Here is a 576,716-nt window from a genome sequence, read left to right on the forward strand (position 1 = left end):
TGGCATACATCATGTCTGCCCATACCCCATTGGCCAGATCACAGTCACATGACCCTTGCTTAACTGCAAGGTGTGGGGGGAACTGTTTTCCTGCGAGTCCAGGAAGAGGAAATGAGATTGGTGAGCACCAGGCTAGTTTTTGCCACATCCTGGTTAAAGCCTACTCATCTTTAAAGAATCAGCTTAAATAATACTTCCTTATTAAGGCCTTCAAGTTCCTCCAAACTAAATCAGCCCCCCCATTATATTTTATTGTAACAGTCTTTTATTTTCCTTTACAACATAATCACTATGGCAAGTTTACATTTATTTATGTGATTACTTAATATTTATTTCCATTCTAGACCTTAGGCTCTACGAGAGCAAGGATTACATCTGTTTTGCTTCCACTGTGTTTCTTGTGTCTTTCACAATACTTGCTATATAGCTGGTGCAAAAGTTGTTGAGTGAACAAATGAACAATTGCATGCAGTCTTTCCCTGGTTCCAGATAGCACACTACTCGTACAGGAGAAAGGCAAATGAGTAGGCAGTCATGATTTAGTGGGATAAATGTTCCAGGCAGGTAAGCCCAGGTTGCTCAGGCAACCTGGAGGGGCTGTCAAGGCTTCTCTGCTTTCTCTTCTGTGGCAGTCTAATCCAGTCTAATCTAGGAGTCTGCAAACTATGGTCTGCAGGCCAAATCTGGTTACTGCCTGCTTTTCTATAGCCCAAGAGCTAAGAATGCCTTTATATTTTTAAATGGTTGAAAAGAATTAAAAGGAGAAGAATATACTTTGTCATATGAAAATTATGTGAAATTTAACTGCAATGTCCATGAATAAAGCTTTATTGGAACATAGCCATGTCCATTAGTTTACTTATTGTTTACGGCTGCTTTTACACTACAACAGTGGAGTTGAGTAGCTGTGAAAGAGACCTCTTGGCCTGCAAATCCTAAAGTATTTATTGCTTGGTCCTCTACAGAAAGTGTTTGCTGATATTTGACCTAATCCATGCTTTGTTTTAAAGGTCACTTGTATGTAAATTACATCCAAATGCCCATCTTTAATCCTCCTCCTTTCCCATTCTCAAGTCCACTGCCAGAAATTAGGCTCCCATAAATTCTGTGAAAAATCAAAAAAAGGAAACCTCACCAAAGTGGAGTCAGGAGGTAAGAAGGGGGAGCCTACTATTCCACAGAAATTAGGGGGGAAAATTCGCAATTACAGACTCGAACAGGTAAACAGGTGAGGAAAGAATCCTTAGCTACAGATCCAACAGGGAAAGATGTACATTGCCTCTCCTACATTAAACTGACTACCCATGCAACTCAGCCAATGAGAAACCATCATTTCCCTGAACTTTTGCTTTTTTCCAATGAACTTTCCTTCAAAACAACCCCTGCCAACTTCCTCTTTCTCCATTAAAAATCATTTCTCTCCTTTGTTTATTGGATTTGCCTCTGGTTTTAGCCCAACCTGTGCATCCCAAGTTGTAATTCTCCACAATTCCTGAATAAACTTCTTTTCTGGTAAAACAAATGGCTATTTTACTTTTCAGGTTAACAGTTCTGTCTTTGCAACAGTATTCTTGTCCTGTTATCTTTTTCCTCTCCTCAGTCCATCCTTCTCACTGTAACTGAAGCTAACTTCCAAAAGAATAGCTTTGATATGTACCTACTCTTTGGGACTCCCCAACCTGTACTAAATAAAACCTGCACCGTTTAGCATGCAGTCAGTGTTCTCCATTGTCTGACAGCACCTTACCTTTTTAGCTCTCTTAGGTCCTACTTCCATCTAGTCTTACCATTCACTTAACCCACCCTTGCCCTCTCTATCTCTAGACTGATGCTCACAGTCACCATTTCTGCATGAAATGTTTGCTGCTGCTATTTCTATCCTATCCATCCTTTAACTTGGTTTTCTCAAATTCCTCCTTGCCCTAACAGCCTTTCCTAGCTCCCCTACAGAGAATAATCTTTGCCATCTGAGCAATTGTTTGACCGTTTTGTTTCAAATTCTTCTTTATATTTCCTGTGTACATACAAGTTGTTTCTCACGTTTGTACTTAAAGCTGTTTAGGAGCAGGGATTTTATTGCATTTTTACTAATCTCGGTATTCATTTGGTGCTTTTGGATGTATCCTGAGCAAAATAAAGATGTCTGTCCTTTGCAAACGTCCTTACGGAGAGCTGGGGTTGTTAATTTTTGCAATGTCTAAGAACTACCTGTACTTACGCACAAATTCCACGTAACTATTACAGAGCACACTAGCGCAAGTAACACCTAAGACACGCCTTCTTCCAGCTGGGCACACCTCTGTGGCTCGCCTGCTGGGACCCTCAGACGTTCGCAAACACGTGCGTGAGGAGCGTCTCCCTTCAGGCCCCTCCTCTGTCCACGGTGATTGGCGGACCAAACGTTCCAATCAGCCCTCCCCGCCTCTTTCAGCAATAGCCAATCACAGACTCCGAGAGCCTCCTGACTACTAGACACTGTTTACTAACAGATCGAAGCTGGGGAATAAGGGGTGTGACCGTTCTGGGGAGGTCAGGGAAGAGAAGGTCCTAATTGCGCGTGCGCACCAGCGGAAATGGGCGGGGCAGAATCTCAGTTCTCACCAATCCGAGTGGTAGCGTTTCTCCCTCTCCTGCCTCCCCGCCAAGCAACAACAATTCGAGGAGAGGGGCGGGGCGGCCCCTGAAGCGTAGAGAGGGTTGCCCAGTCAGAGCCGGCGCTGACAGATGCGCGCGCCCTGTGCCCAATAAGCGACAGCGGCTAGAATGGCTCCTCTACCTTGCTGACTGTGGGCGGAGCGGCCAGAAGGAGGAGGCTGTGGAACAGGGGGCGGTTTGGTTGCGCGGTACTAGCGGTGCCCGCCGAAGGGGGAGGAGGCGGAGGAGCGAGCCGTGCGGCCAGAGCGGGAAAGAGACTCGTCGCTGCGTCCGAGTTCTGGAGCTGCCGCACCCCGGCTCCTGGGGCTGCAGCGGGAAGCTCCGAGGGGCCGGGCGTCCGCTGTCTCCCGGATCCCCGCGTAGGACCCCGCGGGATCGGAAAAGGGAGAAGATGGAGGAGGGCGGCAGCGGCGGCGGCGGCGCCGCGGGGACCAGCGGGGACGGCGGCGCCGGGGGAGAGCAGCTCCTCACTGTCAAGCACGAGCTGCGGACGGGTGAGCGACCCCGCCCTCTGGCGGCCGGACCCGGCGCGGGGGCGCGGGCCGGGGGCGCGGGCACGGGGAGTAGGCGCGGGGGGCGGGCCCGGGGCGGGGCCTCGAGGGCGGGGCGGGAGCCCCGGGGTCCCTAGCGGTGGGGGCGCACCTCGGGGTTGGGGGGCGCGGGCCGAAAGTTTTCCGGAGCCCGGGAATGCGCGGCGGGCGCGGGGCGTAGGGGCCCACGGAGTGGCGGACTGCTCTGCCTGTTGGCACTACTCTCCGAGGATGTCTTCGCGCCCCCTTCCCACACAGGTGACAGCGCTGTCACTGCATCCTGTCCGGGGCGAAACGTTCGCCTTCCTCAGTGTGGGGTGAACGACGCTTTGGTTAGGAGCCTGACTCGCTTCTCCTGCACTCCTCTGCTTCCCTAGAGGTGGTCCCGGTGGGCGTTTGTGGAGCCCTCCCCCAAGGTGCTGGCGTCCTGGACGAACGAGCTCAAAGGGTGGCTGTCCCCAGGGCTTTTCATGAGTCCGGTCTCTACTGAGGCGGAGAGGGATCTCGGGCTCCAGGATCTGAGCTCTTTTATTTGCAGTTTTCATGAAATACTATACTTGGCCTTGAATTCTTTCAGAGGTCTCTTGCGAACAAGGCTTTGTGAATGTAAAGCTCTAAGTAAAAGCGACTAAACCCGTCCGCTCAGGCGCTCACGTTCCAATGTTCTAACGTTTCAAATCACTGGAGTTGTCCCAAGCTTCATACTTGTTAGATTGCTTGATTCGTTGTATGGGTCCGAGTTGTTCATTTTGGAAAATGTTTATTTGGACTAATCAGTACAGTTGGGGTTGAGATTTGTGGAGCCCAGTCTGGTATTAGAGATACTTTTTCATTTCTGGACAATACATTTTAATACATTTAAAGAGTGCATTATTACTATTCAGTGTTCTCGTGAGCATTTACTAAGTTTTATGATTCAGCTTGTTTGGCATATAGAGATACTTTTTTATTATGTAGACACAGATCTTACGCAGCAGATTTCAGGTGTATGCCAAGTACACCTTGTTACCATTTTGAACAGATTGTCAAGTTAGACCTGTCACCTGTTCTTTTCGTTTTCATTTCTAATGAGATGACTGGTTAACATTCCACTGAGTGCCAGTGTGGTGACTTAATTTAAGAAGGATGTCAAATGCATGTTTACTCATTTCAACATTTTTTTTTTTTTTTGGTCCTTGTGAATTTCTTACGCATCTTGAGCTAGTTACCCCATAATCTTTTTCAGTTCGTAACATAACCTGTGTGGGTCTGGTTGGTTTGATTTTCTCCCTCCATTTAATAGACAACTTACGTTTTCACAGGGACATTAAGTCATTTTTTTCAGTAAACATTTATTCAGTACTAATATCTGATTTGTGCCAGGTTTTAGTGTGAGGTGTGTGGAGATTTTAGTGTGCTCCTTGAAGTGGAGATTTTGAATTTCTTTTTCAAAAATCTTATGTAACAATTCACTGATTTATATATGTAGAATTATGTTGTATCACAAGAGCTACTTGAAGTCATATGCTCCTCAGCCACTGACCATGGTGTAGCAAGCAGCTTTTTGCTAATTGACCAAAGAGCAACCTGCTTGTTATTAGTAGTCAACCAACTGCTTAGTTTCTGGTTTTGCAAACAATGCTAGTTTTGTAGAAAGCGGTGAGTACTGCTTTACTTTTCCTTCCCTGCTAACCATGTGAATCATCACCTTCAAGTGTGCGTTTTAGAAATTTTTCTGATAATGGTGAAATTATACTGAATTCGTTAGTACTGTTAACTGTCAAAGGAAATGAACAGTCATTTTGATTTATTGCTGAACATTGGAACAACTGACCGGATATAGTGGTCAAAAGTACTGTTAAAATATAACTTGAAAGATTTGCTCATCTTCAGCCAACTGCACTCTTGTCATCACATGATACTATAATAGGCACCAAAGTAATTTGATCTGATGTGGTCCTTTGCTTCTCAAAATGTGGACAAACGTTATAGCCATATCAAGTCAGCAGTTGGTGACTGCCCATATGTGCCCAACACTGGACTGCATGCTCTAGGATCAATGCAAAGCCAATGAAAGTCCCATGGGAAGTGTTCCAGTTGTGTAGTTTGAGTAGCATGATAGTATACTTGGACATGGAACTGGAAGACTTAATTCTAAATCCTAGCTCTGCCACTTACTTGCTGTGTAGACTTGGGCAAGTCACTTGACTCCTTCAGATTCACATCTCTCGACTACTAAGAGTGAGTGTCGAATGCGAGCCTGCTGGAAGAGCACACACATGGGGCACTCAGATGTTGGTTGTGTGTAAAGTCCGAGGATCACTCCATGATGGTACCTTTTCTTAAAGTGCGCAGATCAAGCCCATGTAACTTAGAAACTAAATCACTCATTTGGTGCTTAGCCTATGTCACATTGCTGGCTATCATCTTTTTCTGCGTCTGTCTTGCCATCTGAAGTAGAACTGCCCATGATCCCTGCTACTACTTAGCAGCCTGTGTGTATATCTTCAATAACATCTAACTCAGATTTTGTTGAATGAATTCATTGACTAGATGAAAATGCAGGACCAAGCAACAAGCAATGGTTTATTGTATTTTCCAGTGTCTTGTAGATATTAGGTAGTTGATAAATTAGGAACATTAATTATAAAAACTGAAGAATGAAGAGTAAAGGATTGATTACATCAGTTAAACATACATTTCTTGACACTTTCTATTTTCTAGACTAAATGGTACTGATGATACCAAAATGAGTAAGCAAATGTCTTGCTCTCTGATAGTAGGGGAGGAGGCCATGTGAGCCAGTAATGGGGATATATTGCCCTAAATATAATAATAGGGAGATATACAGAGTATAAAGGTAACAAAAAAGAGGTTAGAACTTTTAGGTTTCAAATAATCAAATCTCTCTGTTGAACAAAAGCAAAAAAAAAAATGAGAGAGAGGGGGTTATTATTGGAAGATTATTGGATTGTCTTACCCATTCATTTATTTCATAAATATTTCATTACCTCTTATATACTGAGTGCTGTTTTAGATGGTGGGATCACAAGACAGATTCTTCCCATTGGAAGGGCAAGGTTGCATCAGGAATCCTTGGAACCAGAGACATGTTTTCTGCACTCCGTCCATCTTGAATATTTTCTTATTTCTATGTGATGGGCTTCACCCTTCTCCGCTGCCATCTGCCTTTTCCCACATGGGAAAGAAAATGGCTGCTGACAGACCCCAAGTTTTACATCTTCCAGCTTTAGGTGTTGGAGAGATACTGCCTTTTCCACAACTTCAGATACAGAAATTTCAGGGCAAGACCTTACTGACCTGGCTTTGGTCAGATGCCTACTTTCAGATCATTCAGTTCAGGCCGGGGAATGGGATCACGATTTAGTAACGTGACAGTTATTACAGTGAACATGTGATGGTGGTGAAACCAAACTCAGGAGAGGAAAGGTTGCTGGGAAGACATTTCCTTAAATGTCCTTCATCAGGAGAGAGAGCCTAACGCTGAGGAGAGGGTTAAGGAAGGAGTATTAATTATATATTGTTGTGTAACAAATTACCCCAGAACTTAGTGGCTTAAGCAACATGATTTCTATGGGTCAGGAATTCAGGAGTTGCTTAGCTTGATGCTTCTTACTCAGGATCTCTCATGAGATTATAGCCAAGCTGTTGGCCAGAACTGCAGTCACCTAACGACTGATTTGTCTGGGGCTGGAGATTCCCCTTCTAAGACAGGTTACTCTCATGTTCTTGGCAGGATGCTTCATTTCCTTGCTGTGGGGACCTTTCTCTATAGCAGCTTGAATGTCCTCGAGATGTGACAGCTGGCTCCTCCAGAACAAGTGACTGGAAAGAAAGGGCAAGGTGGATGCAGCAATGTTTATTTTTTTTATTTTAATTTTTAAAAAAGATTTTATTTATTTGAGAGAGAGAGAATGAGAGAGCGCACACGAGAGAGGGAGGGTCAGAGGGAGAAGCAGACTCCCCACTGAGCAGGGAGCCCAATGCAGGACTTGATCCTGGGACTCCAGGACCATGACCTGAGCTGAAGACACTTAACCAACTGAGCAGACACCCTGCAGCAATGTTTATTAAGCAGAGTTTTTGAGATGTAATTTACATAAAATCCACTTGTTTTAGTTGTACAATTTAGTGAATTTTAGTGTATTTATAGAGTTATACAGCCATCACCACGATCTAATTTTAGAACGTTTCCATCACCGTAAAAAGAAATGTCTTGCCCATTTATATCAGCCACTCCACATTTTCACCACCCATCCCCAGCCCTAGGCAACTGCTAACTCTACTTTCTGTCTCTGTACATTTGCCTAGGGACATTTCATATAATAGAATCTTACAGTATGTAGCCTTTTATGACTGACTTCTTTCACTGAACATAGTGTTTTCAAGATTCATCCATGTTACAGCATGTATCTTCACTTTTTTTTTTTTAAATTGACAGATACTATTCCATTGTATGGATATGCCATATTTTGTTTATCTCTTCATTAGTTGACTGACATTTGGGTTGTTTTCGCCTTTTGGCTATTGTGAATAATGCTGCTATGTACATTTGTGTACAAGTTTCTTGTGTGGGTCTGTGTTTTTGTTTCTCTTGGGTACATTCCAAGAGCAAAATTACTGGATCACATGGTAAGTCTGTGTTTAACTTTGTAACTTTTCCAAAGTGGCTGTACCACTTTCCCGTCCCAGTAGCAATGTACAAGAGCTCCAGTTTCTCTACATCCTTTTTAACATATCTTTTTGCTTGTAGCCATCCTAGTGAGTATGAGGTGGTATCTTACTGTGATTTTGATTTGTGTTTCCCTAATGACTAACGATGTTAAGGCTTTTTTTCATGTGCTTATTAGCCATTTGTGTATGTTTGGAGAAATGTCTGTTCACATCCTTTTGCCCATTTTTTAATTGGTTACTTTGTCTTTTTATTATTGAAATGTGAATCTTAATGTATTTTACATAAAAGTCTCTTACCAGATATGTGACTTGCAAATATGTTCTCCCAGAAAGTGAGCTGTCTTTTTGCTTTTTTGTTTTCATTTTTATTTATTTATTTATTTGGTGGTAACCTTATAGGCACAAAAGGCTTTAATTTTGATGAAGTCCAATTTATCTCTCTTCTTTGGCTTCTTGTTCTTTTGGTGTTGTATCTAAGAAATCACTGACTAACCCAGCATTAAGAAGATTTATGCCTATTTTCTTCTAAGAGTTTTATGGTCTGAGCTGTTATATTTAGGTGTTTGATCCATTTGTTGAAAGACTATTCTTTCCCCATTTTATTGTCTTGGCACCCTTGTCAAATATCAATTGACCATAGATATATGGATTTATTTCTAGACTCTATCCTTATGCCAGCACCACACTGTGTTGACTACTGTAACCTTTCAGTTAAGTTTTGAAATTTGGAAGTGTGAGTCCTCCAATCTTGTTTTGCTTTTTTCCAAATGGTTTTGGCTATTCTGGGTCTCCTGAATTACCATAGGAATTTTAGGATTAGCTTGTCAGTTTCTGCAAAGAAGCCAACTGGAATTCTGGTAGGGATCGCATTGAACCTATAGGTCAGTTTGGGGAGTATTGCAATTTTAGCATATTAAGTCCTCTGATCCAGGAGCATGAGAATGTTTTTTCATTTATGTAGATCTTCTTTCATTTCTTTTAAAAACATTCTGTGGTTTTTGTGTTGTTGTTGTTTTTTTAAGATTTTATGTACTTATTTAAGAGAGAGTGCACATAAGCAGGGAAGGCACAGAGGAAGAAGCAGATTCCCCAGTTGGCAGGGAGCCTATCCTGGGCTCACAGGCTCTATCCCAGGACCCCGAGATCATGACCTGAGCAAAGACAGACACTTAAGAGACAGAGCCACTCAGGCGCTCAACATTTTGTAGTTTTCAAACTATAAGTTTGTATTTCTTTCGTTAACTTTATTCCTAAATATTTTATTTTTTTGATGTTATTGTAAAAGGATTTTTTAACTTTAATTTCTGGATTATTCATTATAAATATATAGAGATACAGTTTATTTCTGTATGTTGAACTTGTATCCTGCAACCTTGCTGAATTAGTTTATTAGTTCCAATAGTTTTTTAGTGGCTGTCTTAGGATTTTCTACTTATTAGAAAGAAGTTTTCTACTTATAAGATCTGCAAATAGAGATAGTTTTACTTCTTCCTTTTCACTGTGCATGCCTTTTTTTTTTCTTTGCTTAATTGCCCTGGCTGGAACCTCTAGTGCAGTGTTCAATAGAATTGGTGAAAGCACACATTCTTGCCTTGTTCCTGATCTTAGGGGGGAAGATTTAGTCTTTTAAGTTAAGTATGAGGTTAGCTATGGGTTTTTTTAGATGCTGTATCAAGTTGAGGAGTTTTTTTTTTTTTTTTTCTTTTTTTTCCCTAGTCTGTTTGGCTGTTTTTTATCATGAAAAGGCTTTGGGTTTTGTTAAATGCTTATTTTGCATCGATGCAGATGATCATGTGGTGTTTTTGTTTTATCGATGTTGTCTCTTACATTAATTAATTTAGAGATGTTAAGCCAATCTTGGATTCCTGGGATAAATCTCAGACCTCAGTCCTTAAGTCAAGAGGGATTCAAGTATATTTTGTATTTGCCATCTGCTGGGGAGAAAAACCTTCTCAGGTGGGAAGTCTCCTGTTGTATCAGACCCAACATTAATCTCTACTCCAAAGCAAGAAAGAATCTTGAAACCTCAGCTTCCTGGAGACATAAGTGGTTTGGTGGGCAGGATGGAATTCGTCCTGTGGAAAAGAAGCTGATGCTTGGTGAAAACTCCTCTAGGGAAAAATCTAACATAATCAGATCATGTGTTGACTGAAACTTCGCCATTAAATCCACTGTTGAGAGATGTCAGTCCCAGAATGCAGTGGGAGGTAGGGGTTGTCACAGTTATTTCCTTTGAGCTCCCATAATGATTTACAGATCTCTTTGTGCACCTCAAAGGTGTGAGCACTCCTACGTTCCTCTAGTTTGTCAGAGAAGATGAATAGGGTCTAAAATAGAATCTTGCCCTCATTATGTTTGTCCCTAGCAATGTCCCTTTGGGTTCAGCTATAACTGTTCCTACAAATATCAAGTAAGCTGCCTGGACTTCATACCTTCCTAAAGTACTGAGTGAGCTGGCTATCTGACATTTTTTTTCCTTAGTATTCAGTAGGCATTCTCCCCTGTGACTGCAGTGAGAGAAGGGAGGTCAAGTTCCCAGTTTTTAGTACAGTACTTGGTATTGCAGTTACTTTATTTCACACTCAAGTTTTTGTGTAGGTGTGCTGCTTTTTTTTATAACCAGTGTGTTCCTGACCAAAAAATTGTGTAAATAATATTTTTGTATATCGCATTATTTGGAATATGGAAGGTGAACTTGCTACTTAAAAGGATTCTGTTATTAACTCTTGAATTAGAAATTTTTTTTAACTTAAGTTCCCTATTGGTAGCTTTACTGTTGCCGTGTAGGTTTGGCCTTGCACGCTGTTTTCTGACCCCCTCCTTCCCATTTAGGTAGCTGCAAATAGCTAAATGATGGAGTCTTGTGTGGTAGACTGAATAGAGATACCCATGCCCCTCGAGACGTCCATGTCCTAACCTGAAACCTGTGAATATGCTTCCTTGCGTGGCAAAGAGACCTTGTGGATGTGATTGAGGTAAGGCTCTTGAGATTAGCCTAGATGATCCAAGTGGGCCCCATGCAATCCCAGGGTCCTTATAAGAGGGAGACAGGAGGGTCAGACTCAGAGGGAGATGTGAGGATGGAAGTGGAGGGAGAGAAGGGGATGTGGCAGTGGAAACAGAGCCTGGAGCCATGCCACTGCTGGAAGAGGCCCATGAGCCGGGGGGTGCGGGCCGCCTCTAGAAGTTGCCAATTAGATATTTCTCTAGTGTCCACAAAGAGTGCAGCTTGGCTCTCACCTTGATTTGAGCTCTGTAAGATCCAGTTTCAGACTTCTGATCTCCAAAGCTGCCAGAAGACAAATGCGGGTTGTTAATAAACCATGAATAAATGGAAAAAATAAACCAATTTGTGTTGAATTTTTTTTTTTTACAGCAATAATAGGAAACTAATAAATCGTACTTAAGATTGGTTGAAACAAGAGATCATTTTGCCCCAGGCCTGGGTAACTGGGTATGATAACAATGTGAAGCAGTCAGTTATTTAAGCAACTATTTTAGTAGAAACTGGTAACAAGTGTTCTTAAGAGAAGTAGATTGGTGTCCTCTCTGAGGAATCCCCAAGAAGACATTCCTTTCCCATCTTAGTACCAACCCCAGCTGAGCTGCTTTTGACCAGCTGTTCTGTTTTCCATAGGAATGCTGTGAAGTGGGTCCCTCTTTTACCAAATTGGAGCTAAAAAGCTTCACAGCTCAGGCCTGTATCACAAAAAAATTGTGGTCAGGCATGCATCTTGAGCCTCTTTCTAATATCATGTTATATCTCTAATCTTTTTTTTTCTTTATTCATTCTTATGCCTTAGTTCATCCAAATAATTTGCCTTGAACCTTTTCTGGACCATGAGAAGAATTAAATATAGTCATGAACACCTATATACAGAGCATAAATATTAAGGACAATATGGGAAGATATTTGACTTTGTATTCAGTGTTTCGCCTCTTAAAATCTTTGTCATACGGTGTTCTCACTATTTTTATATTTCTCCAAAAGAAAAAAAGTGAGGTCTTTAATTAATAGCACTTTTTATTTTTTTTTTATTTTATTATTTTTTTAAATATTTTATTTAACAGAGAGAGAGGTCACAAGTAGGCAGAGAGGCAGGCAGAGAGAGAGGGAGAAACAGGCTCCTCACTGAGCAGAGAGCCTGATGCGGTGCTCGATCCCAGGACCCTGAGATCATGACCTGAGCTGAAGGCAGAGGCTTAAACCACTGAGCCACCCAGGAGCCCCTATTTTTTATTTTTTTTTTAAAGATTTTATTTATTTATCTGACAGAGAGAGAGATCACAAGCAGGCAGAGAGAGAGGAGGAAGCAGGGTCTCTGCTGAGCAGAGAGCTCGATGCGGGGCTCGATCCCAGAACCCCGGGATCATGACCTGAGCCGAAGGCAGAGGCTTCAACCCACTGAGCCACCCAGGGGCCCCACTTTTGATTTAAAAAAAAAAAAAGTGATAAATGAGAGAAATAGTGAGAAGTCAATAAGATAGAGGCATACTTTTAAAAATGAATTCTTTTGGCAGAAGGGCGGAGAGCATACACAGGGCTGTCTTTGTACGAGGTGGTTTTCTACATGAGTGGAATATCCCTTCATTAGCTGGATAATCACTCAACTAAACTACTCTCTCCTCTAGCCACATCAGTGTTGCAGTGGAATTATATGTTTTTTCCTATAGGAAAAACTATTCAAAATATGCAATAAGGATAATGTTCTACTCATATTTTAAATTGGTTGTTGCCTTAAGAGGGCGTGAAGGCTGAATACTAGCAGATTGGCAGTGACACTTTACCATGAACTTGCCCCCATTTGTCCTTTATATTTACATCATCTGTTTTGTAAGGAAGCATCCTAATTACAGCTAGATTAAGATAAATCTATTGGTGCAGACACAAATCAACCTCGTAATCTTGACCTAATTTTGCCACACGTAAGTTGGGCAGGTTTATTCATCCATTAAGGACTGTTGAATTCCTGCTGTGTGTCTGGCACCATCCCAGATGCTGGGTTTTAGCAAGGAACAAATTCGGTATGGCACCCACCCTCATTGAGCTAGCTCTCAGAGAAAGACCTTAAATGCATAATCCTGCAACCAACTATATGTTTGCAGTTGTGAAAAACTCTGTGAAGAAACACAGGGCTCTGGGAGGGAGTCTGTCTGGGTAGGCTGGCATCATGTTCCGGGTGAGGAGAGGCTTCTAAGGAATAGTAGCATTCAAGCTGAGGCCCTGGCTATCACTGGGTTGTGAGTGGGGGGAAGTGACACAGATGGTCCTAATGTGGGAAACGGCTTGGCACACCAGGGTCACTGGCACTGGGGTTACTTGACACACTGGGGTTGCCTCTGTGGCTCGGGCATCATATCCAAGCAGGTGAGTCATGGGAAATGAGGCCGAAAAGGTAGCCAGGGCCACTTTGTGCAGGAGTTTGAAGGTTATGATAAGTTGTTCAGGTATTACCCTATGTGCTGTGCGAGGCCATGAAGGATTTTTCCAAGACTAGTTTTGTGCAGTGAGAAATAGCTCCCACTGCTATGAGGAGAATAGGCAGGGGGACTGAGAGATGGGAAACCAGTTAAGAGCCATTGCGGAAGTTCAGATGGAACATACAGCTTAGAGTAGGGAACAGATTAAGAATTGTGAATATGTTGAGATGTATTTAGGAGATAGAATCAGCAGAACTTGGTGGGGTATGGGGGCTTGGGGGCTGGAAAAAATGTGTGTTTGAAGGTGTTTTTTGTTCAAATGGTGTATTAATTTTCTATTGCTGTAGAACAAATTACCACAAATTTAAGGTTTATACTAGCACCCATTTATTAGCTCACAGTTTGGTGGGTTGAAAGTCCTCCTAGCATGGCTGAAATCAAGGTGGTAGTCATACTATTCTTATCTGGAGGCTCTGGGTAAAAATCCACTTCTAAGCTCATTCTTACAGTTGGCAGATTTTAGTTCCTGTAGTTGTTGGCCAGAGGTCCCAGCTTCCTTGCTGGCTGGCAGCCAGCAGAAGCCATCTGCATTCTTTCTCATTTGGCCCTTCCATCTTTAGGCAGTGGAAATTCAAGTGCTTCCATGCTTGGGCTGTCTGACTTCTAGATCCTCTTCTCTAGGCTGTGTCATTGGGTCAGGCCTACCTAGGTAATCTTCTTATCATTAGGTCAATGATTTAGGACCTTAGTTACACCTACAAAAAATCCCTTGATTGCAAGAGTGATACATTCCTTCCCTCAAGGGGAAGGAGATCATGTAAAGGGTCATGGGGGCTCATCTTAGAATTCTGCCTTAGAACTCACAGATGGTGAACCAGGGGTGATGCGTATGAGGTGGGCAAAAAAGGTAGGATCCAGTTTTATGTGGATCAAAGCAAGTCTGAGATGCCTTTGATGTAGTCTAGTGACCATATCTGGCAGTAGTAATCAGGGGTCATGAAAGCTTGCCAGGGCCACCTAGTAGGCACTTTCACCAGCTCATTGAAGCCAGACAGCAACTTTATGAAGTGACTATTATTATTATTCCAGTTTCCAGGGAAACTGAGTCTTAGAAGGAGTCCCTGACTTGTTCAGGGTTACCCAGGAAATAAGGACAAGAACTAGTTTTGAAATGCATGCAATCTGGCCCAAGGCCCACATAAACCACTGTTCTTTAATTCATTAGTGGGGTAAGGGTTAGGAGCTTGGAAAGATGTCTGTGCTGCAGGTCACGATGCAAGCATCACTGGCATTTAGCTGACTTTGAAAGCCCAGGTGGAAGTGAGATGATCTTAGGAGAGACTGTAGAATGTGGAGAGGAAGAGGACTCAGAACTGAACCCTGAAAAACTCTAAAATTTAGAGGATGTGTGGGAAAGAAGTTGCTGCGAAGGGACCCTGAGGGGGAATGCCCAGGAGTGCTATGGCTTGTGGAAGCCCAGGAGAAACGGGGCTTCTGCGTGTGTGTCACATCCGACGGGTGAGCTGATCACCTTATCTGGAGCAGCTGAGGTGGCAAGTTGGGGGGATAAGCCAGAATGGAACAGGATGAGGAATTGGGTCCAAGTGAAAACAACTTTGAGAGACTTGGTCCTGGAGGAGATTAAAGAGAGAGACTTAGCTGGAGAGAAATGGGGGGCTCGAGGTGGGTATTTTTTGTTGTTTTAAGATGAGTGGTGCTAGAACATGCTAGAGACCACTAGGGTGAATCCACTACCCAGAGAGATTGAAAGTGTACCAGCGAGATGGGATAGCTGACGGCAATGAGGTCCCTGGGAGGAAGGGGGACATGAAGTGGGTGCAGGGATTGGCCTCTGATAAGGGAATGCCCTTGCTTCTAGTATAATGAAAGGGAAGAGGGAGAGGATACAGGTGCATTTGTAGATTTGGTGGCCGGAAGAGATGGGAGTGTTGAGCTCATGTATTTTTTTTTTCTCCTCGATGAATTGTGAAGCAAAGGCAATTCTTTATTAAAGAAGAGAAAAATCCCTTCATTGTTCTAAAACATTGTTATTATGGTCTTTTAAAAATTCTTAGGTATAGAAAAACACACAAAAATTTGACACCGTGTACATGTTATGAGAGTTTACGGAATGTTGTAGAACAGCTTACAGAAAGGAGATTTTCAGGCAGAGCCATGGAAATGCTTCTGTACTTTCCCAGAGGAGGTCAGTTCTCTGAACATGTTCTCTGGATCATGCCAGAATTCTTAGTAAGCATAATGTTCTTTTTCTTCTTTTTGAAGTGTTTTATATTTAGTTATAGTTCCTCTAAGTTAAATTTATTTGGTACGCGTATTGGGAAAAAGGCTGTTTGTTACTGCTTTACAAGCATTTGTTTTCCTGTTGACTCAGTTTTCACATTGGCCCAATCATGTCATTCCAGAATCAGTTGGATAAGTAAACACTACTGTTTTGTACACCAAAAGTACAGTGAGTCTTCAATGTAAGTGACCCCGGCAATAAGAGAAAAGTGGGCAGCATTGTTTTAAAGTACACAGATATTAAATATAACTTTGTTCTGCTGCCAGCAGAATGCTGTCCCGAGACATGGTTTGAGGCCCAGCCACAAATCTAAACAGCTTCAGAATAGCTTACCGCCTGGCAGTTAGAAGGAACCTGATGTGCTAGCTATTTAGCGTATTTTCCAGCCCAAACATTCCCTGCCGTTGGGCCAACCGGACTCTGCGGACAGGGGTTCCAGGTTCTAAAATTCGCAGCTACGTGTGTGCTGTCAGTATGGTTCTGGACAACCCCTGGGTTCGAGCTTATCTGATCAATTGTTTTAGAAATCATTTATTTCCCCCTGACATAAAGCAAAAAGAACTAAAATAGCAGAGGAAGATTTGTTTCACACTGCATACAATTGTCACCTTTTGACTGAAACTAAAATTAATCCAAGAAGCTTATGTTTTTGTAATGTTGAGTAAGAAAAGACAAGATTTCATAAGAAAAGTTGTTTTATAACTTTATTAGGTTGGTCTCAGCAAATTAGATGCTAAATACATATTTCCTAGTTGGTGTATTAAAAATAAATCCAAGCATATTAAATAAAGAGGATTGAGTCAGATTGTGCTCTCACACCTCTTTTTGCAATCTTCCACTTCCTCAGAGAGCTTACTCTATTTTCTTCCCTCCCCTTTCCCTCATCCTCAAACTCTCCTTCCCACGAACACATTTGAATCGTCTTGTTAAAAAAAAAAAATCTTTGGTGGCCCTCTAGTTTTTGCTGTCATTCTCTTTTCCACCCATTTTTGAGAGAGCAGTTTATGCAACTGTTTCTACTTCTTTATCTCCTGTTCACTCTTTGATGTGCTGGAACATCAGGCTCCCATCTCAGTCTGTCCCGCATAATGGTTCCCTCTCCAGTCTGCAAGGTCCCTTATTTTCCCTATCCAGCGGAAACGTCTCTGTTTGACTTAACCTCTTTCAGAGCGGTTGGTGCTCAAGTGTTGGTACTGTCTTCCCTTTACCCAGGGACACTGTGCCTTTCCTCCTGGTTCTTCTCCTTTGCTGGCTGCCCCGTCTCTCTCTTTCCCTGGCCTCCATCTTTCTGTGTGTCTCATAAATGTTGATAATGCACTGTCAGCCCTCTTTTCTTACAAATGTACATGCTCTTCCTGGTAATTCCAACATCATCATGGCTTGAACTACTATCAGTGTCTGTTTTCAGCTTAGCTCTCTTCATTGAGTTTCTGATCAGTTATTTCCAACTGCCTGCGGAGCATAAGACGTGGGTAGCCCACAGGTCCCTTACAGTCAGGTCGAGTAATGCTTCTTCCTCCAGCTTTTATTATATTTAGTGGTACTGTCATTCTCCATCCCACCAGGACCCTAGCTAGAAACATCTGGGACTTCCTCCCCTACCTCCCTTTCTCCCTACCTACCCATTCACTCTCCCCATTCTGTCAGTTGATAACTCTGAAATATGTCCTTTGTCTGTTTCTTGTTCATGCTTTGCCCCTGCCGCAGTCTTAGATCAGCATCTAACCTAGTGGTAATAGGTATCATTTATTGAGTTTTCTGTGTTAGGAGATCTGCCCAGCATTTTGTGCGTCTCACTGAATTCTCACACACACCTATGTGATGAGTATTGTCTCTGACAGCTGTAGGGTGCGAGCTCCTGTCCTGTCTGCCTCACTCTGGAGTCCCGCTGGGGCTGACGCTCCGCCTGGGCTCCAGCTCACCAACTCACTCCAGTCTGAAGGTGTCTGATTTCAGATACATGTGCTGCACATGTTTCTCTTTCTGCCCCAGGACCTGGACTCCCGCTCCAAGGTTTAGGATCCTAGGGGGAGCTGGCTCAGCCAGCCCGAGGGCATATCCCAGAAGTGTACGGAGTGAAGGGACCATGGGGGCAGCCTTCAGCCATGAGGGATGGAAGCTGAGAAGAAATGCTTCTCTGTATTGATCTGAGGGTGGAAAATTCTGAGGGGCATTCCATACATTCCTCAAAAGGTCCAGATTAGATTGAGTTGATAATGCATCCTTGTATGGGCTTTTCCTTCTTCCCTCTTTCAGTCTCCCGAGTTCTTCCTCACTCCTTCTCCTGGGGTTACCTTCCAGATCAATCATGTGCACAAGAGCCCCAGTGAAGACAGTACTTAAAGTGGTTCTGGGAAGCATACCTCAGATACGGGGTGTTGGGATGGGCCACTCACTGGTGAGATCGCAGCAGGGACATCATCGGTGGTAACCCCTGGCATGTGTGACAGAACAGTTCCCGAAACTCTTACCTGCAAGGCATCAGAACTGGCACTGAATGGAAGGCGAACTGTTGTTTGATGCCACAGCTCTGCGACTTGAGTGGTATGGGGACAGTGGTAAGTACAAAAGGACTCTGAAGTTGACTGACCTCTTCTGCCTTTGGAAACTTGGAAAACAAGAGAATGACAGGCATAGGCCAGCCAGCTGTCAACGCAGAGTACACGGTGAAAAGATTCAGTGTGGCAGCATTTACAAAGATTGTTACTGTCTGCCATGATCGGACAGATGATGGAAAGAAGCAGGCCTGGGATTTCATCTGCAGGGTGCTAGAACCATGCATCTTCTTTGGTGGGTTTGTACTGTGCCAGCTGAGCTAGACCAAGAATGACGTTTCCCAGAGCTCCCCCCTGGGTTCTGGGTTAGCGCTGGCCACAAGAGATATTTTGAGCAGGATTTAAAGGCAGAAGTGAGGCAGCAGCCGTATTTCTTTTACATGCGAAGGTTGGTACGAGGCCCTGCTGCAGCTCCCACACGTCACTGCCAATCTGCTGTGTCATATTGTTGGCATGCGGCTTTACCCAGGCCCGCAGTTCTTTTAGCTCCTGTTGGATCACCTCCATCAACTTCTTAGAATCCGTGGTCAGGAAGTGTGGCTTTTCCCCAGGTTGCCTGTCTCGTCACAGTCGGAGGCATAAAGGTAGCGAGAGAGACAGGTTCTTCTTTGAACTTCTTTGCCTTCATGGGTTGCACCTTGTCTTCAGGGCTGCAGGTTATCCTTGCTCCTTCCCACGTGCTGGCCGCCCTTGCTTTCCACTCGGCCGCCCTCTCTTCAGACTCAGCCCCAGATGCGGAGGCAGCAGCTCTGTGTAGATGGTTTAACTCCTGTGCCTGTGCGAGGTCAAACCCCTCTACGAGTCCCTCACTCTGTGTCGTTCATGGTAGTTCTCCTTGGTGCACCCTCGACAGGTGTTTAGGGCCAAAGTCAGCACCCTCATATGGAAGGAATGGGACCCTGAGATCTGTGATGGGAATGTCTGGGTGGATGAGCCTGGCAGTTTTGGACCCCTGAATTTCCCTGATCCTCTGGACAGACAGAGCTATTGCCTTGTTAGAACAGAACAGCCTTCCCTTGTTTGGAGACCATGCAGAGATCTGGCGGAGGTTCACGCCTCCCAAAATGATGCTTGTCCTGTCTAGAATCTGCCCACCCTCTATACCTGTTGCCTCTAGAACAACTAGATACAATCGTAGCATAATGTAAACAGGCATATTCTTGTTCTGGGAGGAAATACTCAACAGATAATCCCAGGGCCTGGCTAACATGTGCCAGTAGGAACAGAGGAGTATGCTGGGGAGTGTATTTTCAAGGTATGGGGCCAAGGAGTGGTAGAATAATGAGGCTGGATGGGGGAGATATAATTAACATGGGAGCACTGTTCATCACTCAGGATTTAATATCTTACTAACCTGGTCCTGATATACTGTGGGGATATTTTCTTGAAGCTTGGACATGAATATGACCTATAGTAAATTGGATAAATATGCAGGAATGGCTTTGGCAGAGTATCCAGGTCAGAAGTCTTAAGAATATTAGAAATTCTAAATTATTTTATGAGCCTAGAGAACATACTATCTGATCACGTTCCTTAGGCAGGTCCAAAGAAAACACTTAACAAGGTAATACAGAATTCCCTGGTGAGGGGAAACAGGCTGCGCTTGATAGGAGACACTAGGTTCCCTAGTGTCCATAGACATGAGAGGATTCTAGAATACAGAGGCCAAGTGGTAGCACTTAGTCAGGGGCAAGCTGGATGTAATTATCGTTAAGGGCCCGAGCGGCACTGAGAGTGCTATGACCCGCAGACGTCTGTGGCAGTGGCTAATACATCATGGGACCACCAAAGATGGACAAGAAACCAGGGGGCTAACTTAATTGTGACCTTCACCTCTGAGGGGTCTGAGCCTTCAGTTGCCTTGCCCTTGGACTGTGATTGCTCCAAGTGCATCTTCAGCATTACTTATAAGGCACGAAGCAACAACAAACACCCTCATATATTCCTTGAGTTCAAGATAAGTTCCTCCCTGTCACCATTATGTAATAGCAATGATAGCGCCTCCTTGACTCTGTGACCAGTTAATTTTTGTCCAGATTTATTTGAGGTTTAATTGACATAGAACATTGTATAAGTTAAGGTGTACAATGGGGTGACTTGATGCACATGTATTCAGTGACCCAGAGGGAAGGGAATTTGAACTATACTCTTATCGGTTGCCTCTGAAGCATCGCCTCACATCATCTTCCAGCTCTTTCCTGTGGGCTTTGACTCACTTCGCCCTGACAGTGGCTTATCTCAAATATGCATATGTCTGCCCATCTTTTCCTTTCTGCTCCAGGGCTTCTCCAAGGCCACCTAGCAGGCAGGAGATACAGGTAGAAGGGCGCACAGGCTTGTTCAGTCTGGAAGTGGCTGCAAGTGAACTCCTCCTAGGGCAGTCCTTAACTTGGAGTGGGAGCCAGTGGAGAAATGCTCTCCTTGTCTTCGCACAGACAATTCTAACAGCTTTCTAGTCATGTTCAGAGAGTCTGGCAAGATTGAGTTCCAGTTGCCCACAGCAATGAGCATCATTCAGTAAGTTGCCCTCCTACTGGTTCACGCTCCTTTCCGGTTTCACCCTCCGTGGTCCTTTACTTCTCCTGCTAATTAAATTGTCTCTCTACAGGTCCTTTTGTGATGCTCTGCTTTTGGGAGGAACCCTGGTTCAGACAAGTACAGTTGGTTTTGTACGTGTATATGTGTGTGTGTGCACGCACATGCGTGTCTGTCTATGTACCCATCCATCCATCCATCCATCCGACCATCCATCCGTCCCTTCAACCACAGATTATAAATAAGAGGCTTAGCATGGTAGAAATAATTGCTCGGCACAGTCTTAGTAACTGGTAGAGACTGAGTTCATCTGAAGCCAAAACACGTGCTCTCCTTCCTTAATTATACTACCTTCCCACCTTTGAAGATGAAATCAGTAGCCGTTAGCTTATCTTTCGAAGTCCTTTGTGATCTGACCCTCCTGGCCTGTCCATAGGGGTTGTTCATAATTCACCCGTCTGCAAGTTATCATGTGAATGTGCTCATTCCTTTGCCAATAAATTTCTTTCCTCTCCCTGTGTTTTACTGTGGGGAGATGCATCCCTCACAGTCTATTTGGAAAAAGCATACTTTTTCTGTTTCTTTTCTAAGTTCAACTCTTCTTGCTTTTCTTTTTTCGGTTGTTGTTTGTTTGTTCATTTCTGTTCTTAGTTTTTGTATTTCTATTTCAGGATTTTTTTTTTTTCCATATCACAAATGCTTGTTTGAAGATTTTAAATTGAGTTTGGAATGTTGTGTGGTATACCACTTCAGCAAAAGGAGGGGGAGGGATTTATCAGCTGAAATGTTTTTTATTAGCATTTTCTGATTTTCACAGTTGTTTTTCTGTGTCTGTGACCTGCTTTTTTTTTTTTTTTTTTTTTTGTATGTCTGTTCATTCCCTTCTTGAAGAGTTCTACAGCACCCTCCTCTATGCTGTAGAACTCTTATGGATGGTGTTGGGGGTGGGGCGTGTCTTGTTTCTCTTTCATTTCTGTGGCATCCTTAATTCTTTTCTTAGTCCCTTCTTTCTCTTCACTCCCGTATTCCCAAGGGTGCATCTCCTCCTGTCTGGTTTGCCCTCAGAAGCTGTGCTTCTTCGGGTCTGCCATTTCTGTCCAATCCCTTCTTTCCTAGCTAGTGCTTTAAGGTACACGTTCTGGCCTACGTGTATGTGGTCTTTTGGCTTTTATTTTGGATACTTTCAGAGCATGATCGTTTTCTTGCTTTGTCTAAGTCCTCGGTGCTCTTCTGTTCTTTTCAGTGTCTCTTAAGTGTCTGTCCCTGTCTCCAAAGCTCCAGACTTGGCTGCGGGGGTGGTGGGAGCTTGGTTGGAATTGGGTCTGTTTTTCTATTACAGGCCATCTGAAGGTTGTATTCCCCCACCCTTCTTTTTGAAGATTTTATTTATTTATTCGAGATAGAGGGAGAGGAAGCAAGCAAGAGAGAGCACAAGCAGAGGGAGCTTAGGGAGAGGGAGAAGCAGGCTCTCCACTGAGCAGAGAGCCCAATGTGGGGCTCTATCCCAGGACCCTGAGATCAGGACCTGAGCCGAAGGTAGATGCTTAACCAGCTCAGCCACCCAGGCACCCCAGGTTGTGATATTCCTTAGTCCTGCCAAAGGCATGGGTCATATGTGGCTTTATTCCTCTCTTTGTTGGTTTTATGGTGGTTTTGTTTGTTTTTTTGTTTTGTTCTGTTTTTTTTTTCGAGGGTGAACGGGAAGATTTGAAATTAGGCAACTATTATCATCCCCTTACCCAAAGTTTCTCTGTACTTTGAAACAGCCTTTTCATTCTTCTCTTTTTTGAAGTCTTCCCTATAGTTTTCCAGTTTCCATGCTCTTAACTACTTTTACTTCTAATAGTTATATTTTTATATTACATTGTAATTATATATTTGTGTTTCCCCTCCCCCCATCAAACTATGAATGTTTCTAAACCAGCAAACCACATTTCTTTGTTGTGTTACCATAGTACCTACCCACTAAATAGCTTAACTTACTTAAAGCAGAATAGAAACAATCAGTTGATGAATGCCACCTCTATCAGCTGTAAATAATATGAATATTTAAAAATCATATTGATCTTCAGTTTTAAAATTTGAATGTACCATTTACAGTTTTTGAACTGTTCCATTTTAAGTAGAAAATTTAAATAATAATCAGCTTTGTATTGCAATACTAGTACAGTTTAAGATAATAAAAGTACCACTTTTCTCCTACAGAGCTTCTAGTGTTAGTTGATGAATTAAAATTGCAATAACTTTCATATATATCTCTTCTTACCTCTAATACTGATGACTAGTTAAAACTCTAGAATCTAAAATGATTCACAGTTTGTTCTTTTTTCTAAACTATTTGTGAAAAGGTTCTGCAGAATTAATGTTTTTAATGGATTGTTTTAATGTGTGTCTTTCTACCACTCTCTATATAAGACATATTTTATGTGCTGTATGGCTAAAATTCCATACTCACACAAAAGACAAACTTGGGCTCTTAAATGTACAATGCTCAGTTTGCCTGATTAACTTTGGGTGTAGGTGTGCCGGGATTCCATCTTCTGGTCAGTTACGGCTACTTTTTAGCACTTTGCCAATATCTGGCCTGCGCTTTTTCTCTAACTGGTTTTGAAATAAAGAATTTCACGATAAATAATTTAAGGAAACTAGGCATATAAAAATTTAGGCCCTTTACATAGTACTTATTAAATATTCTATTGATAGAAATTTGGTTTTTTTTCTATCCAACTTTTCAAAATATAAACTGTTTTTTTAAAAGAGAGCAATTTCTTCTCAGATGAAGGGATCCATATAATCCATTTGTGATTTACAATATTCCGTTTGGTATCAAAGACCATGATTATTAGACACAAAAATTAGACAAAATGTTGGAAGATTAAGTAAGAGATATATAAAACTTTATTGTAGTTCATGGGATGAAAAAGACTGACTTCATCCAGAATTCTCTGCAGAAAGATAGTTATAATTAGCAGGCATTAGTCAACATTGTACTGCATTGATTTACTCATGTACAGGTCAAAAGGGAAATTTTTTTCTGTAAATTAATTTGTTCAGAAAATAGATTTTAGTTTTCCATATTTTGAAATTAATAAGGAAAAAGAGAAGGGAACAGAAGGGATGGTTGTCTAATATTTGTGTGCGATAAGTAATAGGCATTCTTTTCAATTTTTTTTTATTGAAAGATCATTTTCTTAGTTTTACTATTTACAGGAAAAATTTGAACTCTCCCATTCTGTACTTTGACTATTTTTGCTCTACTCAAAAGAAATACTAAGTAAGCCACATGAAGCTAGAAATGTGGAGTAATTTCTTTGGAAACACTTTAATTTCAGGTGGACATGACAAGAAGACATTTGACCCTACTGGTTTTATCACTGTCACTGGCAAGCCACTCAGAAGATTGGAACAAACCACTCTTTTCTTTTGAGGCAGTGCAGGAGATTTATTGTACCACCAATCAGCTGTGATTGCTGTTTTTAGTAGTATCACTCAGGCAGGTGCTATACCTGTGCCTTTTTATTAAATCCTCAAGGGCCCTGTGCAGTGAGTGCTGTTCTTGTCTTTGTGGTATGGAAGGTGAGACGAAAGTTAAGGGCTTTCTCTGCTTGAGTTTACCTATGTTGCAAGTGGCAAAACTGGGTGTGAGTGCAGATATTTGCACTCCAGAAACAGTTCTACCTAACGTTTTTTTCCCTGACTGATTTTTCACCTTGCTGGAGAAGCACATACCTTGATGGATTCATTTATTTATTTTCAAGTTGGAGGTGGTGCAAGGTCTGTGGGGGTGAGCAGTGAGGATGGAGAGCCGGGGAAGAAAAGCTGTTTTTGTGTCTTTAGAAATTTGTCTATCCTCATTACTTTAGTGTTTTAAGAGGTTACTTTTAAAAGCATGAATCTTTTCTGATGGCTGTAAAGAGTGAACACCCATAAACCTACCAGCTAGCTGGCCTCTCTAACCTTAATATTTTGAGCTAATATCTGTTTTTCAGGAAACAAAGCATTGCTAATTGAGTTGAAGTGTCTGTACCCTTCCGAGCCCATTCTCCTTTCCACAAGTAACCACCATCCTGAATTTAGTTTTTGTCATCCCAGTTATGCTTTTATACTTCTATAGCATAGGTGTATGTCCATAAGTTACAGTAGGTAATGATGTTTTACCTGTCTTTCTCTTTACGTAAGTGATGTTGTGTAACATACACATGTTTATTACCCATAGGTGTGTCCTTATTCCCTGTATTATCCTTCCTTGCTAACTTCATAAGTGAGAGTTGTTTGTAAGGACATTTTATAACTTTTAAAAAGTTTCTTTTCACTGCTGTGTGGTATGCAACTGTATGATTATATAATTCTTTATCTGTTGTCCTGTTGATGGACGTTTAGGTTTTTACATTTTTGCTATCATGAAGTAATATCGACTATTGTATATGTCTTCACATACGTATGTGCAAGAGTTTATCTGGCATATACCTTTGAATGGAATCACTGAGTTGTAGGCATGCACACCTTCAGCTTTATTCAGTATTGCCAAATTGCCTTTGAAATTGATGCCACCAGTTCATATCTCTACCAGTATGACATAGGAATTAATTTTACTTAATTTGCCAGCTCTCAAGAGAGCTGGCAGGCTTTTATCAGGGTTTTTTGTTTTTTTTAACCGATTTGATGGGAAGTAAGGTAATCTCTCTTTTTGAATTAGCAATTCCCTGAGATTGATAGGTTTGATAGGTTTATTGACCTATCATTGACCATGTTGTTTTCCTCTTCTGTGAAATTGTTGGTTCTTTTCACTTGCCCTGTTAAAAATTAGGTTTTCTGGATTGCTTGTCTTTCTGTAAAACTAGTTCTGTATCCTTCATGCCTGTGGTTACATGCCTTGTATCCCTAACTTTCTTTTTTTTTCTTTCAAGTTTTTATTTAAATTCCACATAGTGTTTTTAAGATTTTATTTATTTGTCAGAGAGAGCGAGCACACAAGCAGGGGAACAGCGGGCAGAGGGAGAAGCAGGCTCCTTGCTGAGCAGGGAGCCCAATGTAGGACTCCATCCCAGGACCCCGGGATCATGACCTGAGCTGAAGGCAGACGCTTCACTGACTGAGCCACCCAGATGTCCCTAAATTCCAGTCAGTTAGCATGCAGTGTAATATTCGTTCTGATGAGCACTGTGTATTGTATGTAAGTGATGAATCAGTAAATCCTACAATGAAACTGGTGTCCCTAACTTTCTCCCATCCAAGTACTAACCAGGCCCGACCCTGCTTAGCTTCCGAGATCAGATGAGATCGGGTGTGTTCAGGTTGGTATGGCCATGGACTGTCCCTAACTTTCTTAACAAGAGTTTTCTGGATATAATTTAACCTTTGGTTTTTTTAAAATGACTCAGAAAAACATTTATTGTGCTGTGTTCTGAGAGCAGTGCTGAAGATGTGTGAGACTGTTGGTGTTTCCATACTCAGGTAGTCCTAGACTGCTGTGCCTTTTAGAGCTATTTTGTTTACTATTTATAGTATTTCCCATTTTCTTCCTTTGTTTCTTCTTTCCATTCTCGGTGCTTGCCCTGTATTTCACTGCTGCCTCTCTGCTGTCTGATTTTAGATAAAATTATCTGGGTGAGGCTCTAAAGATTAATGTTGCCTTTTGTGAAGTGAATGCGGGGTGATGAGCCACTTTCCTCAAATCTTAGAGGCCTGTCTTTCTCATTTGGGGGCTTGTATTTGAACTCTCTGGGTGTCAAATTTGCTGAACCTCCAGGTTAGTGTGAACATCACTCCCCTATCAGTAGTGATGATAAGCTTTTGATGGGCATGTGTTATTATAAACCAATGTAAAAGTTATCTCTAAAAATTCTAAATTACAACTTTCCAAAGTCACTTTTTTCTTTTGGGTTTCTGAGTGTTGTGTTGCTGGATCAGTAAAGAAATCTTTCTGATTTTATGTGTTTAGCTGGGACCTTCCATCTCTGTTGACAATGCTTGTTGAATTTTTATGTTCAGAAGACATTTTATGTATGTTTTGTTTTGGGCCACATGGTGTCATATGACCATCCTCCTGCAAGGGAGGCTGTGAAATTGAGTATTTAGCTTCCTGACCTCTCTAGACAAGGAAGGAGGTGGTGGAGACCTGTGTTGTTAGGTGGACCAACATGTAGTGTCTGCCATACAGAGTACTCAGCAGAATAATCCATGTAGATGCTTGGTCAAATAGCACTAAATGCCTTACACCAAAGCAAAATCAGTCCCTGACCTTCCTGACCTTCCATTGTCAGTTCGTACTCTCTTCTACTATTGTCTACCAATCATAAATGACATTTAAAAGCTCTTGAGTCCTCAAAAGTAGACCTTTATTTCTTTGCCCATCTATAATAATGGCGTTACATTATAATTTTGGTTGAATCCATATTCAGCCCTTAGTAGATAGCTAAATAAATATTCATTGCTGAGCTGAATGTTTCATGTTTTTGTTTCTTTCATTATATAAAAAGTTTTTTCCTGGAGTTAAATTACCCCAATCTTTTCATTTATTTAATTTTCTTTGAGACTCTTGAGTGTTCCCACATGTTTTTAACGGCTCTGTAAAACACTTTTCAGTATGATTTTCTGTAGATGTGATAGCCCATGAGCTCTACTTTTTTCCTGATGACATTCCTTCTGGAACCTTCTGTCTTTTTCCATCAGGATTTGTTACCCTCTGTGCAACTTCATAATTGTCATCATGGGCTTTTACTTCATTATCATCTTGGGAATGATGCACTTATTCCTGTTTTCTGAATACTGTGGCTTTTTTTCCCTTAAATATTTCTCAGATCTGAAAATGTCTTTATGATGTTCTCATATGTGTAATAGGTTGGTTTGGTGCAGAATTCTAGATTGAATTGTCATTCGGGAGTTTGAGGTATGTCCCATTATCTTCTAGTTTCTAAGGATATTGATGAGAAGTTTTATGTATTCTGATTCCCAATGCTTTGTATGTGATTTTTTTTTTTTTTTAACCTCAGGAAGGTTTTAGGATCTTAACTTTATCCTTGGTTTGGAATTTTGGAATTTCGTATCTACACAGAAATATGAATTTCACATTTCTGTGTGGATACTATATTTTTTAATTTGTTACGCTAAGCACTGAGCGCACACCTCTTAAAACTCTTTCAGTTCTCCGAGTATTTTTTTAATTATAGATTTGATAATATCTTTCTCTTGGTGCTTTTATTCGTACTTTCTAGAATTATTTTAGATTATTTTGTAACATTCTTATTTTTCTCTCTTATTGTTCATCTCCTTTCATTTTTTACTTTACTTTTGGCCTGTTTCTTTCAATTTATCATCCAGATCTTCAAGACATTTTTTTTTCAGATATTAAAAATTTCTGAACACTTACTTTTGAGCTTATTCCTTTTTTTATTAAAGTAGGCTCCATTCCCAACATGGAGACCAGTGTGGGGCTTCAACTCATGACCCTGAGATTGAGACCTCATCTGAGATCAAGAGTCAGCTGCCTAACCAATTGAGCCACCCAAGGGCTCCTCTCTGTCTTTTTTTTTTAATACTTTTATCTTTAAGTAATCTCTACACCCAGCGTGGAGCTTGAACTTACAACCCCATGATCAAGAGTTGTGCACTCAATGTACTGAGCCAGGCAGGCACCCCATCAGTTTATTCCTGTTTAATTGCACCCCATTTGTGTTTTATGGTTAAAATATATTTAAGGATATGAATTATCCTTTCTGTAAAGCTTTGTTTTTCTTGTACCTTGTGCTACCACTCTTTCTTCTGATTTCCTTTTTTTCTTGTTTATATTGATGTCTTGTGTGTTAAGTATTTTTCTCAATTACTTTGTGATCCTTGACTACTAACCTGAGTAAGACACTAAAACACTGCTTAGGAACTTTGTGTGAGGGTAACTTCCCGTGCTAGTTGGAGGCTTATACAGTAGCGTTTGTACTGGGAACCGCAGGTGTCAATATCAATACGACTTTTACTCAAGATTGTCCTTGTCTCCCAAGAAGGATCTTTCAGACTAATATTTGGGGAGCACTAGCCTGCCCCTCTGCTTTTGGAGCGAGCAGGGGATATGTGAACTTCTATTTAATTCTTTGTTTTTGGTCTCCTGCCTCATCCTTGCCCCGTTGGTATATTGGAAAACCCCAAATCTGGTTCTTTTCATCCTCAGTTAATTCTGTGTTATGTGAGTGTGGGGACCTGGGGAGTCATACTCCTTGAAAGGCTTTCATGTTTCATTTCCTTCCTTCCAGTCGGTCCTCTGCTGTCCATAGTTAACATATGCCTTCATATCCCAAGCTTTGTTGGGGTCCCCTGGGGATAATTTAGCTTGCTCATCTACAATAGCTCCTTCTGCAGCCATTTTGACTTGACCTCTTTCCCCTCTCCTGAGTCACTTACCATTCTTGTTTCCTTTCTTTCTTTCTTTCTTTTTTTTTAAAAAAGATTTTATTTATTTATCTAAGAGAGGAAAAAGAGAGTACGAGAGGGAAAAGGGCAGAGGGAGGGAAGCAGACTCCCTGCTTAGCAGGGAGCTGAATGCGGGGCTTGATCCCAGGACCCTGAAATCAGGACCTGAGCCGAAGTCAGACACTTAACTGACTGAGCCATCTAGGTGCCCCCATGATTTTTTCAGATGTGTTCTATCCTATCCTCATGCCTTGTAGCTCAGGATTATAGAATTCTTTGGGTCTTATTAATTATAGAGTGTGTTTCTGTTTCTTGTTTACCTTGTTTGGGAGCAGTGTTTTTGGAAGACTAGGATATCGAAAGGTCTTTACCGTCTTGAAATTGGAAGTCAGTAAATTATTTCATTTCAGTGAATTACAGCAACAGTTAACCTGTACTGTGCTCTTACTGTGTATGTGGCACCCGTGTGTGCATGCCTTATTTTAGTTAATATGTGCAGTGTCTGGTTTGGCCACTTTACCAAGAATTTTTTATATTTTAGCTCTTTCCATCCCACAACAAAATTTTGCAAAGCTGGTACTATTAGTATTCTCATATTCTGATACCATTGAGGATACAGAGATTCAGAAAGAGGCTAAGCAAATTGTCTGAGAATGCATTGCTAGTGAATGGAGTGTGGATTCTAACCTACACAGTGAGGCTCTAAGCCCCTACTGTTCTAGAATGCTCCATGTAATTAGAAGTGTTAAATATTTGTAGAATAAATGTTTCAAAGTGTACTTGGGGTTTTAATTCTTTAATTACGATGAAATTTTTATAGGTATGCTTTTGCTTAGCTATTACCCAGTTGCTACGCTTTCTTAATATGAATTTTAGTATCTTTTTCTTCTCCATTTTTTGGGAGTCAATTTCAATATCATAAATAAGGGCAGCTGAGCAAAGTGGAAAGCCCTTTTTATTTTATATTTTAATTTTTTAAAAATATTTATTTACTTAAGAGAGAAAGAGAGTGTGGGGTGAAGAGGCAGAGGGAGAGGGAGAGAGAGAGAGTCCAGGCAGACTCCCCAGTGAGTGGGAAGCTCCCACATGGAGCCCAATCCCACCACCCTGAAATCATGACCCGAACCAAAATCAAGAGTTGGACGCTTACCTGACTGAGACAGACAGGTGCCTCTGGAAAGCCCTTTTTAAAAGCTAGTATGTTTTTTATCTTCCTTGTAGTAGCTATTAAGATGAAAGGTAATAATAAAGCAAATAATAGGAAAGCAAAATTGAATTTTTTATGTTACTTCCCACAAGGAGTCTATGGGTCGTCAGTTTTTAATTACTGTAGTATTCCTTTAACATTCCCTTTTATAGGTACACAGCAAAGAAAGAAAAAAATCTTTTCCTATGGTTACCTTCTTTTACCATGGATGTTCTGTGAGTTATAAAAAGTCTTTATGCTTATCAACTTACTATTGTTGAGATATTATAGATACTTTAGAACTTGCCTCTTTATCTTCCTGATATGTAGCCCAAATTAAGAACTACTATAAATCCAAAATTAAATACTTCCCTTTATGTTTACTACCCTTTCAGCTACGCTGATATATTTAAGTTATACAGGTAATTAATAACATCTAATCTATATGTAGATAAATATCTCTGGGCATATAAATACAAGCCTGTGTGTGCATATATTAGTGGTTCCCTTTATTAAAAATTATGTTATTCTCTCCAGAAGGGTATTAGGGATACAGTTATCTTCTGTAATTTAATGTTGGCAATAGGCTTTCTTTGATAATAACTAAATTTGTTTAATGGGATTTCTGATTAAAGCATTTTAGTTGCCATCATTTGGCCAACTAAACTATTACATGTTTTTGACAGATTTACTTAGATTTACTACATGTCATTTGAATTTCATTAGATCATGATTTTTTGGTTTTACTATTAAAATTCATCTAGTTTTCACATGCTAAGAAGTTGATTTTCTTATTGCTGTTAACAGAATTATTTAGGCATTATTTTAGGTTTAAGATGCAGTTTCTATTGTAGGGATTTCTAGTTCTCTGGCTGGCATAAAACAGGTCTATTTATAGCTGAGTGGAGTCATATGACTAGTTGAGACCCATGAAATTGATCAGAGGTCACATGTAACACTTCATGCCTTGTGCATTTAATTGTCAGATACCTGTCAGAATGGCTAAAATTTAAAAACGCATGAAACAACAGATGTTGGCAAGGATGTGGAGAAAGGGGAACCCTCTTATACTGTTGGTGGGAGTGCAAACTGGTACAGCAGCCACTTTGGAAGACAGGATGGAGGTTCCTCAAGAACTTAACAATAGAACTACCTATCACATTGCATGCCCTTTTCGTTTTCCCTCCCTTCTCCTATGATCCTCTGAGCTGTTTCTTACACTTCTTGTATGAGTGAAACCATACGATAATTGTCTTTCTCTAACTGACTTATTTCACTCAGCATAATACCCTCCAGTTCCATCCATGTTGATGTAAATGGTAAGATTTCATCCTTTTTGATGGTTGAGTAATATTCCCCCCCTCTCTCTGTGTGTGTGTGTGTGTGTGTGTGTGTGTGTGTGTGTATGTACATATATACATACACACACCACATCTTTATCCATTCATCTATCTATGGACATCTGGGCTGTTTCCATAGTTTGTCTATTATGGACTTTTCTGCTATAAACATTAGGGTGCAGGTGCCCCTTCGGATCACTACATTTGTGGCTTTGAGGTAAGTGCATAATAGTACAATTGCCGGGTCCTAGGAAGGCTCTATTTTTAACTTCTTGAGAAACTTTCATACTGTTTTCCAGAGTGGCTGTACCAGCTTACATTCCCACCAACAGTATAAGAGGGTTCCCCTTTCTCTACATCCTTGCCAACATTTGTTATTTTTTTTTAAAGATTTTATTTATTTATTTGTCAGAGAGAGAGAGAGATCACAAGTAGGCAGAAAGGTAGGCAGAGGCAGAGGGAGAAGCAGGCTCCCTGCCGAGCAAGGAGCCCGATATGGGACTTGATCCCAGGACGCTGGGATCATGACCTGAGCCGAAGGCAGCCGCTTAACCAACTGAGCCACTCAGGCGTCCCTCAACATTTATTATTTCCTGACTTGTTAATTTTAGCCATTCTGACTGTGTGAGGTGGTATCTCATTGTGGTTTTGATTTGTATTTCCCTGATGCCAAGTGATGTAGAGCAATTTTTCATGTGTCTGTTAGCCATTTGTATGTCTTCTTTGGAGAAATACCTGTTCGTGTCTTCTGCTCATTTATTGACTGTATTATTTGTTTCTTGGGTGTTGAGTTTAATAAGCTCTTTATAGATCTTGGATCCTAGCCCTTTATCTGGTATGTCTTTTGCAAATATCTTCTCCCATCCTGTAGGTTGCCTTTTAGGTTTGTTGACTGTTTTCTTTTCTGTGCAAAAGCTTTTTATCTTGATGAAGTCCCAACTGGTCATTTTTTCTTTTGTTTCCATGGCCTGTGGAGACATGTCTAGCAAGCAGTTGCTACAGACAAGGTCAAAGACATTGCTGCCTGTGTTCTTCTCTAGGATTTTGATGGATACCTGTCTCCCATTTAGGTCTTTCATCTATTTTGAGTTTGTCTTTGTATATGGTGTAAAAAAATGCTCCAGTTTCATTCTTCTACATGTGGTTGTCCAATTTTCCTAACACCATTTTTTGAAAAGACTATCTTTTTTCCATTGGATATTCATTCTTTCCTACTTTGTTGAAGATCAGTTGGCCAGAGTTGAGGGTCCATTTCTGGGCTTTCTTTTCTGTTCATTTATTTGTGTGTTTGTTTTTGGGTCAGTACCATACTGTCTTGATGATTACAGCTTTGTAATAGAGCTTGAAGTCCAAAATTGTGATGCCACCAGCTTTGGTTTTCTTTTTCCTTTGGCTATTTGGGATCTTTGCTCATTCCATACAGATTTTGGGATTATTTGTTCCAGTTCTGTGAAAAATGTTGATGATATTTTGATAGGGATTGCCCTTGAATGATTGAATGGTTGCTCTGGATAGTACAGACATTTTAAAATATTTGTTCTTCTAATCCATGAGCATGGAATGATTTTCCATTTCTTTGTGTCTTCCTCAATTTCTTTCACAAGTGTTCTGTAGTTTTAAAAATATGGACCCTTTACCTCTTTGGTTAGGTTTATTCCTAGGTATCTTAATGGTTTTTGGTGCAATTGTAAATGGGGTCGATTTCTTAATTTCTCTTTCTTCTGTCTCATTGCTAGTGTGTAGAAATGGAACTGATTTCTGTGTGTTGATTTTATATCCTGACATATTGCTGAACTCCTTTATGAGTTCTAGCATGAGTCTTTTGGGTTTTCCACAAAAAGTATCATGTCATCTGCAAAGAGTGAAAATTTGACTTCTTCTTTGCCAATATGAATGCGTGCGATGTGATGAGCACTGGGTGTTATATGCAACCAATGAATAAGTGAACTCTACATCTGAAATTAATGATGTACTATATATTGGCTAATTGAATTTAAATAAAAAAATAGAACTACCCTATGACCTAGCAATTGCACTATGAGATATTTACCCAAAGGATACAAAAATAGAGATTCAAAGGGGCATATGCACCCTGATGTTTATAAAGCAGCATCATCAACAATAGCCAAACTATGGAGAGAACCTGGTGTCTATTGGCCAATGAATTAATAAAGTAGATGTGTGTACACACACACACACACACACACACACATACACACAATGGAATACTACTCAGCTATCAAAAAGAATGAAATCTTGCCGTTTGCAACAGTGTGGGTGGAGCTAAGAGGGTATTATGCTAAGTGAAATAAGTCCGAGAAAGACAAATGCCATACGATTTCACTCACATGTAGAGTTTAAGAAACAAAATAGATGAACATAGGGGAAAGGGCCAAAACAAAAAACAGAGAGACGGAAACAAACTATAAGACTCTTAACTATAGAAAACACACTGAGGGTTACTGGAGGGGAGGTAGGTGGAGGATGGGCTAGATGGGTGACGGGGATTAAGGAAGGCACTTGCTGGGATGACCCCTGGGTATTGTATGTAAGTGATGAATCACTAAATTCTACTCCTGAAACCAATATTACACTATATGTTAACTAACTAGTATTCAAATAAAAATTTGAAAAAAATTTTGCCAGTATGACTCCTTTCAAAGCTTTTTATTCCCACTGCTTTGGCAACTGACAGTATTCTAGATAGTGAATACTATCTCTGTGATCCTAGGTACTAGAGTAAAGGAAGACATGGAATAGAACCCCTAGGTCAAACAGTGCACATGAAGAATGAATGAGAAGTAAATTTGTTTTGAGCCACTGAAATTTTGGGGTAATATGTTACTGTAATATAATTTAGATGATTCTGAGTGATAAAACCTCCTCTAGGGAAAATCTTACATGAAGGGATTCAGAATTTTTTAAGACTATAATGCTGCAAAGAATCCACTTTTTTTTTTTAAAGCAGAAAAAGGATACTGACATTTAGCTTTCCATTGAGGGCCAGGATGAGTTGGAGGGTTTTTAACTTTTGGAACACCTCTAAGATACTCCCAGACCAAGCTGGAAACTCCTTAGTTGCCTTGAAGATTTGGAGGGTTGGGGGTGGGAGAGGAGAGGACTTCAGAAATGACACTTTAATTATGAGCAAGAACAAATCTGTTAGATTTGGAGGATAATGACAGTTGCCTGATTCCAAATCTCCATATACATCCCCCCACAGAAAACTCATAGTATTGATTAGAAGCTCAAATAAAACCACTTATGACCCATATCATCAGCTTTGCTGGGAGTTAGGGAGTACCACACCCCAGATTACATCTAAGAAGGGAAGGAAAAACCACACCAAATTCTGGCAGAGCTCTTACTCTAGCAGTCCTGTAAGGGATAGAGTGGGAAAGATAAGTCTTAAGAGAGTCTATGAAAAAGAAAGAGAAAAGAGACAGGGAAAGAACTGTTGATGAGCCAGTAATATTTATTTATAGAGCTGGGACTAAAACAAGATGGGGCCGCACATAGAAGAACAGCATGTAAACCTTAAATTACATTGTGTATATAACTGTTTGTAATTTGTATTGCATAAGAGCACTTAGAGCATAAGTATGTGTACTTGTTTGTTCCCAATTTTAGATTCAATTTCAATTTTACTTGGGGTCACAGCAAAAATCTAGTTTTTCACGATGAAACATCCAGAAACAGAACTAAGAAACCATGCAAACCATGTAAACATCCTCAGATTTAAGCATTTATTTCCAAGCTAAAAAGGTGGTGGGAAAGGGGTATAAAACCTGCCTCCTCAGATTGCTCAGGCCTCTTTTTCTGCTTCAGCTTCCCCACCAAGTATTCTCTAGTTGTTGACATTCTGATATTTCTTGGAAGGATACTGCCTTTTGTATATGGGAAGTGGCTTAGCGATGGCCCGGCAGACTATCTAGAGACATGGACATTATTGGTGTACTTCACATTCTGTTGGTTCAACCTTAGAATATTTAGGTTTCATCATTCAGAGTTAGATCATTACTCTTGCACTCATCATAATCTTATTTTTCTGGGTGAGTTGGCCATATGGTATATTTCATATGACTTAAACCAGTAAATAAGTTTAAGGTCAAGTAATTTCATATACAAATAATTTTCTACATGAGAAAATTGTAAGCAAATAGTTTACGCCAATTGAGTGAGGCATCTCTTACAGTATTTTGAAACACACATACTACATATATATACAAGTTTAAGTACAACTTAAGTCCATATACAGCCTAAGCATATATGTACAGAAGACTTAAATATATATAAAATAGCATAAATATACATTTCCTAGCTCTTTTCATGAAAAGGCCTAGAAGGCAAGATCTTCCAGTAGCAGTGAGCACACGTGGCACCAGGATCTTGGCTCCTAAGACCATTTATCCTTAAAAGGAATCATGGCTACTTGTAAGAGGAAGTAAGTAAATGCTAAAAAGGAAGGAAGGAAGAAAAATAAATGAAGGGGTCATGTCAGGACACAGGAGGCAGCTTGAAGATGCTTCCACAGACCAATTTTGGGTCAATTCTGGGTCAATTTTGCAGGAAAATATGAAGGACAGGAATGAATTTTAAGCCACTGAAAACATGGTAATCCATGAATACTGTGATAATAGAGAGATAGATAGTAGGTAGGTAGACAGGAAAGAAGAAGGGAGGACTCTTAAAGTACAGTGCTAACTGATAAACATAGAAGAGGTGGAAGAGGGGAAAATTATTATTACAAAAATTATTATTGTTGTTATTTGTTAAAGATTTTATTATTTTGTAACCATATAGCAAAGATTGCTTTAGGCAAGAATCATCAATGGATGCTAAATGTAGGTGTGGGAGTTTGATGAGGAACATGATATCTTAATGTCCATGTAGTGTCTCTCCACAGATTGCTTATTGCAGGGGGGGAAGTCAGTACATATATAATTGAGAAACTGGAAAGTACCTTGACTGGGTGATCAAAACTAATGTCACCAGGGTGCCTGGCTGGCTTAGCTGGTAGAGCATGTAACGCTTGATCTCGGGGTTGTGAGTTTGAGTCCCACGTGGGGTGTATAGGCTACTTAAAATAAATAAAATAAGTAAATAAAAAATAAATCAATAAAACTAACATCACCAGTGTGGGACAGACTAACACTGAACACTCTTGGTTGTGACACCATGAGAAGCACACTTCACTTAAGTACTACTCCAGCTAAGCATGCACAACCAGAATCGTGAGCAGACTTCAGACCAATAAAATTCTGCTTAAATAAACAAAAATAATGATCTCTATGGTTCAGAAACACCAGTTTTAGTTTGAGGAAGTCTTCCAGCTTAAACAAGACTAAACGGACATGATAAAATAAATGCAATATGTGATTGTGTGCTGGATTTTATACTCAAGGAGAAAGTGATATTAAAGAGTGTGTTAGATGAGGTTCTCTAGAAAAACAGAACCAATTGTGTGTGTGTGTGTGTGTGTGTGTGTGTGTGTGTGTGTAAAGAGATTTATTATAAGGAATGGGCTCATGTGATTCTGGAGGCTAGCAGATCCAAATTCTGCAAGGGTGGGCCAGCAGGCTGGAGACTGAGGAGAGGTGATAATCCAATTCTAGTCTGAAGGCAGTGTGCTGGAGAATTCTCTTTCTCAGGACAGACTGGTCTCTTTGTTCTATTTAGCCTTTCAACTGATTGTATGAGACCCACCCACATAGTGGAGGACAATCTGCTTTACTTAAAGGCCTTAGATTTAAGTGTTATTCAGAAACACCATCACAGTAACGCCAATAGTAATGCTTGACTATTGACCAAATATCCATATGCCACCTCCTTGAATCATACTTAACCTCCCAGTAAAGACAGTAACAAGGTCAAACTTGCAGCTAATGTGATACAGCTAACCTGTGTACAACAGAAAACTTGCTAACCATTTTTGCAGAAGAGGATTCACAGTTCTTGAATGATGTTTATTTTTCTCCTTGATATCCATCCTTTAAGTTAAATACTATGACATAAAGTCAATAAGTCATATGTTACATGATAAGGGAATAAGAGGGGAGAGAACAAAGATACTTGTTTTATACATGTGCGTGCGTGCGTGCACACACACACACACACACACTCATAACAAAATAAGGAAGAAATACCCATGACAACTGCAGTCTTCACTTCTATAACTGGTCATGTGGTGCCTTCACTCAGGAATGTCCCAGAAAGGAGCTGTGGTGCTGTAACCATCCACTTCCAGCTGCTGGCTGCATGTTGTGTAGAACCATCCGAGCCCAGTCCTGGGTGTGTTTTCTGTCGGCTGATCTTCGGAACCTCCCATGAGGCCACAGGTGCAGGCTGGGAGAGCGAAGGTGGTGTGGTAGGAGTAGGGACCATGGGCATTTGGGCCTCTTGTCCACATAGCTTGTTTGCTTCCGGGGCCTGTTCAGCCCAGTCTCATGTGTACCACTTCCGTTTGATGATGGAGGCCCCTGTGCACAGCTGACTTTCTGAAAAACAATCTGCTTTACTCAGAGTCTACCAATGAAATACCAGTCTTGTCCAAAATACCCTCATAGAAACACCCAGAATAATGTTTGACCATGTATCTGGGCACCATATAGTCCAGCCAAATTAACACGTAAAATTAACAGTCACAAAGAACATCGGACAGTTGACAAATCAGGATAGGGACCATAGAGTGAAGTATTTTATCAGTGTTAAATTTCTGAATTTGATAACTATACTGAGGTACCTTAAAAGCATTTTTAGAAATACCAAAATATTAAGGGACAAAGATGCATGATATGTGCAGACTACTCTGAGCAGATCAGAAAAAATAAGTCATATGTGAGAGTGTGTGCGTATGTGTGAGTATACAACTAAGAGAAGCATGGCAGGACGTTACAAACTGATAATTCTGAGTATGAGAGTTGTCCATTAACAACTTTAGATTTTTAAATCATTTTAAAATAAGAGAAAAATGTAAATGAGCAGGGAGCACTATAATAGTGCTTAAGAGGCACAAAAGCTCTGTGACTTGTATATGTACCATTGTGCTCATACCCTTGTCGTAAAATCAGAGGTGTTAATTGCTTGATTTGGTTTCGGAGAATGGGTTTTACATTTCCTGTTTGAAATAAGAAGAGGAGGGGCCAACAGGAGAGCACGTAGAGCTGTAGACACAACAGGAGAGCACGTAGAGCACGTAGGTGCTGTAGAGCTCTAGTCCCCCGAACTCCTTCCGGAGTACTCCTTGCCCATTTTTTTTCTGAATTGCAGACTTGGTGTCAGAGGATGGTTGAGGTGGAAAAAACACAGTTAAAACTGAGATTGGAGAGGAAGGATTGGACAAGATGGGATGAATTCAGTTTCTTCAGTCCCCAGTGTTCACCTGCATTAAATTAGGCAGTTCACTATGAGTTAAAACTAACATTTTTTGGAAGTAGAACTGTTCTTGAAAAACGAGTTGGCAGTAGCCCCTCTGAAAGTTTCTAGCCCTAAGCACATATTATCACAAACTGATTTGATTCAAAGCAGCTGCATGTAAGTGCTGATAGAAACCAAATTGGCACTATTAGCAGCATGTCGTCTGGAAACGAGAAAAAGGAAAGGGTGTTGATAAAGTTCTTTCTCACAATAGAATCAGGCATAGAGGCAACAATAGAATTGCAGTGGAAAAATGAGGTTATGGCTTAGGAGGGACAAAGTGCTGCTCTATTTTCTTACATCAAAATAAAATCTGACTCTTGGGAATATTACTTTGGACTGTTTGAAAACTACTTTGTATCTTGCCTGGAAGATACAATTTAAAATATGTCAGCAAATACCAAAATAATTTCGGTGGCACTTTGGAATCTGGAGTGTTTACCTTGCTCTGATGGTTTCAGTTTTTATCATGTATAAGTTATCTCGTGTTTTGCTTGCCAGAGTACTGCAGCCTGACTCCCACTGCAAATGAAGGTAGACCTTCAGAAAAAGGCAAGCCGTGCGGAGTGTCAGTAGTGTGGCTCTGTTCTTTGTCCATCTGGATTGAGGTCCAGAGCACGGTTGTCTTTAAACTGTCAGCTAATGATTGGTTACACTAACACTAAATGACTAATACTGAGGGAGCTTACCTCTGAAAATAAGTCTTCTAAAAAACTTCAGCGCATTCCTTTTGATGTGCTTTACTGTTCCCTGAATTATCTTTATCTTCACATTTTTGTGTATATTAATCTCAGCCATAGGACCTGGCCAGGAAATGAAATATTCAAGTTGACGGTTCTTGTAAAGCTGTATGTTTTATTGTAACTGTGAATTTTCAAATAATCTACTATAGTAAAATTCTTTACTGTCCATTGGTCATCTTCATTTGGAAATCCCACAGACATTTCACAGACATTTAATTCACAAAGTTTATCTTCACCAAATGTATATATACCCACACACATCTGCATGTTAAATAATATGTTACCCAATCACATGCAGTTATAGGAAGGACAGAAAAACTTGTAACATTTAAGAATAATGCATTAATAAATACTATGTTTTTATAAAATTGAAGAACAGGTTGCTTGGATGATGTGGGGTAAGATGTACCAGGACGTGTGCATTTTGAAAAATGAGTTTTAGAAGCTTTATATTGCTATTAGAAAATACGTGGCTTTTCTCAAAAGGAAGCATTACCTTTGACAAACAGATATGTGTGCAAAACAGTAACCAAATAAACATCAAGAAAATTCTTGCTGCATCTGAAAATCTCTTCTTTATAACACTCATGTTTAAAAAATATTGTCATGGGAAAAAACCCAAAACGCCAAAGAATACTTTCATGGTTCTTTATAGCTCTCATATTTTTGTATCGAGGTATAATTTACATATAATTTACATATAGTAGAATTCACTTCTACAATTGGCATACACTTTTGAATTTTAACAAATGGACACAGTTCATATTTTGAAAATTGATCTTTTCTTTCACTCCAAGTACTTTATGATTTCATGGTCATTTAGGGATTATCACCTTTTTAAAGATTTTACTTATTTTAGAGAGAGAGTGAGCGAGCGAGAGAGAACATAAGCAGGAACAGAGGCAGAGGGAGAAACAGATGCCCCAGCTGAGCAGGGAGCCAGGATCCCAGGACTCTGGGATCATGACCTGAGCAGAAGGCAGATGCTTAACCGACTGAGCCACCCAGGCGCCCCACAGATTATCATTTGAATTGAAGAGATTGTACTACAGCTATTCAGAATTTCATGATTTTAGTGATTTCCAATGTTTTCACTTCGTGCCTAGTAGTGTTAATACATATTAAGGAATTCAGTTTTCCTAATTTCAGTGCCTTAGCTTAGCCATTATCGTTTCTGGCCTCAACCATTATATCAACCTGTGAGTTGGCTTTGCTGTCTTCGTGGGAATTCCTTTCTAACTCATTTTCCATGCTGCTTCTGCTGCTGGTGGTCTTTCTCAGGTACAGAAATGGTTGTCTTAATCCTCTGCTTAAAATCTCTCATTGGTTCCAATTGCCTTCAGAACAAAATACATAGCCTTTTCTAATCAGAGTCTTTGTGAATTGGTTCCTGCCTTGCGTCTTGCTTGCCTTCTCCCCCTCTCCTTCTTTTGCATTTGCCTGTCTGCACTGCGTGCACATTCCCAGATACGCCACGTTCTCGGTCATCTTGGTGCTTTGGTGTGTTTCTTCCGAGGAGCAGGCTTTTTTTTCCATCCATGCCTAACTTCCCCAAACCTTCAGATGTGACAAGGTGTCCCTTTGGTACTCTCTGCCTCATACCTCTTTGGTAGTGCTCGTACTGTGGGCTTCTTCACTGCCCCGCGTGCCTCCGCCAGACCCCCGCGCTGCTTGGCATCGGGGAGGATGTCGGCTCTGGTGTCACCACTGACTGGCACAAAATTGGATTCAAGTAAGCATTTAGAATATTTGTTCAATTAGTAGACTGTGTAGTTATATGTAGAGTATGATGGCTGCCTAAAACCTACGATAGAGGTAGGGAGAAGAAAAATGTCTTATCCCGGCAGTGGGCCCCAGAATTCCTTGCATGGGAGGAGCTGCCCTGCCTTGACATCAAGCCCACTTAGGGATGTGAGTGTGGCTGTTAGCTAGGGCTGAGGGGTCGGGAGTGGAGGAAGCTGCTTGATAGGACACTAGGGAACTGATTTGTTGGTTTTGCTTCTAAGAGAAGGAGAGAGAGAAAAGGTGGAAAGGGAGGAACTGGAGAGATAAAGACCCCCACAGGGCTGGAAGATGGTGAGAAAGGTAGACTGTTCGTATTTCCAGTTCCCCTTTCGTGTTGCCCTGTGTGCCAGTCCTCTGCCTTTCTCCGGAAATCTTCACTGAAGCCTCTTCTACTCAGGAGTGCTTTCTGCCTGTGTTCTGCCTGTGTTTGTTACTGTCTTTTCTAGAACTCAGAGGAGGACCCAGTGGTCATGCCTGCATTGGTGTGGTATGGAGCAGAGGTGGTGCCTGAGAATATCAGCTCTCCTGGGAGCTGTTAGAGGCCTGGGGGGAGGGGAGGCTCTGGACTAGCACAGGCCCTGGCTCTGCCAGTTTGAGTCCTGTCAGTCTGGAGCCAGCAAGCCCCAGCTAGTGACTAGGATCCTACGCAAGAGAAGACTGGAGATGAAGGTACGGAAGGAGAGTGGTTCGTGTTGAGGATGGTGGGCTTATAACTGCCCCTGCCTCTGAGACTTTCCCTCTTGTAGGTCATGATAGAAGAAGAGTTTTTGAAAAGGAAAATGGGGGCGCCTGGGTGGCTCAGTGGGTTAAGCCTCTGCCTTTGGCTCAGGTCATGATCTCAGGGTCCTGGGATCGAGCCCCACATCAGGTTCTGTGCTCAGCAGGGAGCCTGCTTCTCCCCCCACCCCCTGACGCCTGCTCTTTGCTTACTCTGCTCTCTCTCTCTTTCTCTGTCAAATAAATAAATAAAGTCTTTTAAAAAAATAAAATAGAGGAAAATGTCTACAGTATTGTGCCATGATCTTATTCACACCAGTACTTGGAAATTAGAAGTCAATGTTGATTTCTTTAATGGTGAAGGTGCTAGAAAGGGGAAGGTGAAACTAATTGCTGAAGAATAGGGAATTTGAGCCAGGACTGAAACTCTTTGCTTTACCAAAAATGGGAACTTTTTTATTAACTCGTTAGGTTTTGTTCCCCCCCCCTTATTTTTTAATTGATGAGATAATGTCTCAGCGAGGAAGACAAACCTGGAAAGTGCCTGCAAGTTGGATAAGTGTTTTTTGTGGACAGGACTATGGTGTTTAAGCTTTCTAAGCTGATGTTCTATAGCTCACAGATGTATAATAAATTGTGGCTTAATTATTTCTGTTTCAGCTGCAGCAAGCTCTTTCCCTACTTCCTATTGCACTCGCAGTTGAATCTCACAGTGCTGCTTTCTGTAATTGTTCTCCTTTTCTTCCGAGATGAAAACAGTCACAGAACCATTGACAAGGTCACAGTACACGGCTGCAGTGTCTTGTAGATACTGCTCTTAATGAGGTGTTCCTCGATAGTGACAAACAGGGTTCAATGCTGGATCATTCTGTTAATTGCGTTTCCTCTTCATGCTCTGATTTCATGCATATAGCTGTGATTACGGTCTCAGAAGACTGCTTCATCAACCCAAATGACACCTTACCACTTCCGAGTGGGACGTAGAAGCAACTACACAAAACACTTGCGTTTGCTTGATTAGTGCATTTTTTTCCTTTGGGGTGAGGGTCTCGAGTCAAAATTGGGTTGCTGGGTAAATATGGCCTTAGGACAATGGGAGTTGGTGTGTGCTCTGTGAGTGAAAGGCTTAGTAAGGCCATCTCTGGGATAGGGGTGTTGCTTCCTAGGGGACCTGATGTTTGAAGCTGGTAATCAGAATGTCCCTTGGAAAGTGCTAGAAACACATTACCCAACTTGGCATTCTGTTTTTTAGTTTTCATTTTTTTCTGGTCTGTCTTTTGTTATCCATTCTTTAAATATTTTAGTTCTTTTGATTAGCATAGTTCAAGTTCTGCTTGAACTGATTTTTATCTCATAAGGTGACTTTGTGTAGATCTCATTTCATCCCCCTGTACATTTTAGCCAAGCTGGTTTCTGAGGTGTTTTTCTCTTACTTCAGTGCACTGCTTCTCTGATGCTCCCTTTGGAGACCACTTGTGTCTAGTAGAAAGGCTATATATAATCTTTTTTTCCAGCCTTTACATCTCCTTATTCTTCACTCTGTCTCTTAATCCTTTTCTCTAACCCTTTCTATCTTGGACCCCATTATTTATCAGTTCTGACCTTCTCTCTCATATGACTGCTAGGTTGGAAAAATATTTCATATGATTCTTTCCCATTTTCACTCTATTCCTTCCTTCCTTTCATATGCTTAAATAGAATTATCTGTATCCACTGTTTTTAAGGATGTTGTTTTGTTGATCTGCCTCCATCCATATACCCTGACCTCCCAGCCGTGACTTGAGGATAAAACCTATGACTTGGGAACAGCCAAATGGAAGAGATTCTTAGGGCAAGGTACGGGTAGTTGGGGGTGCTGGAGGGTAATGTGGAACTTCCTGCTCTCTCAGGGAGCGCCACCATCCCCACACCTGTGTATGTGCAGCAACCTGAGCTTCTCAGATCCACTGTTCAGGGGTTTTCCTGGAGGTTTCTTGATATAGGCATGACTAGTTAAATCATTGGCCATTGGTGATTAAGTTAATCACTAGCCTCTCTCCCTTCGAGGAAGGAGGCAGAGGGTGGATGGGGCTGAAAGTCCTAGGTCTTTCTAGCAGCTAACCCCCATCGTGAAGCTATCTGGATCCCCTTAGCCCCCAGTCTTCTCAGCATACTGAGACACTGTTACCACTCTTGACAGTCCTAAGCTTCAAGGTGCTGTGTGCTGGGAACCTGGACAAAGACCAGATAAATATTTTCCATTGTACCATGTTTGACTGCATTGGTAATGCAGGGTTTTGGGGGGCATTCTTTCTTTGGATTCTATACACTGTTCATTTTTTCACTTTTTCTCTGGCTCTTTTCTTCCTACATCCTCACTCCTGGTTTTCATCAAGACTTGCCCTTCTTTCTGTGTTGTCTCCCGAGGGCTTTCTTCTTAAAGTGTTTGCTCTTCTAATAACTTTTTTTCTCCTCTGCCCTTCAAAGTTCTCTGGGATCCCTGTAACAAAAGACAAATGAACAAGAGAAAAGCATGTACATTTATGTAGCAAATTTTATGTGACATGGGAGGCTTCATAAGGAAATGAAAACCCAGGAGACATAAACTTAGCATTTTCATGTTAGGTTTGATGGCACGGAAGGTCATAGAACAGGGGTATGGGAGGGCAAAGGTATGAGGTAAGTGTAGTAACCTGGGAGAAACTTACTAGCAAGAGACCTGTTTGTTCAGACTCCTCCCTGTGTCTACAAAAATAGGGATGCTCCTTTCTATGGGCCTGGCAAGGGGGCCTCTCATAGGAAAGTGTTATGACTTACTTCAGGCGGAGGTCAAAACTCCTTCCTTTAATAGTGAAGGTGCTAGAAAATGGAAGGCTGCTGAAGGTTCCTTCAGTTTAAAATATTCAGTATGCCAAGGGCTGTGTTTGGCAGGTAGTGTGTTCTAAACCCCATCAGCATGCTGCCAATCTTCAGTTCCTTGTCTAGAACTGTCTACATGGCAGCCTTTTTGGGATGCCCTGCCATCACTCCAAAATCAGTGTTGAAACCCCAAAACTTCCCCTTTCAATCTTCCCTTTCAACTTCCCCTTTCAACAAAATTCATTAGTAACATAACCATTTAATAGACTTTCATTTCTTGTACTTTTTTTTTTTAAGATTTATTTGTTTGAACATGAGAGGTACACATGTGCAAGTGGGAGGAAAGGGAGCGGGAAAGAAGCAGACTCCACACTGTGCAGGGAGCCCCAGATGGGGCTCGATCCCAGGTCCCTGAGATCACAACCTGAGCTGAAATCAAGAGTTGGATGCTGACTGAGCCACCCAGGGGACTCCATTTCTGGGGCCAGTTGGGGAGGGGGAGAAACAAAGTTCAATTTATTTATCTTTGAAAGTAGGGACCCTGCCCTATTTGCTTTTGTGGTCTCAGCACCCAAGTCAGGTGTTTAGCACATGTTTCTTGAACTGGATATTGCAGTGATTCTTAGGCTCGTCCTTTCCTCTTTATTCTGGTTTCTACTCAGACCAGATTCTTGTTAACACACATCTAGTTGATTGCATTAACCTCTCCCCCTTTTAGCTCTCATCTTTCCTTGCTGCCATCCACGTGGCACACTATTGCCAATGTAATTCTCTAAAACCTTGTCAGGAGCCATTACCGCTTATGGATTCAAGTCAAACTAATTAGTCTGGTGTTCTAGGTTTTGAATCAGCTAGTTTCGTGTACCCATTTGATGTAGTACTTTTACTGTTTTTCCCACATAAGCCCATCATAGCTAATTAGGACAATTCTCTTACTTCTGTACTAGGAAAGTACTTATTCCGACTTACGCTTTTGCTCCACATAGTCTTCTAGCCCAGAAATCCCTAGCCTTTCTCACATTTTCAAATCCTGTTTCTTAAAGACCTAGCAGCTGGCTCAGGTGTACACAGGTACCCAGTGAGTATTTATTTGTTCAATGAGTAAATTAGAACTTATATTCTCAGTGAGCATTTTTAAGTAGTTTTATGTGATAATGATATTCCACTTATTGTCCATAGACTCCATAATCCTTTCTAATAAATTACATTTCTTGTAGCTTATTGCAAGTTTAATAAATGATTAATCCATTGAATAAAATCTGGCATATGAGTACCTCACTCATATGCTAACAACTTACTTGAAATGGCCTCAGAAGCATTATTCTTCTTTATTTCTACTTTAATTGTAAAAGTGCTTTAAATTAAACCTTTTCTTAGCTTTAATACAAGTGAATTATTGGATCTAATCAAATGATTTCAGCACATGCTCTGAGCAATAATATTTGTGCAGCTTTGCAGAAACTATGGCAACAGAATGAAAAATGTGTTTTTCCTGATTGTTTTCCTCCATGAGATTGGGAAGTTCTGACTTAAACATATCAACTTAAAAGAAATGGTCATACGTGGAGATGCAACATGGGGGGGTTGGGGGTTAGGAGAAGAATAAATGAAACAAGATGGGATCAGGAGGGATACAAACCATAAGAGACTCTTAATCTCACAAAACAAACTGAGGGTTGCTGGGGGGAGGGGGGTTGGGAGATGGGGAGTGGGGTTATGGACATTGGGGAGGGTATGTGCTATGGTGAGTGCTGTGAAGTGTGTACACCTGGCGATTCACAGACCTGTACTCCTGGGGATAAAAATACATTATATGTTTATAAAAAATAAGAAATAAATAAAATATTTAAAAAAAAGAAATGGCCATAGATAATATGCATTACAAATTACCTATTATGGTAGAATTGCCTAGAAAGTTGGCTAAGAAGCTGTTTATCACTCATAGGTTTATGGCTCAAATCCTGGGAGAAAACATCAAGGAATAACAATTGTAATCTTTGGTGGGGATATGGGAGGTTTTCAAGGTCTACTTCAGGCCTATTTATATTATCTATTTTTTTTAATCCACAAACCTGGATTATTTTATAATAATAGTAGAACAAGCAACAAAACTATTTAAATTTGGGAGAAAAGACAATTATCTGTTTTTTCTAAATTTCTTACTTAAAAAATTATATCGGCCATATTTTTCTACATAGCACATTACCATATTATTTGAGGAGCCAAAGGAATCCAGTTGTAGTGTTAAAAAACCAAGTACTTTATATTCATTGTGTAAGACAAGATTTTTCCTTTAAGAGCTATTAATAATTCGAACTATTTTCTAAAGAGAACCTGTTAAACGTTGAAATTCATTTGAGTTTTGGCAAACATTTTAAAAACATTTTAAAAAGATCCATTGACTTCTTATAAAAGAATTTGTGAAATTCAGCTTTAAAAGTGATTTCCTAACCATGAAGAATACTTTCTAGGATAATAACACCAATGAAGAAGTAAAGGATTTTCAATGGGGTAGTTTCTAATATTTTAATAAGAAAAAAATTAGTAAAAACTGCTTTAGGAAAGCATTACAACTCCTCATACCTATCTTTTTGAAATGAATAAACTGAATAATGTGTTGATGTAAAAAACTATAAATGCTTTTGATGAGAAGAGACTGTCTGAACTGATTAACTGTAGAGATAGGCCTAACGTAGACCTTGAGAAGTTTAAAAAACATTTTCTTTGTTTTAATCCACGCTTAATAATATTTAACAACTCAAGAGGTGTAGGCATGACAATAGCTGCCAGATAGAACAATTGACGTGACAGCACTATTATGTACCAACTAAGTAGCTCTAGTCTAATTTGTTGATATTCTTTGGTATTATTTTATATATTTTTGAAGAATTTTCATAAGGTCTTGTTTCTGTGGGAAGGAGTTTATCCTTTTAGTTGGGAATTAGGAGTTGAGGGTAAGGTTTTGGTGCCACGTCGTTCTAGCCAGAAATCCAGAAATGCCCAAACTCTGCTCAGCCAATAAACTCTTACTGTCGGAGTCATGAAGGGACCATCTGCAAGAAACAGTAGCTCATGGGACTCAAGAGGGCCACCTGAATAAAGGCTGCAAACCGCCAGCACATTCGTGTAGAACTCTCCTTGAAAGTGCCTTGGTGCAAGTAGTTCAGGCTTAAGGCCTAAGTCAGGACTCCTGCTTCCCTCTCAACCTCATCTGATCACCATTTAGAACCAGCATAGGTGTGTGAACTAGAAGATTGGAGGGGAGAACAAACAAGTAAGTGAACACCCAGTCCCAGAGGAACCTCTGGCTCTGCTCTGTTGACTGCTGTATACCTTGTCCTCAGGAGAAATTTTCCAAGACCCCCAGCAGGTGCCTGAAGTCACATATAGTACCAAATGTCAATATACTATGCATTTTCCTAGACATAGATACATACCTATAATAAAATTTGATTGATAAATTAGCCACAGTAAGAGATTAACAACAATTATAACCAGGACAGTCAAACAATATACTGTAATGAAAGTGTAAATATAGTCTCTCTCTCTCTCTCAGACTGTCTTACCGTACTGACCTCACCCTTCTTGTGATGATGTGAGATAATAAAATGCTTTCACAACGAATGGAGCAGAGTGATGTGCAGGCATTGTAACACAGCGTGACCTTCTGAGGGCGCAGCAAAAGGAGGGTCCTCTGCCCCTGGCTGCTAGTGAACTGCGGGGAACTGAAGCCTTGGGTACCGGCACCTGTGGGAGGTGAAGCTGCGGATAAGGAAGGACTTCTGGAGAGTGAAGGGGAAGTCCAGGAGAATGGCCTTTGGTCCACTGTGGCTCAGGCCTGCCCAAGAGTTTGAGGCAGGAACACAGACCCTGTGTGGAGACTGTAATTTTAACACAGTGACACACCCTGCCCCCCTCCACCATCCTGCTAACTGTGCCCAGTCAGGATTTTGGACTCCTGCATAATTAGGTTAGTAACTTCTCTTACCTGTGGAGAGAACTAGACAGGAGAGGAGGGTGGGCAGAGGTTGGCCTGGCCCAGGAAAAGGAGCTCCTGCAACCACAATAAAGTGGCATTTATTTTCACATACGAAGGAAAACAATGGACAATCCTGTCTCTCAGTTGTAAAGGCTTATTTCTGGTACATTCTGGCCCCTGGCGTGGAGAAGCTTCTCACCATCTGATCAGTGTACATTTTGGACTTCGCTCCCTCATGTAATGACTCAGAAATGCAGATTTCTGTAATTGACTGATGTTTACTTCACCTCCAGGGTGAAACACAGTATGTAAATATTTTAAGTCTTGTTCTAATGAATGTTGGTGGTGTTTCTGGGAAGTTTGAGCTCTTAATCTGAGGTTAACAATTTAATTAAGAGAAATGTAGTTTATTTTTAGACTTTCATGTTCAAAGACTTCTACTTATTATAACAAGTGATAGCACAGAAATGAGAACCATTTAGACACCTAGACTCATAAGCTCGAATTTGTGCTTGTCAGTGCTGAAGATTCTATACAGTAATCCTATTTACCATTTGTTTTTATGTGTTTTGTTGTTAACACAATGAAAGAGATCTTTATAACTAATAAATTTCTCCCCCATGCCTGAATATTGGTAGAGCTTCCTACTGATCTGTTTCCATATGTCTGATTACTCACTTTACCTAACAGATGTAATGTAAAAGAATTATTGGGTATTAAATTGAAGACCCCTGAGATGATCTATCAGATCACCTTTTTCATTTTATTTTACTCTTTGAAGTTAACTTGCTAGGGCAGCAGTTAAAGTAGAAACTTTGTAATTGCAGGGGAAGAGAACCTTTCCCTCCTTTTCTTCGAGGTTCTTTGGCTGGCCTAATAATTAAATTGGCATAACACAAATTAATGGGGGGAAAACATTTAATTTTGTATGTCCAGGAGCCTATAGAAATATGAGACTCAAAGAAGTCACCAAAGCAGTTAGTTTTGTGATAAATTGGTAAGACTGAAGCATTTGGGTTTGAGATAGCAAATTAGTGAGGAAGTAACAAAGTTTGTTTATATAGATTTCTGGGCCCTAAATGCTCTATTTCTGGTAATAAAGATGCCTTCTACCCTCCTGGTACAGGGAGTATACCTTTCAAATGAGAGACTTGTTTCCTGCTTTCAGGATGGGGGGCAAAAGAGGTCAGTGTCCTTTTTCTGGCTGTTTCTTAAGTAACTTTATTTCGAAAGGATCAGCATGCTGTAGTGGCATATTAGGGGTGGCATATTCTCCCTTTCATCCTGTTGACTGTATGCGGGAAGACTTTTGTTTCTCGTAATTTCGGAAAAGACCCCCTCCTGGAGAATTCCTTTGCAGAAAACAACTGTAAAACCTGGATTTAATATAAAAAGCAACTATTTAAGGCACTTGTGAGTGGACAGAAGCAGATAGGCTCTACTGGGGAGTACATATTTGGAGGAGGGAAGGAAGGGAGCTATAAGGAGTAACTTCGCCTTTTCACTGATTTTAGCTTCAGGCTAAGTACAGTCTGTGCTCTGGACTCTGGTGGAAAAACAATTTCTCTGGCCGGAGACACTAGAAAACTGAAACCAGAGAGCCCTGATCACTGAAGATGTAGAGAAATCCCAGAAGAAGAAGAGCCAGAGGAGGGGGAGTCCTTTGTGAGCTCACTTCTCTTACTGACCTTGGAGCCATGCATGAGTACAACAGACCAGAACAGCTCAGCTAAATACAAAAAAATCTGAACTGGACTGGAGCTGCTGCCTAAGAAGAAGAGTTGACAGTTCAGGCCAACCCAAGATATTTGCCAGCTAAAGAAAAGAAAAAGCTCTCACTGGAGAAAAAAATGACAATTTCATAGTCTTCACAAATTAACATTTCTGCAAGCCATAATTACCCTATGTATGGAGAATCCACAACATGGAACATATCTGAAGAGGAAGATAATCAGCTGAGTCCCGCCCTGAGATGAATGGGATATTAGGGCAGTAGCAAACAAAAGTTTTAAAGCAGCTGTTATAATATGCTCAGTGAAATAAAATGTCATGCTCTTGGTGAGTAACAAAACAAGAATAAATAGAAACAGTGGGAAAGAACCAAATGGAAGTTCTAGAATTAGAAGATAGAATAGTTGAAATAAAAATTCAGTAGATGGATTTAACAGCTGAATAGAGGCGCAGAAGGAAAAGTATGTGAACTTGAAGATAGAGCAATAGAAATTAATTTGAAGAACAGAGAGAAAATGTATTGGAGCAAAAAATGAACAGTTTCAGGGACCTTTTAGGTTGTATTAAACAATCTAACGTGCACTGAAATGGAATCTCAGAGGACAGAAAGAATGGGATAGAAAAAAAATTTTTGAAAAGTTAAAGCAGAAATTACCCAAATTTTGTGAAAAACAAACTGACAGATACAAGATACCAGTGAATACCAGGCTGACTGAACCCAAAGAAGTCTACATCGGGACACATCATGGCAAAACTTTGGAAAGCCAAAGATAGAGAGCAGATGTTGAAAGCAGTAAGAGAAAAATGATAACATTTCAAATACAGGAGCAATGATCCATTTAATGACTGACTTCACCTCAGAAACCACAGAGGCCAAAAGAGTGAAAGAACATGTTTAAAAGTGCTGAAAGGAAAGAAAAAGGCCTGTCCTCCCAGAATTCTTTATCAAAGGGAAGTTTCCTTCAGAAATGAAGAGGATTCCAGAATTAGTGGTGCCAGTGACACAACTGGGAGTAGACAAAAAACCATGGATGTGTAGCCTTTAAAAGGGGAAGTTTTATGGACTGTACCTCAATGAAAAAATTTAAATGAAGGCAAAGACTTTTTCAGATAAAAGAAAACCTGAAAATTCTGCACTACAGGCAATGTCAAAGGAAGTTCTTCAAGGCTGAGAAAAACTTATAACTGATAAAATTTAGGATCCTTGAAAAGATAAATATGATCAAAAATGATAAATGGGAAAGCCTCTCTCCTCTTATTTTCTTTATAAATCATATAAGTTGTGCATATATAGCATATTTAGAAGATACTAGCTCCATTTAATATGTATCTGTATTCCATGAAGAATGATAGCAAAGTTTCTTTATTTTTAGGGAAATGGTACAGTATTAATTATAAGAGGACTGTGAGTAATTAAAGATGTATACTATAATCCTTGGGGCAACAACTACTCTAATAATGGAAAGAAGTAGAGCTAAAATCCCAATGTGAAAATTGAAATGAAATCCAAAAAGCATTTAAATGGTATTTTGTTGTTGTTGTTGTTTTAAGTCAGAAAAGTAGGAACATGGGAACAAACAATAGAGAAGACAAGTTAAGGGGCGGCTGACTGGCTCGGTTGGAAGAGCATGCGACTCAGTCTTGGGGTCATGAGTTCGAGTCCCATGTCAGATGTAGAGATTATTTAAATAAATAAAACTTTAAAAAGAAGAAAAAAGGAAAAAACAAGTTGGAAACAAATAAGAAAATAAAATGTTGACCCAAATCCAACCATCTCAACAATTACATTAAATTGTTAATAGATTAAATTCAATGGGTATAGAGTTTGTTTTGCAAAATTAAAAAAGTTCCAGAGATCTGTTGTAAACATATATGTTGTAAACATATAATTAACACCACTGTATTATACACTTAAAAAGGGCTAAGGTGGGAAATTTTATGTTATGAGGTTTTGAACATAATTTTAAAAAATTTTAATTACTCATTTAGTTAAACTTTGGAAGGATACTGAAATCACTTATCCCTCTGAAACTTTTAATTCTAGAAGTTCCTAGTTGGGTCTGTTTTTCTTGAAGTTGTAGACCCAGAGCATTGTTTATTTACAAACACTTATAATAATGCTTAGTGGCATAGCAATCTCTGTACAGATTTAACTCAATGAACCCTCATCATAGCCCTATGAGGTAGGTATTATTTTATTTTCAGCCATTTTATTATGGGTATTTTCAAATATACAGAGAATTTGGAAGAATGACATGTTGAACACTCTTAGACTCACTATCTAGATTCTGTAATTAACATTTTATCTTTTTGCGTTATTACATATCTAGCCATACTTATATTTATCCATTAATCCATCCTATTTTTTTAATGCATTTCAAAGCAAATTGCAGACATCAGTATGCTCTGAGGGCAGTTATTTTTATTATCCTCATTTTACATTAGAGGGAACCCAAGACACAGAAAAGTTAACTAATTTATGTAGGGTCACATGGCTTTTAAGTGGTAGAACTAGGATTTGGGCCAAGCCTGTCTTGACCACATCTACAGAATGATGGTTCACATAATATTAATATAATAATTAATAATATTAATGGGTATTACCATAAAAAATAATTTTGTGATCCAATAAATTTGACACATACAGTATTTCAGTTTTGAAGATTCCCGTGCAGATTTTCATCTGTGCAGTTAAGCAGTAAAGCAACCCGATTAACTTTGTTTAAGCCAACCACTTCAAGTTTATTTGACTTGAAAGCATGTTTTCCACCCAAATATAACATCTATTAACATCTTGTAGGATAAGACCAGAATCAAAAGAATATACTTTGGAAAATACTCCTTCATACTTATCCTAATTTTGTTTATTTAGGACAGAATATGTTTTTAAAGAGTTTATACTTCTTAAACAAATTTTAGAGCTAGCAGAGATATTAGAGTTTATTGAGACCAGTGATTTCATTTCAGAGATGAGGGAACTGAGACACAGGGTAATTAAATGACTAATGCAGGCTAAGTCATGTGCAGGTGCGTAGTGGCAGAAATGGGAGTAGAGGGGTGCCTGGGTGGCTCAGTCGCTTGAGCGTCTCTCTTGATTTTGGCTCAGGTCATATCTCAGGGTTGTGAGATCGAGTCCCACATTGGGCTCTGTGCTCAGTGTGGAGTCTGTTTGAGATCCTCCCCCTCTGACCCTCCCTCTGCTTGTGCTCTCTCTCTCTCTCAAATAATCAAATAAAATAAATCTTTAAAAAAAAAAAAAAGAAAGAAAGAAAGAAGGAAACAGAAGTAGAATCCAGCTTAGATGCTGGGGATGTATTTAGTGGACACTCAATAAATATTTGTTAAATATATGAATATGTTGTCTAAATCTCTCCTTTTTTTTTTTGTACTGTATATCTAGCTACATACTGGAATTTTTGCTTATTTTCAGATTATCTTCATCAGCAGTCTCTTAACACCTCATTTTTATGTTAACTTTAGGTACAAATGATATATAGCTACTAAATTCTTAAAAAGTTGTAATATATAACACACAGAAAATTGCACAAAACATAGCTGTATAGTTTAACAAATAATTATAAAGTGAACCCTGGCTTTACCACCGAAGTCAAGTAATAAAATATTGCTGGTATTTAAGAAGCCCCTATGGGCCTCCTCTTGTTACTGATTCCCTTAATTATTTCTTTTTTCTCTTTCTTTTTTTAGCTAATTTAACAGGACATGCCGAGAAAGTGGGGATTGAAAATTTTGAGCTCCTCAAGGTCCTAGGAACTGGAGGTAAGTCTTAAAAAAATTTTTTTTTAAGCTAAAAAAAGTGTTTGTTATCTTACAACAAAGAACTCATATCCTCAATATGGAAGTCAGTTAAAAATTTAAAAGCATAAGAAATCCAATAGGAGAACTGTCAAAGAACACGAACAAATGATTCATAGAAGAAATACAAAAGGGAAAATTTGGAAGAATTGGCAAGGATTTAGGAAAACCAATTTCTTTTACCCTGCTGTTGGGAATGTAAATTAGTTCAATCTTTATATAGGGCACAATACTAAAATCACTAACATTTATAGAGAGCCTGTGACTTGCCAAGTACTCTGTGAAACACTTTATTCTGATTAACTCATTCCGTCCTCACTCCACTTTATTCATATCCAGTGGTCATCGTGTTTAATAATGGAAAACCCAAGACCCTCAGAAGCCTTAACAATATGAGTTTGATTAAATGGAACATGGATCTTTATGTTGTGTGATCTATACAGTTGGAATGAGTTGATCTGTATTTAACATTTTTGAAAGTTCTCCATACTTTAATAAGTTAAAAAAAAGCTACAGAAGAGAATGTACAGTATATCATTTCTGTGAAATAAAAAATGGTATGAATCAATGTCTGCATGTACACTTGACCCTTGAACAATGCAGGGGGTTATGGGCAGCCGTCCCCTGTACTGCTGGAAATCTGTGGGTAACTTTTGATTCCCCCCGAACTTAACTACTAATAGTGTCCTGTTGACTGGAAGTCTTACCGATAACATAAACAGTCAATTAACACATATTTTGTATGTTGTGTGTATTCTGTACTGTATTTGTACAATATAGAAAACTAGAAAAAAGAAAATGTTATTAAGAAAATAAGAAATAGGAAATATATTTGCAGTCCTGTATTTTTCCAGAAATTTCCATGTATAAGTGGACCCGTGCAGTTCAAACCTATGATGTTCCAGGGCCAGCAGTCTAGGCGTTTTATGTAAAATCCTCTGGAATATACACCAAAATGGTAACGGTCTCAGCTGTTGGGATTTTCGATGATTTTGGTTTTCCTCTGTGCCTCCTGAGTCTTTGCTGCTGCTGTTCTTGCTGCTCAAGAGGCAAGGCCTCCGGGGGGGATGGCACGGGTCGTTGCAGCGACCCCCACATTTGGAAGGGCCCCGTGTTAGCTGTAGTGCTCTGTGGTCACTGTTGTGAGATTCTAAATGACTCGTGAACAAGGCACCCCACAGCTTCGGTTCTGCAGCCGGCCTAGAGGTCCCATAGCGGGTCTTGCCAGGAGCGCACCTCCTCTCCTCAGCTCTCCCTCTGGAGTGTGATGCTGTGCAGTTACACCGCGATGAGAACTGGACACTCTTATTTTCCATCCTCCTGGTAGAAGTGAAAAGGAGGATTTTCATTTTTTACCCCCATCCTCAGCAGGCCTGTTGTCTCTTTCCCCAGAAGCAGGGAGAGAGCCTCAGAGGACAGAACATTCTTCTTCCCCAGTAGAGTTTAGCTTCACACCCTCAGGGGCCTGTATTCCTTTCTAGATTTGCAGCCCCTGACAGGAGGGATTGCCGCTGTCCATATGAGGGGATCTGCCTGTACTTTCCGCAGGGCCAAGCCTTCTAGCAGGAGAAAAATCCTTTCTCTCGGCTTCCAGAATTGGTCCCAGGCCTCCCATACTCATGCACATGTAATTTGTCTTTAGGTCATCTGGTGTTGAGCCTTCATGCTTAGGGCCTTGCCATGCAAGCTCTTCGTCATCTTCCTGAGTACCTCAGCAAATCGTGTGGAGCCGGCTTCTCCAGCTGCCTGCGAACAAGCCCTGTGATTTATTTTCATCAACTAAGTGTCTTATTGTCAGGAAGAGCATCGTATAATTGTCAGCTTGGGAGATTTTACTGTGCATTCCCTCCTTCAGATCATTTGTAAACATGTATTTTTAGAGCAAACTAGCCTCATCCTACCGTATCCCTAAGAAATCATGCTTTCAGAATACCAAAATAATGTATTTTGTCCTTATGTTTGCTTCCTCTTTCAAAGGCAGTATCGACTCAAAGGAGAAGAAGGGTCACAATTGTACAGGGACTGGATTTCCTTAGAAATCGTGCTTGTGCTGTCTTGTCAAAGGATTTTTCAGGTCAATTTATGCTGTAGCCGCAGAATTAGTTTTATCTGCATGGTTTTTATTCTAATAGCCCTATTGCAGTGTGTAATCACATGCCTTTTTGTTCATCCATTTAAAGTGTACAAATCAGTGGCTTTAGTATATTTACGGAGTTGTGCAATCATCACCACAACCAATTTTAGAACATTTTCCTTACCTCAAAAAGAAACTGTGAAACCTTTATCTATTACCTCCCAATATTCACCATCCTCCCAGCTCTAAACAACCACTAAACCTACTTTCTGTATCTTTTTATTTGCCTATTGTGGACATTCATGTAATTGAGTCATGTGGTCTTTTGTGTCTGGCTTCTCTCACTTAGCGTAATATTTTCTAGCTGAATCCACCTTGTGACATGGATCACTGCTTTTTTCCTTTTTATGGCTAAATAATAGCCCACTGTATGGATAAACCACATCTTGTATATCTGTTCATCAGTTGTTGGGTTGTTTTTCCCTTTTAGCTATTATGAACAACGCTGCTCTGAGCGTTCATGTATGAGTTTTTGGGTGAATATAAGTTCTAATTTCTCTTGGTTATATATTAGTACTGAATTGCCATTTCAAATGATAATTTGATGTTTAATTTCTTGAGGAACTATGGATTCTTTTCTAAACGGCCACACCATTTTACATTCCACTAGCAGAGTGTGAGGGTTTCAGTTTCTCTGCATCCTTACCAACATTTGTAGCTGTTCTTTTAGAAGATGTTATAAAAATCAGACTAAGATCATATTTTATTCCAGATATCATCAAAACCAAAAAACTTTTATTTAATATTATTAGATAACTTCTCTGAAGCAAAATAGATGTGGAATCTGTAAATCTTCTCAAGCCACTATTAAGATGTGATATTAATTAATTTTCATCACTGAATTTTATAGTGTGTAACAAAAGCCATGAAACAAATTCTGTTCCTTGATCTGTCAATTTTATATTTGGCAGTATATTCCAAATACATAAGTAGAAATAGAAAGGCAGTGTATGTTCTCTTTCTGATAAGATGACAGCTTGCATATCCTGGAAAATCCCCCTCATTTTTAAACCCCTAAAGTGCTGGATAAAATGTCTCTAAAGAAAGTCTACTCGATGGTATAGGTCAGCTGGTAAGAATAAGGAAAATCCTTAGAATTCAGAAAGAAAGTGGGAGTAGAAATCTAGAGACTACATAAACCCCCTGAAGGCAGAGGTTATTCTGGGAAATTCTACCAATGAATTGTGAGCTAGTTCTTTGAAGTTCCCATTTTCATGCTTGTCTGAGAGGTATCATCTATGACTCCTGAGAGGTAGAGAAGGCTACTGCTATGCAAAAGACTAAATAAGAAAATCCACCCTGCAAAAGGAGCTGCAGAGAAAATTTTTCTGCCTCAGCATTGGTTCTGGGTGAAGAGAATAAAAAAATAAACAAAAGGCTTCCCTGAGCATTCAAAACATAAGGCAGGCATTGTGCAGGTTTGCAGCTTGAATTTGTACACATTTGTATGATCCAAAAGAACAAAAAATAGGTAAGAATTTAGTTTATATACCAAATTGGTAGTATTCCCAAGTGCCTAGGAAAAGCAACTATAAATCCTCTTTGGAAGAATGAACTTTTACCTAGACCATAAAGAAGTTTTATAGACATGATCTTAATTGCCAATGATCACAAGCATCTAAGAAGCAGGTCACCATGAGTGAAAGAAATAGAAACAACACACAGCAAACTTAGACCTGCAGAGACTGTTGGAATTATTAGGCATAAAGTATGATATATATATATATATATATATATATATATCTTGTTTTTAAAACTAAACAGAACTTTGATGCTAATATTAAGGAAAAAAGACTTGCTACAAAATGACCGGACAGATTTGAAAGAGAACCAGTAGTACTTCTAGAAGCGAAAAGTAATTCAAATTATAAACTCAGTTTATAGACGGTTTACTAGCAGATGAGATGTAGCTAAAGAGAATTAGCAAATTGAGAGATGGATTTGAGGAAAATATGCAGAGTATGAAATGGAGAAAAATGAGGTGGCATTTATAAAAGGGAGATGAAGATGTAGCAGACAGAGAGAAGATACAAATTTGTCTAATGAGAATCCAAGAAGGAGCTAATAGGGGAGGAGTAGTAACTGAGAATTTACTAAGATTGACTGAAAATATGAATTCACAGATTGAAGGAACAGAACAATTTCCAAGCAGACAAATATATGGTAAGTCTTACATGAAGACATCATAGAGAAGGGGATGAGCACTGGAGACAGAGAGATTTCCTAAAGGCAACTGGAACAAAAAGGCTTATTTATATATATTTATGAAGGAAGAACAAATGATCAGACAAACAGATACCTTTTCAGCAGCAACCACAAAAGCCTTGGAAGAGAAAAAGAGTACCTGCAGAATGCCTGGAGAAAATAGTTGTCAATTTCGAATTCTATACCCAACCAAACTATTTTTCAGAAGTGAGGGCAAAACAGATATCTTCAGACATACAAAAGCTGAGTGTGTTTTCCACTAACACATCCTCACAAGAATTTCTAACAGATCTCATGTAGGAAGAAAAAAAGTAATCTCAGGAGAGTTTCTGAGATGCAAAAAGGTTTGGTGGGTAAAGAAAATCTAAACAACCATAATGTTGAAATCATGGGGTTTAAAAAAAAGAACTGAATCTTTGGGCAAAAATTGCATATAGTTTGGGAGCTGATAGGAATTAGTGTTCTGAGATGTACTATTCCTCAAACTTTAACATGCTCATAAATCTTGAAATGTATAAATTTCCAAACCAGTTGAAGAAAGAATAGAAAACCTTAATATCCTATAACTGTTAAAGAAATGGGTTAGTAAAAATCTTCCTGCCAGGACAACACTTGATTCAGTTTTAAGAATGAGTTCTGCCAAATATTCAAGACATAGATCATTCTAATCTTCTGCAAACTCTTTCAGAGAATAGAAAAAGTGGGATTCTTCTTCCAGTTAATGTGTGAGCCTAGTATAACTTTGATTCTAAAAACCACTAAGAGAATATGAGGAAGGAAAAATAGACACCAGTTTCGAACATGTAAGATTTTTAATATCAAATTATTGAAATCAAACTTGGTGTATATTTTCCTTCAATACAGTTAATACTTTATCCCGTTATCTAGCTCAGCTTTTTGAGTGGTGTGATCACAGGTCCTTAAGACAATTCTGCAAAGGTGAGGAAAGACTTTGTCAGTAATGTTTTACCTTGGCATTTTCATTTCATGCCTTTTCACTGTCGTGTTTTTGGTCTGTTGTTAGCTGTGGGTACTGCTTTTCCTTTTTGTCAGCTGACAGTGTGCTTGCTCTTATGAGAACATGGAATAACTAAGATGTCAGTGTAGGTATTTCTGCATTTAAAATCACATTTTTGATGACTAAATGGAGTAGGTGGAAACTTTTCCTATGAATATAATAAAATCTCAATTTTTATTCAAAAATTTCCCCACTGATCCTTCAGTTTCATTACCTTTTTAAGATAATTTTTTCCAGCACCACTTAGAATAATAGAAAAGCCTCATCAGATGTCTTTATGTGTCATGCCAGGTTTTCTTTGGAAGTGAAACTGAAAATTCTTCTGATGAATTAATTTTTATGTATTTTGAACTATATAAAATGCTATTCATCCAGTATCTTGAAGACTTTATGGAATATTACAATATCAAAGATTTGCTTTTGATCTCATACTTAAATGCATGTAATATTCATTTAAAAATCTCTCTTTGGGGGCACTTTGGTGGCTCATTTGGACTCTTAATTTCAGTTCAGGTCATGATCTCAGGGTCATGGGATTGAGCCCTGCATTGGCTCCGTGCTCAGCGGGGGTCTGCTTTATTCCTTCCTTCTGCTCCTCCAACCCCCCCCCCCCCCCCCGTTGTATGCATGCTCACTATCTCTTTCTCTCAAATAAATAAAATCTTTTTAAAAAGTAAAAGTAAAAATGTCTTTTTTATTCAAACTGTTGAATTATTTTTTTTTTCAGCTATCTTACTTCTATTGATCTGTCACTGACCAGTTTCCTCCGATAGAAACTTGGAAGTAATTTTTGTTTTTTTTCTCTTTTTATTTCTTGTTCCTCACAAAAGCCTATAATTTTTCCTTCACAATGACCCTTGGATTGGCCTTTTCTGTTCCTAGTGCCATCACTCATATTACCTTATACATGGATTATTGTTAGGGCTTCCCTAACTGTTCTGCCTTTCTGCAAGTTCTCTCTTCCATTTTGTGCATTCTATATATATTCTGTTGTAAATGGTAATCATCCTCATTAAAATTCAACATATTGTGCTATTATCCTATTTCAGAACTTTTTTTTTTTTTTTTTTGCAGTTAATTAATTCAAATCCAAGGTCTTGCCTTGCTTTCGGGCTTAGCTCTGTTTTCTCCTGTCTTTTTTGTCTGTTTACCCTGATATTTCACCTACTTTCTAGTCTGGTTAATTTTCTTTTACTCCCCTATAGTTATGCATCCTTTCCCATATTCTGCTACTCTGCCTTATCTTATTCCCATATTCCTAGTTCTCCCCTTCTCTTCTGCCTAAATCCTGCTCAGATTGATTCATTATCTGAACTGCAGCACTGAAAATCCTTTGTAGAGAACATAGCACTGAGTGGTTCTCTGGATTTTCCTTCATGTCTGCTGTTTTTCTTTTAGATTATAAGCTCCTGGGATCATCCCTATGTATTTTTCCATCTCTGTTGCCCTGCCCCATCTCCATAGCTCATAACAGTATGAAGCATTTTAGTTTAACAAGTATATAATTCATGTTCTTATCTCTAGCATTATTCTTGAGATTTATACTTCCAAGTCCAGGAAATAGCTTTGATTCATCTTTTAGAATTACACTTGCCCCTTGAATAATGTGGGATATAAGGGTGCACATAGTTGAAAACCCATGTATATATAACTTTTGATGGCCCAGAAACGTAATTACTAATAGCCTCTTGTATCAGAAGCCTTACTGATAATGTAAATGGTCAATTAACACATGTTTTGTGTGCTATATTATGCACTGTGTTTTTGACATAAAGTAAGCTAGTTAAAAATGTCATGAAAATCATATGGAAGAGAAAATACATTTACAGTACTGTACTGTATTTTTTAAAAAATTCATTTATAAGTGGACACTTGAAGTTCAAATCCATGTTCAAGAGTCAGCTGTATTTTGTTTCATGATGAAATTTTGGATTGTTTGTGAGAATACTGATTCTGTTTTTATTGCTCTCCTTTTCTGCTGCTTTATTTTTAACCATTTGCTTTCTCTGAGACATGTGTCCAGGAAAAGGTGAAGAAGGTCTTTAAGTGTATCCATTGTGTGGATTAGTATTTCTGATGCTTAGTGGAACATGATGGTCTTAGCTTAAGATTTTAGTATTCTCTTTGAATTTCCTTTGTTCATCATACATGATCCTGAACTTTGGAGATTTTTTGCCATTATGCCAGAAAGAATTTTTTTGCCATATAACCAACCATAAAGGGTGCAGCTGAGTTGATTTCCTCTTCCAGTTTTGGTGCATTCATAATCGTGAAGTATTTGAGTAGCCAGGATGCCATACGTAATTCAGGTTTGAATCTTGAGGTTACCATTACCTACTTGAGTTCCTTGGGTAAATCACCTGAACTCCTGAGAGTCCAAATCCCTGTTGACATAAGTCAATAATACCTACCTCACAGTGTTGTTACAGGATTAGTAGAAGAATGGGTATGAATTGCCACTTGCTAGATGACCATCAGTTGTGGTTATTTATTGAATAGGAAACGCCACTGTAAAGCTGTACCCTAAATGAGGAAAAACAAAATTATTTAGGACTTCTTCGTAGGGATAACTAGATTTTTCACATAGTCGTTCACTCTGTTAGCATATCTGGGAGTAATTTCTTTTTTTTTTTTTTAAAGATTTTATTTATTTATTTGACAGAGAGAGATCACAAGTAGACAGAGAGGCAGGCAGAGAGAGAGAGGGAAGCAGGCTCGCTGCTGAGCAGAGAGCCCGATGCGGGACTCGATCCCAGGACCCTGAGATCATGACCTGAGCCGAAGGCAGCGGCTTAACCCACTGAGCCACCCAGGCGCCCGTCTGGGAGTAATTTCAACTGAAGTTACCTTTTTTATTTTTGAGAGCGAGAGAGGGAGAATGCATTTGTGCATGAACACGTAGAGGTCAGGGGGAGGGGCAGAGCGAAAAGGAGAGAGGATCTTAAGCAGGCACCATGCCCAGCATGGAGGCTAATGCAGGCCTCAGTCTCAGGACCTTGAGATCATGACCTGAGCTGAAATCAAGAGTTGGTCGCTTAACTGACTGAGCCACCCAGGCGCTCCTCTGAACACCCTTTCTGTACTTTAGGTTGACATTCTTATGTGATAATATACAGAAAATGAATAATAAAACATTTAGATTGCCTGACCTGTAGTGAATGCTGTATAAACTCCAGCTGTTTATGTAACTGAAAGGGAAAGAAGCCCAGCTTCTAAAAGAGCTAATATAACCCATTACCAAGGTCTCAGATTAGCTTGATATGTAAGTGAATGGTTTTTCTGAACAAATATTTTATGAGAAAGCCTAAAATATGTCCACCAAGAGGGAAATACAACCACCACAGATTTCAGCTGACTCTTCCTGGTTTGTTCTCCACACTACAGCTGGAGTGGTCCGTCCTAAGTACAAAATTAGACCTGTCACTTCTCTATTTAAAACTTTCAGTTCAGTCCCATTGCATGAAGGATTCATTCATTCACATGTATTTATCAAGAGGCAAGTACTGTTTTGGGTGCTGGGGGTATAGAGTAGTGAGCATTACAAAAAAAATTATACACACACACATATATATATATCACATATAAACTTTCAAATTGAATAATAAGGATCTGGTCTTCATTTAATATAGAATTATTCCTGGGCTTATGAAACCATGGAATAGCAGCAGAATATAGGAAATCACAGTGCCTTGCCACCAAGAATATCTGATGAGCAACAATTGTTTATGCCTACCTCAGTCCCTGATACCCTTATAAGAATGTCACTTTTTCCTTGCTGTGTGGAAATTTTTTTTTTTTTTTACATTGAATCAATAGCAGATCTTGCAAGCTGTCCCACGGAAAGACTTACTTATCCAGTAGAGAGACTTACCTTTTGGTTGCTTACCTCAATCTTAAGTGCTGTTGTTGAAATGGTGACTCTGGTAGTACTTTACTCAACTGTCCCATTGTCTCATTGTCCCAGACACTCTGAAAATCATCCCTGATGGGACAGCCTTTTCTATTTTTATTTTTAATTTTTACTGCAGGGTTTTCAGAAACATATTTATTAAATGAGTCATTTCTATTTCTCCTGGGTAATTTGCCACTAGGGGGTGCTAGAAATTGCACTAGGCAACTTGTGAAATGATAAAGGGGGGAAATTTGGTTCAAATCTTATAGAAGACTGTTTATGAAGTATGATGACTTAGTCATCATTTCTCACTTTATTCTCTTAAGTGTTTGGAAAGTATCCCTCTTAAAATAGTACTTTTCAAAGCATGTGTTCATTAAATTGTCAAAATTGTTATTCAAACCAGTTTGTATCTGTATCTGTAGATACCCACTATGCCTTATGCTTCCATGTAAACCTACAGTGTTTATGGAAATCGTAGAGGTTAAATGTTTTAGTGTTTTACGCCTTAATCATAAAATGATTCATATGTTGGTTGACATTGTCTCCCTAATGTAAATACAATTGTCAAATCAAATACGATTTGATTTATTACTGATACTATCCTAAGTCATGTTTGCTAGAAGCAGAGCCCAGGTCAGGGACTTAGGTACACGTGATTTATTGCAAGAATGCTCTCAGGAGAGAGTGAGGAAAGGAGAAGTAGCAGGGGAAGAACTTAAACAGCATGTGGTCTAAGCTGGGGTCTAAATTCAGGCGGAATCCATGGAAAGTTTTGGAGCCAAAGTGAGGAGGCAAGCCTTTGTACCTATGGTAGTCATTGACTGTAGGCTGCTTGGGTGGGGGCAGGGTATAGAACAGTGTAATGTAACCTCCTAGGTGAGATTGTGACTTCTGTCTACCTTTGGCCTTTTTCCAGAGGCAGAAGGAGGCAATCGTGGGCTATTAGCAGCTGGGTTATGGGTACCCCAGCCTGCAAAAGTGTGATTTGGTAGACCACCATTCACGTCTACTACAGATGATCGTTCACACTGGCCACTAAGATATAACAAATGGCTTGTTTGTTGAGGTATAAAGAGAATGTTTTATGAATGTGCTTCTTAGTTGTTCTTATTTATTGTTTTTGTGTATTTTTCTTTTAGTGAAATTCTCTGGTAATACCATCCTTGGGTAATCATTTCCAAGTCTAGACCTCACAGTTGGACATGGTTTCCTTTGCAGCTTTTCTTCCCTGTCGAAGCAGAAGCTTTGGTTTTCAAGTCATTTGGCACCAGGAGTAAGAAATGACCTGTGGTTTAAATGGGTCATCCTTATGGAGATAGTCAGGAGTTGACCGTAGCCAGTTACATATATGCAGTTAATGAGTTGGTTTAATGCATGCAGTGTTTTAGTGCTTTCTCTGAAACTTACAAAGTTTTGATCTAGAAGATTATTGTACAGTTAGTCTTTAATTACTCAAACTGATGCAGTATGCATAAATGGTACCTACAGGTGGTTAATCCTGTGACTGTTTTACTTTCAACCTTTGTACCTACTAAGTCTTTTCTTCAATGCGATCACCATCCCTGAGAAAATGTGCTGATTTCTGTTCCTGATTTAGCTCTACTACTGTTTCTGACCATTGAAGGAATTAAACAAATGGGTCAAATGGCCCTGGTTAATTTAAAAACTATAATTGGATTAAACCTAGAATGATGGTACTTTTATTATGTCTCATCTAGATATGCTTTATTTTGCATCTTCTAGAAGATACAAATGTTTATGCCCCAAACAAATGGCCTACCTTGGTGCTTTTTATGAAAATTACTGCTTATGATTTCATATGTTTTCACTGTGTCTCTTTTGTTTACTTTTAATATCTAATTATTTAATCATGTTTTAGATTCATAGCTTTTCTTTACATGCTAGGAGAATAATCTATTTTAGTCAGTCTACCTTCATTAATTTTAGAAATTTTGGGTGTTTCTGATTTTACAAATGAAAACGGTGGCCAATTCTAAAGCTAGTTAGGTTAAAGGCTCAAAGTATCCTTTTAAAATTATATTGAAATACTTAGTTTTATAGGTATGTATTTTTCAAATATTTGGAATTGAGTGTACAATTGACATTATCTGTTGTATAAGGGAATTTAGGAAATAATACTTACTTGATAAATTTTAAAATCAAGTGCATTTTATTTTACATATGTTCTGAAATTTACCTACTTTCAAAAAGAGACTTGAGGGCATTTTAAAAAATAGATTAAAAAGAGAGAGCCTGAAAAAAAAAAAAAAAGACTAGTCAAAAGCCAGATAAAAAGGAAGCGAAGTAGATGTTAGGGATATCTGGGATGAGACAGGCGTAACTGAGTCTTATATTTACCTCTGAGGTAACTAAGAGGCAGATATGAAGGGAAAACTCTGTGACTTGCCTAATTTTCTTTTTCTTTCTTTTCCTCTTTTTTTTTCTTTTTTAAGGATTTTAATTATTTGAGGAAGAAAGAGAGGGAGGGGCAGAGGAGATGGAGAAGCAGACTCCCTGCTGAGCAAGGAGCATGACACAGGGCTTGATCCTAGGACCCTTAAAATCATGACCTGAGCCAAAGGCAGATGCTAAACTGAGTCACCCAGGTGTCCCATAATTTTCTATTTAAAGGAAAGGCATATAAATTCAGCTAGAACAGTGGCTTTCAAGCTCTTCTGATTATTACCCCTAGGATAAAATAGGTACATTTTGTATTACAGCTCAGTATGTGTATTTATATTATGCATATAGACATATAGACGTATGAACACACACACACACACACACACACACACACACACACATTTTCCACTAACACTTACATGTGTTTGTTATTTGCCAGAATGCTCATATTAATTTATTTAACCCCACACCTTATAAAGTAGGAAATATTACTGTCCCTAGTGAGGAAATTGAGACACTGTTATCTTTATTATTATTATTATTTTAGAGAGAAAGAGAGCACAGGTGGGGGTGGAGGGAGCAGAGAGAGAGGGAGAGAGAATCTCAGATTCCCTACAGAGCACAGAGCCTGATGCGGGGCTTAATCTCACAGTCATGACCTGAGTGGAAACCAGGGGACAGATGCCCAACTGACTGAGTCACCCAGGTTCTTATCTTAACTGTTCTACCCAGGGTAAACAGTTTTACCTAAGGTAAAGAGTTATCTTAACTGTTTTACCCAAGATCATATAGTTACTAAATAATACATCTAGGGCTCAAACTCAGGCAGTCCAGCCCAGAGTCTGTGGATTAACCATTGCTCTGTACTACCCTCTTTTCCCCTCGTATGTGCTCAGATTTGTATATTAATATGTACATACACAGGCTCATGCATATATGAAGAGAAAACAGAGGTTCCATGAAATACTTGCAGTATATTTGGCTCTCTTTTTAGTTTTTTAAACTGCTATTTGAACCTACTAAATTGATACCATCATCCTCTCATGGGTCACAGCCCACTGTTTGGAAAAACCCTGTTCAGAGAGGCTTGTGACAAGTGCTAAAGTTATCGAATGGTCTTTATATCGTGACCATTAAATCATATCATGAGAATAACGTCTTTGATAAAAGAGGCGGTGGTATTATTGAAAACACATAATTGTGTTTTTTGTCTCTTTAGAAAGCGATACACATAAGGTTAAAGTACTTTACTGATAGAACCGAGCTGCTTCTATGGTCCAAGTGAGGTGCTTCCTGTTGCTCTGTCCACACAGGGGAGATTTTGGACAATTACTGTGATGGACAAAAATGTTTTTCTTGGGGCGCCTGGGTGGCTCAGTGGGTTAAGCCTCTGCCTTCGACTCAGGTCATGATCCCAGGGTCCTGAGATCGAGCCCCACATCGGGCTCTCTGCTCAGCGGGGAGCCTGCTTTTCCCTCTCTCTCTGCCTGCTTCTCTGCCTACTTGTGATCTCTCTCTCTGTCAAATAAATAAATAAAATCTTAAAAAATAAAATTAAAAAAATGTTTTTCTTTCTTTCTTTCTTTCTTTTAGAGTGGGGAGGGGCAGAAGGGGAGAGAGAGGGAATCTTAAACAGGCTCCACGGCCAGCATATGAGCCCAAGGTGGGGCTCGATCTCACGACCCTGAGTTCATGACCTGAGCCAAAACCAAAATTTGGGTGTTCAACAAGCCACCAAGGTGCCCCAGTAATGTTTCTTTTTGATTCTAAGGTCTGATTAATCAGGTGAATCTTTAGAAGTACCAGATTATGGTTAGTCGGTGTCACTGTTGCACTGTGAGTGTGTGTTTTCGTGGATGACTCTGCTGCAGTAAAACACTGTGGGGAAGCTGCTTCCCTGGGGTCGGTGGTGGCGGGTGCACAGGGGCTTCATACCTACCCCTGTAGCATTACTGTGTACCCTCGGCTTGCCTGTTGACTCGGGTACCAGTTTCCAAGAGCAGAACAGGTGAAACTCAGAATTCCATGACTGTCTTTCTTGCTTGGCTCCATTTCTGACATTGCCATCTTGAGATGAATGGAGTTCCACAGGGGAAGGAGGAGGGAAGGCAGGTGGCCTGTCAGTCCCCAAGACATAGCACACATGGAAAGACAGAAATGTTTTCCCAAGTTAAATTATATACGAGAAAGGGATGGGGCCAGGCATTGTAATTCGTTCTTCTGTGTTGTAGCAGATTACAAAACAGTGGCTGTATATGGATGTCATTGTGTTAGGACATTTTCCTGCTCTAGAATGGTGGCATCTAAGTTTCCTGAGTTCACTTTCACCAGGAAATGTTGCCAGGAATCATGTTTAATCCCCAAATTAAAAGGGATTACTTCATGAAAGCTCATTGTTCCTTCCTCAGAGGAACAGAGTTGGCTGGGTATAGCTTTGCTCTGCAGATCCGCATTACTGGTTTCTTTTGTTAAGGACTCAGCTTCAACTTTCCATCAAAATTATCACCTGAGAGGAAGGTATTTGGCTGTATACTAGAGAGTTCTTTGTTTGGTCCAACCCGTTCACTAGCTTGTTTGTCCTTTTTTTTTTTTTTTTTTCACGCACTCAGCATTGAGTTTCTCTGATGGGGCAGCTTCAGTTACTTGCTAATAATGCAAAGTGAGTAAAATTAGACAGTGTAGGGTTTAGTGGAATTTACGGTCAGTGAAAGTCAGACAAGGAAGCAATCATACGAATAAATGAAAAGTTGTGTTTCTGATCATCCCTGTGACAAAGAATGTGTGGTATCATGAGAACATAGAATTAGAGGAATTGTGCTAGTCTAGGAAGTCAAAAAAGGTTGGCTGTCTGAAGGAGTCAGCTAAATGAGGTGGTGAGAAGGTGGAGAGAGGTAGGAAGTCAGAACCTTTCATTATATTAAGGCTTCTCCCTATCTTAGGGACAGCTGGAAATCAACTGAGCTGAGCCAGAAGGGCTATATTTCTCTCAACAGTTTAGATGGCAGAACAAAAGTGTTTACCAGGTTGAGGATAGGAGTAAGCTGGGAGGCATAGTTAGTATGCCTGATGGCCAGGTCCCCCTTGGACAAGATGGCAGTAATCTGGAAGGAGGAGAGAGGGATGGGGTCCAGCAGTGATGAACATGATCCTCTCTCATCTGATGTGATTGGTACTTGTGGTTAATCAACAAAGGTTGGTTAAGGTGGAAAATCACTTTGAAAGGATATATATAAATACTCTGAACATATTATTTTCACTTAAAAAGGATATATACGTATTCACTTACCAGTGTTTGTTTGTAGGCACAGGACCTTTGAGAAGAAGTTCTTAAACAATAGTTTATTTTGTATAAACTACACTTGTAGTGCATCACCTGAACTTAAGATTCGGATTCTTTAAAGTGGAGTGAGAACCAGACGCATTTGAAGTACTCTGAGTACAAAATCTTTCTAGATTTCCACAATTTTCCCCCAAGCCTTTTATAGTGTTCCGCCCACACCTAGCTTTTCAGCAGCTCTTTTTTTTTTTAAAGTGTCTTGCTTTTATGTAGTTCTTCCGAAGTATTCAACCTCATTTTTCTCTTTTCTTTCGCATTTGCATTTTAGTGGTTTATGTAATATATAGTTAAATTACATAATAACAGTAATATCTACAACAGGAATCAATGGGTGAGGCCACGAGTATCCGTGAATGGTAGGAAGCAGATGGCTGAGCTGCAGAGACAGAAGTGCACGGGGGAACCAGCCAGCCCCAGACTTGCCGTGTGCAGCAGTGTGTTGGACAGAGGGAAGGGGAAGTCTCATGTCTCAGGGGAAGTCACTAAGAATTTCTATCATATATATTTTTTAAAGGCTGTGGTTCAAGTACAGTAGCTTCTGCTACAAGTTTGGTATGAACCCAAAGTGTGACGTGGCTGATAAGCAGTGTGTAAAATATACACAGTTTTAAATAGCATTAAGAATAGTTTGAGTGACGGGAAACAGTGATCTCACAGTGGCTGAGCCATTTGGACCCCAGTGAGAGCAGCATGTCCTCGGTGAGCACTGTAATGAAGTAAATAAACCAGAGGCCTGCTAGAAAAATGGTCCTTAACCTCTTCCTCCAGAATAGTGCATGTACACGTATGTAAATGTTACATGAATTTGGTCTTAGGGCTTTCTGAAGTGATTGCTGTTATAGACTGTAAAAATATTTTTTAGCAAATTGTGAGCTCATTATCATTTTAATGCAAAGATGAAATGCTACTTTTTAAAACTTTTTAATGAATTCACATTTTACAAATAAAGTGAAACGATCAGTTTAATTATGCTCAAAATAAATTTCAGGAAGAAAGCTGCTTTTGTTTAGCTTGAAAAAGTAGTTGAAATTGTGAGGTGGCTTTTGAGATGGTGGCATTAATGTCATCTTGTTTTTAAAACTGTCAATCAGTTTTAACTTTTCTTTATTATGACAACAATTGCTGAAAACCTGATTCATAATGGTAATTGTGGCAAATGGAATAGGATTCCTACATTGGAAAAGCAAACCAAACCTACTCCATGGAGCTAGATGTTTCCCCACGATTCTTGGTTTTAGTTCCTTTCACATTACTTGCTTTATCCTCAATCCATTGAGGTCATCGCCAACAAGGTTTGCCAACATTGTGCTGTCTGTGTCGGCCAGGATAGAATTATACATCCACATTTCAGTTTGAACAGAACTAACTTTCCTAAGAAACTAGCTATAGTTTTCCTCTGAGCCATAGCACTCTTTCTCCAGCTTTGGAGAAGTTTACCTACGTGTCTTGATCCAGTTCTTCCCTCCCCAAATGGCTGCATGGCTAGACAAGCATTCAGTTCTTCAGCAGAACCCAAAATGATGTCTCTAGGGCCTAGAATTTAAGGATTTATTTCATTCCTACAATCACAGGTATCTATCAAGCTAAGTCAGAAATTAAGCCTTCTTGTCATGGATTCTTAGAATTGACTTTCCCTCAGTCTCAAAGTAAGGAGAACTTCTACCTCTCCATCAATCCCTATAAGACTGGTCTTCTGGAAAATCATGAACTCCATGCCCTCTTTTGCTCATATTTCTTGGCAGAGTATCCTGAAAAGGCCCTGGTGCTGATGAATTCAATAAGATTCACAGCAGTACACGGGACTTCTGTGAGGATTGCTGATAAAGCATTTGAAGCCCTTGCATGCGGATGTGGACATTAAAGTCACGCGAAAGCAGGAAGCTCCGTCTCTTCAGTAGAATTAGGGGCTCCATCTGAGCAGGAAGTACTGTTGTTTATTTTTTATGGCCAAAAGAGTTTTCACCATTGGTAGCCTCTCCAGCTTGCAAAAGATACTTTCAAAATTGGAATTCTTTAACGATGTCAGCACACACATAATGAACGAAAGCCAGGAGTTGGCTGCACTAGAAGGCAGGCGGTCATTTATCTGGTTACAAACAGAAAGGATATAATATTGCTGTCAAATTCCAGTTCTAGCGGCCCCTCTTAAAATACTGGAAAACACGTGGGTGGTTCTGAAGTGGATGGTGCTATTAGGTAGAAGGACTGCTTTACTCTCTCCCTCTGTATTAATCTGCAAACCAGCCTACCCAGGGAGGTGTCTCCTATAGTGACTGTGTTTTCTTCCCCCCTGCAGTGTGATAAGCAGCCTCATGGGGGCTTCAAAAACAAGGCCATTTGAACGCAACTGTGTTTTAGTTAGGCAGCCTACTCATAAGATCCTGTTTGTCTGAAATATTTGTTATTTGGAATGTTATAAGGCACTTCTCGAATTTTGTTGACAAAAGCATCTTTGGCACTTACTATGTGATAAAAGTACTTACTGTAGCTTTAGTTAATCATGGCAATTAAAAGTAAAAACAGAAGATTTGTAAGCTTTATCACACTTTTTTGCCTGAAATTTTTTGATAGATGAGAAAGTAATTGTATTGGCGGGCTATATGTAGACTTTGGTGTACGTTATTGGCAAGCTTCTGGATATCATCACATGGCAAAGAAGATGACTGTTTATTATTTGACAGATAGTACATAATGTAGCAATAGGATGGTTTTATGTTATTTGACATATCCATTATCATCCTATGTTATCTTATATTTATGTGGAGAGCATAATAGGACATATTTTTTAAAGTAACAGGGAAGAAATCAAAGAAAAAATGTTTATAACTTACAGAACACATCAGTGGAACCTCCTAGTGGTGAGAAGTCTCAAAATCATTTACTTTAAGATTGGTTTAAGGAAAAAAAAAAAAAAAAAAAAAGATTGGTTTAAGGAGTAAGGACATTTTGAATAAGTGAGATGGCATGATAGTGATTTTAAATATTTAAAAAATTATAGAAGAAGGGTAATATTCTTTTCTGTAAGTCCAAAGAGTGTAGAAGGACCAACAGATAAATATTATAAAAGGCTTGTTTCCACTCGATATAGAGAACATTTTCTGACATTTTCATCTCCCGTCTCCATCAGTGAAATTTGTCATTTTGCAAGACTTTCTCCTCTTAGAAGTTAATAGCACTGTGTCCATTCTGCCACTAAAACACCTAACCTCTGTTGTCACTTCTGTTTAATGTCTGACTCCTTCTTTAGTTGCCTGTGAGTTCATTCACTGAAGGGAGGTGGATGGAACATAGTTCAGAGTGTAGGCGTGGGGCTGAGTGGGCAAGTATGTTCTTCTCTGCTTCAGTTTCTCCATCCGTGCAATGGAGGTCGTCCTCTTACAGGAATGCTATAAGAATGGAGTGAGCTAATGTACTTCTAAAGCACCTGACAAGTACTCAGATTTCAGGTGCCAACATCCTGCATTGGTCAACACTTACGCTGAAAGACTAGCTACATATAAGCCGAACAGCCATCTTCCATCAATGATGGAAGATTTTCTTTGTTGAAGAAGGTATATGGGTACCATAATCTCTAAGGAGCATTCTGGAGATGGGAATCTCAGAGAACAGGAATTTAGGGCAGATGCCGTGTATGTGTAGGGAACACAAAAGCCCCATACTTGCAGAGGACTTCACTTTCTACCGAGTTTATATAATGGCTGACTGGAAGATACAGCACATTTCATTAGAATATTTTCCAGCTTCATTTCAGTGCTTCTGAATAGATTAGCTTTTTTTTTTTTTCATTTTTATACTTCAGTTTAATTTGTTAGTTTCTGAAAGTTATCATTTTCTTTTTTTGGTTCACTTTTACCTCACTAAAATCTCAGTCTACAATTATTTTATTTACAATGAGGTAAGACACACATCTTTTGTGAACTTCTGTATTCCAGAATGTGTTCAGTATGTTTATGGTAGTGATTTTACTGAAACCCAGAGCATCGGACTTCTAGTATTGTGAAGAATCATTTTTTTTTTTAAAGATTTTATTCATTTATTTGAAAGACAGAAATCACAAGTAGGCAGAGAGAGAGAGGAGGAAGCAGGCTCCCTGCTGAGCAGAGAGCCCGATGCGGGGCTCGATCCCAGGACCCTGGGATCATGACCTGAGCCGAAGGCAGAGGCTTTAACCCACTGAGCCACCCAGGCGCCCCGTGAAGAATCATTTTTTAAAATTCATTTTCGGTAGAAAGTGTGGTTCCCTGAGCTTGAATCAGTTCTGCCACTTCTTGCTCAAGTCTTTTGGCCTCTTCCTTACATTCCTTGAACCCATTTCCTCATCTGTGAAATGGAATTACTCAAAGTACCACCATCATTGGCCGTTCTGAGGATTAAGTGAACCAATATGTGGAATATGTTTAGCACAGAGCCTGGCATAGACAAGTTCCTCAGGAAATGTTGGTTTTCCTCCTCCTCAGGAGTATCGCAGCCTTTCTCTGATCCTTAGGTCTGTGTATATCATCTGTTGCTACTCATTTACTTCCCGAAGGACTGACCTGAGTAACACAGAGCTTCCTTAAAGCTCTGTCCCACTAGTGAGTGGATCCGAACAGAACGGTGTGCTAGCCACTGTGAAGGTGTGGGCAGAGTGCAGGGAAGCACTGGTCTGGGTCAGAACTTGGACTGGCTCCAGAATGGTCTGACTAAAGTGTTGAACTTCAGAAGTGGGACTGGGCTTACCCATCCCAGAAGATGTTTAGGGAAGAGAATTTATACGCTGTAGAGATGAATTGGGGACCTACCCCTGCCCTCTTACAGTGGTGTTCCTGCCCTTCTTCCTCCCTCCTCCTTGTACCCCTTCCAGTCCTCTCTTCTTTTCTCTAGGGAAATAGATGCAGATACTTGCTCTGCCTGAGATGGACCTGTGCCTTCCAGTTCCCCAGTGGGGGGAGTGGCGCTGCACACAGGGTTTGCCCAGCTGAGCGCTTAGGAAAAACTTGGGGAGGCTGACCCACTGAGCCATGACTTACTGCCCAGAGATGTAAAGGGACTTCTGTCAGGATTGCTGACATTTTAGGGCATTTTAATATTTTTTTGTCTGAAGGTCTCTTTTGTTTAAAAGTGCCAGCTTATGTTCCTTTAGATTTTTCTGTAAGTATAGAGGGATATGTGAGGTGTTTGATTTAAATGTATGAGATTCTTATTAAGAACTGTTTTAATTTGTTTACATCAACAGCAACACCTGGAGATTTTATTGGATGTCTAAAGTGTCCTAGTTGTTCCAGAATTGGGTTGTGGTTAATTGACCATAATAATAGCTAGTTTCCTACAGCTAAAAATATTGAAAGAATACCAGTAAAATATAACTTTGTCAGCAGTGGCTAGATAGGTAACTACCAAGCTTTGGACCCAGAAATATACTTCGTATACAATTGAAGAAATGTATATAAGAACTATTTTTTATTTATTTATTTATTTATTTATTTATTTATTTATTTTAAAGATTTTATCCATTTATTTGACAGAGAGAGATCACAAGTAGGCAGAGAGGCAGGCAGAGAGAGTGAGAGGGAAGCAGGCTCCCTGCCAAGCAGAGAGCCCGATGCGGGGCTCGATCCCAGGACCCTGAGATCATGACCCGAGCCGAAGGCAGCGGCTTAAACCACTGAGCCACCCAGGCGCCCCAAGAACTATTTTTTAAAGATTTGATTTATTTATTTGAGAGAGAGAGAGAGAGAACACAAGAGAGAGAGAGGGAGCGCCCAAGCAGAGTGGGGGAACTCAGAGCGAGAAGCAGGCTCCTCACTGAGCAGGGAGCCCAATATGGAGCCCCATCCCAGGACCCTGGGATCATGACCTGAGCTGAGAAGGCAGCCGCTTAACCGACTCAGCCACTGACTCAGCCACCCAGGCACCTCTATGAAAGAACTATTTGAAAGTGCAGTCAAGATACTTTTTCATTCAAAGAATGTTTGTTACGCATTGTAACTTTCAACTTCCAAGAAATTACCATTGTGTTTGGTATTTTAGTTGTTTTTATTTTTTCTTCTCATTTTCAGCTTACGGAAAAGTATTTCTGGTTCGTAAAATCAGCGGTCATGATGCTGGCAAGCTGTATGCCATGAAAGTCTTGAAGAAAGCCACAATAGTGCAAAAGGCCAAAACAACAGAGCACACAAGGACCGAGCGGCAAGTCCTAGAGCACATCAGGCAGTCACCGTTCTTGGTGACCTTGCACTATGCTTTCCAGACAGAAACCAAACTTCATCTCATTTTAGGTAAGTGTCCATCATCGATAGACTTCTAATGAGAATGCTTTCTCTTGGGTCTTGAGTTGCAATGAACGGAAAGGGCAGCATACTGTGGACTTAGAAGAAATGAAATGTTTTGACCTTCAATTCTTCTCTCTGTGGTGACAATTCCTGGCACATCCTGAATTGCTCTGGATTTGGGACCTCCCAACCTGAAGGAACTTATATTCTTCTATTCCACATTCCTTTCTTAATCTCAAGAAATGCTTGGGTCATTGGGCGTGTCTGCTTCCCTGGGCGGTGGGCTTCCGCTTACATGTGAGGAGCTGAATGGGGAAGCGGGCCACAGTTTCTGCTTCCGGAGTTCTCAGGAACGTCCAGGTTTGGGCGGACAAAGGGATATTTATGGAAATCAGTAACTGAGAAAAATAAAAAAGAAAGTCTTCTATTCTCAGAGATCCTTTGCTTTTCTGGTGTTAAATATGCACATAAAGGAGATGCCCACCAACCAGTCAACAGGTCACTCCCATTTCTACCCACAGGCCCTTCCTGAATCCTTTCCTTTCCCAAATAGTGTTGGACTATCATCTATGAACTTCGAAAATGTCCTCTGCTACATGTTGCCAGATTGCCTTGCAGAAGAGTTGCACCATTTTCTGTTCCTACTAATAGTAGATGGTGGTACTGCTAATATCTCATGTTGTCATCATTTGTTACAATTTTCATCCCATTCTTATGATCATTTGCATTTGCATGTTATGATCTCCTAGTTATCGAACTGTTCTGAGAATTAGATGAGCTAGAATTTCACATAGTTCTCTGTAAGCATTAGCTGTTTCATGAGTGCCTATGGTATGCCAGCACTATGCTAAGTATTACCCATGGTGATCACTGACCCTCACAACAGTGCTGCTGGAGTCCCCCCATTAGCGATGCCGAACATTTGAGAAGCTATATTTCCTGAAGTTACATATCTTGGGTAAACTTGAGAATGAAGGTCGGGACTTAGGTCTGACCCATTTCGAAGTCTGCCCAATAGTGCTGCCTATATTCTTTGATAACTGGTTGTGCAAACAGGTTCTTAAATATAGTGGGCAATTTTGTTGAATGCACTTTGGAAATTATGCTTTTGTAAATGATGCCTAAATTCTCATTCACTTTTTGAGTCATGAGGTTACACTGCAGACTCAGTCTGCAATGCTAGGCATCAACTAAGAATCCTAAATCTCTTATGTAGAGAGGCCAGATCCTCCTCTGCTCTGTCACAGTCCCCATTAATGTCATTGTCTGTCTGATGTTCCTACACATCAGTATCATTTGGCTCTTCTTTCTGCCTCCTATGCGTATCTGCTTTGCTATGTTATTTACCCGTTCTTAAATATGTATTCCTGGATCTTTTTACCTGGTTGCCAGGGGACAGAGCATTTTAATACAATGGTTTCAACTATTAGAGCAGCAGAACTCTTACCCCAAGGGAAAACACAAATGAAAACAAACAAAAATAAATACCACTACCTAAATCTAAGCTCAAGGGCACCAAGCCCTACCAGTTTATTTCTATCCCTGCCCTACAAGAATTTCCAGGGAGGCTTTAGGAAGTCTGTGAAGATTGGTTGAGAAATAATTACCTTGTTTAAGCTTCTCCCTTTACAGTGAACCAGCTCATAAAAGTTAAATCGCTGCCTAAGATTGTGTAGCGGTGCAAGCCAGAAGTAGCCAGAACCCAGCCTCCTAGACCACACCATCATGCGGCAGCTTTTCTCTGCCCTCTCCTCTCTCTTCTTCTGGTTCTCATCATAACTGTACTCCATCTTTTCCGTTTCTTTTTACTGCTTATTGTAAATAGTGTAGTTTTTGTAAATCATGTTTTTAATTTAAAAGTAGAGGAGTGGAATATTTTGTATTTGATTAAAAAACTATAGCCTTTAATAGTGTTGCTTTTTAGCTGTTGGCTCTCCATTAATTTTGCTGTCAGTGACCCATAAATAAACAAAGGCAGAACAAAACAGGGAAGCCAGTTTCTCACGCCAGCTCATGAGTAGAATGTGGACTAGAATAGCGCCTTTGCTCCCTCATGGGTGAGGCCATGCATTTGGAAAGCATGCCCTCTACTTCCCCGCTTCATGGATATATTTAGCATAATTTCTCTTTGTGCGTGTTTATAGTTGTTATTCGACTTTAAAGACAAAACTTTTCAGAATCTTAGAACAATACTCTATTATAAACTGTCTTTACGGTTCAGTTTGTGGTGCTTAGAATGCGCAGTAGGTCGATTTTCCAAATATCGTGTTATATATACACGTAGCCCTTGTCTTAGTTTACTCGAGCTGCCACAGCAGAAGACCACACACTGGGGAGCTGAAACAACAGACATTTACTTCCTCACAGTTCTGGGGGCTGGAAGTCCCAAATCCAGGTGAGGGTGGGGTAGGGTTTTCTCTGTGGGCTGTAAGGAAGTACTTGCCCCAGGCCTCTGTCCCTCCCTGGCTGGCACCTGGCTTCCCTCTTGCTGCCTCTTCACCTGGCCCTCCCCTGGTGGGGCTTTCTGTGTTCAGTCATCCCCTTCTGAGGGATACCAGTCAGACTGGATTAGGGCCCACCCCTGCTGGCCTCCTTTTGTAAAAGTATCGTTAATTACCTTTAAAGAACCAGTCTTCAAATACAGTCACATTCTAAGGTACTGGGGGTTAGGGCTTCTATATATTAATTTGGGGGTGGGTGGGGACCCAGTTCAGCCCATAACTATCTCTAAAGTTTATTGATTAACTGACTTTATCCAGTTTGGTGTACTCTTAGAGGTTAATAGCAAGAATTTTCATGCAGAGCTCTTCAGGGACCCAGCTGACCTTTTTGTTTGAAGAATAAGTCAACATTATAGGTCTTTTTTTTTTTTTTTTTAAGATTTTATTTATTTGACAGAGAAAGATACAGCAAGAGAGGGAACACAGGAAGGGGGAGCGGGGGCAGGAGAGGGAGAAGCAGGCTTCCTGCTGAGCAGGGAGCCCGATGCAGGGCTCAGTCCCAGGACTCCGGGATCATGACCTGAGCTAAAGGCAGACGCTTAGTGACTGAGCCACCCAGGCACCCCAACATTATAGGTCTTTTTAAAACACATAATCTATTTTAAAATCTATTTATTACTACAAAAGCACATATGTGCATATAGAAAATACGGAAAAGCAAAAATAAGAAAAATATTTTCACTACCCAGAGTTTACATCCTTATATAGCACTTGGTTATCACTTAGTATATATCCTTCTAGATCTTTTCATGTGTGTGTCTGTGTGCTTGCATGTTTTATCAAATAAGGTTGTCTTGTTCCTACAGTTTGTAACCAGTGGGTTGTTTTTTGTTTTTTTGTTTTTTCAGTTAATGATGTCTGCCTTTCCTGGTTAATAAACTTACATTTCATTTACTGTCCAGTGGTACCAGCTATTTATTGCTCATAGTAAACCACTCTACAATTTAGTTGCTTAAACGGTGACTTATTTTCTCATAATTTTGTGACTTTGTGGGGGAATCTCTGCTGTTCTGGCCCCGGCCTGGCTCACACGGTACACAGCTAGCTAGAGAGTTGGCTGGGCTTAAAGCACCAAGACGATTTTGCTCTCGTGTCTGAAAGTTGGTGCTGGCTGTTGTCTGGGGCACCTCTCATCCTCATGCAGTAATCAGCTTCTTCACAGCATGGCAGCCTCTGGGCAGCTCATGAGAGGCTGCCAAGAGGGTAAAGGGAAAGACTACAAGGCCTCCCCAGGCTAGGCTCTGGAACTCACACAGCCCCACCTCTAACACAATACCAGCCCAGATTCAGTGGTATAGAAATAGACTTCGCTACTGTTGGTTTGTTTTTTAAATTAAGGTATAATAGACATACAGCAGTTTATTAGTCTTAGGTACATAATGTAATGATTTGGTATTTCTATATATTGAAAAATGATTAAGTAAATCTAATGAATGTCCCTCATCACACCTAGTTCCAGAATTTTGTTGTTGTGATGAGAACTTTGAGGACTTACAGCATGTCACCATGCTGTACATTACATCTCCACGACTGACTTGATTTTTTTCTGACTTATAACTGAAAGTTTGTACCTTTTGACTCCCTTCACCTATGTTGCCTACCTTCCCCCACCTCTGTTTCTGGCAACCACCTAACTGTTCTTATTAGCTTGGTTTTGTTTGTTTGTTTGTTCCTTTTTAGAGATTCCACATGTAATTAAGGTTGTATATTCATCATTGTCTAATTTATTTCACTTAAGGTAATGCCCTCAGAGTCCATCCATGTTGTCACGAATGACACGATTTCATTCTTTTTTATGACTGAATAATACTCCACTGTGTATACACGTACCACATTTTCTTTTTCCGTTCCTCGTTGGTGGACACTTAGGCTGTTTCTGTATTTTGGCTATCATAAATAATGCTGCAGTGAACATGGGAGTACATGGATTGAGTTCGTGTTTCTGTTTTCCTCAGGTAAATACGCAGTAGTAGAGTTGCCGGATGATATGGTTCTTCTATTTTTTATTTTTCTTAAAGATTTTATTTTAAGGAAGCTCTATACCCAACCTGAGCCCAAACTCATAATCCCAAGATTGAGAGCTGTGTGCTGAATGAGCCTGCCATGCATCCCTGTGTTTTCAATTGTTTGGGGACCCTCTATACTGTCTTCCACAGTGGCTGTACCACTTTGCATTCCCACCAAGAGCGCACGACAGTTCCCTTTTCTCCACATCCTTGCCAAAGACTTCACTTCCTGATGAGGGGCACTACGAGTAGTTTGTGGCCATCTACCACATAGGTCCATCCATGTTCACTTTTCACCAATTGTCACATAGTATCCCTTGCAGCTGATTTGTCCAAACCATGACCCAGTCCAGGAACTTGAACTTGGTTATTATGTCTTGACATTTCTTAATCTGGAGCATTCTCTTTTTTATAGTGGTCTGAGAATATGTCTTGTAGTATCTGTTAGTTCATCCCTCTCTCTGCTGGATTCCGGTAGTTGGAAGTTAGAGCTCATCTTGATCGATTGACATTAAGTGTTTTAGCTGTAATAAATCATAGGTGATATTGCATGTTTCATATTGTATCACTTCAGGAGAAACCGATTATCAGGTTGTTAGTAATGCTGAGACTCAATTACAGAGGTGACAGTCTGCTCCCTTTATAACAGGGCTATGTTTTTCCCTGAGAAGTGAAAATAACTTGTGTGATGTTTTGACGTCTTACGGTTTTAACAATTAACACTCAATAATTACTTGCTTAAACCAACTATTTAATTATGAGTTACAAAATGGTGATTTTCTAAATCTGTCATTTCTTCCAGAGGTAGCTTGCTCTGTTTACTGTTGTGACTGTTCTTTTCCTCACTTAGCGGTGTATCCTAGAGTGCACCCTCTTGTTCTTTTTCATCACTTCATAGTATGCCATTCTGTTCCGCAGTGTGTCTGAACAGTTCTCTGTTAGAGACAGGAGGGCTGTTCCTAATCTTTTATTTTGTTGCTTCAGGTACAACTTGCACATGTCATTTCCCACTTGCATAGTAAAAAAGTACTTGATTCCTGGAAGGATCCATATTTTGCACATACGCTTCCCTAGGAGTTGGACCACTTTACACTCCCGCCACATTGCTTGCGAGCACCATTTTTCCACGGAGTGCCGTCACACTTGGGGACATTTACGTGTCTCACAGGTGAGGCATGGCAGCTCCGCATAGAGCTGATGTACATTCTTCTTAGTGAGGGTGAACGTCTTTGCTTAGGGTTCAAAGGTCATTTTCTTTTTTTCCTGAGAATTATTTATTTGCACCCTTTGGCCATTTTTGTCTTAATTTTCAAGGAGCTCTTAGAGAGAATAACCATTTGCAATGTGCACTGTAAAAATTGCCCTGCTTTCCATTTGTCTCTTGACATTATGATGTTTTTACCAGGTAAAACATTTAACTTTACATGCAGTGGAATTTATTTTAAAACTATTTTTATGGCTTATGGATTTTCAGTCATAAGCCATAAAAGATCTTCCTCAGCTTTGAGGTTATAAAGGAATTCACTGATTTTTTTTTCCAGTGCTTATAGTTTTATTTTTTCATAGAGTGTTTTGATAACATGGGAACATAAAATAGTATCCAACCTAATCTTTTTCAAATGGCTCCTAGTTTTTCTAGCACCATTTGGTGAGACGTCCAAGTTTACACTGACTTGAGCTCTGCCTTTCCCATATTTTATTTTATTTTTTGAAAGATTTTATTTATTTGACAGAGAGAGACACAGTGAGAGAGGGAACATAAGCAGGGTGAGTGGGAGAGGGAGAAGCAGGCTTCCTGCGGAGCAGGGAACCTGATGTGAGGCTCAATCCCAGGACCCTGGGATCGTGCCCCAAGCTGAAGGCAAACGCTCAACGACTGAGCCACCAAGGTACCCTGAATATTTTAGATTCTCATATATGTTAGGGTCTGTTTCTTATTCTTTGTTGTGTTTGGTTTCTTGAATCATCTTCCGTAATCATGCTGTTTTAGTTTATCGGAGTTCTACAGTGAGCTTTAACCTACAGTGGGCTTTAACCTGGCAAGACTAGTCCCCTTTATCTTCCATTGCTCTTATTTCTCAGAACCTTTTGGGGGCCCATCATGTTTGTTTATTTTTTTAACAAGAACTTTAAAATCAAATTGTCTAGTGCTGGGGGCGGGGCTCGCTAGGGTTATTTTCATTGGGATTGTTTTGATTTGATTTGATTTTTTTTTTTTTTTTTTTGAGAGTGAGAGAGAGGACATGTGCAAGGCAAGGTGGGCAGAGGGAGAGGGAGAGGGAGAATCTTCAGCAGGCTCCATGCCCAGCACAGAGTCCAACATGGGGCTTAGTCTTACCACCCTGAGACCATGACCTGAGCCAAAACCAGGAGTCCAGTGCTTAACTGATAAGTCACCCAGACACCCTAGGATTATTTTAAAATTTTTTAAAAATTAGGGAAGGGCACCTGGGTGGTGCACTCGGTTTAAACATTGGACTCTTGGTTTTGGCTCGGGTCATGATCTCAGGGTGGTGCGATCGAACCCTGGGTTTGGCTCTACGCTCAGCACAAAGTCTACTTGAGAATCTCTCTCCCACTGCCCCTCCCTTTCGTGTTTTCTCTCTCTCAAACAAATAAATAAATCTTTAAAAAAATTTAGGGAGAATTGACATTTTTATGATACTGGTTATTCCTGTTTTAAGAACATGGTAAATCTCATATGTTGAAATCTACTTCTGAGACCTTCGGGGGAGTGTTTTGTCATTTTCCTCCTACCCAGCTTTCTCAAGTTAATCTTAGATATCCTGTCATGTGTTGCTGTTGTACATGGGGTCTTCTCTTCCACCGTATCTTCTAGCTGATGCGAACAGTCTTCATACATTAATTTATACCCTGCTGTCTCACTGCATTTCTCACCCTCCCGCAGCACTGTCTCCCGCCCTGTTCTTTCTCAGCCTGCCCGCAGCATGCTGCTTGGTTTTGTCTCTCAGTTTTGCTGAAGGAACAGGTCATGGAGGTTTATAGTCATTCTTGCTGTTCCTTAGGAGGTGTTGTTATTGTTGTTGTTGTTTTAAAGATTTTATTTATTTATTCGACAGAGAGAGATCACAAGTAAGCAGAGAGGCAGGCAGAGAGAGAGAGGAGGAAGCAGGCTCCCTGCCAAGGAGAGAGCCTGATGCGGGGCTTGATCCCAGGACTCTGGGATCATGACCTGAGCCAAAGGCAGAGGCTTCAACCCTCTGAGCCACCCAGGTGCCCCTCTTTAGGAGGTTTTGAGAGCAGACGTGGAGATTCGCGTCTGGGTTGCTACCACACTCCCCCTAGGATTCATGGCTCACTGGGGATTTCATGGCCAGTCTCATTCCCTTGGGATAACATTTGCCTGATTGGCACAAGCTTCTCCAAGTGATAAGATTATTATAACATTGATATTGACAGATATTTACCTCTGACGTTTGTCAGCTATGGAGTGTAGTATTCCTCTCAGAACTGACTATGTACAACTATGTACAACATGCTTTCTTTAGTTGCCATAGCCTTCCATTCATTTCTGCTGTTTCTCTGGTCTTCAACCTCAGGGCTTAGGCATGGTGACTAGACTTGTCCTCTGGGCTGTAATTTGTTGACTGATCCTGTAAACCCGTCTGTTATAAGTCACATTTCTGGTCATTGTGTTTTGTTGTTGTTTTTTTAAATTCTGCATCATTATTACCTTCTTAGACTCTTTTGTAATTTCTATCTAATGGCATCATATGGATTTATTGGATTTTCTCCTTTATATCTTTTTTAGCATTTCCAAATCTTGTAACATGCAGACCATACTTCCTTTTAATAACTTTTTCTGTACTTCATCTGTTCTCTCTCTGTCTCTTAAAATTCGTATTCATTTTGACTGCAGTGGGAGGGACATCTATGTGGAAAATGATCTATAAAAACAAATTTTCTTTTGGTCTTCTCTGATCTGTTAGTGGTAAATTTGTCAAAACACCAGCTGATTTATGGCTGTGTACACCACCAGATTTATCAGCAGAATTAAGATACTAAAGAAGACAGTGAAGTACCAGATCACAAAGGGTTTTACAAAGATGATGCCAAGGAGCATTATTAACAACAAATGCCATCCCGCCTTTGTAGACAGTTCTGTCACCATGATTCACCCTGTCAGTATGAATTAAAGGTATTTAAAATACTAAAGTTTCACTTTTGAGTATTAACGTCTCTCAAAATTTACAATGTGAAGCTGTTGCCAACATGGTAACAGTTGGAGTGGACCATGATACACTGCAGTCAGTGGTATGTGGCGAAACAGACAGTAACTGAAGGGTTTTCTTGCTTTGAAGTAAATATGACTGACTCCCAGCGGTGACAGAGATGCCTTAGAACTTTATCATGATTTTGATAAGCTCACAGGAGGTGCTGTTAGAATGTTGAGCTACAGTCAAAAGAAAAAAAAAATAAGATGACTTTGGCATGATGTTAAAAAGAAATTGTTTTCACGTGTGTGTACATCCTATTAAACAGACTGTACTTGAGGTACAAGACAAGACGAGGTGTAGTCGAGAGATTTGGGTGGCCTGGAGGAGGAAGAGTAGGTGGAAATGAGAACCAGAATGTGTAGGAGTTAATGTACTTGAGGCCAATCTGAAGGAAGAGAAAAATTTGTAAGAAAAAAAAAATAAAAGAAGGCTAAGTAATAGTGTATGGTGGGAGTAGGAGAGGAGGACAGGTTATGGGACTAAAAGCAGTTAGCTCTCTGGAATTTGCCATCACAAGAGGAAACATGAGAGAGAAATGCTAAATAAGAGACTTGGAGATTTAGGGGCGCCTGGGTGGCTCAGTGGTTTAGGCCGCTGCCTTCAGCTCAGGTCATGATCTCAGGGTCCTGGGATCGAGTCCCGCATCGGGCTCTCTGCTCAGCGGGGAGCCTGCTTCCCTCTCACTCTCTCTGCCTGCCTCTCTGCCTACTTGTGATCTCTCTCTGTCAAATAAATAAATAAAATCTTTAAAAAAAAAAAAAAAGAGAGACTTGGAGATTTAAAGGTTAGAGGGATGCCTGGGTGGCTCAATCAGTTAAGCATCCAACTCTTGATTTCAGCTCGGGTCATGATCTCAGGGTCTTGGGATGGAGTGCCACATTGGGCTCTGTGCTGGGCACAGAGGCTGCTTAAGATTCTCTCCCTCTCCCTCTGCCCTTCCCACTCATTCCCCTTCTTTCTCAAAATAAATAAGTAATATTTTTTTAAAAAGGTTAGATGACAGAGGTCAGAGTGTTCCTGGAAATAAGTAGGTCTTTGGAGAATGAAAAGCAGAATTTTAGAGGCTCTTTGAAAGCAGGATTTATAGGATTTCACCCTTCTTTTTGTCTGTTCATTCTACTTCTCCTCCTGCCAGCTGATTTCCGTGAGATTGCATAAATATAACATAGCCTTAAGAAGTTAGCCCAAGGGGCACCTGGGTGGCTCAGTGGGTTAAAGCCTCTGCCTTCAGCTAGGATCATGATCTCAGAGTCCTGAGATTGAGCCCCACATCGGGCTCTCTGCTCAGCAGAGAGCCTGCTTCCCCCCCCCCACCTCTGCCTGCTTATTATCTCTCTGTCAAATAAATAAATAAAATCTTAAAAAAAAAAAAGTTAGCCCGACTCTTTCCATGGTTATCTCTTTGCATCCTCAATGGAGAGCAGTGCTGTGTGTGTCATTTCTGTAATCTTCCATAACATATGAGGATTCATCAAACTCGGCGGTATCTTGAATGGATTTCAGTTTCTCCACCTGTTAATAGAGGCACATAAACTAAGAACAGTGGAGCGTTTTCTGGGTTCAACAGCAAGTCAAATCAGATGTGCAGAGGTCTTGAGTTACTGAAACTGTCCTCTAACAACTGTCAATGTATGTTCCTTCTCAACAAAGTGAATTTGTTCCATGTTCTTAATTCTCTTTTAGCATGACTTCTCAGCAGTGATGCTCATAGTGTGAACAGAAAAAGTTGTTGCAAATACTTAGAAGTGGTTTCAAGCACCTATTTTTTATCTTGAAATGGAAGTAAATAATATGTACATAGAAAGTAATAATTGTGATTGAGAGCAGATGCTGTTTACTCTCATGTTAATTCCTTAAAATATATTTTCCCAGTCTTATTGAGATATAATTGACATATAACATTATATTAGTTCAAGGTACACAACGTAATGATTTGATATATTTGTATGTTGTAAAATGATTACCATAGTGAGTTTAGTTAACATCGATCACCTCACATAGTTATAAATTATTTTTTTTGTGATGAGGAATTTTGAGATCTACTCTCTCAGCAACTTTCAGATATACAATACAGTATTTTTTATGAGAGCCCCATAAGATACTGTCTGAACCATATGAATAATTTTGTCTTAGGGAGTTACTGGAATCCTGGAAATTTTGTGATGATATTCAGTTCAAGTTCTTAAGATTAATTTATTGATTTAAAAAGTAAATTTACTAGTTTAAAAGCTACTTCTCTCTTTTCCAATCTCTCCCCACCTTCCTATACACACAGAGAAGACAGACAGACACATACATACATACACACACACAGAGTGTGTTATTCTCAATCCAGGGAGGAAATGTGATTGAGGATGGGGCAGGCTTAGACCAACAAAATGAAATCTACTTGCTATTATTAAGTATCTGTATAAATTAAGTGTCATTGAAATAAGACATAAATTGCATCCCTTGTGTGGAAAACAATTGACCTAAATTAAAGGAACATCATCTAGTTTATTTTATTTTACTGTTTTTTTGAGAGAGAGATAGAGTGTGTATGTGTGAGAGCATGTGTGAGAGCAGGGAGAGGAAGAGAAAGACTCCACGCCCAGCACAGAGCCTGATATGATATGGGGCTCCATCTCACAACCCTGGAATTATGACCTGGGCTGAAACCTCAACCAGCTGAGCCACCCAGGCACCCTGAGAAAAAGATTTTTTAAAAAGGAACTGTAAGGAATCTGGCGTTGCTATTTCTGATCATTTTCTACAAGGACGTATCAGTTCTACAGTACTAGAATTGCCGTACGTTGGTAGAAGTCTATAGCACTGTAACTTGTTACTTCTCTAGACAAACTTCACCCAAACTTTTGGGTGAACCCTTTTTTCCCCATAGTCCGTGGGCCTGATACTGAGCCACTTTAGAAGCATTGGTGCTCTTTCAGGACTCCAAAGCAGAGTACCGACCTCTCATACGAGAGATGACCTGTGCCTGCACATTCTTCAAGTTCACTGTGTAGTTTGCCTGGGAGGAGTCCCGGGGATATTGACCCCTTTGGTATAAGAGGTGAACTGCGTGAAAATACTGTCAATTCTGAAGTTCTTCCTTCATGCAGCAAACATTTGCCTGCTTCCTGTGGGCCCCGTGCTTGGAAATAGTAGCAAACCACCTTGACAAGATTCCTGCCCTCAGGGCCTTGTAGTGTGAAAGGGGTACAGACAGTAAATAAATTAGTACACAAGTAATTAGTTGAAGTAAGTAGTTGGAAGGAAATGCAGAAGGCACTAATGAGGGCATGTAATGAAAACACCTAGGTCTAGTCGGGGTTGTCAGGCAAGACCTTCCCAGAGAAGTGACATTTTCAGTGTCATTTAAGAGGAAGAGTAGAAGGTAGGTGAGGGACACGAGGGGATAGGGAAGAACGGTGCAGGCACAGCCTCCATCCAGCACACATGATTAGCCCAAAGACTGGAAGACCAGAAGGCACAGTAGAGGTCTACCAGAAGGCCAGTGTGAACCCAGTGGAAAGTGCTGTGCAGCATGGTTGTGAGGTCAGATCATTCAGGGCTTTTAGATCTTGGAGTCCGGTGGACTTGTATGACCTTGAGCAAGTCCCTTAATGACAAGCATGATCTGCAGCTTACTTCTGTCTCCGTTAGCCTTTTCTGCATAACAAACTAGCCCGAATTAAGTGGCTGTCATGCAGCCATTTGGGGGGAACTCCGTCTGGGCTCGGTGCACAGGGATGGTTCTCTCACTTTGCTCTCCGTGAAATCTTTCTCTTGGTTTGCAAAGGGCAGCTCAAAAGTCAAGTACTGCAAGGACTGAAAAGCATCCATTGACTAGCGGCATGAGGTTTTTAACTTTCGTCGGGGATGATATCATGAGGGTGAAAGCTGTTGTGTAGTGTGTGGAGGAGTGAACAGAGCCTGCGGTGGGCAGAAAATGGTGGCCACCCCCAAATGCTCACATCCTGATCCTCGGAACCTGTGAATATACTGGGATACAGGACAGATGGGAATTAAAGTTGCAGATGGAATTAATATTGTTAGTCAACTGAGCTGAAAACGGGGAGATTTACCTGGATTATGGGTGGGCCCAGAGAGGTCTCAAGGGGGTTTAAAAGTCGAAGAGGAAGGCAGAAGATGGGAGTCCAACAGAGATGTGACTGCAGAAGAGGTTCCAGTGACATAGTGTGAGAAGTGACTCGACTGTCACTGCTGGCTTTGAAGTTGGAGGGGGCCACGAGTCACGGAGTGTGGGCCGCCTCTCGAAGCTGGAAGAGACCAGGACACAAGACCTTCCCCCAGAACTTCCAGGATAAATACAGGCCTGCCAGCACCTTGATCTTAGCCCAGTGACATGCATGTCAGACCTCTAATTGACAACATGAAGTCATACGCTGGTGTTGTTTAAAGCCACCAGGTCTGTAGTCATTTGTAACAGCAGCAATAGGAAGCGAACAGAGGGTAAGTAAGGAGGGTCGGATACCCACAGAGACACTCTAAAGAAGTTTTCCCATGAAAGGAAGAAGAAAGAGAAGATGGGACATGCAAGATTTAGGGAGGATGGTAGTGTGCTTTAAAATGGGAGAGATTTTGTGGTTTTGAATTTTCACATTATTTGTGTGATTTCTGAGTTATTTTTATGCTTCTTAGAGATACAGCATCGGAGTGCTCATCTGGCAGTCCCAACTACTATCACATAAAAATCTTTAAAAGCAAGTTAATTGCACTTGAATAAAAATCAGATCTCTCTGCAACTTTAAAACTTGATTGCACTAAAATGTCAATTCTATAAGAACATTTCTCTTTAGTTTGATACTGACTAAAACTAATTATACCCTACTAGTACTTTATGGTAATGTATGTTAAACATTTATAAACCTTGAAATTACATTAAGAAGGTAGATGTCCAGACTCCATAAATTTGAATTTTATATTTAGGTCATTACAATTAAACTTGGCATTATTTTTCAGTCCTATGAATTGTAATTTATCTCTATAAATAATAACCGTGGTTAATAGTCACCATGCCATAAGTAGTTACTGTATCTCTGGCCAGGTTTAACTCTTGGTAGCTCATTGAATCCTTATAAGAATATTACACGGGAGTTTTTATTCACATTTTGCAGATATTGAACATGAGCCATTAAACATAAAAAGATCCATTTAACAAATACAGAAGAATTAAGATAGAATCATTTTTGTCTTATGTTGGCTTTATTGTGATTTTTTTTTACAAATCTCTGCTTTTTAAAATAATTTTTAAAAATTTGCATACAGTTATGTTAGTTTCAGGTGTACAATACAGTGATTCAACCTTTCTATGCATTAAGCTACCTCTCCGCAAGCGGAGCCAGTTACCATCTGTTGCCATGTGATGCTATTACAAAATCACTGACTATATTCTCTATGCTATTATGCTTTTTGTCCCCATTGACTTACTCATTTCATAACTGGAACCCTATTGGCCCATTTTGTCCATCTCTCCACCCTCTTCCCTTTGGCAGCCATCAGTTTGTTCTCTGTATTTATAAATCTGTTCCTCCTTTCTGTTTGTTTATTCATTTGTTTTGATTTTTAGATTCCACATATGAGTGAAATCTGGTGGTATTTGTCTTTCTCAGTTTGACTTTTTTCACTTACTGTAATACCCTCTAGGTCCATTCATGTTGTTGCAAATAGGACGATATTCCTTTTTATGATTGAGAAATTTTCCATTATGTAAATATACTACATCCTCCGTATCCATTTGTCTATCCGTGGACACTTAGGCTGCTTCCATATCTTGGCTCTTAGGAATAATGCTGCAATAAATGCAGGAGTTTTTTTCATGTTCTTTGGGTAAATACCCAGGAGTAGAAATACTGGGTCATATGGTAGTTTTATTTTTTAATTTTTAAGGAATCTCCACACTGTTTTCCACAGTGGCTGCACCCGTTTGCATTTCCACCCACAGGACACAAGCGTTCCTCTTTTTCTCCATGCTCACCAACACTGATTATCTTATGTTTTTTTGATTCTAGCCGTTCTGACAGGTGTAAGGTGATATCTCATTATGGTTTTGATTTGTATTTCTTTGAAAATTAGTGATGTCGGTATCTTTTCATGCATCTATTGGCCCCTCTGGATGTCTTCTTTGGAGAAACATCTATTCAGGTTCTCCGCCCATTTTTAAATCTGTTTTTTGGTGTTGAGTTGTATAAGTTCGTTAACATATTTTTTATATTGACCTGTTGACATATATTCATTTTCACATGAAAATGTGAAAATTAAATTAAAAATTAAATTAAATTAAAAGCTTCTTTTAATTTGACTCAAGGAACCAGCAGTCTACACAAACATCACTTAAGGTGTTCCGTTGTGTGATTGTGAAATATACCGAGTCCAGCTGTTGCACACTCTCAGGTTTCCTTCGCCTCTTCTTTTCTTTGCATTGAAAAATTTCTGTATCTTGGAAATGGCTGTTGGATTGGTAAAAATTTAAACATGATGTTAATATCAAGAGTTGGTGAGAATTGGAGTTTTAAGGCATTCATTGTTGATGGGGAATGTAAGTGACTATAAGCCTTTTTGAGGAAAATACTTATAAAATATTTTCAGCAATTATGAAAATTTAGTATGTAAGTATGTTACAACTTAACAATCTAATTCTGTGAATCTGTCCTAGTAATCTGTACCTGCCAGACAAACATAGTCCAACCAAGAGAAGGTATGGTGGAATTAGAAAATCGTCATTGGATTCTAGATGGGTAGGCAATAGTTTGATGAGGAATAATATATTTCTACATAGTCTCAATTCATCTCCCCACAATTTACCAGTTAATTACAAAAGGAAACAATAACTTTACTGTGGAGAAACCTGGCAAACACCACATTAATGATACAATCAAAATTAGCAGCAGGGTTGGGAGAATTACCATCACATGCTTCCTGATATTTTCTAAGACAGGTAACATCATTGATATTCCTTCCAAGAAGGCATAACCTGCATCTAATCATGAGAAAACATCAGGGGAAAAAAATGAAACTGAGAGTTTGAAGTTCACAAGGTAACTGAACTGTCCTCTTTATAGATGTCAAGATCAAGAAAGAAAGAAAGATAAAGGTCCAGACTAAAGACCTATATCTCCAGTGCATTGTGTGATCATAAACTAGATCCAGGACTGGAAACAAAGGTAGCTAGAGAGAATGTTAGTGGGACAAATGGCAAAATTTGAATAGAGCGTAGATTAGATAATAGTGGTTTTTGGTTTTTTTTTTTTTTTAACTCACAACCCTGAGATCAAGAGTCACATGTTCTACTGACTGAGCCAGCCAAAAAACCAGAAAGATGTAGAGATTATATGTGTGACCTTTGTATATATAATTTCTCATAAGTGAATATTTGATGAGATTTGAACTGAAGACAAATGGAGGTTCTAATCTCTGGCAAGAACCTCAATGATAGCTCTTCTCTGTTGCCAAATCCATATTCCTCTGCTTTAACAGGCAGGTGGGCCAAGGTGATGACCTCTTAGGAAGAATTAAGGTGCCTTCCACAAGACTGGGGGTATTCCTGCAGGCAAGGCCAAGTATGATTTTTTATTTTTTTAAGGAAAACAGCCCAGGTTCCATTCCTGCAAGATATAAATTTAGTCTCTTAAGTTATGTGCCATAAATGTGTCAGTGATAATTTTAGCTTGGCACAGTCTCAGAAAAGTTTGAAACTCATTGTTTACTAAACCCACTTTAAAAAAAAATGAAAAAACACCTCAGGGGCACCTCAGTGGTTCAGTGGGTTAAGCATTTGCCTTCGGCTCAGGTTATGATCTTGGGGTCCTGGGAATCAAGCCCTAAGTCAGCCTCCTTGCTCAGCTCTCGTTCTCCCTGTGCCCCTTCCCCTGCTCATTCTCTCTTTCTCTCTCTCAAATAAAATCTTTTTTAAAAAAATGTAAGTATAGCCCCCTAGAATGTCTGCTTTTGAGGATTGTGACATTCCAGTGAGTCCTCCAAAACTTAATTATAAAATACATGTAAGCTAGCAAAATTATATGACCAAATATACACAATTATTAGCTCTAATCCATTTACATATTTGAAGGACAGAATAGTAGATCTTAACGCAGTTTCTTGGACAGTAATTGGCAAGACCAACTGCATGTTGAGGCTGCTCTGTAAGAGAGAGTAAAACCATATTTGGGGAGGGGGGGTAAAGTGCAGTTCTAATATGGTAGTTCTAATATGACTTTGGAGTCAGACTGCCCATGTTCATAATCCCTGTTCTCCTACTTACCGGATATGCAACTCTGGATAATTTGTTTAGCTTCACTATCCTCTAGAGAGTACCTGTTTTCTCCTAAACTATTAGAATAGTACCGAAGAGCACTGTTTATGAAGGTCAAATTCATTGCCATATCTAAGTGGAACAGGCAGTTAGAAGGTACCCAGTATCCCTGGTTATTACTTCTCTGGTCTCAAAAGTAGCAGGCTGTGTTAAGATACGAATTTTAAAGGAGAGAAGCCAAAACCCTGTTTTATGTCACTGAAGTCCCACCTGTCAGTAGCCCTTTCCTGCTTCTTGACTTAGGGGTTATTGAGATGCTGCGTGAATACAGACAACAGGAGCCAGGAATGTCCATGAGTCAACGCTGCTTGGTCCATTTTTGTCATACGTCCAGAGAGACAAAAAAGACTCAGGAGTATCAGTAAAAACAGAACATTCTCTTGCTGTTTCTGACAGTTTCCCTGTCGTAAAGTGAATAAAAACAGTCAGTATTGGCTTAAAACAAAAACAAAAACCCAGACTTCATGCTTACAAAGAAATTGGCAGAACCTTAAGAAATCTAATTTCCAGAAATCTAATGAATTTGTTATTTGTATAGAAAAGTTATTACTCGGTAGACGAGTTGGCATGGACCAAGAACTCACCAGGCTGAGTAGATCTGAAATAATTCTAGTACTGGACAGTCCCCACTCAGGGGCTTTATTCAGGCTGAGCTTTTTAGTAAGACCTTTACATGAAGAAATGCAATTTATTGATGAATAGGAAAGGGATGGGGTGGGACGAGGGTTCCTTGAATTACAAAGCAGAGAAGATTGTTCCTTTCAAATGTCTGTAAGGATCTGAGTTTTCACAATGTCACCAACCACGTCCATCCCATTACTAACTGTCCCAGAATCTGCCCGCATTCCTGAGTCTGGTGTTCTCATTCAAAAGAGTACAAATTTTATAATTCAGCTCATATTTAGCAATATCCCTATGGTCTTTTCTAAATTTTGTTTTATTGTTGTCTCGCTGCCTGACTGGCTAGGTTATTTTTCCTTAGGGCAAGCCAAGCCCAGCCTTGCCCTGGTAGAGTTGCTAGAGCTCTTGATAAACACACGGGTGTTAAGACACCAGAAACGCAGTCCCAGCACAACCTCAGGAGTCAGAGATCTTGTTGAAAATGAAAACCCCTTGCTCCACTTCACTTTTTAAAGCTCTGAACCTCACCAGTCCAATTCCAAATGCAAATCAGCCCCAGGACAGTGATGACAGGCAAGGGGAACAGTCAGTGGGAAATGAGCTCGGTGCCCCGGAGAGGCAAGAACTGGGCGTGCACGCTGGAACGATAAAGTGCTGGCGAGCTGCAGGACACCACTCTTGACTGGTTCCCGGGTGCTGGCAGCCAGCACTCATTGGTTTGCTTGTAAATAAACTCATGGAAACTTTTCTGTACCAACTTATAATGCCATTTTTAGGGGTGATGTTCCTTAAACTTTTCTTTTGGCTTACAGCTCCCTGGAGAATCTGGTAAAGCTGTGGACCCTCTCCTCTCAGGAGAACGCACAGATTCTTACATATGCCTGAAAACAAGTGCACATAATTTCAAGGAATTTACATGAAGCACTTTCAGGATGGTTCGTGGAACCACCTCTTCATGCCCTAAATCATTCATAAGAATTCTTCTTCCTCAGAGGGTTCCAGAAGGGCTTTTCTGTACCTCTTAATGGTCTCAGGAGGTAGAATCAAGGGTGATGATGATGATAATGGTAACTACCATTTATTGAGCTTTTATTGTTTGTCAGACATGGTGTACTCCTCATAGCCAGAAGCAAACTCTGGACCATCCTCTCCAAACCTGTTTTTCCAGCAGCCTTCCCCGTCTCACATAACACCAGCTCCATCTCCTCTAGTGCTTAGTTGGGAGCGGATCCGTACCCCCGCCGCCGCTCTCACCTTCCTCCTAGCCACCATCCTCACTCACCTTCTGTTGCATGTGGTGTCCTTATTTCCACTCTTGCTCTTTGCAGATCGGCAGCTAGAGCCATTGATCCTTGTAAAGTGCAAGTCTTACCATACCACTGTTCTACTCAGAATCCTCTCAAAGCTTCCCATCTCATTTGGAGGAAAAATGAGATCCTGCCAATGGCCAATGGTCAGCTCAGCTCCAGAGGCCACTTAGATCACAGTACACTGTGCAGTGTATGTAGCATACAGAGGAACCCCAGTAATGGTGTCCAAGACCTTGTAGGAGCTTCCCCTCACTGCTAACTCAGTGACTTCTGGGACCATGTCCCTCCTTCTACTTTTTCCTCATTTACTGTGTTCTAGCCATGTTACTTCCTTCCTGATGCTTAGATACACCAGGCCCTCTTCGGCCCTCTTCTGCCCAAGGGTCTTTGCACTCGTTGATACTTCTGCCAGAAACAGTCTTTCCCCAAATATCTGCTTAGTTCATGTCTCCACTTTCTTAAATTCTTTGCTCAAAAGTCACCTTGGTGAGACACACACTGACCACATGTATTAAAATGCAGTCCTCATCTCTATCCTGGCATTTCCTATCTGCCTTTGTCTGTGTTACTTTTTCCATAGTAATCATCATCTTCCAAAGTATTCCTGGTATCTAATTTACTTATGTTTCTCTCTTCCCAATGGAATGCAGCCTTCATTAGGGTGAGATTATTATCTGCCTAGTTCAGTATGTATGTGCAGTATCTAGAAAAGTGATTGATACATAATAAGGTCTCGAAGTCTGTTGAATGAAACGAACAAACTGTAGGAAAATATATTGTTCATCTTTTTATAAATACAGTTTTCGATTCAAAGAGATTAAACAACTTGCTCAAAGTCACGTAATTGATGAACGGTATAGCTAGGATTTTTGGATTTTCTAATACTCAAGACCTGTGTTCTTAAACACCAAAGATACTTCTTTCCAAGGATGTATAAAATAAGAAGTCAAAATGTAGTCCAGAAGGGGTAGTCTTACAAGGCCAAAGAGTCAGAAGTTGGCGTTTGGGGCCAACAGAGTGGCTGTAAATTGTAGAGGAGGCACCCTGCCAAGAAGGGAACCATGGGTGAGGCAGTTCAGAAATCTGTGTGTGTGGACTGACTTCTCAGCACAGTTGCATGGGGTGAGAATTTCAGTGGCCCAGACAGGAGCTGGAAGGCTGAAAGCTGAATAAAGATTTTGGTAACTCCGACCTCACAGACAGTTTAAAGTTAAATTTCTCCCAAGGCACAGGGACTTGGTAAACTCCAGAAGACTTTCATCAGAATTCTAGAAGAGCTGTGCCATAAGAGTAAGAACCGCACTCCCAGAATCAAAAAGTAAATGATGATAGTGAATTTTAACCCCTTGAATTAAATAAACCTGTGAGTCCCTTCAGATATAAATTAAATGATGTGGGTTGGAATAATTACCTGGCTTCAAAGTACCTCTCCAAAATCACTTACTAATTACAGAGGTGAAATAGGTAACTTCATGGTAGAGAAGCCTAGGAGACATTGTCTTCATCAGATGATCAAAGTGAAAATCATTATTGTTAGGATGAATTGAAATCACGCCCCACCTGAGATGATGCAGCAAGAGCATTGTCATTTCCATGATGTTTTTCGCAGTGATGCACACCTGACTGTTACCAGCAGGCACAGCAGAAAAACTCAGGTTGTGGGACAGTGTACGAAATATGAAGCTTGTAATTTTTAAAAGAGTCAAGGGAAGACTGAGGAACTATTCCAAACTAAAGAAAATAGATGACTAAAGTTAGCATTTGATTCTGAACTGGAACATTTTGCTATAATATTTTGGGAACAACTAAGGAAGCATGAAGTTAGGATTGAGGATTAGGTGGTAACAGAATGTTCAGGTTAATGTCCTGACTTTTTTTAAATGATAGGTTGTGGCATGAAATGCAAATGCAAGTATGCACATGAGTGTTGGGATATCAAGTTGGCAAAGTACTTAGATGGTTCATGGAAAAAGTTTTATATACTATATTTAAAACATTTCTTTAAATTTGTAGTTATTTCAAAATTAAATGACAAAAAGCAATTGTATTTCTATATACTAGCATCAAACAACTGGAAAATGAAATTTTAGAATATTCTTAACAGTATAATTTTCTTAAACCTAAAATATTTGGGAATAAATTTACTCTGTAAACTAAATACTGCTGAGAGAAATTAAAGAAAACCTAGTTAATAGAGAGCTACATCATAGTCACGGGTAGGAACACTCATTATTGTTAACATGTCATTTCTCCCTAAATTAACTATAGATGCAAAACTGTCCAAATCAAAATCCAAGCAGGCTTTTTTGGGTAGAGATCAACAAACTGACTCAACTTCTTATGCAAAACCAAAGGAACTAGAATAGGCCATTTAGTCTTAAAGAAGAAAGAATACATAAGGCTTAAATGTCTTGATTTAAAACTGACTCTAAAGTCATGGTAATCAAGGTAGTATGGCCTGCAATGTATAGATCAGTGGAATAGAGCAGGGACTCCAGAAATAGACCCACTTCTGTAGCCTTTTGATTTTTGGCAAACCTGACAAAGCAATTCAGTGGTAAAGAAGTAATGGTGGTGCTAGAACAGCTGGGTGGCTGTGTGGGAGAAAGTGAATCTCAACCCTGTTTTGTTTTGTGCACAAATATTAATTTGAAACAGACCCTAAACATAAAAATTAAGCACATAAAGCCTTTACAAGAAATCACAGGAGAATAATCTTTCAAACTAGAATAGGCGAAGACTTCTCAAAACACTAACTGAAACGAGGAGGATGGGAGCAGGATGCGAAGAAATAGGAGAAGGAGGAACAAGAGGAAGAAGAGGAGAAAGCTGAATTTAAAAAAATTAAACATTTTCTGCTCAAAGATACTTCTTTAAATTAACGTATAATGTATGATTTGTTTCAGGGGTACAGGTCTGTGATTCATCTGTCTTACACAATTCACAGCACTCACCATAGCACATACCCTCCCCAATGTCCATCACCCAGCCACCACAACCCTCCCACCCCCCTCCCCTCCAGCAACCCTCAGTTTGTTTCCTGAGATTAAGAGTCTCTTATGGTAACCCAGAACCTCGAGATCAGGACCCAAGCAGAAAGCAGAGGCTAAACCCACTGAGCCACCCAGGCACCCCTATTTTCAACTTTTTGAGGAACCTCCAGCTGTTTTCCAGACTAGCTGCACCATCTCTCATTCCCTCCAACAGTGTAGGAGGGCTCCCCTTTCTCCACCTCTTCGCCAACACCTATCATTTCCTGACTTGTTAATTTTAGCCATTCTGTCTGGTGTGAGGTGGTATCTCACTGTGGTTTTCATTTGCATTTCCCTGATGCTGAGTGATGTTGAGCACTTTTTCACGTCTGTTGGCCATTTGGATGTCTTCTTTGCAGAAATGTCTGTTCATGTCTTCTGCCTATTTTCAAGAGACGCTTTTTAAGAAAAATCATAGTTAAGACACTCAGTCAGAGATAATATTTGCCATACATGTACTTGACAAAGAACTTGTATCCAAAATATACAAGAATGGTTTAAACAATAATTTAAAAAAAAAGAGAGCTTGCTCCTTCAATGGTAATGTGAGGAGATGCATGGACCCGCTTTCCAGGAAAACAAACATAACTAGTAAGAGTTATTTTTAAAAAAATTTTTAAATCTCTGGTCGTTGACCTGTGGGTGGGCATTCAGCAATTGAAGAAACATTTATTCAAGAAAATCTAAATGTCAGTAAGAACAGCAAAAGTGGGTAGCTCTTGGGCCATGATCTTCTGCCCTTCCCCATACTGTATGACAGAAGCTCCATATGGGTGGGTGTGGCCAAGAAGTTGGGGCCTTCTCTCCCCTCAGCTCCCAGTTAAGGGATACAGTTTCTCATGCAGGACACCAGCATTTCTCATTCACCCAGCTCTGTGTGTTACAGAGGATAGATTCCTGGCAAATGTGCCTGAGAGGTTGGGAGCTCCCTTCCTCTGCCCACCCCCAACTCATAGGGCAGAAGATCTGTTCCAGGCTTGGAAGATTGGGAATCCAGAGTTCTGATGCCCTTACCCCACTTCATTTGTAGGGTGAAGGTTCTATGCTGGTAGAGGCAAACTGAGGACGCCAGAGACTAGTAACTTCATGCAGCACCATGTTAATAAAGCAGGGGTGTCACTCTGAGAGAAGTGGGCCACTGTCTTCACCCCCAGCTCCAGAACAGTGGATTGGAGATTTCCCCAAAGGGAGAGGTAGTTCATAAGCACAGAGCTCTGAAGTTCTTATCAAAAGAACTGACTTTATTTGAAGTAAAGTATGTGGGAAGTTCAAGCCTAAGGATGCTTTTAAGGGGGAGGGGGGGGATGGAGATTTTGGTGGTAAGCAATTAAAAGGAGGCTTGGTAGCTCCATTAGAGCAACAAAGTAAACTGTTGGAGTACCAAAGAGTAGGAAGGAAATAATCAATTATGAAGAACACTCTTGGATTCCAAACAGATCTCAAACACTGGCCTCAAAAACTAATCCTACAAAGGAGCCTGAATTTATTGAATCAGACTGTGAAGTACTTTATGCCCCGGGGCATTATTGAAAACAATAGATCATTCAACCAGCAATTAGTGGAGCCTAACAACTAGGTGTAATACCAACAGAGGCAGACAGCTTAACAGATCAGGAAAAGGAAGTAAAAAAGAGCCCTGCCAAACCATGTGTGAATGCCCAAGGTTGTGCCCTCCAGGAGCGTGTCAGAGATTTCTTACAGATAAAACAGGCCATACTAGAATATCCAAATTATTTAATAAAGAAAGAAAAAAAATAAAAACAAGCCTCTGGTAGGGGTAGGAAGTTGGAATCAGATAACTTAAATCTACAAGAAAAAGAAGACAACCAAAAATATAAATAAGAAGGCTAATATGCTAATTGTAAATATATACTTGTTCTCCTCTCAGCTTCTTTGAAAGACATAAAATGTCTAAAATAATACATATTGGTGGTTTTGTAACACGTTGTACTGTATATAACAATAATAGCATAAAAGGGAGAGAGAATGAGCTGTATGGGAGTAAGGTGTATATATATATATATATATATAACTGAAATTAAATTGATATAAATCTGATGTTCTTTTTTAAAAGATTTTGTTTATTTATTTCTTTATTTGACAGACAGAGATCACAAGTAGGCAAAGAGGCAGGTAGAGAGAGAGGAGAAGCAGTCTCCCTGCTGAGCAGAGACCCTGATGTGGGACTCAGACCCCGATGTGGGGCTTGATCCCAGGACCCTGGGATCATGACCTGAGCCGAAGGCAGAGGCTCTAACCCACTGAGCCACCCAGGTGCCTCTGAAGCTGTTTTTTATGTTAATGTGCATATAGTAAGCCATAGACCAACCACTAATAACTAAGAAAAAAAAAAGTGAAATTCGTTGAAGGAAGTAAAATATCATACTAGAGAATATTCACTTAGTGAAATAGAAAGTAGTAAAGGAGGAATAGAGAAAAAAACTATATAAAATATATAGGAAACAAAAAAGGAAAAAAAGCAGGCAGAAATCCAGCTATACCAATAATAACATTAAATATAAATAGACTAGACCATATAATCAAAAGGTAGACCTTGTCAGATGGGGGGAAAAGATTCAGCGTATGCTGTTTATAGGAGATACAGTGTAGATTCAAAGACACAAATAGGTTAAAGAAGAAAGATGGAAAAAGATAAATCACACAAACAGCAACCACAAGAAAGCAGGAGTGGCTTACTAATATCAGACAAATAGACTTAAAAACAACAACAAAAAAATGTTACTAGAGATTAAAACGGGATACTTCATAATGATAAAAGGACCAATTCATCAGAAAGGCATAATAATTATAAACAAATATGCACTTAACAACATAGATCCAATATCCATGAAGGAAAATTGACAGAAATAAAGGGAGAAATAGACAAGTCAACAATAATACTCCACTTTCAATAATGTATAAGATTAACTAGGCAAAAGAGAAGCAAAGAAATAGAAGATAAACCACCTAGATATAACAGATATCTGTAGAACTCTCTCCAAACAACACAGCTGAATACATATTTTTCTCAAATACACAAGGAACATTCTTTAGGATAGACCATATGCTAGGCTGTTAAAAAAAAAAAAACCTCAATAAGTTAAAAAAGATTAAAATCATACAAAGTATGTTCTCTTGTTCTCTGACCATGATGTGATAAAATTCAAAACCAGTAACAGAAAGCTATTTGGGATAACCACAACTGTGAAATATAATAACATACTCTTATATAACCAATGTGTCAAAGAGAAATCAGGAAATACTTCAACATGAGAGAGTCTTGTGACATGCAGCTAAAGCAGTGCTCAGTGGGAAATGTATAGCTGAATCGTCTAAATTTAAAGAGAAAGAACTATTTCTTTTTAAGAAGTAAACAATTTTGAAAAGAACTCAGATCAGTAACTTAATCTTCCACTTTAAGGCAGGGGAAAAAGAAGAGCCAACTAACCCCAAAGCAAGCAGATACAAGGAAAATAATGAAGATTGGACCAGAAATTAATCAAATAGAGAATGTGCAAATAATAAGATGAATGAAACCAAAAGATAATTCGTTGAAAAGATAAACAAAGTTGGGCGCCTGGGTGGCTCAGTGGGTTAAGCCGCTGCCTTCGGCTCAGGTCATGATCTCAGGGTCCTGGGATCGAGTCCCGCATCGGGCTCTCTGCTCGGCAGGGAGCCTGCCTCTCTGCCTGCTTGTGATCTTTCTCTGTCAAATAAATAAATAAAAATCTTTAAAAAAAAAAAAAAAGAAAAGATAAACAAAGTTGACACACCTTTAGTTAGACTGACCAAGGAAAATGGAAGAAGACTCAAATTAGTAAAATTAGGAATAGAAGAAGGGACATTAATACTGATGACAGAATTTAAAAAGGTCATATAAGAAAACCATGGACAAATGTATGCCAAAAATTAGGTAACTTAGATTAAATAAATTCCTAGAAGGCACAAACTAATCAACTGGAGGAAATACAACATCAGAATAGACCTTTAACAAGTAAGGAGATTGCAGGAGGAGGAGGAGTGACAGTAGTAATAAACTAACCACACTGAAAAAGTCCAGACCCAGATGGTTTCCGTAACGAATGCTACCAAACATTTAAAGAGGAATTAAGTGCATAAACAATGAATTTTGGAACACTGGGGAAAAAATTAAAATTAAAAATAAAGAGGAATTAATACAAGTCTTCACAAATGTCCAAAACATAGAAGAGGAAGAAACACTTCCCAACTAATTTTTTGAGGCCAGTATTATCTCAATGCCCAAAGCAGACAAAAATATCAAGATAAAACAAAAAAACTATAGACCAATATCTCTTATGAATAAAAACACAAAAATCCTCAACAAAATACTCTCAGACTGAATCTGGCACACAAATTAAAGAGATCGTATACCGTGGCTAACTGGGATTTATCCCAGGAATGCAAGGGCAAGTGAAATCAGTCACGAATAAGGGAAAAAAACCATATTATCATCTTGGTAGACATAGAAAAAACATTTAACCAAATTAAACACTTTTTCATGATAAAAACACTCAAAAAAGAAGGAGTAGTGAACTTACTGAAAAATCAGGAGCCTAGAAATCAAGAGCTTTTCTTTCCCCCTAAAATCAGAAACATAGGCAAGAATATCCACTTTCACCCCTTTATTCAACACTGTAGGCAAGAAAAGAACATAAAAGACCTTCACTCTAAAAGAGAAGGATAAAATCTGTGTTTATAGATGACATGATCTTGTAAACAGAAAATCCCAAGGAATCCACTAAAAAGCTATTCCAACAAATGAACAAGTTCAGCATAGTTGCAGAAGGCAGCTGAGGTCATTTGTATGACCAATATACAAATTCTGCACACCACTGAAAATCTGAAAATGAAGTTTAGAAAACAGTTCTATTTACATTACAATATAAACACTTAGGAATAAATTTAACATTAAATAAGTGCAAACCTGACACTCTGAAAACTACAAAATGTTGTTGAAGGAAGTGAAAGAGACCTCAATAAATAAAAAGGTCTCATGTTCATGGGTCAAAAGGAATACTATTCTTAAGGTGGCAGTACTCCCCAAACTGATCCAGATTCAACACAACCTCTCTCAAATTCTAGCTTATTTCTTTGTAGAAATTGACAAAGTGATCCTAAAATTCATAGGGAGGTCAAGGAACCTTAGAATAGCTATATAACAATTTTGATAAAGAAGAATTGAGTTTGGTAAGACTCAGCACTTGGCCACTTTTAAAATACACTACAAAGCTACAGTAATCAAAGTGCAGCACTGGAATAAAGAGGGACATATAAATAAGGAAAATGGAACTGAGTGTCCAGAAATAAACCCTCACAGTCCGTTTACAGTCAATTGATCTTTCAACAAAGATGCCAGTGAGGAAGGAATAGGCTTTTTAATTAATGGCACTGGGACAACTGGATAGCCAATTTCATATGGGCTTGTTTCCAGTTGCACCCATACCTCACCTCATTTACAGAATTAATTCAAAATGGATCAGAGATGAAAAGAGCTAAAACTATAACTTTCTTAGAGGAGGACAGGGGTAAATCTTTGTGACCTTGGTTATGGCAATGGTTTCTTAAATATGATAATAAGAGCTCAAGCAACTAAAGAAAAAAAAACATAAATTAGGATTTCTGGGAGGATGGAGTGGTAAAATGTTTTAAAATTCAATGTGATTGTTGCATAACTCTGAATATACTAGAAACCATTGATTTTTATGCTTCAGATAGGTGAATTTCATGGTATGTGAATCATATTTCACATAAGAAAGAAAATCAAAAGAGGCAAAAAAAACTTTAATAGACATTTCACTAAAGAAGCTATAAAAATGTCTAATAAGCCATGGAAAGATACTGAATATCATTATTGATCAGGAAAATGCAAATTAAAACCATAATGAGACACTACTACACAATGAACAGAACTAAAGTTATAATGACTGAGAGTACCAAAAAGTTACCTTATAGAAATTCCCACTGACCTCATATCCCAGCCACTGATGTAGAGTAACTGCCCCATAAGGGCATGTCAGGTGTACCACAGCTCCTGCCATTATAGAAGCTGCCTTTGCAGCTTCCGTATCTGCTTTACAGCTGTGAATACCTAACCGCTGGATAGAGTTGGCTGTTGACCTTGTGAAGTATGCAGCCACATACCTACCAATAAAACATGTTTATTTTATGCAAGTCATGTCTTCACCTTTGGTGAAGGTCTATTCCAAAAGTAGGAATTAGGTTACTTGATGTTGTTTTAGGTTTGTTTTCTTAGATTTGTAGTTCCTTTTTCTGTCTTCCCAGTAAATGGAAAATAAGCCACTGTCTATGTTCCAAGCAACAACAATCCACAGTAGTTATTATTGCCATTGTCTGGACAAACAGCTGCAGCTGAAAGGCTTCATTTGCTCAAGGCAGGACACAGTGAACCCATTGTCTAATCCAGGTCTGTGAATTACCAAGGCCAGGTCCTGTGGACTATATCCAGGTGCCCTAAAGAGAAGAGTACATGGGATTCTTTTTACAACACACTTGCCTTTGAGTTTCAGGGTGATTTTTTTCAAGTCTATTTAATATTTATTCCACTGTAAAGAATTTGTGTTTAATTAATTATCTATTGAGTGCTCACTGTATGTGGCTACTGTGTTTATAGAGGTGAATACATTGATTCAGACTTTAAAAAGCTCAGAGTGTAGCAGAGATAGCAACTGTGCAAATAAACATTTTCAGTACAGCGAGATAATTGCAGTGGTAGAAGTCTTTAGTAAATACAGTGGCTAGCAAAAAAGGAAGTGACCAACTCTGCTGGAGTGGTTATTGAAGATGAGAAAATTGTATAGGGCATACAAGGATGGGTAGGAGTTTGTCAGTTGCTCAGCTGACCTGTGGGTGTCTATTTCTGTGTCATGACTAACTGTGGAAACCATTTATGCATAAACATCAGCATGAGATTTAAGCAAATAACTACTTAAAGGTAGAAAAAATTCATTGTTAGTTGGCAGGAATGCTGTGTTCCTTTACACCTTTTTAATAATTAGCTTTGTGTTAAGATATAATTAAAACCTCTTAGCAAAATACAGAAGCCTTAGAGGGGGCAATGCTTTTTACTGGCATACGCTTCGTAAAATACATTGCAAAGCAACCAGCTATTAGAGTTCTTTCATTCTGTTGCATCTGCTTTGGGGAATTTAAAGTTAAACAGACAAGACGAAACAAATTTGCAAGTTTATGAAGCTTTTGCTTTGTTCTTTTTTCAAACTGCTGAACTTGACAAATGAATATTCTTGGGATACATGCTTTTCAGGTTTTTAGGAGGAAAGCTTTAAACTACATCTGTGGCTGTTTTCAGGGTCTACACTGTGTGCTAAGGTTTCAGTGGTTAGTTTCTAATGAAACTATCAGTTTATCAATAATTATCTTGTTAGAGCTAATTATGAACCCTATTATGTTATTGCTTTTATTACTATTCAGCTCCCTCTTGTATTTCTCACTTTTTTTTTTTAAGATTATTTATGTGAGAGAGAGTATGCAAGTGGGGGGAGGAGCAGAGGGAGAGGGAGAGAATCTCTAGCAGATAACCTACTGAGCATGGGGCCCGATGTGGGGCTTGATCCCACAACCCCAAGATCATGACCTGAGCCAAAACCAAGAGTCTGATACCCAACTGACTGAGCCACCTAGGTGCTCTTCACTGTAGCCTGTTTTGTCTCTCGTTATTCCCCTTGGGATAAATAGGGCAAACTGAGAGGAAAATGGGAATATTTCAGTTTCAGATGTTTGACTCAGTCACATTGTGCCACTTTTCCTTTAGGGCTACGTGGGTCAATAAGGGTACTTGCTACCTAGTACACATTTTTGAAAGGGTGCATAGAAAATTCTAGAAAATGCTTAGAAATAGTGACTGGTAGCAATTAAAAAGGAAAGGCTGGGATTTTTCTTTGTGTTTTGGTTTGTTCTATTCATTTTTTATCTTAGTTATTGCAGTGGCTGATGTTTTGGTACTCCACAGCAAGCTAAGTATTATACGATGACGGCAGAGGTTTCTGAAGCACTGCGTTTGGGAAAATGTATTTAAATATATGCAGAGATCATGTAATAGATTTAATGGCAATAATCTATGCAAATCCATTTGATTGTAGTGTAGGATAGTCATTATCTTATGCAACTGTATTACTATGTAAATTTAGTAATATGTTCCAGTAGAAACTGTATACTATACACAAAGAATTGTGCAAAAATATTATATTAAAATCAGTGCCTTCTAGTTAATCCAAAATGATTAAAAGGAAAAACTACCTTAAGTTTATGAATACGAGTCAAAGAAAGAAAAAAATATATTTCATTTTTAGATTATATAAATGGTGGAGAACTTTTTACTCATCTTTCTCAAAGAGAGCGTTTCACAGAGCACGAGGTACGGATCTATGTTGGAGAGATCGTGCTTGCCCTCGAACATCTCCACAAGGTAAGATGCTCAATCTTTGGGAGTTCATTTTTTTTTTTTTAATCTGTTCATTGAGGTAATGCTGGAGCTAAAAGAGCTAATGTTTTAAAACATCAGTGTCTTCGTGGAGATTGTGAAAGTACGCTTCCACATTATTGCTAATTTTCTCAATTCTGTAGGTCCCTTTTTACAAATCTACTTTTTTTTTGTAGTTCCTTTGATACAGATTAAAAAGGTAGAACCTGAGCAATTCTTTAGTTTTGTTCATGAAAAATCCTAATGTTCATTACCAAGTATCATTAGAATAAAAGCTTTTCATTCTTAAGATAACCTTTAAAATGAAACCACAAGTCATAATATATATTTCCTTAATTGTGACGTACTCCATTGCAAACTCTGCCTATGTGTCTGCAGGGTCTATTTCCTGAGTAGCTTGGAGAATATGAGTTATTTGAAAGAAGCACCTGCCATGCTACCCAGCAGCCCCACTCTCCCACTCTGTTTCTTCTTTTTTTTTTTTTTTTTTTTTTAAGATTTTATTTATTTGACAGAGAGAAATCACAGAGAGGCAGGCAGAGAGAGAGGAAGGGAAGCAGGCTCTCCGCTGAGCAGAGAGCCCGATGTGGGACTCGATCCCAGGACCCTGAGATCATGACCTGAGCCGAAGGCAGCGGCTTAACCCACTGAGCCACCCAGGTGCCCCTCCCACTCTGTTTCTTCTTTTGCCTATGTCCCTGAGGCCCTCCCTTGTACCCTCTCCCTCCCTCCTCCTCCAGTGCCTCCCTGGAGCGTGAACTCAGTTGCTAAAAACTTTAAGTGGATCTCATGTCTATGGTGCTGTTTTCAGCTCTATTAAAATTAGTTTGAACTTTAAAAAGTATATATTATTTCACCTACTATTAATCTGGATCCAAGAAATTTTCAATGAAGTTTCTTGAACTTAATGAGGAAGCATTATTATAGAAGCAGTCCCTGTGTAGACTAAGTGTGTGTGTATGTGTGTGTATGTGTGTGTGTTTTGTATTTCCTCAGAAAGCACTCGAATAATTTTCATCAAGTATGTGAGACCACGAGACCAGTGTGACTTGAATCACTACATTAGGATGAGACAGATACATTGTAGAGCCACTGTCCATCGTCATGAATTCAGATCCTGCACTGGATTTGAGATGAACAGAGATTAGAGTGGTGATTATGGAGCATAGACAAGGGTGAAGAGAGATGAAGGGAAAAGGCAAAGAAGAGGGAAGAAAAGGGGCAGGGAGACTGGAATTACAAGACAGGCAAAGGACAGGAGGGGCTGTAAGAAAAGATGGCAAGAAGATACAAGCAGAGAAGGAAGGGGTCAGAAACAGACGATATCTAGCCCAGAGCAGAGCCAGACTAGGCAGGCTGGGGCTGGGAGTCAGAGTAGGAATGAAGAGGAGTTGATGAACAATGCAAAAGGGAGCAGGGAGAAAAGGCCCCGGTGGGCATGGGGGGGTGGGACGGCAGTGCTTGGAGAGAAAGGACAGAAAAACAGGAAGGGAGCTGACACCTTCCTGCTGTGAGGGGACAGACACCCCATTCCTTTGGGTGGAGTTGTCATGTGGTGACCAGCTTTTGCCTGTGAGTAACTCTGTGGGATATAAAGTAGTTAGAACATCTTCATACATGAACCAAATTGGGCCCAGGAATGGGCCAAAAATATCTTTGAGTTTTATGCTTAGGGGTATTTGATGTAAGTTTTAGTGATATAAAAATGGTGGTGGAAATCCCCGTAAAAACAAAACAAATATGAAGTTCCGATGGGTAAGCTGGTAAACTCATTTTTTGTATGAAAACTTTAATTCCACTAATTCTGTTTATTGAAGGAAAATCCAGGAACATCTGTCATTATTAAAACAGGGTAATCAGAACCACAGAAGGAGAGAACATGATGAATATTGGATATACATGTAATTGATATGGAGTGAAAGTAATATAGCAAATCAGACCTCAGCTAAGTTTCTCTTATTCTTACTACCCTAAAAAGATAAATACAAAGAGATAGAACATAAGAGATATTATGCCAGTAATACTAACCTTGTTACAGCTGCTAACATTGAGTTTCTCGGGGAGAGACAAAAATGGAACACACTTGGAAGTGATAAGGTAAAACAGATAGTAACTGAGTTATTTCTAAAATTGCTTTCAAAGTTTCTTTTTAAAAAAAAAATCACACTAATTGTTAGATGCTTATAAGGCTGCAAATCAAATGTTCAATAAATTGCAGATATCACCCTTTCTTCCCTGTAGAACACTGAAGTTCTGAGAGGAAAATTGCCTTGCATTTTTCCTTGTGTAATTTGTTGTTTCGATTTTAAGAAGTTATTATGAATCTGCTTTTTCATATGCTTAGTGTTATAGAAAGCAGTGTGTCTAAGTTTAAAAACATTTAATTCAGGCTGACATAACATGAAATTTGCAATGCACATCTATCAAGAACTTCTTGTATGACTTCTTTAGATTTATTTAGCTGAAGAAATAGCTGGAGTGTTTTTACTCTAAAACTTACACGCAGAATAAGATGGAAGGATATATAAATTTTATCCAATTGACTTATTTCACTTATTTGGAACTACTGATCAGCTAAAATTAACCTATGATCTTCAGCCTTTGTGTTTAGGAGCCTATTATTCAACAAGTCTGTCTTTATCTATTTGACACTGTACTAGATACTAGATACTAGACAGATATGCATACTAGACAAACGCATGAAAAGTGAAAACAGCTAGTGTATGTGTGGTTATATCAAGACAAGCAGAAAATACCTAGAAAATCTCAGGCTTTTTTAGATGAGTACAGTGTACATTTAGGTAAGCAAAGGAATAAAAACAAAGACAGGAGCAGTGTGGGATCTGGTTAGTCAGGAAGGTCTCTGAATCCATTAGGAAGTGATAGACATGAATTGGCTAAAACTATCTGAAGAAAATCATCTCCAATGAGGATTAAATACATCCAGAAGATAGAGCAGGAAGAACAGAGTGGACAGTGGTCAACAGAGAGACTCCACAGAAGCTGGTCCAGCAGGAATGGATCTTCATTACACAGAGAAGGAAGACGCAGGAGAGGTGCAGGGAGCCCAGCAGATGAACCCTGACATGGATGAATTCACATGGCCCTAGCCAGTGACTAAGGCATTATAGCATCCTGAACAGGAGAATCCTTTTTCTGGTTTATTTTTACGGTAGATAAAGACTTTCCTAATTCATTTTTTGGAAATTGTTATTTGAAGATGCGTGTTTGTTTGTTTTTACAGTTGGGAATTATATACCGTGACATTAAGCTTGAGAACATTCTACTTGATTCTAATGGCCACGTGGTGCTGACAGATTTTGGTCTGAGTAAGGAGTTTGTGGCTGAAGAAGTGAGTATTATATTTTAATTTGAAGTTAGTAACAACAGAATGTAAATGATTAAAAAAATGAGTTACAGAATAAGCATTTATCAAGAGAGTACCATATGGATTATGGATTTTTGTGCAGGTTTGCCTAGAGGAACATCTTGACATAAATGACTATAAAGATTTTTAGCTTAAAATTACCATCTTGTTAGAATTGCAGTAAACCTTTGATGGTTATATCAGAATTCCCTAGTTTAAAACAAAACTATGCATTTAACTTTCCCTATAAAATATAACTGAAAAATGTAAATAAGCCTTTGGGCCCTTCAGGAGAATTATGCCTTAGTTGGTACCCGATAGAGAATTACAAAACAAAGGACATAGAGTTTACATTATATTTACAAAGTAGGACATGTCCTGATGTCCCTTAGAATTCACTTGACAAAAATGACAAGGATCTACTAGGCCAACTTCTTTAATAACCTTGCTGTTTTTGCTCATATGAACTAAAATGTAATAGGTAATGTGCAGGTTTTAAATATGGAGGACTTTGCATTTTCAGTATTAATTAGTACATGTTTACTATTACATATGCATTTAATGACATTTTAAAATGTACATCTGCTAGTTCTAATTTAGATACTATTTACTTAGCAGTTGTAATGAAAAATACATTTTTATACTACTGGTTATGCAAAATAAGGAGGTAAATTTGAGTGCCAGCTTTTTTTTATCTAAGAATTTATTGGTATAAAATACAGAATTACAGTGTAGTTTTCATAGTGAAGGACTTTGTGGTGTCAAACACATCATTCTTGAGTCCCACATCAGGTGTGTCTGTTTCTGGTTGTTTGCTTTTTACAATACTGCCAAAGCAGTCCTAGGTGAATTCTGTAAGTGCTGAAACTATAGAACTAAAGATCCCAGTTTTTTATCGTATCCGTAGTCATTCAGTTCACTTACTCAGTAAGTATTTATTGACGACCTCTTCTAGGCTTGGTACTAGATGATGCAATAGTGAAGAAGTCGAAGTGGTATCTGCCTTCATGAAGTTGTGGTTATAATTATACTGATTATATCTGATAGAAAAATCGTAGTTATAAAATGGATGAATTTTTGAGGAATTTACTTCAAAGTCTGATTTTTAAAACTTTTTCTACTTTGTAAAACTTTTCATGGCTACTTCAGTAAGATGTGACAGGTTAAATATGTCTACCATGGCTTCCTCACCAAATCCCCTATGCAAAAGGAAGGGAGTAAAATAGACACGTTCTCAAAAGAGAAGGAAGAAAATAGCAAGCAAATTTTGGAAGATGAACAACAGGAAATCTAGTTGTAACTCAGATAGCATTTCTGATCACAGTTGAATCCTAAGCTAGTAACATGAGAATCCCCAAAGCAAGATAATTTCCTCTTCTGGCTCCCAGACAGGGTCAGGAAGTGAGGGCACCAGGTGTCCCTCAAAGTAGGAGCGCAGGGGATATGGTTGTAGCAAGTCTGTATGAGAAACAGGGAGCCCCCTCCCAGCTGCAGTCTACCTGAATCACCTAGGCCACCATGCTTTCCTTACCTTCAAGGAAGACTGAGAGTGTTAACAAGAAAGCCTGCCTTCAGGGACAATGGCCTAAAGGTGAGGACCCAACAAAGGAACTAGTAGTTGAAGTGAAAAAATGACACAGTGAGTCATGGAGCTCCCATGGCCTCTTTCTTTCTCTTCATTCTGAGAACACGGCTTCCTTCACAGGAGTTTAGAGGGTTCCTCTGAGAAACTGAGAACAGAAACTGCAGATGTTGTCAGGTGGTGGTGTTGCCAGTAAACGAGTCCAGCCATATTCTTCTACAGAGATGTCTGTGACTTGACAAGCCCAGCACATACCACAGAACCACATTTGTGATAAAGTCACTGTTTCTTTTTCTATTTTGATTTCACTATATTTCGGTGATTAGTTTCTTGTGTCTCTATTCCAATGGGATTATAGTTTCTCTGTCATACTGTGCATTTTAAACCACTGTTTTGAGAAGGGTCAGTGGGCTTCAAGAGATGGCCAAAGGTTCCTTGGCATGTGAAGCACACCCATGTGGAGAGATTAGGTGATCGCCTTCTCCTCTCTCCATGGAACCATCCATGCATTTGCTCATTCTGTTGAAGGCCTTCTCCATACTAGACATTAGGCTGGTTCTGATAAGACACCACTGAAAAGAATCGCTTAGTGACTCCTGTATTTATGGGTATGTGTGGCTGATCGTTTGACAGACTTTGGCCCTGGGACAGAGCAAAAATAAACAAAAATCAAGCGTGGATAAGAGTTGCTGAGTTCTAATACAGAAATACAAATTAATCAGAAATGCCACGTGACTAAATCAACCTGGCCCTCCTCACAAGAGAGACTTGTATGTTCCGTTAATCATGTCAGCAGCTCTTCGGCAAGGGAACAGGGGAGGTCTTGTCGGATACCATAGGTTTTGAACACTTAGTTGTTTAGGTACAAAAATGAAATATCGGGTTGGGGGTACCTGGGTGGCTCAACCGGTTAAGCATCCAGCTCTTGGTTTGGCTCACGTCATGATCTCAGTGTCATGAGATCAAGGCCTATGTCAGGCCCCACGCTCAACAGAGTTTGTTTGAGATTCTCTCCCTCTGTGCCCCTCCCACTGGCTTCTCTCAAATAAATACATAAATAAAATCTTTTTTAACAATGAAGTACCGGGGGGTGCCTGGGCAGCTCAGTGGGTTAAGCCTCTGCCTTCAGCTCAGGTCATGATCTCAGGGTCCTGGGATGGAGCCCCATATCGGGCTCTCTGCTCAGCAGGGAGCCTGCTTCCCCCTCTCTCTCTGCCTGCCTTTCTGCCTACTTGTGATCTCTGTCTGTCAAATAAATAAAATCTTTATTAAAAAATTAAATACTGAGATTCAATCTGAGGTGGAGAAATAACATAGATTTTATTATTCACTGAATACAACCTAGCTGCATTTAATACAGTTATGTGTTAGTGTCTGCATCATTAAGCTTTCCACTTTCATCTCTTCCTCTCAGACCAGCAGCTCGTTCTCCTCTTCGCATAGAGGACACACTGTCACACTAGGCTTCAGGTTTAACTCTCAGGGCTGGGGTAAGAACTATCCCTCTCTGAGACTCCTACAACAGGACCTAGTGGTTCTTTGCTCCCCTAATTCTACCCAGCACCTGTTCAGCAAGTTTCCCTGCCTAGATTCTTTCCACCTTAAAAATATTCCCCCCAAACGATTTCTGTTTTGAATAGTTAGCATTCCCTTTTGGTTTCACGTGGCACCCTTACTCCCTCATATCGAAATACCGTCTTTCTTGGAATGAGTTTCTTTTTTGTCTATCCCTATTCTGCCTTATTGGTTTTTGGTTAAAATTGTAGCTTAAGGAGTCTCCTCCTTGGTTTCCAGTGTATACAGAAAGATTCTATAACTCCAGCTCCAACTGACTTTTCTCCTCGTCCTCTTGGTCTTTTGTCATCATTTAAGCATGCCTAGTCTCTCCTGTTTTAAAATTTTGAAGATGGATGGATGGATGGATGGATGGTTGGACAGATGGACAGACGGACGGACGGACCAATAGATAAACAGAATCTATTCAGAATTCCATATTCCTTTCCAGCTCTTGTGCTGTTGTTCTCGGTATTTGTCTGCACACTCTCTTTACTTACCCACATGTCACTCCTTAGTCTACTCCAATTTGACTTGCACACCGACTGACTGACTGTAAGCCTTCTTGTCAAGGTCACCATTGACCTCAGTTTTAGATACTTTGTAGTCTTTTCTTATTTGACTACCTAGTAATGTTGAGCAGATATCGCCTCTCTCCTTGGCTCACGTGACACCACACTCCCCTGGCTTTCCTTTTTCTCTGTCACTGTCTTTTGCAGCCTCTTCCTCTTCTACCCAGGGGTTCCTCTCAGTTCAATACTAGGTACTCTTCTCTCTTTATGCTCTACTCTCCCCTTTATGCTGGTGATTCCTCAAAATACATGGCAACCCTGACCTCTCTTCTAGACTCCAGATCCAAATATGCTCGTGATGTATTTCCACATGATGCTCTCATAGACTGCTTGAGCTCAACATATCCAAAACTGAACTAACCTTCCCCCATCCAAATATGCTTCTCTTTCAGTATGTTGCTGTTTTGTGTGTGATAGATTCTGCCCTCACTGGGTCTGGGGAATGTATTTCTACTAATTTTTAGGAATTTACTGAGTACAAAAAAAATATACTTTTAAAATAACAGTTAAAGTTTCTGCTCATGGTATAATATTCATCCGTGTACTCATTAATTGAGTAATTGAGCAAATATTAATTGAGTACTATATGTTGAGTATTGTACTTAGACCCTAGAAATACACTGGTAAACATAACAAATCCCTTACCCTAATAAGCCTATATTCTGGAGGTGTTTGTCAAATATGCCTATAAGTAGTTATTTCTAGATTATAGTTTGCTAGACTGGAGTGTATACAGGATAAAATTGGTTTATTGTAGAAATCTTTAAAATCTTTTATATGATAATGGACACTTTACAAATTTGATACTTTTCATATGTTCTTTTCTCAGTCATAGAATCTGATAAATCCCTTGAGATTCTGAGACTAAAAGAAGACATTTATAAATATTTGCAGGCTAGTCTATGTCCTTCATAGAATCTCATGAGAGTACAATTCAGCAAACATTTGTTGAGTTCCTACTGTGAGTCAGACATTCTGCTGGTATTGGGTATATGATTCTAACACTGAAGACTATAAAGATATTTAAAGGGGGTCTGTTTTTACCTGTTTATGAACAAATAATGTCAAAATGATACATTAATGTCCTATTAGTTACCCTGTACTTGTATATGGCATATGCATTCTGTGTTTTTATAATTTCACACTGAACATTTTTTAAAAATCACAACAGATTATTAATGTAAATCTACAGGTAGCTAAATAAAACTAGCAGAAAAATAATGTCCCCAACATTTAAAATAGAAGTAGCTAAACTAATCATACTTCCATGGTAGCTGTACTTTTTTTTTAATTTTTATTTTTTATTTCTTTTCAGCATAACAGTATTCATTGTTTTTGCACCACACCCAGTGCTCCAGGCAATACATGCCCTCCCTAATACCCACCACCTGGTTCCCTCAACCTCCCCCCCCCCCCCCCGTCCCTTCAAAACCCTCAGGTTGTTTTTCAGAGAGCATAGTCTCTCATGGTTCACCTCCCCTTCCAATTTCCTTCAACTCCCTTCTCCTCTCCATCTCCCCATGTCTTCCATGTTATTTGTTATGCTCCACAAATAAGTGAAACCATATGATACTTGACTCTCTCTGCTTGACTTATTTCACTTAGCATAAGCTCTTCCAGTCCCGTCCACATTGCTACAAAAGTTGGGTATTCATCCTTTCTGATGGAGGTTTAGTACTCCATAGTGTATATGGACCACATCTTCCTTATCCATGCGTCCCTTGAAGGGCATCTTGGTTCTTTCCATAGTTTGGCGACCATGGCCATTGCTGCTATAAACATTGGGGTACAAATGGCCCTTCTTTTCACTACATCTGTATCTTTGGGGTAAATACCCAGTAGTGCAATTGCAGGGTCATAGGGAAGCTCTATTTTTAATTTCTTAAGGAATTTCCACACTGTTCTCTAAAGTGGCTGCACCAACTTGCATTCCCACCGACAGTGTAAGAGGGTTCCCCTTTCTCCACATCCTCTCCAATACACGTTGTTTCCTGTCTTGCTAATTTTGGCCATTCTAACTGGTGTGAGGTGGTATCTCAATGTGGTTTTAATTTGAATCTCCCTGATGGCTAGTGATGATGAACATTTTTTCATGTGTCTGATAGCCATTTGTATGTCTTCATTGGAGAAGTGTCTGTTCATATCTTCTGCCCATTTTTTGATATGATTATCTGTTTTGTGTGTGTTGAGTTTGAGGAGTTCTTTATAGATCCTGGATATCAACCTTTTGTCTGTACTATCATTTGCAAATATCTTCTCCCATTCCGTGGGTTGCCTCTTTGTTTTGTTGACTGTTTCCTTTGCTGTGCAGAAGCTTTTGATCTTGATGAAATCCCAAAAGTTCATTTTTGCTTTTGTTTCCTTTGCCTTTGGAGACATATCTTGAAAGAAGTTGCTGTGGCTGATATCGAAGACGTTATTGCCTAAGGAAAGGCCTATGGATTAGTGACTATTTTCTCTTTCCAGAAAATAGAAAAATGCACCTTTGCTTAGTAAAGGGTATGTTATTCAGTAACTTTTTGAACATGTAAGTGGCCTTTGTGTATAGTGGATAGGACATGTATTGAAGGAAGAGGGTCTTTTTCAGGTCTCCCGTCTGTAGCTGTGTGACACTGGGCAAGCCCCAGTCCTTAGCCCCTCTCAGTCTTAGTTTCTTCCTCTGTAAAGTAATAGCTGTTGTATCTAATTTATAGAATCATCATATCCCACAATCAGCTGATGCTCATGAAAGTATGTTCTATAGTGTGAAGCAGTAAAAAATACCGGTTTCTGCTTTTAAGACATACTGTTCAAATTTTAGATTACCGTGAGCAAAACTAAAATACACAGATGAGAATCTTAAATTGCTCTCTATTGGGGCACCTGGGTGGCTTAGTTAAGCGTCTGCCTTTAGCTCAGGCCATGATCCCAGGTGGGATCGAGCCCATGTCAGGCTCTCTGCTCAACAGGGAGCTTGCTTCTCCCTCTCTCTCTACCTGCTGCTCTGCCTGCTTGTGCTCTCTCTCTCTGTCAAATAAATAAATAAAATCTTTAAAATAAAAATTACTCTCCCTTTTCTGATTTGTAGGAAAGTTTTAAATTATGCCTCTCTTTAGTAAATGACTAGTTAATAATATCATTTGCAATATTCTGCTGTTGTGACATATTCATCTCAGGCCTAGGTGAGTTTCAGGATCCTTAAAGAGCATGTTTGCTTTAGGAATCAGATAACCCTACTCTCTAAGGAAGCTTTTGTTACTTCCTCAGTTGTCCCCTTCCTCAGTTGATCCGCGCTGGTGTGTGTTGACAAGTTCTTTTTATTTGTATATGCTCCTAAAGAACGTATTACGTTGGGGTGCCTGGGGGGCTCCGATGGTTAAGCATCTGCCTTCTCTCAGGTTATGATCCCAGTGTCCTGGGATAGAGCCCCCACCCACATCCACTTGGGCTCCTTGCTCAGCAGGGAGCCTGCTTCTCCCTCTGCCCGCTGCTCCACCTGCTTGTGCTCCCTCACAGGCTTGTTCTCTCTCTTTCTCTGACAGATAAATAAAATCTTAAAAAAAAAAAAAAAAGGAATGTATTAGGTCTCTGTAAATAAGTCCTATCAGTTATTCACGAAAATCAGTGACTCTGGGATAATTTTAGTTATTTTAGGGTAAATGTTGAGATGGAAGTGTTGGGAAAATAGGAGATCTAGAAACCAGTCAGAGCATTTTTCCATTGCCCCAGTCTTTCTTCTACTTAAGCGGTATTACACAGTATACAGATGCTAGCACATTAGTTTCTGCCATTTTTGGTAGAGTTCTTCTGCCAGATGTTGGAGTGGATTCCTTACATTTGGACAGGAGGAGGGGAGGGACACAGACAGGAATTTGCCCTCAGATGTCTGCCTCACAGATTGCTTTATAACTTTTCTTACAGTAGAAATTACTGGCTCTGGTAAGATTTACTGTAATACTCTTTCTAATTTTAAGGCAAGTTCAGTGCACAAGTTCAGAGGGCAGGTTTAATGTAAATGACATCATAGTGCAAGTGGGGATGACTTTTTTTTTTTAAGATTTTATTTATTTATTTGACAGAGATCACAAGTAGGCAGAGAGGCAGACAGAGAGAGAGAGAGGAGGAAGCAGGCTCCCTAACTCGATCCCAGGACCCTGAGATCATGAACTGAGCCGAAGGCAGAGGCTTAACCCACTGAGCCACCCAGGCACCCAAGTGGGGACAACTTTTAAGTGGAGAGTCTTTTCACAGAAACTTCTGTAATATAGTCCATTTGTTGAAATCGGGTTTAAATATATATAATTTTTATTTACTTGAAAATTGTATTTAGCAGTCACATTTTTCTATATTAATATAGAATGTATTCATCTGAAAATAGATCATTTTTATCTATTTTCTAAAAAGAAAGACAAGGTACTTAAAAGCCATGCTGAGTGTCAGGGACTTTCAAAGCCTTAATGTGTATTTAGCAAAAAATATTCTGGAATGTTAACTAACATTGCATAAGTTTGATTGATAAATGCTTATGTCTTTCAAATTTCTTTTTGATTTTTTATGTTATGAAATATTTAACTATAATAAAAATGTTTAAAATGATACAACAGAATCTGTGCACCCACTATTCACATATACAGTTATAAACATTTTGCATTTTTTCCCACTCATTCAGCAAACATCAGTTGAATGTCTGCTGTGATCCAGGCACTGTTCTATCTGGCATTGGAATCTAGCAATGAACAAAATAGACAAAAACAAGTAAATAAGTAAAATACGTATAAAATGTGTTAGATAGTGGGAAGTTAGAAGAAGACAAATACATTAGGAAAAAGGGATAGGGACTATCAGGGTGAGAAGAGGTTGCATTTTTTTTTTTTTTTTAAAGGGGATGGGTAGGGGGCGCCTGGGTGGCTCAGTGGGTTAAGCCGCTGCCTTCGGCTCAGGTCATGATCTCAGGGTCCTGGGATCGAGTCCCGCATCGGGCTCTCTGCTCAGCAGGGAGCCTGCTTCCCTCTCTCTCTCTCTGCCTCTCTGCCTACTTATGATCTCTCCCTGTCAAATAAATAAATAAAATATTAAAAAAAAAGGGGGGGATGGGTAGGGGCAAAGGGAGGGAGAAAATCTTAAGCAGGTTCCATGCCCGGCTCAGAGCCCAACACATGGCTTGACCTCACAACCTTGAGATCATGACCTGAGCTGAGATCAAGAGTCAGACACTTAATGAACTGAGCCACCCAGGCACTTGAAAAAGTTGGACTTTTAAAACAGGTTCAGGAATGGTCTAGCTGAGAAGGTGAGAGTTGAATAGAGACATGAAGGAAGTGAGAGTGTGAACCATATTAGTATCTTAGTAAAGAGATTTTTAGATCTTTTTTTAGATCAGAGATTTTTAGATCAGAGAGATCAGCGTGAAAGATCCAAGGTAGGAATATGCCTGGGCTGTTTGTGGAACAAGGAGGAATACCGTGTAAGTGTACAGAATGAGTGAGGCTCAGAGTAGCAGGAAGTAAGGACATGGAGGAAGGATTGTACAGATCATGCAGAGCATTGAAGACTGTTGTAAGGACTGTGATTTCTTTAAGTGAAATGGGGGCCGTTGGAAATTTTGAGTAGATGAGTGAGATGATCTGACTTGTTTTAGAAGAGTAATTCTGTTTGCCAGGCGTAATGTTCTTATAGTGGGGCAAGTCTAGATGCATGGAGACCAGTTAGGAAATTGTTGCACTAATCTGACCAAACGATGGTAATGCTTTAGACAGTGGAGCGACAGAGTAAATTGGAATAAGTAGTCAGATTTTAGATACATTTTGACATTAGAGATAATGAAATTCCTTGATGTGGTGGACATGGGATTTGAGAGAGCAAGAAGAATCAGGGGAGCCCTAAGGTTTTTGGCCAAAGTGGCTGAAAGAATGAAGTTGCTATTAACTAGCATGAGGTGGGCTTTTGATGGAAAGATTTCAGGTAGGTAGAAGAGTGCACTTATGCAGCTTGAATTTGAGACTATTAGACTTACAGAGATGTCAGCAGGCAGTAGGAGATCTGAGTCTAGAGAGTGGGGGAGAAGTCTCATGTAGAGATATAAATGTGGAATTTGCCAATATGTAAGTAATATTTAAAATCATGAAAATGGAGGAGAGGGGCACCTGGGTGGCTCAGTCGGTTAAATGTCTGCCTTCTGCTCAGGCTGTGATCCTGGGATCCTGAGATTGAGCCCCGCGTTGGGCTCTCTGCTCAGTGGGAAGTTGCTTCTCCCTCTCATTCTTCCTCCCTGCTCTCTATCTCTTTTCTCAAATAAATAAATAAAATATTTTTCAAAAAAAAGAAATAGAGGAGTGTATCAACAGAGTAAATACAGATAGGAAAGAAAAGGGGACAGAGCCCTGAAGCCCAGGCTTCTCTGACTTGAGTAGGAAGCACCAGCAAAGGAGACTGGGAAGAAGGGACTGGGAAGCTCGAAGAAAATAGACAAGTGTGTTGTCTTGGGAGCAAGTGAAGAAATGTTTCCAGGATGAACGTGATCAACTATGTCAGGTACTGTTGTTAAGGACAAATAAGGTGAGGATTGGAGATTGAGCATTGGCTCAGTCTAAATCACAGGAGAGAGCTAATGGGAATTAACACTTCGTCCTCCGACCTAAGGCAACTCGGTAAAAAGGAATAGTGAAATCGTGTGAGGAGGACGCAGAGGATGGAGTGGGTCAAGAGAGGTCTTTTTATTTCAAGGTAGGAGAAATGACAGACATCATATGCTGGTTGACACATTCCGGGAAAGGAAGTGGGGGTCAATATAATAATGGGAGGTAGGGAGAAGATTGCTGGAATGCTGACCTTGGGAGAGATAAACTCAGTGCATAAGTGGGGAAGCCGCCCTTAGCTAGGGGCCTCATCAGTTCATCCTTAGGAAGAGAGAAGGGTGAGTTGCTGGGCCCAAATGCACATGACTGTCAAGAAGTGCTAATGGGAGCTTATGGAAGGTCTTTTCTGATTGCTTCTATGTTCTCACTGAAAGTGAGGAAGGAAAAGGAGACACTGGAGTTTGAGGAGAGAGGAGAAGATATAAAATAAGTAGCCACGTCTATGGGAGAGTGAATGGATTAGGGAATGAGTGTGTTCGCTGGACAGCATTCAAAGCCCACTTGAGGCTCATGGTCTTGGATTTAAAGTGAAATTGGTCAGCCTGATTCTGTGTTTTACTCCACATTTAGCTTAACAAGTGCAGGCAAAGACTAGTAGATGGTGGGTTGAATTTAATCTTGTTTTAGTACCCCTACTTCATATGTATATATCCATAAACTATATATACTGTTAGCTTATGTTCCTAAAATGTACATAAATGGCATATCATATTGCAAAGTATTTTGACTTTTTGAAATTTATCCAAGTTGATAAATATGAAAGTATTTCATTTATTTTAGCTTCTGTATAATATTTGAAATGAATTACCCAGTTTACTTCTCCATTCTCCTGCTGAGATACATTTAGGTTTCTGTGTTTTCTTAGTGTTGCAAGTTTTTTCAGGTATTACTGGTTTTCTGCAGTACTTTAAATATTCTAAATACCTGTCATTTGTGATTATATACTTTATTTCTTTTCCAAGTCTTCACTTGTCTTTAATGATATTTTTGCCATCATCAGATTTAATATTTTAATAAAATCAAATTTACTCATCTTTTCATATTTACATTCAATTATTTTTAAAAAATTTAATTGTGGCAAAATATAACTTTTTAATTTTAAAATTTTAAAACAAAAATTATCATCTAAACTATTTTTAAGTGTACATCAATTGTATTAACTATATTCACATTATTGTGCAACAGGTCTCTAGAAATATTTTATCTTGTAAAACTAAACTCTGTGCCCATTGAGCAATAACTCCTCAGTTTTCTCTCCTCCTAGCCTCTGGCAATCACCATTTTACTTTGTGTTTCTGTGAGTTTGACTACTTTAGATACCTAATATAAATAGAATCATACAGTATTTATCTTTGTGACTGGCTTACTTCAGTTAACATAATGTCCTCAAGGTTCATTAATGTTGTAGCATGTGATGGGATTTCCTTCTTTTTTAAGGCCAAAAAATATTGTAATATATGTATATATCATACTTTGTTTATCCTTTCATCCACTAATGGACATTTGGGTTGCTTCCACTTATTGGCTGTTGCAAATAATGCTGCATTGAACATAGGTATACAAATACCTCTTTGAGATATTGCTTAAAGCTCCTCTGGATATATATCCAGAAGTAGAATTACTGGATCATATGATTATATTATTTTATTTATTTCCCCCATAATAATTTTATTTTTAATTTTTTTTGAGGAACATCCTTAATGTGTCCCATAGAGGCTGCACCATTTTCCATTCCCACCAGCAATGTGCAAGTGTTCCAGTTTCTCCACATCCTCACCCATACTTAGTATTTCCGCCTTTTTGATAGCAGCCCTCCTAATGAGTATGAGGTAATATCTCATTATAGTTTTTATTTGCATTTCTCTCATGATTAGTGATGTTGCACATCTCTTCATGTGGTTTTTGGTCTCTTGTTTATCATCTTTGGGAGAATGTCTGTTGAAATTCTTTGCCTGGTTTTTAATCAGGTTATTTGCTTTTTTCTTGTTGATTTGTAGTTCTTTATATATTCTGAATATTAACCACTTACCTGATTTGCAATTTGTAAATTTTCTGTCCTGTTCTGTAGGTTGTCTTTCCACTTTGTTTCCTTTGGTGCAAGGAAGTTTTTAATTTTAATATCGTCCCATTTGTCAGCTTTTGTTGCCTGTGGTTTTGGTATCATATCCAAAAAATACTTGCCAAATCTAGTGTCATGAAACTTTCCCTCTGTTTCTTCTAGGAGTTTTATAGTTTTAGGTCTTGCATTTAGATCTTTAGTCCATTTTGAGTTAACTTTTGTATTTGTTGTAAAGTAAGGGCCCAACTTCATTCTTTTGCATGCAATTGTCCATTTTTCCCAGCATCATCTGTTGAAGAGACCATCCTTTGCTTAACATGTGGTCTTGACACCCTTGTTGAAGAAGATCATTTGACTGAAAGCACTCTAAGGTTTATTTCTGGGCTCTTTATTTTGTTCCTTGCTCGGTATGTCTGTCTTAATTCCACTACAAAGATGTATTGTTTACTGTAGCTCTGTAATATGTTTTGAAATCAGAAAGTGTGACACTGCCAACTGGGTTCTTCTCTTTCAAGTTTGTTTTGGCTATTCAGGGTCCCTTGAGATTTCATATGAATTTTAATATATTTTTTTCTTTGCAAAAAATGCCATCGGGATTTTGAAAGGAATTACATTGGATCTCTAGATTACTCTGGGTATGATAGTATGGACATTTTCACATACTATGTCTTCTAATACACAAGCAGGTGATGTCTTTCCTTTTATTTCTCTCTCCCTTAATTCCTTTCACAATATTTTATCATGTTCATTGTCAGGTCTTTTGACTTATTGGTTAAGTTATTTCCTGATCATTTTATTATTCTTGATGCTATTTTAAATGGGATGTTTTCCCCTTAATTTTTTTTGGATTGTTCATTGTCAGTATAAAGAAATATAACTGATATTTGTATGTTGATCTCATATTCTGTAACGTTGCTGTATGTGCTTATTCTAATAGTTTTTTTTCCTTTCTTTTTTTTCTTTTCGGCGTAACAGAATTCATTGTTTTTGCACCACACCCAGTGCTCCATGCAGTGCGTGCCCTCCATTATACCCACCACCCGGCTCCCTCAACCTCCCACCCCGCCCCGCCCCTTCAAAACCCTCAGGTTGTTTCTCAGAGTCTATAGTCTCTCATGGTTCACCTCCCCTTCCAATTTCCCTCAACTCCCTTCTCCTCTCCATCTCCCCGTGTCCTCTGTGTTATTTGTTATGCTCCACAAATAAGTGAAACCATAAGATAATTGACTCTCTCTGCTTGACTTATTTCATTCAGCATAATCTCTGACAGTCCCGTCCATGTTGATACAAAAGTTGCGTATTCATCCTTTCTGATGGAGGCATAATACTCCATAGTGTATATGGACCATATCTTCCTTATCCATGCGTCCGTTGAAGGGCATCTTGGTTCTTTCCATAGTTTGGCGACCGTGACCATTGCTGCTATGAACATTGGGGTACAGATGGCCCTTCTTTTCACTACATCTTATCTTTGGGATAAATACCCAGTAGTGCAATTGCAGGGTCATAGGGAAGCTCTATTTTTAATTTCTTAAGGAATTTCCACACTGTTCTCCAAAGTGGCTGCACCAACTTGCATTCCCACCAACAGTGTAAGGGGGTTCCCCTTTCTCCACATCCTCTCCAACACACGTTGTTTCCTGTCTTGCTGATTTTGGCCATTCTAACTGGTGTAAACTTGTATCTCAATGTGGTTCTAGTAGTTTTTTGTGTGGAATCTTTAGGGTGTTCTACATATAAGATTATGTCATCTACAAATAGAGATAATTTTATTTTTTCCTTTCAATTTTGGATGTCATTTGTTTGTTTGTTTGTTTGTTTGTTTTTGCCTAACTGCTCTGGCTAGGACTTCTAGTTCTGTATTGAATAGAAGTGGTAAGAGCAGCCTTCCCTTGTTCCTGATCTTAGAGGAAAAGCTTCAGTTTTTCACCATTGAGTATCTGTGGGCTTTTCATATATGGTCTTTACTATATGGAGGTAGTTTCTTTCTATTCCTTCTTTGTTGTTGAGTGTTTTTATCATGAAAGGGCATTGAAGTTTGTCAAATGCTTTTTCTGCATCAGTTGAAGTGATCTTGTGGTTTTTTGTTCTTCATTCTGTTAATGCAGTGTTTTACATTGATTGACTTTCAAGTCTTGAACTATCCTTGTATTCCAGGAATAAGCCTCACTTGGTCATGTCACATAAACCTTTAAATGTGTTGATGAGTTTGATCTGCTAGTATCTAAGTGGGATTTTTGTATCAGTCTTCATCAGAAATATAAGTCTGTAGTTTTCTTGCAGTATCTCTCGCTGAATTTGGTATCAGAGTAATGCTGCCTTCATCCAACGACTTTGGAAGGCTTCTCTTCAGTTTTTTGTAAAATTGAGGAGGATTGGTCTTACTACTTCTTTAAGGGTTTTTTTTAGAATTTTCTGTAAGCCATCTGGTCCTGAGCTTTTCTGGGAGGAGGTTTTTGATTGTTGATTCAGTCTCCTTACTGATTATGTGTCTGTTCAGATTTTCTATTTCTTCATGATTCAGTCTTGATAACTTGTATGTTTCTAGGAATTTATCCATTCTAGATTATCCAGTTTGTTGGTGTATAATTATTCATAGCAGCTTCTTATAACATCTTCTCTTTCATTTCTGATTTTACTTATTTGAATCTTATCTTTTTTTTAATCTAGCTAAGATTTTTTCAGTCTTGTTGATATTTTCAAAAAACCAACTCTTATTTTGTTAAACTTTTTCTATTGTTTTTCTTTTCTCTGTTTCATTTATTTATGGTCTACTTATTTCTTTTGTGCTGCTAACTTTAGTTTGTTTAGTTTGGTTTAGTTTGTTCTTCATTTTCCAGTTCCTTGAGGTGTAAAATTGGATTGTTGATTTCTCTGAATTTTTTAAAACAAGATCTCTTTTTATCTCAATGCAGTAAGATATTTGCTTTTCTTTTTAAAAAAATTAGCACTTTAAAATTTTTAATTTACTGGGAATTAATTTTTGTATAAAAACAAAGTGAGGATCTTATTATATCTCTTTTTATAGATTAACCCCGTTGACTAAACTATCATCAAATAGTTAATCTTTTCTCTACTGATTTGAAAGGTAACTTCTGTCATATGCCAAATTCCTGTACATGCCTGGGAGTCTGTTTCCTTTTTTTTTTTTTCTTAAGATTTTATTTATTTATTTGACAGACAGAGATCACAGGTAGGCAGAGAGAGAGGAGGAAGCAGGCTTCCTGCTGAGCAGAGAGCCCGATGTGGGGCTTGATCCCAGGACCCCGGGATCATGACCTGAGTCAAAGGCAGAGGCTTTAACCCACTGAGCCACCCAGGCGCCCCTGGGAGTCTGTTTCTATTCCTATTTCTCTTCATTCAATTCTGTTTGTCTGGTTGCCCCTCTCTAAATCAAAATAAAAGATCTTAAAGGCTATGATTTTTGAGAGCTGAGATCTTTCTCCTCTTCACATTTATCCTACTATTCTCTCTTCCTTTCTGACTCTTCACTGTATTCTTGATTCTTGGTCTTTCATTCCTACATGTGCATTATGGAATTGAATTTCTAAATTAATCCAGAAATAACTGTGATCTTTGGATACTGAATCTTCCTATCAACTAATGAGCATAAATGAATATTCATACTTTCCCATTTATTTAGTTATCATTTATTTCCTTTGATAATATTTTATAACTTTCTATGTAATGCTTTATACTTACATTATTAGACTCATTTCCATTAACTTTATTTATTCCTATCTAAAAAATTAGAATATTTGTGTTTTTTGGGGCAACACATAGGAATGTTTTTGATCTTGTACATAGGAATGTTGCTGAATTCATTTTCCACTAATTTACAGACCCACTTGGATTTTTTATGTAAATGACTATATTAAGAGGAAAAAATCAGAATCAGCTTGTTACTAATGATGGTTTTATATCTTTGTGATCCTCATTTTCTTTATTTTGTGTGTGTTTGTGGGTCAGTGGTTTGGTTTGGTTTTATCGTTCTGTTAACGTTCATTTGTACATACTCTTGCTTTTTATTTTAAGGCTGTATGTCTTGGGTTTTACTATTTAGTATAGTATTTACTCTAGGTTTTTTTGATAGATGAATTATATTATTAGTTTCTAGTTGTTTATTGATATAAGTAAATTCTTATGCTTTTTCTCTTTAATCACCTATATAATTTATATTAACAGGATTCGTTGTTGAGTGTTAAACCATCTTTTAATTCTTGGAACAAACTACTTTCAGTGTTGTTGTTGTTGTTGTTGTTTTACACTTTGCTAGATTTTGTCTGCTGATATTTTATTTAGGATTTTATTGTCAAGTAGACCTGTAATTTTCTTTTCTAATATTACATTTTTCTGATTTTGGCATTAAGCTTATACTAACATCATGAAATGAATTTAGAATCATGTATATACAGCACCCGTCTAGCTCAGTTGGTAGAGCATGAGACTCTTAGAATCATATATGTAAATAGAAATCCTATTCCTCTAAATATTTTCTCTTAATGCACCTCTATAACTATGGGTGTATATTTTTTCCCCACCTCCTAGGTGAGTGTGAGTAGCTTTTCAAATACTTATTTAATTCTTTAAAAATATTTATAATAATATTTAGATTTTCAATTTCTTCTTGAGTCAATTTTGGTAAGTTATATTTTTATAGAAAATGTTATATTTTTTCTTTTTAAATTCTTTGGCATCATGTTCCTAGAATTTGCTTATTTTAAAATACTGTGAGGGTAAGAATGTTTCCTTTTATATTATTAATATTATTGATCTGTAACTTTCCTCTTTTTTTCTCTTGGTCAGTTTGCTAGATATTTGCCTGTTAGTCTTTTCTAAGAAACGGTCTTTTCTCAAGCTTCTCACTTTTTCTATTTCTTTGCTGATATTCCATTATTACTTTGGTTTTTTGACATTTTGAGTTTTTCTTTCAGATGCTTTTTCTAAGCTTTCGAGTTGGACCTCCAGCTCGGTTAACAATCTTTTCGTTTTTAATGAAACTGAATTTTAACAACAGCTTTAGAGATATCTCACAAGTTCTGATATATGGCATGTTTACATATTATTCTAATAGTCTAATATTCATTGTGTTTTTTCTTTGGGCCATGAATTATTTAGAAATGGCTTTTTAGGTTCTCAAATAGATAGGATTTTTTTGGTTATCTTTTCATAAATGAGTTCTAATTTTATTGCTTTCTGTTTGGAGAGCAAACTGTATATGATCTTATTTCTGTGAAATTTGAGATTTGCCTTGTGACCTATTATATGGTTGATTTCTGTTAATATGACATGTATGCCTGACAAGAATATATATTCTCTGTTATAAAAGTTTTATGTATTCTCATAAACATCATGCAAATCTTCTATAGCTTCACTAATTATTTTCCTGCTTGATTGGTCAGTTATAAAAGAGATATGTTGAAATGCCCATTACAGTTGTGGATTTGTCCCTTTCTTCTTGAAGATCTCTCCATTTTTGCTTTATACAGTTTAAGGCTTTTCAAAAAATGTTGAGGGCATTCAGGTTTGGAATAGTATTATTCCCTAGTGAAATGTTCCTTTTATTATTATGTAATAGTTCTAGATAATTTTAATAATCCTTTTTGCTGTAATGTTTATTTTCCTGCTATTAATAAAAACAATCCAGCTTTCTGTTGGTTAGTGCTAGTCTGATATATCTTTTTCCATCTCTTTCAATATTTCTTTGTCATTATGTTTTAGGTGTGCCTTTTGTAAATAACATATAGCTGGATTTTGTTTTTGATCCAGAGGGTTTCTATCTTTTAACTGGTGAGTTAAAATCTGTATATTATGATTAATAATATATTTTTACTTATTTCTCTAATCTTGCTATGTGTTTCTCCTTATCACAATTTCTCTTTGCTTTTTCCCCTCCTTTCCTATTTAGATTATTGGGTTTCTTTATTTCATTTCTCCGTAATGGTCTAGAAGTTACATATACTCTTCTATTCTTTTAGTGGTTATTACCCTGAAGTTTTTAACTTATATGCTGACTTAACATTTATGTCTGTAATGGTCATGACCACTGCAAGAACATGGAATGTTTCAGCTTCAATTATCCATCTCATTTTCTGTGTTATTATTACTTATTATTTGATCCTATTTTGTGTTATATTCCCCAAATTAATCATTATTTTGTAATTTTCATTTTAAAATTCAATACTTGTTTAGATTTTCTCACATTTACCTGTTTTCTCTGTTCACTATTGCTTCTTACAACTTAACTCTTTTCTTGTGAGTTCAGTTTATTTCTGGAGTATACTCTTTAGATGTCTTTTTAACAATGCTTAATGAATAGTAAACACTCTGTCTTAAAATGCCTTTATTTTACATTGCATATTTATTGTTAATCTGGCTGTCATAGATAAATCTAGTTATGGGCTTGTTTACCTTTTTATTTTAAAATAAAACATTTGCAAAAACAAAAGCAAAATAAATGTACGGATTAGGGGATTATTAAAAGGCAAACTCTTAAAACCATCACTCACTTTAAGAAATAGGAATTTCCCATCATGGGTATATTTTTATTTAGTTTGCTTGGGACTTCTGCAGTATTTTCTCAAACATATCTTCTATTTTGCAGATTCTCTCTTTAGTTGTATCTATTCTGTTTAATCAGCCTGTTTTTTATTACTGTATTTTTTCATTTATATAATTCTATTTACTTTTTCATATCTCCCTAATTTTTTCTATACTGCTTTGTTATTTTATGGATATTTTCCTTCCTTTGTGTCTTTCATCTTTTACAACATGTTCATCTTTTATAGATTGTTGTTCTCGTATTTCAAGTAATCCTTTGTTTGGTGTGAGGAGTCCAGTTCTCATACTTAGAAATGTTCAGACTCCAGGGCTTTGTGTATGTGAACCCTAATCCAGCTAGGCTGTGGAAATTTCTCTGGTTGTCATGTGTTCCAGAGTAGCACCATGTTGACCAGATTTTCTCACTTCCCCATACCATGGAGGACAAGAGTAAATTCAGGCCCTAAATCTACAAGGGGCACAAACCTCGGGATTTGATTTCACAAGGGGAATATTTATGTGTTTGTTTTCTGAGCTAAGGCCCTCCCTTTGTGTAGTTACAGCATAGGTCATATGACTACCTCACTGGTTTTCTGCACCCTCTTCATGGGTGGCCTCTAGGGACTCCCCTTTTTGGTGAGCATGGTCATAGGTGACTGGCAGTGCATTATTTACTTCTTTTTAAAAATCAAACATTTGTAGATACTTGTGAGGAGATTTGTCAAAATTAGAATGGGAAAAAAATACAGGAGGGAGAAAAAACTTCTCACTGGTAAATTTATATTTAACTTACAAATTTATCCCAAACACATAAGATCAGAATAAAACATTGGCAAATAAACACTAGGGATGATTTAAACTAGTATTTATTGAGAAATGCCTAAGAGTTTGACAGTTGAGTGTGTTTGGATTCTTAGAAGGAAACCCATTTTTTGTCCCATGCTCTCTGACTTTCTCTCTCTAAGAAACACTGAAACCTCCTTGATCAGCTGATCACTTAAGCACAAGAATACTCTGTATTATCTGCCAGGATGGTACACACACTCTTGCTTTTACCATTTTTTACATTCAAGTAAATTCTCATTTACAATCTTTTAACTCTGTGCTAGCTTTAATCAATAATGTTCCTTATAACATTAGGGTGGACTTAAATGCTAAGTAGTTTGATTGCCTTTTCTCCTTGAGAAGACTATTACCATAAAGATATTTTGAACAAATAATAAACAATAGAATTTAGCTGTGTTATCCTAGCCTTTTTATATCATAGTTCATAAAATATTACCTAGAAATCTTTCCTGCTCCCACTACTGACCTTCTCCTGTCATACCTCATCAGTTTATCTTCCTGGTAGAATTATTTGAAAGGCATTCAGGTATGCTCCAGATAACATGTGTCTTTCTAGGCAGATAAACACAAATTGAAAAGTAAATTAGAGATATGTTTACAGATGAAAGATAAACTCTCAGAAATTCAAGGCTGATACACTGTAAGTTAAAACCTAGAGGAAGCAACACTTCCATTGAGGAAGAGGAAGCAGATACAGAATTGCAGGAGGCTAAAATGGCAATGTTTTAAAATTACAGAGAAACTTAAGAAATGCTTTGTTCACTATTACTTCTCAGTAACTAGAATTTCCCAACACTTAGGTTTTTATTTTTTCTGTCTCCTGCAATTTCAATCAAACAAATAATTATTATATTAATGTAGATACTACTTACTCCCTTCTACCACCACCACCCCCCAAAAAACACATAAAACAAACACAAAACAGAGAACCTAAAGTGAATTAAAAAGGAGCTCAAAAATCACACGGAGAAGATAGACGATACCTCAAGCACATAATGTGGTTCTGAGCTTCCCTTCTGTTGAGACGATCAAGAACTGAACCTCCATAGTTCTCATTGTCAGAGAAAGGAAGACATGGGGAGTGGTGGTGACTGTCAAACCTTTCTGGCACATAACCAATATGATTTGTGTGTTTCCTACCCTCTTTATACTAAACTTATGAATATCTGGTGTTTTAAAGAAGAGAGTACATATTTTCTTGATCCTCATCTTGTAAAGTTAAATCATTGTCTCATACTTAGAAGGAAATGTGTATGATTTCAAAATGGTTTGACATGGAGCTGCCTATAAATGGAAATGAAAGTTTATATTTGCTAAAAAGACTAGTTTTCTAAATAAATAAAATCTAGAGAAGCAATCAGTGAAAACTCATTATCTTTTTACTCCTAAACCAGTTCGGAGAATTATTTTTTTTTTCAGTATATCTAAACTTGATTTAGGATATAATGTTTTAAAGGTATCTTTTAAGATGAGATTAAATAATTAATACCCTAACTTAATAATTTTCATGTTTCTTTATGTCAGCTACACAGTGATTTTGGCTTATCCCAAAAAAGGCTATTGCATAATGAATAGTATATTAACTAAAAACACTGATTTTGTGAAGTCTGGGGTTTTTTTGAAAAGTAATTTTGTAGTATTTCTTTTTTAATCATTCAGTAAATAGATGAATGCTTCCTAACACACATTTTTTCTAAGCATGTCTAACAAAGTTAAAAATTATTCATTACTTTTTATGCAGAAATTAAATGGATTCAGTTTTATATTTAGCTTTAATTTTTCTCATAGTTTAATACAAAATTATCATTTGGTACTGAAATGATGAAGCAGAGAGATAATATTTGATATATGGTTTATATTAGCTGTTCAATAACATGATGCTCCCAGGTAACAAAAAAGAAAATTTTCTGCAGATATAAACACAAGTAAATTATTTCTTTTAGTTTCTAGGGATAGTAATCTTTCAGCAAATGTAGCACATAAAAAGAGAAAAATTAATCTTAAACTATATTAATTATATGACATATTATATATGTCATATGACACATGACATATATCTATAATAACTAAATAGTTTTAATACATTTGTTACCAAAGTGTTTAAATTCATTATATTTATTGTCTCTGTGCTTAACTTTCCCCTAATAAAGTAAAGGACTTCTACTAATTCATTCCATAACATTGCTAGAGTAGTGTTCTTTACTTTTAAAATTGGTAAATAAGAGGAATGTGTATTTTTCTTAAGACCTGGCTAGTAGAAGAAGAATAAAATGTAAATTGAAAAGTTTCCTTTAAAGTAATTTTGTAAAATATTTTAATGGAACCAAAGTGCCTTAAAAAGTTTCAGAGACAGCCATAAGAATGTATTTTGTATAGGGAATTCCTTTCCCTATTTAATATATCTGTATAATAATTTAGATATTTACTCTCCTTTATTTTATTGGGATGAGTCATATGACACGATTGTCTAAAAATTTATTTTTTTAAAATCTGGACCTTTTTAAAGCTCTACAAGAGAAACAACTGTTTTTAAGAGACAAGCTTTTTCTAAAATAAAAACAGTTTTGCTCATTATTACTAAACTATGATTGGCAGCACCAAACCTAAACAAAATAAGGTGGGAAAAAATGCTCTTTCGTCATTTTTCATCTTTGGGCTCCCTATTCTCCTCCTTAAAATTTGGTCTCTTTTTCCCCTTAAGGTTTCCCAGTGTATTCCCAATCTTGCCTATCTGGAAATAAAGTCTTAAAGTACTAAACAGTTCTTGTTACCCTCCTAGGACTATTTGAGGTTTTACAAAAAGAATGGTACAAGAGACCAGTAATTGAAATATACATACATAGTGCGAAAAAGAAGAGTGGATGGATGAATGGATGGATGGATGGATGGATGGGAGGGTTTCAGGCAAAGGAAGTCTTTGGACAGGACACGCACCCAGGACTCACTATGGAGGTGATGATCTGTCCTGGTGAGAAGAGGGTGTCTGTCAAGTAAATTCTACCACTACTTTTCTATTGTGGTGTATCTCAACCACTGACATGTAAAATTGACTTTTTTGTCATTTGTCTGGTTTGAAATCAAATGCCTTTTTGTTTGTTTGACTATTTAAGGCTGAAAGAGCATATTCCTTTTGTGGGACTATTGAATACATGGCTCCGGATATTGTCAGAGGGGGAGATTCAGGCCATGACAAGGTATGTTCTACACTTCCTTAAATCTTCATAAAATGTATAATAAGAGCCCTAGTTAATAACTCAGTCCAGTCTCTTCAACAGAGGCCTCTTTCTGGTATTGTCTTACCTTCTTTGTTTTCTCTCCTTTGCTTTGTAGACATGAACACATTATGATATCTAGTGTTTTAGAGAAAAAAGATAGACTTTGTTGAAGATTATCTCTTCAACAGAAATAAGCATTGTAAAAATCCTTGGAGAAAGAAAAAAAATCCTGCATTCAAGATAGTCCAAGTTTGTTTTCCTAAGCCCTCTAAAAACCTCCCTGCCCTTTGTATGTGCAAAGTGAAGATTGTAGAGGAAGCATCGTGAGCGGTTTTGTTATAAAATCTAGGTCACCTATTTTTTCTTTCTGTATTAAAGGGTATAGATCCTTTAGTGCCATCTTAATGATTTTGCTGTATTAATAATTTTCTCTAAATAAGGAATTTTGGCTATTTTTTGTTCCTCATCTTCCCCTCTCCCTCTCCCCTTTCAAAATCCCACACATTCGACCCAGATATCTTCAGTGTGGCGAATCTTTGGTCTCCTTACTAATGACTAGTCATATGCTTAAAGCCTGTTCTTCAAGTTGGTGTGGTACTGGTTTGAGACCATATGATTAGGAATCTGATTATTGATCTGTGTCATCTCAACAGCTGGTTTGCAATCCAACAGCAAAACATCCTGAGGGTGCTGACTCTGGCGGCAGTAAGATGGCTTGTATGAATAAAATAATTGAATTGCTGCTTTCATTTGCTTCCTGGTATTCTTGCAAACTGTTTTCCCTAGCAGCTTGATAGGAATTTATAACTTAAAATTTGAAAATTACCTTCTAAGACCTAATGTAACCAGTTTTTAGAGATGAAAACCTTACAGAACCTCCTAGAATTCCTGTATACCTGAGGTCTGGAATATAGCTAGTCAATAAATACTCTTTGCTGTTCATGGAACAGCTTGATGACTTTGAGTTAATTAAATGTAACAATATATGCAAAGTGCTTATCAGTGGCTCCTGGCTCCACACTCCTTTATGATTACAGTTGGCCTGATCGTGTTTTATGTCATCATTACGTATTTTCTTTAAAATAGTTCTAGGTTCATAAATTTTGTATCATCTCTCTGAAAACTTTGCCCTGAAATTTGGAAGCAGGGTTAAACATTTTAGCTTCCAGTTAATATCTTACTGGTATAAGCTTGTGCATTCAGCAGATGCTGAAATCTTGGCTTGCCTAATTATAAAAAAAACTAATGTCAGGATTCTTTAAATTATATTTAATTCACTATGTTCTTAGTTCAGGTAGCTGCATTTATAAATTGGTTTCCCATTTAGATCTCATTTTATCTTATATTATTTTAAGTCTTCATGTTTCCCACAATTGAAGACTCACATAAATGAAGATACATGTGACAGGTCCTTTAAGAAAATTGATTTCGGTGGTTATGAAATATACCAGTAGATGGGATTTTTTTTTCATTTTTGTTCTTTGAGTTCAAGGAATTTCATAATATTTGGGAGGCCTAAATAATTAATAAAAATGCTGGGGGCACCTGGCTGGCTCAGTGGGTTAAGCCTCTGCTTTTGGCTCAGGTCATGATCTCAGCGTCCTGGAATCAAGCCCCTTATTGGGCTCCCTGCTTAGCAGGAAGCCTGCTTCCCCCCTCTCTGCTTGCTGCTCTGCCTACTTGTGATCTCTTTCTCTCTGTCAAATAAATAAATAAAATCTTTACCCCAGCCAAAAAACAACTTTCTAAAAAAAATGCTGAATGCTCCTTTTTACCCCCCCGTCATAAGTCTAAAGATTTTACTTAAAATTTTTAAATTTGGGGCACCTGGGTGGCTCAGTTGGTTAAACGACTGCCTTCAGCTCAGGTCATGATTCCAGAGTCCCAGAATCAAGTCCTGCATCAGACCACCTGCTCAGTGGGGAGTCTCTTTCTCTCTCTGACCCTTCCCTGTCTCATGCTCTCTTTCTCTCTCTCACTCTCAAATAAAAATAAAACCTTTAAAAAATAATAATAAGTAAAATTTTTAAAATTTATTTAAAATTAAACATTTTTTAAATTAAAATAAAACCATTACTTAATGATTTAGGAAATAATGAAAATACCTTTAGCCCTTTGATTGACTTCACTTTTTTAAATTGTGTTCTGAGAATACCCGGATATTTGTGCTCTAGATGTCCTTTTCTTGCATGTGCTTCATTTAATACTCCTTACATAGAAAGCTCTTTACAAAATCTTTTTGTTAAAATATTTTTCAAATATATAGTTTTATTCTGTTCATTTTTCTTTCTTATAAAATATATATTCATAGTCTATAAAATGACATTATTGTTTTATAGGCGGTTGACTGGTGGAGTTTAGGTGTTCTAATGTATGAATTACTAACTGGAGCATCTCCTTTCACTGTCGATGGGGAGAAGAATTCCCAAGCTGAGATATCTAGGTAAGACTTAACAAAATAAAATAAATGTATTGTTTTCTCAAAGAAGCTTATCAAATTGCTGAACTCAAGGCTGATAGAAAAGATAATATTTTAAATGAGGGTAGACAAAATGATTTCCAAGTGGCAAACTTCCATTTATATTCATATAGAATGTAGATTTATAACATTTACATTTCTTTTTATTTTATATACCCACTTAGATCTTAAGTCTCATAAGGATAGTGTCAAAATTTTTATGTGCTCCAAAGCACTTGATATATTATCTTAACCTAGTACATCATATATTAAGAAATGTATTTGTTGGACATTTTTTTCCCACTCTGTATCAAATGTTATTTCTTTGCAAATAAAGAAAAAGTAGTGATATTTTCCACTCATGGCTATCTAGGCTCAATAGAAACAAATACCATAAGATCACCCTCCTGTAGGTTACCCTAGTAGCATTGTTCTGTTCTTTTCTTCATAGCAGCTGCCACAGCCGCAGTGTGACATACGTGTTCATAGTTACTGGATTATGTCTGTCTGTCCCACTAGATTGTAAGCTCTGAGAGCAAGGGGCGTGTCTGGCTTCGATCTCCAGGACTGTCTGCTCCTGTGCCGGCACCGTGCTTACTGTGCAGAATTCAGTACATATTTTTGGAATGAAATGGATGAATGAACAAATAAACGCACAGTGATAAAACATTATACTAATTACTAGTTATGTTTTTGTCCTGTTTTTACTTGAATTTCATAACTTTGAGAACAGATTTGACATTAAAAATTAAAATTGAGACTTCCACCAAGATGGAATAACAGGGACCGGATTTACTTTCCTGCCTGAAACAATTTTTTAAATGGGCAAAATATATGAAACAGCACTCTCGAAGACATTGAGCATCTAGCAGTGAAGGACAGTGAACACAGAGAGACGGAAATCAACGAGGTGAGCCCTCTGATTGCCCAGCTTACCGCCGTGAGAGAGTATCCAGGCTGCAGCACAGGGAGGGGAGGCCCAGGCAGAGCTGAGGACACAGAACTGAGTCCAGGAGGACCGGGCAGCTAGAGTTCACAGGGCAGAGTCAGAGAGATGGCCAGAGACTTGGAGAAGGTTCCCCTTGGGGAGTCAGTGAAGTATTGGTAAGCGAGGGAGGGAGCCGTTCGGTCTAGTTCAGATGTTATTTCTCTAAACTGATCTGTAGATTGATCACAGTCATGATGCCAGCAGGATGTTTTTGGGTTTTTGTTTCTTTGTTTGCTTGTTTCCATAGAAGTTGACAACGTAAAATTCATAGAGGTATGTAGAAGACATAGAATAGCCAAATCACCTTTGACAAAGTAGACCAGAGTTGATTTCAGGGCTTATAAGCTACAATAACTAAAACACTGTGGTGGTCATATCGAGATAGACAGTCATCAGTGAACTAGAAAAAAGAGTCCGGAAACAGAACCACACAGATATAGACAACTGTGCTGTGTTTTGTTTTTTGTTTTGTTTTGTTTTGTTTTTACAAAGGTGCAAAGTCAGTTCGGTGGAGAAAAAAATAGTCTTTTCAACAAATGCTAGAACCATTGGCTGTCATACGGGGGAAAAATGAACTTCAATAAATACTTTGCACTTTATAGAAAAATTAAAAATAGGTCATATGCCTAAATATAAAATCTAAAACCACAACATTTCTGGAAGAAAACATAAAGGAAAATCTATGTGACCTTGGATTAGGCAAAGATTTCTTAGACAGGACACAAAAAGTGCAGTCCGTAAAAGAAACACTGATAAATTGGACTTCATCAGAATTATATACGTGTGCTGCTTGAAGGGAACCAAAAGAGTGGAAAGACAAGCCCCAGACTGGGAAAAAATGACAACTCCTGCATCTGATAGACGACTGGTGTCCAGAATACATAAGGAACTCTCAAAATTCAAGAGGAAAGACACCCCTCTGTTTTGAAAAATGAGCAAAAGATCTTAACAGTTCCCCAGAGAAGATATATGAGCGGCAAATAAGCACATGAAAAGATAACCAACATCATTAGTCTTAAGGGAAATGCAGACTAAACCACGTGAGATGCCGTTGTATACTCACTGGAGTGGCTGCCAGAGAGCCTGATAGTCAAGGTTCTCCAGAGGACCAAAACTATTAGGGTCTCTCTATCTCTTACTTTCTCTCTATATATATGGAGATGTATTATAAGGAATCAGCTCACAGGATTATGGAGGCTGAGACATCGCACGAGCTGCTGTATGCCAGCTGGAGACCCCATCCTGAGAATAAGAGGATCCTGTGGGTGTAAATCCCAGTCCAGTGGCAGAAGACCAGCATCCTGTGTTAGGCAGGCAGCAAGGGGCTGAATTCTCTCTTCCTCTGCCTTTTTTTTTTTTTGTTCCCTACTCAGGTTCTCGAGGGATTGGTTGCTGCCCACCCACACTGGGGAGAGGATTCTCCTTTACTGTGTCCAAGTCGGATGCTAATTTCATTGAGAATCACCCTCACAGACACACATAACTGTTAAATTGGGGCAACCTGTAGCCCCGTCAAGTGACACTTCGAATTAACCATCACAAGTCCTCTCCTGTCAATTCGGCAGCCGTGCACGTATCCTTAAACTGAAGTGAATCTCCAAATAAAGACAAAAACGCGGTCATAATTCCGCTAAACGTGATACAGCTATCCTACATACAATGGAAAACCCACAAGCCCCCTACACAAAATCCTTAAGTGATGTTTACTCTTCTTGAAATCTCATAACTTAGATACTGTAATAAAAATTAACAGTTCTTAAATGCCATGATATAAAGCCAGTGCATCTTGTATTACATGAAAAACGAGTAAGAGAAGAAAGACAACAAAGACATATTGTAACATCTATATTAAAATGATTTATGCACACATATTCCTACACAGATATAGTCATAACAAAATGAGGAAATAGAGCAATTTTTGTAATTGGTTATGGGATCATAGGTGGTATTTATAACTACTTTCTTCCACTACCCACTATGTATTCCCTTTGTCTTCAGCAAGTACCTCTTGGGTGACCCAGACAGTCATTCCTAAAGAATCTTGGCCTTTAGACTTCTGCCTAGAATGGGTTGTTACAGTTTTCAGTTGACCTTAGTCACAGGGCATGGTAATACTAATAGATACCCTAAGAGATCTCCTGTATTTCAGACAGTCTTCCTTCCTTTCATTGTGTATTCCACAATGAAATGTGGTAATGGGATCGATTGGTAATGAGGATCGATCCCCCCAGCTGCTCCAGAAATCCCTTTTTTGCTAATTGATTTAGAGGCACAAGGAGCCCAAAGTAGCTGGATGGCCATCTTCATTTCTAGCTCAATGGAATCATTCATTGTGTGTCTCTTGGTGGAAGCATTCCTTTTCCTAGAACTAAGACCTCTAGGCTAGCAGAGCAAAAAGTCAGCGGAATAGGAAGCAAAAATTTTGCCAGTGAGTCACTTGGCAGTAATAGTGAGTGGTGCCATTCCCAGTTCCACCCCATGATTCCTGGGTCCATGAATCTGGTATGGAAGAAACAGCACCATGTATTACATGTGGATTCAGAGCATTTACAGCCTTCTGCAGAACCTTGCCAGAGCCCTGCGACATAGTGCCACCTAGCTGTTCCACTGTCCTATCACACCAGCTGCTTCAAGATGGCGGAGAGCTCAGTAAGACCAGTGAATTCCATGAGCATGGGCCCACTGTACACTTCTTTTGCTGTGAAGTGAGTTTCTTGATTAGAAGCCATGCTGCGTAGAATACCATGACTGCACATAAAGCATTTTGTAAGTCCTCAGATGGTCATTTGCAGGGAAAGTAAATCCATATCTGTAAGCGTCTATTCCAGATAGGATGAAACATTGCCCCTTCTGTAATGGAAGCAGTCCCACGTAATCAGCCTGCCACCATGTAACCGGCTGACCACCCTGGGGATTGGTGCCATATTGGCACTCAGTGTTTGTCTCTGCTGCAGGCAAATTGGGCACTCGGCAAGAGCAATAGCCAGGTCTGCCTTGGTGAGGGAAGGTCCATGCTGCTGGGCCCGCACATAACCTCCTTCCTTACCACCACGGCCACTATGTTCATGGCCCAGCACGATGATAGAGTTGACTGGAGAAAGAGACTGACTGATTATCTACAGAAGATCATCCTATTCACTTGATTTATTAATACCCTCCCTGCTGAGGTCACCCTTTGGTGACCATTCTCATGGGACACAAATATCTCTCCATTTTTTTCTCCCCATTCAAAGAGACTTATCCGTATACCTCTCTTACTCATATATAATTGTCAACCAGAGTTCCTTGTCACCAGTATTCTGATCTTACTTCTTCCAAGTCCCTGACCATCCAGCAAAACCATTGGCCACTGCCCGTGAGTCGGTATAAAATTGCACATCTGGCCATTTCTCCTTCCAAGCAAAGTGAACATCCAGGTCACTGCTCCAAGTCGTCCCTGCTGGGAAGATTTCCCTTCACCATGTCCTCAGGGATGTGCCAGAAGGGAGCTTATAGTGCTGCAACTGTCCACTTGCAGGTGGTGCCTACGTATCACGCAGAACTCTCTGTAAATGAGGCCTGAGCCTTCTCTTCCTCTGTCAGCTATCATAGGAACCACCCGTGGCTTCAGAGATGCAGGCTCAGAGAGAGAAGGCGTTGGAGCAGGAGCGGGGAGAATGGGCATCTGAGGCGCTGGTGCATGTAACTTGTGCCTTTAGGACCTGCTCAGGCTCCATTTCGTGTCTCCTACCTCCCGTCTGATGAGGGAGTGCTGCTGATGGATCAGATGTCACCCAATGTATGACAGGCATCTCAGCTCTCATAGAAGTGTTCAGTCTCTAGGCCCAGTAGCAGACCAAGAGCTATTTCTCAAAAGGGGAGTAGTTATCTGCAGAAGATGACAGGGTTTTGCTCCAAGATCCTAAGGGGCCTGCTAGAGGTTCCCTGTCTCCCACTGACACCTCAGGCACTGTCGAATCTGTTGGAACACGTGGCCCAAGGGCAGAGCAGCTTGACCAGCAACCTGGACCTGTTGCAGAACTGTCTCTTGTTCTGGGACCCACTCAGTGGCAGCTGCTCAGGTTACTTGGAAAACAGACTGGAGTCCTACTCCCAAAAGAGGAATATGTTACCTCTAAAATCTAGAGAGACCCACTAGGCATTGTGCCTCTTTTTTAGTTGTAAGAGGGACCAGTTGCAACAACTTATCCTTCACCTTGGAAATAGTATCTTGACATGCCCCATACCCCCAGACCCCTAGAAATCACTAACCTGGAAGGTCCCTAAATTTTGATTCAATTTATTTTCCCCCCTCTGACATCCATCTGTCTTCCCAATCAGTCTAGAGTAGTTGCTGCTACTTGCTCACTGGGTCCAACCAGCATAAGGTCATCAATATAACAGATCAGTGTGATACAGAAGAGAAAGGTGATCAGGAACCTTGAAAACTACATTAGGATGTAGGGCTGGAGAGTTGTACCCTTGAGGGTAGGACAGTAAGGGCACATTGCTGGCCTTGCTAGCTGAATGCAAGTCCTTCTGGTAGGCCTTATAGTCAGTGGTGGAGAAAAAGGCATATGGCACATGAATAGCTGCATGGGCGGGGCGGGGGGGTTGTAAATTTATTCAAGCAATGAAACCACATCTGGTAGAACTCTGCCGTTGAAGTCCACCAGCTGGTTCAGTTGACGATACTCTGGTGTCCTCTCCAAGATCTGTCTGTCTTCTGCATAGGCCAAATGGGTGAGGGGTGGGTGGGGGTCACCACTCCCACATCTTTCAAGTCTCTGATGGTGGCACTAATCTCTGCAAATCCCCAGGAATGCCATATTACTTTTGGTTTTACGATTTTCCTAGGTAGAGGCAGTTCTAATGGCTTCCATTTTGCCTTTTCCACTATAATCATCTTCCCTCCACAGGTCAGGGAACCAATGGGGGGATTGTGCCTGCTGCGAAATATGTCTCTTCCAATTACACATTCTGGAATTGGGGAAGTAGCCACAGGATGGTGTCAGGGACCCACTGAAACCACCCTGAGATGGAGCTGAAACTCCCATTGGTCACCTGACCTCCATAAGCCCCGATTCTGGTGTGCCACAGTGATGTTTGGGGTCTCCTGGAATTAGTGTCAGTTCAGAGCCAGAGTCCAATAGTCCCCAGGAAGTCTGGTTAATTCCTCTTTGCCAATAAACAGTTCTTCTGATAAAAAGCTGTAGGCCCCTTCGGGAAGGCTGGGAGAAAGATGCACGGTATAAAGTTTCAGAGTCCTTCCTTAAGGTGCCCCACCTTCCCCTTCATTCAAGAGGTTCTGGGGTATATAACTGTTTCAAGTGTGAGAATTGACTGAGGGGCAGTTAGTTGACTGGGGGAGGGCAGAGGAGACGACAAAGGGACACCAGGAACCTTTGGAGGGTGGTTGGGTATGTTCCTTTCTTTGGTTGTGGCAATGACTTTGCAGGCGTGTACCTCTGTCAGAACTTACCAGAGCGTATGTTTGTGTGTGGGAAGTCTACTGTGCATCAGTTTTACTTTAATAAAATTGCTAACTTTTTCCGAACATACCTATTGCAGGACAGATGAGTAAGGAAATAATTTCTCATTATTCCAGTTCATTTAATTCCAAAGGGATCAGTAATATTTGTTAAAATCACAGTTAAAGTCATTAATTTAAATTTTTTCATATGACTCTGCTTATTTTAAATGGATCTCTTAACAGTTTGAAAATGCCTCAGAATTATAGGAAACCTTGGTCATGGCCATGAGCATTTGGGTCCCTTTGCAAGGTCCTACCTGTCATGGTGACAGATGCTAAGGGCAATCTTAACCTGACAGCATGAAATAGTGCCTCCTCTGACTGATTTCCCTCTCTGTGAGTCCACGTCCACACCATCTTCTTCTTAGAGTTTTCTTTTCCTTCCTAGGACTACCTGCAGGGAGGTAGTATGTTGCTGATTATGAAGGCAGGAGTATTCTAAACCAAACGATGGTCAAATTTAAATTGCTTTTATTGCCCATAGATCAATCATTTGGCATTCTGATTTGAGAAAGAGGAAGAGCCTGAAACAATGTGTCTAAAATCTTAAAACTAGAACATATTTTTCAAGAACTTAAATAGGATTCTTGCCCTTTAATGAACTAATTATCCATTTTGTCATGTTGTTAATAATTTTCTTTAAAGCTTATTGTTAACCTATGATTTCATGGTTTTGGGGTTTTGGTTGTTACTGAAATTTCTAGCAGTATAATAATTAAGTTATCCTACACTACCTTTTCCTTTCAAGGTAGTGATTCTGATTATCTTCCCTCGTGTAAAGTCTTTCATAGTCTGTTCTTTTAACAATATGCACCATTCGGTAATACAATGGGTTATTACTCAGCCATAAAAGAGGATAAGATTTTTGTCATTTGCAACAACACGGATGGAACTAGATATGCTATGTGAAATAAGTCAAACAGAGAATGACAAATGCTATATGGTTTCACTTATATGTGGAATCTAAAAAGCTAAACAAGCAAACAAAAAAAAGCAGAAAGAGACCCATAAATACAGAAAACAAACTGATGGTGGGGGGGGGGGGCGTGTAGAATGGGCAAAACAAATGAAGGGAACTGAGAGATAGAGACTTCCAGTGACCAATGAATAAGTCATGGGGATAACAGGTGCCACGCAGGGAATATGGTCAGCGGTGCCGTTATAGTGGGTGGTGACACAGGTCACCACACTTGGGGTGAGCCGAGCACAGCAGACAGACTTGCTAATCCCCGCACTGCCCACCCCAAACTAATGTAACATTGTGTCAGTTCTCCCGCATAAATTTAAAAGTTTTTTTAAAATTTAAAAACCCATAAATTTAAAAAGTGAAAAAGAAATGTACCATTCTGATAAATGTATCATTCTCTTGTCCCCTGTCTTAATTAGCCAAGGGCTTTTTTCATCATTGAATTCTTCCTTCGTGTTGGTGCTCATCACTGAACGCTGCATCCTTTCTCGAGCTTTTACCTGAGCTGCTTCACAGCAGCATCTAATCCAAGTTATCTACCTGCCTGGAACTGTTTGTGGGTAGCCTAAAACCAGAACAAGAACGTTTTTCTGGTATATCAAATCTAAAACACAGTAAGAATTTAGAAAGAGAGGAAAATTTTCTCCCTGCTGTACAAATCCCTTCAGCAGGGTCCCGGTGGTCCTCTCCCTTCCGGGTGAGTGCTGTCACTGAGCGGATGGCACAGTCATGTGAGGTGTTTTCAGGGAAGCCCCTCCCGTTACTGAACAACTTCTTTCGTATAAAATCTTGCCTCCCTTAAGGTGAGCTGAAATCTGCTTCCTCTAACCTCTGCATGTCAATGCTGGTCCCATCCTCTAAAGAACGTACATGAGTTCTGTTTCTTCCAGACGTTGCTTTAGAGATTTGAAGATAGTTTTACCTACGATAAAGCTTTCATTAGGTTTTCTGAGCCTGGGTCTTATTTTTATCTCATGTACAAAGCGTGCTTTTCTTACTTGTCTGTCTCCTGCTAGCTTTGATTCCCTTTCTGTGAAGAACCCTTTCATTTTAGGATCTGGATTACTGCTGCGTGGGAAGGTGTCATCCTTCCCTAGCCTGGGGCTTTGTAACCCATGGTAGTTGGATCCTGTGTCCTCACCTGGGAATCAGGATATAGAGGGTCTGTGCGCCATTCTTCCGTCATCTCTGACAGCGTTGTTTCTTTGCCTTGTTTTCTCTGACTCTGAAACGTTGAAAATATTTGCCATGAGATGTTCATTTGGCATTTCACAATCCATCAGTAAGATATGTTTTGTGAATGTGTCTCATTGTACTATGATAAGCATAATGTTATAGAAATTCAGGTCTCAGTCTTATCAAAATAATAATGATATTTGTGGTACAATTTAGGTCAGGGGTTAGCAAAACTACAACCAGTCAAATCCATTCTGCTGCCTGTGTCTGTGTGGCCTATGAGCTCTGAATGGTTTTTACGTTCCATTTTACCGTCCTGAGTGGTTGAAAAAGTCAAAAGATGGACAATATTTTATGACATGTGTATATTGTATGGAATTTGAGTTTCACTGTCCATCAGTAAAATTTTAGTAGAACACAGCCGTGCTCCTTCATCAGAGTATGATCTCTGGCTGCTCTGGGGGCCACTGCAGCAGAGGTGAGTAATTGCCCCAAAGACTGCACAGCTTACAAAGCCTGAAGTATTTATTGTCTGGCCTTACATCAGTTATCCCTTATCTATTGCTAAGTAACCACCTCAAAACTCAGTGGCTTAAAACAACATGCATTAACTCTCTCAGAGTTTCTGTGGATGAGGAAACTTAGCTACACCTTCTACTTCCGGGTCACTCACAGGCTGTAATTGGAATGCTGGCCAGACTGTAGTTCTCTCAAGGCTCATGTGGGAAAAGATCTGCTTCCAAGCACATGTGGTTGTTGGCAAATTCCACTCCTCTGGGCCATTGGACCAAGGGCCCCCATTCCTGGCTGGCTATTGGCCAAAGAGCACCCGTCAGTTCCTCACTACGTGGGCCTCTCTGACTTGGCTGCTTGCTTCCTCAAAGCGTGCAGGCTGGAAGGGAATGAAGAGTGTCTGGGAGGCTGAACTCTTTTGTAACCTAATCGTGAAAGTAGCATCCTGTCACTTTTACGGACAATATTGTTTATAAGAAAGTCACTAGGTCAGGGCGCCTGGGTGGCTCCATTGGTTAAGCCTCCAACTCTTGGTTTCGGCTCAGGTCATGGTCTTAAGGTTGCAACATGGAGCCCGGCGCTGGGTTCCACACTCAGCGCAGAGTCTGCTTTGAGATTCTCTCTCTGCTCCTCCTGCTCGTGCTCTCTTCCTCTCTCTAAAATAATAAATAAATAAACCTTGAAAAAAAGTCACTAGGTTCTGTGCACACCCGAAGGGAAGAAATTACACAAGGGGATTACTGTGAATATAAGGAGACCATCCTTACAAAATGTTTGCTGACCTCTGGGTTAGGTAACTGTCCTCCCAAGGAGTATCTCTCTTTAGGTAATTACTGTAGTATACTGATTTTGTGTGTCGTACTATAGTTTTCTAAATCAAAATTAAAATAGTAATTCTGTTGGATTATTTTATTCTAACCATGTTGATTAGTAACACCTTAAATGAACTCATTTCTATTTTTTAAAATTCTCTGCTTATAGATGTCTTGCTTTTAGAGTTATGCATAGAATAACTATAACAAGCATCATTATTTCTTACCCTGTTCTAAGAGATCATTTTTTTCAAACCCTTGGCTTTCATATCTTTCTTACATTTTTATGATAAAATCGTTAATCAGCATATTTTATAAAGACTTCTTGATTCCCAGTGTGCTATTCATTTTTTTCTTTTCTTCCTCATTTTAGGTATTTGTATACCTGTTAGCGGTATCTGTGTTTCTGGATTTTTTTTTCACTCGTTACCCCCAAATCCACGAATGTTCCTCACCACAGATTTCATCCACACATTCTTCCACGTGACCCATCTGCAGCCACTCCAGGGTCGAGTCCAGTGACGAGAGGGGTGTGGCAAGGAGAGGAGCAGGGTGGAAATGACTTCTGTACTCATATTCCCCCGCTTTCTATCTTACTTCTTTCAGGATCCTTTAGCTCCGTTTACTCCTGCTTCCTCTTTATAACATGTGGGGATGGAGCTGTATCGTACTGTATTATGGCCTCCGAAGCACTGTTCAGAGCCCTGAATAAGACGCAGGAATAATCCTTCCAGCTACGGGGAGGGCCCGTCAGCAGCACTAACAGAATGGCTAGCATTTGGGGTACTCCTTGTCAGTCTGCCAGTGCTCCCCGAGACCTGGCCTTCTGTTATTTCTGTGAGGCCCTGTGTAGGCACTTCACTGCCCCCCTCCCCTGACCCGATCACCCCCTTGGCCAGTTCCCCACGGGTCCCATCGACCTGAAGTCGAAAGGGTAAGCCTCATTCGTACTGGGAGAGGCTGTGGAGGTGGCCTTCTGCGTTCATGACTCAGTCATTAGTTCCATCTGGAGGAATCTCACTGTTCTTTACGGACTCGTGCTTCTCTCTGGCCTCCCCAGGAGAGCCTCTTCCTTTTGGAGGATAATCTTGGCTGCTGTACTCTAGCTCTTTGCTCTGACTCGGGCTCTTCTCCCTTCAGCAGCCTTTTTGAAATTCTTTGCATCTCACTCTACTCTTGACTCAGTTTCTTGTCACATGTGGCCTCTTAGTCCCAGGGAACCCCCGAAGTGTGGTCCTCCATCCTCTCCTGTCCCTCTGTCTTGCCCATTAAGGAAAGGTGCTCTGTTTTGGGGTGGTTTTTTTTCCTTTTTTTAAGATTTTATTTATTTGTCAGAGAGAGAGAAAGAGAGAGCACAAGCAGGGGGAGCGGTAGGCAGAGGGAGAAGCAGGCAGGGACCCTGATGCCGGACTCATGGGCTGGGATCATGACTGAAGCCAAAGGCAGACGCTTAAACAGCTGAGCCACCCAGGCACCCAAGGAAAGTTGCCCTAACAGAGATAGTGGAGTGTGTGAAGTAAAAGCTTCGTGAGCATGGTCTGGGTCACAGAAAAGAGCGGAAAGGAAGAGGGACAGGGATGAGGTCTGCCAACAAAAACCAAATACAGTGTGGTGGGGTCCCAGCTTTGGCCCAGACTGCACCCACCCTGCGACTTAGACACATGCAGGCGTGTCTGACAAGCCAGTCTGGTAGACCTGCCAGGCCTACGAGAGTGCAAAGGAGAGGAGCCCCGCCAGAGCAGCTGTTCTCAGAGGCCTTGGCCACCGGGCTGGGAGGCAAATCTAGGTCATAGTCATATCCATCACTTTCGGGGAGAAGATGCTATATGTTGAAAAGAAAAGAAAGCTCTTTTACCAAAATCTTTACAAGCTCGTGCCCACATCTTTACTTCGCTGAACCTCCCAAGGAACAGAAATGTTCTCTCTTGTGCACCAGACGCCACGGTAGGAGTGAGCGCCCCTCAGGTAGTTCGTGAAGCAAAGGAAGGAAATGAGATGCTGAGACATGAGCGTGAAGAAGAGTATTTATAGTGCACATGAGACGTGCCCTGGGGCTCCCAGGAGTTACTGGCTGAGAGTTTGAGTAGAGTTACAGATTTTGCAGGAATAGATAAAGAATCTCGTTTGAGGATTCTTACTGGCAAGGTCTAGGGAAATACGGGGTAGGTGGGTCAAGGAGAAACACAGTGACAGCCAAGGAGAAGTGTCCCCTCTGGGTAGCCAGTGTCTCGGAGCAGGCACAGTCCTGGGGACTAGCCTCACTGAGGGCGAGGCTCACCCGGGCGCAGCTGTGTGCCAGTCTCTGCGCGGAGGAGTCACACCCCTCATTTCCTGGAACCATTATGACCCTGGAAAACAGGTGGCTCTGTGTGCTTTTCTTATAGACGCAGAAACTGAGGTTATCTTGCTTAAGGACTCAGAGCTCCCTCGAGCTGGGAGTGGGGTCAAGTACGAAGTGACCCCTGGAAAGTTGCTTCATGCTCTCCCAGAGCTCACACTTGATTCTGTGCTGCTGTTTTCTTTCCTAGTGAGGTGGGTGCTTATTGCCCGTAGGGGATTGGGAAGTACTGGCCCACAGACAAGGGGGGGACTGAGTTCATTAATGTCTAGAATATGTACTGAGTCGTTTTTACCTCGTAAGGCCAAAGAGAAATATACAGGCAGAGTTGTTGTCCTAGGAAAGCTTACATACTGCCTGGGAAGATAGGGAGAAAACAGAGGACAATCCATAACACCAGGGAGTTCTGAAAAATAGTTGAGTGGTAAGATGACTATGCCATCGACGTCCAAGGCAGCATGGACCCATGGGCACTGGGGGTGTCAAGGAAGCAGCCATTCAGGATGGCAAGATCGTATGGGCTGGGGGGACTGACAAGGTTTGTGAAGGCTGCAGGTGGAAAAGGCCTTTGAGATGGTGGGAAATAGCCACAGGGGCCCGCTCATGGGAGATTCAAGTCTTCTGGCCTGGCCATGCCTGCATGCTATTCTCTGTGCATCTCTAATCTTGTAAATAAAGTTCATTTTATTGCTCCTATTCTAAAATTAATGTACACTCTAGTATGAAATGTGCATATAGTGTAAAATGGACGTAATCACCCCCAAAGACAAATACTGCTGATATTTGGATATATTGTGCTCATACAAGAAATATAATTTCCTCTTTTCCAGATTTTGCTTAAAGTTATGTGCATTCTCCAATTACAGGCTCTCTGTAAACATAATTTTGCAATCACTATATGACATAACCATTGAATAGATATACCATAACATCCTTAACTATTTAGAATAAATGAAGTTGGCTGGAAACTCCTCCCAACTCAGGCAGGCAGATGAGTAACTCTTTAATTCTGGAACCACATGGGAACCAGGAAGTGAGAATCAACAATATTTAAGTTATGAAATAGGAAAGATTGTGAACTTTGAAAAGGAGGGCAAATAGAAATAAACAACCCAAGAGAAGGTATGCCATCTATGAAAACGCAAAAATGTTGTCTGCAGGCCTCTGTTGCAACTGAGGAAGAAAGATCCTGAGTGAGCAAGGTATAATGAATGGAAAATAATCAGACATTTATTCACTCAGGAAATATTTGTTAAGGACTTGCTGAGTGCTAAGCAGTGCTCTAGGCCCCAGGAAAAAAGCAGTGAACAAAGTTGCCTTTTTTTTTAATTTTTAAGATTTTATTTATTTGTCAGAGAGAGAGAAAGAGAGCACAAGCAGAGGGAGCAGTAGGCAGAGGGAGAATTAGGCTCCCCGCTGAGCAAGGAGCCCAACACGAGACTCAATCCCAGGGCCCCTGGATCGTTACCCAAGCCAAAGGCAGACACCCAACCAACTGAGCCACCCAGGCATCCTGAAAACTGCTATTAAAAAAAAAAAAAACAGGAATCCCTCCTACCTGAAAGCTTACATTTTAGTTGGGAGAGATAATTAATTGACAAATAAATATATAATAGTCTTTAAATTTCATGAAGCAAAAACAAAGAAGAGTGATGAAGAGGATGGGTATATTGTCTGGATGGTTAGAGAAAGATGCTCTGATAAGGTGACCCTTGAACAGAGACCTTAGTGGAGGGACAAGTGAGCATTGCCCATCGTCCTAATACCATTGCTGAGACAGTCCTTACGGTTATGTTTTAGTAAACATACGAAACATGCACCATGTTTCATAGGCTCACTGTTTCCACCATAGTTTATTATGAAAATATCACATCTGTTAGAGTGGATACCTGCCTACCTGCTTCCACCATGATTCTACTGTGACTGCTGGACCGTCCTTGCTTGTTCTGTGTCTGCCGTCCATCCGTCTTGCACCCCATCCTAGTTTTAATTCTGATCTTGGTGTTTGCACCCTGTAACCCATATATTCTTAAGCTGATCAGTTATGAATTTCTTTGACCACAGAGGTTTTCAAAAACTTAACATTCCTGAATAGAAAGAAACTGTATATTCATTTTTATATTTTGGACTTTAATTTTATTTGATTTTTCTTTTTCCATGTAATTCCTCTATCCATTTGGAGTTTATTTCAGGTTGTATTATAAGGCAAAGGTCTTGCTTCGTTTCGCTATTTCGCAAATAGCTGATTTCCCCAGCACATTTGTCAAACAGTGTGGCATTTCCTATGTTGGCTGGTCCCTTTTCAAAAACAGTGTAAGTTTGTGTATGTGCCTGGATGCTTTTCAAGTCATCTCTTCTGTTCATTTGATTTGGCTGTTGATTTGTTTTGCTAGCACCTCAGTGTTATGGTTTTGTTTTCTAATACTCTTTAACTTGTAGTTAACATGTAGAATCCTTCCCAAGTATTTTGTTTTTCAAAATCTTCTTAGCTGTGTTATTTGCTTATTCTTGGAAAAAAATATTAAATCATCTATATTCTAAAAACACCTGCTTAAAATTTTAATGGTATGTATATTTCTTGCTTTATTTGAAGGGAATCTTGCCTCATCTTTAAAGCAGGGATAATACTCATTGCCTTTGGTAGGATTATTGTATGGATTAAACGATAACAAACACAAGAAGTGTTTGACGTGATATATCAACTCGGGGCCTGTTGTGATTTCACAGAGAGCTCTACGGTTTATTTGGGCCCTTCTCCATGGCAGTTCATTTCTGGAGTTTCCCAGATCCCCTTTGAAGCTAAAAAGAAAGAGCTCTTGGCTACTGCCAATTCAGAAATAAGCACATTTGAAGGTAAAATGGCAGCAACACCTGAACAATGTCTCCCTGTCCTTGTTGCAGGGTGTTCTAGGGTGGTCACAACTAGCACCGGCTAGAACCAGTATCCTCCACCTGCATCCCCCATTTCCTCAGTGCACATGCTGTGCAGCTGCATTGGTCTGGCCTTCGGATTGGCATTCACATTCACAGGTCACAGTGGGCTGGAATCTGACACCAGGTTTACTTAGCTTTCATAGATACAGCATCAAATACCTCTTGATCGGTGGTCTTTCCAGTCACCTTGCCCTGGCTTCCCAGCCCACAGAGAACACACTCAGCCATTAGCAGTTAGACCAACTGGGTGGTATAAACCACGCCAGCATGGGAAGCTCAGCACAGAAAGTGTATATTAAAACTCCCTTGTGCACAGCTTCTGGGTGCCCGTGCCCCTACCCAAGGACACCCTTGGGGTAAGAGATAACACCCAGAAGCTTGTGTTCTCTGAGTTTTAAATAGTCCTGTCTGCTCAGACCTCTCAGGGGTAACTTCACAGGAACCAGGCCCCAAAGTCATTTCACATTTATCTCGGCCCAGTACATTTCAAGGAAACAATATGAGAGGAAGGTAAATTCAAGATCATCTTCGGGTGGAGAAGAGATTTAAGCCTTCTGGGGCTTTTTCCTCCCCACCCCACCCATTCCGTTTCTGGTCCTCTTCCTGGCCCTGTGGCTCTCTGTAGGCTTCAGAACCTCTCCACACACTAAGGAAACCCTGTGCTATTCTGTGTACTGAGCAAGAAGCCTAAGAAGTCATGGTGTCTCCTGCAGCGCCCTACTTTGCCTCCTGTGAGCCAGGTGGATGCTCGCCGTGGCCTGCTGGGCCTCCCACTGCTGCTTCTGGCCCTGTGAGCTGCTCTCAGGAAGGCGAGGCTCTGGTCCCAAAATCAGCCAGTCTTCATGTTCCCGCATCAGCTCTGCTCTCAGAAATCTCTTCACATTTCCACTCTGTATCTTTCCAATGGGATCCTGGCCTTGTCCTGATGGAAAACTCTAGTCCCCAGCCCATGGCACCTGCCGCCGACCTCTGTCACCCACTGAGGCTGTTTGCATGCCCAGACCACCACCCTCAAGTTGTGCACAGGGTCTCCTCTGCCCCTCTTTCCACTCGGGCATCTCAGTGGGGCCACCCTGTTCTCTCCATGACCCTCCTTTTGTGGGAGAACCCGCCACGGCTGATCTGCCCGACTGTTGCTCTCCCCGGTGCCTGGTGCAGCGTCGACTTCCAGTGAAGGCCACCGCCTGGGGTGTGAGGAGTGACAGACAGGATCAGCACCTTCCCACGGTGGCAGCCACAGCACTTCTTTCCATCCCCCCTGAGGCGGCAAAAGCACATGTCAGCAACAACATGTCTGTTGCCTGATCCTGGACCAAAAAGATCCTGCCTGCAAAAAGTACATTCAAGGTGGAGAAAATGGAAAAGCTGTCTTTCTTCTTGCCTCAGAAACAGGGCGGCCAGTGTCTCTGTCGAGTATACCTGTGCCTGATCTGCGGAGAGGAGTCTCTCGGATGCCAAGAGCCCTGACCAGCTGTGAGCCCTGGGCACATCCTAAAGAATCAAAAAGAAAAAAAAGGGCACTGCTTATTTTTCCCCTGTTCTGCCGACGTTTTTCGCATCCCCAGCATGGAGTGCAAGAAGTCGGATTAGCTTTTGAAATGAACAACACTGCTGGAATTTTCAGTCCCAAATCACTGGTCATTTTCCTGCTTCCAGCCGGAGGGAGCATGACGGGAGCTATGTTCAGGGGCAGCGCTAAGCACTGCTCCTCCTGTTTCCCCCATTTAAGCACCATCTTACCCACTTTTAGGTTAAGGAAACCGTGGCACAGAGAGGTCAAGCAAATCTCTCAGATTCACACAGCCAGTAAGCCACACAGCCGGAGTCTGAATTCTGTCTGGCCCCAGAGTCTGTTCTTACCACACTGCTGTCTGTTACCAACATGTTACCTGGTTTTATTCCATAACAGTTACTAATATTTTAATGCAGCCCAGGCCATCTTTTTGCAAATCCAAATAAAGGAATAACTATTTATTTCCATGTATACTGTGTTAAGCTTCTTAATTTCAACCTGTCCCCTTCATCATCCCGTCTCATTATTGACCTTCCTTTTAACAAGGGCAAAAGGTACATTTGGTTGGATTGAGTTCTTCCTTGACCTTAGAATAAATTCAAATATATAATCAAGAAACTTGATTATCTTAATTGTTTACCTTCCGTAATAAATAGTAGACATTCTCTTTGAGTTCCCTATAGGGCTTGCCTGCGTGTTTACTAGTAGCAGATAATGAAGCAGGTGCTCTCATCCTATGAAAAGCCCCAGGTCTGGTGCTCGCGTTCAGATATTAGGGGTGAAGCCATGTCCAAGTGGCTCTGACTCTCCCTGTCTTGGCCGGCCTTCCCTTCCCCTTTCTGCTGGGCCCTGCTGTTCGCTAGCACACAGGGAAGGAGAAGAGAGGCAGGTATGGTTGGGGTTGCTTTTGTCCTTTCAAATCTGAGGGCTGGATCGACTTCCTTGAGTTTATTAGGAGTTGTTTCCATTGGGAAATCTTCATCCGAATTGAGTCGGTAGATGGGAGGTCCCAGGCCTTCATATTTTTTTTTCCAATTAAATATTCGGGATAGTGGCTTCCTACTAGGAGTGACTTATACTGAAAAATGATCCAACACTTTTTGTTTCTGCTTATTTAAGTTTCAGAAATTTGATTTCATGGTATCTCATTTTAAATACTCTTGCTCCATTTTTCACATATAGTTCAATTTCAAAGTGTGTCGCACGATACTTGTTTTGCTAAGAATACTGTCACTAACGTCATCGTCTGGTTGTTTTAATAGCAAGTTTTATCTGCCTACAGGAGAATATTAAAAAGTGAGCCTCCATATCCTCAAGAAATGAGTGCTTTAGCTAAAGACCTAATTCAGCGTCTTTTGATGAAAGATCCCAAGAAAAGATTGGGATGTGGCCCACGTGATGCGGATGAAATCAAAGAACATCTCTTTTTTCAGGTGAAATATATTGAACAGATGGTTTTGTGTGCCCTGCTATTTGCAGAGTGCTTGGCATTCTTGCTGAAAGGAGTGAATGTGGTCCCTTTTGGGGATCTTTGCTCCCTATTTTCACATACATTGCACTTTTATAAAAAAAATTACAGGGCCCCTGGAGGAATCCAAGGATCAGAATTCTACTTGGAGACACCTAAGTAGTCTTTTTCTCCCTAAGTGAAGTGAGAGTGGGGAGGACCATAATGGCATTCAGTCTTCCATATGCTTATTGGTTCCAGTTTTGAGTATTGGTTTCTATTTATGATTCTGAAATTTAGGCATATGGACTGAAAAGGCTTTTTTAATCTTTCTTAGTTCATGAGCCGTTCCCCCTACTGTGTTCCACCTTCTAGACAGTGATTTTGTTTTTCCTTCTTTTCTGAGGAGTGATCTCAGATAATTAAAAATTGATCTAGGGGCGCCTGAGTGGCTCAGTCAGTTAAGCATCTGCCTTCAGCTCAGGTCATGATCCTAGGGTCCTGGGATCGAGCCCCACATCAGGCTCTCTGCTCAGTGGGGAGCCTGCTTCTCCCTCTCCCACTGCCTGCTGCTCTGCCTACTTATACTCTCTACCTCTGTGTCAAATAAATAAAACCTTTTTAAAAAAATCTATTTCTCAGTTGCATAACTGCAACATAGAATTAAATTGTCCTTTTTTTTTTTTTTTTTTTTTTTTGCTTTTCCTGAGAAAGCCTAATGAGGCCATTCTGCAGAGCACCAATGTATCTGCTCAGCTTAGTTTGCTCAATTTAGTGACAACAACAACAAAAAATCCTCCAAAATTTTAGATAACTGGGGGCAAAAGTTAAGTTGGTCAGCTTGGCTGGTCAACCTGGGACACCATGACCTCAGTTTTTAAAACCCTGCACTTACCACTTTTTTTTTTTTTTTTTTTTTTTTTTAAGAGCGAGAGGGTGGGAGCACACACATGTGCAAGCAGGGGATGGGATGCTGGAAGGGGAGGACAGAGAGAATCCAGGCAGGCTCCAAGCTCAGTGCTCCATGCAGAACCCACCTGGGGACTCCATCCCAGGACCAGAGTTGAAATCAGGAGTCGGATGCTTAACTGACAGAACCACCCAGGTGCCCCATGAACTTATGACTTTTAAATAATTTCATCACCTCAACAAACATGACTTCTAAATATTCGTGATCTAAAAGGACCACCCTGGGGCTCCTGGGTGGCTCAGTGGATTAAGCTACTGCCTTTGTTTGGCTCAGGTCATGATCTCAGGGTCCTGGAATCAAGCCCTGCATCAGGCTCTCTGCTCAGCAGGGAGCCTGCTTCCCCCTCTCTCTTGGCCTAACTCTCTGCCTACTTGTGATCTCTCTCTCTGTCAAATAAATAAATAAAATCTTAAAAATAAATAAAATAAAAGGACCACCCAAGTTTTATTTTATTCTCCAAACTGAGTTTTTACAGTATTATCAGCAAAACAAATGAAAATAGCATAACAAAACAAAGAAAAACTCTGCTATTTATGTCATCTATTGTTTTTTAAATATAGAAAAACAAATAATGGTTGAGAATAAGAATTACCTTTCTGTATTTCTGTACTCAAAAAAAGAGCATCAGTCTCTCAGTTGTCACCCATTTAAAAGTATATTACTATACATCTTACGGAAGTTCAATAGCAGAAATACATTAAGAATGAAATAAACTTCTCAGTGTGTGCACTTCATAAATCAGCATGTCTTACAAAGATTAATATTTGAACAAGCTATTTCAAATACGTTGTTGAGAAATCTGGCTCAAAATTTAACAATAAGGTAAAATTCAAGAAATACTCAAGCCAAATACCTCAATCATATTTCCTAGGATCTTTTTCTCTGTGGTTCCCTATATTTGTCAGTATTATAGTATGTCTTTCATATTAGAGAAATTTCCCTTTTCTATAGCTTGGAATAGTACTTTTAGGTCATTTAATTGCCTTGCTTTTTAAATGGCAAGGACACTTTAGGGAAGACCAGACTCCAACTTACAAAGACCTAAATGGAGAGGAGGTGGAGAGGAACATAATAGCACTCGGTTTTCTACCAAACATTCTCCTGCTAACAACATACTTCTTTAAATTACCCCTTTACTCTAGAAGTTTCTTTTAATGTGTGTATAAATAGCCAAGCACAAATCATATGCTTATAATGGAAAACATTACAGCCACACAGAGGACAGAACACTACTAACTAGAAAATCAAGAGATTGGCCCTTCCACTAGCTACTGTTTAAGTGAAAAAGGTTAGTTCTTACTTCGAGCCTTCAGTTTCCATGTGGATCAAATAAAGGAGATGAGCTAAATGATCTCTAAAGCCCACTCTTAACTGGAAAACGTGAAGATCTGTAATCTAATGATTTTTTTCTACATTACCTCCACAAGAGGGCATGATAAAAACATTTAATGTTAGTGGATTAAACTTCCCGAATGTCATCAAGCATCTCTGAAATCGGAATGCGTCTGACAATAGCCAGCATCACTGTTCTAGTTGGTGATGACTTTTCTTTCTTAATGGTACATAAAACAATGGTGTATCTCACTATCAGTGATGACATCTTAGATTTGAGGAAATATGTTAATAGGATAGCTGCAGGATTCAATTCAGCAAGTAATCCCTGAGGTTGTTTTAAGTGACAGAAGGACAACAAAGAATATAGAGCACAGAGTTGAATTTGAATACGATAAAACATAGCACTTTATCAGGCAGTCAGTGTCTGGCATGGTGGGGGACGAGGGCTCAGATTATCCCTTGGGAAAAAGAACAAGCAGTATTTAAAAAGCTAGAATAGTTAAACATGTAAATCATTATTACATCAGTATGGCAGTATCATTTATACTTATAGACATAAAAAAGTACATGATTTATAGTGAGTTTATTTTCTAATCTGTCCAAATGACCAGGAGGGCAACCAAGTATCGGCCAAGAACCACTTAACATGGCCTCTAGAAAACGGGAATATTCCTTTAGAATTAATATTCATATCCATAGAGCATTGAAAAGCCCTTTATTACATAAAGTTTTGTTCTGGCCTCACATCTTTCTCAGGAGGGTCAGGACAAAAATAATTTTTCTGTTATCCCTAAGGGTGAATTAGGATATCCTGGTGCCCCCCAGAGGACACAGCAAGACCCCAGAGTGATGGAAGGCCATCTCATCTTTCAGACATAGCTTTAGCTGGAGCCATCAACTGCAGTCAGAAAATGTGCTCATACTTAGGGAGGAGAAAAAAATATATATCTATATATGTATATACATATACACATATATATGTATATGCATATACAAATAATATATGTATATATGTTCACAAATATATGTATATAGAAATATAAATTATATATACATATACACACATGATTTTTATATATAAATATGTATTTATAAAGATATATAAATATAGTAAATTAATATAAATATATTTATATATTTTTTTTAATTATTGGTTTGAAATATGTGCTCTTTCCCTATCAACCACTTAAAACTCTATCTGTCTTTGTTATTCTTAGACAGTTCTCAGAAAATACTTCAACTTTATTGGTTTCTACTTTGGACCAAATTTCTTTCTCTGTTTTAGAAAATAAATTGGGATGATTTAGCCGCCAAAAAAGTGCCCGCGCCATTTAAGCCTGTCATCCGAGACGAATTAGACGTGAGTAACTTTGCTGAAGAGTTCACGGAGATGGACCCCACCTACTCCCCGGCAGCGGTGCCCCAGAGCTCCGAGAGGCTGTTCCAGGTAATCTCCAGGCCCGCGCTCACCCACACAGGCCGCTTGTGCTCTGGGAAAAAAGATTGATTTTTCCAGATGACAGTGTTCTTGGCATCTTAAAAGCAAGATTGTCTAATCTCTTCAATATTATCTCTATATTATTAAAGATTTTATTTATTATCTCGATATTATTAAATACAGAGATACTGCCCATTATTAACTGAAGCTTATGGTCTGTTAAATAGTAGATATTACTTACGTGTTTTTTTTTTTAATATAAAGCATGCTGATTTTTCACTCGAAATTTTATTTCCACTCAGGCTCTCTTATAGAAAACTACAGTACTGCTTTATCTTACCTCTACCCATATAAATTTTCTTCGGTTCATAAAAATTGTTATCCGATTCTTTTTTTTTTTTTTTTTTTTCCCTTTTTATTTTTTTTTTTTTCAGCGTAACAGTATTCATTCTTTTTGCACAACACCCAGTGCTCCATGCAAAACGTGCCCTCCCCATCACCCACCACCTGTTCCCCCAACCTCCCACCCCTGACCCTTCAAAACCCTCAGGTTGTTTTTCAGAGTCCATAGTCTCTTATGGTTCGCCTCCCCTCCCCAATGTCCATAGCCCGCTCCCCCTCTCCCAATCCCACCTCCCCCCAGCAACCCCCAGTTTGTTTTGTGAGATTAAGAGTCATTTATGGTTTGTCTCCCTCCCAATCCCATCTTGTTTCATTTATTCTTCTCCTATCCCCCTACCCCCCCATGTTGCTTCTCCATGTCCTCATATCAGGGAGATCATATGATAGTTGTCTTTCTCCGATTGACTTATTTCACTAAGCATGATACGCTCTAGTTCCATCCACGTCGTCGCAAATGGCAAGATTTCATTTCTTTTGATGGCTGCATAGTATTCCATTGTGTATATATACCACATCTTCTTGATCCATTCATCAGAATGGCTAAAATTAACAAGTCAGGAAATGACAGATGCTGGAGAGGATGTGGAGAAAGGGGAACCCTCCTCCACTGTTGGTGGGAATGCAAGCTGGTCCAACCACTCTGGAAAACAGCATGGAGGTTCCTCAAAATGTTGAAAATAGAACTACCCTATGACCCAGCAATTGCACTACTGGGTATTTACCCTAAAGATACAAACATAGTGATCCGAAGGGGCACGTGTACCCGAATGTTTATAGCAGCAATGTCTACAATAGCCAGACTATGGAAAGAAACTAGATGTTATCCGATTCTTTATCTTCAGTGAATAATATCAACTGCTTTCCAACTCCTGAAGATTTAGAAAAGACTTTCTACTTAGAAAAAGATCTTCTTCAGACTTGAAATACTCTATATTAGATGGCGTCAGAGCTCCCTTCTTGACAGCCATTAAGTGTCCCATTAGTATGGTTTAATCTGGTCACCTGGACTGTGTCTCTGGACCTCTAGCACATGGGTGGGCACAGAGATGTTTAAAAACTGTTCTTTGAACTAGTGAATGTTCTAGCTTGAACAGATTAATTATCTATCACTATACCACTTTTGGTTCAACACATCCTTCTGACATTTGGTTTTATTTCTTTTCCAGAACTCAATTTAAAATTTTTAGTTTAAGGAAGTATAATGGGCCAATAATTGCTAAATTAGAAACTAACTGTAGCCTTCGAAATAATAATAAGCAAGAGCCCTTGGACCACTTTGTTAAGACCTTGAACTCTACCCTTTTTGAGAAGTTAGTTGTGTTTGTATGCGAACTTTTATCAGCAATGCGGAAGAATTACAGCCCTGAGTCAGATCCAGGGGATGGAATAGAAAGGAAGGTGTTTCTGCCTTTCATTTTGAGTTGGTTTAATTCTACCAGAAGATGGCATTATCTCCTTCTGAAAAGCATTTTTCTATTGATTTGAAAAAAACCTTGCATTTTAGATTACAAATAAAATGAGAGTCATCCTCATACATATTTGAACGTTTTTCAGTCTTTTTTCTTGATTTTAGAAAAAAATTATTACATCTGGTCTGGGCTAACCTGGAAAATTGCAAATCCTCATTCTTCCCTCTTCCATTTCTTTTGAAGGGCTATTCCTTTGTTGCTCCTTCCATTCTGTTCAAGCGTAATGCAGCTGTCATAGACCCTCTTCAGTTTCACATGGGAGTTGAACGTCCTGGGGTGACCAATGTTGCCAGGAGCGCAATGATGAAGGTATAGACATGGTTAATTAAATGACATAGGTATGATTTAAATACCAACACTAATTAACATTGTCAAGGCCAGTGAACGGAAGAGACTTCCCATTTGACTAAGACGCCGTTTTAGGAAATGAATAAGTGGAAATAGCAATATTTCCCTTAGAGAATTAGTCACATCCATTTCAATGAAGTCCTTAGCAAATTGTGTCTTTAAAAGTTCTATAGGTGAAAATAGAAATCAGCTAAAAGGAAGATGAATCTTAGAAGATTCTAAATGTACCCCATGCGTATATATTAACATTAATAATGTTTTTTACTTGACCGTGTCATTTATACCTCTGCATTCCTAGTATTAAGTTAAATGATGTTGGTTTCTTATCAGGACTCCCCGTTCTATCAGCACTACGACCTGGATCTGAAGGACAAGCCGCTGGGAGAGGGAAGTTTTTCAATTTGTCGAAAGTGCACACACAAAAAAAGTAACCAAGCGTTCGCTGTCAAAATAATCAGCAAAAGGTAGGACTGTGCGTGACGTCCTTTTGTATGGATTCATCCTGGTCAGTGAATTCTGTAAATTAGGATTTTTATTTAAAAAATCAGTGGTTTCCTGTAAAGCTTTTCACCCATGGGTGTAGCCATTCAGTTCATTAGCTCATCCATTATCCTTCTGACTCTAATAGATGTTTGCTGGTGAAGTACATCATTTGAGACATAAATCACAGGGTGACAGGCTTTCGAGGTTCCTGCAAGAACATTGTCTGTGGCAATCAGACGTGCTCAGCAGCTGTTGCTGTTCCTAATAGTTAGAGACTTGAAATACTTTTTTTCTGAAATGACTTAGCAATTTTCCGGTAGCTTTGAGATCCAGCTCGTCGTTTCGGTAACTCCAGATTACCTCCGTGATTATATATTCCTGTTACCAAAACGTCAGGCAAGTCAGGCATCCATTTCTTCATAGGATTGGCTCTCTTCTGATTCAGAAATAATCATTTTCTCGGGAAGAACGCATTACTTGTTCTGGTGGGGGTAGGATGACTCACTACTGTCACAGAGACCTCATTGTGACACTTTGACAGTTACCTTCCGAACGCACTGTCAACAAACACAAAAGCCAGGTTGGGACAATCCAGACATTAAAAACTTGGTGAAGAAGGGGTAGGTACGTGGAGCCAACTACTTTCCTCTTGCAGGATGGAAGCCAATACTCAGAAGGAAATCACAGCTCTGAAGCTCTGTGAAGGACACCCCAATATCGTGAGGCTGCACGAAGTTTTTCACGATCAGGTATTTTGACACGACTTTTCTGTGCATATGCGGGTTTTACTTCTTCCCAGGTTCATTGGTGCTGCCAGGGCAGAGTCAGGGACGTGGGATAAGACCCAGCCCCTGGAGAAGATGGAGAAATTTCTTACCCCTCCCCCAGACCCATGCATCCTTTCACATCCGCTCTTCTCCCTCAGTGGGCATCTAGGACGCCGGCCAAGGGCAGAGGAGGCAGAGCCGGGGGCGCTGTCACAAGCTGCACTCTGCTTGTCACCCGTTCAGCTGCTGCCCACCATAGCTTAATCACTGGAGAGTTCTCAGGAAGTCCACTAATGATCAGCCTTCAACCTTCTTTTCACTTCCAGAATAGAATATAGAGAGTTGTAAGCCTCATTAGTGCAGGCTGAAGAGGAGAGACGAAGCAGGAGGGCAAAGGCGCTCCTCTCATCTTACGTCAGATATATATTCCGCCCAGAGCATATTCCGCCCAGAGCGCAGACCCGTCACACCGCCCCCTCTTCTCCCAGAAGCGTGTAACTCCGCTCGTGGGAGGAATGCCACTGTGTCAGGGCCATGCCTTCTCCTCAGCCCCTCTGCTGCCACCTTCCATGACAAAATCGGCTCTGTTACAGTTACCTTTCCTCCTGGGACGGGATGAGAGGACACGGTCCTATTTGAGACAACATGCTAATAAGCACAAGAGCCAGACCCAGTCCTGATGCGGCCTTACCCTAACTCCACCAAAGAAGAAACGGACTCCGAAGGGTCACGAGACTTGTCTGTGGTAACACCGCAAGGAAAACCTGGGCTCCAGGCCTGAGCTGTCTCCACGGTGCTCCTGTAACACCATGTTCTGGGCAGGCCATGGCCCAGTTGTCTGCAATACCGAAAGTTCCCCAGGTGCCATGGCCAGTAACTGCTGCCCTTCCTGATCGCGTGCCTCACACGGGCCAGGTACTGTCCCGGCTGCCACACGTGTTGCCCAGTCCTTACAGCAACACCATGGGGGGAGAAAATGGAAACTCACAGAAATTAATTAACAGGGCTTCACACTTCATAAGCGGTAATGCTGAGCTCTAGACCCAAGCACCCCAACTTCAGATCTCTGCTGCCTCAGGGGAAGCAGGAGCATGGAGAGAGCATCCGAAAATGACACGGTCATCTCTTCACTCTCTGGTTCTCATAGTCAGAAAAGAGATGTCTTCGATGTGAGGACTTGGGGGAATGAGGACATGCTCCTCCACTTGCCTCCACGTCTCTGGACTACCCAACTCCAGTAGAGGTAATAATGAGTCCCCAGCCACTGGAGGTGCTTAAAAAGAGCCTGGACAGTTTCCTGTTGAAGATGATTTCCATGATCAGTCGGGGGACTGGAGGATGACCTTTGACACCACCCTCTGGTTTTGCAGTTGTGCCCACCTACGTCCCCGTAGAGACAGTCTCTTAATGTTTAGGCAGACGTCAGCTCCCAGGAATTGCATCCCTAGTTTTGTACTTTGGCCACAGGTTAAATTTATCATTTGCTATTTTTATCTTAAAGAGTTACTGAAGGGTGCCTGAATGGCTCAGTCAGTTAAGTGTCCAACTCTTGGTTTCGGCTCAGGTCATGATAGGGTTGTGAGATCGAGCTCTGTGTTGGGCTCCATCCTGGCCTTGGAGCTTAAGATTCTCTCTCCTCTCCCTCTGCCCCTCCCCCAGCGCTCAATCTCTCTCTCTTTCTGTCTCTCTCAAAAGAAAAAGTTACTGAATACAAGTTGTCTCATGATGTAATCCTATATATACTAGTACAAATATATTAAAATGTATTATATTCTACTGTTGATACCTTGGGTGATTTTTTTCAGTGTACGTGACAACAGTTGCCTCCATCATCCCCAAGTGCACACAATCTCCGCTTCAATGGGTGGGTCTTCAGCGACTCCACGGCAGTGGAGTTCACTTAGTGTACCAGGATCTGTATTCATTTCCTCTTGCTGTTGTAACAAATTACCACAAACCTAAGGAGTACCAATTTATAACCATACAGTCTGGAGGTGAGAAGTTCAAAATCAGTCTCACTGGTATCAAGTCCAAGTATCAGCAGGGCTGGTTCCTTCTGGAGACTCTAAGGGACACTCCGTTTGCTTTGCCTTTTTTAGCTTCTGGAGACTGCTCACATTCCTTGGCTTGTGACCCTTCTTTATATCACTCCAATCTCTTGTTTCCATAGTCCCGTCCCATACTGTTGGCTTTGGTGGGTAACGTAGACACTCTCCCCATCTCAAGATCCTTAATCACATCTGCAAATTCCCTTTACCATATCACGTAACATCTGCAGGTTCTGGGGATTAGGATATGGATGTCTTCAGAAGACCAGTTATCCAACTGTCTCATATGTATTTTCTCACAGTTACCTGTTTTATTGGTAAGGGTCCTAAAACTCATACCGGTTAAGTAGCATCCCCAGGGTCATAAGGAAGTAGCATTCCAGGTTTGACTCTAAAACCCATCTTTTAAACTACTTACAGGTATTGCTCTCCATTTTTTTTAAGCTCACTGGCATATGCTTGTAGCTGACCTCCAACTTCGACCATATCTGTTGTATGTAGAAACTCAAATCACCATGATCTCTGGTAGCCTGGAAGCAACTCCCATACTAAAATGTTCACCTTTTAAAATGTGCCCTATATGTACAGGATAATTGGCTTTTTTATGAAGCTTTTTTCCCCCTGGATTTTGCTAATTCAAAAGGAAGCATGTTTGCTGAACGATGTTGGTTCTGTAATACATAGCACCTAAATCTGTTGACTGGGTATCCTCTTAAACTATGTCAGTGTTCATTTGAGAGCTGATACAGCTTCTTCGCTTTTTGATTGCCCCTGTTATTTTCTTTATGGACATGTATGCAAGGCATAATAAATAACTTTTAAACTATCTAATTAAGAGAATGCCACTGGTATGCAAAGCGATAATTTAAAGAAAAACAAAAATAAAAAAACACCACCCTTGAGCTATGGGTATTTGCTATGGATATTAACAAGAAACCCTGAAACTAATCCATTAAGCTCTCACAGGAGGTTCAGAGCGACTTCATGAAACAATACCTTTTTTAAAAGATATATTTTCCATTCAGTGGGTGGGTCAGGCCTCCTGTGGGCAGTTGCCCATACTCTGTCCTTAATCTTCTCCATTATTTAAAGCAGACGATTTCACATTATTATCAGCACTAGGCCACACTTTAAAAAGAAAGATATGCAAACTTGATAGAGAGGGTTGGAATGGAATTCAAATGAAAGAATTAGTCAAGGAAGGGATATATAAAGATTTCACTGCAGCACTTGAAATTTTCCATGACCAAAATAGAATTCTAAAAAAGCCACATTATCCCTCAATTCTTTCCTCTCCACCATTAAGGCTTGCTATTGATTATTTTAACAAGGGATTATCTAAATTTATTGGCGATAGTTAATTGTCCAGGAATGTTTCATCCGTAAATGCACTTCTCTTCATGAAAGCCCTCCGCATTCTTCTTTTTTTCCTCTCTAGCTTCACACGTTCCTGGTGATGGAACTTCTGAACGGGGGAGAGCTGTTTGAACGCATTAAGAAAAAGAAACACTTCAGTGAGACGGAAGCCAGCTACATCATGCGGAAGCTCGTTTCGGCTGTGAGCCACATGCATGATGTGGGCGTGGTGCACCGGGACCTGAAGCCAGAGGTATCACGGGACCCACACTCCTTCCCACAGCTCAGTCCAGCCTCAGTACCAACCCCGTCCCCTCCCCCACTGCCGCCACAGGGTGGGCTTTTCTTGTTTCGTGGTTTAGCGCTTTCTGCTAAAGAGATACTTGCAGAGATACTGTTTCTTGGATTTTCTTTCTCCTCTATTTTAGTCTAAAATAAATTTGCTTTTTTTTTTTTTTTTTTTTTTTTTTTTTTTTTTGCCAGCAGATCATCTTGAGGTTATATTTGTAAATGTGAGAGCCTTTTATGGAAGAAATACTTTATGCAACAGTTGTGGGCCAAAAATAGTAATGGAAATTTTTGTAGCAGAAAATAATATCCTTTCTATATGTGTACCATTTTAGAGGGTTTTTTAAAATGATGTATTATGAAAACTTTTTTTCATTTTTATTATCGAATTGATTAGCTCATGAATAGGAATGTATATAATTCTATTCTATATATTTAAACATAAAGAATTGTCTTAGTTTAATTAGTTGTACTGCCCTTATAATGTGCTTCTCTTTGCTCACGTATTATATTTATAGAATTGTGTAGCAATGGCAAGCAGCCCCTATTTATATATTTCTTCTTTCGAAAGGTTAATAGAAAAGATTCTGGCTCCAGAATGTCCTTGTTTAGTATCAAAAATCCGAAAGTATCCCCCTTTAGGAAATCATCAAAATAATAATGAAAATTAAAAAACAAAACCCAATAATTTACAAAAGCATAACAATGACTCATCCTTTATCATATGCAAAATTACACATATTTCCTCTTTAAAATAGAACTTCATTTTTAATTACCATGTGGTTATAATGCATTGTCAAATTTTTTTAAATAATAATTTATTTGGAGTTCATTTTTTGTGTTAAACCACAAAAGAACATGTCTCTGAAAGCACCATTTTTTGCCAGTTTAAATATCTTGGATCATTGGTAGGAAGAGGATGTTTTAAAAATGGAATTCTTTTTTTTTTTTTTTTTTTTTTTTAGATTTTATTTATCTATTTCAGAGAGAGAGAGAGAGCACAAGCAGGCAGAGGGGCAGAGGAGAAGGAGAAGCAGACTCTCTGCTGAGCAGGGAGCTTGATATAGGGCTCGATCCCAGGACCCTGAGATTATAACCTGAACCAAAGGCAGATGCTTAACTGACTGAGCCATGCAGTTGCCCCTAAAAATGGATTTCTGTGCATCCAAATATAACTGACTGATTCTAAAGCATGTAAACTTCTGTCTGTGGACTTCCTATTACTGTTATTCATATTACTAGTAATTAGTCAAAAGTGAATTGTGTTTTATGAACTTGCAACTATGGTAGCTCCCCCTCTGCTTCCTTCATCCGAGTTCTCACTCTCCTACAGAACACCCACTGAAAATATGGTGCTCCGTACATCAGAGATTAGCGATCTATTTTTAAATGTGAAAGCACACCACTTAAATGTTTTCTTGATAGACAAGGAACAAGCATGTAATTTTTTTAATTGAAAAGATCTGTTCCATGACTGTATAGAATTCATTTTCACATGTTTTATTCTTTGATAACTGGCCATCTGTCATCCCATGAGTCTCAAATGAGGCAACTGTCCTCTCCAACAGAATTTAAATTTGCCTTCCTATTTTACTGATAAAAAAGATACTTATGTTGCTTAGTTCTGCTTATTTGTTACAAACCTTTTCTTTCAAATAATCCTCTGAAACGAAGAATTGTCATATTATTTGGGACATTCTACCACAGTGATAGGGTCCCTAAATCAAAATATTCCGTGGAGAAAGAAAAATGTGCCTTTGTACTAACATCCTCATAATAAAGTAGTTTTCACTTGGGCTTTTAAATGGTAGAGTATATTATTTCCAAACTAAAAGTTTAATTCCCTTCCCACTGATGTCATAGTTTAAGATCTGATTATATATCTCTTGGTATATTTGTGTGGCCTTGGCTTTCTGCTTAGGCAGAATCCTAAATTCTCGGTGAGAAGCAGACAAATTTAGAAGCTGGCTGACATTCCTGATGGGCTGCTTTGTACTTTTCAAACTGGACCCCATACTCTTGAAAGATTAAGAAAAACTGCATCAGATTAGTTTCACTTGGGCTTGAAATGAGGCTGAATGGCCCTTGCTCCCTGCCACTCTCGCCCATGCGCACCCAGCTCCACTCGGAGAGCGGAGTCTCCTGCATTTCAAGAACTGCAGCTATGGAAGTCCTCTGCCAGCCTTAATATAGCCTAAACCAAAGTCATTTCCAAAGGCTGAGCAGACTGGATGAAGCCAGAGGCCAGGGGCAGGTTCACACCGCAGAGATGCTCAGGAGCCATTTGCTGAGACTTCTCCGGAATGCAAGCACGTGAACCCCAGCTCTCACTTAGTGGTGATGAACCTTACATGCCGTCATATCCATGTTGTAATTCCATCACGCATTCAGGATCAAGCATTGTATAGAGAACATTTAAGAAAACTTTTTAATATTTCTGCTTTTCTTTCCTCCCGCTTTATTCATTTTTAACATTTGAATGGAAGGTGTAGAAGAATTTTCTTCTTGGTATGAATGAAGCCTTCTGTGGTGTCTTTTATTTTAGTTGGAATAATAGTAACAAAGCAAATGATGTTCCAGATCTGAGGAATAATTTAATAAATACAAAGACATAGGAGACATAGGAGGTTTTGTCAGGATGTCTGAATGTAAGCAGATTCACCCACTGTGGGTACTAGCCTGATAGACAGAAAAAAGGGGTGACCGTGCATCAGATGGTTAGCATTTATTAAATGTGTGATAAACACAAAAACGATACAATAAAGCCTTAGTGACTGAGAAGGCTTGGCAGACAAAGGATTTAAGGAAACAGTGTTTTCTGAATGACTGAGGGATGATATCCATAAGCATCAAAAATTGCTTAAGTATTAACTGTTTGGGAGAAAATTATTTCTGAAATGTAATATAGGTCTTTCCCATGTCTTCTTTCTTTCTTTTTTATTCTTTGAAGATTTATTATTTGTTCAAGTAATCTCTACACCCAACGTGGGGCTTAAACTCACTCCCAAGACAAAGAGTCACGTGCTCTTCCAACTGAGCCAGCCAGGTGCCCCTACCATGTCTTCTTTAATAGGATATACTAGAGACAGCTATTTTATTTATGACTTCATTCAGTGGATGGATATTTACCAAAGCACCTACCATATGAGTGTCCAGATTTTGGGACTAGAGTCATAAATAGGGTGGACACATACTCCCTTGCCATTAGGGAATGGTGATGGTCTAATGGGGGAGGAAGACGTTGAATTTCTAACACCAAGATGCTAAGGAACAGAAAGAAAACATGCTAGCAGAAAATAGAAAGAGTCCTGACTTCAGTTTGGTGGCACAGTTTGGGTGATCTCTCCAAACGAGGAGTAGGAGCACGTGAGCCAGGTCAGAAGGGAGGTTGAGGAAGGAGGGTAGAAGGCAAACACCGAGAGAGAAAAATGTAGACAAAGGCTCTTCTAACATGGAAAGAGGCATGCTACGATTGAAAAATGTTTCACAAGACATTATAAAATTAAAATAATCCAAAAAAAGCATAAGGCAGAGAACAACAGTTCACCGACATCAAGCTCCCAGAGGCCCTCCCCAGCAGACCTCTCTCCGAGCCTGAGTCCAGTATCAGTGTATAGATAAATGGTGTTACAAAAACGGCATCCCCAAGTCCCAGGACAGTTTCATGAGAGACTAATTGAAGTGTATGTATCTTGCAGAATTTATTGTTCACTGATGAAAATGACAATTTGGAAATTAAAGTAATCGATTTTGGGTTTGCACGCTTAAAGCCACCTGATAACCAGCCTCTCAAGACGCCCTGCTTCACCCTGCACTATGCGGCCCCCGAGCTCTTGAATCATAACGGCTATGACGAGTCCTGTGACCTCTGGAGCCTGGGCGTCATTTTGGTGAGTTCATTTCCCTAGAGCCAGTAAAACCGAGGCAGTTTCCGGATGGCCTCGTACCTGTCTCTCTCTCTGCTGTTTTTCTTCAGGTTGTGGGGGAAATTGGCAGATGGGTTTCTCTTCTGTGCAATCTATGAAAGATCTAACCCAAGACTGTTTCCCTTTTTTAAAATTTACACTGGAGACAATGTAGAAACTTTTATTTTGGTTTATTTTGAACTACTGGAGGCCCTGCATTTTGTGTGCATAGGAATTTATATATATATATTTTTAAAGAAGCTGTTTTCAAAAAATAGGCATATTGGATATAATGTGAAAATGGTAAAGTAACTTATTAGTAGGAAAACGTTAAAAAATACATTCTGTGAGATTTTCAGACTAAAAATATAATTAAAGAAGATAATTTGGGATAAATTAACAAATTAATTGCTAGAACAAGAAATATTTATAGTAGCTTATAGTAATCGTGGTAAGCATGCTTTTCACAAAATGTCCTTGGCTGCCGTGATCAGAAACAACATTAAGCTAGAAAAACCTTGGCATGTTTCTTCTCAAAATAGCTTGACTTTTTCTGCATGTAATTTGTAATGCATAATGTTAGGGAGAAAATTTCAGACAAATACAGAACGATTTCAGGAACAAGTGAAATCACTCATAATCTCATTGTGTGGAGATGATGTGTACCTGCTCCCCCGCTCCTAACCACCCTGCCTCCCGCCACCATGTTATGTGTGTTTTCTGTCAACTATGTGGGTTTTTTAACAAATGAGATTATATTATGCATGTGGTTTGGGCCTCTAGAGTTCATTTAACCATTTCTTTACTAATGAGCAGTTAGTGTTTTCTAGTATTTTTCTAATTACAGACTACGTAAATGATTTTTTTTTTTAACATATGTGGTTGCATTTGTCTCATTATTTCCTTGGAATAGACTCCTCGGAGAAGGACACGCACATCTTTATTTTGACATATATGCCTGGATTTCCTTCTAGAAGGTTTAACAGATCATGTTCTCATCAACTGTGTGCGAATACATCAGATACTATCGATTTCAATCTTAAATTATTTCCCACTGTTGTTATAACTTGCATATATCTCTTTGATGAATATTCAGTTTTGAGCATCTTTTCAAGTATTTGGACATTTGTATTTTCTTTTTTATGAATTGCTGTTTATGAGATTTGCCCATTTTCCTGTGCAGAAATTTTTCTTACTGTAAAACTCTCGGAAGTATCTTAATCCTTTGTCTGCCATTGATATTGGAGATATTTTTTCTGATTTGGTCATTTGTTTGAAAACATTGTTTATAGTAATATGGGATTTTCTTTTGGGTGTTAGGAGGGTTTAAATGGAGAATTCTTTATTTCTATATCGTAAGATGTTAGTCTTTTCCTTTATAATATGTGGCTTTGATGTCAGATTGTCCCTCCACCCTACCCCAACCCGAGATTACAAAAACATTCTCCTAAATTTTCCTCTAGAATTATGTTTTCTTTTTATACTTAAATCTGCACTCCATCTGGGGTTTATTTTGGTGTCAGCTTGTTTTCCCCCAGTGGCTATAGCCCGTTGTCCCCGAACGATGGTTCTTCTTTTATTTTTAAGTTTTAAATGGTTTTCATTTCAACAGTTTTAAGTCATCATTTATAATTTTCAAACTGAAATTAAATATTTATGAATAAGATCTTTTAAATAAAAAATAACTAACTTCTATAGATTTGAGAGTTTCATTAAAAGACTAAAACCTCTTATGTTTTCATTAGCATTCTCCTAAAAAATTAGTCTAAATAAAAAGGAGCTTCCCAATTTTAGCAATAGTATAGAATTGCCCTTGATAAAAGAGCCTTTACTTTAAAAGAGGTCAGTGATAATCCTCAACCTCTTTAAGGTTTTAAAAGACAGTCTTAGACACACGGACAGGTATTTTCAAGCTTCCGAATGCCATATCCATGGAAATACATGTGTAATGGCATGGGTTTGGAAGCCATGCTTCTCCCTCAATCTACTCGTCAAGTTGTTAAGACAAGCAGGGGACAAAGAGCAGCTTACACGATAGCACAGGAGCACAGCCAGAATACCCAGACTGTGGGAAGTTCTACAGGACAAATAACCCAGTTTCTCCTAGGAGAAAAAAGGTAGCCCGAGAAACCTATAGACCAAAAGACACTTCTGAAACAATATTTACATTTGCTTGAATTCTGATTCAAGCAAATTCTAATTTTAATTCTATTTATTAAATTCAAACTCTGAGCCATCCAGATGTAACTGTAATCATAGATATATACATGTGTCTGACACAGCCGGAGAGATCCGAATACCGTTTGGCTACTGATGATATAAAGGAATTACTACGAATTTCTTCCAGGTGTGATCATGGTGTTGCGGTTGTGGTTTTAAAAGAAACTTTGCCTTTTAGAGATACACAATGAAATACAGACGAAGAACAAAGTTAGCACACGATTTAAACAGTCACAAAAACGCTTTGCGGACTTTTCCACACGCATGAATGCATGACTCCAGATGATCTAGACACAAAGCCCCAGTGATTCTGTAGCAAGCACAAAGTTTATTTGGAGTCTCCTGATTGCCTTAGAAATCGATGGCCTTTTGGGGTGCCTGGCCAGCTCAGTAGAGCATGCAGCTCTCCATCTCGGCATTGTGAGTTCAAGCCCCACATTGGGTATAGAGATTACTTAAAAACAAAATCTTTAAAAAAAAAAAAAGAAAGAAAGAAAGGAAATCAATGGAGTTTTTTGTGTGTTGTATCTAATAAACATGAATGTGGCTATGGTAATCTGAGAATAATTTACATCGCCCCCTTTTAGTAAAATAAATACTCCGGGAAGCGCTGCATGTAGTCTCATATGGCTAGACTACAACCCAGTCTTCCTCATTGGGTATGCAGTCCCTGTCAGAAACACAAAGGACTTTAATTAAAATAGAGCTTACCCAGTGGCTTAGCTTGGTGTTGCCATAACAGAATCCCTCGGATTAGGTAGCTCCAGCAACAGAAATTTATTTTCTCACAGACTGGAGGCTGGGAAGCCCAATACCAAGATGCCCACAGTGTTGGCGTCTGGTGAGGATTTTCCCCTTGGTTTGTAAACAGCCACCTGCTCTCTGTATCCTCACATGGCCTTCCCTCCGTGAGTGTGCTGGGGGAGAGAGTGCGAGTGCGCAAGCTCTTGGCTGTTTCTTTTTATAAGGACACTAATCCCATTAGATCAGGACCCCGCCCTTATGACTGTGTGTGACTTTAATTACCTCCATAAAGGCCCTGTCTCTAAATATAGTCACATCCGTAGTTGGGTCTTCAACACAGAAATTTTTTTTAAAGATTTATTTATTTGAGAGAGAGAGAGAGAGTGTGTGTGTGTGTGTGTGTGTGTGCGCGCGCGCGCTTGGGAGCCGAGGGAGAGAGAGAGAGAGAATCTCAAGCAGACTCCCCACTGAGGCAGCCTGAAACAGGGCTTGAAATTACAACCTGAGCCAAAATCAAGAGTCAGACGCTGAACCAACTAAGCCGCCCAAGTGCCCCAACATACGAACTTCGGAGGCACGAAACATTAAGCCCCTAACACAGAGTATTCATGGGATAGGATTCTGTGGCAGCCAGCCGGCATATACAATTCCATTTAAAACATAATTCTTCCAAGTGTTTTATTTAGGAGATCTTATTGTTTTACTTTTTTCTCAAAATTTTATTTTGGAAATTTCAGACCCAGAAAAAAATTGAGAGAATAATACTGTGAATGTCTAACATTTTGCCACATTGCCTTTTTCTTTCTCTCGATTTCTCTCTTATGCACACTCTCCGTGTGTATGTGTATGTATGTATAGGTACATACATATATATGATATAGATATGGTCACAAACACATACATAGATATATACCTTTAAGTGTGTAAATACTGTTTGCCACACCATTTGCAAACAACTTGCAGGCACAAAATTTTTTTCAACACAAGTTTATTCCTGGATAATCAACTTAAATTGTAAAATATTGATTGGAGTTAAGAGAAGGCTAAAGTTTGTCTATTTCTGCCTCATCCAGAGCAAGGAACTTTTCTATAAGGTCCCTGATTACCGGTCTCCTTACACACTTCCAAAGATGGAGAATTAGTTTATCTACCCAACAGCCTGTTACATTACTACGCATCAGAAAGCAATAAAACTGTATTTATAAAGGTTACTTTCTCATATGTAGCTACATTCATTTCTGTTAGGAAGGAGGGTAGGATTAAGAAGTGGAATATATTTTAGAAAACTGTTTGGCAGCGTCCACTGAACATACACAGTCCAAATGACCCAGCGGTTCACCCTCAGGAATAAACCCAAGAGAAATTATATTTTTAGTTCCAAAAAATGGGTATAAGAAAAAATATATAGGGCACGTGAGTGGATCAGGTGGTTAAGTGCCTGCCATTAGCTGAGGTCATGATCCTAGGGTCCTAGGATTGAGTCCCATGTTGGGCTTCCTGTTCAGTGGGGAGCCTGCTTTTCCCTCTGCCTCTCTCTCTCTGTGCGTGTCTCATGAATAAATAAACAACATCTTAAAAAAAATTTTTTTAAATATATAGCATGTTTTTTTATTTTTTTTAAGTTTTTATTTACTTATTTGACACAGAGAGAGAGAGATCATAAGTCAGCAGAGAGAGAGGGAGAAGCAGGCCCCCCGCTGAGCAGAGAACCCAATGCAGGGCTTGATTCCAAGACCCTGAGATCATGACCTGGGCCGAAGACAGAGGCTTAACCCACTTAACCCAGGCGCCCCTATATAGCATGTTTTAAAATGTCTCGAACTGGAGGGGCGCCTGGGTGGCTCAGTGGATTAAGCCGCTGCCTTCGGCTCAGGTCATGATCTCAGGGTCCTGGGATCGAGCCCCGCATCGGGCTCTCTGCTCTGCAGGGAGCCTGCTTCCTCCTCTCTCTCTGCCTGCCTCTCTGCCTACTTGTGATCTCTCTCTCTCTGTCAAATAAATAAACAAAATCTTTAAAAAAAAAAAAAAAATGTCTCGAACTGGAAACAAATCAAATGCTCATCAGTAATAGAAAGGTATTCTAGTCTGGGCTCCCCAGAAAGCAGAACCTGAAGCTAAAGTATGTCTTGTCTTGCTCCTAACAAGCATAATCCCAGGAGCAGGAAGAAAGCAGAGAAAGAGGGATTGCAGATGGCGCACATCTGTTGTATAGTGCAACTGATCCCTTGAGTTCATGAACCAAGACCTCTAATGAAGCAAGCTCTAAGTTTGCAGGGACAGACACATGAATTTTATAAGTGGGCTGTGTACCCATAAAAATCTAGATATGGGGGCAGTACCTGGGTGGCTCAGTTAGTTAAGCATCTGATTCTTGATTTTGGCTCTGATAATGATCTCAGGGTCATGAGATCAAGCCCTGCGTGGGGCTCCACACTGGGCAACAGACTGCTTAAGATCCTCTACCTCTCCCTCTGCCCCCCACCCCACCGATTTCAGTCTCTGTCTCCCTCTCTCCCCCGCCACCTCTTTCTCTAAAAAAAAGAATCTAGATATGAGGACCCAGCACCAGCTGATGGTTCAGTATGACCCTCAAGAACAGAGCTCCGACCACAGGGCATTGTCCTGAGCAGGGGTCTTCACTGAGTTTTTCGTGTTCTAATAGACCATCCAGCAAGCAAGCCCAATTTCCCTTCTTCCTCCATCAGTTGGTCATCGGGAACCCCTCCTCAGTGAGGCCACTGGCCTGAGTTAGGAGTGTTGATGCAGCAGAGATAGGTAACGCACACCCATGGATGTGACTTACTCATGCCTTCTGGACCTCCTGGGGCTAGTTCTCAGTGTGCCGTGTCCACAGTACATGGGATCGCTGCTGTGACTTTGAGTCGGTGCAGCTGCTGGTCCGGGCACACGATGCTCTGGTCTTGGTATCCCTCCCATGGACACACATGGTCTGCTAGAACCAGTAGCATCCAGGAGCTGTTTCTCAGAGAGTAGTTCTCTGCCACAGAAGGCAAGAACCCCACCCCAGAATCCTTCACATCTGCCCTGCGACTCCTCTCGTGCACTTGCCAGAGACGCCGCACAGCATTCTTACCTCTAGCACAATCGAGTCAGCCAGATCCAATGGCCTGGGTAGGAAGACATCCTGTGTTACAGCTGGGACCTGCTGCGGAACTCCTTGACTCCAGGCCGCACTTGAAACTGGTAGCCTTCCCAGTCACTTGATAAACGGATTGGAGCAGTATTCTCGAGAAAGTAATATATGCTGTCAGCAAAGTCCCAAGAAGCCCACTACGTCCTGTGCCTCTTTCTCAGCGGTACAAGGTACAAGCAGTTTGTCTTTCAGGGACAAGTCTCTGTGCCCCTAACCAGAGGAGCTCTAAACCCTTTACCAGTGTGACAGTCCCCTGAATGTTTGTCCTGTCTGTCACCCCTGCCCTGCCATTCGTGCGCTTAGAAGGCATGTAGGACACTGCTGGTTCCCGCCCAGCAGGTCTCCCTTCATGAAGACATCAATACCAAGAGCCAGCCTGGGGTTCTTGAGAATGTCAGGATGGTCAAAGTCCTAACAGGCTGTAGGAGAACAGAGCTGGAGAGTTCACATAGCTCTCGGGCAGCACAGTGAATGCTGTCCTTGCCATGTAAAGACTCCCTGCATTGATCTTTGCTATTGGTAGAAATCAGGACGAATCTGTTGACCGGATAAGTAGGTGCTTATCAGTGCCAGCCCCATACTGACTTGTACTACATTCAGCGTGGCCGCTCTCCCAACTGGTCCCTTTTAGCCAGGGCCTGCAGTGCCTTTGGGGTGGACACTGCTCCCTGTTCTCCTCAATTCTTCCTCTGCAGGGATAACACTTCTTAACGCAGTTGTATAGTAGCCTTTACTTTCGAGTCTGCTCTCTGGGGAACCCGGGCTAAGATAGTTGGTGCCAGCAGTGATCTAGAAGGTGGACCTTTAGGAAGGGACTGTAAAGTTGCATGACTCAGGAATGGGGTCCCTACTACCTTCCAACCAAAGAAGGAGGAGGAAGGGAAAACAGGGAAGTTGGGTGTGCTACTGAGCCGGCTGCTGCTGTTACCAAAGGCAGTGGGTTGCTCCATCCTGTCACACTGATGATAAAGATGAAGAAATAGCCTCAGAGAGTTTAACTGATTTGCCCAACCTAGTAATGAAACAGCTAAAAAAATAGAAGCTAGTAAGTAAAAAAGCAGAAAGCCAGGTCTGTCTGACTCAAAAGCTCATGTTCCCCTCCTGCCATGGATCTTCTCTCTGGAGTAAGGATGGCAGATGGCAGAGGCCCTAGTCACACATCCTGGAAAGTTACACCGGAGCGGGGGTGGGCCTTTGTCAGCCCGAAAGAAAATGGCCTTCTAAGGAGACTGAGTAGCTGGAGCGCTGTCAGGGAGGCCAAGAAACTGTTGGTGTGGAACACAGGGTGGGAGCCCGGGGGTCTCACAGGCTGGGCCTGGCGGGCGAGGTCAGAGCCTGCGAGTAGGAAGCCAGTGCTGGCGTCTGAGGAGGGAGACGTCGGGGAAGTGCTGAACGTCACTGTGTGTGCGGGAAGGGTAAAGGTGAGAAGATTTAGGGAGGGTTTTGGTTTTCTTAAATTGTGTTGTCATTGTTCTTCCGATGTCTTGGCATTTCCCTCCTCAGAACACATATCTTCATGTCGGGTTGCTCCAAGTCAGTAACGGAGGTGTCTTCTCCTCGGCGTCTTCGATCTTCACACTCTCCGTCCATTATTCTCTCAGACATAGTTTTCTGGTACACAAAGTCCAAATTTGCCCAGAGCCTTCTGGTCTCTGGTCACTTCAGAGGAGCCGGGTGTCTTCTCCACTGTTTCTGGGGCTTCGTTCCTTTGTGTTCAGTTGTCCTCAGCCAGGGTTTGTGGAACGCCCACCTACTCGTATCTCCTGCTTTCCCCTTTTGATGTCCTTTTTATTTTCCTGTCTGGGAACGTCCATCTTTTGTGAGAGCCAGTGTGTAAGTGCGGCATCACCATCTTGGCATCATGAGGGTGACCCTGCTTGTCAGACACATGGCCAGGAAAGAGAAATGGCCGAGTCCTTCCAGGTCACGGGGACTTCTCCCTGGGTACACCGCTCCTCCTGAGGGCTGGGCTTGAAACAGAGACCCTCCTCTTTGTGTCCCTTCGAGAGTGAGTAAGAGGCGGTGGTAAGCTGGCTCCTACTGACACCACCACCGTCTCCTCACTGGGTGGCGCTTCCATGGTGTCTGTGCTCGGACACTGTCACCTCGCTCCACCATCCTTGGCCGTCTGTCACCTCCGCAGGCCTGTAAGTCTCTCAGCGAGCAGAGAGAAAACGCTCCAAGAAGTTTAAAGTTTTAGATTTAGTTTCTAATGCACAGACAAGCCTTACTTAGCTTTCCAGTTTTTCTATTGACTTCTTAAAGGGCAAAAACCTTAAACATAAATTTTCAAACACATGGCTACAGTGAAAACAGGTGGTTTTAGAGAATTCATTCCATTTCACGCCACAATGAGAAAAATAAAATGAAAGTGGTAATTCCAACCAAAATAGGAAGGCCTAAATTAAAATGTCTGAAGCCCTTAACCACAGTTAATGTCCTGAGGAAAGGATGTGTGGAACTGAATAAAGAAAAAAAAAAGTTAATGAGGGGTTCTGCTATCTCTCAACTTTCTGTTAACAGTAGTACTCTCTTTTCTGAAGTAGTTGGAATGTCCTTGTTTTGTTCTTCTTGCTCTTTAAATTTTGACTAATAAGCTGTCTCACTTTATTTACAAGGCTTTGAAATGTGTTTGTTGCTTCCGTGATAGAAGAAGGCTAAATAGTCTTTTAAACCCAGTAATGCTAGTTGTCGTATTTGGTAAATTATGCTGATGAAGTTGGTAATGAAATGACTAGCATGGCTTTGACGATGACTTTGGCAGACATTCTCGTTCGTTTCTTTCTTTCTTTCTTTCTTTTTTCCTTAATAGTATACAATGTTGTCAGGGCAAGTTCCATTCCAATCTCATGACAAAAGTTTGACATGCACCAGTGCGGTGGAAATCATGAAGAAAATTAAAAAGGGAGATTTCTCCTTTGAAGGAGAAGCCTGGAAGAATGTATCCCAAGAAGCTAAAGATTTGATCCAAGGTAAGGCTCTGGTGAAATTTTACATTGCGTATGATGTGTAGTGATTGAAGTGGAAGCATACCCATTCATATGTATTTGTTAATTAAGGAATTCATGTGTGTTCTAGAAGGTTTCCGATTACTGAGCCTTATTTTTTTCTTACTGGAACACTATCCCTTAGTAATATTCTCCACATCTGTAAGGTCCACCAGCATCTCATTCTAGTACCTCCAAAGTGAACTGACATGATTTTACTGTCCTTGTCCCAAAAATATGCCCTACGCCATCCCCCTCTTGCACTGCCAGGAAGCCAGAATGGGCGTCACCCCCCACTCCCCCTCTTCCTCACCTTCCACAGCCAGCCACCCAGTCCTGCAGTTCACCGTCCGTCCTCAGCACCCCCTCGTCCCCATTCACATGGCTGCCCCCCAGTTCCTGCCATCCTTTCTCTCCTGAGAGCCCACAGCAGCCTTTTGGTTTGTGTCACTGCCTCGGCCTTTACCTCTCTGTTATCAATCGGCAGTGACCTTCCTCATACCCAGATGTGATCATGCCTCTCTTCTGCTAAAAGTCCTTCAGAGAGGCCCCGTTAGCTTCCGGTCAGACTTGCATATGGGAGCATATGAAATCCAGAACCCTTGAGGAACTGGCCCTGCCTGCCCCTGCCTCCTGTTCCCCTCACGCTGCCTTTGAATTCTTCCCACATGACCATGCTCAGATTCCTGAATGACTTCACACTTGCTCCTTCTAATCCTGGGTCACCCCTCTTCATCGAGCCCACTTGTACTCGTCCCCCAGGACTCATCTTCTGGAAGCCTTCCAGGGTGTCCACACTGCGGTCAGAGATCTCCCCGTGGGTCGCCAACACACTGTGCATGGGGGTGTTTCTCTTGCCTTGTCTCCTGATGCTATCATGGTTGGTTTTTGTCTGTGTGTCTCCTCATGGCTCCTCTTTGGGCCTCCATCTCCGTATCTCTAGCAGCTTACTGCACTTGCTGACTTGTACAAGATGTTCGCACACGAATGACGTGCATCTAGGTACTTCCTGTTCATGTGGAGCTTCCCAGTCACCAATGGGAGTCTTTGAGTTGGATGCCAGTCTCTTCTCAGGAGAAGTCAATTAGCCTACACGGTGGACACAGGCTATTGTGGGCCTGGTCGTTAGCGTTCAGGATTTACTGATGGGTGGAAATGTATATGAAAATGTAATGACCTCTATAGGAGTTTGAATCCTTCTCAAAACCATTGTGTCATGTGGACCTCATTGAAATTTATGTTTAAAACAAATCATGAAATAAAAATACCTTAATTATTCCCATAGGACTCCTCACAGTCGATCCAAATAAGAGGCTTAAAATGTCGGGCTTGAGATATAACGAATGGCTTCAAGACGGCAGTCAGCTGTCCTCAAATCCTCTGATGACTCCAGACATTCTAGGGTCTTCAGGAGCTGCCGTGCAAACCTGTGTGAAAGCAACCTTCCACGTAAGGCCCTGTGCTCCACACATGGCGGGCAGGTTTGAAAAGGAATCAGATGCGTTTACTCCATAACCTCCAAGACACACTCTTAGAAGTACATTTAAAAGAATGTGTTGTTTTCATTCTAGGTGTGTTTTTATAAATCCCTCCATGATAAAAACACATTTATTAACAGAAAGTATGTGGGGGACCCAAGTCACTGCCAACCCACAAAATACTTACTTGACATTCCGGATGAGTTTGTGAGATGAGGCAGTAGTTTGATATTTGAAGAATTGAAAATTTTCAGTGAATGAAAACAATATGCATTATATTGGAACTTTTCTCTCTCAAATAGGCTAAATCATTTTCTTTAAAAGCTATAAATAAACACTAGGAACTAAGGCACATGTGAAAAGTCCATTTACTCAGCCGCCATTTATACCTAACATACCCTCATGACTGTGAGGGGTAGGGAATAAGAGTATGCTCATTCGTGCCAAGCACATGCAAAGGTTTTAAGAGAATTGTATAAGGAATAGACGAGTTAGGGAGAAGTGACGTTCCTCTGAAGGGATTATCTTAAGAAAGGAAAAGGGCTAGCGTTTCTTCTTCAGTTGCAGACATGGATTAAAAATTAATGAATTAGAATATGCTGAGATGTGAAGAGATTAACTGCTAGTTTGTACAAATGATCCCCAACTTCCCAGTGACATTTGATGCAAAGTTATCAAGAGTAACCCCGGTGACACCCAAACTTGAGGCTGAAAGAAGTGGAGACAGGAAACCGTGAGGAGAAAGCCAGGCCGAGCGAGGCAGGTGGAGCTGAGCCTCTCTGTGCAGACGAAGTATCCAAGATACACCCCAATTACCCTGACCTGGAAGTGGAGAGGAGAGCCCTAACAGATCCAGTCTGCTCTGTATGGGGATTTTGTGGTCAGAATTTTAAATCTCAGACACAAAACTAATAAAAGTAATGGGGGTTGAGAGGTTGGTGTGTTTTTTATTGAAAGGTAACACTGACTTCTTCAAAAGATTTATGAGAACCCTAACTCCTGAACAGCCTGGCTGGTTTGATTTACACAGAGCCGTTGAGACGCAAACCATGAGCTTCTGTACCCTGCCAGGAGGTTTGCGAGTGATGGTTTTCAGGACCTTGTTCCCGGAGCAATTTAGAGCTGTGGCTGGTGACGGAAGTTGTCTTCTGCTAGGAGCCTTAGCTGCCAAGAGAACTTCAATTTCTTGATCTTCAGAGGACCTCCCTTTCTTTCTCCCCTAGGCCTTTAACAAATACAAGAGAGAGGGCTTTTGCCTTCAGAATGTCGACAAGGCCCCTTTGGCGAAGAGAAGGAAGATGAAGAAGACCAGCACCAGTACAGAGACACGCAGCAGCTCGAGCGAAAGTTCTCACTCGTCCTCCTCTCACTCCCACGGGAAGACCACGCCCACTAAGACCCTGCAGCCCAGCAACCCCTCAGACCCCAGTAACCCAGATACGCTCTTCCAGTTCTCAGACTGAGTGGCGCAGGGACGGTAGGAATGTCACCAGTGATGACCCATCGCACCTTGAATGCCCTCAGCATGTGCCTGAGGTGATGTCTTACGCTTTTCAAACTGTGTCCTGTTGGTCTTTTTGGAATCTGCCTCTTAGGGAACTTTTTTCAGGAAAACCCAGTTGGTTATCCTTGTCCAAAAGCACTGGACAGAGAATGTTACTGTGAATAGAGCACCTGTTATGACCTAGCATGATGCCAACAGGACTGTTCTGGAAAGAGCAAAGGTGTCTGTCTGTTAATCTAATTAGGGACCTGGTAGGTTTGAGCTGCTCACAGAATGAGTCGAGGGTTTTCCAGATGCCTGCCAGCAAGAGTCACTTGTACTGTGATGGCGATACCTTTTGCTTTGCCTTGTGGACGGCCTGGGTTTTTAAGAGATTTGCACCCCTCGAACAGTGATTTCTCAGAGAAAAAGGTCTGAGGGTCTTCAGAATGATTCTGTAGTGAATTGTGTGTGTGGCAAACGCTTAGTTCTTGAGACAGGATTTTAACTTATTGTCTTTATTTTATGGTTACATATGATGGTAACCTGTAATTATTAATCTTTTTTCTAAAAAGTAAAAAAAAAAAATAAAAAAAATTAAAAGTACAGGAACTTAAGGTCCCATGCTCTGCATTTGGGATCTCTCTGAGATGCATGCTAAGCTACTTATGTTTTTAATTTTGCACTGCTCTTTTCTGGTGATTTGTTTTCATGGTTATTGCAAAATAATAAGGTACAGGTCTCTGTTTTAAGTAATATTGCACTTTATAAGAGAATATGAATAAAGCAAACTATTTTATAAAGTGCACTGTGTAAAGCATATGTACTGCATTTTTGCCAGTTTTTCCATTATCCCCTTTACATTTGCCCTCACATCCCCCTTTCTACCTTGTTTGCGCAAGTGGAATGGGCGTAATCATTAGCCACTTAGGCACCAATGTGCAGAAAATCTAAAGGGAAATTCTATGAAACACTGTGCTTCACATTCGTACACTGTGTTGTCTGCAGCGAGGCATGCCCTCCTGTAGTCGGATATTATGTACATAGTATTTTAGAATCATGACTATGACTTGTCTTGAAATTTTTCTGTTAAATTTTAAATCCAGAAGGCTTATTTTATAAACTTATGCAGAGCACTTTTATTGCTCCAAAGTTCTGAATTCCTGGAGAAAATAAGTGCTATGTGATGAAGACATTTCACTGAAAGTTTGCTGCATTTTCAAATACAATTAATTCATTCCCTATGCAAAAAAAAGAAGTGATAGGATCTGTATGCTGTGTTTTCTTTTAAAGCCATCACACAAAATGGCAGGACTGAGAAAAGTGATCTTTGCTATGTTTACAAGAATCATGCTTAAAAGATGATGTCCGACCTGTTTATTTTATAATTTTTGTTAATGACAACTTCTTGAGCATTGGTTTGGAACTTGGGCATGATATTTATTTATTCCTTTCTTAAGATAATAGCAGCATTAATTTCAATGAGTTATGAATACTAAAAATATTGCGCTCTATGTAATGGTAGCATATTTATTACTAAATCCATGTATATATTAATAGCACAGGCAAAAAATGGCAAATATTAAAATATTTTCAAAATATTATATTATTCTCTTCACATTTTTGTTCACAGTCGTTATTGGAAATAACTTTTTATACTTTTCAGTGGCCCAAATGGCTCCGCCATTGTCATGAATCAGTGAAAGTTTTGTACGCCTTGCTTGTAGTCTTTCATGGTAATGATGGGAAATCTTCACATGAATGATTACCAACCTGTAGCAAATCCACAGAATGTGATTCTGTCCAGGCACAGTGTTACAATGACCAAGAAAATGTCTGTTTATGTCTATAGTTATGTTGAATAGATTTGGAAATGTCTAAGTTAGCTCTTCAGTTCATTTGTTAAACCACGCATCCTGGTAGAAAATACTCGTTGTAAAGTATGAACTGAAGGGAGTTTGCTGTTAATGGAAAATGACCTAGAAAAAGAGTATACTCTAAGGACTGATGATGTCATTGACTCCTGGAGAGTGAAATTGAGGGGTTTCCTTTTCCTTTATTCTCAGTGCCTCTTCTGAAGGACCTGACAGAAAACTGAATGGGTGAAAAGGCAGGCAGGGTAAGAGGAGGATGGAAAGAGAAGGCTAATCCATCACAATGAGGCTCCCGGAATTACCTAGAATGGGCTTTTGGAAGAACCGCAGAAACAGAGTGGTGCCCCCTTTTCAAATGTCTTCATCCTCACCCTACTTGGAAATTCCAGAGAGACAGCTCTGACGCTGAGTCTGCAGCACTTAGACTGTGCGCAAGCTGTTCGTGGCTGGTGACTTGCACTTTGAAATTCACAAAGCTTTCACTGAGTCATAGCAGGAGTAAACTGAAAAATGCTTCATGTGAAAATATTCAGCAAAAGGACTCTTAGTGTTAGGAATGAAAAAGGAGTAGGTCTTAAAAAAAACAAATATATACATTAAATTCTCTTTAAAATACGAATTTTGGAGATAAAGCCAAGTCACCCCTCCCCTTTTTCCCTGACGGATTTTATTTGCAGATAGTTTCTGACCGTCATAAGTCCTGATGCATATATTTTGTGACTACCAGGCCTGACTGAGAGTCAAGCAGGTAATAGAGGAAATACATTTTAAAAGACCAGTTTCTCCTACTTCTTATGCCAGATTTTGTGGCTGACTTAGTTAAATTAGCTATTTTGGAGTTCATGCATTCTTCCCAACCTCTATGAAACAGTGAGTCCGTGAACCCCCTGGAACCGAAAATCAAGCTACCTGGAGTTAATTTCAACATGCTTCTTTGTGTTGGAGTTGCGGAATCATTTACTCATGAAAAAAAATGCTTTTGAATGTTTTTCCATTGCTGCCGATTTCTTAAATAACTGTGTAAAGGCCGCGTGTAAATTACAAGGTAAGTTATTTTAAGGAAGACTATAAGGATGGTAGTAGCTATTTTGCTATGAGGGAGTTTCTTTTATATCTCACTTTACGTTTTGTTTTTTTTTTTTTAAGTGTACAATTGCTTGTCTACTTATTTCCCCTGCCCCCATTTCAGATGCTGTTATTGTCATATTTACGAGGATCAGGGTACCTCAGAATGGTGAAAATCTCTACATTACTGGCCGTGTTTGTGCCTTCGACTGCCTGATTACTTTAAGTTTGCTCCTGGTGGCCAATAATAAGAACAGGATTTGGGTACTCGTTTTATCACACTTGTAATATTCTTTAAGATCTAAATAAAGAAGTTAAATTCTGATATGCCACTTACACTATATCAGAATAATTGTCTTATATATGAGTTATCGTAACATAATGAAATGTCATACAATCATATGACTTTAGGCGCCTCCGATGTCCTTCACTATGACACCTGACTTCTGGCCTGTCATCACTTCTGTCCCCTCCATGAATGCCCATCTGTACTCGATACCATTGCCTGGCACTAAAAAGATTGTAGCAGGCACTCACAAAATTTTGAATTTAAATGCAAGTCATTCTAAAACTCAAAGAAAGGGAAAGTAATCAAAAGATAACACAAGAAGTATGCATAAATAAATATTTTAAATCTCATCTACCCAAAGAAATAGCTGCTACAGCAACTTAGAGGTTTTCTTCGCTGTTTGGTTAAGTGACTTTCCTCCAAAGTTGTGACATTCTTTGGGGAGAATATTTTTCTTGAGAGCGGTTATTTAAATCATGTGTGTATGAGGACAACATGTCTTTTCAAGGGGGTAGTATTCTCCATCCTAAGAACCTGGGGCTGGCTCCGTTTTACTTCTCGTCTTCAGCATTTCTTCCTTTTGAGCTTTCTTTCAAGATCTCGCATCTGAGCCCTGTCATTTGGCCTCTCAGCTCTCTGTTACGTTAACTCAGTAAATGATGCCTCGGTTCCCCAAGGGCGTTGTCCACCTTCTCCTTCATGAAATCGTGAACAAAGCAGGTGCCAATATTTTTTTTTACTAGTAGACAGAAAAGGAGTACGAAAACAAGTATCTCCCAGTTCCATCTGTCTTGGCTTGTTTGCACTCATCCAAATAGGTCCTGCTGACTGCCAGCCATTTCCTTTCCACGATGACTTCCGACCACATGGTTAAGAAGCTTGGTATTTTGCGTCTAGAAGGCTTGGATGAAAAGACAGGATTCTTGGTAGTTACTCATCAGGCTTCATTTTCCTGGCGTATTTCTGCAGGGATGGGTGGAAGGACATTTTGTGATATTTTTCTCGTTGGAGTGCTACTTCGGTTATGAAGAGTTGAATGCTTCAGATAGGTCAAGTTGGTATTTACCACAGCAACTTCTCTGGAGCCCAGACGACTGGGAGGATACTCAGCCTCGTGTCATTTCCATTATTCTTTTCCATTGCTTTGCAATTTTAATTTGCATGGGTTTATAAAATTGGTCTCTTCTCAAAAACAAATTCCAGTTTCCTCCTTGTTCCTTCCCCTAGGGAGGAGTTTTTATCTTTTCATTGATGTTTTACAGCCCTCTACTAAGAGGGGCACCTGGGTGGCACAGTCAGTTGAACTTCCAATTCTTGATTTCAGCTCAGGTCATGATTTCAGGGTCATGAGATCAAGCCCCATGTCAGACTCTGCATTGAGCAGGGATCTGCTTGAGATTCTCTCCCACCACCCCCCATGCTGCACACACACACACTCTCTCTCTCTCAAAAAGAAAATAGAACAAAAAAATGTCATGACTTAGAAAAGGAAATTTAAGTATGACCAGAATACTATAGATTTATTTTTCTACCATTTCTGCTTATTAGGTAATTGGGAAAACCATTGTTTCTCTTGTTTTCTTTGTTTAAAATCCATCTAGGTTAACGAACTTGACATTCTTTTTTTTTTTTTTAAAGATTTTATTTTGTTTATTTGACAGAGAGAGAGATCACAAGTAGGCAGAGAGGCAGGCAGAGAAAGAGGAGGAAGCAGGCTCCCTGCGGAGCAGAGAGCCCGATGCGGGGCTCGATCCCAGGACCCTGAGATCATGACCCGAGCCGAAGGCAGCGGCCTAATCCACTGAGCCACCCAGGCACCCCACGAACTTGACATTCTTAACTGAAGTTTTATTTTTAACTCTCTAAAAGGCTGGTCATGGAAAATGTGCACTGTTGTGTTGAAAGGATGTGTGACAATTATCCTCATGAAAGACTTGCTGGCTGTGTAGACGTTTGAGCATTCATAACAGTTTATTTTAGGTACCACAGTGCTGGCCTATTTGCTTAAGTTATAAATACCAGTGGAAGGAGAGATTAAATGTACAATCATTCTTATTCTTTTGATGAATAAGAAGGGAAAATACAAAGCTGCTACATTCCATATGAAGTTAATGCTTTAGTACCCAAGTTCTGAAAAATACCCCAAAGAACTTTAGAAGAAGAGGAAGCCACATTTATACATACTCAGAAGAATTTTTGAAAGACTGGCATTTTAATGCATAGCGGGTATAGTTCTGTCTAAACGGATTTGTTTCCTTGGGGACGGAATCACTGAGAATAATCAAAGCTACAATAATCTATATAACTACATACATTCTTCCTCAGCTTACAGAAAGCCAAGAATTTGCTTTCCTAGAAAGTAAATGGAATAGAACAAGATGAAAAACGTTGTTTTTCTTTTGGTGAACGATGAAGAGGCAAAGTCTAGTCCCGCTGTGGTTCCACGGAACGCAGGCCGCCCATGGCCATCTGTGCTGTCTTCACTGCCTGCAACAATTGTGCTAGTTCTCGCTTTGTTTTCTTGCTTTCTGGTTGTACAACCACACACAGTAGTGTCTCCCCACACTGACACTTCCCGCACTGCTTCTTAACATATCCGTGGATTGACTACTGTTTATAGACTGTAATTAAGATCAGAGAAGTGCTTGATTGGGGCAGAGAAGGGAGCCCTGGGGATGGAAAGTATGTAGCAATAAGGACCAAAGGACCCTGTGTGAGAAAGTGAGCAGCCCTTCATCTCTGCAATGTGAACAATAATAAGAACATGGAGAGGGCTACTTTATAAAATGCCATTTCAGTCACCATGTATGTCAATGTCTTTAATAATTTCGGCTGCTGGGTGGATAGGGGAATTTATTTAACATGTCTATACATGTCTTTGCAAGGGGATTATTTTTATTCTAGGAGGCCCATGTGATTGCTTTCTCCTCACTGTTTCCCTACTCCCTCCCCAACTTTCCCCACTGCCTTCTGTCCAGAGCATTGCCCTCCTAAGGCCAGAGAGAGCAGTTCAAATGGAGCACTAAGACTACATAGAGGTAGCGATCATATTCTTTAAAAAATGTCAATACAGGGGGCGCCTGGGTGGCTCTGTGCGTTAAAGCCTCTGCCTTCAGCTCAGGTCATGACCCCAGGGTCCTGGGATCGAGCCCCGCATCGGGCTCTCTGCTCCGTGGAGAGCCTGCTTCCTCCTCTCTCTCTGCCTGCTTCTCTGCCTACTTGTGTCTGTCAAATAAATAAATAAAATCTTTTTAAAAAAAGTTAATGCAGAACAGTGTGTAAAGTGTACAGATCTTAAGTGGGCAGCTCAGTGAGTGTTGATGTGGGTATGCACCCCTAAAACCGTCCCCTCGATCAAGGTGAGACTCCCAGTCCATATTAGACAGAATCACTGTTCTGACTTATGTCTCCACAGATTGTTTGCCTGTTCTTGGTCTTCCTGTAAGTGGAGTTGTAGTCTTGTCTTTGGGTCTGGTTTTATTCAATGATCATGATGTCTGTGAAATCCATCTACGTTTTTGCACGCAGCATGACAACAGTGGGCTCTTTTTCATTACTGTGTGTTCTTCCATCAGATGAGTATATCCCAGTCTGTTTATGCAGTCTACTGTTGGTGGGCATTTGGGTTGTTGCTAACTTTTAGCTTTGATGTCTAAAGCTGTCACAAGCATGCCTGTGCGTACCTTTTGGTAGATACGTGCATTCCTTTCTCCTGGGTTCATACATAAGAATGAAGCTCACTGAATCATAGGACAGATATACATGTAGCTTAAAGGATATTGCTAAATAGTTTTCAACAGTGGTTGTACCAGTTTGCTCCCACCCAACAGTGGGTGAAAGTTCCAGTTGCTTTCTATCCTCACCAGCCCTTGGAACCATCAGCCTTTTTAGTTCCAGCCATTCTGGCAAGTGTGTATTTCATTGTGGTGCTGGGCATTCTGGCAAGTGTGTATTTCATTGTGGTTTTAATGTGCATTTCTCTGAGAAGTAACGAAGAGTAGAACACCCTTTTATATCTCTATGACCTATTTGAGTTTTCTCACTTGTTGAGTGCCCATTCAAGTCATTTCTTTGAATTTATTAGGTTGTCTATGTTTTTCCTATTGATTTGAAGGTTCTTTGTATTTGGTTGATATGAGGTTTTGTCTGTTGTATTGTTATAAATCTCTTCTCTTTGGTTTGCTTTTTTGCTTTCCAATTGATGTACTTCGATAACCAGGAAGTTCAAATTTTTACCAAATTCAATATATCAGTTTTTTATGGTTAATGATCTTTGTGTCCTGGTTCATCAGCCTTTACCCAAGGTTGTTATTCTTCTAAAAGCTTTATCATCTTACCATTCACATTATATCCATGATCCATCTAGCGCCGATATTTGTATATGGTATGAGGCATAGTATTCAAAATTCACGTAGTCTGTGAGTGTTCACTTGATTTAGCACAATGTCTTGAAAACCTCAGTGCACTGCGGTTGTAATTTTTATAGTCTTCCCGTCTGGTAATGTCAGATTTCTAACTCTGATTTTCTTCCAGATCGTCTTGGCTACTCTTAACCCTTTTCATTTCCATATACATTTTAGAAATAGGCTGTCAGTTTCCTGGGGGAGGTTATCTATTATTGTTTAATTGATATGGCATTGTATATATAGATCAATTTCAGGAGAATTTGTGTCTACTCAGTTTTGAATTTTGTAACCCATAGACATGGCATATATCTCTCTATTTATTTAGGTCTTTAATTTGTCTCAGCAAGGTTTTAAGATTTACATGGAGAGGTTGGATTTATTTTTAGATTGTTGATGTTTATATTTTATTATCTATTTTTTGTTAGTGTGTAGAAATATAATTGGTTGGGTGGGGTTTTTTTAAGATTTTATTTATTTATTTTGAGAGAGAATGAGTGCACGAGCTAGAGGAGGGGCAGAGGCAGAGAGAGAATCTCATGCAGACTCCATGCTGAGCATGGAGCCAGACGTGGGGCTCAATCTCCCGACCGTGAGATCATGACCTAAGCTGAAGTCAAGAATTGGACACTTAACCAACTGCACCACCCAGGTGTCCCTATATGTGTTTCTTTATACTGCCTTTGCATCTAGCAACCTCACTAAATTCACTTTAATTATGCTAATTCTATAGCTCCTTTTGTATTTTTCGTGTATACATTCATATCTTCTACAAATAACGATAGTTTCCTTTCTCCCTTTCCAGTTTTTCTTTTATTCCCTTACTGAGCTGACTAGGGCTTCTAGCAGAATGTTGCATAGAAGTGGTGACAGCAGACCTCTTTGACTTATCCCTGAACTCAGAATAAGAATTCATCATTTTACCATTCAATATGATGCTTGCTGCAGATTTCTTTGAAAGTACTTTGAAGGTACTGTTACTCCTTTCCTCAGGTCACTTTGAAGATTCTATCTTTGCCTTTGATTTTTAGCAGTTTGACTCAGACATACGTATGTATGGTTTCTGTATCTTCCCTAGAGTTAGTAAACTTGTTTAGTCTTTTGGTTGATGTTCTTCCTTAATTTTGGCAATTCTTAACCATTCAAATAATTTTTCCAATCTATTGTCTCTCTCCTCTTTTCTAGGATTCTTCCAAACCTTTCACCATGTATGTATCTTCTATATATGTATGTATGTTCTATATGTATCTTTCAGTTTTTCTGTGTTTTTCTGGTTTTTTCCTCCCTATTCAATCTGCATTATTTTTACTGATCTGTTTTCCAATTCATTTATCCTCTGTTCTGCTAGATCTAATAAATTTTAATCTTAATTTCATATATTATATTTACAGATCTAAAATATTTATATATTTAGATATTTAGGTTTCTGCTGAAATTCTCAATCTTATCCTCTCAATTCTTGAGCATATTAATCACAGGAATTTTGAAGTTCTTGTCTGATAAATCCAATGTCTGAATTACTCCCTATTGGTGGGTTGTATTATTCATATATATTTTTTCTTCTGGTTTTCAGTCATTTTGTCCTGTTTTCTAGGATCTCTCAGAAGTTTGGCTGAATACTATACATTGTGTATTAAAGGTTATAGAGGCTCTGCATGGAGTTATCTCCTTTTAAGATGGTTATGCTTTCTTCTGGCAGGTAGGTATAGGCAGTTACCATGATCTTCTTGAAGATTGACTTTAGACTTGGCAAGGGTTGGTTTCAGTTTTGCCCTTACTCCCACACCAATAGCTCAGTACCAAGAACGACTAAAAGCTCTCCTCTCTTCAGCCTCCCAGCTGCTGCTGTTTGCTGCATTTCTGGAGGCCTCACCTGGCACACATGATTTAGGGACGGCAAACACCTCAAGGAAATAAAGTGACAGCATTTCTGGCTCCCTTCCCTGAGGTTACCTCCTCTCTGGGATTTTGCCCTTCAAGTCCTGGCTGCTTTAGCATCCCAGGCTCCAACCTTTGTCTCTTCAGCCAGATAGGATTGCTGCCTTCTACTGGGAATATATTTCCCTGTGCCATGAATTTGCAGTGACTTCCAAGGAGTCAGAATGAATGTGGAGCTCACACCAGTGTGCTTCCCTTCTTTTAGGGATTAGAGCTTCTTTGAGCTCCTGTGTGAGTTTGCTCCCGGATGCTACATATTAATTATTTAGCTTTCCTGTTGTTTTCAGGGGGAAAGCCAGTTCTAGTTACGAGCTACTTACTCTGTTGTGGCCCAAAGTAGGAATCTGGTGGCGATCACGTTTAATCACCAAAGTCATTTCCCCACAGTCGCTTCTGGCAATGTGAACTTGATTGTTATGGGTCACATAAGAGGGCACACCATTTATTCACTTGTTCTTTCACACACAGTTTTCAAGCTCCTACTAAGGCCAGTTGTTGTTCTAGACACAGGTAATACTGCAGTAAATAAGATTTTGGCCACTTCACGAGGCAGAGCCTTTTACTTCATAGGAGGACTGGCTACTGAAGGGTTTCTGTGTCGTGCTTGTACTATTTAAAGGCTTTTTCATGTGTGTGGGTGAATGAGAGACAGACTGAGCTCAAGACCTTTAGGATGACAACACCTTCCTATTTTATACAAGTATTTTTAGCCTTTAAAAAATTCTGCTGAGATTAACCCAGTGTACAATTCACACACAGTAAGTCAATACAAGGCCACCTTTTGAAAGCTAAGGCATTGTGCTTAATTCTCTATCTGTGAATTTCTACATCACACAGCCACGACAAACACATGAAAGACTTACTTTGGAGCAGGAATGTATGACAATTTGAGTTAAAATTCCCTAGAATTGATACATGGAGAGCAAACTTACTTCTGAAAGCAAATCTTTCCATGAGCATCAACATGAGCTCTAATCAGCCCACCCGTGGTTTCTCATTTTAACTTCAGTTTTTAAAAAACATTTCACATGTTACAAAGCACTTACTTATATTAAATGCTTTGAGATACTAAAAAAATGACGTGGTTTTCCCAGTCTTCCAGAATAGCTTGAATGTACTGGTACCAAGAGAAAACTCTAACCTGAGCACATGTTACTGTTAAGAGACTGTGGTCAATTCAAGAATTTTTCTCCTCCGTTCTTTGTTACTCTTTCCCACGTTAGAAATTTCACATATTCTAGGGAACTATAATTTGCAGTTCCAATTCTAATCCATTTTCATGGGATCAAAAGGCAGTCAAAGAACTAGAACCTCATATATGGAAGCTCTGTAGAAGCGGAACTGCACTCATGAGGACAGATCAGAATCCTGAGCACTGTGGTTTGGTGTCCTTGGAATGACAACCCCTTTGGAATGGTTTAAGAGCTACCAGTTAATACAGACAAAGCCAGACACAAAAGACCCTTATTGTATAGGTTCATGTGTCTGAGGCATCCATAATAGGCATATCCATAGACACAGAAAGTAGATTATAGGTTTCTAAAGGACAGTGGGAGGGAGAAATGTGGAGTGCCTGCTAATGCATGTAGGCGATGCACATAGGTGAGGTTTCGGGGTGATGAACACGTTCTGGAACTAAATAGGGTAATGGTTGTACAACATGGTGAATGTACTAAAAACCACTGAAGTGTACACTTTCAATGTTATGTTATTATGTGACTGTTACCCTAACTTTTCAAAAAGCACACACACGAACTACCAGCTAGAGAAGATAAGAGTTACTTGGATGGAGCCAATTCTATCTCCTTGCTATTCTGAGAATACCATCCCCACTTGTCATTTATTTGGCAGCAACTCTGAAATATAATTAATTTTATTATGGCTGGAAAATCTTCACTTACAAACAGAAATTAACTTTTGGGGGATAGAGTGAATATGTTTCTTACAGATAACACCAAAATTGCAGCCTCACAGAAAGGGCACCTCCTCGGGACATATTTTTCCCAGGGCTCGGTACTGTCTGGGTAGATATCGAAGTGCTGTGTGTTTTAACGATGGTCTCATCCAGCCTTTCGTCACTTTTATCTCTGCTCTAAAGGTTCTTCTCTTGCTTTTGGCCTGTTTGTCCTTATGGGACCTCTGGGCTCTTGCTCTGCACACATTTTTCTTTGGTGAATACTTTTCTCAAAAAGTATTTCTTATCGGGGCGCCTGTGTGGCTCAGTGGGTTAAAGCCTCTGCCTTTGGCTCGGGTCATGATCTCAGGGTCCTGGGATCGAGCCCCGCATCGGGCTCTCTGCTCTGCAGGGAGCCTGCTTCCTCCTCTCTCTCTGCCTGCCTCTCTGCCTAGTTGTGATTTCTCTCTGTCAAATAAATAAAATATTTTTTTAAAAAAGTATTTCTTATCAATACTAACTTTCATTCAGAAGCTGGTTCATGTGTGCAGTTGAATGAAGTATTATTTTATTTATCATGAAATCATCTGGAGCCATTGTCTTTTTTCTCAAAGATGGTACCATCGAAACCCCAGAAAGTCATGCCACTCATGACTTTTCCATCTTACTAAGTCGTCTGAGGTTGTACTGTCTTCCTTAACTCCACTGTATGTTGTTCAAGTATCTTTGTCCTCAGTAAATTATGTACACTCATTAAACATAAAAGTGTTATCAATATGAGGGGGAATTTACAAATTTCTTTATTCACTGATTGAGACATCACATGAAACTTTGCTTTTGTTTCTGGCAATGATGACCTGTACTGACAAAAAGTAATTTTTAATGAGTGTACATAATTTACTGAGGACAAAGATACTTGAACAACGGGGCGCCTGGGTGGCTCAGTGGTTTGGGCCTCTGCCTTCGGCTCGGGTCATGGTCTCGGGGTCCTGGGATCGAGTCCCGCATCGGGCTCTCTGCTCAGCAGGGAACCTGCTTCCCTCTCGCTCTCTCTGCCTGCCTCTCTGCCTACTTGTGATCTCTCTCTGTCAAATAAATAAATAAAATCTTTAAAAAAAAAAAAAAGTAATTAGACTTTGAAATTTTCAAGATGCTTTTATAGCCAATGTAAATAAAGTTTCAAACTGCAAATTATTTCACCTAAAATTTTTATGAAAAACATATGTTGTAACACAGTAAAATCAGTATTTTTTATACATGTTGAATGGTAAGTGTTTTGAACGTATTTTTAACTAGTAACTAGCTATTGAAAATTCTTTTTAAAGGGGCGCCTAGTGGACTCAGTCAGTGGAGCATGTGTGACTTCTGATCTCGGGGTTGTGAGTTTGAGCCCCACGTTGGGTAGAAATTACTTAAAAATAAAATCTTAAAAAAATAAGATAAAAGAAGACATTTCAGAATCACTCAGTAAAATAATGCTATAAACAAATGTTTATCTTCCCCGTCCATTCTTGTTTTGAGACATACATACCACTACACTAATGATGCAACACAATACTTACACTAGCTCATACATTTTAGCTGGACTTTATTCTAAATATTTTAAGAAAGAATTTTTTTAAAGATTCTATTTTATTTATTTTTATTTATTTATTTTTTTATTGCACATTCCTCCTTTATTATACTGATCTGGAAAAAAGATACAGCACAATTACGCTCAGAATGAATACTGGGCCTGTGGCCGTGCCAAGCCACTGGAACATGATCAGAAACAGATACAGTGAAAGACACATTGGACATGATCAAGAGGCATCTCACTGCCATAAAACACTAATAAGATTTTATTTTTAAGTCATCTCCACATCTGGTGCGGGGCCCAAACACAACCATGAGATCAAGAGTGGTGCACTCCACCAACCAAACCAGCCAAGCGCCCTGATTCTGATAAATCTTTTAGATAAAGGAGTAAAGTCTACTGTCAAAGTATTCAGACTTTTTAACTTCAGTGTCTTTGCTTTTGAGCCTGGTGTTAGTTTACTAAAGTCAGAATAATCAAACCCTACTTACCTAAAAATTCAGAAAACTTGTTCTACTGACATAGCTAATGTTACATTCAGTGAAAACCTTGAGTGTTTAGAAATTCTAATTAGAGTTGATCTCTTTGTGCCTTATGTGTATTATGAAACTTAAGGTAAGTCTTACGATTAGACTTAATGTATAGTCTTCATTATGTACGCTTTTTCTTTTAATCGGTTTCTACACTGGTTTCATGTGACGTTTTTCAGATGTTAGCAGACAGAGGGCTTCGTTTGCAATATGGCAGCATATTCAGGGATTATTGAAGTATCAACTGCAATGTCAGATTTCATAATTGCATCATAACTACTTAAAATTATCCATCTGTCCTACTGTGATCCCTGCCTGTATTGGAATATTCTAATATGAACTCTCACCAACCAAAGGGGGTGAGAAAAGTGTTAGTTTCTTTTAAAAGGAACACTACTGTGCACCTGGGTGGCTCAGTTGGTTGAGCATCGACTCTTGATTTCTGCTCAGATTATGATCTCGGGATGAGATGGAGCCCCATGTGGGAATCTGCTCAGGGCAGCCTGCCTGTCCCTCTCCCTCCCCCCGCCCCCCCCCACTCCCTCCTCTCTCTCTGTCTCTCAAATAAATAAATAAAATCTTAAAAAAAAAAAAAAGCTATAGATACAAGTAGTTCCAACTAGTAACCCTGGATTGGTCCCCTAAAGAATTAATTCAGTTGTATCCGATGATAACATTCCAGAGTTCCAGGATTATTTTAATGTAGATTTAAGGATGGTCAAATTTTGATTTAATATAAAAACTTCAGAGTGCTAAATTTTGTGTATTTAAAACATCCAGTGATAGCTTTTATTTGTTTTTTAAACTTTAAGTAAGGAATGCATTTCATTTACTTGGTTGACTTCATCTAGACATAAATGCGATGCTTATTTTTTAAAATTGACTTCATTGTTGCTGTCTTAATGGGAAGGTTTAATTTGATTAGTCAACTCTTCCTGCTAGGTTTTGGATTTTTTAATTTTTTTGGTTGGTTGGTTTTGGGTTTTTTTAGGGCGGTGGGCGGTGGTACCCTAAGAAATTTCTACAGTAGAAAATATCATGAAACCGTATATGTTCCTTATATAGTTGTGCCATTTTAGAGGAGTTTTTCAAAGCTTATGTTGGGAGATAGGGAAGATAAGCAAAGCATCATGGAAAATTCTTTTCTTTTTTCATAGTAAATTCATCTTACATACAGAATGACAAGCATATTTAGCCCTTTTTGCTAACACTGGGCTTCTTTCCATTGTGATTGCTATACAAACATAATAATGTTCCTCCCTCATAAAAGCCTGACTGGAACTGATTTTTGTTTAAAGATAAATATGTTTAATACAAAGAAAATAAGAGCTGCACATATGCCCATCCTATAGTGAACACCCCTGCAGCACTGGCTGCGAACCATTCCGACAGCGCACACGGGCGCATTAAACTTGGCACTTGACGTGGAAAGTGCTTTCAAATGAGATCTTTACTCGGTGGGTTTCCTGTGATTGGACTAATGCGTAAATATTTGTTCCTTTGGAGGCATTTAGACATTGGAAATTAATTATTTACTTATGAACCACAGACTTGAGGAGCAGTTTTAGGTAAAATTTCCATTCTTAACTTTTTTGTTAAAGTTGGATGGTAAAATTTCCATTCTTAACTTTTTTGTTAAAGTTGGATGGCTCAGGCATGGTGTTTTCTTCCTATATTCTAGGACTGTTACTGAATAAATACTGTGCATTTCTTTATATCGACCAACCTATTATTTAATTAGCTCCCTCGTGTTCAGAAGAGCCCTGTGGTGCTAGAGGATACTGTGTGGTGAAGTCAGAGGCCAAGTGACCTGTGCGGAGAGCCTGTGGCAAGAACCAGGGCACCGGGAGGCGGGGCAGTGAACACGGAGCCCAGCCCGCCTTCCACGTCTGGGGTGGTCCATGCCTCAGCTTTGTGTCTCAGCACTCTGTTTTTAACAATTGTACTTACTAGCATCTTAAGAAAAGCACATTTGCCCTCTCAAAGGAAATAGGGTCACCGAAAAAAAAGAGAACCCTCACATAATTCCTCCTGTCTTCCCTGCACCCTTCCTTGGCTGTCATCGAAGAGTAAGATGTACTATGTGTGACACTTCCCATGCTATTGCTGATGATTTTACGGAAGGAAGTAGGGAGGTAGTTGGTCCTACATTTCCAGCCTGGCCACAGACTTGGTGAATCTGAGCGAGGCACTCAGCCTCTCTCTGCCTCCATTTCTTCAGCCACGAAATGGGAATATTTGTCCCTGTCCTTCCCTGCCTCACCCACATACTGAGGGATCAGGTAAAGAAGAGGAAAAATTCTATAAGATGCCTTGATCCCAAAGATGGGCAGAATATAGATGTCACTGTTCTTTAATAATGAAGGCATTCTTTTATATAGCAACTTGATTTTTTTTAAGATTATTTATTTATTAGAGAGAAAGAGCATAAGCCGAGGGAACGGCAAGGGGAGAGAGAGAAGCAGGCTCCCCTTTGAGCAGGGAGCCCGATGTGGGGCTCCATCCCAGACCCTGGGATCATGACCTAAGCAGAAGGCAGACACTTAACCCACTGAGCCACCCAGGAGCCCCTATAGCAACTTAATTTTTAAACATGTCTTTGCCTGGTTCTGTATAGTGAATAATAACTGGTATTTTGAAATAGAAGTTGAGAATAGGTAAGTTTAAAATTAAATAGATGTTTAATATATTCAGCCATCAAATAGTATTGGGGAAAATTTACAATGTATATTATGGTTCTGAGTGTGGGTTTAAAGTAGTAGATCATTGCGTTCAGCTCATTTGTAGAAGGTCTTGTTATTTGAGCCAACTTTGTTTATATCAGTGGACTACATAGTGGATCAGACCAAACCATGGTCTTAGCAGGATTTTTAGCATCTCCAGAATCTTAAAACCGCTCGCCCAGTGCCATCTCCTGCCAGACGCAAGGTCCCACCTCTTGCCATCACTGGTAGGCGCTGGTGGGGCCTCTTGCTGAGTGAGGACTCTGGAGCAGGGAGCAGGCTGCTACCTCGCTTGTTTGCTGTGTACATTTCCTAAAACTTGGAAGTAGTCATGTTACATTAGAACATGCAAGCATTTTCAATTTTTTTTTAAAGATTTTATTTATTTGACAGAGAGAAATCACAACTAGGCAGAGAGGCAGGCAGAGAGAGAGAGGAGAAGGAAGCAGGCTCCCTGCTGAGCAGAGAGCCCGATGCAGGGCTTGATCCCAGAACCCTGGGATCATGACCCGAGCCGAAGGCAGAGGCTTTAACCTACTGAGCCACCCAGGCACCCCAGCATTTTCAATTTTTAATGGAATAACATCTTTCCTTTTTTTTTTTTTTTTTCAAGATTTTATTTATTTATTTGACAGAGAGAGATCACAAGTAGGCAAAGAGGCAGGCAGAGAGAGAGAGGGAAGCAGGCTCCCCACTGAGCAGAGAGCCCGACGTGGGACTCGATCCCAGGACCCTGAGACCATGACCTGAGCCGAAGGCAGCGGCTACATCTTTTCAAAGGGCCTAGGTTTGTAATGTTTTCTGGGGTTCTTTTCATGGTTTCTCCCATTGATGGGTTGTTTTCTCCATTGTTTTAATAATTTGAAAATACTTTCTTTTTCCTTTTTATGTGTACCTTCTTCCATAGGCGCTTATGGTAGTAAGAAGGGGAGGACTGTTTATTTATTTATTTATTTATTTATTTTTAAGTTTATTTCAGTCATCTCTCCACCCAACATGGGGCTCGAACTCATGACCTTGAGATATAGAGTCAACACACTCCACCAGCCGAGCCAATCAGATACCCCAAGAGTTGTTGATTTTTTAAATAGACTGAAATCATGACTTTTGTTCCTGTCTTATGTGGCAACTGGATTGATTACTAATCTCTTATTTAAAGGTCCTTCAAAACTAGAAGCCATTCTTTTCAGGTAAGTGGCCTGGGGCTGCTCTGAGGAGGGGGAAGCCATGGGACTAGGAGAAGAGTGTCCCAATGCCCCACAGCTCTATTTCCTTCTAAGGAGCACATTTCCTGGAGACACAGCATTCCAGTGGAACCAGCTATTGGGTAGGAAGGATGTGAAAGAGTTTGTTAGCTTTCCTTCAGCAGGTCAAGGCTGGCTGATCCCCCTGCACCCTGCAGGGGTGGAACCTTTGTTCCATCTTTGGGAAATGAGGGTACCTCAGTTTTGCTGACTTGTCCAAATTTGCATCAACAAAGTAAACCACTTGACTCGTATCTTTTCTTTTGGTTTTCATTCCCCTCGCCTCCCCCAACCGGGGGTTCCTTCTCCTTTCTCCCACCTTCCTAAGGGAAGCTGTGCTTGATCTTGCTCAGTCCAGGTTACCATGTGAAGATGAATCAGCCTGAGACTCTAACCCGTGTACCTGTGATTATCTGTGTGGGGCCACCAGATAACTTTAGACCGTTTGCAACAGCTGCCTGCTGTCCAGTCACGCTGGATGTGCAGCGTGCAAGATGGCCGGCGGGGCAGGAGAATCGCCAGCCAGAGTGGGTATGTTTCTAAAATAAAAGACCTCTCTTCAAATGCCCCTTTTAATATCTCTTTTGACATACATGGGTGCTTGTTGTCTCTAGCCAAGCTTGTTTCTGGTTTCAAAGGGCTGGTTCTGAAGGTGTCTTTGTAACTTGTTTGTTTCTGGCTCTGTTAGTTGCTTGAGAAACAGTTAGCTAAACCCCTTTGGCCTGAATTCTAGAGGAGAGTCTGTTACATTCCAACCCCCAGGCTGCCTGCCCCCCAGGCTGCCTGCTCAGGTCTCCTGCCCAGGACCAGGTACTCACCTGCCTTTCAGGAGGGGAATTACTCTATTTGCAGAAACTTGCTTGTTTTTTCCTTCCTTTGATCTTTCCCATATTCTGTCTGGCTTGATGAGGTCCTTGACCCTCATAGCTTGTCTCTTTCTCTCCTGCTCTTACTTGCAGTTTTCCAATATGGGAAATTCCCTTTTATTCAATCAAGAAGCAAAAAGTGCTCTTAAGTGAAGTGTCTAGATAGGGTTTGCTTTGGAAGTAGATGATGGGTTATGCTGGTTGTAAACGTCAATTTGGATGGCAATTAGGACAGGTTTTTAACCTCTTTGAAAAAGCCCTTCTGGGGCAAACCTTTGACAAAGTCACTCAACTGGCATGTAATTAGAATTTTATATGCATGGTTTTTTTTTTTTTTCTAAGCCTCTCTAGAAGAACATAAGACCTTCTTACCATGCAAGAAATAAAAATTATTCTCACATCAAGGATCATCTTTATTCTCTATCTGCCTTTTATGCCATCTTATATTATTTTTATTAGTATTACTCTAGCATTAATTCTCCCTAAAGGGAGTAGCATTTCTTTTTTTGTTTGATGCCTCCTGCATTTATTAAATAGTAGCTTTATTTTTAGCTGGTCTCTTGAATCCCATGTTTATAATATTTTATGGTTGATTTTTAAAAATTGATTAATTCTAGCTGGGCTAGAATCATCAAATATTAATTTATAGAGAACTTTCCCTCTTCTGGGATTTATGTAGAAGAAGAGTTAAAGGTTACAAATGTTTCTTTTATTGCTGTAAATATGCATAGTTATTTTAATGTCTTTTAAATGCTTTCTTATAGGGATAGTTGGTATTGCCATTGATTAAGGGTAAACAATACAGAGTTAAGAATTTTTATACTATGAACTATTTATTGAGAATTTTCAGAATTCCATAGATACTTGTCTTTAACACTTATAAGAAGCATGTATTTTCCCCCCTTTGTTGAGGCAGGTCTGAATGAGTTGTATCGACTGGAAAACATACACATATCCATACACGGATGTATTATAGAAATGTGACGTTTTCTTGGTTTGGGGGTTTGGCCAGAAAGGTTTGGGTATGGATTTTATTTTTAACAAAGCAGTAAGGGCTTACTTTTTACCAACTTTTGTGTCCGTAAAGATGTATTTGTTCAAACTTTAAGAAAAGAATAAACCTGTCAATGTACAAACACCTGACACCTGATTTGGATTGGGGGGGGGGGCAGGGGATTAGAGTTACATAAGATTCTTAAAGAAACACAATAGTATGTATCAGTACTTCTTTGAAGAATGACTCACATTGACTCGTACTAAAACTGTGTGGCGCTAACTGAATGCAGATTTCTTTCTTTCTCTCTCTCTCTCTTTTTTTAAAGACATTTTGGTCAGAGAGAGAGAGCGCATGTGCACAAACGGGGGGGAGCGGCAGACAGAGGGAGAAGCAGGCTCCCCGCTGACCAGGCAGCCTGACATGAGGCTCAATCCCAGGACCCCAGGATCATGACCTGAGCTGAAAACAGATGCTGAACTGACTGAGCCACCCAGGCGTCCCTGAATGCAGATTTCTCAAACACACTTGTCTGCTCTGCTCTGCTCTGCAGAGTCCGGAAAGAATGGAAGCTCCTCTCTCCAGAGACCTCATCTTCTACTTGCCTGTCCATCACTCTTCCCAGAGAACCCCTGTCATGTGGCCCGAGGGCTCCCAGAGGAACCAGCCCCCGCAGATGGTAGTGGAGGTGTGCCTGGGCTTTCATTACTACGGTTCTTGGCCGCGGGTTCCCTGGTCCCCTTGCTACCACTCACCCAATCTCCTGGGACTCGGGCCCCCTGAGAAGTGACTTTCCCCCTCTACCCTGGCCCTTTATCCCTCCCTTTATCATCTGAAACATCCACCTTCCATCCCTCAAGGCCAGCTTCTCTCAGTTTTCCAAAGAAATCGTGACCCAGTTTGATTATTTTGGAGGGAGCAGGAGTTGATGGGACGAGCCTAGGCTCAGGTCCCGCCCATGTGGGTTATCTGTTACTGCATCACAACAAACCCCAAAACATAGTGGCTTGAAACCATAACCACTGATTGATTTGCAGTCCCTGCGGGTCTGCAGGGGCCATGTCCAGAGCAGCTCGCTGGACAGTTCTGGCTCAGATCGGGGTCTCCTGTGTGTTTCAGCCAGGATGAGGATGTTGCCCAGGGCTGCTGTCTTTCAACACTCCCTAGACCGTCCCCCGGTTCTAGGAGCTTCCCAGCAGCCACAGGCTCAGCTTCTCCCACCCAGGTCAGGGAACGAGTCCAGCTGGGCACTGGAGGAGAGTGCCAGCCCCTGAGCTGGAGGCCGCGCTGGCTTTCCTTCTGCTTTGCACCCTGTAGTAGACAGAAAAATGGCCATGTCCTAATCTCAAAGTCTGTGCAGATGGTCACTTACGTGGCAAAGGAACCATCCTGGTGGGATTAGGGTGAGAGTCTTGAGATGAGAGATTATCCTGGATTATCTGCGGGAGGCCCAGAATAATGGCAAGTGTCTTCCCCTGAGAGAGGCAGGAGGCCGGAGTGGAGGGGAGATGCTGTGCTGCTGGCTTGGAAGGTGGGGGAAGGGCCCGCAAGCCTGAAGCTAGGGGTAGTCTCTGGAAGGGCAAAGCCTCCCAGAAGAGCCAGTCCTGCTGACACCTTGATTTGGACGGGTGAGATTTGATTTTGGAGTTCTGACCTCCAGCTCATCGAGATGGAAGCTCCCCTCCAGAATGGTGCCTCCAAGAACACAGAGTTCCTGCTCCCCCAGCATGCAGGTGGGGGGCTGTCTTCCCAGGAGGGGCAGACTGTCATCATTTCTCAACCTGACCTAGTGACCTGGTGCTCCGGTCAAGTCCTGGGCAAGTGCAGGTGGGAGTTGGGGGCTCCCTTCCTCTGCCTCGCCCCTGCTTGCAGGATGGAGGTCCCACCGTGGGCACCGTGCACTGAGAACTTGGGGCCCAACGGCCCTGGCACCTGGGGCGAGGAGATGGGGGGAGGGGAGAGGGGTGTTGGGGTAACATTAGTGGCTGATGGCTAAACAGGTGTGGTAGGGTTTCCTTTTAGTAGTGCAGAGCATTTGGGGAAGATGTATTATTTTACTTACCTTGAGGGAGACAACACTTAAAATCTCACACCAACACAAAACACAAAAGAGGTTCCATTTAACCACCAGAACACAAGAGCACCATCTCCCAGCGCCCTTCCAGGAACACATCCCTCCCTCCTTTGCACCTGCCTCTGGGCATGGCCCTGCTTGGGACCAGCACCCCGAGAGCTTTTCTCAAGACATTCTGGTCCTGAGTTCAACCAGCTAGAACAAAACATTGGGAGTGAAATAGATGCCTTCAACTTGGATGCTTAGTTCATTATTGGGGCCGAGAGTAAAGCTTCATTGTCATCGGCTGACCCTGGGGTCCCTGCGGCCAAGCTGCCTCGGACACTGTTCCTGTGCTGTCCCCATCTTCAAACTGTGGGGTGTCTTTCCCCAGGCTTTGTTTTAAATGGGATGCATAAAAAAAGAGCAATTTTCTGGATTTTCTTTTTCTTTAATGAAAGTCTGCTTGTCAGGCTGCCTGGGTGGCTCAGTGTATTAAGCCTCTGCCTTCAGCTCAGGTCATGGTCTCAGGGTCCTGGGATCGAGCCCCACATCGGGCTCTCTGCTCCGCAGGGAGCCTGCTTCCCCCTCTTTCTCTGCCTGCTTCTCTGCCTACGTGTGATCTCTCTCTCTGTCAAATAAATAAATAAAATCTTTAAAACAGAAAAAAAAAAAGAAAAAGAAAGTCTGCTTGTCAATTGTTCATGACTTTGCGGCCTGGCTCTTTTTGCACTGAGTTTTTTGGTATTTCTTGGCACTGATGAGCCCACCTCGTGCTTCGGGAGGTCACCTCCCTCTCTCTGGACCTCAAACCTCCTGACCAAGCAGGAGAAGTTCACTTTCACCACAGAGGGGTCCCAGGGGGCGGAGGGGCCTTCTACAGCCTTTGAGGCCCGAGGCCACGAGGAAGTGGGGTGGGAGGGATGCCGTCAGCAGGACGGCTGTGCTGCGACCCTGTCCTTCGTGTGTCTCACTCTGATCAATTCTGGGATCCAGCCAGAGACCCCGAAGTGCAGCCTCATGCCTCGCAGCCTGTGTTTCTGTACCTCGGGCCAGGTGTGCTGTGTGTGGCTCTGGGCTCGAGCTGGGGTGGACAGGGTTCCCCAGTGTCCACGCCGGCGCCCTGGATGAACAGCCAGCCCGGGCACGTGTTCGGCTATTTATCAGACAAAGAAGAAATAATCCCAGGGTAACACCAGGTGAAAGCAGAGGCCATGGGCTAAGCTGCGCAGAGGGCTGTGGGGTGAAGGGTTGGTGTGGGATCACGGATGGCTCCAGGTACCCCGTAAGGGCCCTGTCTGCGTGTTCACTATGCGGGGGTTCAGCTGCATGGGACGCCGAGCCACAAGACCAAGTCCAGAATCTCATTTCTGTGTGATAATAATGTATTTCCCTGGCAAGCAACACCGCCAGGCAGGACTTCCTACACTGTGCCCCTCGATGAATGCGAGGCCGGGGCTGGTGTCGACGTGGAACTCCCAGGAAACCCGGATGAAGGCCACCCTAGCTGCACCCACTGAACACTGTGGCTTGAGCACAAGCAGCTGGTCTATCCCAAAGAGTGGACGGACCAGGCCGGCAAAACCCAGAAGCAGACGGCGGCGGGAAGCCGGGGAAGACCACCGCTGGGCACCGCCCGAGTTCTGCCCACCCCCCGAGGGCCAACCGCTCCCTGGGCCTCAGTTCCTCACCTACCAAACAGGAGTGACGTTCTTGTCGTCCTTCCGTCTCAGGAAGCTGGAACATTTTCTGGGGCTATTGCTTGGGACTGTCAAGTCTATCTGAAGTGTCTTGATACTTTCAACTGCTCAAAAATTAGAGTAGTTACAAAGGTTTATGAATATTGGGGGTGGGTCTAAGGCCAGTGAGACACCCTCAGCTCAATGGGGGAGACTTCTCGGGGGCAAGCCAGCTCCATCGGAAGGGCTGGGCATGGTGGTCGGCGCTCGAGCCCAGAGCCACACCAACAATGGGGCTGTTACTAGGATGAGAAGGGGCCACAGAGTTCTGGAGTCAAAATTTCAGCTCACCCACTCTGGAGGCAGAAAACCCTCGCGACAGGGGCAATCACATTGGTGATCTTCTAGACCCATGGTGATGCCCCCTTGTCTTCCCAGATCCGATGCGGAAGCTCCGGTTCCTTGTGGCCCACCTTGAACTGCCATCAGTTCCACACTTAGGAGCAAGTTCCAGACAAAGTTCTTCTTCGGAGCCTGCAACCCTTCGGGCAGGCGCTTGCTTGGGGGCGGGGGTGGGGGGGCGGGCAGGGGGGAGGTACGTCTGATGTTTTATTTGTGGCCTTTACTGCCCGCACACAGGGGCTGCTGTCATACTCCTTATGCGCTTCTGCACCTCAGAAATAGTTCGTAAGGATTTTTTTCAAGACAATGTAGACCTCGTGCCACCAGCAAGGAGCCGTCAGGGCAACAGACACAAGGAGCGAGGCTGCTACCAGTGACTGTGGCTCCCACCAGTTAGAAAATATTTCCCTCAGCCGCTGGTAAGGAAGACAGTCCACCCCGAGCCTCTTGGATTGTGCGGGGAGACAACCCAAAGACTAAGATTTTCACCCAGGGGCGCCTGGGTGGCTCCGTTGGTTGAGCGTCTGACTCTTGGTTTTGGCTCAGGTCATAACTCAGGGTCGTGGGATCGAGCCCCTTGTGGGGCTCTGTCCTCACCGTGGAGATGCCTTGAGACTCTCTCTCCCTCTGCCTCTGACCCACTTGCTTGTGCGTACTTGCTTGCTCTCTCTTTCTCATAACTAAATAAATAAATCTTAAAAAAGGTAAAATAAAATTTTAACCCAGATGATTCCCAGGGTGACTGAGCAGATGGAACAAAGTTTGGTCTGAGAACCTGTGTGCCCTCACTCAGGCGGGCCCTGGGGCCTCGGGGCCATGGGCCTGGCAGAACAGTCACCCCTGGAACAGAGCCCATCCACAGGTCCCACTATGTGGGACACTATGTTGAGCATGCAGGGGGTAGGGAGAAGAGCAGGGACGGGATGTTAAAATCTCTCTGTTCATCTGACCATCACAGGAGGCTTTCTGTGCTGCCCCTAGTCAAGGTAGCCTTCCTTCTATTCTCAGAGCTCACAGCCCCCAGGGCCGGCCATTCTCGGGCTGGGTCTGCGCTCTGGAAAGTTCTGTCAGTCTTCCTGAGGCCTGGGAATGTTCTCTAATCTTTCCCAGCCCCTGAGGGATGTAGAAATAATTTCCCAGCATCCCACTTGGGTTCTTTGTGTGAAAGCAACAAAAACTACCCCTGAATAACTTGAGCAAAAAGGGAACCCATGACAGGAAATGGGAGAGCCCGCTGGAGCGAAGGAACAAAGAGCGGGGCTTGGCAGAGGCTGGGACCTGCGCTGGCCCTGGGGGCCTGAGAACAAACGCTAATGGGTTGCTTCTTCTGGGCCTCCGTGCTGAGCAGAGTCTGAGCTAATGTGGAGGGTGGGCAACATGTGACTGTGTGTGTCTGTCTGTCTGTGTCTGTCTGTCTCTTCTTTTTCCCTACAGCCTTGTGCCACTCCAGGCAAGACTGAACCGCCCAGGAGGGAGGGTTCTCTATCTGCCCTGGCTAGAGGAGGGCCGGGCATCTTCTCTGACGGGACACCTGTTAGTTTGAGGTCATTCCTCAAAAGCCAGTGGGAGCATCACCAGAGGACAGGAGTTTGGACTCAGGGTGGAAACCACACGATAGACCCAGCCTGACCCCATGTTTGCTCTGCCTCGTGGTTTTCGTCCAGACTTTTTCACAACCCATCTGTCTCCCTGGTAGAGCCCAAAGTCAAGGACAGGGACATTTTCCTGCACTTCTATTTCCCTCCAAGGGGTGACGGGCGGGGTGGGGGGAGGGGATTCGGCACAGGCACTTAGTAGCCGTCAGTAACTACTGATGGGAATGAGTTCAGTCAAATCAAAGAGAAGAGAAATGAAATGCAGATCTTTTTAACATACTTTTGGGCAGTTCAAAACATCTTTGCACTCTAAGGTAAAGTGGTAAGGATTAAACATATCAAACTGGCGTTTTCTCTCTGAGGCCTCTGGACGCCCCTCTTGGCCCCCACCTCCCCTGGGCTGGCCGTTTCTCTGTGGTATTGCAGAATACTAGAATGGTTTTGTCTTTTACTGTCAAGACATTGCATCCAACAATGAGGGTTTTATTCTTAAAGTATGAAAGAAGGCTCATTAGATGCCAAATATTCATTTCCGTCCTTGAGAAAGAAAGGAATACCAATTACAGCAAAGTCTTGTTGATCTCGTCAGTCCATTGATGATGGGGCTCCTTCCCTTTGCTCCTCACCTCAGACGCAGGTCACCTATGTTCTCCCAATAACCAGTGCACCTTCCTTTCAAAGATGTGATGACTTAGCCACTGTGAGTTCTCCAAGAAAGGTGCCTGCCGTCACAGGAGCAAGCTGGTCTGCTTCTCAGGGTCCACGTGCAACAGGAAGCTTTTCTATTTTCTATGGAATAAACATCAGAGTTCAGAAATAAACCTTTTATGGTCAATTTATGGTCAACTGATTTTTTTATAAGAGTGCCAATACCATTCAACGGGGGAAGAATTGCCTTTTCAATAAAGGGTGCTGGGACTGTTATGCCCCCCCAAAAATGGGTCTGTGATAAAAGGAGCGAGACTGATATAAAGCGAAGGTCAAGCAAAGCTTTATTTCGCGCCAAGCATCAAGAATCAAACTGATAGGCCAGGGCCGTGCCTCTTACAGAGAGGGCGACCCTTCTCTGTTTCACAGACTAGCTTTTAAGGGCAAAGGCCGTGCGGTTGGGCCTGGCCACGCACAGGTGGCCAATGAGATTGTAACACACAGAGAAAGCTGCACAGTGATGCTAGGTGACCAATTGAATTACAATTTACCCTACAGTAGACATTTGACCTAGCCTATCACACCTTGGTTAGAACTGGCGCCCAAAAGGCTCCCAAAGGGTGGGGCCCATACTCCTTGGTAGCTAGGGAGACAGTATGCAACCCCCCACCAATCGGATGTCTCCACCTGGCCTGACCCACCCTTGTATCTGGGCTTTGTTACCTGGGGCTGATTTCCGGGACTCCTTTTTAAGTCAGTCCCCTGGGGGAAGGGGAGCAGGGACAGTTTGGTTAATGGAAGCCTTTGGTTAAATAGGTCCTTACAGGGACAACTGGAAATTCATCCTTTTGCATGTGGATATCAATGAATTTGAACCCCCTACCTCATACCATATACAAAAATTAATTCAAAAATGGATCGTAGGCCTAATCATAAGAACTGAAACTACAAAATTTTGGAAGAAAACATAGATGCAAATCTTCATGACCTTAGGTTAGATATCAGTGTCTTAAAAACAGTACCGAAAGCACAGGTGACAAAAGAAAAAATTGATAAATTGGATTTCATCAAAATTAAAAACATTTGTACTTCAAAGGACACTAACCAGAGAGTGGAAAAACAACCCACAGGATGGGAGAAATATTTGCAAATCATATTTCTGATGAGACTTATATTTAGAATATACAAAAAACTGTCATTATTCAATAAAAAAAGACAACTAATCTAATTTTTAAATGGACAGAGGATTGAAAATGGGTAGAGGACCTGAATAGACATTTTCCAAAGCAGATATCCAGATGGCCAACAGACATATGAAAAAATGCCGAATATCACTCATCATCAGGGAAATGCAAGTCAAAATCACAATAAGATAAGGCTCGGCTTTCTGGGCTCCAGGTAAGGGCTCACGCTGAGGCTTGTCAAACCTGAGAAGCCGTCCGTGATGAGGATGAGGTAGCTCAGTCAACAACGTTCTCAAGTGAAAGGCTCAGAAAGCAGCAAAGGAAAAGAAACCCAACTTTCAGGAAAACCCTCCAGCCCATGACACTCTGTAACCTGAGTGAGGAGCCAGAGGACCCTCCCACCCCCCAGGTGACTTACTTCCCTCTGCACAACCTGTGACTTGGTCTCAAGGACAACAGGGCTGCTGTACCCTACTGCTGAAATGCCACTTCCTCTACCGGAGCGCCTGCACCCTCTTCTTCCCCACCAGCGCCTGGCCCTCCTTCTGGAATCCTCCTCCCTCAGTCCTCCACAGAAACCAGCTCTGGGTGGTTTAGGCATTAATGGAATTAATCTCAGATGGCTCACAATCTCTGGGAGGACGGTGACCAGGATGGAAGTTGCTGGGTAGCCCTCTACAGAGGTTGGAAATCCTCCTCAGGACTGGTTTGGAGAGGAGGGAGCATGGCCGCCATGGCTGGGCGTGGACACATGGGTGCGCCTGGGCCAACTACCCCACCACTGCCACAACAACGTCCACCAGATGGGGATGAAGCTGTCCCCAGGCTCTAGAGGTGTCCGCCCATCAGAGCTGAGGTCATCCACCCTCACTGTGGCCATAGGGAGCCCGGCACAGTGAGTACCTGGCATTCTCAGCTTCTCCAGAGGGAGGAGGGGGTGGTCTCATCACATGGGGGATTCCCCCAACACAGGAAGGAGATAAAGATCACAGGCATGACGGATGACCATTTATCTTTGGATAAGTACCCAGAGTAAGGGCATCCAACCCCACTCTCCTGCTCCCTGCCTTCCTGAGCATGATCGCTTGAATTTGACAACAGTCACTCGGGCCGTCATGGCTGAGCCGGCTATGCAACACACGTTTATTGAGGTCCCAGGCCAAGTGTAAGGGTCCCATTACTTGGGAGAGCTCCCTAGAATAATTTCTGCACCCAGCAGTCACAGCTACTTCCTCTGGGCCAAAGGCTCTGCTTCCCTGGACTGCAGTAACCTAGAGGCTGGAACATACGGATGTCTCTAAAAAGACGTCCTTTTACATTTCTTTTTTCAATTAAGGTACAGTTGACATATCACATTATATAGGTTCTGGGATATTTGTACACGTTGTAAAGTGAGCGCAGTAAGTCTAACACCCATGACTGCACATAGCTGCACAATTTTTTCTTATGATGAGAACCTTTAAGATTTACTCTCTTGACAAATTTTAAATATTCAATACAGTGTTATTAATTATAGTCACCATGCTGTACATTACATCCCCATGCGTTTATTTTATAACTGGAAATTTGTGCCTTTTGACCCTTCACCCATTTTGCTCATCCCCCCTACCCCTAGCCTCTGACAACCACCCATCTGTTCTCCGTATCTACAAGCTTGTTTTTGTTTCAGATTCCACATGTAAGTGGCAATCATACAGGACTTGTCTTTCTCTGTCTGACTTATTTCACTTAGCACAACGCTATCAAGGTCCATCTATGTTGGGGCATATGGCAAGATTTCATTCCTTTTTATGACTGAATGGTCTATTATATTTACCACATCTTCATCTATTCGCCTCTCTGTGGACACTTAGGGCGATTCCATTTCTTGGCTCCTGTGAATAATTCTGTACTGAACATGGAGGTACAGATATCTTTTCAAATTAGTGTTTTTGTTTTCTTTGGATAAATGTTCAGCAGTGGAACCTTGGATCATATCCTTTTACATCCTAAAAAGGGGGAATCTGGGTGGAGTGAGGACCAGTGCGACCTCTGTCATGCTCCTGGAGCAACAGAGATGTTCAAACCACCCACCCCACTAGACTTCATCCGAAAATGACTTCCTACAGCGGGCAGCACTGACAGCATCTTTCTGCTGACCGCACACTATTCTGGGCAGTGTTTTGAAAATGAAACTGATTTATTAAAAGCTTATACAAGGAGACAAAAAGGGCTGAGGTTGAGTTGACTACTTTGCTGTGGGGAGCGACCCCAGATCATGAGAGGGAGTACTCTGGGGACCCAGCAGTGACCTGAAAGCTCAATTAGTTCTCCTGTCCCCGTTGTCCCATGAACTGGCCACATAATCCCCTGGGCAAGTCACTTGGGCCTCAGTTTTCTTGCCTGCAAAACAAAGGTGAACCCCTCCGGGCTGCTTGTGTGACAAACATCAGGAATCCATATAGAGGGGTGTGTTGAGATCACAGACTGGGGAGGGGGGCCTAGGGGTCTTCTGCAACCTGAGGGCTGGAAGCAGCTGGAAGATTGGGAAAGTGATCTTTTCTTCAACTACCATTTACTGAGCTACATGCTAGGTGCCGGGCCATTTCAAGGCCCTGGGATCCAGTGATGGACAAACCCCAGCATCTCTGTTCTCAAGGAGCTTATGGTGACCTAATGAGCACATGAATACCTGTGATGGCACACAAGATATCACATGCAATGAAGACACGAAAGGAGGCTAACGTGATGGAGTGCAGCTGCGGGAGGGGTTCTTTTAAAGCGCCACTCCTAGAGGAGGTGACATTTTTTTTTTAAGATTTTATTTATTTATTCGACAGACAGAGATCACAAACAGGCAGAGAGAGAGGAAGGAAAGCAGGCTCTCCGTCGAGCACAGAGCCCGACGCGGGGCTCGATCCCAGGACCCCGGGATCACGACCCGAGAGGAAGGCAGAGGCTTTAACCCACTGAGCCACCCAGGCGCCCCGAGGAGGCGACATTTAAGAACTTTCCTGATAGTCGGAAATGAAGGAGCTTGGGAAACATAAGGGTTAAGAATTCCAGGTGGAGGGAGTGACGTGCAAAACCTCGGATGGAACAGCTTATGCTTGCTTGTGCCCAGTGTGCCCCGAGTTCCATCAGCCAGAGCAGGTGGTCTGCATGAAGTCGGAGAGGGAGGCAGGGGCCTGGAGGGCATCTTGGTACCGATTCTCTTTCCACTTCCACTCCTGACGTGTCTTTCTCTCTTCTGCAGACTGGTTTCCTCTGCTGTCCCGGTCACACAGCAGAACAGGACTGCCCTTGGGTACCAAGTTCACCCTTAGTCGATTCACTCACAGGGACTGTCTCAATCATTTTCCAGGAAAGTGCTGGTCACATGGGCATCGCCAGTCCAGTTACCTGTAGCCCAACCACAGCAGATGCCTGGAGCCCAGCTGGGCCCCAGGAGTTCAATGTTGAGAACAGGGCAAGCACCCCAAAATCACCTCCCCAAGATGGGACTGGACTAGGGGCCCCTCTCCAGCTGTAGGATTCTGAGAGTGAAGAATCCACACGGTTCTGAAGCAGTCTCAACATTTGGGAGGAGTTGATTTAAATCCGTTCTCACACCTAAGTGAGCACCAGAGCTACCTGCATAGAGTGCATTTCTAACAAGTTCTGATGGGGCTTTAAATGCTTTGGTTCCCAAAGCCGGGTCCAGCTCCCTGGCCCTGCCAATTTCTTCAACCTACAGGTTTTGGAGCAGGAAGGACTGGAGTCAGGGTAGGCATGAGCAACCAAACTTCTGGATCCCTCTGGACACCAGGGTTTGCGAATCATGGTTTTAAAATGTTTCAGAACACCAGAAAGGTCTTTGTTCCCAGCCGGAGAGTCACAGTGGGGAAATAGAAGGTGTCCAGCCACTAGAAGTTGGCTCAGTGTCTTTATTTTTTTTTTTTAATTTTTTTTAAAGATTTTATTTATTAATTTTGACAGAGAGAGATCACAAGTAGGCAGAGAGGCAGGCAGAGAGAGTGAGAGGGAAGCAGGCTCCCTTCAGTGCAGAGAGCCCGAGGCGGGACTCGATTCCAGGACCCTGAGATCATGACCTGAGCCGAAGGCAGCGGCTTAAACCACTGAGCCACCCAGGCGCCCCGGCTCAGTGTCTTTAAATGGTTAAAATGGTTAATCAATCAGCGTGTTTGGATTGAAACAAAACAAACCCTCCACTTTCACTGGAGAAAATGGCTTTGTCAGAATCCAGCTTCTGGGTGGGTAAGAGCCCTTTTATTTTCTTATTTTTTAAAGATTTTATTTATTTATTTGTCAGAGAGAGAGAGAGAGAGAGTGAGCACAGGCAGACAGAGTGGCAGGCAGAGACAGAGAAGCACGCTCCTGGCCCAGCACGGAGCCGGATGTGTGACTCGATCCTAGGACGCTGGGATCGTTACCTGAGCCGAAGGCAGCCGCTTAACCAACTGAGCCACCCAGGCGTCCCTTATTTTTATTTTTTTAAAAGCCCTTTTATTCTGGGCTTTTTCATTTCTCCCTGCAGGAGGAGACCGGGTCCCACTCATGGCAGGACTCGCTCGCTGCTCAGCGTCCGTAAATACCCGGAGAGAAAGTTTGGGGACGCGCCCTCCGAGCCCCGGCTCCCAGGGTCCAGCTGGTGGCCCACCGCCTGCCGGGAGGTCGGCGCCGAAGCCTCGCGGGTGGGGGGGGGGCGGAGGGCGGAGGGGGGTCCGCCAATGAAGCGCCAAGGAACTCCATGACCTCATCGGGAGGCTCTCTCACTGGCTGCCGCCGCCGTTCCGGGCCCGCCCCTTTCATTAGAGCTCGGGATTTCTGCGTGGGCCCGCCCCCTAGAATGAAGGCCCCTTGGGTTCCTAACCCGGTCTGCAAGCTTTGCAGGTTTCCTTTCAAACAGATTCTCCAGAAGAAAACTGCTTCCTGAGAAAGACTTGAGTGTTTTTTCAACCTGCCAAGAACAGGTTTTCTGCGCTGACTTTTCACTGATGTTACTGGGGTTTGGCTGGTGCTCGCATCCTTTCTAAGCACCTGACACATCACACTTACTTCCCACTTACTTTAATCGTGTATTCTACCAAGCTTTGTCTTCCTTCCCAGTGGATGAATTTCTCAAGTCCAGTCATACTGCGGAATGCTAGTGATCGTCTCTCCCACGTTTAACCTGGGAGTTAACTGATGTTCAGAGAGGGAATAGGACTTTTACCAGGTCACACAGCAGGTTAATTACAGAGATGAAAATCAGATTTGGGGCTCCTAACTCCAACTTCGGCGTCACACATTCACCACTTGGGCAAGCAGACCAGACCAGAAATCATTTTTCAAGGCTTGGCTCAGGGCTTACTCCCTCCAGGAAGACTACCTGTCCTGAAGCCCCACAGCAGGCAAGGGCTTCCCCAGTCCCACGCAAACCTATGAGTCCCAACTACAAAGCTATCCTTGACCTCTTTGTCCCTTTGCCCAACTGGAGTGTAAGTTCCTTGAGGGATGGCATCACATTTTATAAACTTTGCATCCGCAGAACCTAACACTGGCATACAATAGATACTTAATCAATGTTTGTTGAATTAAACTGTGGAAACTTTGCCTGGTAGTGGCATTGTCCAGGGAGAGATCACTCACAATTCCTAACAAAAGCAGATTCTGTGTTTTCGAGGCTCTTTCACACAGAATGAGAATTAGCTTCTTTTTACTAGTAATGTGTTTGAAATGAAAATGTCACAACTGTTTGTTAATACAACTCTGTAGGAACAACCAAATCCTTTGTGCTCACCAGGTTCCTGATTGCCCTTTCAAACTCCAGATGTGTGAATCAACCATTTTTCAAATCAAACCAGCCCATGCGTTTTCCTTTGTGCAAGGTCTGCCAGGAAGCATAAAAATCATTCTAGTTACACTCTTGACGAGGTGACAGGTACAGTGTTCTCACCCTTTATTCATGTAGTTTCTGATCTTTACGTTGTTCATTCATACATACAGGTGGGTGTTTTATCATCAGCCCATTCTTTGCCTTTCTGGAAGAAGGTAGAGCAGGTTGTATACTGGTACCAGGAACTCAGAGTATGAAAAAACTTTCATGAGGATAAGGGATTCCTATCATACAGCCTTAAACGCAAACCAACTGGTTGTTATTACGGTGTCCAAAGCCTATGCAAGGTCATCATGGATGGAGACGGGCGGTGAAAATTCACAGAACTGGTCCAGACTCATCCTGCACAGGAGACACAGATCTGGGACATGTGGATATTCTCAGCTTTGGAGAGGTAGGCTCAAGAATGGAACCAAGACAGTTCTCAGCTCTTTTCCAGGGCCTGAAGGCTGACCTTTTAAAGACTTCCGCTTCTCTGATTTCAAATCCATGCTCACCAAGCAATCTCTTAACAACAGTTTCAGCTTTGCATGCTTTCTGACACTGGGCACAGGGTAGGAATGGCTGCCATCACGGATAAAAGTTGTCATGGGGGGCGGGTGCACCTTGGTCTTTGGTGAGCTTCACTCGTCGGAACGGAGCAAACACCTGGAGCGTGCGCGTGCTTCTGGACTTGCCAAAGCTGAAGGGCAGCATAAGCACATGGTTTCTACACACAGGTCATGCCAGGCCTAGGCCCTCCTTGAGCCACCAGCCAGCTTCCTCTCCCTGGCGATCTGGCTAGCCCTGTCAGATGGCAACAGATGGAAAACTAGACACTCCGGCTTCTGTGTTCGCAGTGGGGCTGCCCAGCGAGATTCCTCCTCGTTCGTCCCTACAGCGGGAACCATGACTCCAGGCAGCAGCAGGTGGCCTTTGGGAAGAAACTCAAGGGGCCCTTAGGACACTTCAAGGGGGAGGGGCCCAGAGCCATCTTGAGTCATCCTCAGAAACCCTGCTCATCCCAACAGCACGGACGCAGCCTTGTTCATCACAGTGTGGGCGCCGGAGGGATGATACACCGACGGGGACTGACAAGGATGTTACCAGCACACCCCAGAGCACTGCACACCAGAGACAAGGAAGGAACCACAGCCTTCGACAAAGGCCACAACAAGGACAAATCCAAGAACACTAAGAGTAAAAGAGCAAGTTACGGAACAGGACAGCATCTTTACAGAGCATCCAAACAACATCGCACGCTGGGCTACATAGAGGACTCGCAGCCCAGGGGCAGCCAAGGCTGCTCCAGAAACAAAGCGAGGGCATAATAAGCACAAAGACCAAATGGTGGTTAACTCTGGGATCGACAGGCGGAGTCTTGGTATTCTGTTTACTATTTTATTACATAGGTGCCCCCTGATTATATGTTTTGTATGTATTAAATATTTCATAATTACAAACCATCCCAAGGCGCAGCAGCGGTCATTACTCAAGCCCCAGGCCCACAGGCTCTGGCGTGCCTCCCAGCTTCCTCTGGCATGGCTGCAGGGCCGCCTGCCCCTGCGTACCTCCCAGGGCGCAGGCCGCCAGACCACAGGACTGCCACCTGGCACGCTTAGGTCAAAGGTTAGAAGTGACGTTCTGTCAGCATGCTGAGGCCTTGGTCCTTTGCCCCTTCTGGATTCCCATCGGCCTCTTCCGTCTGAACCACTGGCTTTAACAAGCGGAATCCCACTTCTGCAGGCCTATCCCCTGAGATGTCCGGGCCTTGGGTACACCCATCCAGTGCAGCCCCACTGCCTTCCTTCTACTCATTTGTCCTCTCAGCAAATATCTGTGGAGCACCAACGACAAAATCCCACAAAACCCTCTGCCCTCATGGAGCCTACATTTGAGTGACGGGAGAGTGACAATAAGCACTGAATTAATACCTAGAAATCAAGAAAGAAGGCAAAAACCACAACAGAACAGAAGGATAGGGAGTGAAGGGAACGGCAGGGAGTGGGTTTAGATAAGGTCATTGGGGAAGGCCTCCCTGAGGAGGTGACCTTGGGACAGAGACATGAGGAAGGGAGGAGGACCATATGGGTATCTGGAGAAGAGCCTTCCTGGCTGAGGGAAGTCCAGGCCAAGGGCCCTTTCCCCTCTTCTTGCCTTCTTCTCCTGGAAGAGAAGCCAAGGGAAGCCACTAGAGCTTCCCCCAACCTGCCCCAGCCCAGACCTCAAGCACCCTCCCCTGCTACTCCCTCATCCCCTATTCTAGTTGCAAAGGAGACCCAGGCTTTCAGGGGGAAGGGGACTGGGAGGTTTCCAGGCCACAGAGGCACCCCCATTTGCACTGGCCTTTGCTCTGAGCCTTTAGCTTGTCCCCACCGCTCCTGGTAAACCAGATTTGCTCTAGGGATTAGCAGGAGTTATACTCTCTGAGCCATCTTCCACTTCTGGGCATCGGCAGGCCTCAGGGCTGGGTTTGGCCTACAGGCTGTGATTTTTCACATCCTTGTCAAACCTGTAATACCAGTGTCTGGAAAAAAGATGTTGGCTTAATTACTATTATTAGCACCAATGACTTCCTACTCCTGAATTTCCCTGAATGCCACCTTAAGGTAAATTTACCTGGAAGACAGTCTGGGGAACTTCTCCACATGCCATCTCTTGAATGCCTCCAGGGCTGTCACAGAAACTGCCAGAGCAGCCCGGGCCGTGGGTGAGGACCAAAACGGTGCAGAGGTGAGACTGAGTCCAGGGACCGCAGGGCCCATCCAGGGCTCTGCGCGGTTCTTTCTCTGGGCAGGTCAGGCTGACAATATTTGGTAGCTTCTGCTCCTGAAACCTCTGCCCCAGAGGCCTCAGGACTCAAGCAAATGGCCTTGAGTACTCTGTTGGGGTCTGCTATTCCCAGGGTGGCCTGCCGTGAAGACAGACGCCTCAGACATCATCACAGATTCTAATTGTTCTGTGAAGTCCTAAAGGAAAACGTTTGTAGGCGGATTCCAGACCTTGGAGGTCTCCACCTCATTCATTCACTCTTTCACTCAAGCCGCTATGTTGTGGGTGCATAGGGGACAGAGACGCAGAATGAGAGCTCACGTTTTTGGTATTCTTATGGTGTAGTAAATTTTAAGTGCTTTGCTTGTATTTTCTCACTGAATTCTCAACCAGCTCTGTGGGGGGGGGGGGGTAGGTGTTCTACCTGAAGAGCTTTGAGCAGGTGAGGGATGGAGAGGTTAAATGCCACTGGCCAGGCAGCACCTGCTGAGACAGGGTTCAGGCTCCATTCTGCCCTCATGAAGACAGAGGCCTTGTCTTGGAACCTATCAGCTGGTGGGGGCATGGAAGGAACAGCAGGGGTCACATCACAGCATGGCGGCTGAGGCTGAGTGACACTCATCACTATAGAGCCCTGTCACAGAGGGAGATAGCATTTCTGGGGGGTTCCACAGGATCTGTCAGCCGTGGAGCTAGGCTCCTGGGCCTCAGTCTCCAAGAATGCACAGGAATGTCCCTCCTGGATCAGAGGGGAGAGAACATTCCAGGCAAATATCTAGAAAGACAGATCTCCATGCGAGAGCTGACAGGAGAATATGAGGCTTTTGAGAGGGAAGGGAAATAGTTACTGCGGAGATTCCTTCTCCCCTTCTTCCTCTTCCCTCTTGGTGAAACCAAAGGGACCAGGTACAAAAGGGTCCCTGCTAAAACTCTAACATATCCCCTTCCTGTGGCTGGCTGTCCCTGGCATCTGAGACCCTTCGGGTCAAACTTTGAGGTTGGGGGTGCCTGAAGGTTGTGCTGGTCATGGCCAAAGTTATCTCCTAACCTTCCCTCCTCACATCCAATATCTCATTTCAGCTTCCTCATGGTGAACTGCCATCCACAAGGTCTGTTCTGCTGCAGCTGCTGAGGAGATAAGAGATGGACGAACCTGCGTGAAACTCTTGGAAAGCTGGAGTGAGGCACTCAGTAGGGGCGGATGCTGATGATGACAGTGCTTCCTCACCCCTGGTGTTCCAGAGCTCTATCCTTGAATGCGTGTCCAGAATCCAACATCCTCACCCCAGCGCCAGCTGTCACCTTGGTGTATCCACAACCATCCCTCTCCTGAGCTACTGGTGTGAGTCTCAGCACAACAGCCACAGTCATAGTCCTAAAATATAGGTCAAGTCCTGCATGGGCCTCCCATTTCACCAGAGTAAACGCCAAGGTCTTTATAATGGCCCACAAGGCCTGCCAAGAACTGAAACTCCTCCTTCTACCTCTGAGCTCTTCTGTTTCACCTCGCCTCCCTCACCACACTCCAACGACTCTGGTCTCTTTGGTCTTATGCTCTCACCACAGGACCTTTGCATGGCTGTTTCCTCTGCCAAGAATGCTCTTCTCCCAGAGACAGCCTCATGCTCTCTCTCACCCTCTTTGAGTCTTCATCAAATGTCACTTCCATGAGGCTGTTGCTAACATCCCATTGAACACTGCAACATCTTCCACACCCCTTGCCCCCTGACTCTTTATTCTCCTCATTAGGCTTTGCTCTATTTCTTCAAGTAACCATCTTTACTTTCCAGCTTAGTACTTTATTTTGTTTATTTATTCCCCTGACTGGCATGAAAGCTCTACCAAGGCAGACATTTTGTCTGTTCAGTTCTGCACTGTATTGCCAGCATCTAAAACAGTAGCTAGGACAGAGCACGTAATCCTTACATAGTTATCAAGTAACTGAAAGAATGCACACCTTGGACACCTGCCCCCAGGTCTGGTGGGGCTGCGGAGCCCACTGGTGACTCTGCATCCCCCTCAGAGGGGCAAGGGATCAGGCATCTCAGCTGTTAGCAGTCCTTGCCAGGCTCAGTGCAACTTGGCAGTCAGTTGGGGAGCCCCTGGGCAGGTGCTGTGCGGGCCTGAGATGCAGAACTCCCCGCCCACCTCATCTGGTTGGGGGCTGAGGCTGCCAGGAGCATGGGGGGCCTGCTCAGGGGGACCGGCCAACCCAGACCCAGGGGGATCTACTTGAAATCTGAGATGGCGGGACAAGCTCAGGCAGGCCTTCCCCCTCCCCCCCCCCCCCCCCAGGCCCCAGGCGCACTAGTTCTGCCTGGCCGATGACCTTCCCCAGGGTCACTGCCCCTTTTAGGCCTCATTCCCATCCGCCCCCTTGCAGTTTCTCCCAGACCTTCCTGCCTGCCGGGCCCTCACGCCTCACCCCCGCCCCTCCTCACCTGCCTGCACCGCGGCCGCTCCCCCAGCCCTTACCCCTCGGGTCTTGACCCCAGCCCCCGCCCCTGTCCCACTCCATGTCCCTCTCGCGGGCTTCCCTCCCCTCCCTAGGCTCTGCCACAACTCGCCCCTCCTCGGCCTCCCGCTGCCCCCCGCCCGGCCGCGGCCCCGGCCCCCTCCCGGCTGCCGCTCCGGCCCTGGCCGGCAGGGGCCGCTCCTCGCGGCGCCCGGGGCCCTGCCGCCGCCCGCCGCCGCCGCCCGCCTCCCCGCCCCTTCCCCAGCCGGCGCTCCCGTTACGCCGCGGAGCCGGGAGCCGGAGCCCGCGCCCGCGGCGGCAGCGGGAGGCGGCGGCGGGGGCGCCCGGGCGGCGGCGGCGGGGCCTGCGGGGCCTGCGGGCGGGCGGGCGGGCCGGGCCCGGCCAGGCCGCGATGGCGACCAGGAAGGCGGGCTCGCGGCTCGAGACGGAGATCGAGCGCTGCCGCTCCGAGTGCCAGTGGGAGCGGATCCCCGAGCTCGTCAAGCAGCTGTCGGCCAAGCTCATCGCCAACGGTAGGCGCCGGGCGCGCCGGCCTGGGCTGCTGGGGCATCGCGCTCTCCTCCCGGCCGGGCCGGGCCCCGGGAGGCGCGGCGGGGCGCGGGCAGGGGCGCGGCCGGGATCGCGGGCGCCGCGCCGGGGAGGTGCGTGGGGCCGGGGCCTGGGTAGCCCCGGGTCCCGGGCGTCACGCGGTCGGGGCGGCCGGCGGGCCAGGGCAGTGCCCCGCGTCCCAGAGTTCCGGCGTGCGGGCGGGCTTCTGCGGGGTCAGCGCGTCCGGGGGCTCAAGGAGCCGGCTGCCTGAGCGGGGTCCCAGGGGCCCGGGCGGCCTTCGGGTCCTAAGAAGTTGGGGGCAATGGGGGAGAGTGCTCCCCCGGGGCACGGCCGGGAAGTGTGCAGAGGATTACAGGGTGTGCGTATGTTGTACTGGGGGTGGGGGGTGTCGAACAGAGACCCCTGGGAAATATGGGTTGTAAACACATGACGTTCAAGGGGCTCCAGGTGGAAGCTCAGATTTGGGGTGAGTGAAGGGGGTGGTGGGGGAAGGCAGGGGAGATGTGTGTCCTGGGGTTCAGAGAGTAGAATGTCAAAGCTGTGGACCTAGAGAGGTCGGGTTTGGGAATATAGGGGAAACAGAGTCCGAAGAGTCAGAGAGAGCCTATGGTAGAGAGAGGTGGGAATGTGGTTGAAGAATGGGGTTGGGGGGCCTAGGGGCTTGGTGCCCAGAGGGGGAAGAGGTCAGAGGGAGCCATTGAGTAGGAGCCTGCAGCTCTAGAGTTAGTCTATGGCCCAGCTGACTGAATTGGTTCTTGTACCCAATCAAATCAAAATTGCATCCAAAATCCCATTTCAGAGCACAGCTCCACGTGGCCTTATTTGTTTTGGAAGCAAGTATCTTTAATATTTGCTGGTCTTTCAGTACCCGCCAAAACTGCGGGCACCAATGGACTGGTGAGAGGGCAGAGGTTTTGTGTTATTTCATCCCTGGCAGCTCGAGGCTGGGTGAGCAAATGTTGGCTGAACAAACGAATGAAAGAATGAATGAATGGAAGATGCTGCTGTAAGAAAGGACATCATGCTATTTTCAACCTTCTAACCTCAAACTACGCAGAATTGGAGAGGGATGTCAAGTGTCTTGTTCAAGAGTGGGTTATGATTGTGTCTTTTACGGTGTTAGTGCCTTGAAATAAGAACTTCATTTTGAACATTCTCCACTATGGTAACTTGCTTTGGGCAGAGGTTCCCCCAGAGGTTGGGGGGCGGGGGGTGGGATGCAGGTACCATGACTCTTCTAGGGGCATGGAGGGAGACATAGACCTATCTGGGCTCAGCTCGGTAGAAAATGTTGCCTCTTCTCTAATTAAGCATTCGAGGAAGATGGTGTGCAGGCCCATGGGCCCTAATGGCAGCTTGACCCTGCCCTTCCTGTAAGCCTCACCAGCTTGTCCTCTTACTTCTCCTCTCCTTACCTGTTGGCTTTTCTCATTTCTTCTTGGAGTTGGGACAGTCCTGGGTCTACTTTTTCACTTCCCAGCTGTGTAGGCATAAAATACCTTCCAGGCAGGTTGATGTTAGGGTTAAATGGGTTCATTTGCAAGCCTCCTGGTCCTTTTCCTTCAGAACCCACTTATTTTCTGTTTTATTTACTCCTTCATTCAGCCAACATTTGCGTGCCCACCTGTGCCGGGAACAGAACAGGGGTGAGCAGCACTGACCAAGCTCCAGCCCTCACGTACTGAACCTCTTCTGAAGAGACCGGCAATGGCAAATACAGAAATCAATAAATGGGATAGCTTCATAGTGAGAAGTGATTTGAAAAAAAACAAAAACAAAACAAAAAACAGGGGAAGTAATGGGATTGAGAGTGATGAGTCGAGGAGGAGGAGGGATGGCTCACACTGTGGTGGCCTCTAGATGGGCTTTGGTGGCCCAGGCCCATCTTAACCTTCACAGCCCCACAAACTTGGCTTCCTTCACAGGGCCTGATCCCTGGGGCCTGAGCCTCAGTCATTAATGCAGCTTTTGGGGGAGTGGGCTGTGTGTGGCATGGTGGTCCATGGGTCCGTGTGCAGGTTTGGTTTGGGGAAGCTCATGAGAGATAGATTCTGCCCGAGAACCCACATGGTTAGTAACTACCATTGCTGGCAAAAGATCACATGGACTTGAAAAGGTCAGAGAGATTGGTCATGAACATAACAAGATAAAGTAAAGAAAAAGATGAAACAAAACCAGAATTACTGTGGCTCTTCTTTGGGGTTCAGAGAAATGTTTGAAGGAGGGTCCTTCCCTTCCTTTGGCTGATGGGGGCTTCCTGAGTCTGGTGGTAGAATTTTTTCCTGGCTTTGAGGGTACCAGCTCCCCCTAGACCCTTTTGGGTGAAGTGGACCTCAGATTCTAGGCAGATTTGGGAAAATCCTTAAGCAAAAGCATTTGCTGGTTATAATAAGGAAAGTGAGTTAACAGTAAGACAGTTTGAAGGCAGCCACAGGCAGAAAAGAACAGTCTTTGGAACTGGGCAGACTGGTGCCCGAGCCTAACTCTACGTTCTCAGCCAAATCCCTTAACTAACCACTCAGAGATTCGGTCTCCTCATCTTAGAATGGGGAGGAAAAGACTGAGTTTGCAAGGGTTGTTACAAGGATCACAGGAACTGACTCCCAGGGCTCGTCAGTCTGACATGTTAGTATGTAGGCCCTTCATTCATTCATTCCACAAATATCAAGTACCTGCTACATGCTAGGCACTGTTGTAGGCACTGGGGATATACCAGTGAACAAAACAGACAAAAATGACAAATGTCCTTGCCTTTATGAAATCCACATTCTAGTGGGGAAGGGGCAGGGAGACGTAAATAAAAATCAGTAAGTAAAATTTATAGGCTGCCAGATGATGCTAAGCGGTATCAGAGGGGAATCAAGAGGGAAGAGGCAGCAGTGCTTTGGGATTGGGCTGGGGGTGGGGGCCACAAAAGTGTCTGGTTTAATACGTGGCCACAGAGGGCACCAGGAAGGCAGCATTTAAGATAGGTTCCGAGGCCATGGAGGGGACAAGAGCCGAGGCCTGATGAGGGCAGAGAGGTGGCTGGGCCAGATCACCTGGGGCCTTAGAGGTCATGGTTAAGGCTTTGGCTATTCTCTGAATGAGGTGGAAGCCAAGGGAGGGGTCAGAGTGGAGGAGTCACATGTCCTCAGTGCTCCTGCTGCCTGAGGCCTCCCTACTCAGCAGCATTTGCTTCTCCTGGGGCGGGAGCCTAGCAGCCCCTCCCAGTAAGGCCTTGAAATAGTGGACACGTTCAGAGCACGCTGCTCCAGCCCGACTCCTTTGAGATAAATTAGTTCAGACAGCCAAGAGGTGAATAAGGAAGAAAAGGGCCAACGCCAAGCTGAAAACAAACGCTGGGAATCCATTTTTTGCCTCATACTCCACTGTGGGTACCACTTTAATCACTCCCATCTCAAAAAAAAAAAAAAAAAAAAAAAGGCAAAAAAAGCCCCAAACCCAAAATGTGTAGCAGCTACATGCCAGGTCTCTGTGAGTTCCAGCAAGGCAGTGATCACACAAGTTAAGAAGGGTGGGGTGGGGTGGGGTGCGAGAAAAGTCTACTCAAGTCTAGATTGTCGCTGCCCGAGGTGTGGTCAGCGAAGCAGCAGCGTGGGTATCACAGGGGAGCGTGTGAGGAATATAGACTCTCGGGCCCACCGCAGACCCGCTGGGTCAAGCCCCAGCACCCTAACCAGGCATCCAGTGGGTCTGTTGGCACGGGGGCCTGGAACTGAGATGGCAGCCGGAGGGGATGGGGATAAAGACGGAGAATAACAGCATGTCAGCTCCCTGTTGGCTCACAGGTCAGTCCTGGCCCTGGGAGGGCAGTCCCAGCTGCTCTCTCTGGAGAGAGTCCCTCTATCCCCAGAATGTCACCGTTAGCCTCCCAATGGTGAGGTTCACTGCTGTGTGACAGAGTGCACGGCCTCGCACCTGGGCTTCAATCCAAACTCTATCTGTAGCCGGGTGACCCTGAGCCAGTCAGTTAACCTCTTGGAGCCCATGTTCTTCATCGCCCTGACGGGGTTCATAATCGTCCTCCATTCAGGTGGCTGTGAGCTAGAAATGGGTTGATCTATGCAAACTTTGCTCCGTGCAAACTCCGGTATTGACTCCCTCCAGCTGACTCAGTGTAACCCTGGGCAAGGCAGACCACGTCCTGGATAACACCTGGCTGGGACACAGAGTGGGAGCCCTGGAAATGACACATGAGCTTGTGCCTGGTCAAGACTCCCACGTTTTTCAGTAACAGAAGCGGGCCTTTTGGAGCCTGCACCACAGCCGCCAACAGCCAGCCACTCCCTTTCTAATAAGGCTGTGTCTGCTTCTCCTTCCTCTCCCGGTCTGTTAATCTTCTTAGGTAAGCTCAGTTTCTCAGCTTACTTAGAACAATTAGGCCCCAGATGGTGGTTTCTCCTTTAAGGGATCATCACTGTTCTGATTGGGTGTGATTTTGAGACATTTTAATTACCTCTTTGTGATGGGCAGGTAGGGAAAATGGTGCCTGAAACAAAGAATATTTCTGGGGCAAAGTTTGGTTACAAAATGTGTGTAGACCATTGAGTGGGAGAGAAGTTCTTGCATTCGCCACTAGCTGATATTCCCAATGGCCTTGGTGCCTCCAGCCTGGTGGCATCCCCCTCTGGAGGTGGGCTGAGTTCCTCGACAACTCTCGGGTCTCAGGCCTCTGGAATCCTTCCTGCCCCTCTAGGGGCTTCTTTGGAAACAAGGCTGGGGTTTAAGCAAGAGTCAGCTGTGGGGTAGGAAAGTGGCACTGTTGTTTAGAATGGCTTCTTTGGACGTTCCCAGGGTACTGCAGACTGCTAGGAGTCAGACTCCCCAGACAGTGGGGAAGGACAGTGAGACCTTGATGACACTCCACCCCAGCCTTCCCAGGGCAGCCATCCTGTTTTTAAATACTCTGTCTTGTTGTCCTCTGAAGGACACACCTTTGTGCCAGACCATATGTCCTGATTTTTGGATTCAAAAGAGTCACTTATTTGACAACAATATATTGATAGCTCTTGAGCTAAGCACTGGGGCTCATGGTCACTGTAGTCAGTACAGAAGGACCATGACTTTGTGGCTGTATACAGTGGGGCCAGGACTGTTCAGATTTTCTCTGGCCGCCTGCTTGGAGGGATTTCAGGTTCTGAGGATTCCTGACATTGATCTGCTTGGTAAGCCAGGCTCTCCAGTGTATCCTCCCATTACCGGGGCTTCCCCCTCCCTGCCCTCACCCGGCACCCACTGGCTGGTATGGCCTCTTGGAGCCTCTCATTAACCTTGCTCATTGTCTTTCCACCTGTGCTCATGCTGTTTGCTCTGAAGTCTTCTCTGCAGGCCAGAAGCCTACCCGTCTGTCAAGGTCTCGCTCAAGTTCCTCCCAACTGTCCTTCCTTCCCCAAAAAAGATGTTTGCCTCAGAAAAAAGACAACGTACAGTTTAGAACCAGATGGGTCTGAGAGATCACACTGTATCATTTTCAAACTGTGTTGTTGAGGAACCCCTCTGGGAACATGCTTTAGGGCCTGGAAGCTGGGTGGGCAGGGCTCATTCACTGGAGCAGTGATACTTTTTACTAAAGTTTCCTTGGAAGGAAGGCCTAATGTGCTTTTGGAACACATCTGAAAGCCACTGATGTGGTTGTAAGCTCCATTTTACAGATGAGAAAATAGGCCCACAGAAGTGTCCTCCCTTAAAACCACCAGCTAGCGAAGTGGCAGAAGCAGGCAGGGTGGGTCAGAGCTCTGGCCTGTGAGTGCAGTTGCTTAGTTCAAAGTGAGCTAGCTGCTGCTGCTTCCTAACTCCTAACTTCCTAACTGCTACTTCCTAACTGCTTCTAACTTCACCTGTGAAGCCCTATGTGTAAAGTGGTGCTTTGCATCCAGAATCCCTCTTCTGAAACTCTTGGTGCCAGCTGTGTTTTTGAGTGCAGAATTTTCCAGACCATGGTGCCTATACCGGCCAGTATGTGACACTCAATGGCTCCAGGAGCGGTACTTCATAATGAAACAACAGGCCACTATTTTCTGCATCGAAACATGCAAACAGGCCTTGCAAAGTGACAGATAAATTATAAATAGCCTCATGTTGCTTCAGTTGAGGTTTTGTTGCCCAGTAAGTTAACAAAAACAAAACCAGGTTTTGGTTTTTAGAGAGTTCTAGATCTGGGAAATTATGCAGAAGGGATCATGAACTTGTAGTAATAGTGCCAAATGTGTAGGGCAGTTGTAAGGACCAAATGTGAAAACAAGGAACGAAAAAACCGCACCTAACAGTGCTTAGCTTGCTGCCTGCACAGAGGAAGCCATCACTGTAGATCTGCTGCTGGGTCACGGTGGTGGGTTTATCATCTCCCAGTTCAGGGCTGTTTCTCCTCCCCATGTGGCCTGTCGTGGCTCGTGCCTTGTCTCCTCCCCCAGATGGCCAGCCACTAGAGGCTCTGCTCCGAGGAACCGTCAGGCTCCCGGTGTGTACTTGCTGTGCTGTGTTGAGGGGAGGCCTCGGAGCATCTGGAAGAGGCCTAAGGAGGGCCACTTCGGAAGTGGGAGCGAAGGCCGCAGGACAAGCCCTGACTGGGGCTCCCACCACGGCTGTTCACCTGTTCGGCTGGTGGTGTCACGTGACTTGGGGCCCGCCAGAGGCATCCCGGATGTCAATCCAGCATGCTGCACCTGAGCTCCCTTTCCTCCTTCCTGCCTGCGCCCCAATTTTATCCAACTGCCAGCCCTTCCCGTGTGCCATGTGCTTCACTGGGGGTGTGGGCCCTCTTGGGGCTGCTCCCTGACTGATTGGTTGAGGCCTGAGCATGTGACTTAGTTCTAGCCAATGAGACATCAGGGGTCTTAGCTGCGGGAGGGGCTTCTGAAGAAGATTTCCTCTTGCTCAGTAGTAACAAACGGCCTTCCGGGCGATGGGAGTGGTCTTCTCCCCTTGGAGGTTGGCCCTTGGCTTCTGAGGCTGGGAGCTGCAGCTGTCTGGTGGCGGTGAGGCTGACTCTCAGAGTGCGGGAGCGCAGAGACGCAAGACGGATGTGGCTCCACGCCTGCAGTGGCTCTTGTCTGGACATCATTCATGTGGAGCAGAAAGTGCCTTCTTGCTGAAGCCACGCCGAGTGGGCGTCCGGTGGCTACTTGCCGCTACAGGCTTTCTCTCCCGTGCACCTCCTCGCTTACTCGGAACACTCCCAGCTGCCCCGCCGGCTTGGCACCGGCTGCATCATCAGGAATGGCCTTCATCCCTGATTCTCACTGACCTCACTTGGGTAGATTCCTGCCCCTCTGAGTGACCTCATGCTTGGCAGGTGGCGGAGGGTTGCAGGCCTTTCTGTGAAAGCCAGTGTTTCCCATCTGAGAAGACAAGGAAAGGGAAGAGGTTTTCTGAGATCTCTCGAAACCATCCCCATCAGCTACCAGGACAAGGATGAGCAGTGTTCGGCAGACGGGTCAGAGGAGTGCCACATGCTGTATAAAGGGCAGCCGCAAGCCTCGGGAAACCGGCCATTGTGGCTGCAGCCCCTGTCTGTCTGAGCAGGTCCGTCAGGTGTGGTGGAGGTGGAAGTGCCAGAGTGAGGCGGGACCCATGTTTTTTGGTCCTTTCAGAGGCCTGCCAGACCTGGAGTCAGAATCTCCGTGCAGTTGCCCTCCCAGTGACCTTGTGTGCCTCACTTGATTCTCTGAAACCTTAGTTTTCTGGACTTTGTAGGTGTTAAAACTGTGCTGGGAGGGAATGTTAATTGCTTGAGCTTTTGCTGTGTGCAGTGTTCTGGGCATGAGCTTTTACGTGGATCCCAGTTAATCATCACAACAACTAGGTGAGGAACAGGGTAAAGGGTCACAATTCTTATTCAGGGGTAAGTAGACTGAGGTGTGGAGATGGTCTCTGAGCTGGATTCTCATCCACTCGTAACTCTGGTTCCATTATTCTTTACACCAATAAATGGTTTTCTAAGCTTGTCGGATGGAAGAATCACCAAGTTGGCTCGTGGCGCCCCATTCCTAGTGACTCCAGTGCAGCAGTTCTGGGACTTGCGCTCCTGTAGGCTTTATAAAGCGTCCATGTGATGCCAATGCTGCCTGTCCGTGGACCTGCTCTGAGTAGCCCTGAACTAAATGAGCCTGCACATTATGGATTCCCAGACCACTCCTCTGGGGTAGTGGTCTCCTTGCCAATATGGGGACTGGAAATCTGCATTTTAAAATAGAGCCTTAGGGAAGTTGTGTGGTCGGGCAGGTCTGGAGCTGTCCCTTCAGCCATAATCTTTAGCATGTAATGAGTACCTCCTCTGTATGAGGCCTGCACCAGAAGAAAAAGACTGAGTGGGTCAGCAGTCACAAGAAGCTTATAGCTCAGAGCAGTCACACAGTCTCTGGGCAGCAGAGTCACCTGGGGCTGGTTAGCAACTCAGATTCCCAGGCTGGGCCGGAGTCCTGCTTCAGGAGGTCTTAGTGGGGTTGGGGTTCAGAAAGCAGGATTGTTAACTAGCATGGTGGTTGTAGCACGGGAAGTTCTAGGACCAGATTTTAGACACGATTGTCCAAATGGTGGGACAGTGTCACCAGTAGCTTGGGCAGAACAATGACAGCGTTATATACAAGGCCCCAGGGTGCCACTGTGTTACTGGGGCCTAAGGGCAGGGTGTGCTTAGGTGACAGTGGGGAAGGCCTTGCAGAGCACCGGGAGAAAGATCTTGCGGAGTTGTGGCTTTGTCCCAGTTGGCCTGAGAGTTTGAAGCACTGAAAATCCTGTGTCCTGGGAACCCCCTTGGCTCTGGGCAAGCAAGACCGTCGTTTACCCTGTTGGGCAGATGGAGGCATTTTCGCAACAAGGACAGGAACCTGGTGCTGGAGAAAGCAGTGGGGTCTGTCCTGTTAGACATGGGATTAGATCCTGGGTCAAGCATTTACTGCTTGTCTGTCTGTGGGTGTGTTCCTCCACTCCCTGAACCTCCCTCTCCAGCTCCAAGGTTGTTCTGAGGAGTACAAGGGACAATGCAGTTAGTTTCAGGGGCCAGCAGTCATCTGAAGCTGCCGAGATCAGGAGTTCTGTGTGTGGCAGGAACTGGGAGGGGAGGGGAAGAAGGCCCGGATGGATGCTTAGCCCCTGATGGGGGCTGCGTGGAGGGGAGTAGGCAGGGTGACGATAACAGCAAGGATAGCATGGTGCTGAATTGAGACCGAGGCCCAAAGCTGATGGCAGTTGCTGTTAGCCGGTTCCCAGAACTAGTCAGTACAGACCTGGGGCCTCTGCTCAGGTCTGACACACTCCCCAGTCCTCCTCCTGTGGCTGTTCATTCTGCACTTCTGTGTGGGGGTTCTGGGACACAAATTGGGGACGCCACAAAGAATGTGACCACTGGGCTGTCGGCCTCATGAGGGCAGGGCTTTTTGCTGTTTTGCCCATTGCTCCGTCTTCAGCACCATGTCTGGCACACAGCTGTTCTTTGACATACCGACATGCTCAGTTCATTGTTCAAAGAACAGCTTGGCTGTTGCCCTTGAGGAGTCAACTTAGATTCTTTTACTCCCCAAACACCTAGTGAGCATGTGCCGGGTGCCAGCCCCTGCCTGACAACCTGGAGTACAGCGCCATTAAGACCGTGGTCATGCTCGAGTCTAGTGCGAGGAGAGCCGGCATCTACGTGCTTGGGGCTGGGAATGGTAGAGGGCAAGGGTGGCAGGAATCCAGGGGAGGGAATGTCCACCTGAGACACTGAGACTCTTGGTGCTGTCCCTCTGGTGATTGGATGGCCCTGCCAGCCTGGGGCTCTGGGCGAGTTCTGGCTGATGGATTGCTGTTCAGGCTGACTGGATGTCCGTGACCTTCTCTTCCTGCGTCTCTTGTGCAACTGAAGGGTTGATGGTTGCTGAGTGGCCCTTCCCAGGGAGGGGTTTCTCTGCTGCCTCTCCCTGTCCCTCCAATCTCCTTACATTTGGCCTGGCTCAGCCCTTGGCTGTGAGGCCTGCCTCCCTCGACTGACTGCCTTCTCTGGCCCTTGCAGGTTTGAAGCCTAACAAGAAGCAGCTTTTTATTCTCAAGTGTTGAGAATAAAGTGTTGAGTTGATGAGACCACATTGCTCGGCATGCCAAGCACATGCCTTTGCTTTGCCAGGAGAGTCAGATCTCCACTGAGTCTTGGGCCTAGAGGTCTTGGGACCGTGTGTCCCTCGTGCCCTCTGCAGCTGCCTCATGTCCTGTGGTAGCCTCCTTCCTGCCTCTGCGTGACCCCACACACCAGCTGTGGCTTCTCCCTTCTGCCTAGACCCTCACTTGGGGAAATCCTCTCTCACTTGGAAAAATTACTGAGGCTCAGCCAGCTCAGACCTCTCTTACTTCTGACAGTCTTCTGAGCGTGCCTGATCCTCTTTCCACCCCACCATGCCAGGACTCGATAGCCCCTGGCTCCCTCTACACTGTACTCTTTGAGGGTAGGGCGTGGATTAGCACTTTGAATCTTCAAGAGATGCTGACTGTGTGGGTGTGCATTCAACTTGTCTGGGACTGGCTTCCTGAAAGAGCCATTTCCAAGCCTTCTGGGCTGGCCTGATAACATCCCCCTGCCCTGTTAGAGTCATTTCCTGCCCTGCTGGGCCCTGGGGACAGGCCAGACCAACTCCAACATGGCTTTCAAGTTACCTTCTCTCTTATTAAACAAGACTTTTTGAGGGGAAGTGTGTGGGTGCGCACGGCTGTGCACGCGCGTGTGTGTGCACGAGTTAAACCAGTATGCTTGTCTGTTCTGCCAGCGCAGAGCAAGTATTGTCTTCTGTTCCCACATTTTACTCTCTCATCCTGTCCTTCCAGCCTCTGCACTCTGTGTGAACGTGGGGAGGAGGCTTTGGCATGAAGCCTGGTCTCCGAACTACCAAGATTTTCCCAGAATATCATTTCTGCCAATTTCTTTGAGCTCCTTAATCTTTGACTTATGGCATCTTTGCCTTTCAGTCAAGATCCAAATAGCAGGTCCTCGGAACTGGGTCATAATTCGAGCAAAGATACTAGAGGGGGAACAACAGAGGGCCGGAGGTAGAAACAGGAAGGCTTGGTCTCCGGCAACAGTCATGTCCCAGCCATGTGCCAGGCACCCTGGGGAAGAGCTGAGTGTCCAGAGGCTAAGGTACTTGGTTAGGTCCTCTCCGTGAAAGGAAGATCCATGGATTGATCTACTCGTTTCAGAGATATTTAGAGAGCACCTGCTATGTGCTGAGTCCTGGAGATGGGGCGTGAATGTGAGAGGGACAAGGTGGAGGTCAGAGCCAAGGGGGTAAGGTACAAGGATTTTCGCTTACACTTTGCATGACAGAGGAGCCACTGGAGGGTTATGAGAAGCAGGGTGACATGACCTTGTCTTCTCCATCCTGCTGCTCAGCAACAGCCCTACCCTGATGACACCCAGTTCTCTGCCTGCTCCTGTGTGCTACTGAGAAGACAAATATCGTGGGAGGAAGCCCTCAGCCTCAACTGGTCGTTTGCGATTGATGACCAGTGACCTCAGAGGCGCTGCCACGCTTCGGGCAAGTTCGTATCCCTGCTTTCACGTACTTTTTCCCCTTCTTAGGCCTTTTCTCAGAATGCCATCCTGTCTCTCCTAGCTCCTGCCCTGGTATGAACTTTACTGAGGACACAGAAGCTGTTAGGAAAGCCCCTTGTTTCCCACCACCAAGTGTGCCTGCTCTCCCTCCTGTCACTGTGCGGAGGCTCCAGCCCCTTCACCTGTGCTCAGAATCCCTCTGTTCGTGCCTCCTCAGGACTTCAGGCTGCTGTTATTTCTCCTGTCTTCCAGATCAATTCCCTGTCTCTTTCCCAGGTCATTCCCTCCAGGATTCACAGACACCATAGACTCTCCTATAAAAACCTTCCCTAAGCCCACATCCCTGTGACTTACTGCCTGCCTCTCTGCTCTGTCTCAGCAAAGCCTCTTCAAAGAACCATTGTCTCCTCGGCCTGCTCCTTTGAGCTGGTACCCTCCCACACACCCCCCGAGACTTCCCATGTCAAGGTCGCCCTGTTCTGTTGCCAAATCCAGCGGTTCTGTTTGTGTTCTTATCTTCCTCCATATTCCAGCTGCCTTTAACCCATTTGGCCACTCTGTCTTTCTGGAAACTTCTAATCTGTTTCCTTAACAAACACAGTCTTGGTTTCTTTAACTGGGTCCTTCTACTCACTCTCTTCCAGCTTTGATGCCAACCTCCATCCACCAACTTGACTTGTCCACTTGGGTATCAAATGTTATTTAAGTTAGAACAGAACTCTTGATTTTGTTTCTGTTCGCCTCACTAAATGGCAAGACCCAGTCCTGTGTGCCGCCTCAAAGCTAAAAGAATTTCTCTTTAATCCCTCTCCATTCCTCATCCCTCCTGCATTTGTTTCCCATCACTGCTGTAACTAATAATGATTACACGTTTATTGGCTTAAAATAATGCAGATGTGTTCTCTGGTAGTTCTGGAGGTCAGACATTGGAAATGGGGCTCATTGGGCTAAACTCAAGTGTCCACAGGTCTGTCTTCCTTCTGGAGGCTCTCGGGGAGAATCCCTGCCCTTGTCTTTCCTGGCCTCCACGGCTGCCCACGTTCCTTGGCTCTCGGCCCCTCCATCTGTGAAGCCCACAGTTTAGTTTCCTCTGTGACTATACATGCTTCTGCCACCACATGTCCTCCGACTCTGACCCACCTACTTCCCCCTTCCAAGGACCCCGGCATGCCCACCCACATAGGTTCATCCTGTCTCAAGGTCTGTAACTTAATCACACCCCCAAAGTCCCTTTTGCCTTGTAACGTGACAGGTTTATGCCACTCACAGGTTCCAGCAACTCCGACACAGTCATCTCAGGGGCGTGGGGGTAGTCTGTCTGCCACACCTCCAGTCCAACCCGTTAGTAAGTCTTATTTATCTTACCTACAAATTGTGTCCTCCCTCTGCCTGTCTCTCCCTTTCTGCACTCTTTCTTTCTCACCTCTGCCCCCTTGTCCCAGTGTCCATCACCCCCCGGCGGACTCCTGCAGTGACCTTCCGACCATCCCTGCCATTGCCTCGTCTGCTCCAGCCCTGAGTTCATTCTCCACACGGTGGACAGAGGGGTCTTTGCACGCCTCAACCGGATCCTTCACCCCTGCTTGCACACTCCCAGCCGCCTCCAGAGGCTTCCAGGTGCGCTTCGGAGGAAAGCCACCCTGCTGACCACAGTCTGCGAGCATGTTCATGGCTGCCCTTAACTGCCCTCTGACTACCCTGATCCGTCCCCGCTGCCCCAGCCACACAGCCCTCTTGCTGTTCCTCGAATGTGCCAGCTGTGTTCCCACCCCAGGGTGCTCTTCCATCAGACCTTTGCATGGCTGACTCTGTCTCGTCATGCAGGTCTCAAACTCAGACTCCTGGGAGACTCTGGCTCTGATCTGACCCCCCAGTCTCAAGTAGCCACCTGGTCACTCCCTGCCATGTCCCCGTTTTAACTCTCCACTGATCTCTTACCATTAGCTGGCTTTTTCCTGGTTTGTCTCCCCTTCTGGAATATATCTGGAATATAAGGGCAGAGATCCCTCTTTCTCCTTCAGTGCTGTCCGTGCTAGATGCGGGCTGGTGTGTGAATGTGAGGAGCGTGGGGAGCTCGGGCTGAGGGAGCAGGAGAGCTTCTCCAAGATGACCCTGAAATGCATCTCATGCGATGCCTGGATTTTGGCAGGAGAAGGGAGGGAGGTACAACGTGTCCAGGCACCCTCAGGAGAGACAGATTGCTATGGCCTCAGAAGGATGCGGGGGGCCTGGAGAGTGTGCACATGGAAGGCTGGTGGCCCAGGGAGGGCGGGTGACAGGCTCTCAGTCATAAGCACAGACTCAGACCTCCTCCCCCGCCTCTGAGATGATGGGCCAAGTTTGTCAACCCCCGTGGGCAACCAGACAAGGCATTCCAGAGTCAGAGCTCACTCCAGCACAAGCCATCTTTTCCTTTTAAATTTTAAATTAACTACTTAATGTTTTGTGCAGGTAAGGAATGCACACGGTACTAAAAATCAAATAATACAAGAGGGAAAAGTAACTTACTTCCTACATCTTCTCTGTGTCCTCCTAAACCTTTCTACGGACATAGCCATTCTTAGGACTTTCCTGGGTGGTCCTTTCAGTAATTTTCAGCATATCTGGAGGTTTATTAGAAAGCGTGTTGTTGGTTTTTTGTTTTTTTTTTAGACCCAATGGTTACATACCATACACCCTCTTTTGTATCTCTCTGACATTGTTACCGATTGCTGTGTAATAAACCATCCCAACTTCAGTGTCTTAAAACAGCCACCTTTTATTATTTGTCATGATTCTGGGCTTGCCGGGGCCCGCTCATGCGTCTGCAGCCAGCTGCGGGTCGGCTCCGTGACCTGGCTGCCCTCCGCTGGCTTGCTCACGTGGCAGGCCTGGCTGAGACGACTCTGCTGTGTCCCCCATGGCCTTTCTTAGATCCAGGCCAGCCTGGCCACGGGCTTAAGGTGGCCACAGAGAAGCAAGCAGGAAGCAGAGGGAGAAGTCCGTTTCCCAGCTTCTGTGTGTGTCAGATGCACTACTGTCCGATCAGTCAGAGCAAGTCGCGTGGCGGAGCCCAGGGTCAGGGTGAGTGGCCATAGAGCATGTGGATTCAGGGAGGTGTGAAGGCCTGGAGTGGTATGCATAATCCGGCTACCACGGGGCTGCAGGTAGACCCCTTTCCTTCATGTAATGGACACAGCCAGTCCTGTCATGTGGGGTGAGGCGTAATTCATTTCACAGGTCCCCAGGGAGGACGGTATGGGTGTGTTCTGTCCTTTGCTCTCTGCAGTAGGGTGGTACATAGCAGACATCCCCGGGGGTAACCATCAGTGCCGGAGAGCACTTGTGTGTAGGGAGACGTTACTGAAACTGGGCTTTCTGGGTCACGTGGTCTAGGTACGTAAATCACGTTATAGATGTTGCTCAGTTGCCCTCTGTGGACACTCATACCGACGATGCTCCTACCAGCACTGTCCAACAGTGTCTGTGTTTCTGTCACTCCTTTGTGGGAAGGGGGATGACAGGCACTGTGAGTGCTGAGGGACCTGTGACTTACAAGAAGTGGGTAAGTGAGGGGATGACAGTCACGGAGGTCCTGCTGAGACCAAGAGATGGAGAAGCTGGCTGTCCCTGCTGGGTGACAGAGGAGACACCGAAGAACCGGCCCCTGCTTGAATGGGGCTTTGTTTTTCCTCTTGGATCACGGCCATGGCAGGGATGGTTTGAATAGACCTAAATGCTTCTCGATTGACAAATCCCAGTTGTTGAGATTTGGGTCTTTGGTTTCGTTTTGTTTTGTTTTAGTATTGATATCAAGTACTCCCTGGAATAGAGTAGAAACCCTAAGCTTTTTCTTCCCCGTTTGATCAAATCTCTCAGTGTTAGTGGTTTATCCCATGAGGAAGAAGCCTGGGAGGAAGGGGCATTCACCTCAAGTGGCAAAGACCACAGCTCCTGGCCCTTCCTCAGGGGTATCAGGGAGGCCGCAGCCGCCTGGGCATGGAGCTGGGCCAGTTTGGGGCCTGGGGGACTGTCTGGAGACGAAGCATGGCACCAGAGTGCCCTGCCTGGGCTGATTCCCTGTATTCTTCTCAGTGACGGTCCTCAGGAGTGGTCTCTGTTCGCCTTCAGGCTTTACTCTATGTAAGTTTCTGGAGAGCTGGTTTCTGCAGCCTTACATAAACCCTGAAAAAATGCCCGAGGGAAAGGTGGAACAAGCCCTGGGCACCCCTGAGTCCCAGCAGGTGGAGCAGGAAAGGGACATAGGAACGGCCTGCTCAGCCCCGCAGCAATAGGATGAAGTGCCTTGGCTGGAGTCACACGGCTGGTTAGGAGGGAAGCTGGGCCCCTTTTCTGGAAGCTGGCGTCCACATGCCAGGGTGACAGGCAGAGAGACGGCCTGGTTTCAAAATCCCAGCTCCGGGATGGGCTGGCTCTGCGACCTTTGGCGGATTGCTTCCCCTCGTGTGCCTGGTTCCCCATCTGTGAGATAGAGGGGCTAACAGGTCCTAGCGAGATTGGGAGGACTAACAGGATTGTGCAGATGGCTTAGGCCACTGCACAGCATTTAGTAAGAGCCTAGCATGGCTTGTCTAGTAATAAATGTTGCAAACATTCTTATCTTCCTACTGGACTGCAGGCCTCCTGAGCACAGGGGTTGTGTCTCACAGTGCTTTCTGACCTCATTAGATCCAACATATCCGTTCTGGGAAATACCAAGTCCAAAATGAATGGCAGGAACAGGAACAGGAACTCACATCTATTCAGCACCTGCTTTGTACTCTATGCATTACATATATTATGTCTTACCCTCACAGTAGCCAGGTGAGGAAACGAAGGCTCCAAGAGGTTAACTAACTTGCCCAGTGCCACACAGCTAGCAAGCAGCGGAGCTGGTATTAAGCCTGGGGCTGCTTGAGGCCAGAGCTCTGTCCCTGTGTTATAATCCTGGGCTTTTGCATTCTGGAAAGTACATGCCCGGCCCCACTTTGCAGTCCTGCCTCACCCTATGCAGTGTGGAATGCCTGGATGTGCCTTGCTCTGTGCCTGGTGAGTGTGAGCAGGCAAATGAGTTGCGGGGAGAGATACTCAGTAAGTCTTTCATGAGACAGAATCCTAATGTAAGGGCTCCCTGTTCCTGTGGGGCAGCCAGAAACTCTCAAGGCAAATCCCAGAGCTCACCTTGTTTGCTACCCGCTTCTCAGGGATCACTTTTCTCTGTGGCCCCATGTCCAGTGTCATGAGAATTGTTTTTTCACATATTCTGTCTTGCGTTTGTGGTTATTTTATCCAGGAGGGTAAATTTGTTCCATCTTGGCTGAAAGCAAAAGTTCTATTTTTATCCTCTTTTATTTCGTACTTAATTCTTTAATCCTGCTGGAATTAATTTTCTTGTATGCCCGAGGTGCCTTTTTTTCCCTTGTACGTCACTGTCCTAGCGTGTAAGCGCACACACTATGGGCAGTAACAGCTGGCTAGGTGACCTCTGTTTCTTTCGTCACTTGTGGAGTCTGAATTCCTCAACAAGAGCAGTGGAGCGTTGGTCAGGCTGCTGAGCCCTTGCCTCGTGAGGACGGAACCTTGCAGTCTCTGTATGATTTCTCCGGCCTGAGTTCATGGATGTTTTTCTGATCTTTACCCTCCTGGTTGAGAGAGTGAGTGGTAGGGAAGTCACCTTTTTTAAGGAGAGCAAAGAAAACGTTGTTTGCTTGGAAGATTCATTGGAGCCTGAAAATGTTTAAAATTGCACAAATGGTTTTGCAGCCAGCATGCTACTGTCCAGTTGGACTGTAAGCTCCTCGCTCGGAGTGCACTGCTCCTTCCAGACCTGGGGAGCTGATCCTTGCCTGCCTGGCAGGAAACTCCCAGCTATGACCACCTCCCTCTCTCTGCCCTTCATGGTTCAGCTCTAACAAATGACTTGGAGTTCCCCAAACATCTAGGCCATGTCGTGCCTTTGCATATTCTGTTTTTGCTGCTTGAAAGACCTTTCCCCACCTTTTCCATCTGTGACGTTCTTGGTGAAGGTTTTGTCTCCTCCTCCACCACCCAGGACTACCCACCTCCAGCAGAGCCACAGCATGTGGAGTGGTGCTGAGGGACTGGAACTCCCATGAGGCGAGGGGCTGTGTCTCTGCATTCGTGCAAAGACTCTTCCTCTCAGCTGAGCCTTTCCCAGCAACCCCCCCCCCCCCCCCCCCCCGTTCTGATAGAGCTGGGCTCTCTGCACATCTTAGCAGCAAGACTCTGGTATCAGGAGATCAAGAGACAAAAAGTCTATAAATCCTACAAAGCCTTAAGGTGGCAGTTTTTTTTTTTTTTTTTAAAGTTTTTTTTTTTAAGATTTTATTCATTTATTTGACAGAGAGAGATCACAAGTAGACAGAGAGGCAGGCAGAGAGAGAGAGAGGGAAGCAGGCTCGCTGCCGAGCAGAGAGCCCGATGTGGGACTCGATCCCAGGACCCTGAGACCACATGCTTCTCTTTGTATGTAGTCCTTTGTTTAAATATTTCTGCAAGCCAGTGAAACAGGAGAGGTGACATCAGGGGTGTTCTACCAAAGCCTCAGTTGGTTTCTGTGGGATTCCTTCCAGACATGAGGGACCCTGGGAATGAGTATTGACTGGTAAGGTATTCTCAGGTAGCAGTTCTCAACTTAAAGCCTGTTTGGTAGTGGGGAGCTCTAGCTAGGATAACAGTTTGGCCGCTGTAACTAAGGTCAGAGGAACAGTGACTAAAGCAAGAGTAAGGTAGAAGTTAATGTTTCTCTCTAGTGTGATAATTGATCATAAGCAGTCCAGGGCTGAGTGGCAGCTCTGCAGTGTTGGAGACCAAGGCTCCTAATGTTGTGATGCTCTGGGATCCTCAGTAGATGGCTTCCATCTTGAGGACCAGAATGGATGCACCATTTTCCACCAGCCACAGACTCATTCCAGCTAATGGGGTAGGGTGAAGAGGAACTGGAGGGTAAGCGCATTCCCTGGGAGGGCCCAGCAGAGAAGCTGCATGCAGAACTTCTGCTCACATCACACTGGCCATAACGTAGTCATGTGACAGCCTACACCTTCCAGGGAGCCTGGGAAGTAGTCTTTACCTTGGCAGCTCTGCGCACTGATAAAACTCAGGGACTCTAATAATAAAGGAAGAAGAGAATGAATATTTGGGGGACAACTGACAGATTGTGCCACAGGCAGGACCAGGCCTAACACAGGAGGTTATGGGTCAAGTGCCCTGGCCTTTCATTGAGTTAATTCACCATTTATTGAGCACTGACTCTGCCAGACATTGTGCTGTGCTCTGAGACCAAAGAGTAACACACAGACTCTTCCTTCAGGCCTCTCATTACAGTCTTGAAGCGGCAGACGGATATGTAAACACCCAGGTTGGGGTGCTCGAGGTTCCTGGGGCAGCTGGGTCTGGCTTGGGATAGGGCATGTGTGTGTGTGTGGGGGGGGGTTGATGAACAGTGCTAGAAGATTAATAGGTCTTTATCAAGTAATGGCATTTGGTGTTCTCAGCTTTCTGTGTTGTCCCAAAGATATGGAGGAAGTTCATGGGGCCTCTGTGTGGAGAACTGCCTGTGGAAACTGCCAGGACCTGTTTTACGTGGGGATGGGGCTGAGCGGGCAGAAGGGAACCGATAGTCCCATGTTCTGCTCTCCACTTGAGTCTCCATTCCTGTCTTCTCCCGCACCCACACCCTCTTCTCTGGCCACTTGGTCCAGTATGCTTTTGCCTTCCTACTTTTCTTATGCCCTGCTGTTCCCTCAGCCTGGTTTGCCCTTCCTTGTCCTGTTTGCCAGTCCAGACCCTACTCATCCTGGGAGGTCTAGTTGAGAGGTGTGGCAGGACAGGCCACAGCATTTCCCTCGCTGAGAACTCATTAGCTCTCATCCAGTCTTGCTATGGTCGTGGTATTGTTCCCGTTTCATAAATGGAGGCTGATGCTTCAAGAGGGTAAGCGATGTGCCCCTGGTCCCACAGCTAGAAAGAGGTGGCAGGCAGCAGAGAGCCTGATCTGCTGTCCTCTCTGCTTGTTGGCCTGGGGATTCTGGTTGGAACAGCCATTTCCAGCTGCAAGGTCAGAGGAGTCTGCCACAGGGAGGTCATTGGAGTGGGGGGAGTAATGGGGGGATAAAGCAGAGAGAGGAATCTTCAGCTTGGATGTACAGAGGGGCTTTCTTAGAATTGTCCCCCAAAACACTGAGGCTAAATCCTAGGGGCACAGACACAGTGTGACAAACTGAGATTTATATCTACGACTCTGAATCTCATGTTATTTTATTTTTTGGAAATTCAAAATATACAGAAAAGAAAACAAATGTATACTAATAGTCTCACCACTCAGAAATAACCACCATTAATGTCCCAAGGTATATACTTCGAGTTTTTAAAGAAGAGTCACAGTTTTTCCTAAAGGTAATTTAAAATGATTTTGCTCAATAAAAATAATTCAAACTGCAAAGAAGAGAGTGAAAAAATTATCCCAGCTCCTACCATTCAGAAGTTTTTATTACGTATTCTTAAGTGATACTCATTCTAGACATCTTTTTAGGGAAACAGACAGAATAAAGATAAACAGGCATACTTTTATAAATGGTGATCACATTCCCGTCCAATATCATAGCCATTAGCCACGGGTAGCTGTTGACCACTTGAAATGTGGCTGGTTCGAATTGAAATGTGTCTTAAGTGCAAAGTACATTAAGTCAGCTCTGAGCCCAACATAGGGCTCGAACTAATGAGTCACATGCTCTGAGCCAGACAGGTGCCCCTAGATTTGGAAAACTTAATACAAAAAGGAATATAAAACATGTTGATAATTTAAAAATATGGATTGCTTGTTCAACTAGCAACATTTTGCATATATTGAGTTAAATAAAAGATATTATCAAAGTTAATTTCACTTTTTCCTTTTTTAACATAGCTGCTGCAAATTTTAAAATAACGTGTGGCTTGCATCCATATCTGTTGGGCAGCAGCTGTTTTAAAAATGAAGTATCAGTAAGTACTAATGGGAAGAAGGAAATAAAAAGTGAATCTAAGGGAATTGTTGAGCTCTAGATAAATGTGTCACCGTGTGGCATGGTTTTCTGCAAGAGTGCAGTGAAGTTGACCGGAGTCATGTTTTTCTCTTTAAGCATGTATTACCATGTTTTAAAGCACTTCCCAATTTTGATACATTGTCATTTTTGCATTGTGTTGGTTTATAGCAAGCAGTCCTGTTCTGTTCCGAAGCTGATTCTTGTAGGCATTTAGTGTTCTGTATGTAAATGCTCTGATCTTCACGGTCAGGCCTGTGTCGACACATCCTTCATCCCTGAGCCGTGGATTTCTTTCTTAGCTGCGTTTCATTCTAAGGAAGGGCTCCTGCTTCTGGGAGGAGGCTGCTTATGGATGGCTCTCGCACCTGAATGGTGTTGGGGCCCGCTTCAGGCCCCTTGGCTTATGCTGTGTGTCCCTGTGCCCTCTGCAGACATCGCTTCATTGTCTTCTGCTGTAGGAGGCTGCTGTGGGTCCGGCCTGAGGGAATTCTTGAGTTCGGTAGCTTAACTCAGCCCTGGTTTGCTGTGGCTTGGCTGATCCCAGGACCCTGGGTCTCATCTCTAAGAGACTATTTTGGGCTTCCCAGTACACAGACAGAGACACTGCTGAGAATTTTAGATTTGGCAGATTTGGGTCACTGGCCAGAGGACTGGGAAGGTTCTCCTTATAGCTCACAGCCTTCAGTGCATCTACCACTCAGAATCTCAGTGGGTGCTCCATGACTCTTTCTGGAGTTAATTTTAGATTACCTAAATAATAGGCAAATCTGTTCTCCTTTCTGAGACTGCGATGTTAAAGATAAAACCAAAGTCCATTTTGGGCCCAAACTCCAGCTGGGGCCCCCCGCAACTTTGCAGCCCAGTGGTTGCACTACGTAGCTACACTACGTAGCTGCCTTTTACACTGTGCTTATATTTTAATACAATTAGGTCCTATCCCAAATAGGTCAAGCTCGGGCTGGTGTATGAATTGTTCTGGGTTTATTCAGAATGTCTAGATGTGCGGATTCCCAAGAGCTACTTCTGGAGTGAGCTCTTCATTCTAATTAACAAGCCGACACAGACAGTAACGAAATTGCAACTCTAAGTAGAGTACTCTTAAGGGTAAAACCTTAATGGAGAGATTCCTAGTTGTCAGTGTCTGTATAGCTTTGAGTTTTAGGCAGAAACAGACTGTGTGCATTCAGGTCATTTTGACACAAACTTGTTTTAAGAATCTGACTGTACAAGACATTGCTCCAGCTCACATCCTTTTGTGAGGCCACAGAACACAAAAGAGCTAGGAGAGTTCACTGTGTCAGTGTTCGAGAAAATACATAGTATTGTTTTATACAGATCCTGCTGAAAAATAACATCAGACAGCTGTGTTTCCCTACTGAACTTGCACTCTTGCTATATTAATATATCTCTAGTCTTTCTAGATCCAGTAACTGTGTGACAAAGGAATAAGCTATCCCCTGTCTGTGTACAAATTCTGGAACATTCTTATTTATAAACAGAATTCACTGTAAGCTGGTGCCCACTTGGACTCCCTCTAAGGCTATGAAGTTCCAGAAGGGCCTTGCCGAGGGCACATAACAAGGGCGTGGTAGTCCTGAAGTCCTTGGGGACACGCAGACCATTCCCGGCTTCCATTTAGCTTCTCACTTGGTTCTTTGTAGATGACATGGCAGAGCTCCTCCTTGGGGAGTCGAAGCTGGAGCAGTCCCTGAAGGAGCACCCCCTGCGGCAGGGGGCCAGTCCCCGAGGCCCCAGGCCCCAGCTGACCGAGGTCCGCAAGCACCTGACCGCCGCCCTGGACCGTGGGAACCTAAAGGTACTGTGGGTGTCTGAGCTGAGGGGGGCAGTGGGGGTGCTATGAGCCTCCCTGGGGCAGTGAGCTGTCGGGAAGAATGGCCCGTGATGGACCAGGCAGTGTTGGGAGCGCACGAGCATGCTGCCACCGCGAGGCTCCTCAGAAGCAGGCCCGCTCGCCCTGCGTGTGTCGACCACCTTCTGGGGGCTTCCAGCTCACTAGGGTCTCTCTGCTGCGTCTTTAGAGACTCCTTATTCTGAAAAATCTTCTTCAGGTGCTTGGAAGGGAGCTGTTGTATAAGGCGCAGAGCTCAACCTGACGCCCCGGCCCCTCTAGAAAGGAGAGAAGTTAGTCAGGAGGGCCGTTTACCTCTCGATTCCTACCTCAAATGTGCAGCTCCCGAGCATCCCCAGGCCACTGTAGCCCGGAACGGTTTGGGCTCCTCCTGGCCTGGTACTTCGGTGTGGGAGGCAGCCAGGTTGGGCCTGTCCTCCTGCCTGAGCCATGGCCCTAACCTCACGGCCCAGGAGACCTTAAGCGCTACCCTCCTGCTCCTCCCCTGCCCTGTCTTCCCATCTCTAGACTCAGCTGTCCCTCTCACCACATATTCCTTTCTTGCTTCCTTTGAATCTCCTTTCCTCTCCATTTCTCTCCCTCTGCCCCTGCTGCCCCCCTCACCCAGTAGCTCACTTCCTGGGCTCTGGACTCTTCCCTGCCCTGAAGGCTGAGGCCTGTTCTTCCTGCCCTTCTGAGGTCACGCTGGTGTCACCCCTGCGCCTGCCTGCACGCAGCCCCAGGGCCATCAGTGTCCTCAGCTGCGCGCCTGCTGTTGTGCAACCCTCACCGTTATCTCCTCTCCAGAAGTTTCTTATCCTTCCAGACTGAAACTCTGTGCAGGAGCCTCCCTGCCCCCCGGCAACCCCCGTTTACTTTCTGTCTCTGTGATTCTGACTGCTCCAGGTCCCTCAGATAAGGGGAATTGTAGAGCATTTGTTTCTTTATGACTGGTTTAGTTCATTAATGTAACATCCTCAAGGTTCATTCCTGTTGTAAGTGTGTGTCCCCGTTCCCTTCCTGTTTAAGACTGAGTAATGCTCCACCGTAGTAATGCTCCAAAAATGGATTTTGTTTATCCCTCAGTGGGCCCTGAGGTTGCTTCTGCCTTTTGGGACTTTGATAAAGCTGCTATAATACAAACTTTATTGATTTATTTATTTTAGAGGGTGGGGAGAGAGAGAAGAAGGGGAGAGGGAGAATTTTAAGCAGCCTCCATGCCCAGTGCAGAGCCTGATGTGGGGCTTGAACTCCCAACTCTGAGATCATGACCTGAGCCGAAATCTAGAGTTGGCCACCCAACCCACTGAGCCACCAACGTGCCCCGAATAATGCTGCTGTGCATGTGGGTTCACAATATCTCTTCCAGATCTTGCTTTCAGTTCTTTTTGGGCACATACCCAAAAGTGGAATTGCTGAATCATGTGGTAATTCTGTGTTTAATTTTTTAAGGAGCCTCCATACTATTTTCCATAGCAGCTGCGCCATTTTACATTCTCACCAACACGAGTTCTACTTTCACCACATGCTTGCCAGCATTTTTTATTTTCTGTTCTTTGGTATTGTTTGGGTTTTGGATAGTAGCCATCCCATTAGTTTTGGGGTGAGAGCTCACTGTGGTTTTGCTTTGCATTTCCCTGATGATCAGGGATGTTGAACATCTTTTTGTGGGCTTATTGGCCATTTGTATGTTTTCTTGGGAGAAAAATCTTATTCAGGTGCTTTGTTCTTTGTTATTTGGGTTGGGCTTTTTTTTGTTGTTGTTGTTGTTGTTGTTGTTCGGTTTTATCTCTTTGCTTTTAACCTTGATGATTTCTCTTTCCTTTTTCTTTGCTTCCCATCTCAGAACCTCACACGGCTCCTCTCTTTATTCTCATGTTTGTGTACATTCCCTGCCCCCCTGCCCCCCCCCCCCCCCCCCCCCGCCCAGCCACATTTCCTTAGCTTACTTTTTCTATCTGTTTTGGAAGCTCATGCCTATTCCCAAATTGCTGTGTGACCCCAAGGAGATGTCCTTCCTCCTTGTCATTTGGTCACCTCCTTGGCCCTGGAGCATTTGGGGGCCTGGGCAACGTTTGTATTAGTGAGTGTTAGTGTTTGTGAGTTATGTGGCTGCAGGCTCTGGAAATGCAGGCATAAAGCCTCCTTTCTGAAAGGGCTTTGTGTATGTCTGTCTCCACTGGACACATTTCCAGGCCCCTCAGGCTGGCTTCAGAGCATCAATTAATTTTTTTATTTTATTTTTTAAAAGATTTTATTTATTTATTTTAGAGATATTGTGAGTGGGGGTAGAGGGAGGAGTAGAAGGAGAGGGAAAGGGACAAGCAGACTCCATGCTGAGCACAGAGCTTGATGCAGGGCTCGATCTCAAGACCCCAAGATCATGACCTGAGCTGAAATCAAGAGTCGGACGCTTAACTGACTGAGCCACTCAGGCACCCGACACATCACTTCAACATAGGAAGACCAGTTTACTAAGCGCTTGGTAAATTTAAGTAAATTGGGCCTTTAGAACACATGGTCTCCCTTTCGCTGTTTCTTTCAAAGGGCCATGCCATACTTCTCTTCAGAGTCAGTTTGTGATACTGGTTGGTCCTCATCAGTGAAAAAGGGTAGAGGGACAGTGGACACGTGGCCTTTGCTTGCTAGACTCAAGCATCCATTCAAGAGGCCAGAGGGTGTGGCTGTGTGCTAGGGGAGAAAGGTTGAGGGCCATGCTCTAGGCCTGACATCTGGCTAATTTTCTTTCCCCCTTCCAGATCCCTTACTTCATTATGAAAATTAACCTTCTGGTTTACCAGGTGCTGGTGGTTTTTGCTCTCCAGTGTAGTAGTAAGAACATGGAATTTCGGGGCGCCTGGGTGGCTCAGTGGATTAAGCCGCTGCCTTCGGCTCAGGTCATGATCCCAGGGTCCTGGGATCGAGCCCCACGTCGGGCTCTCTGCTCAGCAGGGAGCCTGCTTCCCTTCCTCTCTCTGCCTGCCTCTCCACCTACTTGTGATCTCTGTCTGTCAAATAAAAAAAAAAAAAAAAAAAAAGAACATGGAATTTCAAGTTAGAATTCCCAAGTTCGTGTTCCAGTTCTAGATTTGTAAGCTGTGTGATTCAGTGAAGTTACTTACCCTCTCTGAGCTTCACATTTCTCATCTGTAAGCATAGGTAGCTCAGGGTTGTCTTAAGGCTCGGATGTGGAAGCTCTTACAACTTCGCAGCACCAGAGACATGTCGCCTACTGCAATTTTATTGGTTCTACCTAGAGTTTTTTCTCCTGTGGTGGCCATTTTTTAGCTTCCTCTACCCTATAGGGAATGTTCAAAAGTAGCCCAGCTTTTGCATGGGTGTATCGTCGCAATAGCTGGCTAATGTGAAACTTGTTCTCTGTTTGACCTGAATCAGTGCATCTCCTGGTGGAGCGCTTGCCCAAGTCCAGTGCAGACAAGGTGCCCACAAAATACACATGGACTGAGGCAGGAAGGACCAGAGCAAGATAGCATGTGGTGGGGCAGAAGGAGCCCAGCCTGGGAGTCAGGAGACCTGCTTCCGAGTCAAGTCAAGAAAACCGTGTCTCTCATGGGCACAGCAGCACGAGCACTGTGCTGGGGCCAGTCTATGCCCTCTGCAGCAAGTGGCCTCCATGTGGGGTCACCAATGACACTTGCCCGTCAAGGCTCTCCCAGTGTGTCCACACTGTGCCTTTGCACTTGGAATTTTGTTCAGACTCTTGCATCTTTTCCATGCAGCCTTGTAGTTTACTCTTCTTAAAACAAAAACAAAAATAAAAATTTAAAAATTGTTTTTAAGTTGCATTAAACATCTTTTTCTTTGGGTAACCAAAAATATCTAATGCAAATAGCTTTGCCATCGTAACCATCTTTAAGTGTACAGTTCAGTGGCATTAAGTACATCCACATCGTTGGGCAGCCATGGCCACTGTCCATCCCCAGATTGTGCCCAGTCAATACTAACTGCTGCTCCCCTCCCCCTTCCTTTTGCTTTTAAGCCAGTGGTCCCAGAGCTGGAAGGCTTTTTTAAGGTAGGAAGGAAGATGCAGCCTTGTCTGCCAGGAAGCCTTTTCTCTGGGTGGAGAACCCCTGTGTTGGGTCTTTTTTCATAACTCTTTTTCTCTTAAGTCTGGTTTGATTTCTCTGTTTGCAAATATAATTCTAATTTCTTGCATTTTAAATCTTTCTCTCTCAGGCCACTCAAAACCCTCTTTTTCTGTTCCTTTCAGGGTGCCTGGCTGGCTTAGTTAGACTATGCCACTCTTAATCTCGGAGTCATGAGTTCAAGCCCCACGTTGGGCGTGGAACCTACTTAAAAAATAATAATAATAAAATTTAATTTAATGTAAAATACCCCTTTTGCTCCCTTCATTCCCTTTGCCCATTTTACCCTCTCTCAATGCTGCCTATTGCCCCTGCCCCCTTTCAAGAAATACCTTATGACTTCACATATATGTGGAATCTAAAAAAAAACCAAAACAAATGAATAAACAGACAAACAAAAAGCAGAAACAGACCCATAAATACAGAGAACAAAGTGATGGTTGCCGGAGGGGAGGGAGTGGGGGGGCTGGGCACAACAGGTGAAGGGGAGCAGGAGATAGAGTTATGGAATGAATGTGTCCCGGGAATAAAAGGGCAGCACAGGAAATATAGTCAGTGGTATCATAACAGCCTTGCAAGATGTAAGGTGGCAGATACAAGGTGACAGATGGTAGCTCCGCTTGGGGCGAGCACAGCATAGCTTATGGAGTTGTCCAGTCACTGTGTCGTACACCTGAAAAATATGTAACATTGTGTTTCAACTACACTCAAAAAGAAAGAAATGCCCGGAAGCGGGCGATCCTGGCGGACAGCCGCTTTGCCATGCTCTAGCTGGCTAGCTGGCATTGCCCACCCCATCACGGTTTCAGGGTACAGAGCAGTGCAGCTTCCTGGCATGCTCCTGTAAGCGGGAAAATCTAGCCTTGCATACCTTGGGTTCCAAGGAAAAGGCCTGCGAGAGGCTGAGAAATCTGTTTCCTAATACAGCAGGCTGGGCTGTCTCCTCTTTTCCTACTGATGAGTGCTGGCCAGGGAGAAGGGCAGAGGATGAGGCTGGGGGGTGTGGACTAGGGAAGCCAACCTCTCCTGCCTGGAGAGGAGTGAGGACCCATCAGAGGACTGCTAGAGCTTGCAGCCGCCCAGGGCAGAGGGGACCAGGGCTCAGTCACGTGAACAAGCAAGAATGGCTCAGTGGGAAAAGTTAGCCCCTGGAAATAAAGCAAGTCCTGGGTTTTGCACCAGTTTAGAAAACCTCTCTCTTTGGGTTATAGTCTTGTGGCACACCCCCAGTGCAGCAGGCAGGACACACCAGGTTATCCTTTTTTGAGACAGGTATTTGTGTGTCTTGTTCTTAAAGCGTCCCTTCCGTTCTTGGCCCACCACAGCCAAGGACACGGGCCTGCGGGGAGCCTCAGTGTTCTCTTTTGTTTCGGTTTATGGCAGCTTTCTTGAAGTAGAGCTCATATGCCATGTAATTCACCCATTTAGAATGTACGGTTCAGTGGTTTTTAGTATAATCACAGACTCGTGCAGTCCTTACCCTATTTTAGAGGATTTTCATCGCCCCCAAAATAAACCCGTACCCATTGGCAGTCACCTGCCATTCCCCCCACCCTCCAGCCCTAGGCACACACACTAATCTACTTTCTGCCTCCATAGCTTTGACTGCTCGGGCCATTTCATGTCCATGGAAGCACACAACATGTTGCCTTTTGTGATCGGCTTTTTCACCTGCCGAGGTGTTTCCGAGGGTCATCCCTGTTGTAAGCGTGGGGCAGTGTTTCCTTCCACACTGTGGTTGAGTTGAGTTATACTCCTCTGTGAGGCTGGACCACATTTTCCTTATCCATTCCCCCATCAGTGGGCATTCGGGTTGTTGCCCCTCCCGGGGCCATAGTGAACAGTTCTGCTGTGAACCTTTGTGTGCGTGATTTCGTGTGGAGAGCCCCAAGGCTCTGTGGCAGCAGGTGGCGGGTCCCCGAGGGAGCATTACTCATAGCATTGTAGGAAAATGTTTTTCTCTCTCCTTTTCCTTCTAGTCAGAGTTCCTACAAGAATCCAATCTGATCATGGCCAAGTTGAATTATGTGGAAGGAGATTATAAGGAGGCTCTCAACATCTATGCCCGGGTGGGCCTCGATGACCTGCCGCTGACAGCCGTCCCTCCCTACAGGCTGCGCATGATTGCGGAAGCCTACGCCACCAAAGGTGAGCCCACGCCTTCCCTCCTGGGTGGCTGTCCCCCGGGGCCACGCTGCGTGGAGCCCACAGGCCGACTCTGTGCCCTGCCTCAGCACCTCCCAGCAAGGCTTTGGGGTTGGGCCCACAGCACATCGCATGGTGTGGGCCTGGCCACACATCGTTCCCTCAGACCCTCAGTTCCTCAGCAAAATTCCAGTAAAGGATTCTGATAATTAATATGCAATGAAAGCAGGATTTTTTTTTTTTTTCCTATAATTAAGATACTGCCCAGAACAGGCCAGGATTCTTGTCGTATGGCCCCTTCGCCACATGGCTGACCAGTGTTATTCATTAATGCTGCCTCTGGGCTAATTGAATTAAAGTGGATTGGTCCCTGTGAATGGCAGTCACTGTAACAGGCAGTGATCTTGTGTTCAGTTGTGTGCCTGGAGGCTCTGGGGCTGGAAGGAAGCCTAAAGGTCAGCCTGGTTGCCCACGAGGAGCTTGCAATCCCACGTGAGAGGATAGTCCCACGGAGAGAAAGATGACAGACACGGGACACACACATTGTTTGACCTTTCCAAGCTGCCACTTCCTCATCTGTGAAATGGGTATAATCATATTCACTTCATAGATTTATTCTAAAGGTTCAGTCAAATAACCTATGTAAAGCACTGACCATGGTACATGGCGCATACTAAATGTCATCATTTAATAATAAAATAATAAAATATCAAATGATATTTTAAAATATCATCCCCAAACAAGACAGCAGATGGTAAAAGTCGGGCATGACTAATAGCTTTTTAGAGGTGAGAGAGGTCACACAGGTTGGCAGGGCCAGGAAGGCTTCCTGGAGGAGGAGGAGGTTTTGAATATGAATTTGAAAGGCCACCTGAAGAAAGGGAGCATCTGAAGCAGCTCCGCTCCCTCCTGCCACCTACTGTCCAAACCATGCATTGTGACTGACTGTGGCTGGCACGGAGGCCAGGGCCCTGGGCACTCGTGTGCTGTGGGCTGTCTGACTGGGTTGTCCTGCGCAATGGTGAACAAAGACCCAGTCTGAGGCACACTTCAGAGCTTTGTGTCAGGGGGGACATATTCAACCAGTTCCCTGGGGAACCTCGAGTACTGCCAGGTTCGTCTAATTAATCTTCTGAACCTCCCTGCGGCCCGGGGAAAGACGCTGTCACTCTTGGCGGAACGCACTGGCACTTTGGCGGGCACAGTCCCCTGAGGCTATTGGCGGGGTCCTGGGGGCTCTGCAGGCTGTGTTGGGCTGTGTGCCACCTTCCTGCTGCCTGCTTCCTCACCTCTCGTGACTTGGGCTTGCGGGAGTTTGTGTGTGATTTGGGGCCAGAAACCATATCCTGCAAGGAGGGCAAAGCTTCACGGGCAGTCACCAGGCACCCGGGGCCTGGTGGGCTGTTGCCGGGAGTGTTTTGCTAGTTGCAGAGTGGGGAGGCTCTGGGGCCCGCTTCGCAGCAAGAGCTCGGGCCCTCACATTGGCTCTAAGATGGACTGGCCCCAGCAGCCCTTTGTAGGCAGCACAGCCCGCTCAGCCTCGTGGCTGCAAGTGGCCGAGGAGGCCAGGAGACGTGGTTGCTGGGGCTGGGCCCCCGTCATACGTGGCTAGCAGTGGGCCCCCAGCCATGGTGCTGAGGCACTTGGGACACGCTGGCTGGCTCCCGGGAGGCCCAGTCCTGGCTGGCTTCCGTGGGCCCACACAGTGTCACACACATACGGGAGAGGGAAGGGTTGCTTGTGCCAGAGGAAGTGGCTCTCAGCTCAGGGGGGCCCCAGCCCCAAGAGCTGATGCCAGCCAGGGGAGAGGCGGTGTGGAGTGGTGACTCTGAGCACCGGAGCTTAGCTGTCTGCCCCCTCCATTGCCTGCTGCCACCACGTACTGGCCCTGTGCCTCGGTTTCTCTGTCTGTCCAGCTCTCCTTGGATTGTCCTGCGGATTGCACAAGCTCCTACGTATTGAAGGCCTGGCACATAGTGAACATGATCTAAATATTAGCATAAAAGCCGAGTGTTTGATGGGGCACCATAAGAAGTGACTTACAGTAGCCAAAATACTGTCCCTTTAATTTGTGGAGATGCCCAAAGACTGTCCAGCTCTCTGAGGAGTTCAAGAGGCTCTTGGTCCTAACTCTGTGTAGCAGTACTCTTTGGTTCCTCTTTCTTCCTCCTCTTTCTTCTTCAAGGTCCTTTAGAACTTTCCACGAGAGACTGTGGACAAACATTTGGTGAATGCCAGTGTACTCTGTCGTGAGCCACAAGCCTGCCGGTGCCTGAGGGAGGGTTGATGTCATCAACTCAGCATTTCCAGGGCTTTTGAAATAGCTGCTGACATTGCCAAATTGAGACCATCCTGTTAAAAATGTGGCTTTCTGGCTTCTTTAGGAAGAAGGGAAGGGCAAGCCCAGGCTGGAGCTGAGTGCAGCTGCCCAGGATGGGCATCCAGCGCGCACCTCTCCCCTGGCCACCACGGGCTCCCGAGGTCTGACCGGACCAAGGTTTTCAGCCAGAGCTTGGGAGTATCACTCCCACATCCGTGCTTCCAGCCGTGGCTGCGAGCTCTTCCCCTGGCCAGGTAATGGTAGCTTTGGCTTATTGGGAATCCGCAGCCAACATCATTCCTTATCAGTTAGAGCTTCACTGTCTCTGAAATCCTCCAAACCTGTAATTTACAGACAAGGGAGATGAGACTGGGCGAGGTTAGTGGAATGCCCACTAGGTGCCCTCTATTTGTATATCTCAGCCAGTCTTCACCACCACCTTAGGAGGTGGCCTCTATTATTCTTTCCATTTTATAGATGAGAAGACCAAGGCACAGGCAGTTTAGATAAGCTGTCCAGGGTCCTGAAGCCAGGAAGTGGTTGAGACAGGACTCGATGCAGAGCCCACACTCTCCTAGTGAGAGGCAGAAGGGGCCTCTGTCTAAAGCCCGTGTTCTTACCATTATGCTCTGTTGGCATGTGGATCAGAGCATGCTTGGGCCAGGTGAGGTTTCTTCATGTAGAAAACATTCAGATTGCTAGAGGATACTCTCGATTTGCACATAGACCTTGCTTGGCAGCCTCACCTTCGTTGTTCTTCCACCATAATTCCTACTCCTTGCCCAGATTTCTTCCTGTAAATTCTGTACCTCCAGTTCACACGTCCTGTCTCCTCTGACAGCCTCTGGGACTCACCCGTTCAGGGTTGGTCAGATTCACTGCTGTCTTTGCTTAGTAGATCAGTAAGTGACGTGAGAATCGTACTAGCATCAGTTGTCCCGGTATCAGGCGCCCCTACCCGTCTGTGAGATCCTCTAAAGGAGGAGCTGTTTGTTTTGTTTGTTTGCCATCCTCACAGCTCAGCGCAGGACTTGGCACGTAATCAGTGCTCAGTTATGGAATGGAATTTGTACAAATTTCCTTGGTGGCATTTTTACAGAGATGCCCATCATGTCATTCAGGTGATCCGGGCACCTTCACTCCTAGCCTGGCATGGTGAGATGCGTTTTCTTTGTAGGTGACATACCTCAGGCGTATTTTGATGATTCAGAGTCCTTCCCTGCCGATTACGGGCAATACCTCTGTGAGCATGCTGACGTTACACTGTAACAGAGCCCAAAATGGACTTCTTTCTGAAAGGTTGTACATTTCAGTTCATTTCTTATGATCGGGGACTTCCGAAGTGGATCTCAGCTCCCCCCACGATCCCCTCAACTCCTTCCTTCCGTCTTGTAAATCTAAGCAGACAAACAGAGAGTGGGAATCGAAATGGAGAAACTCTTTAGCTTCTGGTAGTGCTGATTTAATCAAGTGAGTAGGCATCTTTGCTCTGGGATACAGATTGAAGTAGCAAATGAAATCTCCAGGACACCAGTGGCCACAGATGTTCTTTTCACAAGTGGGAAGGCTGGGGAATAGTGGACACATGGCCACTGTCAATTTTGTGACTTAGATCTGCTGGACATGGGGTGACTTTCCGCAGATAGGCCAGTGGGAGCTGGAAGTGGCTTGCCTTCCCAGATATGGCCTTTATGAACAGCCTTGATATATATGCTATTGTCTCACAGGGACCAAAAACTCACTGGCTCCAATATGAGGGAGTCCTGGAACCGACCAGCTGGTCACAGCTGGTGGGGCAGCTGTGTTCTTGGAGGTTCTTGTTTCTCCCCATCCACTAGGGTGCCATCCTCATCTGTGTGATTGAAGCTGGAGTGCTGGCTTGCTGCATCTCATGGAAAGGGGGAATAGAGGGAGATGTCTGGGGTGAGCAGAAGAAGTGCATGTTGGTTCTGCTGACAGCCCACTGGAGAGAGGTTACTCTAGCACCATACATAGCCACCAGGAGCCTGGGAAAAAGAAGACTGGGGGCTCACGTAAGTCTCTGATTAGGCATGTCCAGTAGAGCTTGGTCTCTCAGCCAGCTGACATCTGTAGAAGGGGGCAGGGAGAAGAAAGTAGCCCGCACTCAGGTGAATGAAGGGGACGTGGAGGACCTGAGGCTCTGGTGCCCAAGAGGAGGGAAATTATGAACCTGGAAACAGTGGCCTGGTATTAAGTTTCCTTTCTAGATCACACGGTAGGAAGCAGAGAAGGACTGATGGCAGAGGGTCAGCGGGGCCTTCCCAATCATCCCTTACATGAACACTTTCTTTTTCCACTGGGGACACTGTGCCTGAAAGGCGAAGGGACTTGCCTGATGACGCCCACCAAGCTGCAGGCAAGGCCAGGAGCGGGTAGGTAACATTCCTGTCAAACTGCGTGACCTCTGTGCCAGGTGGAGAAGGCAGCACGGTGTTGGGGAGCTCCATGGAGCCTTCCATTTTCTCTCTTCCTCCTTTGCTCCCAAGTTTGAAATTGTGCCTTTGATGCCTTGGTTACGAGCCTGGGGTTTCGGAGCCAGACTGCCCAGGTTTGGTCTCTAGCTTTGTCACTTACTAGCTAGAAGATCTTGGGCAAATGACTTTCACCTCCCTGGGGTTCAGGTTTTTCATCTATAAAACAGAGGTAATAGGAGTCTCTACATTATAGCATGATTGTAGGGAGTGAGGGGGTGAAGTTCTTAGCACTGTGCCTGGCGGAGAACAAAGTTTAGCTCCTTTTGTTCCTGGGCGCGACCCCCCAAATGGATAGAGTTCTTTGGGAGCCCCAGGGAACATCCAGTTCCAGGGACGAGGGGAGAGTTGCCTTATATATCTGCCTTGTCTGGCAGAGGGTGTGGTCCCAGGAGTGGACCCAGGAACGGTACGTTGAGAGGGAATTCTTCAGAGGCAGAGCAAGCAGAGACTGAGGTCCGGAGTGCCACTTGGGGAGGAAGCGATGTGGACGGTGTTGGAGGATGGGCAGCACCCAGTGGCCGGGGGCAGATGGAGAGGTTTGCTCGAGGGGTGGCCCAAGACCCACTCCCTCTGTGCTTTGCCAGTCCTGCCAGAGGCAGACCCAGAAGGTCAGAGGTCTTTGGAATTGGGCCCATGTTCACGGTTTTTTCACAAAAGGCCATTCACAGTGGAATGGACGGTTGTGTTCGAGTAGTCGTCCTTTAGGAGGTGAGAGCCATTCAGAGTCCTCAGACAGCTGTCTTCATAAGAAGCATGCTAAACACAGTGCTCCTAAGAGGGGAGACTCTTATGAGTCTCGGTTGGACTGCCCTTCCTGGCCAGAGGCTGCGGGCCGATCCCTAAAGACGTCCCCTTCTCTAGAGTCTGCAGAGCTCATGGACCTCTTGCTCGTCCCAGAAGCGCAGGTGCCATGGCGGATAGTGTTCGGATTACATAATGACCTCCCCTTGGAAAATGTTCCAGCTTCTTTTGCCTGCCTCGTGTAAAGCTAGCCCGGGGCTCTGTATGGACGGTCCGCTGTGTGAAGCTGAGCATCCCGTCTCACAACACGGTGTCAGGAAGGAATGAAGACCCCCGCTTCTGCAGCGGGCAGCGTGAAGGGGCAAAGGAACTCGCAAGGGCTTTTCAGAAGTGCTGCCGTTTCCCCAAAGCTGATGAGCACTAGTGTTTAAACAGAGACCCAGCTCCAAAAGGCTTGGATCCCAGCCTTGCTCTCCCCAGCTTGAAACTGAGTGTCTTCACCCACTCACAGACTTCAGCTTAGCATAAGCAATTAGACCAGGAGACTTAGCACATTCATCGACAGGTGTTTTCGGAAGATGCTCCTGGGGCTTGCTCGCTGTCTCCAGGGGGCCTCCCACCAGAGCAAGCTTCAGATACATCAGCACAAGGGACGCAGTACCTTGATGAGGGGCATCTATCACGCGTCGCCCGTGTGTTTGTTCCCCGTACCTTGCCGGTCCTCGGCATCTGGGTGCCATGGGACAAGGCTTGGAACAAGTTGAGTTGGAAATTCTTCAGATCGTGGGTGGTTATGACTTACGATCTGTCATCCTCCCTAAAGGCTTCCTTGCACGTAGACCATAGAGGAAGCATCTCTCTCTCATCAGGGGTTCCCTCTGTGAAGTAGAAAAGAAAAGAGAATGAAGGCGTGTCTGCTGTATTCCCTTCAGAGGCTGATTCTAACAGTCCTGTATTTCAAGGTGAGGCCAGACCCCCGAGACGTGAGGGATGCATTTCCTACGAGGATGCTTGACTTTCCTTCAAAGCTTGTTTTTTCCATCCTGGGATATTGGTTCCCAGGAGCAGCCCCAGTTTGCCCCAGGAAAGTGGAAGCGTATTTACTAGGGAGTGCTCGGGCTGTCACTGATGTGGCCTCTGTCCGTGGAGAGGTTGGTGTGCTGGTCCCGGGGGAGCCTGGGTGTGGAGGGCTGGCGGCAGGCTGTCAAGCTCTGCCAGTGCTGAAGGCATCTGGGGGTCACACTCACACCCAGGGCCCCCTGCCCTCTCCAGACCAGGGGGCAGGGGAGCTGTCTTCTGAGCCAGTTGGCTTCAGGCACTGACATGGTGACCAGGGCTTAGCTCTCCAGCTGGCGCGCACACAGAGGCAGAAGCTGCTGGGAAGGGTTGGGGAGGGGGTGGCGAGGCGTGGCTGAGAGGGGGTGAGGCCGCTTTTGTGCCTGGTGGGAGGGGGTGTCACTGGAGAGATGCAACCATCGCTGGGGACCCCGGAGTAGGGAGGATGTGGCCCAGGGACATGTGTCCATGTCGTCTGGCCTGCCCAGGCCCAGCCAGCTGCTCAGCAGAGGTGGTACACGAGTGATGTGGTCACAGAGAGGAGGGAGGCTGTGTGGACCCAGTTCCATCCTGCAGGGCTTTCTCGTGGGGGGGCCAGAGCCCCTGTGCTGGGGCTGTGTGGGGACAGGGGTGGGGTCAGTATATGGAGAGTTGAGGTCCCGAGCCCAGCTGAAGACCATTTTGAAGTTCTGCCCAGTTCCGTGGGTTAGGGCCCTTTGCGTTGCTGGTGAAAGAAAACCCCACCTAGTCTGACTTCAGTGGCAGCTGGATTCAGGGCTCAAAGATGGGTTCTTTCTCCCCATTCCTCGGCCTGCTGTAATCCGTGTCAGTTCCCCTTTCAGGCTCCGCATGGCTGGCTGGAGACAGCCCCAGACCCTTGATTCTCTTAACCTGGGCCACATCCTCACTGTGTCTCATTGGCCTTGGTGGATCACATTCGCACCTATGATCTAGCTCCAGTGGCCAGCCTCATGCCCCAGGGCTGGCTTCGGTGTGGCCTGAAGGCTGTGATGCAGGGGCATGGTCCCACCAGGAGAATCAGAGGGAGGGTCCACGACAGAGGTCCACAGCACAGCTTTTCTGAATAGGAGCCCTCTCGTCAAAGCGGCCCAGGGCGCTGTGTGCCCTTCTCTCCTTGGAGGTGGTCCTTGCAGGGGAGAAGGAGAAGGGATGGTTGGGGAGGAACCTGGTGACTGCTTTGTGACAGAGTCACCGTGGACTGGACTGGTGATTCCTTGAGACCAGACCGCAGCAGGTGGGTCCGCGCTGAAGGGATGGGGCCTTTTAGAGAAGAGTAGTCTCCAGGGCTGGAGGGCCCTTGGGGGAAGAAAGGCTTCCCTGTTCTGGTTTGGGGATGGTGCCAGAGCTGGGCAGTGGGAACTGTACCAAGTCCAGCCTTAGGCCTATATCTGAAGTCTTTCCAATAGCAATGGCCATCTCCGGGCCCGGCCACCCCGAGGTTGGGGTTTCAGGGGGTTAGCGTAGATCCCGTCCTGCCCAGAGCTGCGTGTGGTGCTTGTGGATTGCCCTGTGTAACGATGGCGCCTCATTCTGGCAGCTGCCCCGTGCGTAGCAATTAGCGTTCCCTGGGAGGAGCTGAGAGGCTGAACTTCCCAGGTGAGGAGGGACTCACATCAAGGCCTGTGGCCTCGGAATCTCTGCTCTGTCTGCTTTGTTGACCTGCCTTTCAGCTGAGCACAAACGCTCATTTGGAGTGGGGGTGCTGTTGACAAGGGTCTGGTGTCAGATAAGCTGTGAGCCCTTGTTTCCGCTCTGTGATCTTAAGCCATTTGATCTAAGTCTCTAAGTCTCACTTTTCTTATCTGCCAAATGGGGATAATGCTCAGATGAGAGTATTGAGAAAGCTGAATAAGACAAAATAGGAAAATGCTTTGAAATCTATAAATCTGAACTCAACAGCAGGGGATTTGTGTAGTCCGTTCTCACGCACACCTGCATTTGGGAGCAGCCCGTGGCTGTGATGGTCTCACTGTCCCCACGGCCTCCCCCACCAATCCTGTCTAGAACGCTCCCTTCCTTGGGCAGCCAGCAGGGCTTCTGGCTCTCACTGGGGTTGATCGAGTGCCCCTTCCCCTATAATTTTATCTTATTGTTCTTGATAGAGACAACATATGTGTGCATTATATAAAAATCAGAAATACAGACCAGTCAAAAGAACATAAAAATATCCGTCACCTGGTCTACCCAGAGCCAAATTCTGTTAACATTTTAGTGCATTTACTTTTAGATCTCTAATTATCATGAGTGATTTTTTTTATAAAAATAAGATTATACCACATACACTGCTTTATGACCTGCTTTTTCCGCTTCGCTACAGATCATAAACACTTTTAGCAGCTGTACAGCATTTCATTATATGGATAAGCTATATTATATTTAACTAAAAAGCCTCTATTTTTGGACGTGGAGGTTGTTTTCAGCTTTTTACTGTTACAAGTAAAGCTGTGACGAACGCCCTCTCAGCCTGGTCTCTGTGCTTGTCCTTAATGATTTCCCTAGGAGAGATTTCCAGAAGTGGAGTTTCTGGGTCAAAAAAGAAGTATTTCCAGACTGCTCTGCAGCATGGCTGTACCTTTGTGCTTTCCTGCCCACAGGGTGTGGGACCAGCTGCCTCTCCTTCCGGCAGACACTGAATAGAATCCCTTTGATCTGAAAGTGAACTTTGATTCCTTGGTTGTGTGTTGAGTGTAGAGTATTTGGAAAATAAGGAAAAATATAAAGCAGAAAATAAAATCAGTCACCATATGACCACTTGAGCTAGTGAACCACTGTGGATTATATATAAATACATAAAACAGGGAAGGATATATATTTATATAATATGTAAAATATTTAAAGATATAAAGATATATACTTATACAATATTTATACACTATTAGGCTCATGCCATATATTATTTTATAGTCTGTTTTTCACCATATGTGTGTATGTGTGTGTACAATTATTTTTCCATATCATTAAATATTTTTGAAAAAAGTTTTTAGTGACTGCACCATGATGTGCCTTATGGATATTTTGAACAGTTGCTTATGGAATGTCTGATTCAGTTTTTCATATTACAAATATGGTCTATAGCTCTTAAAAAAAAACAGATTGAGATGTAATTCAGATACCATGAAAAACAACCTTTTTTTTTTTTTTAAAGATTTTATTTATTTATTTGACAGAGAGATCACAAGTAGACAGAGAGGCAGGCAGAGAGAGAGAGAGAGAGAGAGGGAAGCAGGCTCCCTGCTGAGCAGAGAGCCCGATGTGGGACTCGATCCCAGGACCCTGAGATCATGACCTGAGCCGAAGGCAGCAGCTTAACCCACTGAGCCACCCAGGCGCCTGAAAAACAACCTTTTGACATATACAGTTCAGTGGTTTTCAGTGTATTAACAGTTGTGCAGTGATCACCATAGTCAATTTTAGAAGGTTTTCATCACCCCCAGAAGAAACTTGTACTCATCAGTGGTCACTTTCAGTTACCTAATTCACGTCCCCTCAGCCCTGGTCAACCACTGGTCTACTTTGTGTCTCTGTAGATTTGCCTATTCTAGGCATTTTATATAAACAGAATCACATAATATGTGATGTTTTGTGTCTGGTTTCTTTCACTTAGTATGTTTTCAGGGTTCAAATATGTTGTAGCACGAATGCATGCTTCGTTCCTTTTTGGACAGATACTATTCCATTGTATGAATGGCCCACATTGTGCACATTTTTATTAATCCATATGCATCAGTTGATGGACATGGGATTGTTTCCACATCTGGGCTGTCATCAGTAACGCTGCTGTGAACATCTGTGTATAACGTTTGGGGTGCGTGTATACTCTCATTTCTCTTGGACATACACTTGGAAGTGCAATGGCTGGGTCACGTGACTACTCTAGGCTTAATGTTTTGAGGAGCCACAACTGTTTTTCCTAAGTGGTTGCCCTGCTCTAAAGCTTCCAGTTGCTTCACAGCTTGTCAGCAGTTTCTTATCTGTTCTGTTGATTCTAGCCATCCTAGTGGGTGTGAAGTGGGTATCTCATTGTGGGTTTGATTTGTGTCTCCCTGTGACTAATGATGTTGAGCAAAAGTTCATGTGCTTATGGGCCATTTGTGTATCTTCTCTGGAGAAATGTGTAATCAGCTCTTGTGCCCAGTTTTAAGTTGGGTTATTTGTCTTTTTATTATTGACTTGTAATAGTTCTTTATATATGCTCGATACGGATATACGAGACATGGTTTGGAGATGTGTGATTTGTGGATATTTAGTTTTAAAATATTTGCTGCAATTCTTTGGGCTGTATTTTCATTTTCTTGATGGTAGCCTTGGAAACACAAATGTTTTAAATTTTGATTAAGTTCAGTTTTTCTTCCTCCTCCTTCCCTTCCTCCGCTTCCCCTCTTCCCCCTCCCCCCCTTCCTCCTCCTCCTTCTTCTTTGCTTGCTTTTGTGCTGTTGGTATTGTAGCTGCCTAATTGAGTTCACAAAGATTTACTCCTATGCTTGCTTCTAAGAGTTTTATAGTTTTAACTCTTACGTTTAGATCTATAATCTACTTTGAATTAATTTTTCTATATGGTATGAGGTAAGGTTCCAACTTCACTCTTTTGCATGTGGATATCCAGTGATCACAGCAGCTTTTATTGAAAAGAATGTTTTCTTCCTCATTGAATTGTCTTGGTGTCTTTGTGGAAATCAACTGAACATGAATGTAAGGGTTTATTTCTGGATTCTTAATTCTAGGCCATTTGTCTATATGTCTATCCTTATGCCAATAATAACACTGTCTTTATACAGTTTAATACAAAGTAGCTTTGTATTAAATTTTGAGATGGGGGAGTGTGAGTCTTCCAACTTTTTTTCTGTTTCAAAATTATTTTGGCTCTTCTGGGTCCCTTACATTTCCATGTAAATTTTAGGATCAAGTGGTCAATTATTGGGAAAAAAAAAACTTACTGGGAAATTGATAAGGATTCTGTTGAATCAATAGATCATTTTGGGGGAGTATTGCTATCCTGTCAATATTAAGTCTTCCTTTTTTTTTTTTTTAAAGATTTTATTTATTTATTTCACAGACAGAGATCACAAGTAGGCAGGGTGGGGGGGGGAAGCAGGCTCCCTGCTGAGCAGAGAGCCCAATGCAGGGCTTGATCCCAGGACCCTGGGATCGTGACCTGAGCCAAAGGCAGAGGCTTTAACCCATTGAGCCACCCAGGTGCCCCTTAAGTCTTCCAATCCATGAACATAGAATGTCTTCTTTAATTTCTTTCAAAAATGTTTTGTAATTTTCAGTGTGCAAGTCTTGCATTCCTTTTGTTAAATTTATTCTGAAGTATTTTATTCTTTTGGTGCTATCATAAATAGAATGATTTTCTTAATATCATTTTCAGATTGTTCATTGCTGGTGTATAGAAAAATACAAGCAATTTTTATATATTGATCTCTTATTCTATAACCTTGCTGACCTCACTTATTAGCTCTAATAATTTTTGTGTGTGTGGATTCCTTAGGGTTTTCTCTATACAAGATCATGTCACCTGTAAATTGGATAGTTTTCCTTCTTCCTTTCCAACCTGATGACTTTTTGTTGTTGTTACCTAGTTGCATTGGCTACAGGCTCCATTACAATGTTTAATAGAAATGACCAGAGCAGATGTCTTCTAACATAGGGGAAAGTTCCTTTCTTCTAAGAAAGGAACTCATCATTGAGTGTGATGATAGCGGTGTGTTTTTCTTGGATGCCCTTTATCAGATTGAAGAAGTTTCCCTTTATGTCCAGTTTGTTGAGTGTGTTTATCGTGCAAGAATGTTAGATTTTGTCAAATGCTTTCTCTAATGAGATAATAATTTTTGTGTCTTATCCTTCTAATATGGTGTATTATGTTGATTGGTTTTCATATGTTAAATCAGTCTTGCATTCCTGGAGTAAATCCCACTTGGTCATGGTATACACTCTTTTTAAAAAATATGTTGCAAGATTTGGTGCACTAATATTTTGTTGAGGATTTTTACTTCAATTTTAGAATGGATATTGGTATAGTTTTTTAGTGATGCATTTGTCTGGTTTTGGTATCAATGTAACACTGGGGTTACAGAGTAAGTTTTGAGGTACTTCTTTTACTCTTTGGAAGAGTTTGTGGAGCATCGTGTTAATTCTTTAAACATTTAGTAGAATTCACCAGTAAGCCCTCTGAACCCGCGCTTTTCTTTCTAGGAGGTTTTTTGATTACTCAGTTCAATCTTTTGTTACTCTATTGTTTTAATAGATTTGAGAAGCCTTTACTTACTCTCCACTTTTTCGGACATGGCATCTTTTCACTGGAGCCCCAAGCCTCTGGATCATGGCAAACAACCCTGGCCAGAAAGGAATGAAGCTTAGCTATTTACTTACTGGTTTCTGAGTGGATGACTTTGAGGACTAGTCTCTTTTTTCTTGCCCAGTAATACTTAGAGCAGCAGCTCATCCCATGTCCTACAGTAAACTCAGTACATGTTGCTGTCAAGGGAAGCAGCATTTCCCATGTTTGCAAGTGACTGACAAAGTCAGCCCGGTGGAGGAGTTCTGGATTTCCCTGCCAGGAAACTGCCAGCCCCAGCCAGCTTTTAAGCAGAAGGAATGACTTAAGCTTATAAGTCATAATGATCTTTCTGGCACAGAATGGAGAACCAATTAGAAGGAACGAGAGATTAGAGGGAAGGAGACAGGCAACAGAGGTGAACTGGCTTTGGGCCCTTCCCCTCTTGTTCTGTGTTGCAGGGGGCCTGACTTCTGCAAGCTGTTTCCAGGATGCCCTAGTCAACTGGTTTCTGCCTGGGTTTGGCCAACAGGAAGCACTGGCAGGAAACTGAGGAGCAAGAGCAGAGAGCAGCCAGGGTATTTCTCTCTCTCTCTCCCTCTCTGGCTCCAGCAGCAGCACCTCTGACAGACTCATCCCCCCACTCCCGCTCCCTGGGGTTTTGGCTCCCAGAAGGGAGCTTCTGCTGGGTTCTGTCTCCCAGGCAGTGGCCCCAGCTTCTGGGCTCTTGGAACTCCATCTCCTCCCTTTGTCCTTTCTAGCCCTAGAAAGTTAGTGGCCTCCTGCCGCTTTAGAATTCTGGGATGTGAAACCATCCTATTTGGCTTCTCATTGGTTTCATCCCCTTAAATCTCCTTGATTTGAAAGATCTGGAGTGATACTTTTGTCCTGGCTGGAGCCTGACAGATACTGCAAAAGCCTGGATTGCAGCAGGCCAAGGAGATGGTGTGTGTGTGTGTGTGCTGGGGGAGTTGCAGTGGGAGGGAGGTTGAGGGAGGAATCCAGATGACTGAGATTTTTAGCTTCACATGCTGGGCAGGGAATGGTGTTAAACCAGGTTAAGGATTACAGGAGGAGGAGCCAGCTTCCTTTGGAGGGTGGGGGAAGATACTGGATTGGAGGGAGATGTGGTGACACTTCTGTGACCGCAAGGGGGTGCTGTGCCGGGAATCAGTCTAATTCCAGGGACTTTGCTCAGCACGCTGGTCGCTAGGCGTTGGGTTTGTTGGGCAGGATTTCGGAACTGATTGAGTATAGATTGATCACAATCCAGCAGCTTCTAATGGTCGCTCAGAAGAGCACAGAGACTGAGGCAGGCAAGAAGTGAACCCAGGGTGCTGGGGGCCCCAGGACGTACCAGGGGAGCTCCCCTAGAGGCAGAGCAACCAGCAGGGCCTGGGTTTGGTGGCGGGGTGGCGGTGGGGAGGTACTGAAGGAGAGGAGGGACGCACATGACAAAGAGCTTCTTCCCGGGCTCTACACAGGAGCACTATTTACCTTTGTGGCAGACTGATATTCTTAAGTAGGTTGAAGTGAAAATTCAGGGAAAGCTGTAAGTTGACAGTGGCCTGAGTGTCAGGACAAGTCAGTCTGAGGTTTAATGTACTGTGGAAAATTCCACACTCAGGTGATCAAGAATGGAGCCCTCTGCCTCCCCCCCAAAGTCATCTTTTCCCTTCTTATTGAAGCCGGGGTTCTTGATGAGTGCTCCTGCTAATCAAAGTAGGTCTAGGCATGGCCGAGCATTTTTTCAGATTCTGAAGGCTGTGTCCTGGTCTTGCCAGGTGGGCCCCATAGCCTGCTTTGTCCCACCTATGCTCTGCCCCAGGTTGCTTGCTGATGCCTATCTGCTCTCACCTCTCCCAGGCCCCCTCCCCACCTCTGCTTGTCTTCGTCCTAGAGCCGGGGTCTCCTCCTTTTCCCTGTGAGGAGTCCACCCTGGGTGACATGTCAGTAACAACCTCTGCAGCTCTGTTGTCCACTTCAGTCTCCCCTTCCTCTTCCACCGTTATTTAGAGTTAGTATCATGCAATTTGGCATTTGGTTTTTAATTATTTCATATCTGTCATTTGCCTCTCTTGAACTAGGTTGTATGTTTAATTAATTCAGTAAACTAGCAGATATGTGAGTGCCTACTTAAGGTTGGGCTCTGGGGCTGTGCCATATCTAAACTGTTTGTTTTGTGTCTCCACAGTTGCACCAGAGACAATGCTTGCCACACAGGGCTACGTGTGATGGGGTGGGTCTTTAAACATCTTTCCCTAGCAACCCCCGGGGTGCGCTGTTGAAGATAAACTCTACCCGAGTAACACACTATTGCTTAAGCAGAAGTACAGTGTTTTCAGTGTACTGAAATCCTCTCCATTTTAGACAAAAACAGATTTTGGTCTGGCGCTGATATGAAACAAAATAATCTTGTCTCTAACTCCTACCACGTCCAGCTTCAGGTTGGATCATCCCAATCTGTGGACTATCTTGCAGGTTGTGGGGCTCTAGAGAGCTCGTCTCCCGTGGCTCCTTTACTTTGAAAGCCGGTGACTCTTTGGGTGTCCTTAATGCCGTTTTTCTCCCCTGCATTGTGTGCTAGCTGCTGTATTTTTCATCTTAGGATCTGGGTCCTTACTACTGGGATCTTCCTGGGGCCTAGATGCATACCTAGCTGGCCACACTTTAAAAGATCATCTAATTCATACTCCTGTTCAATAGCTTAAAATCCACGACTTCTGGCTCTTCAGACAATGCTCCCTCCACCACCACCCATCACTTGGCTTCCATCATTTCCAAACCATGTCTGGTGTGCATTTTCTTCCCCCAAATGTTCCTGATGCTTCGGGAATGAAAAAAGCATCCATATTTGGAAAGCTCAGAGCTCTCTGGGGGCGGGAGCAGAGCACAGACTGTTCTGTGGAGAAGGAGGGTGTCAGAGCTGGCTCTTCCTGCTTTCTCCCTCACGCCGGGACTGGTGCAGAAGAGTGGGAAGCTGTGGTGGGCTGGGGCTAGCCATCCCGGGGCTGGGCCTCGCTGGGCCTCGCTGGCCTGGGCCTGCTGGGGCAGAGCCTTGACCCAGCAACCAGGCAGAGGCCTGCAGCTGCCCTGAACGGTACACCCAGAACTCAAAAGACAGGGAGGGGTTCTCGGCTTTGGTGAGCTCCTACTGTGTGCCAGCTTCTGGAATACTAGTAGCAAATTATTACTAATATCTACAGCATTAAAGATATTCCTTCTACACACCATTCTAAGCCCTTGCCCCTTAGCACCCTTCATCCTCACAGCAACCCTGTTAGACAGAAGCAGGTAGGGTTCCCCATTTAAGAGGAGTGAGGTGTGGGTCCCCTGTGCTAGCCCCTGGCCCAGCCCTGACCCTTTTTCTTCCTTTGGTGTCAAGGGCTTGCTTCCTAGACTGGGGCTGGCGTATCGTGTCGGTAGGAACCCCCAGGTGACCTCCAGATACTGTCCGACCCGGACTCTGGTCGCGTGGACCCCAGGGTTCCGGGGATGCATTGGTTTGCTCCCAGGAGCTCTTGGCGAACTTCCATCTCCGTGAACAGCGCAGACAGTACTCGGGGTTCCTATTTAAGCAATAGAGTTCTTTGGTCCTGTGAGCACGTTCCAGAACCGAATTCCATAGAAGGCCTCGAGCGAGGCCACCTGCTCAAGGCTCCGTCACGGGCCACACCAACCTGGACTGCGGCCAGCAGCCGCTCCAGAGCTTCCAGGCCAAGCCGGCCGCCGCCGCTAGGGGGCGCGAGAGCCGCGTCCTCACCTGGTGTCCAGGTCGCGCATGCGCTAAGCCCGCCCCAGAGCTCCCGCAGCTGCCTCCGCTGCCCTCGCCCGGGCTGACTCGAGGCAGTCCCCGAAACTCGGGTCATTGAGAGATTCGCGCTAGGCCAGGGGTCAGAGGAGAGGGGTGAGCTTGCCAGGCTTCTTTATTAAGCTCGGAGGGTTCTGGAAGCGGGGCCTCGCCGGCAGGTGCTGACCCCACCCAGCCTCTGCTGCTTCCCCGCCGGTGTCCAGGCCCTCAGTCCCCAAAGCTTTCCGGGCAGGCATCACTTGCAAAGGGAAAGGACGTGCCACTCTGTAGGCTGCTGGCGGAGGTTTCGCGAGAGTTAACAAGGCCCCCTTTTATCACGGACTGAAAAACCCCCGGTCTTGAGGACAGTGGAAGCCCAAGGATGATTTTCCTGGAGGACTGCTTGGTAGATTAATGTAGCGATCTTGGAATGATAGTATCTAGGTCTGACCTTCATGAATTGGGTTTTTGCCAGGGACCCTCTAGGTATCCCAGAGGCCCAGCATGGACCGGTAACCGCTGACGGTGCCTCTTCCCTGGCAGAAGGAGTCTCTGGTCCGTTGGGGCCCGTGGTCCAACCACTGCGGCCCTGCTCTGGCAGTTAGCTCGCGGGATCAGGGCTCTGGCCCAACTCTGCCAGTACCAGCACCCCCATGTGACCTTGGGCAGCCTTGGGCAGATCAGGAACCCCCTCTGAGCTTGCGTTTCCTCATCTGCAGAGTAAGCGGAGAAGATAAGGAGATCGAGTTTTTTTTTCCTTGAGAAGCTGCTTTTCTCCTTTCTTCCTTTTTTTTTTTTTTTTTTTTTAAGCCTTTAGATCCCTTTTGGTACCCTGAAAAAAGTAGTTGCATAGAAATCGAAAGGTGGAGGGAATAGAGGTGGGGCCAGGGGTGTTCTTGCAGAGTGCTTGCTTTTGCCAGTGTGCCAAACCCAGAACCAGTGGCTGCGCTGCTGCAAGAATGGGAGGAGCTTTGAGGCCAGGGCCTGGCGGTAGGGGGAGGGGTTGTGCAGCATAAGCCTTCTCACTGTGATCTCAGGCCTCCTCCCAGCTAGATGTAACCGTTTTGCCACTGGTGGGAGGCCACATGCTGTGCAGCCACTCATCTCAGGTTGCTAGTCAAAGCTTCCTGTTTATATTTAGATAGTGTAAGAAGAGTAAGAGCCCTTTTACTGCCACTGACCCGTATTCATATTTAATGTTGGTGGTGTTAATAGTCTTCTCATTGGTTCTCCTTGTGGAAGCAAGCAGAGACTCAAAGAGACCAAAAAAAGTTTGGGGGCTGGAGTACGAGGCCAAGGTCCACTGAGGGGCTTGTTCTTAGTTCTTCTGTGATACCTGCTCTGTCTGAGTCACTGCACTTCTTAACATTGTTTTGAAAATGTCTTTCTCCTCCATTGCACTAGAGGTAAGTTTCTCCAGGGAGAAGAGTGGGGCCTGCTCTCTGAAGCCCAGCCCGCACCGCAGCACTGCACACGGAGTGCTCAGTGAGAATTGTGGAAATGAAGGAAGGACAGGCACATCTGTTCACTGGCAGCCCTCATTCCTTGTAGTTGGGGCACCCAGGGCCTACACTTGGACTGTAGGGATCTTCTAGGATGATGAGTCAGTCCCCTTCTCTTAGGAAAGCTGAGACCAGAGTTTACACGGCATCATGAATGGTCAAGTTTGAGGGTGTATGCTAAAACGTGAACTGAATTTCATTCTGAATGGTGGGGATGTGGATGATTATTATTTCCTTCTCAGTGCTTTTCTGTCTTTTTCAGACACCTCTCAAAAAAGACGAGCTTTGTCATTGCCCCCAGGAAAGGGTCTTGGTTGGTAATAATAGTTACCATTTATCAAGTACTTACTTCACTTTGTGACAGGCACTGGACTGAGCCTCATAGTAATTGTAGTAAGTGCTGCTATTCTCATTGACTTGATGAGGAAACAGAGAGGCTCTAAGACACTGAGCAGCTTTCTCAAAGCCATCGAGCTAATAAATGGAAAAGCAAGGGTGTTTGAGTCCGGGTCTGTCTACCCAGAAGCCCTTGTCTTTTCACTTCTTAATATTTTATCCAGCAGTGTGGCAGTTAGATAGTAATGTGATTTTTTAGAACAAAGATAGAAAGTAATACAACACTTTAATATCATATAATTATAATAATACCCCGTGTCCTGTATCAGTTTTATTCTAGGTATATATCCAAGAGAATTAAAAACATATGCCCACACTTATGATGAGCCCTGAGTAGTGTATGGAATTGTTGAATCACTGTGTTGTACACCTGAAACTAATATTACACTGTGTTAATTACACTGGAATTAAAATTAAAAACTTAATAAAAAAAAAAGACTGGATGTTAGAACAACAGCTACAAGAAAACATATGTGTATACAAAAACCAATACATGAATATTAATAGCACCATTTTTCATAATTTCCAGAAAATGCAAACAACCCAAATGGCCATCAAATGATGAATGGAGGAATAAACATGCTATACCTGCACCATGGACTATTACTCAGCAATAAAAAGAATGGAGTATTTGGAACTAGATAGAGATGCAGTTGTACAATATTGTGAATGTAATAAATGCCATTAAATATTTTTAAAATGGCTAATTTTATGTTATGTGCATTTTTCCTCAATTAAAAAAAAGAATGAAGTCTGATACTTGGTATAAGAGCTATGAACCTTGAAAACATGCTGAGTGAAAGAAGCCAGAAACAAAAGGTCTCATACAGTCATATTCCATTGACATGGAATATTCAGAACAGGCCAGTCCATAGAGACAGAAAGTGGATTGGTGACTGCCAGGGTCTAGGAAGAGGGTGAAATGGGGACTGACTGTGCATGGGTATGGGATTTCTCTTAGGGGTGATGAAAATGTTCTTGAATTAGCTAGTGGGGATGGTTCCACAGCTACGTGAATATACTAATACCACTGACTTGTGATTTTTTAAACAGACTAAGTTTTGTAGGATATGTGTAATATATCAGTAAAACTGTTATTAAAATATGTATAGAAATATAGCAAATGAATAAAATGTTTCCACTTGGAGACCTTCCAGTCTCCTATTACCTAACAACAATAGTGGTCTCGAGAATAATCTTGGTAAGTACTATTTTTCGGGTGCTTATTATATGTTGCGTACTGTTCCAAGCACATAACAGATTTTTTTTTTAAAGATTTTATTTATTTATTTGTCGGCAAGAGAGAGAGAGAGTACAGGCAGGCAGAGTGGCAGGCAGAGGCAGAGGAAGAAGCAGGCTCCCTGTGGAGCAAGGAGCCCGATGTGGGACTTGATCCCAGGACGCTGGGATCATGACCTGAGCTGAAGGGAGCCGTTTAACCGACTAAGCCACCCAGGCACCCCATTTTATTTATTTATTTATTTATTTATTTTTAAGATTTTATTTGCAAGCACATAACAGTTTTACATACAAAGTCAACTGTGGGTTGGAAACCAAGGAGTCTGGCTCCAGGGCCCATGTTCTTAGCCTCTACATAGTGTTGCTTTACATATAGAGACAGGTAAATCAGAGACGTGAGAAAGTGTAATGAAAAAGCTAAGAGCAAAAACTCAAGAGTATCTGCTTGGAATCCTACCCTGCCACTTACCAGTTGCATCATCTTGGCTGGGACCAGTTTCCTCATCTCTAGAATCGGATGATAGTCCTCTCTCAGCATTCTTGGGAAGGTCAAGTCAGTTATGCCAAATTCTCAGAAGTATCTCATGTGTAGCTAGTACTCACTACCTGTTGTTACTACTATTATGGTGTAACTAAGTGGTGACTTAATGAGCCTAAGTTCAATTGCAGACTCATCGAGTGAGCATTTCAGATTGAATTAGCATCTCATTTGCTCACAGAATTATGGAAGGGGCTTTGAAAGGTCATCTGCTCTAGCAGGTGAATGTCTGATTCAAGGTCTGGCATCTTTTATGAGTGCCGTGTGTGTATGTGTGTGTACATGTATATCTTCTTAAGAAGATGCTGACTCTGGAAAGAAGACAGGAATTTCCAAAAACATCCAGAAGGGGCCACGCGATTCTCCCAGGCCAGAGACCACTACAAATCAGAGAATCTCTGGATTGACAGGAACTTCATAGGAATTCTGGGCTGGCCATCCCCCACCCCACCAGTATTTGGTGGTTTCCATTGGTTTCTTCTCTCTATTCCATGTATTGTGGCTTGTCCTTCCTCTGAGTTGAATACATGTGACACCTGTGGGAATCTGGCTGTTCTAGAGGTGAGAACACAGGACCAGCAATCTGAGGCTGCATCTGCCAGGACTTTGCTTTGAAGATCTTGAATCTCTTTTCCTGAGTTTCTTTTCAGCCTTGGAAATTGAGATCCCTGGAGATTCTTACTATCTTTGAAGTCTATACCACAGGGCTGGGTGATCAGAGACAGGGTATTATAAATAAAGTTTTTCTGGTACTTCCAGTTATAAACTCCCTCATGGGTCATGTTACAACAAACCATCAGAGTAGAGTGCACCTGTCCTGGGTCTGGCTTCCAGAGATGCAGTTAAAGATAAATAAGGAAATGATACCTAATGTTGTAGTACATAGTTCATGTAATTATATTTTATAGGCTTTATCGCGTTGCATAACTTTATAAGAAATTAATTCTTTGTTCATTTTAATGCGATTAAAAAAGTCAAAATATTTGTTTTGGCTGTTAGTGCTCCAAAGTTCTACCATTCAAGCCGGTCTCCCAGTAGTTGAGCCTTTCCCGATGCGGACAAGGAGTGGGAGGGCCAGTGAGCTCAGAGCTGCAAGGGTGGTGCAGCGCCGGGTGGGAGAGATCACCGCCTCTGGGCCCTGGACCTTGACTTCTGCGCCTTCCCAATTTGAAACTCATTTTTATTGTCCTTGCTTTTATCAGACCCTGAATATGCTGTCAGCAGCTCATTGAGACTGGGGATTGTGCGTAGGGTTCTGTGGTCAGCTAGACCAGGGGTCGAAACGTGGCTTTATCCTTTACCAGCTGTGGAGCCCGAAGTTCAGTCTTATCTGTAAGGCGCTGTTAACACCTTCCTGGCAGGGTGGCTATGGGGCCTGTGAAACCCCAGGCAGAGTGCTGGGTGCAAAGGATGCCTCGATTCAGGAACCTTTATCACTGTTGAAACTCTTCAGTCTTATGCACCCAATCAGGCTCCTCGCTGAGGCTTCTCAAATTTGGACAGTCCTGAAAGAATTGGGGGGTGGTTACCCTTCTGGAGGTTTTGGCGATGAGATGTACAGTTTTCCACTTCCTCAGCCAGACCTCCAGCCGTGTCAAGCCCTCGGAAAAATACAATGGAGCTCCCTTTCAGAGATGAGACTCCTCCTGCCTCCCACCGGTGTTTGTTAGGATATCTTAGGATACTGCCTGGGGCAGGACACATGTGCCACGGCTCCTGGGCCCTCTTACCGTGTCCTTCTGGCCCTCCCACAGACCTTCAGCCTGTCACTGCACTTTTCCGAGACTTTCTTTTTCCACAAGATTGGAAGAAGGATGGTGCCTATTAAACAGGGCCAAATAGGCCGGTGTCCATGGAAGAGCTTCGAAAGCAGTCAAGTGTGATCTACAGGCTTTTCTTATCCTGAATTTATTTAAACGTGTTAAACCCTTCCTAGACAGGATTTTTCAGAAGTGAGTCTGCCTGTGGGAACCCCTTCCTCTGGAGGAAGATAGTTTTGGGGGCCAGGGGCTACCCAGCATTCTGTCAGTCAGAGCACCCGGTCCGCCACTGTCGCCATCCATGCTCTGAAGCTGGCTGCGATGACTGGGCAGTGAGCACTTGAATGCCACTCTCTGCAGGCAGCTTTGATCTTGGAGGTGCCGAGCTTATCAAGATGTGCTTTGGGTGTTGCTGTCAGACCAGCTATTTGTCAAGTCTGTTTTTCACTTTTTTGGTCATGCATTTCTCTGGAAAAAAGAAAGGAGCTCAAAACATTATTGATGATCGCTTTCCAAACTGACAGGGTGTCATCTGACATTGTAATGGGGGCCCGTTTGGGCCATGACCTCAGGACTCACTTCTCAGACAGTGTTGATCTGATCCCAGACACTTGAAAATTTATAGTCTAGTCGAGAGGTCCTGTAAGTAGCTTTTGACAGAGAACTAAATATTCTGGAACCGAGCTGCTGAGCCACGAATTCACTGTGGTAAATCAAGACTCTGCAACTGCTCTGGGATGTGCCTGTGACACATGGAAAGAACATCACAGCATCTGGGAGAAGGAAAGGAATAATGTTCACCATAAAGGGCCCCCTACTTAAGAATGGACTCCTTGCCGGGAACCCATCTGTCACCCTAGTCCTTGGGTGTCCATATATCTCCCTCATTAGAACACAGGCCCAGAGAGAACAGCAGTGTCTCCTCATAGTGGAGGATTAAGTTGTGTAACTAGCTGGAGCGTTCTTACCAACTGTGCTTGTCGATGGATTGCAGCCCTAGATGACTGGATTTCAAATATTTCAGATCTCCAAATACAGAAAGTAGACAAGCCGTGTTGAACTAGATTTGGCTTTTCTTTGAGTCAGTGGGCCTGGCGGGTCCTGAGCACTGTGGTCCTCTTCGGGAGCACTAGCAGTCAGGGCCAGACTGCAGTGTTACCCAGTGCCAAAGAATAGACCCATTTTTTTTTTTTTTTCCTGGCCCTGGGACACACTCTGGAGAATTCTTTTTTCTCTATATTAAATTCCTGATAGCGACTTGCACATTATTTGGTTATTTCTCATGCAAGCAGAGGGCAGATTATGAAACAATTTATCTCTTCTTGTTGTTTTCTGGTGGTTTCGATTTTTTTTTTAAAGATTTTATTTATTTATTTGACAGAGAGATCACAAGTAGGCAGAGAGGCAGGCAGAGAGAGAGGAGGAAGCAGGCTCCCTGCGAAGCAGAGAGCCCGATGCGGGGCTCGATCCCAGGACCCTGAAATCATGACCTGAGCTGAAGGCAGCAGCTTAATCCACTGAGCCACCCAGGCACCCCTGGTGGTTTCGATTTTGCACAAGTGAGCACCTAAAGCGCATTTAGGAAGCTCCAGTCAAGTGTGTGCGCCTGAGTAGTTTTAGTGCTGTTCTGCTAAATGGTGAATTTGTTCGGTTCGGTTTGGTTTTTGAGTATAAGATAATTTGTTGTGGTAGTAATAATATCTTACGAGTAATAATAGCAAACCCTTGTTGAGTGCTTTATGTAAATAAACTCAACTAATACTCCCATTGAACTCATTTAGTTTATCTTGTATTCGCCTCCAAAGAAAATTTCAAGAGATTGTAACAGAGTTCACACTGGAGAGAGCCTGCTAAGTGATATTTTTGCGACTGCATAAACAGACTTGGCTCTAAACAGGAAGGGATTGAGTATTGCGCATCCAGGATTGGAGGGGCATTAAAACAGATATTAGAACTATATTCCTTCTGTTTAAAAATTTGAGTAGAGACTTGGAAGATAAAAATAGACATAAGTCAAGTTTCTAGAATTGCAAACTGCAGTGTCTGAGATGCAGAATATCCTGGGTGTGGTTAATGGCAGATTAGGCATTGAAGAAATTGGTGAACTGAAGGCGTAGTAATAGGAGCCATTCATAATGAAACAGAGAGAAAAATATTCTTTTTCAAAAAGCAGAGAGAGCATAAGTGAGCTGTGGGGTAACTTTAAATGGCCTAATATGCATATAATTGGGGCTCCCTAATGAGAGAGGTAGATAAAAATTTTTTTTGAAGAAATCAAATTTTATGAAAACTATAAATCCTTAGATCGAGAAAGTTCAGTGGAGCCCAACCACCAGAAACATAAAACTGAACCAAAACACTTCATAATCCAAATTGCTCACAACCTGTGATGAAAAGAAAATCTGAACAGCAGCCAGAAAGAAAGACACAGCACATGCAGATGAATGAGCATAGCAGTGGTGGTGGGTTTATTGTCAGAAACCACGCACTTGAGAATATAGTGGCGTGACACCTTTTGCATACCAGGTGGGTGGGGAGTGAACTATCAGCTCTGATTGCCATAGCTAGTGAAAATATCTGTCAAAAATGAGGGCCGAGAAAGGCCTTTTTCAGACATACAGTAGTTGTAAGAAATCATCATTAGCCGGACTGCAAGTCCAGATTAAAGGAGTCCCTTTACCTAGAAGGAATATGATACCGGAAGGAAGTCCGAATCCATACAAAGAAAGGAAGCGCGTTGGAAGTCACAGCTACGTCCATGGCTGCTATATGTGTTCTTCCTTATTATTTAGCTATCTTTAAAAGATAATTGGTCATTTCGGGGCGCCTGGGTGGCTCAGTGGGTTAAAGCCTCTGCCTTCAGCTCAGGTCTTGGTCCCAGGGTCCTGGGATCGAGCCCCGCATGGGGCTCTCTGCTTGGCAGGGAGCCTGCTTCCTCCTCTCTCTCTGCCTGCCTCTCTGCCTAGTTGTGATTTCTCTCTGTCAAAGAAATAAAAATTAAAAAAAAAAAAGATAATTGGTCATTTCAATGAAAATAATAACTATGTAGGGTGGGACTGATAACCTGTGTGGAAGTAAAATGTATATATAGTGAGAGGATAAATCTGGAAAGGGAGAAACGGAAGTCTGCGTTTGTGAAGGTGTGATAAGTTAAACCCTAAAGTACCCACTGACAGTTCTGCCCGGGGACGTCAATACTCATTTCCATACGTGATAGAACAAGTCCACAGTTGATTGGTTCATAAAGATTCAAGACCCTGGAACAAAACAGTCTACCCCTTTGACCTAATTGACATTTATAGGACACGCCACCCAACAGCAGAATACATGTTTTTTTCAAGTGTAATGGAACATTTACCAAGATTGACTATATTCTGAGCCAGAAATAAGTTTTACAGATTAGAAGGGTTTGAGTGTGTTCTCTGACCTCTGTCAACCCTCAGGTCAGTGATTCACTAGAAAGACTTGCAGCATTCAGAAAAGCTGCCTACTCACCAGTTTCTGTTGATCACAACAAAAGGCTACAGATTATAATATGTAAAGGGAAAAGGTGCTTATGGAGTGCCCAGTGGAACAGACCTTAATTATTCAGTGTTTAGCACCTCCAGGGGTCAGACTGATAGAGTGTGGCCCAAGGCCTTCACCATAAATCACACTGCAAGCGTAACTGTCGGGTGTGGCCCAAGGCCTCAGATATACAAAGAGATTTTTATGAGGTGGGATGGTCCAGGGTCTTACAGGGTATTCCCCAAGAGCTGCACAAGGGCCAGTCCTTTCTTGGGAACGTGCAGAGTTGGAACATCCCAAGCCTGCTTCGCCTTTTTCTGCACAGACCATAATGGAATTAGTTTAGGAATCCAGGATAGATCTTGGGAAAATGCCCAAGTATTTGGAAACTAAATAATACACTTCTTTTAAAAAATTTTTTATTTCCATTCAATTTAATTAATATATACTGTATTATTAGTTTCAGAGGTAGAATTCAGTGATTCATCAGTTGTATAGAACCCCCAGTGCTCATTCCATCAAGTGCCCTCCTTAATGTCCATCACCCAGTTACCCCATACCCCACCACCTTCCCTCCAGTGACCCTCAGTTTTTTCCCTATAGTTAAGAGTCTCTTATGGTTTGCCTCCCTTTTTTGGTCTTATTTTATTTCTTTTTCCCTTCCCCTATGTTCATCTGTTTTGTTTCTTAAATTACACATATGAGTGAAATCATACGGTATTTGTCTTTCTCTGACTGACTTATTTCACTTAGCATAATACCCTCTAGTTCCATCCACATTGTTACAAATGGCAAGATTTCATTCTTTTTGATAGCTGAGTAATATTCCGTTGTGCGCACTCGTGTGTGTGTGTGTGTGTGTGTGTGTGTGTAGATGTGGTGTATATGATATGCATACCACTATTGTCTTTATGCAACATCTGTCGGTGGATAGCTGGGCCCTTTCCATATTTTGGCTGTTGTGGACATGACTGCCATAGACATTGGGGTGCATGTACCCCTTCGAATCACTGTGTTTGTATCCTTTGGATAAATACCTAGTAGTGCAGTTGCTGGGTTGTAGGATAGTTCTATGTTTAACTTTTTGAGGAACCTCCATACTGTTTCCCAGAGTGGCTGCACCAGCTTTCATTCCCATCAACAATGTAGGAGGGTTCCCCTTTTTCCACATTCTTGCCAACATCTGCTGTTTCCGGACTTGTTAGTTTTAGCCATTCTGACCAGTGTGAGGTGATACCTCATTGTGGTTTTGATGCTGAGTGATGCTGAGCTATTTTTTCATGTGTCTCTTGGCCATTTGTGTCTTCTTTGGAGCAATGTCTATTCGTGTCTTCTGTTCATGGATTTTTTAAAAAAAGGTTTTATTTATTTGAGAGAGAGAGAGCACAAGTGAGAGAAGGAGAGGGAGAAGCAGACTCCCCACTTAGTAGGGAGCCTGACATGGGTCTCCATCCCAGGACCCTGAGATCATGATCTGAGCTGAAGGCAGTTGCTTAACTGACCGAACCGCCCAGGTGCCCCTTGATGTTTTGTTTTTCAGGTGTTGAGTTTGATGAGTTCTTTATAGATCTTGGATACTAGCCCTTTATCTGATAAGACATTTGCAAATATCTTCTCCCATTTCATAGGTTGCCTTTTTAGTTTTATTGACTTTCCTTTGCTGTGCAAAAGCTTTTTATCTTGATGAAGTCCCAATAGTTCATTTTTGTTTTGTTTCTTTTGCCTTTGAACACGTATCTAGCAAGAAGTTGCTGTGGTTGAGGTCAAAGAGGTTGCTGCCTGTGTTCTCTTCTAGGATTTTGATGGATTCCTGTTTTAGGTCTTTGATCCTTGATTTATGTTTAGGTCTTTCATCCATTTTGAGTTTATTTTTGTGTAGGGTGTAAGAAAGTGGTCCAGTTTTGTTCTTCTGCATGTGGCTCTGCATGGGGCTGTCCCGTTTTCCCAACACCATTTCTGGATGAGACTGTCTTTTTTCTATTGGATAGCTGTTCTTCCTTTGTTGAAGATTAGTTGACCGTAGAGCTGAGGATCCATTTTTGGGTTTCCTGTTCTGTTGCATTGATCTGTGTGTCCTTTTTGTGCCAGTGCTGTACTGTCTTAATGATGACAGCTTTGTGATAGAGCTTGAAGTCTGAGATTGTGATGCCTCCAGCTTTGGTTTTCTTTTTCAACATTCCTTTGGCTATTTGGGGTCATGAATGAAAGAGGAGAAATAAAAATCATAAATAAATAATACATTTCTAGAGAAGAAATCAAAAGTTAAATTAGTATTGTGAACTGAATGAAAATAAAAACAACATATCAATATTTGTAGGATATTGCTAAAGCAGTACTTAGGGAGGAATTTTTTTTTTTAAGATTTTATTTATTTATTTGTCAGAGAGAGAGAGAGAGAGAGAGAGAGAGCACAAGCAGGCAGAGTGGCAGGCAGAGGCAGAGAGAGAAGCAGGGTCCCCACTGAGCAGGGAGCCTGATGTGGGACTCAATCCCAGGACCCTGGGATCATGACCTGAGCTGAAGGCAGCAGCTTAACCAACTGAACCACCCAGGTGCCCCTAGGGAGGTATTTTTGATTAATTGCCTATATTAGGAAAGAAAAAAGGTCTTAGATTTATACTTTAGCATCCACCTTAAGAAACTAGAAAAGGAAGAGTAAATCAAATCCAGTGTATACAGAAGAAAGGAAATAATACAAATTAGAGCATAAATAAATGAAATAGAAAACAGGGGAACAATAGAGAAAAATTGGAAAAACCGAAATCAAAAGATATTTAATGAGAGTTTCAATAAAACTGATAAACCATTAGCCAGACTGTTCAGGATAAAAAGAGAGAACACCAGTTGCTTAAATCAGGAACAAGACAGTTGCCATCATTAGAGATTCTATAGATATTAAAGGGAGTAGGGAATATTATAAAAAAACACTATGTCAATAAATTTGACAACTTAGAAGAAATGGACAAACTACTCAAAAAATATAAACTACCAAAGCTCACTCTTAAGTGTTAAGAAAGAGATCATCCAAACAACCCTATATCAAAGACATTGAATTTATAGTTAAAGAGCTTCCCACAAAGAAAACTCTAGGTCTAGATGGCTTTCCTGATAAATTCTACCAAAAACATAAGGAAAAAAAGAAAAATTCCACACCAACTCCTCCTGAAAATTGAAGAGGAGAGAGTATTTCTCAAGTCATTTTATGAAGTTAGCATTTACACAAATACCAAAACCATTACAGGAAAACTATGGACAAACACTCCTCTTTTTTTTTTTTTTTAAGATTTTTTTTTTAAATATTTTATTTATTCGACAGAGAGAAATCACAACTAGGCAGAGAGGCAGGCAGAGAGAGAGGAGGAAGCAGGCTCCCCGCGGAGCAGAGAGCCCGATGTGGGGCTCGATCCCAGGACCCCGGGATCATGACCCGAGCCGAAGGCAGAGGCTTTAACCCACTGAGCCACCCAGGCGCCCCACTCCTCTTGCACATAGATGAAAAACATTTTAAGGAAAAAGTTAAGAAATCAAACCTGACAATATTAAAAAGAATAATACATCATAATCAATGGGGTTTATCTCAGGACAGAAAGTTTGTTTTTAATATGTGAAAATCAGTGTAATTCACCAGATTAAAAAACTAAAAGAGAAAAAGACATGTGATTATCTCAATGGACAAGGAAAAAGGATTTGAGAAAATCCAGCATCCATTCTTGATGTAAACCCACAGCCAAATTGGTGTAGAAGAGCTCTTCCTCGACCTGAGAAAGGGCAACTGTGAAAACTGACAGTTAACATCAAACCTAATGGTGAAAGACTGAGTGCTTTCTCCCTAAATAGGAATGAGGTAAGGATGTTGCCCTCACGAGTACATTCAGCTGGAGGTTCTTGGGTAATAACGCATGAGGCAATACATAGAAATAAAAGGCATCCGGATTAGAAAGGATGAAGCAAACCTGCCTGTATTTGCAAACAGCATGATGGTTTGTGTAGAAGTTCTAGGGAATCCACAAAAATGGGTGATAGAACTAACAAGTAAATTTAGCAAGGTTACAGAATTCAAGACCGGTATTCAAGAATCTATTGTTTTTTTTCAAGGATTTATTTATTTATTTATCTTTGGGGCGGAGGGGCAGAAGGAGAGGGTGAATCTCCAGCCGACTCCCTGCTGAATGAGGAGCCTGATGTGAAGCTCAAATCCCATAACCCTGAAATCATGACCTGAACCAAAATCAAGAGTCAGACACTTAACCTCCTGAGCCACCCAAGGAGCCCAGAAATCTATGGCAATGAACAAAAGGAAATTGAAATTGAAACAATACCATTTACAGCACCATAGTAAATACTAAATACTTAAGGGTAAGTCTGAGAAAATGTTCGCAAGGCATGTACACTGAAAACTACAAATCATTGTCAAGAGATGTTAAAGACCCACATAAGTGAAGAGACATGTTGTGATCATGGGTTGGAAAACTCATTATGGTTAAGATGCCAGTTCTCCCCAGATTGATCTATAAATTCAACATAATCTCAATCAAAATCCCAGCTAACTTAAAAATATATATATTGACAAGCAGATTTTATATGGAAATGTAGAAGACTAAGATTAGCCAAGAAAATTGAGAACACAATTGGAACACTAACACTACTTTCAAGATTTATAAAGTTATGGGAGTCAAGACAGGGTGATGTCGGCATAAATACAGACAGATGGCTCATTGGCACAACAAAGAGAGTCCAGGAAAGACTGTACCCAAAGCAAATCTTTGGTAAGTGGCACCAGGATACTTGGCTATCTATCTGTAAAGAAGTAAATGGTGATCTCTACCTTGCAACATGTACAAAGATTATTTTAAAATGGATCATAGACCTAAATGTAAAACCTAACCCTATAAAAGTTTTATAAGAACATATAAGAAAAAAAAATCTTTGTAACTTCAGGCTGGGCAAAGATTTCTTAGATATGAAACCCAAAGCACAATATAGAGGAGAAAATATTGACAAATTTGACTTCATCAAAATTGAAGATTTCTCTTCTTCAAAAGACATCTTAAGAGAATGACAAAACTTCATAGCTGAGAGAAAATATTAGCAAATCACATATCTGGTAGAAAACATATTCACAATATATTAAGAACTCTCAAAACTCAGTAATAAGAAAACAACCCAATAAAAATGGATACAAGATTAAAAAAAAAAAGATACAAGATTTTAATAGACATTTCACCAAAAAAGATACCTGGATAACAAATAAGCACATGAAAGGTTGGACAGTATCATTAGTCATTATGGAAATGCCCGTCAAAACCACAATGAGATGCCACTTCACACCCATCAGGACGGCTACGGTAAAACAGACAACAGTGAGTGTCAGCCAGCATGTGGAGAAACCGGAAACTCCCCCCACCCTCCCCCACCCCCCCGTAATCTGCTGGTGGGGATAGTAAGATGGTATTGCCACTTCAGAAACCAGTAAAACAGTTTGGTATTTCTTAAATGTTAAAAATAAATGTATTGGGGCGCCTGGGTGGCTCAGTGGACTAAGCCGCTGCCTTCGGCTCAGGTCATGATCTCAGGGTCCTGGGATCGAGCCCCGCATCGGGCTCTCTGCTCTGCAGGGAGCCTGCTTCCTCCTCTCTCTCTGCCTGCCTCTCTGCCTACTTGTGATCTCTCTCTCTGTCAAATAAATAAAATCTTAAAAAAAAAAAATAAATGTATTATCTGACCCAGTAATTCCAGTTCTAAGTATATACCCATTAAGAGAATTAAAAACATATGTCCCCACAAAAAATCATGCATGGGTGTTCATGGCAGCATTATTCATAGTAGCCAAAAAGTGGCAATAGTCCAAACGTCCATTAGTGGCAAATGGGGAGATTCAATGCAGTCTATCCAAACAGGAGTATAGAGAAATGGAGTACTGCTCTAATTTGGATGCACATTGGAAACATTATGCTAAGTGAAAGAAGCTAGACACAAAAGACCACATATTCTATGATTCTGTTTTGATGAAATGTCCAGAGAAGGTAAAAATATGGAAATAGAAAGCAAATTAGTGGTTGCCTGAAGCAGGGATGGGAATAAGGATTGACATCTTGGGGCAGAAAGGATCATTTGGGAATGATTGGCATGTTCTCCAACTGCACTGCGTTGATGGTTACATAGCTCTGGGTTTATTAACAGTTCTGAGGGGTGTGCTCAGAGCAGGGGGCCTGAAGAAATGGCCCCTCTGTTTACAACACACCCAACAGGAATCTGGGTTCATTGTGACAAGGAGCACAAAATCTGTGGCCTTCCTATGAACAAATACCCTACATGTGTCACAAAATAAAAATAAAATCTAGGTTGTTGAATTGTACTTAAACTAGTGAAAGTTATGGCATATAAATTATCCCTCGATAGAGCTATTTAAAATAAAATGGTGTACGGTAATCAGAACAGCATAATATTGAGGAAAGAATAGACAAAGAAATGAATGGAACAGAACAGAGAGGCCAGGAATATACCCTTTCAACATAGTCAACCGATTTTTGACAAAGGTGCAAAGGCAGTTCAATAGGGGAAAAGATAGTTTCTCCAACAAATGGTGCTGGCCACAACTGGACATTCACATGCAAAAGACAAAAATCTAGACACAAACCTTAGACCTTTCACCAATGTTAACTTGGAATGGATTGTAGCCCTAAGTGTAAGATGCAAAACTGTAAAACTTTTAGAACACGGGAGAAAGTCTAGGTGACCTTGGGTGTGGCAGTGGGGTTCTAGATACCATTCCAAAATCACTGGATCCATGAAAGAGAAAATTGATAGTGTAGACTGTGTTTAAACCAAAAACTCTCATTCTGTGAAAGACACTGTTCAGAGAATGAAAAGACAAGTCATAGACTAGGAAGGAGATAGTTGCAAATACATAAAATATCTGATAAATGTTTTATATCCAAAATATACAAAGAACTCTTAAAATTCAGCAGTAAGAAAACAAACAACCTAATTGAAAAAACGGCCAAAGATCCCAACCAGCCACTTCACCAAAGAAGATATATGGATGGAAAATAAGCGTCAGAAAAGTGCTCTGCATCATATGTCTTTAGAGAATTGCAAATTACAACAGCAAGGGGACACTACTATACAACTATTAGAGTGACTGAAACTGGGGCACTGGGTGGCTCAAGTCATGATCCCAGGGTCCTGGGATTGAGTCCCATGTCGGACTCCCTGCTTAGCAGGGAGTCTGCTTCTCCTTCTCCCTCTGTCCTCCTGTGCTCTGTCTCTCACTCGTGTTCTAGCTCAAATAAATAAATAAAATCTTAAAAAAAAAAAAAAGAATGACCAAAATCCAAAAAAACTGATAACACCAAATGCTGACAAAGATGCTGAACAACAGTTAGTCTCATTCATTGCTGGCAAGAATGGAGAATGGTACAGCCACCCTGGAAGACATTTGGACAGTTTCTTACAAAGCTAAATATAACATTGTTTCAAAGCTATATAAAGCATATTTATTTCACTCTTTCTTACGAAGTCTCACTCCTGGTATTTACCCACTTGACTTGAAGTCTATACTCAGACAATAACCTGCACATGAAGGTTTATAGCTGCTTTATTCATAATTGTCACAACTTGGAATCAACCAAGTTGCCTTTCAATGGATTAATGAATAAATGGAATATTATGTAGGGACAAAAAGAAGTGATTGTGCCACAGAAAGATGTGGAGGGACTTTAAATGTTAAGTGATAGGAGTGAAAGAAGCCCGTGTGAAAAGACTGCATACTGCATGATTGCAACTGTGTGACATTCTGCACAAGGCAAGACCATCAAGACAGTGAAAAGATGAGTGATGGCCAGGGGTTCAGGAAGAAGGGGGTAGGGGTGACTAGAGGGTAAGGGACCTTTTTAGGGTAGTGAATTTATCTGTCTGGTGCTGTAATGGTGGACACATGACATTATGAATTTGTTCAAATTCATGAACTATAGAACACCGTGAACCCTAAAGTGATTTAAGTATGGACTATAGTTAATAAAAAAATAAGACTAAATAAATACAAACAAAAGAATCATCATGATGCAACACTGAAAAAAATGTTTTGCTTGTTATACACCAATTCTGCCTCCATAACAGCTGTCAAGAAAATGACAGAATCTTTGAGCTGTACCTTCTGTGACAGACCAGTAACCTCTGAGCTCCCAGACACATGGTCCGCGATTGTTGGCTCCTTGTGAAGGGAAGCAGTTTCTCCTCCTTCTGGTTCTGCAGAACCATCTCATGGCCTTTTATAGCCTGGAGGGACAATCACTATTTGACAAGAGCAGCTTGGAAGAGGCCATTCTGGAAATGATGGTGCATGAACCCATGGGTCATTCGCCGGTGCTTAGTGCGTCTGCGGCCCTGTCCAGAGTGGCGTCTGCTCTGAAAGTCAGCAGCTAACTGGGTGGGTGTTGTTTGGCAGATCAGAGACCTGAGTTCTGAGTCCTGTTGTGTCCTTACCTGGCTGCCAGGTTTGGAGCGAGTCACTTACTTTCCCATGGCCCATCTCAGCTTCTCTGTACAAGGAGTGGGTTTGGGGGGGCGGGATTTCCCTGGTTTCTTCCAGTTCCAGACCCCATTTCTGTCAATATCAAACCTCCTCCCACACGTTGGCCTGGAGTGGAATGTGTGTCTTGTGTGCATACATGTATCCCGGGGCACTTGGTACAGCAGAAGCCCTCTCGTGTGGAGGCACCAGACGCCCTCCCTGCAGCATGCCCTCTCTCCACCCTGGGTTGTGCATAGACACCCGGGGCCTGGCTTGCTCCGGGCTGGTGGCCCAGGGCAGGCCCAGAGATTGGGGATGGTCCACGCACCTGCTGCTCCTCCCGGTGCTGTGTTCTTTCAGCCCTTTGTGCCTCATACATGCCAGCTCTGAGCTCTCTCTCAGCAAAGAGGATCTCCTTCATCTCCAAAGAAGCGCCCAAAGCAGTTCTGGTAATTTCTTAGCCCACAACTGAGACGTGGTCTGTGGTGCTATTGTGACTCCAAAATTCTAAGGCTCCGAGTTGGAAGATTTTCCTAGTAACCGAGATCCCAAGAGTATTTAACATTTTTTCTTACGTTGAATGAGTCAAGTGGACATTTTGGGTTAGAAGATATTCTTCAGTTAGTATTTTGCTGTGAGCCTACCTTTGCTTACTTTAGGGACCTTGGGACAACTTGACTGAGAAGCTCCATGAGGTCTGAATGGGGTCATGGTGAAGTACCTGATCAGATTCCCAACCTGGATGTCAAGGTCATGTGTCCTTAATGAAGGAGGGTAAAGGACAGAGTACCTGTTTCTTCTGACAGTTTGTCATATCCTGGGACTAATTTCTGTTCCTCTAGGGCAATATTGAAAAATTAAGCTCCATGAAAAACAACTCAGGCAGGTTTTGTATGTTTGATTTTTTTTAGGACTTTGTTTAGAGAAGTTGCCTGTTTCCTCTTCTACCAGTAACCTGCACGTGGACCGGGAACAGGATGTCATCACCTGTTACGAGAAAGCAGGGGACATTGCACTCCTGTACCTCCAAGAGATAGAAAGGGTAAGTGAGGACCAAGTGTTTCTTCCAGTTGATAATTTTCTAAAAATTTCAAATCAGACTGTAGAGAGCTGTGATCGATCTCTGGAAAACCTTCAACACATCTGCCCCTGGGTGCAAAGCTTGACTTCTGTTTCAGTGGCAACGGTGGGACCTTGTAAAGAGTGTTTGGGAAGCATTTAACACCCTCAGAGCAGCAGTGACGGTGTGCCTCGAGGCCGGCCAGTCATTCGTGCTCTCCTGGTACACGGTGGGCTGACCTTCATTTGTGCTCACGGGGACAAGATGCCAATAGAGCGAACCTCCGTGGTTTGGGAGGCTTTACCTCAATAGTTACTCGAAAGAAAGTTACTGCTGGGGACTCCCAGCTGACCTGCTTGGAGCAAGTGTGTATCCTCTGAGACCGTCTGGAGTGGCTTCCTCCCAGCAGTCAGTGGTTGCCTGTGGTGGGGAATGAAACCAGCAACTGACAAGGGGGCCGCCCGAGCAGACACGGAGCAGGAGGCCTGAGCCCACACCTTCGGGCACAGGAGGTTGGAGACTTGTCCGCTCTGAGCTTGTCTCTTCAGAACGAACGCTGCCTTTTAGTTTTGCTCTTTACTGTTCATCTCAGCCTCAATTTTACCATCTGTGAAAAGAGCAGAATAGTTTCTACCCCATGGAGTTCTGGTGGGGATTATAAAAGATCATGTAAATGAAGGGACTTAGCCCAGATGCAGAAACCCTGGATTCTTAATGTATGTCACTTTTTAATTTTTCATTTATTTATTTATTTATTTATTTATTTATTTATTTTTTAACTAATAACAACCAGTCATTTCTACTCCCAGCAGAGTTTCCTGACATTCTCACCAAGGCTTGACACTGAGATTCCCCCCTTTCTGCCCAGAGACGTGTCCTGTGAGATTATTTGAAAAGATGAGAAATCCTGTGAGACTTTGAAAATGATCCAAGTCTTATTTCCCATCAATTTTTTGGGTTCTCTGTTTCTCTGAGGTTTAGAATGGGGAGGGCTACCAAAGTCTGGTTAGCTTTGTTCTGATGTCAGTGTACAGACTGACAGTCTTCTCCTAGTGTGTTGATGTGTGTGACAAGAATCAGAATTACTTTGTAAGGGGCAGGCAGTGCAGGTGAGCACCACAGAGAGGGGGAGGGGAGAGTGATGGGACCAGCTTGGCAGCTGGCCAACACCAGCATGGGTTCTAAATCAGGGGTCGTGATGTCTGGGAACTCAGGAAGATCCTTGACCGTCTTGCCAAAATGTTCTATCAGAAAGCTGCTGTGAGAAAGGAATTTTTTGGTTATTCGGAATTTGTGGTATGACCTTTAGAGAAATGATCGTGCAGCCTACTTTGAAAATCCACAGTGTTTTCATCACATGCCTCCTTGATAGCCAATGCTTGGAAGGGGAGAAGCTGTTCTTGTTGACCCCACAGCCCTTTTGCCCTATAGGGGCCCTTGCTTTGCACCCTACTCTCCAACAGTTGTTACAGCCCTGTCCTCTCGGGGCTGCCTTCTCCTGGCTGGCAGAGAGGAGGCGTGTCTGTTACACGTGTGTTTAATGACACGGGGACTGGCAGATCTGGATGTACTTCCTGTTGTCTTCGTGTGTAACCACCTCCTCACTGCTGGGTTCTCTGGCCAGACTATTGAGGAGGAGACTTGTATAATCACAGCATTTTTTTAAAAAAGATTGATTGATTGACTGATTGATTGATTGATTTTGGAGAGAGACAGAGAGAGAGGGAGAGTGCATGAGCAGGAGGGGCAGAGGGAAAGGGGGAGAGAGAATCTCAAGCAGCCTCCACGCTGAGCACAGAGCCTCCTGTGCTCGATCCTGTGCCTCCTGGAGCTCGATCTCACAACTCTGACATCGTGACCTGAGTGGAAATCAAGAGTCAGACACTTAACCAACTGCGCCACCCAGGTACCCCTGATCGTAGGATTTAAAAGAGATTTTTGTGTGCGGTTTTGGGGAGACAGTGTCAGAGGATGTCAGATTTGAAGATGAAATGGAGGCCCAGACAGGGAGGACACATAGAAGTTAGGACCAAAGCTAGGACTAGAACTCTTCTGACACTGAGTTCAGGGCCCACTCATGTCCTTATCCCAGGCCACTGCACACAAGTGTACACTGTGTCGTTTCCCACACCCTTGCCTGCAGAAAGCGCTCCATTTGGCCAAGCGAGCCATTGCTCTTGGTAGTGTGAGGAAGCTGCCTCAGGCTTGGGTACAGTCCTAGAGGGTAGAGATGATTTTCACATTTCTGGCTCCGATTTTCCAGTGTGAGTTTTCCTTTATGGGAGACCATTTCAGGCATCGCCAGGTCCAGCAAGCTGGGATATTAGTACTGGGAAAGACTAATTGAACCAACTAATTGTTTTGACTGTAGTAAGTGCTCAAGAAGCCATTTGTTGATTCATGGGAAGTCTAAGAGAAAAACCACTTTCCTTAAGTGACTGCTGGGCTTGGTGGGTGTTCATGGTCTTTATGAGGCAAGATGGGGGCGGGGGTGCTATGTAGAAGATACCACCTGGGCCTTTTTTTTTTTTTTAATTTGAACTTAAAATAACTTTTAAGAATTATGCTAAATTAAAAACAGAAATGTGGGGCACCTGGGTGGCTCAGTCATTAAGTGTCTGCCTTCAGCTCAGGTCATGATCCCAGGGTTCTGGGATCAAGCCCTGCATCAGGCTCCTTGCTCAGTGGGGGGCCTGCTTCTCCCTGTCTCTCTACTGCTCCCACTGCCTGTGCACCTCTGCTCTCTCTCTCTGTCAAATAAATAGATCAAATAAGTAAATAAATAAAACCAGAAATGTTAGGGAAATAGAATCTGAAAGAAGTAATGGACTGGGACAAGCCTAGGTAAATAGTGCTTTGTTTTTCTGGGTAGGCAAGCCTTGTATCTAGAAAATCCCGCACACTCTGTTCCTATATGGGTTCTGCAGGGGACAGGCCATTGCTCATTGGTTTCCCTCCATTTCCCAGCCATTCCATAGTGAAGAAACTTCTGTTGGCCAGGACCTTTGGCATTTTACTTATTAGTATTGGTTCTTAACTTCATTCACTAGCAAGAAAAAAATCGGGGGAGAATTTTTGAGGACAGATTGGAGTGTCATGGTCAGTATTTTCTCATGATCTGAAGCCACAAAATCATGTTTCTGAGGTAGCCCCATTCTCTGAATAGTGGAGATGTTTGATGACAGATCTCTTTGCTTCCTGAAGGACAATAACTCTTCAGAAAGAGGGAGACCTTGGCTGACCCTTGAGGCAGCTAACTTAAGCTGTGAGAGGGAGCAGAGCACTGTGGTAGAGTGATGGCCAGTGTCAAGATCCTGGATTTGCCACCTTTTAGCTGTGGAACCTTGGGCCAGTTGCTCAGCCTCTCTGTGCCACCACACGATCCTCATCTGTAAAGTAGCAGTAGTGACTGCTATCAGGCTATGGTGAGGATAGACTGGCTTAATTAACGTACTTCCTGGTATGTGGTTAGTAACAGGTAAATGTTAGCTTTGTTGTCATGTTCTGTACCTGGGTCACCTGCCAGTGGACTCTTTCCTCATCTTAGAAGATTTCAGATAGGTAGAACATTAGGAACATGCTGTTTTTTGTGTTTTTTTTTTAAGATTTCATTTATTTATTTGACAGATCACAAGTAGGCAGAGAGGCAGGCAGAGAGAGAGATGGGGAAACAGGCTCCCCACTGAGCAGAGAGCCTGATGCGGGGCTCGATTCCAGGACCCTGGGATCATGACCTGAGCCGAAGGCAGAGGCTTTAACCCGCTGAGCCACCCAGGCGTTTAATTTTTTTTTTAATTTTATTTCTTTATTTGACAGAGAGAGATCACAAGTAGGCAGAGAGGCAGGTGGAGAGAGAGGGGGAAGCAGGCTCCGGCTGAGCAGAGAGTCTGATGTGGGGCTCCATCCCAGGACCCTGAGATCATGACCTGAGCTGAAGGCAGAGGCTTAACCCACTGAACCACCGAGGCACCCCCCCAATGTTAAATAGTTTTGTTTTTTTTTAAAGATTTTATTTATTTATTTGACAGAGAGAGATCACAAGCAGATAGAGAGGCAGGCAGAGAGAGAGAGAGAGGGAAGCAGGCTCCCTGCTGAGCAGAGAGCCCGATGTGGGACTCGATCCCAGGACCCCGAGATCATGACCTGAGCCGAAGGCAGCGGCTTAACCCACTGAGCCACCCAGGTGCCCTTAAATAGTTTTTAATGGAATATTTACAGAGTACTTTTTCTCGGGAGAACTTGGTTTTCCCTCTCTTGTGCAGAAGATGCTGATGGGACAGCATCTTACCCCACCAGAGTCTCCATGTCATATCTGGGCTCTGGGCTTCTGTTTACCCCCCGACTGTCCGACCTTGGTCCAGTTGTGTATTTCTGTGTGGTGCAGCTTCCTGTTCTCATGGGGGGGCTAATATTGCCTCATTTGTCTGGGGCTAGAGAATTCATGAGCCCGCTGCCATAGGAAATTTCCATGTCTTCTTGTCCCCCCCACCTCTGTCTGCAGGTGGAAGCAGGACCAAAGAATATTTGAATACACGAATTTGAATATTTGAAATATTTGAAATATTTGAAAATTTGAATACACAAAAGCAGGGCAATTAACTATTTATTTAGTGTTGTTCTTGTTCTGTTAGGGTTATAGAGCCATCTAATTTTCTCTGATAGTTTGTTCTCTGAAGGGGAATAAAAGATACTTCCAAAATTGTGCATATACAGCAATTTAATCAGACAAATTGAGTTAGATTAGAAATGACAGAGGCTGTCCTTGATTTGTTTCTCTTCAGATGGTGGTGTCATGCCAACGGTAAATAAAGTTACCTGCCCCACAAGGAGCTTCTCGTGGTGCCATGATAGGAATAACGATGACTTCACTCTTGAATATCATACTCTGAGCCCTGCTTTTGGCAAATGAAATCATCCCGTCTCTGTCCTTTGCAGGCAGCAGCCAAGCAGCTGCTTATGGCTGTCCTGAGCAGACGCCCTGCCAGGCTGGAACTTTACCTTCTGCCGACAGTTCACTTCTCCACACCCGATTTTAGAGAAGAAGTGAATGCTCAATGATGGGCTACCTGTCGACTTTGACGGGCAGTTTTAGGGCTAAAGTTTTGAGGAGAAACAGGTGGTCCCCAAATATTGCTGGGCCCCACTGGAATTCCTCTGTTCTTCGGGGAGTCGCTCCCTGGTGAGCGTGGCCAGGCCCTGGCCTCCTCTCCTCCTTGCTGTTGGGGGGACTTGCAGCCACAGAGCTGAGGTGCCAGACTTGGTGGTGGGTGAGATTCAGGTGCACTTGAATTCAAATGAGATGTCCCAGGAGAAGTGCTCGGTGCTGCTGATGGCAGAGGTGGGGTATGACTCAGTGGCTCCACATAGCCATGTTTTGGACTTTCACGTGTGAGACAAAATAAAGGCGAAGATTCTGCCTTCCATGCCCTTTCCATTCCCTCCCTCTCCACTCGAGCCAAAGTGGCAGGGACCAGGTTCTTCCTTGAAGAAATGTCAAGCCAGTGACCAGCCAGTAAATGCGCTCTGACTCCAGGCCTGCCATCTGACTGACTGGGATGGGAGGCCACACGCACTTGAAACTGAGTTAGAAAAGTCTGGAAACCAGAAAAGACCAGTAGCTTCTTTTAATTTTCATACATTCTTGGTTAGTCTTTGTCCTCATAATCTTATAGCATTAAAGAGTGTTGTCTGTCTTTTTTCACTCAACATTATGTCAACGCTTAAAAATGTTTTCGTGGAGATACACTATTTCATCAAGTGCATGGCCTCTATGATATAATTACCTTATTGTTGGGTCCGGTCTGTTGTAAATAATGCTGATGTTGCCTTCTTTCGGGTAACTCTCCCCTTGCTGTCATTGTTTCCCAAGGGCAGATTCCCACAAGTGGAGGTATTTTTGACATTCTCATTAACTACATATTGTGTCCCGTTTGCTTGCTATGAGTCATGCCAACATCTCCCTTTGGCGCGGTGTAGGGGGATAGTGGTCGCTTTGCCCTCTTGACGGGGCTGCTATTATGTAAATGTTATTTTGCTGGTTTGTTAGGTGACAGTGGTGCCTTGCTTGCAATTTTGGTTTGCGTTTCTTTGACTATCAGTCAGGGTGAATTTTTTTCCCATCTGTTTGCTTCTGGGTTGTATTTCATTTCTTTTTGAATTACAGCATTATTGAGATAGAATTCACATACCATACAAATCGCCCATCTAAAGTACACAATTCAATACTTTTTAATATATTTAGAGTCATACAACCATCACCGATATTTAATTCCAGAACAGTTTTGTTGCCCCAAAAAGAAACCCTGTCCCACTAGCACTCATTCTCCATTTACCTCTGATCTCCCTCAGTCTGAACAGATTTGTGTATTCTTGACATTTCATACAAATAAAGCCATACATCATGGCTTTTGTGACTGGCTCCTTCGGCATGTCCCAATGCTGCATCTCTTTCTACTGACAAATAATATGCGATTTTATGGATATGCTACATTGGGTGTAATTATCCATTCATCGTTTATCATTTATCATTTATCATTTGGGTTGCTTCCACCTTTGGGCTCTTATAATAAGGCTTCAACAAACATTCATATATAAGATTCTGCGTGGACAATGCTTTCATTTTTCTTGGGTATATATACCTAGGAGTGGAATTGCTGGGTCATATGGTAACTTTATGTTATATTCCATTCTTGTCTGTGTATACTTTCTGTCCGGTTTTTGGGTGAAGTCATTGACAATTTGAATAAAGTCTACATCATAAATATGTTAACTCTTTAATCATATTTGCTCTGAGTATTTTCTTAGTCACTAAATTTCCATTTTTAAGTTGCTCATATATTTAAAATCTGTATATAGTTTAACCTCATTTTTTTTTACATTTATTTCATTGTTTTAAAGCTGAAATAATTAGGATAGACTCCGTCTAAGATTTAAAAAATTTTCAATCCTTTTCCATATTTTCAAAACAACTTTTAACTTCCAAATCTTCTTGGGATTTATTTTGTTGTGCGACACTAGATACGACTCTAAATGAAATGTTTTTCTCAAATTTCACTACCACTTTAAGATGATCTTATCTCTGTTTTTTTACATTTGCCATCATATATTTTAAGTAATTTAATAAAATTTTAGATACAGTAGTAATTCCTGGCTTTCCTATTTTGTTCAGCTGATATTATATTGTATCAGTATGACACTGTTCAATAAATACTTTATGACTGGTTTCAACATCTAAAAGGATTGTAACTACGTATCACTCGTATTTTTCAGAATATCCCTGGTTCTTTTCTGATGATACTTGAAGGTGAATTTTAGAATAATTTTCTTGAGTTCTAGAAGAATCCTGTTGGGATTGGTTGGATTTTATGAACCCTATACATAATTTGGAGAATTTTATTTAGTCTTCACTCGTCTATGACCATGATATCTCTTTCCATTTTGCAAGACCTTTTGTTTCACAGATTTTAGTAGGTTTATTTTATTCCCAGATTTTTCTATTTGTATTGCTTTATAAATAGGATCATTATTTTTTAAATTATATTTTCATATATAGCAATGCTTCTGATTTTTTAATTCACTTACACAAACATTTGTTGAGTCCCTTTTTTTTCAGAGAGAGAGCAAGAGCATGAGCAGGGGTAAGGGTGAGAGAGAGGGAGAGGCAGACTCCCTGCTGAGCAAGGAGCCTAATGCAGGACTGGATCCCAACCCTGGGATCATGACCTGAGCTGAAGACACACGCTTAACCACCTGAGCCACCCAGGCGCCCCTACTGAGTGCTGTCAATGTTCTGTACTGTGCTTGATATCAGGGGCACTGGAATGAAAAAGCCACAGAGCCTGTCCTTAGGAAACACATGATTTAACAAAGACCCAGGCCTGTAACCAGTGTGGGCCATGCTTTGGTGATAAACACTCAGAGGACTCTGAAAGCCCAGAGAAGTGTCTTGGTGGACCAGCCTGGTAGTTCAGGGATGGTTCCTGAAAGAGAGGACACCTGAGCTGAATTGTGAAGGCTGACAAGGGTAAAGACATAGGAATATTAGCCACAATGCTGAGTTCTACAAAAGTAGAGTTCATTCTTTTCATTTTTCTAAGAGTATGAATATGTGGCAGAGGAATGATTTTTGTTATTCCTTCCTATCTCATATTTTCCATTTTATCTCCCTATCTCCAGATTCTTTTTTTTTTTTTTAAGATTTTATTTATTTATTTGACAGACAGAGATCACAATTAGTCAGAGAAATAGGTAGAGAGAGGAGGTAGCAGGTCCCCGCTGAGCAGAGAGCCCGATGCAGGGCTCGATGACCCTGAGACCATGACCTGAGCCGAAGGCAGAGGCTTTAACCCACTGAGCCACCCAGGCGCCCCCCTATCTCCAGATTCTTTTTTCCTATCTCCAGATTTTCTAAAACCATGTTAAAAAATAAAAGTTTTTTTTGTTCCTACTTGAAGGTAACTCTTTAGTATATCCCCATTAAGGATTATTATTATTATTTTTGAAGATTTTATTTATTTGCCAGAGAAAGAGAGAGTGAGCACAAATAGGGGGAGCAGCAGGCAGAGGGAGAAGCAGGCTCCCCAGTGAGTAAGAAGCCTGATGCAGGACTCGATCCCAGCATCCTGGGATCATGACCCGAGCCAACACTTAACCAACTGAGCCACGCAGGCACAGTTGGTTAACATTCAACTTAATGACTGTTGAAACCAGTCATTAAGGATTATAATGTTTATATCCTCATTAAGTTTCCCACTTACAATTCGTAACAATCTTATCAGGTAAATATTATCCCCATTACACAGATGAGGACTGTGAAGGTCTGAGATTGAAGGAATTGTCCTAAGTCCGCAAGTGGTGAGGAGTATCAGAACCTGACCTTGAACCTGGGTCTTTGGACCTAAAGTCTTTGCCCCTCTTGCTGCCGTGCTTCCTTAGTCACTGCATATATGCTTTTGCCAAAGCAGGCCGTGCGTGTTAAGGATGCTTGTTGGCAGTCCTGTTGCAGGGAAGTGTTTATCCTCAGAACAAGTGGTGGCTTTGACACTGCGAAACAGTGCCCCTGCCCAGGCCCATGTGTTAGAGGCGCCTTGTGAAGAAGGGATGAAATCCAAGATGTTTAGACTTAAGGCTAAACCCTGAGCTAAGCTTTTCTCTCTGCCTCCCCATTTGTATCTTCCCCATTCTTCCCATTTATAACCTAAAACCTCATCCTGGCAGCTCTGACTTTTTGTCTTTTGGGCTTTGTTCTGCCAGCAAAGGCAGACTGATGGGACAAAGGGGAAGGAGCTGGACTGCAGAGTCAGGTGCACATGAGTTTCAGCACTGACTCTAACACTTGCTACCATGCAGTTTGAGGACTCACCCAGTGCAACAACGCTTCACTTCCTCCTTCAGTGCAGCGAGGGTAGTAGTGCGGATCTCAGTGGCTTTTTGTGGGGGAATAAATCAGAGAGCCTATGTGCCTACATAGTGCCTAGTGCAGAGTAGCTTACTTTCTTACTGCTTTTTTCCCTACATTTTTGGTCGGTCTTGCAAATTCATTCATTCATTCATTTATCATGTATTTCATTCATTTATTATGTATATTGAATGCTTACCCTGCACCAAATATTGCAGTAGACATTGAACATTACTAGTAAGTGAAATAGATGTGGCCCTGACTTTGTGGATGTTTCAGCACCACAGAGGGAGACAGTCAGTAATCAATAAAAAAAAAAAAAAAAAAAAAAACCACTGATAAATGCAGTGAAGGAATAGGATGGGCTGCTGGGAGAGGGAATAATAGAGAGGCCTATGTGATGTTAGGTGGCCAGAGAAGGCCCTTCCAACAGGGTGACAATCAAGGTGACACCTGAAGTGTGAGAAAGATCACAAGGGCAGCATGACCCAGTTTGTGTTACAGAAAGTTATTCAGACTGCTTGTGGAAAGTGGGAAGGAAGAAAAGGAGCACGAGATGACATGGAGAGTCCATTTAGGAGACTATTGTGGAAATCTCACAGGAAGTGATTGTAGTTTCCATGAAGGTAATGGTTGTAGAAATGGATAGATATGGACATATTTGAGAAATAATTAGGAGGGACGTAGTAATAGATTAGAGAGTGTCAGGGTTTCAAACTTTACCCCCCTAGCCCCTACCCAGGGTCTGATTTGGGCATCTGGGAGGATGGTGTTAGTTATTAAGATGAGATAACTAGAAAATTATGTTTTGGGGTGAACCTGGGCTTCTAGGAGCTTTACTCATGCTTAGAGTTTTCCTGGGAGTGGAATTTAGGTGGTTCTTGTCCCCAGAAGCCATTCTAGGAGCTAGGAGGGAGAGGCCCAGAAAGGGCCCCTTGAGGATGAGCCCCATCCGTGAGGTCTAGGTATATAGGCCCTTCCTAAGACTGAGGCTGGACCAGAAAAACCCAAGAATTTCTCCCTCCCACCACCAGCCATGTAACAAACACAGCACCAAGTAACAAGTAACTGTAGAATACTGCTGGGGAAGGGGCATGAATTTGGAGAGAAGTCGCCTCTAGCCCAAGCATACAGGGACTGCTGAAAATAGAAAACCCCTCTGACATCCTTGGTCCCACAGTAAGCACAAGTCAGTAGCCCACTGCTTGAGGACTTTGAAGTCTGCGGTGTACTGGAGGTAATTATAGAAACAGCAAAGCCTAGCCCAACTTCAACTACTGACTGGATTGACTCAGTCCCCCACATTTGTTGCCTTATAGATGAAAAGAGGTGCCCATTTTCAGGTATAAATATTATTTACCTCATCCTTATTCTCTACACAAAATCTTCAGGGTTGAATTGAAAAATATGAGATATATACAAACGCACACACAAACTATTGCGAGGAGCAATAAACAAAATGAAACCGGTCCTGGGATTGAGCCCCGCTTTGGGCTCTCTGCTTAGCAGGGAGCCTGCTTCCTCCTCGTTCTCTCTCTGCCTGCCTCTCTGCCTACTTGTGATCTCTATCAAATAAATAAATAAAATCTTTAAAAAAAATAGTATGTTAGAGGATATTGTGGAAAAAGTATACAACATACATAAAGATGTGCAAATTTTAGCAGAGAGATGAAAACTATAAAAATGTAAAACTGAAATGCTAGAAATGATAAAACATGATATAAGAGATGATGAAACTTTTTTTTTGTTACGATTTCATATTTGGGACACCTGGGTGGCACAGTCAGTTAAGCATCTCACTCCTAGTTTTGGCTCAGGTCATGATCTCGTGAGTTCTGGGATTGATCCCCATGTTGGGCTCCAAGCTCAGTAGGAGGTCTGCTTGAAGATTCTCTTCTTCTGCCCCTTCCCCCATTCTCATGCGTGTGTGCACGCTCGCTCGCTCTCAAATAAATAAATAAATCTTTAAAATAAAAGGTTTTATTTTTAAGTAATCTCTACCTCCCCAACATGGGACTCAGACTTATAGCCCTAAGATGAAGAGTCACATGCTCTCCAGGAGCCCCAAGATAAGTAAATTCTTTGATGGCTTATTAGAATGCTGGACACAGCTAAGGAAAAAATCTTTCAGTTGAAGGTAGGTTAGTAGAGATGATTCAAATAGGAACACAAAAAGAAAAAAAAAGAGTGGGGAAAAACCAAAACAGAGCATCCAAGAAATACAGAAAAAATAAGTATTTGGTGTCCATAAAGGAGAAGAGAGAGAAACTGAAACAGAAGAACTATTTGAAGACAAAATGGCTTAGAGTTTTTCAAAATTACTGAAACACAACAAATCACATATGCAAGAATCTCAGAGGACCCCAAGCAGGATAAACAAAAACCTACACTTAGATGTATTGTAGTTAAACTATTGAAAATCAAAGACAGAATCTTGAAGGAAGCCAGAGAAAATGAAACTTTAAATACAGAAGAATAAAAGCTAATAGTTACAGCAAATTTGTCATTAAAAACTATGCAAGTTAGAAGACATCAGAGAGATGCCTTTAAAGTACTGGATGAAAAATTTCAAAACACCTTTGAAGAAAGAAGACAAAGACTTTGTTTTTTTAATAGGACAAACAAAAGTTGAACGAATGCATTAGCAACAGACCTGCATAACAAGAAATGTTAAAGAAATTTCAAGCAGAAGAAAATAAAGATACATACAATGAAATGAAGATCATCATAAATGGTGACAGTGAGCATACATATAAAAGACTTTTTCTTATCTTTAATTTTTAAAAAATATTATTGACCACCTAAACCAATAATAGTTACATCATATTGTGGGATATACAATAGGAGTAAGATGTGTGACAACCAAAGCACAAAAGATGGGGGAAGAAATGTAAGTATATTGTTACAAAGCATTTATACTATATATGAATTGGTGTGATATTATTTGAACATAGACCGTGATAAACTAAAGAGCTATATTATATACCTTTGGGCAGCCAAGAGATGGAGGATGGGGGCATGGGTAAATGGACAGGTAGACAAACATAATTAACTGGTCATTAGTGGAAATTAAATGGAATAATCAAAAAAGCAGAATGAGAGAGGGGCACCTGGATGGGTCAGTGGGTTAAAGCCTCTGCCTTTGGCACAGGTCATGATCCCAGGGTCCTGGGAGCGAACCCCACATCGAGCTCTCTGCTCAGCGGGGAGCCTGCTTCCCTCTCTCTCTCTCTGCCTGCCTCTCTGCCGACTTGTGATCTCTATCAAATAAATAAATAAAATCTTTTTTTTTTTTTAAGCAGAATGAGAGAGAAAAAAGAAACAGATGGGACAATAAAAAAACAACAAACAAGATGGTTCCAATCATGTCAGTGGTTACATTAAATGTAAATGGTCTGAACAATTAAAAGGAAGAGATTTTCAGATTAGATGAAAATGCAAGCCCTAATATAAGCTATCTATAAGAAAACAATTTAAAATTAATATATAAGTTGACAAAAAGTAAAATTATATGCCATGTAAACAATAATCAAAACAAAGCTAGGGTGATTATTACATCAGAGAGTAGAATTTAGAACAAGGAATATTTTCAAGCGATAAAGGGAGAAGTTACACTAGAAAGGGGTCAATTAATGAACAAGGCACGGTAATTCTAAAAGTCTATGTAGCTAATAATAGAGCTTCTAAATGTCTAAAACAGGGGCGCCTGGGTGGCTCAGTGGGTTAAGCCGCTGCCTTTGGCTCAGGTCATGATCTCAGGGTCCTGGCATCGAGTCCCACATCGGGCTTTCTGCTCAGCAGGGGGCCTGCTTCCCTCTCTCTCTCTCTCTCTGCCTGCCTCTCTGCCTACTTGTGATCTCTTTCTATCAAGTAAATAAATAAAATCTTTTAAAAAATGTCTAAAACAAAATATATAGAAGAATTTATAACATTAAATGTGTATTAGAAAGGAAAAAAAATTCAAATCCATGGTCTAAATTTCCAATTTAAGAAGCTAGAAAAAGAACAAATTAAAGCCAAACCAAGCAAAAAGGAAGGGGATAATAAAGATCAGAACAAAAATCAATGAAATAGAAAAGAGAGGAAATCAGTGAAACTAAAAATGGATTCTTTGAAAAGATCCATAAAATTTGTAAACTATTAACAAGATTGAACAAGAAGAAAAGAAAAGACACAAATTATCAACACCCAAGATGAGGAGATGGTACCATAGATTCATAAACATTAAAAGGCTGCAAGGGTGGGCACCTGGGTGGCTCAGTGGGTTAAAGCCTCTGCCTTCGGTTCCTGCATCGGGCCCTGTGCTCAGCAGGGAGCCTGCTTCCTCCTCTTTCTCTCTCTGTCTGCCTCTCTGCCTACTTGTGATCTCTGTCTGTCAAGTAAATAAATAAAATCTTAAAAAAAAAAAAAAAGGCTGCGAGGGAAGGAGTGTGTCTGGTTGGCTCAGTCAGTGGAGCATGTGACTCTGATTTTGGGGTTGTGAGTTTGAGCCCCATGTCGGGTACAGAGATTACTTAAAAAATAAAATCTTTTTTTTTTTTTTAAGATTTTATTTATTTTAGAGAGAGAGAGCGAGCATAGAAGTAGAAGCAGTAAGCTGGACATGGGACTTGATCTCAGGACCCTGAGATCATGACCTGAGCCAAAGGCAGACACTTAACCAACTGAGCCACTCAGGTGCCCTAAAAAAATAAAATCTTAAAAAAAAAAAAAAAAAGGTTTTCTTTTAAAAATTTAAAAAATTCTTTTAAAAATGTGATCACTTAAAAAAAAAAGATTCCCTGAAAGACACAAACTACTGAAGTTCATTGAAGAAGGAATAAATAAACCAAATATTCTTGTGTCTATTAAAGAAATTTAATTTGTAGTTAAAAGCCTTTCCATAAAGAAAACTACAGGCCAAGTTGACTTTATTGGTGAGTTCTACCAAACATTTATGTAAGAAATGACAGCAATACTATAAAAACTTCCAGAATGCAGAAGAGGAGGAAAACATTCCCTAACTCATTTTATGAGACTGTTATCTCTTATGAATATAGATGCAAATATCCTTAACAAAATATCAGCAAACCAAATCCAACAACATATAGAAAAGATTATACACCATGACTAAGCAAGATTCATTTCAGGAATGCAAGCTGACTTAACATGTGAAAATCAATTAATGTGTCAGTAGAATAAAAGACAAAACCCATATTATAATGATAATTTCAGTAGATGTGGAGAAAGCATTTGACAAAATCCAGCACCCTTTCCTGATAGGAATAGAAGTTCACATCTTCAACCTGATAGAAGGCCCCTATGAAAAACCTACATCTAACAACATATATAATAGTGAAAGACTGGATATTTCCCCCCTAAGATCAGGAGCAAGACAAGGATGTCTGTTCTCTCTACTTCTATCCAGTATTGTAGTTGAGGTTCTAACCAATGCAATTAGGCAAGATAAAGAAATAAAAGACACGTAGGTTGAAAGGGAGAAGTAAGACTATCTCTGCAGATGGCATGGTCTTGTATATAGAAGATCCTAAGGAATTCACACTTACAGACCCTATTTTAACTAGTAAATGATTTCAGCAAGATTATAGAATACAAGGTTGGTATAAAAACTACACTTATATTTCTCTACATTAACAACCTGAAAATGGAATTAAGAAAACAATTTCGTTTATAATAGCATCAAAAGATGAAAATACGTGGGAATAATAAAAAGAATTGCAAACCTTATACCCTGAGAACTACAAATCACTATTGAAAGAAATTAAAGAAAACCTAAATAGTGGTAAGACATCTCACTTTTATGGAGCAAAAGACTTAATTTGTTAAAATATATCTGTATCTACATCTGTACTCTCTCCATGCACACACATGCATATATACATATAACAAATACAAGATTTATTTTTAACTAAGACAAATGCCCATACCTTTAATGACCCTGTGTAAAAAAAAAACACATTTTTCTGAAGTTGAGTGATTACTTTGGTCACATTTTCGTTTCTTCTGTTAAATTTAATTTAAATTAAATATAATGGTTTCCATTTAAAACTGGCATACAAAACACAATCTCAGTTTTTGGAAAATGACTTTTACCTTTCTTTCCTTGATACATATGTATAGAGATACCTGAATTATTGTTTAATAAATGTTTCCTGGTTATTTCTGTGCGGTGGAATTTTGAGATGATTTTTAATTTTCTTTCTGTGCTGTACCGAACTGGCTTTGCTTTACAGTAATCACAGCATTTTTAAAAATTAAAAACTATTCTTGAAAGCAAATGAAGGCTAATTTTTTTAAAAGTTTAAGTGTTGGGTCTCTAAGTGGAGATGACAAGGAAGCAGTTGAATGTATGAGTCTAGTGTTTGGAAGGAAAGTCTGCAGTAGAGAGGATAACTTTGGGAACTGGCTTCAGAGATTTCTATGGGTGAGATCATCCTGAAAGAGACTTACAGGAGACCGCGCTGTTTGCATGTGCAGCCCTTGGAGGATGTGTTAGGGAGGAGCCTGCAGTAAAGCCCAAAATGACAGTTCGCAGGGGTAGGAGGAACACCTACTGCTTAGCACTCGCAGAGCCAAGTGCTAAGTCGGGAAGGAGCCAGGCAGTTTTGATAAGATGCTGGGATGTAGTTCAAATGCAAGGGTTGCCCACCTGGATTTCATCCCACAACATCTGTTCATTGTGCACTTTCTTTGCTGTTTTCCCGAAGCTTGAAAGTTAGAGCACCAGCAATTGCTTCAACTCAACATGGAGAATAATTCTGAGACCTCCAGAGTGTCTGGGCTTTGGCTTACAGCTGGGTCTTTGAAGGGCTGCTGACTTTTAGCAGATGGGGACAACATGTTTGGAGAACACGTGTAGGGTTTTTAAATGGGCCACAAGGAGCTTCTGTTTGATAAATGCTTTATTTCACTTGCCAGTATAAAGTGGGTAGCCTCTAATAGTAGACATGTGTTTACACTTCTCTGTAACCCACTCGACTTGAAGGTCTTTCTCCTGATTCGTTGGCAGTCTTTCTTGTGGGGCTAAACGTTTAGACCTTTACAAGCTCATCATCTGTTGACAAAAGATCAAGTTTTGGGAGAGAGAGAGTTTAGTTTGTTTTTCTCCGCGGTCCCCTTGAGAGTCCATAGGCCTTGGCTTTGAAGCCTAGAGAGCTCATCCTCTCTGGGGATTTTCGGGGCCAGTGCCAGTCACAGCGCTTCTCATCTTAGCTTTCCTTGGGTTCATCAAGCTTACTTAGGGCTGGAGCCTTGGCCCACCTGTCCGTGACCTCGCCCATCAGTGGACAGTGACTATTCAGGCTGCCTGTTGCCGGGACCTGTTTCTTACTCACTCTGCCCCTCTGGCCACATCCTGGCACCTGCAGAGCCCCTCCGCCTCAGTGCTTCCACTGGCACTGTGCACCCCTCAGCACCCTTCAGTCCTCAGCCCTCTGTGCCAGGAGAGGCGGGCACACCCCGGCTTTCCCAGTCTTCGCGCCCACCTCTGCACTGGTCCCCATGCACTGATGCTGGCACGAGGAAGCTGATCCGTCAGGTCGTGTAGCGCGTTTAGAGATGTGGTTTGAAAGGATTAGGCTTGGATGTGGATCTGATTAGTTTTCCGATTTTCTCCCCTTCCAGGTAATACTTACCAATATTCAAAACAGAAGCCCTAAGCCTGGCCCTGCTCCCCACGATCAAGAACTAGGTTTTTTCCTAGAAACAGGACTTCAGAGAGCCCATGTCCTCTATTTCAAAAATGGGTAAGCCTTCTTCGTTTTTTAACTCAGGTTCCTAAAGGAGGAAAGTAGAAAGCCTCACCATGCTATCTCCGGTTTAGCTATTGTATCAGAGGAATTTTAAATATGAACTATGATTGGAAGAGTTTTTAAAAATCATAAATGTAGGCTCTTTTGTCCCTTCTCCCCCAGCTCTCTCCCTTTGCCATGAAGTGTGAAGGTGGGAGAAGGGAGGAAGGAGGGTCCCTTTGTGAGTTGGAGTCATAGGTTGGAAGCACCAGCTGGGTGGGTGGGTCTCTGGGGAGTCAGCTTTGTGCCACACCCCCTCTCCTGGGCAGTGGAGGCCAAGGCCAACCCCTTTGGTTGGGGGAGGAGTTAGTGACCTGGAAATCCCCGGACCCGGGGTCATCTCCGGTTGGTGTCTCAGTTCAGAGAATTGGGTCTGCCAAATCTCTAGCAGTTTTCAGGAAAGTGAGTGTGGCTCTGCTGTCACCCGGGCACACTTTTCCCTTGAGCTGCTTTCGAGAAGGGTTTAGGAAAGTGTATCAACATGTGAGGGATAGCTCTCTGATACATTTGACGTTTGTTTTCCTTTCTGTGTTGCATTTTTGAGAAATGCGATGGTTGTCTTCCAAATCTCTTCAGCTGTCCCTTGTTTTGACCTTGTGCTGCAGGATAGATGTGCATGAAGACCCACAGTAGGTATCTGGCTTCTCCGTAGCTCCTTGTAGGCCTGTTCCCCTTCCTCTAGAAATAGTCCAGTAATGCTTGGAACCACAGAGGGGACATGAGTCCCAGCCTTTGGATAAATGAACAGTGGAGTTGCTCCCTCTTCATTTTCAAGAGCATCAAACCTTGGGGCGTAGCTCATGGAAGTAGCATTTCTTCTGCCCAGTGGCTCAGAGACATGGGCAATCATTTCTCATTTGTTGCTGGTAAATGCTTTCCAAATCCCGTTAAATTGTTGGTTGGCTCCAAAGGCTATTGGTTTAGATCAACATGGCGTGTGAAGGGTCTCACTAACACCCCAAGGTTTGGATTGGCCTGAGGCCTTGGTGGCCAAGAAGATGCTCTTGAGTTTGATCTCACCTGCCATGGATTGGGATCATCTGAGCAATAGTGCATGTCCTCCAAGCTGAATTTTTAGTTCTGTTTCCTATGGCATTGTAAATAGAGGGGGAAGGGAGTGAACGTGATTTTTTTTTTTTTTTTTTTGAGTGATTTGTTTCTTCTCCCTATTGACAATAATGGTTGTCATCACAGAGGAACCCCAACCTTGCTCTCTCTTCCTCTAACCTGTAAGTGTTTGTGCTTGACTCCCATATGCAAGTCCAGAGGCAGGAGGAATGCATTCGCTTGGGGCTCTCAGGGGTGCCAAACCACTACTTCTATTGAAAATGCTTTGGATTTTAAGATTGGTAAAGGTGGGCTGGATAATTTATTTTCATCTGAAGCCTACTCATTGAGAGGAAGAAGCTAGTCCTCTTGGGCTCTGACCTCCTGCCCTGAAATGTTGGCTGCCCACTGGAATCCAACTAAAAAATAATGATGACAGGTTTGCCCTAGAAGACTGATTACATGCCAGGAATTGCTTAGCGGCTCATTTCTCTTTTTATTTTACCCAAGTTCAAGGAGATTCCCATTGACGTAGCCAAAGTGAAGGGACTGCTTAACTTTGAAGACTTTCCTCCTTTCTTGTCCTCTCACTCTTTTTACGGCTTCAAAGACCAGTGATAGGATTGGCCAACTTCTCTAGAGGGTTCCTGCTAGCTACCACGTCCTTTGCAGCTGGAATGAGAGATTACTTTGAGGTAGATGGAGGCAAAGGCCAGTTTGGGGACCACAGACTATGGATGAAAGGAGAGAAAGCAGCAGGAACTTTTGGACATATCCAGTGCTTCCAGGCTGCCTGACTTAGAGCAGTGGATTTCTCGGGGCCCAAGAGCCACGCCTGGGTCATTGTCAATGGACTTTCACAGCTGGGATCTCTGTGGAGTAGGTGGGGACATCTGGAGGTAGCTGCTGTCCATAAGTACCAGTGGCTTCCCACATCCGGTCTTCTGATGTGTTTGCTCCTTTTTGTTTTCCTTTATTTTTAAAATTATTTTTATTTTTATTTATTTTTTTGGAGAGAGAGAGAGCACATGTGTAGCAGGAAGGAGGAGAGGGTGAGGGAGAGAGAGAATCTGAAGTGGACTCCATGTCCAGCGCGGAGCCCGACATGGGGCTCGCTCTTACAACCCTGAAATCATGACCTGAGCCAAAACCAAGAGTCGGACACTTAACAGACCGAGCCACCCAGGTGCCCCTCTGCACTTTAGAAATCTGTATCTGGAAGGGTGTCATGGACAGGGTTTGATTTGCAAGGATTAAGGAAATGGGCTATAGAAGAGCTTTGCGATAAGAGATGGGAATTGATAAAGCCCCATCTTTGCCTTTAGAAATGTACTTCGATGTCTTCAGCTTCACCTTCGTAGTTGTCATCCCTGAGGACTTAATGAGTTTTCGTAATTAATCTTATTCTTTTATAATCCTCCCATCTTTCCCAAGAGTACGTGCCAAACCAGTGAACTCGAGTCTCTTTCAGAAAGCACCCGAGTCCCAGATCAAGGCTCTTCCTTCATCGTCCTTGATCCCCACAGCATCGGCTCTCTCCCGGGCGCTGGTGCCCTGCGAGGCTGGCGCCATGACTAGTGTTGTCCCCATGTGCCCACGGTGACCTGGCTGCTAGGATCTGCCATCCGTCCTCCCAGCACTGCTCTACTCAGGGGAAAGGCTGTGTGTGCAGAGGCTGGGTGCGACCCTCCGACAGTGAGTGGTCTGTCGTCACCCTGCCTCACCGAGGCACTGGACCCAAGGGTGAACCTTGCCAGGGATGGTTCCCAGCCTGTGCTGTCGATTGGGGTTTTCTCCTCCCACTTTTCCTTGCATCTTATCCAGTGCACGCCGCAGATCCTGTTTCCTTCTCTCTCCTCCCCTTTTCCTCTGCAGAATGCCTTGTGCCATCCGAGCCCCACCGAGCCACTTCTGTTTCGTGTCTAGCTCTCCTGTCCCTCTGGGTAGCAGGAATAAGCCTGGGAGGGATGAAAAAAACCCTCTTGCTCAGCTTTGCTGAGGGGAAAATGAGAGTATATTAGCCTCAGAGGGTTGGGACACAAGCTCCAAGGGTTTCTGGAGTGGCCTTGCCCAGGCAGGCACTCAGAGGAAGAGGAGCAATTTGGAACCAGTCCTTCTCCTCACTCGGTCTCAGTTTCTTTATCTGTAAAATGGGTCTAGCACCCCCCCGCCCAATCGCAGAGCTGAGACACAAGACAACATGTGTGGAAGCACTTTGCAAGTCATCAGGCAGGTAGTGGGCGCCCAGCTGTCGTTTCCAGGGATGCAGATGCCTGGCCAACTTTCCAGCAGGACGGGACTAAGTGAAGGTTGGCCTCCAGTGGAAGTGGGAGTTTGCAAAGCACCCATCACTCATTTGATTGCTGAGCCTCCATGACACATTTTTCAGGGAAGGACATTTATTTTCGACTGCTGGTTTAGGTGAGCTCGGCTCAAGATGTGTCCTGGTTGAGTGGCCTAGTGCTAATGACTGAAGACCTTGCCGGTGCGCCAGAGAAAGGAGGTGGGGTGACCGGTCTCATGTGGTAGCGAGGGGTGTCTGCTGGGCAGCACAGCTAGTGCCCAGAGATGGCTTCAGCCTGGGGGTCCCCTCAGCCTTGTTGTTTTTTTTTTTTTAAGATTCTTAAAATTTTATTTTTAAATAATCTCTACACCCAGTGTGGGACTTGAACTCACAACCCTGAGATCAAGAATCACATACTCCCCACTGAGTGAGCCAGGCACCCTCCTCCCCTCAGCCTTCGAAGGGGAAGAGAAATGATACTCCTCACTGGAGTCCTTACGGCCAGAATTTCCAGGAAGCTCAGGTTTGGGGTGCCAGTTACGGTCTGCGTGCTGGTTTAGGAATATTTGCCCAACTCTTCTCAACAAAGGGTGGCAAAGGACATTTCAAGTAACTTTGCTTCTTGTCAGCCCTGTCAGATGCACTGGCTGGGCAAAATGGATGGCAGCCGGTGTTTTCCTTGGCTCCGAATTGGTTTTAATTCAGGGAGGGTGCGGATACATTAAAACAAAAAGGCCAATGCCCCGTACCTCCTGGGAGACGTGCCCGTGGGTCGTACTCTTTGCTGGGGTACATGATGGAGTTCTGCCCAGGAGACCCCGACCTGGAGAAGGCAGAAGTCAGGGGGTGCCATGAGACTCTGGTTGCCCTGTGATGCTCAGTGCCAGGCCGGGGAATAAAGTCATGTAGAGGGGAGTTTTGGGAGTTTTTATAGTCAATCCAACAGACCACTGATCACCACTGTGCACCGGCTTTAAAAATCCCCAGACTTCCTTGGTAATTTTGTTGACTTTCATGACTCTTCAGCTCTGCTTGATATGGCCTAGAATTAGCAGGCCGAAAAAGGGGCCATGGAGCCCGCAGTGTCCCAGCGGCTGCCGAGGAGGGCGCTTCCTATGTTTCTGTCCCAGAGACAGTAGCCGCAGCAGCCAGCCCACGTGGTCATGGGGCGGGGGCCAGCCAGGAAGCGAGGGGGGTCCCCGTGCTAGCTCCCCAGGCTCCAGAGCAGCTTGGACTTGGCCTGTGCATTCTAGCATTCTGGCTGTCTTCCCTCCCGCAGTGGTAAGAAGTGTTCACATTTTAAACTGCACGTGACTTTTTATAGTGTAAGTCAAATGCAAGTAATAGAGAATTCAGACACGTTTCCAGGAAGCATTTAATACTTATCAGCTTTCTGTCCATGAATAGTCTTTGAGAGAGATTCAGAGATTAGAAGGAAATGGGCCTGCATTTTAGGAGACAGTCGGAGAGAAGGAAAGGTTTAGATGGAAATGTAGGTAATGCAGTTCTGTTGTATAAAGCAGTAAATCATAGGAGAACACCTGATCACTTTAGCTGACCGAAGTGAGCTCGAGTTGCTAGGCCCATTTATTCCTTCATTCAGGAAGGTCATTTGTTCATCATGTAACGAGGATGACTTGCCTGCGTGTTAGGTACTGGACCCTATCCTAGGCAGCAGCAAGGAGGAGGAGCAAAGTCCCTGCCTTGCTACAACACACAGCCCCATGGGGAATTAAGGGTGCAAACGAGCAGTTTCAGGATAGTTTGTGTGTGCTGACCGGGCGAGTTCAGCTTGCCACGAAAGCAAATAAGGAAGCTGCCGTATGGACACAGCTGCACGATCTGGAAAGGGCAGCGAAGCTGGAGTAAAGCTTCGGTGAAGGGCGCTCATCCTGTTGATGTGAATTGATTAGGGAAGCCAGGGCCCCCTCCCAGATAGTGGGTAGATGTGTGCAGTTAGAGCCCTACTCAGCGTTGTATATATCCTGCAGGGTATGAGGAGATGGAGTGAGGGTTTCTGTAGAGATCTGTGGATTTTATATAAACCTCTCAGCAGAGCACCCGGCACACGGTGGGTTTGACCAATCACTGGACAAGTATTTGTTGAATTCCCCTATGTGGCCGGTACTGTACCTGGTGCTACGTTGGCAAATAGAAGAGACGACACGGTCCAGGCTTTCAGGGAGGATGCCATCTACTGAGGGAGACAGACAATAAGCCAGGAAACTGATGATACTATTACAAATTAGAATGTATGCCAGGGAATGAATGGGTCCAGGGCGTGCGGATCACAGAGGGCACCTGCTTGGTAGGTGGTCAGGCTGGGCCTCCTGAGGAGGCGACCCAGAGCCCTGGATGTGACGGCAAGCAGGAGGTAATCCTGCTGAGAGCAGGAGAAAGAGGATTCCAAGCGGAGGGTCCAGCATGTGCAAGCTCTTGACGCAGGAAAGACCTTGATGTGCTTCGGAATCTGAAAGGGGTCCAGGGTGGTAGAATGCATTGCGAGGCGGGAGAGAGGCACGACTGGGTGTGGAAGACTCTGGTCAGCCTCGCTGTCTGTGCGGAGCATGTCCCGTGAATCATCTCGCCACGGAGGAGAAGTTCCAGAATCGTTGAGCTGATGGTGGGGTACAGAATCTGTCAGAGCACGTTTGTTTCGATCACTGCCCTTTCTGGATGAGTAGTCTAAGATCCAGAGAAATCATGTGCAGTATCGTTTAATAAATGTTTATCGAGAACCTTTACTAGAGCCAAACACTCTTCTAAGAGAGCAAGTGAGACCCAGTCACTGCCCCTGTAGAGTTTACATTTTGGTTGGGAAAACGGTCAGTCAATAAGGCCGCATGATTTACTCAGAGCCACATAGCTGGTTGGTGGCAGAGCTGGGACCTGCACCTCCTCCTTCTGACTCCCAGTCCCACTTCTCACTACTTGGACCACATGGACCATGCCCAGGTTGTACCCTGTTCTTGAAAGTGGAGCACTGAGCCGCAGAGCTGGAACGAATACGCTACAGTTAGAAAACCAGGACTTTTAAAAGCCAGTCTAGATGTAATTATTTATGTAACCAAATCATCAGCCAAATCTTCTCTGTTTAAGTATAGACTAGGTCTGGCTAATCCCTTCAGAACTGTTAGTATGGAAACAAAGACATCTTTGTCAATTTTAATTATGAAACTCCAAGGTCACTTTCAGTGATGAATTACGGGGCATGAATTCTAGGGGACAGGTAATTGCTTTCAAGTGTACTAACAATGTGTTAGAGTTCTGGGTCGTCTGCAAGCTCTGTGAGCACAGGATGGGTCATACCAGGCTTCCAGAATGCTGAGGTGGGGGCAGGTGAAGGGGGAGGGACCTGTAAGCTAACTAGCAGTTATCCCATCTCATAAAGGCCTTACCCCACATGGTTTTGACCAGCCGTACATTGCCTCCTTTAGCCACCGTTTCAAATTGGAATTCTCTGGAACGTGAACTGGTACAGGAGTTTATTTTAGTTCTTCATCAGAGATTTGTCTCGGGTGGTGATTTTCTCTTTTAATGGGAGCAGGAGGAGAGGGAGAGATTCTTTATTTGTTTGTTCATCCACTTATGTATTCATCCCTCAAATATTCATGTGCTAGGAGCTAGGGTCAAGACAGCAAATGAGCCCTATGGATTTTCTAGTTCAGCAGGAAACTAATAACTACCAGTGGGTTAAGCCTTAGGAAAACAAGAAGAAGACAGTGCTAAGGTTTAAAATTTACCCTATCACTTTGCAAGTTTTCCTAAATATAGTTGTACAATACAGTGTCTAACAATGAAAATTAACTTAATTTTTTTAAATATTCCCAATACCTCTTGATATGACCAGAGATGGACCCCCTGGGAATTCCTGATAACAGTGGCAATGTTTGCAGAGCGCCTTTGGGGTCACGCTCTGGATGGGAGTAGCATGACTAGAACACCCAGGAACAAACAGTGTAGCAGTGTGCCATGAGGGCTACTCCCAGCTCTGTTCGGTTTCAGGTGTGGTGTGACAGTCACTTGTTCCGCCAACATTTGTTCAGCTCCTGCCCCATGCCAGACATTCTTCAGGTGCTGGGGATAAAATGGCGAGCAGCTGGACACGTGGCTTGCTCTCAGAGACGTTAGATCATTTTATTCTTGGATGTATCGGGCTGAGATAGTGTTCAGCAAGCGAGGGACCCATTTCTGGGAGAGTCCATTTTAAAATGAAAGTGACCTAGATTTGGTGGTTAAGGGAGGTTTCCCCGAGGGAGTGACTGAGCAGAAGCCTGAAGACAGATCGGACAAATCAGGGTATGAGAGCTAACTAGCAACGCCAAAGTGAGGTGGGAGGGATGTTTATTATTTAGACCTGAAGGGATCTTCAGAAGCATCTAGTCCAACTAACTGGTCCTTTTTCCCCCGGCCTTGCTTTTTTCCTTAACATTTAACCAGCATCAAATATAAACAGTGTTAACCAGGGTCTTCTTAGGTTCAGTTAAACATTCCAACTCAAGACTTCCATAGGCCACAGTTGACACCCATCTAAATAGAAAGATCTAGAACAGGATCATAAATTGCCAGCAGGGCAACGTCAGGGGTTTCTCTTCTATGTGAATCATGCCCTCAGCAGTCCATATGGCCGCCCAGGAGCTGTTCTGTTTGCCCCTCCCCCCTCAAGTGACAGCTCAGCTGGTAGAGAATGAGCCTCACAATGAGTGAGTTTGGGATCTGTCCTGAGAATTCAGGGTTTCCCAAGGGATATGCTCAGTTTTAAGTCCTCACGTTAGGAAGGACTTAGGAAGTCCTCACGTTAGGAAGACCAAGCTACGACATCCCTATCAGGTACGAATGGTCCTTCTAGTCCAGATGCCAGTTATCAATCAGGGGTCATTTTTATCATAAACAGTGTTGCCTAGTAACATAATCGACATTTTATCTTTATTAGGTTTCCAGGGAAACAGAACTAGGAAGTTAACCTAAGGTCAAATTCTGGAGCAGAGAGGGAAAGGAATTTGTTAACCCTTTGTTCACATTGTATTTTTTTTTTTCTCTCTTATCTAATTTGTCTGTCTCTCTTCACTAGAATATAAGTTCCATTTGGGCAGAAATGTCTCTTTTGTTTGGGAAGGGCTGTGCACCTTGAGCAATGTCTGGTATAAATTTTACATGAATGAATGAATGAGTGAATGAGCTTCTCATTCTCAGTGGAGATGGCTGTGGCTCACAGATGCCTATGGTTACACGCTTTCTTTAAAGTTAGGTAGCGTAGCATATATTTATTGAGAACTAAGTAGAACTTACTGCCCCGATTCCTGCATCTTGGTGGTGGAGAGGGATATGTGCTCTGCTCATCTAGGTCTTTCTGCATATGATGTCCTTCTGCTAAAGGAAGGTGGGGGGGGACAGGTATCAAACACCTTCCTTGACCTCAGTATGAAATAATACATTTTCTGGGTAAACCATAGGGCACTCCGCTTTCTTCCCTATCTCTGAGATTGGACAGTACTTAGAATAACGGTGTGCTAATTATAAGAAAATCCTTGGGGCACCTGGGTGGCTCAGTCGGTTAAGTGTCTGCCTTTGGCTTAGGTCATGATCTCGGGGTCCTGGGATCGAGCCCCTCATTGGGCTCCCTGCTCAGCGGAGTGTCTGCTTCTCCCTCAGCCTCTCCCCCTCTCCCCCTCCCATGCTCTTTCTCTCTCTCTCAAAGAAATAAATAAAATCTTAAAAAAAAAAAAAAAAAGAAACGAAAAGAAAAGAAAGTCCTCAAGCAGGCTCTGACAGACTCTCATTCCTGAGATGCTCCTAGCTTAGCGGAATTTCGGTGATTAGAGGCCTCCTCACTTAAGCCTAGCGTATACACATCTGGATGGGAGCTCCAGAGTTCCCACAGCAGGAAAGAGAATTATTGTCTTCAGTGGTTTAGTTGATGACAAAGTTTGCTCCCAGGACCTCCCAGACCCGCATTTTTAAAGTATCTCTTCAGCTTGAAACTCTGTGGGGCCAAGTTGGACCCAGAAGCATGTGACAGTGTTTGTGGCCTTTGTACACAGCCCCTCAAGGGTTATCGGTTGAAATGACACATGTGTGTTGGGAAAGAGGAATTCGCATCCTGTCTGGTCAAGAAGGAAGGCAAATTTCACCGTCTCTGAGCCTGTCAGACTGTGGGGAACTTTCCTGGTAATTTGGTGACATCTGTGCCACAGAGTGGGTCCAGATGTGTTTGCCCTAGAAGGCGGGGTACATGGGAGAAGTTGGGGAGAACAGGCAGCACCCCTGTTCTGGCTCTTGGCCAGAGCAAACTCCTTAACCTGATCTTTTCCTTCCCCGGTTTCGGTGTCAAATGCATTAATATTTCACATGAGAGCAGGGTTGGAGGGCGTGAGGGCGCCAGCTCTTTTCAAGGGATACTTCCTACCTATTTCTTTTAAAATCATTGTTTTTCTCTCCATTCTTTTTTTTCCCAGAGGTATTTTTAGTCAACTCTTGGAGTTACAGAGAAAGGTTGAGTTAAAGCCCAGAAAATGACTGAGACATCTTTGTAGAATTTCTGACTTTTCTTAGGAAATACTAGAACCTTCTACTGAAAGTGAGAGGGGCTATAAATTCTCTTATAAGTATCTGACTTTATATTTTTATGGCAATGTCTACTGGAGGTCTGTACATCAACAAAGAAATCCACAATATAATTGTATGTTCTCATAGCAAAATCCTGCATTAAATTTTAAGAGTTTAAAAAAATTAATGAATTTTTTTTCAACTGACATTTGGTTTTTCCACCTTCCTCTCTATTTTAGGTTTGAAATTTTCTCGTTTTTTCACATAGGTGACTTTGGTGGTAATTCTTTAGGCCTGGCACAGACCCATGGTACCTTCTGTCTGCTAGTTCTTGTTCCTCTGTCCTCTCTGTGATGGCAGGTGCTTGGTTGAAGGGAATGGTAGCTGGTTCTCCTTTGAATCTCCCTGGCAAATTAGCATCAGAAGCACCAATCTCTGCCTGTTGGGAATAAGCAGCTAAAATACCAGGAAGAATCAAATGCTGTGTTTCTTCTAAAGAATACCCCAGAAAAACTCATTAGCCAGCCTTGGTAAAACCTCAGAATTACAGATCTTTTTAAAACATGCAATTATATTGCTTTCAAGTACACTTTGAGCTAGTTTTTTTTTTTTTTTTGTTGTTGTTGTTGTTGTTTTAAACCAACTATTGCCCACTCAATTCCGTGCTTGCTTATTGAAAGCTTGCTGGGCGCCAGTCACTAGGGTAAGCTCTGGGATATGAGATGAATAAAAAATGTTCTCTGAGCTCATGGAAAGACGGATGTCAATGCATAATTGTAACACCTGGGGACAAGCACTGTCATAGAGGGATGGGCTGGAGAATTGAAGGGAGGGGAAGCAGAAGCAGCCACCTGCCAATGTGAGTTCATCCGGTTTCTTAGAACTGACATTTGAACTTGGTCTTTGAAGGAGGGGTACAATTTCCTATCTCAGGGAGGATTGAGGGGGGACAGGGCTGTTAGTCATGGGTGAATGCTGATCTCTCAGGCAGGATAACTTCATATGCTCTCGTTAGAGGCAGCATTGTTTAGTGGTTAAAGAGCACTGACTCTGGATATTATCAGAGACATTTGCTACCATCGTGACCTTGGCAAGTTACTCACCTGTCTGTATTTTGGTTAACCCTCTCATAACCTTTTCATAACCTACATTATAGTGTTGTTGGGTGGGTTAAGTGAGTTAGTAATGGTAGCGTGCCTGACCGTGTCTGGCATGTAGTGAGCACTTACACCATGGACTGGTATGTCACTTGCATCTGTGTGGGAGAAAGCAATGGGCCATTTCATGGGCCTGAGAACAAGAGACCCTGAAATAGCCAACAAGTATTTACTGGCCACTTGGAATTAGCCAAGTAAGATCCAAGGGGCTGGAGTGGTCTGGCCCCTGCGAAGACTTGAAAATAGACCACTGGGCTTTTTGCTGGGACTGCTCCCCACAGTGTGGGGAAACTGGGGAGTATAGAATGGAAATTGACCAAGTAGTGGCACAAAGGACAAAAAGAACTGAGAGGTAGAGGTAAACATGGGGGAGGGGCAGTAGGAAAGAATTAGCATAAAGCAAGCTGCTGAATATTTTTAGCAGCTCTGTTCAGGAGAGATATATATATAATTTTATATGTATATATATACATATAAAATTCACCTGTTGTAATATATATATAAAACTCATGTGTTGTAAATATGCAGTTCAGTTCTCAATCAGTTTTCACAGCAGGGCAGCCATTAGCATGCTTGAGCTTTAGAATATTTCCATCACCCTAAAAAGTTCTTCCCGCCTATTTGTCAGTTCCCATGCCCACCCTCTGCCCCAAGCAACCACTGATCTGTTACCTGTCCCTATAGATTTGCCTCTTCTAAGAACTTCACATAAATGGAATCGAGGAGTAGGTGAACCTTTATGTCCTGCCTCTTCCACTTTGCATGGTTTTCACGTTTCCCCCGCATTGTAGCGTATCTGCATAGGTCACTCCCTTTTATTGCTAAATAAGTTATTCCATTGTATGGCTGTGCTCTCTTTTGTTAACTCATTTACCAATTGATCAACATTTGGGTCGTTTGCACTTTTTAGCTATTATGCATAATGCTGCTAATGAACATTCATGTGCAAATCTTTCTGAAGACACGTTTTCATTTCCCTTGGAGAGATTCATAGGAGTGGCATTGGTGGGTCAGATGACAAGTTTATGTTTAACGCTTTAAGAAAACTGACAAGCTATTTTCCAAAGTGGTCGTGCCATTTTACATGTCTGCCAGCAATGTGTGAGTGTTCAGTTTCTTTCCATTCTCTGCAACACTTGGGGTTGCTAGTTTTTAAATGAAGCCAGTCTCTGGGTTCGTAGTGGTATCTCATTGTGATTTGAATGTGCATTTCTCTAATGATTAAGGAGGTTCAGCAGTTTTTGTTTTCCTGTTAGCTATTCTTGTAGCTTCTGTAGTGAAACATCTATTCAAATTTTTTGAACTGTTTTCTATTCGGTGTCTTATTATCAAACTGTAGGAACTCTTTATATATTTTGGATACAAGTCTTTTACCAGATATATAATTTGCAAATATTTTCTGCCTGTCTGTGGCTTGTATTCATTTTTTAAGTGATGTCACTTAAGGAGGAAAAGTTGATTTTGATGAAGTTCAGTTTATCAGTTTTTCTTTTTATGGATCATCCTTTTGGTGTCCTGTCAAGAAAATTTTGCCTAATCTAAGACCGCAAAGATTTTCTCCTATGTTTTATTCCAGAAATTTTATAGTCTTAGCTTTTACATGGAAGTCTCTAGTGTGTCTTTTGATATTTGTATATAGTGTGAGGTAAGGATCAAAGTAAAATTTTTTTGTATCTAAGATACCCAGTTGTTCAACCACCATTTGTTGAAAAGTCTCTTTTCCCACTAAATTGCCTTGACACTTTAGTAAAAAATTAGTTAACTGAACATAAATCTAAAGGTTTATTTCTAGAGTCTCTATTTTGTTTCACTGATTTATATGTCTACCGTTAAGCCAGTAACACACTGTGTTAAATATGTAGCTTCACAGCAAGTTTTGAAATTAGAGAGTGTAAGTTCTCTAACTTTGTTCTTTTTCAAAATTATTTTGGCTACTCTTAGTCCTTGACATTTCCATATACATTTTAGAATCAGCTTGTCAATTTCTACACAAAAACCCTGCCAGGATTTTGATAAGTTTGGCAGTGAATCTCTAGATCAATTTAGGGAGAATTGCTGTATAAATAATAGTGAATCTTCCAATTCAGTATCTCTCCGTTTATTTAGATTTTCTTTAATTTCTCTCAAAAATGTTTTGTAGTTTTGTTATGCAAGTTTTGCAGTTTTTGTTAAATTTGTCCTAAGTATTTTGCCCATTCTCATGCTCTTGTGAATGGAATTGTTTCCTTAATTTCACTTTCCGATTACTTTACTGTCATATCGATGTAACCATTGATTTTGTATGTTGTTGTTGTACCTTGCAACTTTGCCAAACTTATTAATTAGTTGGAATTTTTTAATAGGTTACTTAGAATTTTTGTATATGGGATCATGTCATCAGTGAATAAAAACAATTTCACTTCTTGTTTCCAAACTGTATGTCTTTTATTTCCTTTTATTACCTTAGTGCACTGGCAAGAATCTCCAATACAGAGTTGAAGAGAGGTGGCAAGAGCAGACATCTTTATCTTATTCCTGCCTGATCTTAAGAAGAAAGCATTTGGTCTTTCACCATGACCTGATGTTAGCTGTAGGTTCTTCATAAATGCCTCCTTGTCTCTGGTAATGTTTCATCACTTAAGAACTGTCCTACTTGATCCTAATACAGCTACACCAGCTATCTTGTAGTTAGTTTACAGAGGTATATCTTCTTTATCTTTCTATTTTCAAACTATTTGTGTCTTTGGAGCAAAATACCTCTCTTTTATATTTCTTGTAGATAGCACATAAAAATATTTGCCTTTTGACTGACATTTTTAATCCATTCACATTTAATGGAACTATTGATGTGAACAGATTTTTGTCTGCCATCTTGCTCTGTTTTCTGTATGTCTGGCATCTTTTTAAACAAATACTTTTAGTATTACATTTTAATTCTTCTGTTGATATTTTTAGCTGTCTTTTAAAAAAATATTTACGGTGGTTTCTCTATGAATTATCATTTACATTTTAAATTATCGCAGAGTACTTCAGGTTCATACTGACTTAATTTTAGTAAAATATACAACTTGGCTTTAATAGAGCTCCATTTCCTCCCTTCTTTGTGCTATTAATGTCTCTATATGTTATAAACACAACAGTGTAGGAAATATTCCCTCATAACAATCTTATTTTTTTAGAACTTGAAATGATTTAAAATGTATTTATACAATATTTTATATTTATCCACATATTTACATTTCTGATACTCTAATTTTTTACTGTGGATTCAAATTACCCTCTGTTGTCATTTCCTTGCAGTCTAATGGATTTCCTTTAAAATTTCATATTGAGCATGTCTGCTAGCTACAAATTCTTTCACCTGTTTGTTTATCTGGGAATATCTTTATTTGCCTTCATTCACTCATGATGACAGTTTTACTGTATATAGAATTCTTGGTGACAGTTTCTTTTCTTTGAGTACCTTGAGTGTATCTTCCTCTATGTCTCATGAGAAGTTGCTGTCAATCTTATTATTGTTCCCTTGTATGTGATTAATTCAGTTGTTACTTTCAAGATTTTTTCTTTCGTCTTTTAGCAGTTTTATAATTATTTGTCTGTATTTCTTCAGTCCTTTTTCTCTCTGTTCTTTGGACTGGATAATTTTTATTCGTGTATCTTTAAGATCATTGTTTTTTCTGCCATCTCAGAGCTGCTCTTGAGCCCAGTTAGGGGATTTTTCATTATACTTATACTTTTAATTCTAAAAATCTCCATTTGGCTAGTTTCTATCATTTCTATTTCACTATTGAGAGTCCCCATTTTTTTGAATCATCATCATCTGATCTTGAAAAAAATCTTTTATATAGTTTCTGTTAAATCTTTGATCGTACTTTTATCTTCTTTGAAGTCTTTGCTAAATCCAACATGTGGGCCCATTTGGAGTGAGTTTTTATTGATTGCCCTCTTTTCTGACTGTGGGTCATGCTTTTCTGTTTTTTGTGTGTCTCATAACAGATAGAGTACAATCATACATTTAAAAATGGAAGGAGAATGCTGATAGCACATGCAGAAAATAAGTTTTTACCATTTCAGTAATCATAATGATGGTGGTATTATTAGCATTGCATTTCTGAAATGCTTTTATGTGACATTGTATAAAGCAAATGAATACTTATGGAATGCTCTAAGTATTGTCCCCTGTGTCCTTGAGAATCAGGATTCTTGGTGTGGGAGAAAGGCAAAATAGATTTAAGATAGAAGAAATCATGGTGCCTGGGTGGCCCAGTGGATTAAGCCTCTGCCTTCCGCTCAGGTCATGATCTCAGGGGTCCTGGGATGGAGCCCCACGTTGGACTCTCTGCTCAGCAGGGAGCCTGCTTTCCCCCCCTCTCTCTGCCTGCCTCTCTGCCTACTTGTGATCTCTTTCTCTGTCAAATAAATAAATAAAATCTTAAAAAAAAATGAGATAGAATAAATCAGAAACAAACTACCAGTCCTGAATTCAAATGATTAAATTGGAAATACTGGAAACAATGGAAATCATGAGGTAATTGTGTGTGTTTGCATAGATACATGTGTGTGCATGTGTGTGTATATAAACATATATACATGGGTGCATGGGAGAGAGGGAGGGAGGGAGGGACAGAGAGAGAGAGCGCTCCATCTCAGGGACTGACCCAATACCAATGAACATCCCTAGTGCCATGGCTGTGATCCTGAAGTATCATTTACCAATAAAAGAAACGTCATTCCAGTTCTGGAATAAGAGATGAATAAGATGAACTTGGAACATCTTTACATACCAGATAGCAAGGAAGCTCAAAAGATTTCTAGGATCATGGTAGAAGAATTCAGGCCAAATATGGGACAATTTGAATTTCAAGAAGGATAAAAATTGCAATAACCTCATCAAATATGTTTAAATTCATGAGTTCTAAATCGGTATCTAACAAAGTAAATAAGAAGAACTAGAGAACCAAATATTAGATGAAAGAAACCGCCTTCCTGTAAGATTATTCCAGCTAATGAATGAAAACTACAGGGAGACATTCTACATTGAAATGTCACCATTTTGTAACTCGCAGGGAATTAATGTATCTAACCACTGAGCATCAAGGGCAACTGGCAACCCCCCCATGCCCCGCCCCCGGCAAAAAAATAGTGACAGCCAGAAATGATGAAGCTCCTGATAAAGAACATACCACTGGCAAAGTCTTGAGCAAAGGGACCGAACCTGGACTGGTCAAGCCTTGAAATCCAGCTGCTAAGTGAAAGAAACACAGAGGACAGAGGAATATATGAAACTATGATTTTTCTATCCAAGGGGAAATGCTACAGGTCAAGCAGTTCAGATTCTTTAACAGATAAATTGTAAGGAAAAGAAAGAGCTAGAAGGGGCACCTGCAGATGAAGAGATTTGAAAGCCTCCTTGAGTAGGGATGCAAGTGGCCAGACTGAACTCTGGTATCGGCATGTACACACGAGTGATGAAGCCATAAGAAAATGGAATAAAGCGATTATTCCAAAAGTCACGGTAGCAGTTACTTTCAAGTGGACAGGGGAGCCAGTTAATTGGGATGAGGATATCGACAATCGTCTTTTTTAAACCTGGGTGGTATTTACAAGGGTGTTTGTCTCGTAAGAATTACCCAGGTGATAGATTTGTTTGATGTGGCTTTCCGTGGATGGGGGAGGGTGGGCAGTGAAAAATGAGGTAGAACACTACCCAGCAGAGGCCAGGGAAGGGGTCCCCGTGCTGGGAATCAAGAGGCCGCTCCCTCACAGGGCCACTCGGCAAGCCTCTCCCTTTCTCTCTCAGGGACTCCGTTTCCTTCCCTGTCAGTGGAAGATAATGAAGTCCTGCGTGCCTCACTAGGTTGATGGGAGAGCAGGTTGGAGGGTGGCATGGAACCAGTTAGTGTTGCCTCAGATGACAGTGATGGCTCACCTGCACTCATATTTACTGTCACCTCATGTTATCCTCACAGTGGCCCCGTGAGTAGCAGGTGTGCTGCTGGGTCTTTTCCATGGGGCACATGAGGACCCAGTCTCTGTCCTGAAGGAGCCAAAATTCTTAGGGGGGCTTTCTTGATGAGGGAGTGAAACATGTTTTAATGATCTTGCCATTAGTTTGCTGATAAATGCCAGCTTTTCTGAATGGCTTCGAGGGGCTTGGAAATAGCTTATCCCCCCGAGCAAACTATATATGCTCCTCGTAGTGACACTTATCCTGCTCTTGGCACTTGGCGAAGCTTGTTTTCTGTAGGTGGTCCAAACGTACAATTGAGCTCACCATCTGAGGTGGTTGGTTGAAATTCTGACTGGGTAGGGCCAGGTACATGAGGCGCTGTAGGATGAAAGAATTGAATTTATAACGTAACAACTGGACAGACCCACTTCGGTATTGTCATCCTTTCGTCACTGTGAGTCTCTTTGTCTGACACCGTCTTACTTAAGAGCTCTGTGTCTGCTCAGACCACTCAGCAGAAATTCTCTGCTCTCCCTTTGTCGTCCACGCCCCCATGGGAGGGCCCTGAATCCCACCCCTTCTTCAGGAGCAAGCGCGTCCACGTGGACACTTGAGCTGGCCCTGTCTGCTCCCAGCCTTTCTGGCTCCTCTCCTGCCTCTGTTTTCGTGTCATGGGAAGTAGTCACAGTTTCCAGTTTGTCCCTGGCTCCTGCACCACAGGGGGCGTCTTCAGCTTTTGCGGGCCCTGGAATCAAATTGAGCCTGAGTTCAAATCCCAGCTCTTCTGTCTGTGGGCTAGATGGTGACCATGGGCATGTTACCTAATATCCCAAGCCTGTTTCCCCACGTATTAAACTCTAGAAAGTGCTAAATAAACCCTTGTTGGTTGGAAAGATAATTTTGACAGGGCATAAAGTAGTTATGATTTTGCAGCATTTTCTGCTAAACCAGAGCCACACAAACACACCACCGGCTGCTTTTGGCTCTTGCCCAGTGAATGTTTCCCTGTGTAGTAGAGGGCGGGGTGGTGGGAGGCCATGGGGAAGTGAGGGGATGGGAGGGTCGACATGATTCTGATCACTGGGCCAGGAGCTTTCCAAGTGTCATCTTATTGGAGCATCAGGAGTGAGGACAGTCCCCTTTCATAGATGAGGAAATAGGCCCAGCAGGGTGAAGCCCATTGCCCAAGTTCTTGGTTCTCTCTGTGCATGCCTAGCATCTGGAGTTGTCTTCCCTTCCATGTGGTTCCAGATGTCTCACATTCCATTCTCCCTTCCTCCTCTTCTTCTCATGATCACTCTCAACCTTTGCCCTTTTCTCTTTTCTGATTAGCCTCTCCCAGGCCCAAGCAAATTATCTGGCATGACTCACGAGAATGTGCAAGAATCCCAAACAGCACCACGCTGCCTCAAGCCGAGCCATGCTGCGGTGCTTTATTCCCTCAAGAAAATATTAGAGGCTTTTATTTGCCAATGTAATGGCCGCGCCCCCCTACTGAGCGCATCTGGCTTGGTTTTGGACAGGACTCCTTAGACTGGCCTTGGGCCTGAGCACAGTCCCCTGTCTACCCAGAGCTGCTGCTACTCCCTGGGCCCATACTGTCCCTCCCTACCCACGTTGCTGCCTGTTTGGCTCCTGGAGGCATTTGGACCAGTGACCCCTGTACATTTAAAGGTCTTTTTTTTTTTTTTTTTAACCAAGTCCATTGGATTTTTTTCTCACTTGTCATAGCTTTTGAAATATTGTCCCCAGATGCTATTTTGGAAATGTAGTTCTGTTTTTTGCTAATTGAAATAAAAGTGAACATTGCACTCTGATCCTTGTACTTAACGTTTAGCTGAAGTACTTTGGTACATTTGGAAGGACCGTCCTCGCCTTGATGTCATTCCTGCCTTTTGCCCTCTCCAGAACACAACCGATTGGATGAAGAGGAGGTCAGAAATCCTTTTATCTATGTGACTTTGCCGCTTAGTGTCAATTAACGTTTGAAGTCATACTGTTAGCAGACCATCTCTACCTCTTAGATTGTCTTTCTGCTACCTTTATAGCGACTTATAAAATGAATAGTGAGTTGGCCTGATGCTCATCAGTGTCGCGTGCAGTTATGTCCCTTCTTAGGAAGCAAGTCATTTGGAGCCCTGGCCACTCCTCTTCTGTTCATGCTAAATGTGGATGCCTTCCAGCCTGGGCAGGATCCGGAGCAAACACTTCCCTCAGTGGAAGGAAATTATGTCAGTGCTAAGCTTCTGTCTGGTCAGCTTTGTGTTACACACTTACAAAACCTTAGTAGCTCAACCACCCAAATTATCGGTTTGAGCCACTAAACTACCTTTTGTGGCTCAGACGCCCAATAACAGTTTTGAGTTTGGCCTGACCCTTGTCAGTTGATTCCACAACAATCTCTGGAAGTTGGCAGTATTAACGGAGCTAGAACAAGAGGGATTCAGTTCAACCCCCTCAGTTCCTCAACTTCTCAGTGTTGCCTTTGTCCCTGCCCCTCCCCTCTGGCCTTCGGCGGAGACTCTGCACTCCAGTGTGGGGGCACCAGCCCTCTAAGGCGATGTCACCATCCTTTCCTGGGAGAGTAACCACAGAGCCCCAGAGAAGGAGCGTCTGTTACCCTCCTGTGACATCGGCTGCTGTCTTTTGTCTTTGAGAACATGGCAGGCTTTCAGTAAATAATAAAGTCAGTGAATGAATCAAACTGGGGAATACCTTTTTTTCCCCTCCAAAATTAAATGTCACCAAAGCAGTAAAACAGATTTTCATTCTGTAAATGGACTGGAAGGTAGATTCCAGAATTCCAAAACGGTTCAGAGCAATGACAGAGTTTTGAGAAGAATAGTAGTAATACAGTTGAACACTTAAAAGCACTTACTTTATGCATTAACTCATTTAATTCCTAGGATCGGTCTACGAGGGCAACGCATTTTATTTTATAGATTTTATTTATTTATTTGACAGAGAGAGAAATCACAAGTAGGCAGAGAGGCAGGCAGAGAGAGAGGAGGAAGCAGGCTCCCTGCTGAGTAGAGAGCCCAATGCAGGGCTCAATCCCAGGACCCTGAGATCATGACCCGAGCCAAAGGCAGAGGCTTAACCCACTGGGCCACCCAGGTGCTCTTGTCATCACCATTTTACAGATGAGGAAGCTGAGGCACAGGCCCTCGCCCAAGGTCAACAACTAGTGAGTGTGAAGCTGGGGCTTGAGCTCATCCCATCTGGCTCCAGGGTCCACGTTCTGTTTTGTGTCTCCCAGTGTAAGTGTATAGATAAGTGTAGGGATCTCCAGGCCTTCCACGGTAGACAAGCTCTGGGTTGTCTGGTTGTTATCAGACTGAGCAGCCCAGCTCCGTGCTGGGTACTGTTTGGCTTCCGGGGTGACGTTGAGCGTGGTGATAGCCTGGGTCATGCTGGCTCATGACTGCACCCCCGGGGCCCTTTCCTGGTGCACAGTAGGCCCTTTGGTTATTTTGCTGGAATGAGGATTGATATCCTTTGACCCATTCCCAAAGGTTGGAGAGGAGAGACATGGGAGGAGGCAAGGCTTCCTATACTCTGTTGTTTCCTCAGGGAGCTGGGGTCTGGACGAGTGTCAGGGACCAGGTCATTGAGGGAGGCAGGGTGGTTCATTTTCGGAGTTGGGCTTGCATCTGGGCCTCTAGCATGCCCCGTTGGAAGGACCAGTCTGCATGTCCCTGTCCTGACACCAAGACAGCTCTGTCTGCCTTGTCAGATTTGAACCTCTGCTGCCCAGGACGTGGGCTGGTACACGGCGCCTGCTCAGTGTGCTGCCGGCTGCCTGGCCAGCTGACCAGAGCGTCTCCTCTGCTCTGTCTTCATCACGGGGAATCCTCAGTTGCTGAGGTAGTCACAAAAAATGTTGTTAAGCCTAGTACAACTCTCATTAGGTTTGAAATGAGACTTCCGGAAGCTTCGCCGGCTTGTTCACATCCCAGTGTGGAGAGTTGTCACACCCCCCGTCCCCATATCTAGGCGGCAGCTGGCTTGCTCCGTTGATCAGATGGGGTCCTTTGCTATCTGAGGCCAAGGTTGTGGGTTTGATCCCTGGCCTCTGACTCCAGCGGGCCATCTGTGTCCACAAATGCATGTCATTGGATACGAGGTGAAGAGCGCGTACAGAGGGAGAAGCTGGAGGCCCTTCTGGGAAAAACAGCTCCCTGAGCGCCGGCCAGAAGTGCCCTTGTGGACTGGGAAGGATGCCTTTTTCTTCTCCCACTTCCCAGATCTGGATCTCTGGTTTTGATTTTAGACTTTTTCCAAATAGGTGCTGCTGAGGTTATGTAAATGAAGGGGAAGCAGTTTTCCAGCCTGAGAACTCAGAACAAGTGACCCGGAGCAGCAGGGTTTATTTCTGGCTTTCTGGGGTCGTGTTGAAGTGGTTAGCATTCCACTGGGGCGGACCTCATGAAGTGAGAAGTATCTGCTTCAGGCATCCGGTTTGTAACTGAGGAAACTCTTCAGCAAGGAGGTGGGGAAGGAGACTTCAGAATATGAGATGGCACTCACTCTCGTCTCTCTTTGAGGGCACCAGCTTCCTAGGTGTCACTGGGTGCCTGGTTGGTTCTGTGCAGCCCTTGGGACAAAGAGGGCCACTGCTCCCAAGGTGATCACAGTTTGGTGGGCTAACAGACATCAAAACAAATGAAAATCAGTGTGTTGCTCAAAATACATGCAAACTTGTTGGGAGCACCCAGGAAGCAGTACCTGTGTTTTCCTAGGGAAGCTGGGAAACCATTCCCTAGGGTGACCTTTGACCCGGGTCTGGAAGGGTCACTAACAGTCCCCTTCCCCCAGGCCACCTCAGACAAAAAGGAGCATGTATAAAGGCACACAGGCAGGAAAGCTACCCTGAAATGTCTGGAAGGTTTTTAAAAAGGGCTTCAAAATCCTTATGATCCCTGCAGCCCTCTCCATGCTGTCAGGCAGGGCCTGCGCAGCTGTGTCACTTGGTCAGGCACGTTGGTCCCTGCCCCCACAGGACCCATGCTGCGGTGCCCCCGAGGGCACACGTGACATGTTCTGCTTTGCCCGGCTGCCCAATCCAGTACAGTGAGAACGAGGACAAGGAACAAGTAGAAAATGTGTCCCCTTGTTGGTCTGGGTTATTTCAACTCACTGTCATTCTGAAATCCATTCAGTGAGTATATGTTGAGCACTTGCTGTATGCCAGGCTCTGTTGGAGGGGCTTGGGATATGTCGATGAGCAAAACACAGATCTTGGTCCACACGGTGCCTATGTTTTTTATGGGGGTGAGGGGTGTGAAGCCCTCCGGGCTCCCTGAGGTGGGATGGTGTCCCTTGTTCACCAGCACGTCCTCGGGGATGAGCCTGGAACCCGATGTATAATAGTGCTTAGTAACTGTTGAAGTGACGTGCTGCTTAAGAGCTTCAGAGTGCTCGTTGGTACAAAGGGACCTGGGAAACACCACACGATTTCTAGGCTCTGAGACATCTATGGTGTTGACTCATTTTGTAACTGATCTTTTCTAAGTAGAATTTCTAAACCACCAGGAAAGAGAAAACATGCCTTGTCCTCACTCTCCAGAGTTTGACAAACATTTTATTCACCTCTGACATTCGAGTTAGCATGACAGTGATGATTGATATTGAGTTTAAGTGCGTTGGTGGCCTAGGCCACACTCCGAGGTCAGAAAATAATCTGGAAGGACAAGTTAAGGAGAAGAGTTGTCTCTTCCCAGCCTAGTCCCAAGAAATGAAAGGAGAAATGACAACCAAAAAAGTGGACTGAGCCGAGTAGCCACCCATCAGGAGGCGAAATGGTTTTCTAAGTCTCCAAGTTTCTCCCAGTCCCGGTTTCCCATTTTGATTCTGATTTTGGAGCACTGGCCTCCCTCCTGATACAGCTGCCCATTGGTTTGGTGGTACAGAGTCACAGGTGACAGTGTTAAAGAGCTCTGAATGTGGCTCAGAGTCACAGAACAGGCCCCACCCTGGACTCGACCCGCCTTCAGAAATCCTGCTTTCCTTCGGAAAGTCAGGAGAGAGGCCAGGTGCTACCAAGTCGGCCTCCCTCTGTGTCCTCAGGAAGTCATGCTTTTGCCCTGACCTAAGGGCCAGCAGATGAGACCTGGAAGGAGGAAGGAAGATGATGAAACCCGATGAAAAAGGAGGAGGGAAGAAAAAGTGCAAATAGGTCACCACGAGTCAAATGTGTCCCTGTGAAAAGTAGGTGGGCTTTCCTGTCAAGACAGAGCAGTAGACGGCCTGGGTTGGAACACGAGCAAGGCGGTGGGACTGGCCTGGGGACAGAAAGGGGTGCTGGCAAGGGAAAACAGGGCTGTGCCTGCTCATCAGACTGGACAGGCAGCTGGTGCTCAAGGGCCCTTCCTTTCTCCCTGGTAATAGCTGAGGCGTTGGGAACCATTCCACACGGAAGGACACGCACTCGGCTCGGGAAGCTTACCCAAGCAAGATGCGGGAGGTGAACCCCATGTTCTGACAGCCTGCCAAAGTGCTCGCTGTTCATAGGCTGGCAGGAACATTCGTTTTTGAGAATAGTTTGCCATAATGAATTCTGACATCATTGCACTCTCTCAGTCAGGGATGTCGAAATGGAATAAATGACCTAATGTGAAGGGTTTGTGGAAACCCTCAAAACTGAGGAGAGTCCCTGGCTCCCTCGTCTTCATTTTGAAGTGGAGTTTTTAAGCAACAGTTCATTCTGGATATTTAACGACCTCAATGTTTTAGGAATGAACTAATAGTTTAGAGACATGAAAGCAATCATGTGGCTTTTATTTCCCTCAAATTGGAGTCTTTCATAGCACTTAGAATATAATTCTTATACATTAATTTCCCCATTTTGTTCCTTTCTATCATGATTATCTGTCCAGCTTTTTTTTTTTTTAAGGTTTGATTTATTCATTTAACAGAGAGGGAGAGTACAAGCGGAGAAAGCAGCAGGCAGAGTGGGAGGGAGAAGCAGGCTCTCTGCTGAGCTGGGAGCTGGATGTGGGACTCCATCCCAGGACCCTGGGATCACAACCTGAGCTGAAAGCAGCCGCTTAACGAACTGAGCCACCCAGGCGTCCCTATCTGTCCAGCTTTAAAAAAAATTTTTTTTTTCTGCTCTCACGACAATAGTAGAAATGATTGACTGAATAAAATTAGGTGATTAAAAAAATGTATGAATGGTATAGGAGTTACGAAAAATGAGATGTTTTTGCATTTGGGAAACTTCCTTCCTTTTCTAATATTTAAAATCTTCCCCCTCCAGCGGTTTTTTGCTGCTGTCAGACTGATCTATGGTGGTTCCTGAGGGCTCCCTGTTGTTTGCTGTTGGCGAGGTGTCAGCCCTTGGGGGTACTGTTTACGAGCAGGACCTCCCAGAGCTTGAGGAAGAATTTGATTCTGAATCCTAAGCTCTCTCCAGAATAATCTGGAAACAGTTGTGAAAAACAATATTTGCTTCAAGGCCACGGCCCGGCCTTGGGAATAAGCCCCCAGTGGCCGACCACCTCCTCCCGCGCGGTGCCCCTGTGAGTCCGGGCACTTCTTCCAGTTGTCCAGCAGGGGGCCTCGGTCCCGCGCGGGAGAGCCACCCGGCCCTCAGAGGGGAGTTGATTTCTCCAGCCATCCTTACTCTTCTAAGGCAGCTGAGGCAGGACCCTCGACACCGGACTGCTTCACCTGGGCGGATGGGTTTTCTTTCCAATTTTGAGCCACTTCCTGGAAGCATCTTATTAGCCGTGATCACTGGAACGCATAAAATGTGTATTAGATATATATGAGGTAATTTGCATATAAATGATTAAGTCAGAGACCTGAGCTCTTGTATTCGAATTTTGTTCCTTCTTCTAGAGCTTGCACTTAAGTTTTAGAGCCAGCATTTCTCTTGCCCAGGAAGGCGACAGACTCTAGTAGGAAGCTTCCAGCTCACTCTCTCACTGGGTTGGTGAACCTGAGCAAGGCATTCCACTTCTGTGTCATAAGGAGCTAGCTTGCATTGGCTCTCGTGGATAGCTAGAAAATTCTGGGCTTTCGTAACTGGATCAGTATCTCATTCTGCCAGGAGGGCGCGAGAGACAGTGTGGATGACCAGCTCCTGTCTTATAGCTGACCCTGGCTTATCCTATTTAGATTCGATGCTGCCTTTTCAGAGCTGATCACCGCCTGGTGAAACAGCCCTGTGAACCCGGGTCTCCAGTTACGTTCCCTCAGTCCCTCCCACCCCTGTGTCATACAGTCAAGACTGCTGTTCCGTGTACACAGGGTAGGAACAGTCTGCGGTTCTGGAACGAAATTAGACCACTGTGTCCACGCCCCCCCCCCCCCATGAGTTAGAGCTGTTTCCTTCCCCCTGTCACTTAGGAGAGCTGAGCTTCCATCCAGAGCAAATGTACTTTGTTGCCCATGAGCATGGATCCCATAAAAACAAACGAAAGGGAAAGCAGAGTGGCTCGCGTGTCCTGGGGCCCATGACCTAATTTGCATTCACGGCTCTGTTAGAGTCCCTGTAGCGCCACTTGGAGTCCCGAGCACCAGCGTCTTTTTATGCCACCGTGAAGCTTCTGATCTGATACCATCTGAAATGTGTGGGTGAGAGGAACACAGGAGAACTGATGGGCTCTTGCCAGTAAACTGTTATCTTAAAGTTCCGGAGCTGTTCTTGTGAACGAGAGTCTTGGGATGCTGTGTAGGGAGAAGATACAAATTAATAGCCCTTGTGGGTGCTTCTAGCATACAGAATCCACATTCAGTTTGATTAAATACCTTTGCGCGATTGAAAATGTCATCCAAGAAGAGAGCCAAATGCCTAGAGCGCCTGCCACAGCCCGCAAAGGCTGGCTGACAGGTCCGCACCGGCTGACCCGCTCTGCGGCTTTTTGGAAAGATGAGATGTGTTCTAATGAGCAAGTTATAAATATCACCAAGTTATGTCATAGGTTGTGGCAGCACTCAATGTAAAGGGACTGGCTGGGCAGTGTTCCCAGCCGAACGGACCGGGCACAGCTTTGCAGGGAGGACTGCAAGTGGGGGCTAGATACAGTGACCAGGGTGTCACTAAAGAATTACCTGTCCTTGATGGAAATGTGTCACCAAACGTGTCTTGGTGAAGTGTGGGGCAGTGAGAGGAGACATGTTCCCATCGGAGTCGGGCCGCTCAGGGCTCTGGTCCTCATGCATTTGCTCGCAGAAGGGGCCTTGACCACTTGCTGCTTCTTGTCTGGGCAGAGTGGGGAGGGCAGTGTTGGCTTGGTGGCTTTTTTGGGGCAGTAATTTAGGTTCTCAGAGATGCAGAGTGATTGCATGGTAGAGCCCCTCAGTTTTCATGCCTGTTATCTTTGTCCTGACCATAAAAATGGCAAGTTACAGGAAGGCTTTAGCACACCGCATTCTGTGCCTTGTGGATATTCCCGCACTCTCTCGCCGCCCACCTTTTAAGTGAAAACAGATTTCAGCACCACTCAGTAGAGCAGGAAAACTATGGAGCCGTTGGGAGGTTGAAGGTAGACTCTTGCTAGATGCCTTATATCTGTCTGTCTCTCTTCCTTTCCCCCTTCCTTCGCTTCCCTCCCTTGCCTTCCCCTCTCCCCTTCCCTTCCCTTTCCCCTTTCCTTCCCTTCCCTTCCCTTCCCTTCCCTCCCCTCCCCTTCCCCTTCCTCCTTCCCTTCTCCCTCCCTTCTTTCCTTCCTTCCTCCCTTCCTTTTTTACTTTTTCCTTCTTTCTTTTTCTTTCTTTCTCTCTCTCTCGCTCTCTCTCCTTCCTTCCTTGGCTTCAGAACTGATTTTCAGATTTTTTTTTTCCTTGAGAAAATTTGATTGTGGAAGCACAAAAGACCAGCAATCCCAGGCCAAATTTTTCAGAGTCAAGCAAAGAATGGACAGACATGTGCAGAATAATTGTTTGCTTAAAATCTAGCCAACAGCTTTTATGTAGACAAAATGCATTGAAATATGTGTATAAAATATTTAATATTAATGCACGCCAGATGGAAACCCTGTCAAACTCTGTGTGCACACAGGAACTTGACGAGAGGAGTCGGGAGATTCAGAGAGATCCTCAGAGCAGTAGAAACAAGAACAACACAAAACCTGCGAATGGTGAGTGTGATGGATAATTTGATTGAGGCCGGAAGGGCACTTTAGGCGTCCTCTCTACTCCCCTCCCTCTCCCTCCCTCCTTCCTCTACCCCTCCACATACATGTATGTGTGTGTGTGTGTGTGTGTGTGTTTGTGTGTGTGTATACACACACACACATATACACTTTGTTGAGATACAATTTCCATGCCACACAGTTCACCCTTTTAAAGTCTGTGGTTTTTAGTGTACTAACCACATTGTTCAGTCATCACTAATATTTAATTTCAGAACATTCTCATCCCCAAAAAGAAACCCCATACCTCTCAGTAGTCACTCCCCATTCTCCCCTGTACCCTCAGCCTCTGGCAACTGCTCATCTGTGTTTTGCTTTTATGGATTTGTCTATTTTGGACATTTCATATACATGGAATTATATATTAGGTGGGCTTGTTGTGACTGACCTGCTTTACCTAGCGTGGTATTTTCAAGGTTCACCCGCGCTGGAGCATGGATCGGCACGTCCCTCCTTTTTTGTGACCAGATACTATCCCACTGCAGGGACAGAACACATTTTTTGCATTTGTTCCTCAGTTGATGGACACGTAGATTGTTCCCACTTATTGGGGGTTGTGAGTAATGCTGCTATGGACATTCTTAACGTAAGTTTTTAAGTGGACACGTGGACAAGTGTTAGGTGGACAGGCTGTACTTTTAACATTTGGAGGAATCGCCAGACGATTCTCCAAAGCAGCTGTACCAGTTTGTATCCCCACCAGCAGTTAGGAGGGCTCCAATTTCTCCGTATTCTTGACAACACTTGTTACTGTCTTTTTGGTCTCGCCTTTCTAATATGTATGAAGTACTGTCTCATTGTGGTTTTAATTTAGATTTCCCTAATGACTACTGACGTTGAGCATCTTTTTATGTACTGATGGGTCATACTACCTCTTGAAACAAAAGAACTGAGTCCCGCACGGAAGGGAGAGTATAAGTTCTCCCAGATGCCAGCGTGGTGAAGGGGTTGGCTGTACGCTAATGATTTCACACCAAAACCCAGCCAGAGCAGAGCAGATTGGATCCTGAAGAGTACCTAGTTGTTCGACTAAGTATAGTGATGCTAAAACTTAGAGGAGAAACAAAAGCTAGCTAGAGAACGTGGCTCATCAGCAGTTTGACTGTGTTGTTGGCATAAGTTCTCTCTCTTCCTTTTGAACCCTTGAACTTTCCTGGCTGGGGAGGTGATCGTTGATCCCTCTATGGCTGCTCTGCCAAGGGCTGTCTGGGTGAAGGCCTGGTGCTCACCAGAGATGAAGCAAATACCACGTGTCACAACTGACACAACAGTCCCACGGAAGAGTCTACCTTCTTGGGTCTTGTCCCCAGCGCCGTTGTCCTCCCATTGTCATGACCCTATTGCCAGAGAGTTTAGAGCTGGGCCAGGCTCAGTGACTCCTGCTGTGGGAAGTGAGGCTGTATCTTCATTTTGGTGTCTTCAGGGTTTGGGGATGCAGATATCCGATTCGTGGGGCCAGATGGCGAATCAATAGGCTTTCCTGCACTCATGGGGGCGAGACAAAGGAGCAACATTACACTCCCCAACCCTTCCCCCAAGACTTCACTTGGTCTTTGGTATTTATTTATATACCGATATGATTTGGGTGTGCCTTAAGAAGTTCAAACCAGACATTTTGATTTGTGGAGTTCTTTAAGGCAAAAAACCTCTGAAAAAATATGGGTAAAAATTGTTGCCAAGTGTCTTTTCTCTCAAACTGACCTATTCCCAACATTTCATGATACTTCTTGTCTGGTCAGCATGAACAGCTCCTTTTAAGACTTTGAAGCACAATTAAAGTAATCAATGATAGTGGCTAGTGTTCTTATCATTGTTTTAAAAGCTGATTAAAAAGCCAATCTTTCAAAATTGCTTAAATGTGGAGCTTTTGTCCATATTGTTGATTCAAAAGCATATATATTTTATTAAAGTGATTAATGGTTTTTGCCCTGTTAGAAGGTGTGAGTGCATTGACTACTCTGTGGGCCGTCTGCCTGCTGCTTACGTCAACACTACTCTTCACAGAATTAGAGAATATCTTCCATTATTGCCTAAGGTTTCTGTTATTTGGATTAATGTACTTTAACTTCTAAAAATCCTGTGAGGGGAGATTCTGAATAAAGACGTGTCAGGAAGTGAGAGAAGTTTCTTCAATTATTATTTTCTTTTTTCTGAGACGTGCTGTGAGGAGGCTTCTGAAGAAGGCTGGGTAGACTGGAGTTGCCCCTGCACATTTTCAGCTGTTAACTGGTTGGTGTTGACATGAGGGGAGTCACTTCCTCTCTCTGTTGGACTTGTGGTGCAAGTAAGTAGGCTTTGGTCTTGGTTGATGAGTCTCAGATGACCTAGGTTGAACTGCTTACAATTCCTTGCGTGCTCAGCAAACGGTGTGCATCAGAATTATCTGAGGAACTTCGAACAAATGCATGTCCCTTTTCCTGACCTCAGAAATGCCAGCTGAGTCGGTTTGGGGCAGAACCCAAGAATCTTCTCTTCTCGTTTCCATGGGGAATTGTTTGCCTTCCCTAGTTGGGAAGTACTTCGTGGGCCTTATTCACTGGTATCTTGGTCTACAGTAGCCATTAGAAAGCTTGTCAAGTTAATGCTGCTCACAACTCTATGATTCCTTTGAGATTAGTTGATCGTTGCAAATTTATGATGCTCTTATGTAGTGAAAAATTTACCTTGTTAACTCTGTCAGGGGGTGAGACCATAGCTGAGAAGGATTTACAAGTCCCTTTACAGCAACCCCATTCTTAGACAAATACTTCAACGAACTGAAAGTGGGTGTTAGAAACAAACAGTGTACATGAATGTCCGTAGCGGCACTGTTTATGCTAGCCAGAAGATGGAAACATTCCGAATTTCTATCAGTTGATGATGAGATAAACAAAACGTGGTACATCCACACAATAGAGTATTATTCAGCCACAAAAAGGAATGACACACTGACCCAGGCTACTACATGGGTCAGCCTTGACCTCATGATGCTAAGTGAAAAAGCCAGTCACAAAAAGACCCCGTATTATAGGATTCCATTGATAGGAATTGTCCCCAATGGGCAAATCTGCAGAGACAGAAAGCAGGTTAGTTGTTCCCAGGGTCTGGAAGGAGGGAGTGGAAAATGACCACTGAAGGGTACAGGGCTTCCTCTTGGGGTGATATTCTGGAACCAGGGAGAGGTGATGGTTGCCTAGTACTGTGAATGTACTAAGTGCCATTGGGTTATACATTAAAATGGTTAAAATGGTGAATTTTAGGTTAGGTGAATTTTACCGCAGTTAAGAAAATACATACAAAACGGATTTAATGACCAAGTTTATACATTAAAGTTTGACTTCTTTCTGACTCCCTTCCTTCCCTTCTGATTTTATTTGTTACTAACAATTTGTAAGCATTTCAATGGCAAGCATATAAAACCCGAGTATAAGAAGTAAAAGGTCCGATCACTATCGGTGATCGTGCTGGTCATTTCTCCTATTTATCTCCTGTTCTGAACTTCATTGAGCTGTCAGTGCACACAACCAGACAGCCTTCCTAGTCGGTGAGTGCAGTGTAGTGGTAGAGTGACACATTTAAAATAATGCGATCACATCAAAACCTCATTTTAAAAGTCTCTCTGGAAGGCTAATACCCGGAAGTAAAGTGAGATCTAGCACGAGCTGTCGCATCATGGACAAGCAGACTGGAGGGCAGAGATTTTTGTAACTTTAGAATCCCTCCATGGCAGGTATATTCAGAAAATGAAGCTCCTTGTTCATTTTTTTCCCTTTGACATTTTTTTTTTCTCGGCTATAGTGAGTCGAGGTTATTTTTGCCCGTTGATGCTTCCAGCAGAAGTCATTAGCTTATATGACTGCAGGGAGATCGAAATGAAACTATAATGGAAGGTTTAAGAAAACAGTGCAGAAACTGTTTAGGTCCTGAAAATTGTATTCTTATGAGGTCTTTACAGATGGCTCAGTTGGGGATGATAGGAGTGCACTTAATTTCACATTCTTATAGACATTAAAGCCAGTAGGTCTTACTTGGGAATAATCAAGAAAATTTGCCTTTACCCAGTGGTTATCAGAAGCCGCTAAGCTAGTGATTTGGTTGCATTTAAGTTTCCTGGTGGTGTTTTAGGTGATTTCACGTGGATGAAAACCTAGCAAAGTTCTCTTCTGGAACATATTTATTTAAAAAGTCTCACTCTCAGGAAAGTTCAGCATTCTTTGCCTGCGTGTTTCCAAAGAACATGAAAACCTTGTGGAAAAACCTGATGGTTGAAGTTTTATTTTGCCACCTTTGGCTGATCGTGGTGCACCTGCTTCTGTTCTCAGGGAGATTTTGGGGGGGGGGGTTGTTTATCTGTTTGTTTTTACTTCTTTATCACTGGAAGATTATGAGGTAAGTGAACTGATACGCATCAGCTAACAAAATATTTCTTAGTAGATGTCACACACCCCCTCCTCCCATTCATCAGACGGGGCACTGTTCTACTGCAGAGTGCTCGAAAAGTATAGTAGTCGTTGTCTAACTTAGGATGACGAGACCCAGACATGTCTGGGTTTTCTCCGGGAGGAAAGAGATACTATGCAGCATTGCAAAGAGGTCTTTCTTGATCAGTAGCCATACTTGCCACTTCGCTTTCTCTTTTGCACAGGCCAGCAGTAGCCTTTGGGCTGGAAGGCCCAGGGTGCACTGAGAACAGGGCGATGAGTCCCAGGACGGGGCCACCATGGGACTGGCCCTTGGCACTTCAAAGAGGGAAGGCATTTCCGAAATCTACACTGGATACCATCTTATCAGCAATGAAGAGCTTTTTTTTTTTTTTTCCCCCTTCCTTCAGGAGTAATGTCATCTAGGTTGAGCACCGGCTTTGTGCCAAGTTTGGGTTTTAGCAGGGATCTGTTGGGAGGTGATGAAAATATTTGCAATTAACCTATGATAAGGGCTTTTGGAAAAGAACTAAACTAAAAGTTTCGGTTGTTTCAGAAAATCACAGAGGCAGGATGGCTCGAAGGGCATAGACTTTTTTTTTTTAATGGTCCAAATACCTTAGTGTATTTTCTCTCCTTTTTTGTAGTAAAATGTTCATCGGAGAAGTAAAAATCTTTAATCATGAGTCTTGAAATAGTGCCTAGCACAAAGCGATGTCTGAAAATATTGACCAAATGAGCGAATGAGTGAAGGAGTGATACAGAATGGACTCACGGCTATGCCTTTGCTCCTTTGTGTTCCCAGACAATAGCCAGGCAGTTGGCGGAGATCTTGTTGCGGGGTATGTGTGAACAGAGCTACTGGAACCCTCTGGAGGATCCACCCTGCCAGTCACCTCTGGACGACCCTCTCCGGAAAGGAGCAAACACAAAAACCTACACCCTCACTCGGAAAGCCCGCGTCTACTCAGGAGAGAAGTATGGCCCTTGATGTCCTCATTCGTAGGTTAGGGGGTGGGAGGAAAACTCAAGGGTGAGTAAAGTTTGGGACAGATTTTTCCCCTAAAAGAGAACCAGACAAACAAATCTCATTTGCCAATTTAATGGAGATACTCCATTCCTTTTAGTAACCTCAGTAGATATCTGTGCACCAGTGGGTACATTTGAAGTAGGAAAATTCTCTATTCTCAGTCCTTGGCTACTGTTCTTGGCCATCACTATTGGTCTTTCGGATTCTCATTCTGTTTCTTCTAAGAACCCTAGCGTTAGCCAGCAATCAGTGACAAAGCTGTTTGTAAGCCAGAGTTAGCCTTTTTTCTTTTCTTCAACAATTCCTTGATCCTTTTGTTTATAAATTTGTCTTAAATCAAATTAGCTGTAAGAAGAAAGAGAACTAAATAATTTGTAAGTGCCTGGAAGGCAACGTCTCTTTTGAACTTTTTAATTTTTTTAAATTTTAAATCTGGGACGGGGTGCCTGGGTGGCTCAGTGGGTTAAAGCCTCTGCCTTCGGCTCAGGTCATGATCTCAGCGTCCTGGGATCGAGCCCCGCATCGGGCTCTCTGTTCAGCGGGGAGCCTGCTTCCCCCACTCTCTCTGCCTGCCTCTCTGCCTACTTGTAATCTCTGTTTGTCAAATAAATAAATAAAATCTTAAAAATAAATAAATAAATAAATCTGGGACTTGGCTGCCTTGGAGGAAGGTGGGTTAGGGAACCTCTATAGCCTCCATGAGGACCTTCCCCAGGTTGGGAAGTGGGGGGTGGCAGGCAGACACCATGAGAGGGGCCAGGAGACAGGAGATTGTTGACTCACTCTTGATTCCTCCCCTTAGAGTCTCACCCTCCCATCTTTGCCGGTTCTTGCAAGAAGGAGGCATGATGGCTCTTCAGAATCTCTCCATGAGGGGAAGGGGGCGTGTATGAATAAATATGGAAACCTTCCACAATGGTTATCAAATTGGAGAAATGACAGAGAGACTGCAGGCGGCCGCTTCTGAGGCTCTAGAGCTGGGGCGGGGAAGGGGTTTTGACTAGATGCTTACTGCATGTGTGACTTCTGGAAATGATTGTCGCATTTTCAAAAGGGACAACGTTTCTCTGGCAGGCAGCCTCCTCTTAATCCCCTTACGCTGACCCTGGCATTTCTCGCCCTCATCCTCCTCTTGTTCAGACTGCATTTCTTACATGGATTCAAAGAAGTGAGCATATTCTTAACTTTTTCCCTAGGATTATTTTAGTTTGTGCTTAATCCCCCTTTTAATTTAACCCCCCTTTTTGTGGCCTTGTTGAACCTTGAGTTTGCTCAGTTCACAGCCTGTGTTACTCTTAGTCCTTATCTGAATTCACAGAACATCTGTTCTAGCAATTCCCAAACTCTCACTTTAAAAATGCTGAACCCTCAGGATGAAGTATTTAGAAGCAGTTTTGGGGTTCATCTTGAAAGTGAAATTTATATCCTAAAAATAGGCCTGAGTTCTTTGTTTGTTTGTTTTCTGCTTGCTATGTTGCTTAGTAGACAGATATATAAGGTGCCAGGTGTATTGAGAAACTCAGCTCCTGCTCCTTCCCCTGATCAAGCTGGAAACATGGGTAGAGCTCTGTGTTTCTTTGGGTGTTATTCCAATGTGGCCTCATCCCTTGAAGGCAGAAAAGCTCAGGATGCCAGCCATTTCTCCTTTATTTTGTGAACCACTCAGACTTTGTTACTCTCCTGACGTCAATAGCCCCAGCTGTCCAAGGAGAATTATGGAGGCAACATGAAGATCTAGAAAATGTAATGACTATTAAGGGAGATTCTCATACCAGGACTGGTTGCTGAGTCAACAGTTTCATTCCACACAGATATAGTCAGGTTTTTTTGTTTTGTTTTGTTTTGTTTTCATTTTTTTTTATTTTTTTTTTTACCATTTTATTGAGATGTGATTCACATACTATACAGTTCACTCATTTAAAGTATACAGTTCAGGGGGCACCTGACTGACTTAGTCAGAAGAGCATGTGCCTCTTGATCTTTGGAGTCATGAGTTCAAGCCCCATGTGAGATGTAGAGATCGCTTAAATAAATAAAAAAACTTAAAAAAAAATACAGTTCAGTGGCTTTTAATATAGTCACGTAATTGTGCTTCTGTCACCATAATCAACTTTGAAACATTTTTATTACCCTGAAAATAAACCTAGTGCCCCTAAGCTGTCACCCCACCATCCCCAATCCCTTGGCTTTTTCATATGAATTTTAGTATCAGTTTGTCCATTTCTGAAAAAAAAAAAAAAAAGAAAGAGAAAAGAAAAAGCAACTAGGATTTTTATGGGAATTGCACTGAATCCATAGATCAATTTGGAGGAGTATCGCCATCTTAACAATACTGAGTCTTCTCATCCATGAACATGGGATGTCTTTCATTTATTTAGGTCTTCTTTAATTTCTTTCAACAGTGATTTGTTGTTTTCAGAGGATAAGTTATTTACTTATTTCTTGAAACTTACTGTGTGTGTGAATGCTATTCTTTTGGATATTGTCATAAGTGGAATTGTTTTCTTAATTTCATTTTTGGTTTGTTCATTTCAGGCATAGAGAAATACAGTTGATTTTCTGTATTGATGTTATATACTGCAATCTTACTGAACTTGTTCATTTGTTCAGATAGTGTTTTAGATTCCTTAGGACTTTCCACATACCAGAATATGTCATCTGCAAATAGAGGTAGTCTTACTTCTTCCTTTCTTAGATGGCTTTTATTTTATTTTCTTCCATAATTGCTTTGGCCAGAACCTCCAGTACAATGTTGAATAGAAATGGCAAGGACTGGTGGACATCCTTGTCTTATACCTGATGTTAGGAGGGAAAAAGCATCCAGTTTTCCACCATCGAGTGTGAAATTAGTTGTGGGTTTTCATAAATACCTTTCATCAGGATGAGAAAGTTCCTTACTATTACTAGTTTGTGGAGTACTCTTTATCTTGAAAGGGCATTTAATTTTGTCAAGTACTTTTTTTTGCATCTGTTGAGAAAATCATGTACATTCATTATTCTGTTGATGTAATGTATTACATTAATGGATTTTCAGATGCTAAGCCAATCTTTGACAAATTTCATTGATCATTTTCAAGAACCAACTTTGGTTTTGTTCATTTTTTTTTCATTTTTTGTTCATTTGTTCATTTTTGTTCATTTGTTCCTTTTTTTCTATTGTGTATCTATTCACTAAAATTTTATTAATTTCCACACTGATTCTTATTCTTTCAGTTATCACCATCAGTTCTGAGCTTTCTAGTTTTGTTTGTTTCTAGTTTTGTTTGTTCACAAGGATAATTCTGGTGTATTAGGTAAGAGAGAAAGAAAGCCTGTTGGGATTATGCTTGTCTTGGGGCTCCCTGATCACCAGGACTCTCTAATTAGGCAAAAAGGATATTAATACCAATTCACTTATGCTGCTTGGCAGGTAAAAAAGGGAATCCACAGATAATGATTAAACCCCATCTTGGCCAGCAGTCTCAAACGCTTCCCCTCCTTAGTCCCTTATGAGAAATATGAGCACAGAGCCTTCCAGCTCCAGCAGATCACAAGGACCATTCAGAATAGCTGGTCATGATGGAATACAGCAGAAAAGTGAGCTCTGTCAGAAAACTCCACTCCTTGTCACTGTGGCCTAGACCTGGAGTGGAAACAGGGTGCTCATTCTCTTAACAGTCCTAGATTGGAAAGGGATCACATGCCATGGACCTCTTTACTTTCTTCCTTCTAGGTCTTTCTGTGAGGAATTTTTTTGACCTTTGCTCATTTGTTTATTAAAGATTTATTTATTTATTTCGGGGTGACAAGAAAGAGAGGGGGAGAGACTCCCTGCCAAGCACAGAGCCCAACTCAGGGCTTGATCCCAGGACCCCGAGATCGTGACCTGAGCGGAAACCAAGAGTCGGACACTTAACTGACTGTGCCATGCAGGCACCCCTCTTGTTTATTTTTTAAGTAAGCTTTTTATTGACAGATAACACATACTGGAAGAAATACACGAACCAAAAGTATAAAACTTGATGAATTTTTACCAAGTGAACACATCCATGTAATTAGCACCCTGATCAAGAAACAGGCATTGCCAGAACCCTTGAGGCCTTCTTTGTACCCTCTCCTGTTTACTGCCCCTACCCGAGGGTAACCATCCTGAGTCCTATCCCAATCATTAGTATAGGCCATTTTTGAAATTTATATAAATGAAATAATATATTAAAAACTCTTCTGTTTAACTTCTGTCTGATAATATGTTTGAGAGAGTCATCCGTGTTTCTGCATGCAGCTGGAGTTTGTTTCCGTTATTATGAAGTTTTCCGTATATACTCCAATATATTGATCCATTCTACTTGTGATGGATGCTAGAGTCGTTTCGCGTATGGGGCTGCTTCCATCTCATTCAGGCCCAGGCCCAAATAGATTGACTGTTACCTTCTCAGAAAGGTATTCCCCAGTCACCTTATCTAACTGTCCTTCTTTCCGAGCATTTTCCATCACATGAGCTCATTTATTTTTCGTCATAGCATCTAAAATACAGATTTTTTTTTTTTGTTTATCCTTCTTCTAGAATGTGCCGCAGTGAACATTTTCACACATGTTCCTTAGTGCACATACATCAGGGATGTCTTCCTGCTGTTGTGTTCCTCCTTGTAAAAAACACTTGAGATGGCTTAGATCATTAAATGCATGTTAGACTTCATGATTAGCACAAAATAAGAAAGGAGATTAAAAACTACTCTTGTGCCAGAAAGTGGGTGATGAAAACATTTACCGAAAGCTGGGAGCCAGACGTGGTGCTCAGCTCCTCTGTAGGCCCCGCAGGAGAGGGTGACTGTTGTGGACTTCTAAATGCAGGTCTGAACTTCCCTGAGCCAGGGCACAGGGTTTGGGGAAGGATGACAACACTGTTGAAAGTGTGAAGATGAGGGCATTGAAGGGTCAGGAAAAGCACCGGGGGCCTCCCCGTGGGCTTTGTGGGACTCACCCAGTCCACTCCAGAGCATGTCTCAGTGGACTTGATCCAAATGGAGGACCCTTCTTTATTGTCACGACGGGGTGTTGGCCTGTCTGGAATTGTGTGCCAGGGTGATCCTTAGGTCGGACTAGCTGATGCCTCATAACCAACAGGTACTCTCAATGACTAATTTAAGTCCTTTTCCTTTCTTGGAACTTTTGTCCTTCCACACAGACCTGAGACTGAGGTACTCTCTGCCTCAGCACGTTTAACGGTGTGACTGGAAGACGAAGCAGAGCTGCAGCCACTGTGGGCTTTGACTCTTTTTAGCTCTTATCCACTGGCTGTGGTTCAGAGGCCGTATTTCTCTGGGAATTCTCTAGGGGTTTCACAACCGGGTCAGGCATATTAGAACTAGAAAGGCAGGGGCGCCTGGGTGGTCCAATGAATGGAGCATCCGACTCTTGATTTCAGCTCAGGTCATGATCTCATGGGTCATGGGCTTGAGCCCGGATTTGGACTCCCTGCTTGGTGGGAAGTCTGCTTGAGATTCTCTCCCACCTTTCCCTCTGTCCCTCCCCCTGCTCATTCTCTCTCTCTAAAAATAAGTAAATAAATCTTAAAAAAAAACAAAACACCAAAACTAGAAAGACACTGTTGCTGGGCCTTGGAGTTAATGTTGTCATTTACACATAACTTCCTTGTGAGTTGGAGGTGTTCTCCTTGGAGAACAGTCGGAGCCCTCCTTGCACCTACTGGGAGTCTGCATTGACACCTGGATGGTGCCATTGACTTTCAGACATCCAGCTCGTCATTGCTTGTATAATAGCTAAAGATGACAGAAAGATGAACTGCATTTGGATAAAATTGGATTATTTCTTTTGTAGGATGGCTTCTACCACATACAGTGACATTTTTTACCCATCTGGGAAAATTTTTAGAAAGGGCTGTGATCTGGCAGCCTTGGCAAGGTCATGATCACTATCCATAAATGAAGATTCTTGCCCTTGTTCCTTTTGTGTAGAGTCAGACAACGAGTAGATAAATTCATCCAAAGTAAGAAAATGAGCAACTTGCCTGAAGGTCAGCCCGGGAGTTAGTAAGGTGGCTGGGCTTGGGCCAGTTATCACCATCAGTTCTGAGCTTTGCTCAGAAGCACTGTGCTCCCACCAGCAGCTTGTCCTCACTATCTGTGAGCCCTGTGTGCTCCCTGTCCCTTCTCATCCTGCACCCTGCCCTTCAGTCAATGTTCTATCGGTCTAGGCTCCCAGTTTTTCCACTCCACAAGGCTGAGGCTTGGGCACCCAGAGCTCTCCCCTAATGTTCTTGGGCCCACAGAGGAGATTGTCACAAAAGAGCCCAGTGGTTTCAACCATCTACCCTGAGCTCTATATCTCCTTCAACAGAGAACAGGGGAGGAATGGCCAGAGAAGGGGTCCAGAAAATGCACATGTAGTGGAAGGGGCGTTCTGGTGTATAGTTTTTCAGCATGTCTCTTAAAACTGCCATTCCTCCTCCTCTCACTGCCCATTTCTTCCTGCCAGCTCTGAGAGTTTGCCACACTCCTGAGTCCCATCTCGCCTGCCTCAAAAGGAAGGGTAGAGGAAGTGGAATTAGAATCAGTTAATGTGCTACTTGTTAGCAGCTCTGGTAAAAATAACACAACTTAGCATTTAAGCAGGCTGGATGGCTCAGATGGAATTTGGGGATTATCCACGGACTGAATTGGCTGGTGTTAAGTCACAATTAGCATGGGCTCTCTTCTTTTCAATTAGTCTAGACCATGTAGAACTGGCTAGCCGCCGTGGAAAAAATGGTTAATGTTACTGCTCGATTGGTAAGGTCCCAGTGGTATGGAAGCACGGCCAGGATGGCAGGAAACGATTGCTGGGTGGACACACACACACACACACACACACACACACACACACGTTTGAGAACACTCTTCATTCAAAGCCTGGAGGCTCTATTTCTGAATTGAAGGGGAAAGAAGAGTTCTGTCATCGAAAACCCCAGCTCCCCTCAAGCTACCTGTTTAAAGAAGTTCTCTGCAAATCCCAGAATCCTGCTCTCCACTTACAGGCCAGACTTTTCATCAAATTTTAGCCCTACAAGGGCAATGGGAACCACTCCACAGGTGGTCTCCTTACCCCTATGGACGTCAGAGGTAAAGAAAGAGAACCAGGCCCTGTGCTTTTTCTGTCTTGCTCTTCTGGTCCTTTGATGCCATACAGAAGTTGCCAGCACTTCAAAGAGAACAAGTATTTATAATGATGATATGAAAGACTTTTTTTTTTCCTTTCCTTTTTTTTTTTCCTTGCCATTTTGAGGGGTGGGGAGGATCATCCCATCTCTTAAATTAAATGACTGTGATGTTAGCACTGGGAAGATGTAAATTTAGCCTTTATTTGATCATCTCTAAAACATCCAGGAATTTTTTTTAAAACCAAGTTCATTTTTATTGCTCTCTTCTTTCATTCTGTGAAAAAGAATCGAGTTTGGCGCTATTGGTGATAACACTCTCAATTCTACTCAAAGGATTCTAGAGCTTTTAGAACAGGGGGAAAAAAATGCTGCAAGTCTCTAAAAATCCTCAAAGCACCAAAAAAGTAGGCTCTAAAGGATGGAGGTTGTTGGGGTTAGGCTTGGGGTTTTTTGTTGTTATTGTTGTTCTCTAATCTTGAGCAGTACTGAGTTTAAAAGCTTTTTCTTTTAATCCCAGATGTCAGAGCTCAACCAACTTCCATAAAATAGATTAATAAGACAACTAGCTCTTGCATGCCACCCCATAATAGAACATGTGTGTTTAATTAAGGGGACTTGCCCAAGTTCTTACAGTATTCTAGAAATGATTCAAAGTCTAAAATTGCTTCCAATCTCTTATTTCATCTGAAGGACAGTATAAGATACGGCAGTTAGCAAGTGAGAGGTAAGAAGCGGACTGCTTAGTGAGGTGTCTACAGTCTCTACCCCCAAAATGGGTTTAGGAGAAAGTTTTATCACTGAGATGATGTCAGTTTGTAGCAATCTCAATTTCTGCCTCTATAACAGGCATATATGTTCTCTGGGCTTTTACTGTGGTTTTTATAGCTTGACTTCACTCTGCTGCCTGCTTTTAAAATGCATAGTTAAAATGTATAAATTCCATAGATTACCATAGAAATAAGCAAATTAATTCAGGTGTCAGATGATACAGTATATTTTGTGGTTCTACATAAAAATCTAGCTTTTAATATTCAGTGCTGTTCATCGTCGTGTATTTCATATGATCTTGAAATTGCCATATATAAAATTCAGTTTTCTTTACACAGCATTTTTTGTCCTCAAGAAAATACTGAAGAAGCCCTGTTGTTACTGCTGATTAGTGAATCGATGGTAAGTAGAATGTGCTTTCAAATTTTTCTCCATCCCCCTTTCCTACAGTCCTGTTTTTGATATGGTCACTCCATCAGTTCAGCGGCTATTTTACTTGGGAAAAGAATACTTTCTAGAGGGGATACCTGGGTTGGGGGAGGAAAGGAACAATAGGGATTTAAGAAGAGGATTTTTTTTTTTTTAAAGATTTTTATTTATTTATTTGACAGAGATCACAAGTATGCAGAGAGGCAGGCAGGGAGAGAGAGGAGGAAGCAGACTCTGAGCCTGAGGTGGGGCTCGATCCCAGAACCCCTGGGATCATGACCTGAGCCAAAGGCAGAGGCTTTAACCCACTGAGCCACCCAGGCGCCCCTAAGAAGAGGCATGTTTCTTAATTCTTGGGCTAGTTAGAAGTGTCCCTTGTAGGTTAATCTCAGCCTGGAGCATGGAGCTTCTCTTCGGCAAGCCTGTACAGGCATCTGAGTTCATTCCTTTGCCCACTGATTATTGATAGGACACAAACACAATTGTGGATAGGTAAACTATAGCTGAAGGGAAGACCAGAGGAATCCTGAGAAGGGAAGGAAGTCCCCCGAGGGTAACCTTTCCAAGCTACCTCAACTTGCCTGGGGTGGGGGGAGGGAGAGTTTAGGGATCAGTCAGTGGGGTGGTGGCTGCAGACATCTGGTTTTTGTAGCAGGAGCCTGATAAGCAGCCTCAGTCCCCTGGGTAGGCCTACCGCTTGCTCCCCAGGCACTCTGGAGTCCCTGGCTGTGAGCGCGCGCTCCTGTTCCCTGGCTCTGCTGTCATGAGGGAGTTTTTGCCAGGCCGTCGGACTCCCTTGAAATGTTTTGTTAATGTCTGGACACGCTATCAAAGTTTACGTCTAGCATTTCATTCCTCACCATTTATTGGGTTTCTGCTCTGCGTCGGGTTAGGCATGACTTCCCAGGCTTGAAGCTGTGGGAAGCAGTCTGTGTCATAGTAGTCAGTCCCTTGGCATGTAAGTGGTGTTTGCTGAGCACCTGGACAGGATGGCGAGACTCCTGGAACTGGGAAGGACCTAGATGTCCTCATACCCATTCCCTCATACCATGAGTAGGGAACCTGAGGACCAGAGCAGGCAAAACGGATGCATCCTGCAGTGGTCTGTTGCTCTTTCTAGACCAGACTGCCTCCTCCCATGTCTCCCACCTCACCAGGCAGGCAGGAGGAGAAGGAGGAGGAACAGGAATCGTGACTGAAGCAAGAGGAGGTATTTGCCTTCTTCCCCAAGCAGGTAGTTTCAGTGGAGGCATGAAACACACCCAGCTGAAGAGGATTTAGAAATGGAGCCCAAGAAGAATGGCCGATGGGCTGAGTGAAGGAGGGGTCTGGAGAGGCCGGGATTAGTCAGGGAGGCTTGCATTCTTGCCTTAATTTCAAGCTTTGCATTTTCTTGTTCTGTGAAATGGCCCAGAGATGTTTACAAGAGCAAGACTGCTTGAGTTACCACTGCTTTTTTATTTGGAACCTCTTTGACGTCATTGGCCTTACTTCCTCTGAAGGAAACAGGTTGCCCCCCTTGGCTCATCTTTCCTTGACTGTCAGCTGGTAACTCAGAACGGTGTCATTTACATTCTCTACTTTGCCTTGGCGTGGCCGGGGAAGGCATTGAACAGGCTGGCACCCGGTGGCACTTGGTAACTGTTTTTCAAATGAGCCGGTCTCACCAGGCTTTGCCATCGTTCTTCGGTGAGGGCGACCCCCTCATGTTGGCCCCCTAGCTCATGTTCCCTCATTCTGAGGGGGACTCCTCACAGCTTGGCAGTGAGTTTCCTTTGGGCACACTTGGTTGGTTATGTTGGGAAAGTTATGAAGGAGTGGCGACCACACATTTTTTATTTCTTGGACAATTCTAATCGAAAATATTGTGTTCCATTGTCAGATCATGTGTTCCCATTTAGAATTTGGAAAACAGAGCCACATCTCTAAAATGCTTGCTCCAAGTGTAGATGTCTTGGGAATGATGTCTCCACCTTTCCTGCTCCTTAATTGAAACGATAGAAACTAATAATACTCAAAATTGAGATCCCTTTGAGACCATCAGATGTGGCTCTGTGGTATTTAATTTCTGGAAACTCTCTTCAGAGGATGGTGAAACCCAATGACATCATCAGTAAATACGAAGGTCTGGGTTTCCAACCAAAATGATGATGTTCTCCCTGTAAATTCCATAATTATGTAGGTAGAAGTCTAAACTAAGTTCCTTTTGGAAGCCTCTTTCACGTTTCTTGACTTCTTGATTTTTCAGTTTTTAGACAGAAAATGCACGTGCTCAATTTCAGAACCAAATGAGAATTACTGTGTTTTTTTTTGTTGTTGCCCGAGAAAATCATATTCTTCGTTGGTTCTACTTTAACTTAGAAACAATCCGTTTGTCCGTAGTCTCTCCACCTGTAAGATATGATTTGGCATTGTACTGCTTTCTCACCTCAAATCAAATGCATTTTCCCCAGGAGAAAGGGCTTATTAGAATGACATTTGCACAACTACCTCTGAGACGGTGTTCTGGGATATTTCTTATTTGTGGATCTGTTTGAGGTTTGAATCAAAAGACACCAATTTTTAAAAAATATATTTGGCATAACTCAAAAATCTCTCTTAAGTAGTATTTTGTTTTGTTTTGTTCTCTTCCAGGCCTTGGTCCTAATATGGAACATTTATAGCAAGTAAATAAAATGAGACTCCTTACAGCAACCCCTGTTTCCCTTAGAGCTTCCTTTGTTGGCTCTAAGTCGCTCCTCACAAGAAAGCCTTAGAATGAAATCTTCAAAAGCAGGCTTGTATCTGTATGAGATGACTCACTTGGTAGGAAGTGGCCTGTCTTATATATTCTTACTTGTCTTTGACATTTTAGAGCAAGGAGTTTTAAAGTGAGGAAGTACGGATGGATGGCTTAAAGTGAGTGGCTTGGACTCACACACACAGAGAAGGCATTTCGTCTCATTAGTGAGGGAGAAGGTGTGTGGGCGTGTCAGCTGTCACCCTGCCTGGACCAGGGACCCTGGTGCCTCACCTACCACTTGCACAGGAAAAACTGAGGGGCCCTTTCTCTCCTCCTAGGAATGGATATTTCTGGAAGCTTCTGGTAATGAGCAGGGGAGAAAAGACAGGCAAACTCTAATTTAATTGATTCTGAACTCCCTAGCAGGGAGGGATGGAAAATGGTAGAGTTGTTTAGCGGCCCTAATACATGTAATATGTCTGGAGACTCCCTAGAGAAATTAAATTTCAAAAAGTAATGAAAGCACGTTGTTGTAAAGAGCATTTGATTTCTAGATAGATGAGATTCATAAGCTCAAATGTGCCTGCTGTATTTCTGCAGCAAGCTGTGGAGATATGCAAGAGGCAAGGTGTTCTCCTGAGTCCTCTGGTAATATCTTTTAAAACAAAACTCAGTCTGCTTCTTGCTTTTTCTTCTACAGCTGTTCTGTGCTTCCCTAAACAGGATTGCATTAGTCTTTGTAGTCTGTTCCAATGAAGGTGCCATAGAGGGATCTGAATGTTGCTTTCGTGACAGAGGAAAAGTACGACGCGTCCCTGCAGGACTGAGGGAACTTAATGGCACCGTGTGATGGTGGGAGTATGGGGCTAGGGATGTTCTCCCTGCTGTGTAACTCAGAGCAGGAGCTGCACCGACAGGCAAGACACGACAGCCCTGCCACCCCGCCCCGGTGTGGGAGTCTGCCACCCCAGAGCACTGGCGGTGTCTGTAGCAGAACTGGCTGGTGGGCCCGAGCCCAGGAGCCACCACCCTGCTTGGTATCAGCTCCTAAAGCCCCCTGCAACCGCCAGCTGATGGGTCCCCAGGGTCCTCCGGCTCTGCACCTCCAGGCCTTTGTGTTTGGCTAATACCTCGTACGGCCTGCTGAGGGGCTCGGGGCATTCTGAGAAAGCAAGCCAAGGTGACAAGCCCCTTACTCGCTCCTGCCCTTGTCTCCAGGCCCTTGGCAAGCCGTGAAGGGCAGGAGGACCTAGATGGCTTCTCTATGCAATGATAGCTATGTGCATGGGCTGACTCACCAGCTGCTCCTCTCGTCTTCTGTGTTGTTTTCAGGCCAACCGGGATGCTGTGCTGAGCAGAACACCCGAGCACAAGAGTGACCGTCTCATCAGCTTGCAGAGTGCCTCGGTGGTCTATGACCTACTAACCATTGCCCTTGGAAGAAGAGGCCAGTATGAGATGCTGTCGGAGGTAGAGCCCTTGAGTCTGGTACTTCCCGGTTGTGGGGGGGGCGGTGCTAGCCAAAGCAGCACTGAGAAGAGCTGTGAGACCAGGTCCTGACCCCTCTGTCCCTGGCAGCCATGTGACCTTGGCCCGGCTCTTTACTCTGTGAAATGGGAATTGGGTTAAATGATTGGATCATGGAATTCACTGGTGGCGACTTCCTAGCAGTGGCCCCCAAACCCACTGAGTTTGTGTGTGAGGGAAGGCAAGCATTTCTCAAGAGGCTTCTCTTGCAGGGTGATTTCTATCATCACCCCAAATCTCCCATCTGTGATCCTAATTTCCTTAGAAAGCCGGTTTTACTCTGTTTAAAACATGGATGCATAACTCCCAGTGAAATGGCCCCCTTAGGCATGTGATTGTCAGGTGAGTGGGTGTCGGCACTCACGTCAAGAAACAGTTTTCTGGGCGCCTGGGTGGTCAGTGGGTTAAAGCCTCTGCCTTCGGCTCGGGTCATGATCCTGGGATCCTGGGATCGAGCTCCACATCAGGCTCTCTGCTCTGCAGGGAGCCTGCTTCCTCCTCTCTCTCTGCCTGCCTCTCTGCCTAGTTGTGATTTCTCTCTGTCAAATAAATAAAATATTAAAAAAAAGAAGAGAAACACAGTTTTCGCTTAAAGACTTTTGCTTGTTCAGAAGAAACCCAAGTTGATTACGGATCTTGTGCAAGGTCCTGTCATTTTGTTCCTTCAGCTTCTGAAGAACAACAACAACAACATTGAGGACGGAAGCTTAACTATTAACACAGTTTTCAGAAGAAGCTAGTTAACCTTGGGCTGTGGTTATGCATTACTGAGCAATAGCCCAGAAGTCCAGATTCCACCCGGGCAAGGACTGAATGAGTGCCACGATCGGCTTATTCTTTCTTTAGTGGAGAAGGAAGAGAGAGAGAGAGAAAGAGGAAGGAAGGAAGGAAACAGGGAAACAACTCATTTTGTTAAAGTGGACTTTTCCATGTTATTTTTCTTTTTCTTTCTAAATTTATACACACCACAGCAGCCTCCGGGCCTGGGGACAGGGATTGAAACATAGTAACACATTGGCTGGAATCAGATGAGCCCCAGGCTCACCCCCTAGCCTGCTCTTGTGACGCTGCCACACAAGGCAGGAGCCTTGGAGGACAGATGAGCCTGCATGGCTCGGGTCTTTTTTTAGTCTTTGGTTTGGTGACTGTACAGGGCAATGGTTACTCAGGCTTCAAAAAAAGCCCCTTGCAGTCCGGCTAGATAAAGCAGTGTGCCCAGTGCTCCTGTCACATGTGGCTCGTCCCCTGGGACTCTGCCCCGATTCTTCCTGCCTCCATGTGCTTCTGTTTCCCGGGACCCTCCCCTCCCAGCCAACTTAGTGCCTGTCTGCTGTGTCCACTGTGGAGCCCCTCCGTGGGGACAGTGCCACTCAGCTCCCAGTTGAGTCCTTTTCTGGTGAACTTTTTTTTCCTCCAGACAAACCGCTAAAGAAAGCATCTCTCTGGGTCCGAGGCCGGTTGTGGTTGGCATGTCTCCTTTCATCCCATCATGTAGCTATCTGGCCTTTCCTCAGCTTGAACTTCACCGACGTCAGGAACAAGTGTGAGGAGGTTGGGGCGGCTGGCGTGGTTGGCTGGCTGGATGGCTCCTGCCCACAGGCTTCTCGTCATGCCATGAATGGCTGTAGGGGGACGGCTGTCACCTTAGCAGCATTCCTCTGCAAGCCTGCCGCACGCCTCCTTCCAGCACCAAATACTGGCGCCTCATTTTCACTCCGGTGACTTTTGCCTTGGTATCACACATAGCTTCCATCTTGTGGCAATGACCTGATGCCCGAGTCACTAGGTGGTCCGATCCGGTTGCCAGAGCTTTTGCGATTCAGAATTTCACTGCGCTGGTCACATTTAAAGCAATGAGGACAGGGCCAGAGGGTGCCTCATTGGTGAGGGAGTACAAGGGTGGGAGAAAGGGAAATTTACCACTCTATGTTCCTTGAAGGATTTTATACCATATGTGTGTATTATCTATTAAATATATAAATCAGTTGATAAGATAGAGACAATGGAGGACATTCATTTCCGTAATACACATATATGGGGTCCCCTGTACTGAGCCAGAGGCTGTGATTAAGGCCGGGATTCAGCCATGTGTGAGGCATGGTCCCTGCCCATGAGCACCCGCCACCCCCACCCCCCCCATGCAGTGGGAGGCAGCCAGGCCGCAAGCAGCTGTCATGTGATGTGTCTGGTGCTGGGGAGGGCAGGGTCTGCTTCCAGTAGTGAGGCCTTTGAATACACGGCTCCAGCCTTTCTTGCTGTTTCTACTTAGTTTTGCAGTTGGAGCCGCCCCCAGCAAACATTTGATGCCCATGTCGTCTCAGGTCTTTTAACTAAAACAGGCCCTATCTAGGAGAAAGAGCTTGACGTCTGGGTGTTCAGTTTTGGAAGGTCCAGCCTTGGCTGAGCACAGACCCTCTCTCCCCTGGTCCCAGGCCTAGGATCCTGCTTCCTTCATTTCCTGGGATTTTCTTCTTCTTCTTCTTTCTCTTTTCTTCTCATCTGCCCTTCCAGATTCTCAGGGCTCTAGGCTAAAAGACTAACTGTATTGTTTCTTAATTGGGATAGATTCCCGTAACATAAAGGTAACCATTGAAAAGTGTATAATTCAGCGGCATTTGGTACGTTCACTGCTATGCCGGCATCACTTCTATCAATCCTAGAAGGAGACCCCATCCTGAGTGAACAATTATCCTCCATCCTGCTCCCCCAGTTCCTGTCCACTACCAGTCTTTCTTCTGACTGTGGATTTACTCATCTGGGGTATTTCCTATAACTGGAACCATCTAGTAAGTGACCTTTGAGACCTGGCTTTTCTCAGAGTCATGTTTTCAAGGTCACCCATGCTGTAGCCCATATCGGAACTTCATTCCTTCTTGCGGTTGAACGACATCCCGTTGTGTAGATCTAGCACAATTTGTTCACCCGGTTATCCAGTGGTGGGCATTTGACTCTGGTGAGTCGTGCTGCTATGGGGGCAGCTGGATTTTAAACTTCCTGTACTACTTCTGGGTCCCCATGAGTGTTAGTGATGATCGTTGCTGTCATTCATTGTGGTAGTATGGTTCGTGTCTTCTTCACCTCCTACATTGTCGCCAAAGCGACCTTTCTAAGACACAGGAGTGTCATGCCACCCTTCTGTGCAGAAACATTTGATGGCTCTTCCCATCCCCCCCGCTTTTTACTTCGTTTGTCTTGTATTCCTTTTCCTCCCATCAGGAAAGTGACTTCCTCGATTATCTTTTTTGCAATATGCAGCACCTTGCAGATTCCTTGAAGCATCAAACAACACAGACAAGTATGGAAAAGGAAATAAAAATCACTTAGAGTCCTGCCCTCCTGAGATTGACCACCCATTGACATTGTAGAGATGGTCTTTTCTTATATCTCTTTATGAGTAAATGCATGTACATTTATGTAAGTTTCAAGGAATGGGATAGTGTCATATATGTATTATTGTAGGTGTTCCCACTCATTCTTCTCCCCTCCATTGGCACTCCACCCTAACTCTGTCTCCTTAGACCCCAGACCCAGGTCAGCAACCTCGTATGTCCTGGGCCCAGGCCCTGTGTCTGGAAGCTTGGGTTTAGGTCTTGGGTCTGCCACTCCCAGATTACAGTTGGGTGATCCTGGCAAGTCATTAATCCCTTATGCCTTGGTTTTTCCTTCTGTAAAATGGGGACAATAACCATACCTATCTCAGATCATCGTGAGGCTATTTATTAAACCATGTAAGGTACTCAGAGCAGAGCCCTGCACTTACTACATGATAATAAGTGGAGTTTATTAAATGGCAGCTGTGTGTTGCTGTGCTGTTCCCACCACCATATGCCCAGGAGTGGCCAGGCACAGGAGAAGCAACAATATGCATAGAAAAAGGTCTTTTGGCTTCTAGAAACTTCCAGTCTAGTTCAGGCAATCAAACAGAAAGACTCAAAAAGACAACTGATCAGAGAAGACTGGTGAGTCCAAGGCATGTTCCTTGCAGGTGAACGGACTGGGTGGGTTGCAGCCATGTTTGGATGTTGGGGTGCCCATGAGAGAGTAGGAGCAGCTGGTACATCAAGGGCTGATAGGAATTTAAAAAGTCTCAGAGCAGAGAGACTCATCCTCAAGACTGCGGGGGATAAAGGGCATGAGGTCTGAGGATCCAGGAGCCAAGAGCTTGCTCTTGTGGAGGAGAGGTAGGACAGGACACCGAACCGAAAGTGCGGGGCCAGGTTGTTAGCCCCCCAACGTCTTGGGACAGACTGCTTGTGCCCTTCGCTGACGGGCTCCTGCCATATCCCCCTTCGGCTGGTCTGTGAGCAGGTCCTGCCAGCCTCAGCGGTGCTGCACAGATCTTTTATAACAGCTGGAAATTTTTATAACAGAATTTAACAACAACCAGGCTATTGGGAGAGAAGACCCCTTACCTCCTCCCCCTGCCTCAGACTTTCCTGCCTTCTCTTGTCCCCAACAGCCATCAAGGCTCCACATCAGACACGGCCCGTTCTCCTTCTGCTGGCTCGCCTCAACGGCTGAGCTGAGCCCCTCAGCACTCCCATACTGATAGGGGAAAGGACAGGGTGCTTCTGCCGCGGTGCCCAGCCTGTCTTGTCATCTGCTCTCCCCCTTTCGCAGACACTTCTGGTGTGTCCTGTGGCATGGTGCAGACCCAGCCTTTCAGGAACTGTGCCTTTGCAGGGGAGCAGAGCCACTCTCGCGAGAAAACTGTCCTCTCTATCTGTTTCTTCAGTTGTATTTATTCTAGATGGACAGCTCCTCTCCCATCAAGCTTGGCTGCCCTCGTGGGTGCCCACAGAACGCCTTTCTTCTTTTCAGGGCACTGCGCGGCCAGATACTGGGCCAGGAGCGTAGTACAAAGGAAATACAAACCAGAGGTTATCACATCCTCATTCTGACAGGTTTAAATATAAGCACGATGTTTACCGTATCTCCAGTGCGATGAGTTTTCGTGTTTTTAAAAGACTAATTGTGAGCCTCGCTGAAAGGTCTGTGTAGGAAGGAACACTTCTTTCTTCCCCCATCAATTTAAACAGCAGCACTAGTTGGCATGACAACCCGTGCTATTAAAAGTAAAGCAACAAGCCTTGCTTCCTCTGTTTTTCAGAATGAACCCAAACTGCTAAGTAGGTTTGTTTCTTGAATTTGACTATTAATGGCTTCATTTCAACAGAATGTTATGGGGTCCCTCTAGAAGGGTGTATGTGTCCCCTCTACATAGCTATGGCAGCTTGGGAGACAGAAATGATATTTTTATCTTCCCTGTTGAACTCATATTTGTTTATGGTAAATCTCAACAACATTATAGTTCTGTGGGTAGAACTGTCTGGCTTAGTGCTTGTACCAAAGGGACAATTTACACATTCCTAACCCAAACACTTATTTAATCAGGGAGTATTGTGAAAAACACTTGAACATCTAAGTCTGTTCACAGGCCTACCATTTGTCAGTTTCTATTAGAGTTTGATATTTCATGCAGCCCCACCTGGACCACAGAAGCCCAGTCTTGACCTGGGTGCCAAGCTCCCTAGGCAGTGTCGGTGTGACCTGACCAATAGGGCTGTAGACTTCTGAGAGATGAAAGCAGAATGTTAGTTCATGGTAGATGTTCAGTAAAAACCTGCTGAATAAACCAGTGCTTCAAAGCCAATGTACCTTCTCATCCCATTCCCTTTCCTTTGATTTTTGAGATAAATTTTCCCTGGATATATAATGAGTAGGTCTTCCCCAGGTGGGCCCAAAGGATAAAGGTCATGTAGCTGGGAAATAGTAACAGAGAAAGATCTGGGCCCAAGGTGGGATAGAGCATTATACAGATCCCAGCTCTGGTCCAGCTTCAAGGGTCACCCAGTGGGGACCAGGACCCTGCATGGCAGGCCTGCCCCGAAGCATCCCAGCTACCGACATGGCCGCCAGCACCTACTTTTCCACCATTATGGAAGCATTTCTTGACTTAAGTATCCTTGCTCTCTTCTTATGGCCCTTAGTGAATTTTACCATGCCATTTTAACCTTTTTAAAAGGCGTACAATTCAGTGGCATTAATTATATTCACAATATTGTGCAGCCTTCATGACTATTTCCAAATTTTCCATCACCACAAACAGAAACTCTTTACCCATCAAACAATAGCTCCCTATTCCCTTCTGTCATCTACTTTCAGTCTCTGTGAGTTCACATCATGTAAATGGAAGCATGTAGTTCTTGTGTCTTATGTCTGTTTTCACCTAGCCTCATGTTTTTGAGGTCTCATGCTGTTGTGATAACATATCTGATAGCATGTATCCAACTTCGTTCCTTTTTTGGCCAAATAATACTCCCGTGTATGTATATGCCACATTTTGTTTATCCATTCATCTGTGCGTGGACATGTGTAGTGTTTCCACCTTTTGAGTATCGTGAATAATGCTGTGATGAGCATTGGTGTACACATTGGAGTTTCTGTTTTCAGTTCTTTTAAGTATATATCCAAGAGTGGAACTGCCAGCTCATATGATAATTCTATGCTTAACTTTTCAAAGAACTACCAACTATTTTTCACAGCAGCTGCGCCATTTTCCATTACCAGCAGCGAGGCACAAGAGTTCCAAGTTCTCCGCATCCTAGCCAATACTTGTTACTTCTGTTTTGTTTTGTTTTGTCATAGCCATCTTAGTAGGTGTGAAATGGTGTTTCATTGTGGGTTTGACTTGCGTTTCCCTAATGACTAATGATGTTGAATAGCTCTTCACGTGCTTTTCAGCCATTTAATATGTCTTGTTCCAAGGAATATCTCTTCAAGACTGTCACCCATTTTAATTTGGGTTGTTTGTCTTTCTGTTGTTGAGTTAGGGGGGTTCTTCATTTATTGTGGATAATAAACCCTTAACAGTTATGATTTCTAAATATTTCTCTGATTTTGTAGGCTGTGTTTCCATTTTCTTGATAATGTCCTTTGATCCACAAAAGCTTTTAATTCTGATGAGGTCTGTTATGTCAGTTTTTTTTCTTTTGTTGCTCACACCTTTGGTGTCATATCTAAGAACCCATCGCCAAATCCAAGGTCCTGAAGATTTACTTCTAGATTTTCCTGTAAGAATTTTATGGGTTTTGCTCTTATATTTAGCGTGTTGATCCATTTTGAGTTAATTTCTGTATTTTAAGTAGAGATCCAACTTCATTCCTTGCATTTGGAAATCCAGTTGTCCTAACATTTGTTGAGAGACCGTTCTTTCTCCTTTGAATGGCACCCTGGTCAAAAATTGATTGACTGTATATGTGTGGATTGGATTCTGCGATTTCAGTTCTATTCCATTGGTCTATTGTTTCTCCTTATGCCAGTACCACGTGGTTTTGATTACTATAGCTTTGTTACAAGCTTTGAAATCAAGAAGTGTGAATCCTCCATCTTTGTTCTTTTTCAAGATTGTTTCTCCCTGTTCAGGACCCCTTCCAAGTCCACATGAATTTGAAGATTAGCTTTTCCATTCCTGCAGAGAAGACTGTTAGAATTTTCATAGAGATTGCGTTGACTCTGTGGATCGTTTGGATAATGTTACCCTCCTAACAGTATCTCATGTTTTGATATCAGATCTTCATCTGAATCTCATTTCTGCTGCTTTATATGCTGGGTAAGAACTTGGGCAGATTCCTTTACTTCTCTAAACCTATCCCGCAAGGGGAAAAATTCAGATAATGGTAGGACCTGCCTCTGAGGGTTATTGTAAGGATTGAGGAGAGAGTGTATGCAAAGTGCAGATTACCTTCTTATCAGTGGTGTTGATAGTCTGCTTTCTCAAGGAAATGGCCTTCTGTAATTACCTTGGCAGATAATGCTTGACCCTTAGTAGGGTCCTACACTGAATAGTGGAAAAAAACAGCCCTGGAGTCAAAGCACATCTGAGTTCCAATCCTGGCACTACTCTTTCCTAGCTCGTGATTTTGGGAAGGGGTCTCCACTCTGGGCTTCCACCTCAGAGATAGTTAGGAGGCGTGCTGGGACGTTAGGTATAAATAGCCAGCACAGCCCTGGGTGTATAATACATACCTTCCATTCCTCTCTGGCTGTTAGAAAGGATGGAGTTGAAGATTGTCTCCTGTAACCTCCATCTAGTCTGTCTCTTTGGAACAATAGGGCAAGGCCACTTCTGCCTCAGTCACAACCCATCAGATTGAAAGCACCTGTTCTATTGTCTTCTTCCCTTGCGCACAGACTATCCCATTCCTTTAGTTTCGGGGTTGACAAACTTTTTCTATAAAGAGAGCCAGACGCTAAATATTTTAGGCTTTGACAACCAAGAGGCAAAATCAAGGATACTGTGTAGGTATGACAAGAGAGGAAACAAATTTCCACAGATTTTTCTCTTGATTAAATTCAAAATACAGTAGTGAGTACAACTCTCTATAATACGGGTCCACTAATGAGAAAAATGGGATGGTTTTGGAGGACAACAGTTCACTTAATTGGGACTCAAAGTTAGTATTTCTTCGTATCAAACTGCTGGCAAATGTTCATCTATGAAACGACGCTTAGCTGTTGGGCTCTATGACAGCAAGCAGCGGGTCGGATCTGGCTCTCAGGCCATGCGCTTCGACCTCAGATTCTCAGCATTTTGTGGGTCCTCTTCCCAAGTGCTCTCTTGTTCGGGTGGCCCCCTTAAAGGATATCCAGAAGAATGGATCCTCACTTGAGGCAGGTTTATCCCTTCATTCAGGCATTCACTGAGCACCTGCTTTGTGTATGACACGCCCCTGGGCTACTGTTACCGCCTCATTGAAAGGCAGACGCCCAGGGCCCCCAGCCCGGGCAGGAGGACTGAGAACAGATGAGGACCCGAGGTGAGACGCAGTGGAGGAGGAGGCGGTAGACGAACGAAACACCCGTTTCTTGAATTTAGTGATTGATTTTGCAAGAGTAACCAGCAGCAGCAGCAATAGCAGCACAGTGACAGATAGAACAGTATTTGAGTAGGACCCTGGAGACCTGTCACTCGCTAGGCAAACTTGATCGAGTTGCTTCATAGAGTTGAGCAGAAAGTGTGCCAGAGGATGGCATCCAACATTCAAATTCTATAATAAAGTCCGTGACCTCTGAAAAACAGCCCACTCTCTACTCCTCCCACCATGGCCAGAGGCAGTAGTATCCTTTAATTTCAGCATTTGCCAAAGCAACAAAGCTTTGAGACACCCCTGCTTGGAGCAGTATTGGTGTTGTAAAGCAAAAAGATAAATGGATGGGGGCACGGATGGGGGGTTTGCTCTATTTTATTTCTCATTTCAGAGGAGAAATCTTATTAAGCAAGATTTGATAGGCATCATCTGTTTCCTCAAAACCAGGGCAGGGGGGACTTTTCTTTCTAGCCGAGAGTCCCATAAGCATGACTTTTAGAAGCTTTTCCTGGACCCTGACTCCTGTGGAGTAGATCTCTCAAACTCCACTGTCAGATGTACTTTTTTTTTTTTTTTTAAAGATTTTATTTATTTATTTGACAGAGAGAGAGAGATCACAAGCAAGCAGAGAGAGAGGAGGAAGCAGGCTCCCTGCTGAGCGGAGAGCCCGATGCGGGGCTCGATCCCAGAACCCTGAGATCATGACCTGAGCTGAAGGCAGAGGCTTTAACCCGCTGAGCCACCCAGGCGCCCCAAATGTACTTTTATTTGTAATTAATTTAGAAATAGGGGCTCGGAACTGAGCACCAGAGCTCTGATTTCAGTGGCCCTGGGCAGATCCTGTCTTCCCTCTGGGTCTCCATTTCCCCATCTGTAAAGGAAGAATGAGGTCAGGCACTCTCCTAAAGATAGTAGTCCAAGGGTCACCTGGGTGGCTCAGTGGGTTAAAGCCTCTGCCTTCGGCTCAGGTCATGATCCCAGGGTCCTGGGATCGAGCCCCGCATCGGGCTCTCTGCTCAGCAGGGAGCCTGCTTCCTCCTCTCTCCTTCTGCCTGCCTCTCTGCCTACTTGTGATCTCTATCTGTCAAATAAATAAATAAAATCTTAAAAAATAAAGAAAGATAGTAGTCCAAAATGTCCCAGTTTTTCACTGCTGCACGTGAAGACATGAAATATTAGCTATGTGCTAATGTGTTAAAGTTTATGTGTTATGTTTATGTGTTAAAGTTTTAAAAAAAAGCCACAGCTTTACACAACTGCAAAGGATTACATGTATCAACTAACTCATTAATGATATATGATGTAGAAAAGAAAATTTTCCTCAGCTGCGGAAGGATCTCTGTGACTAGAACTTTTAGGACACAGCCAACCTGCCCACAGAGGTGAATAATGAAGACAGTTCGCTGGGTTATTTGTTCTATTTTAACACTGGTGGATTTTAGACATAAGCTGCAGGCTAAATTTGAGGGGTATCTGATTGTTTTATTCCTGCCCCCTCCCCCCCGGGTGTTGGCTGTTGAATCTTGCTCTCGAATTCCAAAAATAGGCTTTGGCTTTTCCTTGCTTGTGGTTAGTGTCCAGCTGTCACTGCCACGCACCCAGTTCATGTCATTGGGATTTGGGTACTAGGAAGGTAATTGCTAAATCCCTTCCTTGTGCCAGAAGAGTCTCTCATTCCTGGATCCCCCTCCGAGGTGGCTGGTCTATGAAAAGCCAAAATAAGAGACTGGAAAGGAGGAGCTCTTGCTCCCAAAAGGAAACAACATTTTCGCAAGTGGCATTTTGACGACCTCACTCAAATTATTAGGATGCCATTTAAAGTCTAATTATTGTCCTACCAAATATCTGTGGTATTACATGAACGTTATCTGGGATTTAGTGCGGTGGCAGAAGTGTGATGACGGCAAACGGGCCTGTCTTTCCTGGTAGAAATAACACCACTGCCACAGCCCCCTTCCTTCCTTGCAAGGGAGGTGGCTCGGGGATGTCACCTGCCGCCTGGTGCGCACGACCCAGGCATCTGCCCCAGACACTGCATGTCCCCGTGCCCAGGCCACACTGCCACTTCTCCACTGGACACTGCAAGTGCGAAAGGGCCAGAATCTTGCTGTTGTGTCTCCCTTTCCATCTTTGTCACCCACTGGCACCTCCGCACCATTCCCAGGGCTCCTCTCTCCCTCCTCATTCCCCCTCGGATCAAACCCCGAGCCCCTCAGCATCTGCTGCTCCTTTTTTTCATAAAAGCAGCATCAACAGTAATAACATTTATAGCATTGGCGCTGGGGCAGACACTCTTCTAAGCATCTGACACGTGTTCCTTCACTCTACTCTGTAACAGCCTATGGCTGGTGAGTAGGGAGTTTGGATGAAGCCTGGGCGGTGGGCCCGGGACCAGCACCTTCACCACGTGACTGCTCTCACCTGGCCCCATGCCACTGCTGTCCCTTTCCCAGCCACTAGCCATGCAGGGCTGGGGGACGGAAGCAGCCCCTTACCTGCCCCCAGTCCACCTTACACCCACATGTTCTCGAAAGTCCACTTCCTTGGTCTTTCTTTCAGACTGGAGCCGTGACAGAAATGTGAATGTTTCTATTTTATTTTATTTCATTTCACAGCATATATTCTGATTGCAATCTCCGCCACTATATTAAAACTGGAAATTTTTCCTTTGTTTTGTACGGAGATGATTCTGGTGTTTAAAAGGGGTAGTCAGAACTGGGTGAGCAAGCACACCACCACCTCAGGAGGCAAGGCTGTGGGTAGCAAATGCCTCCAGGGTCAACCCAAGTGCCTTTTCTTCTCAGATGTGTTCACGGGGAGAGGGCTTCCTTTTGTTTCTGAGGTACGTTGGCCTGAGCTACTGAGGGACTGTGTACTCGTGATGTTTATGGGAACACAGGAGAGGACATGCCATTATATCCACGTGGTATGCTTGGCATTGGGCTTCCAGAACCACCTGGAGCTCTCTGGGCACTTTCTCAGAGCCAGCGAGTCATCACCATATATAAGATGCCAAGAACCCTGGGAGGATAGGGCCATCAGCTGTGATGCTAGAGCTCAGACAGCTCAGCATTGAGGGTGAAGGGCTAATTTGTAGTCACTGGCTTGTATTTCTGGACTCTGTTTATGACACACCGGTGACTTTCTGTGGGCTATGGGTTGTTTTAGTTATGGGGAAGAGGTCCAAACGGTGAAAGACGAGGCAGCAGAGGGGAAGTGCCTGACTGATACAACTTTGGTGCCTTTGATATCGGCTGTGGTGCTGGTGGGTTTCATTGGGCCTGTGAGGTTTCTCGAAAATTCTGCAACCTGGCGAGGCCTCAGTGCTTTGTACCTCAAGGATCCCAAAGAGGCTATGCCCCATTAGCAGTAAAAAATATTACTGAATCTTCAGAATAGTTCAAGGAACATGTGGCATTTTTAGGGGCCCTTTAGTTAGCTGTACTTTGCTTTATGCAGCACGAGTGGGCCTGATAAGTTCAGCGAGAGTGGCATGTCTGTAATTAAGTCGCAGAGGCAGCAGAGTGCTGTGGTTCAGAGCTCCGACTCTGGAACCACACTGCCCAGATTGGTCCTGCCCTTCCGCCGATACACTGAGACCCCACATAGTCATGAGGGGGACCCCAGACTGTAGTCTGTGCTCAGTTTCCCCATCTGTAAATGGAAGACCTTAACAGTGCCTACTTGTCCTTGTAGAGTTGTTAGGACAAGCAATGGGGCTGTTGTTGTAAAGCAATTAAAAATGACTCCTGGTGGGCCGCCTGGGTGGCTCAGTCAGTTGAGTGTCTGCTTTCAGCTCAGGTCATGATCCCAGGGACAGACCCCTTGATCCTGGGATTAAACCCTGTTTGGGGCTCCTTGCTCAGCGGGGAGTCTGCTTCTCCCCCGCCCTCTGACCCTTCCCCCTGCCGTCTCTCTCACTCTCTCTCAAATGAATAAATAAGAAAGAAAAAAAAGATAGTTCCTGTCCCTGACTTCATAGTGTTATCCAAAGGCTTGTTGTCTTAGTCCATTCAGATGGCTATAACAAAACAGTATGACTATTTGGGGGCTAGGAGGCAGGAGCTGATTATAAGAGCCTGAAGTATAGGCTTGGGGTTACCTTCTGGGCCTTGGCTGTAGGTAGCAGAACCTGACTCGCTCACTCAAGCAGAAAAGGCATTCATCCATGTGTACTGCTCACAGGATCCACAGAAGGCTGAAGAATGGGCGTGGGCAGAAATTAAGAAGGCAAGGTCCCTGGCCCAGTTAGGGAAGACATGCCTGGCTCAAGGCCTCCACCCACCCTGGTGCTCCTTGGGCCCCCAGGCCTTGCCACTGGGAATGACATCCCAGTCCCCACCCCTCCTGGCTCCCGTGCAGAGCTCTGGCAGGAGCGTCTGATTGGCTGTGCTTGGGTCACATGACACCCTCCTGCTTCCTTCTTTCAAGGCTTCATTACTAGCAGGTGGAGAGACTGCTTTCCTTCTATCTAGGGCATACCCCCACACACACACCACTCCCTGACTCCCAGTACAAAAAGTTCAGAAGAGTTTTGAGGTGAGAGGGAGCCAAAATGACAAATGTCCTTTCCTTTGGGGACCTTAGTTGGATGTTTCTTAAGTTCTCTCATATCCCCGAGATTCTCTGGATCTGCTCTTCAGGAGAGCTGCTGTTTTCCTGGTACCGTGGCTGATAGAACATGGAACAGAGCTCTGTACCAATTAGGCTTCCAGTGTTTTTCCAGTGACGATGTAATGAGTATGTTAGCCTTTGGCACAAAAGAAAATAAGGGTGCACACTCATTTGTAACATCTAGCTTTCTGATTCAGGACAGGCTCTTTCAGGGACTGAGCTCCTTCTGTTTATTGGGAAAACAGTTGATATTTGTCATTTCTTCTAGCAATAGGAAGAAGAAAAGCGTTTAAACATTTAAATGTTTCTGTGTATATATTTAAGTACTTAGTGGTTCTATTGCAGTGAGCTGGTTATGTAGAGCTGTTAGGACACACCTCATTTTTGATGTCCTCTGCGTCCTTCTCCACGCACTGGCTCCTTTGCCTGATTCCAGCAACGTGATCCGGATTCCTGGTTCCTCCTCCCCCACCATCCCTCATCCCTCGACTCAGTTTCCACGTACTGGTGGCTTTTCATCACTTGAGGCTCTCTCTGTAGCACCCATCCTCCCCCACGTCTTGCCAGCCCATCCCACCCCACACCTAGATCAGGTCCCCCTTCTGCCCATCTTACCTACTTGATCTTTTCACCAAGAAGCTTTAGTTTTCACTCCCAAGGTGCTTCTTAACGGCACAGTGAGGGCTTCTTAAGGGTTTCCTGTTCTTGTCAGTATAGTAGAGCTGTTAAGAGGGCTCTGGGTTCAAGTTCAGATCCCAGCTCTGCTGTTTGGTGCCTGTGTTAGTGAGAGGCGTAGCCAGATGTAATTAACAAAATCAGCTCTCAGTGACTTAACCAAGTAGGAGTGAATTTCTCCCCCATGACAGCAAGTCTGGCGAGAGGCTGCAGTCACAGCCACCGCACATCACGGCCTCAGAGACCCAATGCTTTCTCTCCTTCTGCTCAGCCATTCTAGAGAGTGGGTTCTGTCCTCATGCTCCCACCATTACTGGCATCCACCTCCAGCACCAAATGTGCATCCCGGGTGGGAGGGCCAGGGCTGAGGGCAGGTGTGTGCCAACTGGGAACATCCTCCTCTTAGACACCCCTGCTGAAGGCTCGCCCAGTGGCTTCTGCTGACATCACATCTCCCACAGTGAAGTTACATGTCCACAGATTTGGGCTAAGCACATTGCCAGTATGATCAAAATGAGGCTCCAAGTGTTCGTCTTGCATGGGATCTGCAGATGCCTGTCCTGTACCATCACTAGGCATATAAGTAGTACGTGTTAAATGCTAACCCTTCACTTTTTAATGTATTTCTGTTAGGGCAGGTTTCCCCAATAAACCAGCTAGCATACAATTTGCTGGAACCTTCTAGGGTAAATACCACCCTAAATCCTCTCCTACCTCCTCACTCCACCTGCATCATTTCCTAGAGTCTGTCACCTTCTCTGTGGCTCCTATGTCCCCCAACCCCCTGCCCCTCCCTGTGTGTCTGTCCATTAATCCTGAGACTTTCATTTTCACTCCTGACCGGGGCCGGCCACAGAGCATCATGGGGAGATCTGGCAGCCCCGTGCTGTAGATGCCAGTGCCTGACACCCCAGTCCCCAAGGTGACCCTGATGTCTGCATTCTGTCCCCTGAGGGAGTTGTTGTTTAAAGCTTTTCTGAAAACCCCCAGCTCTATTCCATTTCTCTGCTCCTATGCCCACTTCATCCCGTCTTTGCCAGGAAGACAGTGGCTGGGTTGGACATCTAGGACAGGGCTCTCCTCTTCATCTTAGAAGGTCTTACACTGGGGGCCTTTTCTGCTCTTTCATCTCAGGTTGCCTCCATGGTAAGTCTCTGATCTTCCTTCCACAGGCGTGTGTTCACCACTCACCCTTCTTTCCTCTGCTTCTCAGGGGGCGCCCTCCAGCACACCCCAGAACTGCGCTCCCAGAGCTGGGCCACCCACTGCCTGGACCGGGGCCTCTGGGCCTCCGGGCCTCCAGCGCCCTGACCCTCTCATCGTCTCCACCCTGAAACCCCACCGGCATCTCCTTTCCTGGCCCCGAAGTTGAGATGCTTCCTGAGGTCCCGCCCCAGCTGCCCTCCCTGCGAGCACTCCTCTCACGTCCTCCAACCTCTTCCGAGGGTGTCAGCTGTTTTCTTGAATGTACTTTTTCCCCATTTATTTTTCTTGTGGTAAAATACATATCTCAGCACCTTCACCGTTTTCAAGTGTGCAGTTCGGTGACCTTGAATACCCCTCAGTGTGGTGCAGTCCTCAGTGCCATCCATCCCCAGAACGCTTTCCATCTTGTAAAGCTGGAATTCTGTCCCCATGAAACGCTTACTGCCCCGCCCCAGCAACCCCCCCCGCCGCAAATCCTGCTTTCTGTCTCTTGATTTTGACTGCTCTAAGTACCTCATACAAGTGGAATCACATGACATTTGTCTTTTTCTGACTGACTGACTTCACTGAGCATCACCTACTCAAGGTCTGTCCATGTTGTAGCGTATGTCAGGGGCGCCTGGGTGTCTCAGCTGGTCAAACGTCCGACTCTTGGTTTTGGCTCAGGTCATGATCTTGGGGTCCTGGGATCGAGCCTTGTGTCATGCCCACTGCTCAGTGGGGAATGTGTCTGTCTCCTCTTGCCCTACTCGCGTGTGTTCTCTTTCTCTCTGTAAAATAAATGAATCAATCTTTAAAAAAATAAATAAATCGATTTAAGGCTAGATAATATTCTATTGTGTGTTAACATCACAATTTATGTATCTGTTTATCCTTTGATAGACACTTAGGTCCCTTCCATGTGTTAGCTGGTGTGGATAATGCAGCTACGAATACCAATATACAGATCCCTGCTTGGGCCCCTGCTTTGCATTCTTTGGGGTCTGTCTTTATGCCAGTACCATGCTGTTTTGATTGTTGTAGCTTTGTAGTAAGATCTGGAATGAGGAAGTGTGAGTCCTCCAGCTCTGTTCTTTTTGAAAATTATTTTGGCCATTTGGAGTTCCTTGAGATTCCGTGAACTTTAGAACAAGTTTTTCTATTTCTGTTTAAAAAAAAAAAATGCCATTGGGATTTTGATAGGGATTGATTGTGTTGAATACACAGATCTCTTTGAGTAGTACTGATGTGTTTCCATTTATTTATGGCTTTACTTTCTCTCAGCTAAAGGTACGTCTTTTGTTAGCTCTTCTGTGAAGTCCCCAGATTATCTCTAATTATCTCTAGTAAGTCACCCACGTGACACCTCAAGTCCACCATGTTCCTTACCAAGCTCATTAATAAAAAAAAAAAATCCTTTCTTCCGCATTCTCCTTTTATTCTAAAAATTTTCTCTTTCGGGTGCCTGAGTGGCTCAGTTGGTTAAGCGACTGCCTTCAGCTCAGGTCATGATCTTGGAGTCCCTGTATAGAGTCCCACATCAGGCTCCCTGCTCAGCAGGGAGTCTACTTCCCGCTGACCTCTCTCCTCTCATGCTCTCTCTTTCTCATTCTCTCTCTCTCAAATAAATGATGAAATCTTTTTAAAAAATCCTCTTTTTTTAAAAAATATTTTTATTTATTTATTTATTTGACAGAGATTTCAAGTAGGCAGAGAGGCAGGCAGAGAGAGAGAGGAGGAAGCAGGCTCCCTGCTGAGCAGAGAGCCCGACGTGGGGCTCGATCCCAGGACCCTGGGATCATGACCTGAGCCGAAGGCAGAGGCTTTAACCCACTAAGCCACCCAGGCGCCCCCCCAAAAAATCCTCTTTCTCATAAACACACACATACGCACACGTGCATACACAAGGGTCTTTTCTGCCAGGAGTTTGGTCCCAGAGACTTTGGAGGCCTCCTTCGTCCCTACACCTCACCAGCCACCCCTTCCTTGGGTGGCCTGTCTTTGCTGCTTCTAACTCAGGTACATTTCTTGGTTCTTAGGTCCCTGGACCATTCTGTGCACCTTATTCCGGGTCTGTCTCCATTCTGATAGCACAGCCCTCCCCTGGTCCCGCAGTGAACTTCCTAAGCTCTGATGTGATCATTATCACTCTGTGCCAAAGCCAGAAGCTCCTCACTGACAGAAAGTGGAGTGTGTTTGTGGATTACCCCACCCCCACCCCCAGCACAGAGGGGACAGAGAAGTTAGGATTTCTGCCCTTAACCGTTCCTCATAGTGGGATATGACTGGACTGGGGCAGGAAGAGTGAGGACAGTGACATTAATGTACGGTTAGAAGCTTGAGGAACACAGAGGAAGGAGAACCAAAGCTGGGATTGAGGAGGGAGATAGGATATCCTTGAAACGAAGCTGCCATGTCAGACTCAGTGACGTGGGCTCAGCCCATACCCCCCCTGTAGCCCGATTCCACCCATTCCTGCCCATGTGCCCTAAGCTAGGTTCATACTGGACCACGTGCTGTCCTCAAGTCAGAGCGTACCCTGTCACCCCCACGTGTCTGTTCATAACCCCCCTTCCAAATCATAGCTGCATTTTTTTTTCTTTCTCATTAATCAAGGCCCAGCTCAAGAAACATTTTTCCAGGATGCCATTTCTGAGTCCTGTGATTACTTTCCCACGCTTGGGGCACTTGTCCATCTAGGCCTTGTGTTTGAGTTGTTTGTGTCCCTGCCTCCTTCTTTGTCCTGGATGAGAAACCACATGAGACCCAAAATTGTGTTCTAGTCAACTGTGAATGGTCCTGGAGGATTCTGTTTTAAGCTTCCAAGGGAATGCTTAGGTTTTGTAGGACTTAATGTGCAGAGACGCAAACCCATACTCGTCCACTTGTGACCCTGGCGGTTCTCAGATGTCTGCCTTTGTTCTTCTCTCCCACCAGTGCCTGGAAAGAGCCATGAAGTTTGCCTTTGAGGAGTTCCAGCTCTGGTACCAGTTTGCTCTGTCTCTCATGGCTGCGGGAAAAGTGAGTCGCCCCCTGGGAGGCGCCATCCTCCCTGTCAGTGTTCACGTCCCAGAATTCCAAGGGGTGATATGAGGCCTTGGAGAAGTCTAAACCAGCTATCGGAAGCTGTCCTGTGGTCGTTTACAAAAGGGCGATCAAATTTGGGATTTGGGAGCCAGCATGGACACGCCATAGAGAAGAAAAAAATCAGACATATTTGCCTTTTTCTGGCCCTGGTAACTTTGTCCTATGAAGACAGGCTTAAACCAAGACTGGTTCTTCACACAGACCCTTTCACTTATTTGAGAGCATAAATGTATTCCCAGAGGAGGAGGTCGTTAGTGATCATTAGTAACATATCACATCAGGTAGCGTATGATACTGGTTGGAAGCCCACGCTCTGGAGTCCAGCTGCTGGGGTTGAGACCTTGACCCAGGCCAGGTCACTGGCCTCCAGGTCCTCTCGGCAAAGTGGAGACATCCCAGCACCTTCCTGACAGAACCGTTCTAGGTAAATGAGGTAATACCCGTAACATGCGTGAAATAGTGCCCCCCACGTAGTACACACTCAATAAAGGGAGGAGCCATTGTACTTCTTATTAATTCGGACCATTTAGTGACTTATTAAGTCTGAAGTAGGAGGTTGTTTGGGCCAAGTGGAGGCAGAAATTTAGTATAGAGTGCTCTAAAATTATATAGTGTATGTTTCATAGTAACTTAAGCCTTCCCTGTCTTTTTTTTCTTCTTATTTTTACAATGGCTACGCAAGTAAGGAAGAAAATGAGGGTGATTCCAGGGAAGCACCTCTGCTTGTTCTAATCACAGTTCACTCCCCAGTCCCTCAAGAGCCCCACACCCTGGTTGTCGCCATCCTCAGCTTGGGCTCAAGGTTGAAAAACCTCACTAACAGGTTTTCTAACCAGAACCCCTCAGGGAAGGCCTTAGTGTTTGGTTCCCTCAAAAACTTCTGAGTTTCACCGAAATAATCTCCTTTTGCCAAGTCTGCACGGGCCGTGAAGGTGCTGAAAGAGTGTATCCGTCTGAAGCCCGACGACGCCACCATCCCGCTCCTCGCCGCGAAGTTGTGCATGGGCTCCCTTCACTGGGTGAGTAGGGCTGGGGCCCTGTGCTCACAGGCAGGACTGCCAGCCTTTCCCACCTCAAGGCACTGAGAGAAAATAGCAATCCTTCAGCTACATAAAAACAAGGCTGTTCAGAGGCACGGCCCCCAGACCCCCTCAGGCCTCCCCCACCCATCCTAGGACTGAGGGGAATCATGTTCCTGGGATCCCCATGGGAATGTGCTTCAAAAGTTGAATTGATAATGTAGAATTGGAATTCATACTCACGGAAGTCTTGCTGTAGATTCAGGGGGTGCGGGACTGAGGTTTATGTCACCGAATGATTCACTCTTAGCAAGGCTGAGTTCTTCTATAAAGCAGTCACCCGCTCCTTCAGCTCCTGTGTAAGCCAGCCATGCCATTCCTCTTCCTTCATGTAGGCTTTCCTCTTCGGATAGTCTTGTTCAGATATGAACTGGGGGCTAGTCTGGTTTGTAACAGTTCCAGTACCTTAAAAATACACCATTGAAGAGGAAGATAGAAAAGCTTCCACTAACCGCTGAGGTGGTGGTACACATAATTACCACATGCGATCCAGTTTTAATTTCTTTTCTTTAACTTCACATCAAGATTAATTACAAGGAAAAAAAAAGATTAATTACAAGAAGAATTTGCTCAAAAGACTGCAGTGCCTTGCTAAGGGTCTTCACCATTACGGTCCTTGCTGCCTGTTTTTTTTTCCACTTTTCCTCACCCAGCAAGACAAAAGTAAGCCTTGGGAGAAAGTGTTCTACTTCTGCTCAGTTGGACTGGGGGAAATGTAGAAGGAAAAAGACATTTTGAAAGAGCAGGTTCTCACCTGACTCTCACAGCTGTGAAGGTGTCGTGTGGTCCGTGCAGGATTCGAACATTTGGTGCCAGGCGAGGGAACAATGCAGGCAGGCTCCAGCCGCAGGCCGGGGAGCGGGCCAGACCCTGCAGCTTTGAAAATGCCAGTTTCTAGCCATGAATTTTGTCGTGCCCTTCCAGCTATGGCATTGTTCGTGACTGTCACGTAGATCTCTCTAAGACCAAAAATAAACAGACTCTTTTTTTAAAAAAGATGAGCCTAACAGATTTTTTCTGTTTATCTTTTTTACATTTTTATTATTAAAATTTCTAAATTCCACCAAAGTAAAGAGTATATAATGATCTCCTGGATACTCTCACCCAGCTTCAGGGACCTTAACGTTGGCCATATTTTGAAGGAATGAATCTTATTATTTTGGTTTCTAATGAATTACGCCTAAGGTCTTATCGTGGGTGTAGTTTCCAGGTGCACATTTTCTCACTGGAATCTGCTGGCATGAAGTCCGTGTGATGTGCATTGTAAAATAAATAGACGGGAGTTCTGTACATGTTAACAGCTTGTAGGAAAGAGAATCCAAGCCTAAATGTATTCTTTTGGTTGATTTAAAAAAAAAAAAAAGGAAGGACCTAGACACAAAAAGTTTCAAGGACTTTATTTTAAATATATATAAAATTCACCAAATACCTAACACAAAATCAATTAGTAAAAAATAGAAATAAAAAAGATAGGAACCCCCCCTCCCCCAAGAATGAAAATGACTCTGGAAAAGAAGGTAAAAAAGCAGTAAGGAAAACGTTAAAGAAAAAAGGCAAGGTGGGAACCCTGAGGACCGTCGGAGAGAATCAAATAAAGAAAACGGAATCGCCGCAGTGGAGTCGGAAGATTTGGGAGTGATTTTCACAGTGACTCATCAGAAATCTGTTTTTGGCAGCAGATGCTTATGGGAACTCATGTTAGAAATTCTGCAGGTCGTTGTTGTTTTTTAACTTGTCTGGTTTTTCAGTTGGAAGAGGCAGAGAAGTTTGCCAAAACTGTCGTAGATGCGGGAGAGAAAACGTCAGAGTTCAAGGCCAAAGGCTACTTAGCTCTGGGGCTCACGTACAGTCTGCAGGCCACTGACGGTGAGAGACGTCCCCCCGCCCCTCCTGGGATCTGGGAGCTTAAGTCTGCACTGCAGGGTTCCCATAGTCCCCAGAGAGGACTGTCGCAGGAGGCCACGTATTTTGGGTCACTCAGGCATGCCATCATGTGGGAACCTGTGGCTGCTGTCCTTTCTGCTCAAACTGGCTGGAGAGTCGGAGAGCAGAGACGAAGGTCCTGGGGGCCAAAGTGCATGTGCTGGCGGTGCACAGTGCCCACCTTGCAGGTGCAGGGCATCTGCCATGAGGTGAAGGTGAGGGGGCCCTTGAGAGATGGTTCCCCCCACCCAGCCTGCACCTGCGTCCACCCTGGCACTTGGTGGGGCTGTCCCTACATGAGGAGATACTGGATCTCAGGCACAGGAATGTGGAAGAGTTTAGGGCCAGCCTCCTCCAGGCAGCTTCCCTTGATTGCTCAGGATGCCCCTTCTCTATTGGTACATTGAAATTCACAGATGTTTACACTTGCTGTGTGGCAACTTACCAAACACCCATGCGGTGACATGCATTTGGGATGTACATAGACCTTGCGGACTCTATTTTTTAAAAATCTTAATTATGCTTTGTATCCTTAATGAAGTTTTCCATTATGTGTTTGCAGGAAGTATAAATTGATTAATTATTTTCCTGAACTCTTAATTTTTCTTCAACATTTCATTGTTAAATATAATATGAAAACAAAAAATTTCAAAAACCCATGTATAATTAATGAATTAGGATACAGCAAATATCTTTGTAATCTCCACCCTGCTCAGGAGGTGGAAGCATGCCAGCCCCCTGGGGAACTTTGCATGTGCCCCCTGACAGTCACAGGACTGCTAAGAGAAAATGCTCTCCTGATTTTTATAGTATTCATTTTCTTTTTCTTTTTTTATAGTTTCGCGATAGTTAATTTTACAGATTACCCCAAAGCCTTCTTTCATCTGCCCTAAAATAATCCGAGAACTTAAAGAAGTTTCGCGTATCAGTTGATTCTCAATACTGGCATTTGGCTACTTTTTCATGCACACGTGGTACGCTAGCAGACACCCGCCAGCACCTTGCTTTAACTGTAGTAGACTTTCAGTGAAGCGGGAGTGTAATGCCCTGTGTTTATCCCTCTCGATTCCAAGGTTGGACCCCACCTCTCAGCGCCCTGTAGCTTTGGGAGAGCTGCTCAGCCTAGTTGATCCTCATCTTGCATTCATGGTTCAGTAGGGTCACCTGAGGTTCCCTCTAGCTTCGTCCCTGTTATTCTGAGTTCCCTGTGGTGATAGCCACATCTGGCACTTGGGGACAGCCATCCTCCGTTCCCAGTGTGGTGGCAGGAAGGGATCTGGCCCGTGATGATGTTCAAGAGGGCCTCTTCAGTTCCACCCACAAGCAGTTTCTCCAGGACTTTTGCTCTTGTCCCAGTAAAAAGTACCTTTATAGTTCCCCTGACAGACCCAAAGGGCACCATCTTTCACATGCTCCCTACAGGGAACATGTGGGCTCGAGGCAAGATGGCCTCACACTTTTCAGCTGATTTTCTAGTGTCAGTGTTGGCTTTGCCTGGTCTCTCCCTTGTGTTTACATCAAGGTATTAAAGGTCCTGGCCATTGTCCATTGTGACTTAAACGGGCCTTTTATAGCATCAGGCTAGTTCCCTTGGCTCAGTGTCATAGCTTCTCAGTGCCAGAAGGACCTCTGAAGGCCATCTCTAGTCAACACCGTTGGTGCTGGAATCTTCCGTACCACCCCGTAGAGGTAGTCCTTACCCAGAAGCCACACGCCTTCACCCTCTGGAGTTCCCAGCTGGCCTTCTGACAACAGTGCCCCATGCCTCAGGCATCAAGGTCACCTGCCAAATCATACTCTCCCCTCAGCATGGCTCCACAGTGGTGCCCATCAAGTATGCATGTCTGGGGTCGGCCTGGGCTTCATTGCTCAGTGCCTGCACCTCTGCAGGCATGCAGGGGCCACAAACGTGTTGCTTTTGTTCCAGTTGAATGTATAGGTTTTGTGATGAGCTTCGTGTTTGTCAAAAACTCCCTGATCTTCCATGCCACTGACTAATTGAACCCTTTTCTTAGCTTCTTTGCGAGGGATGCAGGAGGTCCTACAGAGAAAGGCGCTTCTTGCATTTCAGAGGTGAGTGGGAGTTCATCTTTTCACTCGGCTGTTCATAATGACACCAAAGTATGATAAGTATAAAAAGAAGAGATATTTATAAAGATTATGTAAACAGTGTTTTCCCCTCAGGAGTCTTTCATCTTGCGCACTGAACATACAGTATCAAAACTTGCTGCCTGACTTGTTGCCGTGCAATCTGCACTCTTACTCTGTTTACCTAACATTTGGGCACGTGCTCTTCATTCCTAATCAAATGATTTTAGCTCTAAGAAGTTGGGTACTCTGGATGTCTAGGGAGCTGATTCCTTCTCTTAAAGGCAACTGTCCTCACCTAGAAGAGGGATCGTTCTTTGCTAGCTTTTGTTTTACATGTCATGCTGCAGATTTTTATATGACAGAATGAAAAAAGCCAAATTTTAGGACAGTTTCTGAAATGCTTTATTATTAGTTTCTAAGACACTGGTTAATGTTTCTAAAATACTGGTTCCTGGCAGGCAAGCAAATCTCAGGACCCTGCACGCCCACCGTGCTCCATAAACCGTGTGATCGTCTTCGTCATTATGATCTTCAGGAAATTAGGAGAGGGCTTTGTAATTAGAGTGCCTGAGGGCTCTTTCCCACCCCTTCTCAAGCCTGATCCTCAGGCCAGTTAAGGCAGACAGTGGTGCATCTTCTGCAGGTAAGGGACGAGATGCACAGGACAGAAAAAGAGTTACCAGAGTCACACAGCTATTGAGGTCAGGATAGACTCACGGTCTCCTGACTCCCACTCAAGCTTTCCCTGTCCCTACTGTACCATGCCGCCCTAATTTTGTTTCTTACTGCAGGTGTAATAAATCACCCCAACAAATCGTTGCCTGAAAGTATAGCCCCATGATGTCAAATCTTGAATGGGGATTGATCCTGCCACCTTGACTGTATCTGAGTTGCACTGACTTCTTGGAGTTGTATTAGAAACTTAGTTACTTACCTAAAAATTTCATGAGGCCCTGTCAATACCTAATAACCTTCGTTCGATTTCTTTCCTTCGAACAGGGATAGCCTGCACGTTTGTCACCACGCACACCTCCCTTTTCTCATGAAATCATCATCACTTGGCTTCAGTGACTGGGAGACTCTCGTCTCGTTTCGTTTTGTTTCCTAGCAGGCTTGCTGATGGCTTCTTCACTTTGCCAGTCCCGCCCCGACTGGCTAATGGCACAAAGTACCAGTTGACATCTGCCAACAGACCTTCTGTCTCTGTGCTAAGCTTTTGTTAGCGTTCTCTAGCATGGAGTGTAGAAGCATTTCCATTTCAAATAATCTGGAGTTTTCTGTCCTCCAGTCCTAGTTTGTCAGACCCACACATGGATGCCTCCGAAAGTGGTCATCACATCTGTTTCACTTTTCTTAAATCAGCACATCTTACCAGCTCTCTAAAAACAGCCATGGTGGTGGTCTGCCTTGAGCTGCCAGAATTCGTAACTTCATGTTACATAACAGCCATTCCATTGGCCTGAAATTCCTTTCTGTTCCTTTTTTACTTAGGTTTCAGTTCATAGAGTTTTGTGTTTTTTTTTAATATTAGTTCATGGGAGTAAAGAGTAATGAAATCCTGCTTACCTACACAACCATCTTGAGGAAGGCTAACCTAAATTAATATTTGTGGAAAATAAGTAATATTTTTCAAAGGAATAAAATTATTTTGTTTCAAATACATTCATTAACTGGAACTATTCTAGTACACTATAGACTTAAATCTATAACGCAATGATTTGAAGTAAGTAAGAATGATCTGTATTATTTCTTAAATGTAAGCAGGTATTTAAAAACCACTTGGCGGAGAAGTACTTATTTGCTGTGCATTATAAATCTTCTCTCCACAATTCTATTAAGTCTACTATCGTTTGACTATTTTTTGTTTAAAGAGAAAGCTGTGTGATTCAGGAAGGATGAGGTGGGGGCTCCTGGCTGGCTCAGTCTGCGGGGCATGGGACTCTTGATCTCGGAGCCACACATTGGGCAAGAGGCCTGCTTTAAAAAGGGAAAGGGGTGGGGTTATAGTTAGAGCACATGAAAATTAACTCAATTATCACTGGAGTCAGAACTCGGAAAGATTTGCTGTCTAGTGGACCCAAAGAGGTGATTTTTGAAAACATACCAGATGCATGACTACATCTTATTCCTGAGACCCTAAGCTGTTTGCTGACTCATACACTCAGCCCGGGCAACTGAACCAGCTCATTTGCCTGGTACAGTGTTGTCTGCAAATCTTTCTGAAGGTGTACAGCTGATCTGAAGGGTTCTCACATCCTCCAGAGAAAAGCAAGCCTGCAAAGAGTAGAAGGCATGTTTCAGGAACTTGACCCCCCACCCCCCACCGGCCATATGCAGAAATCTAGGCTGCTCCACAAAGAGGGGACATGGTGTCATTCGTGTTTGCCATACAAAGTGACCCAGCTTGTCCAATTTCATTCTTTTTTCTCTCTCCCTCTGAGCTTGAGTTTAAGTTAATGTGGTATGTTTTGTGGGTGTGGAGTGACCAACTATCCCGGTTTGCCAGGAACTGGGCAGTTTCCCAGAATGTGGGCCTTTCCATGCTAAAACCAGGACAGTCCTAGGCAAACTGGGACAAGTTGGTCATCCTATGTGTGTAACTCCTGAGAAATAGCTTTCATCAGTTTATTTTTTTTTTCTTAATAACACACTGATGTCACGCCCACTAGAATCAGGACTAAAGGGACCTCAAAAACTGACTGAACAAGACAGCAGAGTGATGTGGTAGGGAGGCCAGGCCTCCGGATTTCGCTTCTGGCTTTACCTCTTCAGCTGGATGCTCTTAGACAGGATGGTTAATAGTAGATGCTTTATAAACTATAGTTATTATTGTTACAAGGTATATGTCTTATGGGCCAGGATCAGATTGGCCAGTGTTCTCTATATTCTTGGTTCAATTCTAGAGGATGTTGGAACCAGAGTCTAGGGAAGTACTGGGGTGACCTCAGTGCATGTCGAGTTTTAGCTGGGTGGTCTGGGAGGCCAGTCCATGCTTTTCAAGAACAGCCTGGCATACCTCTCTCAGGGCATGCTCCTCCTGCACTGTAATGATCACTTTGTGTCTCCCCCTCTGTGGGATGGGGGGAGCTCCTGAAGGAAGGGCCCTTGAATTATTCTTTTCATCTTCAGACACCCCAGAGAGAAAGTACTGGCATCACAGTACATACTACATAATGTGATGGTTGGATGGATGGGTAGATGAATGCGTGACTAGGGTGGATGGATGGATTAGTGGTAGATGGATGGATAGATGGTTGGGTGGATGGTTGAGTGGATGAGTGGATGGATGGATGGATGGATAGGTGGATGAGTAGATGGATGGATGGATGGGTGACTTGGGCAGGTGGATAGATGAATAGATGGGTGGGCAGATGGGTGGATGGGTGAATGAGTAGATGGATAGGTGCCTATGGTAGATAGATGGATGAAGAATGATTGGACAGATGGATAGATGGATGGAGGGATAGATGGATGGATGGGTTACTTGGGAAGGTGAATGAATGGGAGTAAGTGCATAGATAGATGGGCAACGTCAGTGAGTGAGCAATCTAATAATTCTTTCTTTCCTTATAGAAGAGAAATTGACTTAATGGATATGGAGGTGCTTTGACAAGGGAAGTGCTTTTGTGAGTGTCCCTGTGGTGCCATTTTTAGGTCTCTGGCTTTCTCCTAGCAGCTTCAGCAGGTCCTCACTGTTTGGGAATGGGGTTTATGAGGCTGCTTCAAATCCATGTGCAGAGAGGCACCAGGGTGCCTCAGTCGGTTCGACATCCAACTCTTGATCTCAGTTCAGGTCTGGATCTCAAGGTCATGAGTTCAAGTCCCCCATGGGGCTCCATGCTTGGTGTAGAGCCTACATTTAAAAAAAAAAAAAAATCCATGTGCAGAGTCCAGCAGGCTTATAGTTTTCAAGATCACTTCTGTCCTTCCTCTTGCCTGCATCAACATGCCGATTTCTGCTGAGCGGATTTCTGGGGACATGGCTTTGCCACGGGAAGCATGGCTGCTGAAGCTGTTCTGCCTGACTGAAGCAAGTTTTCTGGAGTCTACATGACCTCATCACTGTGCACTTTTTCTTGCTTTCTTGGGCATTCTCCTTTATCTCTTTGTTGCTTTCATAGGCTAAAGTGGTCAGTTTAATTCATTAGCCAAATTACTGAAGTGAAATTTTTCAAATGTGTACATTTAAGTTGCGTCTCCTAGAAACTTGGCAGTTGGATATCTGTTATTAGTCAAGTTGGCAGCTCTTCAGAGTTTGCGCTGAGGCACCATGGAAGGCTGAGATTTCTTTCCCTTCTGGTTTGTTCCTTTCACAGTCAGTGCTGTGGCTACCAGTTAGTCATTATTTGATGAGGCCAGAGTGGGGCCTTTGGTTAGGACTATCTTCACCCACTCCCCGAACTCACTGGGCCATTGCCAACTTCTCCCTTGGTTGGTGTTGGGCAGAGGCAGCCATGATTTGACTTAACTTCATTTGTGACAACTCTAGACTGGGCTGAGAAAATTATAGCTCTGAGGAATTTTTTTTTTTAAGTTGTAGAAACCTGGCTTTATCAACTGTGAAAGAAGATAAGATAAATAATGCTAAATAATTCAGAGTCTCTTCATAATTAATTCTGTAGTCATTTTTCCTGAGTAATCGGGAGAGACAGAAACCATGATATTCCAATCTCACTTTTTATGAATACTGAAGAAAAAAAAATTCCTTGATGTATAAATTCATGGAAAACCAATACTTGTAAAAAAACAAACAAACAAAACAAAACTGGAGCCCACAGAGCAGACCTCGCATAGCAATAAGACATTTAAAAAGGCGACACAGGCAACTACTGAGTCACCACCTCTTAAACTAAGATTGTGTCCTGAGGCAAGGTCACCACTGAAGGCTCCCCAGGAATGGGAGTTTAGGTGCTTTGCTGTTGAGATTAACAAAAGGACAGAGCCCCCCGCCACCCCGGGCCCCACCATGACACTTTTCCCCGCAATGTGGTAGCTCCACCTGGAGCTCCACCTGTTGCCTAAACAATGCCCTCATGGTTGGACTTTGTGTATTTTCTGGAAGCCGAATACCTGGAAGACTTTTGAGCCTTTTTCTCCATAGCAGGATGGACGGTTTCAGTAAAAGGCTTTATTACTACAGAAGAACCATCCTTGGCATGTTTGATGCAGTTGAATCCATAATGATTTGGCTTCCTTTTTTATCTCGAATTTCTTTTCTGCTGGTGGAAGATCCTCCTTTAGTCACTGAGTGTTGACAGAAGAGCATGAAGAGTTGTTTACGGTCTGCCCCCCACTGGTAATTAGTCTGCCCCATAGTGCCTTTTAAAGAAAGTAAAAGTTCGTTTTTCTCTTCCTCCCCAATTTTTAAATGTCGAATTATGTCTTGTACATAGTCACATGTTGAGTTACTCCGGGTGGAGTACAGTCGACTTCCACATAAAAGCGAGGATGACTGTTTGCTGTCAGGTAGGAGGCCGGTACAGCCTCTCCCCATCCGCTGTCAGAGGCCAATTAATAGAACCACGCCTGGTGCCTGGCCACAGAGCCCTGCATGTCGCAGTTACACAGTCTACATTAGTAAACTGCGTGGAACTTAGTCAAAGCTTCAAAAGACTGAACGAGAACCCTTCATTTCTTCCCTTGGTTGATCAAAAACCAAAACCTCATTTTACAAGCAAAGCCAGGTCTTTGATTTTCATACGGTTTCTCTGAAATCCAGACATTTGGATGAAGTAGCGTTAAGGCCAAGCCAAAACTTAACCAAAGCAGCCGTCGCTTTGCCAAGGACACTCGTAATCTCCCCATGTCCCAGCATGACACATGGGCCTCTCCTGCTCGGCCCAAGGGGAGGCGTCTGCTGGGGGTGGGGGGTCAGGCCCCAGCGCCCGGAAGTCCTTCCCCTCGGGCTCCTCCTCGGAGTCAACACTCACGGGCTGCCACTTCAGATGCCGGAGAAGACACAGAAGCACACTCCTGTGTCCTACCTGCACACAGTCCTGACAGAAAACATGGGTTACATTTGTGGGTGGACCAGAGAGAAGAGTTTAAGTGAAGCATCACATAGTTAAATACACGGCTTTGGTGTGAAATAGCGACTGTGAATACCCGTTGGCTAGGAAAGGCAGGATGGCCTCTCCCGTGTACTAACGGTCACCAATACTTTTTCAGGGCCCACAGCCTGTCACCTACAGATCACCAAGCAGCTTTCTACCTGGCTCTGCAGCTGGCCATCTCCAGACAGGTCAGTTTCTCCCACATTCCCTAAACCCAGGGCGCGCTCTGTCTTCATACAGTTCCTTCAGCGCCTCCGTGTGAGGCCGTAACTGGTCTTCCCTCGTTCGCCTGAGGCGGACCTGGAGCCGGGGTCTCTTCTGAGAGGATGCTGACCCCTCACAACACAGCCGCCGGTGTTTTGGTCAGTTTGAGCCCCTGCTGGGAAGACGCAGGTGTTGCAGGCTCTGCTTTGGGAGAGGAAGTCCCAGCTCTGGAGGGTTCGGAGGGCAGCACGGGATGCAGCTCTTGGCATGTGCCCCGAGCCCAGGAGTCACCAAGGAGCCTTTGTTGCTTGCTGGCAGGCCCAGCGCTGAGCTCCCTGGTGGGGAATGAGCCACTGGTTGTCACGACGAAGATGCCAGCAGGCAGGGGTGAGAGTTACCTGCTTCCTTTATAACATGTACAAGATAGGGACAGTCACAGGGGCTCCCTCCTCCAAATGTGGGACTCGGCAGCACGCTCCTTCCTGGAGAGGCAAGCTCTGCTGGCCTTCGTCTTCTCAATGGCAGCTTCCAGAAGCTGCCTTGGCCACACTCACCCCCTCCCGTCCCCTCCCAGCTGCTCCGAGGCTCTGGCCTCATGCCTGCCTGCCCACCAGGTGCAAGACACTGGTGGTAACCCCAGCACATTCCTGAGTGCTGACTGGAGGGTGAAGCAAAGGTCGGTTCCCCAGACATGCCATTCCCGGGGCAGGCCTGGGCTGTAGGCATGCCTCTGACTCCCCGCAGGCCTGGGAATGGTGTGGAGGAATGGCTTCCAGTGGTGACCAAGATGACTCTTCCATACAGGCTCTGTCGCCTGGTGTGGTAGGGCTCACAGCTGTACCAATGGGGAGCTGCTACGGCAGCAGCTGGGCGCTGGTCCCCCCTCCCCTGGGAGCTCCTCTCACCTTCTGCACAAAGCCTCCTTCCAACGGCCTGCACTTCTCCCTCCTCCTGCTCAGCTCTTCTGTTCAGGATCTGTCCTCCTCCCCAGAGTAGGTTCCATGAGAGCAGAGGCCCTTGTCCGTCATCCTCATCGCTTCACCCCAGTAACTGGAACACTGGCCGACATGTGTTAGGCACCCAGTAATGCTCGTCCCGTGAAGGAACAAGCTTTGAGTTCCTTCAAGTCAGCTAGCCCTCAAGGACGTCATGTTGTACCATATAGCAGTTTGCCCCTGCTTGTTCTGGTCACTCCTGCAAATCACCACCATGAGTAGACCTGCCTTTCCTTGTAAGCGCAGGCTGGATGCTGTCCACATGGTGGGTGGTTGCCCCGAGGAGGGGATAAGTGGATGAGGCCTCGTGGGTGCAGCTGCCACCTTTGTGGGCCCACACCCTAAGGCCCACACTCTGTGGGACGGTGTCCCTGCTGGACAGGGGCCCAGGACTATGGCCCTATCATCTTCAGAGCCAATGCCATTTGAGCAGGAGGAGAGGACAGGAGGGGAATCAGAAGGTCTAGTGCTACTCTTGTCCTAGTCAGTCAGTAGCTAGATGGCAGCGCTCAAGCCATGTCACCTCCCTGGACCGGGCTCTGTCCCTATAAATGAAGGGCTGGGCTGTGACAGCCCTGAGGCTGTGGCTCGGTGGCAGAAGGGCTCTGTAGGCAGCATTTATAACTTAAATCCATCAAAAATAGGATATCAGAGAGGAAAATGAAGAGGTTTGGGAACTCGTGGCTTCTTCCTATAGGAGTGAGGAGACCGAGGACTGAGAAGAGGCGGGAGAGCTGGAGAAGAGGTTCAGCATGGGGACTGGAGCTGGGGGAGAGGGGCGGACAGGAAGAAGTCCCTGGGGAGGGTGTGTAAGAGTGCTTCAGTCCCAAGCTCTATTTCGAAATCCAGTGTCAGGTTCTAATTCTTCCTGGTCACCGTTAACCTTGCATGGAGTCTCGGGTGTTCAAATATCCATTGTGTATGCATTTTATCTACCCTGGTGCTTGGGTGATTTTGAAGGAAGTCTTGAGCAGCTCTTGCATTTTCAAGGTTAAGCCCGTCTCTCGTCCTATTTGAATTTGGCTACATCTGCTTTGTATGTGGCATTGCAATTTGTTTCTCAGATGGAGCTATTTTGGGTTGTAGTTTGGAAAGGTGTGGGGTTTTTGTTTGTTTGTTTGTTTGCATATTTCCTTGATGTCTAATGGAGGTGTCCTGGACTAAGGAACTTGGAAAGACTCACAGGTGTCTGATCGTCTGGAAAACTCTTTACTCACTGTGTACTTCAGTTCAGTGAGACCTTAAAAAATGAGAACGGTTCAGCTAAGGCAGTTTAATTCCACTAAGAACCTCTGGCAACTTGTATGTCTGTCCATTGAGAGTGAAATTATCTTGGGCACAGTCAAGAGTGCATCAGCTTTGCAGAAAGGAGAAATTGTGTTTTAGGGAGAAACAAAAGATGACTGGCAGTCTTAATAGAGAAATAGAGCCTCTTGCTTCACTCCCTGGGTCACACCATCGCTTCAAGAGGACATCTGCTTACATGTCTGTGGTTAATATCCCGGGGCGATCACAGAGATTAAAATCTGAATGTGGCACAGAGTGAAGCAACTTTTGATATTTACAGAGCATCAGATATTGAAGTGGTACCTTCGTGTGTCTCTGTGTGTGTGCGTGCGCGCATACACGCGTGTTTTAAAATTCTTTTTTATTTTGTTTTAAACCAGATCCCAGAGGCTCTGGGGTACGTCCGCCAGGCTCTTCAACTTCAAGGTGATGACGCCAACTCCCTGCACCTTCTTGCCCTCTTACTGTCTGCACAAAAGCATTACCACGATGCTCTGAATATCATTGACATGGCCCTCAGTGAATATCCGGAGAATTTTATGTAAGTGCTCCTGGCCTTTCGTTTCCCCATACTCAGAGAGTTACTCATTTTCACTCCTCCCCCCTTCCTTCATTCTATTTCATTTAAGTCCTCCGTGGATATCCTGAGGACAAATAGTACAAACTTCCCTTATTCTTGTTTCTCCATGGTATTTGGAAACAAACATAGCCTGTTAGGTCACCCTTATTTATTATCTATTTAGTTAATAGATCTTATTTCGTTAAAAATACCTTATCAGGTCTTTTCTAGTGTGTACCTTTGGTGCATGCAAGATGATTTTAGGTGGATGGTGGATGAACATTTTTACTGTAATCGTTTTACATTTTTAAGTAGAAAAAATAATCTACTGCCTATCAAAGTGTGATTTCACAGAAATTACTGGTCAGGGGGAGATGACACATCTTTTAAATGAGTTGTCTTAAAGTCAGTTTGAAGAAAATAGTGAGATGGTGAGTAACTGCGACTGCGGTTATGCCCAGCTATGGCAGCAGTTAGACCGAACGGGCCCAATGACAAGCCTGGGAAACATGCTCCGTAGCTGCTTTGTCCTTGTTCCCAGCAGCTTCTGCTAATTCCAGGGGCTGTCATATTTTAGGCAACTTCCACCAGGGTACCTGACCTCTCTATGCCTTGGTTTGTTCTCTAGGAGCTAGAATTCCTTAAATAAATCAGTTCATCTCTGTACCTAACCAAAGAATTGCCATTATAAACTGCCATAGGCATGACTGTCTGCTTATCTTCCCAACATTCCTCCAAATCCCTGAATCCAGGCCTGTCGGGGAGGCTTTGTGGAGAAGGGCATTGTCATGTGGGCGCCTCGGTTCCCATTTTATCCGCAGTGGAGTAGACTGGTAACCAGGACACAGCAGCCAGAAACAGTAAACACCACGCATACTGGCAGGTTCTAATTGTCTAAGTGGCGGGGTCAGTGGGGGCTGGGGGGCTGGGTGGGGGGAAGGAATGTGGGCGGGGGCTCGGGGCAGCTCTCATCACTTGGGGAAATCAGCGCCATCAGCACCGTGGCGAATTTTAAGTGGATCGACTTTGGCGTTATTTCTCTGCCTCACCACCTCACTGTCTTTAATCAGTGCGTTTCAGCAGCTTGCCTTGGAAAATCGGTTCGCACATTTCCATTACAGACATTTCTTTGTCTTCAAGTGAAAAGGGCACTTCTCTTCTCCCCATCGAGAAAATTCTCATTATAATCCAGGCAACCTCTGACTGGAGATTTCTTTTGTAGGTTCAGCTATCTGTGCCAAGTGCACTAAAGAGCCTTGTTTCAGGGTTTTGTTTCGTGCCGGCCTCACACTTGCTCTGTTGCACGCCGAGTGTGTTTCTGAGTTTCCTCCAAAGCTGATTAGCCCTGGGGATCTTCAGGCAGCCAGTGCACTTTAAAGAGGACTCAGTCCTTTCCCCATCAGTAAAGGACAACCTTGATGCAACTGAAGTCAGTTTTTCTCATCAATATTTATAAAGCGGCGTTCCCTTCCTCCCACCCCTAACACCTTCATTAGACGGTAGACTCCAGCACGCATTTCCTGTGTAGACAGCCCAGGGTGTCACCCGAGAGGAGGCTTATTAAACTAATAGCCACACCATGCAGTGAGCAGTAAACAGTGGTGGCTAATGTGGTAATGCTTCCAAGTGACAGCAGCTGACAGCCTTTTCAAGTAGAATAAGTAAGGAACAGCAGTAGAGATATTTGAGGAATGTGAGCCTGTTATTTTAATGTTAAGCTGTAAGCTCAAAAAAGCAAAGCATATGGCAGCAGGTCTGAGAGCAGCCGATGACTTGTTTGCTTTTTAAATGTTTGTATTTCTTCCTATGTGATGGGAAACTTCTTCCCAAGAATACTTTATTAAAAGTTGGGGCCAGATGTAGTTGGTGGATCCCGTGGTTTCCTTCCAAACCCAGGGTAAAACATTTCAACACCAACCGAAACAAGATTTTGTGGGCACCTGTCCCGAATCCTGGGCAGTAGTATCTGTTTGTTTGTGACAAGCCTGTCTCCCGCAGAACCGTAGACTCTCGGAAGCCGGGGAGGGCCTCACGCTTCTTGCGTCCCATCAGCCAGACGCAGGCTGAGGGCATGGCTGAGGGCATGGCTGGTGTTTCCTCCATCCCTGCTGGCTGGAAGTAAAGGGCCTCTCCACAGTTGGGCTGAGCCCTGTTTAACTGTCGGACAGTTCAGCTGTTGAACAGAGAGTGGATTTCGCTAGCTTCTTCACCTGATGCCGAGAATCGCAGACATACTGGTCCCCGTTAGGTGCACTCAAGGTATTTAAACACCTGCCCCTCCAAGGACCTGGAGCTGTGTGAGCTACTGCATTTAAGACATTTGTAATGGCAATCACTCAGTACCTGGTAGGAATTCATATGATCAGGATGACTGGTACTTCTCCAGTGTTCCTCAAATACCGTATTTTAGAATTCTTCAAAATTGTTGTTACTAAATATGGAGTAAAAGTCAAAGGATACCTATTAAATATACTTAAAATAATAATATGACTAACATATATACTCACTTCTTAGTTTAAGAAAAAGAAGATTAATATTGCCTGTAAATTTCCTGTGTGCCCCTGTCTATCCTATCCCCTTACTTTCTAACATCTCTGGATGTTAACTGCATCCTGAATTCCAGGCGGAATGGGGGAATATATATATATTCCCCATATATGCCATATATGTTTGCACTCCAAATAATAAAATTTTTTATAAAAATTTCTAGTTTTGCATATTCGAAAAATTTTCAGCGGCATTGTACTGAATATATCTTTATACTGCTTGCTTCTGTTACTTAACATCACATTCCTGAGGTTAGTCCTTACTGCATGCAGCAACAATTTATTCCTTTATGCTGATATGTAGTATTTTGTTATATAAATATACCATGATGTGTTTTTCCAGGCTGTTGGAAGTGTCTATACAGGTGTTTGAAGTTTTCAGCTGTTAGAAACAACACTGCTGTAGATATCTCTGTACTCGTCTCCTGGCACACAGATGCACGTACTTCTCTGGGGACTACCTGGGAATGAGATGGTTGGGTCATAGGATATGGGCCTCTTCCATTTCACCAAATAATTCCAAACCGTTTTCCAAGGGGGCTGTGCCACTGTACACTCCCAGCGGCAGTGCCTGAGAGCACGTGGAGCCGCACATACTGACGATGCCCGATCCCCCCACGTTTCAGACTTATTCTTGGCTGCATGGTTGCTGGTTCATGGCGTCACATTGTAAGTTTAAGTGGCATGATGAGGTTGAACACTTTTGTCTCTGTTTATCGGTCATTTAGCTTTCCTGTTCTGTGAAGCACAGGGAGAAGTCTTTCCTCTTTGCTAACTAGGTTGACTTTTTCATGCCAACTTGTAAATTTTCTTTATATATTATGGTTGTAAGGCCCTTTGTTGCTTACATGTGTTGCAAAACTCATCTCCTCATCTGTGACTTGTTTTCTGATGAACAGAAGTTCTTGTTTTTAAAGTAGTTGGATTTATCAGCCATTTCCTTCATGGATTGTACTTTCTGCGTCTAGTTTATTCCCTTCCCTTCTCCGGGGTCATGAAGACAGTCTCCTAAGTTATATTCTAAGAGCGCTTTGTGTTACCTTTCACACTTAAATCTAAAGGTCCATCTAGAAATGATTGTTACGTCTGTATGGTGTGAAGGATTCAGCGTAGTGTTCCCACACGTGGATACCCAGTTGTCCCAGTGTCAGGTACTGAAAAGCTCCCTTGCCCTGTAGCTCCACGTGCTACTTTGTCTTAAATCAGATGCCCAGATGTGGGTGAGGGAGCCAGTGCGGAACTATTTCTGACCTTTCTACTTGGTTCTTTCAGTCAGTGTGCCCATCTCTGTGTGATTACCACTTTATCATCATCATCATCATCATTATTATTATTACTATTATTATTACAACTGTATTGTATGTGAGATATGTCCATCCCTGTATCTTGCTCTTCAAGAGTGTTGTGGCCATTTCAGGCCTTTGAGTTTGCATGTAAGTTTTTGAATCAAGTTTGTCAAGTTCAACAACAATAACAAAGTCTATTGGGATGACATTTAATCTAATAGCTTGGGGAGAATTCTATATTTGTGACAGTGGGTTTTCTAAACCATGGCCATTATATCTATTTAGGTTTTTAAAGACACTTTTTAATGAAGTCTTACAATTTTTCATATAAATCTTTTGCCCATTTTTTAGCAGATTTTTTCCATTTGATACACTGTATGTATGCAGTCTTTTTTTTTTAATCAAATTTACTATCTACTTGTTGCTAGTGTATAGAAAGGCAGCTGATTTATGTACATTCTTCTTGACCCAACAACTCAGCTAAACTCTTGTTAATTCTAACAATTTATGTGTAGGTTAGTTTGGACTTCCTGTACAGACGACTTTTTTCTGAAATAATAAAATTTAGTTTCTTTATCTCAAATCTTCAACTTTTTAAAACTGGCCTTACCAGACTATGTAGGACCTTCAACAGAGTTTAATAAAATTCTCAGTGTTTGACCATTAAGAATATGTTTGTTACAAGTTTGTTTATTGATACTATTTAAGAAGTTAAGGAAATTCCTTCTTCCTGGTTTGCTAAGAGTTGATCTTTTTCAATCATGAAGTGATACTGAATTTTATCAAATGCTTCTTCTGTATTTGTTGAGAAAATTATTTGGTTTTGTTCCCTTAACTTGGGAATGTTACATTACTTGATTTTTTTAAATAAAATATTTTATTTATTTATCTGACAGAGATCACAAGTAGGCAGAGAGGCAGGCAGAGAGAGAAGAAGGGAAGCAGGCTCCCCGCTGAGCAGAGAAACCAATGTGGGGCTCCATCCCAGGACCCCGGGATCATGACCTGAGCTGAAGGCAGAGGCTTTAACCCACTGAGCCACCCAGGCATCCCCTTATTACTTGATATTTTTAAATGTTAAATTTAACCTTGCATTCCCGGAATAAGCTCAACTTAATCATGACATACTAGCTTTTTTTAGTAGATTCGGTTTACTCATTTTTAAGGAACATTTATATTTGTTCATATGTGAAATAACACGCGATTTTCCTTTCTCACTGTATACTTGTCAGGTTTTGGCATCAAGGTGGGGCAAGCCTCATAAAATAAGTTGGAGTGATTCTTTTTTATGTGTTTTAGAATTGATTGTGTAAGATTGGAATTATCTGTTTCTAGAATGATAAGTTTCAGTAGAATTTGCCTGTAAAACCATCTGGGGCTGGTCTCTTTTTCTATAGAAAGGCTTCTGATGCTTTTACAAAAATGATTATAGGATATTCAGGTTTTCTGCTTCATTTTTTAAGCTACATAAAACATAGAAGCTGAAATACATATAACATGTATATATTTTAAGGATTTGTCCATTTGATCTAAAACTTAAATTTTTTGGCGTGGAGCTGTTCATGTTTTTTAATTATGTTTATTGCCGTACAGTACCTGCGGTTAAGTCTTTTTCATTCCTAATACTGCTTAATGTGCCTTCTTTTTTAGTTTCTTGAATAGCCTTGCCAGAAATTTGTCTGTTATGTTGACCTTTTCAAAGAACCAGCTTTTTTATGGTCTCACTATATATTTACTTTTGTTTCATGAATTTCTGTTCTTATTTCTAACATTTCCTTTCTTCTTTTTTCTTTGAATTTGTTCTGTTTTACCTGGTTTTCCTTCTTAATCTCTCAAGTTCAGTGTTTAGTTCGTTAATTTTTTGTCTTATTTCTGACATAAACATTTACGACGTAATTTGCCAAGTGCTGCTTTAGTTGGAGACCACAATTTCAGTATCTGAAATTTTTATCATTTCGTTCAAATCATTTTAAATTTCCATTATTCTTCTTTGGCTCCTTCGTTATTTTAGAACTGTGTTTTCTAATTGTCAAATATATGGGGGTTTTCCCCCACTTATCTTTCGTTAATGAGCTTTTAACAACTTCATTGAATTGTATCCAGAGACTCATCTTACATGAACTTGAAACGTGTTGAGACTTGTCCTATGGCCCAGCATATGGTCACATCTTATAAATCCTCCATGTGTGCTTAAAAAGAATGCTTTCTGCATTTAAGGGTACATTTTATACATTTTATTAGATTAAGCTATTAACTCTGCTATTCAGATCTTCTTTATTCTTACTGATGGTTTTTGTTTGCTTAATTGGTCAATTATTGAGCAGAGATGTGTTGAAATCTACCACTGGGACGGTAGAGTGTCCTATTTCACCACACAGTCATAGCAATGTTTGCTTTATATAGTTTAAAGCTGGGCTCTTAGGTGCATATAAATTTAGAATTGCTGTCTTCCTGGTAGATTCAACCCTTTATCTTTATGTAATAAGTTACATAATTCATTTTGACTCAGAATCTCGTTTGGATGCGGGATGCGATCCACACACATCCACAACACTTCTCTACATTTGTGTGTGCATATACAGATACACATATGCTGCATGTGTGTGTGTGCATGTGTTTGCACATGTCTGCTTAATGTATCTTTCTTCATTCTCATACCTTGAACTTTTTATAGTCTAATGTTTTAGATTCACTCTTGTGCTCATTATATACAGCTGATTTTTTTTTTTTTTTTTTTTTTTAACTCAGACTGACAGTCTTATCTTATCTGGAACATTTAGTTCATTTCCATTTACTGTAAATACCGGTACATTTGTGTTAGTATCTCCTCCTTCTTCGTGCTTTCTCTTTGTCCTGCCCTTTCCTTCATAGGCTGTCCTCCCTCTTCCTTCCTTCTTCTTTTAGGTTCATTATGTTTTTGTTATGTGTTTTTTTTTTCTCTCTTACTGATTTGGAAAAGAAGCATTCTGTTTTGGTTATTGTTTAGTGATTATCCTAGAAATTTTAGTGAGGGTCTGTTGCTGGCATACTTTCTCAGTCTGTGTCTGAAAATATATTGGCTTTACTCTCAAAAGAGCTTTTCCAACTGGATATATAGTTCTAGGCTCACATTTTCTCACAGCACAAATGATCTTGCTCCTCTTGTAGTTGTTGAGAAGTCAACTGTTTGTTTAATTTTAGATCATTTTAATGTCATCTGTCTTTTCTCCCTGGCCACTTCCAATTGCCGTTGTTGCCGGCACTGTATGTTCTCACTGTGAAACAGCTCAGGGTGGCTCCTGCTCGGTCGGAGTCACTGGGCTATCTTAAGGTGCAGGTTGATATTTTTTATATTGTTTATAATTTCTAGAAAATTCTCAGTCATTACGTCTTCAAATACTTCTTCTCTTAACAGCATGGAGTTGGGGCTTGCTTTTTGGGGTGTGGGGGGTAGGCTCCACACCTAACATAGAGCCCAATGCAGGGCTTGAACTTGTGACGCTGACATCAAGGTCAGGTGCTAAACTGACTGAGCCCCCTCAGGTCTTGTTTTTTATTTAGTCTGATAATTCCTGCCTTTTGTCTTCAGTGTTTAGTCCATTCACATTTAATGTAGGTAATGCTATGGTTGGATTTATGTCTACAGTTTCTCTCTGTGTCCTGTCTTATTTTGTTCCTCCTGATTTGCCTTCTTTTTCTGTTGAAAACCAATTTTTGTTAAAAACCCTTTAACTACTAAATACCTAAACAAAGGAATGAGAAATTACTTGCTGATGATGTATGAAATACCTTTAATGCATTGCAAGTTTTCCCCAAAGTAAAATCTAACAAAGAACACATTTTTATATTGAAGAGGGTTTGTAAATTCAGGTAGATTCACTATCTACTGTACTTGGTAGAGGATCCTTGACATTCCTTCTTCTGAAATTTCTGAATTTCTGAATTGATGACTCCATTTCACTTAGTGTTTTTCCTCATTGGCCCAAGAAGGTAGAAGTGGTTGCCAGGTGACATTCGGGACAGTCGTCTCTCCTGAGGACAGCGCGGCAGTCTGTCAGCCAGCGCTTTGATCAACCCCTTACAGACTTAGCGTCTCTGCCACAGGGATTCATTTTTAGATAAAATATTGGGATGAGAGCTGATAATTTGTTGCTTTTTGTCTTGGGAAAATATATCAGATAGTATTGTACATACAGTGGCATCTGAGAATGGTAGTGTGACTGGAATCTTTTATTCTGATTCAGCAAGCCTCACAGTAGCCGTGAAGGGCAGGCGCTGCGGGGTTTAGTCTCTTGCCCTGAGACAAATCATGGTTACTCAACTCTGCTAATTACAGATTTTTAATTGATTTGAATTTTAATCTTTCTTATTTATTTATTTATTTATTTAAAAGATTTTATTTGACAGATAGAGATCACAAGTAGGCAGAAAGGCAGGCAGAGAGAGAGGAGGAAGCAGGCCCCCTGCTGAGCAGAGGGCCCAATGCAGGGCTCGATCCCAGGACCCTGGGATCGTGACCTGAGGCGAAGGCAGAGGCTTTAATCCACTGAGCCACCCAGGCGCCCCTAATCTTTCTTATTTAAACCGTCAAATGTGACATGAAGCACAAGAAAGTATTTTGGAACCTTCAAGGATACAAATCCAAGTGACACCACTGAGGTGTTTCGATGACTTTTGTTTTCTGACCCATAACTTTGATACATGAGGAGATACTGAAACAAGTCCTCAGTCACCTGGCTAGAAGACCACCAGCTCCTCTAAACCTTCTGTGTATGATTTTCTACTCTTGCACCTAGAGAGCAGATCTTGTCATGCAGATCCTGTCACGTGATCACAATTCTTTTCATGCCAACAGGAACTAACTATGGAAAGAAGCAAACATATATAACATTTATTCATTTACTCATTTAGCGGTGATAACCAGTATCATCTATATACCACGTTGGTATAGACAACTCTTAGCAGCACTTAACACATTTTTTTAAGTGGGTCCCACGCTGGCCCCAATTCGAGGCTTGAACTCACAACTCTGAGATCAAAACCTGAGCTGAGATCAAGAGTCAAATGCTTGGGGTGCCTGGGTGGCTCAGTGGGTTAGGCCTCTGCCTTCGGCTCAGGTCATGATCTTGGGGTCCTGGGATCGAGTCCCGCATCGGGCTCTTTGCTCCATGGGGAGCCTGCTTCCCCCACTCTCTGCCTGCCTCTCTGCCTACTGGTAATCTCTCTCTCTGTGTCAAATAAATAAATAAAAATCTTAAAAAAATAAAGAGTCAGATGCTTAACTGACTAAGCCACCCAGGTGCCCCAGCAAGTAACAGATTTTAAACTAATTTAATCATCATGAGAACCACAGTAGATGATATGATCATCCCTACAGATAAGAAAATCGAGGCACAGAATGGTAAACTAGTTTGTCCAAAATTACCCACCTTGTCAGTGATGGAGTCATGATTTGAACCTGAGTGGTCTGGCCTCAACATCTGTGCTCTTGACCACCACTTCTGGAGCTCCGAGTTGCTACCACATTCCACATGCCATGCCAGATACCGGGAATGCTGCCACGAGTAAGAGAAAGACAGTTCATGCTTTCTGAGAGCTAGCAATCCATACGAACAGAATTTTTCTGCTGTCTCCCCTGTCAATCTTAGCAATAAACTGGAAAACATGGTTAGGATCATTCTTTACTCAAGTGGAGCATGTATCTCGTTTTAAAAAAAATCATTTGGCAAGTAAGACTGCCTCTTTCTCACTCTGTCCTACTTGCATTCAATTTAAGTAGAAATGTGATACCGAGTCATGTTTTGATGTAGTGATTACTGAGAGGCCTGGTGCTGTGGGCTATCGTTGTGCCTGAGCTGAATGATGCAGTAATGAACATGCCCATTAAATCTGCACTTGGTAGAAAGTTGGACCACAAAGAAAAGTTGTTCTCATTAACTCAAGAGAAGTAATCCGTGGGTACCTGATGGATGTGTGGGAAGGATGAGTGCAAGGTTACCGACCGAGGGATGCCTGCCTCTCAGATACAAGTTGGAGAGGAGGATCTTTGGGCAAAGGAGGGTAGGGAGCCCCTCAAAAACACCATGGATCAAGGTGGAGCAAGTTCAGTGGTACACTAGCTCATTTAAAGTCGATTTGCCACAACAAAAAAAAACAACCCAAACAAAAAATGGGCAAAGTAACTTTTCTCCAAAGTAGACATTTCTCCAAAGTAGATATTCAGCTAGCCCATAAGCACATGAGGGGCGCCTGGGTGGCTCAGTGGGTTAAAGCCTCTGCCTTCGGCTCAGGTCATGATCCCAGGGTCCTGGGATCGAGCTCCGCATTGGGCTCTCTGCTCGCTGGAGAGCCTGTTTCCTCCTCTGTCTCTGCCTGCCTCTCTGCCTACTTGTGATCCCTCTCTGTCAAATAAATAAATAAATAAAATCTTTAAAAAAAAATAAGCACATGAAAATATTCTTAGCATCATTAGTCATTGGGAAAATGCAAATCAAACAGTGAGATACCATTTTATACCCCTTAAGATGGCTATTATTCACACACACACACACACACACACACACACACACACACACACACACAACAGAAAGTTGCAAGTGTTGGCAAGGATGTGGAGAAACTAGAACCTTTGTGTTCTGCTGGTGGGAATGTAAAATGGTGCAGCCACTGTGGAAAATAGTATGACAGTTCCTCAAAAAATTAAAAATAGAATTACCCTATGACCCAGCAATTCCACATCTGGGTAAGTACTCAAAAGAATTAAAAGCAGGAACTCAAATAGATACCACACACCTGTGTTCACAGTGACATTATTCACAACAGCTAAGAAGGTAGAAGCACCCCACGTGCCCGTTGGTGAATGAATGGATACACAAAATGTGATACATACGTACAGTGGCATATCATTCAGCCTTAAACAGGAAGGGGATTCTGACCCAAGCTACCACATGGATGAACCTGAAGGACATCAAGCTAAGTGAAAGAAGCCAGTCACAAAAAGACAAATTCTATGTGGTTACTCTTATATGAGGTTCCTAGAGCAGTCAAAAATCCCACAAGCAGAAAGTAGAGCAGGGGTTGCCAGGGGCTGGGGGAAGCGGAGAATGGGGAGTTATCATTTAATGGGTTTGGAGCGTCTCAGTTTTGCAAGGGGAAGAACATTCTGGAGACAGGTGGTGGTGGTGGTGGCTGAGCAATGTGGAAGTACTTAATGCCACTGAACTAGACACGTTAAAATGAAAAATTTTATGTCATGTATATTTTACTACAGTTTAAAAAAAAAAAATCAGCTTTCCAGCCTCTCCCTTTCAGCATGTTTAGTGATGAGAGGGTTTCCAGTGTTCTTGAGAGGTTGAGATGCGGTGCCTGGGGGCCTGTCTGCTCCGGGAGTCTCCTGCTCTGGGTCATGAAGCCAGCGCTCTTCTGGGAGGGGCTAGAGCAGGGAAGCAGCCTCCCCCTGTGCCAACCTGTTTAGATAATCTTTCTGTGAGGTCCTGGGTCTCTGGCGTTGCCCTCAGTGGATGTCGATGCTTGTTAAGAGAGACAGAATACCAAAAAGACAATGAAAAATGGCTTAGAAACTGAAAAACTGGGTTTTTGAGGCAAGGGGAGAAGAAGAACTGGAAAAGAGGAAATGAAAAAGAAATGTATTTGAAGCCCAATTTGCTTATGGGAAGACCCTCCCTTTTCCAGGGAGAGGGATGGCGTTGTCCTCAGGTTGGTAGTCGTGCCGGCCCAAGCTCTGCTCCCCAAGTCCACGTGCATGCAGCCAGTCTGAAGTCCTCATGGGAGTGTCCTGCTTCCCTTCCAGAGAGTTCCCCTCTTCCTGGTTATTTCAGGATAGGCTGGAGAGAAAAGCAGGACTTGCCACCCTCTCATCAGCCACGGGAGAGAGCTCCTCAGGAGACCTGGCAGCTAGGACAGGCCAGGGAAGGACAACCATACCAAAGACATCTATCCCCAGTGGTGGCCTGCAGAAGGTTTATTTATTTTGGTGCTTTCCTTTACAAGATCTCAGGTTCTTCTGAGTCTCATTCAACCACTCTAAGTATGGAGTATCATCTTCAGAATTCATGCAAGGTGTTTCCTGAAACATCTGGGTCCCCAGCACCTAGCCCCATGGTTGGCATGCTGCAAGCATGAACACGTGTTTGTGCAATGGGTGGTTGAAACTGATGACCCTGCGGAGTCATCTGGGAGCCTTAGTTCATAGCTAAGCATGTGTCTACCTGTGTTTCTACTGTGGTCCATTTTGGTCTTAATCTGCCAAGTTTGCTGTATAAAATAATGAGTTCTGCTTACTGCATATGGGTCATAGTAAAAGCACCTGCGAGTTACCCAGCCAACTGTGCAAAACACATCCAACAGCCCAGATATACAGTTGAATGTCAGTGCATTCGTAATGGTCTTTTTGCATTTTAAGGTCATGAAAGTTTAGTATTTACTATTTGTTTAAAAACAAAACAAAAACACCTTAGAGGAAAGAAGATACAGAAGACAATCTCCACATTTATCCCATGAGTACTCTCGTGGGAGTCCTGAGCCAGAAACAGCTGGTCGGGATCAATAACCCCACCTACAGATGATCTGATTCACTGTCCTTTGAATACCTCCCTAGTTAAAGGTCAGAGAGCCCCCGCTTTCTGCTGAGGCCGAGGAAAGCGGCGTCCCCGCCTTCGTGCTGCTCACAGTGACACGTGAGGAATTATTCTGGAAGGTACCAAGGGCCTCAGAGGAAACAAAGATTGCCACCATGGCCATTGGCACCCCTAGGGAGCAGGGCCCCCCATGAAATCTCCAGCCCCCAGGGACATGGGTCCTGCTTCTAGTCTCCTTCGTGCTGCTGAAACAAAGCCAAACAAAACTAAATCCAACCCTTCATGGCGTAGTCAATGAGAACACGCAGGACGTAAAGTCAGAGAATGTGGGGAATGTGCAACAGGCTGGAATTCACAGCGGCAGTTCCCTGGGGCAAGGACTCCAGATCCCAGAGAGAGGCATCGTCCACCTGTGGTCCCAGAGAGCTGGTTCAGTTTGCCGGCACCCTGCCTGGTTTCCTCCTTTCTGGCTCCCATCCTGACTTTGAGTGGAGGGTGCCATTTCGATGCTACAGAGCCTGATGGATCCCTCTGCCTTCGTCACATCTGGCTCTGGGCTCTTCCCCTTGGAGGATCCCCATTCTTTTGGACTCTGCCATCACCCACTGAAATAGGCCCACATGTCTCCTTTCTTCACTTGAGCCCCCATCCTCAGACCCGAGACTGTGGGGAAATCGGGGCCATGGGAACTGAGTCAGAACTAAAGACAGGGAAGCTCTCACAAGGCCTGGCCTTTGGGGAGGGGCCGGTCAGTAGCGTTGCTTCAGGCTCACTGCCTCCCCCATTTTGGAAATGACCAAGGGCTTTGTGGTTCAGAGAGAATAAACTGGTTTTTGTTTGTCAAGCCAGATTGTTTGATGGGAAGACTTATATGCAGATATTTCCTGGTCACGTGTTTGCTTACTAGATGGCTCCTGGCCCAAGGGCACTTGCTGACCAGCTTCCTTAGCGAAGCAGAGGGCTGGGCGTCCTGGGCCCCTCCCCCCAAGGGAGACAGCACTCCAGAAGCAGTCCTGACTGCCCACGTCCACGCTCGGTTGCTTTGTGGGTGGCACCGGTGACTCTCTTCAACAAAAGTGCCAAACGTGGACACTGAGGGAGGTCCTTGAGACACGGGCAGTGTGATTCCAGGGGTGTTTTTGTTCACCCTGTCGGGGTCATTTCCAGCTTGGGTGCTAGTTCAGTCACTGGTCCAAGTTGAGATTCACAGCCGAACCGGGAGCAAAAAATGAGCCAATCCGGGGTTTCTTGAGGTGATTTATTTTAGCTAAATATGTCAGTTGTTTGTTTGTTCTAAAAATACCGCTAGAAGGAAGGGGGCGTATTCCAGATTGTTGACACTTTGACTGAAATGAGAAGCAAAATGTAACTGATAGGGGATCTAACAGGAGCTCCTGCCTGTCATGAAGAGGAGGCCGGGTTAGGATACTGGAGAGGCACAGCCGAGTCCTCGCAGACGGGGGTCGGTCCGCAGCACCTGCCCCATCGGGGACGAGGGGCTGCAGAGTTCTGGAGAGCGGGGCTCCTGCTCCTGATACTTGAGTTTGTTAAATATGTGTGGGGTCCATCTCCCCAGGACCCACAGACCTGGGAGCCTGGGCCGAGATGACACTCAGGGTAACAGCGAAGACAATGTAGGGACATGCCGAATGACCGCCCAGATGGGCTGGTGCACGTTAGGCGGCATCTCCTTCTTGAGCAACTTGAGAACTTAAAAGCAGTCTGAATTTTAGAACTTCCTTAGTGGTTAAAAACTCCCAGACAGAAGTTTGTGGGTAAGCCACAGGGTCAGTTCCTAGACAAGGTTTTAACCCTAGAGAAGAGCCACACTCGTCAAAACCACCTTTGGTGCTTGCGTTGGCAAACCGGCAGGGAGTCGGCGTGGGCTTTAGGGTTTTACACAGACAACCAAGTACTCAGATTTGACTCCTGAAAAGCTTATAAACCGGGGGTTTCTGTCTGGCTGCCTGTGTGTTGACATTTGCTCGCAGAGTCCTGTTAGGTCAGCGCACATTTTAAAAATGTTTGGATTTGATTACCTCTTGGGTAGGCGGGCACGACTCCAAATGCTCCTGAACGTCTTGAGCCCGGCTCCTGTTTACTTGCCTGGTTGTGGAAGACATTGGAGTTTTCTGTCCCCGAAGAGGACTCCCAATGGCCGTGGATGACCGCTCAGGGCTCTGAAGACTCAGGGTGCCCTGTACGTGGGTGACCATGTGAATGTGCCCCCTGGGTTGGCATACTGACCCTCCCTGGGGACAGTCTCAGGGAGGACCTGGACCGGGTTCTAGGGCAGCTATCAGAAAGCCATCCCAGTCTACGGCCATACCACCCTGAACGCGCCCGATCTCGTCTGATCTCGGAAGCTAAGCAGGGTCGGGCTTGGTTAGTACTTGGATGGGAGAAAGCCATCCCAGGAATCCCTCCAGAAGGAATGGAAGCATTCCGTTCAAGGTCATGGGTAGAGGCCCCCTCCATTTGTGGGCTTAATGGAAGTGGTTGATCAGAATTCCCACTGAATTTAAGTGTAAGATACTCCCAGAATTCTTACTGGAGTAAAATAAATACAGGTAGAATTTCTTTTTTTTTTTTAATATTTTATTTATTTGACAGAGAGAAATCACAACTAGGCAGAGAGGCAGGCAGAGAGAGAGGAGGAAGCAGTCTCCCTGCGGAGCAGAGAGCCCGATGTGGGGCTCGATCCCAGAACCCTGGGATCATGACCTGAGCCGAAGGCAGAGGCTTTAACCCACTGAGCCACCCAGGCACCCCAATACAGGTAGAATTTCTTAAGGGGAGGGGCAGTTATGGGAAACTCATTCCTTTGGAGGTCTTTGGAGAAATCAGCACATTGAAGGTTAGGATGGAGAGTTATGAACCAGAGTGGGGGTTCCTGAACTTAAATTTGTATACAGATCACGCGGGAGTCGTGTTACATGAAGATTCTGGCTCACCAGGTCTCAGGTGGGTTTGCACTGGGGGCTCACTGAGGCTGCTGGCCCCGGACCACACTCCTGAGTAGTGAGGCATTATAGGGACCGCTCAAGACCTTGTCCAGCTTTGGATTAATTGGAAAAATCTCTATATATTTTTTCCTAATGAGCCAATGTATAGTGTGTCAGTGCAGCAATGAAGTAAGCCAAATGGTCAAAGAAATTGTCTGTTTCCTGCGTTACAGTTGAGTAGATGGACCATTCATGCAGGTGATGTTTACTGAACGTTCCCCATTAGCGAGTCCCTGAGCAGTATTTGATGTCAAGTGGGAGCGGTCCTGTGAACTGGTTCCTTACTGCCCGTCGCTTCCAGCATCTGTCAGAGGACCCTCAGGACGATTTGAGGCTGCAGCTCTGGGGCTGGCAGAGCTGTAAGCCCAGCATCATCCACTCTTGTGGTGGAGGGGACCCTGCTGAACTGTGTCAGCCCCAAGGACTCCCCGGCCAGGCACGGTGTGGCTTTTCAGTGACAGTGACTCAGCCCAGGATCAGAGGCTGCTTTTTTGCTGGCAACACCACCATCTGGGATTGGATTGCTTTGACCCCCAGCCAGGAGAGTCTCGGAGACCAGCATGCAGTAGGCCTCAGGAATGTTGGTGACAATGACATTGAGTTAGATTCCCTTCTTGAGAGCCACAGTGAAACCTGGAAGAAACCCCTCGTTCCGCTGTAAGGGGTTGGTTCAATCTATTTGGTCCCATTTCCCCTGCCTGACCAGTGAAGGGCTGCTTGCTTCTGGGTCCTTTCAGACTTTGTTCCCAGCTGACTCATCTGGCTTCAAATTTCCATCTATCTGCCCTTCGTCACCACATGCTTTTGACACATCTCTTTTGATTTCTCCTGCCGTTCTGATCTATGACTGACAACCATCTTCTCAATTTAAAATTTCATTTCAACAAAGCTGTGCCCCCCACACTAGCCCCCTCTGCCCGACCTGTTTCTTTCACCTGGTGACCGATTCGCACATTCTTTCAGGTGACCCTCCTCTCGGCTCCCAGGTCAGGCTCCCTGGAAGGGAGAGATGGGGATGGCGTTCACGGTCTCCATGGCTGTGGCCTCACTTGGGCAGACACCACGTGCTTTTCTTCACAGCTGTTTTGCGTCCCTGCCTACATTCAGCAGATAAACAAAGAGCAGGCTGAGCCCAAGAGCGTTCCAACCCAGGCCAGCACAAAATACCAAATGTTCAAGGTTCCTGTAATTTTCATTCTGAATCAGCTGCCTCGAAGACAGCATTTACAGATCGGCTAATTAGTGTGGGGTTTGTGTATTAATATGCATGTTTCCTCCTTGATGCACTTAATGAGCACATTTTTTTTATGCTGCCAGATAAGGTCGGAGGGAATCATTAATTTAGTATTTCTCTAAACTTTTCTCATTTACTGTCATCAAGAGTTCTTCACCAGAAAGTTTTGTAAGGCATATTAAATTTTAGCATTTAGAAATATCTACCCTTGGGGCGCCTGGGTGGCTCAGTGGGCTAAGCATCTGACTCTTGATTTTGGCTCAGGTCATGATCTCAGGGTTATGTGATCGAGCTCGGTGTCAGGCGTAGAGCCTGCTTAAAATGCCCTCTTTCTTCCTCTCCCTCTGCCTCTCCCCACCTCCCTCTCTGGCAAAAAAAGAACAAATAAAAGGAAGGAAGGAAGGGACAGAGGGAGGGAGGGATGGGAAGGCAGGCAGGCTGGCCCTTTTACCATTATCTCAGGCCCTAGTGTTATATCCCAGATCCCAGACACCACTCCTGGGCATATCGTGGACGCTCACACCTCCTTGACAATGCTGAAGATGTTGTCCATATGCCCACCTGAAAGGCCCTTCCCCAGCACCCCCCACCCCATAAGGGCTCCACTTCTTCTCTGCGGTCTTCCATGACCCCCAGGCAGAGTCTCCTTCCTTTTGTGCTGCTGTAGAATTTTGTCCATATATCCGTTCATCACATATCATGTGTACAGAACACTCGACCATGAGGGAAGATACCATGTCTGATTCCCCTTTGTAGCCTCAAGGGCATAATAGGCACTTTTAAAATGATTGACAAGGGGCGCCTAGGTGGTTCAGTCAGTTTAACGTCTGCCTTCAGCTCAGGTCATGATCCCAGGGTCCTGGGATCAAGCCCCGTGTCAGGCTCCCAGCTCAGAGGGAAGTCTGCCTCACCCTCTCCCCTGGCTCATGCCCTCTCTCTCTCTCGCTTTCTCTTTCTCTCTGTACCTCTGTCTCGAATAAAAAAACTTTAAAAATAAATAAATAAATAATAAAATGATCAACAAAAGGGTGAACAGATTTGAATTCATTCTCAAGTACATTGACATATAGGTGCTCAACGGTACAAGTACAGGATTTTAACAGATTATAAAAGACATTTTATAGATATGAGGTGAGGAAGGAAATAGCTTTCTGCCCGAGGCTGGGAGTCACGGAAGATGTCAGACGGTGGGGTTGTCACAGTTGCGTGGGGGAAGGGTCCTGGGGGGAGGACTTCCGGGAGGTAGACGCAGTACCTTGAGCTCAGTGGGAAGATGTGAGGGTCTACGTTGAGCTCACGGAGTGGCTGTGGGGTCCAGCAGGATGACACTAAACCAGACTATTCCTCTGGACGTGAGGGTCAAGGCGCTGGGGGCAGTTTCCAGGGAGTCAGGAAAGTCTTCCTGAGGAAGATCATCAGACATCAAACCAGGCCCTGATAAAAAGCCACTTTGATACGTTCCCTGAGGTGCCTGAGGACAAGTCACAATGCCACACACCCCAGAGCTTCGCCGGGGGGTGTATCTTCTTTCTAAATTCTACACCAAGCCGAACGCGGCTGTTCTTTCAACAAGTATCTTGGGAGTCGTAAGAAATTACAAAAATAGGGTAAAATATTATTTCCCTTGGGTTTAATGAAAGTAAAACCTTGATTAAATGAATCCTTCAAATGACTAGAAATTTACATGCCTGAACTTTGGGGTGAGAGAGGCAAGTCACAAAAAACTCAGGCCAATGCGATCATTTTTTAAAGTAGCTCACGTGATATATCCTAGTAACAGTCCCCCAGAATCGCAGCCCCTGTCTTCCTGTGGCCCCGCTCGAGTTCCAGGGCCATAATCTGTCCCTAAACCGGGAATCCTGCCTCATGTTCGTGGCCAGGTCTTTTCTTCTGCTTGGACTCTAAGTTGTTGAAGGTAAGGGACTCTATTTTATACCTACTTTAAATTCACACAGTAACACAGGTCTTTGCATTATCATAGGGTCTTACGTATTTGGCAATGGATTAGAAAATGCTGTCTATTTTCGTTAACATCAGGAGTGCAGTTAGAATATTTTTTTTTCCATTTTATTTATTTTTTCAGCGTAACAGTATTCATTCTTTTTGCACAACACCCAGTGCTCCATGCAAAACGTGCCCTCCCCATTACCCACTGCAGTTAGAATATTTTAAGTCACTCTTCCTTGTTTCTTGTTCAGTGGATCTGGGTTTGTAGTTCTGGTCTACCAGTGACTGGCATTGTGAACTCGGGCAAATTACCCTAGATCTAACCTGCAGGGTTGGTGTAAGAATCAACGATTAAATATTTCAAGTGTCTGGCAGCCTCTGTTGTTCTTAATTTGCTTGTCTTGAAAGCAGAAGTTTCCTGGCTTGTTGCTTATTATTCCAGGGTTGAGAGGTCTCGTATTTTCGTATTTTCTGGAATTGCATTTCCATTTGGGAGCTTTAGCTTCTAGTACCTAAGGTTGGCTTTACTGAGGTGAGGGGATGGAGGTAAGGAGCTATTTGACCTGGAAGATGAGTAGATGCCTGAAAAACAGAGATAGATGGAAAAGGTATTCCAGACAGAAAGTTTAATAGCATGTGCAAAGGCCCGGGGTCTTGAGGGAGAATGACATGGAGGAAGCCGATCATGGCTAGAGTGGGAGATGTACACGATATACAGTAAGCAGACCGAGGCTAAGCATTTGGGCAGGAGCCAGATCAGGAACAGCATTGTGTGTGAGATGCTAGATTTGGGCTATCGGTAACATAGTCAGATTCATCCATCAGGAGGCTTCTTCCAGTCTTCATTAATTTCCTGTAAGTTTCAGTGAGTCTCTGAACCAAAACTGTTGTAATTAGGTTGATGAACTTTGAGCCAGATATAGGGAGTAGGAGTAGACCACTTTCCCAGCACATGACTTCTTACCAAGAGAAACACCTTACTTAATTCATGGTCGGACTCGGCTGCTGTGGCCCGTAGACAGTGCCAGCCTGCGGTCCCTTCCGCCTGCTCATTCCACATGCAGGAGTGTCAACGATGCTGGTTTGTCCCGGGCTTTTTCATCACTTCTTTCTTTTCTTTTTTAAGATTTTACTTATTTGAGAGAGAGCAGGAATGGCAGGGAGGGGCAGAGTGAGAGGGAGAAGCAGGCTCCCCACAGAGCAGGGAGTCTGATGCGGGGCTCATCCCAGGACCCTGGGATCAGGGCCTGAGCCGGAGGCAGTTGCTTCACTGACTGAGCCAACCGGGCGCCCCCTTTTTCATGACTTCTAGTTTTGTCCTCTGGGTTTCCTCAGTAGGTTAAATCTCTGATATCTTTGGATATAACTGCAGCAAACCAGTGCCAATCACTGTTTGTGTTCTCTTCATTTCTGTGCTAATGTGGCATACGCCCAGCCCGATGTTTTCGAACAGTCTTGAAATGTGTGCGCAGGGTTCAGCAAATACGATGACAAGCATCGCTTGTCCTGTGTTCAGGACCGTCTCTGCCCATATAGCCAAGCTGAAGTTTGGGGACGTGGTGAGGAGGAGCAGTGTCCCAGAGGCGGTGCCTCTGTCTCCTGCTCTTATTTGTGTATCTGAGAGAAACCAGGTGTATCTAAGAGAAAACCGGGTTCAGTTTGTCGGGGCCCATCGTCTGGGAGGTACCTGACGCGTCTGCCAGGCTTTGCTTTTGCTCCCCTGCCCATGTTTTCCAGCTTGTTCTCTCTGCCAGTCTCTCTGTCATGCTGTTCCTCCTGCTCCACTTCCAGGTGCCTTCCCCATCATTTCTGTTCAGCAGTTCTACTATTGTTCTTCCTGTCTGGCTCTCTGAAATTCAGCCCACACCTTTTCAACTCCATATCCTGAGTCAAGTGTTTGAAAGCTGTTATTTCATGTTAATTAGAAGTTCTTTTTCCAGCCAAGAAGCCTTGCATGCAACCGTTCCCCCAACTTGAGGCTTAGAGACAAGCTCTGGCATTTTGTACTTGGGGTACAGTTAGAGGAAAATTGGACAGTTAGAGCCACACACCACTACATGTAGGGCAGCCTTCCCCATGACCTCACCCCCTCCCTGGGGCAGGTGAATGCCAAGCTTGGCTAAGCCAGAAGAGTTTGCTGTGCCTCCCGGAGAACATCACCACAGTCCTAGTTGGGATCTCCCTTGGCCAAAATTGCTTGGCAGGAGGGTCTCTGGCCTCTGAAAAAGTCTCTACCAAATGCTGCAAAGTGACCCTTTGGAGTTTCTCCTTCCTTTGCAATACATCTCCCAGTTGACCCACGTTTAGTGGGAGATTGTGATACAGAAAAGCTCCTACCACTTTCTGAACTGGTGAAGACATCAGCAGGAGCTGGCACCTGGCTCCTAAGAAACCCCTCAGAGAACTTGCACTTCTTGAAATGTTCTTGAACAGAAGGCAAGCCCTGGTCTCACGTCTGGCCTCAACCTTTACGCCCACCTGCTTGTGGCTCAGGGGTGCATCCTTGCCTCCACCTGGCCCGTTGGCCATCATCCCAGGTGTCCACAGACCCAGGCTCGAGGAGGCTGTAGCCCTGAGCCCTCCCAGAGCCACCAGCAGCCCCTTGGGCATCCTGTGTTCCATCTGGAGGGAGTGGGTGGTACGAACCCATTCCAGAGTTTGGGAGGTGATGCATTAGGACCACCCTCTTTCCATCGCCCACTGAGAAAAAAGAGACTTCCTCCAAAATGCCTTCGAATGAGACCATTACATCATGCGTGGTTGAGGAATTCTCTTGTGTGTCTAACTTAAATCACTGGATATGCGTTTCTTAGTCTTCTGTGGTTTGTAGAGAAAGTCAATGAGCAAATGTGGATTTCAGGCCCTCCCAGCCTTACAGCACAATCCTAGGCACTGTGGAAGTGAGGGGGTGGTGTTCTATTATGGAAGAGAGATAAGTACACCCACCAAGAAGGGTCATTACACACCTTCGTTGTGTTTGTGAAGCGCCAAACATAGGGCCTGGCACAGAGGATGTCTTTAATAGGCAGGAGCTTCCCCCATCTCTTTCTTCTCTGTATTATCATTAACAGCAAACACCAGCTAATGTGATGGAGAGTAGAGCAGACAGAGATGTAAACGTGATATTATTTGAGGAGATGGGTTGTAACTGGGCTTAGAGTTCAGGAAGAATTTAGGAAAACAGTAGGTTCATACAGATCAAAACTGAGGACACAGCATGTATATTCATAGAGTTAGGAAAGAACCTGGCCTTTGGCCAATCAATTATACTGGTAGGAGTACAGGGTCCAGAGGGATGCATGGCGCAGAATGAGTTGGTGAGATAGGCGTGGCTGGTGGGCAGGGGGCCTTCGAGGACTCAGTAAGGAATTTTGACTTATTGTTACAAACAGTAAGGAATCACTGTAGTTTCTTGAGCTGGGACTGAAACTGATTTTTAGAGGTTTTCATAAGGTGGTTTCTTAGAGCTGGGCAACTCGGGGGAATAGGCACACCACCAGGAAGGTATCTGGGCTCATGCTGGGGCTTCCCAAGGGTAGTATTAATGAGCTCAGGGACCAGGGGAGCTGAAGTCTTCAGAAAGGCATAAGTAGAATTTGGGAATGGGATAACCAAGGGACCGAGAAAGAGAGAAGGGTCTAAGCTTAGCTCACAGAAGGTCTGGACAGAGGGTAGAGCCATTGGTGGTAAAAAAATGGGGAAAAGAGAGTTGATGATTGTGGAGTGAGCTAGTGAAGTCCTAGTCCTACAGTAGCAGGGCTGGGAAAGTCTGAGGGGAGAGCCTGAGCCAGACGCCCCTTCTTTATGTGCCTTTTCGATGCTTACGAGACTTGTTCACCTTCACGTGATGAGGATCTTTGTGGAAAGGGATTTGTAGATCATTTATATCAACTGACTCATGTCTTCCATGTAAATCTGTAAATAAATCAAGATTTGCTTTTAATGAATTTTTGAAGTTTTGCAAATAAATCGGTTTTGTTTTAAAAATCAGGCTCTTAATAAAATCCCCACGTTCTCAATAAAATTAGCCACTCTGATGCTTTTAAGTTGATCTCAAATCATCACGTTGGCTGCACCAGCATTTGCCTTCAATCTACAAGGCCACATATTAAGCTAGGAGTTCTGGAACCCTTGGCCCTTGCTGCCACCACTTGCCTCGGATCAAGCCTTTGCCCACCCCATTCTAGAATGAGTGCCGTCACTTCCGGGTCTAGGCCAGGCCATGCGGGTGGTTCTGGTGGGGACTCTTTGGCTTGACCTGTGTTGTTTTCTCCTTCTGTCTCCCTATCACAGACTACTGTTTTCCAAAGTGAAGTTGGAGTCTCTCTGCCGGGGCCCAGATGAGGCGCTCCTTACTTGTAAGCACATGTTACAAATATGGAAATCCTGCTACAACCTAACCAATCCCAGGTAAGAGGCCAGCGGGGCCTGTTTTGCATGGTTTTTGCATGGGTCCCCACCTCCCAGAGCCGTCTCAGATGGCACTTGGCAGGCAGGCATGCCTCCTGCCCCCCTGTGCACCTCTAGGTCCTCGTGAGCAACAGATAATCGTGGTGGAGCCATACATATCCATTTGTCAGGAGCTTTTCTCCCAGGGGCTGATGAAGACTGGGGCTTGCTTTTCTTCTTGCTGCCACCGTGACCCATGAGGCCCAAGGCTCAATTGATCTCCACCTGATTTCTCTCAACCAGCCCTTTATTTAAGTTTGTGGACAAGTCTTAGCATCTTTCTGGTAATTTATGGATAGACTAGTCAATTACATACTTCAGATGTAGGGGGTCTTAGAGTAGTATTTAAAAGACCTGCAGAGACAACAGGCCATTTCCTACCAAGGAAAGTAGAGATCACCACGATGGGCAAGATAAAGTGTAATTTTAAGCCATTAAAATCATGACACAAACAAATATAAAATGAGCATGTATCAGAGGTTTTATTTACCTCATTAACTAACGAGGGAACTGGTAAAATGTTAAGACTCATTCAGAGAAGAAGATATCCTAGGGGCGTGTGGGTGGCTCACTGGGTTAAAGCCTCTGCCTTCATCTCAGGTCATGATCCCAGGGTCCTGGAATCGAGCCCTGCATCAGGCTCTCTGCTTAGCAGGGAGACTGTTTCCTCCTCTCTCTCTGCCTGCCTCTCTGCCTACTTGTGATCTCTGTCGATCAAATAAATAAATAAAGTATATTAAAAAAAAAAAAAGTTACTGAAATGAATTTGCAAAGAAATGCAAAAACAGTATTCTTATAGGACAATGAAATATATGGTTTGGGGTTGTCTTTTTACAGGGTGGAAAACAATTTTGTCTCATTTGCCTGCAGAACAGTAAAATGACCTTAATCAGTTGGAGTCAAGGGCACCCCCCACCCAACTGAGGCCAATTAATCGGGGAAAGGCACCCTAGTCAACTCCCAAGTCACTACTGAAAGACACCCACTAATTGTGCCCATTTGCAAGTCTTGGGCAGTTTTTCCTGGCATCTATTTAAATTACTAAGTGTGTCCTGCCCTAGGAAGTCATTTAATGAAAAGGGACCTAATAATTCAGGTGCATTCAGACAACAGCTCATACACTTGGAGCGTTTTTTAAGCTCATAGCAAGATGTACGGACAACCCACAGGAGGCTCTTAAACGTCGGGAGGCTAAAAATATTCAACTGAAATCATAAATGTGTACTAAGGACGCCACTTGCCCCTTACAGCCCTGGGGGAGGCAACAGGCTAGTGGCCTTGCTATGCAGGCGGTAAGCCCAGGAAGAAGAAAGGTGGGATGGGCGTTAGGGAAGCGGCTGAGTGCAGGAGGGGTTCCACGTGGGATTTTATTTCAGCAGTTAAAATACTCAAAATCAGGGCCCTCTGTGTTAGGGGACGGGTCCTTGTGAACTAACATTTGGCAGAGTTGTGACCGCAGCCGGGCCTCGTGGGCAGCGCAGTGGGAAGGGAGGGAGCTCATGCTGTCCAGCCCCAGGCCAAGCAGGCAGCCCCCGTGCCCCTTGCAAAGCTGGAGTCGCGAGAATCAGCCAAGAATCCCCTTCGTAGCTCAGCCTGTGGCACGTGATGGCCCCATGCTCCATCTTCCTCTCGGTGAAAAGATAATCCCAAAACTGGCCTCTCCCTTTTGCGGATATGTTCTGAAAATAAAGATCATTTTAATTTTTAAAGAATTCCACTTTTCTAAGTCTGTAAGCAGAAATAGAAAATGCCCATGTTATGTTCCCCCAAAAGCCCCCCACTCCCGGCCTCTCCGAAGCAGCAGGATTTAGGGAAGTCTTGGCCATAAGCGCCGCTAACAGGAGATCCTCCCCAGGCTGGTTGCTTCCGTCCTGGAGCATTCCTTTGCCCGTACCCCCGTTCAAAATGAGAAAATAAACCCATCAGCCTTCATGTTGCCAATTTTCCCTCCGTTCTCCACACCTCTCCCACCTCCCCACATTTCCTCCCACTTAGCAACCAAGAATATTGGATGTGAGGAGAAAAAAATAGCAGAATTGGAAAGCTTTTTAAAAATACTTAACCAAATGCCTGGGCTGTGTCCATGCTTCCTCCGTTTCCTGAAGGATCCTGCAGGGCCAGAGAACCCTGGCTCCAGGCACAGAGTCTGGAGGGGGTGTGGGGGTGGGCGGGGGAGGACCCATCACCGGTTTGCGAAACTGCTCCCTCCAGGGACTCCCTGGGGGAGGAGGAGGGGGTGGTAATTGAGCAGCCCCTTATTAAGGAGCTTCCTGATTATTTTTTTTAACTTTATTTATTTTCTCTGGGATATAAATGTTTCTCCTGTAGGCCTTATTACCATTGCGTAAATCTAGACATCCTCCCCAGTATGGTCAAGTTAGACTCTGGCAGAAGAATGAAGCATAAAGAGGGGAAGGCTGCCTCTGGACAAGGGATGGCATACTTCCTTGTTCTCCAGATAAGGCCAACTCTGGGTCCAGCAGCCTCAAGTTCATGATCAGGTCATGCAGGGTTCTAGAAGAGAGTAGAATCGCATGAACAAGTGCATGAGAAGCATCTCTGCTCTAAAAAAAAAGCAACAAAAACTGGTCAGAGAGCATCCTGGTAGGTTTCTGCTCCCCCTGCCAGGGCTCTCCAATCGCCCACCCCCTCCCTGCTCCACCCGGGGCTGGCACAGGCCTCCACTGCGGTGAGATGATGAGGCACAGGGGGAGATCTGAGCAGTAATGGGCCACGTGGAGAAGAGACTGAGCTTTTGGGTCCCCTGCAACTCGTTCCCTCTTTATTTTTGCTTGAAGGAAGATCACACTGAGCTAGTCGCTGAACCGAGCCTTAGACGACTCACAGAGAGCGTTCCACCTGCAGGCCGGGAATGCAGCTCTTGCTGCGAGCAGAATGGTGGGTGGCATTCTCTCGAGTGTACACTTGGCAAGGTGTGTGTCATTTCAGAAGCCTGGATTTATCTGCTGGGTCTGCAGTTTCACTTGCCTTTAGGAGAGAAAGCTGTCTCGTGTTTCGTCTCCTCTCTCTCAGTAAAAGAGCCAGTCCCTTCAGTTCTCGTGCCCATTGGCTCAGCCGCTCAGAACAGCGGGACTGGAGACCAGGGCCTCACTGGAAGGTTCCGGCAGCCTCCCAGAACGGACAGTCAGCGTTTCAGCCGGGGAGGGCAGCACCCTTCCCTGGGCCATCCGTGTGGGCCTTATCTCCAGTCCCTACATCAGCCTCTCAAGAACGCAACTCTTCTTTCCATTTTATAGACAATAAACAAGGCCGAATACCTTGCCTTAATTTTCCCGATTAAATAAGCACTAGAGCTCGGATTCAGGTCTGCGCTGGCATCAGAGGCGCCACGCACGCTGCCTCTCCCAGTCAGCAACCAACTTCTTCCCCTTTATTTTTGTTTTCTGTTGTTCCCCACTTCTTTCCCACCCCCCTCGCCCCAGCCACGTGGACCATCTCCATCGCAAAGCCACGTGATCGGAAGGCAATGTTTTCTTCCCCAGTCCTATCTCAATCACTTACTTACCGAGCACTTCAAGTTTTTATTTGTTAAAAAAAAAAAAAAAAGATGCTTTCTTTACTTTAACCTCAGTTGGAAGCTGGAAACCCCATCTGGTACCAAATAGTCACCCGTGTTTTGGGAAGATTTTCTTTTTACGAAGCGTGCTCTCCTTCCATTTTCCAAGTGGCCCCATAAAGCAGGCAAAGTCACATTCTTTCACAACCCATTTTACTGATGAGAATTGAGGGTCAGGGGTCTTGGGACCTTGCCTGGACTCTCGTTACTCAGCCATGAGGGCCCTGGAGAAAAATAGGCATTTCCTCTTCTCCCACCTGCCCCACTCTGGCCTCCCATCCCAGGCCTCTCTCTTCCATCCAGTAAATGCTTGCCAGGTGCTAGTTCAGAAGCGGGTAGGAGACCAGGTGCCACAGAGACCCCTGGGCCCGGGCCCTCACCCCAAGCCCACCACCAGCTTGCCTCTTGTGTTTAACAGCTTTTGCGGGCTCTGGAAGGTAAAGGATTTCTAAGAGAAGCTTCCAGTTTCCAGTATAACTTTACAGGACCGCCAGAGGACTGTACTCCGAATGTTCAATCCTGATGGCGAACAGAAGTCCCCTGCATGCGCATGTCTACTTGTGGGAATGTGTACAGCTTACATACCATGGATTTGGGGCTCCTGCCAGTGCCCTCCCCCTAAACCTTAGCACCACTGACTGGGAACAGTTTTCCTTCCCTTCCTGCTGTCCTCCTTGGGAGGCGCTCCTGGCAGCCTCTGGGCCAGGCACAGAAGAGGTGAGGTCACTGGGTAGTGAGGTAGGAGTGGCTGGTCCGTGCCAGGGCCCAAGCAGGGTCCCACAGGGAGAGAGGAAGGCTTTGGTGAGCAAGACTGGCCAGGGTGAGAGAGGTAAGGGGACTCGAGAGGTGGCCAGGGCCTCCCTTTGCCTCTTCCTCCATATCCCAGGGGTCATCACAAAGCAAATCTTGATTGGTTAAGACTCCACATCCTATAAACTTTGAACTAAAAATTGCTCAAAGCAAAATTCTCAGTCAGTCACAGCATTCAGAGCAGAGACAGGAGCATCTCCATTTTGAGTAGTGAATTGTTGCTTATGCACCGTTTTCAAAAGGAACTCTGAAGAAGAACCAAGGACTCTGCAGATAGTTTCTCAGCTGGTGGAGGGGAGGTAGTCATTCCAACAGTGGGGAAGGCTCATGAGTTGAGATTTGGGTTTTAGCAGCGGTTTCTAACATTCAGAGCAGGAGGCCCTTAACTCAGCTTCCCCACACCTACCATTGCACTAGAGGACTGGGAATAAGTGGTCTTCAGAAATCAGCCAGCCACATTCACTTCAGGTGTGTGTTTGTAGGTATATGTATTTACAACGACATCTTCTGAGTGTTCTGTCCATATGACCTCATTTCAGCCTCACACCGCTGTGTGTAGGAAAACAATCCTGACCTTCATCTGCAGGGAAGACACTGAGGCACAGGGAGAGTAGGACCGGAGGGACCTACTTATTAGGGACAGACAGAAGATAAGATCCCAGAGCCCTGGCTGGCTTCCAGGACCCAGCAGAACACGTGGCCACTAATCCTAGGCAATGAGACTTGGTGAGATGGGAAAGCCTGGAGGGTTATGGCCAAAGCAAACCCATCAAAAACCCAGGCAGATCCTTTTTCTACAAGGCCTAGCACCTTACCGTGTGCCCTAGAATCCCCAAGGCGATGCAAAAAATCACTATATTTTGAGATGACATCTTCTGAAAATCTCTGAGGTGGGGAGCCGTTAGAGTATTCAGATCATAACTCTTGGTAATATTTTTCTAAGAATTATAATAAAAATACATACATGGGCAGGCCAGTATGAGAAATATTCAGTCAGTAATGTGATTCATGAACATTTGCAGCTACTTTTATGTGGTCTTCTGCTCAGAGACAGTTACTGTTTCGCAGTTGTGGAAATAATTAATAGGACAGTTTCCAAAAACTGTGTATCCAAAGATGTAATAAGTATAGGCTGGCAGAGAGTCTGTACTGAAGCAAGTTTCCGTCTGTTTCCTGTGGATTTCTCTAACTACATCACTGGACGTGGAAATTACAGCCTGTGAACCATATTAAGTTTCATACCAAATCTTGTTTGTACCGCTTTTAGCAACAGCTGCATACAGGAAGGAAATTGTGTCCCTTTATTATAGAATTTGAACTTCTTAACAGCAACAAAAAAAGAACAACAAAAAACAAAAAAATACCATGCCTAGAGCCCCCCGATTGACAAAACAAAACAGCTTCAAAGAAAAGCATTATAGACCCAAACCTCCTGAGACAGATGTGCCGCTTTTCGGAGCTTCTTGGATGGAATATCATGATAGAAGAAAAAAGAAGAATGCAACTGTTTTTGCTTGCAAGCTTCTCAGAACAAAACAACACCAGAGTCTGTAGGAGCGAAGGTCCCCTGTGTTTCATTCCACTGGGTCCCAAGGTGATCTCCCATGTGACTCCCCAAACAAATGGTGCCAAGCCTGCTCTGTAGTGGGGCTGGGGAGGGGGATTCAGGGCAGGAAGCTGGTAACAGTGCCAGCCTGGGAGCTGGTGCCCGAAGCCTGCTGTATGTGCTGTGTGTTCGCAAGACCCAGCATTCTCTGGCTTCCTATCACTGGACAAGCCAGATGCGGGCGTGGGGTGGTGCATCCCCAGCTCCTCCAGTGAGCAGCAGCTCCCTATATGATCTCGTGACTATTAGATAGGGACACAACGGAGGCCATGGCTGGGATTGCCCTTTGAAAAGTAGGAGCCAGGGGTTCTCAAATCTAGCTACACATTGGAGCCATCTGGGAAGCTCAGAAAAATGGGGACCTCGCCAGAAATACTGAGGCATTTGATCTGGGGAGAGGCCTTGGCATAAGGGTCTTCTAGAAATGCCCTGGGTGTCTTCCCTGGGCAGGGAGGGCTCAGCTGTAGACCATTGATTTGTAAGACATATTCAAGGGCCGTGTGTTTATGGGCTTGATGAGTTCCAAGACTTCTAACACAGAAGGCCAGTCAGTTCCCCATTCGAAGGCGGACGGAGAACCTGGCTTTAGATTTTCAGTTTTGTATCTTGTAATGACACCAAAGAGGCTAAAATTAGCAAGGGTCTGTGGGTGTGGTTTAAGCGTGTTTGTGACGGTGAACATGGAAAGGGATCCCAGTCTGGGCTGAGCCAGGACACAGGATGCCTGGTAGACAACGGAGAGGGGCTAAGGAGCATCCCAAACACACAAAAGTTGTTATTGCACATCACGGGTCGGCAATGGTTGATTCTGTGTCTCTCCCTCTGCCCCCTTTCCCATGACTGACCTCTGCAGCTGTGTTTTGCAGTGATTCTGGACGTGGGAGCAGCCTCTTAGATAGAACCATTGCTGACAGACGACAGCTTAACACAATTACTTTGCCAGACTTCAGCGATCCCGAGACAGGTGAGAATAACAGACCAGAGGGGACGGAGTGGTGTCCGCGAGCGCGTGGGGCCTGGCCCCGAGTGGCGAGTGGCGTGGGACAAAGACTGCCAGGGCCGGGGCTTGGAAACGCTCCTCATGCTAAGAGGTTAAACTCAGTCGAGGCACGTTTTCTCCAGTGTCTTTCCAAGTGTGTGTTCACAGTGGGGGACACGCTGGTGCCTGGTTGGCACAGTTCTTTGAGATCTTCCTCTTTTACCCCCTGCTCTGAGAGTCTCAGATTCAAGACTAAAATTAGATTTTCACACCCCCATGAAGCTTCCCCTCTGCTTTTCAGTTTCTCCCTCTCTCTTTAACTTTCAGATCTTGCTGAAATCAGGTTTTGATTTTTAATCACTTGAACATAGGAACATCCCTCCCCTCCACCCCGCCCTCAGCAAAAAGGCCCTTTAGGGACACAGGTGGGTCCTGAGCTTCTGATTCTCCTGTCCCCTGAGCAAATGTGTACAACCTTGTCATTTGCGTTTCCACATTTGCCTAAGTACGGAGGAGTAAATATGCCTCTGTCATTTTCAAAACTCCAAACAAGTAATTCTAATAGTTCTACCGACTGTTCGGTGGCTATTTGGAAAGAAGTTCCCCTCTGCTTCAGGCCTCAAAGGTAGTTCCAGAGCATGATTTGAAAGCTGGTGCTGTTGCTTCTTCAGCCCCCCACCCCCACCCCGACGTCCCTCCACAGAGGGCCTGTGTAAGGCTTGCTCTCCATCCGGGTGTGCCTCCTCTTTTCTGGCTGGCTTCATGAAGGGAGCCGCCAGGTCCCTCTCCTGACCTTGTGAAAGTCCCCAGCCCCTGCCCAAGTCCTTCCAGAGAAAGCCGGAGAGCAGCCCACGGGTATGCACAGCCATCTCCCGAAAAATCTTGGCCCTGGCAGGAGAGGAGAGAGATCACCTCTAGAAGCCAGCTGTGCTCCTCGCCAAGCCCATGCCCACAGCTGCCTGCAGACTGCATTCCTTTCCTAGGCTCCCTTTGACCAAAGTTAAGGTCAGCTTGAGAAGTCTGATCCCAGGGCCCCGGGGCTCCCAGCTCAAGAGAGTGTTGAGTCTTCGATGCCACAAATTGCAGATCAGGGCAGATGAACAGGGCTGAAGCCCACTGCTCAAAATGCAAACTGACAAAGCCACAAAGAAACTCAGCCCCTGCAGTGACCTGCCCCCCTACCATCCCAGCCACCGGTCCTCCATGGACCGGCAGTCCTGGAGAGGGAGCTTCTGACTTTGCATAGCACAGCAGTCCTTCTAGAGATGCAATGGAACCCCCTCATTGCTGGAAAGGGAGGACAGGGCCATAGGCTCTAGCCACTGCGGGGTGAGGCTGGGACACGGTCAGGGGGAGAAGGAGGTGAAGCTCACTAAGGCACCAGCAGCAATTTTGGCTGATTCAGAACAGCTGCCGCGCCTGCCCGGGGCTGTCTCCCCCCTTCTGCCCCCTCCTCAGGATCCTGTGAGGACAGTCCTACTAAATTCAGACCCCTTTCCTTCCAGCTGGCCTGGACCTTAATTTCCCCTGCAGTCCCAAGACTCAAATGCCACATCGCATTGAATACAGATTGTGGCAGAACAGAAACGAGGCCCTTGTTATTTGTTCTCCCCTTTGCCCCGTGGGACATTTCCCCTGGAGACTTCAGGAGTGTCCCCGGGCAGGTTAGACCTTCTGAGATGCGGGAGGGTCCAGGTGAGGTGTGTACAGGGCGGGGCGCAGTGAGGGCATTGCCGCACCCTGGTCCCTAGTGGGGTTGGGGCCTCTGCTCCGTCCCTCCCTGGGAGCCCAGGGGGTTGGAGTGGGGCGCTGACACAGATGCCCTAGGACAACAGGACCACAGCACCGCCTCCAGGCCTGGCCACTGGCCATTTTACTGTTGTTTTAGGATCCCTGCAAGACAATTCCTGTAGGAATCGTCCTGCCCTCAGAGCCCCCAATTACTGGTTTACACACCACTACCTACTTACCCAGGAGGCCAGGGAATCAGAAATGAGGAAGGCCACGTTAGGAGGGTTTATCAATGCCAACTGGTTGTAAATGAGGGTAGAACATTCTGAAATGATGATTGAAATCAAAGAGACAAAAATGAGGAAGACGCATCTAAAAACAGAAAGGATGCCTCCATCTTGATTCCTAGAGCCCCGTTTCCTGTAGTTCAGCCCGGGGCGGGGGCCAGCAGAGGGTCAGCACACTCTCACTCGTACGCCTCTGTGGATGGCCTGACTTGGGAACATCCCGCAGAGTCTAAGTTCTGATTCACAAGGTGCCACAGAGAAGTTTTGCTCCCATCCCTGCACCTCCATCTTGTTTTTCCCTGAAGGTCACCGTTTTTATTAACGTTGTGGTTGCCCTTCCAGTGTTTTCTTCATGCAAACAATCATAGATAAAATTTCCCATGTTCCCCTACGTCAAAATTAGCATAATGCTGTGTAGCTATGCCATCGAGCACCTGGCACTTTTCAGTCCACGCACATCCCGAAGACCCTTCCATAGCCACCTGCAGAGAACGTCCACATCCTCTACGGCAACGTGGCCTTCTGTGACGCAGGCTTCACACTCCAGGCTTCTCCATCCCATCTTCCTCCTTCTCTTCGCCACAGTCTTCAGTGCACGTGAGGGAGGAGGCTGGCCAGTTTCGAATGGCACTGCTCCTTTAGGGAAGCAACTGGGCTATTGAGGAAAAGAGAAAAGGAACTTATCTAAGGTAAAAATGGTCCCAAATCAAAACAAAGTGACCGAGGTCTGCTGTGGTGTGAGAGGACCCAGCCCTGGCAGGGGACAGCTCGCTGATAGTACTGGTCCGTGCCCTACCTGCTGCTTCTCTCCTTTCCTGAATTCCCTCATTTAAAGGGCCCGGTCATCTGACATGAGCAAAGCCACACAGTGCCACACAGTGCTGGCGTCCACAAAGACGTGGCCAAGGCCATGGTGAACCTCCACCACCGTGACCCTGTCCATTCTCCGTCATCCAGGGTGCAGATAGTGAGTCCTTTGTGAAGCCACAGGCCCTCTTGGGTCCCTTGTTTTTGTGTGCCAGAACTAAAATGTATTTCCTTTCCCTTTTTGTGTTTTTTAATTTTCTATAGTGGAAAATGTTCAAATATATCACAACAGAGGCACCAATATAATGAATCCCCATGTACCTACCACCAGCTTTCAATGATTAGTATTCCTTTTTCATCATCTCTCCTGTCCCACACTTAGTTTTTATAGAGTATTTTAAGGCAAATCCCAGATATCATATTTCGTATACTAAAATTTCAGTATAAATGTCAGAGAGATAAAAACTTTTAAAAACTAGAAGCACAGTGCCATTATCATATATCTGGATCATTTTAAGATTCAGGCTTAGCATTATTGATTTGGGAAGTGGCTAATTAACTAGGATGTGGTTTTCTACCTCTGAAATTGCCCATTTGAACATCTATGGAATACCGTAAGGGGAACTAGAAGCTTGGGACTGGCCTAGTCCACCGTGGCTAATGGAGTAGGTATGATTTCATTAAGTGGATGTGGCAAATATTGAAAAAGCCCCAAAACAACATGATTTCCCTTCCGTTACCACCTCTGGCTCCCCTTCCTCCACCTCTAATAGGTCCCAGCCTTGGAAAAATGAGGAATCAGATAGAGTGACAGTCTTAGCGTTGCAGCTATGAATCATTGTCTTTTCTTAGGAATAAGTTGGTAGTTCCTTAAATAGAGGATGAGAAAAAATGTTTTTTTCTTCCTTTTGCCTTCAAAACAGGATGTGGAGTAAGGCGGTTTATCTCTAATCATTGGTAGATATTACCAGACACCTCTCCAAAGCAAAATTATTCTTTTACCATGAAAGTTTGGTCCATTGTGTCTGGGACAATTTTTCATTGTAGCCGTGGTTGTCTCCCTGTTAATGGATATGTCTCCAGTGGCGAGGCATGAAGGTCGTGGTGACAGCTTCTTTCCAAAGTGCCCAGCCTGTGCACCCGACCGCAAACCAGCTTAGAAAGCTTAGCCCTCTGTTGTCACGATGCTGGGACCATGACCTATGGTTATACCTCAGTATCTCTACCTAGGAAAACCCTCACTTTCAAGTAAACTTTATATAAGTACTTCTCATAAAAATTAAATCTAGAAAAAGCCGAGGTCTATACCTTTCCAACTGAAAAGTGGTCTCCTCTAGAATGTCCTGGATATTGTAGGTTAAAGAGTATTATTTTCAGCGGATCATGCTGCCGAGTCTGTGCCCAGGTAAATCTGAGTTATTTTTATTCCATGGTGTTGTTGCAGAACAATTAAATAACCAGTGGAAAAAAACAACAAATTTGTTTTCTTCGAAAAACACTTGTATTCTATTGTCCAGTAGAGGAATGATTGTGTATTACATGACCTCATTTTCTTTGCAGCTTATGTGAGTATATTAAAAGCTAGTTTATTTTTTCCTTTGTGTCTCTAAAGCTTTTTTTTTTTTGCCTTTATCCCTTTTTTTTTCTCTTTCACTTTTTTAGTGTCAGATACCTCCTCCTCCTCCTCTTCTCTTTCAAGAACCGAATCTCCTCTCCACCTGTTTGTGTCTCCTCATCTTCGTTCTCATCCTAAACCTGACATCTTTGTGTGGCCCCCTACGGCTCATTCATTCAATGACCCAAGTCCCCGCCAGGAACCCTCTCTGTGTAAACATGGTTTATGGTTTTTCCTTTCTTAGACCTGCTTAATTTGCCTGATGTTTCATTTTCTGATAATCTTCCTAACTGGTAAGCTGGATAGGAAACTCCATCAAATTTATCGGAGAGCAAAATCTTGCCAGTTTGAAAATCCCAAAGCTGTGTGGGGCAGAAGGAGACATTGGTGCCCAAGTTCCAACCCCTTTTTTAAAAAGCAAAAGAGACCTGTTTTGAGCAGGATAAATAGAAGCTTTTCTAGACAATGCTTCTGGTTCTCGGCATACTTGTATGCTTTCCTGGAGTTAATATACATGCATAAAAATCCCATTTTTTAAAAAGGCCAATTAGAACATTTTGCACACATAATTTATTTCTATGAATTTCTGATTTTCTACTTAGAAATTAATTCAACAAGCATACAGTGATCAAGGTGATATCATAAAGATAATGGTCATAAGCCCTTTAAATTTGTGGTTCTCAAACTTGACTGTGCACTAAAATCACACAAACAGCTTTGAAAGCTGCAGATCCCCTGAGCCCCACCCCTAGAGTTTATGATTCAGTAGCCTGAGCTGGAGCCCAGGCATGTGGATTTACAGAGAACCCACTGAGGATTCCTGGGCCAACGGGTCAGGTACTACGTCTTGAGAAACATGCTCTAAATTGTTCTCCATTTGCAAGGAAGGAAAATGTAGGGTTTGTGGGAAAACCTATCAAACTAGGCAGAGAAATTGGACAGTGTTTTAATCTGATCTTGCCTTTAAATAATACAAAAATTTGAAAGTCTGTTTTACGGTGTTCGGGGAGCTGTCCATTTAACAAACAAACAGATTCCTGTATTAAAATGAAACACTGGTTGATCAGGTCCTTAAATGGGACCTAAATGTGGGTCTCACCAGGAGGGGCCAAGCCTGCCTTCTTTCACTCATTTATTCTATGTTCGCTTTTCCTGCAGCATTGCCAGAAAATTTAATCTCTGTATCCACGATTTATAAGGGCTCATCTCTGTCCCAAATGCTCAGTTATATGCTGAACAAAAGCTCCTGAGGGGAGCTGCTGCCAGAAAGAACTACTTTCTCTAATGGCCTCATCTTTCTGATGGCTACCCTGCCGTGTTAGACTGCACACACACACGCAAAGTTGGGGCAGAAATGATGCTATCATCTAAAATAAGTTATCCAAACCAAGAAACGCTCTGGCTTTACTTTACTGAGTAGTTAAGTGTTCTGAACTTGGCTTTCATGGCAATCCCGGCTTTATGAAATGCAAGGCGAAGATAATGTTTATAAACTGCTTATGTGGTTTTTAATCCATTTCTTAAAATAGACATTTTCCCTTTAATACAGTGCCCGCGGGCAACTGCCACTTTCCGCTTCTCCAGAAAAGGTGTTGCATACGTTGCCTTTTGCCCAGTTTTCTGTCTTCAAATGGGATCTTACCGTTCTAGAATAGCGTGACAGATTCCCAGTGGCCCAGCCACTCCCGTTGCACAACAAACCCACCTACCTCTAGCCCCGCCAGTGTTTATCTCGTCACATCCCAGAGCGCCCAGCGCCCAGCGTTCCTTTAAACCTTTGAATACCGAGAACCTCTCAGGTGAGACACCTGATACCCGATTAATTAGTAAATTGTTAGGGCGATGAGCACCCACTGGGCTTTCTGCTGAATGTGCTGTGTCCCAAGCAGGGTTCAATTGTTTATTCTTTGTGAAACTATGAGTCATCTCTTGCTCTTAGGGAGTGCCTCACAGGTACCCAGGTGATGTGCCCGAGAATCTTTTTCTCGCCCATAGCTACCACATTTAGTTAGAGAAGCATACCGTGCATTACCGATAGATATAAAATTTCTTGATTAGAAGTGTAATGAATTTGAATCCTGGCTCCTTTCCTGAGGACAGATAGCCAAGGCCTGGAGTTCTCTGAATTTCTCTCTCCAATCCATTCACTTCATAGGAGTGAAAACTAGCCCAAGTCTACAAACTATTAGAATCATGATTAGGGTTAGTGGTGGAAAGATCTGAAAACTGCTCGCTTGATTATTTTTCCCTTCTCTTTGGAATTTCCTGCCCTGGAAACAAAACACATTACATGGGTCGGTCAGCTTTCATGTGCTGGGTGAACATTTAAATGTAGAGGGGAATACCCAGTTGGCCTTTCTTTGGTTTCAAAAAACAAAACACAAAAAACATTGTTCGTGGAAAAACATGTGTCACTCTTGAATTGAAATCTAATTTGAGACAGCCAGACTTACAGTTGGAAGGTTATTAGAATTCTATTTGCTTTTTTAGCCTTAATTTTGATTTTTCAAATGTTTCGTTTCTTGGTTTTAATTTTTGATTTGATTTGTTGTTCCAAGGCAACTCTCCAGAAGTATACTTTCATGGTTTTCCCTCCCTTTTTTCAGTTAGTAAGTAGTTTACTGATCTATCTATTAACCTTTCTGAGGGTCTCCAGAGTCACGCTTCCCTCCACTGTGGAACGTGTGTTGCAGTTGTGGATCGTGGGGAATGCTGAGATGACATGGGTGTGAGGCTGCCACCTGCTTGCCCACTCTGCTACCTGGGGCCCTTCTCTCCTGAGATGCTAATGTGTTCCCCCCCTTCCCCCTGACACGCTCCGCCCCTCACTGCCCCGCCCCAACCCCCTGCAGCCTGGGTGTAAGCACTGGGGAGGCAGTACTTCTCTGGGAGGGACTACAGAAGGAGGCAGTGCAGGAAAGATGTCCGAGTCAGGCCTCCAGTGGATTGGCCACACACAACAGCCCCCACCCCCCACCCCCGTGCTGATCGGAAGTGTGAGATGCTCCGCCCCACCCCCAAGTGCAGGTCATCTGTGAATTGGGGTAGAGGGAACCAGTTGAATCATGAAATTTTTTTCCAGTTCAACCATTATTGCCTATGTAGAAAAGCAATTCTAATAATTAATTTTCCTTAAAAAAGGTGAAACAGACTTCATGAAATTTAACCTGCATCTAACCAAACTGAAAGGACACTAAGCAGTTCCCCAGGCGTAGGACTAATACTTTCAATGGTGTTCTTTTAAGGCATGAGTGAATTATTTTTCCAAGGATGTTTCCTAGATTGCAGATTCTCTATGGTCAAATATTTGGGGGAAATATTGCATCCCTCTTAGAGACTGACAGTTCATACTAGCACATTAAAGGCTCTGAGAAGTCCTGCAGTTTAAAAAAGTCAAGGTTCTGAAGTTTGACCCCTTGTTCCCCAGCTAATTTCATCATTTTCTCACCTATGGAATCAGTGTTCCAGGGACTGCATTTTGAGAAATGAGTGAGCCAGGCTATTTGAATGATCTGAGCCTTTACTGCTTAGAGCAAATATTCCTCTCAGGAGAGCTGATTTCCCCCTCTGAAATCCAGCTCAGCTTAGATGTGACTTTATTTCTGGCTTTTAAAAGCGTCCATACAGATAAAATATTTTTTTAAATGAATAAAAGTCCATAGTAGAAGAGAGTTGTTTGGTATTGTCATCACATTAGGGTTTTAAGGGAAAACAAGTTTCACTGCCAGGGTTCTTTCAAATCAGGCTCCTCAGATACATTAAAAAGATTTGATTTTTCAGAAAGTCAGGTTACACTAGCATCTTCAGGCAGCCCTCATTACTTACAGTGAGGCTCAATGCATTTATACAAGGGACATAACTATCTTCCATGGAAACCACTCCAGCTCTCCAAAGTCAGGAAAGCTAGGTTCAAGGACCAGTTCTGCAGGAGAACCCAGGCAACTCATTTACTCTCCCTTCACCTTAGCTTCCCTATCTGTAAGGACGTCAGTTTATTAATCCTGTTCACACACGCCTTTATGGTGTGCCAGGAGCTCAGCCTGATCTCCAGGCCTGGGCCAGGTGCCCCCTCCAGAGTGACAGCGGGCAGTTGTGGCTCCCGCAGGGAGGTGGCTGCCGCGTGGTAGGAGCCCTATTGGGACACACTCTGTGCTCTCCACTCTCCACGTGGGCTGCTCACCACTCCCTAGACCTGGGGATCCCAGGCGCCCCCATTCTTGAGCGCTCTCACAGTCATCTTGGAGGAAAATGCGTGTTGACGTTTTATTCGCCTCTCCAAGAAGGTGCTAAAATCAGGAATTCCGACTTGGGTTCTTGGCTTGGTTTTTCAGATCACTGATTCCAGTGAGACTGCTGCTCTCTTTAGGAACGAGGAACCCCGGGGAAGAGAATCAGCAGAGTCATGACAAAACACACCTCTTAAATGAAATAAGGTTGAGAAACAAATTCAAGGTCGTTACTTTTTCCCCCTTTTCTTTTGGCTAGCATTTCATTATTGACTTTGCATTTTCTGACATTTAATACCGTATCTCTCGATCAGGAAATGACTAGTCCGTGGGGTGTACATTTCACCCTCTGCTCCTGCTTAACAGAATAAAGTCAGGTTTTTAGAATCTGTGTATGAAAACATCACGCCAGTGATGACCTCACTGCTCTTGCGGCGTGGCAGTTAAAAAATAAATAAGCCTCAATGATTCGAGGATGAAACTTTTCTTGCTATTTTAATGAAATTAAAATTAGTTCTCCCCAATTAGTTCTGTGGTGTCTTTCTTTAAATGAGGTCAAAGACAGTTTTAGGAGATTGACGAGGCAGTAGTAAGTGGCACGCAGACGGAAGTGAAGGAGTGTGTGTCCAGTAATGAGACGGTCACCCAGGCTGGGGAGGCTTTTCCCAGAAGCTGCATTCAAAGACAAACGCAGCCTCCCCCCCCCCCCCCCCCCCCCCCGCACTTGAGTCCAGACGCACAGCCTCATGAATATGCAACAGGGAGGGTTTCTAGTGGAGATGAAAGCATCTGCCTGGTGTAGTCCTCCAGAAGGTACTGTCTCCAGCCCAGAGCCATGGCTCGGCTCACTCTGACAGCTGGCCTCTTCCCGCATGCTTGCGAACGGCTTCCCGCCACGCTTCCCGTGTGCCCACCTGTCCCTGCCAACACCCGTCAGCAGCATGCCGGGCGCCCCCGCATGCCCACTGGTGGCCATAAACCCCAGTTTCCCGCCCCCCCCCGTCCCCGCCTAAGTGGGCTCCTTCCCTAAAGCTTTCCCTGGGAAGAACATTTTCCCCCTTCAGGAGAAGACACCTCCTGTCAGGTTCCATGTGCTTGATATTCTGTTAAAGTCACTTGGAAATTGTGATCTCGTCTCGAGACCGTGGGTTTGGCTGTCCTGACTTACTTGGCTGTCTTCATCTCTTTTCCACTCCGTGGAAAAGGGAACTGTCTCCTAGAACGGGGACCAAAGTTATTTATCAGAGGAACTCACAGGCCGGAGAAGCCCCATTGTCAGTGGGAATCAGGCAGGAACGGCAGGCGCCTGCCAAGCGCTACGGTCCCATGCCCTGTCACACTGGCAGACACGCTGCTGGGGATGTGGCTGCTGTCACGGAACTGAAGATACGCCAGGGAGGAGGCCCCCCTCCACCCCAAACCCCACGTCAGCTTCCTCAGAGAAGCAGGACTGCCTCCAGCAAAGATGGGAATTGCCCTATAAAACCCGGGGGGGGGGGCGGTGGAGGGGGGGAGGTAGTGCGGAATGTTTAACGTTTGATAAAAAAAGGTGTAGAGGCCAGGGGCCTAACTTGGTGCTTGGTGTGAGAGTGGACTGTCCCCCGTCTTCAGAACAGAAGAGAGTCCTCACTGGCTGCCGAGCTGTGTCTCCTGCAGCCCCGGGAAAATGCTGGTTCTTAGAGCCCAGGTGTCAGGTGTGAGAAGGTCACCAGGCTGACTGCAGTGAGCAGTGCTGGGCTGATTTTACTTCCAAGCCTTAGCTTGAGAAAGACGTTCTTTTCCTGTTAAAAATGAAGAATTGTAAGCAGAGCTCTCTGGCAAGAATGCTTAGTCATTCGGACCGCTGTTCAGTTTGCGGGTCTTGAAGAGGGAGACCGGCGGCCTCTTCCTTCCTGTTTGAATTGTTTGGGGCGGGGGGGCAGCTTCTCAGAACTGGGAGCTGAATAAAGTCTAGTGACAGATAATATCAAATCATTTCAGACCTGAGGGGCACTAAGTGTGGAGGTTCACCAGCCGTCGGGGGCTGCTGTGTGCCCGCCCCTGAGTAGCTCTGTTTCTTTTCCGAAGAACGTGGGGAGCGCAGGTATCTGCTGCTATGGGGTTCATCAGGGAGAAGGTGGGTGCCCAGCGGAGAGAGGGGACTTCGGGCACCGCCTCAAGGCCCATCATCCCTAGATTCATGCACACCAGGCATCTGAGTTAATTCTGGGGCCGGGAAGCCGGAGCAGCCCAAAGCCCCAGCAAACTCACATGGGATACGCAGTAAAGGATTTTCGTTGCACATCATGTGACACTTGGCCCTTGTTCCTGGACGCTGACGCGCGCCCAGGCACTGGGGGGCGGAGATCCACCTAAGATCTAGTCTAGCTACGACATGCTGGGAACCTACGGGGGAGAGGGAGGTGCATGCCCTTCAGACGACAGTCGCTCACCCGGTGCCACCAGAACAGTCAGGACAGCCGGACTGTGGACTGTAGAGGGAGGCTCTGCGTTCAGGAACTATGCTCGCGAAAACAGGCCTTATCGAACATAACCACGCCCCGTCATCTCTTATGCCTTATGCCTAACAAGATTGTTGCCTCCGAGATCCCTCTGAATGGTGAGATGGGGTTCATGTGCGATGCCCCCTGGGCGGTCTGTGTGAGGTCGAGCACAGGTGTGGCGTGCTTTGGAGAAGGGATTTTCGGAAAGGCTCCAGCTGCACCCGCAGTCTGAGCCGCGGCTCCCAGTGTCCGGTGTGTGGCAGGGTTCCTCAACACGCCTCCGTGCACAATAGCAGCCTGGGTCAGGAAGCCTCGGGAGGGCTTCGGAGCTCGGACTCACGGCTTCCTGAGGTCAGTGGCCTTGGTTCTGGGTCCCATCAGCCATGGGGAGCTGCCCATCCAGTTCCCAGGTCCTCTCTGCTGCTTCCCTTCCCCCACAACCCCTCCAGACGAAAAGCCTGGATGTAGGGATGAGAACAGTTCTTCAGGCGGCACTTTGCCTTTGGATCAGGGGTCGAAGACCACATTTTCCTTTGGGCATCTGGGTGGCAGAGAAGAGAAAGCAGTTGGCTTGAGGAGGTCCAGATCTGCTCGGCGCCAGGGCATCTGAAGCCCCCTGGAGCATCTGGACAGGTAGCTCAGGGAACCCAGACCAGATTATCAGGCGTGCCCTCAGCTCCCTGCACCCGCTCTCGGTTCGGTTGGCTTTGCGGTGGCTTTGCAGAGCCTCCTTGCCCTGTGGTTGAGGGAGTTGGGAGAGCACAGCAGCTGCTCGGCCTGCAGGGTGACGACGGTGATAAGCACGTCTCGAATTAATGTGATAAATAAGAGATGCTCAACAGCCGGGCACTCTCCCCGGCTTACCTCTTGAACCTGATTACGTGGAGGCTTATCCCTCCAGAGTCTTGGATCTCAAATGAGAAATATATCTTCTATTCCTCCCTCTGATTCCTTTTTTAAGCCTCAATTTGTCCATTTCCCTTAGGATAATAATCCCTTCCACCCCCACGTACACTGTGGGAATACATTTGCTTTGGTGAGAAAGACAAGGGTTGCCTTAAAAGAAAAAAAATGTTGGTAAGAGCTAGCATTTCTAGTTGTGTACCTACTTAAACCAAAATCTATTTTGATAGAGGATCTATTATCCAGCACTCACCGTTTCAGTCCTATGAGATAGTCACTGTTTTGGTTGTGTGTGTGTGTGTGTGTGTGTGTGTGTGTTTAAATCAGATATAGCCATTCTGATTCATAATGATGTTTATTTTTTTTTCCTCCAAATTCTAATCCTATGGAAGAATTTGACTGATTGTATTATTGCCAGGAATAGTAGACGTTAACTATTCAGTAATGTTGCCCTTATTATTAGTCAACTGCTATTGTTAGCCAGTACCTAAATGCTCTAATACGTGTCCCTCGTTTAGAACATGAAGGGTTTCTGCCCTTAGGAAGCATGTGTTAAAAAGGGATCAGCTAGGAGGGAAATCCACAGTTCCCCTCCATATTTAAATGGCTTGGTTGTATTGAAGACGGGGAAAGTGACGGAGCGAGGTACAGTGTGTAACCCTACGATATGCCACAGTCATCTGCCGTCCTAGTGGCTGGAGGTGAGGACAGCCACGCCGAGAAGCCCTTTGAGATAGTGAAGGTTCTGGCCCCGGAGCCCTTGTTAGGCCAGGAGAGTAGAGCACACAGACATGCTTCCAGAAGAGGGGACCTCCAGATTGCAGCCCGTGACATGTCTGTCGACTGTACTCATCCATTCTGCAAGCATTTACCTAGTACCTCTCACATGCCTAGCATTGTCAGCCTCCGAAAGCACCTCGATGTGGGGCCTGCCTCCACGCACTCTAAGAGGAGAGACAGTGACATTAACAGAAAACCGTGCGGTCTGTGCAGTGGGTAGCCAGGTAGCCATATCCACAGGGTACTGGAGGAGCCCTGAGGACCCAAGGCCCACCTTCTAACGGGCGTGACAGGGAAACAAAACAGAAGGCACACAGCAGCCTTCCTGGAGGAGGTGGTAGCGGAGCTGGATGTAGAAGCTAGGTTCAGAGTTAGACTACTGTTCGAGTCCTACTTTTGCCACCCACTGGGTGTTCGGCTTTGGATAAGTTCATAAGCTCATTAAATCTCAGCTTCGTTATCTAAAGCATGCAGGTAACACCGTTAGCCTCCTCACAGAATTGTTGAAAGGTTAAATGAAATAATAAATGTAAAGTGCTCATCGGAGTGCCTGAAACCTGCCGTGGCATGTAACTAAAACTGATAATGACTACTGTCATCCTTTGCCAGGCCTTATTCACAGGGAAACACATTATTCCCTGAATAATTAGTTATTTAGTTGTGTATAGCTATCACGAAGAGAAGGGACTTTAACAATGGTTCCGAATAATTCGTTTGCAGTCCAAATAAAACAGTGAATCCAAAAATCAAAATTAGCCCCTCTAAAAGTCACAGGTCCTCGTAGCAAAGGACCTGTAGAAACTAGGAGAAAAATGGATAGAATTTTTGTTTAGTATTTGTTCATTATTGTTAGTTGCAAATGAATTAGTGACTAAATATTTTAAGTGTTTCTCAGTTTTGATTTCCAGTGTGGCAAAACATCAGTGGATACAACCCATAAAAGCAGAATCTCTAGGCGGAGTCTGGGAAATCTGCAGAGTCTATGAAAGGATCCTGAGACCAGGAGAATTGAGAACCAGTGTTCTAAGGAACAAGATCTTCCTGGAACGCTGTTCCCCTTGGGCTTCAGGGAAGCAGGGAGCGCATGCTCCCTGCCTGGCGTGTGTAGAAGACGCCTTCAGGCTTTTTGACCAAGTGTTAATAACAACTGCTTTCTGTCTCTCCTGGTGGGTGCCTCTCAGTCTTGGCCACAGAGTAGAATCCCTGGAGTGATTCGCAAGAGCCCTGCCCATGCAAAATTTTTGCAAGAGTTAGGGATTCGGTTGGCCTGGGCCCAGCTACAGCATCGTGGTCTTTTAAATCCCCAAGTGATTCTGATCTGAAGCCACCATTGAGAACCACTGTTAAAGGTGGTCGGTGAGAAGGCGAACTGGCCTGGTGACGTCAAAATATAGCAACAACAACCTTGTTTATTTAGTTGAAATTTAGCTGCTGTTAAAAGTCTCAGGAAGGGGCACCTGGGTGGCTCAGTGGGTTAAAGCCTCTGCCTTCGGCTCAGGTCATGATCTCAGGGTCCTGGGATCAAGCCCCACATCGGGCTCTCTGTTCCGCGGGGAGCCTGCTTCCTCCTCTCTCTGCCTGCCTCTCTGCCTAGTTGTGATTTCTCTCTGTCAAATAAATAAAAAAAAATACTAAAAAAAAAAGTCTCAGGAAAACTGTATCAAATCCTTGTTCTCAAAGTTAAAATATTTCTTATCTATAAAAAAGTCCAAAACAAAACAAGACCCCCCCCCAAAAAATCGACAGCAGTCTAATCGTTTTGCTGTTTTGATTTTTTTCTTTTTTTTTTTAAGTAGTCAGACACGCTTTGTCTAAGTGAGGGTCAGTCCTTAGCGGAACTTCCTGAGTTCTGGATCATGATGGCAACGGCTGGTGTCTTTTAACTGAGCCTTGGGCTCCTCCTCCCTGCGGCCTCATTCCCTCTGCAGGACTCACTGGCCATTCCCAGAGGCGCCCTCCTCTCGCTCGTCCCCGTGGGCGCTCTGTGTGGATTATCCACCGAAGGCAGATTCCCAGTCTGCTTCCATCTGCCTCCCGTGAGCCCCTCCAACAAACCCCCACTGAAGGATGTGACAGCATTCAGAAGTACCCATGTTTCCTTCATGTTGGAATAGTCAAAGCACAATATGGGTGGCCAGCCTCTTGCCGCAAATACTCTCAAGATGAATCAGTTGTGGTGCATCTCAAAGCCCCAACAGAAATTACTTTTATGCTCACAATTTCATCTTATCCAGAGTATAACCAGCTCTGGTTTTCTGGAGTGTTCAGCATTTGTCTTTATCGATTATCACTATTTGAAACCTAACGATAAGCTGAGAGTCACCACTCACCATGTCGGAATGTCTCTCTCCATGGTACCCTCACAATAAATTTAAAACGAAGAATGCGGCCAGTGATATAAATATCAACAGTTCGCAGTTTGAGATAACTGAGATGCCTGCTCTCAGCTCCGAGACCACACCTCTAAGAGGGAGTGTGGGGGAGAGGTGAGGAACCAGCCCCCTGAGCAGGGAGTGGTCTCCAGCCACCAGGCCCCGTAAATGGGCAACCGAGGAGGAAGGAGGCATTTGATTTCTGAACAGAAGTTCCTTTACCTGCTTCCTTTGACTAATAGATGTGCTTGGTCTGCTCACATCCTTAGCTGTTTAGGACAAGTTTTGACCCTGAGGCACGGGTTCCACTCCTGAGCCCAGGGTTGTTTGCTGTAGTCTATCCTCCATTGGACATCTGCTTGAATCTTGGGCCGACGTGTGCTCTTCCTCCTATCCTTAGGTCGTGTTCTAGAATGTGGTTCCAAATCTAGGGGTGTTGGCCCACTCTTGAAGGTCAGGGAGAGGACTGGCAAGTTGCTGGGTTTGTCTTAAGAATGACCTTCTCCATCCCCAGGCAGCAAGGCTGACTCCTGCCTGGCCCTCTGGTGGTTTCTAGGCTTAGACCTGGCCAGGCGTGCTCTGTCACTTCCCTTTGTGGTCCTTCATTTATGCCACGTTCCAGCATGAGCGTCACAGCCGTGTGTCCAGCTCTACCCCTCTCCTGCCCCCAAACACTCGCACTGTCTTAGACTCGGCTCCCGGATGGAGCACTTCCCCTAGCATGTGCTCTGGTTGTTGACTAAAGATTAGCTAGAGCGGAGGACGGAAACTCCCGTTCCAGGCCGTAATGCCTGTCTGTATTTCATGGACATTCAACTCGGAGACACCATGGGGGAAGGAGTGTGTGTCCGTCTTGAACTTGTGTCTGTGTGTGGGAGGAGGCGGGTGGATGGCTGGTCGGGCGGGTCTGTCCTTTTACTTCTGATGCCGTCTTCTCGAAACCCCCACAGGCTCTGTCCACGCCACATCCGTGGCAGCATCCAGAGTGGAACAGGCACTGTCCGAAGTGGCCTCGTCTCTGCAGAGCAGCGCCCCCAAGCAGGGCCCACTACACCCCTGGATGACGCTGGCGCAGATCTGGCTCCATGCAGGTATGGCTCTGCCCCCCCCACCCCCCACCCCCACGGCCATGCCAGATGCCTGGGGAGCCTGTGGGTGCTTGCCTGTTTACCTATGACCCCTTTCTGGAGGGTTTTTGAGAAATCAAAGCAATCAGAAACAGGTCAGAATGCCACAGCTGCTTTACAGCAACCATGAGTTCCTCTGTGTCTCCCCGTTGTGCCCCAGAACCTGGTAAGAGCAGGCAGGCAGTCAAGATGACGCGATTGGCCTCTGAGGGGCCCAGGGAGGTCACCGGGTGGGATGCCGGCTGTGTGCCCTCAGCAGGAGCCCGAGAGCGACAGACACAGAGGCTTGCTTCACGGGGGCACAGCACGGCAGGGTGCCCCAGGCTCAGAAGTCCAGAAGTTCTATCCTCTACCAGCTGTGTAGACGGGAGCTAATCGCTTCACCTTAGCTGGGGCTTCCTCATCTGGGAGGGGGGCGAGGGGGTGGGTACTAGCACCCACCTCCTGGGGCTGACAAGCTGGTACCTGGCACATTCCGCGGGGACACCTAGAGTCCCTGGGAGAGGGGACATGTGTGTCAATGACTCAGAGGTCTTCATCAAGCCCCGGGAAGGGGCAACACTTTTGATTTCCCTGCATCACCGGCATTCCTGCCAACCCACAGAGCAGAGAGAGGGGAGCAGCAGCCGCAGATCTGGAAACCAGCCCAGCGAGCAGAGAGGACCGCCCCTCCTCCAGCTTCACACGGGTGCCGCTACTGAGCTGAAAATCCCCACGATCCATCCCACAAGCGGGCAGTGTAGCGAGGAGAACCCCACTAGGCAGAGGTTCTGGACAAATGGTTGCTGTCGTGTTTCTGTACGAACGATGACCTCTGTTCCTCGAGCTTTATCACCGGGTCTGCAAGATGTCACCTGGGCCTTCCCAGGCCGGACCCTCAGGGTGTACAGTGGAAGGCCAGGTTTGGCTGGGGAAAGTGCTTGTTATCCACCATTGTCCGTCTGTTTACTCCTTTTTTGCCAAAGCTAATTGTGTGCTGGTCTGCCTTGTTTGGAACCATTGGCAGACCTCCATGTATGAAAACGTGTTGGGATTCACCTGGCTTCGGCGTGTCACGGAGCGCAGCTCAGCCAGCCTCCTCTGTGTTGGCATCTTTAATGGAGCCATAACAAGTACCATAAATTAACAAATTACATTCTTCTAAGCAGAAGCACAAAAGAGGGATGATTCATGAATGTACTGATTGTTCTTCCAGTGCAGACACTTGCCAGCATGTGGTCTCTCGCTGGGTCCCAGAGGAGCCGGCATGCATGGGGCAGGGACAGCGGTAATGCCCTGCCCCCCACGTCCGGTGCCCCCGTCTACGGCCCATTCAGTAGCCCTCACGAGCAGTGACTGCAGAGACCTCAGAGAGAAGCCTGGAAAGGCTGCAGAGTCTGGACCAGGAGAGACTGGCAGGGTCAGTGTGGGCGGCCGAGGCATCTTTGGAATCGGAATTGAAAGCAAGATTTGAAGGGCCAACGTCTTAAAAAAAACCCAGCAGGGCTAAAGGCAATCCTTCAAGGCTGGAATGAACTTCCTTGACCTCACAGGCTTTGCTCCTCTTCCTTGTTTCCTGGAAAAGTCAGTGACCCAAGTGAGGGTCACTAAGTTCCAGACCGTTTCTCTTGCTGGCTTGTTGCCTCTTTTTCAGTTATCCAGACTCTGTTCCTTTCTGCGTGTCCCCTGTGACTCTCAGGAGGAAATTTGGTAGCCACTGATTGGAACATTGAAGAACTTGGTGGCTAAGATTCAGTTTGGAGATGTCCTTGAATTTGGACCTAATGGCGTGATATCCGCTTCTCATTGGCATAGCCTGTAGCACAGGATAAACCTCTCGTTAGTTGATGGGTGTGCTTTTAACGTTCTAGAAATTGGTGGGATTGAACAATTAAAACGAATGCCAAACCTGCCTTCTAAACTCTGGACAGAATATGCAGGGGGCTGTTGTTGTACAAAGGAGTTGAGTAAATTAGAATCTTTATAGGATTTGTGCCATATTGACTCTTTCAAAGCAATGACTTGGTTTACATCAAGATTTAGAATCGCATCATATATTCGTATGGTTTTTGAAGAGGTAACTTCAGAATGAACTCAGAAAACAGCTTCCCCTGATCTGTAAGGTTTTACCACCTGTGGTTTGAGCTCTGCTGCTCCGACAGGCAAAATAACAATGACACCCCCCCTTTACTTTTGGACAACTTATGGTTCCATCATTAGGTCTAAAGTAGTATGGCCAGATTGTGTAAATTTTACAAGCTTTGGAAGAAAACTTCCAAAGATCAAGGCCTAACACCCCCAGGCCATGGTGTTTCTGTGGCATTTGCGGGTCTCTTCTCTCTTGGTTGTTTTCTCTGGTGAGCTTAGTCTAGTGGGAGCTCATGACAGGAGCCCATGGTGAGGGGACCCCAGATTTGAGGCTTGCAGGTGAGGTCACTCTGAGACAACCTTTGATTTCCAGCCTATTGTAGGAACAGGTCCTTGGGCCACCGGTATGTCCATTTGAATGGCAAAGAGATCATGAATTGGACATTGAGCCACCTGCTGCTCTGTGAGGAGGTGGGCTGATGGCCCAGCAGGGAGCCACAGATCCTGGAAGACAATGGTGTTTGACTGCACAGGGCCCCTCCATTCCTGAGGGGTGGGACCCACTCCCTGGGCACACCCTTCCCCCTGTGCCTCCTCCTCCGATCCTGCACACCTCTGACTCCAGTGGCTTGGGCTTTTCGCCAGGACACCTGGCTGCTGACCAGCATGGGTTGTGTGTGTTTTGTTCCTTAGTTTGTTGGGGCCTATGTTTTGAACAAATAGTACCTACAAATCATAAACGGCTGAAAAGGTACAAAGGATGAGAGTGAGAAGTCTCTATCCCTCCCCTGAGACTCAGCCACCATTGCCCCCAGCAACCACTGCTAGCAAGCCCCTGTGCACTTTCCAGGGCTGTCACACACACTGGGACGTCATTGCTTATCAGCGTACCTAACACTGACTCAGACTTCTTACCAGCCGCATAGAATAAATCCATTGTGTGAATTTACCGTAACTTAACCAGTACTCCATTAATTGACATTTAGATTATTTCTAATATTTTACAGGAAATACATCAATAAGTATCCATCATATATTGCATATAAGATAAAAAGATAAAATTTAGATAAATTAGGTAACTTTAGATAAATTTCTAAAAATGGAATTGATGGATCAAAGGGTGTGTTCTTGTTAATTTTGATAAATTTTGTCACATTGGCTTCCACAGAATAGTACCAATCCACAGCCCAGCCAATAATGTACGAATGCCCATTTTCTTACATCCCTATCAACACAGAGCATTCTCAGACTTCTAGATCTCTGCCAGTTCGATCGGTGAAAAGTGGTATTTCAGCTGTCTATTCATGACTTCTGCTCATTTATCTTCTTAGACACTGAGCTTTCCTTTTTTATTTGTAAGCATTTATTATTTGCCTCGTGTCTGTGATACAAGCTATAAATATTTTCTCCTGTTTTTATTTTGTTAGTGTTCATGTTTGTCTTTTTTTTTTTTTTTTTGCCAGTCTTTAGAAAATGTATTTATCAATCTTTTCTTTATGGCATCTGGGCTTTACATGACATTTACCTATTTTTACGGTTTCCTTTCCTGAAATTCCAAGTATCCTCTGGGGCCGTTAGTATAAACACCGTTTTATAAAGAAGGTCAGAAGGAGTTATCTCCACCACTTTGCAAGAGGGAAACCCAGGCCGGGTAGAAATAAGTGTCTCTGGGGTCTAACTGTTGCAGGAGTCAGTCAGGGAAGCTGCCTGAGAGCATTTGAAGTTTACTGTACTGCAAAACCCATCTCCCTGGAAGCCATGCCACTTCCTTAGGATGGAAACCTCATGGTTGGCCATCAGAGACTCAGACATTCGCTGATATTCCGGGCTGAACCAGAGCCCTTTGCCAAGCCAGGCAGCTTTTTGGTGCCCATCTTTTAATTTCCACATTGGGATGGCAGCTAAAAATGACTTTGCGGTAGGTGGTTAATTTCTGCTTGTTACGTACTAATAATTACAGCTTTCACTTTGGCACTCTCACAGTTGAAACCAACGGCTATTCTTAGATGTGCAAGATCAGATTTTCTGATTTCTGCTGCGAATTTAAAGCCTCGATACTCTCTCGAATTCCCCGGCCCTGGCCTGGCATCTCCCGTACCCCCTCCCCCCTCCCAGGCTCCTCCCAGAGGCTGCATCGGCAGGGTGGAGGGGGCATCCTGTGGCCAGGCCCCCGGAAGAGATGAAGCCTGTGCCCAGACAGGTGGTGTGTGTGTCCCTGCACAGGGAGCCCCTGCAGGAGCAAACACACGGTTCCCCCTGGGTCAGGCCTGCCTCATTCAGGGCCAGTCTAGATTAAGCAAACCCCACCCCTGCTCCTTCCTTAGGGGGGTTTTTTAATGGTCTGCGCCTTTATTGAGCACCGCCCATATGTCAGACTTTATCCCAAGGACTTTGTGTGTCTTAATTCGTTTTGTCCCCATGAGGTATAAATACCTTATTCACCTCACTTTACGGATGAGGAAACTGATACACAGCTCTCAAGTCTCTTGCCTGTTATTACCTGGCTAATAAGTGAAGGAGCCAGAACTCAGAGCCAGCCAGTGTGGCCCTGGCACCCCAGCTGTAAGCGAGGGTGGGCACTTGGGCGGGCAGCACAGTGTCTTCAAGCACGCGTCTATGGGGCAGCGTCAGAGCAAGGCTCAGGAGTCAGTGGTCATGACGACAGTCCCTGCCTTGATGCAGCTTACAGACGTGAAACAAAACAATTAGAGAAGCACTTCATTCTCACGGTGCCAGGTGCCATATAGGGGCAGCGTGGTCCCCTGGGAGAACTGGTGGCGGAGGTTGTCTCCACGCCCAGAGGCAAGGGAAGGTCTGAGCATGGGGGTAGTGAGGGGAGCAGAGGCCTGAGCAGTGATAGGCGGTGGTCGGGACAATGGTGGGGAGGCCTGCAGACCGGGCCAGGGAGTGTTGGAGAAATGTCAGGGCCCCTGGAAGCCACGCTCAGGTCTTTAACTGAATCCTAAAAACATTGAAAAGCTGCTGATGGACTTCCAGCAGGAGAGTGAGAGGGTCGGAGACAGGCTTTGAAAAGACTACTTCGTCTAAACATGGAGAACGGAATGGAAGCAGCAAAAGTGGGAAGAGAAAGAGCAGAGTGTGGAGGCAGAGGGAAGTGGGCTCTGAGACGCACCGTGGAGCTGGAACCACAGGACTCCCCATGGGTGTGATGTTGGGGGCGTGGAGAAGAAGCCTGTGTTCGGGGCCTGAGTCACTGTGAGCCACTGGTGACGCCATTCTCTGCAATGGGAAGCCGGTGGGGAGGGACCGATGTGGTAGAGTCAGGGAGGAAGGGAAACCAGAGTCGTGTTTGAACTTGGAAGTGTCCAGTGCCCATGGACATGCGAGTGAGGGCCGCGGGCAGGCAGCTGGAGAGTCCAGCCTCGTTTCAGATTTGGGCTGGAAACAGACACTGCGGAGTAAGGATGGAATGCCCGGGGGTATGAGGAGAAGGCCTGGGAGGAGAATGTCCACAGAGAAGGGAAAGGACCAGGACCAAGCCCCAAGCCCCTCCCACATTTAAAATTTGGGCAGGAGCGGGGAAAGCCAAAGTGAGCGAAGAGGGGTTGGTCAGTCAGGCAGGAGGGAAATGGGGGGGGGGGGGTGCTGTGGCAGCTAGAGGGGTTTCCTTCCCTTGTGTGCGGCTCAGTCAGACTAGTACAAATCCCCGTGTCACCTCGCTCTGGCAGGGTGAGCTGGGCGGGTCCTCCCGCCTCCGGGTGAGCCCTGGTTTGCTCCGGTGCAGAAATGAGGGCGGTTGTGACAGCTACACCAGATGAGGCGAGCGGAGTGCTCGGTGGGTAGCAAGCACTTGGTAACTCTTAAAATCACTGTTACTGGGGAGGTTGTGGCTGGTAGGAAGTGCTGCTGGGAGGTCGAATGGGCGCAGGCAAAAGCACCTGTTGGACGTGGCGTATGGGAGTTGTCGGTGGCCGTGACAGGTGAGGCTGGGGGGGGGCGTACTGGGGACGGAGCCCACCAGTGTGGCTACAAGGCGCCGGCAGGCGAGGAGGATGAGGCCAGGGTGCACGGTCCTCGCAGGAAGGACCCTGTGCAGCAGAGGAGAGAAATGCGGGGTAGCTGGGGAGGAACGTGCTTGAGTTCAAGCTCGGGGGTTGCACTGGCTGACCCAGAAGCATATTGATGGCCTCTGGGCCGATCCGTCCACACTGAGCCCTTCCTTGTCCCGAAGAGAGAGAGAGAGAGGATACGTGAAGGTCTGAATCCCTGAGGAGAGCAGGCCAGTGCTGGGGTCCAGGGCACAGGCAGAGGGGTTGGCCTCAGTTACGGCAGAAGGGGAGCAGAATGGATGGGCACAGAGGACAACAGAGGGCTTGTCAATGTAGCAGCAAGAAGAGGCTCAGGTCTAGTCTGCTGGCTTCTCTTTTCCCTTTGAATGAAGAGTCAAGGTCAGCCAAAGGGGAGGAGGGCTTCTGGGGACGGATGGAAACATCAGGAGACCAGCTGGGCCAGGGTCTGGACGGGGTCAAGTGTCTCCTGAATGAGCTAGAGGATGAGGAACTAGTCCCCCACCCCGCCCAACCACTGGGGAAGGCGTCGCTGTGGGCAGGTGGGCACCGCCACTTGGAAACTCAGACATAAGTATCAGTCATGCAGCCAAGATCCTGACAGAGGCGTTTGGCCAGACTTTCACTGAGGAAAGGACCTGGGCTGCACTCAGCACGGGCACGACAGGCCCAGCTTGGGACCCCGGCCAGAGAAGCTCAGGTTTGGACCAACACACGCAAACAAAATCACTTCCAACCTTGCCCAAACAAGGGAAAAGTGAAGAATGGTTCTGGGGAGAGCTGATACGGCTGCAGTCCCTTCCCCGAGACCTTCTTGACCTTGAAGGGTGAGAGCAGCTCGCCTAGGCCCTCGTGCTGAATTTTATATGAGAGGGAATTCATGAAAGCGCAGACGGTGTGCTCTGGGAGGATCTGCTGCTTCGGGAAGGGACCCTGTGCTCCCCCTGGGAACTCCTCAGTCCCCCCGCGGGCAGGGGCTAGCCCAGAACCACGCTGCCAAGGTTTGTTTCCAAGCACAAGTCAGGGAAGCAGCGTTTGGGGTAAAGGAAATGGTTTTCAGGGCTCAGGGAGTCTGCTGGCCTCACTCCCTGCCTGCCTGCCTGCCTGCAGGCCTCACCTGTGAGACTAGGGAGCACACGAGTCCTTCCCTTCCTCCCCCTCTGGCAGACCTCAGATGGCATGGACGAGCCGATAGCACCCGCGCAGGTACAGCCCTCAGGCTGCCTCCAGCATCTACTGCCGCTCCTTCGTATGAGCTTCAAACTAGGTGTCCCCTCTGGGTAGACTAACCCCCGGGGAGCAGGCTTCGCTAGCTGAAGGCACCTGTGTGAGAAGCCACTTTGCATCCCTCTGGGCAAACGCAGCCCTGCGCCAGGCACACAGCCGGGCCCCAGCGGCGTCCAGACTCGATCTCAGCCCTGCTCTGCCCAGTACCTTTGCACAGTGCACGGTCCTGAGCCCAGGGCGGGCATGTTGGAAGCCACCTCTCAACCTTGCCGCTGACATGAAGCAGGGCTTGACAAGTGTTAGAAGCATGAGTGAAAGGAAACTGGACCTGTGTGGGACCGTGGGACCGTGGGTACAGCCCTCTTCCTCCCTAACCGCGCCCCAAATGATTCGACTGATGTCAGAAATCCCAGCACTAAGGTTTTATTTCTGGAGCTGAAGACTCTGTGCCCCAGGAAGATGTGATTTCCTCGTAAAGGGGGAGTGACTGTTCTAAGCCGTCGTCTCAAAGGAGCCATGGTAAAATGAAAGGCGCCCCCAGATACACCCCCAGCCCAAAGAGCTGCGGGCTCTGCCAAGTGGTTTTCCCTCCCTGCACCTCGGTCTCCTCCCTGCCATCTGGAAGGCGGTGGGGCTCCACCAAGTGCTGTCCTCAGCGGTTTCAGCTGCCTCTGGGATCGGCTTCCACCACCTTGGCCGATCCTTACCACCGTCCTGGAGAGCTTCGGGCCGACATCGGGCCCCCGCCGACGGGTGAACAGGCCGAGGGACCTTCCTGCCTCACCCGAGGCTGCACACACAGCCCAGGTGCAGGAACCCAACCCTCTGTGTTCTCATGACGCTGGTTTGCAAATGGGGGACCTAGAGCCCTGGGGTCCCCAGGGGTGCCCCAGAGGCCGGGATGGGGGACCAAACCAAGAGGGAGGCAAGCTGCCACTCTTAAGAAACCTTTGGCAGAAGAGGCTCCACTGCAGAAGATGGTTTGAAAATCACCACATGACGTGGTGCCGTGTCCTTCCATTCTAGCTTCAAACGAACACATTGGGGAACAGCCAGGCCACGCACCTGCCTCCCCCCACCCCCTGCTGTGAGGAGCACAGTCTTTACCAGCGATGCAGGTCTCCTCCTACAACTTCTGCACCACTGAAAACAAGTCCTTGGAGGCCTGGGTTCTTTCTCCCACTTGCATGATCATGACTCAGCTGAGTCTCTGTCTTCTGATCGATTCCTCAGGAAGGAAGTGATAGCATCAGACTCACTGAGATGCGTGGTCCCCCAGAGGACCCTCCCAGAATAGGGCTGATGGGTGCATTTTCATGCTGGTGTTTAAGCCCCCGCCCCACTCCCCAATCTTGTTATAAAAATTCTAGAAGCATTCCAACCCCACTCCCAAGTTGGTTCTTTCTGCATAGTGATTTGGATGGCAGAGGCCCGTGGGTCACCCACCCATCAGCTATAGGCCCTGAGGACCTTAGAAATGTCTGTAAGCCCACCCTCAAAACGGGAGCCAGTCGGGAGCTCAGTGCACAGTGGAAGGAACGTTCTGTACAGCTAGGACACTCAGGTAGCCTAAAACCACGGCGGGCGTGCAGCGGCTGGCCAGAGCGGAGAGGGTATGGCAGACGGAAGCAGACAGCCCTGTGGTGGCACCAGGAGTATGTTTATCTCCCAGGAGGGGCAGGCTTCTGCCGGGGCCCAAACCGAAGGACAGATACGTGTCACCCCTGTTCCTGCACAGTCCCCATGTGTCACAGGTGTGCAGTGAACACCTGAGGAGCCGGACCCCCACGGGACAGGAGGCAGGACTGGGCCAGCACTGCTGCCGTCAGGGCCCAGCTGGATTGGAGTGGCCCGTTTCCATGTCTGGGGGGCCCTGTGCCAGCCCATCACCTCTGTGTGAGGCCGGATCCCCCGTCGAGGGGGGACCCACGGGCTGGAAGAACAGATGGGGGCGCAGGCCCATGCCCAGCCTGAGGGGCTCTCTCCTGGCCTGAGGAGACTGCTGTTGGGGAACATGATCACCAGGAAAGAGAAGGGCCGGCCAGGAGGGTTGAGGTCAAAAAGTCGGCAGCGTTAACACACCACAACTGTGTGATACGCACCTGCCCTTTTCCAGCCTCAGGGCTCGAAGCTGGAGGTGGGGAGAGAGAAGGGTCACTGTCCAGGGGCAGACCCTGGACCCCCTCAGGAAATCCCATGCGGGACCTCGGCCGTCAGAGAGCGCAGAGCCTGGGCTCCCGTCTGAGGGGAAACGTGGGTCAGAAATGGCTGTCAGGGATGGCGGCGACGGAGCAGGCCTCCAGGGAGCTGGGGCGTCACGGCCCTACCAGAGGAGACAGGAGATCGAAATCGTGTGTGGAAATAGCACGGGCTCGCCAGGGCAGAGCCCGGGGTGTTGGGGAGCAGGAGGGACACAGGTTCGTACAGCCAGTAGAACCAGCTACCACCAAGGGCTCCGAATGCCAGGCAAGGGGACCTGGATGGTACCTGGGGACAAGGGAGCCTCTGTTCACAGGCCTCAAGCTAGGCTCTGCCTCCAGCTGGCCCTAAGACCCGGGACAAGCTGTTCAGCACCCTGCCCCTGTTTCCTCGTCTGTGCAATGGCCCTGTGCACCTGGGTACCATGGGACCCTGTGCAGGTGAGGGAGAAAGGCACAAAGCATGTGTTTAATGAACATTAGCCGTTGTTACCGTTATCAGTCATTGCTTCAATGGTTCGTTCCTTCAGCAGTTGCTTCCTGAGCTCTGACTGTGCCAGGGGCTCATCTCATCCCTGGGAGCTCAGTGGTGAGTGGCGCAAACACAGTCCCTATGCTCGAGTGGCTTACAGCTTGCCTTCTAGAGGGGGCCCACAGCGGTGCGGGATGCAACCCAGATCAGCCTGTTGGTTGGTGTCAGGAAGAACAAGAAAGCAGAGAATGGAACAGGGTCGTGCTGAGTACATAGGCTGGCCAGGCAAGGCTGAAGTTCTCCAGTGGCGAGCAGAAGCAGGGGCCCCCACGGAACGGGCGCTTCTCTGCAGCCGGGAGGATGAGCTCTGCCTCAGGAGGCTGACCCGCCAGCGGCTGTGCGGGACAGACGGTGTGGCCAGCAGCAGGTGAGGGGCGCGAGGCGGCCCTGGGCTAGTCAAGTCACTTCCAGAGTGGTCTCCAGAAGACCGCAGATGAGGTGCACAAGGAAAATAGTAACACTTTTCTTTTCCTTTTCTATTGTTGTCCTGCATTGTATTATTTTGGCCTGCATTGTACTGCACTGTACTATTTTGGCCTGCATTGTATTACATATAAAATATTACTGTGCGTGGAACTTGGAGGTGGAGAGCCAGTGGTCCAGGCAGGAACCGATGAGCCAGGGGCTGTGCGGGACCGAGGAGAAGGGGTTGGGGGTCCCAGAGCTCAGCAGCCACCTGAGTAGGACTCGGGGCAGTAGTCTTGACCGATACAGCCAAGGAAAGAGGAGAGGGTTCTGATGTCCTTGAAGACGCAGGCCCAGCACTGGGACCACAGGCCCTCGGGAGAAGAGGGCACCTGAGCACACCCCAGAGCCAGAGCGGGTGACACTTGAACATCCCTCCTCTTTGGGAGGCAGGGGCTTCCGTGCAACTCAGGACTCCATGGGAGAGAGTCAAGGCCTGCGAGTGGAGGAAAGGTCATTTTCCTGCTTTTTGAAAAGTGACAGCTTGGTTTTCAAAGGGCTGTGTTGGTGTTACGAGGTTCCTAGTTTCTGGGCCCTGGTACCTCTCCTTGGATGGAGGGCAGGATGTGATGGACCAACCATTTTCTCTCCTGCCTATCAACATGGAAGCCACGGCCTGTTCCCCGTGTGCACTTTCTGGCATCTGGAGAACAGGCTGGGGGGTAGAGCTGGTGCCCTTGAAGGGCTGTGTGCCTCTGTCTTCCCAGCCCTTTCTTTATGGTTGTCAGAGAAGAGGGCAGGGGCCCTAGATACCAAGGTGGGCCCTGAACGTGGGTGACCTTGGTGGGGTGGGGCAGGTCAGGCCGGGCAGGCCTGCCTCCCCTCCGGCAGATGGTGACACGTGTGCCCTCCAAGGCCCTACACTGGGAGTGACTGGAGTCCCTGTGTCACCGTGGGCGGAAAGGCCCGCCAGCCTGCAGCTGTCTCCACTCAGGCTGGGGGATTGGCTGGCTCTGGGCCCTGCATATTCCAGATGGGCCCCTGCCAGATTCCCAAGGGAGGGGCACTGTAAATGCCCCCCATCCCCAGAATCACAGCCGTTCACAGGGCCTCTGAAGGGCAGTGAACCAGGAAAGCATCTGCCTTCTGCTCTCTACCCACAGCTGAAGTCTACATTGGCATCGGGAAGCCTGCAGAAGCCACAGCCTGTACTCAGGAAGCTGCCAACCTCTTCCCGATGTCCCACAACGTCCTGTACATGCGCGGCCAGGTCGCAGAGCTCCGAGGAAACCTTGAGGAAGCCCGGCGGTGGTACGAAGAAGCCTTATCCATCAGTCCCACCCACGTGAGGAGCATGCAGCGACTGGTGAGTCCCCGAACCAGGCTGGGACCCCACTTCTGGATTGGGGCTCCCCTTGGAAATAGCAGGTAACTTGGGACCCCTAAACCCTCGTCCAGTTTTGAAGGCCCAGGCACTAAGCCTGCCAGGCTATCCCGTTGCCTGGGGCCAGCAACGCCATTCCCGGATGGTTTATCCAGATGGATTCCGTGGGAGTTGGCCGTGCTCAGCCTTTGCCACTCCACCCAGTGGTCCTGTTCTGCGCAAGCGTCCGGTGGGAGTCGCTGGTCCCCTGGCCACTGCCCTTGTCACCTTGGTCTCTGTGCTGCTGGTGGCAGCCACCTTGTGGGATGTCCGCATGGCAGAGAGACCCCAGCTTGTCTCTGATGCTGCCGGCTAGTAGGGGTATCCTATCAGCGGAGGGAGAGGTGGACCCTCTTATATTGGGAGGACCCAGGTAAGTCACCTGGTTCACACCAGGTGTATGGGAGTGGTGGCTCCCCAGAAATGCACCTGCGCCCCTCCCAGATGGCCAGGCCAGAAGCCTGGGGTGGCCCTGCTGCTCCCTTTCCTGCCTTGCCGGAGTCGGCTCTTCCTCCGCCTGGGTTTCGGTTAGGTGGGGGAGCAGACTGGTCCCCCTGCCGGGTTCTTCTCGTTAGGCTGACTGTGTTAGACACGTGTGTTGAGCACAGCTGCCCCACAAAGCTGTCAGTGTCCTCCTGTCTTCCTGTGACAGTCTGAATCGAAACTCAAAAGGGTCCAAAAGGGACCAAACTGTGTTGCTGAGTTGCTGGTAGTTGCCTCTCTGTGCCTGCGTGCCCAGCTGGAGTTCGGGATCTGTGCTTCATACTCAATGGCAGGCCCTCTCTGATCTAATGAACCACGGGAAGGGGGAGGCTTAGACTGAAGCCAAGGTGGCGTTCGTGTCCGCAGCCCTTGGGAGCACAGGGTCCGTAGTCGGGTTAGCGTGCGATACAAAGAGCAAGCACTGGACAGGGAGTCTGGGGACCGACCCTGTGCCATTAGTCGCTGGCTCTTTAACCTTGGGGAAAGACCCTGAGCTGTCTGCACTTGGTTTCCTTTCTATAAAGTGAAAACAAGCAGCTGGATGGGCTGTGAGTCTCATCCACTGCCAGGAGGGTACAGTTTGGGACCTAAGATGTAAAGTTCTCAGAAGGATCCCAAAGCCTCCATTTTTCTGCCGTTCCTCATAGTCATAGGGGCAAAATGTACAAGGGGCTCAGCAGGTTCAAAAATAACTAAGTACTGGTATTCCGTTTTAAAAATAAATCAGACCTTCTCATAATTATAGCTACTTGATCTCTTTCCACCTTCCCTTGAGGCGCGTATTTTGTAGCTCAGTATGGCTTTATAAATAATTTTACGTATTATCCAAACATTAGCCTGTTTGATTAAAAATATTACATGGCTTTTAATTTTTTGTCTCTCTATTGTAAGAGGGTTTTGTAAAGAGCTTTTCAGATCTCTGTGCCTTTGCTAGAGCATCGCAGAAAAGGTATAATCAACGCTTGTACCCAGGCTTTTTATTGAAAAGAAGCAGCGTGTTTCTACCTCGGGGCCTATGAATTATTCAGACGAGTATTTCTTGTTCATCCCCAAGGGGAACACATGAGACAAAAGATCAAATAGGAAAATCGCACTGGGAAAGTTTTCCGTTTCACCTTTGGAGTTTTTCGAGACACCCGAGCTCCCCGGCAAATGGTGGATGCTTTCCTTTGCAAAGGTGCAGCCCTGGGCTGGGGTAGCCGGTGAGCCCGGCCTGGATGAGGCTGCGCCTTGCCTGCTGGATCAGGGGCAACGGCTGAGCCCTGTCTGGCTCAGAGGCGTTCTTGCTGGGAAAAAGCAGTCATCATAAACCCTGAAGACTTTTCTCAGTGCATCCTGATATATTCAGAAACTGTCCAGACTGGAGGCAGGTTGAGAGCAGCAGGCCTGCAAATTTCTAAGAGTTTCAATCTTTGGAGTCATACTGCCCAGTGACTGTGATTGGGATGATCCCCAAAGGGCAGCTGGGATGGCCCCTTCTTGGTGACCTTGTAAATGACACCCCCTGACCTGTGTTCCCCAGACTGCCCCCCGCATGGTGTCTGTGGAGGGGAGGCCCCTGGCCCAGACACATCACAGCCCTTTCTCTCCTGCTTCCATCCCCAGCTGTGCAGGAAAGCTGTGTTTCTATGGCTTGGGGCCTAAGAAGGGAAGAAGGTGGCCTTTGCAGTGTACTCTATCTAGCAGCCAAGGATGAGGCTTTGGGCCAGACAAGGTGTGCAATTCGAATCCCAGCTCTGTCACTTGCTGGCTTTGGGACCATGGGCAAGTCACCCTCTTGGTGCCTCAGCATCCTCAGATGTATGAATGGGGATGAAATTAGCACCAGACACAAATTAAAGCACAGAACTGAAGTCTCTTATCAAGTCACAAAAGGCCCTACTCTGCCCTCGCAGAAACCGGACTGGTTTGCCAGTCCCTAGGTTGAGGCACAGGGGTCAGCAGAGAGATCAGAAGTTTTCAGCAGGGAAGAGCCAGGGGCTCAGGATGTCTGTGGTGGAGGGGGTGCGAACGGCGGAGTTAGAAGGAGTTTAAAGAACTTGAGTGCTGGAGACTTCCCAAGAAGCAGCCAAGGGGGTTCCCAGGGAAGGAACCCGTGCAGTCCAGCTGTGGATCGTAGAAAAAACCAGACGATGGAAAGTGTGTCTGCGCCAGCGGTACTGCTAGAGGGTGAGGAGTGGAGGAAGGAGAGGAGGTGGAGGGACCGTGGGAGGGAGCTGTTTTGGAGGAAGGAAGCCGCGTCCACTGCAGGTGCCCAGGAGGCACATAGCAACAGAGAACTGAATATGGTCAGGAGCTCGGCTTGTTCTGTGATGAGCAATGATTCATTAACTCCTAGGGTTGCTTGTGGTGGCGTGCACCAGAGTGCCCGACCCAGCTGGGAGGAGAGGTACAATTTAAGCAGAAACACAAACACGTGAATATTGCCTGAAAAGCAATAATGACTTGGAGGCAGATGATATTCATTAAAGTTAATAGAAGGTCAGACTTGACAAAAGAAATGTAAATTACACCCCAGTGAAAATGAACATGTTTCTAATAGTTTTAGCCTTCATCTGTGTGTTTAAATTCACATACAGAGAGAAGGGAGAGCAGATATAATGTGTTTAATATTAATAATGAGTTAGCACAAGACAAGGGAGGCAAGAGCTGAGTGTGGGCAGATATTAAGGGACTGGTGAGGCAAAGGGATAAGGAATTACTAAGTAATGTTGTTGACAAGGGAAGGAATTCAGAGAGTGATCAGACTTTTTCCAGAGAATCTAAAAGCATATTTTCATATCATTTTTGCATAAGTGCATACATTTACATACATTTGCATGCCATGTTTCATTCCCAGTACCCCAAGTGAATTAATGAAACACAGCAAGATTTTCCACACCAGTTATCCTGTAATCTGGAGTAAGGGGAGAGGCGGAAACAGTGCTGCCGGAGGCCTGGGGCAGAGGAATGGGCTCGCTGGACAGTGGTGCCCAGGGCAAGGGCAGGCACAGAGACTCAGGGTAGCCAAGGACAGAATTACCAGACAGGGACAGGCTTTTCAATCAAAATGTTGTCCACTTAACATCTGATAATGTCAGCCTGGGCACTTGGGGGCAATGCATGAGATCAGAGGGCAAGAAAGGAACAAGAACTTTCAGGAGAGGAAGGACATGACAGGGAGCTAAGAAGTGGTATGGAGAGGAGCTGATAAAACAAAGATAGAGAAATTAATTTATCCCAGACTGTATTAGCGGGAAACTCCGGCCTTCCATCAGACCACTTGACAGGGTGAGTAAAAGTGGAGCAGAGGCCAGTGGTGGGGGTTTCCCAGGGCTTCCCAAAGAGAAGGGGGCAGAGCTCTGAAGAGGGCTGTGAGCTGGAGAGGGACTGGGCCCAGGGGAGCAGGGGGCAGTGGTGGGGGTGGGGGCAACAGAGGCGCTGCCGAGCCAGAGCCTGCCCCTCCACGGGGGCAGGAGGAGAGCTGACGTGTCACCCTGAGAGGTCAGCCATCCCTTAGAGCAAGTCTGGTACAATACTCCAGAGCTGTTGCTCAGAGAGGAGAAAATATAGGCTAAAAGCAGTAAGGGGCCATCCTCTTGAATGTTGACGTTCCCAAAACAAGGCCTAGAAAAGGACAGAAGCCAGCAGTCATTCAAAGGAGGGTAGCCGGAAGACTGGGGATGGTGGAAAGTTCCAGCAACTCCGCCGGACAAAGTAGTGGTGAGAGACCATTGATGGAGTTCCCCAAAGAGAGGGGAAGATGGCTGGGAAGAGGCGGTTGGAGGTGATAGGTTAGGCCTGGCACTCCACCCAAGGAGTGTGGCTGAGGCCTGTCTTCATCCTTATGATGGATCCTTATGAAGGATCATAAGATGTGAAAAGCCCCCCGAGGTCAGTCAGGCTGACTTCAGGTGGTCTCATACACAGGCTGTCTTCGAGGGTTTTCTCCATGGTCTTAGCATTTCTGAAACATCAGAAATCTGGAGTGACATTAGAGACATTAGGGGTGGTGTTGGATTTCTGTCCCAGGGCACACGTTAGTGGGGAAGACTGGCAGAATGGCTGAGCTTTGGAAAAGCACATTTTAGGACTAAGTGGCTGAGGTGTGTCACATGGATGGTGGGTCTGGAAGGAGGACAGCCAACATGCCATGCTGTGGGACGTGTCTTGTGGACTCTTACCACGTTATACGTTGTCTTACCAGCTCTGAAGTTTGAGCCGAAAGTACTCATCACAACGAGGCTGGCTAAGGACATGGCTCAGAAAAGAAAGCTCTTTGGAAGTTCAGAGAGGGCTGAGCTCCCTTTAAGCGGTGTTCAGGCTGAGGTGCTTGTTGACTGTGGGAAAAGACTTCACCCCATGATGCCTGATGAGCCAGCGGGATGGCAGGGAGGGTCTGAATCCGGGGAAAGAGGTGCGCTCTGGCTTGCTGCCACCAGCTTGCACTGAGAAATGCTGGAAGAGCCTGGGCGTTTTTCTCTTTGTGCATCTTTTCAAGTGCCTGTTTTGCGAGCGTTGGGGGGTTCCTTGTTTGGGTCCCACATTTTACTAGTTGGAAGTATGTTTTTGGGTGTGTGCCTCTGTTGGAGGAGAGATGCAGCACGAAGGTGAGGAACTTGTGGGGTTACCCGAGAGACAGACAGCCTGTGTCTTTGTATCTGTCTGATCCATTCATCGGTCTGGCCAGGGGTCGCTGGGGTCAAGGGCGTCCCAGGGCTGACACACTGGGTAGGGTCTCACAGGGGCGCGGCTCCACTTGTCCCCAAATAAACCCCATCTCGAAGAGCAGCCCTTGATCCCTTCTGTTACTCTGGGCAAGACAACCAAGCAGATGAAACAGAATCCAGACACCCTGCCCCTTTCAAACGCTGATCTTTGGAAATGGATCCCTTTCATCCGAAGTATCCATTTTCTTCCTCTTCACAGAATGATTGGCAGGAACAAAACCTTGCCATGGTCAAGTGAGAAGCCTCTTTCATCTATGAATTGCATTTTATTTGCTTCCTGGGTTTAAAAAAAAAAATGCTTTTAAAATTAAGGGGAACGATATTTTTCTCTGAAGAAAGACTTGATGAAATATTTAGATGTCCTCCCTTCTCTATGCATCTGTGGGCTGGTTGTTAGAACCCCTTGAGTGTACAAGACTTAATTTCTCTAATATCTTGACTCATGCGAACTGGGATTCACACTAACAGTGCAGGAGAGACAGTAGTGCATTCTGTTGGGTGGCCAGGACTTCGTCTACCTTCTCGCCCTTCTTATAATGGGACACACTCCATTTGAGCCCCTTAGTAGCTTGAGAGCCATTCGAGAACCATTAATATTGGGCACGAATAGAACCTCTACAGCGAAATGTAAAACTTCACCTGCCAGATGTGTTTGTTCTCACAGCAGGCGCCGAGGTGGACAATTTCCTTTTCACCGCTGCTCCTGGTGACCTGTCCCAGGCTACGCTGCAACTTAGCAGAACCAGGGCTGGGCAATGCTGAGAGTGGACATTTCTGGAGTCACCCAAGCTCCAGGAGTCTAGGGCTCGAGAGGTAGCTCAGCACAGGGGTTACGAGCCTGGTGCTGGAGCCATCCTGTCTGGGTTCAAATCCCAGCTTCATCCCGTGTAACTGGTACGGCCCGAGGGAAGTTTCTTAATCTGTCCGAACTTCCATTGCGTCAGCCATTCCCTCAGCCATTAAGCAGGGAGAACCCTAGTGCCCCCCGTGGTGTTACCGCGTGGTTAAGTGAGTTAATACAGGGGCGCCTGGGTGGCTCATGTCCTTGAAGCATTGCTTTTGGCTCAGATCATGATCTCAGGGTCCCGTGTCGGGCTCCCTGCTTCCCTCTCTCCCTCTTTTTGACGGAGGTGGGGGGGGGCATTTCCTTTCCAAAAGATCTGCCCCTGGGCCTGGCTTTCCTTCTGAACCAAATTTCAGCAGCTGGAGGAGCCAAAATAAGAATATATCATAGCGCGTGGCTGCCCAAAACCATGTGCTTTTGCCTTTAAGTATTACTTTCTGTTTCTCTGGAGCCTGTAGCCCAGCTTACTAGGGTTGAAAGGAGTAGAAAGGGGGATGTGACATGTCAGGCAGAGACAGGAAGCGTCTCTTCTGGCTGGGCTCGGGGGGACCAGTCCAGGGCTGTGGGCAGCCAGGCCCACCTCTGGGCCGGGGCAGGGAGGAGGGGCAGGGGGAGCCGGCCCTGGACCTGGGCAGAGAGGGTGGGTGGGCTCCGTAGATTGGCCAGGCAGCAGAGCCTGCCATGGAGCCCGGCTCAAGCGTCACCCTCTGAGAAGCCTTCCTTGCCCCCTACCCACCCACCCCTGCAGAGGGGCCCTCAGCCCCTTCACTTCCCTCCTTTAAAGCCCCTGTTGAACCAACATCAAGCTCTTTCTTCATGGATCTGTCGCTGGTTGGGGCAGGCTCCATGCCTGAGGTGGCAGGTGTAGACCAAGGGTGGTGGGTAGATGAGGTGGGGCAGGAAGAGAGGAAGAACGAGTTCAAGAGCCAGCTTGACCTTGACAGATGTCATTATTCCCCTTTTACAAACGCACCCCCTGCCAAAGCAGCGAGTGCTTTCCCCGGAATGGATTGTGAGCAAATATCATTGGAACATGTTATTTTTAAATAGTCAGGTTAACTCTTTGTTCAGAGGCCTCTGGGTGATTGTTGGCTTGGCCTTGGCATACTCCCTTCCCACCATGGGTACAGGAAATGACCTTGGGGGGGACTGGAAGACACAGCACATGGTTTCACATCAGACCATGGAGGCCAAGTCAGCTAATTAATGGAACCTTCCAGTACAGTGGAATCTGAGTGTATTACAGGCCAAATGTCAAAGGGGATGTGTTATGCAGTAAGGCAGGGCTTCTGGCAGGTGTGCCTGGCACAGCCAGGTCCCCAGGCTGACCGACAATACCTACTCCATAGCCGAATATGGCAGAAGGCCACAGGGGCAGCCCCAGGGCGCTGGGTAGGAGCAGTGGCCACCCCACTCAAGTTTAGACGCTTCATCCTGTTGCTCCCAAGCACGTTCTTCTCTGCCAGCCCCTGTACCCCATCTGGGGATGGCGGGGCTCACCGTCCTTAGACCAGAGACTGCTGCAGAACGATGTGAGGCAGCCGTGCTGGAGTCCGCGGTGGTCTTCCCGGGCCCATGTGTGTGCCCTGCAGGTCTGCTCTCTGTCTCTCTCAGCTCTGTCGGAGGGGACCACCCTCGGAGAAGCTGACCCATGGCGACCATGCCCATGAGAGACCTGGTTTCAGACTAGGAGCTAAAATGATAATTTATAAAGAATGGTGCCTTTCCTGGGCAGACCCCCTGCTCCCTCACCCGTCCTCATCCCCAGAGGAGCTCACCCTCTAAGCGAGATGCCAGGTTAGGTTCCTGGAGACAGATGTCAGGGAGGCTGAAATGGCCGTCCCCACACAGACTAGGACGGAGGCATTTAGGGTGACATGGCAGGTGCTTAGGGATTGGGGCTACACAGATCCAGGCAGTAACGAGCACCTCCTGAGCCCCCGACTCTCCTACTGTCACTTCCCCGTTTAAACCAGAGGTCCCTCCCAATGTCCCATGGTCACAGATGAGCCAAGAAAGGGATAGCCTCTGCCCTTGGGAGTGCCAAGGAGGACAGGGAGCTTGTCACCCTTGGCCTAGAGCCACCTGGTCCTCTCTCCCCAGTGTGCCATACAAATATCATTAAATACCATTTTTTATGTGAGAAAAACAGATGCCCAAACCCCACTCTCTCTGTTCAGACAAATTCTCTTGGGGAGTTTCTGGCAAGCCACCCCCTTGGTCACCTCATCCCAAAGACACTCCCTCATCCCTTGATGGTGACCCCGGACACATCCTTAGCCCTCCTCCTGCGGTTCCCTCTGTAGATTGTGAGCCTGGTGTCTTATTCAGGTTGTGCCTTCTGATCTTGGTCCCAGGCTGAGGGAGCCTCTGCTTGTACCCCCACCCCAGCTGAAACACAGATTCAAGTAGCTTCTCTTGTTTCCACAGCGCCAAGACATGTCCCTGGCTTCCACGCCCAGCTTTGTGGATGGGCTCCTCTGGGGACGGGGGAGGGGACCACGTTGCTCTAACTGGGTTTGCACAGTGCCCACACTTGCTTTGGGATAGGATGGCCACAGTGGCAATAACAGGAGCCCACCAGAGCCAGGTCAGGGGTGTGAACCACGTGGAGAGGACGTCTGAGGAAGGGGGAAGGATTGGAAATGATTTAGGGGAAGAACCAGGTAATTGAAAGGTGGGTTTTGTTTTTTGTTTTTGTTTTTGTTTTTCATGACTCAAGCTATGTCCTCACATTCTTTTGAAAATACATATTTTTAGCTTAGAGCATTTTCTGTTTGTTGGACCTGTGTGTCGTCCTTGGAGCAAAAGGAGTGTCTCCTGGGAACATTGCTCCTGCACCCACGTGACTGCTGTGTGGCTTACGGCCCTCGTTCTCCCGCAAAGCTCTCCCATGGCAAGCGGCATCGCCGGTGCAGAGGTGCTCTGTACAGACATTTCCTGCTTGGTGTTTGGATCTCCTACCCACTGCAGCATTTTCTCAGTGTTGGCTAGGGAGATCTGGCGTCGGGCCACCGGTGCTTTCACCGAGGGCTGAAATCACAGACCCAGCAGCAACACAAGCCGGCGCAGGCTCTGAACACAAGCCATGTCACCAGGCCTTCCTTTGCTGCGGCTTGCAGAAAAAATGAATTCTGTGTTTATTTCTCTTTTCTGTTTTGGAGTCTCAGATGACTAATTACAGGCAGTGCGCTCAGTGTCTCATTAGTAATTATGATCTAAAATTATTTAAAATCTGACATACTCTCTCCAAACCATTTATTCATAGAAATTCTGCCCCGTTATTCCAGTGTGATTTGACATTTCCCTTCCATCGCGTTCCTGCCTTGCCACAGCTACTGCGCCCTGGCTTGGATCAGAGGATCTGATCCACATTTTCACTAGTCTGCGTTGTTCTGTGTTCCCAGCTAGCTGTCCCTAACGCCCCTGCCTTATTTCCGGCCTCCCTGGATGTCAGCCCGCCTCAGCATCCTCCTCCCCAGCACAGCTGCCCCTGAAGTCAACAGGAGGGAGTGGCTGTCACCACGAGGCAGTGACATTTGGGCCCCCTGGGTTGGCTGTCCCCCACCTGGCTTCCACATCCCATGGTGCTGGTTCCAGAGACTCCCCAGCCAAGAACTCATGGGTTCTTGGGGACGTGTGTGCCCACGTGTTGTCCAGACCTTCAGATTGAGCTTAAAAGCCTTCATCCAAAAGGTCTAGGGAGGACACCCTAGCAGCTTCTCAGGTACTGCTTCCAGCTTTTCTGCGTCAGGATCAGGGGTGAGGGCCTAACGTGGCCGGGGAGTCTTTGGACCTGGCACTCACCAGAGAGCATTGCAGGATTCAGAAGTCCAACAAAATTCCCCAGTCTAAGCACCCGCTTGTGCGGATGGGGAAACTGAGGCCAAAGAGGGGACAGGACTCAGCAAGACGCCGTCACTCCCCAAGGCCTCGTGCCCACTTTCTCTGTCTGCAAGTGGGCCATAGCACCTGCCTTCTCACTTTGGAGTTGGGGTGGAGAAGAGAGGAGCCCCTGGAGCTCCACTCATTGCTCTGGGGGGACGAGGGGGTCAGAGGGCTCCAGTCTGTCTTGGGGTCACACAGCATCCCCTGAGCTTGTGTCCTCTCTCTTTGCTCCCAACTGGAGTCCAGACTTGGTCTCCCCACTTGGCTCTTACCCTGGACTCGAGGTGACCCCTACTGGGTAGTGTCCCTTTCTTGCAGCCGCCCTTGCCCCATCTACCTGGATCACTAGCATCAACACTGATTTATGAGCCCACTTGGGCACAAGGAAGTTTCCAGGGTAGCCTTTGATACCCTTCCTGTTGCTGAGGAGGATGGGGGGAGGGGTTGCTTAGGAGGAGGAATGACAAACGTACCAGCGACAAAATACCAAGTATCACCAAGTCTCAAACCCTCGGGCTCTAGGAAGATAGTTACTTGGAGCCAAGGCAGCCCCCCAACTGCCCGTCACAGAAGTGTGCTCTGGGCCCTGTCCGTGGAGACCCCCTACTCTTGGGAACCAGCGAGTGCCGCTGACCAAGGAATGGGTGCCGGTGCGCACAGGCTCTATCCCGGGGTGCTGCGTGAGAGCACTGCCCGGGGTCCAGAGACAGCCTTGCCCCTCATGTGCCTCCCGAGGCCCCAGTAGACTACAGTGGGGAGAGGATAGAACCACAGCCTGAGGGCCCACCCCTAGCTCCCAAATCTGGGCCCCTGCGTCCGGAAAGCTCCAGAAGCTTCAGGAAAGCCCTACGAGAGCTCCTCCCCTAGGGTTCCTGGGCCTCCAGCCCCTCTGCCCTGGCAACCCACCCCCTGTCCCCATGGTCCCTCTGCTGCTTTCACCTCCCCCCAAGCTCCCCGATGGACGCGTGAGCTCTCATCCTTCCCTTTCCTCGTCTGCTTGGTATTTATGGGACACTTGTCTCTGAAAATACCTTTTCAGGACTTGTCACTTTTCAAGCTTTTCATCTGGGGCCCAGCGCCCTGGTGCCCATGACTCTGTGCCATGTACCACTCCAGCCTCGCCTCCCACGCCACGAGTTCAGCACAGCAGCCTCTCAGTAACGGTCGTAACGATTAAATGACACAATGCGGGGCGCCTGGGTGGCTCAGTGGATTAAGCCGCTGCCTTCGGCTCGGGTCATGATCTCAGGGTCTTGGGATCGAGCCCCACATCGGGCTCTCTGCTCTGCGGGGAGCCTGCGTCCTCCTCTCTCTCTGCCTGCCTCTCTGCCTACTTGTGATCTCTCTCTCTGTCAAATAAATAAATAAAAAAAATCTTAAAAAAATAACTAAATAAATAAATAAATAAATAAATAAATGACACAATGCATGCAAGAGTCGTGGAGCCTGGTTCTGTGCCAGATGCTGTACTAGACTCTCTAGTCTAGAAGGAAAATGTAGGAAAAGCCACAGAGACTCCTGTAGGCAGAGGTACAGGTCACAGGCTATCTGGTCTTCTGGAGCAGGAGGGACAAACACGGCTCCGCGATAGGTGTGACCTGGGGGCCAGGCTTCAGCAGCTGGGCAGAGATGTGGGCTCTGCCACAAGTTGGCGACAGATGGAGTTTGAATACATAATAAACAAACCAGCCCTTGGAGATCCGTATGGGACAGTTGGGGCCAGGCAGTAGATGATGGCGAGGACGTACTATTGATTTTGGTAGAGGCGGTTCCTTAAGGAAACATCCTTATTTTTCAGAGCTTCCTGCTGAACTATTTAGGGATGAAGTGTCACAATGCCTATAATTAAAAAACCAATTCTTGCCCCCAGAATAGATAAAGCAAGTGTGAAAAAAGTTAACAGTTGTTAAATTTCGGTGGTAGGTATATAGATGTTCATGACATTAGCCTTTCTGATTTTCTGCATGCTTGAAATGTTTCAAGGTTAAAACAAAGAAAGTGACATGATCGAGTTTGCATTTTGGAGCTCTCTTTCTAAAAGCCAGGGAGGCTAAGTCAGGCAGAGGCTAAGAGACATGAAGGACTCTGCTAGTAACGTCTCGACAGTCTGGGATAAGAGATACTGAGAAAGTAGATTCAGTAAGGCTCAGGGAGGAACTGGAAGGTTCTTGTCTGGTTCTCAGACAGCTGGGTCATGTCCCTGGTGGCTAAGACAACCTCCCCAACACGAGGAGACACAGGAGGAACAACTATGGGATGCAGGCCTGGCCTGTGGCTGGCTGGGTCTGGAGGCATTTCCAGGGCAGGGGCCGTGGTTAGGAAGCCGTGGTGGCCTGGAGGGGACAGCTGAAGCGATGAGGGACATGAGACCCATTCCCAGCTGGGCTGTGAATCAGAGACAGAAAAAGAGAGGGCCAAGGGCGAAACCCAAGAAGCACCAACATTTGTGGAAGAAGAGAGAAATTTGGCTAATGAGGAAATGAACATTCTGGTCATTGACAGTTTTCCCATCCACTCGGCTCATCCAAACTGTAGCTGGCATTTGGGCCTGGCCCTGCCAGATGCACAAGCCCTTCTGTTCCCACAGTCCCAGTCTGCTCTCGGCTCAGCGCTGTGGCCAGCCCTATGTCCCACAGTGGTTTAGGGGATTCCATGAAGCCACCGTGCAGAGGGAGGGTCCCAGTCAGCAAGATCACGTGATAAGTGTGGGAGATGGGAGTGACTTGAATTATAGTCACAACTTCCACGTGGAGGAGCTGAGGGCCTTGAGCTCCTCTGGGCCTCAGTATCTTCCTCCGTGATGAGGAATGATGATGGGAGAATCAGATGTGATCCCCTGTGTGAGCCAGGGCTCTCATGGTGTCTAACAGTGAATGCTTGCCATAGTTCCTCGGAGGAATGTGTAACATCCCCTGTCATGTCTGTTGGGGACCTGATTCTCTTGCCAGGTGCCAGCGGGGGGGGAGGGGTGACCCAGGCTGATGACAACAGTGGCCTTTCCTGCAAGTAATCTTGGACACACACACATAACCTGGGATCTGCCCTTGCCAAGAGATCAGTCTTTTTTTTTTTTTTTTTTTTTTTTTTTAGGTTTTATTTATTTGAGAGAGAGAGAGCGTGGGCCCGCAAGTGAGAGAGAGCGGAAATGGGGAGGAGAGAGAGAAGCATGCTCCCTGCTGAGCAGGGAGCCCCATGTGGGGCTCGATCCCAGAACCCTGAGATCATGACCTGAGCCAAAGGCAGCTGCTTAACTGACTGAGCCACACAGGCACCCCAAGAGGTCAGTCTTGATTAGATCCATTAATTGCAATGCTGGCTGATGTCCTTCCAAAGGAAGCAGAAACTGCTGGCCCACCCACCGGGGAGCCTGTGGCACACAATGCTGAGTCTTTCTTCACAAATAAAGGAGCAAAGCATGCCTAGTGCAGAAACCGGCCCCTCGCCTGTAGGGATCCGAGTCCCCACAGATTTTCTCTCATCCTCTGCATCAGGGCAGCGGGAGTCCAGACAGAGGCATGGGGCTAGAACCAAAGTGCAAGCAAGCCATCCCCGCAGGGATCTCCCAGAACAAACTAGAAGCAGAATCTGCCTCTTCCTAAGGACAACATGCGTTTTTTTTCCAGGCCTTTCAAAGCCAGGCAGGTCAATGGAGTTATAATTGGCAATCTAATTAGAACTCCCACACGCTGTTAAATTCTTTACCTGCCGCCTGGCGTCTTGCACAGAGGTGACGCATCTGCCGCTGCCTGTGCAGTGATTAAAGAAAGCCGGCTGCAGCCCATCCTTCTTGCCCGCAGCAGCCCCCTCCAGCCACCCCCACCACGGCGCCAGCGCCCACACGCCCACCAGCAGGGATGACACGGGATGCAGCCCAGTTGACGAGAAAATTGGCTTTAGGGAAAGTAGGCTCAAAGCGTTGTGTTGCCGAGTGATTTTTTTGGAGACTAACTGGGAGAAGACAACGCCCCCAGCCCCATTTTCCTGGATGTCGGAGGTGTTTGGAGAGCATGGTTCCAGGATGCCTTCAGCTTTCCCCCAGTCAAGCCACTCGATCACAGAAGAAAACATCTCTCTTTTCTCCCTGTCTGCCTCCTTTATCAGAAGAGCTTTTGTGCTCCCCCTGCCCCCCGCAGCCATCAAGGTAGCAGTGTGCTTTGGCCAACAAACTGGGTGGATTGTCTGGCACCAGCGTCCCTTGCGTCGTCCGTGGTCCCCCGCCGCTGTGCCTTGGCCTTCTGCAGCTCCTGCCCGTTAGCAGGTACGCAGTGCCAGCAAGCCGGCTCTGCTCCTCTTTCCCCAGCCCTGCCTGCAGTGACGTCATGGGGAGCTCGAAACCCGCCATGGCAGGAGTATTTATACCATGGAAACTGGCAAGCACTCCATATCAGGGTCTTTTCTTTCAGAGTCAGTACACCAGAACGCCACTGGACTCACACATCTAGATGGTTTCATGAGGGACAGAGGACGCAGAGGAGGGGGAGCGAGAGGGTATCAGCAGAGGAGAACACCAGTGTCCCTGACTCAGGACTTCCAGGGTGGAGGGTGCTCTTGGCACAGACACAGTGGAGCTCACCTTGTACGTCTAGATAGAGACAGAACAGCCGAGCGGAGACTCAGAGGAGAAAGAGCGAGAAACAGGATTGCCCGGGCTGGTGGCAGGAAGGGGGCCGTGGTTTGAAACAAAAAGACCTCCATTCGAATGCTAGCTCTACCATGCATTCATTCGTTGGCAATTTGTATGGCTTTGGACATGTTATTTAACCTCTGTCACTCAAGAGTGGAAATTCCACCCTAACAGAACTGTTGTCAAGGTCGAACATGGCTCTGAGCACCTGCCTGGAACATCAGGTCCACCCAGCCGCTGCCAATCTTCTCGGTCTTCCTCTTCCCAAAACAGTGTGGCGGCAAGAATCACAGGTGAAGTGAAGACGTTCCCCCAGAGTCCGCGGGGACGGACATTAGGCCTCCCCACAGTCCTACTCTTCCTCACTCATTGAGATAAGGAGAGGAGAGTACGGAGAGCTGGGGGTGCCCAGGTGGGGGACAGGGAGGCTGAGGCCTCATCCCCTCAGCTCTTTGGCAGCCGCACCCCCGAGCAGGTCACCTCTGGCTGCAAGCAGCTGCATCTGTGGACCCCAGGGAGCAGCGTTTAGCGTTACCCTTTCCTAAATCCATGCGGCATGGAGGGCCCACGTGCTGCACCTCGGGAGCCATGCTTACTGTTGCTAACAGTTTCCAGGCCCTCTCGGATGGGTCTGGAGCTCTGTGCATGGGCCTGCAGCTTGGGAGGAGGCTCGATGCTTCTCACTGGTCAGGCCCACCCAAGAGCAGGTGGCCAGTGCGTGTTCACTCAGCCCTGAGAGCCTCCGTCTGGGGGAGTGGGCACATCCCTGTGCGCTTCCCGTTAGGGCTGCTGGGGGATTTCGGAGGAAATGACTCTAATCTTGATGCTGATTTGTTCCATATTGAAGTGGCCAGTGATAAGAGCTCAATTGTGTTGGAAAAGAAAGTGCCAGGCTGAGTCCCTGTCCCATTTCCGCAGCAGCCATGCGGCTCCCTGCCGGCAGCGGCTCCCCACAAGTCCCCAGCCCGTCTGCCATTGTCACTGTTTCAGTCCAGGGACAAGGTCTAGGGGGCCCCCAGGGAGAAAATCTTGGCAAAGACCCAGGAGTAAAATTCCCCATTTCTGAGCAAACTGCCTGTTTTCTTCTCTCACTCAATGGTAGCTTCCCTCGGCTCTGGTGCACCAGGAATGCCGTGAGGACCGGAATGGGGGGCAGTCAGGGCAGAGCAGGAGCACTGGCCCACGAGCCCCGTGCCCTGTCTTGCTGCCTGCGTTCCCTGTTGTTAGGTTCTCTTGTCATTTGTGGAAAAAATTTTCCAAGGCTTATCGATTGCAGTCCTCTCTCCATCAGAATCATCTTATCATTTTTGTTTGTTTCTGTTTCAACGTGGAAAAAAGAGCTGGTGCCAGACCCTGGCAGGAATGGGGAAGATGCTTGCCAAAGTGACCGCGTCCCCCGTGGCAGGTAGTGAATCAGCAGCGTTTGTGTCCCAGCGCGTCGTCAAGAGAACTGTTTGTCTCCAGCGGTGGCATGGCGTTGCCGGGGCAGGGCCAGGGCCAGGGGGGTGGGGGTGGCGGGGGCCCCTAGCAGAGCCTGTTGAATGCTCAGACCTGGGGCGCACCCTGGCTCTGTGTCATCCTCCCGGCTGCTGGTGGAGCCTGTGTGCTCCGTGGAGCCCAGATGAGCTTGCGTCCCCGGGTGGCCTTCAGGGTTGGGGTCTGGAGCCTTGCTGGCCGGCCCAGCTGAGGAGCGCACCTGTCACTGCACCACCCAGACAGGGGTGCACCTGGCCTAGAGCTACAAGCTGGCACGGTGGCCAGGCGAGGTTTTCAGGCCCTTCTGGTGGACCCAGGCCTGGACAGGTGGGGGGGGGGGGGTGCAACAGGCTCATGGCTGGGAGAGGACACCCATGCTGCTGTCATCAATGAGTGTCCACTGGGTTCCAAGGACCACACAGGGTTATGGAGAAGAGTCCCCAAGGCCCTGCCACAGTCCAGCAGCTGATAGCCCTTTCCCTCTGCACTGCTGGCTTCTTGAGTTTTCAGGGTTTCCTATAAATCCAGTGGTCTTCCGGTACTGCTAGTGAGCCCATCTTCTGACACTTGTCCACACTGGGTCAAGGTGTCGCCAGCCATGGCTGCCTTTCAAGTGTCAGAAGCCACACGGCATGGCCCAGCGCCCCACAATGTTCAGCCCGGCCAACTCAGCGCCAAGGGAAGCCGGGGTCCCAGGGCCGCTGCCCGGCCTGTGTCGGCCTCTCCCCTCCAGAAAGGCCCCCCACCCTGTCCCTTCCTGGCATGCTGCGAGCAGTCTTCCACACAGGCTGCAGAAAGAGATGCTGCCCTATGGCGTTTTCTGCTTGTTTCTCTAGTTGACGCTCAAGTTCTGAAACCAGAGGTGCAAGAGGTGACCCCCAAACTACTTGGTGGAGAAAGATTTTACCAAACCCTAGAATTGTCGTCTCGAGCATGTGCTCCACTGCTTTGTGTTCTAGGCTGGAAAAGTGAGGCAGAGAGAAGCTCCTGCCCAAGCTGGGTGCTTGCGGCTGGGCCGCGGAGCAGCCCTGAGGCTATGCGCCCCCTACCAACGGGCAGGACGCCCCCCAGCCTGTGCTTTTGCCATGTTTGGTGATAAGTGGTCAGAAACAAGTGCAATGACACCCTGTGAAAGGCGTGACACATTCCCCTTGCCCTCCCCCCCCCCCAGGCCTGATGAGGGTCTGTCAGGGTCGCTGGGAAGAACACCCAGCCCTGGACCTCAGGAATGGGGCAGGGGTTTCTAGGACTCTCCCATGCTCTGGCCCGGAGCTCTGGCTCCCAGCAAGCCCTCAGCTCAGCTCTGTGGGGGGACATGTGTGGCTATTCTCCAGAGGGTAGAGAACCTCCAGCTGGGGTCGTCTCTCCCTCTGCACCTGCCCATCTCCATCACCTCACGGGGAGCTAATCGTCTGCCTGTGCTGCCTTCTCACGTGTGGAAGCCAGGGTCCCAGGACCCCAGGGCAAAGCTGGGCCTGAAGTTCGCTCAGAGCTTCCCCGTGGCCCACACCTCACTGGCTGGGGTGGAACGCCATCCTCCCAAACCCACCTGGGGAAGCAGCAGCCTTCCCAGAGGGTGGAAGGCTGGGCCTCGGCCTTGAGGGAGTGATTAGCTCAAACTTTCCACGGTGGGGAGGCGCTGACTTCCCGGCCGCCCTGTGCCATTGTCCCTGCCTGACTTGTTGCTGGGGAAAGTAGATAAAAATAAATAAATAAGTCAGCCTGGGAGATGTAGAAATAAGTCAACAGGAGTCTCTTGCCCATTATCGATGGAAAAGTACGAGTGAGGGGAGCCGTGTTTGCACCCACAAAAGATGCTGGCTGGGATGTGGCCGGTCCCACAGCATCAGGGCCAGCTGTGGCTCTCTCTCGTCGAAGTAGACTTAGCTAATATTCATATCCACATGGAGCCTCGGAGCTAATACTGCAACAACAGGCATGCAGTTTAAATGGCAAATTAGGGGAAGGGCAGGTAGAGAATCATCTGGAATTTTACCGAGGACTGACCCAAGCGTCAGAGTAAGGAGGATGCCCAGCATCCCTGTATGTTTCTGGGGACCCCAGGGTTTCCTCCTGTTCCCTTCTCAGCCCTCGCCAGGGTGCTCAGCCTGAGCTGCACAGAGGCAGACCTTCCTGCTGGGGTCCTTTGATAGTGTGCGGGACCTGCCTGGCCTGACGTTTCTTCACTTAGGTCAGTGCGCCGTGCCGACCTGTAGAGGCGCTGATGCCAGGGTTTCTGTGCCGTGTTAGTGGAATTTGTGTGAGCCTTGCCCCAGGCTGCCATGGACGAGCGAAGAGAGCTCACCCCACCAGATGTGAGGATTCCCTGTTGCCCTTGGCCTGGTCTCCAAGGGCCTGCCTGAAGCAGTGTTTGGCCGCAGGGCATTAGCATGCAGATCAAAGTGATTCAACCCCCAGGACTGGGGTGGGAACTGTGCTTGGGACCCAGAGGGAGCAGCTCAAAGGCTGCCTTCCATGGGAGAGGGGGAGGGGGTTATGGACATTGGGGAGGGTATTTGCTATCGTGAGTGCTGTGAAGTGTGTAAACCTGGCGATTCACAGACCTGTACCCCTGGGGATAAAAATACATTATATGTTTATAAAAAAAAAAAAATTGGAAGGGGAGGCGAACCATAAGAGACTATGGACTCTGAAAAAGAACCTGAGGGTTTTGAAGGGGCGGGGGTGGGAGGTTGGGGGAACCAGGTGGTGGGTAATAGGGAGGGCACTTATTGCATGGAGCACTGGGTGTGGTGCAGAAACAATGAATACTGTTACGCTGAAAAAAAAAATAAATTTATTTAAAAAAAAAAAAAAAGGCTGCCTTCGAGATGTTTCCAGGGAGGAGGCAGATGCCTTGTTAACCTTTACAATGCTGAAGTCTGATAGGGGCGCCAACATTGTTTTTCCTGACTAACAAAACCTCCACACCATTGGTTCCAAAGGGCAGGTAAAGAAAGAGAGTCAGAGTGCTAGATAGTGGGTTCTAGTTAGGGCGGGGGTGACTGCTGAGGGCATAGGGTACCCCATCTCTGATTTGGAGGGTGACCAGTTTCCTAAATGGTGTCAGCGGTGGCAGGCGTTACAGAAGGGGTGGTTGTAGGATGAGCAGAGCAGGCCGAAGGGAAGGGAGCTGGGCTGTCTTGCTCCGCACAGCAGGGTCCAGACTTGGAGGGACTGCTGGGGGGTTACCATCCGGGCTGCCAGCACAGGGTTTTGGATAGGGTGGGCGTTGTTCCCGTCATGCAGCTGTGAGCAGCCCTATCAGCCCCTCTCCAGCTAGGTGCCGTGGTGCTCATCTGGGTCTGGAGAGACCCCAGTCTGGCCCCTCTGGAGTGTGGCAGCCACCACCTGGGAGAGGGACCTGCAGAGCCCAGGCAGGCTGACAGAACTGGACAGGAAAGTCACATCCCCAGAACTTCTCCCCCAAAGAGGATTGCTCCCTGGACAGCTCTGCCCAGAGCCAGCTAACCCTAAGAAGTCGTCTTAGAATGTGTCTCTTGGTCCCCTAAATGCCCACCACCCTCCAGAGACCCTGGTCCCCTGACCTGGAGAAGGAGCCCTGAGCTGGCCCTCTGGAACCCAAGACCCAACTTGGCCTCCCCCTGGCTGGGTGACTGAGCCAGGTGCTTGCCCACCCAGGACCCTTTTCTCATGTCTCTGTCATTAGTAAGGCCCTTCGCAGCTGTGACTGCCCACAGGCCCGTCCACACGAAGCTTTTAGAGGCTGGAGTAGCTATGTGGTCGTGAGCCAGCCACCCCGACTCTGAGCTCCAGTTTTCTCATTTGTTAAGAAAAGGGTGTTTTATGTCCTTTGGGATGTCTTCCCTCCTCCTCCTTCCAGCAGGCCTTTCTCTGTTCTAGATGCTGGGCCTCTGCAGGGGCACTCGGCCCTGCCTGGCTCAGAGAGGGCAGGGCGCAAGACCGGAGTGACAGTCTGTGCCACTGAGCTCCCAGCCCTCAGCATACTGGGGCCGGAACATCCACAGGTGCTCGTGAAGTTTAGGGAAGGGAGGAAAGAGCCAGAAGCACTTGTGGTTATAGTCAACCCACAGTGGGGTTGACCCAGTGGGGTTAGACTGGGGGCTCTCCAGACCCACAGCACCACACAGCCTGGGACCCGGGTGCTGTTCCTGAGCCCAGTCCGTGATCCGGGCGGAGTGCTGGCCCTCTGGGGAATATCCTGCGCTCCTCTTTGCCACCCGAACCGCACCCCAGACGCGTTTCCACAGCAGGGCCAGGCTGGGGGTCGTTGGTGCTCAGAAGCTGCTGATAGGCTGGCTGTGTCCCTCCCTCAAGGTCCCAGTGATCCCCGGCGAGTGTCCTCTTCAAGCCGCCGCAGCACGTGGATATTTTGGCACCAACACTGAAGTACCCAGTTTCAAAGAAATGAGGCCGGAGGAAATTTGGGGCCAAATTGGGATTTCTGCGTGAAATCCATGCGAGGCTGGGCAGACCCTTTGGCTTACGGCCACGCTGCCCCCATTTCTCACTGCTGGCATGTTTCCTACCTGACAGCCTGTCACGCTGCTATTTGCAGAATCAGCTTCTCCAGAATATTCCTAACCATTCTGGAGGAGAGAACCTTTGAAAAGATGCTGCCAGTCACACACTTTATGAAAAGGAAAAGCCACACTCACATTGTCTTGGAGCCTGGTGGCTCGTCCTTCAGAGGCTGTGCTCAGTGGCAGAATTCAGTGAGGTGGGGGGATGAGGGCGGCCTGCGTTTACCGTTCCTCCAACGCCCCGGACTGCGTGTGCGTGCGTGTGTGTGATTCTGGAAGCTTTCTTCACATCCTGAAGGACTGTCTGGTGAAAAGGAGAGGGGAGGGGACCTTTTCCACATGACTCCAGAGGACTCAATGAATATCAGAGTGGGAATTAGACAAAAAGCCTAATTAGGGCTTCACATTTTTAATTGACAGTTCATACTGCCCACTAAAGGTGTGGGCTGCCCGAGGTAGTGGTGAGCTCCCCGTCACTGGAGGGAGTAAGCCACAGTGGGAGGCTGCCAGTCAGAGACTGCAGCAGGAGCTCGTGCGTCATAAAGCAGAGGCCCAAGCCCCCTCCTCACCCCGAGGAGCTTTGCTTCCATGGATGGTTGGCTGCTGGCTTAGAAAAATAAGAGGTTTGGGGAAAATTGAGTTTTGTTTCCTTCTGAGTTGAGTTCAATGCTAGAAAGGCCTGGTCTCCAGAAGGCACATTTCTTCAAATAAAGCATTTGACCTGGAAAAGGGGCCCCGTGGGAGCACAGCCTCCCACAGCCGTCAGATACCCTGAATGAACAAAGATGCGGACAGCCTCTCAGGCATGTCTGGTCGTTCCCTGGGTGGAGGGAAGGGAAGGGCTGGGGTCTTTGCCTCCCCACTTCTGGAATCCTCAGCTCCAATTCCCAGCACGCCGCAAGGGAAGGCCTCCAGGCGTTGTCTGTTCAGCGCTCAGAACCCTGCCCCCCGCCCCCAGGCCTGCCGGGCTGCAGACTGGAGAACACGTTGCTGTAGTGCCCACCTCTGGCCCCACCACAGCTGGCGCAGGGCCAGCTACTGTGGGGGCCTGGCTTCCGCTCTCCTCGTCACAAAGAGTCCCTTCTCAGTGCAGCCTGTCCAGCCACTGGCCCTTCCCCAGGAGCTGCTCAGCCCACGTCTCCCTCTCCCCTTTGTCCCTCGGCTTCTTCCTTCCTGCTCTGCAGTCTGAGTCCCTGGTACAGGATGTCAGTGGCCCTTTGCTCAAAAGGTTAAGTGGTCTCATGAATGTTCTGTCCCTGCATGAGGGCCAGTGAGGTGGACGGGACCTGGAACCCGGCCGGTGGCCATGGCTGCCGCACACGAGCCTGCTCTCTGTGGTTAGACAGGCGTGAGGTTGCCGGGAATGATTGGCCTTGGCCTTTGTGGAAACTGAGCCAGAACAAAGTAAAATGGCCAAAATGAAAAGACCAACTCCATACCAGTCCTTACTCCAGATTTCCGACCGCTGACCCTCCAGGAGGCCCTTCTCCAGGGCACCCCCGAGTCGCTCTTGACTGACTGAGCAAAGAGGGCTGAGTTGCAGTGTGTGAGCCCCCCCTGGCTCCAGAGGTTCAGCAGGCAGACATGTGTAAGGGCTATAGGGACGGTGATGACCTTGGCGTCCCCCAGGATACCTAACATCTGAGCCCTTTGGAGCTCCTGGCCTGGTTAGGCAGGCCCTTCCAAGGCCAGCATCGTTGGCCAGGACACACACACTCAGGCCCCTGGCAAGACAGTGTGCATTTCTGAACGCTCAAAACACACAGAAAGGAAACATCAAACAGAGCCCGGTGTAGACCAGACCTCCCCCAGAGCTGCCGGAACCCAGGTAGAGAAGCTGAGCCCCGCCCCCACCCCATCCTAGTGCGTTTTCAGCCCCTTTTGGAGGCATTTTTGGGAAGCAGGGCGGGGCTCCCGCTGCCCCCTCGGGTGCGCCCACAGAATGCCAGTGCTGGGAGCTATCAGAGCCTTTGATGCTCACAGGGAAGAAAGGGCCACGCCCGGGGAAGAGAGGCAGGAGGCAGCCCCTCACCTGGCCTCCCCACCTCAGCTCCGGAAAGTCTCTGCAGAGCCCTCGTCTCCCGTGGCCTTCTCAGGGTGGCCTTGCCTGGCAGGCTATTTATATTCTGGTTTGACAGGAAAATCGCTCTGAGAGCACAGCCACTACCACCGGGCCCCCGTCTGACGGATTGCATCCTCAGGAAGGAAAAGGCAAATCCTGACAAGACTCAGGGGCTAGCGTGCTGGTTTCCTCAGTGATGCTTCTGCTTCAGCTAATGCACACTCCAGTCCCGCCCACCCACAACGTCTGGGGGGAGTGGGAGCCCACAGGGGGCCCCTGTTCCGTCTCGGGGGCCCGAGGGCTGAGGGCTGAGTCAGAGCAAGGAACGTGGGGTCACAGACTTGGGGCCATGCCCCGTGCCAGGCACCACACCAGGCCCCCTCCTCGGCTGCTTCAGGGATCTAGCCCTACTCTGGCCTTATGCGAGGCTCGTTTCCTCTCTGGCCCTCTGTTTCCTCATCTGTGCCAGAGTGTCCGACCAGAGAGTCAGTAGAGTCTGCAGAGGGTGCTGGGGTTTTCTTCAGAAGCAACGTCAGATCTGTGGTGCGTGGCCAAGTACCAGCAACCGACTGGGAGCAGAGCACCTTCCCCCGCGGGGCTGCTCCCCTCCCCCAGATAGCTGCCTTGATCATGTCCCGGGAAGGTAGAGGAGGCTCCGGTGCACGGGCTCTGATGGCAGTGTGGACGGGGTGACCTGAGGCCAGGACTTCTGCACATGCTAGTTGAGAGCACTGGCAAGAAGTCATGCCCACCTCTGTCCTCCCCACCCTCACACAGTGTCCCACTCCTCCACTCGTCCGTCTTTCCGTCGGTTCACCAGATGCGCACCAGGAACCTCCTCTGTGCCACTCCCACTCTGGGGGCTGCGCGTGCAAGGACGAATCAGATGGTCCTTGCTCTTACCGAGAACTATCCAGAGAGACATGGGGCTGGCAGTGAAGGGTCTTGCAACTGTGGGCATCCTGGAAGGGCCTCCCCTCCCCTCAGTCGGTAAGGGTGACATTGATGGTCATCCTGCCGATCAAGGTGACCCTTCACTGGAGGTTTACTGAGCACTTTACGAACTTGCTGTCATTTGGGCGTCACGACTGTCCTGTGAGTTGGAAGTTGTTTCCGTTAGACAGACAAAGCGTCTGGGACCCAGAAGTCGCCCAGGTCACTGGTGGAGCTGGTGCACACCCTTCCCCAGGGAGCCTCAGGCCACACTCTTAACCTCCGCGCCGCACTCTCTAAGAGAGTGGCAGGCCTTTCCCCTGTGCTGGGCGGATCCTCTGGCTGTTGCCAGAGCCTGTGGAGATCTTTAGAACCCCTCACCTGGGTCCTGATCCCCCAGCGACGAGCCATCTCTGGCCGGCACAGCCATGCCCAGGCTGCAGCCAGCCCGACAGCTCTGTCATTGTCCCAAAGGGTGACAGACTGGGGAACAGGCTTTGCTTTAGCTGCCATCACAGTCCCAGGGTCCTAACAACAGAAGTCCCACCAAGGGGGACGACCTTCCCCACCCCGGCCTTGGTAGGTCCAACGGCCTCCGCAAAACCCAGGCCAGCTCTGCCACGGCAAGGGCAGCTGCTGGCCTCCGCTCCAGAAGCCGAGAAGGGCGCCTATAGGTGGCGTCCGCAGCAGGAGCCCCGTGAGGCAGGGCAAGCACGAGGGAGTCGCCCGTCCCCTCCCTGCTGCCCAGGGTTTGATTTCTGGAACATCCCGCCTGGGGAAATGTGAGAGCCACAACCAGCCTGACCCCCAGCTAGAGCTGAGCTGCAAGACTGCTTTTCAGCGGCAGCTCGACATTGGGAAGGACACTTCCTTGCAGGGACGTTATCTCTCTGTGCCCATGCTCCTCTAGGGACCAGCAGTGGTCCGCGACATGCCCTTGAGCCCAGCCAAGGGCTGACTTGGCACTTGCGCAGAGCACCACAGGGACGGGGACGCCTGAAATCTCCCAGGGGGGCTTTGGTCCTGCAGCCTTTGCTGCGGGTCACCGGACCCAGGGCTGGAGTAGGAAGCCTGTCCATGGCATGTGGCAAGGTCTCCAGTCCTCAGGCATCAGTTATCTCTCTCACACACACACACACACATGCACGACATGAGTGAGGAAGAGGCTAATTGTCCTCAAATTAGCCAAGTCCATTTGTCTCTTTTGAAATAACGGGTTTAATTTCCTCCCTTACTTGCAGTTTGGTACAGCACCAAGATCTCGTGTGTACAGAACACCTGATTATAATAATCACCAGCTGGGGAGGCTGTCTTCATTTGTGTCCAGAGGGACAAATAAGGTACCTGTGGGTGGCTCCCCTCCTCCAGGAAGGCCAGCCCTGCTGGCTCCTCACCTGTACGGTTCAGGAACGCCAGGGTGGAGAAGGGGGGGAGCCTGTTTGCACAACCTCTCCCGCGGAAGGAAACAGGGTCTGGTGCGAGGAGCAGGCATGAACCATGCAAGTTCACGTCTCAGGCCACTCACTGTAGCAAGGGTCTTAGGTCTTCGGCACAGCCCAGCACCTGGCATGCAACCATCGCCCGGGCTCGTTAGGGTTTGCACAGGACCCCAATCTTCGGGAGCAGCCTTGCTCCTTGGCCGCCTCTGTATCCCCATTACATGGCTGGGATCTGGACAGTCACTCAGTGGGCTTTGGGATTTTGATATGGGGGAGAAGGTGGGTTTTTCTGGTCTTGAAATATGTCAGTCCTGGAAATCTGTTTCCTTTCAGCCTGGGGGCTGGGAGCCAGACCCATGCCTCTGGGTAGTGTTGCTTAAGGTCAGGGGCGGGGAGGTGCAGTGTGGCCTGGGATCTTGAGGGAATGGCAGTCAATAGGGCTTTGAACAGATGGCTTAGAGCTCCAGCAGGAGGGGCCAGACAGACCAGGAATGGTGACATCAGGGAGGTGGAAGGGGGCTGGGGGATGTATCCTGCAGAAGTGCGTGGGCTTTCTGGGGTCTATACTAAGAGTAAGATCCAGCCAGGAGTAAGAATAGTCAAATGCCAGCCTCAGGAGTCAGGCCTTTGATAGTTGGAGAAGAGAGGAAGCAGGGCGCATAGAATTGGAAAAGGTGTCGGGATTCTTTTTTTTTTTTTTTTTAAGGTGTCAGGGTTCTAGTGCATAAGAGCACCACAAAGCCAAGGAGGGCCTCTCCCAGCTCACCGGGGCTTGCGGCGGGGGCGGGGGGGGGGGGGGTGGTGGCTGACAGCCAGGTCCTAGCCCACCTCTAGCCAACCTGCCAGCAATGGTTCAGACCCCAGCCGGAGCTTGTCCTGGTTGATCCCATTATGTGACTGATTTCTGAGCGGCTCTTGCTTGCTAGGGCGCTGGGCAGAGGCTGATTTTTCATTCCCTTGCCAAGACTGAGCTGGCAGCCCCTGGCAAGCGTCTGATGTCTCCCTGAGCAGCTCCAGCTTTAGGAATTAATTCCACTAAACAGATTGCTCAGGAAGCTTCAAGGTCATCTGGAAAGGGTAGCCTGTTCCTACATTAGGAATATAAGTCCAGGTATATGGGCTGGAAATTTCCAAGCCCACAGGAACCCTAGAACCCTAGAGAACATGAAGATCCTAGCTGCCCAGTATGGAGGGTGCTAAGTCAGATTAGCCTGTGGGCTGGTTCTCTGCAGGCATTTTTCCGGTGGGTAGGCTTGGCCCCTGCTGTATACCCTGGAGCCCCCGGGATAAGCTTTAGTCAGATTCAGCAACCTGCCATGTTCTACACCAAATTCCCAGCAAAAAGGCTGGTGTCCTTGTCCCCACTCCAGCAGGGAGGGGGCAGGTCACTGCTGCTGAGAGCGGTGACCTCTGGGTCTTGCTGGGCCCAGGCCTTGGCCCTCCTGGGTCACCACCTGCCGTTGGTCCACTTTCTGGCTAACAAAACCCTGCAGTCCTTTGGCACCTACATCCATCCCAAGCCTCAAGATCACAGTCTGGCTGTGGGCCACCAAAGGGAGACAAGGAGCCCTCCTAGCCCTTGAGTGAATATGCAGGATGCTGCTAGAGAGGAAGGAACCATGCCTGGGTCATAAGCATGGGGAGGAGCAGAGCCAGTGATCCATGGTTGGAGAAATGAAAGGGAAGACCCACCCAGCTGATGCCCATTTGCTGTTGCTCAGATGTAACTGGGTTAGTGCCCCAGGGGCTCCGGGCTCCTCTCTTAAAGGGACAGAGGCTGCAGTGAGCCGGTGAGTGGGTAGGAAGTTGTAGAGGGGAGCACGGGGGTTTTGGCCTCAGGCAGGCCTAAGCTGGCCTGCAGCTCCATACTCATTGGCCCTGTGACCTTTCCAAGATCCTTGGTCTGCTGAACTTTGTCTCTTTGTATCTAAAGCAGTGGGAATGTGAGCTGAGCCAAGTATGCGTGCCTAGCATCGCGCCTGATGGGGAGAAAACACTCCTTATAGAGGAGGAAAAGAGTGCAGGGCTGGCTTTGCTGCAGAGCCTAGCAGGACCTAAATTCTGTTCTCAGCCTGCAGCCAAGAAACCAGGGATGCCTCTTTCCATCTCCCCAGGGGACTTGTCCCTCATCACCCTTTTGCCCAGCACGCCCAGCGTGGGTGGTAGGGCCACTCAGGAAAGGGTTGTGTATTCAATAATGTGATGCAGGGGGGCGCCTGGGTGGCTCAGTGGGTTAAAGCCTCTGCCTTCGGCTCAGGTCCTGATCCCAGGACTCTGGGATCCAGCCCTGCATCGGGCTCTCTGCTCAGCAGGGAGCCTGCTTCCTCCTCTCTCTCTGCCTGCCTCTCTGCCTACTTGTGATCTCTATCTGTCAAATAAATAAATAAAATCTTAAAAAAAAAATAATGTGATGCAGGGACAAAGTCACACCTCAAAGGAGTGGGTTGGGGCAACTCTTGTCATTGTCATGCCTCAGTTCCTGCCACCACCCAGAACCCCCACCCCCCATCGCCCGCTTACTTCTCTTTTGGTTGAATGGGAATGTTCTAGAGTGAGCTCAAGCTGATGACCTCCCCTGAAAGAAAAGAGGTGGGAGCTCGTTGACTCTCACGTCCTGTTGCACACCTCCTAGCGAGGTCCTCCTGTTCTCTCTGCACGGCCTCTATGATTGAGAAGTGGGCACCGAGCTCTCCAAGTGTGTCTGAGGGAGGGCCAGAGTGGGGACAGCACCCCTCCAGGAGATGGAGGTGCCTACTTACTCCTCCCTCCACCACCATGACTCTGCACTGAAATGGATTTCAGGCAGGCCCTAAGGGTTAGCATATGAGGGTTCTAGCCTAGCTCCGTAGTAGCTGGCCTTGCGCCCGGGGCCGGGGACTCAGCCTGGAGGAGCTGTAGTTGACTCACCCACAAAATGGGGGGGTGCGTGGGGAGATCTCCCCACCATGTGATAGGCGCTCCTCGACTGCAGGCTCTTTGTCCACAGCAACAGAAGCGGGCCTCGCAGCCAGGTGGGGATGTGTCCTCTATTATAATCACCATCCATCATCCGGCCAGGAAGCCAGGTCTGTGCTGGACATCTGTCCCTGCTCTCGGCACACAGTTCCCTGGACTGCCCACAGGTGGGTGGGGAAGGGCAGCTCTGGGGAGAGCGCAGGGAGGTGCTCCCTGGGGGTGTCTGCACACCTGGCCCTCAGCGGCCTGGGCAAGGCCGCTGAAACCCAGCAGTCCATGCTGGAGAACAGGAAGGCCTGTAGTCTGATGAGAGAAGATTTCAGAAGGCAAGGAGAAGTCCTCATGGCAAGGACTGACTCCGGGTCACTGTTCTTGTCCTGCACCCTCAGGAAGAGAGCCCCCCTTGTGCCCACAGCCTCCACTCTGACGGGTCCGACCTGGGCTCCAGCATGGATGTGGTTTAGGCACACAGAGATGTTAATAGCGGAGCGTATGCCGTTTCCTTTCGGTTTTCCTCCCAGAGAGAATAGAGCTGACCCTGAGGTCTGCCGCGCCCTGGCCAGGGGAGGACAGCCTCTGTCTGCCCGAGACCTCCTTCTCCTCGCTCAGGGAGGCTGTTCAGGGACCCAGAGCTGGGGGTATGGAGAGTAGCCCTCCACGGGTCACACCTGCCCTGGGGTCCTGCTTCTGCTTGGCTGTGGCACCGCAGGCCTTGCACTCCTCCCAGGTCGCCCTCACGGAAGCCCTGGACAGGGCTCCGTGGAACCAGCTTGACAACCATTTGGAGATTCTTTCTTTAGAGCAAATTTCCCCCAAAGTGGCCTGACTGGGTCAGAGGATATGCCTCTTTTTAGGTTCTCCAAATACCCTGCAGATGATATCCCCACAGGGTCATGTCCCTCTTGGAGCCATAAGCAGAGCGTCAGGGGTCGGTCCCCTGCCCCCTGGTCTCACATCTGCATGACAGCGCGGTCCGCCGCTGGTCTCATAAGCACAGAACGTTCCTTATTGAAACCTGCTTCTCTTGACCAACAGTCGGGGTTACATACTTTCCACGTCTCTGTTTGTACCTTTTAGAGGACTGCTGTGCGTCTGCAGTCACAACTGTCTGGACAGTTCTTTCACTTCGGAACTTTCCTTCTTTGAACAGAAGTTTTTAGTTTAATTGGGTTCGTTGAACTTGAGTGTTGGGTTTTTGGGGGACCCAACACCTGCATCCTAATTAAAACTGTGTAAAGTGGAGGCACCTGGGTGGTTCAGTCAGTTAAGTGTCTTGATTTCAGCCCAGGTCATGATCCCAGGATTGTGAGATGGAGCCCCATATCAGGCTCCATGTGCCGCGTGGAGTCTGCTTGAGATTCTCTCTCTTCCTCTGCCCCTCCCCCTGCTCCCGCTCTTTCTCTCTTTCTCTCTCTCTAAAATCGGTCTTTAAAACAAATAAAATAAAGCTGTGTAAGATGACAGCTGTGCTTGAGGTGAGCAGGGGTCGGTAAAGGCAGGGGCTTGTTTGTGGTGGGGGGACTTGAGAGCAATGAAAAAAGTTGTGTTCTAACCGTGACCGCCAGCAATGCCACAAATGACGTTTCTCTAGGTTAGAAAAACCATTAACGGGGTGCCTGGGTGGCTCAGTCGTTAAGCATCTGCCTTCGGCTCAGGTCATGATCCCGGGGTACTGGGATGGAGCCCTACATCAGACCCACTGCTCAGTAGGAAGCCTGCTTCTTCCTCTCCCATTCCCTCTGCTTGTGTTCCCATTCTCGCTGTGTCTGTCAAATAAGTAAATAAATAAATAAATAATCTTAAAAAAAAAAAAAAGAAAAAGAAAGAAAGAAAAGAAAAGAAAAACCATTAGCAGCCAGAATGCCCAGGGTGGCAGCCCATGGGGTCAGTACAGACTGGCCATCCTGACTGGTTCACTCCTGGGCATTAAGTACTCACCTGAACCATGTGAAATTGCCAGTTTTTTATCTTTCAAAATGGCCAAACAGGGACCACTTCATATGTAGTTCAACCAACTCTTTGACCGATTGCCCTGAAGCACAGGAAGAGCTTGAACTTACCATGTGTGCCCAGCCTGATGGAGATCAATGCCCGCCTCCCGGAAGCATGCAGGAGCTCAAGGACAGGTAAGAGCCTAGAGCTGCGGAGTCCCTCTGACTGTCTGTCTGTCTGTCTCCCCGACGCCTGCAGGCCCTGATCCTTCATCAGCTGGGCCGCTACAGTCTAGCAGAGAAGATCCTCCGGGATGCGGTGCAGGTGAACTCGACAGCCCACGAGGTCTGGAACGGGCTGGGCGAGGTCCTACAAGCCCAGGGCAATGACGCGGCGGCCACGGAGTGCTTCCTGACAGCCCTGGAGCTGGAGGCCAGCAGCCCGGCCGTGCCCTTCACCATCATCCCCCGGGTGCTCTGAGCAGGCGCCTGCCAGCCTCACTGCCGCTAAGGCCCCCAGGCCCCCCCCCAGGGCGCGCCCCCCCCCCCCCCCCCCCGCACCGAGGCCATGGAGGAGCGTGCGACTGGCCACACTGAGCTAAGCGAACGAGCCCTGGTCCATCGCTCTCTCCACGTGCATTTCTGTTGTTGTGCTGACCAGCCCGGTGATAGTCTCTGAACCTACTGACATCGTTCAAAATGGATTATGTGCCATATTTTGTTAGTCGACATCTGCGTTTTAAAGTCAAACGATAATGGACTTAATCAGCAAATGTAGACGAATATATTCAAAGGTAAAATTCAGTGGCAGAGCAGATTATTTTTATCAGAGCTGTAAAGAAAACTCTCCTCCCCCCACCATCCCCGCCCCAACCTCCGCCTGGAAACCAAATGTGAATTTTCCGTTTCCCACCTCAGTCCTAGTCCAAGCCAGGACACCAGCTGACGATCTCTTGGTTTTGTTGTCAATAACTACACCGTGTGAATTCCTGTCCTCACTTAGAGCAAAGCCTGATGTGAGAATGTTTCTATTTCACCAATATATGCCTGTTACAAGAGAAGGAAATAGAAGCTATTTAAGTTTAACTTTTTTATGTGAATTCAGAGTTTATTTATCGATGGAAATATGTACAAAGAAGCTTCAAATGGAATATTTACCGACATTCCTTATACATGACAGACACTTGGCTAAATGGGAAGATGATGTTAATAATAAAACGATTTTTAAATGGACCCGCGGCCCGTGTCGTTGGTGAAAGCACAGAGCCAAGAAGTTTAGGCTCTGTTCCTGGGGTGGGAAGCGGTGTGCGCGGGGCGCCTGCCCCTGGCCGGGTCAGCCCTAGGCGCTGGGAGGGCCCCCTGACTGTCCCGTGGGATTTCACCTTTCCCATCGCTCCCCTGTTGTCTGGGATGGGAGCAGGGGACTCAGGCCCGGGCAGTTAATATCAGCGTTTGTGGGCATAGAGGACTGGTAATGAGCGTGTGACCTGAAGTGGCCCAGTTAAAGAGGGAACTGTAAGGAAAGGCTCTCATTCTCCTGCTGGACTTACTTTTTTTTTAAGATTCTTTTTTAAGATTTTATTTATTTATTTGTCAGAGAGAGAGAGTATAGGCAGGCAGAGCAGCAGGTAGAGGCAGAGGGAGAAGCAGGCTCCCTGCAGAGCAAGGAGCCCGATGTGGGACTCGATCCCAGGACGCCAGGACCATGACCCGAGCCGAAGGCAGCCGCCCAACCGACTGAGCTACCCAGGCATCCCTAAGATTTTTTTTGTCAGAGAGACAGAAAGAGAGAGAACACATAGCAAGGGGAACAGAGGAAGGCAGAGGGAGAAGCAGGCTCGCTGCCGAGCAAGGAGCCGGAGACTGACTAATCCAGCAGAGTGGACAGTAAAGCACAAGGACCAGAGAGAAGCTGAGCGGACCTCTCCAGTTCCTTGCCAGCTCCCCAGGAAATGTGGGCGCGGGGGCCCGAGTTCCGAATCAGAGGTCTCCCACCCGAGCTGAGCACAATCTTCCTGACTCACCGGCAGGCAGGCACGGGGTCAGCTGAGGTCTAGGGAGGTAACCGTGCGAGCAGAGGCCACGGCCAGAGCAGGTGAGCACCCCAGCCTCAGCGTTGACGTTGCCAGGCAGCATCTGAGGCTGTAGATACGCATCAGTCATGGAATTTTCGACGTGACACTCTGGCCGGGAAGGGCAGGCGCCCAGTGGGGTGGCCGTTCACACTGGATGGGGCCAGCTCGTGTAGGAGCGCAGGGAAAGGCCTGCCCGGATCAGGACCCGGAAGGCAGGCAGCTGGCGCGACCCACAAATCCTCCAGGCATGGTGCCGGCCATTATCTCCCCAGCCAGCTCCATGCAGGGCCCTTCCCTCAGAAAATCCTGTGCGCACCAGCCTGCTCAGGGCAGGTGATATCTCCTGTCCTCCTGCCCACCATCCAGCCCCTCCACGGTGTCCCACTCCCTCCCCAGCTCTCCAGCCACATGGCTCAAAGACTAGCATGTGGGCCCAGTCTGGCCCACGGCTCCCAGGGTCAGGGGTTCAGGTTTGGGCATGGGGTTCAAGCTTGGCCAGCAGGACCCCCCCACTCCCACCCCAGGGCTTGTGTTCTGGGAATATCAGGAAAAACTCTGGTGGGTTTGCTATCCTGATGGGATGCAGCCTCGGCTTGCTGCCGCCCACGGGCACTGTGTGGGGCAGCCTGCCTGAGAATGAGGCCAACACGGGAAAAGAGCACAAGGAGAGAGAGAGAGAGGCCGGGTCCCAGAGTCCTAGCTGGAGCACTGGAGCCCCAGACCTTTCCCTGTTGTGCTTGGGATAGCGCAGCAGGCTTCTGGGAGGGACCTTCACCGCCACCCATTCAGGAACTCTCCCCAAACCCCTTAGTCCTCTTCCTCAATCCCACCTGCTCCCCACCCCACATTTTACTTCTCAACGAGTCTTGTCCTTTCTGCCAGGGTTCCATCTCCAATTGTCAGCCAGCAGCCCGCTACCTCTGGCCTCTGGCCAGACCACCGCAGGGTCCTCTCTGCCTCTGCCTTGGCCCCTGCAATCCTCAGGGCAGCCCTGAGCGTCCTGTGTAAGGTGAGGACTGGATCGGGCCTCTGCCCCCTAAACACGCTCTGCGGCTTCCCCAGCTCACTCCTGGAGCCAGGCTCCGTGCTCCGTGCTCCCCAGGATCTGCAGAGCCTGACCCTGCCAGCACCCGCCCCCAAAGTCTCTCCTTGCTCCAGCCCTCCTCTGGGTCCTCTAGCCTAGGGCCCCAGTGAATGAATGGAGGCATTCATTCATTCATTAATAGATCAGGGAGCAGAAGCTGAGTGGGTAAGAACAACGACAGACCCGGGCCTGAGGGATAAACCTTTGAAAGGTGCCCTAGGCTGTCCAGCAGAGGCAATTTGGGGCAGCAGGATGTGGGAGACGCTGTGTTTGATTTATTCTCTTTCCCTGGTCTTAGTCTCCCCATCTGTAAAATGTGTTCATTCATTCGTTCATTCATCCATCTAAGAGTGCTTAGAACAGCAGACACTATAAGCACCGAGGGTAAGCAGTACATATAAATTGGGTTTATGTTTTTGTGGAAGACAATGGAGAAATATAGAATTCAGCGTAGGGGCCATACATACATAGTGATACACGTATGGAAGGACACAGGGCATTGGAGTCACGATTTTATAGACATGGTCCAAAAAACCTGATACAGATGCCTAGGTGGCTCAGTTGGTTAAGTATCCAACTCCTGATTTCGGCTCAGGTCATGATCTCAGGGTCCTGGGATCAAGCCCCACGTGGGGCTCCACGCTCAGCAGAAAGTCTGCTTGAGATTCTCTCTCTCCCTCTCCCTCTACCCCTCCCTGCCATGCACATGCTCTCTCTCTAAAATAAGTAAATAAATCTTTTTTTTAAAAAAAGAAAGAAAAAAGAAAAGGTTCTGATAAGGCACCGTTTGGCCACAACTAGTCAGGTGCATCTGTGAGCAAAAGGCATCCCAGGGAGCAGGAACAGCAAGTTGCAAAGGCTCAGAGGTGGGAGGGGGACAGGGTGGTAAAGGAAGAGAGAATGAGAAGATGAGCCGGAGGGTGTCACAGGGACCAGATCACGTGGGGTCCTGTGGCCCACATGAAGGGTGTACATTAGCTTCCTGTGGTTGCTGTAAAACTTTAAAAATTACCACATACTTAGTGGCTTAAAACAACTTACAGTTCTACCGTTTTGGAGGTCTGTGTTGGCAGGGCTGTGTTCTTCCAGAAGGTTCTAGAGTCTGCTTCCAGAGGCTGCCCACATTCTTTGGCTCACGGCCCCACATGACACCCCCTTTTCTCCCTCTGCTAGCTTTGTTACATCCCCTCCTGCCTCCAGCCCCCTTCAGTCCTTCTTCCTGCCTCTCAGCAGGACAGTGGGGACAGTGGGCCCAGCTGGACCACCCAGGGTACTCGCCCATCTCAGAGCCCCTCATGTCATCTCATCTGCGAAGTACCTTTCGCTATATAATGTCACACGTTCACAGGTGACGGATGAGGAGGTGGACGTCTTTGGGGGAGGACGGATGTGACTAGCCTCCCACAGGGTGCCCGGAGGCTGCTGTGGTCCTCCAGGGGAACACAACAGCGGTCAGGCCACGTGGTAAGGGGTGGTGGGACCGTGAATATCCCGAGGATGGAGCCAAAAGGATGTGCTCACATGTCCCTGTGAGGGGAAGGGGGAGGGAGGGAGCATGGCGAGCGTTGCCCGAGATATAGGACGGCTGGAGCTGGCGGCCCCCGACACGCAGGACCGCAGGTGAGGAGGAAAGCGGGCGCTTGTTGGAGGCAAGTTGCATCTAAGACGCCTCTGAAGCCTCTGAGTGAGGAGCAGCTCTAGTCAGACGGGGCTGAGGACCGGCCAGAGTCCAAGACGAGGGTGTCAGCGTGGGGGCCTCCGTGAGCAGTGCTGTGACAGGGCCGCCTCAGCAGCCAGTGGAGACAGAAAGGGAAACGCCAGGGCTGAGTGCCAGGCCGTGGCAAGGGTAATGGGCTGAGGAAACGGAGAGGGAACCACAAAGAAAGAGAAGCAGCTGGGAGGTTTGGAGGGAGGGAGGGAGAAGCAGGAGGCTGAGTCCCAGAGGCCAAGGAGGAGGGGCCGCCGGCTGAGCTCATGCCCACAGGTCCAGCAGGGCACGTCTGAGTGACCCTTGGGTTTGCCATCGTGGAGGCAGGCGATGATCCTGACAAGAGCGGTGCTAAGGACGGAGTCGTGTCCCCCAGGAGCCCTGCCCCCCACTGGGCCCGTGTTTCAATAGAGAACCTCGGGAAATAATTAAGGTTAAATCAGGTCCTATGCGTACCACCCTGATCCGATAGGGTTAGTGCCCTTGTAAGAAGAGACAGCGGAGACCTCCACGCTCACTTCCTCCACCATGCGAGCATGCGGCCCCTGAAAGCCAGCCGGAGAGCTCTCTCCCCCCGCCCGGATGGCTGGAACCTTGACCTTGATCTTCCAGCCTCCAGAACTGTCAGAAATAAATGTCTGTGGCTTCAGCCCCCCAGCCTGTGGCCTTTGAGTTAGGGCAGCCTGTTGGGATGGAGTCGTTGGGACAAAGCATTTGGAGTAGGTGCAAGAGTGGGGGAAAAGATGGCCGTGTTGACGTCTGCTTCAAGCACGTCACTGCCAAGGGGCATGGAGAAGGTGGGGGAGCCGGTAGGCTTGGGCTGTTTTTCAGATGGGCCCACACTCAAGTGGGCAGATGCACTGATGGACCCGGAGGGCAGAGGCGGAAAGTGCTGGAGCTGCGTCCCGGAGCAGCCGGAGGCAGTGGGCCGCTTCAGCTAGGAGTGCGGCTGTTCTCCTTGGGTAGAGCACCCAACCCCAGAGGCCGATGAACCCCTGGGGTCCTCCCCCTGTGCCCCCCCCTTCTCAGCATCCTAGAGAGCAAGCTGAAGATGAGAACACTGGACGGCAACTGGGGGGTGGGGGGGAGTGGACCAGGGAGGGGAGGAGGAAGAAGGTGAAGGAAGAGAGGAGGCCAGCCCCCACCAGCAGAGAAGGATCTTGGGGATCTTGGGGATCTTGGAGGCCTGGGCGGTGGGCTGGGGCCTGGGCTCTGCACAGCCTCAGGCCTGGGAGGGATGTGAGCTGCAGTGTCCCCAGGTGAGAACCAAGGCTTCCTGTCTGTGCCCTTACCTGTCTTCATAGCCTAAGGGAGCACAGGCATGTGTGCATGTCCATGACCGCACGGAACCACAGCAGAAGGTTGCTCAGAGCTCCCTTGTGGTCCCACAGTCACCCTCGGGTGCCCCGCCGTCCGCCCACAGGAAGCCCTGCCGTCTGCCAGGCGCCCTCTGCCCCGTTGGTGCAGGACCTCAGGGGCTTCTCACCCGACCCACCCCAGCGGCCCCAGCAGCCCCTCCCCAACACCTTCCACACACGTACACACCCTGCACGGCCAGGACCCATTCGACTGGGCCACAGGGTGAAGGGGATTCCAAGGCACCTGCCGTCCCCACTCCCACCCGCACCCCCAGCCTCCCCTACAGGGGGGCCCCGGTGACGGCTCAGCTCCCCCTTTCCGTGTCTCCTCCTGTGTCCTTCGTGTTCTTCTCTCCCCTCCACCCCTCAGGGTCAGCGGGACACGTGTGGTCGGGCTCAAGGGCATGAGGGGAACTGGTGAACTGTGACCAGCGCGCTCAGTCCAGTGCATGGTGCCCGGTCCCTCTGCGGGCGCTCTTCTCTCGGCTATCCTCTGCGGGCACTCTTGTCCTTCTCTGCGCCTTCCCTGCCCTCCCTGTGCCTCTCTCAGTTCCTCTCTCTGTTTCTTCCTGCCCCCCCAGAACCAAGCACTGACTACCCCCCACCCCAGACCTTGCTTGGGTCCTTCTGGGGGCAGATGGGCCATTGGCAGGCCACAGGGGGCCAGTAGGTCCCCATGTCCCCTGTGCACATGCAGCCACGGGGCTGGGGCCAGGAGGCTGATGCCCAGCGCTGCTGTTCCTCCTGCCACTCCCGCCACCAGCCTTCCTCCCGGACTTGTGGTCACTCACTTCCTGCCACCCCCGCCCCCGCCTCCGCAGCAGCTGGATGGGACCCGGAAAAGGACATCCTGCAAAGGTCTCTGGCAGGCAAGCATGGGCTCCTCCGGAAGGTCTTTTGGAGCCAAACTGGGGCCCGCTTCTCAAGGCCGTGCCCTGGGAGACCCAGTCCAGCTCTGCGCTGGCCTGAATCACGATCCCTGTCTGGGCTCCAGGGTACAGTGGGGATAGAATGCGCTGCCCAGCCTAACTTCTATAGGGTATGTGGGGTGCCAGGCAGGGCACACAGCCCTGTGGGACTGCCATGTGGGGCTTTGGGGCCAGGCTGTAGCAGGGGGTCCAGGCCCTCAGTGGGGCTGGCTCCGGGGAAATAGCAGGCAGTTCCGGGGTGCCTTCCACAAGTGTGTCTGGAGCTAGGAGCTCCAGCCAGCCATCTGGGCCACCCACAGCCTCCACAGCCCTCCCTGCCTCCTCCGTCTTCTGCTGGTTGGCCCCTGACCCTCCGAGGACAATAGGGTTTCCTGGTGACCACTGGGTTGTGGGTCACACAGATCTGGCTGGAGTCCCAGCTCTGCACGGTCATGTCACCTCCAATGGAAAAGGGTCTCGAGCTCCTGTGTCATAGTAGGGTGACAGTTCCCCTCAGGGAGCTATTGTGTGTGCTAACACGATCTCGGTGAAGCACGGTGCCTGGTCCGAGGGGTGCACCGCAAGGACTTGCTTCTGTCTTCCCTGCCTAGCACAGGGGGAGGGCTGAGACACCCGGAACACACCAAGCGGCCCTGGGCGGGCAGGAAGGGGACGTGGCGGCTCCCTTCTCCCCCTCCCACACACAGCTATTTGTGGCGGAGCTGGAAGCTGCACCATGACACCCCCAGCGCGTCAAGAGTCCCTCTCTGTGGGGAGAAAGAGGTGAGGGGCCTGGGCTGGGGTCCCCGGGGTGGGACTAGCTGGTGGCCTCCGCCCTACTGTACCTCCTTGGCCCCACAGGGTCATCCAGAGGCCCTGGATCTGGCCAGCCTGAGCAGGGAGGTGAGACCCAGCCCTGCCCTCCTGTGCTGTTTGCTGAGTCTGAATCTGGACCCGGACGCCTGCTTTCTGAGGACCCCTGGGGAGCGTCACTGGGTCACCAGTCCTCCCAAGGCTCAGTTTCTTCATCTTCAAATGGGCAGAACAAGGTTGCTGCAGAGATTCGGGGCATGTGGAAAACAAGCAGGAGGGTACATGGTCCATCCGTCTCCCGCAGTGTGTTTATAGTTACTCAGGCCAGAGCCAAGCCTCACCCTCCCATGCCGCACCCCCAGTGGGTCCGCTCCCCAAGGTCACAGGGGGAAGGAGGATCCCAGACTGAGCCTCAGCTCTACCCCCAACCCCACTGTCCCTCAGCAGCACCTGGGAGGGGGTACAGCTGGGTAAGGAAAGCTGTTGGGAAGGCAGACCCCAAAACCCCCCTGAGGCTCCCCGGTATGGAACCCCATCCCAGCAGTAAGGAGGCCGTCCTTCCTTTGTTAGCGACCCTGTATCGGGCATCTCCTGCCTTGAGAGCCCTGATCTAGATGGGGACTGGGGAGGCAGATGGCAAACAGATGTAAATAGATAATTACCAGATGCCTAGACCTGTCAGAGCAGTTTTTTTCCTTAAGATTTTATTTATTTATTTATTTATTTATTTGAGAAAGAGTGAGCAAGAGAGCGAGCACAAGCAGGGGGAAGGGCAGAAGGAGAGGGAGAAGCAGGCTTCCCGGCTGAGCAGTGAGCCTGACACCAGGCTGAGATCATGACCTGAGCCAAAGGCAGATGCTTAACTGACTGAGACACCCAGGTGCGCCCCCTCCTCTGACCAGAGCAAGTTCTAAGTGATGGGTAGAGACTACCTGAGACTGGGTGGTCAGGGGACACCTCTGTGAGGCGTGACACTGAGCCAGAGGAAGGGGCCCACCAGGGAGAGATGTCAGAGCCTCAGCTTCTCTACCTCAAAGGGACTGTGTACAGATTCCCCGAGAGCAACCACAGCCAAGAAACTGGTGGTTCTGTGCTTTCTGCTGGTTGCTGGGCCCGCACAGCGCGCAAAATGGGGCCCATGTGCTGGCTGGCAGCCGGGATCTGCCGGGCTGAGCACCTGAAGAGGAGGAAAGCGTTCATTCTCTAAGCTGAAAATAATGTGATCAGCTTTAAAATCACCTAGGTTGTTAAAAAAAAAAAAATATATATATATATATATATATATATATATATGGTTATTCAAAAGTGACTAAGTTACCTTTTATAAATATTTTTACTTGGCCAACAGTGTTCTTAAAAACAATAAAATTAAATAAGAAACCAGGTAAAATTCAAAGACAACAAGGCTCTTTGGTACATTGTCTTGAATTCTCTGGCTTTCAACTTTATGAGACTATTTTACAAATTTTGCCTCATGGTAATAACATCTTGAACCTGGGCCGTCCCTGTCTGCATGGATGGATACACACAGCCCCACGTGGAAATGAAGCTGGTTCACCCACAACATTAAAATAAGTAATTAATTAATTAATTAATTAATTTTTAAAAACTTTTTTCTTTTCCTTTAAAATTATAAAATTCATATCATCTGAATTAATTTCCTATTGCTACTGGAGCAAACTGCCACAAAAATCAAGGTACCAGCAGGGCCACGCTCCTTCTGAGGAATGCTTTCATGTCCTAGAGGCAGCCCATGTTCCTTGGTTCATGGCCTCCTTCCATCCTCAAAGCCAACAGTGAGTCACAGCAACCTCTGATCTTCTTTGTCCCTTCTCCTTCTCCAGCCCCGACTGCTGCCTCCTCCTTTCATGTGTCAGGACCTGTGACGACTTTGGACCCACCTGGATAATCCAGAATAATCTCCCTGCACCAATAACCTTGATTTAATCCCATCTGCAAAGTCCCTTTTGCCAGGGAGGGTGACCTATTCCCAGGCTTCAAAGATTAGGATGTGGACATCTCTGGGGACCGTTATTGTGCCCACCGCACCCCCCATGGACAGTCTCAGAAATATAAAGACTAAGTTGTTAAATGTCACCATCTAGGGTTTGACCTATTGCCAATGAAGGGGAAATATTACTATCTATAATACTTCTAGACCTTTGCACTTAAGATTTAAATTTAAAGACAGCCGAATCTTCATCACACAGATGCACTTTAAATTATTCAACCTGTCCCTATGTGGCCACTGTCTTGCACTGTCCTATCACGCATGGCGGAACGATCACAGCTGGCTCGTGTTTACCGAGCCCGTGCTGGGCACCAGGCATTGATCTAAGCATTGCATTCGGATTAACTCCTCCAATACTCACGACAGCCCTGTGCCATGGATACTATTGCGACAGATAATGGTACAGATGAGGAACGAAAGCTTCTCCAGGAGAGAACCTTGCCCAAGGTTGGGTGACACTATGGTAGGAGTCCCTCCCAGGTCACCTGACTCCAGAATCCACACTCGGAGCCACTCACATGCAGTTTTTCCCCCCAGTCCTGCTGATGATCTCTCTCAGGATCGACATCTAGGGGGAACACTAGCTTGTACTGGAACACACACCCCCCCCCCCCGCACCCTTTCTGTGGATCACGTCCTTTAGAGCTTCACAAACCTATGAGGTAAATGTCCGTCATGAAGCCTAGCTGATGGCTTGGACTCACCGGTGGCTTTAAGTGGGGGCCAGCGGTTAACACTAGGGACAGCCCTGGGCTCCTGCCCTGCGAGCTCGCCTTGCCGCTGAGCCCCAGGGAAGGCAAAGTACAGGCAGATCATGCCTTCAGCAAGCAGCCTTCAGAGCAGGTGCCTGGTCTGTGCTGGGCAGGGCCCCAGCTCCGGGCATCTCAGGCAGCGGGCATGGCTCTCAGCAAAGGGGGGGGATGCAACAGGGTTCTAATGGCGAGATCCAGAGGTCGGCTTCCCTTCTGGTCAGATCGGGCAACAAAGTCTTCAAAGGCGTCTGGACATCGAACAAGATCAAGTCTTTGGTGCTGGGCTACTCCTGGAGGGCTGGACCCTTAGAGGGGCCCATACACTAGGGCTAGCCAATCCACACTAATTGTGGACAGCAATTCTCCCCAAAATAGCATTTTTCATATCCTTGTACTAATTAGCACACCCCCAAACCCTCTGGACCTGATGGAAGATAAGATGATGCAAAGCAGGTGTGCCTCTCAGACCACGGGCTTCTCATTAGAGTCTCTCACGTGCTAACCCAGCAGCCCTGGAGTGTGTATTCGTGATTGGACTTCCTTAAGTCTAAGTGTTAAGTGATAACACTTACCTTTAAGCATTAAGTAAGCATCTCTAGGTGTACATCTGAATTAACATACATATGTTGCACTGAGCTTGCTGATGTATCTTAAAGTAATTAAAAATAACAAAAAGGGGTGCCTGGGTGGCTCAGTCGTTAAGCATCTGCCTTGGATTCCAGCCCCGCATTGGGCTCTCTGCTCAGCGGGAAGCCTGCTTCTCCCTCTCCCACTCCCCCTGCTTGTGTTTCCTCTCTCTCTGTCTCTCTCTGTCAAATAAATAAATAAAATATTTTTAAAAACATTAAATCAATCAATCAATAAAAATAACAAAAAGGTTGATGTAGTGATTATCCCCATTTTGCAGGTGGGGAAACTGACAGAGTGATCCAGTGACTCACCAAAAAGCACAACCCGTATTCTATCCAGGATCCATCTGATCATTGCCGCCCTGCAGGAACAAGGGCAAAAGCCATTCACATTTTGAACGCCCTTTGCGTGTGTTATAAACTGTCCTACATTTGGCTCTTGCCTATGAGATGTGACTGTGGGGTTCCGGTTCCTAACTGACCACTCAAGGGGTTATCTGTAGCCAGCCGCAGCCCCAGATCTGGCTTCTTCTAGCCTTTGGGACATATAGCCAGCCTGGAGGCATTTGAGGCTCCCAGCAGGGGGGACTGGGGTCTGCCCTTGGGCGTCACGTGTTTCTTGCTCCCTGGGTTAGTGCAGGTAACGAGGAGGTGGCCAGTGTCTGTGCTGTCCACAGAGAAATCTTATCGCCTATGGGTGTCCTCAGTATGCATTCAACATATACTCACCGCGTCTGCCAATAATTACCCACTGAGCATTACTCTGCGTCTGGACATCCTTCTGGATCTCTGCCCTGCTCTGGGGCCCTGAGAGCCTTTCCTTCTGACAGCAGTGTGAACACAGATGGGTCACTTCCCTCTGGGCCTCCATTTCCTTATCTGTAAACAGGGCAAGAAAGGGCTTCACTAAATGACCCCTGATCTTTTGTAGAAAACCTTAAACATAAGTTTAGGGACCCTTGGGACCTGTCCTGAAGGGACAGTGGTAGGGTTGGGGATTAAGCGAGGTGTCAGTGTGAAGTACCAGGCATAGAAGTTTCTCAAATAAAAGTGAGGCTTCCAGAGCTTGAACATGTGCGGGCTGGACTCAGTGATGGCACCCACAGAGCAGAGTTTGGAAAGGGGGAAAACCGTGATGCCACAGTGGAGAAAGCCGGCCAGACCCCACCTGAGCCACGTGATCAAGGCCAATGTCATCAGCAGTAAGTCATGTGGATGGCATGTACCCCAGATGGGCTGGGCTGGGATCGGGTGGGACGGGGTGGGATGGGACGGGACGGGACAGGGTGGAACAGGGTGGGAGAGGATGGGATGGGATGAGAAGGCATCTCACCTACAGGGTCTGCTTCCCCCACACCCATGACCCCGGTCTACTCATGAGAAAACATCAGAAAAAACCCCAGATGGAAGCACTCTTTACAAAAAACTGTCAAGAGCAAAACAAACAAGGAAAATCTGAGAAACTGACCCCCGCCGGAGGCTTCCATGGAGACATGACAACCGAGCGGGGTATGGCGTGCGTTCCGGGGTGGGATCCCAGAACAGGAAAGGGACGCTAGTGTTGTCAGTTAGTGACATCTGAATAAAGTCCGAAGTTCAATGCACAGGGCACGGCAGTGTTGTCTTTGGTGGTGCCGTGTACCAGGCAATGAAGGAGGTTGATAGTAGGGGAAACTGAGTGAAGGTATATGGGTTTTCGTGTTATCTTTACAACTTTTCAGTAAAGCTAAAATTATCCCAAAATATATGTGTGTGTTTAAGCGAGATCTGCGCCAACAAGTCCAGGAAAAGAGGCTCTGCATCGTTTGTGATGGGGGAAATGCAAATCAAACCCACCAGGAGCCACCACCTCACACCCACTAGGATGGCTGTCGTCAAAGAGACAGACAACAGCAAGTGTTGGCTAGGATGGGGAGGAACTGGAGCCCTTCTGCACTGCTGGCGGGACTGCGAATTGGTGCCGCCACTTTCGAAACAGTCTGGCGCTTTCTTAAAAAATGATACAAAGAACTACCCAGGGATTCCTCTCCTAGATATGTATGTACCTTGAAGAAAAGGAAGTATCTGTCCATACAAAGACTTGTCTAGGAAAACCCAGAGCTGCTTTTCCTCCTAAGAGCCCCAAACTGGAAAGAGCTCAGATGGCCATCAGGAGAAGGTCGGACAGAATGGAACAGCCCACGGTGCGGTGCTGGTGACAAGAAAAAGGCAGGAGCTGGGGAGACATAGAGCAACATGGATGGATTTCAGAATAGTGATGATGAGCTAAGGAAGCGAAAACAGAACGGTGTGATTCCATTTACAGAAAACTCTAGAAAATGCAAACTCATCTGTGGTGACGGAACGCAGACCAGTGGTTGCCTGGGGCAGGTGGGGAGTGAGGCGGGGGGGGGGGGGGGCCACAAAGGGGAGAAGGAAACCGGAGGATGATGGGGGCGTTCATGACCTCAGCGGTAATGATGGCTTCATGGGTGTGTACATGTGTCAAAGCGCATCAGATTGTACACTTTAAATATATGCAATGGATTCTGTGCCAAGGATACCTCAATAAAGCTGCTTTTTAAGAAAGTGAAGCCTGGGCCGCCTGGCTGGCTCAGTCGGTTGAAGCTTATGACTCTTGATCTCCACGTTGTGAGTTTGAGCCCCACGCTGGGTTTAGTGACTACTTAAATAAGTAAAGTAAATAAATAAACTTAAAATAAAGATTTAAAATAAAAATGTAGGGGCACCTGGGTGGCTCAGTCGGTTAAGCACCTGCCTTCAGCTCAGGTCATGATCTCAGGGTCCTGGGATCGAGCCCCATATCGGACCCCCTAATCAGTCTGCCCCTCCCCCTGGTCATGCTCGCTCGCTCTCTCTCTCACAGACACACTCTCTCCCTCAAATAAATAAATAAAACATTTAAAAAATAAATACATGGGGTGCCCGGGTGGCTTAGTGGGTTAAGCCACTGCCTTCGGCTCAGGTCATGATCTCAGGGTCCTGGGATCGAGTCCCACATCAGACTCCCTGCTTGGCGGGGGTCTGCTTCTCCCTCTACCCTTCCTCCTGCTTGTGCATTCTCTCTCTCTCTCTCTCTCTCTCTCACACACACACACACACACACGCTGTCTCCCAAAGAAATAAATAAAATCTTTTAAAAAATAAATAAAAATGCATACATACATACATACATACATACATACATATATACATTAAAAAAACAAATACATATGTGAAACCTGAGTCTGGGGACAAGGACAGCATGGCCCCAATCTCCTCACCTGTAGTGCAGAGTGATCCTGTGTGCCCCACACCCTTTGAGAGTCCAGGGTGAAGTGGGGGCCAGTGGAAACCCCACCCCTGGCCCAAAGTCCTGAGCTCTTAACTTCCCGGACGGACAGCGGCACGGCCATGGCCACAGCCCCTCCAAGGACAGAACGCTGTGGGGTTCCTCCCATTGGAAGGAGGGATCCACTTACTCCCTTTCTTTTTACTCCAAAGGAAAAAAAAAAAAAAAAAACAACGCATGATGCTTCATGTACTTTGGGGATTTTTCAACACAATTGTCTAAAAATAGCCTGGGCCATCACAGCCCAATTCCTTTTTAGGAAGGGTTTCAGAAGCCCGGCCTGTCCTGGAGGCCGGCTCAGGAAATGGAGGCTTGGCCGAGCAGGGCCTTGGACAGGGGCCATGGACCCAGGGACCAGGGCCCCGGGGCCCCTCCCGGTGCTCAGGCCAGGCTCCCCTCCTGCCCCCCACCTCACAAGAGCCCGTGAGTGAGCCCCTCATCCTCAGTTCCCCCTGGGCCGGGCCCCCGTGCACTTGAGCCCCTTGCTGTAGTGTGGCCCAACTCCTCCGTTCCTTGATTTCCCCATCTGGGAAGTACAGCGCTCTACTACCTGCCCTGCCCCCTCTAGAGCTGTGGCAGCTGGGCCACAGGTGTGGATGGGCCCCAAAAACTGTGCACACCTGCCCTATCCTGTGGGAGAGGGGCCAGGCCAGGCCCTGGAAAGCCACATCCCGGCCAAGGGCCTACATGAGCCAGGCACCCTCCATCTCCACAGGGCGCTGTCGGCATCAGGGGGCAGCCCTTGAGCTGCAAGGGTCATCGTGATAACGTGTGCGGGACCCTGGCCAGGAGCCAGGCCTCAGAAGAAACCAGCCCTGCCGACACCTTGACCTGGGCCTTCCAGCCTCCAGCCTGTGAGACAGGGAGTTCCATTGCTGGGACTCTGTCATGGCCCCACAAACAAATTAATATATGTGTCCGATGACAGGTGAAAAGGCCAAAGCTCTGGAGGGACTGAGAACCGGATCCAGAGCCACAGAGGGCCACACAGGGCCACATAGGGTCACGCAGCTAGGAGCAGCTGGGGCAGGACAGGAAGCCAGGACCATCTGTCCCCCATGCTGTTTCCACCGAGGTCTCTGGAAAGGAGAGTAGCTCCCTGCCTCTTCCCACAGAGAGCCCCAGGCCTCCCCAGAGGTTGGGGCAGGAGGGACGGCCTGATGAAAGCATGAGCCCCAGGTCGCTCGGCTGGCCCGTGGGTAAGCAGCTGGCCAGGGTGTGGCTGGGCCCGGGCCCCCTGGCCCTTTCTCTTGTCATCTCCTCCTGGGGCTCCCTGGTCCTCGGCCTTCTGTGGTCTACATTCTGCCCCTGCTTCGGGACCCCAAGAGGATGGGGTCTCGTGCACAGCTGTTCCCAACTCACCCCAGGAGGGTGGACCACAGGGGAGCTGGGAGCTCTACCGGGGTGCACCAGGCACGGGGTCTTATCAGGACAGAGCAAAGGGTGTGATTTGGGCCCTGCCCCCACAGCCGGAAGGAATGCCAAAGTGGGGCCGGAGGCTGAGTGTGGTCCTGGAACCAGCAGGTCTGGGAGGTCCCCTAGCTCCCTGCTGTGCCTCTGGCCAAGGTGTTGCTCCTGGTTTCATCCACAAAACGGGTGGCCATGCTCCCTGATTCCCAGGGCTGTCTGGAGGATGGCCAAGGCACCCGTTCCCTCCCCTACCCTTCCCACCCTCCCCTCTCCTTCTCCCTCCCCTCCCCTGAGAGGAGCTGACACAGCCATTCTCTGCCCCTCCCTGAACCCACGAGCCAGGGGTAGGGCACAGGGGCTCCTTCTGTGGTGTGTCCAGCACCTCGTAGGCACCCAGCGGGCACGGCACTGAGCTGAGATGCCGACAGGCTGAGCTGTCACAGTGAGCGGACACTCTGGCCGAGATCCCCTAGAAGATAACACACCCAAAGCACTTAAAACAGTAGGAGGCCCTCATGGGAGGCCATGGCCACGGACACTGGAGTCAGCTGCCCTGGGTTCGAGTCCTGACTCCGCCCTGTGTCCGCTGTGTGATCTTGGGTCTGTCTCTTGTCCCCCCAGCCCACCCACCTGTAAATGGGAGGATAATAAAGTCTCCTCATATCCCTTTGGAGGATCGTATAGGGAAAGCTCAGAGCACTGGCCCCACGTGCAATAAGTGTCAGCTGTGAAGTTTAGCGAGACACGAGGCTCGGAGAGCCCCAGGGGCACCAGAGCTCCAGCCCTGGACCTCGGTTTCTCCGGCTGGGGACTGAGAAGATGAGGCTCTTGAAGGATGCTATCTTTACTGTTGTGTTGTCTTCCATAAGCCAGGTGGGGGACAGGCATGGGGACCACGGGGAATGTGAGAACAGCCAAGGGTGTCCTAACCATGATGTCAGGCAGCTCACACACCCCTGCCCCCGCAAACCTCAGCTGGTCAGTTGTCCAGTGACTATCCCCTCTCGAGCAGTTTTGTGAGCTGTGGGAAGCAGCAGAGACCACAGAAGGCACTCCACACTCGGACCTGCTCTATGCCAGGCCTCCACGGTCCCTACCCCTTCAGGGTGGCTGTCCCCAAGGGCCTGGGTGCCCACTCAAGGCCGTGGAAGGAATGCAGCTGAGGTCTGCACCCCAGCTGGCCTGCCAGGCCCTGGCCACAACCAGCCCTCTCCTGCCTCCTTCCCCGGCCCCCACTCTGCCCCTACCCCCAGAAGTTCTCTCCAAGCTCCTGGAAGGAAGCCAGCGGCCCTGGCATGTGACACTGTTTGGCTTTGTCCTGTCAGAAGAGCAATTTTTTCCTCTCCTTGGCTGTACTTTCTTCTAATGACTTTTTGGCTCAGGGCTCAAGCTGGATCAAAGACTCCCTGGTGGGAGGACAACAGGACAGTGTGTTTGTTGTGAGAAAATCATAGAGGCGAGGCCTGTGGCTCAGAAGCCAGAGGAGGTAGGTGGGTCCAGGAGTGGGATGGCCCTGAGCTCCAGGTGGGGTCGAGAGGCCTGTATCTCCTTCCACCAGAGACGCTAGAAGACGGGGTGAGGACAAGAGGAGGGAGGAAGAGATAGCACTCTTTCAAGAGTAAGGCGAGAACAGAAGTTTCCCAGCATGTTTGCCATGACTGAGCTTGAGGTCCCAGTGGACCTCTGTCTTCAGGACAACTCGAAAGATCTGCCGGACAAGGATGTGGATGCTAGTGGGCTGAGGAGCCTGGAACTCTCTCTGTGAGCTTCTGGCTTCCTTTGCCTTTCTTCTATCTGACACAGGTCCCCACCCCTGGCCCCCAGGCTGCCCAGCCCCACTTGTTTTGGGGTCTTGGCAGCAAAGGAAAGGAAAACTCTTCTCAGGAGCAGCTGCACCAAAGCTAGCCCTGGAAGATGCAAGAAGGGAAAGGGTTTGGGGCCTGGGAAACTCTGGGTGGTGGCAGCCTGGAGCAGCGTGGCAAGGGGAGGCCCACGCAGGTGGTAAACAGGAGGTGGCCCATCCCCAGGGAGCGGTTGCCCATGCCGATGATGAAGTTGTTTTGGAGAAGGGAGCAGGAGGCAGCTGTTGTGGAGGCCCTGGGGCCCCCGGGGAGCTGGAGGGCTCAGGAGGGAGCTGGAGGGAGCTGGAGGGAGCTGGTTGTCGCACAGGGATGGCCTTGCTGGAGCCTGGGAGTCTGGGAGCACCCATGTGACCGGCCTGTGTGACTGCAGGCACACACACCCCTGCACATACCCTGTGCATGCACCTCTGCACACATGACCTGCACATACACTCCTGCACACTTCCCACACACACTTCTGCACACACGTCCTGCACACGTGCCCTACGCACCATGCACACACGCAGCCCTCCAGCAGCCAGAGTGCTGTGTGAAGCCACAGGACAACGCAGAAGATATGGTTCAGGTCCCAGCTTTGCCGCAGCTGGGCTCATGACTCTGGCCCGAGCATCAGTTTCTCCATCTGCTAGGTGGAGCCAGGACTCTTGCCCCACCTCTGGGTTATCTTGATGTTTGACTTGTAACTGCTAGCGTAGTCCATAGTCTCCCCAGTTAGTGCTGGAAGCTGCATCTCAGTGAGGACAGGGGAGAGCCCCAAGGAAGCGGGCCAAGTCATGGGACCTGGACTTGACTCACACTCTGACCCCAGAGGTCATGTGTACATACACATGACACATCCATCGTCCATCCACACGTGTCCATGTGTGTAAGCACATACAAACGTGGTGAGAGTGCCCACCGTGCTGGGTCCTTTACACACACTCACACAGAGCAAGACGCACCTCCCTGTCTCCCTAACATGTTCAGTTCTAAGAATCTAGCTAAACTACAAGCACAATAGTTGCTTAGTTAACAAGGACCCTGGGCATTTCCCAGGGGACTTTCGTGTGGTTCAGCAGCTTGGTGAGGTCATCAAGGACCCAGGTTCTTTCCATCTCTCTGCCCATCTTCCTCAGTGTTCATTTGGTGCCACATAGTTGCAGGATAGCTGCTGTAGCTCTGGCCATCATGTCTGCATTCCAGCATGAAGGAAAAGGAAAGGTGACTGAAGGGAACTCTCCTTTCATACCTGTCCCTTTTCTGAAGAAACCAACGCTCTCCCGTTTCCACCTTCTCCCTCTCCACAGACTTTCCCTTATATTTTATTGCCTGGAACTGGGTCAGGGGCCACTTAGAGGGACAGGGGAGGCCAGGAAAGAGAGAATCTGGCAGAGGCACACAGGACCATCAGTGAGGCAAGATTCATCTCCGGGCCCCATCACTGCTGGTCTGAACCATGTCAGGAATCTGATGGCCAAGAAGAGGAGGGGAAAATGCCTGGCATTTGTGCCCCTTTGGCCATGAGCTCCATCCTCCATCCCTCCTCCAGGGGGCAATGTGAGGACAGAAGACACAAAAGGCACAGGTCTTTGAAGTCCCTGGGGAGGAGAGAAAGGGACCCCAAATTCCAGGCCAGCTGTGCCTATGAAGGGAGCAAGCCCAGCCAGGACCAGGCTTCGGAAGCCAGCTTGCAGGCCGCAGGAGGGGGCCGTTTACCCGGTTGTGCCCCACCCCCCCAGCACCAGAATCTTGGTCTTGTTGTCCAGTGTCCCCGAACCCAGACATCGAGCGCTCTGGCCTCTGTTCTTCCTACCATGCCACATCCCCACCAGGGCCCCCGGCTCCTCGCCAGCCCTGACCAAAACGTCTGCCCTCCTGTGTGCAATGATGTCACAGGTGGCCCCAGAATCCCCTTTCACTTGGGGAAAACAGGAAGTCATTGAGAAGCCCAGACGCTCTCGTGTGATCCCTCTCTGTGGAGCCCACAGCCCTAGGGACCACGTGGAGCTCGGAAGCCCTGGGTGATAGCACTCCACAAAGATGGTTTGTTGAGGTCGACTGCCTATTGGCACCTTCTGGAATAAAAAGGAGTGTGTCTGCCCTTCCGTGAGCACAGTCTGAGGACTAACAGTCGCGGCGGAGCCCAGACAGTGAGGCCTGGTCATCGGGATCCAGTCTCTCCTCTCTGGGGACCTGTGACAAGCCTTTTCATGGAAACTTCCCTGTCCCAGTTTTGAGTTCCACTGAGGCCCTGTGTGCCCTGGGAGCTCTCGTCCAGGCCCCGGGTCCTGGGAAGGAGCCCCTCCTGATACAGCGCTGCATCACCACAGGCACAGCCTGGGGGTTGCGGGAGGGAGACCCTGAACCTGCGAGCGCTCTCAGCTCCCTGCCTGCCCAGCGCCTGCCTGGCACTGTCGTCGGCTATCTTCCCCTGAAGGGTTCCGTGCCCCAGCGCCCACTGGCCTAATGAGAACGGCTTCAAGCTTGATGTTGGGCCCCACATCTCCCTTGTCCCAAACATTGCATGTGACAGAATCCTGCCAGATCTGTGTGTGGGATGGAAAAAAAAAAAAAAAAAAAAAACCTTCTTGGTGCAGATCCCGGCCCCGGGATGCTTGCTGCATGAACCCCACGGGAGGCTCCCTTCTCACCGGGGCTGTGCACGGCGCAGGACCCCTCCGGGCTGTCCCCTCCCTGCGCGTGGAGAGGCACACCACCTATCGCCTGCTTCCAGCTTCCGTTCTGAGAGTGTAGCTCCCCTTCAGTGCTTTGGGGTGTTAAGGACAGACAGACCACTACATCTGGGTGGCCCTGCCCCCAGAGACAGCCAGTGCCAGGGAAGGCTGGGTGGGAAGGACATCTATGTAGTGACCCAAGGAGGAGTCCCCACGTGGGCAGTGCCAGCAGCTGGTTTCCCCATGTGTGCAGGTGTGGTGAGGAGCACTTGTCTGAAAAGGTCACCAAAGTCTGTGGCACTTGAAGGATTTGGCTCCTTCTACCTTGGCGACCGGCAGACCAGAGCTGGGAGAGGCGGGAGGCACAGTGAGGCTTTCAGTGTCTGGACCAGGCAGGCCCACCGCAGGGGAGAAAATAGGGGTGCTTCTCTCACTGCAGGGAGGAACTAGGGGTGCTTCTCTCGCTATGGCAGGAGACGCCACCAGGAGGTCCGGGGAGGGTGGGACTGGAACTCGCCTGCTGCCGTCACAAACTACTAGAGCCCGGTGTGTGCCCCAGGCTCTGGCTGGGGCTGAGGAGACCCTGGAGGAGGCGTGCTGTCCTGGAGAGGGGCTGCCGGCCGCAGAAGTCTCTGTGAAGCCCAGCTGGGGGGTGACTGTGCCACCCGGGGAAGATGAGAGACATTTGGGTCGTTCTATCTGACGGCAGAGGGTAGAGGTCCCAAATGTCCTCGGTGCCACTCCGGCCAGCCAGGGAAGTGACTGGAGCACGGAGACGAGCCTGGGAGCTCACAGAATGCCATGATGTCCTGGCGGAAATCCTGTGGTTCCTCATTGCGCTGCCATCAGATGACTCTGGGGAGCTGCCCAGGGTCCGTTTAGGCTCCGGGCTGGGAAAGCCTGCTGACCACAGAGATACAGCCCTTTCCTCAGGCTCCCCAAGTCCCAGCAGGTGCATGGGGACCAACTCTCATCGTGTGTCACGGGGTGGCCCAGGTTCTGCTGGACTGGGAGAGACTCAGTCATGGTCATGGCCACAGCCCCGGCAGGCTTCAAGCGGGAAGAAAGTGCTTGTGTGTAAAGGTTCCCCCCACCACAAGTTTGTTCCCTGCGTTCCAAGGCTCTCCCGCCCAGAGCATCAAGGCGCAAATGTAAGCTGCCAAAAGACAGCAGAGACACCAGGTCAGGACCCACGCATTTCCCCAGTTCCCCATCCCTTCTGAATAAAATGCACACCCTGCCTCTGGCCTTCTGGTCACCGTGACCTAGCCTCATCTACATTTCTAACTACCACTCCACATCCCTCCCCACCGGGGCTCCTCCAGAGTCCTGACCACAAGCAGTGTCCGCTGGCCCTGACCTTGTGCCCTTCCCTGTCCTCCATGCTCAACCTCAGTGGAGCACCCCTCCCCACATCAGGACTGACCCCACCTTTCCTGTCCCCACTGAGAATCCCGATTGAAGTCCCTCCACACACCGGGCCATGTCCAGAAGCAGAACATCAGGCCGTGTTTCCATTCAGCACTTAACTGCCTTTGAACATTAACAAACAACAACAAAAAAATAGCTTTAATAAACTTTTTAAAACAACTTTATACTCGTTTGTGTGTATTTTGGCTTAAATAATTTAAAAAGATATAAAGATAAAAAGATATAAAAGAGAAAATACAAGCTACCTTAAGAGAGCACTCTGGAGAGTATCTTCACACACATCCTTCAGGGCTCGGACGGCCCTCCAAATCTGGGCACACTGGCATAGAAATGCAATCTGTTTGCACCAGCAGTCACGTGACCTGCTTTGTTCTCCATCAGTATGACACGGAGAACTTTCCATGTGCATACAAACATGTCCACCCAATCTGATCTAATTGCTGGGCACTACATTGGAGAGGTGGATTATAACCTGATTATTCTGTTCCCTGTTCACGGACATCTACATTATTTCCCATTTTCTGTTTTCACAAACAATGCTCCGATGAGTATCCTTGTGTATCGTTCTTTGCTCTCTTGTCGGATTATTTTCTTAGAGCTGGAATTAGGGGACACATTTGAAAGTGGGATGTGTGTTTCCAAGTTGGCCTTTGGAAAGGTTTTACCAATTTATGCTTTGAACGACAATAATAATACAAATAAATAATTACCACGGATTAAGCGCTTTTTCCTTCTTGTCTGGCACTGTCATGAGCACTTTATACATTATGACTTATTTAATTTCCCCCACAAACCTGTCAGGTGGGTGCTTTCATCCCCATTTTACAGATGAGAAAAGTGAGACCTGAGGAAATTTATGTCAGTGGTCCCGAGTTAGTAAGTGGCAGAGCGTTGGTACAGGAAGGCACACTTCCCCCACTTGCGTGAATACTCGGAGAAACATTTCTAATCTTTTGATCATCCAATGGGAGGGAAAAAAGGTAAATCTCACTGTGGCTTTTTTTGTTACTGGTAGTGGTTTTTTGTCCCCCAATTGTTTATCAAACATTCGTTCATGAATTACTTTTTTCACACCCTTTCCCATTTTTCAACCAGGCCATTCATCTTTTTATTGATTTATGGTAACACTTTACATACTAAGGAAATCAACCCTTTGTCATCACCTGCCCTGCGCCCTGTTTAGACAGTGAGGGTCTCAGGGGGGAGAGTTACGGGCCTCTCGGCCTGCTCCCCAGTGCCTGGCTCAGAGCAGGCCTCCAGTAGTGAGACCCCCTCATTGTTCAAAGTGGGGCTCTGGGAGATTCTAGGGCTCCACAGGTGAACCAGCCACTTATCACTGACTCTTAACTCCTGATCTGCCTCTGGGCCTAAAGCATTTCCCTCTGTCTGCTGGGACAGGTTTTATAAAATGAACTTCCTTCTCATTTGGTGCCCAGGAGGCCGGGGAGGCAGGTGGGGTCTAGTAGTCCCAGATCACAAATGAGGAAACTGAGGCTCAAGGTGGCTTCATGACACGCCCAGACTTCACAGTGAAGACTGACATTGTACCCCCGGCTTCCTTGGTGTAAGGCTCGCCTGCTCCATCTGTGACTGACAAGCCGTATGGCAATAGGGCAGAACTTCCTACCTCCAGAAGACAGGGACCCCTGAGGACCTGGTCCCCCAAACCCCCGAACGAACCGTCCCACAGCAGGTCTTGCACCCACCACTGTCACCCACCAGATGGCCCTGAGCCAGGCCACCCTGCCTCTCACAGTGCTCCCAGCTGGGGCTGAGCTCAGGGAGGGAGCGGAGGGCGGCGAGCGGGAGGCACAAGGGCCCCTTTGTGCCCGTTGCTAAGGGCTTGGCTGTATTTACTCAGCCTCGGGAAACAGGAGGTGCCTAGGAGGCCCGCTCTGTTATGACAACTTAAAGAGCATTTTCTTTCCTTCCTGAGGCTGCTCAAGCCCTGGACTGCCCGAGGGGGTTCCCCACATTGGAGGGGCTTCCCCAGCACCAAGCTGGGGTGGCCTTGCCAGCAGGGGCAGGGCCAGAGGACACCAGAGAGGTCACTCAGCTCAGCCCCGTGAGGCTCAGGTGGAGGCACTGAGGCCCCAGGCAGGCGTGGGGCTGAGGGGCGTAGGGGGGTCTCTGGCCCCGGGTCACAGAGGGGAGGCTGGCTGGGACGGGCCTGGCCACCGAGAGTCTTGTCTTCTGCATGGAGCTGACTGGGCAGGCATTGGCCGCTCCCTCACACACTGGGCGTCAGCCCCTGGCTCAGATGTGACTCCTCACCACCTTCCCGCAATCCCTAGTGTGGGTGGGGAGTCAGGGGAAGGCTGCCCAGCCCTCACCCAGAAGTCCCCGGGCTCAGGCCCACGGAGGTGGAGAACAATTAAAACCGCAAGCATTTCTGAGGGTCTTAATGTCTTACCAAACCAAGACGTATCAAGATAGGGTTAAAAAAAAATCATGGTCTTGTGGGGCGCCTGGGTGGCTCAGAGGATTAAGCCTCAGCCTTCAGCTCAGGTCATGGTCTCAGGGTCCTGGGATCGAGCCCCACATCAGGCTCTCTGCTCAGCGGGGAGCCTGCTTCCCCCCTCTCTGCCTGCCTCTCTGCCTACTTGTGATCTCTGTCAAATAAATAAAATCTTAAAAAAAAAAATGATGGTCTTGCTTTGAATGCTTACAATTGATCAATAATCGGTTTTAAAGCCCCCTCCCTAGTATCCCAGGGGTAGCTCCCAGCTAGTGAAAGATTTCTTTCCCGCAGATACAGGCTTGGGGGGGGCATCCAGTGAGGGAACCCTCCCAGGCAGCCACACAATGAGCTTCCTTGAGCCCTTGTGCATAGCTCAGTCATGCCCAGGGCTGTCACCTCCTTTACAGAGAATGTCAAAGGCTACCTGGAAGCCCTTGGTGCACGAGAGGCCTCCTGTGACAGGCGCAGCCCAAGGTGGCCCGCAGCCAGGCCTCCTGTGTGACCTTCAGCCAGGCCCCCCTCCCTGGCTCCCTTTGTCTAGGAGAAATTGTACTCCGGGCTCTGCCTTTCTGGCCCTCAGGTCTCAGTTAGGCCTCATCTCACCCACAGGACCCAGGAGGGCCAGGGGTGGGGTTCTGGGGTCTGGAAATTGATTTCCCGGGGATACCCACAAGTCGTGGGGGAAGGGGTGCCCAATGGGCTTCGGCCAGGCCAGGTGCTCCTCCGGGCCCAGCCCCAGCCTCCCCTCCTGCCCACAGCCCAGGATCCACAAACAAAGGCCCTGTGTACCTTGGCCAGCAGGACACTCCCACAGGGAACCCTTTGGGGAACAGAGTGCATTTCCTCAAAAGTGAGGGTGGGCCACCCCGGGGAGGCCTTCTGACCCAGGGTCACACTACCCTGGCAAACAGCCCACAGCTCAAGGCCGGGCCCTGGGGGTGCTGTGAGCCTGGCCGAGGCTTTCTGCCTCACAGGGGAAGGTCTGGGCTCACGCTCCCTGGCCTGAGGATGTCACACTCGGGCTGCAGTCTCCCTCCCCAGCCCTGCTCTCACCCCCCTTCCACCCCAGAATGTTGTTCCAGGAGAACTGTGTCAGCGGGGTCTCCTGACGGGACCACAATGCCTCAGTCAGAAGGTGGCCGGGGAGGAGAGAAGGGCAGACTGTGAGTATCGAGCTCCCTCTGTACCCAGCCTCGTGCCTCCACAGAGCTGGCTGTCGTTGTCCCCCTTTACAAATGAAGAACTTGAAGCTCACGGGTCCCCAGGTGGCAGAGGGGAGAACCCACGGTTGTGCCGGGAGATGGGCCTAGAACCGCCTGGTGCCTTGTTCTCAGCTACTGTTCTCGGAAGGAAGCCAAGAGCCGCACTCGGCCCATCAGCCACGTGACATGGGCATGTTACCCAGTCTCTCTGGGTTAATGAACAGTCCCCAGGTTCCAAAGTTGGTACGGTAGGTGAATTCACATGTTTTGAAAGCTTAGACCAGCCGTGGTGTATCATAAGCATATTCTGTAAGCTTATGGGATGATGATAATGAGAATAACTAAGAATTCTCCGAAGGCCAGGTGAGCGGAGAGCAGCCTTCCTTGGCCGGCCCCTGCTCCCACCTCTGCCTGCTTGGGGCACTTGTTGGGGCCTTTTTCTTCTGGGCTCTCAGTCCAGCTGGAGTGATGAGGTCACAAATCCATCCATTCTGCTCCTTTGACACAGGTTGGTTTCTTTGTATATGGTCCCGTCCTGGGTGTGGAGCCACTAACAGGAGACACAGCAGAGGTCCCAGGCCTCAGGTGCTTGAAAGTGAAGGGCAAGCAAACCTGTACACATCATTGCCGTGACACTTCTTCTAGGGAGGAGATGAAAAGAGACTACGGTTCCAGAGCAGGCAGAAGCATGCAGTGCCTTGGGCTAGTACTACTATACCCATTTCAGAAATGACAAAACTGAGGCTCAAAGGGGTAAAGGGGCTTGCCCAAGGTCACACAGCTAGTAAGGGGCAGAGCTGCATACCCCAAGCCTTCCGGAGCTTCATGTTACTTCCAAGTCTTGATCCATTTGACCCTGAGTCAAAGGCCAGATGGTGACATGTCCTCCTTCCCTGGAAACTTCTTTCTGTTTTGTCTGGGGAGAATAAAAAGGAAGGGGAGGTCTACAAAGGCAGAGAAGAAGAGCTTCTTCTGATTTGCAAGCTCCAGAAGGAAGTCCTAGGGGGAGCTGGCTTTGTGGCCTCGAGGTAGCTCCCTGGGCTGTCTTTCCAGAAGCGTGGCAGTGAGGAGAGGACAAAGCCCCCGGAAGTGGGAGTCGCAGCCAAGATGTGAGGCAGGGTGTAGTCGGCCGGGGGAAGCACAGAGACAGGGACACAGGGCCGCCTGTGCCTTGACTGTCTGCCTGACCCAGCAAGTCACATAAGGAGAGTGACAACTACTGCTGATTGCAAGCCTACAGCGGGCCAAGCACTGTGGGAAGCATGTTTTACATACTGCCTCACTGATCCTCGCGGCGGCCCCAGAAAGACCACTTCCCCCTATCGGAGATCACAGAGGGTAAGTGACTCGGCCAAAGCCACAGAGCAGATGAAAACCTGGGTCTGGCTGACTCTGGAGCCCGGGGTCTTAGCCCCAGCCCTGCCCTGGCCCTCAGCACCTTCAGCAACTCCCGTAGAGAGGACAGGGGCAGGGAGCCTGTCCCAACCTGGGCCAGAGGACTCTGGAAAAAGATAAGTAGAACCCCGTGCTTGTAGATAGATCAGACGTTCAGGAAAATACGAGGCTCTCTGGGGATCACTTGCCGGGACCATAATGCTGGGCCACATCCTGGATCGGCACAGGGACATTTGTCAGGTAAAATCTGAATGAATGGGTGCTGCCAGTCATCTTGGAAAGAGCATTCATGGGGCGCCTGGATGGCTCAGTGGGTGAAACCCTCTGCCTTCGGCTCCAGTCAAGATTTCAGGGTCATGGGATCGAGCCTCACATCGGGCTCTCTGCTCAGCGGGGAGCCTGCTTCCCTCTCTCTGCCTGCCTCTCTGCCTACTTGTGATCTCTCTCTCTGTCAAATAAATAAATAAAATCTTTAAAAAAAAAAAATTCATGAAAAGGGAGTGTCGCTGAGGTGGGAGGGGGGCAAGGAGGATGGAAGCATTTTCTCTTCCTCTTGGACTCGCATTTGTAGCTGCAGGGCCTAAAGCAGTCTTGGTGATGCTGAGCTTTCCTGGGTCCCGTGGAGGCAGCTGGGGGGTAAAAAGAAGCTTGTGTCTCTGTTTCCCGCTGTGGGTGGTCAAGGCGCCCGGAGTGGTGAGCAGTTTCTGGGACACTGGTGTCAAGAACGATGACTGAGGAGCCCTCAGCCTCCATCCAGGGGCATCTTCCTGGCCACCCTAGGGATGGGGAACAGCCTGGGGAGAGCCATGTCCCCATGCCTCCTGTGTTCTCAGCAGACTGCCAAGCCAGAAGGAGTATCAGCAGACACCAGAGAAGAGGGCAGACCCGCCCCCCGCCACAGGGCAAACTTCCAGAGAGCACGCTAGGTAAGCAGCGTCCAGGAAAATCTGCAGAAACAGCAGGGCCCCCTCTGAGGGGGGCTGGTTTCCGCCAAGGGGTCAGTGTCACGTGGGGTCCAGAGCACTGAGGTGGGGAACATGGGAGTTAGAAACACCACATCAGCCCACTGTCCCTGAATGTTCTTTAGAAAACAGATTGGTCCTGACACGTAGTGGCTTCAAACAACATTTTATGACGACATCCCGCAGTTCTGGGGGTTGGCCGGTTCTCACGTGGAGCCGCTCTTGTGACTGTGGCTGGGGCTGGAGCCATTTTGAAGACTTCCTCGCACCTGGGTCTGGCGATCAAGGCTGCCTGCCAGCTGGGACCTCAGGAGGGGCCATTGGCCGGAGCATCGGCATGTGGTCCCTATGCGGCTTGGGCTCCCTCACGCCATGACGGCTAGGTTCCAAGGGCGGACATCCCAAGAGAACTGGACAGGGCTCTGTCGCTCTCTCAGACCCAATCTGTGAAGTCACATAATATCACTTCTGACCCAGTCACAGGACTGCCAAGATTCAAGGGGAGAGGGCAGAGACTCCTCCACTACTTGAAGGGAGGCGTGTTGATACCATGCTGTAAGAAGGGCCAGTGCTGAGGCGCCTGGGTGGCTCAGTGGGTTAAGCCTCTGCCTTCAGCTCAGGTCATGATCTCAGGGTCCTGGGATGGAGCCCTGTATCCGGCTCTCTGCTCAGCTCCCCCTCTCTCTGCCTGCCTCTCTGCCTACTTGTGATCTCTCTCTCTCTCTGTGTCAAATAAATAAATTAAAAAAAAAAAAAAAAAAAAAAGAAGGGGCAGTGCTGTGAGTGGCGTGGTGCAGCCATCTTTGAAAAATATGACCTGCCATCTTCAGTAACTGTTTATTGAGTTTATTGAGTGCCTACTATGAACCAGTAATGACCCAGAGACCCAGAGACCCTGCCAGAATGACCCCCCCTCATGGAGCTGACATTCTTGGTGGAGAACACGCCAAATCAGTCAACTAAATCAACAGGTCAGTCAGATAAATCGGTAAACGCAAAGGCGTGTGAGGTAGGGGTCAGTGCTGAGGGGAAGAGAATGTAGGCTAGAGAACTAGGCAGTGAAGGGGTGGGGTGTGACATATACGTCAGGTGGCCGTATGAATGCTGGCTGTGGGAAGGTCTGAGGACAGAATTCCATCAAACGGATCAGCCAGAGCAGACACCCTGGGTCAGTCTGGGGCTCAGGAAGCAGTCCGGAGGCCCCAGGGCAGGAGTGGGAAGAGAGGGAGAGGAATGGGAGGCAACAGGCAGGAGCAGGTTGTACAGAGACGTCCCTCTGTTTCTGTGGGGACTTTGGCTTCTGCTCTGCGAAAACCAGGGGCCACAGAAGGGCATGGAGAATTCTGAGCAGAAGCAGAGGACTTCTGACTCCAAGAGCAGGATTGGGCACTAAAGAATACCCAGCTCAATTTTTCTATGCCCCAGCCTTTGCTTGCATGCTTTTAATGATGGGGAACTCACCCCTTTGTTGTTTACTGTGTTTGTCTTCTCTTGAATGAAAAAAAAACCTCCAGTAGCTTCCCGTCATTATGGCCTGCCTCTGGGATCGCTGAGTGATCCCTCTCCCATCCCCTGATCTTTTAAGGGGGGATGTCCAACACTCTAGGTCTTCTCCATGTTGAACCCCATGCAGCTCTCCCACTAATCCACATACATCTCAACCTCCTCATCATACAGATAATTTATGTCTGTCCTTCTAAAGAGGGATTGGCAAAATATAGCCCAAGATCCGAATCAGGCCCTCAGTCTGCTTTTATAAATAAAGTTTTATTATTACCTTGTTTAGTATTGCCTATGGCTGCTTTATAGAGAGTTGAGTGGCCACCCCAGAGACTGTAAGACCTGTGACGTTTAAATATTTATTATCTGTCCCTTTACGGAGAAACTTTTCTGACCCTTGTCCTAAATGCGTGTGCCTTAAGTTTTGCTCTGTCTGCGATGCTGAAAAGAGATGATAAGGGTCAAGAGCAGATGCAAGGAAGACCATAAGAAGAGTGGACCCAAAAGCAGTAAGATATGGATTCTTAAGCATCCGAAAGCACAGTGTTATCAGACTTTTCTATATATTTGTCCAACTCAAATATTAATTTACACAAACATAATATTTTAAAATTAGAATTCATATCTAGTTCTCTGCAAAGGTTTCTAGGACATCGCCAGTTGAATAAATACAGATTTCTGTGTGTTTTTTCATGGATTACCAGCATGACGGAGCTTCAAACCTTGCCTTGAGTCTCTCTGCTCAGCCTGTAAGGGGCACAGTTACTGAGAACAGCCGAGCGGTATCCCGAGGAGTAATTAAAAACCACAGATTCTTAACTCTGAAACAAAACAACATTAAAAACCTCAGCGGGCTTGAGGCCCACAAAGGACTGAGTGTTTGAGGCTGACCGGCGGGGACTCGCCAACCACGTCTGCACCAAAAAAAAGCGAGAAGCCCACACCCCACCAGCCAGGCCGGCCTCCCTAGGAAACTTGGACTCTCCCTGGATTTTCCAAAGCAGAGGGTTGGGTTTTTGTTTTTTTGTTTTTTTTTCAGGTTTTTTTTTTTTTTTTCAGTCACTATGGTCATGAAGCATGAAAAGAAAGCCCTGAATTGTTTCCCAGGAAGAAAGGGAGAAAAAGAAAACACTAAAAACATTGCTGGTTCAAAAATACATGCTTTGTCCTTCGGCGGCCCTAAAGAAAATAAACATGCAGCAGAACGTAGAGAATTAGACAGAGAGGCTAAAAAAGTGAAGTCTGTACCTCTCATCGACGGTACCCTCCCTGCTCTGCACCTCTGGGTAACTAAAGAGTTGACCTCGCTTGACCTCTTGCACTGGGTTCTGGTCCATGTCTGTATAGTAGAAAACTCAAGGCCCTCAGCTCATGCGGCTGTGAGGCCTCCATGAGAGGAAAATGTGGATGTTCTGGGGGAGTAAACACCAGGTATCCCAGAGGGGGGTTTTGCATGGAAGGAGAACCAAGAAAGGGACAAATGACTTTCCAGGCATTGCTCCCCTTGGTCGCTGCTGTCCACACTGGGATGTTGGGATACAAGACAGAGGTGCTGTCCAAGCATCTTCAAGAAGTTTTATTAATGAAATCCATGGGTGAAGAGCTCAGAAAGAGAGAGGGAAGTGTTACCACGGATCCAAGGCCAAGGACACAGGTAGAAGGTCAGCCTTTGGACCTTGACCACAAGGCAGGGGCAGGAGCAGGGGGACCACAGATGCCTCCACCCTCAGGCTCTGCCCTGGCACTCTGACCTCACAGCTCACCTTCCCTGAGGGTTTTCTGGGTACCCAGATCTCTCTCTACTACTACCCAAACCTTCCCTATGTCCTGGCCTTGGCAGGAGGCCGGAAAGCTGGCACTAGACCAGATCCTCTTCCTGCCACTCAGGAATGTGCCCCGGGTCATGTTTAGTATGGAAAAGCAGCTGCCTCACTCAGGCCTCCCCAGCCTCAACTCCAGGTTGAGATCATTTCCTTTTCTCATTTGTTCCATGAAAAAAATCTCTCCCAGGTTAGTGGACAGGCAAGGCCTGCTCAGAATGAGCCTCTGGAGAGAAGCTTTGAGCAAATCAAAGAGTAGAATGCAGAGCTCTGGAAGGGGCTGGAAGAGCCAAGTTCCAGTGAGATGCGTCAGGAACTGACTCTGACCTAGGCAGGCTGCCCAAGCCCCCTGAGCCCCATTTCCCCTGTGAACATATTGAACTGACTGATCGCCAGCATTCTAGTTTTTCCTAACAACCACAAGTACATTATTTATCTATTGGCTAAAGTCAAAATGTGCAGTGTAAATGTACCATGCCAGGACCAACTGGGAGCCCCAGAGTGAGAAAGCTGTCCAGCTCAACTGGCACAAAAACTGTTACCTCCATCCATGATTCACAGCTAAACATTGATCATTCACCCAACCATGCTTCCATTCTTCCTCCTATCTTCCCTTACATTCTTCCTTCTCTTTATCCCTCCCTTCAGCTACTCAACCATCCATCCATCCATTCATCCACCCATCCATCCAGTCATCCATCCAAACATCCATCTACCATCCCCCCATCCACCCACCCATCCACCTATTCATCCAACCATCCATCCAATCACCCATCTACCCATACATCCAACCATCCAACTATCCATCCAACCATCCATCCAACCATCCATCCAACCATCCATCATCCATCATTTCACTCTTTCTTACTTCCGCCCATCCATTCCATCCAACCACTCTTTTATCCACTCATGCTTTTTCTTATCCTTTCTTTCATCTCCCCACCCTTCCTTTCATCCATCCAAACTTGAGTCTTTCCCTTCATCCCTCTATCTACCCATCCTTTGTCTTTATCCTTCTTTTCTACCATTCAGTTGTCCATCCTTCCTTTCATTCTTGTTCTTCCAAAATATCCACCCATCCACCTTTCCTTTTTCCTTACTTCCATCAATCCAACCATCCCTTCTTCCATCCTTCGTTTTGTCTACCCATTTTTCTATCCTTCAATACATTCATCCATTACATATTTATGAATACCTACTTGAGCTAGATACTGTTTATATTTTAATATTCATATATGTGTATTGATGTTTAATCTGAACAAACCATGTGCCTATTCTAGAAATGCCCCTTAGGGATCAGAGACATCCAAATACTTGAGGTACAATATGGGAAATAGGATGTAAATATGTTCACAATAAGTTGTGCAAGTCTGAGGGGAAATTATGCAACTCTGGGGCTATTAGGATGGGTTTCCTGGGACTTTTTGAGGGTTTTAAGATTGCTGTTTATCATGCAGACAAGGGAGGGTTGTTTATCATGCAGACAGAGAGAGACCAAAGGAACGGAATGTGCAAAAGTGCAGAGGCATGGCAACAGCATGGTGGTTCCAGAAACATAAGGGGACGGTTATGAAGAGGAAGGGAATATGGAGAGGGAAGAGGCTGGACATAAGCAGGGGTCCGGTTTCCATGCAGACCCTGTTGAGGAATTCGGACTCTGTCCTGAAAACAATGAGGAGCCCTGGAAGCGAAAGACCCATCTGACTGCAGTGGGGAGAATGAAATGGGCTAGGGTAGGGTGGGTGAGGGCGTGCCTGGAGACAGGCCAGTTGGGAGATCATTCTGGAAGGCAGGAGGGGAGAGAGAATGTGGTCTGGCAAGGTGATGGAGTTCAGATGGAGAGGGTGGGTGGGATCGAGAGTTATTTAGGAGGTGGGGAGATCAGGGTGAGGACACTGATCGTCAGGGGCAAATACATTGGAGCTGGGATTGTGTGAGCAGGAACAGGGATGGGAGGGCGGGGATGAGTCTGGGTTCGGTTATAGAGAATCTGAGGCCAGGAAGCATCCTGAAGCCAGGGTCCAATTGCCAGCGAGGGTTCAGATCTAGAGCACAGACCAAGTTGGCCCTTGCTGCCTATTTACTCATCTGGTTTCCACTGCTGTCCTCAGACCAAGGCTGAGCATTCATTCATTCACTTACTTGACAAAAGCTCTCTGAGCCTCGTGGACCTGACTGCAATGCTGGCCCTAGCATACACAGCAATCAGGCTATCAAAGTCCCTGGCTTCCTGGGAGCTGCATTCTGGTGATGAGAAGCCCTGCTGGACAGCCAGGGGCTTAAGAGGTAAAGCAACCTACCCAAGGGGTACACAATCAGCTGGAAGCCAGGCCAGATCAGAAGCTGAGGCTCCGAGGAGCTGCTTGGCAGGGGAATGAAACCGGCCAGCTCTACAGGAAGACTCAGGAAGTTCCAGGACTCTTCCAGCTGCGGGGTGACTCAGCAAAGGGCTTTTCTGCTGCAGCTCAGGCCGCAGAAGTGAGGCGGGAGAGGTCTGCAGGGACCTAATGGTACAGCCAGGTGTCTGTGACCAGAACTTCCACCGCCCCTTAGGAGGCTGCTTAGTTTCCTCTCCCTCTTCCTGCTGGAACCTGCCTCCCTCCTTATGCAGCCCTGCCTGTCTCCTCTGCTTCCTGCTCCCAGCCCTGAGCTCCCCCCACACCTACACTTGGTCCCTCAGCGACTGCCTGTCTGTCTCCTTCAGCTGAGTTGGCCCCCAGACTAGCTGTAGGCTTTCAGAAATGTCATTTGGCCTCTCTGATTTCCCTTCATTTCCTTCTCTGTAGAACAGGGCCACCTGAGCTCAGGGACTGGTGCAGGCTTGGTGAACCATGGCAGACCCGTCAGGGGATGCTGGGCTGAGCAGAAGCTGAGGCCGGTGCAGAGTGAAGCCCAAGCCATGACAATACATACATTTCTGGAGGACTCACCACATCTAGACTCTCGCCAGGCACATCCCACTTTTTTTTTAAAGATTTATTTTTGAGAGTGTCCCCTTGCATGTGTGCACATGGACAAACAGAGGGAGAAGGAGAGAGAGAATCTGAACTAGACTCCCCACTGATCACAGACCCCCCCAACTCAGCGCTCAATCCCAGGACCCTAAGATCATGCCCTGAGCCAAGAGTCAGTCACTCAACCAACGGAGCCAGGTGCCCCAGCATTCTCCCATTTTATCCTCACAGCAAAATAGTCTAAAAAATAGGCCTGTTACTATCCCCTGGTCTGCAGATGAGGAAGCAGAAACACAAGCATGTCAGGTAACTTGTCCAAGGTCACACAGCCAGTATGAGACCTGGATGTGAATATCCAGCTCTAGTCCCCCACATACTTCTGCACTGTGCCATATTCTCTCAAGGCTCTCCAGGGTGTGGCCAATAAGGAGCAGAACCATAATAGCCATGGGGAGGGGTTTGTGGCAGGAGCTTGGGCATGCTCAGTATGAGAAGAGATGGCTTGGGGACAGGGAGTGCCTTCATCCTCCTCTTTACCTGGTTAACTCCTACCCACCTCTTAAGACTTCACTTGAGGGGGGTGCCTGGGTTGATCAGTGGGTTGAGCCTCTGCCTTTGGCTTGGGTCATGATCTCAGGGTCCTGGGATCGAGTCCCGCATCGGGATCTCTGCTCAGAGAGGAGCCTGCTTCCTCCTCTCTCTCTCTGCCTACTTGTGATCTCTCTCTTTCTGTCAAATAAACAAAATCTTAAAAAAAAAAAAAGACTTCACTTAAGGGTCTTCTCTGATCACTGTCCTTCTGGATGCTTCTGGGGGCACAGGTGACTATTTCATTGCACCTAGCACCTTCCTGCACCAAGCTTGAGCTAAGCATTTGACATCTTCTCTTTCACTGAATCATCACAGCCCATCTGTCAGTACTTGACTTGACTGGGCAGAGGTCTCTGATGGCAGGAGCAGAGCCCACCATAGCCAGCTTAAGAGAAGGGGAGCGATGGGGCGCCTGGGTGGCTCAGTGGGTTAAGCCTCTGCCTTCAGCTCGGGTCATGATCCCAGGGTTCTGGGATCGAGCCCCACATTGGGCTCTCTGCTCGGCAAGGAGCCTGCTTCCCCCTCTCTCTCTGCCTGCCTTTCTGCCTACTTGTGATCTTCTCCCTCTGTCAAAATAAATAAAATGCTTTAAAAAAAAAAAAAAGAGAAGGGAAAGCCCCCAGGTGTCTTAGAGAAAACTGGTCTTAAAAAGGATTGCAGACACCGAGAAGATATCAAGAACCCTTAAAAGTCCTCTTTACCTCTCTCTCTTACACCTGGAAGTTACAGTGTCTTTGAACTAAGCCTCTCTTGTGGTCCTGAGACCCTGGGACACAAGTCTGCTCAGTGAAGGAAGAATTTCTGTCAGGACTATTCAGGCACACAGGGACTGTGCTGGCAGACATCAATGACCCAGGCCTAGAGACATGGAAATGTGTGGAGGAGTTGTGCTGGCTCTGATTGGGACCTGGACTCAGGCAGCCTCTTACAGCCTCGTTCCATTTCAGATCTCCTGGGCTATGGAATCCAGAATCATATTTCCAAATTCCTCCTCAGCGTCTCCAGTGGGATGTCCAATGAATGTCTCAAAAAAGACACAGCCAAAACTGAGCTCTTGTTCTGTCCTCCCAAACTTGCTCTGTCCACATCTTTCCCCATCTCAATTGATGGCAACACCATTTTTCCAGAGACTCGGGCCAAAACTCCAGTCGTCCTTGACCCTTCTCTTTCTCTTCCATCCTAGGTTTGATCCTTCTGCAAATCTCGTTTCGACCTTCAGAATCAATCAAGAATCTGCCTGCTCCCTCGATTGCCCTGGCTACAACCTGGTGCAAGCTTCCCCACCATCTGGACTCCCATTGTCCCTTTCACCTTCTCCCTGACTCCTCCCTGCTCTTTCTTCAACACAGTCTCTGCACTGGCTGTTCCCTCTGCCTGGAGACCCTCTCAGCCCCCCAAACCTCATGTATCCATGGCTGAGTCTCTCAACCCCTTCACACCTTTCCTCAGGGCTCACTTTCTCAGTGATACCCACTATAACCTCCATATTTGACATTGCAATGGTCTCTCCACTTCCCAGCCTGTCCTGGATGTTTCTCAATTCCTCGTACCCTACCAGGTTTGTTTATTGTTTTTTCATTTTTCTTTTTCCATAGCATTTATCACTTTTAACATACTATGTAATTTCATTATTTTATTTATTATCTCTCCCCATCCACTGGAATATAAGCTTTATGGGGATATTGACTTTACTTTTTCTGCTCACTGGTGTATCCTAAACATCTAGAACAGTGACTGATCTGATATAGGTGTTCAATTAATAAATATAATGGAAAGTTGGGGCTACAAGCAAATCAGGGGCTGGGAATTGGGATCCCCTAGAAGCTGGTCAGGGAACATGGGCTCATACTTGGCTTGGGGTTCGAGGCAGACTTGGGCCAGCTTCCTTCTCCACCTCCCCTCCCTCCACTTCCCCACTCTTATGCAGAGTGGATTATACACTGGGGAGGGACTGGTTCTTAACTATATCCATAAAGATCTTGTGTGTGCAAAATAAAAAGCCTCCCGAATTGTGCCAAAATTTTAGGTTCAGTTGAGGGTTTTTGAGGAGACATATGGTTTTTCTGCCCCCCCCCCCAGCATTTGCCACCTTCTGACATGCCGTATAATTTAAGTTATGTTTCTAAATATATTATTATTCATCAGATTCTCGAGGGGATTTCTGATTCTAAACAGTTGAGAACTACTTGTCTCAATCATCTGTTTCCCTTGTGGCCAACAGAGCTCCTGGGCTCCCAGACCGAGGAGTTGCTCACCAGGCTCCCCTTGCTCTGTGACTACAGCCTTCACCCAGTTGGAGAAGTAACAGTTGGTACCCTGAACCTCAGCAAGTCTCCCAGACTGTCCTTCCTCTACACCCAGCCTGAGGGTTCCTAAATCTCCCCAAAGACCCTGCCCTTCTTCATCTCAGGTCTTAGCCGGAGATGTGCCCTTAGAATTAGCAAGACCAAAATGGTGGCTAGGAGTTTTCTGTGGTGCTCTCCGTGGTCCTGAACCACCTCACTGGTCTCTCTGCTATGGATGAGATTGTTTCTTTGAGAAAGAAAGGTGGGGAGAGGGGAATTGTGTGGCCCCACAGGACCCTTCCTCATGCACTTTACACTTATCTTCCTGGAACAAAATTCTGCTTCTTTTGCTTTTATTAAACCTTCTTATCTTCCAGGTCTTGGCTGAGTCTTTACCTCCTCAGGGAAGTCTTCTTTGGGCTCTGCAAAACTGAGGGTGATTTCCTACTTTGTGTTCACATAATATGCTGTATGTCCCATATTCCAGTGTGTAAGGACCACCTGTCCAAACCCTATCAACCTATTTTAAGCTCCTAATCTGTCTCCCACAATTAAGCAATGACAATAAATTTTGGTTAAACAAATAAATGAGTTAATGAATGAAATGAATGTGTGGTGAACAGTCTGGGGAAGAAATGCCTTCATGTTTGTTCTCACCCTCTGGTTAAACCAGCACTACTATGCCAGGCTCTCTGTTCTAGTATGGTGGAGAGAAATAAGGGGTTGACATGGTCCTTCTAAGGAACACACAACCTGGTGGAGGAATTAACAATTGTTGATAAACTGGGTCCCATTTTACAGGTGGGAAGTCTGAGTCTCAGAGAAATGATGCAATTCTTTTGTAACCACCTAGTTCAAGAGTGATGGAAGTGAAACCTGGACCTGGTACCCATCCCCTACCCATGCCATCACTGCCCCCTCTAGATTGTAGTTCACACCTCTGTGTAATGAGGACCTTGGACTAAATCTATCTCCAAGGGAATCTTCCAGCCTATTCTATTCTTTGGGTAACAGTTTCTCAGGCCACTAAAATTGCACAAAGAAAGGGCCTTTGGTCCAATACATAGCTATGTCTCCAAGTCACATTACCAGAAAATAGGGGAGGGAAGCACTGTACTCCATGAGCTGGATTCTCAGCAGTAATCTTAAATGTCTACACAGTCAAGGCTCATGGGAAGTGCAGGTAGACGTGATATGACCCAGCCTGGTCTCAATCTGGTCAGCGACCAGAGCTCCCAAGAAAGCCCACATCCTATCTGCTGGGGTGGACTTATAGGAATCTGGGGGAAATTTGATTGTCACCAAGGAACCTTCTGCCAAGTTCTGAGAGGTGGGAACCATAAGCCCTGAGCTAGTGTCAGTTTTCAGTTCTTGGAACTGTCTCATATCTACCACACAACTACACAAGCCCCGTGTCTCTGCTTCTGAGACAGTCAAAGCCAGGTTTCTCAGGGCTTTGATGATCAAAAATGGGCTATGGTGTATGCAGTTAATAAAGGCTGTTTGCTCAAGGGAAAAATGTTTTGACAACATGGGGTCCACAGAAGAAATCACATGGGGAAGTGAAATGTAGGAGATGCCCTGTTAAATCAAGACCTACCAACCCTGATGGGGGCAGCTTGCCTCCTGCTGGGGACCAAAGCCCAGTCTAGGAGGAACGGCAAGGGCAGGGGGAGGAGCTGAGATGGGCAACAGGACTCTCCTGGGGAACACTAGAGGAGGGAGCTGAAGGCTGGCTTTGTGACCTTCTCACTTCAGTTGGAAATCGGGGCTGTTAAGAGGCAAGCAAACACGGCACCCCAATAAGCCCCACCTACCACTATATGTGGGGGAAGAGGAGGCTGTGGTGTTCTCGCCAGGCTCCCATTCTTTTCCTGTGCCCCCTCCACTGGCTCTCAGCAGCTGGCCTGTTCTTTGGGACTGGCCTGTCACATAGCTACTCCCATCTGCGATGTCCTCAGGTGCACCATCACGGCTGAACTCAGAGCTAAGCCCAGGAGACAGGACTTGGGCAAGTCAGAAGGGCTGCATGACCTTGGGCAAATCATCCAAGCCACTCTCTGCCCCAATGTCCCAGCTGTATAGGCAGGGGATGAGCTAGATATTCTCTGAGGGCCTTTGGAACCAGTCACACGCCAGCCCCCATCCTAGATTCTGATGGAGGGAGGACTGGGTCTCCACAGAGAGGCTGCGCTGGCCCCAAATCTGGAAGCAGTTGTAGCTGGCCGCCCACGCACAGGCAGGCAGGCGGAAGGCAGGGTGCTGCAGCCTCGTTGCCAAGCAGAGAACTTTCCACTGGGTCCAGGTTTCCATCTCCATGGCAACTATGGGGAGGGAGGAGGGAGATGGAGGCAGAATTCCTCAGAATTCCAGGGAGATTATATGGGGGAGGGAAGAACAAGAAAAGGAGCGGAGCTGAGTGGGCAAAGCCAGCACCCAAATGGGCCCATTTCCTCTCTGCCTTCTTTGTTCCCTTCCTCTTTCAGTGTTTCTCTCTGCATCTTTTTCTCCTTTCTCTAAATCCCTCTTGCCTCACTCCTCTTCCTGAGCCCTGGCTCTTAGGAGAAGCGGCTAATGTTTATGGAGCGAGGACGATACACCAGCCACCATTTTGAGTGTTTTACACATGTGAACTCATGTAAGCTTCCCACCCTGTGCAGTAGGTTCTCTCATCATCCCCATTTCACAGATGGGGAAGTGGAGGCCCAGAGAACTCAGGTGACTTACCAGCTCACACAGTAAATGGAAGATTCAGGAGCTTGGCTGGACTTGTGACTGTATCCTCAGCCGCTCTGGTGTTTGGATGGTCTCCCTGGTCTGAAAAACTCCAGGTACTGCTAATGAAATCGGGGGTGGGAGAGGCAGACAGTGGAAACAGGGACATATGTTTATCCTCTGGAGACCCCCCCAAGGACATTCCCCACTTCCCCTTTCCCTCTGTTTGCACCCCACACTGACCTTCCTGGTGACCACACCTCCCTCACACTACTGGCGAACTGCTCACACTCTCTGGTCCAGAGACGGCATTGGGAGGTCCAGGAGGCCAGAGACCTGGGTGTCATTTCCAGCACCCCCTCATTCCTCCTGGGGTACCCTGGGGCAAGAGAAACTCCAAGAACTCTGGCCTATGCCACATCATGACCCCGCACAAGAATTACGTAGAATTCCAGAGGATTCACTTCTCTTCTCAAAACCTCCCAGGCCACAGAGAGAGGCTGATGGTAGCCATATACAAAGATACTGTGGCAGCAGCAAATACACCAATTCAACCAGGCTCATAAAGACCAAAACAGGGGTGCCTGGGGGGCTCAGTCAGTTAAGCAACTGACTTCTGCTCAGGTAGTGATCTCAGGGTCCTAGGATCAAACCCCACAGTGGGGAGTCTGCTTGTCCCTCTCCTTTTGCCCCTTCCTCTGCCCATACTCTCTCCCTCCCACTAATAAATGAATAAAATCTTAAAAAAAAAAAAAAAAAAGACCAGAACAAAGTAGAGACTGGGGAAGACCTGCTTCAGCTCTGGGGAAAGAGAATCCCCTATTCGGGACTTTAAAGACGGCCGACTCCTCTCCAGGCTGACTCTGCCTGCTCTTCGCTACCCCTACCCCCCACCGGCTTTTGCGTCCTTCTGGCCCATTTCCCTCTATCCACTACTTTGGTTGGACTTTTGCCTTCAGATCCCTCAGGGACTATCCCACACTATCCAACTCTGTAGATCAAATTCCCCAAATCCACCCTGGATCTCTTAATTTTTGGCACCCTGATTGGGCAGAGCTCCGCCTCCAGACTATCCCATTGGCTGCTAACCAGGCTACTGATTAGCTGCTCTTGGTCTCCTGCTTCCCTCTCGTCCAATCAGCTGTGGCCAGGGAGGTGGGTGTCCCACGTTACTGAATATTGTGGCCAAGATAATGGATGCATTTCTTCATCCATGTAAGCCATTTGGGAATTGATGATTCCTTTAGCTGAGCAGCCCCTCACTAACTTGGAGGCCTCCTGCCCTTGGTGATGAGTCAGTTACTTCTCCACTATGGTCATTTGAGTGGGGGTTTCTGTTGCTAGCAACCCCAACCCCCTGGGTGGTACATCCCATTTCACAGGTTTATGGTGAGATTCAATGGTCAAACCTCTCCAAGCTCAGTCACAACTTTACAGAACTGAAGGTAGTGGACCCAGAATGTTGCCTCGAGAAACCTGGAGATCCCGGTCCTATTCATGAGCTTCCTTCCAGGGGCCAGCCAAAACTGATGCGGAGGCTTGTGTTTCCGTCCGTAGTCATCGGTGGTTGTGTCCTTGCCCCAAAATGCTTATGCTCAGAAGGACAAGAGAAATTAACTCATCCAATCCCCTCCATCATTTCGGTCAGAGGGAGGACCAATCAAGTTCTAAATGCTCAGTCCCAGGCCAGGCTTCCCATTAGAGGAGCCTGCTTTCTATCTCCTGTGCAGGTAGGGAAACTTATCTGCAGCCGGAGGCCTCTTCAGCCCGCAGGGGTCTCTGCTACAAGGCTCCAATCAAGCCAACCCTACAAATGCCTCCCTGACTCCTGGAGCCTTGTGATCAAAGGGATGGTGGTTGTATCTCCAATGTATTACTTATGTCTTGCTGTGCGGGCAGGATGAAGCAGCTCAGCACTGAGTACTGGGAAGGATGGGAAGACAGGGTCATCACGGGAGGCAGGGAACCTTTCCCTGCAGAGCAAAACTGGACGTTAAAGAACACCAAGCCCAATTCTACCATCCATCCAGCCTCTGCTTGCACACCTTGATGATACAGGATTACCCCTTCGTTGTTTTATAGGGTCTTCCGTGACAGGAAAATAAGCCTTCTGTAACTTCCCTTCATTCTTCTTTTCCCTCTGCGACCACTAATAAGGCATGTCTACCTCTCACACTTCATCCCACCCAGTTCTTTTACCAATCCATATACGCCTCAACCTCAGGAACCTGTACTATACTGTGATGTCTGTCTGTCCTATTTCTGAAGTAGGGGATGGCAAAACTATGGCCCAAGGGCCAAATCTGGCCTGCCACCTATTTTTGTAAATAAACTTTTATTAGAACGCAGCCATATTCATTCGTTTACTACTGGCTATGACTGCTTTTGTGCTACAGAGCTTAAAACATTTACCACCTGGCCCTTTACAGTAAGAGTTTTCTGACCTCTGTTCTAAAACATCAGTGGTCCCCTACTTGGCACAGGAGACTCCAGGTATGGCCTGATCTTCAGGATGGACTGCTCCCTTGCCCCTTCTGAGACCCAGTGCAGCCACAGAGGCCGTGGAGTTTCAGCAGCAATGGCCGGGGATTGGCTCCAAGAGAACCTGCGCTCAACAAAAATGCCCAGGTCACTTTTGCACAGCCTGTTGCTAAGGCCTGTTGCCAAGACAACCTTCCCCAGCTCTTGAGCTCTACCGGGCTCACATTACCTTCCTTCCTTTCCCTTTGTTGTCTTTGTCACAAGCTCTTGCCTTATAAAAACTATTTTGAACCCTGAGGGTCTCATCCATCTATAAGCCCCCCAGCTTTGTGTTTTCCATATACTTATTCAGCTTCCTTTCTTTGTATTCATCCAAATTACTAATGTCACTAGAGACCTCCTTTCCAGGTTGTTATTGATGTACTAACCAATGCTCCCTAGGCACCATTAATCTATCTGCTTTGACTTATCTCCTTCTACAACCTGAAAGGTTCCATTTTGCACCATCTTATCAATAAGGATATTTTGTCAAATATTTGGCTGGGTCTCTGTTCTCAGGAATGACTGCTCACCATTTAGAAAAGAGAATTACTGGATAGAAGAGACTTTGGAAATCATCAAACTGATCCTCTTTTCTCACAGGTGGTGACTCAAGGCCCAGAAAAGTGGCTGGCCCAAGATGACAGAGGGAATTGGTGGGACAGCCAGGAATAAGGTGCTCTTTACAAGGCACCTTGATGATTCAGCCTGGGTACGTATAGACTTGCTGCTATAACGAATAGGTCCAAAGATGTAACACATCCCTACAAAAGAAGTTACTCTGCTCCCACTAGTCCTGAGCTGGCATTCAGGCATTCAGCACACACTGTCCTGAGCAACCAACAGCAGATTCGTTAGTTGTCCTCCTCACTGTCATTTGGAGACCCAGGCTCTCTCTATCTCATGGATCAGCCATCCTGTGAGGCCTCATCAGAGTCCTCCTCCAGCTGACAGGAGAGAGAGACCTGGCCCAGTCAAGAAAACTCTATTTCTACTTTGCTGAAACCCCAAGTGATTTTTTTTTCTCATTTTCACTACTCCCCTCATTCTGCCCTTGAGTCATTCCCCCAGACCTCAGCCTTCTCTTGGCCCCTTCTGTCACATACTCAGCCTTTATGGCCATCTAGGAAGGGCCTGGTCTGGACAAGCAGTGCTGTCCAAGTCACCAGACAGAAGGAAACTGGATGAATGAGCAGCTGGTGTGCGTCCAATAATCACCCATTCTTCAAGGAGGCTAGGCGGCTTGTTCCCCCACCCCACCCCACCCCATCCTGCGGCAGGTGAGAACAGGAAGTGGCAGCTGGCAAGTTCACAACTGGATTCTGCCCACACAGAATCACATATCCTCCTCTCTGAATTTAAACGTATCTGGTGTCATGGTGAAAGAAGCTGTTCCTATGCTGACAAGACCCAATCAGGACAAGGGGTCTGCCAACCAGGTACTGTAAGAGGTGGCCTTCCTTGTCACTGCCACTAGTGTGGCTGGATAAGACTGTAAAGCCCTGGTTCCAATTCTTAACATCCCTCATCCACCAGAATCCTTCCCTGCTAAGTAGTTTTCTGGAAATCTGTGTTGGGAAAGTCTGAGCCAATCCTCTTAGCATTCAAGGCCTTTCCCTTCTGAGCCATCCCCTCCCTCATCTTTCTCTACCATCTCCTCCGGCCCTGCAACTTCCTGAGGCAGCATGTCATCATAGGTCTTTGGAGTCATGCAGTTCCTGGTTCTGCCATTTACCAGTGGTGTGGGAGAGTCACTCTATGACTCAGTTTCCTTATCTGTAAAATGACAAGTAGTAAGCAGGACTTGGAATGGATTAAGTGAAAGATAGGTAGGTAAAAAAGTCTAGTGTGGGGCTTCCCCAGTCTCACCTGGATTCCCAAGCTTTCCTCTTCCTCTCTGCCTAGCCAGCTGCCACGTACATCTCAAACTCTAGCCCCAACATATTCCAATGCCTGCTGGAGGTAGAGCTTCTCTATCAACCCAGTCCCCAATGATCTCTTTGCTGTAGTACTAACTAACAGAGAAGAATTATACATTTGCAACCTGATAAAATTCAGGGCTCCATGTGAGTCAGTCCTTGCATGAAGTTGTACTCAGAGAAAATCTGGCAATCAAAAGTAATTTTAAAAAACATTTCAATCCGGGGCACCTGGGTGACGCGGTGGGTTAAAGCCTCTGCCTTCGGCTCAGGTCATGATCCCAGGGTCCTGGGACTGAGCCCCGAATCAGGTTCTCTGCTCCTCAGGGAGCCTGCTCCCTCCTCTCTCTCTCTGCCTGCCTCTCTGTCTAGTTGTGATTTCTCTCTGTCAAATAAATAAAATATTTTAAAAAAACAAAATTTCAATCCTTGTTTTTTGATTCTTGGAAAACAATCAAATTCATAATCCATAGTGGACTTCTCAGTAGCTCCTTTTGGCCCCCCTAAGGTCTCCGCACCTTGGTGAGTTACAGCTCTCACAAGTCTTCTCTACAAATTCTTCCTGGCCTCACCACTGTGGTTTTTCTTCCATTCTCTCCCCTCTAGTTCTTTATTATGTACAGTACTTGGGGTGAAAAGGGAACATGAATGCTCATGGGTTAATAGGTCTTGTCCTCTTCATATGTATTTGGGTTTCCTGTGGGTTCCTCCCTCATCTGACAGTAAGCTCCAGGAGAAAGGGACCGTGCATTTAAGGACTGACTTCTAACCAGCTTATATCACTTCAAACAGAAAATTTGCCAGAATAATACGAGGTTCTCCCTTCTATACTTCACCAAGATTCACCAATTTTTACCAAAATTCATTAATTGCTCCATTTGTTTGCTTTCTCTCTCTTTCTATAAATATATCTATTTATAATATATTTATGTATAATACATAAAATATTTATAATTTTATAGTTATATTTATTTTATAAAATATAAAATATAAATTTATAATATATAATATTTATATATTATATAATCTTATATAAAATAATATATAAATATAACATTTATATATACAAGTATTATTTATTACATAAAATAGAAAATATCTATTTATAATATATATTTATGTATAATACATAAAATATATATAAAAAATCTTTTATGTATTTTATATGCAAATATATTTTATACTACATATTACAATGTTTATATGTACATTTTATATATATATAAATATCTTTTTAATCATTTGCAAGTAAGTTGGAGATATTGTGCCCCTTTACTCTAAATAATTCTCTAAATAATGTTTAAGTTTGCTCAAGAAAAGGACATTCTCTTATGTAACTACAGCACAGTTACAAAAATCAGGAAATCAAACACTCCAGCAATATACTATGATCTATTACACAGTTCATATTAGAATTTTATCAACTGTCTCAATAATCTCCTTTGTAGTTATTTCATTTTCCCAGTCCAAGATCCAACCCAGGGCCTTGAATTGCTTTTAGTTGTCGTATTTCTTTAGGATGAAATGTTCTCTATTCAATGGAGTCTTTTTCTGAACTCTTACTTTAGCCGGCAATGCTAACACAACACTGTGACCTTAATAGCAATTCAGTAACCACTTTGAATTGAATTAGAGATACACGTTTTAAAGGTAATAATTGCAGCTTCTCACATCCTATGGCAAATACCGTTGGTGTTACATACCCAACAGTCATTCCACCCACCCCACCAACTTGAGTTGATGGATGTGGTGATGCTGGATGGAAAGATGGGTGGAGAGATGAGTGGATAGACAGATGATGGAAAGGACTGTGGGTAAATAGGTGACAAAAGAATGGTTGGATTAAGTGATAGATAGATGGACAGATGGGTGATGAATGGATGGATAGATGGACGGCAGATGGGTGATGAATGGCATATTTATATGAATGGTTAAGTGAAGGAGCCCGTGGGTTTGTGGAAGGATGATGAATGAGCGAGTGTGTGAATGGTTAAATGGGGGGATTGGTGGCTGGATGTTGTTTGTGCCCAATGTTCACAGTGGCAGGCTAGGCGAAGTACTTGGAAGGGAGTTAGAAGTCTTTGGTTCAGGCTCCAGCTCTACGTCCTACTAGCCAGGACTCTTGGAGAGCTCCTTGGAGAGCTCTTTCCTCACTCAGGACCTCAACAGCAGCACAGGTAAAACAAATCTGCTAGACTAGTTGGCTTTTTGATCCCTTCCAGTCTGGACCAACTCTTGTCTCAGGAATGTTAGATGATTTCCCCAAGGACACGGAGCTAGTGCATGACGAAGCCCAGATTTGGATCTGGGCAATCTGACTCTAAAGTCTGTGTTTCAAAATCTTCTTGACTTGATCAGAAGAAAGGCTCCAAGGCCAACCAGGGGCTTCTTGCTCCCAGTACCAAGCCCCCTTCCCCATCCCATCAAGCTGCTGTCCCAAGGAACTGCTCTGAGGCCCCTGCATCAAGAAGCACCCAGGCTTATTCCACATTTTTCTGTCACACCTAGAGTCCAAGAGATGACGCAGGTGGCATTTTCCACAGGCCCCTCCCTGCTTGTTTTCCTCCCAGCTCAGCCTCTCCATTCCCCACGGGTCCCCATCCCCAGTGCCCTTCGTCGCATTCTCACCCCCACATCAGCAGCTTGCAAGACTTCCTGCCTCCTCCAGGCACCAAAGAAACTAAGGAGAGGTGCTACAGCTGTGAGACCTGGCTCCTTTCCAGTCACGTGTGACAAGAAGTATTAGCGCCTACCCACATGGACGGGAATTGGGCTCCACTCCCATGGATTCCGGGGATGCACAGTTTTCAAGGTGCGTCAAGACTAGTGTCACTTACCTCTTGGATCCTCCAACGGGAGGCCCAGCAAGTGCTAAAGATGACAGCAAACAGGGGCACCAAAAGTAAATGAGAAAAAATAAAACATCTTTAAAAAGATTTTGTGATGTCATATTGTAAAAGCATTATTAAAGTAAAAGTCATGAAAAAAATTAGAGTTCAATTAGACTATGGTATTTTCAGTATTGTTCAAATTCTGTATGACTTGTGAGGTAGTGGTCAGCCCATGGACCTCTTCTAAACACAAGGTCTCAGAGAGTCTTCATGTGGGAGATTTGGGAGCAGCAAGACTGATAGGCTAAGCTGACCAAAGCTGGGAGAGCCGAGTCCTGGGCCCCTGTTTCTGGCATTTCAGAAATCTGCTGACCTGAGCCCTCAGAGCAGCTGCCTCCCCCAGCCTCAGTTCCCTGCATCTCATCTTCCCTAGGCCCACCTGCAGGTCAGAAGTGGTCTCCTCACTCCCAGATACAGCTCTCTGTATATGTGTGCGCATGTGTGTGGGCGCACATGTGTGTTTGACACGTCCAAGGCCGCAGAGCCAGTTCCGGACACAGCCAAGATGTGAACCTCATGTGATAGGAAATGAAGGGTTCATTCCTCACGCAATTCTCTGACCCTTGCTGAATACCAGCTCTGGGCCAGGCCTCTTGAGAAGAAGTGTAAACAAAGAATTCACAACCCAGTTTGTGCCTGGGTCATGGCTTGGAAGTGCCCTGGGAACACAGAGACAGAGTGACTCATTAATGTCGCCTGAGGAGGTTGGAGAACATGTCACCAGGGAGCTGACATTTTGAGCTGGGTCATGAGGGACGAGAAGAGGGAGAAGTGAGAGGAAGAAGTTGTGTTTGTTGAGCATGGTATTAATTAGGATAATGTTAGGTGCCATGACAAGCAAACTCCAAAATAGAAAATGGGTTCGATGTGTTAGAAATGTATTATTTGTTCACGTAAAGTCCAAAAAAACTCACCTGCACGTGATAGGGGGCCCAGCCCCCTTCCACATTGCAGCTCCGTCATCCTTGCCTTGCTCATCTGCATCAGACTTGCAGAAGGAAGAGGAGCATGGACAATTACATGTGGGACTTTTTTTATCGGCCTTACCTGGAAGTGGCACACATTCTGATCACATTCCACTGGCTAGCACACAGGCACGTGGCCACATGCAACTGCAAAGAAAGGTGGAAAACGTTATCTAAGTCTGTGCCCAGGAGAAAGTAAGGGTGTGTTCAGCAACTATCTCAACCCTTTTAATTGGGCTCTTTAATTGTGTTACTCTTATCAGCAATCCTATAAAGTAAAGCATTATTATCATTCCCATTCTACAGATAAGAAAGCTGAGGCTTGAAAAGTTTCTGTGATCCAGCCAAAGTCAGAGAACTGGGGAGTGGCTGAGCCGTGATTCAATGCCTGGTTGGTCCATGCGAGTCGGAAGGACGTTCACTGCCCCAACACCACCAAGGTTCATTGATCTCCAGGAAGGAGGGAGAACAGAAGCAAACATGAGAGTGAATAGAAAGGACTGAAAAAGCAATGGACAATGAAAGAAAGGAAGCAAAGAAGGCAACAACCAACCAGCCAGGGTGGAAGAAGAGACAGAAGATGCAAAGTGAAGTTTCTGAGCCTCTTTGTAGTTCATGCTGTCACCCACACATGACATGCCATGGGTACCACAGAAGGGTTTAAAAAAACAGGCCCCGTCAATGTCAACCTATGAACACAGAAAAATCTTAAGTAAAATACTAGCAAATAAAAACCGACAGCACATTTAAAATAGCACATACTGACTATTTCACATGTGTTGGGGTACTAGCCAATGCAATTAGATATGAGAACATAAATAGAGGTATAATAATCAGAAAGGAAGAAAAAAACCATCTGCTTGTGGATATGACTGTACATATACCTGAAAAAGCCAAAAGAATATGGAAAAACTGTTATAAACAATGAGAATTTAGTAAGCAGTAAGAAAATCAAATCAACATGCATGGGGCGCTTGGGTGGCTCAGTCGGGTAAGCATCTGTCTTCAGTTCAGGTCATGATCCCAGGGTCCTAGGATCCAGCCCCACATCCAGCTCCCTGCTCAGTGGGGGAATCTGCTTCTTCCGCTCCCTCTGTCCCCTGGCCCCTGCTCATTCTCTCTCTCAAATAAATAAAAATCTTAAAAAGATATCAACACACATAAACTAGTCATCTTCATAAATATAAAAAATTGTAAGAAGAAACAGAAGAACAGGCTCCATGTATAACAGCAAAACTTGAAATAAAATATTTAGACATAAACTTAACAAGAAATGTGTAAAATCTATAGGAGGAGAATTTTTAAAGTTCCTGAAATGCAAATATGTACACTTGAGCAAATTGATGTATATACCATGTTCTTGGTGGAAAATTTCAACATTGTAAAAATGTCAATTCTCCATAAGTTGATTTATAAATTTAATGGGGTTCTCCCCTCCCAAAATACATCTTTTTTTTTTTTCCTGGAGCATTAAAGTTTGATTATAAAATTCACATGGAAGAAAACTAGTAAGCGTAACCAGGAAAAAAGAAAATTAGGGGGGAAAAAGGGTAATAAGGAGTCCTAGCCTTATAAGATATTAAACATATTTTGAAGCCTCTATAATTATAACAGTGTAGTATTGGTGCATAAATATGGATATATCTATTTCTGGTGCATGGATTGAAAATCCAGGAATAGACCCAAGTACTTATGAAAATGAATATGTGATAAAGGCAGCATTTCAAGTAAGTGGGGGCAAAGAAGGATATTTCATAAGTCATGTGGAACAACTGGATAGCCATACAGAAAAAGATAAAATTGGATCCAGACAAACACTGTGCACCAGGATAAATTCCATTTAAACTGGAAATCTAATTGTAAAAACAAAAGCAATATGAATAATCTTTATAACCTATGATTGGAAAAACATTTTCTTAATTATGACTAGAAATCCAGAAGCAATGAGGGCAATAGTAAACTTACTATATTTAAAAAAAAAAAAAAAAAAAGCTTTTAGGGACACCTGGTTGGCTCAGTTGGTTAAGCATCTGCCTTCAGCTCAGGTCATGATCCTGAGGTCCTGGGATCAAGCTCCACCTCAGTCTCCGTACTCAGCGGGAAGTCTGCTTCTCCCTCTGCCCTTCCCCCTCCTGTGCACACTCTCCCTCCCTCTCTTTCTCTTTCTCTCTAGCTTGCTCTTTCTCAAATAAATAAAATCTTTAAAAAAAAACTCTTTTAAATGTGTTCATATTTTTTAAAAAAACATAAACACAGGAAAATGCTAAACTGGGGAACTATTTTTTAACCTACTACAAAGAGTTAATATCCTTAAAAATATGAAGTAGAAAAATGGGTGAAAGATGTGAATAGACGTTCCCAGGGGGGGAAAAATGCAAACAGCTACTGAACTTATAAAAATAGAAAAATGCAAATTAAAACTAAAACAGGATACCACTTCTTACCTATCATATGGGCAAAACTCCAATATTTAACAACATACTCTGTTGGATAAGCCTTAGGGAAACAAGCACTCTTATATAATACTGATAGGAAAGCAAAAATATGCTATCTCTATTGAGAATTTGGCAATATGTAGCAAAGTTGGATATGCATCTACCTTTTGATCCAGTAATCCCATTTTTAGGAATCTGTCCCAAAAGCACACTGAAAGAAATAAAAAATGATATAGGGCACGGGGCCATTCATTGGTGTATTATTTGTAAGAGGAAAAAGAAAAAGACTGGGAATAGCCCAAATATTTATCAATAGGGAATGTGTTGAAAAGATTATGTTCATCCATATAATGGAGTACTATGCAGCTATAAAAGAAGGAGGATTATCTCTAAACAGTGTTACGGAGCAATTTCCAAGACATGCTGCTATGGCAGGACACAGAACAGAGTGCATTGTTTGCTACTTTTTGTGTAGAACAGGGGAAATACACATATACATATATGTATGTATTTGTTTATACTTTCAAAAAGAAATGTTTAAAGGACTCCCCAAAACTAATAAAAACAAGGGAAGCGAACAAAGCTAGAAGGGATCTTTCTGAATATACCCTGTTTTATAGTTTTGACTTGAGATCAAGTAAATAAAAATGAAAAAAACTTCAAAGTATCTTTAAATTTTTTTAATTAGACACCAAACTGAAAGAAATAAGCCTCACTCTACATTATGATGGTTACACATCAAGTTGACAGTGTAACTTGGAAAACTGATCATCAAAGAGAAAGAATCAAGCACTTGTCATGCCTTTCCGGTAAAACTCATCTTCAAGATAACCAAATAGTTGATATGAGAACTTTCCTCTATATAAAAGGGTTAGAGCCAAAAATTAAAAAAAAAAGCAGAAGAAATGATGAAATTAGACTATCACCATTGCAATTCCTAATGAAATAATGAAATAACAGGTCTGTCTATGGCTGCTAAAACTGAAAGTGGCAGAAGATTCATGGAGAATTCTAGAATAAGTCAGGCTCCAGCACCTGCCCCAATTGGTCAGTCTTAACATCACTCCAAACGAGACAAACAGACAGAAGGTCTTCCTGACATGATTCCCACAAGTACACAGCATCACTCATGAAGCCACCATTCTTGCCCCAGACACTAAATCAGAATCTTCTTAAGCCTCCAGAGGGTCCTGTTTACAGGAGCATCGAGGAGAGAGGCACGGACCGAACCAACACCACAAGAACACAATTGGTGGAAGCCAGAATGTTAGACTTTTTATAGGGTGAATGATCATGTTTCTTTGGCAAAGGAGTGGCTTTTTAAAAGGGGGAACAAGGGGTACCTGGGTGGCTCAGTTGGTTAAGCAACAAACTCCGGATTTCAGTTTAGGTCATGATCTCAGGGATATGAGATCAAGCCACCTCTTGGCTCTGGGCTCCAGGCTCTGGGCTTAATGCAGGGTGTGCTTGCCTCCCTCTCCTTCCCCCTCTGCCCCTCCTTCCACATGCATGTTGTCTCTCATATTAACTAATTAATCAATTAACTAAATATTCTTAAAAAATAAAAGGAGGGGCAAGTGTTACGAATGAAAGAGTCTAGAGACATGCCAACCAAGAAAACATGTAGAATCCTAATTCAAACAAAGGACAGTAAAAAGACTTCTGTGAGAGAAGTGGGCAAAATTAAGGGTACTAGAAGATGTTAAGCAATGAGATACTAATGCTGGCATCATAATAGTGCTATTGGTGCTATGAGTCACCAATAGATGAAGCCAACGTCAGAATGTTAAGTCTAAGTGATGGGTATTTGGGAGTCCGAAGCACTATTATTTCTGATTTTGTCTGTATGTTTGGAAATGTTTCATGGTAAAAAGTTAAAGAAAACCAAAGGCCTCCAGAGGGGGGCAGAACTGCAATCCTTCCCAGCCCCAACCCCAGTCCCATCCTCTGGGCCAGCAGCCACCACAGTCCAGGTCTATTCAGGCAACTGGGGATTTGGCCCCTGTGAACCCACATCGCTGCTTCTGGGGGCAGGAAAGGGGACTGGGGCATTTCCAGGGAACCCTAAGAACAGAAGCTCAGACTTACCTCTATCACTGTGGGTATTTGGAGGACAACCAAGTTGCATCCCATTTCTGTGACCTCACATGGGCTCGGTGCCTCATTCTGCATAGCTCAGCCTACTGGATGGGCCCTGGCAGTGTTGGGAGCCAACCAGGGTCTTCTCTGGACTTCTCAAGGAGCCCCTGCAGAAATGCTGTACAGGATCCCCAGCCCTGCACCAGGAAACCCAGGACTACCAGCCAGGACCATCTTTATACTCAGCGACTGAATGATACCCCTGTAGGGCATCAGGAAGGCAGAGGAAATCCCCCTGCTTATTCAAATATCTCAGCAAAAATGGAGTGAGGAGACAAGCCTTCTTACCTTCACTTCAAGCATTCCTCTTCCTCAGATTGTCCAAAATGCTCAAGCAGGTATGAGTCCAAGGTAGTAATGATGCCTTCAAGGTGCTGGGGCCCATGTGGCAGGCCTCTAATTTACACCAGGAACCTGATTTAAGTTACTGGTCTTGATTTGTGCCTCCCACATCATAGAGTTCTAAGTCTGCACTGACTACAGCCTCATGGTGGATGGAGGGTAGTCCCCTACCCTTTGACTTGGACTGGCCCATGTAACTCCGTGACAGTGGAATATTCATGGCCATGGAGTGGGCAGAGGTTCCAAATGCATTTGCCCAGCTGGAATCGCCCTGTTGGGCCCTGGTGATCGCCATGGAAGAACATGGGGCCCTTCAGCCTGAGCCCTAGAATGAGGCAGGTGGAGAAGACTGCATGGCCCCCATAGCTTCTGGGCCAAGGAAGATGACCCATATGTAGAACAGGCTTGAATTCAGACAGCAGCTGGGGCCCAGAGCCCAGGGCCTGGCATCTGGAAACCAGCCCAGCCTAGCAGAGGTGCCCTGCCCTTGCACACCCATGAACATGATCATAATTAATGGCCATCTCAAACCACTGGGTTTGGGAGTGTGTTTTGGGGTTTTGATTTAAAGAAAAAAATTTTAAGTAGACTCCACGCCCAAGGCAGAGCCCATCATGGGACCCCAACTTACACCCCTGGGATCAAGACCTGAGCCAAGATCAAGTGTCGGATGCCCAACGAACTGAGTCACCCAGGCGTCCCTGAGGATTTTTTGTTACACAGTGTTATTGTGGTAATAGCTGCCTCATACAAAAGAATAGCAAGCTTTCTCCATGGGGATTTTAATCCTGCTCCACCATTAACTGTGGGACCTTTAACGTCGACGAGACTCGGGTGCTTGCCCTATTAAATCTCTGCTTATTTGAGAGCTGTGTGGCCAGCTGGGCCCACTAATCCCATGATCTCTCCAGCCAGTGACCCCCTAAGACCCACGCATTTTGCTTTACAAATGTTGCCCCAACAAGTGACAGGTAGGGAGGGCTTGTTTAAGAGAATTATAAGCCCTTCGGAGCATTTGTTTATTTGATCTCTTAAAATCAAGCTTAGAATTTTCTCCCGTGTATAATACCAAAAGAGAGCACCTATTTTGAACTTAATACCGCACATAAAAGTGTTTTTGAGAACTGTTTGTGTTTCTGAACATGTATTTATTTAATCAAATAATTATCTGTAGATATTTTTAAACATTTAGTTGCTCAACCAAAGATTTAATCTGCATAAAAATGGCCGAATCCTGTGTTAGGAACTCTGGAAAATCATAGAAGAAATGCTACTACACGTTAAAGGAGCAAAAACATAGACTATAACGGGGGGAGGGGGGAGTAAGGAGGGAGAGGTAGACCCCAGTGGCTTGAGAAGCAGATTTATCTGAGCGCAGGAAGGCAATATTAGAATTTTTATTCAGATCTTCATGCAAAAATTAGGAAAGAAATAAAGCTTTACAAATGTTTAATTTATAAACTGACCTCCAGGTTGTCTGGGGTCAGGTGACCATGGCATAGAGGGGCTCATGGCAACTGCCATCTCCCACTGGGGTTTCAACGTATGGTAGTTTGGCTTTGCCAGGCCCCTGGATTTGCAACTGTCCACCTTTCGTCAAGTCAACTCTCCCGAAGAGGACAGATGGCTTTAAAAGTCTCCTATCAGGGATCTATGGGCTGAAGACAGTACTGATCACGGAAGTGCAGAAGAAAAACAAGCAAACGACAAGGCTGACCCTCCCCTCTCTTGCAAGGACAGCCCTTCTTTTCAGCTGCATTGAGATCAAACCAGCAACAAATCTGATCAGCCATTATCCCTCACCCCTAGCCAATAATTCCCAAAAAGGGCTTGTCGGAAAAGTAGGGTTATTTCCATCATTTTAAATGAGGGCTTTGCCCTAAGTCTATCATGGGCCTTGAGACAGTAATTCCTAATAACAGTGCTTGGACATGATTTTTAGGCAGTTAAGCACATGTATATTGGAAGGATGAATGCTCAGAAGTCTCTGCTGGTGGAGTGCATGATCAAGAAGTCGGAAGGTTACGGTGACAGGTGAGCACTGAATAATGGTGAGCACTGAATATTGCATAAAATGGTCAAATCACTAAGGCCGTGCCCCTAAAATTGATATAAGTTGTATGTCAACTAAATTTCAACAATTAAAAAAAATTTTTAATCCCACAAAAAAAGTATTAGCTGTGTGACCTTCGGAAGTTTCTTAACATGTCTGAAGCTTGGTTTCTTTTTTGAAAATTTGCGGCATAAAGTCTTAGGTATTCTTCAAATGTTAGCTATTATTCTTATAATAAAAGGTTGGCAAAGTGAGGTTAGCACATTCATAGTTAATTGTACAGTATCTTTTGCTGGATCCTGGAATCTGGCTTAGGCAAAGGAAGTACCTGAGGAACTTGGCGTTTTACATAACAGGAAAAGAAGTTCGGAAGCTGCTTCGTGAAGATCAAAGCAGACACACAGTGTCAGGGAACTTGGGAAATGGGACCAGGAGAGGCTTAGCGGAAGGGCACTTCCCAGCTGGTTGGCTTACCTCCTCCACAGGTCAGATTTCTGCAAAGTGCGGATAATGATGGTACCTACTTCAGAGGGCTGGTATAAGGAAGCGGTGAGTCAGTGACACCGAAAACAGGGTTGACTCCTAGTAGATGCTCCCTAAGAGTTGGTTACATAAGTGGCAAAATCCCACCGGGTTTCATCAAGTGGAAATACTGACAAGAGTATGCCAGAGCGTAACCTAACCTAGGGAGCATGCGTCACACATGGGAGCTGCTGGAAAGAACTGAACACGAATGGCAACTGCCAGGCTGGGTACAGATGCCGGAATTACGACTCTTGGCCCTCCTCTTCAGGGGGACGCTCATGACATCATTGAGCCTGTCCAGCTCCACACTGGCCCCTGGGATGATAGAGATGAATAAGAGTCAGATCCTGCAGCAGCTCCCAGCCTGATGGTGGCGGCAGTGATGCCAACAGACAGGACAGCCAGTGGAACAGGAGCTGGGACCAGGGAGCGCCTAGCTTGCAGTAGGCCTTCCATCGGTTTGTCTGCTTCCCTCTGGTTTGGATAACTCTCCTCCCCACCCGGGCTCCCTCCGCCTTTCCCTCACCTGCAGCTCTGAGCATCAGCCCCATAGCAACCAGGGTCCTGAGGGAGAGCTAGCTCTGCCCTTCGCTACAGAGGTCATCAGATGGGACCGCCACCCTGGGAGAGCCACCTGAAGTGAGGTCCCCAGGAGCGAGGGGCACAGGACACAATGGTGTTCCAGCGCACCCGCCCACATGAAGATCTATTATTATCCAAGTGGCCTGGGCTAGAAGTCAATTTGTTTTCCAGGAGCCCAGAGGGCTGCACGTCTTATTCCATCCATCAAAATAATAACTAAGCAATTAGTAAATAATAGAATGGAATTGATTCTGTGAAAGACAGGCTGTTATGTGGCCCATGGGCTGTGACGATGACAATCGAAGGATGGAGTGAGCAGGAGGGGCCTGAAGAGGACAGAAATCCTAAGAAGCGGGGATGGGAGGGGAAGAAGGTTGTGAGTAGGAGCCCCAGGCGGCTCTGTCTGCCTCCGGTCCGGAGACCTGTGGGGGACCAGCCACTGACCCGTCGCATAGCCAGGCACATGCTCAGGGTGGGGCCCCAGGATGGGAGCTGCTCATCAGCATGGACCTTGCAGGAGGGATGGCGGTTTCTCTGTGGGCTGGCCAGACAGGCCCAACTCTCAGCCTTCCGAGTGGATCTTCAGGACCTGTCTTTGGGCTCTCTCCTGGGTGGTGACACCCCTGTGTTTCCCGTGTCCAACCTTGAGCCTGGCTTAGAACAGGGGCTCATTAGATATTTAATGAGATGGAGAAATAAATGAATATGCTCTGGGTCAGAAACGAGAGGGCTCGTATGTCCAAGGGTTTAATCACACCGTCTGGAGCCAGGGCTCTGTCATTTCCCAGCTGCAGGCCTTGGATTTGTTCCTTATTGTGCCTCTGTTTCCTCGTCGATGAAATGGGACAGGGGATTAAATGAGAACCAGAAGAAAGTATGGGAAAGTGCCCCGCAGAGGTCAAGCAGACGTCAAGCACTAGCCCCTCTGCTCGGCAGAACCGCGGAGCCCTGGTCCATGGCAGGCGTCCAAGCACTTCCACCACTGTGCCACGGGTCACCACGTCCTGCCCGCACATCCTCCGTGATAGCTCTCAGGGATGAGCCACCTCCCGACCTCGCCTCCTTCCCTCACCTCTCCCCTCCTTCCTGACACGCAGGCTTCCAGGCCTCCTCCTTCCATCTCAGTGACACTGAATGCCAGGCAAGGGATGACCAGATCATCCAAGGACTCTCGACTCCCATTATGATCCACGGACCAGAAGCAATGTCCCCACCTGGGAGCTAGTGAGAAATGCAGGCCCTGCCACCCCATTCCAGACCTACTAGATTCCAAAGAGCCCTCCAACAGGGTCCCGGGGAGCTCGTGGACACATTAGAGCTAGGGGAAGTAGAGTAGTTCTCAACCCCGACTGCATCATAGTGTCACTGGGGAGCAGTGACGTTGGACCATCAGTAATTTTCACAAGGTTTCCCAGGGTTCAGAATCAGTGACTAGACAAATGCTTTCCCCTAATGGAGAAGCCAGCCAGGGTCAAATCCAGGTAGAGGCAGGCCAGGCCAGAGAAAACGGGCTCCCTTCCTCCTGGGGTGACGGAGAGCTCAGCCACTGTTCGGGACCCCGTGGGAAAGATCATGGGTGAGACACTGTCCTGACCCTAAGTAGTTCGTGTTCTGGAGAGGGAGACAGTTGAGTAAAGAGCCAACAACAAGGCAGCTGGGGTCTAGGTGCAAACTCGGGGAGCACAGAAGAGACAGTGAAGGACCTGCCTGGGGAAGCCTGGAAGGGAAGTCTGAGGTGGGTGGCTGGAGCCTTGTCCTGAGGGTCTGGCAGTTTGGCAAATGCGAGAAAGGAAGAACATTCCAGAAAGAAGGAGCAACGTGGCAAAAGCAGGGATTTACAGATGGGCCCCTTGGTGAGTGTGGGGCCTGGTGAGAAGCTCAGGGGGCGGGAGCCTAGGGTGTTTGGAGCACACAGGCTGGTGAGAGATGAGGGGCATCTGGACTTCACTCTGAGGACACCACCCACGCTCTCGTGGGAAAGAGCAGAGACAGGACCTCACTGTTTAAGATCACTGGCAACAAAGACAAGAGTAGATGGGGGACAAGTTGGGGAACGGGGACACATACGAGACATGAAGAGGATGTGACCTGGAATGGTGGCAGAGGGACAGAGTGGAGAAGCTACATACAGGTCCCATCTCGGAGGAGAAATCAATGAGGGATGCTTGGGGTGGGGGGCAGCCAAGCTCCAGGGTCCAGAGCAAGGATCTCAGTCTGAATCCCGGTTACTAACCCCCTTTCTGTGCCTTTGGTTTCTTATCCATAAAACAGGATGAAACGTAGTACATCCGCAAAGAGTTAGGTTTCAAAGATTAAACGTATTAATACAGGCGGAGCTCTTATACTGCTGCCTAGTAGATTGTAAGCTCTATAAGTGCTGGCTTACAGCAGAGATGACCAGCTGAACGCCAAACAATCATGCTCTTCTTTGTTGGTAGGCTGGAGAGCACCTGGCTAGTTGGGGACCCTATTTCCCAGACACTCTAAGCTTGAGATGGGGCCCAGTGATTGTGTTCTGGTCAAGACAACGCAGGGGACATGCTGCACACCACACTCTGACCTAGCCAAGGAAACCTCTCTTCCTCCTGCTGCCAGTATGAATGTCAAAAGTCAAAGTGACCTTGGAGGCAGGAGGGGAGATCTAAACGATAAAAGATCATAGTTCTCTCCCCTCCATCATTTTAGCTCAAATCCATTCATCCATCATTTATCTGGCATCACGGAAGAAGCAGCTGTTCCCCAGAAGTTAATTATCCAACAAAGAAGGTAAAACATAGCAAAAGAACTAGGCTGGAGTTTTCATCTCTGATTTTAATTGCATGACCTTGAGCAAGCCACTTGACCTTTCTGAGCATGATCCAAAAAATGGGGGTGAACTCCTCTGACACGGCTGTCAAGGAAATTAGATCAAAGCCTATGTGTATAAGTTCTTTGTAAATTTATGTAAGGATGATTGATTTTCCTTTAAGACACAAGACTTTAAAATGCAATCATCCAGTGTACCTCATTAAAACAGTAGATCTGAGATAACTTAAAATTTAAAGGGCCCAGAATCAAAAGTTTGGACATTGATTGTTTTAAATATGATTGGGAAATTCCACTCCCTCTGAGCTTGTAGAATTTACGGCTGCTTGCCCTCTCACTGAATGACCCCATATTGCTGTATAATTGGTCTCTGATGCATTTCTGACTTGTCGTTGCTCATCTTGAGGCTATGGTGAGCGACAGAAACCATATACACATATATTAAAACAATCTATACCTATATATAAATTACTTTATATATTATATAATATTATATATGCCTATATGAATATATAATAATATATTTGCATATATTTATATGTAATACATATTTATTATCTTTATTATGTATATATAAAGACCAAGCATCAGGAGCTTCCAGGGTCTGCTTTATTCGTGAAATCCTGGTACTCTTACACCCCTTCTCAGGAAATTCTGATAAATGAAAAGCTCATAAAACCTGTAATTTTGGGTAGTGATGGGAGCTATATCACCTCCCACTGAAAAATCCATTTCTCTTCATTTTCGAATCACATTTAGAGCTTGCACTGTTCCCTTTGTTTCAATTACATTAGCTAATTAGTTCAATGCTGAAGCTTTTTCTTGGACATTTTCCACCTAAGATATAGTTGGTTTCCAGAAATAATTTAGGTGCACACTGTGTACCCCATTTAGAAGACAGTGAAAACCTCCTGATGGTTCTGCACAGGCTGGAGCTGGGAGAAAGCAAAGGGGCTTCTTAACAAGACAGGTGCAGAAAAGAAAGGACACCTCCTGCACCAGGTGGTTGTTTCCAAGGATGGCCACAACAGTATGTCCCACCTCACGTAAGTTTCGGCAACGTGACCTTGACACTCCTCCAGGGAAGAGGAGCACCCATGCCTGTTCCCCCCTGAATCCTAATGGACTTGGGTTTCTTTGACTAATAGGGATGGCTGGATACATTACAATGGTCACTGAAACACACACACACACACACACACACACAGCATCACAGAGCCAAGATTCCTCACTTCCCGTGGCCATCTAGTCCCTCACACACCCAAACACCCACCAACGTTCAGATTCAAGAATACTCCTGAAACTACCTCTCACAGGCTTCTGTGACCTGATTTGTTTGACTTCTGATGTTATCTTCCAGCCTCTCTTTATAACAGACACATACACGCATACACTCAAGAGGACATCCTCTCTTCAAAGAAGATAAACGAATAGCCAGTAAGTGCTAGGAAAAGAAGCTCTGCATTGCTAGTCATGAGGGAAACGCAAATCAAAACTACGAGATAACCCCCTACACCTCTTAGGATGGCTACTGTGAGAAAACAGACAACAGCAAGTGTTGGCGGGGATGCGGACTAATTGGAACCCCATGCGCTGTTGGTGGGAATGCAAACTGGTGCAGCCACTGTAGAAGACAGTGCAGAGAGTCCTCAAAAAATTAAAAACAGAACTACCCTACTACCCAGTAACCCTACTCTTGGGTATATCAAAATCCCACATTTAGATATACCAAAAAGAACCGAAAGCAGGGACCCAAATAGATCATTGGTCTGTCTACCCACATTCATAGCAGCATTAGTCACAATAGCTGAAACATGGAAGAAACCCAGGTGTCCTTTGATGGATGAAGAAATAAACAAAGTGGGACATATACATATAAAGGAATATTCTTCAAACTCACAGAGGAGGGGAAAGCTGATACACGCAGCAATGTGGATGAAACTTGAGGACATTCTGCTACATGAAATAAGCCTGTCACAAAAAGACAAGGACTCTATGAAGTACTTAGAAGAGTCCAGATCATAGAAACAGAGGGTGGAATGGCATTTGCCAGGGGCTGGGGGGAGGGGGAGTGAGGGTTAGCATTTCATGGGGACAGAGTTTCAGTTTTACAAGATGAAAAAGTTATGGAGGTGGATGGTGGTGATGATTGCATAACATAAGAAATGGATTCGATACTGTTACACTTTAAAAAATGGTCAAAATGGTAAATTTTATGTGCATGTATTTTAACATAACAAAAAAATTTTTTAAAAAAGGAAAAACATTCCCATCCAGTCAGAGTGAACCAGGGTTCTCAGTGTTCATAACTCTCCATGCTTCATTCATCCACTCAGCCTGTACTCAAGCTGTGTCCATGGCCTGGAGGCCTTCTTGTCTTTTCAGCTATTCTCAAACACTGTTCATTGTTTCAGTTAAGAGTAAGCAGGGCGGGCGCCTGGGTGGCTCAGTGGGTTAAGCCGCTGCCTTTGGCTCAGGTCATGATCTCAGGGTCCTGGGATCGAGTCCTGCATTGGGCTCTCTGCTCAGCAGGGAGCCTGCTTCCCTCTCTCTCTCTGCCTGCCTCTCTGCCAACTTGTGATCTCTCTCTGCCAAATAAATAAATAAAATCTTAAAAAAAAAAAAAAAAAAGAGTAAGCAGGGCTGGGGATACCTGGGTGGCTCGGTCAGTTGAGCCTCTGACTCTTAATTTCAGCTCAGGTCATGATCTCAGGGTCATGGTGGGGAGTCCGCTTGAGATTCTCTTTCCCTCTCCCTCTGATGAACCTCCCCAACCCCTCAAATAAACAAATAAATCTTAGAAGAAAAAAAAGAAAGGAAAAGAAGCAGGTCTGGTATTCAGCTACTTTTCAGCTAGTAAGTATTGAGATAGCTGGACTGGTGGCTAAAATAATAAAATGCATCCATACCACATGGTAAATATCTGCTGCTAAAAGTGCCCCTGCTACTTCCAGCCCTCACCTGCAGCTCTAGCACGATGGCCAGAGTTTATTCTGCCTGGTCAGTGCCCACGCCATTCTGGTTGTTGAATATTTTGAAATAGCACCCCTGGAATTAGGTTCAGCTGCATATAACAGGGAAAAATGGGCGGACTTAAGACAGAAGTTCATTTCTCTCACACAGAAAAGGAGATAGACAGTTCAGGGACATCATAGTGGTTCCAAAGTGTCACAAAAAAAGAAACAGGCTCACGTCATGCACTATCATCCTCAGTGCACATCTTCTGTCTGCAAGGTCAACTCACACCTCAAAGTGGATGCTGGAGTTCCAGCCTTCACATCAGTATTCCAGTCCAACAGAGAAGACAAACAGAGATCAAGGGACTCTCCTCCCAGCTGCATCAGATTCTTTTAAGCAGACTTTCCAGAAGTCCTACCTAAAACTTGTGACCAGTCCTACATAAAAGTCCTACATGAACGTTCTTGGCCAGAACTTAGTCACACTGCCAAAGCTAGCAGTGAGGAATGCTGGAAAATGTCATCTTAATTTGGTTATTAATTAAGAAAAAGGGGAAGAGTGAATATTGAGGGGCAGTTAGTACTTTCTGATTTTCTTATCCTTTAAGGTTTAGTACAAGATGCCCCTGAGACACCAGTCCCCCGTGATATCTTATATCACACATCATTGGAGCCAACAGTTTATATTCACTGTTAAACCCTCAGGGTTTTATGCACTCATACTTAACTGTATTAGTAGTACTTACAGTAGTAGTAGTAATAGTAGTTACCATTCATTGGGTCCTACAATGTGCCCCACACTGAGTACTTGACTGCCTTATTTTATCCAATCCTCATAAAATCCCTATATGCGGTATAAATTGTCATCACCCCCAATTTGCAGGTAAGAAAACTGAGGCCCAAATGGAGATTCAACACTTGCTGGAGGTCACAAAGCTTTTAAGAGGGGGAGTCAGGGACCGCCTGGGTGGCTCAGTTGGTTAAGCAGCTGCCTTCGGCTCAGGTCATGATCCCAGCGTCCTGGGATCGAGTCCCACATCAGGCTCCTTGCTCAGCAGGGAGCCTGCTTCTCCCTCTGCCTCTGCCTGCCACTCTGTCTGCCTGTGCTCGCGTGCTCTCTCTCTCTCTCTCTCTCTCTCTCTCCCTCTCTCTCTGACAAATAAATAAATAAATAAAATCTTAAATTAAAAAAAAGAGAGAGAGAGAGTCAGGATTAGATTCGTGAGCTTGTTAGGACAAGAAACCATGTCCTCACCTACAGCATCCAGCACAGTGGTCAGCAAAGAGAAGACACGAAAAACAAATAAGGGAGGGTGGTGTGTCTGGCCAGCTCGGTTGGTGCAGCATGTGACTCTTGATCTTGGGATCGCGAGTTCAAACCCTATGTTGGCCATAGAGCCCACTTAAAAAGGATAAACGAATAAATATGTTAAAAACAAACAAATACAACCTTGTGGGTTGATCCAGTGGTTAATTCAGCATTGAGATAGAAACAGGAACCAGAGCAGGGACTTAATGGAAAACCTGAGTCTTCTCCAGGTACAGGAAACCTCAGGTCTGAGAAATAGGCAGGACTTGACCCTCCAAAGATTGGGAGATTTGCATGGACCATGGAATGCAGCAGGGCTGAAGTCCCAAGCTGGCCTCTGCCCCCACTGTGGGGTCTTCCAGCCAATGTCCCACAAGACTATTCTATGCTCTATGACCCAGGGTGCCTTCCTAAGCAAGCAAGCATTTCCACTTGATGCCCAGGATACAGCTTGTTTGAATTCCTTTAAATTTTTAGTGTTAGGGACGCCTGGGTGGCTCAGTTGGTTGGGCAGCTGCCTTCGGCTCAGGTCAAGATCCCACCGTCCTGGGATCGAGTCCCACATTGGGCTCCTTGCTCAGCAGGGAGCCTGCTTCTCCCTCTGCCTGCCACTCTGTCTGCCTGTGCTCCCTCTCTCCCTCTCTCTCTCTCTGACAAATAAATAAATAAAATCTTTAAAAATAAATAAATAAATAAATAAATAAATAAATTTTTAGTGTTACTTATTGAGCAATTGAAACATCAATGAAGCCACCTTCTACAGCTCAAACATACCCAAGCAAGTCGCTGAGAATTTGCTGCCAGTGGCTAGTAAATTATTATTACTATGATTATTAGTTCAACAGAAAATAACTCATGCAAGTTACAGATGTCTCTGAGAGCTGTTTTCAGCTTTTCTCCTGACAGTGCTATAGACTCTAGTACCAGCCCAAGATACCTCTTTCCTAGTACAGAGACTTTTGGAAAAGCAGGCATGGACCTTTCCTACTGCTCTTAAAAGTACATTTTTTATTATGAAAAATGTCAGACATATACTGGAAGTTATGTTTGCACCATATGAAATTGACATTTTGAAGGTCAAAAATGACCAAATGTCAGCAATTTCATATGACTCAACTTAATAGAGTGGTATGACCCCCCACGTCCCTGACATCACCCCACTACAACAATTCTCAGCTCAGGTGCCTCCAATCCTCCACGTCCTCCTCTCCACTAGACACGACTTTATTTTTTTAAACATTTTATTTATTTATTTTACAGAGAGAGAGAGAGATCACAAGTAAGCACAGCAGCAGGCAGAGAGAGAGGAAAGGAAGCAGGCTCCCCGCTGAGCAGAGAGCCCTATGCGGGGTTTGATCTCAGAACCCTGAGATCATGACCTGAGCCGAAGGCAGAGGCTTAACCCACTGAGCCACCCAGGCATCCCTAGGGATGACTTTAAAGCACACTCCAGACATCTTATTTTATCCATAAATATTTCAGTATGTATTCCTCAACAATTAGGGCTCTTTTTAATTATAGTCCCGATGCCATCCTAACACCCCTCAAAAATTAAAAATCATTCCTTGACATGAATAAATACCCAGTCAGTGTCTAAATGTCCCTCAACTGTCTCATGAATGTCTCAGTTTTTATTGTCAGGAATCAAGTGACGTCCATCTGTGATAATTGGCTAATATTCTCTGGAGATTCTCTGTTAATTTATAGGTTCCCCTATAAATTAGGTTTTTTCCCCTCCTTTTATTCTTTTTCCCTGTAATCTTTTACTGATGTAACCTGTAAGCGTTTGCCTGCAGATAAAATCTGGCTCTATCTGTGGAACCAGGAGTTACCTCTAGAGGCTTATCTGATTCTGGTTTGATTTTTGGCAAGAACACTTCATAGGTGGTGTTACGGTCTTCCATGAGAAGGAAACTAATTTCCAACTGTCTATCCCTTTATGATGTTAGCTGTCATTGACGATCACTGCCTAGATTCATGGTCTTCCGAATGGTGAAAAATTGGCGTTGGTGACAGGCAGCGTTTATATTCAGTTAAGGGACTCCCCTGTCCCCCCCCCCCCCAACTGTGTTGTCTGAGAGAGAATAATGAGGCTGGACGCTACACTTCCGACCATCTCTCTCCTCTTCCTCCCTACCCCCATCCCTGTAGGAGATGCACCATTAATGGAAGGCTGGGGAATTGGGACAAACCTTGAGTCCGGGCCTCGCCCCGCTGATGCCAGCCTCAGCGGTTGCTAGGATACACAGCTCCCAGATGCTCCTTGGAGTCATATCCTTCTAGAGTGGCTCACAGACACTGGACGGGCTGGCTGTGCAATGGGGAGGGGAAAAGAAAGACAGCAGTCAATAGACTGGCCTGCTGAAAAGGGAGAGGCCCAGGCCCCTCCTGGAACGCTACATGGAGATGGGTTCTGACCACCCATGCTGAAGGCCACCCTGGATTTTAAGTGTCCAGTCCTATCTTCCCCTGATCCATTTCTTCCACAAGATGCCCTTTATATTTATTCAGAAAATATGACGTGAGTGAATGAATGCATGAATGCATGCTGGCTCTCTCTCCAGCCTGTCTGTCTGACAAACTTCTGGTCCACATTAAGGCTCAGCAAAGGGCTGTGTTCTCATCCCCAAAGCACCCTTCAGGCTCCTGTGCAGACTCGGACGCTCTCTCCCTGTGCTCACACAGCTTTGCAGTTATCTGTGAAAGTAGCTCTTCCCCTGCTGGGCCTCCTCCTCCTCCACACCCCCCGCCAAGCTCTTTGCACAGTGCCTCACGCAGATCAGTCCGGATACGTGAGAGAAAGAGATCCGCTTGCCCGGCTCTGGAGGCAGAGCTCGCGGTCACAGCGCCACTCATGCTGCTCAGCTTCCAAGCTCTTCTTCAGGTACAAGTCTGCCTCCAGGAAACTTCCACCGGGGACCTGCGGTGAGCAGGCCAGATGCTCTTTCACAAAATCCACCCTGCAGAGCTGAACCTCTCTCCATCTCCCTCCGCAGCAACCACCAAGGAGTAGTGGGAAACGGCCAGACATTCATGTTCCAAGTCACCAGGCTGGACTCCACAGAAGTTTCCCTAAGATCAAAGGTGTTGGTCCTATGAAGCACTCAGACACATGCACCCTGTCCCTGGTGCCCCTGGGACAGCACCCCGTGGGTTCAAAACCATAGGGCACAGGCCTGAAGGCCAGAGAGCTCGAGGAAAGGGCATGGGTTGGACTCCAAAGGTTTTCTGGGACTGAGAGTATCCATCCCAACTTTTCCTGGTGCAGGTGAGAGGACCCCAAAGCCTAGATTGGAGGTGCAGTTTTCCCAGGATCACTCAAAGAATCCATGCTGGGCTGTGACTAGAGCCCCAGAGAGAGAAAGGGGTGGGGGGGAGAGAGAGAGGAGGCAGAGAGAGGAGGCGGGAACATGCCAGCATCCACTGCCTCCGTTGACCTGACGTGAGCCCGCTCACTGTGATTTATGTGCCACCATCATCCCTGAGGTGGCAGGAGAGCTGAAGTCCTTTCTGACATCTCAGGACTGACCTCCTCAAATGCCAGCAATGGCTTTTCCCCATTACCACCCAAGCTTGCTAGGACAGCTCCGCAGAGCAGCCTGGCCCTGACAAACCAGGCCAAGGAAGGCTCCTGCCAAAGACTGCCCATCGGCTGGGGAGCTCAAACCAAACACAGTAGTGAGAGTTGGCTCTGCATTCATTCCCCAGGCAGGCATCGGGATTAAGGGCTCTGGAGCCAGGCTGCCTGGGTGCAAACTCACCAGTTCTATGACCTTGGACCATCAGCTATCCTCACCCAGCCTCAACGTCCGTGCGGAGTGAATGTTTATAGTATGAATAAAATCACGCTGGAGCCTTAGCCGTGTCCACCTTTTAGGGAACATTCAGCTAACGCTTACCACATTTTCATACACGTTCACGTCCGGCCAGGCTCTGGGGATGCGAAGGAGAGCGAGCCAGACAGGGTCCCTGTCCCTCCCCCAGCCCAAGGCTGGCAGCTCTGCAGGGAGGACGTCCAAGTGGGTGAATGTGTGTTGGTGGAGGAACTGGGGCAGAGCCTGGTCCTGGGTGGGTTCTATAAAATGGTGGCGGGAGAGTGGGTGGAGGATGTTAGAATAGAAACCCTCTCCTCCTGCACTTGAGGAGCGTGACACCTGCCGACACGATGTCTCTGCCCTGCTCAGTGGCAGAGCCTGGGCCTCCGTCTGCCCAGCGTTCTGCCCACGCGGGCCTTCTCTGCCGGCCGGGCGCCAAGAACCTGGGAGCCTGGGGCGCAAAAGCCCAGTGTAGCAGCTGGGATGCAGGGCCCTGGAGGCTGTGTTCTCAACCAATGGGAACACACGGTGATGATGTAATGCGCAGCCTCCACCATCATTGGCTGCTCTTCCTGACACTCTTGAGCCCTTTAGGGGCGGTGCCTTTCACCGCCGCAAGTTATTCTGCTGCACTAGGGGGTCGCTGGACCGGGGAGGGGCAGAGATGTTGGGGGGCCGAGGACTGGGCGGGGAACCCTATCACTCCCTGAGCAGTCCCGGGGGCTGGCGGGCGCCGTCTGGAGCCTTCGCGGAGCTCAAAGCTCCTGGGGGAGCGCGGCTGCGGGTTCTAAACACCACACTCGGTCATCTACCCGGGCAGCGCGAGCGTCCTGGCGCCTGCGGGCGTGCAGATCCCGGGAGAGCTTAGAGGAGAAGTAGGCACCAGCCCCGGCCGCCCTGAGACAGCCGGTGCCCGAGGGAGGAGCGCTGGGCCCAGAGGGCGGAGGTCTGGGTTCTGCAGAAATAAAGTGTGACCATGGGATGAGCCCAAAATGTGGGACCTGCAGTGGGAACTGCTCACGACTCGGGTTTGTCTTGGAAATCACGGGGCTTTTTCAGAAAACACCATTCAAATGCCCTGAGGGAGAGGGACTGCAGCAGGTTTTACTTCCCGTGCTCTGAGGAGGGGAGTGAGATGCCAGTGCTAGGAGTATCTGTGGGGAGACCCCTGTGGGGAGGGCTGTTCCTGCCTACCCTCCGCCCTATGAATCCTAACCGCAAACACAGACGCACAAGGGCTCTGTCCTTCCCCCAACCCTGGGAGGTCATCGCTCTTCTTATCCCCATTTTACAGGTGGGAAAACTGAGGCATAGAGAGGCAGCTGTGTTAGAAAGCCAGGGCCTGACTCAGAACTGCCTGACTGCAAGGCCAGTTCTCTTTAGCTCACACAGGTAACCAGCCTGAGAGTCAACCAGGCTGAGGTGAGGGTTCCAACCTGGGTGTGAGGGCCTGCAGTGGCTGTTCTGGGGATAGGGGAATCCGCCCGGATGGGGAAGAGAAAGCCTATCTTGCAACCCCATTTCCACCTGGAGCCCCAGAGTCAGGACACAGGGAGCATTTTCTTACCCTCCTTAGTAACAGAGCAGAGGCCTAGGCCCCCCCATCCCCGACTTCTCCAGTTTCGTTCCTTAGTATAGAGGCAATAGATCTCCCTTTTGGCCACACCCGATGAACTAGTTCATTCTCATCTACATCCTACCTGAGCTTTTGCCAGCTGAGCTCAGGTGTGCAGCTAAGCTAGGGTCCCAGCTCTGTCCCGCAGAGCACCCTCACAGGGCCTCAGACTGGGATTCTGGTTCAGTCTGGACCACTTACTGGCTGTGGAATGTGGGCACGGTCTTGGAACCCCTCTGGGCTTCTGGGGAATCACACCCAGGAGCAGGAGCAAAGGGCTCCCAGAGTAAAGTGAGCATTCCACTCAGGTAGCCTCCTTGCCTTTTCAGATGCGATTCTTCAGGGGACAGTCCACCGAAGGTACAGGCTGGAGACCAGGACAGGACTGCAGAGCTTCCCTAGACTCCCCACTCTCCACTTGACAAACAGAGATTCCCCCAGAGTCCCTGGGGGATGGTCTTGCCCAAGAGTCATAGTGGTTGGGGCGGTACTAGGACTGGGGCCAGCTTCCAGATCCACGCTCGGGCTCCTTCCAGCCTGCAGGTCTCCCCCCTCACCCCCACCCCAAGCAGCTCTGGTAACTCCAGCAGAAGGGGAGACACATCTAAGATACCCCCCAACCTTACCTATCTGACTCCAGCTTCCTATGTCACCGGGTCCCAGGTATGGCCTTCCCCACTCCAAACACCCAGATCAGTAGACATGGCCAACCCCTTATGGCCGTCAAGCAATGGACACACAGAAGATGTTTTGACCGCTTGAGCTGTGGTAAGAAAATACCACAGACTGGGTGCTTGCAAACAGCAGACTTTTATTTCTCATAGTTCTGGAGGCTGGAAGTCTGAGGTCAGGTTGCCAGCCTGCTCCAGTTCTGGTGAGGGCCCTCTTCTGGGTTGCAGAGAGGGTGTGAGAGCTCTGTGGGGTCTGTTTAATAAGGGCACTAATCCTGTTCATGAGGTTCCCCCTTCATGACCTAACACCTCCCCAAATGCCCCCCTTTTTAATTTAATTTAATTTAATTCTAGTATAGTTAACATGCAGTGTTATATTAGTTTCCATGTACAATATACAATGACTTAGCAATTCTATACATTACTCAGTGCCCATCATGGCACGTGAACTCTTAATCCCCTTCACCTGTTTCACCCATCCCCCCACCCAGCACCCCTCTGGCCACCATCAGTTTGTTCTTTATAGTTAAGAGTCTGATGCTTGGTTTGTCTCTCTCTCTCTCTTTTTTTTTTTTCTCCTTTGTTCACTTGTTTTGCTTCTTAAATTTCCCATGTGAGTGAGAGCATATGGTCTTGATCTTTTTGAGTTATTTCACTTAGCATCATACTCTCTAGCTCCAGCCATGTCCTTGCAAATGGAAAGATTTCACTCCTTTTTATGGCTGAGTAATATTCCATCATGACCATGATATAATATTCCATCATGATCACTGCAACTACTAGATGAACTACAACTTCATCTAGTAGTTGTAGTGAAATTACTGGCTCATACGGTAATTCTGTTTTTAATTTTTGGAGGAACTCGGGCTCTCTGCTCAAAGGGGAGCCTGCTTTCCCCTCTCTCTCTGCCTGCCTCTCTGCCTACTTGTGATCTCTCTCTCTGTGTCAAATACATTTTTAAAAATTTTTTTAAATTTTTTTTTTAAATTTTTAAAAGGGGAGCACCTGGGTGGCTAAGTGGGTTTAGCCTCTGCCTTCGGCTCAGGTCATGATCTCAGGGTCCTGGGATTGAGCCCCACATCGGGCTCTCTGCTCAGCGGGGAGCCTGCTTTCCCCTCTCTCTCTGCCTACTTGTGATCTCTCTCTGTCAAATAAATAAAAAAAATAATAAATTCTTTAATTTTTTGAGGAACCTCCCTACTATTTTCCACAGTAGCTGCACAAGATTTTATTCCTACCAACAGGGCACAAGGGTTCCTTTTTTCTCTACATCTTCACCAACACTTGTCGTTTCTTGTGTGTGTGTGTGTGTTTTTTTTTTTTTTTTAGCTACTCTGACAGGTGTGAGGTGGTATCTCACTGTGGTTTAGAGTTGCATTTCCCTGATGCTGAGTGATGTCGAGCATCTTCTTATGTGTCTGTTGGCCATCTGTGTGTCTTCTTCGGAGAAATGTCTGTTCGTGTCTTCCACTCATTCTTTAATTAGATCATTTGTGGTTTTGGTGTTGAGATCTATCAGTTCTTTATATATTTCGGATACTAACCATTTATTGGGTATGTCGTTTGCAAATATCTTCTTCCATTCTGGAGGTTGTCTTTTAGTTTTGTTGACTGTTTCCTTTGCTGTGCAGAAGCTTTTTATTTTGATGTAGTCCCAATAGTTCATTTTTGCTTTTGTTTCCCTTGCCTCAGGAGACATATCTAGAAAAATTTTGCTATGGCCAACGTCAGAGAAACTACTGTCTGTGCTCTCTTCTAGGATTTTTATGGTTTCGAGTCTCACATTTAGGTCTTTAACCCATTTTGAATTTATTTTTGTGTCTGGTGTAAGAAAGTGGTCCAGTTTCATCCTTTGGCAGGTAAGCTGTCCAGTTTTCCCAACACCATCAAATGCCCTCCTCTTAACACCATCACTGGAGGGTTAGGATTCAAACGTATGAATTTGGTGGAGGAACCAAACATCAGTCCATAACAGAAGGCATGAGTGGGGTGCCTAAAGTGGCAGAGGTGAGGTGCATGTTCTAGGAGTTTCTGGAAGTTCTTGTTCAACATCAGGAAAACCTCATCTATGAGACAACCTTCCACCAGGACCCACTGAGAATGTGGGAGCAGCTATGGGCAATGGTAGGAGTTTCAAAAGCCTGCCCACTGCCAAATGGGATGAAATGGGCAGAGGAAACATCTCACCTGTGGGCCTATTTGTCAGTGAACCTGGCAGTATCAGGCTGGTGATCAATCAGGTAATCAGACACTCACTTAATCTATCATTCATCATCCAGCCAAGTCAGCCTGCCCTGGAGGCCTCAGGGCTCCTGGCTGGAGGGTACTTCGGGGGTACCTTCAGTTCTCCCTTTAAATAACAAATTCTGGGCTGCTCCCCCACCCCCAACACCTGTCCATGTTCCACAACCAAGTCTTTTTCTTTCCATTCCCTCTGTCTTTACAGAGCACTGGATTGGCTCTCTCTTGTCACAGTAATGCTGCGTAACAAGCCACAAAATCCCGTGGCTTAAGAGTATGCATCTCTGGGGTGCCTGGGTGGCTCAGGGGGTTAAGCTTCTGCCTTTGGCTCAGGTCATGATCTCAGGGTCCTGGGATCAAGCCCCACACCAGTTTCTCTGCTCAGCGGGGACCCTGCTTCCCCTCTCTCTCTGCCTGGCTCTCTGCCTACTTGTGATCGATCTCTCTCTCTCTCTCTCTCTGTCAAATAAATAAATAAATAAAATCTTAAAAATTTTTTTTTTTTAAAAAGAGTATGCATCTCTTTAACCTCCAAGTGTGTGGGGCAGAGGGGCCAGTTCTGATCTTGGCTCTCTCGCGCATGTCTGCATCTGCTTTGGCTGGCTGAGGAGCTGTATGCTGGGCTCTCTCACATGCCAGGACCTTAGCTGGGACAACCAGGCAACTTGGCTTGGCTCCACGAGGTGTCTCACCCTCCGGGTGGCTAAGGCCATGCTGTTCACACTGAGGAGGCCAAGGTCCAAGAGAGCGAGTGGAGGCAAGCAAGGCCTCATATGGCCTGGGCTCAGGACTGGCACACTCCTGCTGCATTCTCTCTGCCAAAGCAAGTACCGAGGGCATCCCAGATTGCAGGGTGGGAAGGAGCTCTAGGGTCTCACTGCAAAAGTGTGGGTACAGGGAGGGCATTCACTGGGACTGTTCATGTGGTCAGCAGCAAACACGGACTCTGCCCCTCTTCCTCCGCCTGTTGGCCTGTTTCTTGTTCCTGGAGACCTTTCTCAGTCTAGATTTTTTATTTTATTTTATTTTTTTTAGAGAGAGCGTGTGCAAGGGCAAGTGGTGGGGAGGGGCAGAAAGAGAGAGAGAGAGAATCTCAAGCAGGCTCCACGCCCAGTGCAGAGCCCAGCACAGGGCTCAATCCCATGACCCTGAGACCATGACCTGAGCCAAAATCAAGTGTCAGACGCTTAACCGACTGAGCCACCCGGGCGCCCCTCGGTCTAGTTCTTTAAAGCTTTGCCTGAACGTCTCCCTCCTTATCCACGTCAAACTAAATGGGGTACTGGATTTTTTGCCATATATATATATATGAAGCCCCCAAGTCTGTCCTTGTCCCTACGGCTGTGGGTTGACCTTCCTGGCTGCCTCCACTGCTAGGTATGAGCTCCTGAGCCCATGAGCTGCATTAGAGTCCCCTCCACACCTCAAGCAGGTGGGGCTGCAAGCTGGGAGGCCAGCCTGGTGGGGAAGCTTTGTGAGTCCTGAATACCCCACCCTCCTGGGAGCAGTATACTGTCTGAGACACTCTACCTCGCAATTAGTACCCGTGCGAGCTGGGGCAAATCAGTGCATTTCTCAGAGCCTCCATAATCCCCACCTCTCAGGGTGGCTGGAAGAGAGGGTGGCTCACAGTGGACTGGGCCTCAGGGCACGCAGCAGGCACGACGCTTGGCAGCTTCCTGTCTTCCCTCTGCCCCACCCCCACCCCATACCCTGGTGGCAGCACACCCAGACTCCCCGCTTTCCCTCGCGTGATGCAGACCCATGCGAGGACTTCCTGGGCAGGCTGAGCCCTGTCTGTACTGTTCTGCTGGGCTCACATGGGCTCTGTGCCCATGCATACATATTTGTCCTCACTTGAGCACGCTGCCTGGCTAACAGAATCACATATGCCAGCTTCCTCTCCGCTCTGCCCAGCTGCCCCTCGCCTTGGCCATATTGTTCCATCTCCTGTCTGCCCCCCTCCCCGTGCGCCCTCTTCTCCCAGCCGATGCTTCTGCAGAAATGCCCAGCCAGGCCACCAGGACATTCCCTGGGGGCCGCCTCCAAAACCCAGAGGCAGCGAGAGGCTCCGCGAGAGTGGTCTCAGGCGGCCCCGGCATATGTGCCCACCACCGCCCTCCCCTCCTAGAACCTCGCCAGCACCAGGCGCCCTGCCAGGCCTTCCAGGTGGCATCGTGACTTGGAGAGGAGGGTCTCTGGCTGTCCCAGACGATGCTCTGCTGCCCACCCTCTCTCCGGGTGCCTATTTCTGCTTCTGTTTCTCCTCCTATTCTGCTCTCTATTTCTGCCTCTATCTCTGCTATTTCTAAGGCGGCTCTGTGTCCCGTCCACCACCACCCCCAGGATGTGTGGGGCCCTCAAACCCTGAGCCTGTGAAATCCTGACGACCGAAAATGATGAGTGTGCATCAGTGTGGCTCAGGGCTGAAGAGTGCAAATGCTGGAGTTGGACAGCCTGGATTCAAAGCCTCCATCGCTTTCTAGCTGTGTGACCTCGGGCAAGTCATGTAACTTCTCTGTGCCTCAGCTGTAAAATAAGGATAATAATAGTACCACCTCAAAGAGCTATTATAAGGAATGAGTGGATTAAAACAAAAAGCTTTTACTGACTGGCTGAGGTCATGGTAAGAGCTCAGAACCAGGCCCCATATACAGTGATGTAGCTTTTACAAACAGGGCTAATGCTCAGAAAGAACAACTAAGGGTTTTGGTTTCAGATACACCCAAAGGATCTGGGCCTGTGTCCTGGCTCCCTTACTTTCTAGCTGTGTGAATTTGGCCGGTCATTCAAACACTCTGAGCCTCAGTCCCGTTATCTGTAAAATGGGAATGAAAACATTCACCATCCAGGGCAATGCTGGGAGGGTCCAATGAGATGGTGTGTGGAAGTGCCTCGCAAAGGGCCAGGCATGGCCAGTAGGCCCTCGGTGACAACTTGTTAGATGATAGGAGGATGTGTGGAACTCCCCTCCCCTGTCTCATTCAAGCCATGATTTGAACCCAGGCCTGCCTGATTCCAAAGTGAGTCCCTAGCCATTGCCCCCGGTCAGTTTGCAGAGGTAGAGAAAATGCCCCTTGGGTCTCATGGCTGATAGCTGAGGTTGGCTGTCACCAACCTAGTCTGTGGGGGGTGACAAAAGAATCTGAGTCCCGAGGGAGTGGTAGAGGCCCCAGCTGGTCCTCTGAGATATACTCTGGAGGACATGAAAAGGTGTTGCTCGGTTAAGTGACATAATCATTACCTCCATGTACATAGCACCTTCCCTCACCGGGCACCATCTATGTGCTGGACATCAGTGGCTCATCCCATGATCCTCACACGGGATGACAGAATAAATGCTGTCATCACCATCATCCCCATTTTGCCACTGAGGGGACAGGAGCAGAGAGAGTTGAAGTCTGAGTGCAGCGTTGTACCCGCATTAGATCCCAGAACAGGACGAGAACACGGGTGGAAAACTGGAAACGCAGATAAGGTCTGGGTCAGGTAAACTGTGATGTGCCAGTGTTAATTTCTGACCTGCGAGGAACATAGCACGGTAACGGAAGATGTCAACATTCGGGAAAGCTAGGTGAAGGGGATCCGGGAACTCTCTTGGCAGCTCTTTTGTAAATCTAAGTCTCTCAAAATGGAAAGTTTAAAAATAAAAGAGGTTAAGCGACGTGCCTGAGGTCACAAGGATCATGAGTGCCCCAGCGAGGATTAGGTCCCAAGCCACCTGCTAGAGTCCATGCTTGTGACCACCAGCCCCTCTGACCACCACTCAGGAAGAAGGCCACTGTCACCTGCCATCCCCCAGCTCCCACCCAGGGCTGCAGGCGCTCATAGCCATTGTGCCAGCGGCAGGACAGACCTTCCACAGGGGGGTCACTCCCCAAGACAGTACGGGGTAGTGAGACGTGCACACACCTGGATCTGTGTTCTGTCCCTACCCTGCCCCATCCTCTTCTCGGGGACTTGGGCTAAGTGACTCCTTCCTTAGCTTTCTTCTAAAAATATTCAAATCCTGACCATCTTCTGATGCCCAGTATAAGCCCCATTTTCTTCCTGGCATCATTCGTTCTCCTTGGGTACCCTCTTTTTGTATGGAACAAAGGAGCTGCCATCCCCCAACCAGCCATCTGTGTTCCTTGATGTCTTTGGCATGTCATAAATACCCTGTGCCCCCCTCAGAGGCACCAGCACGGGCCCAGCAGGGCCACTTCCCAGAAGACGGAGTGCCAATCCAATGGGGCTCCACTCCTAGCCGCAAGGTTCTGACCTCTTCCCGCTGTTCCCCGTCCCAGGGGTGGTGGCAGCCTCCTGCAGTTTCTCCCGCAGCGGTATCCGAGTGTCCCCCTTTCACGTCAGTGCTCCAACACCTGTCGACAGAATTTCTTCTAGCATTTTCTGTCGGGAAAACAGACCCAGCAAGTGCTGTGTGAGCCCCAAGGCAGCCTAAAAATTGAGTCACTCCTTCCCAAGGAAGAAGCCAACCCGAGTGATTACGACACCTGTGCCTGCTTTTAGTTGTTATTGTTGTTGTTGTCATTGTTGTTAGAACAACTCAGCAAAATAAAAATCCTGCTAATTGTTGGACAACATTGTTTCACACATAGACCAAACACGAGAAAAGCAAACATCAACTTCTTGCACACAGGAAGAGGGTTAAAAAGAAACCTTTTATCTTCAGCCCCTTTTTAATCATCTCATACAAACCAACTAATTATAGTATGGCTAAGTACATACACAAAAAAAGTTACTGCGATACTCGGAATAAGGTCATTGTTGTTTTTGTTCTTTTACAAGGTTTTTTTTTTTTTTCTCTTTGAGATCATACTGAATATGGTCACGCCATAAATAGTCAGAAGTAGGACAGAAAACTCTCTGAAGGCAGGTTTTGGAGTTAGACTGGCTTGGGGTTGAAGCCCAGCTCAGCCACAAATTAGCTGTGTGACCTAGATCTGGTTTCTTAACCTCTCTGAGCCTCACTATTTTTCATCTGTAAACCAGGAACAACCACACCCACCCCTTAGGATTGCTGTAAGAATTCGATTCAATTAGCTGATACCGCTGTGGCTCTTCTCACAAGGCCTGGCAATAAGGGTTCAATAAGGAGGGGCTTTTGTTGTTGTTGCTGTCTTAATTGGTAGTAGAAGAATTCTTACAATAAGAGAAAGGGTGCAAGGGCACCTGGGTGGCTCAGTGGGTTAAGCCTCTGCCTTCAGCTCAGGTCATGATCTCCGGGTCCTGGGATTGGGAGCCTGCTTCCCTTCCTCTCTCTCTGCCTGCCTCTCTGCCTACTTGTGATATCTGTCTGTCAAATGAATAAATAAAATCTTTAAAAAAGAGAGAGAAAGGGTTCATTCCGTCTTCATCCATGACTAGCAGCTTCCCACGGAGAAAAACTCCGCTTTGTAGCTGTATTAGATCAGCTACTGTTGCATAAAAAATCACTTCAAAATTCTGTGACTTGAAACAGCAAGGATTATTGTCCACGCAAGTGGAGTGGCCAGGATTGACTGATTTAGACTGCGTAGGCTGAGGGGTTCTATGGGTCTTGAAGGGACCACGGAAGTCTGAAGCTGGCTGGACTCGCCGCATGTGTCTTTCACCCGTCCCCACAGATTGCTGGGCTAGCCTGAGCGTGTCCTCCTCACGCCATTGTCAGAGGTGATGGGGACGAGGCCCTGCCGGGAAGCACTGGTCAAGGCACTGCTTTTGTTCTTCTCTGCTCACATCCTGTGGTCTGAAGCAAGTCCCAGGGCTGAGCCCAGAGTCAGGAATGGGGAAGTGCCCCCTGCCCACAATAAGACCGCGTTGCTATGTTGCATAAAGGACACGGATACAGAGAAGGGTCAAAGACATGGATACAGGGAAGGGTAAAGTATTAGATCCCTTAATGCAGTCAAATCCACCGCATTACTCCCTGATGAGCCCAAGTTTTCAGGTCCTTCCCTGAATAACTTCCCCGAAACTACCCTAGCAAGAATCCGAAACAGCCGATGGCAGCAAGCTCGAAGTCTACTCTCTCGTGCTCTGCGTCAAGCCCAGATGTAGCCCCTCTTGCTTCAGACACCGATGGGCAAGTATCGGTCTCCCGTGCCTCCAATATGTGGGGTGACCTAGGAACAGGATGTCTGCAATCAACACTACCATTCAAACAGGGGAAGAAGGAGAGTCATAGCTGGCCCCGTCAGTCCCTGGCAATTCTGACCTCCTGCTAGGAAAATGTCTCTTGTTAACCAGACCCTGAGGGCAGATAACACTCCTCGATTGGCCCCCAGATCTGCTTCTGGGAGAGGGGACCATCTGCATGGCTCTCCATGGCTCCGCTCCAGCCTCTTTTCTGGTATCTTCCTGGGTCACTTCTGAAGGCACTGTAAAATACATCCTTGAAACAATCAAGTTGCTTCCCACCCTGAGTTTTGAACAGTTTCTCTTTTAAATCAGGCTGGTAGTCCTTTTGTCAATATCACTGTTTTCTTAAGACTTTGTGGGTTCCCTGTGTCTTTGCTTCCATTCTACTTACTGTGCCAAAGCCATGTCAACGGAATAGATTCTAACTTCTCTATAGTCCTTCTAATTCTATTTGCAAACTGACCAGTTATTTTCTGAGCTCACCTCCTTTTTTTAGTACCTTAACAAACACAGCCATAAAAGCCAACTGATGCTTTCGATCTTGTGCCTGGAAATCTCTTTGCCCAAGTCCAAGGGTTCATTAGATACACTTATTTCCTAAGTTACTATAGACAACAGTTTGACCAAGCATGGGTTGCCATTTTCCAACCTCCCATACCAGTTTCCTTACTGTTGTTCTGTAATAGTTTACTCATCCCCCCTTCGCAGTCCCCGAAACCAATGCTGCCTATTTTAAGTTTGGTCATGGCAGCACCCTACTTCCGAGTACCCGTTTATGAGTCAATTATTGCCCCATAACAACATATCCCAAATCTCAGTGGCTTAAAATAACAATGAAATGTATTATTTCTCACATGTCTGTGATGACTCACAGAGGGGTTGGCTGATCCAGGCTGAACTTGACCTGCTCTGCTGGTCTCAGCTGAGCTGACTTGTAAATCTGCAGTCGGCCAGGGCTCAGCTGATCCGGGCTGGGCTCAGTTAGGGATGACTGTGTGCCATGTGTCTCTCATCTTCCTCCTGGGACTAGGGGGCAAGCCTAGGTCTGGCCATCTGCAGACCATGGGAACAGCATAAGAGAGCAAACTCATTTCTGCAAGCCCGTCTCAGGGGTCTTCTTGAGCCATGTCTGTGATCATCCATTGGCCAACGCACATGGCTGATGCCAGAGTGAAGAGGTAGGGAAGGACCTTCCATCCACAATAAGGAGGGCACTGTAATGTCACACAGCAAAGGGCACGGACATAGGGAGGAGTCAAGAATCTGGACCATTGGACACCTGGGTGGCTCAGTGTGTTGGGCTTCTGCCTTCAGCTCAGGTCATGGTTTTGGGGTCCTGGGATCAAGGCCCGCATCAGGTTCTCTGCTCGGCTGGGAGCCTGCTTCCCCTGCTCTCTCTGCCTGCCTCTCTGTCTGCTTGTGACCTCTCTCTCTCTCTCTCTCTCTGTCAAATGAATAAATAAAATCTTTAAAAAAAAAAAAAAAAAGAATCGGGACCATTAATGCAACCCACCACTGTGGTCAAGGGCAAAGAGTCACTTCCAATTCTTTGCACCTGCTCTCTCCTCTTCCTGGAATATCACCTTTATAATTGCACCACAAGGTAATATCCTCATTTCTCAGATGAGAGAGGAGAAGATCAGATAGAGGAGTGAGGTCACTTCCCCAGGATCATAACAGCTAGTACATGGTAGAGCCCACCTTTGAATCCAGGCCCGTTTGGGCACATGTGTGGTGGCTACAAAACGCATATGACATGAAAAGAAAATCATTTCTGGATGATTGTATCCACGGGGTGGCTGGATTCCAGAAACCAATTCCGGCTAACAAACAGGGAGAAAACCCACTTACTGGGAGGAAGCCAGACAGTGAGCAGTGGTGAAGGAAAAGCTGGAGAAGCAATGGTGGTTCCAGAGCACTCTGACAGAAATCAGCTTATTGGGGTGACCATTGGGAGGGTGACCCAAGGGCCCTGTGTCACTCAGCCTAAGAGTCAAGCATCAGAGAGTTCAGCTGGCCTACTCTGAGCAGGACATTCGGACAGGCCTCCAGGGACCTCATGGAATGAGGGGAGGAGTGTGCTTCTGAACAGGAATGCTGAATGAAGTCACCCCAGAAAGGAGGAGGGAGGGGTGACCTAGACGCAACAGTGGGGTGCTGGACCTGGGAGCTAGGCTATCTGGGTTTGCAACCCTGGCTTCTCCACCTACTACATGTCTCCTTAAGCACCAGGCAGGTATCCCAGTCGCTGGGGCAGCTGTGTCTCTCTCCTGGTCTGCAGACTCAGAGCTGCCGGCCAGTAGACTCAGAGCTGCTGGCCAGTCTACCCGCCAGACTCTCGGGTTCTGAATGGCAGAGCCCCGAGACCTCAGAGGATGCTGTGCTACTCAGTCACCATAGTGGGCGAGTCCCCCAGAGAACGGGGCAAGCTCCTTTTCAGATCTTCTGGTCTCATGTGTCTCAGCTTTGCCCCTGGGGCAGCAAGGTTAAGGGCGCCGAGCCTGGACTTGACCCTGAGAGATCCCGTTGGAATCTGAGCTCTGCCATCGCTCGCTGTGTGGACTGGACCATGTCACTCCTAGTCTGGGTTTCGGCCTCTGTCCAGGGAGGGGTGCCTTCGCAAGCCCCTGGTTCTGCCCCTCAGAGCTTCCCCCAGAGCTGGACCCAAATTTTCCCCTCCGATCTCAGCCTTGCTTGTTTCAGGGATGACCAGGCAGTCCTTAGGTGCCAATCTCCGTGGCTTTTCTTTGCTTTTCTGCTTCTGCAAGCTCTGGGGTCAAGGCAGGCCAATAAAGCGCTGGGTTCTCACCTCTGTGGGGCAGGAGATGTTTTATGACCACCCAGTGTTACCCTAGGGGGAAAGCATGAGAGGCCCGTCTTCATCCCCCTGCCCCGGCACTTTGAATGCAGAGTCCCAGAGGGGCCCCAGGCCGAGAGGGCAGCGGGTGTGCTGGGCGGAAGAGACGGGGCCAGCTCTCCCAGCATCGGCTGTCCCAGGCAGCGCGTGACCCGCTCTGAGACACCAAGTACAGTGGAGGGCTCACGGCCGCCTTCCACAAGCCACAGAGTGCCCCTGGCCCCACAGTTCGCTCTTAATCTCATGATCTCAAGGAAGGAAATTGGGTTAGCCTGACAGCCTCATCTTTTTACAAAGCCACTTGTTTTTCGTAAGGTTGGTTCTGTTGCCCCGTGTGACCCCAGAGCGTCTGCTGTTGAGTGAGCAGAGAAGACCATCATCCATTCCAATGACGGGATGGGGGAAGGACCTTGGGAGTCGCCCAATCCCATCCCTTCATCTTTTTAGCCTGAGAAAGAAAGAGAGAGAGAGAGAGAGAGAGAGACAAGAAACAAAGGAAGGAAGGAAGGAAGGAAGGAAGGAAGGAAGGAAGGGAGGGAAGGAGGAAGGGAGGGAGGGAAGGAGAGAAAGGGAGAGAAATTAAGCCAGACAGCAGGGTTCCAATTTTGGTTCCACCACTGGGGGGCTTCAAGCATGTCATATAACATCACTTGTGCCTCAGTTTTCCTATTTATCAAAAAAAAATCATTGCCATCAAGTTATGATGCCAATAAAACGTGTGGGGTCCTATGAGTCTCAAGTGAGTTAACACACGGACATCCTTGGAGCAGTGCTGGGCTCATCTCAAGGGCTCCCGAATGCCGCCCAGGGCTTGATCCTCAGACCAAGGTGAGGGGTTCCGGGGGGGGGGGGGGGCTCTGTGCCCTCCTGAAAGGAGCCAAATGTGTCAGTCCCAAGCACCCCCAGAGTACCTGGGCCAGCATAGGGACTGTCCAGGCCCTTGTCCTTGTCACTTGGCCTCCTCCACAAGCACCTGGACCCCCTACACTGTGACTCCTAAGCTTCCTGTGGAGCCTCGCCCTCCATCCCATGCCCCGGTCTCCACCAGCCCAATTTCTTCAGCTGTTCCTTCCTCCTCCCTCACCATCTCTCCTCTCCAGCCAAGAATCCCCCTTCCCCAAGTCTCATCCCAGCTGCTACTACCTTCCAAAAATCCAGAGTCTCTCCCCACACTAGGCCCTAACTGACTTGCCAGGAGCCCCACTGAAGACAAGATAAGGAAACCATTTTGCACAACTTCTGGAAACTATATGAGGGTGTTTTTCAAGACTCTAGAGTTCTCTGGCATGAGGTCAAGGGGCCGAGAGAAGGTAAGAGTAACATGAAAGCCCCAGGCAGGACTGGGAAAATTCGTTCTTCGGGCATCGAGCTGCTGTAAAGTGCTGTGATTTTATGTTAGTGTCAGCCTCTGGAGCAACAGCCTCTGAGGAGACTCCAGGCTCTCCTGAAGAAGCAATTCAGAAAAGCAATATTTCCATCAGTTTAGTCTGCTCACTATTGAAATGAGAGACAAGGGTGGACCATGGGTACTCAGGGGTTTATTCTGATACCTTGTCCTAAGTCATATATTAAGAAATGAAGCAGGAGAAATTCAAAATGGCTGCCCTACATTGAGGAAAGCATGAATGAGAAAACAAGTCATTGTTGGCTATCCAGCCTACTAGCATGCCCTCTTCCTTTAGAAGAATTTCTTCTCTCTCTCATTCTTTATACTCGTGATGAGAGAATGATTCCAGGCACTGTACCCTACCTCAGAAGCAAAAGAGACACATGCTTCTTTTCCAGGCCTGTGCCCTCAGCTCAGCCATATGGGCCATCTCTCTCATCCTCAGGTTCCTTACTCCGCCATTTTGCTGGAAATGAAAGTCACCAACCCCAGCCGACTGGTCTGGGTAGTGGCTTAGCCAGGCAGTGTGGCTTCCTGCCCCGCTTTGCCAGGACCAGTCACGTGACCTCTGGTGTGTCACTTAACTTCTGTGGGCCTCCATTTCTTCATCTGGATAAACAGACAAATGTTATAATCCTGATTTTGAGCAAAAGAAGCCGACACAAACAACATAGACTGTATGAGTCCAAGCCAGACAAGACTCAACTTTATTATTTAGGGATGCATACATGGTGGCAAGCTAAAATGAGGAAGGAAATGATCGTCATGAAAGCATCATGAGTGCCTATAGGACGTGGGAAGGGATGTGAGTGGGAAAGTCCACTCGGGGATCCTGGTATCATCGTACTATTCATTCTGTCTTGAGTTGGGCTGTTACACAAGTGTTTGCTTTACAGGTACTACAATTACAGTGATTCGTGACATTTACATTCATATCCTTTTCTGTGTGTCTGCTGTGATGATAAAGAAATGGACAGTGTATTTAAAGAGCCTCGTAAATGGTAGAGTAATGTACACATGTGACTGAATGACCTCTTCCTGCCTGTCCCTTTTCTCTAGGCTCCTAACTGAGAATGTCCAAGCTGGAAGGGACATTCTAGTCTGGCCTCCCATGTCTCGTTTTACAGGGAAGGAAGCTGAGGTCGAGAAGATAATGACATTATGTCCTCATCCTTCTCTCCTCCTACCCCCATGGGGTTTCCAGCCCCGAGGCTCCCGCTCAGCTTGAACCGGAAACTCCCTCCTTGCTTTCAGCTGCTGGCACGTTATGTGTGTATCCAGCCACCACCTCAGAACTCTGGGCTAACAGAGCATTTCCTATCCTTGGGTACCTGCTTCCAATGGCCTCCCTCTCAGGCTGAAAAAACCATGTGCAATTTCCTCCTGCCCATGACTCCCCCTAGATGCACTCAGCCCTGGGAGTAGTAGAGGACTTCATTAGCTTTTTAAAAACCCACACACACCTTGCCAAGCTCGCATAAACCCTTCTGAGCATCCTTCTACAAACCGCGCCAAAGGAATGAAAACCATGCTGGGGAGAGCCCCAAGCCCATGGCAGGTGCATCTGAGATTCCAGCTCAGGCATTACGAGCTTGCTAGAGGCTCCCAAGGTCTCCTCATCACCACAACAGATGTGGTCCTTATTTCCCTTTGAATAAGTTACCTCCAGCTTGAAGCAGCTGGGAACTTTACAAGCAGTCCTGGTCCCAAGGCCGGTTATTTGCTAGAAATTAGCAATGACTTAGACACAACAGCCTCCCTTTGTTCTAGGTGGTGGAAGCCAGCTTGCCTTGCATTCTTTGTTTTCAGCGTTGCTCAGAGGGCTATGGCCAGAGCTGTGGCCAGTGCTGTGGACAGAGCCATGCCTGGGTTGGGGGCTGTTCCTTCCTGACATTCTCCTGTGTCCTCCTTGCCTTGCTCAGACTGATGAGGGAGGTACTGTTTACTGTCCGTGACATTTGTTCATCTTTGCTTCTCCCCCATTTCCCTCTCATTCATCTTCCAGAACAAGAAAGAAACAGAGTGGGTAGACTGCAGGCCGTTTTCACTGCTTTGTCAAAGGCTGGACATTTTCCCAGAGACTGAGCAGATCCTCCAAATCCCTGTCCTCTAAGAGCTGGAGGGAAAGGCCACTCAGGTCTATGGCCTTGTCACCTGTCCACTGCTGGGCCCAGCAGGTGTGCAGCCACAGCAACAGGGTCACCACCCCATTGAAATTAACTCTGTTCATTTCATGAGGTCCATGTGAGAGGAGCCCTGCTCTGTGGCTTACAGGCTGGTTAAGTTTGTGCAAGTCATGTCAACTCTCTGTGCCTCAGTTTGTGCATCTGTAGAATAGGTGTGACAATGCACAACATGCACATTCCATGGGGTGATATGAAGAGGCAGTACCAGCTACATCATTTGCAGGGCCCAGAGCACAGTCAAAATCCAGGTCCCTTCCCACACTAGGTTACCTCATACCAGAGTGTAGGTTGTGCACTGCACAATGGGAGTGGTGCTCCCCGAAGCTGTGCACTGTGCATCCTTCCAAGGAGGCTGGACAAGGCAGACTTGCTTCCCTAAACCACTGGCAGATCCCCAGAATGGAGAACAACGGACTAGGGCCTCCAACCCCCTACTATAACCTGCTGAGCCCATCAGCTTCAGCTCCTTATATGAAAACTCACCCTAACAGCTTCAGCTCCTTATATGAAAACTCACCCTAACCCTTCAAAACTGGCAGTGAAGGGAGAGTGTCCGTGGGGTGGGGTGAGGGCTGGGTCACCCGGTCCCTACAATTGTTGAGGTCCTCTTGGACACCCCTTAGGATGCTCTCCTTGGTCACCACGCTCCCATGTGCAGCTCTGGGGGGTGGGATGCTGCTCCCTTTCACCATCCCTTGCTGGTTCCCCTTTAAACCTTTTGTCCATTCCAGATCAGATGGAAGCCCTTAACCCAACTTTGTTAGAAGGCTGGGATGACAGAGGGAAATTAGCAGCTGTGTGCAGTGGGGGGACCTGTCAGGCATGCCAGCTAAAGCTCTCTCCAGGGGCCACGGGCCCCATTCTAGCCCCATGGGATTCTGGGACAGCACAAGGAACACACCCACCACCTGCTCCCTTTCCTTCCTGCCTTGGGAACCTTCCCCCTACCCCCCCACCCCCCAAGGGAGGGAGGCGCCTGCAGGGAGCAATCCAACTTTTGTTCATGGGAGAACTTTCCCTCTTTAGCCCAGAGAAATAGAGGAACTCAATATGGGGGAAACAGACGGTCAAAATTCTAAGCAACCTGCATCCTGCTTCTCTTGTTCTCTCTGCCAACATTTTCCTGAAGTTTCCATCTCAACAGACCTCACGGAATTAGCATTGGGGTTTGGAGTCAAGAGACCTCAGATTGGGGGCTGGGGTGCACCTGGGTGCCTCAGTCTGTTCAACGTCTACCTTTGGCTCAGGTCATGATCAAGACCCACATTGGTCTCCCTACTCATTGGAGAGCCTGCTTCTCCCTCTCCCTCTGCCCCTCCCTGCTGCTCATGCTCTCTCTCTCCTTTCTCTCTCTCTCGCTCGCTCACTCTCTCTCAAATAAACAAAATCTTTAAAAAAGAGAGGCAGAGAGAAACCCCAGATTGGGGATCCTCCCCAGACTGGGGGATTTGAAGCTTGACTGCTGTGACCCAGCTGTGTGGCCTCTGGTGGTCACTTCACTTACCCCTCTGGCCCTCGGTTTCCCCATCCATAAAATGGGAACAGTATCGGCCTCCCTCCCAGAGCTGCTGGGAGGATCCTGGAAAGGCTGGGGGTAAATTGTTTCCTATCGTAGTGTTAAGGTCACTGCAAAACACTGTCCTGTCCAGTGTGGATACTTTCGTTTTGGTTCTCTTTGGAATTGGACAGTGTTCCAGAGCAGGGCGATCGAGGCTCAAAAGTCCACCAGTAGTTAACAGCACTTTGTTTATGATTCCCATGGAGAAAGCAGCTACTGCCAATGGCTCCCCTCCTGTAAGGGTGGAGAGGGGAGAAGGCTTTGCCCTGAAATTTGCACAAGAAAGCCTCTCCCTCCCCTGCCCCTCATAATTAGTCTATTGGTGCAGTTGGCTAAGGGGTAGCAACAGGGAATTCCAAGCAGCCATCCCTGTTCCTGTTAGTGAAAAAGGAGGGAAGACATTGGAGAGAAAAAGGAAGAGACAGTGACCCAGAGACAGAGAGAAAGACTGGGGCATCCGGGTGGGGGGGGGCACACACCGAGACAAAAAGAGACACAGAGACTGGAACACTTGGACAATAGGGGCAAAGAGGACAGTAGTGTTGCAAGGGTGTGTCTCGTAAATGAATATTAAAAAGAGAAACAAAAATCAAAATTTGCTTTAGAGCAGGCCTGTTGCCTTCTGCTTCCGTGTGTCAGGCATGAGCCCTTGTGAGGTCTAGGATAGCTAATTTGCTTGGGCAAAGGTACTAAGTATCTATTTGGTATATGTTACGTATAATTGAACTTAAAAGTGGTTCAAGGTTGTCCTTTAACAGGATCACCCTTGCTCTCTTGCCTTCCCAAAGGTTTCTGGAGCGGAACCGAGGGTGCCGGGGTGCAGCCGGGGGTGACCCCCTGCTCCAGCCTGAGGACAGCAGCCCACCTGGCAGAAGCCACTGGGAACTGCTTTCCCCATGGGATCCCGCTTCCTCCGAGCTCCAACACACTGTAGGGTGTGTGGCGGCAGCCTGCTGGTAGTCAAGGGCAAGGTTCCCTGCACCTGGGTCTGACCTCTCCAGCCAGCCTGGGGTTCCCCATGATCCCTCCTTACTCCCAGACAGCAGGGGCCACACCCTGGGGCTGAATCAGGCTCTCTCTCCTGCCTGCACCCTCTCTGTGTGCCCCAGACTCCTCCCTTCTGCATGGTGATGGGGACAGGAATATTGTCCTGGGCAGTGGGGATGCAGTTTCTTCCTGTCTGAGCCACTGAGCACAGTACCAGCACAGCGAGCGAGTGCTCAGCAGCTCTGAACTAGCCCAGTGCATGGCCCGTTAGAAAGACCCAGGGCAGGGGTGCCTGGGTGGCTCAGTTGTTAAGTGTCTGCCTTAAGATCAGAGCATGATCCCGGGGTCCTGGGATAGAGCCCCACATCGGGATCCCTGCTCAGCAGGAAGCCTGCTTCTCCCTCTCTCACTCCCCCTGCTTGTGTTCACTTCCCTCTTCTGGGCTTTTTTTCCCCAAATGTGGAATGAAAAGACTGAACTGAGTAGCAGCAGCTTTCCAACCTTTTGAATGGCAAATTACAGCAAGAAATGGATTTTGACATCACGGTCCAGTAGACACACAGGCATTTATGGAACCGGAACACAACGGGCGTAAACCAGCTCTCACCCTGACCTTGTCCTAGGCACTCCCGACATTGCCTGCTCTACACGGCGGAAGTGACCACTGCTATGTTGATTTCACGGTAACCGGTGGGTCACCACTGCAGGGGAAAAGCCCCAGGCAAGGGGTCTCAGAGGCACCAAGAGGCCCCCCTTGAGGGAGGAGGGACCCTCACCGGACAGGACCTTGGGCCTTCACCACCCACCATTCCCACCTCATTCAGAACAATGCTGCTCTTCTCTGTTTTGTTCATGGGCCTTCCACACCAGGCTTTGTTAGGAAATAGTGTTTTCTGGTTAGATTCACAAAAAAATTAGATTAAAACCAACTGGACTGGCAGCCATTGGGTGATTTCAATCTTCGATGTCCTGTGATTCGGTGGCTTGAAATGAATTGGACAAAGTGAGTAACTGTGAAAACAAAATAAAGAATTCTGAGGAGGGAAAGTGGAGTTAGAATCATTTCATCTGGAGAGAAGGACTGACCAATGTATTTCAAGTAGATACATAATTGCTATGCATTAAAGAATTACCTTTACCAAATGACTTCTGAGGTAGGAAAAGAGGTTAGAGTTTGAAGTCAATGGCTTCAAACCTTGAGATATCTTTGGTGCAAACAGATGATTATATTAAATCCCGGGGACAGGACCCGTGGGCAGAAAGAGCTGCACTGCGGTCATGAGGAGTGGCCCATTATATACTTCCAAGTTTGGAGTGGGTTAGGGGTAGCCTAAGTCTCTAAGGAATTTTGGAAGCAAGGTTTCCAGGACCTTGAGGGGGCTAGCTACTGTTGGGGAAAGGTCATTTAGTACTGCCTAATAAAACCTGAGTATAGACCCTTCAGATGTGTATCGGAGCACCATATGCTTGCGGGATGATTGCCAATACGTACCATGGGGGGTTTAGAGACAAAGGAAGTTTGCAAAGGAATTGTAACATGTTAAAGTAGACTTACAGGATCCTAGGGGACAGGGAGGGGGGTTTCCAGCTAGGATTACCTTTTGCCCTTAGCAAAGTGTCAATATCGAGGCTGTTGAATCCAGAGAGGAATGTCCCTCTGCCTGTTTCAAGGACTTGTCAATGGACTGTAGGTAGTAAGGAAATTCAATTAATTTTTCTTCTGCCTTCATCTCCCACATCAACTTCTATGTCCCAGACATTTACATTTCTCAATGTGATCCTTACCATAAACTTGCGAGGAAGGGCTCCTTATGCCCATTTTATAGATAAGGTAACTGAGGCTCAGAAACACTCAGAACTTGTCCGAAATCACACAGCCATGAAGAACATCTTGCTCTCCCAAAAGGGGAAGCTAGGAAGAGATGCTCCTGAGCAACAGAAAAAATCTTGGTAGATCCAACCCAAAGAGGGCTCAGTTATCTCTTTTATAAGGTAGAGAAATCCTACTTCTCAGGGTGATTATGAGGATTGATTGAGATAACGCAAGTGCCTGGCTCATAAGAGTTGCTCAACAAATGGGAGCTCTTGTTACAAAAAGCTAAACCAGAGGGGTGCCTGGGTGGCTCAGTCGACTGAGTATCAGACTCTTGATTTCAGCTCAGGTCATGATGCCAGGGTCATGGGATGGAGCCCCGTTATCAGCTGGGCTCCCAGCTCAGTGGGGAGCCTATTTGGGATTCTCTCTTTCCCTCTCCCTCTGTGCCCGCCACCCGCCCCGCACATGCACACTAGCTCTCTAACTGTCTCTCTAAAATAAATAAATCTTTAAAAAAAAAAAGGCGCGAAACCCACAGAACCTGCAAACACCACCACCGCTCCTACAAAAGAGACACACGCAGCATATGCTGGTGCTAAAATCCCACTCTTACAGTTCAGTTCCCAAGAAAAAGGGACACAGTAGTCATGGTCTCTAATCAAACGAATACCACAGTGAGGCTGCTGTTTTTAACATACAGCTGAAAGGATGTGTCTACTCTTCCCTCCCCACTCACTCTTGTAGATGATACCACTCCCCTCCCCCCCAGCCAATGATAAGAGCAAAGAGAAAGACTTTCCTTCCAAAGCAGGGATCCAGGGCTCCCTGCATCTCTGAAACAGAAGCCACCGTCGAGATCACCCAACTGCAACCTCCAGCCCATTTTACAGGTGAGAAGACTGAGGCAAAAGAGGACCGTCGGTAAAGCCAAGGTCATACAACATGCCTGTGGAAGAGCCGGGCCCAGAACCATCGGCCCCGGTCTTAAGCACTGACAACTCCGGTGGCAGGTTGGCTTTCCTAAGCATCTGTGGGTTTCCTGACGTGTTCACCTTCATGTTGGTCCCACGCTCACTGTCCCCTGACTTCCTAACAGCTTCTAGCACAAAGGCTCTGCCTGCAGAGAGGAGCAAGGAAGACTCTCCTCCCCAAAGTTGCCAGTCTGCCTTTTGCTGCCTCACCACCAACTCCACACGTGGACGGTAATAATCTTCAGTCCGGCCACACAAACAGGGATGCACGTGTGTTTACCATTCATGCGTCCTTCTCCGCCATGCTGTGAGTTTCCTGAGGGCAGGGGCTGGGTCTTCCCATCTCTCTGGTCTGAGGCAGGGCCCTTGCCACTCACAGTCTCTGCTTCCTCTATTCTTCACAGGAATGATGGGGATTCAATAAGGGGATAGACATGAAGAGGGAAGCGTGGTACCTAGAACCTAGTAAAGGCTTAATATACGCTAGCTATTATCATTATTATGTTATCGATTTTTGTCATGATCTGTATCCCTAGCCCCGAACCTATCACAGGGACCAGCAAAAACACAGATGCTCAGTAACTTTGTAGGAAATAAATGTGCCAGGGATGGCGTCACTGACTCATCGCCTACCGTCTACCGAATTTCTAGTAAGTACTTGTATCAGTCAGCTACAGGCCTGAAATGCTACGTAACGAACCATCCCTGAATTCAAGGAATTGAAACAGCCATCATATGTTCTCATTCACATATCTGCAGGTCGACAGGAGCAACTCTGCCCACCCCCACGTGTTCAGGCTGGGGCCCAGGACAAAGGGGCAGGAGCTGCCAGGGGAAGTCCTCATAGAGATGGCAGAAGGCCAAGTGGAAACACACACTATCTTCTGGCCTGAGCTGAGAATTGGCTCCTGGCATTTTTGTCTACTTGCCACTGGGCAAAAAAATAAAAGTCACAGGGTCAGCCTCACAGCCAAGGTGGAGGAGAAATTTCCTCTCCTGTGACGCTACAGCAAGGGCCTCGCTGTGGGTCTATTACACAAGCACAGGGAAGGGAGGGATCGTCACCCGTCATCCTGGCACGGACCCATAAGTCCACCTCTAACTTGCAGCTGCCTAAGGGCTGGTTCCTCTACTGCTGTTTTCCTCCAACCCATCACCACCAGAAATATGCATACCCCCCCACCACCAGGATCTTGGGGAGGAAAAAAAAAACCTTAGACAGAAAATGAAATGTATTTCGAAGCAGTTTGCAAGTACAAGGTGTAAAGCATAAACAAACAGGCAGTAATTCCTCTCATTTTGCCCTCTGCAGTTAGAGATGTTCGTAGAAACGCTTCCTAACGGAGCGCTTAATTTCAAGGAGCTGAAAATGGATCTGACAATGTGTTGTTTACGAGCAAATTTCAGGTTCTGGAAGTAAGAAGAAAGGATAGTTCGAGCCCACAGATGGTTCTTTCCAGTTAGGTTCAAGCGTCTTTGTTGACCTGACAGCACCCCTCCTTTCAGGAATGTTGCACCTTTGCTTCTTGGAGGGCATTGGGTCCAGTCTGATGGTCGAGGAGAGAGTCAAAAGGGCAGGAGGTCAAGTCCCCTGACAGCTGGGGAGACAGAAACAGCCAGAGTCCCAGGAGTCCCTGTGCCTTGTCTTGGGAGGGACACCCTCCATCCTTGGAGTTTGGTCCTCCTGGGCCTCCCTGGGGGGCAGTGCTGGGAGGAGGGGCAGAGGACACAGAACTGTCAGATCTAGGGATATGGAAGGAAATCTGTTTCTGCTCACTTACAGCCGCAAAGACTGTTTACCTCCCAGTCTGTGTTTTTCAAGGAAATGGAGACCAGCAGAGGAAAAACGCCCTTCTGAAAACATTTCCACGAATTTATGCCATTCATCTAGAAAGGCACAATCCTTCAGCGAAACCTCTGGGATATCACGTGGTCAGGATGAGGCTGGCCTGCGCCTGGAAACACAACCACGTGGGAGGCAGCCTGCTGGATCCGCGAAGGCAGAGTTTTGGCCACGTCACCCTTGGCTCAGCAGAGCCAAGGAGAGACACACACATCCCCTGGGACCCCTTGGTAAAATTTGGATCTGTCTCTCATCAGAGGGATGAGCAGGGGAACGCAGTGGGGTGGCATCAAAAGACCTGGGTTTGACGGCCCAGGGCTGCTAGCGCAGGGACGTGTGACCCCAGACAAGTCATTAAACTGCTGGGAGCCTCAAGGTTCTGTTGTGACATTGGCCAAAAATCTTCCTCCTCCCAGGGTTCTTGTGGCCAAACAAGGAAAGGAGTACGGCTTGATCATTTCATCTCCTTCCTGAGCAGGGCAGGGCTGCCGCCTGGGGACAGGCATCCACAGGCACAAGTCCATTGCTGGATTGGTTCTGTGGGATAAGAATAGGTCTTAGGAAAGCTACCAAACTAAGCCACGGGCTGATACTTGGAATTCATGGAGCACCTGGGGAGCAAAGGGTACTTCCTGGAGACCAGAGGAGAATCTTGGTGCAGTCGGGGCAACAAGACACACACGGAGGCTTCCAAGGAAGGCTTCCTGGAAGAGGCAGAAGGGCCTTGGAAGACAAGTAGATACTGAGACAAGTAGTACTTCGCAATTAGTGTAGATCTAATCTGCTTATATGTCTAAGTACTATTTAGATAGTGCTGAGTGCTTAGATTGTACTAAGTGCTACATACTTGGTACTTAGATAAGTAGGGCAGGCTCCCCAGGTAGGAAGAGTGTTACGAGTAGCCTAGAGGGCCGATTGCCTGCGTTGTGTTTGGAAAGGACCCACTGGATCAGTGTGCTGAGCGGAGGAGTACAGAGCAGTGAGTGCGGGGTGGGGGGTGAAGAAAGAAGAGGAGAGGAACAGATGTCAAGGAGCTTTAATGCCAGGATGAGGGGTTGAGAGTCTATACCAAGTAGAACTTTTTTAGGAACAGATGATGGAAAAACCAACTCAAACTGGCTTAAGCACAAAAGGGAATGTATCAGTTCATACAACTGAAATGTTGGGGGTTTGTGGGGAATGGGCTTCAGGTAAAGCTTAATCCAGGAGCGTCTTGGCTCAGCACTGCTCTCTCAACAGGCCACATGCCTGAGAATCAAGGCTGGTGCTTATCTGTGGGCACTCAGAGAGCTGTTCCCAGGAGAGGGCAGCATGCATGCTCCACACACTCACCCTGCCCGCAGTGGGGAACAACATAGCAAGGGACCCACTAGGGCAGCGTCCCTAGGACCAGCATGACACTTGGGGGAGGGGCGAGATCTGTACTCAGAGGAGTGGATCCAGCATTCAGGCGATGGCTCTGTGGCCTCCACAAAGTAGAAAGTTAGCTCAGTGCCCACTCCCCAACACCAACCGAATGCAATGGGGTTGCTGGGGATGCCTTGCTTCTCTTAAATATTGGGTCTTCAATTCTCAGGCCCAGCAAGTCAGGGGGGAGGGTGGAATGGGACAGGGTGGAGCTGGAATGACCACTGGAGCCCAGGAGGGAACAGTGGTTCCCCAAGACCCCAGAGCCCAGTGGGCTCCATTATCCCCTCTCCCCCACCTTCACATCATCTCTCCCTTTTAATCCAGCAAAAAGCTTTTACCTTTTTTTTCAATCTGCAGTGGAGACTGAGGATTTAGTTCTTTTGCATTTCAAATGTTTATTCATTTTTTAATTTAAACCCCTAAAACTAAATCTGGGGCCTCCCTGTGCCACATGGCCACCTGAGATCCTGAATCCTTTTCTCATCCCCATGCCCTGTCTCATCAGACTAATGTGATACAATAGGATTTGTATATGAGTGCATGTTTTTAAAAGGATTTTTTTAAAAAACCAACAAAAGGGTTTTTGAGATATTAAACTTTTTTTTTAGTCTTTTAAATTTTGGGTGGTTTCCATGGTAACTGGTAAGTTTGCTTCTTTGTTCTTTCCAATTTTCTAGAGAAGCTAAGGCAGCTCTTGGTAGCTTCTCAAGCAGATTTGGATCAGAGGCCCAGAGTCCAAGGTGTGGGAGGGGGCCGCCTGCAGCCCCAGGGCCAAGGAGCTGCCCCCTGGGATCCAGTCACCAATTGGTAGGATGGCTAGAGCCGGAACAAGTGCTCATGTTAATCCCACTCCCCTTCCCACATCTCCCTAGGCCTTGGGTCTCTTCCCTCCATGTCTAGGAAGTCCACACGCACACTGGAAGCCCAGGTCAATTCCCTGCAGGGTGCAGCAGGCATGGGAGTGGGGGTGGAGAATGGGGCATTGGCCTACCGAAGACTTCCTAGCCCCCCAACCCCAGCCTTGGGGGAGCCTGTCTAGCTGCTTAGTCACCCCTCACCCCACGACCACCACACTGCCTGGATTTGAGCTCTTGCTCCTGGGAGCCAGGACCTTCACCCTCCCTGTGTCCCTGGGCTCAGCTGGTTCTCCAGTCTCACCTCCCAGGGCCCCCCAGAAGAGCCTGGGCCATGGGCAGCCCAGAAGTCTGGCTGCGGGGTGGAGCCTATTCTGGGGGTGAACCTCCTTCTTGCTCACCATTTCCCAGCCTGAGTCCCCTGAGTCCCCGATATTGGCGTTTCTGCATTTCTCCCCTCCTCTTCTAGACCAGTGCTTGTCGACTGTCAGTCCTGACACACAGGTTTGTGAACTCAGCCTGGATCTCCGCAGGAGGCAGAGGGTCCCCTCAAACAGGGGGATTGGGACTGCTCGCCCGTACAGACAACGTTAAGGAAACCCCAGGGGGATGTTGAAGCATCCCTAGGGCTAGACACAGCGCCAGCCCCAGGCCAAGGGGATAAGGCGCAGTAGTTGCAGAAGCAGCTGTGTCCTCAAGGCTGGCTCCCTCTGCCAAGCCTCCCAGACCCTGGGCCACAGCCCCTGCTGACTCACCGCCTGGCAGGGACCCACAGCCCTGCATCCTCAGTCTCTGTGGTGCCCGTGTCTGGCGAACTCCCACCAGAAGCCCTGGGCAAGGGGCTGTTCATGCAGTGGGGACAGGTCAGCCTCAACCTGGACACCAGGTGTGGACAGAGAAGGGCAGAAATGAGTTGAGAGGGTAACAGCCAGCACAACGAGCTCCCTGGCTCCTCCTGGGAAACCATCTGGGCACCCTCGGGGCTGCCTAGCTGCCCTTGAACCTCTCCCAGGGGTCAGAATCAGGACGCGCTCCCCACGCATCCGCTCCACCTCCCCCCCCCCCCACAAGCCAGGCCTTGGAAGTCACCACGGGGCTCATCTTGAACAAGCATGGCTGGTGCCCCGCGCAGGGTGGGGAACCCGTGCATGCACTCCAAGGGGGCTGAGGATGGTGGCCTCGGGATTCCAAGGTCTCCCGGAGGAGCGCTGCCCTACCTGGCTTCACCCATGCTGGCCCCGAGGGCTCCTGTCCTCCGGGTCCCCTCCATTCCAGGCACAGCCGTGGCCTTCTTTTCTGTCTCCTTCCACCCACGCTCAGCAGCGCCTGCTCGGAGTCTGGTGCTGCGCTGGCCTCCGCAAGGGAAAGGCCACGGACAGACCGGTGCTGGCCTCCGTGGGCTCTCTGCCTGGGGCGCTGGGCTGGCGTAAGGTGGGCCTGAGGAGGGTTGAGTTCTAACCAGGCTAAGGCCACACACATCCCACCAGGGAGTTCCCTACAAGCTCTCAGTGTGTTTGTCACCTGGCCCGTCAGGGGACACGCTCCCCACCAGAAGTTGGAGAGCAGGCCATGGGATGGGGAGTCCTGAAGGGAGCTGGTCCAAGGCAGGTCTTCAGGATGCTTATGGGGCAGGGCTCAAGAAGAAAGCAGGCAGGTCAGGCCATTTAACCTGAGGGGGCCCCTCCTATCCAGGAGGTAACCAGGGCTCCCAGGCAAAGAATGTCACCTGTGACTTGCTGGGACACAAGGTCGTGGTTGGGCCGTCAGAAGGCCTAGGTTCTGCCCTGGTCTCACCACCTTCTCCTGTGGACTTTGGTTCTTCTCCAGCATTTAGGACCTAATTCTTCATGTGGAGAGTGAAGAGCCTGGAGCAGTTACCCCAGAGTCATCCCAGCTCCAGAAGGTAGGAGAACCAGACTCAGCCCATCCCGCAGGCCTCTCTCCAAGGAAGATTCTGGAGAACCCCTGTGTGGGGTGGGTTTTTCCCCCACAAACGTGTTTGGCAGAGGGAAGAGCCAGGTGGAACCACAGCCACTTGCCCTGACACGCAGACCAGGAAGCCTGAAGGCCCGCCCAGAGCAGGTGACACTCAGGATGTGAGTGGGTTTTTCCCTGAAGCCTCTGAGGCCAGAGCCGAGGGAAATATCAGCAAGCTGGCAGTGTGCCACCTGAGTCAGTCCAGCTCTGGCCTCATTCGAGGAAAACGAACTACAGGAGGTCGGGAAGTGTGGTGTTGGGCAAGGGACATGCATGGGCATGAAGATGCGTGCCCTGTGTGTGCCTGTTCACAGCTGGGCAACACTGACGTTCATCTGATACAGACTTGAGAAGTACCGTCTCCGCCTTATAAAATATCAACCACGGGTCCAAACACCCAGGTGCCTTCTTGTTGCCTCAGTTCCTCCCTGGCCCCCTGACACAGATGAGCCTCTCACTGAAGGATTCACTCCCAGCCTTGCTCCAGTGAAGGAAGGAGAGTGGTTCTAGTCAGTGGAGGGAGAAGAGGGCCCTGTTCCTGTATTTGATAGTTGCCCTGCGTGTATGCACGTGGCTGTAAGAAGGATTTTATCTACAATCTCTGAGAGTGAGAGCTTGGTGTCACAGAGAGCCTGTCCCTCACGTTTCCTCAACAGTTTGATAAAAGATGTCCCTTCTCATTGTTTTAGAGGAAGGAACCTGGAGTCTGGGGGCAGAGAACCCAGTTCACACCCCGGTTTGGCTCAAATGGTTGTCTCTTTCCATGGTGGAGTATTATTCAGCCATGAAAAGTAACAGAGCACTGATACATGTGACCCTGTAGATGAAACTTTAAAACATTGTCCTGGGTGAAAGAAGCCAGACATGAGAGGTCCCATACTGTGTGATACCACTTATCTGAAAGATCCTGAATCAATAAATTAGGATGGAGGGGGCTGATGGAAGAGGGAATGGGAAGCGATTACTTCACAGGACAGGGTTTTTGTAGAGTCCTATAGAGGATGGTTAGGGAAGGATTCTTGAAGAGGAAACATCAAAGCTGAGACTCACAGGCTGAGAAGGAGCCAGTCATCCTACGGTGAAGGGACAAGCATTGTGGCCAGAGGTCAACTGAGGTGACTCAGGGGTCAATGACTCTGTCCGGAGGGTCCAAGGTGGCCTCAGACATTGAGCACCTTGGTAGGGACCTCAGCAGGAAGGCTTGGCCCAGCATCTACATGTGAACTCTCCAGCATGGAGAGCTGAGGGCTTCCGGAATGTTCCAAGGACAGAATTAGAAAAACCCAGTTTCTTAAGGCATCAACCCAGAAACTGGCACTTCCTTTCTACCATATCCCATTGATCAGGATGGTCACAGTGCCCACTTAGATTCAAGGAGATGAAACAAAGACCTCCTCACTCAGGAGGAGGAATGGAATAATCTGACGGACCTTCACTACTGGTAGATATATTTTTAACTACTCGTTAGATTTCCTTAATCGGTATAGTTTGTTTTAAATCTTCTACTTCTTCCACAGTCAGTTCTCTTCTCTAGGAAACTGTGCCTTTCACCTAGGTTTTCATATTAACTGGCATCAGAGTTTTATAACATGCTTTTTTTAAAAAAAAAAAGTTTATTTTTGGTCTATTTGTGGCTGTGTCTCCATTCTTGTTCCTAATATTTTTTTCATCAGCCCTGCCTGAGATTTCTAGTAACTTTTTTTACTTGAAATGCCAGAAATTAACTTTGATAACGAAACTATAAAAATGACACATTATAATAATGGTGAAGTAATTGGAGGAAAAAAAATCAATGAAACAGAAGAGAATGCATCATGGGCAATATGAGAAACTTCCAGGCTGACGTTATCTTTCTGGAATGTTCTCTCTACTTCCTCTACTTAAAAAAAAAAATTGTGGTAAAACATACATTACATAAAGTTACCATTTTAACCATCTTTAAATGTACAGTTCAGTGGCATGAAGTACATTCATTTTGCTTTGCCTGATCTCCTCATCCATCTCCAAAGAACTTTTTAATCCTGCAAAACTGAAACTTTACTCACTTCACAAGGATTCACCCTCCTCCCCTCTCTGGCATCCACACTGAAAGTCTACCTTCTCTGTGAGTTGATTACTCTAGGGACTTCGTGTTAGTGTATCATGTAGTATTTGTCCTTTTGTGAATGGCTTTTTTCACTTAGCCCAATGTCTTCAAGGTCCGTTTATGTTTCAGCGTGTGTCAGCACTTCCTTCCGTTTTAAGACTGAGTAATATCCCATTGTGTGTAGATACCACATTTTGTTTACACACTCCCCCACTGAGGGACACTCGGGTCTCTTCCACCTTTTAGCTGTTGTCAATAATGTTGCTACGGACACGAGTGTACAAACATCTGTCTGAGTCCCTTCTTTCACTTCTTTGGGGTATATACCCACAAGTGGGATTGCTACATTATAGGGTAATTCTATTTTTTAAGTTCTTACACACTGCCATACCATTTCTAATAATCTTTTCAGAGAGCCAACTATATGTCTTTATTGATCTTCTTTTTGGTACCTTTGTTTTGTGTTTCATTTTGTATTTTGTACCTGTGGTTATCTTTGATACTTTCCTTGTGCTCTCTTTGGACCTACTGTGTTCTTTTTTTTTTTTTTTTTTAAGATTTCATTCATTTATTTGACAGACAGAGATCACAAGTAGGCAGAGAGGCAGGCAGAGAGAGAGGAAGGGAAGCAGGCTCCCCACCAAGCAGAGAGCCCGATGCAGGGCTCGATCCCAGTACCCTGGGATCATGACCCGAGCCGAAGGCAGAGGCTTTAACCCACTGAGCCACCCAGGCTCCCCTGTGTTCTTTTTCTAACTTAAGTTGGATTTACCTTTTTTATTTTTGGCTTTTCTTCTTTTCAATTATGCATTTCTTTTTTTTTTTAAGATTTTTTTATTTATTTGACAGCACAAGTAGGCAGAGAAGCAGGCAGAGAGAGAGGGAAGCAGACTCCCTGCTGAGCAGAGAGCCCGATGTGGGGCTCGATCCCAGGACCCTGAGATCATGACCTGAAGGACCCTGAGATCATGACCTGAGCCGAAGGTGGAGACTTAACCCACTGAGCCACCCAGGTGCCCCCAATTATGCATTTCTAAGCTGTATCCTACAGTTTTGAAATGTAGAATTTTTTGTTTTCATTTGGTCCTAAACATTTTCTAGATTGTCATTATGATTTCTTTTAAGACCCATATATTATTAGAAATGGACTTTAATTTTCAAAGCAAATGGGTTTTCTTTAAAGTTTTTTTTTTTTTTTAGGGGCACCTGGGTGGCTCATTCGATTAAGCGTCTGCCATCAGCTCAGGTCACAATCTCAGGGTCCTGGGAAGGAGCACCACATTGGACTCCCCGTTCAGCAGGAAGCCTGCTTCTCTCTGTCCCTCTGCCTGCTGACCCCTCCCCGCTTATGCTGTGTGTGTGTGTTAAATAAATAAATAAAAATCTTTAAAAATTAGAAAGTTGCATTATTTTAATTATTTTTCATCCATTGCATTGTTATGAGATAACATGGTCAGTATGAAATATTTTTTAAATGTTTGTTGAGATTTAATTTATGATCTAATATATAATCAATCTTAATTCTTTAATGCCTTCTTATTAATTTCATTGTTAGTATTACTAGTTATTTATATACTTGTGTTTATAATTATATATTATAAAAATATAATAGTTTATTACATTATTAAGAACTAATTAGTATTTGTAATCTGAATTCTCTACTCGCTGGATAAAATGTTCTACCTATGCTCGAGATCAAATTTGTGAATTGTGTAGTTCAAATGTACTATTGTCTGCTTGTTTCCTAATTACTGGAAGAAGACTATTAAAATTTCTTTCATGATGGAGTTGTTATTCTTGTCAATTTTTGTTTTATACGTTGTTCTGCTAATGTCTGTATTCAAGTTGGTATATTTATTCACCGGCACGCCATTTGGCAGTTGTAGTTATTGAAGCTTCTTTGAAAAGCCTGCAGAAGCTCCTCAAAAGGTCGAGACTGAGCTCTGAACATTGTAGGCATCAAACCTGAGAACCAATAATCAGAATACAAGCCTCTCTCACACTTTCCCTTAATTGGCTGGCTCTCCCAGGAAGAAACAGGAGGGGAAAAAAAAAAAGTACGTTCAGAATTCTTCCCTGGTTACAGGTGGGCAGCCCAAACTGGAAGACCCAGCAGTTACACGCAGGGCTGAGTTAAAGGATCTGCCCTGTTTGAACAGCTGCATCCAGACCCTGCATTTCCTTCCAGAACCCTTGAAAAAAGATGAGCTTCCTTACGGTTTAGCCAACCATTGAGTCACTGCCTACTTCTGGGGTTTGGGGATGGGTCTCTAACCTGGAGTTGGAATCAGGGCTTGGGAGCCCCCTCAAATGACATGTTCCAGGTGAAGATGGAGTTTGGCAGAGAAGCGGGGAGGCAGGATGTGACCAGGTGGCTTTACTTTCCATGGTGTTAGACAGGTCTGGGCCATAGTCCAACCATACTAGAGAGAAGGGTTCCCAGCTGGGGACAGTGAGCATTTCTCAAGGGCTCGTCAGAATTCCGATAGAACCACAGGGGTTCCAGAAGAGAAGGAGCGGCAGGAGGCAGGCCTCTGCCGGAGATGGAAGGTAATGGGATATTGCCAGAGAACAAAGAGAGGGCATAACCACTGACCTCTCCCACCCATAGTCAACTGCCTCTGCTAAGATTGACTTTTAACAAGAATGGGACCGCCATCATTGTCCAGAGGAGACCCAGCCTGGAAGTGCCCAAAGACACTACAGATCTTCCCGTGTGGACACACCAAGGGAGAACACCAACAGACGCTTTCAGGCCTGGCCCCGCTGAGGGCCAAGTAGGCCCGCCCATTAGCTCTGGGGAACAGATACCAGAAGGCTAGACACGGGCGACTCTCATCAGGACTTCCAAAGGGATAAGGAGTCAATGCCTAAACAGAAGGTTTGTGTGTTTTTTAACAAAGAGAGGAAGTGGCTATTCCCTAGTGCCAGCATGAGCCAGATCCAACAAAGGAAACTGTAAACCTGGCCTCATTTTCTCCAGCAGTAACGGAGTTCACAACGCATGGAAGAAGAGAGCGTGTAGGCACCTTCCATGGGCTAGCCACCGTGCTAGAGGGTTTGTCACCCATTCACTCTTAACAGCCACCTTGAGGACACTAAAGCACAGAGCTGGCACCTGCCAAGTTGTGCCGCTTGGGAAAGCAAGATTTGACTGCAGAAATCTGTTTGAAGCCGGAATCTGGGCAAATTTCACTACATTGTGTTGATTCCTCTCACAGCAGTCTTAAAACCAGACCAAACCAAACGTCTCTTTGTTCTCTGGCAATATCCCATTACCTTCCATCTCCTGCACCCACCACCACCAACAACAAAAAATAAGAAGTAAATATTAAGCCCGAAAATGTAAGGAGGGGTGTGTGGAAGTGGAAAAAGGATTAGACGTCCTGTGTTATCTCTACCAGGCTGACGCAGAACCAGTGGGCAGAAGCTAAAAGGAAGAGGGCAACTATTAAGAACGTTCTCACACTTAGAACGGCTAAAAAGGAGATGTGCCAAATGGTCTTTATTAGGAGACTGGTTAACGAAAGTATACAATATTGATACAGCCAGCTCCTAAAAATTATATCCAAGAATTTAAGTATATGAGGAATGTCCAGTATAAAAAATGAAAGAGAGGAGAAAAAATTATGAATACATGATTCCATCTATATGAAATGTCCAAAATAGGTAAATCCAAAGACACACAAGGTAGATTCATGGTTGCCATGGGTAGGGGAAAGGGAGAATGGGGAGTGACTGCAACCAGGTACTTTTTGGGGTGAAAATGCTCTAAAATTCTATATTCATGGCCACACAATCTTGTGAATGTATTTAAAACCATTATTAAAAAGGTGAATTATGTGGAACATGAATCATATTTCAAGAAAAAAGAGTAAGGAACAAAATTTTATATTATATATGTATACAATATACAGAATAGGTAACTGTATCTAATAAAGAGAATCATGCTTAATTTTTTAAAACCATACCTACAGATCCCAATTTTGTGACTTCTATCTCTGCATCCATATCGTGAGACAAAATTCTGGAAGGAAATCCTAAGAGTTAACTATGTTTTACAGGGTAGTGGGGTCATTTGATAGCACAGATTTTATACAATAAACATTTCTTTTAGAATCAGAAACACACTTTTGTGAAAATGGGACTGGGCACCTGTAGAAGTGAAAAGCTTCTTATCTTGGTACATATTCCCAAAAATTTGAGAATCACCAGATATGGATATTTGCACGGAGAGTTTGACCTACAATGTATACAGTCCTTTTTTCTTTCTTTTTTTTTTTTTTTTAATAGTCTCCATGATGGGCTTAGAGCCAGTGTAGGGCTTGAACTCACAAGCCCGAGATCAAGACCTGGGCCAAGATCAAGAGTTAGACACTTAACTAACTGAGCCATTCAGGAACCCCTGGTCCAGTCCTTTTAACTAAAGTATTATTTTACAATTATTTTTTCATTTATTTTCTATTTTCGTTTTATAACCCATTACCTCAAATCTTGCCTCTGTAACCAATCTCTGTTGCGGTGGAGGGGGCGGATTCTTTTGCTATAAAACATAGTAATTAAAAAAGAAAGTTACAACTTGAAGGGTATACTGAGACCCAATAAGAGAAAGGAAATTTGTTTAAAAACAAACCGTCAGGGGCGCCTGGGTAGGTTAAGCCTCTGCCTTCGGCTCAGGTCATGATCTCAGGGTCCTGGGATCCAGCCCCACACTGGGCTCTCTGCTCAGCAGGGAGCCCCTTCCCCCCTATTTCTCTGCCTGCCTCTCTGCCCACTTGTGATCTCTCTCTCTCTGTCAAATAAATAAATAAAATATTTTTAAAAATAAAAAATAAATAAAAACAAACCATCCACGTTTCTATGCAGCCAGGATAGAAAGATGATGTAACAAAATTTAAGAAATTGTCTAACTAGTGGAAGAACCTCCAGATTTCTCCCTTTCATCTTCGTGAAAGTGAAAATAAAACTTTAAAATGAGACATTTCAAGTGCTCTCTGCGTGTGTAAATACACACTCACTCCAAAGGTTGTTGACGCGCCAGCAGCACATAATTCTTGTGAGGAAAGCGGCCACCTTTGTTTTTTTAAACCCACGTTCAAAGATTGTCCATGGGAGCGCAGGGAAAGCCAGCAGCTCCTCAGCCCTCCCCGGCTCTCCAGCGGGGTTCTGAAGCCTGAGCTGACTCCTCCCGCTCCCTGGCAGAGGGCTGAGGGCAGTGGGAGAGGAGCTCTAAGCTATAAAAAAACGCTCGAGTTTTATTTCCTTCTAAGGCGTCCTGAGTCAGTGGGTGCTCCAGCCCCCAGTGCCCGGGGAAGTTGAGCTCAAATCGGAAATGTGTGTGTGTGTCTGTTTCCTGAGCCGAAGCTGCTGAAAATCCAGAGGACGTTGCCTCTTGGACTGAATCTCTGCGCGCAGAGTGGGAGCTTCCTATTTCTGTCCTGGGAGGAGGATGGAAGTCACTTAATGATCAGTTTCTCTGACCCACGTTCCAGTATTACATCACAGTCTAACAGCGAGCTTACCCTCCGCGCTGCTCCCCACACGGAGCTGCTGACACTTTAAAAATCCCATTTGTCACCTCAAAGCATACAGCACGCCCACACTATTTTGCCTCCCACCCTTGAGGCTGCAATTTTTTTTTTTTTTTTTAGGTTTTATTTTTCATTTATTTGAGAGAGAGCACGGGCGAGAGAGCACAAGCAGGGGGAGGGGCAGAGGGAGAGGGAGAAGCAGACTCCCTGATGAGTGGGGAGCTGATGCGGGGCTGGATCCCAGGACCCCCGGGATCACAAGCAAGCTGAGGGTAGACCCTTAAGCAACTGAGCCCCCACCCCCACCTCCCGGCACCCCAGGCCACAGTTTCAACAAGTGATGCTTAGCTGGGTTGGTCAGAATCCCAGAAAGCCACTTAGTCCAATAATCTTGCTTTATCTGGGAAACTGAGGCCCAGAGAAGCAAAGTGTCTGCCCACAGCTACAGAGGAACAAAACCAAAACTAAGACCCAGTCCGAAAAAAAATGTCAGGGCAGAGGGTTCTGCCCCTAAGGCAGTGTCCACATCCTTTAATTCAGCTCCTGTATACAGGAGGAGCCAAATGTTTCCTGCGAGTGGGGCTCAAGCCTTCTGACCAAAGCAGTGGCTCTCCCTGTCATCTTGCCCCTTCTTTTCAGCCCTCTTGCTGCTTGTGTAGAAGGAAACAGGCAAGGCAGCCTGGAAAAGATCCTTCTGGAAACAGAAGCCTTTCCTGCTGCAGAACTCTGTCTAGGATCAGGGTGTGGACCAGGACTGATCAAGGGAAAGGTTTCAACCCCAGGGCTGGAAAGTTGCCTCCCGCCCCCTTTCCTTAGCTGCTCTGCTCTTGACACAGGGAGAGGTACATGCTTATGTAATTTAAAACTCCCATCCAATTTTTTAAAGTGTATTTCTCCATGTCATTCCTGAAAACCCTTGGGATTAACACTGAGGTGCATCTTTTTATGGTGGTGTGTTTTCCCACGTAGAGCAGACCTGGATACAGTAATAGGCCACGAGATCGTGTTCCACTGTCGGCTATGAACACCTGAACCTGAACTGAAAACTAGAGCAAAGCTGTCCCAGGGTGTGTCCGTGGGGTTTCTGGCCTCTCGCGCTTACCTACTGTCCTAGAGCCTGGGTGGAATTACATCCAGGGGCAGGTGTACCTTATTCATCAGGCAGAAGGGACTTGGGGGTACACAGAGCTAAAAACCTACACATTCGCAGTTAGAGATGAAAGGCTGCAGAAATGTTTATTGAATACAGTGCCAGGTTTATAAATAAAACTTATTTACAATTTCCATAGAGTTGGTCCCCCATCAGAGAGGTGGTTAAATCTCCAAACAGTTTATCTCAAGATTTACAGAAAACGTTCAAGTACATCTCCTTGTCCAATTGCCATGGTGAAGGGTAACTTCTGTTATCAGAACTACCGCCATCCTTGCTACGGACGTGGTTTAACGAACCTCGCAAGAGCTGGAGAAAGACCACACGCTCCACCCGCGCCGCTACCTTCTTACTCCAAGGGATCCAGACAGCGAAGGATTTCTGTCTCCTACAAGACAACCTCGAGGGATTGGAAAGAAAGAAAAATACTAACTTCCAGCTGAAGGGGATAGGTTAAGACACGTTCGTGGAAACTCGTCACTGTCGAAAGGGGGAATGTAGTTTGGATATATAATAATTAATTCCAATGTTTAAAATTAATTGAGTGAACCGAAGAGCAGACTTTGACCAAATTTACATTCTTTGTTGAGCAAGAAGTTCCCAGTATGCTGCGGGGCTGGTAATACGCGGCTACGCTGACGGGCCACAGCGGCACTCGGGAGGCCTACTGGACAGCCACTGGTCACAACACAGGTTACAGGTAGGAGTCAGACATGCATTTATAAAGAGAATATAAAAATATGTACAGTAGCTAATTTTCCATGTGTTTAAGTTGCCGAAAGACACCAATTGAAGTGTGCAAAAATTCATTTGTCTAAAAATCAGAAAAAGCCTTCCCTGGCAAGAGTGCGTCAAGAGCCCATCTGAAACATCGAGATGCATTTGCCTCACTCAACACCTACCCCCGACAGATGGAGAACAAAACTATGAAAGTGTTTGCCAAGGACTCAGCAGTTTCTAACGGCAAGTCTCAGGCTCAAGCGGGATGCCAGTTAAACTAGTCACTTTATATATATAAATATATGTATATTATTTATAGAGCAGTTAGAAGGGGCAAGAGTTTACAGGGAGGTGCTAACCAACTTTTAAGGGTACGGACCCAACACTCGGCTATTTCCTCTCACAAACGCATGCTGGAGCCTGCAAACACCCGATCTGGGCTGGTCTTCCCCTCAAAAGCCAGAGGGAAAACAGCTCCGGGGACCAGGCTGCCCCCTGCACCAAGATGGGACTCAGCACTCCCGGGGGGGGGGGTGGGGGGGGGGAGGGCTTCGCTTCCCATACAGGATGCTGGCCACGTTAAGAATCTGGTTTTTTCAAAAGCAGTCTTTTCGGAAGGGCTGTGGGACCACAAAAATGGAGCCCACCTGGCTTCTAGAAAGACTTGACAGAAGAGTTAAGACAGAAGGCAAAGTTTTAAAAAGTTAAATTACCCCCAAACTCTCTTTGAAACTACCAAGAAGCCATCGGACACAGGCCTGAGATGGGTCAACATGTGGCCTCCCAAAAAAGAAACATCCAGGAACACTGGTTCTCTCTCACCTGAAGAACCTCCAAGGTGTTCCTTCCAGATTCGGGGAATTGTCAAAGTCCCCTCCAGCTCCGTGTCTCCTCTACAACCACCCAGTCTAAGGACCAACGGCAGAAGTAGATGGGCGGGCTCCTCTCCACTGCTCTGACCTGTCCCTCTGGCAGGAAATCTAACAAGCTGCAAAACGCCAGACAGACAGGGAGTAGGAGAGGGAGAAGCCAAGGGTCTCTAAAAATCAGCCCTGAACACACCCATCTGGCTGCCAAGAGCTTCTCGCTGCCTCGGAAGCAGCCTGCCGTGGTTCCCTGGCAAATTAAAACCTCCCACAGACACTCAAAAACCCAACTCTCCTTCCTGGGGAGACACCAAATGCACATCCAGCCTACATTTCAGAAAAGAGTTCTGCACTAGACTCAATATTCCTTTAAAGGGGTTTTTAAAGCACACCAATCCCACTGCAAAGACCAGTACCAGCATCTCAGTTTTGGTTACAGGTTTATAATTAGACACAAAATCCCCTCCAGGCTCGAGTTTTACTTTCAAGCTGGAGGCTAGCATTAGTTCTGCTGGGGGGGGGGGGGGGGGAGAGAAAGGCAGGGAGGAAGCTAAGTCAACTTAACTTTGGAAGAAAAAAAAAAAGGAAAAGGAGGCCGAGGGAAGTCATCATCATAAATTAAAAATCATGACTCAAAGGTGACCGGTAGTGTCTTTTAGGCAGAAAGACTGGCTTAGAAGGGACTACTGCTTCTACCACACAGCAAGGATTAAATTACAGACAGACACACTAAATCATGTCTCTTTGCACAGATGGTCTCAAGTAGTTACATAAAACAGGTAATCAGCAGCACGATTTGAGAAGAACCCCTAAGTACATGCTTGAGAAAAAGTGTTTTTTTTTTCCTTCATTAAAGAGCGCCACTGCCTGAATTATCATTAAGTTAAACAGGGTTCACTCCCCCCCCACCCCGCCCCCCAGTGAAAATACAAGTTAAGACCTACATGTCCGTAGATAGGATGAAGCAATTGCTATCTGCCCAGTTTTAGGCAAGGTCTCAGGCTCAGAGGTTGATGCTGGGATGTCAGGAGGGAGGGAGGGCGGGAGAGCAAGAAGCCCAACGCTGGGCTGCGAGCTTTTAAAGGTACTGACCTCTCCTCCGACTGCCTTGTCCCCGTTGAGATCTCAGCTTTACAAAGCATTTAACACCACTTTAAGTTAATGGTCTTTTTTTATTGGAAAAAAAAAAAAAAAGACTAGCATTTACAACTTGGAATGGACGTAAATTGTAATTCCTTGATCAGCAATGTTGATGCCTGTGCTGAAGTCCACAGCCCCAGCCTACTCTGCTGGCTCCAAGTCATGGTTCAGGAGGTTTTAAAAACAGAGTCCAAAGATGCTCCCTTGGTAAAGGTTTGTGTTTTGGGTTTTTTTTTTTTTGAAATTTGTGTGAATGCTGACAGCCTGACACCCATGTCACTCCAGGACAACGCGGACAGCGCTAAACCAACATGTGCGGCATGCCACCCAGAGGAGTGTCATGGTCACCAAGGGTGGGGGCACCCAGAAGTACGAGAGGGCCGTCCTGCTAAGTGGGGCTACGTCTAGACAGCTTATCCTTCACCCATTTCTCTGCACAGCATCCTGAGGTAAACCAATTTAAAATGTTTGTTTTCAGTAAACCAGCTATGACAATTTATACTAACAAATTGAACTAGAACCCATTTGAAGAAGTTTTATATTTTTTTCATTTTTCGTTTTTAATACAAATGCCTGACTGTGCTCAATTGTCAAGCTGCATGCATGAAAAACTGGCCAGCCCAGTGTATTAATCATGAGCAAATGGAACTGCGAGGAGTCCACTAGGTGCTTCCTTATCATTAAGGTAGGACAAGTATTTATGTCGTAAAACTGATGTGTAGCTTGATCTTTAGGGGACAGGACCACCAACCAATACATGCAGATTTTGTGTGTGTGTGGACAGAAGGTACTTTTGACATTCAGTTTTGCTATATAGAAACAGAATGAGTAAATGAACTTTTTTTTTTTTGCAAGAGGTAAGTAAAAGATTCAATTTGATTCTTCTAGAAGGGGGGGGAAAGGAGTTGAAAGTAGGCCTTCATTTTGCAGTCATCATCTGTACGAATTCTGAAAAGACAAACAATCATAACTTGTGGTTATCTTCAAAAGCAGTTTGAATGAACACAACATCTCTACTCCGCATAAGGAAAATAAATAAAAATCAGGGTCTTGTGAAGCAGTTACTTGTTTCTAGATACCATAGGGAGGACTATTCAAAACTAAGCTGAAGAGACTAATGCAGCGTTTTTACCTTCATAGTTGACTTGCCCATCGCCATCAATATCTGCTTCTCTGATCATTTCATCTACTTCTTCATCTGTTAGTTTCTCCCCTAAGTTGGTCATGACATGACGAAGCTCTGCCGCACTGATGTAACCGTTGCCATCCTGTGAACGTCAAGCAGGTGCCACTGAGGGCGGTGGAGAGGGCTTCCCAAAGGGCACAGGCCACCCAGCTCCGGTTCCCCCACCAAGCGCGTGCCCTCAGCCAGCACCGAAATGCAGGGGCTTGGAAAACGCTAAGGAACTAAAAGCAGCAATCAAGAAGCTTGGTTCCAAATTCCCCACTGCTTATCATCATGCTCACCCTCGCCCAATTTAAGGCTGCTGAAGCTAAGTCGGCTTATTTCAAAGCAAGATCACCACAGAGGCCCAGGCGATTCAGTTTAAGTGTTCTAAGTAGTTCAGAAATGGTGGCAAAGCAGCGGGTCTCTAAGGACGGGCTGCTACTTGGACGCAGGATTACCTTGTCAAAGACTCGGAATGCCTCACGAATTTCTTCTTCGCTGTCTGTATCTTTCATTTTTCTAGCCATCATAGTCAAGAATTCCGGGAAGTCAATGGTGCCATTACCTCAAATGAGAAAACAAAAGCTCGCATAAAATGTATGTTGCCCGCAATGCTCCCCAGCAGGGAACATCTTCAAAGCACAACAAAGAAGGGTTAAGACTCACTCAGACAAACCGGTTGAGTTATTTATTTTACGAGGTTAAACCATGTGTAAGTCTCAACTGTTCAAATACTTCGCAGGGATTTCACATGACTCATGTAATTCAAACTAGTCATCAGCGCCCAGGAGAGCACTTCAGGATGCAAAGGAAACTGCACGTGGAGGTTCCTGACCACTAAAGGCGGTTGTGCAGTTCAAGAGAAGGCCTACAGCACCCTTCCATTCCTGCAGGAAGCCCCTGAGACAACACACCCCGCCCACCCTGACCCCGGGCTGAGGGTGAGCCCCTGGCCCCACCTCTGCCTTGGTTTGTGACCCTGGTCAAGACCCAGAACTGGCCTGCCAGTACAACAGAATGTTTTATGGAAGAAAAGGATTATGGAAGGAGGCAAAAACAGACTTTCTTATACCATGGACCATAAAGTATCACAGTCTTCCCCAGAAGGCGTCTCCTGCCCACATTCTGATGATAAGTCACCTAATCATTTTTTTCTCTAGCTCAGGATCTTTACTTTCCCAGTAAGGGCAAGGCTCGGAAGTGTTTTCATAGCTCAGGCCACTACCACTTAGGGAACTGGGTCGGAACAGCCTGTTCTATGGCCGGTATTCTAAATAAGTTCCCCTCTAAAGCTAAGAGTTGGCGAGCACCCCCAAAAACAAAGACAATTAACAGTATAACTTAAATTAAACGGAAACAAAATTAAATGGGAAAAAGCCCTGGGTTAAAATACTCATTTTCACCAGTACCTTTAAATCAAAGTGATTCAGAAATCCCTTTGGCCTTCAAAATTTTAAAGCATTATGATATTCACACAAGACAAAGTAAATTATTTTAAGTACTATCTCATAACTACGCAGAGAAGACAACCTTGGGCATTATGTTTACTCATTACTAGATTCTGTAGCCTGAGACAGTTTCTCCTTCCTTGCTCCATACAATCTAAGGGCCTAATACACTTTGCCAGTCCGTAAGCACCATTTCCCAGGGTTCCCATAAAACAGGGGGTGGCCACCCCATGTTCCCAGATGGCCAATCATCTTAGCAGTCAACCAAGAGGGAATTTTGAACTACCCCTTTTCCAGAACATTGATAAGGACAAAAATTCTTTTCAAAGTAGCTTGAATGGGCTGAAATCACTTGTTAAAGAGCTCACCCAGCTTCTCAATGTGCATGACCAGACAAATTTAATTCTACTTTATCACTTTATGATACCACATTTGTTTAAACGGTTACTCTCAAGCCAATCGTCTAGAAAATAGTCTAGATCCAAACTGCTTATTCTTAGCTCATTTTTTAAAAATTTCCCATGTTCTACGATGTCATATATTATCTGCATGTACATGGTTTCCAAAAGGACAGCTTTTTGAGAAGGAAATACTCAAAAACTGCTTCCTGAGAAGTGAGCAGTAGAAGGTCCACTGTCCACTGCTCTAGAGTCCAGAAGAATCGGTGACCAACTGGTGACCCTGTTACAAGGGATACTGCTTATTCCTTCTTGCTCTGTACTTTACTCATCTTCCCCTTCTGTTAGGTTCTATAATCTACTCCCTACAGTTTTCAAGCCCTCCATGTCCATGCTTTATATGACCCTCAAAATTCTCTGTAATAAACACATCTACAGCTCATGCTGTCTGTACTCAACTTGACACTAAAGTCTAAGGGTCTCTCCTTCCACTTCACTTCCCACTCCTCTTGGAGACAGTCAGCTTTTAGAAAAGGTCTATGGCTTCTTATTTTTACTTCCCCAAAGGACTCAGTGGAGACTCATGGGCCAGTTGATAAAAAAGACTGAGCTGTAGGTCACGGCAAGTAGAAAAGAACAATACGCCGATCTGATCCAGGAAACATTCTAGACAGTGAGCACAGCCAAAGGCAGGCCCATAATCTTCTATTTTCATTGTCAGCCGCCGTCAGGCAACCACCGAAAGGATCGTTGCACATTTGCTTTGCTCTGGGGACCTGAAAGACAATCTTGTGACATGTCTGAACTTGAATTACACAACACTGGCACTCATTCATAGGTCTGAGCCCTCACCGTCA

General features: G+C 45.6%; 3 protein-coding genes, 1 long non-coding RNA gene and 1 other non-coding gene across 10 annotated transcripts in view; 3 read left to right on the forward strand and 2 right to left on the reverse strand.

Moving 5' to 3' along the window:
• Positions 1-2,755: 2,755 nt before the first annotated feature.
• Positions 2,756-181,847, forward strand: RPS6KA5 (ribosomal protein S6 kinase A5). Its single transcript, XM_046007694.1, has 17 exons — positions 2,756-3,149; positions 54,513-54,584; positions 75,651-75,869; positions 106,231-106,346; positions 109,606-109,713; positions 132,606-132,689; positions 135,050-135,153; positions 153,204-153,354; positions 156,959-157,120; positions 159,166-159,291; positions 159,661-159,794; positions 160,469-160,562; positions 164,067-164,237; positions 167,971-168,162; positions 177,108-177,267; positions 178,568-178,731; positions 179,984-181,847. The coding sequence occupies exons 1-17, from the start codon at positions 3,047-3,049 to the stop codon at positions 180,221-180,223; spliced, it is 2,400 nt and encodes a 799-aa protein (XP_045863650.1). The 5' UTR covers positions 2,756-3,046; the 3' UTR covers positions 180,224-181,847.
• A 36,733-nt stretch (positions 181,848-218,580) lies between these two features.
• On the forward strand, positions 218,581-466,921 carry TTC7B (tetratricopeptide repeat domain 7B). 6 transcript variants are annotated; one of them, XM_046007995.1, is made up of 22 exons: positions 218,581-218,796; positions 241,039-241,193; positions 247,312-247,480; positions 282,540-282,670; positions 299,709-299,830; positions 326,848-326,926; positions 332,186-332,358; positions 340,652-340,715; positions 344,797-344,934; positions 363,273-363,356; positions 364,337-364,441; positions 366,250-366,367; positions 368,440-368,497; positions 374,684-374,756; positions 377,435-377,595; positions 400,501-400,617; positions 407,516-407,613; positions 412,116-412,280; positions 414,627-414,677; positions 423,783-423,923; positions 435,580-435,782; positions 465,948-466,921. In XM_046007995.1, the coding sequence occupies exons 1-22, from the start codon at positions 218,676-218,678 to the stop codon at positions 466,167-466,169; spliced, it is 2,748 nt and encodes a 915-aa protein (XP_045863951.1). In that variant the 5' UTR covers positions 218,581-218,675; the 3' UTR covers positions 466,170-466,921. The 6 variants fall into 6 exon arrangements, with proteins under 6 accessions (XP_045863951.1, XP_045863945.1, XP_045863946.1 ...); XM_046007989.1 differs by lacking the exon at positions 412,116-412,280; XM_046007990.1 differs by lacking the exons at positions 412,116-412,280; positions 414,627-414,677.
• On the forward strand, positions 279,303-279,432 carry LOC123945216. The gene has a single exon (XR_006819119.1). It is a non-coding gene; the product is annotated as a small nucleolar RNA SNORA11 (small nucleolar RNA).
• A 10,235-nt stretch (positions 466,922-477,156) lies between the features above and the next one.
• On the reverse strand, positions 477,157-480,460 carry LOC123943226. The gene is made up of 5 exons (XR_006818596.1): positions 480,290-480,460; positions 479,072-479,241; positions 477,756-477,905; positions 477,339-477,388; positions 477,157-477,206 (listed from the first exon to the last, which is right to left on the reverse strand). It is a non-coding gene; the product is annotated as an uncharacterized LOC123943226 (long non-coding RNA).
• Positions 480,461-570,179: 89,719 nt separating this feature from the next.
• The window catches only part of CALM1 (calmodulin 1), a 10,739-nt gene continuing 4,202 nt past the window's right edge, over positions 570,180-576,716 (reverse strand). Inside the window, exons 3-6 of the mRNA XM_046007970.1 lie at positions 576,712-576,716; positions 574,472-574,578; positions 573,978-574,113; positions 570,180-573,793 (exon numbers count right to left, since the gene is read on the reverse strand). The exon at positions 576,712-576,716 is cut by the window's right edge and continues 139 nt beyond it. Of these exons, the coding sequence (XP_045863926.1) occupies positions 573,765-573,793; positions 573,978-574,113; positions 574,472-574,578; positions 576,712-576,716 (277 nt within the window). The 3' untranslated portion in view covers positions 570,180-573,764. The remainder of the gene's footprint in view (positions 573,794-573,977; positions 574,114-574,471; positions 574,579-576,711) is intronic.

This window comes from Meles meles, chromosome 6 (genome assembly GCF_922984935.1).
Source record: "Meles meles chromosome 6, mMelMel3.1 paternal haplotype, whole genome shotgun sequence".
In the NCBI taxonomy this organism is placed as follows: Eukaryota; Metazoa; Chordata; class Mammalia; order Carnivora; family Mustelidae; genus Meles; species Meles meles.

Coding starts and splice junctions, on each gene's coding strand:
- TTC7B (XM_046007995.1), top strand. CDS start 218,676: ATGGCGACCAGGAAGGCGGGCTCGCGGCTCGAGACGGAGATCGAGCGC. Junction 218,797..241,038: donor GGCCAAGCTCATCGCCAACG/GTAGGCGCCGGG, acceptor GGTTCTTTGTAG/ATGACATGGCAGAGCTCCTC. Junction 414,678..423,782: donor TCCCTCCCTTTTTTCAGTTA/GTAAGTAGTTTA, acceptor AAACCCCCACAG/GCTCTGTCCACGCCACATCC.
- RPS6KA5 (XM_046007694.1), top strand. CDS start 3,047: ATGGAGGAGGGCGGCAGCGGCGGCGGCGGCGCCGCGGGGACCAGCGGG. Junction 106,347..109,605: donor CCCTCGAACATCTCCACAAG/GTAAGATGCTCA, acceptor TTGTTTTTACAG/TTGGGAATTATATACCGTGA. Junction 168,163..177,107: donor GGAGCCTGGGCGTCATTTTG/GTGAGTTCATTT, acceptor TTTCCTTAATAG/TATACAATGTTGTCAGGGCA.